Here is a 576,716-nt window from a genome sequence, read left to right as displayed (position 1 = left end):
CCACTCACTTTGCTCAATCCGACCCCACTCCAAATGGGAAAGGGGTCTTCTGGTTTAATGACCACCCGATTGTACGTGAAAGCCGATCCCGAAGCAGGAGAGATTTGCATGGTGTGTAGGATCTTGTCTCTGAAGGACGAGGATGTAACCCCCGATTGCCACCCAAGGGCAGAGGCAGGAATGGGCCCCCCAGGCTTGGTCATGAAGTTGGTAGCAGATGGAACATCCTGGCTGAGGAGTAAGAGGGGAAGGACAACAGGTGAAGGAACGTTCAGGCACTCCTCCTAAGCTGGCTGGGCTGCGAGACATCCCAATGGGAAGGGCGAGGAAATATTTTACAACATCCTCTGGACTCAGATGTTAGGGGTCAGCTAATGTCCGTTCCGACACCTGGGGACACAAAATCACCTTCGAGTGGAAGTGTTCAGGAAGGGGTAGGATATGGCAGGATGCACACTCTTCTGCTAACAGTGGGCACAGTAGGGCCACAGGATGTGGAATTTAAGAATGAAATCTATTGTTTTAAGATTTACAGCAAACAGGAGATGTGACAATCCCAGGTTTTAAGATACACTACAAAGCTACAGTAATCAGGGCACCTGAGTGCCTCAGTTGGTTGAGTGTCTGACTCTTGATGTCAGCTCAGGTCTTGATCTCAGGGTCGTGAGTTCAAGCCCCACAATGGACTCTGCACTGGGCGTGAAGCCTTCTTTAAAAAAAAAAAAAAAAAAAAAAAAAGGTATAGTAATCAAAGCAGTATGGTACTGAACAAAAATAGACACATAGGTCAATGGACAGAATGGAGAGCCCAGAAATAAACCTACCATCATATGGTTAATTGAATTTTGACAATTAGTCACAGAAAGACAAATGTCCTATGACTTCACTCATATGAGGAATTTAAGAGACAAAACAGTGAACATAAGGGAAGGAAAGCAAAAATCATATAAAACAGGGAGGGGGACAAAACATAAGAGACTCTTAAATATGGAGAACAAACTGAGGGTTACTGGAGGGGTTGTGGGAGGGGGGGATGGGCTAAATAGGTAAGGGGCACGAAGGAATCCACTCCTGAAATCATTGTTGCACTATATGCTAATTTCGATGGAAATTATAAAAAATAAATAAATTATAGAAAGTAAAAATAAATCAATAAATAAGTAAAATACTAAAAAAATGAAATGCTTTTTATTAACATAAAGTTGCAAGTGTAAATTTCCTTTCTTAAAAGGAGCTGTATAAATGACAACTTCTTTTTCTGATAGATTATAAATGGAATATTTTTAATAAGCATATAGAGACCACCAACCAACTTTGAGGGCTTTTACCAATATTAGAACAGGTTTTTACAGCAGCAATGAGGAGTTTGCAGCTTAAAAAAGTAATAAAAAGAGGAGCCTGGGTGGCTCAGTCAGTTAAGCTTCCGACTCTGGCTCAGGTCATGATCTCACAGTTCGTGGGTTCAAGCCCCACATCAGACTCTGTGCTGACAGCCCAGAGCCTGGAACCTGCTTTGGATTCTGTGTCTTTCTCTCTTTCTGCTCCTCTCCGCCCCGTGCTCTGTCTCCGTCTCTGAAAAATGAATAAACCTTAAAAAATTGTTTAAATAAAAAATATCTTCAACAAAGAAGGCAAAAATAAGCATTGGGGAAAAGACAGTGTCTTCAACAAATGGTTGGGAAAACTGGAAAACTGGACAGCAACATGCAGATCAATGAAACGGGACTGCTTTCTAACACCATACACAAAAATAAGCTCAAAATGTGAGCTCTGAAACCATAAAACTCCTAGAAGAAAACACAGGCAGTAGTTTCTTTGACATTGGCCATAGAAATATTTTTCTAAGTCATGTCTCCTAAAAGAAGGGAAACAAAAGCAAAAATAAACTATCGGACTACACCGAAATACAAAGCTTCTGCACAGTGAAGGAAGCCATCAACAAACAAAAGTTTGAGAAGGTCGAGATGGAGAAGATATTTGAAATGATACAGCCAACAAGGGGTTATATCCAAAATATAAAGAACTTATACAGGTTAGCACCACCAATTTTAAAATGGGCAGAGGATCAGGGGTGCCTGGGTGGCTCAGTCGGTTGAGCTTCCGACTTTGGCTCAGGTCATGATCTCTAGGTTCGTGGGTTCAAGCCCCGCATCAGGCTCTGTGCTGACAGCTCGGAGCCCGGAGCCCGCTTCGGATTCTGTGTCTCCTTCTCTCTCTGCCCCTCCCCCACTCACACTCTGTTTCTCTCTCCTTCTAAAATAAATAAATAAACATTTTTTGAAACAAATTTTTTTAATAAAATGGGCAGAGGATCTGAATAGACATTTTTACAAAGAAGACATGCATGACCAATAGACACATGAATCACATCACTAATCATCAGGAAAATGCAAATTAAAACCACTTTACACCTGTCAGAATGACCCAAATCGAAAACACGAGAAGTAACAAGTGGCAGCGAAGACGCGGAGAAAAAGGGACCCTCATGCACAGCTGGTGGGAATGCAAACTCGTGCCGTCACTGTGGAAAATAGTATGGAGGTGCCTCAGAAAATTAAAAATAGAATCACCATATGATTCAGTAATTCCACTACTGGGTATTTACCCAAAGAAAATGAAAACACTAATTCGAAAAGATACATGCACCCTTATGTTTATTGCAGCATTATTTGCAACAGCCAAATTATGGAAGAGGCCAGTGTCCACCATTAGATGAATGGATAAAGAAGATGTGATTATACACATGCGCGCACACACACACACACACACACACACTGGAATATTACTCAGCCATAAAAAATTAAATCTTGCCATTTGCCACAACATGGATGGAACTAGAGGGGGTCAGGCTAACTTAAATAAGTCAGACAGAATAAGACAAATACCATAGGATTCACTCACATGCGGAATTTAAGAAACAAAAGGAAAAAGGGAGAGAGCGAGACAAACCAAGAAACAGACTCTTAACTATAGAGAACACACAGATGGTTGCCAGAGGGGAAGAAAGTGGGGGGATGGGTGAAATGGGTGATGGGGATTAAGGAGGGCACTTGTCATGAGCACTGAGAAATGAGCAGAATTGTTGAATCATTATATTGTATGCCTGAAACTAATATAAGACTGAGTGTTAATTCTACCTAATTTTTTCAAAAAAGGAAAAGAGAAAAGATGTACAGCAAACATGTGAGCATAGGTCACTTGCGTGGTTTCTACCTCATGGTAAATTTGAATCAATAAATTGGAGTGTGCAGGGTCCTTCCGTGGCTCTCGTCTGGCCTTTAGGGGCTGAGCTTTTACTGGCCATTCCAGCCAAGCAAGGTATAAATTTGCAGGTGTCTCTGAGCTCACGGTGGTGTTCCTTCCGGCAGACTGAATCTGGGAGAAATCCAACTCGGCAGTACCTGGGACATTGTGGTGCAGTGCATTTATACCAGGGAGCACCGGTGCGGGACGAGCCTGCCCGGAAGAAGCAGGAAGCGAAGGAGTGCCACCAGCCCCACTTTGAATTAAGCCCCATTTCCAAAATCAGACAGCAAGCATCAAAGACTATGGGGAAGTCAAGTCCCTTCATCGTTCTGGAAAAAGACTTGCCCGTGGGAGAGCCTTCTTGCCTTGGCACTTCCAAAACCAAGAAGTACAGGCTGCTGAGATAGAAAGACTTTCCCTAGTGAGGGCACCCCTCGGCCTTCGCGGTTAACGTGCTTTCGAGACAGCCGGCTGCTGGATTCATTCCACAGCACTGAGCACCAGCACTGAAGGACAGGCCATTCAATCTTAGATTAAATCCCATTCAAAAAGTCCTATACCTCAGGACCATTTGATACTGTTCTAAAGGTATATTAATCTTAGAGAACCATGTGTTTAGTAAAGGGTAGATTGTAAAGGCTTTTCAAGTCACAAGAGATCATTAGAACAGGGCAGTCACTTTGGAACACAATCTGACAGTTTCACTGCAAGTCAAATACAGTTATCGTGTGACCTCACAATTCCACTCGGAGGCTATGCACCCGAAGGAAATCAAAACATACGTTCACACAGAAACTTATAACCGAACGCTCACAACAGCATCATTCATATTAGCCCAAAAGTGAGAACAACCCAAACATCCGGCAAATGATGGATGAACTGGAATGCAGCCCACCACACATGGAATATTATCCAGCCACAAACAAGACAGGAAGTCCCGATGCGCGTGCCCACATGGCTAAACCCCGAAAACATCAAGCGAAAGGAGTCACACACAAAAAGCCACTGACCATATGAGTCCGCGTATATGGAGTGTCCACAGTGAGCAAATTCATAGACACAGAAACCGACTGGCTGCCAGGGAAGGGGGGAGAGGGGCCGACTCGGGGTAATGGCTGAAGGGTGAGAGGTTTCTTTTTTCGAGATGCTCTAAAACTGACTGTGATGGTGGTTTACAACTCTGCAAACAGACTGAGAAACATCGAATAGTAAATTTTATTTGTTTTTTTCTTTCTTCTCAATTTTTTATGTAAAGTCTAGCTAGCATACGGTGCACTCTTGGTTTCAGGAGTAGAATTCAGCGATTCGTCACTGACACACAATCCCCAGTGCTCATCCCAACAAGTACCCTCCTTAATCCCCAACGCCCACCTAACCCGTCCTCCACCCACCCCCCTCCATCAACTGCAGTGTGTTCTCTATCATTAAGGGTTGAATAGTAAATTTCTGAGGCACCCGGATGGCTCAGTGGGTGAAGTTTCCAACTCTCGGTTTTGCTCCAATCGTGATCTCACGGTTTCATGAGTTCAAGCCCCATGTCGGGCTCTGCGCTGACGGCACGAAGACTGCTTGGGATTCTCTCTCTCCCCTCTCTCTCTGCCCCTACCCCACTTGCTCTGTCTCTCAAAATAAATAAATAAACCTAAAAAGATTTTAGTAAATAAACAAAATAAAGCAAGGTGAGCGTGAGCTCCTCCAGCTGCCCCTCAGGGCCCTGACTGCCCACCCTTGTCTGGGGGCTCAATACGCACGCGTGTCCAGGCTTCGTTAGGAATCCCAGCACAAGGAAGTCAACAGACGACAATTGTTGAAAGATTCTTTGTTTTGCAGAATGGATTTGCTGCAACCGGCTAGTTCGTAAAACTATCCCCTAGAATGTATTTTATCACAAACAAATCAATTTACATGCAACTTCTCCAGGTGAGGATCTTGAAACCCATGAGGAACCTGAGAATCCCAGGCTGTGGGAAATTTTATTTCCAAACTCCGTGTATCTATAAGAGGCCGGCTGGTCTGCTTATGAGTCTCGAGCTGACTTCGTATCAGGCTCCGGTATTTCCAAGCCATGGGTCTTCAGGAGGCCAATTTTCCTCCTCTGTAAAGTGAGGACTCTATTCCCACCCACAGCACTCTCGGGAAGGTGTACGGGAATAGCTAATACTCCGAGAGGGCTCCCTTTATTGAGGGGCTGTCGTGAGCCAGGCCCTGCTCTAAGCACTTGGCCTTGATTGATTCTTGCAATCCCTCCAGCAGCCCCTCGAGACACCCCATCTCACAGATGGGGTCCGGAGGAAAGTAATGGGAGCAATGAGGGCTCTGTTCTGGTAGTTTCTGGAGGAGTACAGCAGAGAAAGTTCTTTGCAAAGCTCAGGCGTTCCTCTTACCTTCAAAGTTTGTGTGGGAACAAAAGGCAAATCTGTGCAGACCGAGAAAGCAGATTAGCGGTTGCCTGAGTCTGAGAACAAGGATTAAACTGTAAACAGACACAAGGGATCTTATTGGAAGGAATGAAAAAGCTCTGAAACTGGATTATGGTAATGGTTGCACAGCTCCATAAATTTGCTTTAAAAAAAAAAAAAAGAAAAAACAGGTGGGCGTTGTGGCATGAAAATTATTTTTCAAAAGTTTGCATTGAGATGAAAAAGCAAGCTTGGAAGGGGAAGGGGTGGGTGTTTTCAAAAGTCTGAAAATTCTTTGATGCTTCTCCCATTGGCAGGTGGGAGCCTATGTTCTTGGGATCTAGGCAGGTCTATGGCTGTCTGGACCAGGAGAGGACAGTGGAGGTGACACTACGCGACTTCAGCTTTGTTCACTGGGACACTCTCCCAAGGCCGCCAGGCTGTGAAGACGTCCCTGAGCAAGGACTCCAGGCAATAATCCCTGGCAGCCTGCATTCAAGTCGCCCCCACCCCACCCCCGGCTGTAGGTGAAGAAGCCTCCAGATGATTCCAGACCCCAGTCACTCGATTCTTCCTGGTTGAGGTCCCAAACATCATGCAGCAGAGACAGTATGTCCTCGAGATGTCCCCTGGGAATTCCTGACCTGCGGTTCGTAGGCTCTTGTTTGTGGCTTATGGCTGTTAATATGGGAGCAACAACAAGGTGCCGAGGGGGGGTTGACTGGAGCCCTTGAAGCTGGCGCTGATTCAGGATGTCTGAATCTATCAAGGACAGCCTAAGGCAAAACTCTACTCCGCAGCTGGTGCAGAACGTGCCCCAGCCTCTGCTCACAGGGAGCTCCTCAAAATACCTGCCACCCCTATTTGTAAGCCCTCGAAGACAGCAGGCACCCTGGCAACCCAGTGAACAGCCCCCATTTCTTTCCCTACTTACGTCTTCTTTGGCTGCAGCCAGAATGAAAAGGTCAACCACACAATAAAGGGCCTCTTGGTCATCATTTTCTAGCAACTGCTACTGTATCTCAGGGCCTGGGACAGGCAGATGTGGATGTCCTCACCTTTGAGGGGCTCAAAGTCTACTGGGAACGATATACAAACCGTCTAATTATTTACCTAATTCTTTTTTTTTTTTAAGTTTATTTTATTTTTGAGAGAGAGCGCATGAGCAGGGAAGGGGCAGGGAGAGAAGGGGGACAGAGGATCCGAAGCAGGCTCTTTGCTGGCAGCAGCAAACCGGACGCGGGGCTTGAACCCATGAACCTCGAGATCATGACCTAATCCAAAGTTGGATGCTCAACCGACCGAGCCACCCAGGTGCCCTAATTATTTGCCTAATTCTTATCACTCTTTTAATACCCACCTTTTCCACTGGACTGTAAACTCCTTAAGAAATTGGGTCTCTTTCGCTAACTCAGTTTTTCCCAGAAGGCACTCGATATAGATTTACTGAGTGATTGAATTGAATTGCCAAGTGACAACATCTTCAGCAAAAGTCCAACCAAGATTCGGAGCAAACCGTGTATTACGTCACTGCTAAAAGCAACCTAGGCCAGTGGGAAGGTGCTCGGAGGAGAAATTAAACGCTTAGGGTGGGTGGGCCCTCTCAGGACCACATGCCATGCACATGCTCTAAGCTCCCTGTCGCTGACCCACTACAGGGTACTATCTGAGCCCCACTTCAAGTCTTTTGCTCCCGTTCTAAAACTCCGCCAGTCTCAAACTTCGTGGAGATCCTCTCCGTCTACCCCCTACACCACCACCACCCCCACCAACTACCCCCACCCCACCCCCACCCGCTCTGGGGAAGAAACTCAAATTTCAGTCTATGATCCCAGTCCTTTACCACCTCAGCCCCAATCTCCTAAAACCAAAGCAGGTTCATGCTTGCAGCCTGAACTCAGATCACAGACTTTTGGCTCTCTCCCCTCCCCTGGATCATTTTCATTTCCGTGCTGAATGTGATAGGCCTTGTCGACACCAGAAATGAGGACCGTGGCCTCCGATGAGGGCAGGAGACGGACACACGTTGTAGTCTTGTAAACACGACTCAGGCCCGGAAGCTCCTGGGGTGGCTGAGGCGAGCAGGGCCCCGCAATAGGAAGAGTCTGGAGTCAATTCCAGCCGGGTCCTCTGCAGACCCCAGTGCCAAAAATAATGACGCTGCCACGCTGCCTGTGGTCTGCAGCTCGGTACATCTTCCCACTATAATTAGATCACTGGAGACCTAGCCAATGAAAAAAAGATTTATTCCAGCCTGTGCTCCCTCCCCAGCTACACCTCTAAGGCCCTGGTTTGCCTTCCTAATCCCTGAATCAGGCCTCCTTTCTGGGCTCCAAGTAAGAAAGTCAGGAGCAGGAAGTACTTCCTCCCACGAGCGCGTCCTCCCTACTCCTGTCTCTGGGAGAAAAGTCTTTCTTTTCTGTTTTGCTCGAGTTCTTTTTTTTTCCCCCCTATTCAAAAAAAATGTTAATATCTCCCCTTCTAGAGTCTTTAAATGGAAAACATGGGACGCTCAGGAGAAGTTCAAAGGCTTATGAATTCTACAGAGCCATGCCTCAGAGGTATTGCTTGTTAGGTCCCAGATCACGGCAATAAAGCGAATACCACAGTAAAGCTAGTCAAATGAATACTTTGGCTTCCCAGGGCGTGTAAAAGTTATGTTTACACTATACTGTAGTCTACTAAGCACGCAGTAGCATTATGTCTAAAAAACCAAAGTGCGTACTTTAATTTTAAAATACTTTATTGCCAGAAAAAAAGACTCACCATCACCTGAGCTCTCAGCAAGCTGTAACCACTGATCACAGATCACCATAACAAATATAATACTGAAAGAGTTTGAAATGTTGCTTGAACTACCAAAATGTGACACGAAGACACAAAGGGAGCAAATACGGTTGGAAAAATGCTGCAGACAGAACTTGCTCAATGCAGTTGCCACAAACCTTCAATTTGTAAAAAAAAAAAACAAAAAAAACAAAAAACAAAAAACAAAAACAAAAACACAAAACAAAACAAAACCAGTATCTGGGAAGCACAGTAAAGCAAAGTGCAATCAAACGAGGTACGCCTATAACCAGTATTAGACTTTTTTTCTTGTCCCCTTGGTTTGCAGACTGAGTCACGTGCTGCCTTTGTTCTCCCCAGTAGATGATGGTCACTCATCATCTGGCGATGGGGCCACCTCCCGGGGATAGAGGCCATGAGGGCTTCAGGACAGACCTGAATCCTCTAGACCGGCAGTGTGCTCGAACTCTCTGGGCCTCAGTTTCCTCACCGGAAAGTGATATCCACCTCACAGGGCTTGGACTGGATTGAACAAGAGGACGAGGGCCATCCCTGAACCTAATAAACATTCAGTGAAGCTCTCTTCCTCACCCCTCTAAGGGCACCCCCATTTAGAGAGCTCCAAGGCTAGAACCTGAGGAAGACTGTAGCTATGAAATCAAAGCCACAAAATAACAGAGTAGAACCATTAAGGGTGCAGAAATGTCTATGTGAGGAGGTGACTGTCGCCCCACAGCTGTTTCCGCTCCTGCTACGACCCTTGTTTCAATGTACGTGATGCCTACGCTCCCCACCTTCCAACCTTTGCCCACCCTGCTGCCTGGCTGCGGAGGTCATGAGCCCGAACAGAGGTCCCCCTGGGGACCCCAGGCTGCCACTGTTGGAAGAGGAGCTGGAGAGAAGGGAGGATGAAAAGGGACAGGGGTGTTTGGGCTGGAGGGTGCCTGGCAGCGGGAACGCCTTGGAGAGCAAAAGCGAGACAGTGGGGTTTGAGTGAGCTGGAAAGATTCTCACGTGTTCCGGTGTGAGTTCTAACATAACCGTGAAGGCTCCAAAGTCACAGCCCAGAAGGTAGCCCCAGGTGCTCAGGGATGCCGGCAGGAAGAGGAGGGGCCTTTAGAACAAGCGTTCATCTCAGAGGCACTCTCTCCAGAAACGATTTCAAAATTCAGTTTAAAAAAAAAAAAAGTGAACATAGGAGCTTAACGATACGTGATTTATGAAGGGCGATTTTGCAGGATCTTGCAAAATCCTTTAAAATATGTATGTACTTTGACCCAGCAATTTCATTTCCAAGAATCTCTCCCAAAGATTTAGTGATTCCAAATGCAATGTGGGGACCTTGTTTGACTTCCGCTCCAAACAGACTAACTAAAAAGATATTTGTGAGACGATGGAGAAGGTTTGAATCCTGGCCGGATATTCGATAGTGAGTAATATCACCTCTAAGTAGAAATCGTTATTCATTTTTTATTAACAGAAGCCCATGGTGTATTCAGATTGCCCTGGGGTTTAATTATTATTTTTGTTTTATTGTTAATTGTGGTAAAATAGATACAACATAAAATCTGCGATCTTAACCACCATCCTTCACCAGAATTCTTTCTATTTTGTCACACTGAAACTCTGTCCCCATTAAACACTAACTTCCCCTCCTCCCAGCCTCTGGCAACCATGCTTCCACTGTCTGTCTCTATGAATTTGATTATTCTAGGTACCTCACGTAAGTGGAACGGTACGGTATTTGTCTTTCCTTTTCTTTGGCTTCCTCTTCTTAGCATTGTAATACCTTCGGGGTTCGTCTGTGTGGTAGTATGTGCCAGAATTTCCTTCCCCTTTAAGGCTGGAAGATTATTCTATTTAGGGCTCCCGGACCCAATTCCAATGTGTGGGGGAGGGAGATCCTCCCACGCCAACGACAAGCAATGAATGCTCTAGATGCCTGAGTGTTCTACAAGTCAACTCAACTCTGACACCATCTACCTGAAGACAGCACAGGTTAAGGATTCAGCCCTAGAAGACTGTCCCCGCCCCCGCCCCCGCCCCCTACCCACTTCAGATGCCAGTCACAAGCGCTTCAGACCAACTGGCTATGAATCACAGCTTTCCATAACCTCCTGTCCTTTGGATGCTATTAATTTGCTAGAGGAGCTCTCAGAACTCAGAGGAACATTTTATTTACTTGGTTACTATAAAAAGATACAAGTCAGGAACAGCCGGATGGATGAGACGCATAGGGTGAGGTGTGGGGAGCCCTCTCCAGGTGTTCCACTCTCCCCACATCTCCACAGACTCACCAACCCAAAAGCTCTCCGAAAGTGTCCGTTGGGGGTTTTAGGGCTGCTTCACTACACAGGCACGATTGATTAAATCATTGGCCATTGACCACTGGGTCCACCTCCAGCCCCTCTCTGCTCCCAGGGGGTGGGGCAGGGGTGCTGAAAGCTCCAACCCTCCAGTCACACGGTTAATTCTCCTGACAATCAGTCCCCATCCTTGGGTGCATCCCAAAGTCACTCATTAATTTGACAAAAGACACCTTTATCACTCCCCTCATTTGGGAAATTCCAAGGGTTTTAAGAACTCCACCAGAGGGGCGCCTGGGTGGCTCAGTTGGTTAAACATCCGACTTTAGCTCAGGTCATGATCTCACGGTTTGTGGGTTCAAGCCCCGCATCAGGCTCTGTGCTGACAGCTCAGAGCCTGGAGCCTGCTTCAGATTCTGTGCCTCCCTCTCTCTCTGACCCCACCCCCCCGTACTCTCTCTCTCTCAAAAAATAAATAAATACACAATAAAAATTTTTTTAAAAAAAAGAACTCCACCAGAAATGGGGACAAGGACCCAAAATATGTTTCTTATTGTAGGTCACAATATCATATATTCCATCGTATGTACTGCTAAAAAAAAAAAAAAAAAAAAAATTAAAACAAGCCCAAAATGAAATCATTTGTCTCCCCATGACAGCAAACCAAGATAATCACAGCTTCAACCTGTCTCAGGATGGGACCTTACAATTTCCTGGTCAGCACTAGTGAGGTCGTCTGCGTGATAAAAACCCTGCCAGTCAAAAACAAGATGCCCTGAGGGGAGGGTGGGGGATGGGTATTGAGGAGGGCACCTTTTGGGATGAGCACTGGGTGTTGTATGGAAACCAATTTGACAGTAAATTTCGTATATTGAAAAAAAAAATTAAAAAACAAAAAAATGAAAAAACAAGATGCCCTGACCTGAAACCATCTTTTCTTCCCTTTTGCTAGTAACTCCCTACCCCACCCTCCTTCCTATAAAAACCTTCCATTTTGTGCAACCCTCCAGAGCTCCCCTCCACCTTCTGGATAGGATGCCGTCTCGATTTGTGAGTTGCTTAACAAAGACCGTTAGATCTTCAAATTTACTCAGTTGAATTTTGTTTTTCCACAGGACACGTGGGATACCTGGGTGGCTCAGTCGGTTCAGCGTCTCTTTTTTTTTTTTTTTTTTTAATTTATTATTGAGAGACAGAGAGAGAGAGCATGAGCAGGGGAGGGACAAAGAGAGGGGGAGACACAGAATCCGAAGCAGGCTCCAGGCTCTGAGCTGTCAGCACAGAGCCCGATGCAGGGCTCGAACTCACAAAGCAGAGATCATGACCTGAACAGAAATCGGACGCTTTACCAACCGAGCCACCCAGGCGCCCCAGGTGTCTGACTCTTGACTTCAGCTCAGGTCATGATCTCACTGTTCATGAGATCGAGCCCCACATCAGGCTCTGCGCTGTCAGTATGGAGCCTGCTTGGGATTCTCTCTCTCCTTCTCTCTCTCTGCCCCTCCCCTGCTGATGCTCTCTCTCCCAAAATAAATAAATAAACTTAAAAAAAAAACATACATACCACATTGTGTTTATCTATTCATGCATCAGCGCACCCTTGAGTCACGTCCACCTCTGGGCTGTGAAGAGGGCTGCGGTGAAGAAAAACCTTTTCGAGACCCTACTTCCAGTTCTTTTGAGCAAAAGTATTCATTTTTATAGCCTGATAATAAAATTGTGGTCACGTTACTACAACAAAGACCTGATCTCTTAGACACACGCTCTCAAGCATTTATGGAAGAAGCTGTTAGCTGCGATGCGATGGGAAGTTGCTCAAATAGAAGAGGGACGAAAGCTACTGGCAGAAGGGAGGAGGGGAAGGGACAAAGAGGGGAAGAAATGTATTTTGTCGTGAAGAGCCAGCGGTGACAGCCAAGGAGACCCCCAACTAAGGTGTCTCACCCTGGCCCCTTAGTGAGCCAGTTTGAGCCAGATTGGAGCTGAGGCCTTGCACAGAAGTCCCCTCAGCTGACGCGAAATTACCTTTAGCTCATGGTAACACTAAGATCTCCTCCTATACACCATTTCACGATGTATACACCATCAGGTCGACATACCACGCATGTGCGGTTGAACCGAAGTGTCAATGCCAGCTCCCTGCCTCCGCCCCCTAGTACACTGAATAAAAGCTGCAGATACTGACCCCACGGAGACAGTGCTTTGAGACCTCTCTCCCTGTCTCCTTACTGATAACAAGTAATCAAAAGGTCTTTGCTTTCCACACTTCCTCCGCCGAGTTCAGTTTGGTGCACCCCAAGCCGTGAGCTCCTTGAGTTCAGTTACAAAATGATACCAGAGCTTACATTTGCATTAGATCCAGCAGGGGTGGGAGGGAGTAGAGCTGAAACAAAATGGAACAGTTGGATAATTACTGACACTGGGTGATGGATAAGGGGGAGTTTACCAACCTACTCTCTCCTTTTGCGTTTGCCAGTAATTTTTCATTGAAAAAAAAAAGCTTAAAAACAGATATGGAAATGGATGTAGAGATACATATTCATAGCAAAATAAAACACAAACTAAATGTATGATAACAGAGATTTGTTAAATAAGTTATGATACATTTATATTACAGAATACACAAAGCAGCCTTTTAAAATAATTTTATTGAGTATACGTTACGTACAGGGATAGATATTTATAATATATTGTAAAACATTAAAAAGCAAGCCTATTAAAATTATGCACAGTGTTTTTCTACTTTTGTTTAAAAAGGTAAACATATCTATACAGAAGGCTGTCACCAAAATGTTACTGGGGGGGGCGCCTGGGTGGCTCAGTCGGTTGGGAATCCAACTTCGGCTCAGGTCATGATCTCTCGGTTCATGGGTTCGAGCTCTGTGCTGACAGCTCAGAGCTTGGAGCCTGCTTCCAATTCTGTGTCTCCCTCTCTCTCTGCCCCACCCTCCCATGCACTCTGTCTCTCTCGGCCTCTCAAAAATAAGGAAAACTAATTTTGAAAAGATGTTCAACGTCGCTCCTTATCAGGGAAATACAAATCAAAACCACACTCAGATACCACCTCACGCCAGTCAGAGTGGCCAAAATGAAGAAATCAGGAGACTATAGATGCTGGAGAGGATGTGGAGAAACAGGAACCCTCTTGCACTGTTGGTGGGAACGCAAATTGGTGCAGCCGCTCTGGAAAGGAGTGTGGAGGTTCCTCAGAAAATTAAAAATAGACCTACCCTATGACCCAGCAATAGCACTGCTAGGAATTTATCCAAGGGATACAGGAGTACTGATGCATAGGGGCACCTGTACCCCAATGTTTATAGCGGCACTCTCAACAATAGCCAAATTATGGAAAGAGCCTAAATGTCCATCAACTGATGAATGGATAAAGAAATTGTGGTTTATATACACAATGGAATACTACGTGGCAATGAGAAAAAATGAAATATGGCCTTTTGTAGCAACATGGATGGAACTGGAGAGTGTGATGCTAAGTGAAATAAGCCATACAGAGAAAGACAGATACCATATGGTTTCACTCTTATGTGGATCCTGAGAAACATAACAGAAACCCATGGGGGAGGGGAAGGAAAAAAAAAAAAAAAGAAAAAGAAAAAAGAGGTTAGAGTGGGAGAGAGCCAAAGCATTAGAGACTGTTAAAAACTGAGAACAAACTGAGGGTTGATGGGGGGTGGGAGGGAGGGCAGGGTGGGTGATGGGTATTGAGGAGGGCACCTTTTGGGATGAGCACTGGGTGTTGTATGGAAACCAATTTGACAGTAAATTTCATATATTAAAAAATAAAAAAAATAAATAAATAAATAAATCCTCACAAGAACCAAAAAAAAAAAAAAAAATTTTTTTTAATAAATAAATAAATAAATAAAACATTTAATACAATTTTTTTTTTTAAGTTACCAGGTTACCTTTGGGTAGTGTTTGCCTTTGTCTCCTGGCATTTCTTAATTTTTCTACAATGAGCATGAATCACTGTTTAGTGAAAAATATTTTTAAAAGAAAGCATTCCTTGGGGCGTCTGGGTGGCTTCAGTCAGTTGGACATCTGACTACTGGTTTCAGCTCAGGTCAGGATTTCACAGTTCATGAGATTGAGCCCCACGTCAAGTTCTGAGCCTGGAATTCTCTCTCTCTCTCTCTCTCTGCCCCTCCCCCGCTCGTTCTCCCTCTCTCTCTCTCCCTCTCTCTCTCTCTCTCAAACTTTTCTTTAGAAAAAAAGACGTTACGGGGCACCTGGGTGGCTCAGTCGGTTAAGCGTCCAACTTCGGCTCAGGTCACGATCTCGCGGTCCGTGAGTTTGAGCCCCGCATCGGGCTCTGGGCTGATGGCTCAGAGCCTGGAGCCTGTTTCAGATTCTGTGTCTCCCTCTCTCTCTGACCCTCCCCTGTTCATGCTTTGTCTCTCTCTGTCTCAAAAATAAATAAACGTTAACAAAAAATTTTAAAAAAAAAGACATTACACCTGCATTCATAGCCACCTTGACAATTTCATCAGCTTCTCCTGCGTACATGTGTGTAAGAGTGCGTATGGGAGTGTCTGAGCATGAGTGTGTGAATAGGTGTGCGTGTGTCTGGATGTGGGTGAATGTATGTGGGTGCCAGTGTGTCTGAGTGTGTGTGCGTGTGTATGTGTGGTAAGACTCCTTAAACATCTACTAAATACAATCACTAGGTGGTGTTTGGGTGCCAACCACATTCCTAATGTGAAGGGTTATTCATTCGTTAATGAATAATCTCATCAGGAACTATTAGCAATCAAAGCCATATTCCTGAGGCTGACAGATCAATCCATGTCCTGGTTAAGACCCTTTGGTCAGTGTCATAAACCAACCCGGGAAGAACCAGTCTGGGGAGAATGTGCTCCACAGACCTCTAGGGGCCGTGACAGCAAAACCACTTTCATCATAACATCAAAACATCGTTTGCCTTCTCCCCTGCATTCTGTCACGAGCATACAGTGGAGTTTTCCAGAGGCTACATGAACATGACCTCACAACAGACTGAATGGAGAAGCAGGGGTAAGCAGGAAACCTTACATCAAAGAGATTTGCAAAAGGGTTTATTGTCAGTATTTTTCAATGAATTGATAAATATTTTTTAAAGGTCTGAGTTTTATTTTTATTTATTTATTTATTTTATTTATTTTTTATTTATTTTTATTTATTTTGTATTTATTTTTATTTATTTATTTTTTATTTTTTTTAATGTTTATTTATTTTTTATTTATTTTTTAATTTTTATTTTTTATTTATTTTTTATTTATTTTAATGTTTATTTATTTTTGAGACCGAGGGAGACAGAGCACGAGTGGGGGAGAGGCAGAGAGAGCGGGAGACACAGAATCTGTTTATTTATTTTTTATTTTTTTTAATGTTTATTTATTTTTGAGACCGAGGGAGACAGAGCACGAGTGCGGGAGAGGCAGAGAGAGCGGGAGACACAGAATCTGAAACAGGCTGAGCTGTCAGCACAGAGCTTGACTCGGGGCTTGAACTCATGAACCATGAGATAGTGATCTGAGCCGAAGTCGGACGCTTAACCAGCTGAGCTACCCAGGCGCCCCTAAACGTCTCAGTTTTAAATTCTAATTTATTAAATACCCACAAACATAATCCACAGAAACAAAACCTCTTTGGAGCCCTCAACAATTTTTAAAGTGTAGAGGAATTCTGACACCAACACTATTTGAGAGCCACGGTCTTAAATGAACAAACAGCACAACACAAGTTCTTAATGAGGACACAAAGTTATGTCACCGGACACAATGGCGGTGGGCCCTATAGGCAAAGAACCCGGACCCGGGACCCCAGGCAGCCTTGCCTTGATTTCTCCCTTTCTGGGGTCAGGGGCTCTGGTCTCTGCTTCTCTTTGCAACTTAACCCCCACTCCCTCTCTCCCCACAGCCCCTCATTCTCAACTCCTCTTTGCTGTATGGGACAGGAATGGCTGCCCGGAGAAACCACGCCACTGGCCCACCTTGGTTTTGGCCTTGTGGGAGGAAGAAAGCGCTTCTCAGAGAGGGAGACACCTGTAGACACCCCAAGAGCTGTGTATTTCAATCATTCTGCTCACTGAGACCCATGAGGCCTTCCATCCAACTTCCCCATGGCACCACTGCCCCCTCCCAGTCTCTGCCAGCCTTGGGCCACCACCCAGAGTGCTGCCCTCAGCCATCTGAGACCACAGCTCAGCCAGGTCACTCCCTCATCAAACACCTGAATGGCCACCGTCAATACCTAATAGTCCTAATAGTCAAGACGGACCACAATCTGACTCCAACAGACCGCCCCAGTATCAAACCCCTTGTCCCTCTTTCCACACCCCACACTCCAGCCACAGAGAACGGGTCTGTGCTGTTGCCAGCGCACCTGCTCCCTCTTCCTTCCTCCCTGGCGTTGCCCATCTGTCACAAATGCCCTCCCTCCACTTCTGTGGACCAGGTGCCCCTCCCAAAACACTGCTTCAATGCCACTTCCAACAGGAAGCATTTCCTTCCTCCTTCCCCACTCACCCAGAATAGCCTGGCCCTCCCCCATCCCCTCTTGGAACCCTCAGTTCAGCTCTGCTTTATTGTCCTTATTAGGTCACGGCTTCTGTGAAGAACTGTCCTACAATAAAAAATAAATATGTGGTCTTTGTCCCCAGTTCTTGGCACAGAATTCCGAATATCTTTGGGATTTACTCTGTTTTGTATGAGCTTGAGACAGATCTAGGGGGGTGATGGGGCGGGCTGGATAGCTTCAGGATCAGCCTGATGGCCAGAACAGCCAACCAGTGATTAGAGGGGTGGCCCTTCCGGCCCCACCCCAACCTCGGGGAAGAGAGAGGCTTCACCAATTGCCCAGGATTTGATCTGTCGCTCCTGCCTAATGAAACCTGGACAACACCCCCGAACAATGGGGTTCAGCAGCCTGCAGGCTGGGAACTCGTGGCAGTACTGGGAGGCTGCAGCTGGAGAAGGCCCCCAAGGTCCGCATACCCCCCTCTTCCATTAGCTTGTTCCTGAGCTGTTGTTCCTTTATAATAAACCAATAAAGGTGGAGTAAAGTGTTTTCCTGAGTTGTGTGAGTCATTCTGGCAAATTATCAACCTTCCAGATTACAGGCAGTCGGAAGGAAGGTGGCCCCTGGGTCTTGCAGCTGGCATTTGAACCGGGGAGATGGTCTTGTCCGACTGAGCCCTTCAGCGCCAGAATGGAATTGAATGGTTAGGCACCCAGTTGGTGTTGGAGGATTGCAGAGTTGGTGTGCGAATAAAACACATCTGGTGTCAGCAGTGGTGTCGACCCTTTGCACGCCCCCCGGGATGCCCCCCAGGGCCTGGCATACAGTGCCGGAAGTGACACGGCGGAGGAGGAAGCGCTATGCTGGGGCACTCGGCCTGGCCTGGCCAGCACCGTTACGCCAGGCCGGGCTCATCCCCTCTCTGTGCCTCCCCTGTGCAACAGAGAACTGAGGCCCATCATCTCCAAGGCCCCTTCATATAAACCGGGTTAGTGCCAGTCTCCGATCGATAAAGCCTCAGACCCCAGGTCATTATCAATAACACTTGATCAATTGTTGGCAAAAATCCATTTTTTTAATATTTAATTATTTTTGAGAGAGAGAGCGCACGCGCGTGCGCGCACCCGGGGGAGGGGCAGACAGAGGTGGGGGAAGGAGGATCCCCAGCGGGCTCCACGTGGACAGCAGCAAGCCGGGTGCCAGGCTTGAACTCACGAGCCGGAGATCATGACCTGAGCCAAAGTCAGATGCTCAGCCGACTGAGCCACCCTGGTGGCAAAAATCAATTTTTGGAAAAAAAAAAATTGGTAGCAGTTTTTAAAACCACACAAACTTTTTAAAGAACTAAACTCAGCCAGGGGAATTTTTTTTTCTTCTAAACAGGCACAGACTCAGCTAAATCTCTACTGGGTTTTCTTTTTTCCAGGTCAAGTTCCCTTATTTGCTGCCCATATATAAATTCAACCTTCTAATTTGGGTATTAATTTGTCATTCCTCCCCACTGTGGCTCCCAAGGTTTCTGAGCCCAGAATCATTTGTGACTTTAATGAAGGAACCGTTGGTCCTTCTCTCCTGGATCGTTAATAAAGAGGCTCAGGGAAGCAGGATCCTGCGGCTTCCCCCTCTTCCCACCTGATGGATGACTGGTGCTCGTCACCCTCTGTAGCCGCCCCTCTACATTCCTCACCCACAGGAGCACACTCTACTCCTACCGGAGCAAAGAAGCCATCATTTTTCAGGCAGCTTGGAGGGGAGGCTCGCCTTCCCAGCTGCATCTGTTTTCTCCACATCTCTGCTCGCAAAAGCTTCCGTCATCCACCTCCTTTTCCCCCACAGCACCCCACTGTCCTCTCTAGCTCCTAATGATGTAAATGCAGGCGGTAGCTGGCCAGTTTGGAGAAATCTGCATGCCATTTTGCCCTGACACCCATTTTATTCTCCCTCCATCTGTTGATAAAATCTGCACTCAGGAGCCCCACTGGAGCTATGTGGGTCTTCCAGCCTTTCAAAGGGACTCACTCGTGTGACAGCATGGACCTGAGACAGCAGTTCTGGGGAGGGACACAGGACTGAGTCCGAGGCTGGACAAGATAATAACTAGCCCTTGAGATTTACAGCAGTCACACTTTCATGCCATAGCTCACAGTAGTGTATGGGAGAGGCCAGCAGAGAACCCCAGGCTGGGGGCTTCAGAGAGGACTTCTCAGGTCTGCCCGGGTTCCTTAGGGAGGCACGCTCAGGTGTGGCCAAGGCATTCACCTGCCCAAGGAAGGTGGGCACCTTCCAGGAGCCCGACTGTTGGGGGAGGCTTAACAAGACTCTTACAACCCAACCTGGTCATCCTGAAACTCCAGCATATTTACCTTAGGTGGTTGCCCCCAGAGAGGCACGTCCCAGGGATCTAATGTCCAGGTTCAGGGAGCCATCCCTGATGTGACCCAACTAATGTGAGCTCGCTCGTGGATGAGTGACAGGTAGAGACGACACCAGATGGGGTTGTCACACAAAGGAAACTTTATTTGCACCAAATACGGAGATAAAGGGAAATAACTCCCAAAGTTGTGACTCCTTGGCAGCATTTTTATTTAGGGTTTGGGATGAATATTCAGAAAGGGGAGCCTTGTCATTGCATGCAAAGATGGGCGTAAGGTTGCGTAGATATACTTAGAAAACAGGCCTATGCCTGCTTTGAATGTTCTATTACTGCAGCTTGAGCTCCTCCTAGGGCAGAGACTGTAACACTATAATGAAGCAGAGGTAACTGTCAAGGTAACTGACAAGGGGGCTTGCTCCCAGTATAAACTAGACAGGCTCCTCTGGGTTTGCTATCTGGGGTCAGGAATGCGGGATCTTGCTTATTTTTGAAACAGCCCTGGGAGTTTTTACCAATGATTTATTGTCACTGATTTGGTTAGGCTATTTCCTGGCCTGGGAGAGACGGTTAGGTTTTGCATTGCTTTTGTTCTTTAAAAGCCTGAACGACTGAGGATTTTTGCATTTCTTTGTCATTCTGAGACCTCCTCGGAAGTTCTGGGAGAAGTGTTGTTCTACTAGCTAGTAGAGCTGGTGGGGCGAGTTCCTAAAATGAATTCTCTTGTGTCACAAACGCTACGTCTCATCTTTCTGTTTCCGGGGACCCCTCACTCTTTCTGCTTAGACCTCCTCACCACCAGCTCCACTGATGGCACAGACTATAAGGTAATGACTAGGTATCACACGTGTCCAGCCAAATTGCAGCATGGGTTTGTACAATCCATAACCTCCTAAAATCCAGGGCCTAGGGGAGTCTTCGTGCAGTAAACCTAGTCATCTCCAAGGATAGGAGAAGGGACAGCCCCGTGTTCAAGGACTGGGTCTCCAGGAACCCAGGTGCACACATGTAAACACACACACACACACACACACACACACACAGTGCCTGGGTTAGGTGCCCAGGCCCACACTCCCACAGCATTAATTGTTCACTTGTCCAACACCCCCGCTCACCCCCACATCCCTCACCCAGCTGCTGTCAGCCCTTGGAGAGAAGAGATGTATAACATTTGAACCTGGATCCCAGCCCTCTGCACGGCCTGGCTCCAAACAGGAGTCCCGAATGTTGCCAAGGCAAACTGAGGTGTGGGGGGCAGTGCCATTCAGCCCCTTGAATGTCTTTTCCCTGCAGCAGCAGGGCAGATGTACCCTGTGTGGGCTTCATGCCGGCAGCACAGAGTGGGGTGCTCCGTGGCTCTTTTTTCTTTGGATCCAACAGCATGGGGAACTGGTGGGCAGGGAAGGGGGGGTCAGGGCAGGGAGAGGGGACTGCCTATCCTCCGGGGTTCTTAGCAGGAGGAGGGATCACAGCTGAACACCAAGCCCAGTGCCTGGCAGGTGGTAAATTCTCAGTGAGTGGCATTTGTGGTTGTCACTTTAGGTCCGCCCTGGAACACGCAGTATGCAAAGTCCTACTCCATCCCCCACACGCGGTACACAATTCCATCCTCGTCCCTCTGACCAGTTACTTGAGGGGCAAATTGGACCTTTTCGGATGCTCTGGAGGTACATGGAGCTTAGGGTTGCCAGATTCATCAAATAAAAACATAGGATGCCCCATTACCTTTGAATGTCAGGTAAACAATACAATAAATTTCTAGTGTAAGTATATCCCAAATATTTCATGGAACATACTTATACTAAAAAAGTTTTCATTGTTTGTCCGATACTCAAAGGTAACGGGGCACCCTGTATTTTACCCATCAATCCTGGTGAAGCTCTCATTTGATGGGATCTGACCTTCGCCAGGCCAACTGTACCTCATTTTGAAGGCTCTGACCCATTCTCCGTGACGAGAGCATCCTGAAGCTATGGTTGAGAGATTTCCCAACTCTTTTGTAACTGGTATAGGGGCAAATCAAAGAGCATGAAAGTGGGGTGCCTGGGTGGCTTAGTGGGTTGGGCGGCCAACTATAGCTCAGGTCATGATCTTGCAGTCTGTGAGTTCGAGCCCCACGTCAGGCTCTGTCCTGAGCACTCAGATCCTGGAGCCTGCTTCTGATTCTGTGTCTCTCTCTCTGCCCCTTCCCTGCTTGCTCTCAGTCTCTCTCTCTCTCTGTCTCTCTCTCTGTCAAAAATAATAAACAATAAAAAAAAAATTTTTTTTAATTCAAAGAGCATTAAAGTATAAACCAGAAGCTTTCACTTCCCGGTACCTGCCACTTGCTGGGCTCACTCACAACCTCACGGGCATTCCTGCTGGGGAGCAGATCCCATAATGACATCACAGCTGGACTCCATAATTTTGTGGTCATTTTCGGTTAATTAAAGCAATCTCATTCTGGCTTTTAAGGGTCTGTCCTATTCATCTTAGAACTTCAGTCTCATTTTCAATTCAAAGCACTCCCTGCCCCTCCAGCACAGGCCACGTTCGTGGACCTTGCAGCTGGGGAGGAGAGGGACAGGGAGGAGGTGCTGACCTCTTCTCCCACTTCCCAGTGTTTGTCGCTCCGGGTTTGGGGGGCGGGGCAGAGAAAGGAGGAAAACAGATGTCCCCTGCAGGACTTCCCCAGGAGGCTACTGTCCTCTCCCAGAGCCTAATGCCACTCCAGTTAGGAGGCGTGAAGTCCCTCGTGAGAGGCACCCCATCGTCCAGTTGAACCCCAACTATGGGCCTCCCTTCACCTTCCTCTCTGACAATGCCTCTGGCCCATGCTGCAAAGGTCCTGGCCAGCTAAGCCCGTTCCATTCACTCTGTGGGGCCTGTGGGCACAACTCCTGTTTCTTCCTGGTACTCGAAGGGGTCTTCTCTGCCCCCTGCCCACGGGCTACTCTCACCAACCTCCCGTCTCAATATCCCGCAGCATCAGACTCCCCAGAAGCAGGCTCTAAAATGAGCGTTTGTGAACAGGTGAATTATTAAGAATGCTCCCAGTAGGAACGTGTTACAGAGCTGGCGTTGGGGCAGCGGGGGGAAGACAGATAGGGAAGGAGAAAAGCCAAGGAAGGGTCTGATTTCACCTCGTAGGCCAGGAAATTATGGCTTCGGCAGCCAAGGTTGGCCCACCACCCATATTATGTGGTCTATGAGCTAAGAATCGTTTTGGATTTTTTCATGTAAAATGTAAAAATCTTCAGCCTCAATAGATATTGTCTCTTGACCTGTAAAGCACACAACAGTTCTATCTAGCCCTTTATGGAAAAAGTTTGCTGATTCCTGGGTAGTATGTACTCTTTGATTGGATCCTGGCTTGACAAACTGCCTGTGAAATGCATTTAGGGCATAATTAGAACATTTTTACTACGAACTGATGTTAGGTGATATTAGAAAATTTGTTAGAGATGTATGCTTAATTATTTAGGGTTGAAATACCATGATGATTATAATTTGCTTTAAATACTTCAATAAAGCAAATGAGGCACATATGGTAAAATGTTAATGATTCTGAAGTCCAGGTGATGGGTTTCATTATGCAGTTCTCATTACTATATGTTTGAAATTTGTATAATTAAATATTATGAAATTAATATACATCTTCCTTTTTTTCATCTTCCATATCTAAGCCATCAACTAAGTCCCGGCTATTTTACTGTCTACAATGCTTCCAGACCTGTCCCTCTCCTTCATCGCAGCGACCAGAGTTTCAGCCCAGGCCTTCATCAAAAACCACACAGTGGTGCAGAATCATGCAGGGAATTAAAAAAAAACAAACAGACCTATATATGATTCCTTCTTTCGGCAAATACAGTCGACCCTTGAACAACACAGGGGTTGGGGCACTGAACCCTCCCATGCAGTCACAAATCCGTGTATAAGTTTAACTCCCCCCCAAAACCTAACTACTAGTAAGCTTACTGTTGACCAGAAGCCTTAATGATAACATAAACAGCTGATTAACAGATACTGTGTGTGCTATATATGTATTACATACTGCACCCTTACAATAAAGGAAGTTAGAGAAAAGAGAATGTTCTTAAGAAAATCATGGGGCGCCTGGGTAGCTCATTCATTTGAGCATCTGACTTCAGCTCAGGTCATGATCTCACAGTTTGTGGGTTCGAGCCCCGCGTCAGGCTCTGTGCTGACAGCTCAGAGCCTGGAGCCTGCTTCAGATTCTGTGCCTCCCTCTCTCTCTGTCCCTCCCCTGCTAGTGTTCTGTCTCTCTCTCTCTCTCTCAAAACTGAATAAAAAACGTTAAAAAATATTTCTAAAAAATCATCAGGAAGAGGAAATACACTGACAGTGTTGCACTGTATTTATCAAATGAAGCCCACATGTAAGGGGACACGTGCCATTCTAACTGTGTTATTCGAAGGCCACCTGTATTCATAAAGCACCTGCTCCATGTCAGGCCCTGGGGATGCAGCCATGACTCCTCAGGGCTGTGTCCTCCCAGATAGTCCCCAGGCCTCAGAACCACTCCCCCCATCCCCTGCCCCAGCCCACGATCACCACTCCCCACAACCTCAGGTGTTCATGATGATGGTGCTGAACCATCAAGAATGAGTTTCATTATGTCTGAAATACCCCATGCAGAAAGACGGAGCCCATGTCACCGGCTCCAGCAAGATCCGTGACATCATTTTTCATTACTTTAACTTTGGCTACTGAGAGTGGTGCTTTCTCCCTGCCCTGAAAGTTTGCTCTCATGGGTCATTCTGCCAGGGCTGAGCCCTCCCCAGCATTACCCCATGGTTCTACCCAGTGGTGTGCTGGAAGAATTTTATAAACCAGCTCTCTGGAAAGGAGACAAAAAGCTTGGATTTGTATGTTTGCCCATTTCTGTAGCATAGATACCCTACTGACACCAAGATACCAAAATGTGATGTCTCTGAACACAAAACTGGGAGAGGTGCATGTTAGCACGTTATGCTGTATTTCTAGCACACAGTTACATCGGATGGATACAATCTCAAGAGCAGACTAATAACAAAATGTAGTAAAATAATTAGACAGTGATGAGTTTTAAGTATGTCTTACCTTTTTAAAATATAGCTTATGTCACAAATGTGATACATAATTTACTTTTTAATTTTTGTTATCATGTTTACTTATTTTGAGAGAGAGAGAGAGAGAGAGAGAGAGCGAGCACAGGCGGGGGAGGGGCAGAGAGAGAGGGAGACACAGAATCCGAAGCAGGCTCCAGGCTCTGAGCGGTCAGCACAGAGCCCGATGCAGGGCTCGAACCCATAAACCGTGAGATCATAACCTAAGCCAAAGTCAGGTGCTCAATGGACTGAGCCACCCAGGTGCCCCTACATGGTTTAATTTTTAACACTGGCTGAATTTCACAGCAGCTGGCTTGTAAAATTCTGAAAATGTAGCAATCGGTTCTCATGATCCAAGCCGGCTCCAGCCCCCTCTGCTCCAACCAAGGGCAGGAACTGAATGGTTTACAGTGGAATTGGCTGGAGCTGAGTTCATTTGAAGTTTCAAATTCAGCACCTTGGCCTCCCCATCTGAGCCAGCCTGAGGGCACAGCAACAGTGGGGTGGGGGGTGGGGGCCACTTGTGGCCACTTGCTTACGTGTAAGCACCTAGGTGACTTCCTTACCCAGCCCCAGCCCCTCATCTGCAGCCCGCAGGTGCACGCCTGCCTTCAGGGCTGTGTGAAGGAGTAGCCACAGTAATACACAGGAGCTGTGCAGATACCAGCATTTCTGCTTATAATGCGCTCCTAAAAAATCGTGGGTTCTGCAAAATTGCACACTAAGATGCGTTTTTCTTTAAAGCACAGTTTATGAGAAAACTAGGATTCAGGGCAGACAGACCACTCCAAACCTAGGAGTCGTCGTAATCAGAGCACTAATAAAAACAATAACAGCCTAATAAAAATACCCACGGAGTTCAATCCCCAGCCAGCATCACTGCTCATGGAACCCTTAAGCCCTGAGACCTGAGCTTCCTGCTTGGAGGAATGCGTCCTTCCAGCATTTGCTTCCAAGAGAGACAGTGTGCATCAGAACTACAAGTCTGATCCAGGGCACAGGCTGCTTTGCCTAATATTTTTTAACACAATGGGAAAGTCTTTTCAGTCTCACCACTAGGCACTCACTCACAGCTTCACAGGCAGCTTAACTTCAAGGAAAGGGGAAGTTCTTCAAGCCACCAAAGCAGCCATGATTGCAGTAAAGGAAGCCCTTCTGTGGGATTTGCAGCTTCTTCTTGTCAAGATCTCCTACATGGCTGAGGCTCTCTTCCATTGTAAGAAAGCTTCCCCATCCACCTCCACCTGTCTTCGACCCTTAACGTATCGAGAAAGATCAAGTACGAGCCCACACATTTTACTGACATCATTCCCCTATTTACCAAGCTCACACGGATAATTCATATCATTGAAGTGAAGCTGGCTTCAGTGATGGGTTAGAAATAGTTAATCAAGGATGTCTGGCTGGCTCAGTCAGTAGAGCATGTGACTCTGGATCTCAGGATCAGGAGTTCAAGCCCCACACTGGGCATGAAAAAGAAAGAAAGAAAGAAAAGAAAGAAAAGAAAGAAAGAAAGAAAGAGGAAGAAAAGAAGGAAGGAAGGGAGGCAGGAAGGAAGGGAGGGAGTTAATCAAAATAAAAACACTCCCCTCCTCAAAAGCCCATAATTCCTACTGAGCCCTCCAGCGGAGGAGGGCCGGGGTTTCAGGATTACGGAACCTACAACATGCCCTTCTTTACTTAGCAGGATTCATCCCTCATTAAGCAAACCTATATTTAGGATTGCACATTTCTTCAGGGTAAACACCTTCTCTGCACCTGCTTGGCATAAAGAAAGAGAAATGAGTCATTCGTTTCCAAGAGGCCACTCAGCACCATTTACCATTTCAGACCCCGCCATGTGCATTCACACAACCCTTCCAAAGCTACAGCTCTTCATCTGACTGAGAAAAGTCATAAAATCAAAACAAAAAGACCCAAACCTCAAATCCTGAAGAAGTCATGAAAATCCCCAATGCTCTTCAGGGATGTTTCCAGTCATTGACTATTTCCACTTTGTAAAACCCTCTCTCCTCATTACCAATTCAATTTAACAAATACTGGTTGAATAATTACTGTGTCCAGCCCTGTGCAGGAAGCTGGAAACCCAAGGAAGAGATTCTGTTTAGAGAGACCGGAATCTGTAAAATTCAATTTAGATTTTCATTAACTTTGGTTTGGTTTGTTTTTTTAACTTTGGCTACCGAAAGTAGTGAGCACCCTGGCCTGTTCTCCCAAGGGCTTGGAGCTGCGTTTTCTTCTTCTCCTAGAGAACAAGGGAGGTAGACAGAAATGAATCGCTGTGCATCTTCAAGGCAGCGGCATCCAAAAATATTTGCGGGTAGAGAAGTAGCACAGAGAAGGGAGGAATTTCCTCTCATGGTCAGGTTTCTGAGAGGCCAGGGATGCCTTCCTAGGGAAGGTGGTACCTGAGACGGGTTTTAAAGGATGCATAGGAGTTTTCCAGCTGAACTGAGACTGACTGTCCATTACACGTAAAGAGATTACCAAGCCCTAGAGAGACGACTCAGAAGGCCACTGAAAGAACTTTACACAGGCCTGCACCGAGGAGGAGTCCCCAGGTGCTTCAGAGCAGGGCCTCTCAGCCTCAGCATTATTGACATCTTAGACTAGATAATTCTGTGTTGGGGGGTACCGCGTAGGATATTTAGCAGCATGCCGGCCTTTACTCACCAATAGCACACACCCACAAATCGTAACAACCACAAACATCTCCAGACATTGCCAAATGTCCCCTAGAGGACAAAATCATCCCAGGATGAGAATCACTGTTGCAGACACTATTTCTACACGGACACTGGCATGGAAATGTGGGCAGAGGGGATGCTATGGAAAAGCAGCAGAGGGCGGGGGGGGGGGGTGCTGGGGCACACTTCTGTGGCTTTCCAAGCAGCTCACAGCCCAGGGTGAGGACCGGCGCACGCTGGTCTGCGTGTATTCACTGGGTCAGGGAGATCGGCTGGGTCGTACACATCAAGGACAGGGTACACGAGCCAGGACAGGCCCAGGTACTGGGACTCCGTGACAACAGCCTCCTCTCCGTCCTCCTACTACGTCAACCCCCTGAGAACCTGCAAACGGCCCCAATTTGGAAAAACAGTGGTTTGGGGGGAGCGGCCCGGGACTTCCAGTGTGGGGGCCGCACCTGAGCTGCAAGGAGCAGTCCCAGTGTCCCCAGGCGCTTTGTGCTGTCTAAGGAAGGACGGTCACAGCCCTGGGCAGTGGCACAGCCTTCACAAAGGGGAAACGGCTTTGTAATTTCAGGGGCTCCCCTACATCTCTCGAGGGGCAACGAGGGCCCCTCTAAGGGCACCATCCTTGGACCAGTGTTGGGAAAGAAGTGTGGCTCTAGAAAAGAAGTGAACACCCTGTTCCCCGCAGCAGGAGAGGGGACGAGGCCTGCAGCCGTTATCAGCTCAACTTGACTCTGCAAGTCCTGAATCAAACATCAAGGGCACCAGGTCTCCATGACCCAAGTGATCCGGTTTGAATCCCCTGGCCGAGTCTCCGGGGCCCTGGGCCTCCAGGTGTCTCTCCTCTCAACCCTTCATGGCCAAAGCTCTGCCCAACTACAAATACCGACTACAGTTCCCAGAAAGAACAACACTGCCACACCTTTGGCTGCGCTGCCCCCTCCGCCTGAACTCCCCTCCTGCCCTTCCTTCCTGCCTCTTTTTTAAAAAAAATTTGGGGGGTATGTGGGTGGCTCTGTCGGTTGAGCATCCAACTTTGGCTCCCGGGGGTTCAAGCCCCGTGTCAGGCTCTGTGCTGACAGCTCAGAGCCTGGAGCCTGCTTCAGATTCTGTGTCTCCCTCTCTCTCTATCTCTTCCCTGCTCACAGTCTCTCTCTCCTCTCTCTCTCTCTCTCTCTCTTTCAAGAAACAAACATTAAAAAATTTTAACATTTATTCATTTTTGAGAGACAGAGTATAAGTCGGGGAGAGGCAGACACGGAATCGGAAGCAGGCTCCAGGTTCTGAGATGTCAGCACAGAACCCGACGCGGGGCTTGAACTCATGAACCACGAGATCATGACCTGAGCTGAAGTCAGACACTTAACCGACTGAACCACTCAGGCGCCTCTTAAAATGCCGCATGGCCTAACGACTCCATCCAGAGGCCCTTTCTTGGTCCTTCCCTTCCGGTAAAACTGGCCCTTTCCACCACTCCCTGGGAGGCCTCCGTCAGTTCACCAGGCCTCTAACTGGAGCCCCCTGAGGGCCGGGGTCAGGTCTTCCTCCTCCTCCTGATTGCAGGACCCAGAAGGGGCCGGGCACCATCCCACCCACAGCTGGGCCCCCGTGTGTGTGTGTGTGTGTGTGTGTGTGTGTGTGTGTGTGTGGCTTCTCCCAGCTTCTGCTGCATCCTGATTTCCTAACTGCTTCCGGGTGGCTTTCCTCCAGGGCCAGTGTAAGTGACTCTTTCTACCTGAGGTGTGAAAGGCTAACAGCTCACCCGCTGTTGCCCCAGGTACCAGAGGCGTCCTCCCGGGGCCTCGAGCACCTTCACCAGAGGAGGTGCCAGAGGCGTGGGTGAAATGTGGGGTTCTCTGGGCTGAAGCAAGGGATGGCTGGCTGCGACTTACTGTTCCCTACCCTACTCCCTGTTACAGGGAGTGAGCGGGCTGCTTCCTGCAGCAAGGAGGATCTGCACATACGCTAACAGCCTTGGGAAGACCAGTGCAGGTGTTTTCTTTCTGAGAATCTGGAGTGTTTGGGGACTAAGTAGGCAACTGTCAAATGGTGAAGGTCGAATGCTCCTTCTAAGCTTATGGAAGATTCAAGAAAGATTCAAGAAAATGTGAGATTTGCCCTGGAGTGACTGGTGAAGTGACAAGACACGCTTAAAGGACTTTCAGCGAGACGCAGGTTCAGGTGGTGAACAATCTACAGATGTAGTGGTTTACGATTTGGGATTTTTTTAAAAAAACAATTGACCCTCTCTCTACTCTCATTATAAGAAATTATGAATGAAAAGCTATGAATTATATAAGAACAGTGACTGGGCGGCTCTGTCATTTAAGCGTCTGACTCTTGATTTCGGCTCAGGTCATGGTCTCATGGTGTGAGATTGAGCTCCACGTCTTCAGGTTCTCTCTCTCTTTCTCTCTCTCTGTCCCTCTGGCCCTCCCTTGCTTGCTCCTGTGCTCTCTCTCGCGCTCTCTCTCTGTCCCTCTGGCCTTCCCCTGCTTGCTCATGTGTGCTCTGTCTCTCTGAAAATGAACAAACATTGAAAAAAACACAAACTATGAATGAGAAGTATACAGCCCCCTGGTAGGGCTGATATCGCTGGGAAGGAGGCAATGGAAATAAGGCAAAAGGGCCTAGTAATAACCCCAAGACGCAGTGTCACAGCATAACTGATGAAAGCTATGGCATGAATGTCAAGGTGGTACCAGGATTCAGGGAGGCCTACTATGTATTCCATTGGCTCATACTTCCGAGGTCAGAGACCCCGTGTGCCTTACCCACTACCAGCATGGCACCTGTTTACATGTGTCAGTTAAAGTAATTCATCCGTGCTGTCTGTCTACCTACTCACCTATAACTAAAGCCCTTTCTGGCTGTGGGCAATGCGACGGGGAGGAGGACAGACCCTGTGAGTAGCTTGTAGCCGGAGGCCATCTCATCATGAATGGTCCTTGTCTACACCACACCTAGTGGCTTCAGACAGGGACACATCTGAAGGCTGGTTGAGTTTGCCTGCCTGATGCCCCACCCCTCAAGGTCAGGACCAAGGACAAAGTTCTGAGAGGCAAAGAAAAGGGGAAAGAATATTACAAAATGAGGAAGGGGACCATATCTATGCTTATATTTTCACTACTCAAAAGCAACAACACACTTTCTGAAGTTTCGGTCAAAGAACTGATCAAAGAATAGTACCTCCTATCATAAAACACCAAAGAATGCTGGATAGATATAATAAGCACCCTTCCAAACCATGACGAAACCCCTAAAGAAGGAATGGGATTCCTGAGAGGTGACCCTATGAAACCCGGTCAGGAGGATGGGGCCAGGAGGGGTAGCCAGCGACCAAAACTGGAGGAATGGGGATCCGGTGTCTGTATGGAGTGGAGATATGAAAAAAAAAAAAAAAAAAAGCAAGAAAGTACAAACTAAAAAAAATTTGTCACCAACTCAGCTTAACAATAAAGAAATCTTAACTGGATGGCTGGCTGGCTGGATGGATGGATAAAATTTTTCCCTGGAAATTCATAACCACAAACTTTTTTTCACACAGGTGTGGGGCTCAAGTTTATACAACCTAAGTTGACCCAGGACCCGCCAACGTATAAAAAGAATAATAACTCAAAAGTCGGTTCTAAGCTAACGATGCCCTGGGGGACTTGGCAGACGCAAATGCTCTGAAGGCCGATATATTATTGGAAAACCTAGTATTACAAACATGAGCATCCTCTCCAAGTACATTCATAGATTCAATGCAATACTAATCAAAACCCTAGAGGATATTTTTGTGAAAAGTGATAAGCTGATTCTAAAATTCACAAGGAATGCGAAGAACCAAAACGCTTTTGAAAAGGAAGAGCAAAGCTGAAGGTCTTACACTATAGACATAAAGACCTTTTGTAAAACCATAGCATTTAAGGGGCGCCTTCATGGCTCAGTCGGTTGAGCATCCAACTTCGGCTCAGGTCATGATGTCATGGTTCGTGAATTTGAGCACCACATCAGGTACTGTGCTGACAGCTCAGAGCCTGGAGCCTGTTTCAGATTCTGTGTCTCCCTCTCTCTCTGCCCCTCCCCTGCTCATGCTCTGTCTCCCTCTGTCTCAAAAATAAGTAAACATTAAAAAAAATTTAAAAAAAAAAAAAAACCCATAGCATTTAAGACAGGGCTGCACTGGTACAAGGACAGACCAATGGGGAAAGTCCAGAAGTAGACCTCCACATAAACAGTCACACCATTTATGAAAAAGGTGACACAGCAGTGCAAAAATAAAGCTTGACCCCTACCTCACACCATACCAAAAAAAGCAATTCCCAGTGGATTGTATATCTTGTTCGTAAAAGGTCAAACAACATTTCTAGTTACTAATATAGGAGAATGCCTTCGTGGCTTTGGGTAGGCAAAGATTTTATAAGCAGGACACAAAAAGCACTAACAACCATTAAGGGGGAAATTAATAAATTGGACTATATTACATTAAGAATTTATGGGGCACCTGGGTGGCTCAGTAGGTTAATGTCCAGCTCTTAATTTCAGTTCAGGTCATGATCTCACGGTTCATGAGATTGAGCCCCACATCAGGCTCTGTGCTGACAGTGTGGCGGCTGCTTGGGATTTTCTCTCTCCCCTCTCTCTCTCTCTGTCTCTCTGTCTCTCTGTCTCTCTCTCTCTCTCTCTCTCAAAATAAATAGACTTTAAAAAAAGAAAATGAGCACTGTTGCTATATACAATGGCATAAATAAATCTCACAAGATAATGCTGAGGGGAAAAACCAGGTACTGAAGGGTACACACTATGATTCTGTGTATCTAAAGTTCAAAAACAAGCAAAATGAATCTATGTTGTTAGAAGTCAGAATATTGCTTACCTTTGGGAAGTAGTGACTAGAAGAGGGTATAAAGGGGATTCTGGAAAGCTAATAATGTTTTTATTTCTTGATTTATGTGGTGATTACACACAGATCAAGAGTTTATTTTTTGAAAATTCATTAAGCTGTATACTTATAACGTGTACTTTTTGGTATGATGTTACACTTTAATAAAAAGTATACTTAACAAAATTGCTTAAATCTTTTGGAAGAGATATGCCCTTGACCCATACCACACAGGATTGCTATAAACAAAGCTCTAGTAAAGATCACTTGAGAATCCAAAGTTCCAAAATATGCAAGGAAATGATTTACCATGAGCAAGAGCCAGAAAATGCCAAAGAAATCAAAAAAAAAAAAAAAGAAAAAAACCAGGATTCGACTTCCAAGAACATCAGACAGCAGAGATTATGAAATTCCAGGCCAGTGGCTCCTAAATTGTGGTCCCAACCCAGCAACATCAGCATTAGCTGAGAACTTGTCAGAGATGCACTCTTTCCTCTGCCTCACACCAGCTAACACTGAGTTACCCAGTATCTTATCCTGTTTTCTTACTTCACGAGTGAGTCCACCTCCCCCAAAAAAGCCTGTAAGCTTCCAGACAGCAAGGGCTGAGTCAGCACTAATAGAGCCAGAGGGATCCAGGCTGGGGTGTCTCCTGGACAGAGCTATGATCCCACCTTCTCATTTTATAGGTGAGAGGGCAGAAGCCCCCAGGGCCACCTGATCCACCTGCAGCATGGTATCCAGAACGCAGACTGCCACAACTCTTCCCACTATGTGTTCTACGTAGGGGATATCTAGCCAATGTTGCACCTAAAACAGTACCCTTAGTGCCTGCTGAGATCACTGGCTGTGCTCTTCCCCTGACCCTGGGACATCCCAACACATCGCCGGGTGGTGACGTCAGCCACTGACTGGGTGATGTTCCCACCCCCATCCAAACTGACCCTCTTGAAAGACACCAAACCCAGGGTCCTAAAGCCACACTGCTCCTTGGTGGTGCTTTCCAGAGTTTAAAAACAGCCCTCTGTTTCTCCTACATGAGTGATTCCCTAATGATGGGGAGAACGGAGTATAAAACAGAGAACAGCCTTCGGTTACTTCATTTCATTAACAATTATTTGAAATTCAATGCTATAAAATGAGAGGACCAAAAAAAATTAATGTTCCTCGATTGGAAGCTCATGAATCTCTGGTGGTGTGAAAAACTATTTTAACTACTCTGGGCTTCAGTGAAAGAGAGCTATTGCCTTCAGAGCTGTGGGATCATGGAGCTCACAGGTGCAGCCAATGCCAGCCTGAGAGGCAGAGGTGGCCCATCTAAGAGTGGCTGTGAAATAGGCCATTAGTAAAACCGTGGGCACCAGATCCCATTAAGCTTTGGGATGGAATTATTCAAACAGTGTCATTGTGTATCCACCTTCTTCCTGGTGGAGAGCTCATTTTCCAGCTTGGATTCGCATCAGGGCTTTACTCTTCTGGCCAACTGGAAAAGAATAGAATACTAGCATCGTGCCACATCGCACCTTGACCACATCTGGAACGAAGGCATTAGACCCAGGCAGATGTGTAGGGCCTTAGAACAATGTAAAAAGGTGGAAACCTTGGGGCCCCTGAGTGGCTCGGTCGGTTAAACGTCCGACTTCGGCTCAGGTCATGATCTCGAGGTCCATGAGTTCGAGCCCCGCGTCAGGCTCTGTGCTGACAGCTCAGAGCCTGGAGCCTGCTGTGTCTTCCTCTCCTTCTGTCTCTCCCCCACTTGCGCTCTCTCTCTCTCTTTCTCTTAAAAGTCAATAAACATTTTTAAAATTTATTTTTAAAAAAGTGGAAACCATCCCCAGGTTGGTAGGAGAAGCACGTGCCCATCTCTGGGAAGCCTCCGGGGACCATGCCCAGCTGACTGCGGGCTCTCCCTCTCCTACAATCCCACAGTTCCAAAGATAACTCCATCATGGTCGTTAGCTGGTTACCTAAGGATGGTTGGCTTGAATGTGTCCTCCACAGACCATGAGCTTCCCCATCTCTAACCCCCAGGGTCCCAGTAGAGCTGGAAGAGGAAATGAAGTCAGATGGATCCCAACGCCATCACTTATGCCCTGTGACAAGTAGCAAGTTGCCTACCCTGCGCCACCTGAGCTCCCCAGTGGTGGGATAGGATTCACTCCGCGCTTGCCTCCTAGGTGGAAGCAAGTTCAGCAAAATTGTGTTTTTTTTAAGATTTTATTTTTAAGGACTCTCTACACGCAGCACGGAGCTCCCGCTCGCAACCTTGAGATCAGGAGTCACACGCTCCCCTGACTGATCCAGCCAGACACCCCCAAAACTGTCTTTTAAAAGCACTCAGAAAAAAATAAGAAAAGCACCTAGCACAATGCCTGATCTGTAGCAAGCACTCAATAAATGTTAACAATTATTAATAGGAGTTACTAGGAGCTCCATAAATGTTATTGTCGCTGCTGCTACTCGTAGGAGAAAATTACAGAGTATATCCGAAGGAGGAAACTTCCACAGGAATCAATAAAGATCACACTTCAAGAAATTTATGAGGGACGCCTGGGTGGCTCAGTCAGTTAATCGTCCGACTTCAGCTCAGGTCACCGTTTGTGGGTTCGAGCCCCACATTGGGTTCTGTGTGGGCAGCTGGGAGCCTGGAGCCTGCTTCAAATTCTGTGTCTCCCTCTCTCTCTGCCCCTCCCCGACTCACAGTCTGTCTCTCTCTCAAAAATAAATAAACATTCAAAAAAAAAAAAAGAAAAGAAATATTTGAGCATCCCCAGCACTATACCAAGTGGGGACTTGACACAAATTAGAAAAAGTGTCCCACAAGACACTTCATGGCAATCTGCCCCAAGATTGTTACAGTTACTCCCCAGATCTGCAATTCTTGGATTTCCAGAGCAGTCCCTGGAGGTCTGCGGCGGCTGCTGGAGGGAGTTCTCAGCCAGGAAACAAAGGTCAGGGTCTCTGGGAGTGGCCCTCCAGCTGGGCTGCCCATGCCACATGGACAGGAAGAACTGGGCCCATAGGGAGAGAGAGTGGTCAAGAAGTCCCCTAACAAAGGATCAGTCCCTTAGCAAAAGATTTTGCATTGTTCTCTTTGGATTGTGTAACTTCAAGGGAGCCAAAAAAAAAAAAAAAAAGGTGGGGGGGGGGGGGGTGCAGGTGTCACTCTGTGCATGTAGAATTTTCTTACCTAACATTTCATACATTTCTCTCCTTAGAAAAGCAGAAGAGAATTTCTGGTTCTGGGAAAATGGTGAAAAAAGCTAACGCAAAACCCTCCTATCACAAATACATAGAGATTCTAGATAAATTAATCCTAAAAATACGTTTTTAATCAACTATTTTTTTTTATTTTTCCCATAAGACAGATAAAACAGTAATTAGAAACCTCGCTCCCAAATGGTTCTTGGGAGGAAATACACCGGCAAGAGAGTAGCGGTTAGTACTCCCAGAGAAACAGGGCAAGAAAGCTGTGCCCTGAGCTAACAAACACCACGGGAAAAACACCCACCACGTGGGCAGAGGTAGGCTGTTGGCACCCACTTCCCTCCTGTCCATTACATCCACATAATGAGGCCTCTTTTTCTCTTCTTTTGTTTAATGTTTTATTATTTATTTTTGAGAGGGGAGACAGAGAGCGCAAGCAGGGCAGGGGCAGAGAGAGATGGAGTCACAGAATCCGAAGCAGGCTCCAGGCTCCGAGCCATCAGCACAGAGCCCCACGCGGGGCTTGAACTCACGAACCGCAAGATCATGATCTGAGTCAAAGTCAGACACTTAGTCAACCAAGGTGCCCCGAGGCCTCTTCACTGGCCAGGTTATAGATAGAACTCAGCTTGGGTGTGCAAGGGAGGATGATTGACACAGATCATCTGCAAGTCTCCCAGGCTGGTCCAGCTGTTATTCCACAAACTGCCTGCCTCTCCCTGCCACGAAATGTGGCTTTAACAAACATTATTTCTATCAAAAGCAAAAAGGCAGCCACATAGAATGCTTAAACGCCTCCCTTCCCTTTGGGGTGCCTGGGTGGCTCAGTCGGTTGAGCATCCGACTTTTGATTTCAGGTCAGGTCGTGATCTCACGGTTTATAGGTTCGAGTCCTGCATCAGGCTTCGGGCTCTGCGCTGACAGTGTGGAGCTTGCCTGGGATTCTGTCTCTCTCTTTCAAAAATAAATAAATAAACATTAAAAAAATAATAATAATAGAAAAAAAAAAAGACCTCAGGCTTCAGGCTCTGCACTGACAGTGCAGACCGTGCCTGGGATTCTGTCTGCCTGCCTCTCTCTCTCTTTCTCTCTCTCTCTCTCTCTCTCTCTTTCTCAAAAATAAATAAATAAATGTTTTTTTAATTAGTTTTAAAAGACCTCCCTGGCCAAAAATGTCTACCATTAGCCAAAAGTAGCCTGAAATTTCACCAACAAAGATCCATTGTTTGGAGTTAAACATTTCAAAGACTAGTGGAGACCGGGGGCCCAGGGAGGGGGAGGTCTTCATGGCCTCTGGGTTCTACAGGAGTGGGAGGGGGAGGGTCGTGAGAGGGGCCAAGGGGCCGCCGAGGGCCAATTTGGCAGGCTTGACCGCTTGACCGGGGCCTGCGGCGCAGACACACTTTGGAAACCCTTGAGACGGAAAGCCAGAGAGAGGCGTGTGAAGTCAAGGCCCAGAGTAAATCAGCAAAGAGAAAATTAAGAGGATCAATAAAAGAGTTTAATGAAACATAAACAGGTTCAGGGAGGGCTTAAATAAATTCGCGGTCAATCCATAGCAGGTTGTTAAGGAGCATCCCTGACTCGGGGGTTGATGCTGCAGGAAAACACCGGCCCCCTCCTTGCGGGTGCCCTGGGAGCCCTGCCAGGGGCTGAATTCCTGGCCTGAGCTGCAGACACCAGAAGGGGGGTATTTCCTTGTGAATTTGTAACCGAGGGTCCAGAATGAAGGGTGAGAGGATGTCCCCAAGCCATTGCAAGGCCAGCAACACTAGCCATTGGCTGGAGGCAACCGAGGGCCCTGAAATGGTAGGAGCAGAGCCAGGACACCTGGCCTCTCACACTTCGCAGCGTCTCACCTGTCCCAGGCACACACACACCCCCCCCCCCCTCTCCCAGCGCGACAGGCCCTCCCACAGGGATGTAGGAACCTGAGGTCACCACCGTGCCCTGACCCAGAAGTGCCAGCTCAGGACCTCTCCCTGCCCCCGCACCACACGTCCTCCCGATACAGGCCCCCATGTTGATATGGGGATAGGGTGCCCCACAAGTAGATCCATGCTGGGGAGAAGGGTAAAGCCTCTCTTCCTTCCCGCTTCTTCACACTACCAACCCCCCGCCCTCTCGCCTCCCCCAGCATCTCCAGGGTTCCCCAGACTCTGCTCAGAGGGGAGAAACCAGGCCCCAATCTGGCAGCTTGCCTGCCTGCCTCTGACTCTCCTGCCAACCCCCGCTCCCTTCCCAGGTGGAAGGAAAAGGCCGGCCGCATCTGCCTGTCTGGCTGACGCTCTTCTAGCAAATCCTCTACCCTCACCAGGACCTCAGGCCTCAACGCCAACCATGCGAGATGGGAAAGGCATTCTCTTCACCGGAGAGGAAACGCTTTGATCTGAGGCCATGGCGCTGGGCTTTAACTAGGAAGCCATAGAATAGAAACTACCTAACACAACCCCGCCACATTTTCCCGTAGGAAACTGTGTAGCCCACAAAGGACTACTACGCTTCCCTAGATGCCTTTGGCTTCCAAGAAAATGAGAGTGGAGTCTGCCCGGCCAAAATTCTCCAGGGTTGGCTGGGCACATCTGGATACTAGGTGAGGTCCCCAGCTCCTAAAACCAGAGGTTCATTCACCACAACCTTGCTTTCTGCCCATCGGTCTCAATCGATGCCACCCAACCCAACCAGGAAGCTTGGCCAGGTGGCCACGCAAAAGGTCCCCAGCCTTAGGGAATAGCCCCCTGGAAGGTCTTGCATCATAAGGCAAGGAGGCAGATGGAGAGCAGGCGTTTCTACTTAAAGGAAGTGGGATGCAGCCTGAACCCCCCATTCCCCAGAATCAGACCCGATTGCTCTAGGTTGACTGAGGCAGGAGACAGCATGACCCCTCTCCACAACCGCTGCACTGGGCCTTGGCTTTCACACTAACATCCTCTTACCGGAAAACTCAGGAGGCCCAGCCGTTCCTCCAAACATGCTCTCTCTGGCTCAGGTCGCCATGTATGTGGCCTGACTTTCTTCTCTTCTTTGAGAAGAAATCAGGACCTTAAAATATCTTAAGCCCAGTGGTGCCTGGGCGGCTCAGACAGTTAAGCGCCTGACTTGGGCTCAGGTCATGATCTCACAGTTCATGAGTTCGAGCCCCACGTCGGGCTCTGTGCTGACTGCTCAGAGCCTGGAGCCTGCTTCGGTTTCTGCGTCTCCCCCTCTCTCTATCCCTCCCCAACTCATTCTCTCTCTCTCTCTCTGTCTCAAAAATAAACATTAAGAATAAATAAATAAATAAATAAATAAGTAAGTAAATAAATAAATAAATAAAATATTCCAAGCCTGAGTAGGGCCCTTTGATAGCTTTGATTGTTCCCCCACTTCCCTCCCTTCCTGGTGACTCCCCAGCACCTGCCCCTGCAACCTTTTCCCTCCCAGGCCCCTGTCTGACTTCACAAAGGCCAGGCTCTCCGATGGCAGTCCAGGGTGGCAAGCAGCCCACAGGACACATAAAAACTTCCCCAGCTTCTAAGCGGTTCCCAGCAAGACTGCCAAATAAAATAGGTACAAGTGGAGCAGCTTCTGTTCAGCCAGACGCCAGCCTGAAACTTTTCGTTTATGTTCACTGCTAGTAATTTTGCTGAGTACCCAACCCCTCCGCAGTAACAGAGAAGTCAGCTGCGAGAAGAGGGTAGTGGAGGGAAGAGAGCTTGGTCTTCCCAAATAAATGTGTCTTTGGCCCTCCTGATAATTTCTCAGCCACTTCTGGCCACAGCGGTGCAATTTCAGGTAAACGCGATCACAGATAGATACGGTTTTCTCAGTGCTAATGAGCTCATAGCCTGCATCTCAGAGCCCGGGCAGAGAGAGGGCGGCAGCCAGGCCTCACCCTCAGGGAGGGGCTGCGGTGTCTCGAGGGAGCCTCTTCCAGAATGTGCTCTTCTCTCCCCAGGGCGGCCTGCTGGCTCCTGCAGATACTGGATGGTGGGATCATAGAGCCTCCCAGGTGCCTTCATGGCCCTCCCCAAACCAAGAGATACGGATTGAAGGCTGTCCTGTCCGCCTCAGGAGGGTGGGCCCATCACGTCCCCATGCCATTAGAAACAGACACCTGGCCCATGACCCTGAGTCACCCTTGAACCTCATGGGCAATTCTCTTGAGGCTTCTCTCCCTATACACACACACACACACACACACACACACACACACACATGCACAGTGCTTGGCTGGCATGAGGAAAGCAAAGCGCAGAGGCAAACAGGCCCCTCCCGCAAGGAAAGGAGGAGAAAGGGAGGGTCCCTGCCATTCTAATTCTGCTCCACTCAGAAGACAGGCCCCTTCTCAAAGGCAAAGGAGAAGAACGCTAAGGAGGCCACTCCCCAGGAGTCCTGGGGAACACTTCAGACAGAGCACAGAGGACCCAGGCCTCTCTCGGCTGGCCCCAGCCGTGTCTCCTCACAGTGACCAGGCCATGACGGCATGGAAGATGAGTCTTCATTCATGACTAGAGCCAAATACGGCGAAACCTTGGGTGGGGAGTAGCTTGTTCTGCGAGCGTTCTACAAGACGAGCAAACATTTCTAATACATTTTAACTTGATAAATGAGCGAGCTCTCATCATACGAGTAGCACGTGATGCCGAACATCACATGATCACCATGGTTCTTCTCCCTGTCTCTCCCTCTCCCTCTCGCTCTCACTCTACGGGATCGTGGGTGATCGTCTCCCATGCTTGGATGCTTCGTCTCAGGCCGTGGTGTTTGGCAGACATCAGTGATTTTTCAGAACGTTGGAAGGTGCCCACAACTGGCACTAGGGTATTTTTTGTCACTTCAAAGCACCTACAGACAGTCCTTTGCTCTTCCATCCAAGACTAAGCTTAGGAACGCTTTGCTTCATTCCAGGTCTGGCGGCCTGCAGATAGAGACCCTTTCCTCTGCTGCCGTATTGCCAGTTACATTAAATACAGTATATGACATGAGTTTATCAATACTGTAGTGTAGTCAACATCCATTAGCAATAGTGAAATTCGTCCTACACAATCACCCTCCTCTCTCTCGTCTCCCCTGCACCAGCCACGAAGGTTTTCAAAGGTCAGCGCAGGTTAACTTATTTTTCTTTATATTTTATACTTGTTTTATGATTTTGTATTATATTACTATATTGTAATCATTTTTATGTGAGTATTTTCAGGTTGTGGAACAAATCATCTGAGTTTCCATGACTTCTTTTTTTTTAATTTTTTTTTAATGTTTTTATTTATTTTTGAGACAGAGAGACAGAGCATGAGCAGGGGAGGGGCAGAGAGAGAGGGAGACACAGAATGTGAAGCAGGCTCCAGGCTCTGAGCTGTCAGCACAGAGCCCGACACGGGGCTTGAACTCACAGACTGTGAGATCATGACCTGATGTGAAGTCAGACGCTTAACCGACTGAGCCACCCAGGCGCCCCATGAGTTTCCGTGATTTCTTATTGGGAAATTCGCTTTGCTATCCAAGTGCTTTGGATTACAAGCATGTTTCTGGAACAAATTGTGCTCCCAAACCAAAGTTTTACTGTATTTAGATTTTGCTCCCATGCAGCGCATTCCTGGATAAGGAAAGGAAATTCCTCGTCCCAACCAAGATGCCAGGGTTCCATTGCATCAGCGCCTATCAGATGAGGAGGAGAGGGGGGTGGTCGGCCAGGGGGAAGCATGGGGCCCTGCGCAGAGGGCTGGACCAGAGGGCAGCCGCGGCCAAGTCACCACACAGAGGTTGAAGGCCAAGCAGGTCACCCTCTCCCAGGGCCTCTCCTCCCTCCCCTCCTCTCCTGGACTCACTGACAGAACACCCCCCTACAAAAAAGCTCAAGGAAATTCACACCTCCTGTGAAAGTGTAGGAACCTGCTGTCCACACCCGCTGGGCACCAGTGACCATGGGCCTATCTCTGGGCCTCAGTTTCATCACCTGTAAGATGGAGATGACCGGATGAGGACGACTGCAAGGCCAGAGGCTGTCTGTCCTCAGAGAGCGGCCATGGGGTCACCCACAAAATCCTCATGGGGCAGGGCAGCTTCCGGACCGTCAGGGGCCACGGGCATCTCCATCCCCCACCAATTCGCCCCTCCCACTGGTGGGCGGGGCCTGCCGTGGGCAGGGCGAAGCCAGGTTGGATGCAGCCCTTTGGCGGGCCAGGTGCTTTCCTGGAGGGAACAACCTGTCTCTCTAGTCTCCCTTGCTTCTCAGGCTTTTCTTCTTTCTTATCCCCCCACCAGCTGACCTCAATCCCGCCTTACTTCAACATCCACCTGACCCTCACGGCCACCCCAGCCCTGTTGAGGTCATGGCCTCTCTCACAGACACCTGACAACCTCTCTCCCCATTTTTTAGTTCAAGTTCAAGTTGAGAGAATGCATCCAATTGGTCCAGCTCCACCTGTGGTGTGAGGCTATAATCACCAGTCCACCACAGCCTTGGCCCGCAGGACTGGCCGGCAAGCTACTCCCTGGGCAGAGGCGAGGGCCTCTGGGTAGTGACTGGCAGAGTCGTTCTTAGGTTTAAACGAGATGCGGAACAGGTACTCCTGGCTTTGAACTCGGTGCACGGCAGGTGCCCATTTCCCCCCTCACCTCCAGCCCTCTCGGTGGTGGGACAACCTTCCTAGTGGTCCTCCTCCTCCCTGCACAGTATCCCTAACACCCCTCTCCCCCACCTTCGCACCTGGGCCTCCTCTCAGCCCTCACTGCTCAGCAGCATTTGCTGCCCCGAGTGGAGCCGATTAGTTGCAAAGCTGGTGGTGTGTGGACAGCCACAGCCTCTTTCACTGGGGGAAGGGATGGGTGGAGTCTTTAGGAGAAGAAAGGGGGTGAACAGAAAGAGGACACAGCTGCCAAACTTCGCGACGTGCCGGGCGCTGACCGCTGAAAGCCAAGCCTCCCCCAACTGCAGAGAGACTTGGCTAACAACAGTTTCCATTTATTCTTCCCCATCTCTCCCCAGACCCCTCTCATGCCGGAGAATTTTTCTAAGCAAAACGGACTGTCCACCGCTCCTCTGGATGGTGGCCAGGTGGCCAAGGAAGAAGGTCAATGACAGCAGAAAGAATAGAGGGATACAGAAGGCATGTGATGGAGGCAGGGAGTGGAGACAGTACTTACTTCCCCGAAACGTAAGAGCTTGGTTTTCTCTGGACCCAGGGACCCATGGACTTGAACATGAGCCACAAGATGCCACCTCAGTCATGAGAGCAGGAGGGTGTGGAGCGTCTGCAGTGAATCCCACCTTCTAATCAGAACCACCCACCAGTGTAGAAGGCTCCAGCACGTGACGGAACTCTGGGACGTCATCTGCAAAATGGGGGTAAGTAGAACCTAGCTCCTAGAGCTGATGCAATCTCTAAAGGAAGAGAGGTGTGTGCAAAACTCAGTACAGACCCTGACATTCACTAAGTGGTCAGTGAGTGACGGCCATTATCTACTTGGTCAGAGAGAGACAAAGAGCGCCATCACATTCCCTGCGTCTTGACAACCCTGCCCAGTGCCTGAAGTGCCCTGCAGCGTCACAGGGACGGGGCTGGCCAGCTGGAGAAGCTGTGTGTGAAGCCGGACTGTTGTCTCTGGTCCCTCTGGTTAACATTCCACTCATCTGCAAGACGTAAGGAAAGAATTGCTTTACAGGACAGCTCTGCCCTTTTTTGCCCCCAAGGAAACTTCTGGTCTTTGAAAGCTAAGCTTTGTGCGCTTCTCCGGTTCATTTCCTTAGGGCTTCGCCCACTTCTGGGGAGTAGTCTCCCCGAACATCTGAAGATTTCCATTTTCTTTATTGCTTTGCCTCATCCTCCTCCGTTTTTCATATTCCTCTCCTCTTTTCCTGTCTAGCTAAAGCAAAGACTTGAGTCTTATTAACATTGCCAGCCCTGCACCTTCTCCACGGAGCACGTGGGTGTCAGGATATCATAACCCGGGTGTCACTCAAACCTTCTCTCTGCCTCAGGGTGTCACTCACACAGCACCGCGGACCTGAGCCGTAGTTGGTGGGAGTGAACATGAACCAGCGGCGTGCAAGGTGAGGAGGAGGGGTCTTAGAGAGGCGGTGGGGCGATGCCACCCTGGGCTCCAGCCAGTTCCACCACCCCCAGCCTTTGTCCAGCCCCGGATCTCTCCACAAGCACCCCCTTCCCTGGGGGAAGGAAGCGTTCCATCTCTTCAGGGTCAATACACCACCCACAGGGAGGGGACAGTGTCTACTGTGAGTGGCATTTTCAGACCGAGCCTGTGCCCTCCATCACTCCTGTTTAGCCAGGAAGCATTCCCTGCCCCCCACCACCACCCCTTAGATCTCCATCAAGGCAGCCATCGGCCTAACAGGTCACAAGTAGACCTGTCCAGATGCAGCCCTGCCTGACCCATCCGCTTAGGAGGAGAAGGGAGATCTGTGCTGTGCCCAGCAGGGATGGCCTTTCCAACCTCTGCAAGGCCATGTAGATCCACTCGGGAGAGAGGAAGGGAGAGAAGGGAAGGAGGGAAGCAAACAGAGAATTGAAGAGAGGCTCCTGGCGGCTAGAGTCAAAATCTGCAGGAGGTGCATGTACACGCGATTCTCCAGAAGCCCCAGTGGTCAGGTGGGAAGGGGACTGACTCTGGCCACTGCTCACATATGCGGCCCTCCAGATCACCTTCTGCCACTGCCTTGCCCCATCTGGAGCCCCACTGGTGTTTGGTCCATTCCACAGACATTTATGAGGGGCCAACACCGCGACAGTCACATCCCACCGTCCCACCTCTGTCAGCTTTGGGCCCACACACCGGAGGGCTCCCCAGATCTGACCCTTGTCAGCAATAAGCCAAGAGTGGCCAGATGGGTCCAGCGTACAGACGTGCCCTGGGGGGACTGGAGGCCCTTTGGGAAGATGGGAGAGGAGACCAGGCCTGAGGCTGAGGGCGGCAAGCAGCTGGGTGAATGGGAATGCAGGGACAGGATATGAAGGCCAGGTGGGGGGCAGACCCGCAGGGGTGGGGAAGGCTCCAACAAAGGTGCTGCCAGGGCTGAAGACTGCAAAGTCTCAGGAGATCCTGAATGAAACTGTAGGCCACCACTCCCTACCCCTCTACCCAAGACCCCTGAATTAAGAACCTTCTGGGCTGAGCTGCGGGAAGGTAAGCGAGCTCCCCTGGTGCCAGCTTGGGGGGGGGGGGGGGGGGGGGGCAATGCAGCCAGCCAGCCCTCTGACATTGCTAATGCAAGCATTTTATTCCTTTGGTCGGTGTTATCTTGTTTGTTGGCTTCCTTTCATTCTGTTTCTTTTCCCGTTTTTGGCTTCCTCATTAACATCATGTTCTACTAAGGATTATGTGCTTCAGAAGCTTAGGAAAAGGCCAGGAAGCCCGAGTAGGATATGGGGTTTAGGCAGCTGTGAAAGCGCCCTGGCCTTTCAGCCGGGTGGAATCATTTGTGTCTAGCGCCATCTTTTGGCCATTTCCCAAAACTGCAACTGACGGTACTAAAGTAAGGAGCCCGCTTGCCCTCAATGCTTGAAATCCTTTTTCTTTGCTGCCAGCTTAGGGAAAAGGCCAGTCCAACGTAGCAAAAAGTCTGAGCTGGAGAGCATTTCTTTATTTTTTTAAGTGGGCTCCGTGTCCGGTGTGGAGGAGCTTGAACTCACCACCCGAGGTCAAGAGTTGCATGTTCTGGGGCACCCAGGTGGCTCAGTTAAACTTCCTACTTCAGCTCAAGTCATGATCTCACAATTCACGAGTTGTGGTCCTGCATAGGACTCTGTGCTGACAGCGCGGAGGCTCAGAGCCTGGAGCGTGCTGCGAGTTCTGTGTCTCCCTCTCTGACTTTCCCCTGTGCTCTCTCTCTCTCTCTCAAAAATAAATAAACATTAAAAAGTTTTTTAAAAAGAAAGAAACGAGTTACGTGTTCTACAAATGGAGCCAGCCCGGCCACCCTGGAGACCATGTCTGGGTGAAACAACGTTTTAAATTTTTCAAGAGGTTATAGTAACAGTTACTGGGCCAGGAGGCAGGGTCAGGAACTGGTTTAGTCTTCTGCAAAACTGGAAGTTCTTGATGGGTAAGACACAGCACGTAGCTCAATCTTCATGTTAGCAAACACCTGGATAAAATCGTTTTTTTACATGTGAAAGCAACTCTGGGTTTTGACCTTAAGAAGAGCACGATGAGGAGGTTCCTGGGTGGCTCAGTGGATTGAGCGTCCAACTCTTGATTTCAGCTCCAGTCACGATCCCAGGGTCGTGGGATGGAGCCCCCCAACGGGCTCTGCACTGAGCGTGAAGCCTGCTTAAGATTCCCTCTCTCTCCCTCCTCCACTCTCCCCTGCTGGTGCACTCTCGCTCTAAAATAAAAAAATCGATTAGTTAATTTTCAAAAAAAGATTTTGTAGAGTGAATGGTAATTACATACAACAGGTCCTTATGAAACTATTTTAGATTTCACCTTCCGGTGTGATTTGCTGGGAGGTGTCCGGGCCATTCTCACTAACCATGAAAAAACCATGAGCTGTGGCACGACGGAATACTAGGTAGCCATAACAACAGGGAATGATGTGGAAAGATCTCCAAGCCCTATTGTCACATGCAAACGGTGCACAGTGCGCTGCCATACACAAGTGTGGGCACGTGTGTGTCGGTGTATGAGGTAGACACAACTGAAAATTTGTGAAAGAGCACACAAGAAAAAATACACAATAACACTGGAGCCTTTGGGGAGGAGATCGGAGTGGCTGTGGACAGGATTGAGAGGGAGACTTTTGTACTAACTTTTAACTTTAAACAAATTTATTTTAAATACGTGTTTATTTTTTCAAAAGTATTCCAAGAAACAGCACCTGGCGCATGGAGGCTGGCCAGGAGCTAGAAGGGAAGCATTCTGTGGTGGACTATACGCAGAAAATAAAACACATTTTGTAGCGAGATTAGCAGCTTTCATGCATGCCTCTGCATTTGCTTCTCTTGTTATTCCAGGGCTTTTGGTAAGGGGTACTATTTGCATATTCCAGGCTTCTGTCAGCCATGTGGCAGGATTCAGCTAGCAATACCGAAAATGCTAAGATGTGGGTCCTGCCTTCAAAGAGTTTCCAGTTTCCTGAGGTCAAGAAATACATGTAACACCTTGCAATTAAAATTTTGTGATGAAAATTTTATCTATCGCGATGCAATAAACTGCCACCAAACCGAATGGCTTCAAACAATATTTTATTATTATCCCCTTATGTTCCAAGGGTTCACTGGGATCAGCTGGTGGTTGCAGTCTGAAGGTGGCTGGATTGGAGTCAGCTGAGGGTTCCCCTGTACTGGACATTGAAGATGATGTCTTCACTCACACGTCTGGCTCCACAGCTGGGTGCTGGCCCAACACCTCTCTCCATGTAGCCCCTCCAAAGGGCTAGTTTGGCTTCCTCACAGCATGGCTGTCATAGCTGGTGAATGGCTTCTCCCAGAAGCTGTGAGGCTTCTTAAAACTCAGAAGTCATGCAGAGTCTTCTGTATTGGTCAAAAGTGAGTCACGGGGCCAGCCCAGATTCAAAAGGAGGGGACTATCCAGGACATGAATAGTAGGAGGCCTGGTTTATTAGAGGGTCATCTTTGGAGAATAGCACAGCAAAATAAGATAAAGACAAGGTACAATAGGACCCAGAACTTGATCCTGCCTGACTGTCTCAGAGCTTATTCAAAACTAGAGCCTTTTCCAAACTATAAGAGAGTCTTAAATACAGAGAACAAACTGAGGGTTGATGGGGGTGGGCAGGGGAGAGGGGAAAATGGGTGATGGGCATTGAGGAGGGCACTTGTTGGGATGAGCACTGGGTGCTGTATGTAAGCAATGAATCATGGGAATCTACCCCCAAACCCAAGAGCACACTGTATACACTGTATGTTAGCCAACTTGACAATAAATTATATTTTTCCATGCTTTGGGGGGAGAAAAAAGCTTCTTGGAGGGTTATTATTCAGGACTTCAAATTTCACGCCTAGAAAAATTAGAAAACCAATCATTTAAACCTTGTTTCTCATTTACTGTATTAGAAAGACACCTGGCCCAAAAAAACTCACCTCAGAATCAACTTTATCCAGCTCAAAACTGAGGAACATCTGGAACATTAAGGAATCAAAATGCCCCTGGATAGCATGTGGCGGGCCTTCTGGGTATTGAAGCCACCACCCCCTCTTCTCTCCACAAAATGCAGACACGTATATACACACATCCTCTGGGAAAAGAATGGCTTTCTCGACCTGCTCCCTACCCCATTCACCCTGAAACAACACCATCACCCCTGCGGGGTTCTTGCTGTATCCAGAAATGGACCCAAATAATCAACAAGGAAGTTATATTGTAGTAAGCTTCATCCTTAGACTTCAGATATATATGATATAAACAGAATAGAATATAAATAGAATAACATCTTGTAGAACTAATTAAAATTACATCTTTTAGGGGTGCCTAGGTGGCTTAGTCGGTTAAGCCTCTGACTCTTGGTTTCAGCTCAGGTCATGATCTCACAGCTTGTGGGTTCGAGCCCCACATTGGGCTCTGTGCTGACAGCACAGAGCCTGCTTGGGATTCTGTCTCCCTCTCTCCCTGCCCCTCCCCTGCTCGCTCATTCTCTCTCTCTCCTGCTCTCTCTCAAAAATAAACATTTAAAAATTTTTAAAAAGAATAATAAAATAATAACTTTTCAACAAGATTGAATGATGAGTAGGTGGTCACAATATGTTCTTAACTGAAGAAAGAAGGCACACAAAACTATCTACAGTATTTATAAACACAGGGGAAAAGATTAGTGGAAAATACACTGAAAACATTAACACTGATTCTCTCTGTTAAGACTATGGGAGACTTTTATTCTTTTTTTATTTTAAGTTCATTTCTTCATTTTGAGAGAGAGACAGTGCATGTGAGTGGAGGAGGGGCAGAGAGAGAGGGAGAAAGAGAGAATCTCAAGCAGGCTCTGCACTCACCGCACAAAGCCCAACACAGGGCTCGATCTCACGAACCATGAGATCATGACTTAAGCCAAAAATCAAGAATCGGAGGCTTAACCGACTGAGCCACCCAGGCGCCCCATTCTTTTTTTTAAGATTTTATTTTTAAGTAACCTCTGTGCCCAACATGAGGCTCAGACTCACAACCCTCAGATCAAGAGTTGCACGCTCTACTGACTGAGCCAGCCAGGTGCCCCGGGAGACTTTTATTCTTTATACATTTCTGTATTTTGTACAATGAACATACAGTCCTCTTATAATCAGGAAGAAACTCCACATATGCATATGTATCCACTTTGATCTCTCCTCTCACAAGCCCCTTTCTCAATTCTCCCATTAGAATGTCCCCATGGACTCCAGTTTGAAGTGACAGCTTGACCAGGAGCTGTTAGGGCAGGAAATGGGATGTTCTGAAGTCCTCCCCAGGCTGACAACAGTCCCCTATTTGGATTCTGTTCTGGTTCTCAGTGTTGGTATCAAGGGTATACAAATGTGAGCTACTCATGAACCCGTGGGAGGGGCTGGAGTAAAGTGGTGGCATGGTGAAGAAAGCTGTGAAGGTGGTAATTTGAACAAAAGACATTTGACTGCTAAGAACAAGGCCAAGGGAAGAACAGAAGACAACAGCAAAAATAGAAGACGTGTCCTTTAGGAAGGTTTGCAGGTCATTCCACTCCACAGACTCCCTCTCAATGTTTGTACACTGCTGACTTCCTGCACCTCACAATGGCATCTGCTATTGTCATCACCATCGTCACCAGCATCATCATCACCATCATCATCATCACCATCATCACCATCATCACCATCATCACTATCATCACCATCATCACCACCATCATCATCATCATCACCATCGTCACCATCATCACCACCATCATCATCATCATCACCATCATCACCATCATCATCATCACTATCATCACCATCATCATCACCATCATCATCACCATCATCATCACCATCATCATCATCACCATCATCACCATCATCACATCATCATCATCATCACCATCATCACCAGCACCATCATCACTATCACCATCACCATCATCACCATCATCATCATCATCACTATCATCACCATCATCATCACCATCATCATCATCATCACCATCATCATCATCATCATCACCATCATCACCATCATCATCACCATCATCACCAGCACCATCATCACTATCACCATCATCATCATCACCATCATCAACATCATCATCATCACCATCATCACCATCATCACCATCATCACCATCACTATCATCACCATCATCATCATCACTATCATCACCATCATCATCACCATCATCATCATCACCATCATCACCATCATCACATCATCATCATCATCACCATCATCACCAGCACCATCATCACTATCACCATCACCATCATCACCATCATCATCATCATCACTATCATCACCATCATCATCACCATCATCATCATCATCACCATCATCATCATCATCACCATCATCACCAGCACCATCATCACTATCACCATCATCATCATCACCATCATCAACATCATCATCACCATCATCACCATCATCACCATCATCACCATCATATCATCACCATCATCACTATCACCATCACCATCATCACCATCATCACCAGCACCATCATCACCATCATCATTATCATCATCACCATCATCACCATCATCATCATTATCATCATCACCATCATCACCATCATCATCATCATCACCAGCACCATCATCATCATCACTATCATCACCATCATCACCAGCACTATCATCACCTTCATCACCAGCACCATCACCATCACCATCACTTCTTTAGCATGGCAGAGAGTATCTATTTCAACCCAGCTGCCCACAGCATCCATCGCAGTGAAATCCTAAAGCAGCACTTCCCAGAGTGTGTCCCTAGATCACCAATACATGACAGGCTCTGTCAAAAGGCGGTGGGGGAAGAAGAGGGTCCCTGCCTGCCACACCCATTTCCCGAAGATGTATGGTGAGCACTGTCACACCTAAAACTCAGAAGCGGTGCAGTAAAAAAAAACAAAAAAACTTTTTTTTTTAACCAAATCTTACCCAAAACATCTTGGAAACTCAGAATCCTGTGGAACACATTTTAGGAAACACTACATTCTAAATAAAGTTATAGGCCTTGGGGCGTCTGGGTGGCTCAGTCAGTTGAGCATCTGACTTCGTGAGTTCGAGCCCCACATTGGGGTCTGCGCTAACAGCTCAGAGCATGAAGCCTGCTTCAGATTCTGTGTCCCTCTCTCTGTGTTCCTCTCCCCCTCGCACTCTGTTTCTCTCTCTCTCTCTCTCTCTCTCTCTCTCTCTCTCTCTCAAATAAATATTCAAAAACAGGTTTTTTTTTTTAACTACAGGCCAGGGGCACCTGGGTAGCTCAGTCAGGTAAGCATTCAACTTCGGCTCAGGACATGATCTCGAAGTTCACAAGCTCAAGCCCCACATTGGTCTGTGCTGACAGCTCGGAGCCTGCAGCCTCCTTCAGATTCTTGTCTCCCTCTCTCTCTCTGCCCCTCCCCAGCTCATACTCTCTCTCTCTCAATAATAAATAAAACATTAAAAAAATTATTGGGTGCCTGGGTGTCTCAGTCGGTTAAGTGTCCGACTTCAGCTCAGGTCATGATCTCATAGTTCATGGGTTCGAGCCCCGCATCGGGCTCTGTGCTGACAGCTCAGAGCCTAGAGCCTGCTTTGATTCTGTGTCTCCCTCTCTCTCTGCCCCTCGCCTGCTCACACTCTGTCTCTCTCTCTCTCTCAAAAATAAATAAACATAAAAAAAATTTTTTAAAGAAATGAATATTTTTAAATAAATAAAATTTTTTAAATTCTTTAAAAAAACTACAGGCCAAACAAGACTAACCCTATGGCAATTATTATATATATACTTTTTCCATATTTTTTTGCCAATATTATACCACATGAAATGGAAATAAAAGTTAAAACTTTTAGGAAGATAGAGAGAGGAATCACACTGTTGGCCGATGTTTTGTTCATCGATATATTAGAAAAGAATAAGCTCTAAAACTATTAGAACTAGTAAGAATTCAGCAAAGTCACTAGGATGGAAGCTAAGTATTCAGAATAATGGATATAATAGCTCAGCAACTACAAATTAGAAAAATTAAGATATTGAATTCCAACAATAACGTTTTTAAATTATCTGGACATTGTTTTAAGTAAAAAAGTTAACATTTCCATTAGGAAGATGAGGCTGCATTTTTTGAGTAAATACGTAGTTCTTATTCATAAAACTATTAGCTTCTTATAATAATGTGAATTTAAGGGTAGAGCAAAATAAATTTTGGAGCTAGTTGGCCTTTCCCTGGAAAAATGCCCTGCCCCTTCCCTGTGGCCTCCAATGTTTCTTGTGAGAATATTTCTCTCATTCCAATCATTTTCTCTCACAGATAATGCCTCGCCTCTCTAGATGCTTTCAAGATTCTCTGGCTTTGTCTTTATTCTTTGTGTTTAGTTTTTTATTGTGATGTATCATCGTAGATTCTTTTAGGTTATGCTGTTTGGGACAGCTTCTAGAATCTGTAGGTTTATGTCTTTTGCCAAATTTGGACAGTTTTCCATCATTATTTTTCCAAATCTCTTTCATCTCCCACTTCTTCTCTCTCATTATAGGACCCCCCACAATACAATGTTAGATCTTTTGGGGGTGCCTTGGTGGCTCCATCAGTTAAGTGTCTGACTATTGATTTCAGCTCAGGTCATGATCTCACAGTTGGTGACCCTCTCCCACCCCAGGTCTGCGTTGGCAGTGCAAACCCTGCTTGGGATTCTCTTTGCCCCTCCCCTGCTTGTTCTCTCTCTCTCTAAGTAAATAAATATTTAAAAACAACAACAAATGTTAGATCTTTTGTTACTGTCCCATAGGTCCCTGGGGTTCTTCTCATTTCCTTTCAGTTTTCTCTGTTGTTTTCTCTCTGTTGTTCAGATGAGGCAATTTCTATTGTTCTGTCTTCAAGCTCATTGATTCTTTCCTCTATCATATTTGTTCTGATGTTGAGCACATCCAATGAATTTTTTTAATTCTAATTAAATTTTGCAGCTCTTAAGTTTGTTCATTCTTCTTTATATCTATTTCCTTGTGAGACTTTCTATTTTTTCATTTGTTTCAAATATGTTTAAAATAGCTTGTTGAAGCATTTTAATAGTGGCTGCTTTAGAATCTAATTTCTGTATCATCTCTGTGATGGTGTCTATTGATTGTCTTTTCCTGTTCAAAATCAAATTTTCATGGTTCTTTGTATGAGGAGTGATTCTAATTGTATCTTAGACATTTGGGTTATTATTCTATGAGACTCTGGATCCTACTTAACCTTCTTATGCAGACCGTAACCTGTTTAGATGTAGTATTCAGGTCCAAGTGTAGTGGGATTTCCCTGCTAGGCCCTACTGACACCATCCCACCAAATGTACAGCATAGACTCACTCCACCCCATTGCCACTAGGTCAGGGTGGAAGCTCACTGCCAGAAGCCCACCAGCACTGCAGGGTGGGAGTGAGGAAATTCAGGGAAGTTCTTCCTTTGGTGTTTGGCTGCAATGGGGTAGGTACTGTCTGCTGTTCTGCTCTTTTCTCGGTCCTTTGACTAGAGTGAGGAGGCTCTCCATGGGGCTTTTTCTTTTCATGCCTGTTTATGGTTCCAGGTCACTGGCTTCTCCAGCCCCCCATCTGTGATACATGAGAGGCAAAATGAAAATCCTAGGAACCCATTGACAAGTTATTCCTCAAGCCCCAAGGTCCCTAACCAGTCCTAACCAGCCTAGGGAGGAAGACACTTATGAAAAGAGACAGCTGAGCAGTCTGAACACCATGAGAGGGGGAAGCTAGCACCTTGTACAAGAGAGGGGGCTTCCCCATACACAGCCAGAGGTACATATTCAGACACTAATATGTCCCAGGTGCCCTCAAAGACCTCCCTAAGAGCTCTAGGGTCTCAGAGTGAAATCATTCCGTCTTCCCTGAGGAAAGCACAGACTCTTTACTGACATTTTTATTTTTCTTTTTTAAAAAGAGTTATTGAAATATAGCTCACATGTCATACAATTTGTTCATTTAAAGTGTAAAATTCAATGGTTTTTAGTATATTCATAGACTTGTGCATCCCATCAATTTTAGGATATTTTCATTACCCCCCAAATAAATCTCTTACCACTTAGTTGTCATCCCCCAACTATTCCCCCAGCCCCTGCCCCAGGAAGCCACTAAACTACTTTCTGTCTCTACTTTCTGATTTGCCCATTTTGGACATTTCATATGGAATCATAGGATACATGGCTTTTAATGGCTGCTTTCTTTCACTTAGCATAATATTTTCAAAATTCACCCATGCTGTACCATGAGTCACTACTTCATTCCTTTTTATGATTGAACAATATTTCATTGTATGAATATACTACATTGTGTTTATCCATCCATCAACTGATGAATGGTTTAACTGTGTGAGAAACTGTTAGACTATTTTACAAAATAGCTATACTATTTTTGCACTCCTGCCAGCAATGAATGAGGGTTCCAATTTCTCCACTTCTTTGACAACACTTGTTATCATCTGTCTTTTTTATTATACCCATCCTAGTGGATATGAAGTGGTATCTCATTGTGGTTTTGATTTCCATTTCCCTGGTGGCTAATAATATTGAGCATCGTTTTATGTGCTTATTGGCCATTTGTATATCTCCTTTGGAGAAATGTCTATTCAGATACTTGGCCAATTTTTAATTGTATTGCCTTTTATTGTTCAGTTGTAAGAGTTTATTTTATATATTCTGGATACTAAACCCTTATCAGATATATGACTTGCAAATACTTCCTCCCAATCTGTGGATTGTCTTTTCACTCTATTGATGCCGTCCTTTGATGTGTAAAAGTCTTGCATTTTGAGGGTGTCCAGTGTATTTTTTCTTTTGTTGCTTGTGCTTTTGTATCATGTCTAAGAAACCACAGCCTAACCCAAGGTCATGAATATTTACTCCTGTGTTTTCTTCTAACAGTTTCATAGTTTTTGTTCCTATATTTAGAGTTTTGATCATTTTGAGTTAACTTTTGTATAGTGTGAGGTAGGGATCCAACTTCATTCTTTTGCTTGTGGCTATCCAGATGTTCCAGCACTATTTGTTGAAAACATTATTCCTTCCTCATATCATTATCTTTACACACTTGTCAGAAATCCATTGACCATATACACAAAATGTCAAGCAATTTTTCTTCCTGGTCTGAGTGAAAAACCCAAACCAGGAATAGAAAGTCTTCCTAGAGAAGAAGATGCTTGACTTATGTCTTAAACAATGAACGACAGATTAAATGCAGAGATAGCAGGAGAACTCACATGGGAGAATCAAAAGGAGTGACGTCTTGGGCTAAGATCAAGAGCTACACTTTAGGATGTGAAGCAGAAGAAGGCCCTCGCTCTCCCCAAAGGCTTCACCACCAGTTTGAAGGCAGCAGAAAAGTGATCTTTCACAGAAAAAGAGAACAAAGAAGGAAAATGACAGAGAACGTAGCCATTTTAGATCTCCCAAGGACACCAGATGAGAAAAAATAATTAGTCTTACCATAATCTGCCCTCATCTTCCCCTCACCTATCTTTCAGCAGCAAGTGTCTTGATGATTACTAAACAGAACTAACCAGGAAGGAGTAAATAGCCTCACCTTCTAGACCAGGAATTTCTTTAGCCACCTCAACTGAAAAGTGGTTATTCTCATCACCTCCAGAAAATATTAGTATGCAAACTCCCCACAGGGCCCTTCATATTTGGAGAAGTCTCCCGGGGGGGGGGGGGGGGAGGGGGCAGAGTCCAGATCAAGTCCAGTGGGTTGGTCACTTGTCACAGAGGCAAATATCTTCTGAGAGGTGCAGAGCCTGCTCACAGGTCTATGTTGTGTACAACCAAGCAGCCTTGTGGCCAGAATCAGATCAACACCACTGTCCAGGAAATATCAGTTTAACTCCAAACATCTTTTTAAAATGAATAACTTCGCCATAGATTTCTTGTGAAGCAGCTCAGGGACTTTAGAGAAAGCATACACAGCAGACCTTTGTTACAACCCCATGACATATGACATCCTCTCTCACAAGCTCCACCCTCCACCAACCTATAACCCTTCATGCAACCTCACCTCCTTTCTGTGGTCCACGATTCTAACATATGACACACCCTGTCACTGGGCAGTGGAGCGTGTGTCCCATTCTGACTGCTCTTCTCACTGTGGGCAGCATCCCAGGAACTTTTGTGAATAAACTCTTCCATTTTGTTACATGGACAAATCTAACCATTGTTTCTAAAGCCCAAGAGATCAACTGAAACTTGGCATGACTTTCCCAGCCACAGAAAAGCAAGCGATGAGAGCTGAAAGTGTCCCTGAAGTCCCTTTTCCAAACATGAAAACACTCCCAACAAGAACCTTATCTCTCATTAAAATAAGTATGCATTATGGGTTCCAAGAGGCCCTTCACCCCAAATCTCTCCAGCATCAGGCTGACAATGCATGCCTCTGGAGTCACTAACGATTGGACACAAAGGCAGAAGATTTGATCCGTGAAAGGCCATTTAAATATATGAGCAATGGAATGCTGCCTGTGTCAATTATAACACAACTTTTTCCAAAAAAATTGCATGGCCAACGGAAAAGGATAGTGTAATGTAATAGGTGAACAAAAACCAGACTTCTAACAGTCCTACAGTGTGAATATATTTAATGCCCCTGAACTGTACACTTAAAAACGGGTAAAATAGTCAATTTTATGTTATGTGCATTTCACCACAATTTTTTAAAACTCCATAAAGAGAGTACATAGAGTTTTTTCCCTTTTCTTTCTACTTTTTAAATTTTCTATAGAAACTATACACATATGGTCTCTCTGTATCTACATCTATATATCAATATATACGCATATATATTCTATATATGATACATAAATATATATGGCATATATGTATATATAAATTAAATACATATACACAAATAAGCACGCATTACTTTTATGGGCAGCAACATAGTATATTCAACATACTACATCGATTATTGTGGAATGGGCATGCCCTTCAGAACCAAACAGACCTGCATTTGAATACTTGTGTCATCATTCACGATCTTTGTACCTTCGGTTTCTAAATCTCATTTTTCTCATCTATAAAGTTGGCATCATACCGATCTTGCAGATTTCTTTTTTTTTTTTTCAGGTTTATTTATTCTTGAGAGAGAGAGCGAGCAGGGGAGGGGCAGAGAGAGAGGGAGAAGGGGATCCCAAGTGCGCTCTGCGCTGACAGAAGGAGCCCCATGTGGGGCTCAAACTCATGAACCATGAGATCACGAACTGAGCTGAATTGCGACGCTCAATCCCCTGAGCCATCCAGGTGCCCCGCAGCGGATTTCTTAGGGAGACAAACAGGAACAAGCGCAAAGCACAAGATGCAGCGTCCAGAACGCAATTGAAGACCAGCTCGTGTTTGTTCTTATGAGGAGAGAAAAGCAGCTTTATTTTCAATTGATGAATAAACAAATATACAGTAAACATGAACATGTTGCTTGGTAATGGCTCCCATAGTCATTTCCTATTTGTTAATTCAATTAATGTCTACTTATGGAGTGCCGACTGTACGCCAGGCACCTTAGCCCAGATTAGGGGCTGAATGAGTGTTCTGACACTTCCAGATGCCAAAAAGAGAACATTCAAGGCCAGCAAGATCCAGAGGAGCCGGTGCTTTGCAAGCACAAGCTCTGGGGGAGGGAGAGAGAAATGAAGAGCATCCGACCAGAGAGGTGGTATATCTGAGCCAGCCACCTAAGATCCTGGAACCATTCTCAGGTGGGTTTTTGACTTAGGACCTAATTGCAGTCAGTCTTGGAGAACTTTCCTCACTGCCCTTTTAGCTGATCCTTGCCCCCGCTGAACCCAGATGGCCAGATCCCAAGCCGTGCTGTGTGAGTCGGGGCTGCATTCAGCCGAAAATCACTGCCGTAACAACATCACAGACAGGCTGGTGTTCACAACAACAGTTTATTTTCTCACAGCTCTGGAGGCTGGAAGTCCAAAATCAAGGTGTCATAAGATCTGGTTTCTTCATTAGACTCTCTCCTTAGCCTGTAGATACCTGTCTTCTCACTGGGCACTCATATGGCCTTTCCCACGTGCATGGGTCCCTGATATTTCTCTGTGTGTCCAAAGTTCCTCTTCTTACAAGGACACCACTAAGATTGGATTAGGGCCCCCATATGACCTCATTTAACCTTAATTACATCTCTAAAGGTCCTATCTCCAAATACAGTCACATTCTGAGATACCGGGTGTCAGAACTTCAACATATGAATTTGAAGGGACACAATTCAGCCCACAGCAGCCACCAAAAACCTACGTTAAAATAAGGAGTTATTTGTCGCATGTAATGAGAATCTAGCAGTAGTTGCTCAGGGCTAGTGCTCAAAGATATGATCAAGGACCCTGCTTCTTATATTTTCCTGACTTCCATCCCTAATGTGGTTTTCAATCTCTAGGTCACAAAATTTTCACTGTGCTTTTACTCCACCCAGAATCTTCCTGCCAAGCAGATGGCAAAGGGCCAAAAGTTATGCTAATTAGAACATGTCCCTTTTCAGTATTTCCCCAGAAGGACCACAAGGCAACTTCCACTCCCAGCTTATTGGCCAGAATGTCACACAGCAACCTCTAGCTGCAAGGGACTCTTGGAAGATGAGTGTTTTTTTCACTGTGCTCATGGTTTCCCTGAAAGATCAGATTTCCACTGCTAAAGGAGAAAAGGAGAATGGCTGTTGTGTAAGGATTAAGCAGTGCCTTCCCCAGTAAGGTGGTGCAGGTGCTCGTGTTCTAATGGTGGACATTGGAAGTCCTGGAGACAGTGCTGGGTGACTGGGGAAATACTGTGAACGCCATTTTGGGAGGAAGCCAACGCCATGCTCTGGGCATCAGCTAACATGTGGCCATTAGAGCAAGGGGGGAGCTATCCCTCATAATCCAGAGGAAGATACTTAGAGCTTCCAGAGACGATGAGAGGGGGAGAGGATGCAGCCAGAAATAGACTTTGGGGAGCAAGAGAGAAGGAGAAGAAAGTTAACGGGATCTGATAATCCAGGGCAAAGATGGGCAATTGAAAATTTAAAAAGGAAAAGCCTGGTCGTAGAAGGGCCAAGATGGGATCTGGGGAGAACAAAACACCCAGAGAATAAGGGATGGTAGGGGAGAGTGCAAGGCAAACCCCTCCTCCTCTGACTCCTGGATCTTCTGCAAAGTCCACATTGCTCATGAATGTTTTGTTGGGCCAGGGAGAGAGGGCACTTTGAAGGGACAATGCGTTTCAAGTCAGAATTGGTGGTGGCTGCATAGAGATTGCTCACAGTCAAACCCAGGAGCTTCAAAAGAGAGCATACGAATCTCTGGGAATCCACAGAAATGAGGGGCATGTGTTGGGCTTGCACAGACCTAGACCTGGCAAAGGGTGCAGCCAAAGCGTATGAGGGCCCCAACCATCATCCAAGCTTCATAAGGGAAGGACAGCAGCTAGAAAAAACATGATTTCTTTCTGAGATCTCTCTTCCACTGGCACCTGACCTGGATAAGAGGAAGCCACCATATATAAAAAGATAGCCCCAAATCCGCCCTCCCCAGGTCACCTCTGTTTGTCCCAAGAGAGAATCTTCTAAGGATCTGCTCTCAGCCAACTGCCCCAGTAAGGATCCTTCCTTCCACTAACCCTGCCCCCAGCTGCACACTCCCCCTCTCCCTTCCTTGCTCTATATTTTACATAGCATTTATCATCAGGTATACTATGCATACTGTACGTTTTACATATTTATTTGCATATTGTTTATCTCCCTCAAGTCAAATAGAAACTCCATGAGGGCAGGGGTTTTGTTTGTTTTCTTCATAGCAAATTCCCAGCTCCCAGTACATAGGAGATGCTGAGTAAACACATTGTGTGAATCAGTGACATGAATACCCAATATAGTATTAGCTGAAAACTGGTAAAATCTGTACACTGTGTCCCTAAGGTATTGGCTTTTTAATATAGGAATCCAAGAGCTTATGTAACATGAACAGTCTATTGAGTCTTTAAGTGATGGAATCTCAGGGGCGCCCGGGTGGCTCAGTCGGTTAAGCCTCCAACTCTTGATTTCAGCTCAGGTCATGATCTCACCAGTTCGTGAATTCAAGCCTCGTGTCTGAATGCTGACGGCACAGAGCCTGCTTGGGATTCTCTCTCTCTCCCTCTCTCCCTCTCTCTCTCTCTCTCTCTGCTCTTCCTTCACTCGCACACTATCGCTTGCTCGTTCTCTCTCTCTCTCAAAAATAAATAAATAAACTTAAAAAATTGTTCAAGTGATGGAATCTCAGACAAAGTGACAGACTCATTTGTGGGAGATATTTGAAAGCAGACAGAACTTCCTGACCCACTTCTGGTCACCCCTTGGAATCAGCTGTTTGCTTCCTTGGAGTAAATCCCACAGGAGAGGTCTACAGGTGCCAGGTGAGCTGGGAGAGGGGGGAGTCAGGACCCGGGTCCAGCCTCCCCGGACAGGGCCGCAGCCACTTCTCCTTCCGAATATCACAAGCCAGCCCATGGCCCTGAGTCAGAGCCTCTGAGCTGCGAGGGGCCACAATGTCATTCTGGGGGAGTTTATGGCGTTATTAATATGGAAATAGGCAACGGTGCTGCCGCGCTGCTCGCCCCTTTATTAATAACGGTTATTCACGGCCCAGGAGTCAAAGGCATTTCTGCTTGGGTGCTCATTAAAACTGGCCCCATAAAGAGTAGGAGAAAGGCAATAAATCAGCACTGAATCCAATCATTTTGTGTCGCTGGGGGTAGGGGTCTTTGCCACCGGAAAGTGGGGTGACAGCCAGAGAAACCACCTCGGTGAGATCCTGCTCACCAAGCAGTCAACGGGACAGACCAGCCCACGATCATCACCTCTGTGCCACCCTGGGCCCGACCCCGCTCCTGAAGAGGCAGGTCTAGGACTAGGTGTGTCATCTTCAGAGACTCTCCAACAATGGAGAGGTGGGGAAAGACAGAGGGAAAACCTGGAGGCCCCGCAGACACCCAGACTCCCACAGCCCTTCCCACAAGATCCGGAGACCCTGGAACCGGAGGTTCCGGGTTATGACAGGAGGGTGAATACGGATCCAACACGTAGACGCTTCCTGAGGGAACGTGGGGGCACTTTTCCTTGACTTGTCTCAGAGCTGAGGAAATAAATAATGTCCATGTGAGGTTCAGAGTTGACAAAAATGCGTTGTCACCGCATTTCACACTCCACGCGTGTTGTGTCTTAACTCTGTGTGCCATGATGTTTATTATCATGACCACTGCTTCTGTTACAGGGATTCCTCTAATCGCCAGCAACTTCAGCAAGGTTACTTAGAAAATTAATCTAGGAGCTCCTGGGTGGCTCAATCGGTTGAGCGTCCGACTTCAGCTCAGGTCATGATCTCACGGTTAGTGAGTTTGAGCCCCGGGTCGGGCTCTGTGCTGACAGCTCAGAGCCTGGAGCCTGTTTCGAATTCTGCGTCTCCCTCTCTCTCTGCCCCTCCCCCTGCTCAAAAATAAATAAAATTTTCTTAAAAAGAAAAATAAATAAAAATAAAAAAAATTTTAAAAATAAAACAAAGAAAATTAATCTAGGGCTCCTGGGTGGCTCAGTTGGCTGAGTTCAACTTCATCTCAGATCATGATCTCATCGTTCATGAGTTCGAGCCCCGCATCAGGCTGTCTGCTGTCAGCACAGAGCTCTCTTCAGATCCTCTGTCCCCATCTCCCCAGCCCCTCCCTCACTGGTTCTCTCTCTCTCTCTCTCTTTCCCTCTCTCTCTCTCAAAAATAAATTTAAAAAAAGAAAAAGAAAACTAATCTAAAAAATGCATAAATGTTGGGGCACCTGGGTGGCTGTCAGTTAAGTGTCCAACTTCAGCTCAGGTCACGATCTCACAGTTCACAAGTTCGAGCCCCACTTTGGGCTCTGTGCTTACAGTTCAGAACCTGGAGCCTGCTTCACCTTCTGTGTCTCCCTCTCTCTCTGCCCCTTCCCTGCTCACGCTCTGTCTCTCTCTCTCTCTCTCTCTCTCTCTCTCTCAAAAATAAACATTAAAAAAAACTTTTTCTAATGTATAAATATTTCCAAATAATAGTTGAACATGACTTTCCATTATCTATGGCTACTTAACAAACTACCCCAGAACTCAGTGGCTTAACACAATGATTTGTTATTTCCCATGATTCTGTGGGTTGCCTGGGCTCGGCTTCCTGACATAACAACTAGATCTAAGATGACTGGCACAGAAGCTACAAGACCTTTGAAGGTCTGGACCAAGGAGTTACACTGTGTCCTTCCTACCATATGCAGTGGTCAAAGTCACAGGGCCAGCCTGGGTTCAATAGAAGAAGCAAACTCCCCCTTTTGATGGAAGGAGGGGCGTGCGTACAAGCTTGGCTATCCATATGCCACAGCCAAACACCCTTCAACAAGGCAGACCCACTTTCTCCCTGGGTGAGCATGTGCTCACCTCCTGGCCTACATGAGCCTTGACTTTCTCAACAGGAAAATGGGGATCCAGCGTCTGGTCTGACCAAAAGGAGCTGGGTAGGAGAACCTTCTAAAATTCCCTTTCAAGGGGCACCTGGGTGGCTCAGTTGGTTAAGTATCCAACGCTTGGTTTGGGCTCAGGCCATCATCTCGTGGTCCATGAGTTCGAGCCCTGCATTGGGCTCCACACTTACAGTGCTTTGGATTCTCTCTCTCTGCCTCTCTCTCTGCTCCTCCCCTGCTCATGCTCTCACTTTCTCTCAAAATAAATAAATAAACTTCTTTAAAAATTTTTTAAGAAAAAAGATAGTAAAATTCCCTTCCAGAGCTGAATCTGTAGCTTCTGCTACCTCACAAATGCTTTCAGCTAAAAATGCTCCAATTTATTCTTAGAACTTTGAGACATTTAAAAAAAGGTGAAAAATCTATCTTCCTTCTACCACCAAGTCTTTTTAAAGTTTAAACTATGTTTAGTGATCTTTTACTTCCACAGTGAGGTCAGAAACCACAGACTCGGCTGAATTTGTTCCTTAAATTTCTCTTGGCCCGCGTTTTTCTATCGTAAAGGAAAGACGACAATTTGGATCAGGAGTCAAATAAGAAGATCCTTTCTCGGTATTTCTGTGGGAGAGCATGAGACTGACAAATGAGAGGGAAAATTGCATCAGACTGTACGAAAAGAGGTATCAGCACAGGATTTTTGAACCAAACAAACACGAGTTATGCGAGATGATGGGGGGCTAACTGACCCACGCAAACAATAAGAAGGCTCTTCCTTGGAAAGTACCCTAGAATGGTCCAAGTGTGCAACCATAAAAAAAAAAATCTTCCTTTCTGAAAAAAGAAAAAATGTTAAAGTATCATAAACACAATTTCTCTTACACAAAATTCCAAATACTGTTGAATAAATTTACTCATGAAGCCAACCAAAACTCCCTCAAGGAGCGCCTGGGTAGCTCAGTTGATTGAGCATTCGACCTCAGCTCAGGCCATGATCTCATGGTTCGTGGGTTCAAGCCCCACATCGGGCTCTGTGCTGACAGCTCAGAGCCTGGAGTCTGCTTAGGATTCTGTGTCTCCCTCTCTCTCTGCCTCTCCCCTGCCTGTGCTCTCTCATGCTTGCTCACTCTCTCTCTCTCTCTCCCAAAAATAAATAAATAAGTAAGTAAATAAATAAATAAATAAATAAATGTTTAAAAATTTAAAAAAAAAAGAAGTCCCTCAAAGTTCCAAAATTTACTTGTGTAAATCACTAGCCTCATGTTGGGGCGCCTGGGTGGCTCAGTCGGTTGGGCGTCCAACTTCAGCTCAGGTCACGATCTCGCGGTCCGTGAGTTCCAGCCCTGCGTCGGGCTCTGGGCTGATGGCTCAGCCTGGAGCCTGCTTCCGATTCTGTGTCTCTCTCTCTCTCTGCCCCTCCCCCATTCATGCTTTGTCTCTCTTTGTCTCAAAAATAAATAAAAAACGTTAAAAAAAAATTTTTTAAAAATCACTAGCCTCATGCTCCTCTGTACTATTGCTTGAGGTCCTTTTTTCTTTTCTTTCTTTTCTTTTTTTTTTTTTTTTTTTTTTTTGGCTTTTGCTTTATCTGCATGCAAAATGTCATCAAAGCATCAAATAAATTTGATGTGTAAGTACAACATGTCTCACACCCACAACCCTGACCGTCTGCATATGGGCATCTCGACCTTCTGCTCTGAAGACGTCTCTAGAACAGGACCGAGAAGAGCTCTTAGCGTGGGATCCAGCGAAGACAACAAAAGATGAGTCATGGCTTAGCTGGACGCGCGCTAAAAAAACACAAACTACATGAATCTGAGCATCAGTAACACAAACTAAATCCATAACAGGATCCTGAGAGTAACTTTCAGTCCTTCCACCTAAGGGCTACAATTTCCCTGGGAAGAGTCATTTTGTGTTCTGCCCACACTCCACAGAAAAGAGGGAGAGTTTTGTCTTTCTAGTCAAAGGTGACTTCCGTAATCAGGATCCTCTCTTCCCCTCTCTTCCTATCTGCTCAGGCCTTCACGGACGTATTCACAGCTGCTGTCACACGTGCTACACAAGCACTGAAAGCCCAAGTCACGATTGTCTTAGAGAAGCCAGTGACTCTGGAGATCACCACTTCCCATCCCTCTCGTTGCAAAGATGAGGAAACTGAGACCCAGAGAAGAGAAGTCATTTATTAGTGTTTGCACAGAGGGAAAAGAATAGAACTTGAGTCTCCGAACTCCTGACCAATTCAAATGTGACATACTCTGGATTCCAGACTAGCCACAGAGACTAGGCAGCGAATGGGGACCTCTTGATTCTCGGGCTCTCCTCCCAAGCCCAAGCCTTCCATCTGCCCCTGACTTCTGAGTGTCCTTCTGCCTCCCTTCCCTGGGCGTGGCTCACAGATGTCTAGCATAAGTGTCCACAAGAAAGCCAGCTTCATGGGGGCGGGACCAGTGTGGTCAGTGACTCAGAACCTTAAACCCACCCAGCTGGGTTTAAGGTTCTAATGCCACCATCTTGAAATTCTGCATAGTGTCTGGACACAGAGCCTGTCACTTTGCACTGGGCTGTCACTTTGCACTGGGCCCTGAAAGTTACGTAGCCAGTCCCATGCACAGTCCATACCAACGATGCAGCTCTGACTACCGGCAACACACCCAGAGCTTAGAACTCTCCTTCACATCGTGAGTGTGGGCAGAACACAGTGATTACAAAGCCACGGCGACCTCCCTCATATTTCTCATCCAAGGAGGATGAGCAAGGAGATCAACATGAATCATTGCTAAGAGTCTCCCCTCCCCGTGCTGTGGGCACAGGGGGACAACCCTTGTCCCAGGATCCCCGATCCTGTACAGCAAGTACAACCTTGGGCTAATTAACTAACCTCTCTGAGGCCCTGCTCTTGCTTCTCTCCAGTTATAAAAGTAATAAATGCTCATTATAGAAAATCTAAAAAGTGCAGGAAAACAGAAGGAAGAGCACCTATAACCTCATTATCTAAGTACCACCATTGTGAACACCTTTCCTCCAGCCTTCTCTCCAGGCCTGTTTCACACTTCACATGTGTAGGAGAAAGTCCACCCTCTTGCCCTTCCTCTCAAAAAAGAGGATCAGTAATCTCCAGGGGCTTCTGCTGCTCGTGGCCTAGACAGCCAATAGAAGGAGCAGAGAAGTGCTAGCTGGCTTCTGGAATGGTGACAGAAGGTGGGCACTGCCCAGCCACTGTGGCTCCCAGGGGCCTGTTCTTTCGAGATAGAGGTGGGGCCTGGGAGAAGAACAGGATAAGCAACCCAGCCCCCACAGGTGACACAGACCCTCTGTCACCCAGGAGCACCCTTCTTCGCTGGTCTCCACAGCAACAAAGACAACCAGACAAGGGAGCAAAATAGGGAGGGCGAAATCTTCAGTTTGGGAGAGAGATGGTCAAGGGCTAAGCAGACATGGGTTGACGAGTCATGTCTTCCAAACCACAGCTCTCGAAGATTAACAGAAAAGATATTTGTTTCTAAGATCAGCATCCCTCCATGACCGGTGGTGGGGATTTGCAGGGGGCTGCTGGGAGGACCAGGGTGGGGAGAAGGGAGGAAGAAGCTGCAGGTGGCCACCATTCCTGCTGCCTCCAAAGGCTAATGGAATCTGGGAAAGACCTGCTACTAAGGGGGTAATCACATTGCATGAATATATATATATATATATATATATATATATATATATATGTATATGTATATGTATATATATACACACACATATATATGTATATAGTTGCATATATATATATATATATATAGTTGCATATCTTGTTTTTTCATGCAACATTACATCACAAGTGATTTTCTATCTTATTATTAAATTTCATAAACTTCATAATTTGCCGTTACATGAATGTACCACAATCTATTTGGTAACTGCAACGAACATGTTTGTAATTAAAGATTTTTCAATATTTAGGATTATTGCCTTAGGCTGTAATCCTAGGAAAAGAATAATTAGATGAAACATATTGTACATTTTGTACACTGCTTTCCAAATGACACCAATTTACGACCCACAGGATTAGGTGAGAGCCTTTTAAGGGCAAAAATGTGTAGACGATGTCTGTTCTCTCTTGGCCGTGCAGCCTCCAACTTTGCTTCCCACCCACACTGCTGGCACACGGTGAGCCTGGCTAAATTTGGGGGGCGCCACCTCCCTTTGGTTCTTGCGCATTTTCCAAACCTGGTTCTCCGACTTCACAGTCAATTCCCAGTGGCCTTCCACGAAACATCTTTTCTGCTTAGGTTAACCAGAGTCTGTTCCTGATGCTTCCAAGCAAGAACCCTGAGTGATAAGCCCCCCGTGCGTGTCCTCTCCGCAGGACCCCTCAGAGACAAAACAGGCTCGCTCGGGGAGGCAAAAGTGCACGGGGGAGAGTTGTGAGAAGTGAAGGAAAACCACAAGACACGTCTCACCCACACCCCCACCCCCAGAAGGGAGCCGAGGATGACCTCTGCTGGGCCGGTGGCTGGGCGTTGGCTTTGCTGAGTGAAGCCTTAAGCACAGGCGAGGGGCTGAGTGAGCCAGCCCAAAGGGGTTTGGGGAAGCCAGGGAGGTAGAGGAGGAGAAAGAGAGAGTCCTGGCTGCAGAGAGCAGCAGAGACTGGCAGGAGAAAGAGATGGTGTTTGGAAACCAATTACAATTTGCTTCGAGGAGTGTCCTTTTTGTGATTCGCACCTTAGAAATGAGTCTTGTCTTATGGGAGCACCTGGGTGGCTCAGTCGGTTAAGCATCCGACTTTGGCTCAGGTCATGATCTCGCACTCTGTGAGTTCGAGCCCCGTGTCAGGCATCTGTGCTGATGGCTCAGAGCCTGGAGCCTGCTTTGGATTCTGTGTCTCCCCCTCTCTGCCCCACCCCTGCTTGTGCTCTCTCTGTGTGTCTCTCTCAAAAATGAATAAGGTTAAAGAAAATTTTTTTAAGAAATGAGTCTTATCTTATTTCTGCAGAGAAGTGTCATCACCATTGTCTGTGTCCCACTCCTGTGCCTCTCAGACCCGGCCTGAGGCCTCCAACGCTCCTAGGAAGCAGAGTCCACATTCAGTCCCCTCTTCTAGCCGGAAGCCCGTCGGCCCCTCAGAGGCCACATCCCACCCTCAGAACAGCCCAGAGTAGCTGTGGAATTGCTCTTGGGGACAGAGGACCCAGGGAAGCTGGGGACTGGGACACTGTGTCTCTGTAACAAAGAGGGCATCTGGAAGGGCCTGGTCCTGCCAACCTGCAGGTTCTGCCCGATGGCCCCCAAGGGTGTTGTCACCCCTGCAGTGTTAGCTAGCACAGCATTTTTATCTGAAAGGTGCCAATATTCAAAACTTGCAGCTGCTCTCAAAAATCAGGAGACCTGAACTGAGAACAAACTGAGGGTTTATGGGGGGTGGGAGGGAGGGGTGGGTGGGTGATGGGTATTGAGGGCACCTGTTGGGATGAGCACTGGGTGTTGTATGGAAACCAATTTGACAATAAACTTCATAATAATAAATTAATTAATTAATTAAAAAAAAAAATCAGGAGACCTGAGGGGCACCTGGGTGGCTCAATCAGTTCAGCGTCTGACATCAGCTCAGGTCATGATCTCAGGGTCCCCATTAGTTCGGGCCCTGCGTCAGGCTCTGTGCTAACAGCTCGGCTTCAGATTTTGTGTCTCCCTCTCTCTCTCTTCTCTCTCTCCCTCTCTCTGTCTCTCAAAAATAAATAAACATTTTAAAAAAATGTTTTTTTAATCAGGAGGGGCGCCCGGATGGCTCAGTCGGTTAAGCCTCTGACTTCAGCTCAGGTCATGATATCACAGTTGGTGAGTTCAAGCCCCACATCAGGCTCTATGCTGAGCCTGTTTCGGATTCTGTGTCTCCCTCTCTCTGCTCCTTCCCCGCTCATGCTCTGTCTCTGTCTGTCAAAAATAAATAAACATTAAATATAATTATTTTTAATAAAAAATAAAATCAGGAGACCTGGCAATTCTGGGCCCACATGTCCACATGGTGACAGCCATCTAGACACAGAGCCTATGTGCTGAGGCCCCTCCACCCTGGATCCTCAAGGACCTGAGGCTGAGGGCCAAGCCATCTGAGGGGCAGGCCCCTAACCTGCTCCTCAGCCCCCAGGCCTGCCTGCTGTGGGGAGCGCGGGGGTTCAGCGGCATGCAGGCCCAGGGGAGATGCTAAACAATGTTCCTATCTTTTATACCTATGCTTTCTATAGTCTACTCTTTTCACTGCCCGTCATCACAGAAGCAATTAGGAATGAAGGAAAGGCAACCGAAAAGCTATCAGCATTATCCCAATGGGAAATTCACCCAGGACCAGGGGCTGAGCTACTGTTAACCTGAACTTTGTTCGGTACTTCTTACCTAATAGTATCAAAGAGAGGTTCCCATGGCAATGAGGGCTTGGGGCTTGGTGTCAGTCTTGCTGGTGCTGACCACTCAGTGTTTAGAAAGCGGGGGCAGGGGGAGACGACAAAGCCAATGAGCGAACGTTGGCTACAAATGAGTTCTGTTGGCTACCTTAGTCTCGTCGTGAGCTCTCTTCTGTGGTCATCCATACGTTTGGCAACGGTGGACAGTTATGCTTCTGAATTGTGACCTCTAGATTTTGGGGGTAGCAAAGGCTCACTCACCCAGTTTTTCTTTCTTTTCTTTTCTTCCATTGTGTGTGGGAGCAGTCCCCCCTATATTGTTATGAGTAGCTCTCCACACATGTTTACCATTCACTCATTCATTCAATAAGCACCTACTGGGCTACCTGGGTGGCTCAGTCAGTTAGGCATCCAACTATTGATTTCAGCTCAGGTCATGATCCTAGGGCAGTGGGATTGAGCCCTGCATCAGGCTCCATGCTAAGTGTGGAGCCTGCTTAAGATTGTCTCTCTCTCCCCCTCTGCCCCTCTCCCAACTCATGCGCTCTCTCTCTCTCTCTCTCTAAAATAAAAAATAAGTGTTTTCAATAAGCACTTACTGAGACTTTACTATGTGAACAAAACAGACATGGCCCCTTGCGGAGGTAAACCATAGACAGAAAATCACACTGTGATAATAGTGACCGCTGCTCTGAGGGGGTAATTTAGGCAGCGATAAAAAGCATAAGTGGAGGGACGCCTGGGTGGCTCAGTCGGTTAAGCGTCTGACTCTTGATTTCGGCTCAGGTCATGATCTCACAGTTCGTGGGGTTGAGCCCTGTGTCAGGCTCTGCACTGATGGCGTGGAGCCTGCTTGGGATCCTCTCTCTCTCTGCCCCTCCTTTGCTCAGGTTCTCTCTCCCACCCCTCTCTAAATAAGTAAACGTTAAAAAAAAGAAAACTATAAGGGCAAGCCTAGCTTACGATGGAAGGGCCTAGAAGTTCTCTCTGAGGAAGGGCCGTTTCCCTGAGACCAGAGGATGAACATGAAGAAGTCAGGCAACGAGCCTTCCCAGCAGAAGAGGAAGCACAAAGGCCCCAAACTGTGCAAAATACAGGCACATCCCAGGAACCGAGCAACCACTGTGACACACAGTAAACAAGGGGACAGTGGCCCACGGTGAACCTGGAGAGAGAGTCAGGGGCCAGCTTGAATGTGGCTGTGTAGTCCAGGCAATGATTTTATCCTAAAGACAATGAGCATTTGAAACAAAGTGGCTGTATGGAGAAGAGATTAGAAAAGAGATTAGAAAAGGGTTTATGACAGATTGAATTAAGTAGTGGCCGGCAGGGTGAAGGGAAGGGAATGATTTAAGAAAATTTTTTAGGTAGCATTGACAAGCCTCTGTGATGGGGGTAAGGGGCCAAGGGAAAGAGTATCCAAGGCTGACTCACAGTAATTAATTTTTTAAAAGTGTAAAAGCCTCTTAAATATATGAAAAGATGCTCAACCAGGCTCACAGTAAAGGAAATGCAAATTAAAACCACACAGGGATGCCTGCATGGCTCAGTTGAGCATTCAACTCTTGATTTAGGCTAGGGTCGTGATCCCAGGGTTGTGGGATGGAGCCCCCCACCCTCCGCCCCATGCTCAGCTCAGAGGCTGCTTGGGATTCTCTCTCTCTCTCTCTCTCTCTCGCTCTCTCTCTCTCTCTCAAACAAAACAAAACAAAAACAAAATGGAGGTACCAACTGTGCCTTACCAAATAGACAAAAATCTATAAACTTCACAAAACACACTGATGATAAAGCTATGGAGACACAGAAATTCTCTTACGCTGCTGACAGGAATGCAAAATGGTACAATCCCTATGAAAGGGAATTTGGCAACATCTGGCAGAATTACATACGCATCTGCCCTTTGTACCAGATATTCTTCTTCTGTCTCAAGGAAATACCAAAGAAATAAAGGGAAAAAAGATCTTTGCACAGAGCCCCATTAGTAATAGCAAAAGACAGAAAAAACCCAAATATCTATGAACAGTTAAACATGTACTTTCGTATCAGACAGCAATTCCATTCCCAGATATTTACTCAAGAGAAATAAAAGCGTATCTACAAAAAGGCCTGCATGGGATTGTTTATAGCAGCCTTAGTCATAATATCCAAAAACTGGAAACAATCTAAACACCCACCCACTAGTGAATGGACCGATTACAGCACGCCTATACGGTGGAATCTGCCCAGGAATAGAAAAGGAACAAACTACGGATATACATAAAACACAGATTAATCTCAAAGGCAGGATGTTAAGTGAAAGAAGTCAGACACAAAGGCTACATACTCTACAACTCCATTTACACGAAACTGTGGAAAAGGCAAGACTATAGTGACAAAGCAGACCAGTCGTTGCCAGGGGCCAGGATTAGGGGAGAGGCCTGACAACAAAGAGACACAATGGTTTAGGGTTGCTAGAAATGTTCTACATCTTGATAGTGATGGTGGTTACATGATTAAATTCAAAACTCGTTGAAATTGTATGCTTACAATTTGTGACTTTTATTTTAAAGTATACCTCACTAGGGGTGCCTAGGTGACGCAGTCAGTTAAGCATCCGACTCTGGATTTTGACCCTTGATTTCAGCTGGGGTCATGATCTCACGGTCTGTGAGTTTGAACGCCACGTCAGGCTCTGTGCTGACAGTGTGGAGCCTGCTTGGGATATTCTCTCTCTCTCTCTCTCTCTCCCCCTCCCTCCTTCTCTGCCCGTCCCCAACTCAAACTCTCCCTGTCTCTAGAATATAAAAAAATAAACTTAATGGGGCGTCTGGGTGGTTCAGTCGGTTAAGCGGCCGACTTCGGCTCAGGTCATGATCTCGAGGTCCGTGAGTTCGAGCCCCATGTCGGGCTCTGTGCTGACAGCTCAGAGCCTGGAGCCTGTTTCAGATTCTGTGTCTCCCTCTCTCTGACCCTCCCCCGTTCATGCTCTGTCTCTGTCTCAAAAATAAATAAACATTAAAAAAAATAATAAAATAAACTTAAAAAATTGTTTAAATAAGGGGCGCCTGGATGGCTCAGTAGATTAAGCAGCTGACTTCGGCTCAGGTCATGATCTCACCATCCGTGCGTTCAAGCCCCGCGTCGGGCTCTGTGCTGACATCTCAGAGCCTGGAGTCTGTTTCGGATTCTGTGTCTCCCTCTCTCTCTCTCTGCCCCTCCCCGCTCGCACTCTCTCTCTCAAAAATAAACATTAAAAAAAAAAAAGATTTAAAAAAAATTTTAAATAAATAAAATAAATAACTTACACTTCAATAAAGGCCAATTTTTTTTAAGAATAAGGAGAAAGGGGGAGGGGGATTCTAATTGGTGACTTTTGAAGGTTGTTGAAAAATTATAATTAAAGGGAAAGAATCAAGCAGTTTGCTTCCCATACAGACTGCATTTCAGGGTACAACCTCTACCGTGGTCCTTTCAGATTCTGCTAAACACCAAACTCACAAGCCAACAATGGGCCACTCTAGGGATCAGAGTCGCTGGAAGGTCATAGTGCAGGAACACAGATGGCCAGCAGGGGTGGCACCAGGTGCTCCTCTCCATAGACGTGTCCTCACAGAAGTCCATGCAGCAGCCCTCGGGCCATCCCAGGAGCTGTCCTCTCTCCAGGGGACAGCTCAGTGCCAAGAAAGGAGACCTCTCTAGGGCTTGTGCAGGAGCCATACTGGCATAGAAGCCTTGTGTCCACAGGAAGAATTATCTCTGTCACAAGTCCATAGACAAGAGTTTCCAGGGCCTCCACAGGAGTCCCTGCACTCAGGGAATCTGTGGTTGATTTTCCAAGGCATTTTCCAAAAAGGGACCTAACAGTACTCTGAGTGGACCTGCCCCTCCCTCCATACCTCCATGGTGGATTAGGCTCTTTGATGGACACCATTCTGCCAGCTGGCTAGCAACTGACCAGGCTGGCTCTCTCACCCACAATTTAATTAACCCTACCTCACACCATACACAAAAAAATTAATTCTAGAAGGTCTGAAGGAAGACCTACAGGGAAAAGCAAAATAAAGCTCATAGGGGAATCTCTCATGAATCTCTAAATGTGGGCAAATACACTTAAACAGGGAACAAAAGGCATTAACCACAAAAGAAAAGATTGATACTTTTGATGACAGCAAAATTAAAGATTTCTGTTAAGAGTCACCATTAAAGAGTCACCATTGAGAGAGTGAAAAGACAAGTCAGAAAGACAAGTCACAGAATAGAAAAAGGTATTTGTGACACATTTATCTCTGAGAGGATTCCTATTGAAAATATACAAAGAACCTTTACAAATTACTAAGAAAAAGACAATCCAATTTTAAAAAGGACAAAAGACTGGCACCATTTCACAAAAGAGGGTATCCAAATAGCCAATAAATGTATGAAAAGGTGCTCAACATTACTACGTATCAGGTCAATGGAAAAAAATAGGGAGGAAAAAAAAAACCCAGTAAGACACCATGACTCACACACCAGGATGGCTTAAAATAAAAGGCCACCAGCAACAAGGATGGCGAGGATGTGGAGCTCCTAGGTCCCCAGGGTGCTGCGGGAGGCACAGTAAAACTGTACAACCGCTTCGGAAAACAATATGGCAGCAACCACTCAAGCCAAACTGACCTTTATGCTATGACCCAGAAACTCCCCTCCTAGGCCTAGCCCCACCCCCAGAAATATACAAGAATATACACAGTAGCTTTGTTCATAGCAACCACACCTGGAAACTCAAACGCCCTCGAAAGGAGGATGGATTTTAAAATCGGTGTATTCACGCTGTGAACAAAAGACAGCAAAAAAAACAGAGACAGAATTGTTGCCCCACACAGTGTCATGGCTGAAGCCCAGAGACATATGACCAAAAGAAGCCAGACACAAAAGAACACGTACTGTTTGATCCCATGTCTACAGAGTTCAGCAAAACAAATCTGCAGCGATGGAAATCAGAACAGGGAGAGGTTCTGGACCGGGAAGGAACATGAGAGCTTTCTGGAGAGCTGAAAGAACTCTCTATCTTGATATCAGCTTCATCACGTGTAGAAATTCATCTGTAACACTCTACTATGTTAAATTTAGTACCTATGTTAAGTCTCATCTAATCTCTGTTAAATTTACACATGTTAAATCTTAACAAATAAACTCATCATTTAACTAACAGTGCATGAATCTGAAAACACACACAGGATAAGTGCCAGAGGAAGCCCAGAGCAGGCCCAGGTTCCAGGGAGAAGGGAAGCCAGCCCCAGAGCAGAGAACGGGGCACAAGGAGTATAGTGGGAAGAGGCTCCAGCTGGCCCCTGAGACTCAAAGGTCCCAGCCCGAGCTCCAAGTCCTGACTTCCTTTCAGTGAGACCTCAGCCTTCTGATAGCAAACTCCACTATTACTTGAGGTGACTGGCACGGATGGAACCCAAGCTTGTGATCTGCTACCCAGTCCATTAAGTTGTTTCCAAATGTAAAACCCACAGATGGGGAGAGTCTGGGCAAACAGATGATAGGAGTACAAATTGGTGTACATTTTCAGAAGACAGTTTTTGTAATATAAAGCAGAAGCTTTAAAAATGAACCATCCCTAGGAATCCTAGGACAATATTTGGATATTCCCAGAGATTTATTTAAAAAGCAAAAAAAGGAGGTGGCGGGGGGCGCACCTGGCTGGTTCAGTCAGAAGAGCATGCCAATCTTGATCTCAGAGTTGTAAGCTCCAGCCCCACATTGCGTATTGAGATTACTTAAATACATAAACATTTTTTTTAAAGGAAAATAACCAAAATGTTTAACAATAGTATTAAACTATTTGTCCGTCCCATGATTTTTTAAGATTTTATTTTTAAGAGAGCTCTACACCCAACATGGGGCTCAAACTCACAACCCCGAGATCAAGTGTGGCACATTCCACTAACTGGACAGCCAGGCACAACACACGGTTTCTTTTTAAAATATGTTAGGATATCAATAGAGCAGTATTTATAACAGAAAAATTCAAGACACCTTAATGTCTATGAAAGGGGTGATGATTAAATTACATAGCCACACTATGGACTACCATGAAATTAAAAAGAAAAAAGAAAAAGAGGGGCGCCTGGGTGGCTCAGTCGGTTAAATGTCTGACTTCGGCCCAGGTCATGATCTCACAGTTTGTAAGTTTGAGCCCCGTGTCGGGCCCTGTGCTGACAGCTCAGAGCCTGGAGCCTGCTTCGGATTCTGTGTCTCCCTCTCTCTCTCTGCCCCTCCCCACTTGTGCTCTCTCAGTCTCTCAAAAATAAATAAATGGGGAAAAAAAATTTTTTTAAGAAAAAATTAGGCAAACCTGTATGTCCTGACATGTTGACTGATACAAAAAAGCAAACTGCAAATAAAATGTATAATATGAACAGATTTTGTGGAAAATAACAAATATAATGCTTATATATTTACATTTGCATTTGAAATATATTATTAAAGTATAATTATTTTTTAATTTCATACTCATGAACTATTTGGGTTTTTATAATGAGCACACTATTGATGTAATTTTTTAACTAATATAAATTTATTTTATTTTATTTTATTTTATTTTATTTTATTTTATTTTATTCTATTTTATTTTATTTATTTTAGAGAGAGATAGCACACCCAAGCAGACAAAGGGCAGAAAGAGAGGGAGGGAGAGATTCCCAAGCAGGCTCCGTGCTGTCAGCACAGAGCCCAACGCGGGACCCAAACTCACGAACCATGAGATCATGACCTGAGCCAAAATTAAGAATCAGACGCTTAACTGACAAGCCACCCAGGTGCCCCTGAACTCATGAAAATTTTTAAATAATAATAAAGTTGGTATAAAGAAAATATATGGAAACCAAGATTCACAATTAGTTTCTAAATTTAAAAGAAGAAATTGGTTAAAGAGAATGTAGAAAATGATGCTATTTTCTGCAAAATTTAGAAACACACCTATATTAACAGTGGATGATTCTAGAAGTTGGTGTTAAGGAAAAGATGAACAATAAAATGGTAACAAGATACTCTGGTAAAAGTAGGCAAAACTTTTAGACAAAAAATAAGCTATACTAATGACAATGTGTTGAGACAGTCACTTTCACACATAGCTGTGGAAGCATAAACTGGGACTTTTCTGGAAAACAATTTGAAATGTTATTATCCAGGGTCTTAAGACTATAATCTTAGTCCAAAAATATGATCTAGAACTCTATCCTCAGGAAATAATCTCAGAGATGCAGTCAGGGATTGTATCCCAAGATATTCATAACACTATTATTTGTAACATTGAAAAGCTGGAAACTGTACAGAGCTCCAATATGACTCTTTATAAAGACATAGGAAAAAAATCAGAAGAATATGAACTAAAATTTTCACAATGGTTTCTTCTGGGTGGTGATAAAAGATTTTTATTTTACTTTTTTACAGGTTCCTGTATTTTTTAAACTTACTAGTGACCCTCTACTGCTTTTTAAAGCTGTAAAGAGAAAATATTTTTCTAAAAACAATAGAGAAGCCAATAAATCAATGTTTATTGTATGATTTCACTCATACGAGCGACCTGAAGTAGTCAAATTCATAGAAACAAAGTACAATGGTGGTTGCCAGAAGCTGGTGGGGAGGGAGAATGGGGGAGTTGTTTAATGGGTACAGAGTTTCAGCTGGGGAAGATGGCACAATTTTGGAAATGGATGGTGGTGATGCTTGTACAACAATGTAAATGTATTTAATGCCACAGAATCGTACACTTAAAATGGTTAAAATGGGTGGGGGGTGCTGGCTGGGCCAGCTGGAAGAACATGCGACTCTTGATCTCTGGGTTGTGAGTTCAAGCCCCACGTTGGGTATAGAGATTACTTAAAAATAAAATCTCAAAACACAAATGGTTAAAATGGTTAAAAAAAAAAAAAGGAAGAAGGAAGAAGAAAGGAAGAAGAAGAAAGGAAGAAGGAGGAGAAGGAGGAGGTGGTGGAGGGCACCTGCATGGCTTGGTTGAGCATCTGACTTCGGCTCAGGTCATGATCTCAAGGTTCATGAGTTTGAGCCCTGCATTCGAACCCTGCTTCAGGCTCAATGCTGTCAGCATTGAGCCCGCTTTGGATCCTCTGTCCCCCTCTCTGCCTCTCCCCAACTCACGCTCTCAAAAATAAACATTTTTTTAAAAAGGGGGGGTGGGGTCCATAAGATTTTGAATAGCTACTAGACTATTCCACATCTTTCCAAGAACTTCTTTCTTTAATGGTTTACAACTCTTACAAGTAAAGGTTTCTAACTAATCATAAGGAGTGATCAGATGTACAATCTGCATGATACACCCAGGAAGAAAGCCACCGCAATGTGCCAAAAGATAGCAATAATCTTTGCACTACAGAATTTATGTGGATCTTTCCCATCAGTTCCCCGATGAATGAGAACAAAGCTACACACACACACACACACACACACACACAGACTCCCAATGCCTTCAGTGTGGGGCCATGGTTGACCCCAGTCTAGAGAATGAAATGGTCACGTGCCCTCATCTGAACCTGCCACCCATGTTTCCTGATGGTACTGGATCCTTCAGCTCTTCCCTAGGGTCTTCTTTGCCTCTTCCCACCCATCTCCCTTTGGAAGCAACAGCCCACTGACAGCTGCAGCAGCAGCTTCTATGGAAGAGGCTCAGAGAAGAGGGCGAGGCAAGATGCCAGACTGCTGTTCTCCGTGCTTAGAGAGAGGCTTACAGAAAGGTTTTTGACATCTGAGGGGTTAGCATGTTTTATCTAGTCTCCAAGCGCTAAAAAAGAAAAAAGTCCGCAAAGGCTAACACTTTTTCCCTTTGCTGAGATAAAATTTAAATTACGTACTTCCTCTTTCCAATTCAATCTCAAAAATACCTGTTGAGCTGTTTTACACGCCAGGCACTAGTACAAGAGCCTGGTATTCAATGATGAGCAAGGCAGCGAGCCTGCCCCCCAAAGAACTCAGATCCGGTGGAGAATACAGACAAGTAAATGGGCAAGGACCACACAATCATAACTCAATGTTGGACAAGCTATACTGCAATGAAGTGTCAGGCATCATGGCGCTGGGGGAGGGGCCTGGAAGCGAGCATCACGTGCTAAGCGGAAGCCCAAACTCACCCTCTGCTCAGCCCCACGTCTCAATGTGGCCTTCCTGCGTTGCATTTGCTAATATGCAGAAATCTTTATGACACATTTGTAATCACTTAGTATATTCATTTATTCTTTACTGTGTATCAACGGTAAAATTATTTGCTTTAGCTCATTGGTTTCTCAAACTTGGCACTACTTACATTTAGGACTTGACAATCCTTTGCCGTGCACCATCCTGTGCAGGACAGGATGTCGAAGCAGCATCCCTGGCTTCAACTCACTAGATGCCAGTAGCACTCCTTTGCCCAAGTCATGGTGATGATAAAAAAAAAAAAAGTTTCTAGATGTTGCACAAGTGCCCTAGGGGACAAAACTGCCCCCAGTTGAAAATCACTGCTCCTCTCTTACTGACAGGCTGAGGAACCCAAAGGTCCCTGAATGTTTCCCCTTTGAGTTGTCAAAGTATGATTCTCTCCTGAGTGGTCGGTAGAGCCTCTGCGAATTCCAACCCACTATGGCTGTGCTCCAAGAGCACACACAGTGAGTAGGGTTCCGGGGCATGCAGGGAGGCGTGGACAGGCAAGCAGAGAGCACTGCTGTCATAAGCCTTGGATGCCAGCCTGAGGAGTGTGCACTGGGGCACAGGCAGCCATGGTTTTAGAGCAGGCGAGTGATCAGGCTTGAAAAATCAGATTTCACAATGTGGCAGCAGCAGAGTGCTGGGTAGATTAGGGGAATGACAGATTGCAAGACAGACTAATGGGCTCTCGGAACAGGCCTGGCAACAAGTGACAGCATTCTAATCTAGGGATGTGGTATAGACTGGAAAGTAGAAAACAGGCACAAGAGGCACGGAGAAAATAAACTACTCAGGAACAGGTGGAGACGCAAGGGAGAAGAGCCAAAGTTGGCTCCCACGTGTTAGGCCTCAGTGGCCCAGAAGCGGAATGTAGAAGGGCTTGGGGCTGGTCAGGCTAAGCCGGGTGGGAACCACAGATGGGCTGGGGGATAGCAAGGAGTCACCCCTGTTCTCCCGACTTCAGTTTCTTCCTCTATAGATGGAGACAACAGCCAACACAAAATGCTGGCCAGATTAAATATTTCATGTGAGCACCCCACCCCCAGTGCCACCAGCGGAAACCACAAGCAGCAATTTGCAAAGATAAATGGCAAGATCAGTTTGGGCTTTTTATTAAGATACAATTTGCATACTACAAAATTCATCCTTTTTTAAAAGAGTACAGTTCTCTGCTGCTTAGTATATTCATCACCACTATCTGCTTCCAGAACATGTTCGGCTTCCCAGAAAGGAACTCCATCCCCCTTAGCAGTCACTTCCTGTTCCCCCCACCACCCCCCACCCCCTCCCCATGGCAACCACTACTTTGTCACTATACATTTCCCCAGTCTGTGGACTTTCCTATAGGTGAAGCACACAGCACGTGGTCTTTGTGATGGCTTCTTTCACTTAGCATGTGTCCAAGGTCATCCATGCTGTGGCTTGTATCTGCACTTCGTTCCTTTTTATTGCCAAGTAACATTCTATTGCAGGGATATACCACCTTTTGTTATCCATTCACTAGTTGATGGACATTTAGACTGTTTCCACTCGTAGGCTATTATTATTTACGTTGCCAAGAATATTAACGTGTAAGTCTTTGTATAGACGGACGTTCTAGCTCTCAAATATATATCCAGCACTGGAACTGCTAAGTCATGTGCTAACTCTAGGTTTAACTTTTTGAGGAACTGCCAGGTTGTTCCCAAAGCAGCACAAAGCGGAGATCAGAATTCAAGACTAGAGAATAAGCCGATCAGCTTGAGTGGATGGCGGCCCAGAGGAGACAGGCTAAGGAAGAAAGGAAAGTCCCTGGGAATACCTCCTCCTGCATTTGTCCGGGCCTCCTGGGTTGTCACAAGAATGTGGTAGGACAGCTTCGAAAGTCAGATGTGGTGATTAATGTAAAAATACTTTGACAAAGCAGAAAGGGACAAACATTCCTTTCTAACTTCATTGGAAATTATAAAATCCAATTATAAAACTGTAAAATGCAATTAGAGTATGTTTGTTTCGATGCCAGCAATGTGAAAGGTGCTGCTGAAGGACAGGGGAAGCTTGATCATGGCGCCTGAGTGTCTCCACGGAGCCTGGGGAGAAGACATCCATCTGTATCTCTGTGAAAGGAGCTCAGGAAAATGAACAGACATTTACACAGCCGCTAGCTAAACGGTAATACTTCTGATCAAAAGTTACCAGCAGAATCCACAATCACCTCGAAAGAAAAGTTTTTAAAGTCAGTAGTAAGTATATTTAGGATAAACCACAACACAAAAAATATATACGCACCTTTATGATTTTTGTCATTTCCCAATTTACCACAATGCTTACACAATTCTTTTGTAATCACAAAAGTAACACAAGTCCACAGTGAGAAAAATGTATGAAATGTATCATAAACCAATGGTGTGCACATTCACATATTCCCCAAAGTGTCCCCGTAGCCCCTATCGTATCACCTATTCCTTCCTTCTGATGTGTAAACAATACGTAATGATCAGAGCTTTTCTGCAGCCAGTTCAAAACAAGCCTGTGCCAATCCGATTTCCTTTTGTTTTTCCCCAGTGAGGATATTTTGGAAATGTTCCTATTTCCAGACTGTTCTGAGCTCAAGGCAAGGTTAGAGCTGCTTGATGCCACAAGGCAGGCCACAGCCCAATAATCTGGTGCCCCTTTGGCCAGTTTTCTTAAACAAGATGAAGTCGTGTCCTTGTCCTGTGACAGGTGGGACTGTAGGTGAGGAATGGAAAGGCTCACTAAGCCACACAACCCTGGACTCATGTTGTTTCCCTGCCAATGCCCACCCCCAAGACTAGTCCCCAGAAGACTGACGGCCAAGTATTACCAGGCATGATTGAAGAAGAGAACGTAGGTCCATCCCTCTGATCCTCTGGGATGGAAAATTAACTTCTGGGTGCAAAAAGAAGAAGCCTTAAAGTTTATTAATGTTAGTCTTTTTTAACACTGATTATCGGTCTTTCTCTTAGTTGTGTCAGTTCTGGGTCCAATTAAATAGCGTCTTATTAAAGTAGAAGGGCCCAGCCCCCTGACGGATTCTGCTCCCCAAACCACCCCGTCATGATTAAAACAATCTTGTAGCCTTCCCCAGAAAGCAAAAACAAACATCCTGCCCTTTGTTATCTCCCAACTGAGAAAAATAATCTGGCTTCACTTCAATTGCCAGAGTGAACGAAAAGTTCATCAATGAAAGCTTTGACAACAGGGACATGGCAGAGGAGGCTGACGTCCCCCCTCGACTTCTGAACGGGTCTCAATGGCATGGCAGGTCCAGCTGGTACATCCACGTAGCAAGGCCAGCATTCTGTCACTGAAACACACAGCTGAAATGGATGAACGCAGAACTCAAGCCAGAGCAGATGGCGGTGGGTAAATGTTAATTAATATTAAATGACACCAGATGATCATGAGTAATGATTTAAGAAACAGGGTAAATAAGGAGGAAAAAAACCAAAATCACAAAGTAACTAACAAGCCCAACTTTCTTGTCTGGGGATTCTACATATTTTCATAGGTTTATTTTGTTTTCTTTACAGTAAGTAAAGGATTACTATGGCAATGGGAGAGAGCAGGGAACATACATCACTTTTCTATTGGTCCCGGCTCCTGCTTGGGACAGACCTGAACTAGAGAGAAGGACAAGGGCCTCTGGCTCCTCTGCCATCTTCTCCTCAGGGTCTTCAACTGCCTCCAGGGACTCGCTGGGTTGATTATGGTCCAGAGCCCTACATTTCTCCCCCTTACCTCTCCCTGGCTTCAGGAGCTCCTCTGCAGTCAGTCAGATATCCACTCTACCCAATCTCAGGGACTCCCTCAGCTCCAGTCTTAGGGCCCCAAATTCTACTCCAGAAAGTACAGCCACGCCTGCACCATCTACCACAGTAAACTCAACACTTGGAAAACTAACTTTCTCATCTTCCCCCAGAAACTAGCTCCCCCTCTTCCACATTCATTTTTTCAGCTTAGGCATCTCTGATTCTTCTCAGTTGCTCTTCCCCTGTCTTGGTCTTTTCAGGCTGCTGTAACAGAACTACCACTTTCCGGGTGGCTTCAACAACAGATCTACGAGCAAGGTGATCAGGCACCAGCTGATTCGGTGTCCGGTGGGGGCCCGAATCCTGGCTGTGTCATCCCATGGTGGAGGCATGAGGGAGCTCTGGGTCCCTTTTATTCAGGCACTAATCCCGTTCCTGAGAGCCCCACCTTCATGACCTAATTACCTCCGCAGGTCCCACCTCCAGTACCATCCAACTGAGGATCAGGCTTTACTGTATGAACATGGAGGGACACACACATTCAGTCCACAGCATCCCTCCTACCCCGGATTCCAAGCCTACCCAGTTTTTCCTTTATAGCACACTGCATCTGTGTCAGCCAGGACCGTGACCAGCTGCCCAAGCTGACCTTCACTACCTCAAAGACAGCAAGCACTTCCTCACAGGTCTCCCTGCCTTTGGTCTCTTCTATTGGTAACATGACAGCCAGGATTCAAAACTACGGCTGACTCCAAAGCTGCTCTCTCCCCTCTTCAAAATAAAAGGAAGGAAGGAAGGAAGGAAGGAAGGAAGGAAGGAAGGAAGGAAGGAAGGAAGGAAGGAAGGAAAGAAAAGAAAAAAGAAAAGAAAGAAAAGGAAAGAAAAAGAGAAGAAAAAAGAAAAGAAAAAAAAAAGAAAGAAAGAAAGAAAAGAAACCATACAGCCCCCAATGCCTATCATTCTAAGTCCAAACTCCTTAACCTCCCAATTCAGGCTTTTCTAAACTTAACAGTCCGACCTCACCACGTTCTCTCCTGCCATCAAATGCATGATATCCCCATCCCTATGAAATTAAGACTGGCATGCCTCGTCTGACTGCACTTCACAGATACGGCGTCTTTTACAGATTGAAGGCTGTGCAACCCTGTGTTGAGCAAATCCGTCGGCCCCATTTTTCCAGTGGCATTTGCTCACTTCACATCTGTCACGTTTTGGTAATTCTCACAATATTCCAAACTTTTCCATTATTATATGTGTTAGGGTCATCTGTGATGAATGATCACAACTCGCTGAAAGCACACATAGCATTTTTAGCAATATTGTTTAACGACGGTATTTTTTTAGACATAATGTTATCGCACACCTCATACACTATGGTACAGCATAAACGTAACTTTTATCTGCACTGGGAAAAAACTCACTTGACCTGTTTCATTGCGATATTCACTTTACTGCTGTGATCTGGAACTGAATCCACCATATTTCCATGGCATGCCTGTACCATTCTGTTTTGGTTTCAATTCTGACGAAAAATGACCGTCTCCTAGTTCCATGCTTCTCTAAATCCTACCTCTTTCATGAACCATTCCATATAACACATCCCCAACTCCTACAGCAATCATTCACGACTTATTTAGCAATAAAGGTGTTATAACGTCCTGTCTAGGACTGTCTTGACTGTTAACTCATAGGTTGCTGAAAGGAAAACAGATCGAGTTTCTTCAAAAGCTAAACATAAAATCACCATTTTTACAACAGACTCCTGGGTATCTATGCAAAAGAAATGGCAGTACCCATTCAGACACAGACTTGCACAAGGATGTTCATAGCAACATTAGTTAGAACAGCCAAAAAGTAGAAACTTAAATCTTCCTCATCTAATGAATGGATAACATGTGGAATACCCACAAAGGTATGCCACTCAGGAATACAAAGGAACAAACTACCAACACATGCTGTGCTGGGACATGGACGAACCTTATAAAACATTACGCTAAGCGATGAGACACAAAAGACCACAGACTTCATGATTCCGTATATAGGAAATATCCTGAAAAGGCAAATTTATGGAAACAAAGTAGATTAGTGGTGGCCTGGGGCTGGGATCTTTCTGGAAGATAATACATGAGGATTGTTGCACTACTTTATAAATCCCTTGATTTGAGTCATTTTATTTGTAAAACGTACTTCCATAAAGCTGTTAAGAATTCCAAAACATTACAGGAGGTGCTCAAATATTAGTTGAATGTTTCATCTCTTACCTGTTTATATCTTTCTCACCACCCTCTCCCCTGTAACTAGACCCTAAACTTCTGGAGGGCACAGACCTAGCTTCCCACTCGTTTTTTATGCTAAGTTCTAACAGAGACTGCACCCAACCCAAAGCTACGCATACACGGTGTTCGTAACTCTTGGTGGATTTGGGATTTTCCTGGTCAGGCTACAGAGGCCATCAAAAGCATCAGGGAAGAAGCGGCATATGTGGATGCAGGGGCAGAGTTAAGTGGGTCGGAATCACAGCCTTTCCGTTTCATCACTGTGAACTCAGGGCAAGCGGACTGCCCTCTCTAAGCCTGCTCCCAGTCTAAAACGGGGGAAATGGTGGTAGGCACCTCACAGGGTTATATGGGCAGGAAATCAGATGATCTGGATAAAATGTTTAACCCAGTGCGTGCAACATACAAAAACTCACTGAACGCTGGCCTAAAACACCCATACACAAACCGACACAAACACACACACCAGAGAAATCTCTTTCAAACAGGAAACCACCTTCAACAGCAGAGGGGACTACAGACGGGCCCACCCTCTTCTCGTCATCTGACAGGTAAGAGCGGCCCCTCCCAAGCCCAGTGAAGTTCACGTGTGACCAGAAGTACTACTATTCATCCAACCGAAGGAAGTACCTATTGCTGAAGACTTTCAACATTTGGTTTGACCTTCCATCTGCAGACTCCCATCCTGCCAGGCCCCCTTGCACTCTGTTTAGCAGGAAGGCATATCCAGTCCTAACCAGTGAACTGTGAGAGGAAGTGGCAGGTCACTTTGAAACCGGAACATGTGTTTGTAGAAGACCCTCCACAACTGTCTCCCTCTCCCACAGCAACGGGCAATGGGCCAGTTGATGGCTCCTGTCAGCTAGATGAGGACAACGTGGAGCACGTGCCCCAGCAAACCTGCAACGGACACACAGGGTCAGTGAGAAATAAACTCTGTACTATGCCTGTTGAGTTTTGGGGTTTATTAGCACAGCATAACCAAGACTCACCCAACAGTGTCACAGGGCTCTCAGGCTGTGGAGAAAGTTTATTTATTTTGAAAGAGAGAGAGAGGGAGAACGCTCGCACGAGGGTGGGGCAGCGGGAGGGAGGGACAGAATCCCAAGCAGGCTTCTTACTGCCAGGGCAGAGCCCAACTTGGGGCTTGAACTCACAAACCGTGAGATCATGCCCTGAGCCAAAATCAAGAGTCAGACGCTGGGGCGCCTGGGTGGTTCAGTCGGTTAAGCGTCCGACTTCGGCTCAGGTCACGATCTCACAGTCTGTGGGTTCGAGCCCCGCGTCGGGCTCTGGGCTGATGGCTCAGAGCCTGGAGCCTGCTTCTGATTCTGTGTCTCCCTCTCTCTCTGCCCCTCCCTCATTCATGCTCTGTCTCTCTCTGTCTCAAAAATATAAATAAAAAAGGTGCCCCTGAAAGTCTGTATTTTAAATCTCTTAAATCCCCCTCCCCCGAAAAAACCCTTCTAGAGCCTCTTTATTCCCCTGGCTTCTGTGACAAGCCACTCTCACTGTTCTTTGTCTCTCTAACCCCTTCTCCGTTTCCTCATGGTCTCTCCCTCTGCCTAACTCACTAAACCCCATCAACCAGGGTTTTGTCCTTAGCCCCTTACTCTTCTCATTCTACACGCTCTCCTAGGGGGTCATACCCACTCTCCTGACCTACCTTCCACGTACACACTAATGCTGCCCCAAACTATCGCAGGCTGGCTCCGAGCTTTCCTCACGCCCAAAGTCCTGCTGGCCATCTCCCCCTCAGGCTCAACTAGCATCATGAACCCAACACATTCAGAAGTCTTCCCATGTCAGCCCCCCACCCCCACCCCAACCTCAGCTAACAGCACCTAAATCGACTTAGTCTCCCAGACTAGAAACCGGACCATGAAGTCAGATTCCCTCCTCTCCCCTCTCTCACCCTCGGCTCACTCAAACCATCAGTCCAGTCAATCCATTTAACCCTCTGTAGATGTTTCTTATTGTTGTTTGGAGCGGAGGGGTGATTTTTTTTTTTTTTTTTTTTTTTTTTTTTTACTTGTTTACTGTTCATTACAGTGACTACTAAGAAAACAAATGACTTCAGGTTCAGGGAATACCTTATTTTGGCGTCAGGCAGACAATGATGCTCTGCCTGAAGAGTACAGTCCGGTCCAGACCGCGAAACAAGAAAGCCATGATTTCTGAGTGCACGCCACGAACTTTGCCAGTGGCTTTCTGCATCTGTACCTCGACTGCAGCCACTTAAGTAAAGGATCCAAAACACTGCCAAAGAAGCTTTCGTTCTTTATTAAATTCTCTTAGGCATTACCAGTATTATTCAAGTTTAAGACAGGGCAAATCTTATGAAGTATTTAAGGGTTCTCTTCTTATAAATAAATTTATAAAGAAAACATCCACTAATTCATCTCTACTTTTTCTAACCCGCTCAATCTTCTAGAGTCGAAAAGAACAATTCTGGTGCACTAAAACCAGAGCCGAGGCTTTTCAATACCGTCAATTAAAATACTTTCAATTTAACTCTGAGCGGCTGGTGTCGTTCAATAATTTTAACTGTTACACAGCAGGATGTGCTTGTCACCCCTGGTCTTCTTCAGCCTCAACACACATTCAGAGTCCATTCTCCGCGTAGAAGAAAACTACTACTGAACTTACTGCATGTATTTGATCATGTAATTTGAAGCCTTTTGTGCTCAATCCGGGAAGTGCTATTACTGCATATCTTAGATGACCACCCTAGGCACTTCAAAGACCCAAACGCCTTTCTTCGTTCTACACACTCTTCCGCAGAAAGAGCTGTCAAGAAAGTTGTTTAAAACCCAAAAATGCATAGCGATTGATGCTTCATTTCTACTTGTCCTCCTCATGATGGAAAATCTGGTCAGTCCTTAACTTGGCCTGAGAATGGCACTGATAGCAATGCCAAATATTCCACTGCACAAACGGAACGCCTAAACTGGTAGCAGGCAGGAGAGGATGACACTTCTAAATGCTTTCTGTTATTCTGGAAACACTAGCACCTTCCTTTCAGTGAGCTCCAGAAAACCGTGGATGACGTCACCATTTTAAACCGTTTCAATTCAACAGCAAAAATTACATGGCGAGTATTCTTAGCACTACCTGAAAACCAGGAGGGGGAGGAGGGTGCCAACAAGGTTTACAGGACTTGCCCAAAACTGTAAATCTAAAACCTGACCATTGGGATAGCTGCCAAAACCTGAAATTGCTTACTCTAAAAAACATTACCAAATCAGCTGATCTTCCTTTTTAAATCCAAGGTTTTCTCTTTTTTCCAGACAAAGCACAGCATTTTTCTCTCAGAACATACCAGTCAGGGTATTGCTAATTAACTTGACTGGGTGGCTTTGTAGTCTCAGACCAGACGGTCTAGCTGGCTGCTAGGAAAAAGGTTTCATAGCTTAAAAATATATTATATGAAGTGTTAGTTCAAGATGTATGTGAAAACGATCTTTAAATTGCTGCAAGAGCAGAATGTTAAGGCAACATCAGAAAACAGAGGTGTTGTAAGACACTAAGCCCTACTCCCCACCTGGCAAAGAGAGCCAAATGATAAGATGTGACTCAATCCCTTAATACAAAAACGTCCCAAGATAATCTGAGCTTGACTTTGCAATTTTCTCTTTATATTTTGATGGCAGTGAGAGAGACCCTGGGGCTGTAACTCCCTTGCAAAAAAAATGTCAACATATGATTTACTCACGAGGCTTAAAATAAGGAAAGAAAATATAAAATAAGTTGTCCTTTGCTTGGCAACCATCCTTTTTAATTACTCATTTTTATCCTGTATCCAGGCTACACACACCTGGGTATGGATGGCTAATTTGGATATAGAAAACACCAAGGATCACTTCTGGAAGGAACACAAGACCATAAACTTCTCAATCAGTACATCAACAGCATCAGGGTGAGCAAGAAAAGGACTTTACCAAGAGACTGACATTTACACTTTCCGACAGAACTGAAATACACTGAATTACAGAGCAAATTCACTGAAACGACAAAGAAAGTCTGTCCTTGAAAAGGCTATTTTTTCACCCCCAGAAAAAAGCATTTCCATTTGGATATTTCCACCACACAACCAACCGGTTAAGAAAATAAAGCGCGGTGTTTAGCAACGGGAAAAGGCTAACTACCCGAGAGGCACGGGGTCCACCCCACCGGCGACCGCTGAGGTCAGCAGGGCCCGGCGCCAGCGGAGCCTCCGGCTTCACTTCTCGGCACACGCCGCTGCCGTCTCCTTGTTGAAGCCCCGGATGGAGAGATCGTAGACCACCTCCTCCACCTTCTTCACGTCATACTTCAAGCCGTCGTAGCGCTTCCTCAGGGAGTCGTTTTTCAGGTTGAGAAGGCGGAAGCCCGAATCCAGCTCGTTGATGAAGGTGGAGATGTGGAGCGGCCGGGAGTAGTCTCCGGCGGTCACGCTGTTGACGGACAGCCTCGACTACACGAGGGAAGGGAAACCGAGACACCTTACAACAGGCCTCGTGAGCACGTCTTCCTCCGCATCACAACCAAGAGACCCCCAAGGCCCCGCAACTTTCCCACGCTGCCTTTCGGAATTACATGTTGACCACCGCTTAACATTACGAAGTTACTTCAAGACTTAAGAGATCGTTCCCTTTCTGTTGGGGGTTTCTGTGGTCTACAAGTTTCCATCAATGCGAATCAAGACTAGTGGGAACACCTTTATGACAGCCTTTTTTTCTTCTTTAGAATTATCTCCATAGGACAATGTCTCAAGAGACAGATGAAGAGACTAAAAGAAAAATAACCTATATACAGTTAAATTAGTCCCCGAAGCAAGTATATGTATTGACACAGTTACTAGGGATGTATGCGTCTTGCCACCACTTTGAAAGGGAGAGGCATTACCATCTTTTAAAAACTCACACATTAGTCAGTTTATGGACAGCCCGCTCATTTTATGACTGGCTGATGACTCTGATGACTAGCAAAGCAGCACACACGGCACATGATGACAAACTGGTGACAGATAGAGGGCTTAGAAAAGACTTCCTGAATTTTTGTGCCCATTTTAAAAACTGACAGCGAGGTGGGAAGATCAAAAACGCAAATGGCAAATTACTAAGCTTCTTACCAATTCACTGGCAAGAATTAGAACTCCTGAGAGATAATCTTCCACATCCAGATGAAAGCCTTTCTCCCGATCTGGCTCAACTAAAAAATACACCAAAGTAAAAATAAGGTCATGATGTGAACAGAATGTGAGCCTAAGAATATAAAATACTATATATACACACACATACATATACACGCACACACATATTGTTTCTCTCAAAGGAAAAAAAAGAAGATCTTTTAAAAACTATCTTTGGGGCACCTGGGTGGCTCAGTCGGTTGAGTGGCCGACTTCGGCTCAGGTCATGATCTCGCGGTCCGCAAGTTCGAGCCCCGCGTTGGGCTCTGTGCTGACAGCTCAGAGCCTGGAGCCTGTTTCGGATTCTGTGTCTCCCTCTCTCTGACCCTCCCCCGTTCATGCTCTGTCTCTTTCTGTCTCAAAAATAAATAAACGTTAAAAAAAAATTTTTTTTTTTTTAAATAAAAAATAAAAAAATAAAACTATCTTTATGATGTGCTCATACTTTTGGCAACTAGGCCTCATTGTGGATTTTTGAGCTCTTAGGACTTCAATTTTTCCTTTCATTCTTCTCTCAGAAAGTACTATCACCCAGAACGTTATCTGGTGATATATCAGAACGTATATCAGAGAATACCTATGTTTTTGGACAAAGCATGTCGCAGCATTTAAAGGAGAAGCCATGACACCCTTAAGTGACATTCACATGGTTCACACGGGCACACGAATGCATGAATGCACATGCACGTGCACAAAGTGAGAAGACCGCACAAATGTGGCAAAATGTTGGGGAGCCTGGGTGGCTCATTCGGTTGAACATCTGACTCTTAATTTCAGCTCAGGTCATGATCCCAGGGTTGTGGGATCGAGCCCCACATTGAGCATGGAGCCGGCTCAGAGTTCTCTCTCCCTCTGCTCCCCACCCCCTTCACGCACACTAAAATAAAAATTAAAAATTAAAAATTTTGGGGGTTCCTGGGTGGCTCAGTCGGTTAAGCAACCAACTTCGGCTGGAGTCATGATCTCACGGTTCGTGAGTTCGAGCCCGTCAGGCTCTGAGCTGTCAGCTTCAGATTCTGTGTCTCCCTCTCTCTCTGCCCCTCCCCAGCTTGCACTCTGTCTCTCTCAAAAATAAACAGTAAAAAAAATAATAATAAAATAAAATAAATTTTTAAAGACATGGCAAAATGTTAACAAGCAGAAAATCTAAGTGGTCTTCACTGTACTATTCTTTCAACTTTCTGTAGGCTTGAATTTTTAAAAACTAAATTTTAAAAACTAAAAGCAACACCCAAGTACAAAAAGCAAGCCACTACATGTTCTTACTTTTTGTGTTTCCAAGTCACTATTTTTCCATTTAGTTCTCGTTTGTTCTAATAAGTAGGAAGTATAAGCAACAGCCTCCCCCACAACCAAAAATTAAGCGACCATGCCTGATTCTGCAGACCGACGCTAACGGAGACACTTACTGCCAAGAATTTCTGTAACCGCTTCTCGAGTCACTAGTGTTTCTGATTCCAAGTACACAACAAATGCTGCCAAGAAGACCAAACGCTGCAACACAAACCTCCAGTGCTCATGAAATCTGCACGGATAGAAGCTCATTTAGGTGGAAGGATTAGGGGCTTTATAAAAGATAAATTTAGTACAGTCGTAGTCAAACATTTTGGAAATACAATGCTTTTCCAAATCAAATCCATGTGAAACCCCAACATAAAAAACATGTAAAAACATGCCATTTAAGTATATTAGATGGATTTAATATAAGTTTTACAAGTTCACATTTATAGCAATTACGTATTAGAAGTTTAATAGACAAACGAGAAGCATGATCCAACTTCAACGAATATAAAGATATTTACAATCGAAGATTATGGACAAGGACAACTGTGCTTGTGAAGTTTAATCAGTAAAAACAATGATACTGCTCTGAGAAAAATTAAAACTGGCGACGGCAGATTGATGAGAACTGCACTGTACATCAGCCTCAATACCTAACTTACTCTTACGTTTTGAGTGTAGAATATTAAAAAAACCTTGATTTATACATATAATAACTACCACTTGGAATCACTAAACCGACACTTAAACCTTCAGGATCCTGCAGTTAAACTGAGCTAGAAGCCTGAAAAAAAAAAATAGGAAATTTTATACCCCCAAATATTAATGCTATGCCTCCTGAATTTCAAATATGGCAAATTCAAAAAAAATTTTCAATACAATACAGGTCAAATAAAACCCTCTAAGGGCCAAATCACCCAGAGGTCAGCCTCTGTGTGACCTCCAAACTACACGATCTCTCAAGATCCTGCCAATCCTATCGTTCAAGGTCTCTCTACATCCGTTATTACCTTACAGCAGGGTCAGCAAACTTTTTCTGCGAAGGGCCAGACAGTAACATTTTAGGCCTTGTGAGCCACATTCAGTCTCTGTCACATATTCTTATTTGGGTGTTTTTCTTTTTTTAACAACCCTTTAAAATATAAGCAATTCTCAGCTTCCAGAGGCGGCGGGCCATGGGCAGTGTGCCAACCCCTGCCTTAAATTATCCTGTGGAGCTGTATTACCCACTTCCCACATACATGTCTTGTTTTGTGCCCACGTGTGTCTTAACAGAACATCTTTTTCGGTAGAAAAGAGACACAAGTAGAGATTTTAGGTTCTTATTCACTATATTTCATCAATACTCAGATGCAGTTCTTTCCAATTTAACATCTGTGAGGCTGGGATGCTTTTTACAATCTATAAATTTCAATTATGACTGGCAGCAAATTTTCTTCCCTAAATAATGGAGACTCTTAAAAATTAACAGTGCTATAGGTCAACAAGTTACAGAATATTAGCTAAACATGTTATTTGGCAGTATAATTCAAACTTTGACGAAAAACTCAACTCCATTTACATAGTGCCATCTAATCCCATAACCTTAATAGCATAGACATGGTTCACCCAATTTCACAAGCAACTTAAATATACTAAAAAGATACTCTATTCGACCTTAATACAACACATATTTTTTAATTCCTTTTTCATTGTAAAAATTATGTTTTCCTTAGGAAAATTCTCAAAGGGAGGGGAAAAAAATCCCCATCTCTGTCACCATTAAAATACCACCACTAATAATAGTCTGACTCTTTTTCGTTGTTTCTTCTACATAGAGAGGTTTTTACTTAGTTCTCAGCAATCATTCGGTACATATAATTTTTTGTCCTGCCTTTATTTTTACTTGACATTACAAAATAATACGACTTTTCTTACAAACCTGTAATACTGTTCAGCAGGGAACTTGGTCTTCAACGATGTTAGATGTGTTTTCACTGTACCAAAATGTTCTCGAGCTTTCAAACACCTCTTTGGAACTGATCACAAAAAGATAATCAAACACAATAATGAGTAAGATTTACCAAATTTCAAATACAGTTCTGGCTTAATAATCTACACAGTCTCTCTGGAAATAAATCAACTCTTAAAAAAAAAAAAAAAAAAATCTCATGACCAAATGCGGGGTATGCATCTCTACTTTCCAATCTGGCTCTCAAAATTCCAATTAACCAACACTGAATAGACAAAAACTTGCTGAAAGGGAATAATATTTAGCAAACAAGTCAGTAAGCTGTCATAAATAATATCATCCTTGGGGTGCCTGGGTGGCTCAGTTAGTTAAGCGTCCAACTCTTGGTTTCTGCTCGGTTCATGACCTAGCAGTTCGTGGGTTCGAGCCATGCATCAAACTGTGCACTGACAATGCAGAGCCTGCTTGGGGTTCTCTCTCTCCCTCTCTCTCTCTGCCCCCCCAATCCCATATCTCTCTAGCTCTCAAAATAAACTAACTTCAAAAAAAATTTAAAATATAATAATAATTGTGGGGACATGCACCAGCTGCTATTCCAAAAGGATGCCTAAAATTGGACAGCTTCTACCTCCCACATTTGGTCAAAAAGCTATATCAATTATACTCAGACTGACCGACTCCATATCACTGAGAAAAAAGACCTCCCTGTGACACCTGTAAGTTACGCCATTGTATCATTCTCTACCTGAAAATATATTTCAGCTCTTTTAGTTGTGCTGGCTACATCCTACATTGAAGGTCCCATGTTTAAACTTATCATATGTGATTTTCATGAAAGGTGCTGACTATAAACCCACTAGGAACCTTTTACACTGAACATTTCTTACATACAAATGCATATTAAGCCATATTCAATGAAGGAAAGACTGTGTTTATTTCTCTTTTAATGTTTATTTTGAGAGAGAGAGCAAGCAAGCAGGGGCAGAGAGAGAATCCCAAGCAGGCTTCATGCCATCAGTGCAGAGTCGGACACGGGGCTCAATCTCACTCTCTTGGACTGTGAGATCATGACCTGAGCTGAAATCAAGAGTCAGACACTTAACTGACTGAGCCACCCAGGTGTCCCACGAAAGATTGGGTTTAAAAACAAGAGAGCCATATAAAAGATACACAAGAGAACTACAAACCTACAACAATTATCACATCAGAATCACATTATTACATTACTACGTGGAAGTGGAAAATCAACCGTAACACACAGAATTCCAGAATTCTGTAAACCTATAAAACACTCAACTCACCTACTTCTCCACAGGATATGAGGGACATTTTTCTTAATAAAATGATAACAGACTTGAAATGTCTTCTGAATGGAAATTAACTCTTTTAAGTGAAAGACTCATAATTTGGACTCAAAAAATATTCAAAATCAATGGGGCACCAGAGTGGCTCAGTTAGGTGTATGACTCTTGATTTCAGCTCAGGTCATGACCTCGTGTTCATGGGATCAAGCCCCACGTCGGGCTCTGTGCTAGCAGTGCAGAGCCTACTTGGGATTCTCTCTCTCCCTCACTCTCTGCCCCTCCCCTGCTCTCTTGTGCGTGCTCTCTCTCTCTCTCTCGCTCTCTCTCAAAAGAAATAAATAAACTTAAAAAAAAAAATCTTCAAAATCAAAACAAAGAACTTACTGTCCTGAAAACCAGCACCCTGATGGACCCCTTGCAGTAAAGTTAAAATCTCTCGAGCTGTTTGTTCTAAACTCTGTACAACTTTTCGGATTTCCTAGAAAGAATTAAAAATCAAAGTATCAGATAAACTCAATGTAACTATTTTCATAACCTCAAACCAGATATATCAGACAGCACAGGTTAAGTACCTATGACGCCTTCACACACATTTAAAACTCCAACAATCTTTACAAGAACTGAACTGGTACAGAAAATATCCAGGTTTGAATCCCAACGTTGCCACTTACTTCCTCTGTGAGACCTTCAAGAGGTCACTACAGGGCCTGAGATTTCTCATGCAGCCTTCAAAGGATAATCACCACCCACCCCAAATATCCCACTGAAACACTATAAATATCAAAAGAAATGAAATATCTGAATGCAATTTGTAAAAAAGAAAAATGCAATGCAATACGAAGACTAGGTGCTTTTCAACCACTTTATGAATATTCACAGCACATTTATGTGGGAAGCACTGTGTAAATACTGGTTCCCAATTAGTCCCTTCCTTCTTGCCGTTTAGAGCATAATAGGGTAGACATACGTTTAAAAAATACGTATCGCACAAAATTTTTTAACGTGAATTCTCTACTAAAAAACATGACAGATTGTGAGATCAAGAATATGAATACGAAGTAACCACCAGGAAAGGAGAGGAAAGATGCGAATTCCAGGAAAAGCATACAGTACATGCAAATATCCTGAGGCAAGAAACTCTCTGCGGAACTAGAAAAATAAAAAGATAACTAAACTGAACATAAAACACAACGGAAGATGGCGTAAAATGAGATGGAGGGAGGGGAGAAGACACCTGTGGGCTACAGTAGAATCTGGATTATTATTCTATGTGGAATAAGAAGCCATAAGAGAGTTTTAAAGAGAAGAGGCCACACGTGCTACAACAAACAGTGAAACGCGTGTTCTCTGAGTCCCAAGCGCTGAGCCTTCGACATAAACAAGCGCCAGAAAGCAGGAAGACTGACACTCAAACGTGGTGGGCGATGCCGAAGAGCCGAGACTCGAACACACAGAATCAGGACCGGAGAGCAGAATCGGGGGCGGGAGAGGAACATGCCCTAAGCTGATACAAGAGGGGAAGCAACCCATCCCCGGAGGCTTCCCCACTGCTCGAGACAGAGCGACAGAGGAGGGCCGGGCGCGGTGGCCAAGCAAGAAAGGAAAGGGAAAGGGGAGGGGAAGAGAGGAGGCTCGCCTCTCGGATGTCCTGCTCGGCAGCCAAAAAACCCTGCAGCTCCACGAAGATCTCGCTCACAGACATGGCGCCGGCTGCACAACAATCGACCAGAGCGGCGAGTGTGGCCGCCGAAAAGCGTTTCAGAGCCCACCGGCGCAGTCAGTCGCAACACCAGCCGCCGCCGCTGCGTCCACCCGGCCCTACGCTACGGACGTCGCTGGGGTCCTCCGAGGTCCGCGGCGCGCAGGATCCTGGGCTGTCCGCCGTGCTGCCTGATGTGTCGCGGCGGGAGCCGAGGCGCGCGCTCAGGGGGCGGGGCGGGAAATGCTGGGCGGGGCTTTCATCTGGGGAACTTCGAACAGGCAACGCCGGAAACCTTCCGCTAAGCGGGGAGGAGGGTGCCCGGGGGCCAGTGGGCCTGAAGGGGCGGGGCGGGCTTGGAGGCTGAGCAAACGAGCGCAACGCTTAACGTTGTTTTATGCTGTGGCGGGTGGGAGGAGAAATGCTTCAATACTGGAGAGTTTGCGTAAAAATACAGGTGCTGAAAAACGTAGAGAGAGTGCAATCTCCGTGTGGAAACATGCGTTCGTATTTGCAAAGAATAGACGGGAAATAAAAGGGGGGGGAGTAAGGGATGGATTGCGAGCGAAAAATTTTAATTCCTTCCCTGTATGACTGTATAACCTATTTAAATTATATGGATCTTTAAAGCGTGTATGGTGGGAAATTTCTCTTCTACTCAACTAACACCTCTTTATCCCGATTCCCTTGAGGCAAGCGCCTTAAGGACTTCTTGACGTTACAGAGTTATTCCATACATCTGTTCTACAAATAGAAATGTGTATGAATGCGTTGGGTCATCCTGAACATTAAAAGACACTATGAGAGCCAAACAAGTGTTTGAGATCTAAGAATTGCAATTCGGTGAGCACAGACTCCAGCAATAATCAAATAAGTGTCCCTCCTGCAGGGTGAAAGCAAGGGTTGGGGGGGCGGGTGGGAAGGCGGGAAGAACCACATGACTTTGATAAAAGAAAAAAAAGATAATTTATGCTAACAGGCTAAGGGCTAATACGCTTTTGGTTACACACTGATAACTATTCTGTTGACAAACGAAGCTATTCTTGGTATATATTACTCTTATGATTGGGAAGAGTCTTATGTTTGGGAAGCCTGTGGTCCTGTTGATTTTAGGAGCAATTGCTTGTGAAACAATGGCTTCTAGACCAGTCCTTTTGTCCAGTTCAAGGGTTAATTAGCCATTTGTTATAGAACGGGAAATGGAGCTTTTCTCGAAATAGGTAGGGTCTCTCATGTCTAGAAATTATATATTTATATACATAATTGTACACGATTCCACAGTAGAATGCACTCTCCAAATGATTTAAAATGATTACCTATTTCAACTAGATGGGGGTTGTTTGCTTTGTGTGAGAGGTTATTCTAAAACTTACAAGAAAGACGTAACTTCATTATACTTTTGTAAAGTGGATATTAGTGTTACCTTATAAATGAAATAACTATAGTAACAGATTAATTGACTTGCGTAAGGTCGTATGCAGCTGGTAAATGTTGAAGCTGGAATCCAAATGCTTTGTCTTAATTTCTATGTTATTTTTCGTCTATGTACCATTTAACAATAATATTTGCAAGAGGCTTCAAATGCCTTATCTAACTTGACCCCTACAACTTTAAAATGTGACAGGCTAGAAAAGCTGTTTTGACAAATTGCTCAAACCCAATATTTTTATTTTATTTTTATTTTATTCTTATTTTTTGCCTGTGTTCCTCTGACATCAGATGCCATTTTGTGGTGTAACATAAGCAGTAGAATCTCCTAATTCACAAAAAAGAATGAAAATAGGAACAGAAGCTCATTTTTATTTAGACTTGGTACTTGCCAAACACGTTCTTAGCACCACTTTTTGTGTATTGACTGACTTCATATAAATCCGAAATCATTTTTCAAATCCTGCAACATTTCTCTCTATTCCCACTCAAAATAAAGATCATGAGTTTTGAAACTAGCAGACAGAAGAGTCTGCCAAATCTTTTTTTCTAAAAATCTAAATGATTTAAGCATCCCCTAGGGGTGTCTTTTCTCAATTGTCAGATCAGCATTCAATAACACCTATCTCTAAAAGTTTGGAGAACTATAAATGTGCACAAGAGTGGTATCTGTCTTTTTGTAACTGGCTTATTACACGTAGGATAATGATCTCAGAGTTCATCTGTGTTGTACCATGTCAGAATTTCATTCCTTCTTGAGGCTGAATAATATTCTATTTTATGTGTATACCACATGTTATTTATCCATTCATCCTTCAATAGAAATTTTGGTTGTTTCCACCTTTTGGCTGTTGTGAAGAATGCTGTTATGAGCATAGCTATGCAAATATCACTTGAAGTTCCTGTTTTCAATGGTTTGAGGTATATAATGTTAACCTGAGAAATAAAACAGACAGTTATTTTACCAGGAAAAGGTGTTGTTTGTTGGGGAATAACAGAGAATTGCAATTCAGGTCAAACAAACCGGGGCAAAATTATAGCCAAGGGGGGGGGGGGGGGGACAAAGGGGAGGAATCCTCTTGTAGAGAGGGCAGTGGGAAGTTGGGAGGCTGTTATAAACAGAAAGTTCATGGAAGTAAACTGGGAGTTCCAAGTGTAGTGATTTTTCATTGGCTGGCCTGTGACTGTTTCTCCGTTGGCTGGGCTATTGCTGGGGCCAGGGAGGAGGAAAGCCTTTCTTCTTCCTGCTGGAGGAGTAAGGTGGTATCCGAGGGGGAAGTCAGTCTCTTTCCGCTGGAAGTGCAATTGACCACAGTGGTGGGACCCGGAAGCTTTCCCAGCCAAAGTTCCCAACCCCATTTTAGTGAGGTTTCCCTTTCGCCCATCCGCCCACAGCTCAAATGGAAACATCATGAGATTATAACTCTTAGGATAGTGTTTTATAGATGTACATTATAGAAATGATCTTACTTATTTCTACATAGGGAAAGCAGAGTGTGCTCCTGAAGGGGCTGAATTACCGATCACCTGACCCTCCTCAGAACTTTTCTCAGTGTCTGTCAAACACTCAATAGACACGCGGTGAGTGAATCCGCTTTACCAAATTGCCACTGCCGTGTAGTTGTGACAATCACACTGTTTTAATGTGTAAATATCTTCTAAGTGCTACAATCTGACCAGGGAGTAAGGGAGCCTCCCTTAAATTTGTAATGTGTGTTTAAACTTTTCTTATTATATTGACATTTCTTTGGGACATTCCCGATTTATGTGTTTTACACATATTTCTATTAAAGTTTTCATTTGGCGGGGGGGGGGGCGCCTGGGTGCCCCCAACTGACCTCAGTCAGTTGAGCGTCTGACTTTGGCTCAGGTCATGATCTCGAAGTTCATGAGTTTGAGCCCCACATCGGACTCACTGCCATCAGTACCGGAAGCTATCAGCACGGAGCCCACTTTGGATCCTCTGTCCCCCCTCTCTCTTTGTCCCCTCCCCCACTTGTGCACACACTCTCTCTCAAAAATAAATAAAAAAATAAAGTTTTCACTTTTGTCTTACTCATTTCTAATAAATTTTGTCACTTAAAATTAATATTTCTCACTTTTCTTAATGTTTATTTATGGTGAAGGAGAGAGACAGCATGAATGGGGAAGAGCAGAGAGAGGGAGACACAGTATCCAAAGCAGGCTCCAGGCTCTGAGCTATCAGCACAGAGCCCAACACAGAGTCTCGAACTGTGAGATCATAACCTGAGCTGAAGTTGGATGCTTTGCCGAGTGAGCCACGCAGGTGCCCCAATATTTCTCACTTTTATGTAATTTTTGAAATAATCTTTTAAATGGAGACAGTGTTAATGTGGTTTTATTTGTGGAACAAAGATGCCATATTCATTAACTCATTCAGTCTTTTATCAAAGGCTATTTTGTTCGGTTCCAGTTTTTCCCATTATAAATAGCATTGTGATAAACGTCTTTGTAAGCCCTTCTCAAGATTTCAAGTCATTTTTAATAGGTCCTATTTTTAAAATTCTTGATATGTTTTTCCAAATCACTATCCAGAGAGATTAAACTAATTTCCACTCCCCTGCCCACCACAGCCTGAAAAAGCCAACTTGGCTACACTCTTCCCAGCGTGAATATTAACACCGCAAACATTCCAGGCTAATTTCAGGGTGAAATTATACCTCTTTTAATAGCATGGAAAACTATGTAACTGGTGATGCACTTCTGCAAGGCTCTTTGAAGGGCAAAAGAGTAGAAACAGAAGACAGTTTGGGTGTCATTGCCTGCAATCAGAGAGCAGGAAGAAGGGGTTAGGGAATCAGCGAAAGAGGGAGAATAGGAGACAGGCCTCAGGTTCTGTCTCATTTGTGCCCATGGGATTTTATAATAGATAACAGAGTGACAACATGGAGAGGTCAGTGTCATTGAAAGAAGAATGTATCACATTTCCCAAGAGGACAGGGCATACCATGCCCTGCAGGGGACCGCATGGGGAAGCTCCAGGTTTGGTCTGGAGGTAGAAGCAGGACTGAGGGAAAACCTGAACCAGATGCCTTTACTGGGGTTTCTGCAGGAAAGGCAAGGCAGGGCAAGGTAACTAGCCTAGGACTGGCCAGCCTGAATAATCCTCATGGGCTCTACGCTGGTATCTGGTCATGGCATGATTTAAGACCAGGGAAATCTTGACTTGCCATAAGAGTTGGGTAAGGAAGTGGCATAAGAAAGACATACCCCAGGGGCTCCTGGGTGTCTCAGTCAGTTGAGCGTCCAACTGGGGCTTAGGTCGTGATCTCGTAGTTTGTGGGTTTGAGCCCCCTGCTATCAGTGCAGAGTCTGCTTCGGATCCTCTGTCTCCCTCTCTCTCTGCCCCTCCCCTGCACTCTCCCCCTCTTTCTCTCTCTCTCAAAAATAAATAAACATTAAAAAATAAATAAAAAGTAGTGTCCCTACTGCACCAGAGGGCACAGACTCCCCCAAGAGATCGACCTTCACAATCATGTCACCCAAACTCTTCCTTATGGATGAAAAAGCTGGGGATTTCCCCCAGCACAGGGCTCAGGGGTTAACGGTTCCCAGGCTCTCTGAACAGGATGCCACATCAACTCCTGTGACCACCTGTCCAGGTCCCAGAGTGACCCTTGGGTCCTGGGCAGCAGAGGCACAGCCCAATGAGATGTTACCCAACAGGGCCAGGGTAAACATCACCAGCAGTCACTGTTAAAGGAGAGTGACTGACAAAGGTTTGGAAGGGGAAAAAAAAAAAAGCCGGTGAAGTCTGGGCTGCAGTGAGAACCTGGGGTCAGAAATCCAAATTCGAGATGTTGGCACGACCATTGTCTCTCTGAAGACTAGGAGAGAGTCCTTCTTTACCTCTCCTAGCTTCTGCTGGTTGCCAGGCATCTTTCACGTTCCTCGGCTTGCAAACACATCACTCCAGTCTCTGCCTCTGTTATCAAGTGGCATTGTGTGTGTGTGCGTGTGTGTGTGTGTCCAAATTTCTCTCTTCATGTAAAGACACTAGCTATTGGAATAGGGCCCATCCTACTCCAGCATGACCTCGTCTTGATGACACCTGCAAGGGCTCTGTTTCCATCACATGTATGGTGGCAGAGGGGAGACTTAAATTTATCTTGGGGAAGACACAATTCACCCAGTACAGTGATCGATCCCCAAATCTCTGCTTCTGTTACCCAAAGTGAGATCTATGGAGCATATGAATTGCCCGGTGGGCAAAGGGGGTTTGTTTCTAAGCAGATTCTGATTCATAGGTCTGGGATGGGGCCCCGGATTCTGTGTTTCTACTGTACAGGCTTACGGTACGCTCTTCCCACACATACACCTGGGCGCCCGCCAAACTTGGCCGTCCCGGGTGCCAGAACACCTGCCACCACGATCCCCCCGCACCAGCTCTGTTTGGATTGCTGCTGTCGCCTCCACTCCACTCCACACCCTACTTTCCCTGTGTTAAAGAACAAAATCCAGGGGCACCTGTCTGGCTCAGTTGGTAGAGCATCCAACTCTTGATCTCAGAAACTCTTGATCTTAGAAAACTACTAGCCCCCAATGCAGTCATTTATGTTAAGGACCCATGTAAGTAAACGAAGACTTAATACCTAACTGGACTATAGTTCACACCCCACCCCCACCCCCGTAAACTTTAATCTGCCAAACAGGAGGTCATTCTGATAGATGCCTTCCCTCTGCCTTAGGAGGGTGACAGGTGACAATGCATTATTTTCTAATAATTCCCCTCCCATCCCCTTTGCCTTTAAAAACCTTTCCTTTTCTGCAGCTCCACGGAGTTCCTTTCTACTTGGTAGATAGGATGCCGCCTGGTTCATGAGTTATTTAATAAAACGATTTAGATCTTCAAATTTACTTGGTTGTGTTTTATTTGTTTTTAAAGATTTTATTTTTAAGGAATCTACACCCAACGTGGGGCTCGAACCTCTCTTTGAAATTGGTTGGCCGCAACATAGACGGGAACAAGTTAGCGTCTGCCATTTTAGACAGGTGGCCGGAAAGAGAGCAAGGCCAAGCGGGGCCCGGCCAGCAGTGGGCGCCCGTGTTCGCTCGGGCCCCTCCCGGCTCCGCCCCATCCCGCGCTTTATGCCCCGCCCCCCGCGCCTCGCCGCGCAGGTCTCCTGCCTCCACTTCCGCTTTGGAGGACCTAAGTGCTCGGCGTTTCCGGGGCCGCCGCGTGGAGCTCTTCGGCTTGGAAGCTGTCCCCATGGCGGTCTTTGCAGGCCCGGCTAAGCCGTTCCTGTCACTGAACCCGCAGGAGGAGGCCAAGTTTCAGAAGGAGGTGGCGCAGTCTCGCCGGCGCGCAACCCAGGTGAGCAGCCACCGCGGGCCAAACTGAGAGGGGAGGCGGCAAGCCGGGTCTGGGGGTCTCCGGGACAGCGCGGAAGCCCGTGCGGTTCCCTGCCCCCGCGCTCCTCGCCTTGCTCGCGCCAGCGTCTCTCGGGGTGGCCCGCCGGCCTTAACGAGCTTGGAGGCCAAGGCCTCCCCGAGACCGGAAGAGGTATGCCGATCGAGAGATGGAATTTGGCCGTGTAGGCCTTAGGGGTCTCCTATGGAAATACGCGGGAGGTAATCGGGGTGATGCCAGGGGAGAGAGCCAGCTGTTGGGAATGGAATCAACCCCAGGTTAGAGCTGTCACGCCTCCGCCTTGCCCCCGAATTTGAGAGTTTTGTTTGCCCAGTTGGTGATTTTGGAGTTCTTAAAAGACAGTGTTTGCCGAGTTTCATTGGCTGACTAGGGCCCGTGACATCAAGTTGTATTTGCCTTGGTTTTTAAGCATAAAACACACATTTGACAAAAGTGAAAGTTCTTGCTTATAGAAAGCAAGGGCATGACTGAGGTGCTAGAAGGTTGTTCGGGATTGTGAAAGTCAGTGTCTTCAAATTGTTCAGTTCAGTGGATGTGAGTAAACGGTGAACTGCAAGCAAAATTGAAGGGTATATTTGTGTGGAGTTTGGCCAGAAGATTTAAAATGATGTGTGCAAATATTGCTTATCCATCGATTCAGCATATACTTACTGAACGTTTACAGGGCGCTGGGTGCTGCGATACTGGAGGCTAAGACTACCTACCTACCACTAGACCGCTGCCCTCTTGGGGAGGTAGACGTTAAACACCAAAGTTTTTAATTACTACTCTGTCATTGGAAATGCAGGGCAAGTCTTTTGTCTTCGACTGAAAGCCAGCAGTCTTGAAGTTGTGTTGCAATGTGATTTTTTTTAATTAAAAGTTTTGTTTACCTGGTCTTTACGTCTTCAGCGAAAGGAGAAAGAGAAACTTACTCCTGGAGTAATCTATGTGGGCCACTTACCTCCAGCGCTTTACGAAACCCAGATCCGAGCATATTTCTCCCAGTTTGGTACTGTTACGAGATTCAGACTGTCCAGAAGTAAACGGGTAAGATTAGATCGTTTTATGTCTTACAAGTAAGTTTTGACACTTTACAATGCACGTTTATATACTATTGTTTATCACAGTTCATATCAGAAAGGGGAGGGTAAGATTTAGAACCGGCAACAAAGGCACAATCAGTATTAATGTAAATGTTTGTTTTGCTATTTTTTTTTAAATTGCTCCAAATCCTCAATTTAAATTGATAATCCTGATAAATGAATCCTATTTATTCTATGGTTACTAGGCCACGGGTACATGAACTTCAGTTTGAGGAGCAAGTATGAGTATCTTTTTTTTTTTAATATTTAAAAAAAATTTTTTTTAATGTTTATTTTTGAGAGATAGGACATGAGCAGACAAGGGGCAGAGAGAGAGAGGGAGACACAGAATTCGAAGCAGGCTCCAGGCTCTGAGCTGTCAGCACAGAGCCTGATTTGGGGCTTGAACTCAGGACAAGCAAGATCATGAACTAGGCTGAAGTCAGACACTCCACTGACTGAGCCACCCAGGCACCCCAAAAATATTTGTTTGTTTGTTTATTTATTTTTGAGAGAGACAGAGACAGAATGCAAGTGGGTTAGGGGCAGAGAGAGAGGGAGACACAGAATCCGAAGCAGACTCCAGGCTCTGAGCTGTCAGCACAGAGCCCGACACGGGGCTCAAACTCACGAGCTGTGAGATCATGACCTGAGCTGAAGTCAGGCACTCAACTGACTGAACCACCCAGGCGCCCCGAGAATATTTATTTTTAATGTTTATTTTGAGAGAGAGACAGCACAAGTGGGGGAGAGGCAGAAAAAGGGGAACAGAGGATCCGGGGTGGGCTCTTTGCTGACAGCAGTGAGCCCAATGTGGGGCTCGAACTCACACACCTGATCATGACCTGAGTCAAAGTCAGACATGCAAACAACTGAGCCACCCAGGTGCCTCAAGTACGAATGTCTTGTATTAGCCTCTGGCACAGGCATCCCTATGATAGGAAAGGGCTGTATACTGAGTAGTTAAGTATAAGGACACTGAAGCCAGACCACCTAGGTTTGAACCCTGGTTGTACAGGTCACTCATTGTATGACCTTGGACCAGTTATGTAATTTCTCCATGCTTCAATTTTCTTGTCTGTAAAATGTGAATAAAACAAAATAGCAAACACCTCCTAGAAGAATATGATGAAAAATTAAACAAGGTAATGAATGTAAAGTTTTAGAACAGTGACTGATACCAGCAGTAAATCTTTTATAAATGTTGCTGTTATATTGTACCTCCCTTCTAGTAAAGAAAAAGTTTATATGCTTTGTTTTCCTAATAGAGGAGCGGCCACTGTATTTTCTTCCCTGCACACATCCGCTTTGGGTTATAACCATAGACCTCTCACTGTTGGAATCTGTTTTTTCTTGATACACTTTTTCCACCTTTTATCAAAGTTAAATTTTATATTCAATTTGGTGTGTGAGGGGAGAGAGATGCACCTGTTATCTGCTGATTGTCATAAAAGCACAGATCCGAAGTTTTTTGTTGTCAAAGCAACATCTCGACATTAAAGAGGATTTTAACCTTAAAATGCCCTAGTGTCTCCCATCCTAAGCAAAATAACATTTTGTCTGTATTCCTCCCCTTGTTTTTCCATTTGCCTCTTTGTAATGGTTGTGTATTATGTGGGTGAGGTATTTTAAACATCCTAAAGTCTGCTGGCATATTTGATGACTGTTCAGTGATCCACCATTTACTTTCATCAGGTGTCAGCTTGATCTCATACACTTGTTTCAGATCTTTGTTCTTTAACAAATAAATTATAGGGGCGCCTGGGTGGCTCAGTCGGTTAAGCGGCCGACTTCGGCTCAGGTCATGATCTCGCGGTCCGTGAGTTCGAGCCCCGTGTCAGGCTCTGTGCTGACCGCTCAGAGCCTGGAGCCCGTTTCGGATTCTGTGTCTCCCTCTCTCTGACCCTCGCCCGTTCATGCTCTGTCTCTCTCTGTCTCAAAAATCAATAAATGTTTAAAAAAAATTTTTTTTTTTAAAAAGAAAGAAAGAAATTATAGGTAGACTTGAGGTCCCCTTTTGTACCCTTCCCCAATCCTTTTCATTTTCTCCCCAAGTCCAGGGAATTAACTATTCATGAATCCAGTTCTTTTCATTACTCTTTTTTTTTTTTTTTTTTTTTTTGAGAGCAAGAGAGAATCCCAATCAGGCTCTGTGCTCAGCACGGAGCCCTACGTGGGGCTTAGTCCCGCCACCATGAGATCACGACCTGAGCCGAAACTAAGAGGTAGACGCATAACCTACTAAGCTAGCACCAGGAACATACATGTCATATTTGTTTCAAGTTTATATTTTATTCTTCAGCTCAATTTTTTCAGTTAATAATCAGATTATTTTTCCCCTACCCATTCTGAAATCCAATCAGGGTTCATGCATTGTGTTTGGTTCTAGCTCTTTAGCATATCTAGAACAGTCTTCTTGCCCTTTTGGCTTAATTGTTTTGCTTTTCTTGACATTGGCTTTTTTGAAGAAGAGTTAAGGTCAGTTTTCTTTTAGAAAGCTCGCTCCTTAAGGAGATGCACTAAAATGTACCATTTTCAGCATTGTTGCATAATAAAGCTGCCACCTTCCCCACTCACCCCAATTTTGACTGTTTGCACAGTACTTCCAACATTCTGATACCACTAGGTAAAAGCTTGGCGCTTTTTTTTGGTTTTTTTGTTTTTTAAGTTTATTTTGAGAGCTTACAGGTAAGCAGGGGAGAGACAGAGGGAGAAAGGAAGGATGGGAGAAGGTGAAAGAATCTCAATCTCAAGCAGGCTCCATGCTGTCAGAGCAGAGCCCAACACAGGGCTCAATCCCACAAACCAGGAGATCATGACCTGAGCCAAAATCAAGAGTCAGACACTTAATGACTGAACCACCTAGGCGCCCCTACAGATTTTATTTGTAAGTAATTTCTACACCCAATGTGGGGCTCAGACTTACAACCCTAAGATCAGAAGTCACATGCTCTACCAGCTGAGCCCACCAGGTACCCCTGGCTTTTTTTGGTTTTTTATTTGTTTCTTTTTTTAGACACTTGATATGTATTTTCGAGTCACTTTTCAGAAGGTTTATGCCTGTTTACAATGTGGTACAGTAAGTTGGAATCAGTGTGTGTCTTCCACTCCACCATCTTCCCCCTCCCTGTTAAGAGTTGGGATTATAGGGGGCACCTGGATGGCTCAGTCAGTTAAGCATCCAGCGCACCTCCGCGCATATCATGATCTCTCAGTTTGTGGGATCAAGCCCCGCATAGGGTTCTGGACTGATGGTGTGGAGTCTGCTTGGGATTGTGTCTCTGCCCCTCCCCTGCTTACACCCACCTTCCCTCCCTCCCTGCCTCTTAATAAATAAACAAACAAACTTAAAAAAAAAAAAAAGAGGTGGTATTATGAGGGATTTTCAGACATACAAAGTTTTACCACAGTCTTGCTGCAGGTAAGTGACAGCCGACGCACCCAGAGCTGCTAGTTAGTGGCACCGCGGTGTTACAAACGAGCCTCCTGCTCGTTTCCTTAATTTTGTCACCAATTTTGACCCGTAGCCAAAGATATGTTTAATGCAAAATTGTGAAATAGTTATCGTTACTGATAATTGGAGCCGTAAGGGAAGAAAGATTGGCTTTCACCTACACTCCTAGATTTTCTGGCCGGAACCCTGTAAATTCGTGTCCTGCTCTTAGGCAAATGGAGGACGGCAAACGGCTTTTTCGTCATCCACTACTTCCCAGTTGCCTTCAGCTCAAAATAATCCTTATGCCGGGGTAGCATATTTTGGGATGGCATCCTCTGCCACTCTAAAGAACATTCAAATGCCTGACTAACATCCCCTGGAGCGCTTACAGATTATTTCTTCATAGCAGCCCCGCGAGAGTGCTTATTCTTTCCCCATTTAATAGAATGAAACACTGAGGCTTAACATTACTTGCCTAACTGTCACAGCTAGGATCCAGACTTGGGCATTTGGACTCTAGAACCCGTGCTCTTGTTATTAAGACAAGTGAGAAGACACACTATGTTGTGTGGAGAGCAGGAACCCAGGATGTGCATTTCAGGAGATGGTGGCAGCATCCCTTTACCATCAGTCATGAAGACGACCGGTCACTAGAAAATGTGAAAAGGAACACAATATTTATTTGTTTATTTATTTATTTGGTGCCATGCTGGGTGTGGAGTGCAACACGGGGCTTGAACTCACAACCTTGAGGTCAAGACCTGAGCTCAGATCAAGAGCTGGCTGCCAGCGGAGTCACCCAGGTGCCCCGAAAATGAACACAGTATTTTATTGATTAGCTTGGTGACACTGAGGAGTTAGTGTCTTCCCAGTTCTTATGTGTAGAATGAAAATTATATTACCTGCTTTCTCTGTGAACCACCACGCTATCTGCTGAGCGTTGTTTTGGGTTTTGTTTTGTTTTTTAAATGTTAACTTATTTGGGGTGCCTGGGTGGCTCAGTCAGCTAAGCGACCGACTCTTGATTTCAGCTCAGGTCACAGTCTCACAGTTCTCCAGTTCGAGCCCCAGATCAGGCTCCGCACACTGACAGTGCAGGGTCAGCTTGGGATTCCCTGCCCCCCTCCCCCCACCTTCGAAATAAATCAATACACTTCAGGGAAAAAAAAACCAACCTAAGTATTTATTTATTTTGAGAGGGAGAGAGAATCCCAAGCAGGTTCTGCACTGTCAGTGCAGAGCCCAACACAGAACTTGAACCCACAAACCATGAGATCTTAACCTGAGCCAAAGTCAGGAGTCAGATGCTTAACCGACTGAGCCACCCAGACGCCTGTTTTGTTTTGTTTTGTTTTGTTTTGTCTTGTTTTGAGTAGGCTCCACTCCGAGCGTGCGGTCGTGGGGCTAGACCTTACAGCCCTGAGACCAAGAGTCCCATGTTCTACAGACTGAGCCAGCCAGGCACCCCTCTGCTGGGCATTGTTAATAGACGAATAAAGTGACTACCGTTGAAACTGGTGATGAGTAAAGGACTGTGGGCCCTACCAGATTTCCTTTATACAGTAAATTCCAGTTGTACTAGTAGTGTATTTATCACGTGATCAGAATCTCAGGTATACCTCAGGGGCGCGTGGGTGGCTCAGTCCAAGCGTCTGACTCTTGTTTCAACTCAGGTCATGATCTCACATTTCACGGATTCAAGTCCTGAGTTGGGCTTGGCACTAACAGTGTGGAGCCTGCTTGAGATTCTCTCTCTCCCTCTATCTGCCCCTCCCCTGTTTGCTCACTCGCTCTCAAAATAAGCAAATGAAATGAAAAATACAAAAAGAAATCCCAGGAACAACTCAAGATAGTTCAGACTATTTTGGATTTTTTTCTTTTCCCGTAACAATCCCCACACCGTGCATTGAAGTTAGAATTAAAGGTGTCGTAATGTTATTTAGTAATGGGGCTTACGTACGTTATTTAAATTAATGGCATTTTAAGAGTTTCAGTACTGGTAAGAATTTGATTGTTCTACTTTTGTTGGTGGGTGTTCCATTGCAGACTGGAAATAGTAAAGGCTACGCGTTTGTGGAGTTTGCGTCTGAAGATGTTGCCAAGATAGTTGCTGAAACAATGAACAACTACCTTTTTGGTGAAAGACTCTTGAAGTGTAAGTGCTCTTCTCTCGCATTCTGTGGGGATGCATTGTGAGGACTTAAGTGCAGAGATAGGAGTGCATTTTCTAGACAGATTTCCAGTTGGGATTTTAAAATCTGCTAGAGTGAGAGCCGTGTGTGCCGAGATGGAAGTAGGACGAGTCACTAGGAGTGCATGGAAGGGCAGGTGCCCGATCACTCATGGGATGTGGAAGGCTCCCCCGAGGAAGGGTCTTTAGGTGGAAACCTGAAGATTGAATGGGAGTGCGCCAGGGGACAGCACGTGCAAAGCGAGAGGTGACTGATGGTACTTACTTGCCTGTGAAGGAATGTGAGGGGAGCCAGGAGATGAGAGGAGGTCAGGTTACCGATGGCCGGGCATGTAAATCTGGGAGTTGAGAAGATATCCTGAGGGCAAGGGGAAGCCATTAATGGGTCCTAGATGGGATAAGGTTAAAGGCAAGAAGTCCCGGGGCGCCTGGGTGGCTCAGTCGGTCAAGCGGCCGACTTCAGCTCAGGTCACGATCTCACAGTCCGTGAGTTCGAGCTCTGCATCGGGCTCTGTGCTGACCGCTCAGAGCCTGGAGCCTGTTTCAGATTCTGTGTCTCCCTCTCTCTCTGACCGTCCTCTGTTCATGCTCTGTCTCTCTCTGTCTCAAAAATAAATAAACGTTAAAAAAAAAAAAATTTAAAAGGCAAGAAGTCCCATCTGAGAGTCGTGTGAATGACGGTGGCCGCGGCTCGTCCACAAGAGAGGAGCAGAGGGGGGCGACGCCAGCTCAGTGCGGCCCACAGAGAGTGGGGCTGCCAGCTCTGCATTCGCAGAGCACCCCTGTCCGGAGCCCGGTGCCTCTGGAGGCAGAGTCTAAGTTTTGGCTTCTCTGCACTGATGGTGGATTGTGTGACCATCCCAGGTGCCGGAGCCACACACGCGGCTGACGACCTGCCCAGGCAGCATCACCCTCCCTCGGTTCCCGTCGCTGGGAGAGAGAATCCCAGCAGCCTCGTCGAGGTCATGGATTCATTTCGCACATAAAAAGCATGGCTCTTGCCGGGAGGAGATGGGCCCAAGAGGCGACCGAAAACATGTCGGGACGGCATGTGTAGGATCAGTGCTGTGCTGGGTCTGACTTCGAAAGATCACACGAGAGGTTCTGAACTCTGATAGGAGTTCAAATGGAGGATTAGCCGCGTTGTCTCTCTTTTTTTTTTTTTTGAGTGGAAGTAGTGCGTTTTGGAGGTGAGCCGAGGAAAATACTTGTAGGGAGTAGAGAAGTCCGGGGACAAGGAAGTCACTGAGGGTGAGCTGGCAAGCACCGTAGTGCGTAGGCGGCTGGGCTCCATCCTGCTGGGTAGCACGGGGAGACCGAGTTACCCCAACCCCCAGGCGAGGGAACTGGGGTACTTACCAACTCACCACGTGTCGGTTGAAAGTCGATGTCGAGGGTTGGGCCTGCCTTTGCGAACAGTCCCGGTGTGCCGCCACGGCCTGCAAAGGGCCCGTAAGCAGAGAGATGGAGATCAGGGGAAGCTGGCTTAGTCCTGGAGAGGTAGGTACGCAGAGATGAGCTGAACGGGATCTTTCTGCTACGGCAGGTCACAGTCTGAGATCCTGCGAGCTTTAAGGACCCTTGCCCCCAGGCTTGATGCCACCACGACATGCCCTTCTATGACTCCTCTTGTTCACTTACGTATTCCTGGCTCCTGGATTAGTTCTTGGCGTTTAACAATAATTGTTGCCTGTATGCCTTTCCTTTAGCCGCCCCGCCCCCGCCCCCGTATTCTTTCACTCTTGCTCTTGAAAACGGGAGACCCATTATCTTGACAAAAACATTGAATCCTCTCCGTCCCGTTGGTTTGGAAACACTTTTCTTTCTTTCTCTTACATCTAGGTCATTTTATACCACCTGAAAAGGTACACGAAGAACTTTTTAGAGAGTGGCATATTCCATTTAAAAAGCCATCCTTTCCAGCAGTGAAACGGTATAATCAGAATCGGACACTTCTTCAAAAGCTACAGATGGAGGAGCGATTTAAAAAGAAAGAAAAGTTACTCAGGAAGAGATTAGCCAAAAAAGGAATTGATTATGATTTTCCTCCACTGGTAAATATTCTTTCACAAAATGTTTTTCATAGTTTTTCACGGGGTGAGCTTTGTTCCTCAATAATTACAGCCTGTTTATGGTTTTATACATAAAGTGTCTAGCCCAGTGTTGAGGCTTTGTCTAAGTTTTTGAAACCTTGCACTGTAGGTTTCTTCTAAAAGTTTGTTAGCGTAGATCCCGTTATTTCCATTATACAGAAGAGGAAACTCTTGAAAGGGATTAGGTCATTTGCAAAATTTTTATGATCTGTTTTTAAGTTACTGAAGTTAAACCACTGTTTAACCAAAAACTATAATGCTTATAGAAAACTATTGAAGATGTCATTCAGAATGAAATGTTTGGTTTATTATATGCTCTCCTTAAACATCAAGGCTGTGAATCAACGATCTTTCTTATTGCCATTCTGATTTTGGAATTAGAAATATTTCTTCTTAACATATAGATTGGAATTAACCAATAAGCGTCAGTTCTGCGAATTAAATGAGCCAGGGGTTGAAATATACGAGACAACTTAATGAAAATGAGTTAGCACGGATTTTCAAATTCCTGGCTGTTCACTTCTTGCTCGAATCCTAAACACACACTTTCCCAGTAGGTGTTAAAATAGCGTGTCACCGTCCCAGGGCCCTGGCGCTCGTGGGAACCGTGTGGGAGCCGGGACAGTGAAGCTGCAAAACAGGCCTGCAAAAAATGACTCTCCCATAGCCTGTTTGCTGGTTTTTGCAAGAGCAGCCCTGTTTCGTTGCCCAATCCTGAACTTGGCTAAGACGGGGCCCGCCTTTTCGCATTCTTCCAGTTCACGTTTCTTTTTTTTTTTTTTTGGTATATATATTTGTGTGTGTATATATATATATATTTTTTGTTTGTTTTGTTTTGTTTTTTTTGAGAGAGAGAATCCCAAGCAGGCTCCACACTGTCAACGCGGAGCCCAGTTGACATCACAACCCAAGCCAATATCAAGAGTCGGACTTTAACCAACTGTAGCTTTTGTTGTTACCATTCCTCTGGTTCACATCTGACTCGGGTTTCTGTATGGCCAACTTCAGGTTTGGCCCTATTTCAACCTCCACAGCTGTGCCCATTCCTTAGTGAGGGTCTCTCTCCCAGTTTTGCCTTAAGATCCTGGGTTTTGGTTTTTAAATTGAAATGCTTTGTCATTTGGAGAGGATTTACTGATTATGCGTGTAAGGATCTAATAAGTTAAGCATGTAAATGGCGTACATATGTGACATTGCCAGTTCATTTCTTTATTTAAGGTTTTATGTAAAAAGAAAAAAAGAAGTGCTTCAGACACTGGTCTTCAGAAATCTACAAATAGCCAGGTAAAATTTTTTTTATCATGTTATATGCCAGGTATAAGGGAAAGATAAATGGGGAAATACATATTCAAGACTACTGTTGCTGATAAATATGCAGATTGGTGAAGTCTCTTAAAATTTGTTGAAGGTCTTATCAAAGAAGAAGAAGAAAAAAGCTCCGTGTACTCCTGGCACCCCTGAGCAGACTGTGGATAGCCAGGTAAAATTGTGTTCACTGTTCTGGAAATGGGGTATTATAGAAATGATTTGAAAGAGGAAAAGCAGGGGCACCTGGCTGGCTCAGTTGGTGGAGCATGTGAGTCTTAATCTCAGGGTCGTGAGTTCTAGCCCCATGATGGGTGTAGAGATTACTTTAAAAAGATAAAAGAGGAAAAGCAGTCCATGCTGCTGTCACTTTATTAAAATTTCAAATTTAACCTTCTGATTGTTTTAGTAAATCCTGGTGATTTGGCAGATGCAGTGAGCTTAGCAAAAGTTACTGTGAGCGTATGGCACTGTTTACCTTTTCGGCAAAGTGACCGAGTCAGTAGGGAGAAATGAGGCTACCATCTTTACAAATGTGAGACTAGTTTTCTCCCTAATACCCTATAATGGAGCACGTTCTATTCCAGTTAATTGTGAGCTTGACACTAACTTTGGTAAGGGCCTAGGCTGTGTTATGTGCACTTGTATCACCAAAAGGTATAAACAGGCCTAAAATAACACAGGGGAACTTGTAAAAATATAGGGCAAGGAGTATGGGGGGGGGGGGGGTAAAGTCATTCCTAATATCTTCCTTTATTTCTCTATTACAATGTTTTACTCATTGAATCCAGGGCCCCACACCAGTTTGCACACCAACATTTTTGGAGAAGCGAAAATCGGAAGTGGCTAAAATGAACGTTGACGATAAAGATAACGAAATAGTTTTCAAACAGCCTGTACCTGGTGTAAAAGAAGAAACACAGCAGACTCAAACACCTACACGCTCAAGGAAAAAAAGACGAAGAAAAGGCAATCAGTGATTCTAAATGTATTATATTTCTTCTGAAAAATGTGATTTTATTGTGAGGGCTAATTCTTTGTATTTAACTACGTGCAGTGAAATGCAGCCATTGACAGGGTTCTTGGAGGACAAACTGTCAGTAAGGAAAACGGTCAGTAACCGGCTTACCTGCCCTTGCTGGCATTGCAGCGTGCAGTAGCTGGGCTCACGCTGCCTCTTTGTCCTGGTCTCTAGTTTTCTTTGCACATTTCATAGCTGTCTTTAGTTTCTCTTCCTGGGTAGAAAAGTCCCCACTTACTGCAGCTTTTATTGTTACCATCAGATAAAGAATACAGACTCTTGCTTGACCATCTACATGGTTCTCTGTTAGACTGTGCACGGCTAACCCATAAGAGCACTTGAACATCATGTGATGGAAACTGGAAGTTAAATTACTTGGAGAGTGAGAAAGCCCTTCAAGTATATGTACGTGAGTGCTTTTACCAAGTTGAGTCTTTGGGGGGCTAGCAAGGTTTAATGACTGTCATTTTGTGTTCGTATCATCAATGTGGAATTGTATCTCAAGAATCAGTGACCAGCAAATAAACTTTTTCTACAATTCATTTATATGCAAGTGGGATTTGGGTGTCTTTTCCTTTTTAAGTGCTTATTTAAATTCCAGTGTAGTTACCGTAGAGTGCTATATTGGTTTCAGGTGTGCAGTATAGTGACCCCCCCCCACACACACACACACACACACACACACACACTTCATACAACACCCGGTGCTCATCACAAGTGTCCTCCTCAATCCCCATCACCAGTTTCACCCATCCCCCACCCACCTCCCCTCTGGGGACCATCAGTTCTCTATAGTTAAGAGTCTGTTTCAGGGCTCCTGGGGGGCTCAGTCGGTGAAGCATCCAACTTCAGCTCAGGTCATGATGTCAGCATGTGAGTTCGAGCCCTGCATCGGGCTCTGTGCCGACAGCCAGGAGCCTGCTTCAGATTCTGTCTCACTCAAATATAAATATTTTTCTTTAAAAAACAGTATTTCTTGGTTTGCCTTTTTTTTTTTTTCATTTTTTCTCTTTGTTTCTTAAATTCCACGTCTGAGTGAAATCATGGTATTTGTCTTTCTCTGGCTGACGTTTTGCTTAGCGTAATACTCCAGCTCCATCCATGTCGTTGCAAATGGCAAGATTTTTTTTTTTTACGGTTGACTAGTATTCCATCATAAGGACCTGGGTGTCGTGAAGTAAACGAGTAGGTTTTCGCCTTCTCAACTATTTTAAAGTTTCTGATACTCTTGAAATTTGCTTTTGTTTAGCTAATCCAGATTTACTAAAAATGCCCGTTGCCACCAAACATTTTTTCATCTGGTATTTGTTAAGTCTTTAATAATGAGACACTGAGCTAGGTGTTCTGACATAAAATGCAAATAAGGATTTGTTTCAAGTGTATGCAGAGAGCAGATTTTTACGTCTAGAATGGTAGCTGGCCTAGAATACACTCAATAAGTATTTTTGTTTTTTTAATTTTTTAAATTTACATCCAAATTAGCATGTAGTGCAACAATGATTTCAGGAGTAGATTCCTTAAGCCCCTTACCCATTTAGCCCATCCCCCCTCCTGCAGCCCCTCCCATAACCCTCAGTTTGTTCTCCATATTTATGAGTCTCTTCTGTTTTGTCCCCCTCCCTGTTTTTATATTGTTTTTGTTTCCCTTCCCTTGTGTTCATGTTTTGTCTCTTAAAGTCCTCATATGAGTGAAGTCATATGATTTTTGTCTTTTTCTGACTAATTTCGCTTAGCACAATACCCTCTAGTTCCATCCATGTCATTGGAAATGATTTCATTCTTTCTGATTGCCAAGTAATATTCCATTATATATATATACCACATCTTCTCATCTTCTTTATCCATTCATCCATCAATGGACATTTGGGCTCTTTCCATACTTTGGCGCTATAAACATGGGGGTGCATGTGTCCCTTCAAAACAGCACACCTGTATCCCTTGGGTAAATACCTAGTAGTGCAATTGCTGGGTTGTAGGGCAGTTTTAGTTTTTTGAGGAACCTCCATACTGTTTTCCAGAGTGGCTGCACCAGCTTGCATTCCCATCAATACGTATTTGATGCGTAACATCTTGCTCCCCTTTTTGAACCACTTCTCAGCCTTGTGGATCTGGATGTCCGTCTGGTTCCCCTCCTGGGAAAGCTCCGGGAAGCACGTCATTGCACCTTCACCTCCCAGCGGGCATATGCACTGTGAAGCTCACACGTGTACATTGCAAGAGGAGTTGAATACTTCCTTCTTCCCAGCCTGCCACCCATCCACCCCGTTCAGGCTGGCACCATTCATCATCATTTCATGTGCAAACTATTTTTTTAAATGTGCCCTGGAGCTGGGAGGGGGGGATTCCATCTCTAGCGTGTCGTGGCCATGGGTATTTTTTGTAAGAAATAGAAATTCTGTGCTTCTAAAGAATATCTTCCTGTGGACTAGATTAGGGTCTTCAAGAAAATCCATCAAGCTGGTGTTTTGATTTTCAAGTTTTGTAGTGAGAAAAAGACGAGAATTGAAATTCTCAGGCAGTAAAACATAAAATTTTGCAGTGATACGGAGAAAACAAGAGGGTACAATTCAAAACTACAATCAGTATGACCAGGACTGTAAAAATGTAGTTTTTTGAAGTGAGAAGATAAGCATTTAAATAATGTGGAAGCAAAAGTATGTGTTGTTATTATATAGTGAGCAAAAAGCTAAAGGAAGAAGAATCAATCCACATACTAGGTTCAACGAGAGACATGACAGACTGCATGTTTGCCGTAAAATGGGGTGGCCAGTGAGCAAACCAGTGTAAAGTGAGGTTTTCTGTATTTTGCCGGTAGTATCTGCAATATTGTGTGACCACATCCAAGGCAACTGATCATTATGTTCCAGAAACCGGAACCCTGGCTGATTGGTGGCATGAGATGGAAATTCAGATCAGCTGTGCTGGTAGGAATTCCAAAGTCAACTGTCCACTGCAAAGGCTGTCTCTTGTTCAAGGACTGACCCAGGTTAGGGAACCCAGGACAGCTGTCCTCCCATACAGTGGCTGTGATGCAGATGGCTGCTATCCTTTAACCCAGAAGTGGGTGTGTATGCACACACACACACACACACACACACACACACACAATTATTTTACACTTGAGGCAGAAATAGTCCCGTGGCCCAAAGTGAACTATGTCATGGGGCATCCTGTGTGGTGGCCAAGTCAGATGCTGCCTGTTGTGATTTTACATTTTTAAAGGTTTAAAAAGTCAAAGTTACAGCAGATGAAAATTCTATGAAGTGCAAAGCTCAGTGTTCCTAAGTAAAGGTTGGAACACAACCATATATATATATACAACCATATATATATACATATATATATATGTATATATATATATATATATATGTTTATTTATTTTGAGAGAGCGCATGAACACACAAGAAGGAGAGGGGCACAGAGAAGGGGAGACAGAATGCCAATCCTAGGCTCTGCACCATCAGAAACCCAGTGCGGGGCTTGAACTCACGAACTGTGAGATCCTGAGCTGAGCTAAGAGTCAGATGCTTAACCGACTGAGCTACCCAGGCGCCCCAGCTCAATGTACTTTGCCCCATGTTATTGGGATGCCATGAATTTTATGTATTTTTGTTACCAGTTAGTACCCATCAGGTCAAAACAAGAAAAGCAGACCTCGAATGTCACACGTAGGCTCACTGTGCAGAGTAGATTATTTTCTTATCAAATTAGATGGCACAGAATTGTGCCTGTTGGGCGGTGATGCTCCGGCTGTGCTTTTTTTCTCTTCACCATCTTTCCTTCTCGCGGCCGCTGCAGCCACGAAGTTCAAGCTGTCAGTTTCTCTGGGTACAAAATCTACCCTGGACATGGGAGGCCCTATGCCGGGACTGAGGGGAAGGTTTTCTAATTTCTTAATGAAAATGCAAGTCAGCATTCCTTTCCAAGAGGAATCCTCAGCAGAGAAACTGGACTTTACAGAAGAAACACAAAAAGGGACAGAAGAAATTCAAAAGAAAAGAACCCGCCTGTACGGTCCAATTCCAGAGGGCCGTCACTGGTGCATCTCATGCTGGTAAAATGGCCAAGAGGGGTCAGAAACCTGACGTCAGGAAGGCTCAACGAGAATAAGCCATCAGGGCTACCAAGGAAGCAAAAACGGCTAAGCAAGCACCTGTAGACAGCAACGGCGGCTGCTGAGGCTCCCATGAAGGCAGCACCTAAGCAAAAGACGGTAAAGCCTGGGAGGGTTTCTTCACCCTGAGTTGGCAGAAAACGCTAAGTTGGTGGATCAGATTTTATTTTATTATTGTTTATTTTTTTTTAAGTTTATTTATTTTGAGAGACAGAGCACAAGCAGGAGAGGGGCAGAGAGAGAGGGGAGAGAGAATCCCAAGCAGGCTCAGTGCTGTCAGCACAGAGCCCGATGCAGAGCTTGATGAAGAGCTCGATCCCACGAACCGTGAGATCATGACCTGACGCTTAACTGACTGAGCCACCCGGGCACCCTGACAGATCAGATTTTTAAATAAACATCTGACTATTAAAGAATCCAGGGGCACCTGGCTGGCTCAGTCAGTTGAGGGTCTGACTTCGGCTCAGGTCATGATCTCACGCTTCGTGAGTTCAAGCCCTACATTGGACTCTCTGTTCCTCCCCCACTTGTGCATGCACACTCTCTCTAAAAAAAAAAAAAAAAAAAAAAATAGATATATATGTATATATATATATATATATATTTTAGGGTTTACAGAGTTTTTTTAGAGTTTATATGTATATATATATATATAGAGAGAGAGAGAGAGAGAGAGAGAAAGAATGTGTTGACATTGCCACACTAAGCATTTATTACAATATCCCCGGCTCACAGGAAAGCAACAGCCAGGAGAGTTAGAATACTTTGAATGGAGTATCTCAGGATATGATTTCTTGTCTAAAAAAATAAGGAGGCAGTAACTAAAGTTCCCAAGTGACCTATTTGTTAGCCACGCAAGAAAAGCCATTTACCAATGATGAAGAAATTAAACTGTGTTTGTAGATGCTAAATAAATGTGTCCAGATAAAATATGCTTTTTAGGGGCGCCTGGGTGGCTCAGTCGGTTGAGCGTCCGACTTCAGCTCAGGTCATGATCTCACAGCCTGTGAGTTCGAACCCCATGTCGGGCTCTGTGCTGACAGCTCAGAGCCTGGAGCCTGCTTCGGATTCTGTGTCTCCCTCTCTCTCTGCCCCTCCCCTGCTCATGCTCTGTCTCTCTCTGTCTCAAAAATAAATCAAAACATTAAAAAAAATTTTTTTTAATTAAAAAAATATGCTTTTTAAAACTATTAGCCTGGGGCGCCTGGGTGGCGCAGTCGGTTGAGCGTCCGACTTCAGCCAGGTCACGATCTCGCGGTCCGTGAGTTCGAGCCCCGCGTCGGGCTCTGGGCTGATGGCTCGGAGCCTGGAGCCTGTTTCCGATTCTGTGTCTCCCTCTCTCACTGCCCCTCCCCCGTTCATGCTCTGTCTCTCTCTGTCCCAAAAATAAATAAAAAACGTTGAAAAAAAAATTTAAAAAAAAAAAAAAAAAAAAAAAAAAAAACTATTAGCCTTTTCTGGTGCCTGGCTGGCTCAGTCAGTACAGCATGCAACTCTTGATCTTGGGGTTGTGAGTTTGAGCCCCGCGTTGGGTGTAGAGTTTATTTAAAATAAATACAATAAAAAATAAATAAGACTATTGGCCATTCAGTGAGAACAGCTGCATGAAGAGTTAGGGAAGCAACATCAGTAAATTTAAATAATTTTTTTAATGTTTGTATTTATTTTTGAGACAATGAGAGAGCATGAGTGGAAGAGAGGCAGAGAGAGAGGGAGACACAGAATCCGAAGCAGGCTCCAGGCTCTGGGCTGTCAGCACAGAGCCCGACACGGGGCTTGAACTTGTCAACCGAGAGGTCATGACCTGAGCCAAAGTCCGACATTCAACCGACTGAGCCACCCAGGCAGGCGTCCCACAACATCAGTAAATTTAAAAGCAAGGCAAATGATTTCAAATGTTTTTCCCGGGCTCTTGATGACTTAATCGATGTTGCCAATATTGCTCAGTTGATGATTCAAGAAGTCAATGCCAAGTTTGAAGTGCTAGAGTGACCAATTCATCCCAGTTTGCCCAGAACATTTCTAGGCTTAACACTGGAGGTCCCGTGTTGCAGAATCCTCCCTAGTTCCGGGTGAATTGGGATGATTTCTCACCCTAGAAATGACTGAAAAATTAGCCTCTTATGAGTAGTTTGTGTGCAGCAAGTATATGCAAAAATATTTTCAAAGTTGAGAAAAAATCAAATCAGTACAACCCGAAGTGGAATCTTCCAAGATGTGCACAACCAACGGCGGTAAAAATATGTGTGGAACAGAAAAAGGTTTTGTTGACAAACTTACAGTTTGTGAAACTGTAAGGTATTTAAAGCCTATTCACTGTATTATTCATCAGCACGTACTTATCAGGAAATACACGAACCCATCATGTGTTATTGAACCAATAGCATCCCTGACGTATTTCATTTATTCTCGTGGACTCAGCAGCCATCGTCGGGTCTGGGAATTTTTGACGGAAGCTAAACATCCTGACTTGCCCTGCCACACAGAAGCTGGACGGATCAGCGGTGATAAAGTTTTCTTGAGACTTTCTGAGTTCAGGGCCAAGGTTGCAAATTTCTGAATGAAAAGAACCTCCCTCAGCCATGACTGAACACTGAATACCTTTGGAAATTAGCTTTTGCTGCAGACTTGATGAATTTTATTTTTAATTTTTTAAATGTTTATTTACTTTTGAGAGAGAGGGAGAGCATAAGTCGGGGAGAGGGGCACAGAGAGAGAGAGAGAGAGAGAGAGAGAGAGAGGGAGACACAGAATCGTAAGCAGGCCCCAGGCTCCGAGCTATCAGCACAGAGCCCGATGCAGGGCTCAAGCCCCAAAACCGCGAGATCATGACCTGAGCAGAAGTCAGACACTGAACCGACTGAGCCACCCAGGCACCCCCAGACTTAATGAATTAAACTTATAGTCACAAGTCAAAGCACCACCTGTACTTGAAACCTACATGGCACTTGCGTCATTTTGATGATTCACATGAATGCAAGAAATGGCACACTGCTATCTTTATGTGCTTGCTGTGTTGCCAAAAGTTCAAACGAGAAATGCTATCTCCATTCCCACACAAATTTGCAGCAGATATATTTTCAAACCTCAAACTACAGGGCCAGCAGTGTCTTTCAGACCTTGATACAAGTGCAATGGAGATGTCCATATTTCAAAATTCATTTCCTTGTGGGATCGCAAAGCTTCCACCCGTCAACCACAGGTGGTTAACTGAAATGTGATGAATGACATTCGAAAAGGCAAACATCAAAACGAGAAGCTAACAGAGTTCTTTCTACAAATGACTTCTGGGGCGCCTGGGTGGCTCAGTCGGTTAAGCGGCCGACTTCGGCTCAGGTCATGATCTCACGGTCCACGAGTTTGAGCCCCGCGTCGGGCTCTGTGCCAACAGCTCAGAGCCTGGAGCCCGTTTCAGATTCTGTGTCTCCCTCTCTCTCTGCCCCTCCCCTGTTCATGCTCTCTCTCTGTCTCAAAAATAAATAAACAGTAAAAAAAAATAAAAAAAAAAAACAAAAAACAAATGCCTTCTAAGTGAGGGATATACTCAGAATCATGTTTGAGGATTGACATCAGCAGTTGACAGTACCTGTGTGCAAAGACATTTCAAAAAATGAAATACAGGGGCGCCTGGCCGGCTCAGTCGGTGGAGCACGTGACTCTTAATCTCAGGGTCATGAGGTCGAGCCCATGTTGGGTATAGAGAGTATTAATAAGGTTTAAAAAAATGAAATAGACAAAATCTCATCCCATATCGTTAACAAATGAATATTCGCACATGACTTTGATGGTAGGAAACACTAATTTCACACTTTCTGCAAAAAATTCATTCAGAATGGATGATAGACCTAAATGTAAAACATAAAACTAAACCATTTTTAGAAGAAGGCATAGGACAGGGCGCCTGGGGGGTCTCAGTCAGTTAAGCATCCAACTCTTGGTTTCGGCTCAGGTCACGATCTCATGGTTTGGTGAGTTTGAACATGGAGCCTGCTTGGGATTCTCTCTCTCTCTCTTCCCTCTCTGACTCTCCCCTACTGTTCCCTCTCTCTCTCTCTCTCTCTCTCAAAATAAATAAACTTAAAAAAAAGAAGAAGAAGAAAACAGGACAAAATCTTTATGATCTGGTTCAGGCAGAGTTCTTAGGCATGACATCAGAACCATGATCCATAAAAGAATTGATACATTGGACTTGATCAAAATTTGGAATTTAGTTAAGACACTGTTGAGAGAATGGAAAGACAGGTACAGAGATACAGTCTGGCTGAAAATGTTGTTAAAGAACTTCGAATCCAGAATAGACCTGTCGAAACAATGAGCCCAAACTGTCCTAGGCAAACCCAGCTTCTGCCAAATGGAAAGTAATTTAGGCTATTTTCAACACGATGCGAGGTATGTGATAATACCTAACTTTTACTCAATATTTCCATGTGTCAGATATCATTGTAAGCATTTTAAATATATTAACCTTATTGAATCAGAAAAACCCTATGAAGTACATATTTCTTTTTTTTTTTTTTTTAGAGAGAGAGTGAGCTGGGAAGAGGGGCAGACGAAGAGATAGAGAGTGAATCTCTTTTTAATGTTTATTTTTGAGAAAGAGAGAGCAAGGAAGGGGCAGAGAGGGAGGGGGAGAGGGTGTGAAGTGATCTCTGTGCTGACAGAGAGACCTCGATGCAGGGCTCAAACTCACAAACCATCTAGGCACCCGTAATTATTTCTTTATTTTTTTAAGTTCATTTATTTATTTTGAGACAGAGAGAGAGAGAGACAGAGACACACAGAGAGAGGGAGCACAAGCAGGAGAGGGGCAGAGAGAAGGAGAGACAGATCTCAAGCAGGCTCCACACCATCAATGTGGGGCTCAATCCGATGTGGGGCTCGAACTCACAAGCTGCGAGATCGTGACCTGAGTCGAGATCGAGTCGGATGCTTAACCGATTGCACCACCCAGGCACACCGAGATATTTCTTTTCCATCTAAAGATGAGGAAACGGAAGCCCAGAGAGGTTACCTAACTTGCCCAAAGATTGCATATGGTGAGCGAATAATGCGGACTCAGGCCCTGACGGTTCCCCTCCCACAGGATGAATACGAATGCGAGATCGTTGGTGGCGGTGGAAAAAGGGAAATGTGCAAAAACCTTGCACCGACAAGGACTGCTGACTTTTTGAAATGGAGGCAGAAATGGGGCCCTGGGGCAGGCACGAGAGGAGGAGGCAAATCAGCGCTCCATTCTTGTGTCCCCAGCTTTACACTGAAAACGACTGACACTAGGTGGCAGTAGATCCCAGGCACTTAAAATCTACAGTCCACTCCTTTCACGGAAAGCGACGGGCAAAACGCAAGATTGTTGAAGGCATTTCTACACTGATGTTGGCATTTTTTTTAAAGACCTCCCTGAGAGGCACCCTTTCACACACACACATCCACCACCACCACCATCAATTTCCAGAAAGCTGGAGGACACAAACTGCCACTATGAAAGGACTCTTCAGCAACTGGGTGTTAATAATGTCCTTTGGATAATTGGTTATTATTACATGAAAGTGCATGCAGTTATGAATAAGTATAGCTTAGGGTAATTTGTGGGCAAATTTTTTTTATATATAATTTTTTCATTTATATATTTTTTAATGTTTATTTTTTTATTTATTTTTAATTTTTTAAAAATGTTTATTTATTTTTGAGACAGAGAGAGACAGAGCATGAACGGAGGAGGGTCAGAGAGAGGGAGATACAGAATCTGAAGCAGGCTCCAGGCTCTGAGCTGTCAGCGCAGAGCCCAAGGCGGAGCTCGAACTCGCGGACCGCGAGATCACGACCTGCGCTGAAGTCAGCCACTTAACCGACTGAGCCACCCAGACGCCCCTATTTATTTTTGAGAGAGAGAGCAGGGCAGGAGCAGAGAGAGAGGGAGGCAGAATCCCAAGCAGGCTCCACGCTGTCAGCACAGAGCCTGAGGCAGGGCTTGAACTCACAAACTTATGTGAGATCACGACCTGAGCCTAAATTGAGTCAGAGGCTTAACTGACTGAGCCTCCCAGGGGCCCTTCATACTTTTTGTTTTGGAGAGAGACAGCACAAGGAAGGGAGAGGGGCCGAGGGAAAGGGAGAGAATTTCAAGCAGGCTCCACACTCAGCACGGAGCCCGATGCAGGGCCGTGACCCTAGGACCATGACTTGAGCCAAAATTAAAAGTCGGATGCTCAACCCACTGAGCCACCCAAGCGCCCTGCAAATAGTTTTATAATTTGGTGTTCCACAAGGTATATGAGAAATTGATGGCTCTATTGAAAAAGGAAATTTCATGCAAGAGAACTTTGCTTCACTACCATAATCACTCTAGATACAACCTTGAGCCCATGGTGTTCAGAGTATTTCCTATTTTCTACTCTCTGTGCTCATTTCGGCTTTATTTTTTGTTCATGAGGCCTGAATTATAAGCACGAAGTAAACACTAGACTTAGAATGTGGAGCGTTTTTCTATTTCAGTTAGTAAATCTCAGCATTTGGGATGATTTTTCAAGTTATATCTAAGTGCTATATTTCTGGCCTTTTCCCTCTGTTTAACAAACAAAAGTGAAAACCCAAAACTGTTTAGGCAGTCAGGGCCTCAGGTGGGTCTGGAGTTCAATCCCATTGATCCAATTAGAGAATGTTTCACATACCTATCTACCAACTCTTCCTGTTCCAGTCGCCCGGTCTGTTTTATAATTAAATTGCTTACCAAGAACCTCGGTGGCCTGATCTGCTTCTATTTGTGTTAACAGAAAGAAGGAAATGAATTTGCAGCAGTATTATGGAAGTTACTTTTCTGTGTTGATAAGTGGCCAATTTTAGAATCTCCCCTGTTATAAATAAGTCCTGTCAACTCTAGGATGCCCAGGAAAAGAAATTCAGACATTTGATACTTGCCAAACATAGTTTCCGCAGCAAATGTGCCATGAGTAATGCTGCTGTCCTCCCGGCGGCTTCATTCACAGGTCCTGCTGTGATTTGAGTACTCCAGAGGGAAGTGTCTGTAATGCCAGTTTTGGGGGAAGCAGGACCTTTGCAAGAAGAACCAAGGAATCATCCTAATTATCCTTCTAAAAGAGAAACCATTCAGATGTTTTTCGGCAGTGATGGCGGGTAATCGCTGGCATTTTTTTTCCTCTGAAGGAATGTGTCTGTTTTTTCTATTTCTGCTTTAGCAGTTAGAGAGATGATAAATATTGTGGTGTTTTTTTCTAATTAGCTTTTAAAAAAAAATATATATCACTGCCAGTACATGCCTGGTATAATAACAAATGCAAACAAGTAGTTCAGTAAATGCAAATTGTGTGTCTGTTTCTGACCTTGCAAATTTGCGCTTAGCCAGTTATCTGATGTGATGTTAATGTAGAAGCAGCCATATAAAGTCACCAGTTGCTCAGCTGGCTCATTATGGATGATCTTCTAGTGACTTTTTCCTTTTAGTTTTTCAGCCTAATTGATTACCTGAAGAGGTAACATAAAAAGGTACAAAAACTCAAAAGATCCCAACAAGTATAGGGTGAAAAGTCAGTCTCTTTCCTTGCCCGCACAGCTAGCTACTTACTGGGCTCCAGCCCACTGGTCGGTTGGGCGTCCGACTTCGGCTCAGGTCAGGATCTCCCAGTTGATGGGTTCAAGCCCCACATCGGGCTCTGTGCGGACAGCTCAGAGCCTGGAGCCTGCTTCGGATTCTGTGTCTCCCTCTCTCTCTGTCCCTCCTCCACTCTGTTTCTCTCCGTCTCTCAAAAATAAATTTAAAAATGTTAAAAAAAAATGTTTTTAAAGGATAACCTGGGCTGCTGTACTGAGACCGGACTGAAGACACACAGGAGGAAGTTGATGCTATGGCAATAATCCGTGGTGGTGGGACCAGGGTGGTAGCAACTCAAAGGAGGTGAGAAGTGCTCCCCTTAGGGATATGTTCTGAAGGCGGCCAACAGGGTCTGCTGATAATTTTGATATGGGTGTGAGAGAAATGGAAAGGAGTCAGGTTTGGCTCCAAGGATTTTGGCCGAAGCACCTGGAAGAACAGAGAGGTATACACTGAGATGATGACGATGTGTATAAGAAAGGTGGTGCTGAGGAGTTACATTTGGGCCAGGATGGGCTGGAGGTGCCTATTAGACAGGTGGACATCCAAGTCTGAAGTTCAGAGGAAAGTTCTAGCTGGAGATAGAAATGCAAGCTATAGCCCTGAGACTAAATGGGCTGGAGGTGCCTATTAGACATCCAGGTGGAGATCCGAGTGTGAGGTTCAGAGGAAAGTTCTAGCTGGAGGTAGAAATGCAGGCTATAGCCCTGAGACTAAATGGGCTTGCACGGGAGCAAGTTCCCTGGAACATTCCAGTGTTTAGTGCTCTGGGCAGCAAGCAGGAACCAGCAAAAGAAGGAGAAATAGAGAGGTGGAAGGAAGCCAGAGCGAAGGGGTCCCCGATGTCAAGAGAAAAGAGTGTTATCGAGGAGAGAGGGTGATCATCTGGGTCCCATACTGCTGGACAGGTCACGTAAGATGAAGCCCGGGATGGACCGTTGGCTTTAGCAACATGGCAGTGACCTTGCAAAAGGACTTCTAAGCTCATTTCTAGTCCCAAGATTCTATAAATATCCTTTTCGTTTATGCAAGTTATTATATTTAGAATTAAACAATTAAATAATGAAGGAAGAGTCCAATCAGGCTAAAGCGGTCCCCTCATCAGCGGTAACTTGACACTTCCCATATGGTAGAGCCAAGTGTAGAAAAGCCTGAAGCCCTCCCTCCACCTGTTTTCTGTGCTTATTTGCCCTCGGGACATTGACTCTGCTTAGAGTCTGGCTTTAAGATTGGAGTCAAGGGGCGCCTGGGTGGCCCAGTCGGTTAACTGTCCAACTTCGGCTCAGGTCATAATCTCACGGCTCGTGAGTTCGTGATCTCACGGCTCGTGAGTTCGAGCCCCACGTCGGGCTCTGTGCTGACAGCTCAGAGTCTGGAACCTGTTTCAGATTCTGTGTCTCCCTCTCTCTCTCTGACCCTCCCCCGTTCATCCTCTGTCTCTCTCTGTTTCAAAAGTAAATAAACGTTAAAAAAAAAAATTAAGATTGGAGTCAAGATTCAAACCCAGTTTAGCCGAGTTTCGTCTTTCTCCTCATTACCTTTTTTGTTTCTTTTTAGAGCAAAATGTTTCCGGCACTAAAACTTCTGGAAATTACAAATCAGTTCCTTCTTCATCTTTCACTCTGCTTTACAAAAATTTGACCCTGTCCTATAGGATGTTCTTCTGATTCTTCTCCACGTATTTTTGTGCTGCTGATTGGTCTGAAGGCATCATTCCTCTAATTCTATATTTGAGACATTCATGGACAGGTCAAGAAAGAGGATCTGTTTGGAGAGAACAAGGCAACAAGGACCCAGACTCCTAGAACACCATCAATTTGTTGTGGATGTTTACAGAGACTGTCTCAAACTTCTGCTGGGATACTCAGCGTTCCAACTTGTGTAACCTACACGATTTCTCCTATTTCAGTCCTTGGCCTGCCCTTAGCCATGCACCCTCTATCCATCCTTGGCCCTATTCTTCCTACTCTTCCTTGGGGAGATCTGTCTACAGGCCATGAATTTGACCACAGATATCAATGGAGTATCAGAGTTTAATCCGAGTGTTTTCTTTCTTTCCTTTTTTTAAAATTTTTTTGTGTTTATTTATTTTTGAGAGACAGAGAGACAGAGCATGAGCAGGGGAGGAGCAGAGAGAGAGGGAGACACAGAATCTGAAGCAGGCTGCAGGCTCCGAGCTGTCTGCACAGAGCCCGATGCGGGGCTCGAACTCACGAACCGAGAGATAATGACCTGAGCCGAAGTCGGATGCTCAGCCGACTGAGGCACCCAGGTGCCCTGCTTTATTTTTTTTAAGTTTATTTATTTATTTTGAGAGAGAGAGAGAGAGAGAGAGAATGAATGAGAGGCAGAGAGAGAGAGAATCCCAAGCAGGCTCTACACCCCTCGCTGAGACTGATGCAGGCTCGGTCTCAGGACCATAGGATCATTACCTGAGCCCAAATCAAGAGTCAGATGCTTAACCCACTGAGCCACCCAGGTGCCCCCAGAGTGTTTTCTTTCTTAATAGTACATAAAATAGTACATAGGTGTCTCAGGTTCAAGGATCCATGATACTGGCCACGTGCAAACTATCCATGTCCCTTGGTCCCTGCTTATCTCTATCTCCTGTCTTAGCTCTCAGCACACCATTTTTCCCAACAGTATTAGCTACTTACTATGTTCTCATTTCCTGTTTGTACAATGGAAATATTCTGTAGGAACTCATCTTTCCTATTTGGAAATGCTACTCTGTAAACTAAAAGCATTGACTTTTGTTTCTTTTCTCACTTAATTCTTTTCCTTCCCAGGAAATGCAATTGACACGCTCTACGTAAAGCCAGGGCCCCCGTGGTGGTGGGGACAGGAGACCTGGGGAGGAAGTCAGGGATCTGGGTGTTCTTCTGGCTGTTCAGGAACTCGCTGGTTGCCATGGTGCAGCCCCTTCCTCCTCACTGAGCCTGGCTGTTTGGATCAGGGAAAGGAGGCACCGAGTTAGCCAATCTCTGAGGTCCTTCTTGCCTAACTTCTAGAGTTCTTCATTTGAGTTGGCCAGAAATCCTCACAGGAAAAGAAGTTCTCACCTAGCCCCACCTGCCCCGGTGAGGGAGGGCGCTGAGATCACACAGGCCTCCTCTGTGGTGTGGAGCAGAACCTCACCTCCCACCCTCTACCACCCGGGTCTCCCGGTCACAGATCAGTGTCTAACATCCAGGGAGCTATTCTGAGGTGCATATACTGGGAGCATGAACTACAAGAAGCCGAGGGCCACACCTCACTGTAATGACAGTTTACCTGTCTGTCGTGCTAGGACGTGTTCAATCTTGTGCCCACCCTCACTCCTCCACACTCAGCAGTCAACAGTGTAGAACAGGTACCCAGGAAATGCCCAGGGACTGAAGAGTCCACATGTGGGTGACTCACGACAGGGTAAGTGGGAGAAATGCCCAGTCAGCTCATTGGGCAGGAGTAGAGCAAACGACGAAATTATCTGATGCCACCGTGGATGTTGGGGAAGACCTAAGATTCAGAACACCAAAGGCCAACGTGGTGGGAAGTCATTAAGAAACAGAAAAAAGGACTGGCCGATGCATGTTGTTTTCCCAGCATCTTTCCCTTGTGCATCGTCCCCCGTTTTCCTTGAGTTAACCAGTTCTCCCCAGTGTCAACCCATGTCATTTGAATGGAATGACTCCATCCTGAGATCTGGAGGGGACCACAAGACCCGGGCCCCAGGAAAAGGCACGCTGAAAAATTTGAGCGCCTGCCCTGAGACACTTGTGGAGTGACTGAGAATAGGTGCTTCTTCCACGGGGCCTCTGAGTTCCCGGAATGCCATCCCAGAGCCGCTGGTGGCCCCTTTGTCACCACAGGGAGCTCCAGCCTGAGCATATAGCCAGCCCAAAAGGAAGCTCACTCGAATGTCTTGATCCAGCCAAGCCCAACTTTTTGTAAGTCGTGCCAATAATTTTCTTTATTCCCCTTTTTAAACTGGTTTGAGTCAGGTTTCTGTCACAGACGACCCAAATCGCACTAATAAGAGCAACAGATTTTCTTTTTCTTTAAACTGGCAGATTTGAGGGGCGCCTGGGTGGCTCAGTGGGTTGAGTCAGCTCAGGTCATGATCTCAGGGCTTGTGAGTTTCAAGCCCCGCATCAGGCTCTGTGCTGAGAGCTCAGAGCCTAGAGCCTGCTTCAGATTCTGTGTCTCCCTCTCTCTGTGCCCCCCCCTTCTCTCTCTCTGCCTGTCCCCCACATGTGCTCTCCCTCTCTCTCAAAAATAAATAAATAAACATTTAAAAAGTCAACTGGCATAAAAAAATTTTTTTTTTTAATTTAAAAAATTAAAAAAAAAAATCAACTAGCAGATTTGAAACAGTGCAGGCTTAAAAGAGTAAAGTCTTGTCATAACAAATAGGGAAGTTCTATAGCAGAACTTGCACAGCCACCCCAGGCCTGGCGTGGCTCATGTGGCCGGGGATAGGGGCCATGGGGGCGGGGGGGAGGGCTGACGAACATTCCTCTCATCCCAGTGAACTCAGGAAATAGAAACCTCACCGTGTGTCAGCAGGTGTTGCTGCCTTCAAACAGGCCCCCCCAAAAGTCCGAGCAAACTGACAGCTTTCCGAAGCCCAGGGGGTGGTTGACACCTGTTTGGCCAGTAAAACTCAAAGAAGTACGCTTGCCACCCACAGTGTGACCAGTGGGGGAGCTCCCCCCTTCCCCCCCACCCCATTTACATTGTAAACGTGTCTTGCATAATTTAGCCCCTCTTTTTCTGGTTAAACATTACACACAGCTGCCCACTAGATGGAAAATATGGGCAACAAATCACCGCAGGTATGTGTCAGGGAAGAATTTCCCGCTGGCCAGCAGGGATGCTGACCCTCCAGTTGAACGGCCTGCGGGTGGGAGGCCATAAAAGTCACTTGTGCAGGGTGTGGGGGCTGGGGTCAACCGACCCTCCCAGGTGCTACATGTGTCAGGAAGCGGGGCTCTCTCTGCCGTCACCGGGAACTCACGTTCATTCAGCAGGCGGCCACTGGGAGCAGGCAACACGGGCCCAGGGGCAAAGATTTTATTTGTTTTTCCTTCCAAAAGCCATGTTTTCAGAGCCGATTAAAGTTTGCCTCCTGCTTTCCAGCATTCCTTAGAGACAAAACAGGACTGCCCGTCACTTTGTTTACGGCACTTGTTGGGTGGGTTGACGCTATTTAAACTACATTCCAGGTACTGGGAGAAGCTTTCCACATACTTACCTCATACATGGATGCATAAAACATGTATGTGTGCCTCGGAGTTTTATTTATTTATTTTTTTAATTTTTTTTTAACGTTTATTTATTTTTGAGACAGAGAGAGACAGAGCATGAATGGGGGAGGGTCAGAGAGAGGGAGACACAGAATCTGAAATAGGCCTCAGGCTCTGAGCGGTCAGCACAGAGCCCGACGTGGGGCTCGAACTCACGGACTGCAAGATCATGACCTGAGCCGAAGTCGGCCGCTTAACCGACTGAGCCACCCAGGCGCCCCGAGTTTTATTATTTTTATTTATTTTATTTTATTTTATTTTATTTTATTTTATTTTATTTTATTTTATTTTTTTAATGCCACAGTATCATACAGACAGGCAAACTTAGTCTCAGACGGGCTAAGCAACTGGACCAAGGTCACAAAGCTTGTATACAGATGCGAGAGTGCTCCCTGAGCCTGTTGGACCGCAAATCTTATGTTCTGTCCACTTTCTGCCACCTCCAACCATATAAATAAAAGAATGGCAAGTTTTGGATTTAAGTGAGGAACAAAGCCTTAAACTGATTTTCCCCTTCTTGGCATTCTAAAAGCACGTACTGTTATTCATTTTTAGTAAGGGTTTTTTTGTTTGTTTGTTTTGTTTTGCTTTGTTTTTTGAAAGAGAGAGAGAGGGAGAATCCCAAGCAGGCTCTGTGCTGTCAGCTCAGAGCCCAACGTGGGGCGCAAACTCACAAACCATGAGATCATGACCTGAGCCGAAACCAAGAAGCAGACGCTTAACTGACTGAGCCACCCAGGCACCCCACTGTTCCTCATTTTTAGAAAATCAGCTTTATTGAGATATAATTTACATACACTAACATTTATTTTATTTTAAAAAGTTTAAGCGTGCAATTCGAAGAATTTGGACAAATGCATCTACTTGTACAACCAGCACCACAATCAAGTTACAGAATATTTCTGTCACCCCAAAAGTTCCCTCATGCCCCTTTGCTGCCAGTCTCCTCCCCCTGCCCCTGGCTCCCAGCAACCACTGCTCTCATTTCTGACCCCACAGTTTGCCTGTGCTATAATTGTATATGAATGGAATCACGAACACACCCTCATCTTTGCTTGTTTCACAGAACCTAATGCGTTCAAGATCACCCGTGTCCCAGTAGTTAGTCCCTTGTATCCTGGGTGGTATCCTGCTGTGTGAAGGAAGACTGTCCCTTTACGAGCTGGTGGGCATTTGGATGGTTTCCAGTTTTGTACGATCGTTAATAAAGCCGCTCTAGAGACAGACCCAAATATACAGAGAGCAAACTGATGCTTCCCAGAGGGAAGGAGGTGGAGAATGGGCAAAATGGGCGAGGGGGAGTGGGAGGCACAGGTTTCCAGTTATGGAATGATTAAGTCATGGAATAAAAGGCACAGTGTAGGGAACATAGCCAATGGTATTATAATCGCGTTGTAAGCGACAGACGGTAGGTACACTATAAACTATAGACCTATGGAATCGCTATGTTGAAACTAATGTAACATTGTGTGTGACTATATTTCAATTTTTTTTTAATGTTTATTTACTTTTGACAGAGAGACAGAGCATGAGTGGGGGGGGGGGGGGCGGCCAGAGAGAGAGGGAGACACAGAATCCGAAACAGGCTCCAGGCTCTGAGCTGTTCGCACAGAGCCCAACTTGGGACTTGAACCCACAGACTGAGAGATCATGACCTGAGCTGAAGTCAGACCCTTAACTGACTGAGGCACCCAGGTGCCCCAACTGTACTTCAATTTTTAAAAAATAGTAAAAATGATAAACAAATTGGGGTACCTGGGTGGCTCAGTCAGTGAAGCATCCCACTCTCGATTTTGGCTCAGGTCATGATCTCACAGTTCGTGAGATCAAGCCCCCCATCAGGGGCTCCCCACTCCTCAAAATAAAGAAATAAACTTAAAAAAAATTAAAATTTAAAAAAATCAAACTGTTCTTTTTTTTAATATAATTTTTTATTTTTTTAAATTTCCATCCAATTTAGTTAGCATTTAGTGCAACAATGACTTCAGGAGTAGATTCCTTAGTGCCCCTTACCCATTTAGCCCATCCCCCCTCCCACAACCCCTCCAGTAACCCTCAGTTTGTTCTCCATATTTATGAGTCTCTTGTGTTTTGTCCCCCACCCTGTCCTTATATTATTTTTGTTTCCCTTCCCTTATGTTCATCCGTTCTGTCTCTTAAAGTCTTCTTATGAGTGAAGTCATATGATTTTTGTCTTTCTCTGACTGACTAATTTCACTTAGCATATTACCCTCCAGTTCCATCCATGTAGTTGCAAATGGCAAGATTTCATTCTTTTTGATTGCCGAGTAACACTCCATTGTGTGTGTGTGTGTGTGTGTGTGTGTGTATATATACCACATCTTCCTTATCCATTCATCCATCGATGGACATTTGGGCTCTTTCCATACTTTGGCTGTTGTTGATAGTGCTGCTATAAACATGGGGGTGCACGTGTCCCTTTGAAACAACACATTTGTATGCCGTGGATAAATGCCTAGTAGTGCGATTGCTGGGTCGTAGGGTAGTTCTATTTTTAGTTTTTTGAGGAACCTCCATACTGTTTTCCAGAGTGGCTGCACCAGCTTGCATTCCCCCAAAATTAAACTGTTCTAAACATTCATGTACCAGGCTTTGAATGAGCATGTCTTGATTTCACTTGGGTAAATACCAAAGTGGGATCTCTGGATATATGATACATGTATTTTAGCTTTATAGGAACCTGCCAAACGATTTCCAAAGCAGTTTTATATTTCCAGCAGCATTGTGCGAGGTTCTCAGTTGCTCCACACCCTTGCCAGTACTTGGCATAGTCAGTCTTTTTAATTTCAGCCATTCCAGTGGGTGTTTAGAGATATCGCATTGTAGTTTTATAAATTTTTTTTTTTAACGTTTATTTATTTTTGAGATAGGGAGAGACAGAGCATGAACAGGGGAAGGTCAGAGAGAGGGAGACACAATATGAAGCAGGCTCCAGGCTCTGAGCTGTCAGCACAGAGCCCGACGCAGGGCTAGAACTCACGGACCGCAAGATCATGACCTGAGCCGAAGTCGGCTGCCCAACCGACTGAGCCACCCAGGCGCCCCCGCATTGTAGTTTTAATTTCTGCCCCTTGTTTTCACAGAGAACCATAGGCTGGAGGGTCAGAGCTTAGGACACCACACTTGTTGGTTTACCTAAGGCCACAGCTGGGGTCGGGGGGCAACTCCCATGGACCCACGTCAAAACACGTGGAGATGGGGTGCCTGAGGGGCTCAGTCAGTTGAGCATCCAACTTTTGATTCCAGCTCAGGTCATGATCTCATGGTCAGATCGAGCCCAATGTTGAGCCTTCTTGGAATGCTCTCTCTCCCTCTCTCTCTCTCTGTCCCTCCTCTGCTCGTGAGCTCTCTCTCTAAATAAACTTAAAAAAAAAAAAAAAAAAAAACTGGGGCGCCTGGGTGGCTCAGTCGTTTAAGCGTCCGACTTCAGCTCAGGTCACGATCTCGCAGTTTGTGAGTTCGAGCCCCGTGTCTGGCTCTGGGCTGATGGCTCAGAGCCTGGAGCCTGCTTCCGATTCTGTGTCTCCCTCTCTCTCTGCCCCTCCCCCGTTCATGCTCTGTCTCTCTCTGTCCCAAAAATAAATAAACGTTAAAAAAAAAAAATTTTAAAAAAACAACAACATATGGAGAAAAGCCTACACTTCGGAAGACAAAGCCCACACCAGGATTTGTTTCAAAGTTTAGTTTACCAAGGAAACCCTTTATTCACCTGTTCTGTTACCAAGACTTGTCTAAACATGAAGCCCCTCTGGTTTTGAAAGGAGGGGGGTGACTTAGCTCTACTCCCTGGGCCTCCCTGAGCCCCCTGGGCATTTCCTCAGGACCCTGGCCAAAGAACAGATATATTCGGACACCTGGCTGGCTCAGTCGGTAGAGCATGTGACTCTTGATCTTGGGGTTGTGAGTGCAAGCCCCAATTTGGATGTAAAGATTACTTAAAAAAAATAAAACCTTAGCGGTGCCTGGGTGGCTCAATCTGTTAAGTGTCCAGCTCTTGGTTTCAGCTCAGGTTATGGTCTCGCTGCTTGTGAGTTTGAGCCCAAGAACAGGCTCTCTGCTCTCAGTGCAGAGCCTGCGTTGGATCCTCTTTCTCCCTCCCTCTCTGCCCCTCCCCCACTTGCTCACTTGCTCTCTTTCAAAAATAAACATTCTACATAAATAAATAAATAAATAAATAAATAAATAAATAAATAAAATCTTAAAAGAAAAGAAATTACCAAACTCTTTCCTAGAGTGGCCATTTTGTATTCCCAGCCAAAGCGTTCGAGGATGCCAGTCGCACCACAGCCATGTCAACCCTTGGTACATCAGTGTTTTTGAACGTGGCCACTTCAAGTTGTGATTTAGTACAATCACTCTTGCTGCAGGAAGGAAAAGGAGGTGAAGGGGACAAAAGGCCAGTTGGGTGGCCGGTGCAGTGGTCCAGGTGGCAGGCTTTGAGGGCTTTAGCAAACCTCTGGCCCCCCCTCCCGTCAGTAGACACAGGGGCTGCAGGAAGGGGCTGGTAAAGATGGATTTACTTTGAGCCTCCCGGCCACACTGGGGGACCAGAGGAGATGCGGGCTTGGTCAGGGTTGAGCAGCGAGGGAGTCGAAGAGCCAGGAGGAAACGCTTGTCCTGCCCAAGACGTGCCCCCGACCCTGCTTTGGGGGCTCGGGACCCTCCCGTAGAGGGCTTGGTGGGCAGGGCAGAGAGAGCGTTTCTGTGTCCTTGGCTGAGGGGATAAAAGTAAGCACTCACAGGAAGGGAGTTATAAGGACCAGTTAGCTACATGTTGAAATAATTCTGTGTTACAACATCACTCAGTTATTTCAATTTTAACTTACAAAGTGGCTGCTCTTGTGTCTCATCTGGGGGCGCAGAGCCTCCCCTCAAGTTGCTCACAGTTGAGCGAGTGAAGGGAGCTGACCAATTTCTAACACTGTGTCCACGGGAAACTGTTTCCTTGACCCTCTCTCGGGTCCCAATCTATTTATTTTTAGTTTTTAGTTTTTTAATTTAATGTTTATTTATTTTTGAGAGAGAGAGAGAGAGAGAGAATACGAACAGGGGAAAGGAAGAGAGAGAAGGAGACACAGACTCCTAAGCAGGCTCCAGGCTCCCAGCTGTCAGCACAGAGCCCGGTGTGGGGCTCGAACCCACCAACCGCAAGACCATGACCTGAGCGGAAGTCAGATACTCAACTGGCTGAGCCACCCAGGCACCCCACCAATCTATTTATTTGTAGCCTCCTCCCAAGTGGGCCCAGGACGGCGAAAGGGCATAAAAACACAGCCAGCGTCGCTGCAACTCTGTCGACAAGGTGAAGTTCATCGCACTATCTGTGCAAGGACCGATTAACATGGTCTCCATCTTGGGGGATGGTGGCAGGACCGCTGCCCGGGGCCTCAGGTCCTGAGTGGCTCCCTGCTCGGCTGTCCCCCAGAAGCCCCGCGAGCAGGCGCGTTCACCCCCACTCTCAGGGCGGACTCAGACGGGGGTGGCCGCGGCAAGCACACCGGGAAGACGCAGTGGTCACCAAAGCGTGCCAATCAACCGCGCGGCTCCCAGCTCACCAGATGTGTCAAGAGGCCAATCAGCTCTGCGTGTTCCCGAGGAGAAAAATGTTCATTATGGGGAGAGCAGAGAGTGGAGCCCTGGCTAAAACCACTTTGCCTTCAACAGCAACTTTTTAATCCCTTTGTCTGGTGCATGAAATCAGTTCCCAGAACACAGGGGTTATTAATAACTGTGGGACCTTTTCCCAGTCTCCGGATCAATTGGCAGAAGCCTCTGGTTACTTCCTTCTGGATGCTTCTACGATTCAGAGGTGGGCAGTGGCCTCCCCTCCTGCAACCTCTACAGTGTTTTAGCTGGCTGGGGAGTTGCACGGCGCCCCCTAGGCCCCCACCCAGCACACCAAATGCACCAGGAGGCCTTGCCTGCCCCTGCGCCTTCCCCAGCGGGCTCAGGGTGGCTGGCACCTTTGCTTCCGGGGAGACGCTCCTGCTCCTGCTGTCTGGGAGGAGTGCAGCGTGTACCCTCTCCTCCTGGCTGGCTCCTCGCTGGCAAGTGCGGTCCAGAGTGTTGACAACGATTGAGATCACTTTGCTTCCTCTCCTTGTGGCTGGTGAAGGCCCGGGCTCAGCGGCCGGGCGCGGGCACAACAAGGCCCAGGTCTTAACCCGGGGACCCTGGGGGTGGACACTTCTGCGGGAGGGGTGGTAATCACAGCAGCCCCGCGGCCGGGGGGCACGGTCATGAACGTAGGACCGCCCCCAGAGCTTGCCTTCTGCTCTCCTTCACCCTTCCCCGGCGCCTCGCCGCGCCGGTGGCCTTACCAGGACCTCCGCTCAGGAAAATGCCCCTCCGATTCTCGTCCTCCAAGCTCCGCGCCACCCCCAGCATGGCACGGTGGGACCGACCGGCCTGGGGTCACCTGGCCCCGAGCCCGTGAGCCCACCTGTGAAGAAATTAAAACAAGCACACCTGCCTTGGGGAGGATTGGAGATGCTGAGAACAAAGGACCGCCCAGCCGCAGTGCACGGCAGGCACGCACGACCTGACCGCCAGGAGCTGACTCTGTTTCCCCACAAACCTGCTCACCCTCCCCTCCTGCCTGTCTCCGTTAATGGCCTCATCACTCTTAGTCACTCAGACTGGATGACACGGCAGTATTCTTGTACGTCTTTCACTGGTCTGTTTGGTTTTTTTTTTAAATCGTGGTGAAGCAGACATAACTTAACATTGACCATCTTAACTGTCTGTAAGGGTAGTTCGGTGGCATTCACATTGCTGTGCATGTCTCCCTGGTACTTTTCCATCCTTCCAAACGGAAACTCCGTACCCATCAAACAGCTCCCTGTTCCTCCCTCCTCTCAGTCCCTGGCAACGCCCTTCTACTGTCATCTGTCTCTGCGAAGTTGACTACTCTCAGTGCCTCATCCAAGGGGAATCATAAAGTATTTGTGCTTTTGGGTTGGGCATAATGTCCTCAAGTTTCACTCAGGTTGTAGAGCATGTCAGGATTTCCTTCTGAATAATAGTGAAGACTGAATAATATTGCATTCTATGTGTAAACCACAGTTAAGCAATCCACTCATTGGTCTATTTTCCAAAAGGGGTTTTGGAGGGGAAATTAATGCACAGGGTTTTAAAACATTAAAATATAGGGGCGCCTGGGTGGCTCAGTCGGTTAAGCGTTGCACTCTTGATTTCGGCCAAGGTCATGATCCCAGGGTGGTGGGGTGGGGCCATCCATCAGCGCACAGTGAGGAGCCTATTTAAGATCCTCTCTCTCCCTTTGCCCCTCTCCCCCACTCACACTCTTTCTAAAATAAAATTAAAAACAAAACAAAAAAACGTAAACACACATCACAGAAGAGTATACAGAAACTTGTCTCCTCCGAGCCCCTCAGTACCCAGCCCCCTGAATCTCCTTCAGTGGTGACCTTCCAATTCTCCTTCCTTTATGTGCCCACTGCCCAGACTCTGCCTTCTGGAAGCCGTCCTGCACACACTACCAGAGGAGCTGTCCTAAGGCAGGCCCCCCCTCCCTTCATTGCAAGTGGCCTCCGAGAAGGTCCGACAGCTGGTTCCGGCTGACCAATATAGCATATGTCCCCAACGCTGAGGCTGCTTTCTCCCCAAAATGCCTGAAGAGACCTTTTTCTCACCCTCACCAGAGTTGGTACTAATGTCTCCTTCCTTAGAAAGGTGTCTGAGGGCACCTGGGTGTTTCAGTCTGTTAAGCGTCTGACTGTGGCTCAGGTCATGATCTCACAGTTCGTGGGTTCAGGCCCTGCATCGGGCTCTGTGCTGCCAGCTCACAGCCTGCAGCCTGCTTCGGATTCTGTGTCTCCCTCACTCTCTGCCCCTCCCTTGCTCACACTCTGTCTCTCTCTTTCTCAAAAGTAAATAAACATAAAAAAAATTTTTTTAACAAAAAGGAAAGTTGGGGTGCCTGGGTGGCTCAGTCAGTTAAGCGTGAGACCTCAGCTCAGGTCATGATCCAGCAGTTCGTGAGTTTGAGCCCCAAGTTGGGCTCTGTGCTGACAGCTCAGAGCCTGGAGCCTGCTTTGGATTCTGGGTCTCCCTCTCTCTCAGTCTTTCTGCCCCTTCCCCACTTGTGCTCTCTCCCTCTCTTAAAAATACACACATAAACTTAAAAAAAAAAAAAAAAAAGGAAATCTACTCTTTTACCATTCACCCATTCAGTAACAATGTTTATTTTTTTAATTTTTAAAAAATTGTTTTATTCATTTTTGAGAGAGAGAGAGAGACAGTGTGAGTGGGGGATAGGCCGAGAGGGAGGCTCAGAATCCAAAGCAGGCTCCAGGCTCTGAGCTGTCAGCAGAGAGCCCAACACGGGACTTGAACCCACCAACCACGAGATCGTGACCTGAGGCAAAGTCGGACGCTTAACTGACTGAGCCACGAGGCGCCCCAGTAACAATGTTTATGAAACACCAGATGTCAGGCACTGTCCTGTGGGGTATCGCCTGCTGTTACACAGACACAACCCATCCCGTTGCCAAGACCATCCAACCCTCCCCCTTGTCTGGTGCCTCCCGAGCCTAGATGCTCCTATTCCCTCAACCAGCAGCCCCTCTCTCCAGAGTTTAGATTCTAGCTTTCTCTAGGTAATAACGCCAGTTCTCTTTGGTCTCTTGCTTTTTGCCTTCCTAAATCTTGTGGACGTCTCTGATCTACAGCTATGTTCTTTCCCCATTTCTTTGTCTTTTAGATTTATGCTTATTTTGATCCTTTCATTAACTTTTGGTGGTGTTTCCAGTAGGAAGTAGACAGAAATTCTGCTGTTGCAGCTGCCATATTTAACTAGAATTTCCTTCCAAATAAGTGTTCCCTTGGAATATTTTTGCAACGACTTAAGGATTTGGGGTATTTTGAGTTATGAGATAGTATTTGTTTTTAGAAATTTGGAAAAATATAGAAGCATTCAGAAGAATGTAAAGATCACTCATAATTGCCAAAATGCAGAAATAACCACCCTTAACATTTCGCCACATGTATATATATTCTTTAAAGGAGAAAAAGTCACCTCTCTCCTGCTTTCTTGAATTTGATGCTGACACTTCGGGGCTACTGGCTCTACCAAAAGCTTTTATTATTGGGAGGCACTTGCCAAGCCTTGCTCAGACACCCCAAATATCCACTGTTACAATGACTGGTGCCTCTCTCCATCACACCCCATTTCCCTTCGTATGCACTGTCCAATTCCATATGAAGTCATTTACAAGAGTCAAAATCACGGTTCTCACCTCAGTGCCAGGAAGAGGGTGATAAGCGTGAGGAGTGTCCTTCCCAACCCTGTCATCCCCAGGGAATGTTCTGCCGGGGGAGAGAACCCAGAGAAAACCACCTGCAGTGACCTCACGGCATTCCACAGTCGCCTGCCAGCGCCCCTGGCCCTTGTCTGGCCCTTGGGGATCCCTAGTGGGTAATTTGGGGATTCTTTGGGAGTCACTGGTTTGGGAGAAGGTGGGTCGTCCTATGAATGGACGGCTGTTTAATCCACCGAGCCAAAAAGGACCCACCACCTGAGTCTTAACACAATGAAGCTCTGGATTCAGACCTTGGGCCAAATATGGAAAATGTTTACACTGAAAGTCGAAGAGATGCGAATTGGAAAAATGAGGAGATGTATCCTCATATATTATATTGCTGTTGGGGTTGTACACTGGCAAGATGCTTTTGGAAAGTAGTTTTTCAGTAGCATTAAGAAGCTGAAAATGTTTATACTTTCCGATCTAGTAATTTTACTTACGGGACTTCAACGCAAGAAAAGAAAGCTAAATGTAATCAAGGGTTCTGCACCAGAATGTTGGTTGCAGCATTATGGTAATGTCAGAAATGGTAACAATATGATCCAAAAGGCCCAACAATAAGGGAATGGTGTCACGAATACTGTTTGTGAGAAGTTTATTGCCATATGACCAAAATGATTGCTACTGAAATTAGTGAAAACAGATAAACCCAATATTTAATGTATAAATATTTGATAATATATAAAGTTTGATGATGGCTGTCAAGACAAAAGTAATATAATACCGAGAAAAGGGGAAGAACACACTAACATTTTATACTAGTTATCTTTTTTTTTAATGCTTTATTTTTAAGCGATCTCTACACCCAACATGGGGCTCAAACTTATAACCCCGAGGTCAAGAGTCACATGCTCTACCAATTGAGCCAGCCAGGAGTCCCCAATACTAGTTATCTTTGAATGAAGGGGGACAGAAAAGACTTTTTCCTCTCTTTTTTTCTGTATTTTACAAATTGTCTATTATCCAGGATTATTTTTAGAATTGGAAAAATAACAGTAGGTCTACTTAAAAAAAATGTTAATGTTTATTTATTTATTTATTTATTTTAAATTTTTTTTTTAACGTTTTATTTTTGAGACAGAGAGAGACAGAGCATGAACGGGGGAGGGGCAGAGAGAGAGGGAGACACAGAATCGGAAGCAGGCTCCAGGCTCTGAGCCATCAGCCCAGAGCCTGACGCGGGGCTCGAACTCACGGACCGCGAGATCGTGGCCTGAGCTGAAGTCGGACGCTTAACCGACTGAGCCACCCAGGCGCCCCTATTTATTTTTGAGAGAGACAGAGTGCACATCGGGGAGGGGCAGAGAGAGAGGAAGACAGATCTGAAGCAGGCTCCAGGCTCTGAGCTGTCAGCAAAGCCCAATGAGGGGCTCAAACCCACGGACCATGGGATCATGACCTGAGCTGAAGTCGGACGATTAGCCAACTGAGCCATCCAGGTGCGCCAATAAGCCTACATTTTAAGGAAAAAATAAGCCAGTTAAGCCCTTTTCAGTTAAGTGCTTTAGTTAAGTGCTACTGTATATTCAGACCACAGATTTATTTTTTATTGAAAAAAAATTTTTAATGTTCAGTTATTTTTGAGAGAGAGAGAGACAGAGTGCAAGTGGGGGAGGGGCAGAGAGAGCGAGAGGGAGACACAGAATCCAAAGCAGGCTCCAGGCTCTGAGCTGTCAGCACAGAGTCTGATGTGTGGCTCGAACCCACGAACCATGAGATCATGACCTGAGCCAAAGTCAGACACTTAAAACTGACTGAGCCACCCAGGCACCCCCTGATTTTTTTTATATGCACATCAATAGCTTGAGCTAAGCCTTGTAGCTCTTGGAGCCAAACTAATACCTAAGAGGAATATGTTGTGTGGTTGGGTATTATGTGATGTTTTCTTTACAAGAGTATCTTGTAAAAAAATTTTCTTGAGCTTGGCTTGAGGTTGGTTGAGGTTTCTTGAGGTTGGCAGGTTGACCTGGTGTCAACTCCATAACCAACTTATCCTAACTTGGGAGTCTTTGGGTTAGGGGGTGAGCACTCTAACAGCCTTTAAATGCCTGACCTGTGTCCACCCATTTTGTGGCTTTGGTTTGCAAGATGCCCTTTAGCAACAGCCTTTACCTCATGTGCACGTTAACCCACAGCAAAGTTCGTCTAAACAGACACCGATCTGGTGAGAACTGTGAAATCCCCACTCTGTGAGCCTGGCTCAAACAACAGGCTTGTAGGACGTATGCCTATGTCCTGCCCTATCACCTTGGTTTTTTTTTGTTTTTTTTTTTTAATTTTTTTTCAACGTTTATTTCTTTTTGAGAAATGGAGAGACAGAGCAAGAATGGGGGAGGGGCAGAGAGAGAGGGAGACACAGAATCCAAGTCAGGCTCCAGGCTCTGAGCTGTCAGCACAGAGCCCGACGCAGGGCTTGAACCCACAAACCATGAGATCAGGACCTGAGCCGAAGTCGGAGGCTTAACGGACTGAGCCACCCAGGTGCCCCTCATCTTGCTTTTTATGGCAAACAACACAACAGACAAAGAAAAACAGTGACTATCTTTGGTAAGAAAAGGAACCATAAAGTGCAAAATGCAGCTTTCACAGGATCTAGAAAGTTCATTCCCAAACTTAACCTAAGAAAGATTTAGCAGCAAATGGTGTGACCCACATTTCTGTCCAGCCATATCTAGCCACAAATGAGATGTAACCCATATTTACAGTGAAAATTGAGGTGACAAAGGTCCCTTATGGACCAGGACCCCTTATGGCAAATTCCCCTGAGAGCTGGTACAGTTGGACAAAGAGAGCAAAGTGTGTTTAAATAGATAACTCTTGGATCCACAGCCTCTTTGGCTGTCTGCCAGATGCATGCCGGTCGGTACATGCATCCTCTGGATGGCAGAGTCCAAAAAGAATATTCTCACTGGTCATAAAGCCACACTCTTAAGACACAGAACAAGATGAAAGGAAAACCTAATGAGCCCTATTGTTCTCCATGTTTCATGAGAAATGACACAAAAGACAAAGACAAAAGAAAACAATGACCATCTCTGGGAGGAAAAGGATCAACATGAAACAAGAATACTCATAACAAATTTTTACCAAAGTTGCTATACCCAAGAAACTAGTGTACAAATATTTTTTTTTCCTGCAATTTTAAATTTAGAGGAGAAAAGAACTCTCACCGCTTTCATTTCCATCAGACCCCATAGACAGAGATCTGGGAGGCCAATGTGGTAAGAAATGTTATTTTCTGCCAGCTTTTATCAGATATCCCAATATCTTTCAGCTGCAGTGCCTCAAAATGAACAGTGTCCAGCCTGGGAAGTTCATCCTGTGGACTATACCAACTGTTGGGGAGGAAAAATTTTCCTCTATCCTTCAAGATTCTAGCTGTCCTAACAATTAAACTGACATGAGATGGCTTAACAAAAGAAAATAAAATTTAATTATGTATGTACAGGGAATCCACATAAACGTAAGATATTCCAAAGACAGTCAGGCACAATGAGGTATATATGCCATTTTGGACTAAGGAGAAGGGGTAGGGGTCCAGGGGCTCAAAGGGAAGGAAGGTAATTCACAGGAAGAATGGAAAGAATAAATGTGTGGTAAACAAATGTTTGCTGGGCCACCCAGAAACAATGCTACATAATATTTTTCCTAAGCCTTCTGTTTTTAAAAAATAATCAGCCTAAAATAATCCACATGCCAAAGACATGTTTTGGGGTGGAAAATTTTGCTCTCCTGCATCCCTCAGTCTAAACACCTCTGTTCCCGTAAACTCAGGCTCAGCCTTCAGATCTCAACAGCAGCTCCCTTCTGGGAAGTCTTCCTTGACCCCCAGACCAGATTATGCTCTCTTTGTTCTTTTCCTCCATAGAGAGATCATCACTGTAACAAATAATCATCTACCTATTATGTGTTACTATTATGTGTCTCCTCCTCCAGACCACAGGACCCTGTGGGATTATTCACCTAACATCTCTGGCAACGAATTGCGTTGGCAGATAGTGAGTGCTCATATTAGATGAATAAATGAAAGTAATTGATTCCGCCTGCTCAACCTGGGGACAGGGGCTGTGGGTGCCTTTTCCGGTAAGCTCCCTGGGACTGCTAAAAACCATCTGCTCTCATGGCAATGGAGAAAGCTAGCATAGCCTTACTAGTGTCTTTATGCTTTCATTTGTTCAATAAGTATTCATTGAGAGGCTCCCATGTGCCAGCACTATTCTAGGCATTTGGGATTTGCATAGGCAGTGAACATACACTCAAAATCCTGCCCTCATGAGATTACATTCTATACTGAGGGAGACAGAGACCGAGCAAATAAACAGGAAACATTGTTTTAAGTTGGTGGTAGAGCCAAAGGGATTTTGGGGAGCAGTGGAGGTGGGCTGCGATTTGAAATAAAATGGTTGGGAAAAGACCTTCATGAGAAAGTGATGGTTGAGCAAAGACGACCTGCATGTGGTTAATAGGGCAAGCTGTGTGGCAATCCGGTGGAGGCGTGTGCCAGATCAAATACAGGCTGCTCAGGTACATTTGAATTTGAGACGAACGTTCAATACCTTTTTTGGTATAAATATGTCCCACATTTCGTGTATTTGATGTCCCACATCAAAAATTATTCATTGGTTGTCTGAAACCCAAATATTTATAGTGAATCATTTCACTTGTTACAGTAATAATGTGTTACGATCGTTAATTTGAAAAGCATCAAACAAACTTTTAAGATAAAGAAATATGAACCACCCTTTAAGGAGTCTTTGTGCCCAAATATAAAGGTAAAGCTAAAAATCTATACCCAACCAAATGCCCTCTGAGGTAACCACTCCTCTGAGGTAACCATTAGTAATTTCCTGAATACAGCCCTCTTCCTCCTCCTCTGCTACATGTAAACACGTGTATTAGCGTCCTAGGGGTGTTGTAAAAACGTTCTACAGACTGGGTGTCTTTTTTTTTTTTAATGTTTATTTTATTTATTTTGAGAGAGTGAGAGAAAGAGGGAGCATGAGCAGGGGAAGGACAGAGAGAGAGAGAGAGAGCACGAGCAGGGGAAGGGCAGAGAGAGAGAGAGAGAGAGAGAAAGAATCCCAAGCAGGCTCCACATTCAGCAGGGAGTGGACACAGTGCTTGATTCTACAAACCATGAGATCGTGACCTGAGCCAAAATCAAGAGTTGGACGCTCCACCTATTGAGCCACCCAGGCGCACCCCCCCCCCCCCTCCACCCCGGGTGTCTTAAAGAACAGACATCTATTTTTACGGTTCTGGAGTCTGGATGTCCAAGATCAAGGTGTCAGCAGGACCATGCTCTCTCTCTGATGACTGTAGGGGAAGACCCTTCTTTGCCTTTTCCAACCTCTGAGAGCCCCGGGACATTTCTTGGTTTATGGCAGCATGACGTCTATTTCTGATTTCATCTTTATGTCTTATTCGTTCTCTTCCAAATTTCTCTCTTCTTAAAAAGATACTGTCATTGGGTTAGGGCCCACCCTAATCCAGGCTGACTTCATCTTAATTACATCTGTTTCCAAAGAGGATCACACATTCACAGGTACTAGGGATTAGGACTTCAACATACCTTTTCGGAGGACACAATTCACCCACAACACTCAGCTTCAAGGACTCCAAACCATCCTAGGTTGTTGAATTTTTTGGTGGCAAGGGGGTAACTTAAGAATTGCTGTAGGGGCACCTGGGTGGCTCAGTCGGTTAAGCATCTGGCTCTTGATCTTGGCTCAGGTCATGATCTTGCTATTCATGAGTTCGAGCCCCCCATCAGGCTCTGAGCTGATGTCATGGAGCCTGCCTGTGATTCTTTGTTTCCCTCTCTCTCTGCCCTTCCCCTATTTGTGCTCTGTCAAAAAAAAAAGACAAAGACAAAGACAAAGACAAAGACAAAGACAAAGACAAAGACAAAGACAAAAAGACACCATTCCCCAGATCAAACTACAGAACATTTCTAGCACTCCAGAAGGCAGTGCAGTGTTCCATCCCAGTCATTCACTGCAGCGTTGGGGAATCAAGACCACCCTCACATCTGACACTAGTTGCAAGTTTGGAGGTCCTTAAGACAACCCTCAGTTTCAATAAATCACTAGGAGGACTCACAGAAATCACTGAAAGGTGTTATATTCGTGGGTACGGTTTACTACAGCCAACAGACACGGATTACAATCAGCCAAAGGGAGAGGGACATAGGGCAGAGTCCAGGAGAGTTCCATGTATGGCAAGTTCCAGCTGTCTTCTCCCCACAGAGTCACGGGCAGTGCTAACTTCTCCCAGGGACAATGGGCAACACTACACACTGAGTTTCACGAACCAGAGAATCTTACCTGAGCCTTGGTGTCCAGAGAGTTTGTATAGGGGATTGGTCATGTTGTTATGACTGACTGACCACCTGCATGGCTGACCTTAGCCTCCAGTCCCTCCCAAGGTCAATCTGATATTGCACAGCCAAAAGCCCCCAGCATAAATCACATCGTTAGAGTATGCCAGTATGGCTTAGCCCAAGGCTCCCCCAAGATAAACAAATATGCTTTTACTAGGCAGGACATTCTAAGAGTTTAGAGATCACCTCCCAGGAGCTAAGGGCCAAGGCCAGATCTCTCCTTAGGTAAGGTTAGTTCTTTATTACATATTAACCTTCCCAAAGGGAACTACAATTCTGACCTCTATTTCCATAGGTTTTCCTGTTTTTTGTTTTTTTTTTTATATTTATTTTTGAGAGAGAGGGAGAGAGAGAGAGCACGGGAGGGGACAGAGAATCTGAAGTGGGCTCTGAGCTGAGAGCAGAGAGCCTGATGTGGGGCTCAAAGTCATGAACTGTGAGATCATGACCTGAGCCAAAGTCGGACACTTAACTGACTGAGCCACCCATATTACATAGTGTATTCATGTAATAAAAAAAAAAGGATTAGTGCTGGCGCTTTGGTAGAGCACTCGTTGGTAGGGCACGCTACTCTTGATTTCCAGGTTGTGAGTTTGAGCCTCATGTTGGGCATAGAGTTTCTTTTTTTAAAGTAAAAACAAAAAAGGACTAGTTCTCACTCTGCTCGTTGTTGCAACAATCATCGCTCGTCTGGATCCCAGCAACTGCATCCAGTTCGACCCCTACTCCACCTATAGTTAGTCTAGTCTCAGTACAGAAAACAAAGTGGTCCTGAGTCAGGGCATAACACTTTTTGGTTCAAAATCCTCTAATGGCTTCCTATTTCATTCAGAGTAAAAGGCAAGGACAGTACTATGGCTTATAAGGCCCCAGGTGGTAGGACCCTCACCTGTCTCTAGGACCCCATTTCCTGCAGTTTTTTTTTTCTTTTTTCTAATTCACACCACTCTAGTCACACAATCTCTGTGGTTATGTCTCCTTCCTCATTCCTATTCTTGCTTATTTTTACATGTGCTCTTTTTTTTCCCCCCTTAATTGGGCTCATAAAAAGTTAACCTATTTTATTGGTCTTTTCATAGTTGTAGCTTGGATTTATTGATCACTGGTTTCCTCCTTCTCCTCCTCCTCTTTCTCCTCCTTTTCCTTCTTTGGTTTGTTTTCTGCTCTATTCTCAGCCTATTATTTATTAATCCTTTTCTCCTTCTTTTTCCTTCTTTTTTTTTCTTAATATGATTGTTATGGAAGGTGGTCTGGATCACCCGGTGGAAGAACCAAGCGGCACTTGGAGATCTTGGAAGGCAGGAGGTTTAGTTTACAATGGTGGGCTCAGAGAAGATCAATTTCCAGAGGTCTGAGCCCAAAGCATCAACAGAGGGGACAATTTATAATCTGTTACTTCCGCATTCCTCATTAGTAGTAATTTGGGACTAGTGGCAAGCAGGGTGGGAAGAAGAAACGGAAGGGGAGTCTTCAGGCAAGGACTGGAATTTCCCTACCAGTACTGATTGGCCATTTTATAACAGATTTTTTTCCCACCATCATGATAGTTATTTTCCATGTGATTTTTCTTCTTTGTCATTTTCTTTAGCAATGAAATAAATTTAACTTAGAGCCTGATGTGGGGCTTGAACTCATGAGCTATGAGATCATGACCTGAGCTGCAGTTGGATGCTTAACCAACTGAGCCACCAAGGCATCCCTGCTCCAATCCACTTTTGGTGCGTCCTACAAGTTTTGGTAAAGGTATTCTCCTTGCATATTACTTACAATGTAATTTATAATTTCACAGTTGATACATTGTAGAGGAGGGAAAAAACTCTTCCTCTAACCTCTTAGGTTCAGTAGGTGGGGCCAGTAAATCAAACTGATAAAAGACAGGGGCGCCTGGGTGGCTCAGTCGGTTAAGCAGCTGACTTCGGCTGAGGTCATGATCTCTCAGTCCGTGAGTTCGAGCCCCGCATCGGGCTCTGTGCTGACAGCTCAGAGCCTGGAGCCTGTTTCAGATTCTGTGTCTCCCTCTCTCTGACCCTCCCCCGTTCATGCTCTGTCTCTCTCCGTCTCAAAAATAAATAAGGGTTAAAAAAAATAAAAAAACCAAACTGATAAAAGACAGATTGGGCGCCTGGGTGGCTCAGTTGGTTAAGCGTCCGACTTCAGCTCAGGTCGTGATCTCACAGTCCGTGAGTTCGAGCCCTGCGTCGGGGTCTGTGCTGACAGCTCAGAGCCTGGAGCCAGCTTTGGATTCTGTGTCTCCCTCTCTCTCAGCCCCTCTGCTGTTCATGCTCTGTCTCTCTTTGTCTCAAAAATAAATAAAAAAACATTAAAAAAAAAAAAACAGATTAATATGGGGGGGGGGGAACAGATTTAATTACATACCTACACACAGAAGTCCACAAGGAAACATGACTCAAGGTGCTACGGAATCAGGCTGGAACACTGGTGGAAAAACCAAGTGGCACTCAGAGACCTTGGTGGATTGGAGATTTATTTAACACCGGTGGCCTCAGAGGAGACCGTTTCTCCAAAGATCTGAGCCCTGAATCCGAGCGGGAAGGGTAATTTATAGTTATCAGCCTCCATATTTGTATGTGTGTGTGTGTGGGGTGGGGTGGGGGGTGGTGGTTTTCATGTGGCAGCAAACAAAGGAAGAACCTGGAGGAGGGGTCTCTAAGCTAGAGACCAGAGTTTGTTTTAGTCCAATCAGCCATCTTTGGTATACTTTATCCGCTTCTCCAACAAAGGAGGTAGTTATAATTTGGACCTTATATATCATCTTTACAAAAGGTGATAAAGTGTGGAGAAGAGGCTAAACCAAGAAAAAGTGGTTTGGGGCTTCTGAGGGTAAGTTATAGGGAAGTGACTCGACAATGTGTGGTAAATAAGGGCTGATTAGTAAGGTTTGTTATGCAAATAAGAGTCATCTCAGATGATAAGAGTTGCCTCATGGGGCGCCTGGGTGGCTCAGTTGGTTAAGCAGCCGACTTCGGCTCAGGTCATGATCTCCTGGTCTGTGAGTTCGAGCCCCGCGTCGGGCTCTGTGCTGACAGCTCAGAGCCTGGAGCCCGTTTCAGATTCTGTGTCTCCCTCTCTCTCTGACCCTCCCCCGTTCATGCTCTGTCTCTCTCTCTGTCTCAAAAATAAATAAAAGTTAAAAAAAAATTAAAAAAAAAAAAAAAAAAAGAGAGTTGCCTCTTACGAGTAGTTCTCTTCCCCCCATAGGAGAGGGAGACACCCTTACAAATGGAAATTTGTGTTACCCTCCCAAAGGGAAACTTACACCCTGCTCTCTGACCGAAGGATGGAGGGCAGGAAGCTATTTGCCTTCAATTCAAAACAATCCTTATGCCAAAGGGGCATATTTTGGGGTGACAAGGCTGATGCCCTTCATGTCCTTTGATCTAATAATTATTGGGGAGTATATGTCTTAATTTCCAAGTAGTTAAGATTTTCTGTTTTTTTTTTTAATGTTTTTAAATTATTTTTGAGAGAGAAACAGAGCATGAGTGGGGAGGGGCAGAAAGAGAGGGAGACACAGAATCCAAAGCAGGCTTCAGGCTCTGAGCTGTCAGCATAGAACCCATCACGGGGCTTGAACCCACAAACCGTGAGATCATGACCTGAGCTGAAGTAAGAAGCTTAACCAACTGAGCCACCCAGGCGCCCCTAGATTTTCTGTTTACGTATTATTTTTACCATGTTGGATTATCATCAGAAAAATAAGGCTGCTGCTTTTTAAAATTTGTTACTATTATTATACTTTTTTTTGCCAAAGACATGATCAATTTTTGGAAATGCTCCATGGACATATGATTTTTTCTACATGAGGGACATTTCTCTATACTTCTGTTAAATTGTATATAAATTGTATTATCTACTTTCTCTACATGGTTCACTAATTTTTATCTATTAGGCATATCTTTAGTTTTATTTATTTATTTTAGAGAGACATTGAGTGCAAGTGGGGTGAGGGGCATAGGGAGAAACAGAATATTAAGCAGGTTCCACACTCAGTGCAGCGTCCAACATGGGGCTTAATCCCCCCACCCTGGGATCTTGACCTGAGCTGAATTAAGAGTGGGACTCTCAAATGACTGAGCCACTTGGATACCCCAGGCATATTTTTAGCTTTTAAATTTTTAAAACTAAAAATATTTTTAGTTTTCGACTCTTTAAGTTGTGTAGTGTGTACAGGTTTATTACTATTAGATCGCCTTCATTAATTGTGCCTTTTATCATTACATAACACCCCTCTCTTTAGGTTGATGTTTTTTACCTTAATTTTTACTAATTTTGCTTTATTTGCTTGTAATTTCTTGGTGCCTCTTTGTCCCTTTAATTTCAACACTTATCGCCTTGTTTTATCCTTACTCGTTATCAGCATATAGCTAGGTTTGGTTTTTAACGCATTTTGACTTTTTGTCTTTCTTTAGGAGAATTCAGTCCGTTTCCTTTTCATCCTCCGGATTTTATTAACGTGCTCTTTATCTCCCCCCTCCACCCCCCCACCCCCGTTTTAATTGGTGATTTATATCTACTTTTTAAAGTTCTGCTGATTAGTATCCACATTTCTCTGATAACTATTCTCACCTCTGAAATTTACCTTCTCTACAGCTTTACTCTTCCCCAAAATAACTTGTTTAAATCAGTGTTTTTCAAACATTGAGTTCCAACCCACCAAAGGGTTGCAAAATTAATTTAGTGAATTGTGACTGAGATAGGGAAACTGAAGGGACCCCATGAAGAACTGCCTTTTTTGCTCCTTTTCCTCTTCTATTCTTGCCAAGACCCCTACCCCCACTCTACACACACCTTACAGTATGTCCTCCTTGGAAAGGTCAAGGAGTTAATGATGTCTTTGGAGTTTTCCAGCCCAATGGCATCTAAGGAGTGACCAGGTGGGGTTGTCATGAACATTTTCCCAGACCACTGTGTAATAGGTCAACTTATAAGATATCAGAAAGCTTATTGTATATAAGTTCGGCTTAAACTCACCTTTCATGAATAGTTGAGATAAAAGGCTTATGTAGTTCCCTACTAGGGTTATCAGAAATTGCTAACTGCCCTATCTCACTTCTGTGACCTCGCCTGCTTGCTAAATAGATAACTTAGGATGCAAAATGCTCCCCCACCCCCTCTACCAAGATCCGGCCTACGCAAGACCAACATGTAAAAAGTCATGTACTCACTGCCCTACAGCATCTCAGGTATCTAACTATGATTGGTCATTTTAAACCCTCTTAGGACAAAGGCCTTTAAAATTTATGGGTTCCCGCCAAAACTAACGTCTGTGTGTCACAATATAACTGGCTACCATGAAATGCTGTAGATTATAATTGGTTAACCAAAAAATGATGTATTCTGACTTGCTAAAATCCATATAAGCCCACTGTTGCCTTTGTTCGGGGCCAGTCTCTGCACTTTTCTCCTTAAGATCAGGAGATCAGGTTTGGCCCGGCCGTGAATAAAATCTTGCCTCGCTTCTATTCGGCATTTGGTGGGTTTTTTTTGATATCACCCTGTTTCACACTGATTGACCAAGACCTCTGGCTCCAGGGCATAAGTGACAGAAGGACACCAGTACACTTAACTTTGTACCTGGATGCCTGAGAAGACACATCACGGGCACCGAACCATAATCCTCAGTAAAAACCCCAGACCCCAAGCAAAGATGAGATGAGACTCCTTCTTCTTTTCTTTCCTAGTCTCCTGGACACTCTGTCTGTATTTACACATTCTCTCTATGTCTTCAATGAAGTCGGCCGTTGCTTCCTACTGGCTTGAGTTTGATTTCTATCCTGCCAGTCAGCCTGCATCATGATCACTTTTCAAAGAAAAAAAAAAAAAAGGAATTATGATAGAAAAATGTCAGAGAGCATTAAACATAGTAAGATACCTTGTTTCAAAAAAACCCGCGCCTTTGATTAAATGTATGGTGTATGTGTGCATGCACTTGTGTACTGGATTAGGATATAAAATGCATTTCTTTTCTTTTACTTTTTTAACATTTATTTATTTTTGAGAGACAGAACACAAGCAGGGGAAGGGCAGAGAGAGAGGGAGACACAGAATCCGAAGCAGGCTCCAGGCTCTGAGCTGTCAGCACAGAGCCCAAAGCAGGGCTTGAGCTCACAAACCGCGAGCATGACCTGAGCCGAAGTCAGATGCTCAACCAACTGAGCCACCCAGGTGCCCCTAAAATGCATTATTTCTTCTTCTTCTTCTTCTTCTTCTTCTTCTTCTTCTTCTTCTTCTTCTTCTTCTTCTTCTTCTTCTTAATGTTTATTTATTTTTGAGACAGAGAAACAGAGCATGAGTGGGGGAGGGGAAGAGAGAGAGGGAGACACAATCCGAAGCAGGCTCCAAGCTCTGAGCTGTCAGCACAGAGCCCGACGTGGGGCTTGAACTCACGAGCTTCGAGATCATGACCTGAGCCGAAGTTGGATGCTTAACTGAGCCACTCAGGCGCCCCGAGTTTCTACTTTTTTTTTTTTTTAAATTTTTTTTTAACGTTTATTTTTGAGACAGAGAGAGACAGAGACACAGAATCTGAAACGGGCTCCAGGCTCTGAGCTGTCAGCACAGAGCCCGACGCGGGGCTTGAACTCACGGACCGCGAGATCATGACCTGAGCTGAAGTCGGACACTCAACCGACTGAGCCACCCAGGTGCCCCCTTTTTACTTCTTAATGTATTATTTGTACAAGCATAGTAATCACATTTTGAATCAATTAGCATAATGTACTAAGTGTTTAGATCACAGGAAAAAGAACAGAGCAGATGATACAAATTTAAGGTTAACTGTTGGGGAGGACTGAAGAATTAAAGATGGCCTCCGAGAGAGGTTTTATAGTTGTTTCAGGTCCCTATTTTTATTTTCCTTAAAAAATTTTTATTATGAAAATTTTCAAGCACATAGAAAAGAAGAGTATAATGAACACTCATGAAACTAACACTTAAGATTTCACAGGTAACGTTTGGACACCATGCTTCATCTCTTTTTGTTGTTGTTGAAATACTTTAAGCAAGTTACAGGTATAATTTCTTTAAATAGTCTAGCAAGCATCTCCAAAAAATAAAGATCTTTACTATACAACCATAATAAAATTGTTCCACTTAACACATTTAACAAGAATTAAAGGGATACCTGGGTGGCTCAGTCGGCTAAGTGGCCGACTTCGGCTCAGGTCATGATCTTGCGGTCCGTGAGTTCAAGCCCCGCATCGGGCTCTGTGCTGACAGCTCAGAGCCTGGACCCTACTTTGGATTCTGTGTCTCCCTCTGTCTCTAGCCCTCCCCCATTTGTGCTCTGTCTCTCTCTGTCTTTCAAAAATGGATAAATGTTAAGAAAAAAATTTTTTTTAAAAGAATTAAAAAACTACACTGCACGGGGTGCCTGGATCGCTCTGTCAGTTAAGCCTCTGCCTTTGATTTTGGCTCGGGTCATGATCTCACGGTTCCTGAGTCCAAGCCCCACATCAGGCTCTATGCTGATAGTGTGGAACCTGCTCAGGATTCTCTCCCTCCCTCTCTCTCTCTGCCCCATCCCTGTTGTGCTCTCTCTCTCAAAAATAAGTATTTAAAAAATTTAAAAAAATATACTGCTTGGTCCATATTCAGAATACTGTAATATTCCTGATATGGCTTCTAGAGTTGTTTGATTTTTTTATTATTATTTTTAAAGTTTATTTATTTAAGTAATCTCTATACCCAACGTGGGGCTCAAACTCATGACCCCAAGATCAGCAGTTGCAGGACTATGACTTGTTGAAGAGGTCAGGACAGTTATCTTACAGAATTTCTCAACTTCTAGGTTCATCTGATTGTTTCCTCTTGATAATATATATCTTGGTCCTTTCCCCCTGTAAATTGGAAGTTAGATTGAAATCTTGATTGGGCTTGATTTTAAATATTTTGACAAGAATTGTTTCATAGGTCATGCTGTTTGCTACATATTACGTACCACATTGGTGTGTGGTTGTTGCCCTTTTTTACTGACAACGATTCTTGTGCAAAGGGTGGTAATAGTGTCCATTGGACAATTATGTGTAGGATGGGATCATAGTTTGACACCATGCAAATACAAAGTTTTCCATCAGACTTTTTAAACTAATAGTTTTGGTATCTGCTGATAATTGTGTGAATTAACCATTTCATAAAAGCTGACAAAACGTAAACTTCATTTGCTCTAAATTAATTAGGTGGCATCGTTCTCCAAAGAGCTTTCCCTCATCACGTGGGAACGTGGGAACGTTCATTACCCAGAGATACATTTCTTACTGGGAAGGCAGGGTAAATGCTTAATTCTTTCCCTTTAATTAACAATTTTCTAATAATGGATTAATGGCAATCATCTCAACTTCGGGTGGTGGGGGCCCCTTTCAGTTTGCTCCTGGGTCCCTCTGACGTAACCCCGTCTTTGAAGGCTTCTTTGCTTTTTTTCAATGTAAATATTCCCAAGCATGCCTTGTAGGTTCCCAGCTCCAAACCTGGAACCAGCCATTTCTCCAAGCGTCCCTGGTTTCTTTTTGTAAGCAATGGTATCTAGGTGTGGCTTGCTCTTTGACCTCTCATTCTTTTGGTGCGCTCATTCCATCTCTCCAAACAAGAAGAGCAGTTATAACTTTCGTTTATTTAGTGTTGCTTACACACAAGGAATTCTACATGCGTTAGTGTAACTAGTTTATGGAGAAGTTTCACACGCGAATTACGTGAAATGATTTTATTTCTTGCGTCATCCCCACCTTCCGCTGTGCCCTGATAAGCCTTCCCTCTCCTGCCTAAATGATGTTTGAGGCACCTATCATTATATTTCCATCACTTTTGGTCAGTGAAACAACCCAGTCTGATTTAACTCTTTTATTTTTCATATCTAATTCAAAGCAATCTTCCTCTTCATAGAGTAGGCTACTGGGACCTTGTGTGCAGCATGGTCTGCTAATTGACTTTCTCCTCCTTGTCCCACTTTTGGTTCTAGCTCTTTGGGTATTGGAGATGGAAAATAGAGGGTAAAAAGATGCAAACATCTTTTTTGAGGTAATTTCTTTCTTTATTGAGTTATAATTCACAGGTCATTAACTCTCCGTTTTAAAGTGTGCAATTCAGTAGTTTTTGGTATATTCACAAGGTTGCAACCATCACCCCTCATTCCAGAACATTTTCATCATGCCCCAAAGGAATGCCTCCAGTCCCCCAACCCTCCCTCTACCCTAGCCCTAGGCAACCAGTAATCTACCGTTTTCTGGACATTACATAGAAAGGAAATCATACAACATGTGGCCTTTTATTTCTGCCTATTTTCAGTTAGCATAATGTTTTCACAGTTTTCTATTCATGGCTCAATAATATTCCATTGTAATGATACATCACATCTTACTTGTCTATTCATTAGCTGGGGTGTTTCTGCTCCTTAGCTACTATGCATACCGCTGCTACAAACCTTAGTGTACAATATTTTGTGTAGATAAATGCTTAACATTCTCTTGTGTATATACATAGGGCTAGAACTGCTGGATCATATGCCGACTCTCTGTTTAACTTTTTGAGAAACTGCCATGCTGAGCGCTATTCAAAGCAATTGCATCATTTTACATGCCCAGGGGTTCCAATTCTCCACATCCTCACCAGTTCTTGGTATTGTCTGTTGCTTTGTTTTGTTTTGAAATTACAGCCATTCTAGTGAGTGTAGTATCTCAATATGGTTTTCATTTGCATTTCCCTAACGACTATTATCTTTTCCTGGGCTCATTGGCCATTTGCACATTTCTTTGGAGAAATGTCTATTCAGATCATTTGCCCATTTTTAAATTAGGTTACTTGTCTTTTTATTATTGAATTATAAGAGTTCCTTACATATTCTGGATACTAGACATTTATCAGACATATGATTTGTGAATATTTGTTTACCATTCTCTGGGTTACCTTTTTTTTTTCCTTTCTAGTGTCCTATGAAGCACAAAAGTTTAACATTTTAATGTAATTCAATTTATCTGTTTTTCCTTTTCTTGCTTGTTTTTGGTGTCATATCCAATAAACCATTGCTTAATCTGAGGAAAAGCAAATTAAGATTTATTCTTGGGGCACCTGGGTGGCTCAGTCGGTTAAGCATCTGACTCTTGACTTGTCTCAGGTCATGATCTCACGGTTCATGAGTTCGACCCCTCATAGGGCTCTCTGCTATCAACATAGAGTCTGCTTCGGAACCTCTGTTCATCCCCCCCCCTGCCCCCCCCCCCCCATGCTCTCTCTCTCTCTCTCTCTCTCGAACACAAATAAACATTAAAAAAAAAAAGATTTATTCTTGTGCTTTCCTTGGAGAGTTTTTGTTTTTGTTTAGAGAGAGAGAGAGAGAGCACAGGTGGGGGAGAGGGACAGAGGGAGGGAGAGAGAGAATCTCAAGGATCAATGCTCAGCATGGAGCCCAACGCAGGGCTCGATCTCACAACCCCAGGATCACGACCTGAGCTGAAATCAAGAGTTGGATGCTCAACCAACTGATCCCCCCAGGTGCTCCTCCTTGTAGGGTTTTATAGTTTAGATCTTACATGTAGGTTTTCAACCTACTTAGAGTCCTTTTTTTTTTTTTTTTTAAGTTTATTTATTTTTGAGATAGAGGGAGAGAATCCCAAGCAGGCTCCATGCTGTCAGCGCAGAACCCGATGTGGGGCTTGATCCCACAACAGCGAGATCATGACTTGAGCTGAAATCAAGAGTCACTTAACTGACTCAGCTACCCAGGGGCCCCAGGTTTTCCTTAATTTCTTTCAACAACGTTCAGTATTCGGAGTTCCCTCTGTCAGTGTGGAGCCTGCTTGGGATTCTTTCTCCCTCTCTCTCTCTGCCCCTCCCATGTTCTTTCTCTCTCTCAAAATAAGTAAAAGAAACTTAAAAATACCAAAACAATGTTCAGTATACAAATCTTCTACTTCTTTTGTTAAATCAGTTCTTAAGTATTTTATTTTTTTAATGTTTATCTTTAGTTTTGAGACAGAGAGAGACAGAGCATGAGTGGGGGAGGGCAGAGAGAGAGGGAGACACAGAATCCGAAGCAGGGTCCAGGCTCTGAGCTGTCAGCACAGAGCCCGACGCGGGGCTCGAACTCGTCAACTGCGAGATCATGACCTGAGCCAAAGTCGGATGCTCAACAGACTGAGCCAGCCAGGCTCCCCTTAAGTATTTTATTCTTGATGCTATTATAAATGGAATTGTTTTCTACTTAATTTTCACAACAAATGTCTTTTTACTTCACTAGGAGCAACTGGAATTCTCTGTCGGTTGCTGTTGCTGTACTTAGTAACGCTGACCGACCACAAGGCCTTCTGTGGGCAGTTATCCAAAGTGCGGATCTGTCATGGGACGCACGTGTGAGCTCTGTGACATGTGTGTGTCATACTTGTGCAGGGGCCGTGCTAATCTCTGTATCGTTCTGGTTTTGCTATGTGTGCCGTTGAAGTGCGCACTGTGTGAGTTCTCTGAAGGGCCCCACAGGTCTCCACAGAGCATGGTCTCTTGGTACAGGATATCAATCTCCAGTTCAGGGTTCCAACTTTGCCACTCACTACCCAGTGGCAGGCCCCACTACCCCACTGCCTCTTTCTGGGTTTTCCTTCTTGCAGTATGCATCCTCTTTGCGGGGGGGGGGGGGGGTGGAGGGTTCCAGAGAGATGGCTCAAATACTGGTAGCTGCCACTGTGTTTACTTGACGGTGGGGGTTTATTTTCCAGACGATGTAACTTAGCAACAAGGTATAGTAATTAAGATGTGCATTAAGGCACAGGGATGAAAGAATAACCTAACAGAATGAAAAGAGAATCCAGAATGTGTATCAAACGTAGCGTTACCCACCTTTGGGAAAAGGATAGCATTGTCGATAAAAGGTTTCAAAACAATTGGTTGTCAATTTGGGAAAAAATAAAATTAGTTTCCTACCTCACACCAGATATAAAAGTAAATTCTATGTGAAGGGGTTGCCTGGCCGGCTCAGTTGATAGAGCATGTGAAGCTTGATCTCAGGGTTATGAGTTCAAACCCTACATTGGGTGTGGAGTTTACTTAAAAACAAAAACATATCCAAAAAACACAAAGTAAATTCTACATGTGTAAAAGGCCTGAAGGTTGTAAAACCAACCAACCAAACAAAAAACCCCACCCACACTTAAAAAAAACTAGAGGGAACCAAAGGAGAATATCTTTAAGACCTTAGAATGGGGACAGATTTGTTTTTAGAAGAACAAACAATAGGGGCACCTGGATGGCTCAGTCAGTTGAATGTCTGACTCTTGATTTCTGCTTAGGTCAGGATCCCAGAGTCGTGGGATTGAGCCCTGCGTCAGGCTCCACACTGAGGGGGAGATTCTCTCTCTTTCTCTCTCTGCCTCTCTTCCCGGCTTGTGCTCGCGCTCTCTCTCTCTCTAAAAACAAAACAAAACAAACAAACAACAAAACAGTAAGTGTATACCAAAAAGAAAGGATTGATAAACCTGCTCATAAAAAGATACCATGATAAAAAAGTAAAAAATCAAATTCCAGATGGAGAGAAGAAATTGGCTGCATATAACCATGAAAGATTTATATCCTGACTATGGAAGAATTTCTAAAAATCAACAACAAAAAAACAAAGCTCGCCTGAAAAGTGGTTCAGGCAGAAAAGGAGACCCAAATCACCAGTGAACACGTGGAAAGATGCTCGGCCCCATGAGGGATCAGGGAAACAATTTAACACCATTAAGGAAATACCATTTGAGACTCTTAAAAATTCATAAAACATTAAAAACTCTGAAAATACATAGTGCGAGTATTGGACACGCTCATATTCTGCTGGTTATTTTTGAGACATGTATGTCAGGTTGAAGACATGCATATGGTAAGACCTCATAAATGTCACTAGAGAAACTTTTGCATATAAGCATCAATAGAGGGGTTTATAAAAATGTTTATATAGCAAGGTTAAAAAAAAACAAAACCCATGAAGCGCCTGGGTGGCTCAGTAGGTAAAGCGTCCGAGTTCGGCTCAGGTCATGATCTCGAGGTCCACGAGTTCAAGCCCCACGACGGGCTCTGTGCTGACAGCTCAGAGCCTGGAGCCCGTTTCAGATTCTGTGTCTCCCTCTCTCTCTGACCCTCCCCTGTTCATGCTCTGTCTCTCTCTGTCTCAAAAATAAACGTTAAAAAAAAAAATTAAAAAAAAAAAACCAGCAAATAAAACAAAACTAAAATCCTGCAAACGCACTAGATGTCCATTAATAGGAGATTAGAGAAATGTCAAAACATTCATATAGTAGAATACCATAGAGTAGTTAAAATAACCTAACACTCCAGCTATCCTATTTATCCATAAGATATATCTCAAAAACACAGTGTTGAGAAGGGGGGGGGGGTGAGTTGCAGAAAGATATATACAATATGATAGCATTTATATAAAACTTAAAATATGAAAATAATACTTACAGATGTTAGTATTAGTATCACTTATGGATATGTTCATATGTAGGAAAAACACAAGAACAGGTATGAACATGTAAGTGCCAAATTCAGGAGGGAGAGGTAGAAATGGGGTCAGGTGGGGCAACACGAGAAATTCATCATAGTTTCTATTCTTTTTTGTATGCCCGATAGTTCATTAAATGCAAACAGTTACAAAATAACTCCCAGTGTTGTGAGATAGCCCTGAATTCAAGTTTCTGTAAACTGCTTTCTTCTGTTCTAATTTTAGTGTACTGCTTCTAAAAAAGGTTGTCAGCTCTCAGGCTGGAGACACAATCAGTTTTGAACTTTAACCTCATGACTAAGACTCTCCTTCGTCTTGGGGAAGCCAATGACTTGCTTCTAGTTAGCAAGTCTGTACAGGAATTTCTTCCCACTTTATAAATCAGTGTTTTCTTTTCAAAATATTTCAGCCTGTTTGCCCAATTTTCAGAGAAAGGGGTATTCAGTAGCTGGCTATAGGCTACGTTCTGGAAGAGGGTCCAAATGTTCTTGTCTGCCAGCTGTAAGCCTACTGAAATGGGGTCAGGATCACCCAGATCTAGTTCTGAATCTGCCACTAACCAGGACTGCAAGACTGTAAGTGAGTCTCCGGTTTTCTGTGGCCTCCAGTTTTCTCAGTCAAATAAGGGTGGTTGATGAAATGATCTGTAAGGTACCTTCTCAATCCAACCTTCTGTGATTCTCGGGCAGATTCTGAGGCTTTGTCAAAAAATTCCTTGGCTCTAAAATTTTTCTCTTCTATCATTTCCACCAAGTTGGTTGGATAAATACTGATGAACTCAAATCTCTGGACAGCTTTTAGGGATGCTAGATTTTTCATTTGCCCAAGTTGAAAGTTCAGGGTTAGATTACCCCACTTGCCATTAGGCAAATGTCCTGGCTTCTCATCTAGGTACAGATGAGCCTTATCTTTGTAATTTATACCAGCAGTTGTCTGGTAAATCCCTTAGAAGTGGTTGGTAATCTCTTTGTAGTAAAATTTTCCTTCTTTCCCCCTGCTTGGCACCAAGAGGAATCTAATTTATTCTCTGAGGTATGATGCAAATACTTTTTGTTTAAATTGAGATACTGTGTTATCGATGAACAAAGAGTCCTGATTGATAAGGTATGATCTTGCCTTCTTAATTTATATAAGTGTAAAATATTAAGTTCTGTGAGATTTAAGAACTGTCGGCTTCTAGTCAAACCTGTTAGTTTCAAGAGTTGGCAACTACCTGTGGCAATCAGGAATTACAGGTTGAAAGCAACTACCGTCAGTTTAATTCACGTGGTGTTTGAATTCAAAAGAAGACTGGTAAGTGCAATTTAAATATTACACAGTTAATAGCAGGGAGGGTGCCTAACCCCAGATGACTCAGAATGCCAGTGCAGTGTGGTAGATGACCAGAGAAGTGCAGTCAAGTGCATGAGACAGAGGAGTTCGTAGAAGAGTTCTATACCTAAATCACACACGCGCAAAGGCAGATTTTGGGAACTGAGAAAATCAAAATACATTTGAGGATATTGGTTTAGTGACTGTGAACAACTCGTATTGTGTATGCTATGATTTACTTAGAAATTAGATGAAGCAATAAGGAAAACTAGAACACATGGCATGAATAGAAGGAGATTATCTGAAAAGGAGAAAAAGGATTTGAATCACTGCAAACATCTGAAGGCAAGATGAAATTATCCAGGAACAGGAAAACTCTAAATAAATAACACCAGCTAGGAAATATGGCAAACACAAATCTTATAATTTAAAAACTTGCTGATTTCTTAATGCGTCACTTAAATTTTATTTATTTTTTATCTTAGAGAGAGAGAGAGAGAGAGAACATGAGCAGGGGAGAGGGCAGAGGGAGAGAGAGACAGAATCTCAAGCAGGCTCCACACTCAGCACACTCAGCTCCACACTGACATGGGGCTCAATCCCACGACCCTGGGATCATGACCCTGGGATCATGACCCGAGCCAAAATCAGGAGTCAGTCGCCCAACCAACTGAGCCACCTAGGGTGCCCCTACATCATTTAACTCTTAAATTGCCAGCTGGCAGAGTGACAGACTCCACCTCTATTTCAAGTACTACATGATATAATCAGTGTGGCAAAAACAAAACGAGAAGAAACACAATTGTGCAATTTGGGGGTAGTAAAGATTCCCATGCATGACAACCAGGCATACCCTGCAATTTACAAGAGATAGTTGGAATTATTTAATCCTTAATACAAATGAACAAATGTAGGCAGGGAGCTGTTATTCTGTTAAAGCAGACGTAGTGGGGCGGCTTCACTGACACATTCTGATCTAGCTAATGAACTCTGTTCTCACTTTGCTGCCATGACCGAGAAGTGTGTATATGTATGTGATGGTCCACGTGTCAAAACAGGCCCATTTTTGGAAACTTTATCTGTGAAACTCTAAACGACCTTGTTAAAATGGAAAGATTTAGAGTGGCTCAAAATTAGTATTATTTATTTTGAGAGAGGGAGCAGCCGAGGGGCAGAGAGAGGGGGAGACAGAGAATCCCAAGCAGGCTCTGTACCACCAGCACAGAGTCCAATGCAGGGCTCAATCCCATGGACCATGAGATCATGACCTGAGCTGAAATCAAGAGTGGAATGTTCAACCGACTGGGCCACCTGGGCACCCCGAGTTGTTTGAAATTATTAGAATAAATAAACCCTGTCCAAGTGGGAACTGGTCGAAATCATCATTGTAGCTCTGAGATTCTGAGTGTCAAAATGGTGAGTTTCAATGTTTTGTTTGGTATAGCTCAAGCACATTCCCCTCATTCCTCCTTAGCTTTGACCCATCCACACTTGCTAAGTGCCCCCTTTTATGTTCCATCATTGTAGTAATTATATAGTCTAGTAATTTCTTTTCCTTACTAAACTGACTTCTTAGACTGTAAAAGTTGTATCTTTTCAGCTATGTATACCCAAGGGCAGGTCAAGTTCTGGCAAAGGAGAGGCTATTAGATAATGTAAAAATAAAGGCACTTCACTTGGTTTTGAAAGTCTGTAAAAGGCTCTTATTTGGATGGGTTGATTAGGCCACTGGCACAGGAGTCCATCTGAGAACTGGCACGGACCAATGTTGCTTGAGAGATCTCACTGATGGCAGTTGAAATCCCAAAACTGTCAACTTACTGACAAATATGTCTGGTTACTTACTTTTTGGCATTTGCCCTTTGTTCTTATGAAGTGTGAGGAATAGTCTCCAAAAAGCCTGAGCAAATCCAGATTATGACATATTGGACAATGGGATAATGTTTAAAGGGCTATTTAATCATTTGTTTTGCATCAGAGCCATCATTGAACCACCTGGATTTGTCATGCTTCTGATGGTAAGTACACAGGCTTTCATACTGCCATTGTTATTGACAAGTGGGTTTTTCTAATGTCAATTTCACTAGCTATGATAATATTGGAAACTAGGACTGTCCTCTTCATTAAAGATGAAGTGTCCTTGGTGCTTGTGACTAGGCTAAGTGACTTGTCTAGGTCACACAGTGAGTTCGATGGCCATAGGGCAGTTCTCTAGAAACTGCCACTATGGTGTCTAATGATGGGCATATGGGCAGCATTCGGGTGCCTGGGTTGGTTAAGCATCCGACTCTGGTCTTAGCTCAGGTCTTGATCTCAGGATCATGAGTTCAAGCCCTGTGTTGGGTCCCATACTGGGTGTGGTGCCTACTTAAAAAAAAAGGGGGGGGCAGCCTGGGTGGATTAGTCGGTAAAGCATCCGTCTCTAGATTTTAGCTCAGGTCATATCTCAGGGTTTGTGAGATGGGGCCCTGCATGGGGTTCTGTGCTCACAGCATGGAGTCTACTTGAAGTTCTCTCTTCCTCTTTCTCTGCCCCTCCCCTGCGCTCCTGCACTCTCTCTCTCAAAATAAATAAGTGAACATTAATTTAAAAAAAGATGGGCATATGAGCAGCATAAGACCTTGCCAGGTGAGGAAACCCATGAGAGGGAAGTCAGACACCTGTATTGCCTCCTTTAGGTGGGTGGTACTTAGCAGGTAAGTCAAATACTGAGACAGGGAGTGGTTATGAACAGTTTAGCAAACTAGTTTCTGATCTCCTGTTTTCATCACATACAAAAGACACACCCTGCCTTTGCCCAAATATTTCTGTAACACTCGCTACTTCTCTAGCCAAGAGACTGTCTGTTTCCCAAGTGCAAATTCAGATTCCATATGGGTGATGGCAGATGATAACAATATGCATTGTTGCTATTCTTGAATTTTAATTTCTGTCGGCATAAAAACCTTTTTTTTCCCACTGAGATTATCAAAGAAGATTAAGTAAAGCCATCCAATTAAATGTAAGTACCTATTACTAAAGTATTTAGGCTAACCTACAACGGAGGGTACTGCCTAATGGAATCATAGGAAGAGAAAGAAATCTTCTTACCCAGGGTCTGGTGATTTGTTCATTAGGGCATGCTATCAAATCTTTTAAGAATGACTTTCAAAAAATTGCAAAAATGTATGCTGATAGAACAAAATGAAGAATATAGACATAAATTTTAAAAATGACCAACAATTTTACCACCCACAGACAACCACTTGCTAATAATATTTGAATGTATTCACTTCCAAAAAGTTTTCTATGTCAAAGATGCACTTCACACACGAATTGATACCTAGGGCAGGCACCTGTCAATCAGTTGCTCAGTGGAATATAAAACAGATAAAAACAGGGAGGGCCTGGGGTGCCTGGGTGACTCAGTCGGTTAAGCACCTGACTCTTGATTTTGGCTCAGGTCATGATCTCTTGGTTTGTGAGACGGAGTCCCACGTTGGGCTCTGTGCTGACAGCACGGAGCCTGCTTGGGATTCTCTCTCCCTCTCTCTCTGTCCCTCCCCTACTCATGCATACATGTTCTCTCTCTCAAAATAAGTAAATAAACATTAAAAAAAAAAAGGGCAGGGCTGAAGATATTAATAAAAATATCATCCTCAAAAACTGTGGGGGAAAATTTTAAAAAGGACATAACACCATAAAGCTTGTACACCTTTAGAGAACACTAGCATAATCTTTTATTTTGTGGATAGGACACTAAGGGAGAATGTGACCCGCTGAGAGCAGGCACAGCCCGACCTAGAATCCAGGAACCAAGGCTTCTGACAGTCTCCCTACTCTCACAACGATTTTACCTGACTTTGTTATATAGATGATTGGATTTAATGATTGATAAACTTAGGCTTTGATGGGAAGTGGTTTGATGGGAAGAATAATACAATGTTACCGGATCCTTTTTAACCCACCGAAATTGTATCTGCTAGGGATTAAGTTCACTACTTAAGCGTTTAGTCAGAGTGTATTAGAATAGCAAGATACCTTAGAGGTCCCTTATAGTTTATATCCCCATTCTCTCTCTTAAAAAAAATTTTTTTTTGAAAATTTTTTAGAAAGAGCAAGCGGCGGAGGGGCAGAGGGAGAGAGGGAGAAAGGATCTTAAGCAGGCTCCACGCTCAGCACAGAGCTTGACACAGGGCTTGATCCCACACCCCTGGGATCATGATCTGAGCTGAAATCAAGAATCAGTTTTGGTTTGACTGACTGAGCCACCCAGGCGCTCCCCCATTCTATAGATAAGAACACTGAGGCCAAAGGGGAAACATAATTTACTAAAGATGTTTACCTAGGATCCCATATACTCTGGATTGATGGGTATCCACTTACTCTGACTTCAGTTGAACTATTCAGTTGTAACAAGGAACTTAGGCCACGGTCATTAATTACTGCCAACTTCACAAAGAGAGACAATGAGAAATTAGGTGCCTTCTGATGGATGCATGAGGGAGTTCTGCCAAAAAAACTCAAACTTGAATCAGAATAAGGCATACAGCACTATCAAGCATCTAGGGGGTAGAAGAGCATGTTAGAGACTCCCAGGAACACAATCAGGAAAATCTAGAATGTGGGAAATACGTAAGGTAAACAACTAGGTTTCTGCAATTAATAAGTATCAAGGAAAAATGAGATGGGGTGGGGGGGATCTAAAGAGACCTAAGAGAGAAATAACTTAAATGACATGTATTGGTATTTGGATCCTGATATAATAAATAATTATAAGACAGGTACATTAATACCAAACTTACAGAAATAAAAAAAGATTGTAACAGTCTGAACAATTGAATGCCAACAAATAAGACAACTTAAATGAAGTGGATTCATTCATAGACAGACACAAAGTACTGAAATTGACTCAAGAAGAAACAGAAAGGAACTCTCTTGCCCTGTTGGTGGGAATGCAAACTGGTGCAGCTGCTATGGAAAATAGTGCGGAGGTTCCCCAAGATATTAAAAACAGAACTACCCTACGACCCGGCAATAGCACTGCTAGGAATTTATTCAAGGGATACAGGAGTGCTGATGCATACGGGCACGTGTACCCCAATGTTTAGAGCAGCGCTTTCAACAATAGCCAAATTATGCAAAGAGCCTAAATGTCCACCAACTGACGAATGGATAAAGATGTGGTTTATATATACAATGGAATACTACTTGGCAATAAGAAAGAATGAAATCTGGCCAATTGCAGCAACGTGGATGGAATTGGAGGGTATTATGCTAAGGGAAATAAGTCAGAGAAAGACAGATACCGTATGTTTTCACTCATATGTGGATCTTGAGAAACTTAACAGAAGACCATGGGGGAGGGGAAGGGAAAAAAAAAGTTACAGAGAGGGAGGGAGGCAAACCATAAGACACTCTTGGATACTGAGAACAAACAGAGCACTCGCTTCGGCAGCACATATACTGAGAACAAACTGAGGGTGGATGGGGGGGGGGTGGGGGAGAGGGGAAAGTGGGTGATAGGCATTGAGGAGGGCACTTGTTGGGATGAGCACTGGGTGTTGTATGGAACCCAATTTGACAATAAATTATCTTACAAAAAAAAGAAACAGAAAACCTGAACAGATCTATAACAAGAGATTAGTAAGAAAAGAACAAAGCAAAATAAAACAAAACTACCCACAAAGAAAATCCAAGGCCCAGATGGCTTCACTGGTGAATTCTACAAGACGTTTAAGAAAGAATGGATGTTGGGGTGCCTCTGTGGCTCAGTCAGCTAAGCATCTGACTTTGGCTCAGGTCATGATCTTGTGGTTCATGAGTTCAAGCCCCACATCAGGCTCTTTGCTGACAGCATAGCAAAGATTTATCTCCCTCTCTCTGCCTCTCCTCTGCCTCGCACATGCTCTCTCTCTCTCAAAAACAAATACACTTAAAAAAAAAAAAAAGGAAAAAAAAAAGGACCATATATGAAAAACGCACAGCTAACATCATATTTAATGGTAAAAAACTGAATGCTTTCCCAAGATCAGGGACAAGGATGTCCACTCTCACCACTTCTTTTCAACATTGTATTAGAGGTTCTAGCTGGAAAAAAATCAGTGAAGAAAATGAAATAAAAGGGATGCAGACTGGAAAGGAAGAAGGAAAAACAATCTGTATTTGCAGATGACATGATTTTGTATACAGAAAATGCTCAGGAATTCACTAATAATCAATGAGTTTGGCAAGGTTGCGAGATACAAGATCAATATACAAAAATTAATTGTATTTCTATACACTTGCAATGAATAATCTGAAAATGAAATGGATAATTCCATTTACAATTATATCAAAAAGAAAATATACAGGAATAGTTTTAATAAACGAAATGTAAAACTTATACTAGGAAAACTACAAAACATTGTTGAAAGCAATTAAAGATCTAAATGAATGGAAAGGCATTCTATGGTCTTGAACCAAAAGACTTCATATTATTAAGATGGCAACAATCTTCAAATTGATTGTTGTTACAGATTCAGTAAATTCCTACCAAAATCACAACCAAATTTTTTTTTTTTTTTGCAGAAATGGACAAACTGATTGGAAAATTCATATGGAATTTCAAAGAGTTCTAAATAGCCAAAACAACTGGAAAAGAAAAACAAAGTTGGAGGACTCACATTGCCCAATTTCATAAACTACAACGCTATAGTAATTGAAACAGTGTGTACTGGCATAAAAATAGACATATACATTGATGGAAAATAGATTTAGAGTCCAAAAATAAACCCATATATTTATAGTCCATTGGTTTTGGACAAGGGTGCCCAGGCAGGGCAATGGAGAAAGAATAGGTTTTTCAACAAATGATGGCGGGACAACTGGAAAGCTACATGTAAAAAATTTTTTAGTTTATTTTTGAGGCAGAATGCAAGTGAGGGAGGGGCAGAGAGAGAGGGAGACACAGAAACTGAAGCAGGCTCCAGGCTTTGAGCTGTCAGCACAGAGCCTGATATGGGACTGGAACCCATGAACTGTGAGATCCTGACCTGAGCTGAAGTTGGATGCTTAACCGACTGAGCCACCCAGGGTGCCCTAGAATTATATACTTTAAGTGGATGAATTATATAGTATATGAATTATATCTCAATAAACCTTATAGCAAAAAAAATTATGAGGCAATTCGGGAAATCTGAAGATTGACCAGGTAGATCATGAGACTAGGTATTATTAAATTTTTAGGTGTGATGGTGGTATTGAGGTTATATTTAAAAAAAATTTAATGTTTATTTATTTTTGAGAGAGAGAGAGAGCACAAGCCTGCGAGGGGCAGGGGGGGTGGGGACAGAGAATCTGAAGCAGGCTCTGTACTAACAACGGAGAGGTTATATTTAAAAAAGAATCCTGGGGCACCTGGGTGGCTCAGTCGGTTGTGTCCAACTCTTTTTATTTTTTTTAATGTTTATTTATTTTTGACAGAGACAGAGAGAGAGAGAGAGAGAGAGAGAGAGAGAGAGAGAGAGAGACGAGTGGGGGAAGGGCAGAGAGGGAGACAGAATCCAAAGCCGATTCCAGGCTCTGAACTGTCAGCACAGAGCCCGACATGGGGCTTGAACCTACCAGCTGCAAGATCACAATCTGAGCAGAAGTTCACTGCTTAACCAACTGAGGCACCCAGGCGTCCCTGGAGTGTCCCAACTCTTGATTTCACCTCAGGTCATGCTCTCAAGGTTGGTGAGTTCAGGCCCCACATTTGGCTGTGCACTGAGTGCAAAGGCTGCTTGGGAATCTCTCCTCTCTCTGTCCCTCTCCTGCTCATGCGCTCTTCTTAAAATAAACATTTAAAAAAAATTAAAAAGAATCTTATCTTTTAGGAATACTAAAATATTTTGGATGAAATAATAAGTTCTTTTGGCCCACCTGTCCCTTAAAAGTATCACTCCCCTTTTCTGCTTCCCTACCCTTACAATCAAACTCCTCCTCCAAATGATCTCTCCCCCTTCTTTCCAGTTCTGTTCCCACCATTCTTTTTTGAACCCGTTCCAATCAGGCTTCCATCCTCACCACTCCAATATTGTGGCCAACAGTCAATTCTAGCCCATTAGCAATTGACTTGGTTGCTCTTCCCAGTTTACTTTCTTGGTTTCCCCTTACTTCAGTGGCTGCCCTTTCTATCTCCTTTGCTAGTTTCATTACTGTCTCAATCCCTAAATGCTAGAATGGAATGCTTCAGGGCTCAGTCTTTAGATAACTCTTACAAATTTTTGTCTACGCTTTTTGTCCAGATGATCTCATGGCTTTTAAAACTCTCTACATGCCAGTGTCTCCCAAATCCAGCCTAGACTTTTCTTCTCAACTCCAGACTCAAATATCTGCCTTGATATTTTCATATGGTAATAAGCATTTCAAACTTAACGTCTCCCATCCTGAATTTCGTAGCGCTTTCAATTCCCAACCTGCCCATCCCAGGCTTTGCCATTTCAGTAAATGACAACTCTATTCTTTAAATTGCTCAGTCCAAAAATCTTGGAGCCCCCTAATTCCTTTTGCTTATACCGTGTATCAATCAACTCAAATCCTGGGTGCCATCCTGTCTGATTATACCCAGACACCTCATCAATCTACTGCTTGCACTTTTCCCAAGCCACCATTGTCTCTCATTTGCAGAATTGCAATGGCCTTCTAAATTGTCCCTCTCGCTTCCCTATAATCTATTCTCAAAACTCCCTTACTCCCCAACAGAATATTCTCAAAATTGAAGCTAAAGTGATCTTTAAAAATATTAGTCATTTTACTTCTCAAAATCTTTCAATGGTTTTCCCTCTCAGTAGAAGCCCAAATTCTTACAATACCCTGTAAATCCCTACACAACTTGGCATCCTGTCACCTCTGACTTCATTTCCTACTTTTCCCCTCCCACACTCTGCTTCTTTTGCTCTGACCTCCTTTCTGCTCTTAGAATGTAGTAGACATCTTTCTGGAGGCTCAGAATTTCTGCACTTGCCATTCTTACTACCTGGAATGTTCTCCCAGATAAAGGACATTTCTTGCTCCCTTCCTCCTTCAGATCAGTGCTTAGAGTTGGTTTCTCAGTGCCTCTCCCCGCCCCCCCCCCCCCAGGCCTATTTAAAAAGAAATCTCTTTCCCTTCCTTAGCACTCATTATTTCTCCTTTACTGCTTCATTTTCCCCCCATAATACTTACCGTACCTGACATAGTTTATATTTTACTTACTACTTTATTTTCTATCTAAGTACAGGGATTCTTTCCCCCTGCTTTGCTAAGTGTTTGGCACATAGTTGGTACCCAGTATTTTTGAGTGTATGAATGCTACTTAAAATGCACTTATATTCTCTGCTTCATTGTTTAACTGGCGCTAGCTTCTTAAGTTTGCGTATGTATCTCTGAGGAAGATGAGACTGATTGAATAGAAACACTATCCACTCACTCAAGACTATGCTATCTATCTCTGCAAGGGTGATCAAAGCAGAAACGTTCACATTTTAGTTGCAGCCTTGGTACTAAGCAGCCAGGTGGCATAGGGCAAATCATTTTTCCTTTCTGGCCATTAATTTCCTCAGCTGCCAAATAGATCATTGCTTTGAATGATCCATAGGATTTTTGAGAATGTAAAATGAAAGATGAAATGTTGAGTAGACATGATAGGTCTTATTAATTTCTCCAGTACATGCAAAGATATACTTACCTGGGATTTTTTTTTTTTTTTAAAGGCCACGAACATACCTGGAATCAAACCTCTGAGTTCTTTTAGGGACCTTGGATGATGCAGTTTTGCTGTGTTAAGCCCTTACACATACCAGTAATTTGAGTGATAGTTCTTGATGTCCCCTGTTCTTTCTTCTTAACAACTGAATTGTTTTCTTTCATTCCCATGTCCAAATCAGTGAGTAGTCAGTGCCCAAGGGTGCCCAGCTCCCATGGGAATTTTGTTTCCTAATCATTTGTGTGTATGTGTGGTTGGTGAGTCTCTCCACAGCCCATTTGTAACCCAGAGCCTTGATTTTCTCACTGGCAAATGTGGTGACTAACAAGCAGGTCATGTTTATTTTGATGGATTCAATGGCATACCAGTACTTTACATAAAGTAGGACAATGCCTGGGAGATCTCCGTAAATGCTCTGCATAAATAGGGTATGTATTGAGCTTCTACCGCCAGGGTCACTTTCTAAAACAGTTCTTTTTGATGGCTTTCTCTACTTAGTTTCTAAGTCTTCCCCATCTTACTGAAAGCAGGGTCTCAGAGATATTTGCACACCCACGTTCACAGCAGCATTCTTCGCCATAATCAAAAGATGTTGGTAACCCACGTAACCATCCTGGTATATACACACAATGGAAGAGAATTCGGCCTTAAAAAGGAAGGAAATTCTGACACATGTTACAACATGGAAGCGCCTTGACATTTATGCTGAGTGAAATAAGCCAGTCACAAAGAGACAAATACTGTATGATTCCACTTATATGAGGTATTTGAGGGGTCAAGTTCAGAGACATATGGTAGACTGGTGGTTGCCAGGACTTGGGGGAGTGGGGATTGAGGAGCTGTTTAAAAGGTACAGAATTCCAGTTTTATAAGATGAAAGGAGTTCTGGAGATGGTTGCACAGCAATGCGATGGTACGTCATTGATCTGCGCAGTTTAAGAGTGGTTAAAACGGTAAATTTTGTTATGTGTACCTTCCCATAATTAAAAGTTAAAAAAAATTCCCCATCCTATTTTTCTTTTTTTTTTTTTAATTTTTTTTTAATGTTTATTTATTTTTGAGACAGAGAGAGACAGAGCATGAACGGGGGAGGGGCAGAGAGAGAGAGGGAGACACAGAATCCGAAACAGGCTCCAGGCTCTGAGCTGTCAGCACGGAGCCCGATGCGGGGCTCCAACCCAGGAACTGTGAGATCATGACCTGAGCCAAAGTCGGACGTTTAAACCACTGAGCCACCCAGACGCCCCCCCCCCATCCTATTTTTCAAACCTTACTTTCCACTCTTTCCCTGTATCCCCCACTACCGCCTTTCAGTTAGACTGCTGCCTTCATTGTACTCCCAGTAAAACACTCCCTTTTCAGCCTTCGCTCCAAGGAGTTTCCTCTCCGGAATGCTTTCATCAACACCCATCCATTTGGGCGGTGCTTTCGCCCCCAAAGATGCTAGTTCTTCTAGATGCAACCAGGAGTCACATCCTCCAGGTATCCTTACTTACACCTTCAGACCACGGTCCTTCTTCTTTCCCGCACTGCACACAGGAGCGAACACGTGCCTTTGTTTCCGCTTAGTCTCGCCGACCCTTTACATTTAAGCCCTGAGCATCAGGGGCGTTACCTCACCGTTCTCCCGCACCCGTCTTCTAACACAGAACACTCCACCACCGCGGAGCTCGGCATTCAAGAGCTCCCGGTGAAAACTCAACGCACTGGACATCGAGAGGGGAGGAAAGTCAACTCCCACTCCCACGGGGTGATCTCGTTGAGGCAGTGTGTTAATTTCACACACAAGCTCTCAGTGTCAAATTACCTGCGAACATAGGGGTTCGACGCCGCAAAACTGGGTCCTGCAGGATCCTTAATGGCAGCCCTATCATTTGCACAGCTTTGTACCCTCCGAAACACCTTCTCACGTGTCAGCCGAAAGTCACGCGAGAGGGAGGTCAGAGGCAGCGTTATTTGTTCAGGCGCTCACGTAAAAAAGGGGTTGTGGCTGGCCGTCTCGAGTCTCCGAGGCCTCAACCGGGCCGATTTCGCTTCAAGAACGCCAGAGAACCGTTAAAAAGTTGTGCTTCCGGCTCAAGTGTCCGCGCCCTGTCGAAAAGGGAAGGGGGAACCAACGCAAGCCCGGGTACGGAAAGTCACAGGGCCCAATTTCCTTCATCTGAGTCGCCCGACGGTCGGGCGGGACGCGCGTAACCCAGAAGTGAAAGCTCGTTTCCTTCAGGTATTAGACCCCGACCGCAGGAAGTCCCGGCCAGATGACTTTTATCCAGGCTTTCGCGACTCCCCCCTCAGCTCTATTCACTACACTCCCTGCTTTGTGGTGCCTTGTCGCCGTGGCCACTGCATCCGACCCTCCTGGCCTAGCCTGAGTTTCGCCGCAATTTCGCAGCACCTTCGCCGTCCTTCCCTTAAAGAACCTTTATTCTACGGGTCCCTATCGGGGTCAACTGACGTTCTCGGAGGAGGCAAAAGCTCCTGGGACTTGCAGCTCCAGAAGCCCAGTACAGGCCGGCTGGCGCCTGCGCGGGGCGTTACCATAGAGAGCAGCCGCCTCTCTGGTCTCGGTTTACATTCTCTATGGTCCAGCCGGGTCGGTGGCGGTAAAAGGGAGACTGCACTGCGCAGGCGCTCTCGGCTTCTATTTTTTTTTTTTTTTTTTTTTTTTTTAATCCCCGCACCAAGCGCTTAACCTCATTGGGGTGGAGGAGAAGGCGGCGGCTGTCTGGTCCGCAGCGGCAACAGTAGCGAATAATACGGCTGTAAGTACCCGGTTGGGGAGAGGAGATTTAGATCCAGCCCTCCGAGGCCCTTGCCCCTTCGCCTTGCGGTAGCAGACGCCGGGTCTGGGTGAGGGCGATGTCCAGCGCTGTCATCGGCTCTTGGGTGCACTTTGGGGGGAGGGGGCGGCCCTTAGGTGGGAGCCGGGCGGGGAGCGGGATGGGAGGGTGGGTTGTTTATCCCACCGGTAGGTCGCTGATCCCAGGCTGCTTTGCAGAGGGAGGAGGGGGCGACTGTGGGGTCAGCCTGGCTTTGTGTGCCCCTCTCTCTTTTCCTCTCCCAGACCCCACCCCGGGCCCCCTTCCTGACCCGAGTCTTACCGGCCCGGTGGGAGAAGCCAGCGAACAGCCAGTCGCGTTTGAAAAGAGCCCGGGATTGCGAGGGGAGGGGGCGAGGGAGAGAAACCCATAACAACTAGTCATCGGCGAGTGATGGGTGTGGAGAAAGATCCAGAGGGAAGGGGTGCCGGGGAGGCGGGCGGCCGGGGCTCCCAGCCGGGCTAGACAAAAGCTGAGCGAGCGGCGCCGAGCCGAGCCGGGGACCGGGCGGGATGCAGAGGGTCCCTTGGTCCCTGAGGCCCGCAGAGAGCTTCTTTCCGAAGCTGGGAAAGCGGACAAGTGCTGAGTTAAGCCTTGTGCAGCCTCCTCAACTTGCCTTTGTTGTTCTTTGGTATTGGCAGAGCCGCTCTGACGAAGAGGAGTGCACGTTAGCCTGGTTGGGTACAATGGAGCTAATCGAATTTTGCTTTCCATTTTTCGAGCCGCTCAGATGAATATGGGGTTTTCCAGGGTCTAACTTATTACATAATGTTATTAAAATAGTTGTGTTTATTTCTAAGATTAAAAAAAAAAAAAAAACTAGGTAGATCCTTGAAGCATGTTTTGTTGCATCGGGATGAATTTCTCTGTTGCGGGGTTCGATGATTAAATAGTGACCGTTCGTAGAACCTGCGAGCTCTTTAATCGTGATACTTTAATTTGTAGATGTGGCAGTGAGAGATTCGGATTCTCTATTCCTTTGGGAGGCAGTGATGCAGAAGAGTCAGAAGGGAGAAATAGTTGCAGGCTGCCATGTGCCTTGTCCCCTATTCTGGTGCCACAGTCCGGTATAAATTCTAGCTTTAGAGATTGTTGCTTTTATTTCTATTATTATTTGTGACATTTACTGAACTCTTGGTAAGAGGGATCCTGGACAGTGGGCTCCTTTTACTCAAAGGGAGTTGGGAGAATAGTAACATTGATGCAGAGACCTTATAGATAAAAACAAAACCACAATGTCCCAGAGTTACTGAATATTGTGTATCTTCTCCATTTGCTAAGAAAGATTTAAATTTTTGTGAGCCGCTGACTTACTCATTTTTGTAAAATCATGCAGTTGCACTTTTTTTTAAAAAATCTGTTTCTGTAATTTATAGTTTATCAGCTAACGTGCAGCACTGTTTCTGAATTTTAAGTTTTAATTTTTACCGAAGAGCTTTCAACCCTAGCTTTATATCTTCTCGACTAAAGTAACCAAAGTCAGAAATCCTTTGAAGTGGCAGTTGGTGGTGGAGGTGTCAAATATTGTATCTCCATGTTACAATCTAAGTGGTAAATAGAGAAAAGGCCTTTGCTAACCTTACACCTTAAATTAGTGTTGGAACTGAAAACCTGGATCTCCTTGTAAGTCAGGATTTTGGCCACAGACTCAATCTTATGTAAAAGAGGCAAGCATTTTTTGTGCTAATGGGAAGCAAAAATCTGAAGCTTGGTGTTTATGCTTCAGTAACCACTGTGATAGAATCTCTTAAGTGTAGTTCGGATGATGGGAACTTACTTTTTATAGAGCAAGATTTCAGATCCTTAAAATAGTTTGACAGGGATGTTGAGAAATGATTGGCCAGAAGAACGTTAAGTTTATTGTTCATATGTGTTAGGTTTCGTTCATTGGTTTGGATTTAGATTTTTTTGCTTCAGTAGTCTGTTAACTCTATTTTCTTGAGTGGCTCAGTCTCACAATTTATAAGTTGAGTGAGAGATAGTTTCTTGGATCTGAGACTTAAATTTATCTTTGAGACTCCGTTTCTTCTTAACAATCCTCTTTATAAAATCATAGTTCTTAGAGTATACTTTTAATTTAGTACTATTAGCAAATATTATGACCATTTAAGGGATTGTAAATATTAGAGCTGAGTTATTAAAACTGGAAGTTTTAACAACTGCAAGAAAAACAGAATCATCTAAAAGATTTCCTAAAAAATAAGAGAAGGATCTATTAGTCTTAAAAAAAAAAACAAACAAAAAACCCAACACAAAACTAAGCAAAGAACAAGTCATTGATGATAGAGTTTTTGGTTTGTAAAATGTAATAGAAGAAAGTAAATGAACCTTTTTTTTTTTGTAATGTTTATTTATTATTTTTGAGAGGCAAAGTGAGACAGAGCATGAGCAGGGAAGGGGCAGAGAGAGAGAGAGAGAGACAAAGAATCCAAAGCAGGCTTCAGGCTGTGGGCTGTCAGCACAGAGCCCGATGTGGGGCTGGATCCCACAAGCTGTGAGATCATGACCTGAGTCGAAGTCGGATGCTCAACCAACTGAGCCACCCAGGCACCCTGTAAATGAATTTTTCTTAACCCAGTGCGATCAGGGCAACATCCATAAAATGTGTGTGTGTTTGACTAAATGACCTCTAAAGGCCTTTTCTTTTTAAGCTCCGGAGTTTACTATTTCTGGTAGGTCTTCATTGCCCCAGGGCTTTCCTGCCTACTCTGTGCTCAGACCATTACTGCCATACTGAATGCTTTTCTTCCCCAGATTGTTGTGGCAGCCCCAATCCACCTCCCCCCATGGGTCCCTAAAGTTGTGGCTCAGATGACGGCCTTTCTTTCATAATGCCTGTGTTGACTTCCCTCTTGTTTCCTGCCTGGAAATCTCCTCACTCCTTGCTGATTCCTGTTTTATCCACTACCTTCCTCTTTGGAAGATTCACGCCTCTGCTTTTAGTCTCCTCTAGATCCTTGAGGGCCCTGGAAGTTTGTAGAACACTGTGGTATCCTCTGTACTTAACTACCAGGACTTGTGTAACTAGGGACTTGTGTAGCTAGTCATGGTTAATGTATGAAATATGAAAGATAACTTAGAATAGTAGAATTTGAGTTTGGGCAGAGTTCTTAGAGGCTCCATTGACCATTCTCCTACCTTTTGTCTACTGTATTCTGGTCCTCAGTCTTACCCTGCAAATCTGCTTTTCTGTTCCTGGACAGGTCTTGGTTGCTAGAAAGCTAGTTGAGACCGTTCCAGAATCTGCCCCTTCCCTGTTGCCTGTTTTTCTTGGGCATAACCCTGAAGCAACATGTATTAAGTCTGTTTCTTCTCCATGTAATACACGTAATAGCTTTTCATTTCCTAGGACAGTCATCAAGCCTTCTCTAGATTTATTGGTGAATTAATTTATTAAACCCTTTCTTTAGCTCGGTACCACGGGGTACAGTTGAAAAGACTGCGTGGTCCCCACATTTCAAACGCTCACAGTCTAATAAGGAAGACAGACAAAATGTTACACATTGATGCCACTTAGGCTGTAAGTAAGTAAATAAATAACCCTGCCCTAGATCCTTTGTCCCCTCCTGTGTTGTTTTTATTTTTTTTTTTCTTTCAAGGTTTTATTTTTTTAAAGTATCTCTACACCCAGTATGGGTCTGGAACTCACAAGCCCTAGATCAAGAGTCTCATGCTCTACAGACTGAGCCAGCCAGGTGCCCCGTCCCCTCATGGTTTAATCAGATTTCCCCATCTTTCTTTAGGCAATTCTGTTTTGTTAGTGTTCTTTCTTTCTTTCTAAAGTTTATTTATTTATTTTGAGAGAGAGTGTGAGTGTGAGAAGTGAGCGGGGAGGGACAAGACAGAGAAGGAAAGAGAAAGAGAGAGAATCCCAAGCATTTCTGCCCTGTCAGCGCAGAGCCCAGGGCGGGGTTCCATCTCACAAACCTCCAGATCATGACCTGAGCTGAAATCAAGAGTCCATCGCCTAACTGACTGAGCCACCCGGGCACCCCCATTAGTGTCCTTTAAATGCAGTGTCTGAAATGAAACAACTTGCTGTGACCTGACCAGAGCATACAGCTGTTGTCTTAGGTTAGGAGCTGTATCAAGGGTTCAGACTTTGTTGTACATTCTGACTGTGCCACTTGCTAGCCCTATGACTTTGGGCCGTGGGCCTGTTAAATCATCTCTTCATGTTTTAATGAATTCACCTATAAAACAAATGTGAGGGGAAGGGAAGGCAGTGTTAAAAGTAATATCTACTGGGGCGCCTGGGTGGCTCAGTCGGTTAAGCGTCCGACTTCAGCTCAGGTCACGATCTCGCGGTCCGTGAGTTCGAGCCCCGCGTCGGGCTCTGTGCTGACAGCTCAGAGCCTGGAGCCTGCTTCCGATTCTGTGTCTCCCTCTCTCTCTGCCCCTCCCCTGTTCATGCTCTGTCTCTCTCTGTCCCAAAAATAAATAAACGTTAAAAAAAAATTTAAAAAAAAAAAGTAATATCTACTTACAGGGTTGTAAGGATTAAATGAGATATGTCAAGTGCTGAGAATAGTGATTGGCATATAGTAAGTGGCTATATACATGGTATTCCCACTATGTATTTGTGGTAGGAGTTGATAATATTAATGACAAGGTAGCATACATAGCACTAATCAAGTCACCAGAGTCATTTGAGGAGCTTGTTAAAATACAAATGGTCTGACCTTATTTATTCCCCATCTACCCAGAGATTTTTGGTCAGTTAAGCCTACGAGGCCTGGGTAGACACAGTTCTAACAGTCCCCTGGTGAGTCTTTAAAACAAAACCCTAATGAAAACCTTGCGCTTTATGTTAATTTTGTCAGTGATTGCGTTTGCTCTTACAAATTAGAAAAATCCCCCCAAGTAATAGATGAGTAGATGCTCCTGACAGATACAAACAATGCAGATAAGGGAAAGGCTTGGCCCCAGACCTCAGGCCCCCTAGGAGGCGTATTCACTTATCAGTGTGAAATGTATCCTTCTAAACAGTGTTGCCTGTTTTGGTAGCTACGTGTATGTGAGTGTCTTCATAATAATAAATAATAGCCAGATTTAAGGGAAAAACCCCTCGATTTTTAAATCACTTTTGCATTCATAATCTTCTTTGCTCCCTTCAGAATCCTGTTAGGTAGACGGGGAAGATAATGTTGCTATCTTCTCAATTTACAAATGAGAAACTAAGACCTGCAGGTTAAATCCCAGTCCGAGATAGAGCTGGGATGAGAGCAGGACCTTCTGTTTCCAAACTTAAGTGTTCTTTTCTTGTCAGCTGCCTCTTAGCTACATAATTTTGTTGACTTACTGAAGTTATGGTTCATGAAATCCTCTGATCTTTTTGCCATGTCAATAAGCTGCCAAACCAGGTTCCCTCCTGAGTTTTAGTGTGTTTATACTTGCTTTTAAAAAAATGTAAATTCAAGGTTTAATAGTTAACATGTATCTGGGAAGGTTGATTGTTTTGTGAAAAACACCCAGAACTGGCCTTGTAGCTGTCTTTTACTCTGGCACATTTGGGTGAGTTTATGTTTCTTCAGGATAGCCGAATCCACTTTGCACCTGTCTCTGTAAGTGTTACCCTATTAACTTTCCAAGCGGAATCAGTTAAATTTATTTATAGTCTTATTATAATAATATAGCGATAGCACAGAAACTTGAGGGACCAGAGGGGAAAAGCCACATCAAACCATCCTAACACAAGGTATCATTGCTTAATGTATCACCCTGTCTGTATGTTTGTACTTTTCAGTAAGTAATGTTAGGTTTTGCATGTTTTGTGAATACTTTCTGTGTAATGACATATTATGCATCATTTAAATTTTTAATAGCTTTGTCATATATGAGTTGACATGGCGAATTTTGGTAAACTGGGATTCTTGACAAGTAGGTGTATGTGTGTGTGTGTATATATATACATATGTATACATATGTATACATATATATACATATATATATAAAAATATATATAAAAATATATAATATATATATAAAATATATAAAATATATATAAAAATATAAAAAATATATATATAATATATATATATAAAAATATATATATGTATATATATGTATACATATGTATATATATATATATATATATATATATATTTTAGAGTTTATTTATTTATTTGAGTAATCTCTACACCCAGCTTGGGGCTTGAACTCATGGCCCTGAGATCAAGAGTTGCGTGCTCTTCTAACTGAGCCAGCCAGGCTCACCCCCTTTCTTTAAATTACATATACTGTAATGGTGACTGTGTTTTTGCACATAGTTTGCTTCTTTGGTGTTGTTTCCTTAGGATAAATTCAAAGAAGTGAGATTATTGGGTGACTTTTGATACATACTGCCTGATTGCTGACCACAAAGTTGTACCAGTTAATAATTTTCCCAGCACCCTAAGAATGTATCACTTTCACAGAAATTTTACCAACTTCTGGCAATATATTTTAAATGTTTTTTTTTGTTGTTGTTACAGTGAGAGACGTGGAATCGTACATTATTTTTATTTTTCATTTATTTTAAAAAAGAGCAAGGAATAATGATGGGCTTTTATATGAACCAACTGTATGCAATTTGTATTGGACATTACCTGCAGGTGCTCTGTCTTACTTGCTTAGTTTTCACTCCTGTCCTGTGTGGCTACAGCTATTGCATTTCCAGATCGATGTGGAGGAAAATGCAGCCTTTGCTTTGTGGGACAGAATAGTCTATTTGTCAACATCAGAATGTACTCTTATTCCATTTTTGTGGCCTACCTTTAAGCATTGTGTGTGTGTGTGTGTGTGTGTGTGTGTGCGCGCGCGCATGCTCAAGGGCCCTGCCTGAAATATTTAGTAATCAGAATGTCTGGTGGTGGGGGCGAGTTAGCTGCTTTTTACACAGATTTCCCAAGTGATTCTGAAGCCACCAGAGTTTGAGAGCTGCCTCGGGACTACCTTCCAGCTAATTTTTTGCTCGGTTTCTCCGCAGTGTGTCTTTCCTGTGGGTAGAGGCAGACTCTGTTATGAAGGGTTGCTCAGACATGTTAACAGAGGCCTGCTGTATAGAGAGAATGAATTGTGTAGCAGTGTCCTTCCTAACGTAGAGTAGCTGGGTTCATTCTAGGAACAATAAGCCAGTCTTTCTAAGAGTAGTTGAACTGCATAAAAACAGCTCCTTCTCTGAAGCCTCCTTGTGGTGCTGGTGGCTGTGTTTTGTTTCAGTTCTGGTAAGTCCTAGAGCTTTCCAGACCCAAGCCATGAGGACATGGCTTTGGTTGGCCCGAGGATGGTAGGTAGACCTAGCATCCCAATGGCAATGGCCACCATGGATTGAACACCCAACTTCTTGTAGGTATGCTTTTGCCAGTTTTTAAAGCAGCATTTATTAAAAAAAAATATTTTTTATGTTTATTTATTTGTTTTGAGAGAGAGAGAGAGAGAACAGGTGGGGGGTGGGGCGGACAGAGGATCTGAAGCAGGTTCTGCACTGACAGTGGAGAGCCTGATGAGGTGCTCAGACTCACAAACCGTGAGATTCCGACCTAAGCTGGAGTCAGATACTTAACCAACTGAGCCGCCCAGGCACCCTTTCTTACAGCAGTATTTATTTTTTTATTTAAAAAAATTTTTTTTTTCAACGTTTTTTATTTATTTTTGGGACCAAGAGAGACAGAGCATGAACGGGGGAGGGGCAGAGAGAGAGGGAGACACAGAATCGGAAACAGGCTCCAGGCTCCAAGCCATCAGCCCAGAGCCTGACGCGGGGCTCGAACTCACGGACCGCGAGATCGTGACCTGGCTGAAGTCGGACGCTTAACCGACTGCGCCACCCAGGCGCCCCACTTACAGCAGTATTTAAGACAGATGCTGTCTTCATTTTATAATGAGAGGAAGCGGGGGAACTTACTCGAAAAGTTGAATAATTTGTCCACAGTCATGCAGCTGGAAAGTGGTAGAGTCGGTTCTCGGATTCTTCAGCTTCCTTTCCATTTATTTCTGTTTTTTGCACACAGGCTATTCCTCATTCATGAAAGGTCAGTGGGGATGTCTTGGGAGAAAGTCTGCTCCCGGCGTCTGGTGGCATCTGGAGTTGCCTCTTCACTAGTCAGGAAGGACGTAGAGATGCAGGTTGGCACTGGCATTTCCATGAGGGTTAGATCAGGTGATATACAGTCTCTTTTAGATTTGATTCCCCGATTTGAAATCTACCCTTGGACAATCCAGGTCACTAAAGACATGATATAAACCTTTTTAATTTATTTTTTATTGTGGTTAAAATATATATAGCATAAAATATGCCATTTTAACCATTTTTAAGATTATAATTCAGTGGCATTAGTTACATTCACACTATTGTACAACCATCATCAGAGTCACCTTCCAAATCTTTTCCATCACCCCAAACAGAAACCCTATAACCATTGAGCCATAAATCCCTGTTCCTTCCTCTTCCTCAGTCTCTGATAATTTAGAATCTACTTTCAGTCTAAGTAGACTAGGCAAGTCTAGATAATTCTAGATAACTCTAGGCATGCCTAGTCTAGATAATTCATGTAAGTGGAATCATAATATCTGTCCTATGACTTATTCACTTAGCATAATGTTTCCAAGGTTCATTCATGTTATTCCTTTCTAATTGGTGAATAATATTCCATTGTATGTATATAGTAACATTTGTTTATCCACTCATCTGTTGATAGAACTTGAGTTGTTTCTACTTTTTGACTGTTGTCAATAATGCTGTCTTACAAATTTGTCTTACAAATTTCTGTTTGAGTCTCTGTTCTCAGTTCTTTTGGGGATATACCTAGGACTAGAATACTAGGTTGTGTGGTAATTCTACGTTTGGCTTTTTGAGGAATTGTTGAACTCTCCCACAGTGACTGTATATTTATACCCCTAATGGCAATGTACAAGGGTTTCAGTTTCTCCATATCTTTTTTTTTTTTTTTTTTTTTACGTTTATTGATTTGAGAGAGTGGAAGAGAGAGAATCCCAAGCAGGCTCCACATTGTCAGCCCAGAGCCCGATGCGGGGCTCAAACCCACGAACCATGAAATCATGACCTGAGCTGAAGTTGGACGCTTAACTGAATGAGCCACCCAGGTGCCCCTATGTTTCTTGATAATGTTCTTTGATGCACAAAAGTTTTGAATTTTGATGGAACCCAACTAATCTGTTTCTTTTGCTCTTATGCTTTTGGTGTCATAGCTAAGAATCCATTATCATCTGAGGTTGTGAAGATTTACTCCTATGTTTTTACAATTTTATAGTTTTAGCTCTTACATTCAGGCTGTTAATACATTTAAAGTTATTATTATTATTTTTATATGGTGTGAGGTAGGGATCCAACTTCGTTGTTTTGCATGTGGATATCCAGTTGTCCGAGTAACATTTGTTGAAGACTGATGTAAATGTTTTAATTACTTATTTTCTGTGTCATTCACTGGCATTTATATTTTGCTTTAGGTATTTGATTTCACTGCCTACCCTCCTTCATTCTTACTCCATACCCCTACCCTGTTTTCTTCCTTTGAAACAGGATGCATGTATATTTTGTGTGAGTTACAGCTTTGCTGTTTGACATATGAGAGACACTTAATAAATGTGAGTTCCCTTTGTTCCTTTTAATTTTGTATAGTTACTTCAAAATTTTTTTTTAATGTTTATTTATTTTTGAGAGAGACACAGTGTGAGGGGGGAAGGGCAGGGAGAGAGGGAGACACAGAACAGGGTCCGGGCTCTGACCTGTCAGCACAGAGCCCAACATAGGGCTCGAATTCATGAACCCTGAGATCATGACCTGAGCCAAAGTTGGACACTTAAACTGACTAGACCACCCAGGCGCCCCTAATTTTGTATAGTTACTTTCTTTTTTCAAAGTTTATTTTTTTATTTTGAGATAGAGACAGCACAAATTGGGGAGGGTCAGAGAAAGAGGAGGGGGGAGAGAGAGAGAGAGAGAGAGAGAGAAAGAATCCCAAGCAGGTTTTGTGCTTCCAGTGCAGAGCCTGATGTGGGGCTTGAACTCATGAAAGTGTGGGGTCATGACCTGAGCTGAAATCAAGAGTTAGGACACTTAACCGAGTCACCCAGATGCCCTTGTATAGTTGCTTGTGGTTTGTGTTTCAAAATAGATTGTGAGGACCTTCAGGGTAGGGTGTATATTATATATTTTTTTGTTTACCCATGTCAGCCTCTCTCTTGTCCCCCCTGCCCCCATTATTCTAGTGTCCAGTTTTGGGCAAATGATGCAAGTGATGTCCTTACCTTTTATTGGCTGAATTGTGAAGCTGAATATAGATCTTTGTGGATACAGTTAGGTAATTATGGAAAATTCTTTTTTTTTTTTTAATTTTAAAGTTTATTTATTTTGAGAGACAACGATCATGCAAGTGTAGGGGAGGAGCAGAGAGAGAGAGGGAATCCCAAGCAGGCTCTCCATCACCAGCACAGAGCCTGATGCGGGATTTGAACTCACGAACTGTGAGTTGGTGACCTGAGCTGAAGTTGGATGCTTAACTGACTAAGCCACCCAGACCCCCAATTGTGGATAATTCTTGAAAGATCAATAATCAGTATATTATAAGGTTCTTCAAGGTTTTTAATTCAGGTCCTTTTAAGCAATTTTTTCACATGTGAGGATTGATATAGCATCTAAGCCTTGAAACTTCCTTGGGAGTTTTTTTGTATGTGACATAAGATATTTTGATAAACCTCAGTTAGGTTGCATAATACAGAGTTCATTTCATGGATGACTGGAAAATTTTTAACTCATTATTTAAGATTATGGTAAATTTTGTATCCGGAATTTTACTCCTTTTAGGGGTGATTTTTATATATCTAGTTTTATAGTGTTAGCTGATTTATTTAGATTGAGCCATTTTGATTTACAGTTTTTAAAAAATGTGTATTCATTTTTGAGAGAGAGAGAGCACGAGTCGGGGAGTGTCAGAGAGAGAGGGGGACAGAGGATCTGAAGCAGGCTCTGAGCTGACAGCAGTGAGCCTGGTGTGGGACTTGAAGTCATGAACCGTGAGGTGATCACCTGAGCCAGAGTCAGACACTCAACCAACTGAGCCAAAGCCGAGTGCCCCTTGATTTGCATTTTTGACAAATGTTTAATTTAAAAAATTAAAAAAATTATTTGGAGTTTTGCAGTAGTGTGTATTATTTTTCTAACAAAAATATTAAATCTCATTAAAAAGCTCTTTTGCCTAGAAATCCCCAAAATTAACTAGTGCAGAATTATCTGATCTTTCTGGATTTGTATTATCAGATTTCCTTCCATCACACTCTTTAGTGTTCCTTAGGGTCTAATATTACTTGTGCTAAGTGATCAGACCTCCTGTAAGAGTCCATTTTGTAACCTACCATCCAGATGTCAGCTAAGGGAAGGTTCAGTTTGAAGGCTGGCCTTCGGTGTTTTGTTTCCTACTAGGTTTTGACTCTTAGTATCTTGTTATATAAACACTTTCATCGTATCAGATACTGGCTTCCACTGTTTATTTTATCAGTTCCTTATTATTAATAGTGAAAACAGAAAAGGAATTATTTTGTTCTTTTATTTTCTATTTCAAGCAACATAACAACATGAGAGGTCAGAGCAAATCCAGTATTTGACTTGCTTTCAGGTAATTGTCAACCAGTGAAATGATTCACGAAGAGCTTGAACTCCCTTAGTTGGAATAACGGTTTATTGCAGGGAGAGTAGGAAGAAGATAATGCAGACTGTTTTCCTTAACTGCCCCTGGCAAAATTGGCCTGGTAAGAATCTGAATCTGTAGCCATGCATCTGTGTGCACAAGGATGGACCCAACTTCTTCGTAAATAAGGCCAGAGGTAGTATATAGCTGTATCCTTATACACAAAATTTGATTCAAGAAGTGTTTTTGTTATTTAATAGATCACCCTTCAGACTTGGGATCCCATGCTGAGAGGGGTGGCTCTTTAAAAACAAATGTTCTCAGTGCCCGGGTGCCCTCTGTGCACTGATTTGGGCTAATGGGTGTGGTATTTTAGCCAGATGCCGGTTGTGTTTACCTGTTGGCATGCCAAGTAGATTTCCTATGACCTGTGACTGGGGTTTTATTTTTTTATTATTTAAAAAAAGATTTCTGTCTATTTGTTTATTTTGAGAGAGAGAGAGATTGCAAGCAGGGGAAGGGCAGAGAGAGGGAGAAAGAATCCTAAGCAGGCTCTGCATTGACAGCATAGAGCCCGACCTGGGGCTCGAACCCACGAACCGCGAGATCATGACCTGAGCCAAAACCAAGAAGTTGGTCACTCAACTGACTGAGACCCCCCAGCACCACTGTGACTGCATTCTTAAAAGTGAACATGGTGGGAAAAACTTTCCATTCTCTCATGGTTTTTAGAACTTGGAGGAAGTGTCTGAAATTGCCAAAGGAACATTTGTTTGGACAAAGTAATGGTATTTAGCCTAATTATGTAGTAATGATTTTACAGAATCACAAAAGGATGACAGCTGGGGAAGATAAAGAACATCTTACAATCACTTGATTGGTAGACCTCTTTTGGGGTGGGGTAAGGTGAATGGAGGGGATCCAGAAAGGGTATATAAGTAGATGTTCATGAGAAATGGACCTGAAAGCACAGAGCCTTCATGAGAACTGCTCCCATTTAATTAAGAGAGTTATTCTAGGGTGTATCCTGGGTAATTAGTAAAGAATGCACAAACTATGTGCTTTGATCAGAATTTTTGCTCAACACACGTTAACTGTTGTGCCACAGGACTGAGAGAGAGGCTCTTTTTAAAATAATTTTTTTAATGTTTAATTTTGAAAAAGAGAGAGCGTGTGAACACAGGCGTATAAAAGGGGGAGGGGCAGAGAGAGAGAGAGAGAGAGAGACAGACAGACAGACAGACAGAGACAGAATCTGAAGCAGGCTCCAGGCTCTGAGCTGTCAGCAAAGAGCCTGACGCAGCGCTTGAACCCACAAACCGTGAGATCATGACCTGAACCAAAATTTGTCACTTAACCGACTAAGCCACCTAGACGCTCCTGAAAGAAAGGCTCTTAGCCCTGTTCCCAAAGAGCTCCACCCCTAAGAGGGAAGTCAGACAAGTAAGGAGACAGGATTCCTGAGTTAAGGGCACTACTGTGGGAGGACTGAAGAGGGAAGGGCTCGTAATCTGGGGGTAGGAGAAGAGGTGTGTCCTTACCCTGTTTTAACCCAAAGTTATGTAAGGCCCTGAACCAGGTCCGCATGCCTGGTTGGGTACTCTGGGGCCTGCTTGTTGCCTTCTATTTATGAGAGCTCTGTTGGCTGGGGACCTAGCTTGTGACCTTGGGGCGAAGACCCGGACTCTTGGCCATGTTAATGCCATGGTCTAACTTTGTGAAGTGGCCACAGACAATGGCCAAGAAAGCACCCTTGCTGAGAGAAGACTGTTTAAAACTAGCATCTTTCGAGAGCCCTAAGTCTCCATAAAATCAGGATTATTTTCAGATCTTTACTTGAATCATCAACAGATCAGCGATACAATTTTGGAATTTTGGGGGGCGGGGGTTAGACATTGTGCTTTTGGGAAATTGGTTGCTATTGAGATTGCTTCTGGAGAGTGATGGCATTATTAAAAATATGTTATTTTTATTGTAGCCACAAGCTTATTGCATGCATTATTGGCTGTAAAATTTTTTTAAAAAATGCCTAGGGGATAGTCTGTGCCCCTCTTTTACTCGTAAAAATTTTATTTTTAAGTAATCTCTACACCCAACGTGGGGCCCAAACTTACAACCCTGAGATCAGAAGTTGCACATTCTAGTGACTGAACCAGCCAGGCGCCCCAGTGTCCCTTTTTATTATGAGCGAGTTTAAATCTGTTGTGGCTTTGTATGAAGGTCCTTTTCATCTTGTTTAAATTCCCTAGAAAGGAGAAATAGAACTGCTAGTTAAATGCATTAGTTTTTTTAAATTATAAAGTATTTATTTTTTGAGCAGGTACTATATACACATGGTTTAAAAATTAAGTTTTCCTCTTCTCTTGTTTGCCACCCACCCAGTCCCCTTCCCTGGAAGCAACAGTGGTACTAAATATATATGTGAAAAAAAATGCATATGTATAGACACACCTTCCTCTCCTCCTATTTTGTACAGATGGTATCCTGCTACAGACCACCGTGTATTTTGCCTTTTTTTTTTTTTTTAACTTTATGTATCTTGGAAATCATTCTGTGTGAGTACATGTAAAGTGTTCCCCATTTTTTTAAAATGAAGAGTATGGCTGAATAGGATGCCATAATTTATTTAGCCATCTATTGAGGAACATTTAGTTTTTTCTAGTCTTTTGCTTTTATAAATAATGCTAGAAAGATTAATCCTGTAATTTATTTTGCACTTGTATGACTAAATTCCCATACGTTGAGATTTGGGGTTGAAAGTTATGTACCTTTAAAATTTTGAGAGATATTGCTAAATTATCCATCTTAGAGGTTTAAAAAAAACCTAGCCTGCAGTATGAGAGTTCCTGTAGTTAATACACTTAAAAATATAATTTTGTAAAAGCATATGACGCTGTTTTGTCATATGTATTGTTCAGTTAAAACGTGGCTATAGTTCAGTGATAAAAAAGCAATCCAACACTAATTCTCATCGTCTGTTTTTCTGTTTTTGACTTTGCACGTATTACATGGCTGGATGAGGTTTAGAAATTAGCTTTGTTTCCTTATACACGTTACCAAGGCTCCTTCTAGAGAGGAGTGCCAGAAATGGGTGGGCAATTTGCTGAGTAACTGCCTCTTTTTATAGTTTTCAATTTTTCTTTTTTTTAAGCGAGAGGGAAAGTGGGGGAGAGAGAATCCCAAGCAGGCTCCCCGCTGTCAGCACAAGGCTCAATCCCATGAACCGAACCGTGAGATCATGACCTGAGCCAAAATGAGTCAGATGCTTAACCAGCTGAGCTGAGCCATCCCAGGCACCCCTCCGGTTTTTTTTTTTTTAAAGTAAGGTCTATGTAAGGATTGAACTCCTGACCTTGAGATCAAGAGTTGCATGCTCTCCCAACTAAGCCAGCCAGGAGTCCCTGTAGTTCTCAGTTCTTGTAATAACTGGTGATGCCTGTGGTTTCATGATGGTAATTAAATTTGACTTTATAAACAGCTTTTTGGTATTTATTGTATAAACTGTGGTTCAACTAGAAAGAATATTGTCATTCTTTTTATTTTTTTTTAAATTTATATTTCCTTTGACTAGATAATATGTACATGGTCAAAAAGTTCAAAATGTGTGCACAGCTAGAGTGTGAAATGTAAGTCTTCCTCCACCTTTTCTCCAGATTCTTCCACAACCTATTCCCAGAGGCAACCACTGTTTCTGGTTTCTTAGATGGTCTTCTATATATTCTGTGCATATATAAGCCTTTATATGTATGAATGGGTTACAGCATTGTTCTGCAACTAATACCACTATTATTATTATTATATTATTATTATTTAGTTCCACTCTTAGTTTTAACATGTACTTTTTAAATTATGTAAATAGTATATTTTAATTTTAGAAAAGAGTGTTAACATCTTGGTATGCTGTTTCCCTGCATACTTTCTCTGTGCATGCAGAATGTGACTATTTTGTATTTTGTAAACAAACATGATGTCATAAACATGCTATTTTCTAGCTTGCTTGAAAAAAATTTTTTGGGGGGCGTCTGGGTGGCTCGGTCAGTTAAACATCTGACTTCGGCACAAGTCAGCATCTCACAGTTCCTGGGATCGAGCTCCACATCAGGCTCTATGCTGACAGTGCAGAGCCTGTTGGGGATTTTCTCTCTTTGCTGCTTTCTGCCTCTCTGCCACTTGTGCTTTCTTTTTTCTCTCAAAATAAATAAATAAGCTTAAAAATTTTTTTTTCTTAAAGTAAGCTCCACACCCAACATGGGGCTTAAACTCATGACTCTGAGATCAAGGGTCACGTGCTCTACTCACTGCGCCAGCTAGGTGCCCCTCTAGCTTGCTTTTTTCACTAAATTGACCATAGATATTTTCCTAGGCCACGAAGAACATATTTTTACTATAGAGTGACTGTATGGTATGCTATTGTTTGGATATATGGTAATTTCTTTCCTAATTCCTTGTTCTTGTACATTTAAGGTTATTTTCATTTAAAAAGATTTTCTTGGGGGTTCCTGGCTGGCTCAGTTGGTGGAGCATGTGACTCTTGATCCTGAGGTTGTGAGTTTGGCCCCATGTTGGCTACAGAGATTACTTAAAAATAAAATCTTAAAAAATAAACATAAGTTTTGCATGAACAGTCACAAGGAACAACTTTGTATGCACATTTCAGTGGACTTGACAAATTATTTCCTTATGTGAATTCTTGGATTTGTACTTGTGGGATCAAAACATCTGTTTGGATAGATAACCTTTCCAAATTGTCCTGGATAGTTATGGATTTCATTCTCGTCAGCATATTAAAGTGTGTTTGTGTGATTATATACAGTTACATTCTCAAGTGATCTTTTTGTTTAAATGGAAGATTAGATCTTCTGATATTTTAGAGAAAACCATGTTAGTGATGGGTAGGAATAAGTCACGTTGGAAAAATACAGAGGCAGTAACAACTCGGATTGGAAACTGTAGGTATGATTCAGTATATACTAACATGGTTAATGCACAGATCTCTTTTTATGTTTTTCTTGTGGATTTTTTCCCTGAATCTGTAAAATATGAATGTAAAAATATCATTTTAGTAATAGCAGTGTTCTAATTGACCTGAGAAATACAGAGAATTTTCCCTAGTTTTATGTGTAAGCTTTGTGGAAAGTACAGATTTAAAAGTCTGTATGCTTGAACTATGGTTTCAGTGGGGTGGGTAGGAAGCTGTTTATGAGCCTTTGCAGTAGTCTTTGTCATTGCTTGATTGATGTTCCACATTGTCTTTCTTTGCCACTTCACTTTACTGCATTGAAAAGATGTGAAGTTAAACCTAATACCATCTGATTTGTCAATGAATAAATGAATCTCTAAAGCCCTCTGTTCAGTTCTCTATCTTCAGCAAGCACAAGACTCCTTATCATTGAAGGCTCTGTGACTATGTGAGATTTCCTAGTCAATCAGATTCTGTGTCTTCAGTATGAATCTTGCTGGAGCCAGGAATGGAAGCAAGGGAAATGATTTGGAGGGTGAGAGTAATGAGCAAAGCATGTGTTTTCATGCCAGCCCTGAAGACAGAGGTTTGCCCTTACATTTGTTTCATTGTTGCAGTCTTTCTTTTTTCCCCTGTTTACTAGGGAGTCGTCAGAAAAGTAGATAGTCTTCCAGGAAAGCACCTTGATGTACTGTGTTAGAATAGAGTGCTCACTTTTATTTCTTTCCCTGGTGAATCTGTAACTTGTTGAAGGCAGAGCCTGGCAGATTGGCTGGCATACTATGTATTTAGTGAATTTAGGAACTGAGCACCACGAGCCTGTCCACATTGTGTGTAGCTTTTCACTTGTTTCTTCTTTACATTTTCAAATACTTACAGATTCACAAGAGGTTGAAAGAATAGTACAGAGTTTCTGTTTATCCTTTACCTAGTTTCCCCCTGGTTATGTACTACCCTTTTTTTCTCTTTTTCCTTTTTTGATCATGCCTTTGGCTTGCCATCAGCATCTGTGGGAAATACTAAACCCTCTGAACTAAAGATTGCTGATTACTCTCCTAGGGTTACTTGTGGGAATGCATATGGTTCTTCCTCTTTGTTTGTTCTTGATGGAGCACTTGCTTAGTGCGTGGTGCTGTGCCAGTTTCTAGTTGGTTCTCTTGATTTAGGCTCTTGTGCTCTTAGTTTGGTAACAATAAGCATGGTGGATATATCCTTCCTTTGTGGATCTTCTTCCTAAATTGTATATATACGTACATGTCTAAAGCACCCAGTGACCTGTGGGTTTTACAATGAGAAGCAGGAGCTGTGACTTGGTGGAAATAGCCCTGGATTTGGAGTTAGAAGCCAAGGTTCGAATCCTGATTCTGTTTCATACTTGCTGGGTGACCCTGGGAGTCACTTTGCTTCTGAATCTGATTCCTCTTCTGTAAAATAGTGTGAGAGTAACAGTTACTTACAGAGGTTTTGTGGGTGGATAAAGAAAGTAGCATTTGTACCATCACTTGGAAAGTGCTGTTTCAAATGTGAAGTGGCCTTGCTTTTTCTAAATTGCTGAAATGAAAGCCAAATTTTAAACTACTGCTGTGTTACTTCTTTAGAGCTTGACTTTATGCAGTAACAGGAAAAACTCTCCCTGCTTCTGTATCCCAAGCCTTCTTACACCCTGAATACCCAGTACTTCTGTCTTCACACTGAATACCCAGTACTTAATAGGGTTTTCTTTTTTCAACTGGGTGTAACCCAGCTCCCTTGAGAAATTTGGGATGGCCCTGTCAGCTGTCATGCTATCAAATGACATATCGAATGCTTGCCCCTCTTCTTATTCACCTAAGTCTGGGGATTTCATGTCAAGAAGCCTCTTTAAAAAATCTCTCATGCAAATATCTTTTTGGCTTACCATTTTCATAGGTTTTGCTCTTAGAAACTAACTCTTAATATGGTTCTAGAGCTGAGATTTTTATTTTTAAAGGGAGACCTGATGTTTTTAAATATGTAAATACAGGATATGTAGCCAGATTAAAAAGTAGGGGATACCATGAAAAATCTAAGGTTTAGATCATGGAGAATTTTTTTTCTTAAACCTGGTTGGTCTAGGTGCAGACAGACTCTTGAATCATTAAGGTACAGACATATATAGAATACTGTACCTAATAGTAACACTGTTCTCAAGTGCATGTGGAACATTCTCTAGGATAGATCGTATGTTATGCCATAAAACAAGACTCAAATTTAAAAGGATGAAATCACACAAAGTATTTTCTCTCTCTGACCATAATAGAATGAAGTTAGAGATCAATAATAGAGAGAGGAACCAGCAAATTCACAAATTTGTTGAAATTAACACCCTCCTAAGTCATCAGTAAGTGAAAGAGGAAATTACAAAGAAAATTAGAAAATATCCTGAGATGATTGAAAACAAAAACACACCATACTGTGGTGGCCGTGGTTGCACAACAGTGTGAATGCACTTAATACCTCTGTACTCTACACTTAAAAGTGGTAAAAATACTAAATCTTATGTATGTCTTACCACAAATTAAAAAAAAAAAAGACTGTCACTCATTCATTGTTCCACAATAATACTGAGCACCTACTGTACATACTCCATGCCAAAAATATAACAATGTACCATAACCTAGGGAATGCAGTGAAAGCAATGCTCAGAGGGAAGTTTATAGCTTTAAATGCTTTTATTAACAAAGAAGGATCTTTAATCAGTAACCAAAACTTCCATCTTAAGAGACTAGTGAGAGAACATACTTAACCAGAAGTAAGCAGAAGGAAAAAAAGAAAAGACTAGATTAGTCTTTGGATTTCGGCTCAGGTCATGATCTCACTGTTTGTGGGTTGGAGCTCTGCATTGGGCTCCATGCTCACAGTGTGGAGCCTGCTTGGGATTCTTTCTCTCTCTCCCTCTCTGCCCCTCCCCTGCTCGAGTTCTCTCTCTCTCTTTCTCTCTCTCAAAATAAATTAACGTGGATGGAATTATGCATTCCTGAAAAGACTCTACTGTGATTGGCTGAAGAAAAAACAGACAATATGGATAAACCAATAGCAAGTAACAGGTTAACAGTCAAAAAACATCCCACAAAAAAGAGCCCGGCTCAGATGACTTCACATTCATTGATTCTACCATAGCTACCAAATGCAAATTCTTCACAGACTTTTTCAGAATAAAGAGGACCATGAAATGTTTTGAGCATGTTATTACTCTGTTAACCAAAGGCATACAAAGACATCACAAGAAAATTACAGACCAGTCTCTTTTACGAATATAGATGTCAAAAATCAGTAAAATACTAGCAAACTGAATCCAGCACCGTATCAGAAGGATTATATACTATGACCGAGTAGGATTTATATCAGAAATACAAGGTTGGTCTAATATCTGAAAATGAATATAATACTCCATATTAATAGAATAAAGGATAAAAACCACATCATCGTCTCAATAGCTGAAGGAAAAGCATTTGACAAAATCCAGCACCTTTTTGTGATTAAAAACCCTCAACAAACTAGGAATAGAAGAGAACTTCCTTAATGTGATAAAGGCCATATACCCATAGCTAATGTCATAGTACTAAAAGATTGAGTGTGTTCTCAAGATCAGGAACAAGAAAAGGATGTTCTTTTATGCCCCTTCTAGTCAACATTGTACTGGAGGTTCTAACCAGGGCAGTTAGGCAAGAAAAAGAAATAAAATGCATCCGATTGGAAAAGAAGTAAAACTGTATTTGCAGATGACATGATCTTGTGTGTAGAACATCCTAAGGATTCTGCTGTAGAACTATTAGAACTAATAAGGGAGTTCAGCCAGGCTGCAGGATATAAGATCAATAAACAAAAATCAGTTGTATTCCTGTATACTTGCAATGAAGAGTCCAAAAACGAAACTAAGAAACAATCCCATTCACAATAGCTACAAAAAGAATAAAAAAAACCTTAGAATAAAGTTAACAAAAAGTGTAAAACTTATACTCTGAAAACTATAAAGCACCATTGAAAGAAATTAAAGATCTAAATAAATGGAAAGAAAATAAAGATCTATATAAATGGAAAGGGGTGCTTGGGTGGCTCAGTCCGTTAAGAGTCCGACTCTTGGTTTTGGCTCAGGTCATGATCTCACGGTTTGGGAGTTTGAGCCCTGCGTTGGGCTCTGCACTGGCAGTGCAGAGCCTGCTTGGGATTCTCTTTCTCCCTCTCCGCTCCTCCCTTGCTAGTGTGTGTGCACATGCGCGCGCTCTCTCTCTCTCTCTCTCTCTCTCTCTCAAAATAAACATACATTAAAAAATGAAATAAATGGGAAAATATTTTATGTTCATGGATCAGATTACCTAATAATGTTAAAGATGGCAATATTCCCCAAATTTTCTACAGATTTGGTACCCTCACTTAAAATCCTAGCTGCCTGTTCTGTAGCAATTGACAGGCTGATGTTAAAACTCATACGGAAGTACCAGGGACCCAGAATAGCCAAAATAATCTTGAAAAAGAACAAAGTTGGAAGACTTTCATAACTTACTACAAAGCTATAGTAATCATAACTGCTTGGTACTGATAATAAGAATAAACATATACATCAGTGGAATAGAATGTAAGTCCAGAAATAAAACCTTACATTTATAGTCAGTTGATTTTCAATGAAGGTGTTAAGACAATTCAGTGGGGGAAAGAATGGTCTTTTCAACAAATGGTGCTTGGACAAGTGGATCTCCACATGCAAAAGAATGAATTTGGACCCTTTCCTCACTTGTATGTATAAATGAATTCAGAATTATTCCTAGACCTAAATGTAAGATCTGAAATGTAGATGTAAATCTTTATGACCTTGCATTAGGCAGTAGTTTTTTTTTCTTTTTTTATTGTGGTAAAATAGACAATGATTTCTTCGGTATGATATAAGCCACAAAAGACAAAAACATAAAGTGGACTTCATCGAAATTGAGATCTTTATGTTTCAAATGACACCCATCAAGAAAATGAAAGCACACTCCACAGAATGAGAGAAAATACTCAGAAATCATATATATGATAAAGGACCTTTATCCGCGACGTATAAAAACTCTTAAGAGTCAGCAGTAAAAAAACAAATAACCCAATTAAAAGATAAACAAAAGATTTGATTAAACATTTCTCCAAAGAAGATGTCCAAGTGGCCACGCCCATGAACAGAAGCTCAGTATCCTTAGTCTTCAGGGAAATGCAAGTCTAAACCACAGTGAAATGCCATTATTTCATTGTCTATTTCAATGGCTGAAATAGACAGTAAGTGTTGCTGAAGATGTAGGGAGATTGGAACCCTCATATACTGCTTGTGGTGGGGCACCTGGGGGCCTCAGTTGGTTAAGCATCCAAGTCCTGATTTTGGATCCGGTCATGATCTCATGGTTTGTGAGTTTGAGCCCTGCAGTGGGGCTCTGCACTGACAGCAAGGAGCCTGCTTGGGATTTTCTCTCCCTCTCTCTCAGCCCCTCCCCTACTCATGCTGTCTCTCAAAATAAATATGTTGCTTGTGGGAATGTAAAATGGTGTATTTTGGAAAATAGTTTGACAGGTCTTCAAAGAGTTAAAACAGTACCATATCCTATATTCTAGTAAATTAAAAACATATCTGAGCAAAACTTGTTCAGAAATGTTCATAGTAGCAGATTTATAATAGCCAAAAAGTAGAAATGATCCAAATGTCCATCAACAGGTGAGCTTATAAACAAAATGTGATATATCTGTACAATGGAATATTATTCAGCCATAAAAAGGAGTGTTATACATGGTACAACATGGATAAGCCTTGAAAATAGTATGTTGAGTGAAAGCCAGACAAAAAGGCATGTATTTTATGACTCTACTTATGTGAAATGTCCAGCATAGGCAAATCCAGTCAGTCAGAAAGTAGATTATTGGTTTTCATGGGTTTAGGGAAAGGGGTTTGGGGAGGGACTGCTAAAGGACATAAGGTTTTATTTTGAGATAATAAAAATGTTCTTGACTTAAATAGTGGTGATGGTTGCACAGCCTTGTGAATATAATAAAAACTGCTGAATTACACCCAGTATAAAAGGGTGAACTTAATGGTAAGTGAATTAGATCTCAGGAAAGCGGTTACTAAAAAGTCATGTAAGCAGCTTAGCTTCAGTGATCTATTTTGTGTTAGCGTAGTAAACACATGAGAAAAGAAATACTATTTGACCAGGACTGTGAGTGAAACTATAAATGAAACTCTCTGAAAAATATTATAGAAGTCAAGTGTTGCTAGGTTGAGTGGAAATTTAGATCCCCTCTTTCTAGATGAGCCAACGTTACCAGTCACACTCTGTCTTTCATAAGGCTCCTCACCCCAATAAGCTGGTCCTTTACTCAGGTGTCTTGTCTTCATGTAAGATCCTTCTGTGGAAAGCTGTGATCTGTATTATTATCCTCTCCTATCTGGGGTCACTGCCTTGGTAAGGTAACAGTGTGGTATGCTAATGCTGAGAGCCAGTCTTGTGTATACATTAAGTAATTTGCGTTGAGAGAGGAAAAAAGTCAGCAGTGAATAAAGAGTGAGAGGTTAGTTTTAGTCTTACAGTTCTTGAATGAATAAAATTGGGTGCTGTTCTGTTTTTCTCTTCAGAGACTTTTAAAATCTTTATCTCTTCTTTTTCTTTTTTCTTTCATGTTTTTATTTTAGCAGGAGAGAGAGAGTGCGAACAGGGGAGAAGGGCAGAGGGAGAAAGAGAGAATCTTAAGCAGGCTTCATGCCCAGCTCAGAGCTTGATGCGGGGCTCGATCCCATGACCCCGGGGTCGTGACCTGAGCTGAAATCAAGAGATATTCAAGCAACCGAGCCACCCAGCCACCCCAATCTTTTCTGTTTCACAAATACAAAAAGTAGAATTAAAAAAAAAAATGTTTATTTTTGAGACAGAGAGAGACAGAGCAGGAGCTGGGGAGGGGCAGAGAGAGAGGGAGACACAGAATCCGAAGCCAGGCTCTGGGCTGTCAGAACAGAGTCCGAGGTGGGAGTCCAACGCATGAGCTGTGAGATCATGACCTGAGCCAGAGTTGGACTGCCAACCAAGTGGGCCACCCAGGTGCCCCAAAAAGAAATTTTTAAGAAGTAGGACAGAAGCTCTCATAAGCCTATTACTCAGAGGTCACACATTAATATTTTATATACTCTGTTTTTTTATATACTCTGTAGTTTTCCCCACATTTAGGCTATACTGTACTATATATGTGTGTACTTTAATACAGTTTCACATTCTAATTTGTTTAGTTAATGGACAGTTTAATTACAGGTAATTCATAGTTTTTTCCACCAAGTGGACTGAAGCTTTATAGTACCTTAAAAAAATGATGTACAATTTTCAACACCTACAAAAGTAAAGAGAATATTATAACAACCCTCATGTGATAATCACTGAATTTCAGTGGTTCTCAGTGCTTATCTGTCTTGTTTCATTTTTGAGGAAGTTTGAGGAGCAGAATAAAAATAGAAGCCATTCCTCCTATTTTAAACCTGCTGCAGGAGAAGCAGAAACAGAGCTATCTCCTATTTTTACAGTTCACAGTTAGAGAAAACAGAGAGAAAACATTAAAATGCTAGTGAAGGCAGGTATTGACTGCTATGAATCACTTATTTGGTGCCGGTGCAGTACATGCTGTCCTTTTCTCACAGTCTGCGCACAGTAATGTGGCGGTGCTGGGTTTGTGTGTGTGTTTTTTTCTTTTCTTTGCACTTATTTTTTTTCACCAGCGTGTGGTTTTTCACCATGTGTTTTGTGGAAGTAATTGGTGCATACTTCCATCTTCTTATCAGTTTGAGACTTTGTTGTTCTACGCTTCACTGACAGTTACACATTATATTCCATGAGACCGGAAGGGAGACTTTCCTCCATTATGAAATGGTAGTGCCTGATTTTTGAATAGTACTTACCTGTTTGTAATTACGAAAGTAGCATATATTCATTACAGAAAATACTTCGAGGGGCGCCTGGTTGGCTCAGTCTGTTAAGCATCCAGCTTCAGCTCAGGTCATGATCTCGCGGTTCAGAAGTTCAAGCCATGCCTCAGGCTCACGGCTGTCAGTGCAGAGCCCGCTTTGGATCCTCTGTCTCTCTCTGTCTCTCTCTGTATTTCCCCTGCTTGCTCTCTCTCTGTTAAAAATAAACACTAAGAAAAAAATATTTCTGGAATACAGAAAATTGCAATGAAAAATCTATAATCTGATCACCAGAAATTAACCAATGTTAATGATTTTCCCCCCCTATTCATATGGTCTGGCCTTTTAATATAATATGGTGAACCTCCTTTAATTCATTTTTGGGGATTTGCATTATATAACTTTTTTTTCTTGACTTCACTGTATTTAATTATTGTTCATCTATATATGTATAGACTGTATATATAGACACTATATATATATAGACTGTATATATATATATGTGTGTGTGTGTGTGTGTGTGTGTATTCACTCTCTCTCAGAGAGAGAGATTGATTAACTCTGATTTTTTTCCTCCTTACCACAGAATCTTATGATCTTGTGATCACTTGTATAATTCCAGATTTTAATGATCTTTTCCAGGTAAATTATATGCCCACCCTAAGTCTGATTCTGTTGTTCATAGATAACTTGTAAAGAGCTCCCTGAAGGCCTGTTGACTTTTAGGGCTGGAAATAGACTCTTGGGCACTGTGTCTAGTCTTCCTGCTCTATGCCTGACTGATTGTTTCCAGAGTTTTTGAGGCTAGTGTCCAAATCACAGAGCTCTACAGAAGTGGAATTTCTAGTATCTGTTAATTGAGAAAAATTGTCAAACTAAAAGAAAGAATTTAGAATTGCTTTTTACATTACCATCACATTGAACAATTCAGTGTGTATGTGAGTTTGAAAAATGTGGACATGAGGACATCTGGACAGCGTTTGGTGTGTGTATGGAAGAATTCTCCGACATTCTTGTAATAACCGTCCACTCTCATCTCGGGGGTGGGGTCAGTGTTTACCGGCTGGGAGCCAGTGCCCTGGCCTTTCCAAATCGCTGCCTTTCCTCTGGTGAGCCAGTCTCTCGTGTTTGTGCTTTGTTCATACGTATTCGCACAATCCTTTCACCTGGAATGTTTTTCACATTCTTCTTACCCACCCCATTCCTCCCACTCCTCAAGAAGATAATGAACTCAGTTAATGATCGCCAGTGACTTTTGATTTTCAGCTCAAACTTGAATCATTCAACAGACACTTCTCAAGTGCCTTGTGTGTGATATGGTTACAGGCTTCAGGTGAACACAACAAATGAGATCCCCTCCTGTGCCAGACTGACAGTCCTGGGGAAAACGGCCAGCAAATAGTGAAACATGCAGTAGAATTATGACTTGTCACAAGTGATTTGAAGGAAGGGAATGGGATGCCGTGACGAGGGGCTTCCTGTGAGTGGTCTTTGAAGGACTTGTTGAGGAGGTGAATTTTAAGCTGAAGCCATGAGGCCCATAGCCAGACCACTGTAGGCACAGGGAGAGGGTTTAAGGCAGAAGAAGGAAGAGCAGGAGTCAGGGTGTACAACGGGAGTCCACAAATACTTGGCCTGGAGATGCCAATTTGGAAGTCATCAGTTCACGGGAAGCTTTTAAACTCCTGGGAACGGATGTTGAGTGTTCTGCAGTGAGCAAGGTTAGAGCATGAGAGGCATCGATCTGAGCCCATCAGCAGCTCTGGAAGCAGAGCAGAGATGGTTAGAGAGATTCGAGTAGGTGTGCTCAGAAAAGTGGCAGGAAGGCACGACTGTTTATTTTCACGGAAATGGGAAATTTTTTATGAAGGATGGAGGGGCCAGCTTTGGAATGCTCCCGAGAGATGGAGTTAGAAAGTCTAGAAAGGGTATTGCTTGGATTTGCTGGCATGGAGGTTATCCATGACCCTGATGAGAGCAGCTCCGGTGGGGCAGGGGCCAGTGAAGCTGCATCAGAGAGGCTTTAGGGTGAGCAGGAAGCACGTCAGTGCAGCTGGTTGACATCCGAAGAGGCCGGCGGGTGTAGGCTGCAGGACAGGGTACATGGGCGCTTGGGGAGAAGATGGGAAAGTGGTTTTGGAGAGAAGGGTGGGCCAGCTTACTGGAGAACATGAATTAGGATGCTGGTTTGGAATACTTTGTGAAGTTTGAGATGATCAGTGTAAAATGACACCCATCGGGCACGTGCGTGTGTTCCCTTCCGCGTGATGGACTGTTTGCCGCAGGCGTGAGAAGACAGCTGGTTAAGTGTGTCTGGTTCCTCCAGGGTGCAGATTTACGAGGCAGCTATCACAGGAGAGAAAGTTGAAAGTTTCAAGCCCTTAAAATCCCCATGGAATTGAATCCAGACTAAGGAAGGTCAGATTGGGAAGGCGTTTTATGGAATTGAGGCTGGAGCCAGGGGCTTGAGCCTAAGGGCTGGAAGGATGGTCAGTTGTGGTTGGAAAGTGGGATTGCAGAACACGTCAGGGGGGCTGAGAGACAAAGAGGGGTTGCTGACACCTGAGAACAGACACCTGGAAGGGTAGAGGTCTGAGGTGTCTGAAAAGAGAGGCCATTGCAGGATGTTGAGGCAGGGAAGGAGGGAGGGAGACAGGGAGGCTGGAGGCCGAGGGGCTGTGAGCCAGTGACCACAGGCTGACAAGTGAAAAGGTGGGGCTGGCTGGGGGAGTGGGTGCTCTATCGGCATGGTGTGAGCTGCCCTGCCTGCCCCGTCCCTGAAATTCCCACTTGAATTTCCTCAGGCGGCGTCTTGTCTCCTTTCTCTGCTACCTGCAGCACCTGCTACAAACATCCTGCTTAAGACTCCTACTGAGGGGCGCCTGGGTGGCTCAGTCGGTTGAGCGTCCGACTTCGGCTCAGGTCATGATCTCACGGTCTGTGAGTTCGAGCCCTGCATCGGGCTCTGTGCTGACAGCTCAGAGCCTGGAGCCTGCTTCCGATTCTGTGTCTCCCTCTCTCTGACACTCCCCCGTTCATGCTCTGTCTCTGTCTCAAAAAAAAAAATATTAAAAAAAAAAAAAAAGACTACTGATACCATCGCGGCTGTTTGTGTTTCTGTTTCTGCCTTCTTTTGGGGCAGGGGGCTCCTTGAAGGCTTGACCAAGCCTTACGTTCTGTGCTTTCCTGTCGTTAGCACCGTACAATGCGTGCCACGTCGTAGGCACGGACTCAGTGTTCCCTGACTGTGTGGGCTCAGAAAATGGGTGGGGCTGGGGGGGGGGGAGGAGAAGGCACAGGTCGAGTGAGAACAGAGATTCACTGCTGGCAGGACAAGGCAGAGTGTCTTTTAAAAATTTCAGACCATGTTATAAAAATCTTACAACGCCAAGAAGGGTTGTCTTATTGATAGAAACACACTGCTTTTGACTTAATGTCAATAAAATTCTGCTAATTTCAAAGGGTTGTCTTATAGGTAGATACACACTGCTTTTAAAGACTTAATGTGAGTAAAATTCTGCCACTTTCTGGCTTCTAGAGTTGGCTTTTTAAATGTCATGCCTGCTTTCTACACATATTTTCCAGGGAGAGTTTCAATGTGGCTATTTATTTTGCTGTACTGCTAGTTTGAATTGTCTCTCTTGATACTATAATGAGGAATATTAGTTTACTAAAGTTTCCTAAGTACTTGTGATTTGATTTCTTGTTTCCTACTCCTCTACTTTTTATGCCCCACCTGCTATAGCTGTTGAACATTTTCACGTTTCCGTTATTAAATGCCTGTACCTTGGATTTTCAACATGGTAGTAGAGGGTCGTAGTGAAGTGTTAAGAATACAAACAGGGGCGCCTGGGTGGCTCAGTCGGTTAAGCGTCTGACTTCGGCTCAGGTCATGATCTCGCAGTCCGTGAGTTAGAGCCCCGCATCGGGCTCTGTGCTGACAGCTCGGAGCCTGGAGCCTGTTTCGGATTCTGTGTCTTCCTCTCTCTCCGACCCTCCCCCGTTCATGCTCTGTCTCTCTCTGTCTCAAAAATAAATAAACGTTAAAAAAAAAATTTTTTTTTTAATTAAAAAAAGAATACAAACCTAAAAGGGGCGCGTGGGTGGCTCAGTTGGTTAAGTGTCCGACTCTTGATTTTGGCTCAGGTCATGATCTTGATTTTTCGTGGGATCAAGCCCCACGTTGGGCTCTGTGCTGACAGAGCACAGCCTGCTTGTGATTCTCTCTCTCTCTGCCCCTCCCCTGCTCATGCTCTCTCTCTCTCTCTCTCAAAATAAAGTTAAAAAAAAAAAAAAAGAATACAAGCCTTAAGGCTAGGCAGCTCTGGTTTTTGACTACTGCCTGACATTATTAGCTTTAAAACTGTGGGCAGGTGTTTGTATTTTTTATCTAACCTTTCTGAGCTTTCATTTCTTTGTCTTTGAAATGGGCATAATGAGGCCTGTGTACCTCACAGTATTTCACTGTCTCTACCTTACCACACGTCTTCCCTCACCTGTTCACAAGTATCTCCCGCCCTCATTTGCTTATGCTTTTCTTCCCTGTTAAGTGTTTTTATTTTTTTAAGTTTATTTATTTATTTTCAGAGCCAGAGAGAGGGCGCGCGTGTGAGTGTGGGAGCATGAGTGCATGTGAGCAGGGCTCAGCTCCACAAACCATGAGATCATGACCTGAGCCGCTGAACCCACTGAGCCACCCAGGCGCCCCTCCCATTAAGGTTTTCTTTTGGTTTGTTTTTTTAAATGTTTATTTATTTATTTTGACAGAGAGAGGCAGAGAGTGCGAGTGGGGGAGGGGCAGAGAGAGGATCCCAAGCAGGCTCTGCGCTATCAGTGCGTGGAGCCTTGACTCGGGCCTCTGTCCCACAGACCGTGAGATCATGATCTGAGCTGAAATCAAGAGTCGGACACTGAACTGTCTGAGCCACCCAGGTGCCCCTCTCCCATTAAGTTTTATCATTTCTCCTATTAAGTGCACCCGATTACCTAATGAGCATATATAGTTTTAACTTGGTCATTCCACGCCTTCTGAGTTACCCCTCTGAATTACCACAGAACTTATTTATATCCCTTACTTTTTCATTTTTTATATATTTTTAAACGTTTATTTATTTTTGAGAGACAGAGACAGAGTGGGGAGGGTCAGAGAGAGAGGAAGACACAGAATCTGAAACAGGCTCCAGGCTCTGAGCTGTCAGCACAGAGCCCGACGCGGGGCTTGAACTCACCAACTGCGAGATCATGACCTGAGCCGAAGTCGGACAGTCAACCGACTGAGCCACCCAGGCGCCCCTTCATATGCCTTATTTTGCAGGTGTAACATTCCACCTGTGAACTGTAATGTGCATCTTATGTTTGTATTGACTTCTTACATTGATAAGCTTTTGGTGAGTGCATTTCATTCTCTCCAAGTAAGTTGGAAGCATTTTCAACTCATGGATTATAGTAACTTCTCTTGTATTTTCTATGGTGAGATGTGATATATGATAAATTGAATCAATGCAAGTAATTGAGATTAGCCTGGTAATGGATAAACAGTACAAATGTATTCATCCCATCTATTTATCCATTTATTTATTCTGCAAATACCCATTGAATACATCTGTGTTAGACTGAAAAACATGGCCAAAATACTTTGTAGCTCCTCCTATAAATTTGTAGAATTGATTTCCTCATGCTTATCTAGGCTGGCCTTGTGACTTGCTTTCACTAGCCGGATGGAGCAGAAGTGATTTACAGGTTCTGGATTCTGGGCCTTGAGAGGCTCGGCAGTTTCCCCATTTGCTACCTCGAAACGCTCTAGCCACACTGTAGTGAGGTGCAGCCTCTGTCACCGAATGGTTGGAGATCATATGTGGCAGGCGGTCCAGCCAGCAGCTAGCCTCAGTTTCTCAGCCATGTGAGTGATGCTGTTGTGTACTCGCACCCAGGTGAAGCTGGCATGAATGCTCCCAGGCGAGATTAGTAGAAGAGCCTTCTAGGTGGGCCCAGCCAACCCACAGACTCATGAGAAGTATTAACTTGTTTTGAGCCACTAGGTAAAAATGGTCCTGCTTGTAACTTCTCTTATGGAGAAGTCTACGGAGCAGAGCTTAGAGTTGGTTCGGTTCTCTGCCATCCCTGCCCACCGGTCCTCCATTGTTAATACACCTCCATGGTTGTGTATGCAGGTGCTGTAGAGTAGTTATGATAATTAAGGGGATAGAGATAACTAATTTTTTAAAGGTTATTTATTTATTTTGAGAGAGAGAGAGAGAGAGACAGAGGGCACAAGCAGGGGAGGGGCAGAGAGAGAGAGAGAGAGAGAGAGAGAGAGAGAGAATCCCAAGCAGGCTCTGCACTGCCAGTGCAGAAACCGATGTGGGACTCGAACCCATGAACCGTGAGATCATGGCTTGAGCCGAAGACAAGAGCTGGACATTTACCTGACTGAGCCACGCAGGCGCCGCACAGAGATAGGAGCCAGTTTTTAAAAATTTCCCGTGCAAACCTTTTCCATTTTTAATTTTATTTAATGAATGAGGAGCCATCATTCTCCCCAGTGCCACTCAGGAAGTGGCAGTCAAGACTAGAGGCTGGAATTTTAAACTTTGTTGCTCTTTTCATTACCTCAGGCTGTCTAATTGTGTGTTTCTTCATTCTTGTTGAAGCTGGTATTTTTTAACTTCTTCCTGTTAGTCCCTGGCAGAGTTGGGCTCACAGTTGGGCTATTGTTCTGATAAACATTGCTCTGTTAATTTCCACTTTCCTGGCTACTGCAAAGGAGAATGGCTGTAGGGCCATGGGCTTCTCCTCTTATTGTTACTACCCACCCCCCCCCCCCCCCCCCCTCCCCGTCCCCGGTATAGACCAAGATGATGCGTCAGGAAAAAGTTGAGATGCTTATACCGTAGCGGGGGCAGAGAAGGGTGATGCTGGGGAATGGAAGAGCCCTTTGCAGTTGGGGAGGAGGAGTTTAAGAGGAGTTGGGGCATTTTTTCGGAAACACCTGGCATGTGTCCCTTTTCCCAGGGACTGATACAGTAAGGTCTAGTGGCCCCATGGCTTTCGTGGTGAGATCTTGCTCAAGGAGAGCACTTAGCGTGATACATCAAGAGGAGGAAAGGTAGTTGGCCATTCTAACCTCACCTGCCTTTTCTTTTGTATCATTTTTACATTCTCTTATTATTTTGGAAAATGTGTGCAAGTGGGACTTTTTTTTAAACTTACAAATAGTGTTACATTCTGAGTCATTTTGTTTTTGTTTTTTTTGTTTTGAACATTTATTTATTTTTGAGACAGAGAGAGGCAGAGCATGAACGGGGGAAGGTCAGAGAGAGAGGGAGACACAGAATCTGAAACAGGCTCCAGGCTCCGAGCTGTCAGCATAGAGCCCGACGCGGGGCTCGAACTCACAGACCAGACCGCGAGATCATGACCTGAGCTGAAGTCGGCCGCTCAACCGACTGAGCCACCCAGGCGCCCCTTGTTTTTGTTTTTAATTGAAGTACAGTTGACGCACAATGTTAAATCGGTTTCAGGTGTATAACATAAGTGATTGCATAAGTCTGTACATTATGCTGGTGCTCCCCACAAGGGTAGCCACCGTCTGTCTCCACACAGTGCTGCTGACTGTATTCCCTGCGCTGTCACTTTCATCCCCGTGACTTACTCATTCCAACAGTCTGAGTAATTCCTAACACTAGCACTGCTGTCAGGTAGTCCTCTGTGCGACACCGCACCCTCAAATGATGATTTCAGAACTGATGACCCATCGTGAACAGACGCTGTGCCGGTTCGTAAGGTCTTTCTGGGCAAGTGCTGAGTCCTGTTTATCGCGTCCCCGTGCCTTCCAGCAATGCCTTGCGCATAACAGACCTGGTTTTTATTTGGTCTAACCATGGGTCACCTCTGGGACTGCAGGTTCTGGGTTAACTTGAGACGTGTTTCCTTGTTGGGCTTTTCCCTGGTAGAGAGCCTGGACAGGATGTGGGTGGAAGGAGGAGATGTCTTACCTCCTCCTCCCCCCGTTTGTTTATATTCTATTTTCTGCATCTTTTAATATAACGTGTTTTTTTTTTTTTTTAAGAATGTTTTTGTATAAGTCTGTTGCTGTATGAAGTTTTGCTGGTGTTTTTGTTGGTTTAGAAAATTCCCAGGGGGTACAGGGAGAAAGGCACATATTTATTTACCTGGGTCACTAAAAATATCTCTGCAAGAGTACACAGGAAACTGGTGACATTATTTGCTGTTAGGGAAACTAGGTGGCTGGGGGGCAGGAGTGGGAGGGAGGTTTTATACTTTTGTACCTTGTGAATTTGGGACTATGTGATTGATATTCCCTGAATGCTTCTGAAAGCAGAGATGGAGAAAATGCTCGAGAGTATCAGTTACTTTAAAAAAATTTTTTTTTTTAATGTTTATTTACTTTTGACAGAGAAACAGCATGAGCGGGGGAGGGTCAGAGAAAGAGGGAGACACAGAATCCAAAGCAGGCTCCAGGCTCTGAGCTGTCAGCACAGAGCCCGATGCGGGGCTCGAACTCACAGACCGAGAGATCATGACCTGAGCCGAAGTCGGACACTCAACCGACTGAGCCACCCAGGCGCCCCCCCCCCCCCTTTTTTTTTAAGTTAAGGAGAAAAAGAGTAGAGAGGACCCAATCTGCTTAACGCTTAGGGACTAACAGTGTCTTTCATTCTGTGGGTTTTGTACATAGAAGTTTGTGACCTACTTTTGACTATCTTAAGCCTTTATTGCATAATTACCCTCAAGAAGCATATACTTTTATTTGTTGGAAATCCTATACAATTCTTAGGGCAGGGGAGCTTTTTATATATAATATGTATTTTAAAAATTATAGAGAGGCTGAAATGAACAGAATCATTCCTCTCCCAGCAATGGAGACCGCATTCTCTTGCCTGTTACTTCCTAGCTGAGCATGATGTCTGACCTCCTTTCCCTGAGTGAGAACAGAACTAGGCCACGCTTGTAATCACAAGGGTTTGAAGCTGGGGAGAGGAAACTAAGTGGCCATGTGGCCTTAGAAATTTACTTACCTGTACTTTTACTCAGTTTCCTCAGTAAAATAGGGATGCTAATACGTACTTTTTACAGTTGGTTGGAGAATTAAAGGCAGTCCATATACATCATCTGGTATTGAACTTGACACCTCAAGTAGAGGCTTCAAAGTTGTGTGATCATTATCATTATCGGTTAGTGTCCGTTGATTTTAGGCCCTCGGAGGAGTAAAGGATAGGAGATTGTTTTCACTGAGAAGGAAAGATAGATGTTTGGGGGAGGGCAGAGTGCATCTGATATCTACTGGTGTGTAACAAACCACTGCAGACCTGTGGCTTACAGCAACAACGAGATGTTACCTCTTAGAATCTGTGGTTTGGCTGGGTGGTTTTTTGCTTGTCTCCTCAGACTTGTGTAGCTGCAGTCAGATGATGACTGAAATGGCTAAGTGGTCCCTGACGGACTCACTCCCACGTCTGGCGGCTGCTTCTGACCGTCGGCTGGAGCGTGCTGCTTGCCTTCCACATGGCCTCTCGGGTTCCAGGAGCTTCCTCCCAGCATGGCGGGCCCTGGGCAGCATTCTAAGGGTGGGCGGCCGCACTTGCCTCTCAAATCTCTGCTTCCTTTTGCAGCAGCTGGTTCCCCACGGGCCAAAGTAAGTCACAGGGCCAACCCCAGAGTCACTGTGGGAGAGAACTTAGGCCCCACCTTGATGAGGGAGGAGAAGCAAAGAATTTGTGGCCATTTTTAATCCACCACAAGCCCAATCTTGTTTGATTTGCTTCTTGGGCTGATATTGGACTGAGAAAGAAAAGGTTCTGTTTGTCCAGTTTTCCTGTATCGCTGATGCCTCCTTTATAAAGCTCAACATAGCTGATTAAGGAGCTGTGGTTATTTTGTTTGGCTTAAAAATTGGAATAAAGGGTAATAGACGCTTTTATGTATTTGAAGGTCCTTCTTATGAAGGAGGGATCAGTACCACGGTGTGGAAGTGATGGAGAGCGGCTGTCTCCTCTGCCGTATGAAGCAGGGTCTTCTCGAGGGCCGTCCTGCCCCCAGCACCATGCATGTAGAAGATGGGTAATCAGGGGCGCCTGGATGGCGCAGTCGGTTAAGCGTCCGACTTCAGCCAGGTCACGATCTCGCGGTCCGTGAGTTCGAGCCCCGCGTCAGGCTCTGGGCTGATGGCTCGGAGCCTGGAGCCTGTTTCTGATTCTGTGTCTCCCTCTCTCTCTGCCCCTCCCCCGTTCATGCTCTGTTTCTCTCTGTCCCAAAAATAAATTAAAAAAAAAAACAAAAAAAAAAAAACAAAAAAACGTTGAGAAGATGGGTAATCAGTCATGTGTCAGGGACTTTGAAGGAGGGTCTTCCTCATTGAATGACTCGACTTGAATGATTACTGCCGGTGTCAGAAGTCTCTGATTCTAGAACTCAGAAAGTGCATTGTGCTGTTTTTTTGTTTTTGTTTTTTAAATGTTTGTTTATTCTTGAGAGAGACAGAGCATGAGCAGGGGAGGGGCAGAGTGAGAGGGAGACACAGAATCCGAAGCAGGGTCCAGGCTCCGAGCTGTCAGCACAGAGCCCAACGTGGGGCTCGAACCCACGAGCCATGAGAACATGACTTGAGCTGAAGTCGGACACTTAACTGACTGAGCCACTCAGGCAGGCGCCCCATCGCATTGTGCTTTTTATACCGAGGGTAGGAACGGATTAGGTGATGTCAGAAAGGGAAAGAATCGCTGTGCTCAGACTGGAAGAATTATTCTGTGCAGAATTTTAATTTTACTTGATTTATAAGTCCATATTTACCTGCTAGAACCCCTGAGAGCTGGGACTTACTGCTGATGTGCGGATCACTTCTCGTTCCTGCAGCGTCAGGGAGGTGCTGCATCTGGAAGACAGGTTTTCTGTGGCTCTTGTTAGGTTGGAAGGCAAGGAGAAATTGCATGAGAAATAAATGTGTACAGTTGCTGCAGCAGCTATAGATTCACTGTTCAACTTGTTCAGTCTGATGAAAACAGTGCTAGTGTAACTTTTCTCGAATCATGTGTTTTGCCCTCAAACATGATTTTGAGATCTCCTGATTTTATAAAAACACCAGGCCCAAATGGTGCTGTTGTCAGCTGAGGATACTATCCGTAAGTGATCAGAATGTGAGCCTGTTCCCTCTTCTCCTCTCCCTGTCCCCCCACGCCCATCACTCCCTTTTCTTTCTTGGAGGGAGGATGACGAGGCAGGGATGACTGCTCACCCTGTTGTAAAGCTCCTGAGCAAGAAGTTTGATGGAGATGCTGTCTTTGGTTCCCATTACCAGGCCAGCCACTTTGGTCAGTGGTCTTTCTATGGCGCCCACCCCATTTCCGGCAGTGGGTTTTTTAGAAAACTCAGAGTAAGGCAGTAAGAGTAAGCTACGGTACCTACAGTGATTCACACGCAGAGTGGGGTTAAGTTTTTGGTGGGAAGCAAAATTGAAGCCACGAATAAATATGCCAGCTGAAGCAGACGACTGCTTTCCTGACTGGCATATTTACAAGCTGGAAAATTGTGAAAAACGTCAACCTACCAACTGTGTAGCTCATTGGCTCTTTGCTTTGGGTTTCCATGTTCTTCCTGATAAAAATAATAATGATGTTATTCTGATATGGTTGCCAAACGTTCATGCTTCTCACTCCACTTGTGATTGTAAATGATTCTGCAGCGCGAATTGCTTTGTCTGTGGTTTAATGTTTCAAAACATTTGAATGTTACGTTATCTGTGCTGATTTGTCGCTCTCTTTTACTTTTCAGAATGGACTGCTGAATTATGAAGAATTTCAGACCCAAGAGTAGAACCTCGCTCTGCCACTCACTCCTTTATCTCCTGCTAGTTATTTAAATTGGACTTTTAATATCCTACCAGCTGCTCTTCAGACACACATGGTGCATTGTTGCCATTCCCCGGATTGCATCTTTGAAACACAGGCTCTTAGTAACCCTCAGCGAACAAAGAGGCAACCTCCCGGGTACGTTTACTGGGAGGGTGTCACCCTGACTGCCCTCTAGCTTCTGCTGGATCTGGATTTGAATTCCACCATGGAGCCTCGCATGGAGTCCTGCCTGGCACAGGTGTTGCAGAAGGATGTGGGGAAACGACTGCAGGTTGGCCAAGAACTTATAGACTATTTCTCAGACAAACAGAAGTCTGCTGACCTTGAGCATGACCAGACCATGTTAGATAAACTTGTGGATGGGCTCGCTACCTCTTGGGTGAACTCTAGCAATTACAAGGTAAGTCGTGCTCCGGGAGGCACTTGTATAGGTGGCCGGGCTGCCTTGGTGGGTCCGAATTGGTCCTTAGGAGAAAGGATTCCTCTGGGAGAGATGAGCAGGATTCTTTGGCCTCCAGTAAGACACTCTGGTTGTGGCTTTTGGACATTTCATTCTGAAGCAAGTAGAGTTTACTCTGATTCTTGTTGGAGATTGAAAGAATCCTTATGCTTTAGCACTTCGAGAGAAGGCCAAGTGAACACGTAAAGAGAGGCTCTTGTGTTGGAAAGTTTACAGGCATTTGCAGCCTTGAAGTTAAAGCGAATGCTGTATCTTGCAGTGAATGGGTCATGAGATATTGGTGAGTGGCCCTTCAGGAAAAGCAAATGTATTCACTGGTTTCCTGTGGGGGATAGAATTGGCTATAGTACGTGGAGCATTTTACCTTCAGGTCACTGTGTTGAAGTTGGCCTAGGTACCTGGCCAGAAATAGTATGGGTTGCCAAGGACTCTTCTGCAACCTGTATGCAGTGGCCTGGAGGCGATCCTTCAGCTTCTAAAGATCAAGGTGGGCATGTGCCTTTGGTGGGTAGTGGGTGGAGGCAGGGGTCCGAAGACCCAAATGACCATTTTAGCCATTCAAGGACTGAGCTTTCATGAATAAAGATGGGACTTGAAGCACTGAAGAGATGTCATTCTCTCTACCTGTCCCCTCCCCCTTCCTCTCTCTTTCAGTTTGACCCTTTGGGTCAAGATTGGGGTGGAAGACTGGGGCGTTGGCATGACTCCTAACAAGTGCTATAAACATTGTGAAGGGAGCCCATGAGAAACAGAATCTCTTGTGCCTTTTTCATTGACCCGGTTTTCTGAGATTGGTTTGGACCTGGAAACTGGTGTTTACAGACTCTTGTTTTCCAAATGCATTAAACCTTGGTCTCCTCTAAGAGTCAGTAGGCTTTATACTCATTAAGGGACCTAGGACCCTAATATTTTACTTACAACTGCACATAAAAGTTATCCTGTCTCTGAAAGGTGAGCTTAACTTCTATTTCATTCACCTGTTTCTTCATTTAGCTGAAGTTACACGTGCTGCTTATGTGCTCAGCCTTGGTGCTGGATGGTGGGAGTGTTACAGGAGAGGTGTGGAGGGTCTAGTCTAGAGACACCTTATCTGTGTTTGGATCACAGTTCCGCTGCTTTGTGTGCACATTATGATGCTTTTGGGTGAGAGTAACTGAAGTCTGACTCATTGGCTTAAAGCCACTGTATGGACGTCGGGTGATTTTCTGTAAGAATTTAAGAAACCTGCAGTAGCTAAAGCAATGTCCAGGGAAGGAGAGTGTCTGCTTGTGTCTTTCTCAGAAGCTCCCAGCAGACTCTTATACATCAAATTGGCCAGAATGGCTTTGCCTGCCCACCCCAGCGTCACTGGAAAGTGGATGGGTGTCCATGATTATTGTCTACCATCATGCTTGACCTCCTGATCTTAAGAGTCTGGCCTCCTTGGAGTGAAGCATGTGGCCATGTGAAGGAGGGGGGATATTTGAGCCCTGTCAGACTCCTGCTCAACAAGTACTGGGTCGGTGAGTGAACAAGCACTCCCTAAGTGTTCAGTTCCATAAAGGCAGACAGTGAAACAGAGATTGGCTCCAACTGCACTATACTGACTGTGCAATAGCAGACTGCTGTTGGTGTACAAAACTCAGGTTTTATATATATTATGGATTGAAGGAGGAAGTTGGGGATGGGACTGAGGTAATATGGCTATTAAATAAGTAGCCCACAGAGTCTGCTGTACTGTGTAAGCTCTTAACCTCTCGGGCTCCGGTTCCCTCATCTACGGTGTTGGGATAACGGAATTATTATAAGCACTAAATGAAGGAGTGTATAAAGTTGTCCCGCTCCTGCCCCATAACAAGCACTCAGACGTTAGCAGTCAGTGTCAAGACTGGATCCTGCCTCCGAGGAGCTCATAGTCTGGCACTGATCACAAGCAAAGGGTTTTACAGTACAGTAGATTGGGAGCAGTACAGTACAGGTGGGAGACCCACCGGACTGGGTGGGAAGCCAGAAGAACATGGTAACACTGCCTGGAGGAATCCAAGGTGCTTGAAGTTTGGGTAGTTTTTTCAGAATAGCGTCTTCCGGGTCACAAAAGCTTGAAAGATTAAGACTTGACCTTTCACAAAGGAATTTTTAAGAAAGACAGCTTGGTGGGAAGAAGTCAGCGAGATGACATTTGCTACTGACTTGCATGTAATCATGGACAAATCACTTTACCTGTCTCTGCAGTGCAGGTGTTTGACTAGGTAATCAGGACTCCAAGCTCTAATACCTTATATGACTTCATACCGATGGCTTTGTGGTCTAGGCCATGTCATATGGTTCTAATGTTACATGGTAGTGAGCACCCCCTTTCTTTATAAACTGTCTGAGTGTGATGACACTGCCCTTTGCACACCTGGTGCCCGGAGCTTGGAACACAGTAGGTGCTCAATGAATACTGGTTTCTTGGGTGAACCTGGGAGCTTAGACTGTTCTGCAAGTACTCCTGGGGGCTTTACCAAAATCTGGAAACTTACCTTTTAGACCTCTCCCCCACCCTTTTAAAATTATAGATCAGGATTTCTCAGAGCCTGATTTGCATTTTCAGTTTTATTTGATATGTTTTTTTAAAAAAAATTTTAATGTTTATTTATTTTTAAGAGAGAGAGAGAGAGAGACAGAGCATGAGCCGGGGAGGGGCAGAGAGAGAGGGAGACAGAATCTGAAGCAGGTCCCAGGCTCTAAGCTGGTAGCATAGAGCCTGACATGAGGCTCAAACCCACGGATCGTGAGATCATGACCTGAGCTGAGATTGGACCCTTAACTGACTGAGCCATCCAGGTGTCCCTTGACATGTTTTATATATTATGGATTGAAAGGATTCACTTTACATTAAAATTTTGCAGCTTGGCTTCTCGAATTTTTTTTTTTTTTTTTTAAGTTAAGGACTAAAAGGATAGGAGAAAAGGGAAACTATTTTCGTCTTTTAAAACAATAGTACTTGAGTATTGTTATTTCTTAAAAGAAATTTTTTTTTAATGTTTATTTATTCTTGAGAGAGAGAGAGAGAGATACATAGTGTGAGTAGGGGAAGGGCAGAGAGAGAGGGAGACACAGAATCTGAAGCAGGATCTGGGCTCCGAGCTGTCAGCACAGAGCCCAACGCGGGGCTCGAACTCACGACACTTGAGATCATGCCCTGAACTGAAGTCGGACGCCCGACTGAGCCACCCAGGCGCCCTGGGTATTATTGTTCCTTAATAGAGAATGTAGTTGAATGTCAGCACAGTGTCTCACTTAAAAAAATAGTTGGGTGGTGCTTGAATCATTTTATATTTGATTCTTTCTTTCCTTTTAAAAAAAAAAAAATTTTTTTTTAATGTTTTTATTTATTTTTGAGACAGAGCACGAACAGGGGAGGGGCAGAGAGAGGGGGAGACACAGAATCTGAAGCAGGCTCCAGGCTCTGAGCTGTCAGCACAGAGCCGGACGCGGGGCTCGAACTCACGGACCGCGAGATCATGACCTGAGCTGAAGTCGGACGCTTAACCGACTGAGCCACCTAGGCTCCCTGACATTTGATTATTTCTTAAAGTGGTAAGCAAATTTGTATTTGGCATTAATTGCAGTTTAATAGCTGCTATTTATTGCTCAGTTACTGTATGTCTGGGATGTTACCTATTTAATCTTCGCAGCATCCCTGCAAGGTAGATGGTGGTACCCTGATTTTGTACATGAAGTAACTGAGGTACCCTGATTTTGTACATGAATTTTGAGGTATAATTTCTACTAGCGATTATGGAACTGGGGCTTCACTGTAGGTCTTCCTGATTCCTAGCCTCTGCCGCTCTCATAAGAACACAGTCAGCAAATTTTCTTAAAGACCATGTAGTAAATACTTAAGGCTCTGTGGGCCAAATGGTCTTCTCACAAATATGTAAATAGTTTGGTTCCGTATAGTGTGAGAGCAGCCACAGGCAACACGCAGATGAATGGATATGGCTGTGTTCCGATAAAACTTAATTTACAGAAACTGATGGAGGGCCAGTTTGGCCCATGGACTGTAATTTGCCAGCCCCCAAACTAAAACATCAAGTCCCTACTATGTATAAATGCTTTTTCTTTACTGGTGGGAACCATTCATGATTCATCTGAGGGAAGAGTAAGGTTTATGATTTGCATGTGATTTTTGGAATGGGGAGAGCATTCTTACAGGTTTGTTTTTGAAGTGCTGTATCTGAATTTTGAGAAAACTTGCCCTTTGTAGCCTTCTCTCACTCAGACTCCTGTTATGATCAGTTTGCATTCTGTTAGCCTATCACTGATCATTTTTTTGTGAGTTGGCCTTGGACTTTCTTTGGTAATAGAAGTCATCCTGGGGATTGAGGAATTGGTTATCCGAATAAGGCCCTCATACATCCAGGGCTACACCGTGGGGTGCTGTTCAACCTGGAAGCATTTACTAAGTGTTCTTTGTTGTCACAGTGACTGTGGGAGACACAGAAGGAGAGGAGAGACTCTTGTTTGTTTTCTAGATTACTCGGACATTAAAAATAAATCCCCAAACTTTGAATACGGCCACCCTCCTTGATCTGGTCTCTTCCTTTAGTAAAACTTGAAGAACGAGGAAGATGGCAGAGTAGATTTTTGCCTGAACCTCCAGCCACTGTTGAGTTTTCCTTCCCGTTCTCTCTTGTGTAGGTGAGAAGGGATGAAAAGAAAGAGCTATCTGACCCAGAGAGGCTGCCTGGGCTCCGGCAGCTGGGGAGAATGAGGGAGCACGATGCTGTGCACCCCTCCCCGGTGCTGACACCTTCCATTCAGCCGGGCAGCCCCACACACTTTACATTTGCGGGCACCTGCACGTTTAGTGGGCTTGGTGGGGACCACGTGCTTTTTGTGAGTACAGTCCCGCAGTTCTTTCTCCACAGTTCCCAAATCCCTGAAGCCCCAAACGTAGTGATTTTCATTTGTTGTTTGACCCAAAATCAACTGACCTGAACTACGTGCAGTCTTGATTCACCTGCTCAGGGCGTGTTTCACAGCAGAAATACTCATGTTTGATTGTGGGCTGCCCTACATACTGTTTAATATATGTATATATTATATATATATATAATATATATATATATTCTCTCCCCACCTTATACATTCTGTATATATTTCCTGTCTTGTATGTGTAGCTGTGTGTATTACCTTACCCATGTAAAACCTGAAAAATTTTGTATTCCAGAGCACCCCTGGCAGCCAGAGTTTTGGATAAGTGATTTGTGGACCTGTATATATTATTGTAGACTAATAATGATAACCTATGATTATGGGACATTTACTGCGTACCAGAAATTGTGTTAAATATGTATTCATTTTTACCTTCTAGTTACCATATGAGTTAGATACTGTTGATTACATTCTCCAGATGAGGAGACTGATGCTCAAGGAAGTCAAATCACTTGTTCAAGGTGACAGAGCTAGTAACCAGGGTTTTTGGGACTTGACCCCAGGTGCTCATGCAACAGCGGAAGTTAATTAAGCACTTATGATGTGCCAGATACTGCGGTGGGGGCTGGGTGTCCAGTGGGGACCATCGGGCTCCGTCTGCACCCTGACCGTGCTACCGGTGCCTGGGCAGTCTTGCTCTAAGTTTGGGACATGCGGACTTCATCCCAGTGCACTCTTGTCTCAAGGCCCATGCCAGACTGCTTTGTATTTGAAATTTTAGGTTCTCTGTTAACCTAGGGCTTCTTTTGTCTCTGCCCTGATATGGTCTTTATGGTCTAACTGGGGACCAGGGGTAAGGCAGGTGAGAAGACAATGGACAGTGTAGGATAAGATATCATTAAGATATCTTAGGAGTGTCTATCATAGGAGTGTCTATAAATGCTGTAGGGTGGAGAAGAAAAGAAATGTTAGGGCTTGCTTAGTTGGAGAGCCCATGATGGTGAGGTAGAATTACACAGGGCTATGAAGAATCAAAAATAATGTGTTTTCTTTCTTTCTTTTTTTTTATAATTAAAAAAAAATTATTTTGAGAGAGAGAAAGCACAGTTGGGGAGGGGCAGAGAGAGAGGGAGGGAGAGAATCCCATGGAGGCTCCACACTCAGCATGACCTGTGAGATCATGGCCTGAGCCAGAATGGAGTCAGACGCTGAACCGACTGAGCCACTCAGGCGCCCCTAAAAGAAAGGAACGTGTTTCTAGCGTTCAGAGAGCCTCACTTCCTTTCTTATTCCTCCTCTCTGGGCAGCACCATCTCTGTAGACCATGGAAGATTTAGTCTTGCCTTAAGCTTCTTTACCTCTGCCCTGGATCAGGTGCCCTTGATAGGCGTGAGGGAAGGAAGGTGTTGACAGATAAGGGAGATTCCTCTCGTTTCCCTGGCCTCTGTCGCTACAACCTTGGCTTTCATTGAGGTTTTTACTTCCCCCTGTGTGTCCTTGAGGGGAGAGCCAGAAAAGATTATTGGATTCAGATGAAGTGACTTCTGTTTCTTTTTCTGGCAGTCTGCTGGGTGCTGCCATTAAGCCATGCCTCCGTTCAGAGGCTGTTCATTTCTCCCAGAGTTTGTCCCTGCAAGTGTTGTTCATTGGTTATAAGATCTGCATTTCTCGGGGCGGCCTCCCTCCCTTCTCTCCTTCCTTCCTTCCTTCCTTCCTTCCTTCCAGCATTTACGTTTTATGAAACATTTATTAAAAAAATCTTCTTAGGGGAGCCTGGGTGACTTGTTGGTTGGCACCTGACTCTTGATTTCAGCTCAGGTTGTGATTCCAGGGTTGTGGGACTGAGCCCTGCGCCTGCTTGATTCCCTTTCGATCTCTCCCTCTGCCCTTCTCTCCCACTTGCGCTCTCTCTCTCTCTCTGTCTCTCTCAAAAATAAAAAAAAAGTATAGTTGGTGCACAATGTTATCTTAATTTCGGGTGCACAACATGGTGATTAAACTTCTCTATACGCTATGCTGTACTCTTGACAAGTGTAGCTACACTGTCCTCATACAACACTATTACAACATCATGGATTATATTCCCCATGAATACATTTTATTCCCATGATTTATTCATTCCACTACTGGAAACCTTTACCTCCTACTCCCCTTCACCCATTTTGCTCCCACGCTTCTGGCAGTCATTCATTCATTTATTATTTTTGTTCCAGTGTAATTAACATAGTGTTACATTAGTTTCAGGTGTACAATATAGTGATTCAGCAGTTCATTACTCAGCGTTTATCAAGATAAGTGTACTCTTAATCCTCTTGGGGTATGTTTTAAAAAGACAGATGTCTCGGGGCGCCTGGGTGGCTTCAGGCAGTTAAGCTTCCAACTTCGGCTCAGGTCATGATCTCATGGTTCGTGAGTTTGAGCCCCGCATCGGGCTCTGTGCTGACAGCTCAGAACCTGGAACCCTCTTTGGATTTTGTGTCTGTCTCTTTCTCTGCCCCTCCCCTGCTCACACTCTGTCTCTGTCTCTGTCTCTGTCTCTGTCTCTGTCTCTGTCTCTCTCTCTCTCTCAAAAATAAATAATAAACATTAAAACAAAATGAAAAGGTAGATGGCTCTGGTGTTGTAAGTAGAAAAGCTATAGTGAGCAGTACTAAGCAAAAGCAGAAACACGTCAGGAAAAGTTATTTCAAGAAAATTTCGTGGATCGTCAAGTAAAAATGGTACGTTTGATGTATGTAATTAATGCACTTCTTTCGAAATACGTGTTTATATTATATGCAAGAGCATCAGAGTGTGTCGGAAATACTTCAGATTTGACTGTGAATAGTCTGGATTCCTGTGCTGGCTCTGCAGCTTTGACTTCTGAGCAGGTAACCTCCCTCATGTACACAGCGTTATGTGGATTCAGTGAGCCAGTGTACATAAGGTGCCGGTAGTGATTAGTGTGTAGCATGTGATCAGTGAAAGGAAGACAGTGCAGACATTATGTAGTTATGGAGAGAAAATATGTAGAAAGTGGACTTGCTCATGGGGCTGAGGTTGCCTACCTTCCCATAGTCCTTGCCGGCCTTGGATCTTTCATAGTGAAGAGCTGTGCACTATTGATAACCAAGAGCAGAGCAGCAGCTGTTGGAGAAATCCAAGGGTGAGTTTACAGCCTACTGGTGGGGGTGCCTGGGTGGCTCAGTTGGTTAAGTACCCAGTTCTTGATTCTGGTGCAGGTCATGGTCTCGTGGTTCGTGGGTTCGAGCCCTGTATTGGGCCCTGTGCTCAGTGCGGTCAGAATCCCCCTGCTTGGGACTGTCTCTCTCCCTCACTCTCTGCCCCTCCCCCGGCCGGCTTTCTTGGTCTCTCTCAAAAGAAATAAATAAACATTAAAAAAAAAAAAAAACACAACTTTAAAACCTACCGGTTGAGGACCCCTTTTAGGAGGGTTTAGCGGGGTTGTTTTTATTTTTATTTACAATACTTTGCCTTGCTAATTTAGAAAGCTAAAATTTAAATAAGGATATGTATAATAGAAGAAATCTTAAATTGAATGTCACAGCAGAAAGAAAAAGAAACAGCTGGGGTGAGAAAATGGAGCCAAAAATGAGGCAGATGAATCCATACATGACAGCTAATGTTTACTAATAGCTAACATTTATTTATTTATTTATCCATTTATTTATTCACTTATTTATAAGGTTTATTTATTTTTGAGACAGAGTGCAAGCAGGGAAGGGGCAGAGAGAGGGGGGACAGAGGATCTGAAGCAGGTTCTGTGCTGACAGCCGAAGGTGGACGTTCAACTGACTGAGCCACCCAGGCACCGCAATAGCTAACATTTCTTAAGTGCCCGTTATGGGCCAGAAACCGTTAAATGCTTCGCATCTGCTGCCTCATCAAATTATGACGTAGGTACTACGTGAAAAGTCTTGTGATTAGTCCTATTCTGCAGTTGTTGGGAAAACTGCCTAAGAGAGTGAAGAGAGTCACATAACTAGAAAGTGTGAGAGGCGGATTTTAATTTGAGTAGTTTGACTTAGAGCCCACATCTGAATCCATGTGCAATGCCACTTTTTTGTAATGTTGCAGCAGTATTAATAATTTCTACTGGAGTGTATAGAATAGAGTGTAAGGACTCACCCCGGAGTTCACGGTGATTGCTTTAGGAGACTGGGTCCTGAGTGAGAGATAAGCAACTCATTTTGTACTTTAATGAGAAACCCAAATATTTAAGGTTAATATTTAAAACAGTTCTTTGGCCCTAGTAGACTCATGACCATAAATAAATACTCTTTTATTTTGGAAAATATTCAGACGTATCGGAAGGTTTCAGAAAATAGTGCAGAGAACTTTCATGTAGTTTCGCCCAGATCCCAGTGTTAACCCTTCACATTTGTTTTGTCTTTCTGTCTGTGTATGCACGCATATTATCATCATTTGTGGACCGTTGGAATGTGAGTTGTAGACACAGTGCTCTGTTGCTCTTAAACACTTGCATGTATTTCCTAAAAACAAGGACATTTGCTTATGTCATCTTAGCACAGTTATCTTAAGTCAGTAGTAGGATCAGTAGAGGAAGATCTGCCTCATCTGTGAGCCTTATTCACATCTCACCTGTTGTCTTCCTAACGTCCTGTGTAGCAAAGGCAAGAACAGTTTTCTTGTCCACAATCCAGTCCAGAACCACAGTTGAATTTGGTTCTCATCTGGATAGTCTTCTTAAATCTGAGGTGGTTCATCATCAGTTTTGCCTTTGTCTCTCTTAATACTTTGGAAGAGCACATTTATTTTGTATAGCCCTTCGATTTGAGCTTGAATGTTTCTCATGATTAGATTGAGGTTGTGCCTTTGGGGCCGAATACCATGCAGGTGTACTCTGTGCATCATATCAGGAGAGACACGGTGTCTTTCTCTTCCCTGGTGAAAGAGGTCTTTGCCAGGTAGCTTCCGAAAGTTGCTATTTTTATTTTTGATTTGTCTTTTATAATGAATAGGTATCTTATGGGGAGGTCCTTTGCGACTATGTAAATACCCTGTTTTTGACCAAACTTTCACCTACCAGTTTTAGCATCCATTGATATATTTTGCCAAAAATAATTATTATTGTGTTGTCTGCCATAGGGTGACTTTCTGATTCCATCATTTCTTCATTTATTAGTTGGCTCCAAATATTTTTGAAATATACATCCTATGTCTGTTTGTATAGCAGGAATTAAGCGTATATTTTGATAGTTATCCCCAAAAAGAATTACTGTGAAGAAAGAAAAACTTTTTCAAATTAGTCTCATTTAGATACATTTATACTCATAAAGAATTTAAGGTAGTCTAATGATTTGTGAACCTATAAGACGCATGATGTGATGAAGTTTGGTTTGGGCTAGCAGTAATGGAGAGATGGTCGGCTCTACGTTTTCATAACGATTGTGCACGGGATACAGAAAGGCAGATAATAGCAAGACGTCTTCCTGGATTTAAGATATTAAAGGACACTTTGCAGGAGAGAGAAAAAGCAGAGCATAGAAAACATGAAACAGAAGACAGTACTGAGTGAGATCTAGGTTATTTTGCTGTACTTCCTGTGGACAGAATCCACCAGCTTGTGCTTTGGACTAAGGGGGAAAATGTCATAAATGGGGAGGAAGTGCTTCGTGCCAAGTTCAGTGGCTGGTAGGAGTCTGTTTAATCATCCTTTAAAAAAAAATTATTTTGAGAGAGATAGTGCGAGTGGGGGGGGGGGCAGTGCAGAGACAGAGGGAGAGAGGTCGAGAATCCCAAGTAGGCTCCACACTGTCAGTGCAGAGCCTGACTCAGGGCTTGAACTCATGAACTGTGAGACCACGATCTGGGCCGAAACCAAGAGCCGAACACATAACCACCCATCTCTGGCATCCGCCCCATCTCTGTTTAATCATCCTTAAGCGCTTTGTGGAAGAATGGCCCTTAGGATTCTTTGTTTAAAAAATAGGTATTGGTACATATTCATATTACAATATATATTTGTAAGGTGTATTTTAATATATATTGATCCCTGAGATCAGGGGTCTCACGCTCTACCGACTGAACCGGCCAGGCATCTCTTAGGACTCTTGTGTGAGGGAAGAGAGATGGCTCAGTGGGCTCCACGAGGAAGCATGTTGCAGGTGACATTAATGGAGGTAGTGTTCTGAGATCCTACACTAGTGGGACTGAGCAAGGTCCTGGGTAGAGGAGCCTGGAGAGATAGTGGGACCTTGGGACTGACTCTAGGGGCAGTGGAAGACATCAAAGGACTGCTGGGTGCTAATGACTGCCTTAGGAGTTAGGGGTGTAATGAAAGTGGCGTGGGCTAATACCAGGGGGAGAGGGGAGAAGCAAACTGGAGTAAGGGCATTAGAGAGGAGGACAGGGTCAGGGGGTTTTGCTGTTAGCTTGGGTATATGAAGGACTGGGGTGAATTTGAGAAGTCCTCAAGGTTTCAGGCTTCAGGATGCAATTTATTGACTGTGGGTAACCTTATGGAAAAAGGTTCTTTTCCTGCATGATGCATTTTTTTTTTTTAAATTAGAGAGGACATTTTGGGGCACCTGGGTGGCTCAAGTCGATTAAGTGTCTGACTTCAGCTCAGGTCTGATCTTGCAGTTTGTGAGTTTGAGCCCCTCATCGGGCTCTGTGCTGACAGCTCGGAGCCTGGAGCCTGCTTTGGATTTTGTGTCTCCCTCTCTCTCTGCGCCTCCCCTGCTCACGCTCTCGCTCTCTGTCTCAAGAATAAATAAACATTAAAGAAATTTAATTGGAGAAGACATTTTAAGAAAAAAATACCAAATAATTTGGAGGAACGTTTAGGAAAATTTTTGTCTTTGACTTACTTTGGCAGAGGGTCTTAAGCCTTGTATGTTTTGATACATTTACATATGTATCTTGGGAACATCTTTTTTTCAAACACTTTTTTTTTATTTAATTTTTTATTTTTTAAAATTTACATCCAAATTAGTTAGCATATAGTGAAACAATGATTTCAGGAGTAGATTCCTTAATGCCCTTTACCCATTTAGCCCATCCCCCCCCCCCAACCCCTTCAGTGACCCTCAGTTTGTTCTCTATATTTATGAATCTCTTCTGTCAAACACTTTTCTTTTTTTTTCTTTTTTTCTTTAAGTTTTTTTTTCTAATGTTTATTTTTGTGAGAGAGAAAGAGGGGGGGGGAGGGGTGGGGGGAGAGAGAAGGAGACACAGAATCTGAAGGAGGCTCCAGGCTCTGAGCTATCAGCACAGAGCCCGACGCGGGGCTTGAACTCACAAACTATGAGATCATGACCTGAGCCGAAGTCGGACGCTTAACCGACTGAGCCACCCAGGCGCCCCTGTCAAACACTTTTCTTGAGGCTGCCTAATTGAAGTATTTGCAAATGCTGATTTAGAAAAATAATTTTGTTTTTCTTATGGTAAAAGTGATATGTGCCTGTTATATGAACAAGAACCAACTAATAAAACTTCTGAATATAAAGTTAAAATGAAAAAATTGAAGATCAGCCACAGTCTATTGCCATAACTAGTTTATTTTTATATTGGTAGAAAAAAGATGGAAAAAATATTTATGTAAGACTGCTCATAGTATACGTGTTCTGTATGCGTGTGTGTGTGTTTTGTGTCTAGTTTCTTTCATTTAGTCTACACATGCTATTTTGTGAGCTTTTTTTTTGGTTACGTGTATGTCACGATGATTTTTTTCACATCAATAAATTAGATCACTTATGAGTTAATATAACTTTAATGTATTACTCTCTTCTGTGAATGGTTAGCCATCATTTCTTTATCCATGGTTGGTTGCTAACACAGGCAGTTTCTAGGTTTGTTTTTTGTTTGTTTGTTATAAGCACTGAACATCATTGAGTGTACATATGTTCACGCTCGTGAGTGTGTGTGCGCGTGCGTGCATGCGTGTGTGTTGACCGTTCTGAAAACCTTTCAGCCTGAATTGCTGGGTCAGAGTGGGCCAGATTGCACGCCCAGCAGTGGTACAAGAGTGCGTGCTTCAGTACCACCCGTGGGTATTACCGTTTCTTTGGACAGCCTTCCGTTTTCATGGGCAGAATATCTCTGTGTAGCTAGAGCAGCACTTGATACAGAGGATGTGAAGCACATCATTTTATTTTTGTTAATCTCATTTCCCCTCTATTTATTTTTTAAAGTTTTATTTATGTAAGCACTCTCTACTCCCAGTGTGGGGCTTACACTCAGGACCCCGAGATCAAGAGTCGTGTGATCTTCTGATTGAGCCAGCCAGGCACCCCAATCTCATTTCCCCTTTAAAAGATTGACGGAAAAAGGTTTTGTCTTCTTAAACATGAGCAGAGAAGAAAATGTCTGTAGTTTGGAGAAGGAAACCCTGATACCTTGACAAAGTCCACTTTGTTGGATTAAAGAAATTAGGTCTCTCTGTCATTTTATTCCCATTAGGTTATCTTTTTTCTACAGAGAATGAGAACAATATTGATTTATCTCCCAAGAGAGTTGTGGGGTGGGGGGAACCATCATAATCCATTTTTTGGAATGTTCCTTTCCTTTTCCCAAGTGCTTTCACACCTCTTGTAACCTAAATGTCAGCTCATCTTCACTGTTCTGTGTTGGGAGACACTAAGTAATGCCAAGTAGATGGTAATTTTGGTTTTGTTGGGCAGCGAGGGATAGGTGTGTGATCTTATTTGATTCTTCATATGATTCTAAGGCATTTTTTTTTTTTTTTAACAGCTTTGCAAAGAAAAGGACTGATATTAACCTTTCTGATCATGGGAAGGGAGTCAGATAAACTTTATGTTGAACAGGATTTGAGTTCAAAGCAGTTTAGGCTGAAAAGGTGCATTATTGGGGCAAGTCACACCCACAGTGGTGGTTGAGATTACTGTGGAGACAGCACTGGTGACTCGGGTGGGGGAGGTCTCTGCTTCTGTCTGGCCAGTGGCTTCTTTTCTGTGTTGCACTCATGTCCCACTGTGGGTCCAGTTCACATCTTGTAGCTTCACCATCAGAAGAAAGAGTCTCTCTTTCTCCAGCTTGGATTACAACCACACCCCTCCCCTCCCCAGCTTGAGTCCCCAAACCCTTGACCCACTCATGGTGGCCAGGTAGTTGTGGCAGTGTAAGAAAATGGTGGCCCCCACTCAGTAAACCTCATGTCAAGGGATGGAGTGAGGAGGACAGGTTGCCCTAAAGGAATGAAGCTTGGCTCAGGGCAGGTGGCTTGGGTGTGACCACTGGGGGAATTATGAAGTTTGTCAGAGAAATTCATATTTTACAGTTTATTTATTTGAGAGAGAGAGAAAGAGAGAGAGAGAGAGCACGAGCAGGGGAGGGGCAGAGAGAGAGAATCCCAACCAGGCTTCCTGCTGTCAGTGCAGAGCCTGATGTGAGGCTGGATCCCACGAACCACAAGATCAGGATCTGAGCTGAAATCAAGAGCCAGATGCTTAACCGACTGAGCCACCCAGGCGCTCCAGAAGTTTCTATTTTAGATTGCTTGAAAGGCTGCAGGGCTCTACTGAAGTCTCAGACATTGGGATCAGAGGCCCGAGTTTGTATCACAGCTCCTTTTACCATTTGTGTGGATTAGCCCCGCCATTGAGGCTGTGCTTCCTGAGATCAGGTGTGAATAACCTGAGTGTGCGACGTGTTCCACAGTGCTTGGCAGAATTCTCTGTCTGCGTATGTACCTCGCTTTGCTGCTTTTCTCTCCGAAGACCTGTGTTATTTGAGCTTTTAGACCTGTCTTCAAACGAGAGGTTTTCTATCTTTCCCGACCCCTTTAAACTGAGCACTTTACCCTTTGTGATTGTCATTGTGGGTTTTGGAATCACAGTGCCAAAATGCCCATGATGTTAGGGGTATAATGCCATTCTTTCTGTATTTTAAAAACCTGAAGTCCGAATCATTTATGTGTGATGTACATAGTGACATGCTGCCTTTAACATTTCACGTGTGCTCTTACCACCACCTGCCTGTCCTGTTTAAAACCTTTCTTGGGGTCTCCTATAGTAACTAAGGAAATGGGACTTTAAAACAGCTAGTGAAGTTGTGCCTTTAAGTCTGTTCATCACTTATATTTTCCTGAGACCCACTTTGGGGCATTTACCTCTGTTAGAGCTCCTAAGTCGTTTGAAACTTAGGAGGGAAGTCTACGGCCATACCACCCTGAACGCGCCCCATCTCGTCTGATCTCGGAAGCTAAGCAGGGTCGGGCCTGGTTAGTACTTGGATGGGAGGTGGGAGGGGTAGACGCTGAGCGTATTGAGAGGAGGAGGTGGAGAAAGCTCCAGGCCTCGTTCCAGCCCTCACCTGGATCTGGACCACTTCCTTGTTCTCAGGACTAGATCCCCTGCCCCCTTCTTGTCCCTTCAGGTCCAGATCTGTTCTCTCAGGGCCAGAACTCTCCTCCTCTTGGGTAACTTGATGTTAGCCAGAATCAGCCTTCTTGCCCAATGATGCCGCTTTGGGAGCAGTGTGTTCGGAGCAGGTGGGCGAAAGCCAGTGTTCCTCACACTAAGTACTGCTTGGGGACTAACTGTGCCGCACGCTACCAACCCAGCCCCGAGGGGCCGCCCGTACTGACTGTGTTTGTGACTCTACTGCTTTACTCTGCAGCTCTTCATGTAAAATGGATGAGGACGATTTAGACTCACGGGGCCCCAGAGCACAGGTGGTATGGGCACAATGGAAACATGCACACACACTGAAGACAGCTGACAAAAGATGGGCTTCTTTTCCTTAATGCTTCCTAAGCCTGCTTTAGTTCAAGAAAACCTTTATGTATGTGCACCATTTATATATTGATGTTACATAGAGAGCTATATGCTGCTTTAACATTTATGCTTTTACTCTGTGTCTACATTAATACATCAGTAGCTCAGACTTCACATTTTTAAAATACAGAAAGGATGGTATTACACCATAAAAACACTGGCATTTTGATGCTAGAATTCCAAGGAAAAATCCAGTATGACATGTGCCAGACTATTAATAGAGTATTTTTAAGGGGGAGGGGAAGTGTTATAAGCGAATGTGTACTTACTACTTATGTTTTTCATTGTTGGAATTTTTTTTATATATACAACTAGCATTAAAATTATTATTTTTTCTTTTTTAGGAATACTGTAGGGCCCTCAAAAAAAAAAAAATACTGTAGGACCCTCGAAAGGGCTCGTTCTCTATGCATGTCATCTTTATTTGTATTAGGTACATGACTGTTTACTTTCTGCCCAAGACTTTTACCCTTTTTTTTTTTTAAATTAAGTGTTTTATTTTTTATTTTTGAGAGAGAGAGAGAGCGAGTGAGCGCAAGCACGAACGAACCGAGGAGGGACAAAGAGAGAGAGGGAGACACAGAATCCGAAGCAGGCTCCAGGTTCTCAGCTGTCAGAACAGAGCCCAACGTGGGGCTTGAACCACAAACTGTGAGATCATGATCTGAGGCCAAGTTGGATGCGTTAACCAACTGAGCCACCCAGGCGCCCTAAGACTGTTACCCTTGACAGAGGAGGAAGTGGAACGATCAGGTTGAAGGTGGCAGAACAGGAAGCCATCTGGAACTCCTCATGTTTTTCTGTGCTCTGAAGAGAAACCTTGGTGGAAGGATTTATTTTTGTAGAATGAGATCCTGATCCACCCCACCTTTTTTTTTTTTGATTCCTTTCTTTAGGGAAAATGGATCTTTTTCTTTTGCCATCCCCCAAACTAGGTATACCCTGTTAGGGCAAGGGATGCCCTTCTGGAAATAGGAACACTGACAAAGGAGAGCTGACGGGCTTAGTCTCTGGGGAGTTGTGCTCTAAAGTCCTACTTTGGCGCTTGCTTTCATATACCTCTGGCTGTTCCAAGCCACTGCTTTTTTGTTAACTTGTGGGCAGATGCTCCCAAGCTGTGGGATGCTTAGGAAGCCCTTGGTAATGTTGGGGCTCCCACGTATCGGTCCCCTCTTCAGAGGGGTGGCTCCAAGTCTGTAACACAATAGGCAGTTTTTCATGGAAAAGTTAAGAGCCTGGAATCTGGGGCCACATTGCTTGGGTTAGGGCTCCTCTCGCTAGCTGTGTGATGCTGGGTAAGTCACTTAACCTCTCTAGGTCTCAGTTTTCATCTGCAAAATGGGGACAATACTGATCTCACAGGGTTATCATGAGGGTGAAGGAGTTTATACGTGACTGCAGACTTGTTAGCTTTATGATCATTTCATAGCATCCAGTGGGGTACTCTTTCTTCATTTCTTTGTGGTTGATCCGGCACTACCCCTGCCTGCCTTTGGTTACTGTTAAAGATTTAACTTGTCCAGACAGTGGCAGCAAGAGAGGCCACAGAGGAGTCTGTCAGGTTGCAGAGCAGCTTCATTCCAGCAGACCTTAGAGGGAGCACTGGCTGAAGGAGTGGGGGGGTGGGGGAGGAGGAGGAGAAAGCAGGAGGAGTAGCGAGGAAAGTTTACTGCCCAGGTCTCTTCTTTGCCTTCAAAACACTAAAATGGATTGTGGGGTGTACGCCCTACCTTCCCTACCTTTTCTCTCTTTCTTTGTTTGTAAAACTATTTTGGAAGCAAATAAACAATCATCTTAAGGGTGGGGGGAGTCACATTCACCGTGGGGTTATTTATCCACGTCCCTCCGGAGAAAAACCACAGGGTTAGAGTGTGACTTCAGGTGTTTGCTTCCGTACCAGGCTGCGGTGAGGGAGAAGTTTCAAGTCGTGTGCACGCAGTTTGACTGGCTGTGTGTCAGGGAGCTGTGGAAGGCCGTGGACTGGCTGTGTGTCAGGGAGCCGTGGAAGGCCGTGAAGAGTTTCCAGTGTTGGAGGAAATTGCACTCAGACGTGCACGAATCAGATCACAGTGAAGGGCATGAGTATGCATGGTGGCAAGAACGGGAAGGGGTTTGGGTGGGATGATACTAGCCTGCTGGGCACTTGAGAAAAGAGGAAGGCGATTTTGCTTGAGTGAAGTCAAAAGTGAACTAGAGAAGTGTGGGCTTTTCATATTTTGCCCAAAGGAATAAATGCTGGTGGAGATTGTTGGAAAAGATTGTCACCAGACATCTGCTCTCCCACTGAAGAGTTAGAGGTAATAATAGGTTTTTCTCTGCATTATTCTTAAATCTTAACCCCACTTCCCAGAGGTTAGTTAGCCCTGAGACACCTCAAGGTGAAGTAATATCCCCTTTAGGCACATAGTCAGCTTTTGACTAGAATTTGAGTGGAAGTCTGTAGAACATCAAGGCTTTTAGGCCCATTCAGCCTATGGCTGGTAGGTTTAACTTTTTTGCCCTGTTGTCATGTTGTTTCGGGAGTATGGTAGGAAAAATAAAACAAGTCTTGGATTTCCTGCTGGGCTAATAGTAGTGGGTAGTGAGTTTAAATTTTCAGTGGAAGGAATAAAAAGAAAAAATTCAGCAGGTGCTTAGAAGAACATCATCTCTTATCATAGTGGATGGGAACTGGCTTGGTGTCCACAGGTGAATAAAAAGAACCCACAATAAAGACTATAGGTTGACTAGCATTCTACTCTTAACAGCCAGAACAATGTCGATAACCTTAGATCCAAGAAAGAAAACACGGATTTCTTACTAAAAACAATAAGGGCTTTTGGGGAGGGAGAGAAATGATTTTTAGGCACTAGTTAATAGTACCGTGCATCAGAAGGAAATCTAGCTGGATATGGTCGAGCAGCAGATGAGGTAAAGTCAATAAGCAATCTTATTTTTTAAATGAGGGGCAGTCAGGATCAAATTCATTTTCCTTTTTGGCTGGTTTTGTTTTAATATTTGATTTGGAGTCTCTGAAAGTTTTCAGTGGAGCGTTTTAATTTTCAAAAGTAGCATGCTCTTGGACTGAGGCAAAGAATTGCAAGTTTCTGCTCATATTTATTGGCCCAGGAAGTAATTGCAAATGGGCCCTGTAGGTCTTTGGTTCTATTTTGCATCCTGCCCTGCGGTCCTGAGGGCTTGGCTGGCAGTCCTGGAGTTGCGGCAGCCTTCTTTCTGAAGCGGATCCTTTGCTCCGAGGTCACCTTTATGTGATGCTGGTCTGCCTGAGAAGAGAGTCTAAAGTGGAAATTCAAGGTCAGCTATGTAAGATAGCCATTGCCAGAGTGACACACAAGCACACAAAATGAATCTTCCCTCCTCCCATTCTTGGTATTAGAGGTCAGCGCAGGGGTCTCATTGCAAGTTTAGGGTAGGAGAGAATGCTTTTTGACTGATTGAGGGCATGGCCTCTCATTTCTAAATGGTTTAAAGAGTTTATGCCCCATTGTTTGTTCATTCCAAAGTCCTAATGATATGGGTGATATTTTTTTCTCAGACGGGAATGTGGCTTTTGGCAGTGACTCTGCATCACAATTGCTTGAAAATAAACAAGTCCTTTGGTGCCAATAACCAAGGCCTCTGTGCATGTGATGTGTGTCCATGAAAGAAAAGTGTGGCCGTTGATTAAAAAAAAAAAAAAATCACTTGAAATTAGAACTGGAGGCTTTCAAACTGGGAAAATCTCAACTGTCCAGCATTAGAATAAAAGATACATGTGTGTAAATGTTTCCACACATTTGTCCAGAAGATGGTGTGCTTTGCAGCAAGTATGGTTTATAAAGTGTTTTCAGTGACACGGGGAAATGCTGATGGAATAATGTAAAATGAAAAAAGGTAGGTGCAAAATTTATATACACTGAGTGCTATGTACAAATGTATAGAAAAAGTGATCTGAAAGGAGATAATGAAAATTTTAATGGTATTAATCTATATGATGAAATTATAGAGGATAGGGTTTCTTTCTGTGTTCTTCTATTTTCTAAATTTTCTACAGGAGGCACATATTATTTTTATAAACAGGAATTTAAAACTTTTCTTCTATACCTGCTTTTGAGAAGGTGTACTAGTCAGGAAATTATAGGGATGAGATGATCTATTCTCTCTGTTACATGAGGAAATAAACAGAACTTAGATTGGTTGCAGAAGGCACTGCCTTTGTAACTTAGAGTGATTCCTTCATTTTTCTCTTGGAATTAAGGCAGCAACAAAAGTAACTCTTCAAATTTAAAATACATGATGCCCAAAAAATACTGCAGTCAGGATCAAGAAACCACTGAGCATATTCAACTGCTTCAGCCCCACTTTCCCCATAAATGTGCTTATAGTTGCTCTAAAAAGAAGTAAAACTCTGTAGAAAATCTGTTGCTGCATTTAATACATGAGTTGTTTTGATAAGTTTTGCCAGCTAAATGAGCAAACATTGGTATAAATTTAGCTTATCTTAATGATTTACTGCTTTTTTTATATACATTTTTGTGGTAATTGCTAGGTGGTTTTTTTTTTCCTTTTTTCTTTTGCCTCAATTTCGAGATAGGAGATGGTGAAATATGTCATGGCCAAATGTTCAGAGTTGATTAGCAATGCAGTCAGAGTAAGCCAAATCTGGGTGATTTGATTTCTGTTTTATAATAGAAGGAGCACTAATTCAAGAGGAGAATGCTTATTTATCTTCCCTGATACCTAATGATGGCGTGAGTGGAGTTGAAGCGTGCTCTGAATATATTGCAAACCTCGTAGAATGGAGATCTTTTGGTTTAGAAGGAATGTATTAAATCTTATCCTTTTCACTAACAAAAAACAGCCTTAGTAAGAGTTATAATTGCATTAGTGGCTGTCAGGGACCGAGGAGAGAGGCCCAGGGCTTGGGGAGTGACTGCTAATGGGTAATGGCATTCTTTGTGGGGTGATGAAGATGTTCTGGAATTAGGCAGTGGTGATACAGATGCAAAATCTTGCATATACTGGAAATTAGTGAATTGGAAACTTGAAAAGGATGATTTCCATGGCGTGTTTACAGTATCTTAATTTTTACAAAAGGGGGAGAGGATAATGGAGTCCATATGTGAAGAAGTCCCATATACGTCCCACCAACCCTGTCAGTACTCTTTAATAGGAAGTTACAGAGATGGCTAGTTCTGAGAGAATGTTGAATTTTCACAGGCTTTTGACATGAGAGTAAAAAACCCTCTGTGATTCAATGATCCATCACCTCTAAAATGTTAACTATGCAAAGACAATCTAAGGATATGGATAATGGTGTAGTTAACAAAAGATCTGTTTCAAAAGTAACATTATGGGGATGTGTTAGTGTAGACTGAACTGTTTTAAACTTTGAAATGAAACAAACGTGTGTTAGGTGTCAACAAATAATTACATGAAGGAAAAGGAGGGAAGTAGGTAGGTTTTCTAAAGGCTCACAAAAGTGAGGGTTTTCTTTATTTTATTTTATTTTTTTATTTTTTGTTTTAAGAAGCAATTGCTTTCTTATGATTTTTAAATAAAAAAAAAAACTAAAAAGAAGAACTCTTAACATATTTTGAATGTCTGGTTATACATTAGATCCTTTGATCATTGCTTTCCATATCTTATGCCATTTGATTACCAGAAGAGCCATATTTCCAACCCATTTTAAATTTGGAAAACTAACAACTAACATTTCTCACTCCCTCCTCCCCCGGAGAAATTAAAATTATATGAGTGAATGCCTTCCTAAGAAGTTCCCAAAGAACAGTGAGGAAAATAACTTACCTGATAACTTACCACCCAGAGATGCCCCGCACCTCGGTGAGCTTCCTCCTGGCCATTTCCCTTTGCATATATCACATTTCTACAGCCTGTTGGTTCTTTGTTACTTTGTTTTACTCAATGTGAAAAATGAGTCTTGTAGCCTGGGCGCAGGGCTGCAAGAACACCTGGCCCTGGGGGTTCCAAACAGACCAGGTTTGGCCACTTGTCGCAGACAACATCTAAAGGCAGAGAGGAGCAGTGGTGATACAAGAAAGGAATTTATTTCAGAGAGGCCAGCACCAGGAAGACTGCAGACTAGCGTCCCCAAGACTGTCTGTCAAGTGCTGAAAATACTTCCAGGTTTATGTAAGGAAAGTGTGGGCCAAAGGTCTGTTACTGCATGCAGGTGGCCAGTACCTGCCCAGTCTGCCTGTCTTGGGGTCAGTCACGTGGGGTTGTCAGGCCAGTCCCTGTTGTTTGAAGGCATAGTTTTGGTTCCCATCAGGGATGCTTTGCCCTTAGGGACTTTTGCCTGAGTTCAGACATAAGCTGGAAAGAGGAACTTAATTAGAAAGTTCGATGTCAAAATGCAGGTAGGTACAGTAAAACCTTGGTTTGGGAGCATAATTTGTTCTGGAGACATGCTTGTAGTCCAAAGCATTTGTCTATCAAAGCAGATTTCCCCATAAGAAATCATGGGAACTCAGATGATTTGTTCCACCACCCAAAAATATTCATATAAAAATGATTACAATACTGTAATATAATACATAGAAAGTAATTAAGAAATACACAATATAAAGAAAAATGAATTAACCTACACTTACCTCTGAAAACCTTCGTGACTGGTGTGAGGGAGACAAGAGAGAGGAGGGTTATTGTGTAGATGACTTACACTATCCCTAACGGAATCACTTCTGTTGGCTCAATGGAATCTTTTTCTTTTCATGCACCTTTAGTAAGAAACCTTTCCAATGACACTTGCTTTTGCCTCCTTTTGAGGATTTTGCAGAAATGTGACGTTGCATTGTCATTAAACAGATTCCTTGCCAGCACTGCTACAGCCTTATTCGGGTGGTGCTTTTCTACAAAATTTTGTGCTGTTTGCCACATTTTACACATCTCCCTAATCTCATTTGTAATGAGGGATTCCTCCACCTTTTCCTCCTCCTCTGCAGACGAGATGAGGACGTAGACTTCTTAAAAAATCTCGGAAAATTGGCCACCTGCATACCTCGTTCATACTTCTTGATTTCCTTCTTAACTTCCACCATAGTCATCTCCTTCTTTTTACCTCATTTCTTTTCAACCTTTTTCAGCATGGGGGCCATTGCATACACTCACATGAATGTTGACTACAGCACAGTATTAATAAACTCTTGTCATATACTGTATTTTTTTTTTAATTTTTTTTTTTTTAACATTTATTCATTTTTGAGACAGAGAGAGACAGAGCATGAACGGGGAGGGCCAGAGAGAGGGAGACACAGAATCTGAAACAGGCTCCAGGCTCTGAGCTGTCAGCACAGAGCCCGACGCGGGGCTCGAACTCACGGACCGCGAGATCATGACCTGAGCCGAAGTCGGCCGCTTAACCTACTGAGCCACCCAGGTGCCCCTATACTGTATTTTTTTAATGTTGATTTATTTTTGAGAGAGAGAGAGAGACGGGGGAGAAGATCCATTGGCTCAGTTGTTGTGATCATGTGACATTAGGCGTCATGTACGATCCATTGTAAGACATGGCTTGTTTATCAAGTTAAAATTTATTAGAAACGTTTGCTCATCTTCTCGAACACTCACAGAACAAGTTACTCGCAATCCAAGGTTTTACTGTAGTAGAAACCCTCTTTCAGTAGAATTTTTTTTTGTTATTAGAAGATTGTCATTTCTATAGCCTTATGATATTCCTTTTTACATGTGCTGTGATTTGCTCTTAACTGTTAGTGATTTAGGCTGTTGGCAAACTTTTTTTAAGTTTTTTTTTTTTTTTTTAATAACAGCAGCTGATGTTTATAGAGTACTTAACTTTTTTCAGGCACTGTGCTAATAACACAATACATGCATTATCTTATCCTTCAGAACCTTATGAGAGAAATGGAATTATTCGTTCTTTTTTACAGATAAGAAAACTTGTCCTAAGTCATTTCAAGTTTTTATTTAAATTCCAGTTAGTTAACATACAGTATAATATTAATTGCAGGTGTACAATATAGTGATTGCAAGTTTTTGCCATTTAAACAATATCGTGATGATTATGCATAAGGGTTGTGTCTAATTTTCTAACCTTTTGTCATGGAATTTTTTCAAGTATACATGAAAGTAAAGAGACTAAAACAGTGAATCCCCTTATACCCACCATCCAGTTTCAACAGCTATTGGCATGCTACTGTTCTTATCTGTTCTCCCTTCACTTTCTCCCCCTGGAGGATTTTAAAGCATGCTCCACACGTCGTATCATTTTGCCTATAAAGATTTCAGTATGCATCTCAAGTAAATAAGGGCTTAAAAAAATACCCACAATACCATTATCACACCCAGCAAAATTACCCCAAATTCCTTAATATCATCTAATAGCCACTCTGTTCAGTTATCCTCCATTATTCTGAAAATAGCTTTTTATAGGAGATTTGTTTGAAGCTGTATCCAGATGATGTCCTGTTACATTTAAGTTTTTGTTAAAATTGGCAATGGTTTCTCCCTGACCAACTTTTTTCCCATATAGTTTATTTGTTGGAGGAACTATATTATTTGTCCCGTAGAGTCTCCCTTATTCAGGATTTAAATGATTGCATTTTTTATTGCACTGCGTCATCTAGCACATTCTTCTGTTTCCGGAAAGCTGGTAGTTCGATCTGATTCTAGAAGCTCTATTAGCTTCAGTTTTTCTTTTTGTAACCAATGCTGCTTAGGTAGTATGTTCATCCATTGGCATCACATTAGCAGGCCTGTATTGTCTGTTTGTCCCACTTTTCGGTGATGCTCAGATTGACCAGTGGGTTCAGGTGTCCTCACCCATCCTTCTGTTACATAATGTTACACTTAAAGTTTTAGTAGAAATTGATGATTGCTGCCAAGATTATTTTATTAGATGGCAACAGGACAGTTTTCTAATTCTGCATTGCTTTTAATTGTATTATTTATTAATAGATTCTTGTGATTCTCCCATAAAGAAGAACTTTGACTCATCAACTAGTTGCTTACTCTGAACTACATTCTGCATAGGAAAGCAGTTAGACTGCTTTGTTCTTTCCTTTGGTTTATCAATTTTCAGATCATAAGGTGGTACCTACCAGCTTCCAAAGATGACCAAGGAGGGTCTTTTTAGTAATTTAGTAATTAATATAACCAAGGGATTTAAACATATTTGTTTTACACTTGACCATCTTCTTGATGTCCCCTGCTTGACCAGCAGGAGCCCTTTCAAGTTGTGTCAAAGGGCACAGAGCCAGTTCTAAAGGAACTTTTCCAGTAAAAGGAATTGGGATACCTTAGAGAAGTGGCTAATTGCAGGTCTAGGCAGGAATTGTCCACAATATGCCTGGGACAACTTGTCAGATTTGAAAACGGGGAAGCATTTTATCTGGTTTCACACTATATCAAAGTCACCTGTTCACATGTGGGCTCCCCCCACTCGATTATGAGCTTCTGGAGGGCAGGGGCTGTGTTTTGTTTTGGGGGTCTAATAATTCAGATCTGTCCCTGCCGGAGGTTCTGCATCCTGCCCCCGCCTCAGCACATACTTTTTGTTCAATAGAATTTGCCTAATGAATGAAAAAAAACCCTGACCCTTCCTGTGCATGGTGTTCCATGTGATTTTGTGGTAGTCAAGTGAGAATAATGGATGTGAACCAGATTCCATAATACCTTGCCGTTATAGAGACCTGTCTGTCAGGGCCTCAGGGCTTTGTTTTGGCTCATGGTAGCTCTTAAGTAGGCCATTTTTCTATTGTTGGTGGGAATTTGCACCTTCCAGTGTTGGGCAGGGTTTTAGCTGTGTCTCTTTCTCCATAGCTCATAACGTGAAGAGGCTCAGTAGGTCGTGCACCTTGGCTTACTCATCTCGGTACTGCGGGGATACTGCACGGTTATTATCAGTTTGGGTGCATGTAACCTTCCACGTTCCTTTCTCTTTCCCCCCCCTCCACCCCCACTCCTCTGGAAGTAGGAACTAAGACTTTTCCTTTGGCATTTTTATGCTGAGCTGGGAACACTTGATTTCGCTCAGCTCCACTCTGGTGTGTAGTCCGGAGGAGATCGTGTTCCCTCTGAGCCGTGGCTTCCCAAGGAAGATGGGTGAAATGGAGAGCAATGATGGTCCTGGCCTCGCTTACTGTATATAAAGCTGGGGACAGAGGATTGGTATTCACTATTTTCCTCTTATTGTCTCCCTTTTACTTTGTGGCCACTTGAGATTTGGAATCTGACACATCTGTATGCTCTTACCGATAAGCACTAAGCACTTAGCTCTAAAACTTCTTTTTTGTTTTTAGTCTACTGTGTGGTCAAAATAAATAGCATTTCACAGGACAGAGCTGCCCCTGGGTTTTTTTTTTCTTAAAAAGATCCCTGTTTTAAAAACTGAGATAATTATAAATTCATATGAGAAATAATACAGAGATCCCTTGCACAGATGTTGTTTCCCAAAAATGGTTACTTTTTTGCCAGGCTGTGGTTGAATATAACCAGGATGTGGACGTGGATACAACCCAACATCAGACTCACAATATCCAGCTTTATTTGTACTCATTTTTGTGTATCCTTTGCTTACAACCTGAAAAGTTTTTTTTTAATCCAGCATTTCAGGTTTGTGATGCCAGGGTAATAGAGAGATACATCACACTTAATATGAGAGAATTCATTTATAGATTAAGATGACATATGATATCCTTCCTTTTAATCCTACTGAATGTAGGAATATAGACCATGATAGTTTTGGGCCAAATAGTACAATAATATTATCCAGCTGATGTTTTAAAGAGTAGATAGCTGAGTGCCTGGGTGGCTCAGTCAGTTGAGTGTCCGACTTTGGCTTGTATCATGATTTCACAGTTTCATGAGTTTGAGCCCCGTGCCGGGTGCTGACAGCTCAGAGCTTGGAGCCTGCTTCAGATTCTGTGCCTCCCTCTCTCTCTGCCCTCCCCCACTCACGCTCTGTCTCTCTCCCCAAAATAAATAAAAGCACTAAAAAAATTTTTTTTTCAAGAGTAGACAACTAACTTATTGCATGTGCATTCTTGCATATCAAGCACACTTTGAAAATGACTTAACACATACTTGAAAACTGTGGGGCGCCTGGGTGGCTCAGTCAGTTAAGCGTCCGACTTCGGCTCAGGTCATGATCTCATGGTTGTGGGTTCGAACCCCACATCGGGCTCTATGCTGGCAGCTCGGAGCCTGGAGCCTGTTTTCCATTCTGTGTCTCCCTCTCTCTCCGCCCCTCCTCCCACTTGCACTCTGTCTCTCTCAAAAATGAATAAATGTTAAAAAATGTTTTTGGAATACATACTTGAAAACTGATGATCAATATCCAATTTTCACTTTGCTTACACTGTCCTTTGTGTACATTGGTCCTCTGCTTTGAAAACCATGTTTTCCTGAGCACCATAGAGTACTTTACCTGCGTCCAGCCCTGGGTTAGTGGAACCTGAACTAGATTTAATATGTTTGGTGCTCCCTCTTTCTGTTTTAATTAATTGGAAGAAGATGGTGGACAAACCTTACAGGACTGCTCCTTAGAGGACCTTTCCTCTTCTGTTCTTGTTCAGGTTGGAGGCATGACCAGACACCATCCGTGGAGGTCTGGGGCTGACTCTTACTCCTTAGGTCTCAAATGCCCCCTCTCCCAACGACACCCGACCCAATTATCGATCAATTGTGGTAGTGTTTTTCTGAAGTAATCCTTTTTGTATTTCCCTCCATATTTAAGAATATGTGCCTGCTGGAAAATAGAAAAGCATAAAGAAAAGGTTAGCAATTATTTAACCTGAAGTATCTTCCCAAGCTTTTGCTTTCTTTTCATTGTAGTCTGTCTCTAACATAGGACTCAGACACCACTTTCCTCTTTCCTTGGCTGTTGAAGGAGCTTTCTGACTGATCTGCCTGTCTGGGCCAAGTAAGCTTTCTAAAACACAGATCTGTTGTGTCCCTCCCTGCTCGGAAGCCTTGAGTTGTCTGCTGTCTGCAGAAGAAAGCTTGAACACCAGGGCACAGTGTTCAAAACCTTGCAATATTTTTTGTCCCAAACATGCCGTTCTTTGCTTTCCTTCCACCCTTTTCCCTCCACACTGTGGCCACACTGACTTGGTGTCTCTCTTCCCTTTGCTCGGTATGGATCACCTCTTCTTGGCCTTGCCAAACTCCTTTACATGGTTGAAGGCTCAGCTTCAATGCCGTGACCTCTGTAAAGTCTGTGCTGATTTTCCCCAGTTGAGAATACTACAATGGCTGGTGCCCCCAGAGCCCTTGGACCACATGGCACTTTTGCCAGACCATGTTGTGCCTTACATTGTGTCCCTTTGCCCACTTGTTTTAACTGTATAGTCCGTATTCTTGCAGGTGAGGACCACATTTTATCTGTCAAGGGGTGTCTCTGATTCCCTTGTTTGCACAGAAGGACCAGCATATAGTAATGGCTTACTAAATGCAATTATATTCAGCTGTGTAATAAGTAGTTCCTGCTTGCTTGTATTTGAGATGGCTTTTTCTTTTTCTTTGTATTTTCTGTTAATCTGCCTTGTCATTTAATAAATGTCACCGTGACAACTTGCTCTCTCATAGTTGTGTCCTAACATAGTGTAGTTTTATGAGAGGGGCTAGCTTTGGGATGAATTTGTAGAAATGCTCCATGTAAGGTAGGAGGATTCTGATGGGCCTCCAAATCCCATGGGTGACTTTGATCTCTCATGAGGATAAAGTGAGGTGGGGTGTAGGGCAGTGGGAGTAGATACCTGGGTATCAGCCAGGAATATTCCTTGTTTCCTTCCTAATCAATAAATTTGGAAAATGGGTTAGTTGGATGAATGCCTTGGCATCCATCCCAACCTTTGTTAGTAATTTAAGATGTTGATTTTAAATTACGATTTGTTCCCAGAAAGTTACAAGTAGAAAAATCATGAGTGTCGTAATATTTAAGATCCTAGTGAAGAAAATCTAGAAATACAAAGTGTCGTTTTGACGTTGTAAAATAAATCGAAATATTCATCTTGTCCCCTTCCCCCTACCCCCCTCCCGGAAGGGGGAAGCTGGGCTTTCTGATTATACTGAAAACTACGTAGGCTCTGTGACAGAGGATGCCTGGCAGGCGGGAAGCCTCTTGGATCATTAAGAGTTCATTAGATTCTGTCTGCAGCTGTTAGAAAATGAACAATCAGGCATGTGGGACTCTATCATGTTGCTCAGATGCTCAGCGTGAATAACTGTAGCCACAGAGCTGTTTTTCATGGAGAGAAGGAAAACCTTTTCTAGACAAGAGAAGATTGTCTTTATCTTTAAGAAACAATGTCCTACTGCGTGGTGCATTGAATTCTAGTTCACATTTGGGGATACTCCTTCCCCCACCGTAGTAGTACCTTCTGACAGTGAAAAGGAGGGACACTGGAGCGCCTGGAGGGGCTCAGCCGGTTAAGCATCTGACTTCCACTCAGGTCATGATCTCATGGTTCATGAGTTCGAGCCCCACGTCAGGCTTTCTGCTGTCAGTGTAGAGCCTGCTTCTGATCTTCTGTCCCGCCCCCCTCCGCCCCTCCCCCACTCACCCTCTCCCACTCTCAAAAATAAATAAACGTTAAAATAATAATAAAAAGTAAAATGTTAAAAAAGAAAAGGAAGAAAAACAAAATTCTTTGTGAACAAGACAGTATGAATCGTCCGTTTCCTCTTTCAGAGAGAGAGTGTGTGTGTGAAGACTGATATTCTAGAGGCTGCTTGGTCATAAGTGCTTGCATTATCAGGGACTTTAGACACTTGATACCTTTTTGTTTTGCCTTTGTCCTTACAACTGAAACTGAAGCAATAATTATGAGATATTCATGCGTATATCCATTCTACATGTAAGGAAACTGAGGCATACAGAGGAAATAATTTGCTCAAAGTTACCAGTAAGTGTCAGAGTCTGGGTCCAGAATCTGTATGCTTAAGTATAGTGTTGTCGTGTCAACACAGTTTAAAAACAAGATTGGCTATGGTCAGCCTCCAGTGTATACAGCATTCTGAGTAATTTTTTAAAATCATAATTCAGATTTTCTCATTTTTCAGCCCGTCCCCAGTGTCTTCCCAATTTACTTAGAATAAAGCTAAAACTTGGCCTCATAGTGTAAATGACCTTGTGCCCATGGCCTGGCCCTGTCTGTCTCTTGGCCTTTTTCCCCCCTCCTGCTGACTTTGCCTCTTACTGTGCTCGGGCCATCCTGGTCTTTCTGCCTTTAAAACATGCTTTTGAGGCCTTTCTGATGGCAGGTCAGCTTTCCCCCGGTTCTTTGTGTTGTGACCCGTATCTTACCATTCAGCCCTCTCTGACTTCCCTAAGTAGTTTCTATCCTCACCGTTACCTTTACCCTATCTGAAATCCCCCTCCCCCCACTTGAGTGTATGTTTCCAGACTGGAGGGCGCTTGCCTGTCTTGTTTAACCACGGAATATCCATTTCCTAGAACAACAATGCTTGGGATGTGGTGGCCACTTAGATATTTATTGAGTAAATGAACATCATGAGAGGTTGGACAGATGTCTCTGGAAGGCCCATGACTTAAGGGATAGGTGACACCATCCCAGGACAGCTAGAGACTGCTTTATCAACTCTGTCCCTCCAAACTCCACCACCTCCCAAAAGAAAACTTGTGGAGAGAGGTTTTCTCCTCCAGTGTCTCAGTGAAGGTAGGAGAAGGCCAGCAAGGGCCTGAATGGCACAGAAGACTTCCTCGGATTTGTTGCTGGGCCTTGTAAAGATCCTGGATAGAAACTCTTGGACTTTCTCACAGTGACTGTGTTTGTAATGGTGACCCTGAGACATCATGAAAGGCTCAGTTCCTGAATATTCTCTGTAATATACATGCCCAGTCCATTTTCTGAGCTTTCTGGAAGCTAAATGGAAAGTTCAGATACTTGGGATCAGCCTTAGCTATTTAGCAAAACTTCTCTCCAGGCAGGCTCACCCTTCCAGACTTCTGTGGGCTTCTTACTTGCTTGGTGCTGGGGAGCCTTCTCTGAGGTTGTGTTATAATTATTTAAAGTTTGTTTTTTTGAGAGAAAGAGCGAGAGAGAGAGCAGGCACAAGTGGGGAAGGGGCAGAGAGAGAGAGAGAGAGAGAGAGAGAGGGAGAGAGAGAGAATCCCAAGCAGGCTTCAAGCTGTCAGTGCAGAGCCCAGCTCAGGGCTTGACCCCATGAACTGTGAGCTCATGACCTGGGCTGAAATCAAGAATCAGACGCTTAACTGACTGATCCACCCAGGCTCCCTGGTTGCGTTTTGATTATTAAGCAAATGTCTCTTTCATATGTTCTCCTGTCGGTCTAGAATACAACATGTTCCTTATCCAAAATCAAAGGCACTTTGAGTTTTTTATGGGTCATTTGGTATCTGATTGGACTGTCCCAGCACGAGGGCCCAGAGGCTCTGAAGGCCACTTAGAGCCCCACTCTGGTGCGTTGGTCACCTCTGCCCCTGTCTCACGAGGGAGGGAAGCTGGGAGGTCTCACGAGGGAGGAAAACTGGGACTTAGTGAGCCTGCTGGGCAGAGACTGGACCTGACCAGATTCAGGCTGGGCTTCATGAGCCACCCCTCTCCTGTTGCCAGTTGGCCCTGAGCCGGATAGCATGCTCCACATTGGTCTGAAGTCCTCTGGACAGGTGTATAAATCCTTCTGTTCTGTACTGGGCCTTTCTCCCTCTCAGCTTTCAGTGAGCATTTACTGCTAAGAAAAGGAAGGCCTTAATCTTTCTCTTTTGTTTCACTGGTGTAAAAGCAGGCAAGTCTTAGAAGTTATCAGTCCACAGAAACTTTTCCAGCTTACCAACCCCATGTGAGAAGACACAGGTAGTCACGTAAGGGAAGAGACACTGTAACTCTCAGCCACGATAATTGAACTCTGAGTCTTGTGGGCCTCTAAAGGTATTTCTTTTCTTTCCTAATACGTTTTTACCATCACATTTCTCTTTGGGTTCCCTGACTTAGTCACAGATGACCGCAGGGTAATTAAGTTGGAAATTTCTTTGTTCATTTCCCAGTTTTTTTTCTATTTTTTGAGAAGGTAAGAAGTGCCAGTTGTTGAGAGAAAAAGGATATTTCTGCCTTCAAACAGGATTGTAACAGAGTAGATGAGATTTGCGTACGAGGACCCCATGTTTTATGTCACAACTGACCTGTTGGAAACAATGCTTGACTGTAGGTTTCCTTTCAGGTGGGCAGAGACAACCAAAAGCATCCCAGAAGTGGTGGGCTGGGAGCTGGGTCTTAAAAGATGGCAGGATTTGGGCAGGGAGGAGCGCACATTTATGGGGGAAACTGAGCAAAGTGGTGGTGGCCGCAGCAGGCTGGGGAAGGTCCCACTTTGACTGGGTCGGTCAATGAAGCCATGGGCACTGTCCTGCCCCATGCATCCACGCAGAAGCTCCAGGAAGGCAGGACTGTATTTGGTTCACTCTGTAAGCCTGGCACTCAGCACAGGGCCTGGCCTACAGTAGTACTCAAATATTTGTTCAGGGAATGAAGGAGGCTGGGGATAATTAAAATAGCTCACCTTCATTCACCAGCTCTGTGTATCAGGCATGTGCTGGGCTCGTGAGCAAATCAGCACCTAACCCTCATGACCATCTTTGTTAGTTACTGCTACAGTTCCCCTTTAGTAAGTGAAGATAAGTGGTAGAGCTGGCGTCTGAAATGGGCCATCTGGGTTCCGAACCCAAACCCTCCTCCTGAACTTCGCTCTCTAGAAAGACCGATTGGGGCCAGGCCTTGGAGAGGATGGATGCCACGCCAAGGCAGTGAAGTTGTTTCCTCACAGGCCTTGAGGAGGCTCTGAAGATGTTTGAGCAGCCCCCGAGAGTGTTCTTTGAGAAGTTAGAAAATTGTGATGGTGTCTGAGCTCACTTGGGGATGAATAGGAGGTAACCAGAAGCTAGTCCAGTGCGATGAGAGGTAGTGAGACTGGGGTGGATTGTTGGGATGTTGAGGGAAAGTTGGGGAATGATACGAGCATTTCCTATGGTGTCTGAGAGTAATCTAAGACTAAGTAAATCCTCAATAAAATAAATCGATTGCCTTTTCTCAACAATGCCTGCTGTTTTGGAACTCTGAGTCTCCCCGACCTAAGGAACTTCTGGCTGCAGACATCAGAGGCATTGGGCTTGTACATGACACCTCTTTTTTTTCTTTTCTTTCTTTTTTTTTTTAGCTGTCATAGTTTTATTTGAAAACAGAGCCTTTCAGGAAAAGAAAGAGGCCCAGGTCATTTCCATGAAATACTTAACATTGATGATACTAGTTTTTTTTGAAACACAAAGTGTAGTGGAACCTGGAACATGTTACACTGCAGTAGAATTGTGTTGTTTTGTAACATAATTTCAGGATTTATAAAAATGAGAATTCATATCATACCTTTGGCATGTGATAATGGGACCCGAGAAATGCAAGGCCTTTGAGACCTGGCCAGAGTTTCCCCTGGGGAAATGGGGTTTTTTCCCCTTTTCTTGCACCCCCCCCCTCCACCTCCTAGCCCCCTGTTGTGGGAGAACCTTGAAACAGTTGCTTCAGAGGCACCTGAATAGCTTATGGGCTGGTCTCAATTAGTTGGTAGCTTGGATTAAACCAGTGAAATCTAAGAGGAGTGCTAGAGATCCATTAATAGGAATCACAGCTGTCAATCTCCAAGAGAAGTGAAGGCCCAGAGCCCCGTGCTAACTCCCACCAGCTTGTTTGTGGCCTTCCCTAAAACCTTTCCCCTGCAGGAAATCTTCACTTGTCTTTCTTGGTGTTTTCTTCTCAGAAAAGAAGCAGATTCCAGGGCTCCTGTTAACCTTCCTGGTGGATGACTTATGGCAAACTGACTCAAAAAGGGAAGAAAGGAACTTAGAACACGTTTTAGAATCTTTCTTTTTTTTTTTTTTTTTCATATTGTGTCTCTTGGTATTGCCATAAACAATACCAAGGCCAGAGCGTGTGAGTCTGCTGGTCACGACTGATGACCTTTGTTTGGAGTTACTAAGCCAGAGAGTGGTTAAAGGGGGAGCGGCCCTGCTGGAAAAAGGCTCTGTGCCCGGGCATGGGGCATCAGCTGTCGTGGCAGCTCCCAGGGCTCTGACAGCCTTTCCCAGCCTGGGACAGGGTGAACGTGGAAGGTCACAGTGAATTCAGTGGGCAGGCAGCTTTAAGGCAGGAATTTGGTTGGCGGTGGATACGGAGGAGGTTCATTTCAAAGATCGTTGAGTTTCTTTTGCTTTTTTAATTAAAAATGTGTATGCTAAGTAAATAAAGCAGAGAAAGGCAAATACCATTATGATTTGACTTATATGTGGAGTCTACAAGAGAAAACAAACGGAAAAACAGACTCTTCAGTACAAACTGGTGATTGCCAGAGGGAGGGGGTGGGGAATGGGCAAAATATGTGAAGGGGAGCATATAACTTCCAGTTATAAAATAAATCAGCCACAGAGATGAAAAGTACAGGATGGGGCATTAGAGTCAGTAATATTGTAATCACGTATGGTGACAGATGAGCGTTGAGTAATGTATAGACTTGTCAAGTCGCCGTGCTACACACCTGAAACTAACATAACCCTGTACGTCAGCTGTACTTCAATAATGAAAACAGTGTGTGTCTCCTTTTAGAGGAGCGCACCTGCTGCGGAGGACTTGGACGGGGCCTCCTGCAGTTTGCAACAAGGAGGCCCGGGTAGCAGTAACACTCAAGTTGCTTTTGGCAAATTCGGAGTTGAAGCAAGTAGTCAGGTCAGTTGTGCAGTCATCATTGACCGAGGGCCTATTTGGTCTTGTGAATACAGAGCAGAGGAAGACATGATTCCTGCCCTTGGGGACTCATGCCTTCTGAGACAGCCTGTCCTTTTTGCCTGGGATGTCGCAGTTTATGCCTGTAGTCCTGGTATAATTACTAGTAGCCCTCCCTTTGAACCTCAGAATTCCCCAGTGAGGATGATAAATTATTTGGTTACCTTACCTTACCAGGGAAACATGTGAGCACTTACCAGAGAATTATCACGGACTTGAGCCTGATGTGCAAAGGGGACCCAGCCTGGCCTGTTCCTAGATGCTCCTTCCCTGCCCTCCTTCCCTGTTGACACCTCTTCCCTCCTCTTCCCTCGGCAGCCCCTCACCTGCCTGCGTTCCCCTGCTCCATCCTGGCATCCTAGTCCCTTGGTGCCTCACAGCTGCACTCAGGAGCCCTGAGCCCACTTGCTATCCGGTGGCTGAGCTTTCATTCTCCCTGCAGCCCCCTTGGAGCATATTCTGGGGTGTGGCTTCCCTTCTCCCAGAATTGTGTTTGCGGAAAAATGGCATTTACATGGCCACCTGAGTTCTGCCCCCACCCCAAGTTGTCTGGGTTGTTTTGGAAAGAATCTTCTGTGCTTCTGTACTATCATTTTCATGGGCCGTCAGGAGGAAAGGTTGATGATGTAAATGTGTGCTTGTTTCCTATCTGCAACCGGCATGCCTCTGGACTCTGGATTCGGGACTTCTCTGCACCCCGGGAGGAAGACTACTCTATTGAGAGTGCTGGGTTTTGGAGACCTTCACACTTGGATGTGAGGCTGGGTGACAAGGCTTTCACTAAGATGGAAACATTACACGCAGGGTCATATCCAAGGCCCTTTCTGTCCAGGGCCTCTTCCATAATTCCATAATTCCTCTTCAGTTGGTTTTGAGTTAGGGAGAAGCCCAAACTGCAGAAGTCAAACCACTTTCGGGGTTGACAGATCATCCATTGCTAGGCTTGAGAGATGAAGTGACAGCACAGAGCAGAGTGGGGTCCTAATGGGCACGTATGGAGGAATGGGTAAATGTTAGCTTTTCTCTTTCTTTTGCTTTCCAGCATTGCTCTGGACTAGCTAGTGAATTCCTCATTTGAAATAACTACACTGTGGGGCGCCTGTGTGGCCCCGTCGGTTAAGTGTCCGACTTCTGCTCAGGTCATGATCTCGCGGTTCATGGGTTCAGGCCCTGCGTTGGGCTCTGTGCTGACAGCTCGGAGCCTGGAGCCTGCTTGGATTCTGTGTCTCCCTCTCTCTCTGCCCCTCCCCCACTCATGCTCGCTCACTCTCTCTCGCTCTCAAAAATAAAGATTATGAAATAACTCTGTCTTGAACTTTCATTTTCATCCCATGCTCCGTCTTATTTCTTTCAAATGCAGTCTTGCATACTTTTGAGATTTGAGGTCAGAATTAGATTGAATAGGAAGTAGTACAGGAAAGGCTGGCTTCCCCATAGCTGAGAATTTATTCCCAGTTCACAGGGCCTTTTTGTTTTCCAAGGGGCTGGAAGTTAGAAGAAATCAGAACAGCAAATTTATTTTGATCTCTCTGTTCTGCCTTTAAGCTTTCTGTGCTGGAACAAGTTGGCTATTTTTCATAAGTGAATTCATTGAGTGTGTAGGCGTGTATGATGTTCTTCATTTCTGGCAAGGCGACCATGCATTGTGTGTTTGAAAGCATGAATGAACTTCTGGATTGGAAGAGGAGAGGCTCAGCCCACGACAGAGGTTTTTGCGGATTCTGCCTGCCTCCTCTTCAAACTGTTACTTGCTCCCTTTGATAAAACCACATTGCTTTTCCCTGCCTCGGTGTTTCAGTGTGATGTAGCCGCTTCCCCCAAACCATCACGCAGGCGTTGCACAGATGAAGGCACAGAGACCAGAAGGGACTGATGACTCCCTTTCCAGATCAAAGAGAACAAAGTCAAACAAAGGCAGGGAGGATCTCCTGTACCCAGCCACCTTGTTGAAAGACAGAACTTAAAAAACGTGAGCAAAACCCCAGAGGAGAAAGCCCAGCTTAAACAAAACCTGCCTGCTGTGTTTCGGTGCTGGTGTTTGATCTCCTCGTCAATAATTGAAGAGTTTGGGATGGCTCCAGAGCTGAAAAGTTTTCAAATTGTATTTATCTGAAAGTGTTTGGAAGAGCTGTCCAGTTGATTTTTAGTAGAGGGGAAAAAAGGACTCCCTTGGTGTTCGGGCACCTCGGTTGTGTTCTAGCCTGATGGGGCTTTGGAGTTCTTTATTCATTGCTGGATGACTAGGGAGATCAGTGAAAGGCAGAATATAGCATGAGGGAGGAAAGATGTAGTTGGGAGAACCGAATACTGTATTGAATGCCTTCTCTGAGGCTGTGTGCTGGCTGGCTGCCCTGAGTCATCCCCCACTCCCCCCCCCCCCCCCCCCCCCCCCCCCAGCTCCCAGGAACTCGATGTCAGCAAATGTGTCTTCAGCATACACTCAGGCCCTTGAAGGTAGACTCTCTGCCTGGGTTTCTGTGCTTTGTTCAGCACTGGGCTTTGCTCTAAAGAGACAGAAGGCGATCGGCCTGTCAGGCTCTTTCGCTCAGGTCCATAGTAAAGAAATCTATTTTACGTGCAACTCACAGGAACACGTTATTGCCGCGGTCAGAGGAAAAAGTTTTGTCTCCAGAGAAACCACGGAACACAAGAACACCTTGTCCGACATTAAGTCCTAATATAAATGAAACCTTGAGCCCCTTCCTGTGAGTTGCTGGCTCCCTTTACCTCCGGTTTTAGCATCCTGGTGCCCGCAGACCTGTAACGGCCCTTGTAGGTAGTCTGGCTGTGGGAGGAAACTGATGGTTTTCCACAAGAGAGAAGAGTGAACATACTAATTTTAACTGGTTTTTAAAAACCCTTTAGGAAGCCCAGTTGCCCTCCCCTCAACTCTAAATACTTGTCTTACTGTTTCATATCACGGGAGTTTTCCTTTGATAGCGGTTGTCTGATATCGGTGTACTGCAAGATGCTGTTCTGAGTCACTGTAGCATGTGGGGTGAGGGACAGAGGACCTCAGGATACAGTTAGATAGTGAGTGATTCATTGATCCCGAACCCTGACTACTAGTTAAGGAGAGCTGGGCCCTGAAGATCAAAGATCTAAGCACCCGTATTTTTCTTTCACTTTGTACTGTGAAAAATTTCACACCCACGTGGAAGTAGAGAGAATGTATAACGAACCCACATTCACCTTGTCGCTTCAGTGGTTGTCAGTCACTGGCTGCTCTTAGAATACCTGTCACTGAAGTGACACTCTTCTGTCAGAGGTGGAATAACCTGGCGCAGAGGGGCGTTCTTGGATGTGGATTCCTTCTCCCCTGTGCAGACCAATCCTGGACCGAAGGCGCCTTCCATTCCTTCCTGGCAGGCAGCCTGTCAGGGAATTGAAATTTATTTGTTTAGAACTTAAACAGTTTTTTATTGTGATTTTCTTACACTATGAAATTATATGTGCTTGTGCAAATACAGACACGTATGAGGCAGGGTAAAAGGCCTTTTCCTCACAATGCAGACTTACCCACACATAAAAACTTCATGTAAGTTTAAAAAAAAAACAAAAAACCAGAGAGGGTCACACTCTACATATTATAGTGCTGCAGCTTGGCTTTTCTCCCTTCCTTCCTTCCTCCTTCCCTCTCTCTCTTGCTTTCTCTCTCTCTCTCTCTCTCTCCACAGCGTGGCTTGTCAATTTCTGCAGAAAAAGGCAGCTGGAATTTTAATAGCAAATGCATTGAATCTGTAGATTAGTTTAGGGAGTATTGCCACCTTAGCAATGTCGTCTTCTGTTCCATGAACAAAGGATCTCTTTCCATTTATTTAGGTCTTGAACTTCTTTCAACAACAGTATTTTGTAGTTTTCAGTGTGCAAGTCTTGCACTTTTTTCTTGTTAAACTTACTCCTAAGCATTTTTTTCTTTTTGGTGCTGTTGTAAATGGAATTGGTTTCTAATTTTATTTTGGGATTGTTCATTGAAAATGTATTTGTTATTGTTTTTAATTATTCAGACAGCACACAACCACATATAACTATATACACACACACCCAGTTACCTGTTGATGGATATTATTATTATTATTTATTTTTTTAATTTAAGCTCTACACCCATTTTAGGGCTTGAACTCATGACCCCGAGATCAAGAGTCACATGTTCCACTGACTGAGCCAGCCAAGTGCCCCCAGAATTATTTTTAATGTTTTTCTTTCACAAAATAATGCTGTAGTGATCACTGTTGTATGCACACTGTATTGTTTTGGATACTTGTGTTAATGTTTCTGAAATGGATTCCTAGATGAACTTGCTGGGTCAAAGTTTATACATATTAAAAATTTCATAGCCATCAAATGTGTGCCCAAATCCTGTATCAGTTAAACTTACCAAGGTTGTGAGCAGCTTATGCTAGTGTCTATTTTCCAGAACCTTCCAAACACATAGGCCATTACTAATCTTTTAAAACATATCTCAACCCAGTAGGTTGTACATGGTGTATCGTGACTTACAGTTCTTTGGATGTAAATGAGACTGAATAAGTTTGTATGTTTATTGATGTTTTATAGGATGAATTGTCCATTTAAAAAAATAAATGTTTATTTTAAAAAATTATTTGTAGGTTTTTTTTTTTTTTAAGTCATGGATGTGATCCTTCACTACGTATTTTACAGATTTTCTTTTTGTCCAGTTTGTTATTTCTCTTTTATTTGTGTGTGTTCTTGTTTTTTTCCTTCAGGAATATGACATTTCTCTTCATATATTTGTACTTTCTTTATATCCATTAGTAAAATTTTTGTAATTTCTTCACATAGGTCTTATGGTTCAGTCCTCATTACTATGTGTTTTTTGTTGTTGTTGTTGGAATTGTAAATCTGATTTTTTTTTTCCTTTAGACTTTCTTCCTGTCTGATTGATACAGTGAAAAGGCATAGATTTTTCTATATATGCATGAGATTTGGCCAGCTTACTCTCTTGTTGCTTCTAATTTTCAAGTGTTTGCCTTGGATTTTCTTAGTAGACAATTATTATTTGCAAGTGATGGTAATAATGCCTTTTCTTTTTTAGTTCTCTTATCTCTTTATTCTTTCTCTTTTCTTACTGTACTGCTAAGGCTTGTCAGAATGCGAATCAGAATATTTCTGTGTTCCCACCCTATTTGACTATGGTAATGCCCTGGTGTTTCCAGTCTGCTGGACGGCTGTTGGTTTCTAGTAGGATACTTCTGATCTTTTATGGCATGCCCTTACTGGGGAACTCATCCATATATACGGTTCTTAGACTGGTATCTGTATCTCAGATGCAGCAGGGTTTGGCCAGCAGACATCTGCCTACAGGATATTTCTATTTTGAGGTCCCATAAAGCCCCAAAGCTTAACATGCTAGGGCCATGGTTACTGTGTGTGTGGCTCACCGTGCCAGGTAATTTAAATAGATTGCTTCAGTAATTCTCCCGGTCACCCGCAGAAGGGCATATTAGGTATCCCATTTTACAGATACATACGTGGACTTCGAGATGTTAACTTTCTTGGGGTCCTGTAGCTAGTAAGAATGGTGGTTGGTGGTGTCACGTTCTGAACCCATTTTGTCTGCCTCCAAAGACTATTCTCCATCTGCTGCTTGGACCTTTCTCCTCTCTGCGTCCTCAGGTACTGGGTTTCTGAAGATTGAGCATTCTGCTGGTTTGTCTTACGCTGTGTGGTTTACACCTCTCACCAGATGTGGTCCACACCTTGCCTGCCTTCATCGCAGTGACCTTCAGTAAGGCTTTCTCCTTGAGTTCAGACAAAGGATGACTCTGTATATTCTGCAGTAGTTTTTTGCTGATTGCTGCAGTTCAGTGGATTGATTTTTCATAAAATGTTCTTAAAGTACCCAAGCCATGTTGAAAGCTTTGGTTTGCAAGATCATTCTCGTGAACTATCTGAACAAAGTGAGCCAGAATTTCGCTAGCTCTGAAATTCGTTCTAATTTGGAGTCTGAGGGACTTGGGATTATAATGTTTCCCCTTATTGGCAGTGAGTTGCTTCCTAGGAAGGGGGACCCTGGAGGATTTCTTTTTGTTGTGATGATGTTCTCTCCTTTCCACTTGGGCTCAGTACAACTTCACAGCTAATGCTGTTTCACCTGTAAGTGGGCTTCCTGGTGGGGCTGGGGCAGGCCATCGAGCCAAGTTAGAGCCCCTGTTAAATTCATTTTTAATTCTGTTCTTTACTTTTTAAATTTGTTATTTTTTTATTAGAGAGAGAGAGAGAGAGAGAGAGAGAGAAACATGAGCAGGGAAGAGAGAGAGTAGCCTGAGCAGGCTCCGCGTTCAGTACAGAACCTGACACAGCGCTTGATCCCATGACCCTGGGATCATGACCTTAGCCGAAATCAATAGTCAGACGCTCAACTGACTGAGCCACCCAGGTGCCCCTAATTTTGTTCTTTGAAAGTATTGTATTTTCCATGTTATTTTAGAATTTTACGGTAAATCCACCTTAACAGTATTTTATTATTGATACATATGAGGTATTCTAATAAGGATGTTCAATCAAGAAAGTAGAGGGGCCGCTGCTCTAAGGTATCGGCTAAGATGGGCACCAACAGAATTTATTACCTGCACTGAGAACCGGGACAGAGTCCGTTCCGGCACCCGCTCTTGAGGGCTGGGGGAAGGCCCAGCATCCACAGTGAGCACCACTTCAGAAGAGGGTGAACGAAGAACAGACTTCAGACCGTGGGGTTTGCAGGGCCTTGGGGGTCACTAGTTTTAGTTTTGTAGACAGGGCCCAGAGAGAATTGACACAGTCACTTGGTGGCACAACTAGAATGCAGGTTTGTGACCCGGTGCAGGACTTGTTACATGGGATCAACACTTTCCTGATGCTTCAGTTGTACTAGTTTCCACTTAATTATGTTTTAGCCTCACTTTTTAGCATCAAGAAGTATAAAAGGAGCAAGTTATGTCCAATTATTTGTTCTTTTTTAAAAAAATTTTTCTTCTAATGTTTATTCACTTTTGAGAGAGAGAGAGAGAGAGAGAGAGAGCGCGTGAGCACGAGCGAGGGAGGGGCAGAGAGTGAGGGAAACAGAATCTGAAGCAGGCCCCAGGCTCTGAGCTGTCAGCACAGAGCCCGACATGGGGCTGGGACCCACAAACTGTGGAATCATGGCCTGAGCCGAAGTCAGACGCTTAACCAACTGAGCCACCCAGGCACCCCAGTTTGTTCATTTTTTTTTTTTTTTAAGTTTATTTATTTGGAGAGACAGAGCTAGAGAGGGGCAGAGTGAGAGGGAGAAAGAGAATCCGAGGCAGGCTCCGTGCTGTCAGTACAGAGCCCGATGCAGGGCTTGAGCTCATGAACTGTGAGATAGTGACCTGAGCTGAAACCAAGGGTCAGATGCTTAACTGACCAAGCCACCCAGGTGCCCCAGTTTGTTTATTTTCAATGTAATTTTGAATTTATTTATTTATTTAGTTTTTAGTTTTTAATGTTTATTATTTATTGAGAGAGAGAGACAGCACAAGCAGGGGAGGGTTAGAGAGAGGGAGACACAGAATCCGAAGCAGCTCCAGGCACCAAGCTGTCAGCACAGAGCCCGATGCGGGACTCGAACTCATGAACTGTGAGATTATGACCTGGGCTGAAGTCGAATGCTTAACTGACTGAGCCACCCAGGCACCCCTGTAATTTTGAAGTTAGAGGAAAGACACTTTTCCAGGTGAGCATTAAGGCATATCAAATGGGATTCATGTATTTATTTAACAAATGAGGTTCTAGAAAACGGCAATGCATAATTAGATAAAAATGCCTTTCTTCACAGAACTTGTGTTCTACTTGGGAAAAAGAGCAAGTTAACTGAGTGAGTGAATTTTCTAGAATGCTGGAAAGTGATAAACACTTTGGAGAGAAATGAAGCCGAGTGGGTGGAGGGGCGCACGTCGGACAGCACGCCCACATACGCCCACGGTATTGTGTAGGGTGGTCGCAGCTGGCCTGGCCGAGAAGATGACTGTTTGCAAAGACAGGAATCATGTGCTGGGACAGGCAAGATGAATATCCTGGGGAAGAGCATTCCAGAGACAGAGCCTCAGGGGTGAGGAGGGAACGTTTGAGGAATAGCCAGGAGGCCACTTGAAAGTGAGAGGGGCAGCAGTGAGCTCAGAGAGGGAATGGGTCAGGCTCTGAGGGCTTGTAGGCCATTGTGAAGACCAGCTCTTACTCAGCGTGGGGAGCCATTGGAGGCTTTGGGACAGAGGAGTGACATTACAGGAGTCACATTTTAAAAGGGCCTTCTGATTGTGTGGTGGAAATGGATGGAATGAGGACAAGTGTGGAAGCAAGAGTACAAGTAGGGGACAGTGAGAGTGTCTTCACGCCAGTGATTGTATCTGGGACTGTTAATCCGAACGCCCAGTGCAAACATGACCTAAATAACAGTTTACACTATTATTACTGTCTCATCCAGCCACTTCCCATCCACCTGCAGGCCCTCAAATTTGCTGGCAGTATGGTTGATGCTGACAAAGGGATGGGGAAGATCTGGAGCCTGCCTTACAGAAGCTTAGAGGCTAGACTCTAGGTACTAGGCAAATAGATGATCCGGAAATGAATGTGACAGCTAGAAGAACTGGGTATGGTGGGCATGCTGGAAACACAGCTTTCTGTCTACGCCCAGGGCATATATACGGGCAGGCACTGGAGTTCATGCAAGGGGAGAAGATCAGGCAGAAGAGGGAAGGTAAAATGTACGTAAGGAAGAACACAGCACATTCAGGAAAACCATAGGTGGACGGTGGGCCACAAGCGGAACTGTTGAGGTGTGTGCACGCCGTGAGCTCTTCAGAGAGTTCTCGGGGGAGCCGGGAGGACTCCTGGTCCACACAAGCTCCGGCCCGACCCCTGGCCTTGCTCTCCTTCTACACCCGGCACTGTTTCCGGATAGATGAATATAACCAGTACCTGCCTTTGGCAGATGCCGTCAATTCTTTGGGATCCAGTCGCTGGAAAGATCAGAGTTTTGTTCAGCCTAATAACTGATTTTTTTTTTAAACAGCATTACTGAGATATAATTTACATACCATATAATTTACCTGTGAGTGTATAATTCAGTTATTTTTAGTAAACTCACCAAGTTGTGCATTTGTCCATCACTCTGAAAAGACCCCTTACGCCCGTTTGCAGTCGGGCCCCTTCCAGCCCCCAGCTGTAGGCAATCATTTACTTCCTATCCCTGTAGATTTGCCTTTTCTGGACATTTCGTATAAGTATATTCATACAATATGTCGTGTTTTGTGTCTGACTTTGGTTTCTTGGCATCATGTTTTCAAGGTTCATCTATATTGTAGCATGTATTCGTACTTTGTTCAACAGCCCTTTATTGTTGAATGGTATTTAATTTTATGGATATACCACATTTTGTTGATTCATTCACCAGTTGATGGCTGTTTGGATTCTTACCACTTTTTGGCTGTTAGGAATAATGTCCACTTTTTACCAGAAGGGCAGCCAGTGGGCAGATGGTTCTCTGTGATAAGCACAGAAGAGTAACCAACTTTGTCATTACAGTCTCGGTGTTCTTTTTTGCCCCTTTTGTAAGGCTGATTGATTAATGGATATTATTTGAGCCACTTAATAGCTGAGTGACTTTGCCCAGTTGCCTGCTTCCTTATCTGTAAAGTAGGGGTATTTATAGGTGTGGTACTTGGCGCAAGGTGTCGTTGTAAGGATTAAGTAATATTATAAAGAGGAGGATATATGCAAGGTACAGTTGATTGGCCCTGTACCTCTCCCCTCCCCCACCCCGCTACCTCTGGGGAAGTGGGTGGGACTGAGAAAGGGCATAAGGAACTGGCCTGCTTTGGGTGTTTAGTGCTCATTTTGGAGAGTTGCACGTTCAGGTCTTGGCCTGGGTGGACTTGGAGGCTGGAAGGCCTCCTAGACTGGGCCAGCTGGGGAGACCCACGGGAGAGTCGGGGGCAGGGGCCACAGCTGTAAGCCTTGCTGGCTGGCTGGGGCTGCATGGCCTCGGAGGGAAACTGGGGTCTTGGTTTCGTCCCGTAGACAACCGTGAATGTTCTGGTGCCTGTCTCCCATTGATGAGTTGTATCTGGAAGAGAGAAGTGGCAGATTTAGGGATCTTTGGCTGGATTTGAGCCACAACGTGTTTTCTTTGGGCTCCTCAGACCCTTAAGATTCATTCAGTAAGTTGCGAGTGTTTAACATCTGGAGATGTGGTGTGCGCACGTGCGCTCTCTCTCTCTCACAAAATAAATAAATAAATGTTTAAAAAAACCTTTAAAAAAACTGAAAGGGGGCCCCCTGGGTGGCTTAGTCGGTTGAGCGTCTGACTCTTGATTTCAGCCCAGGTCATGATCTCACGGTTCGTGGGGCTCTGAGTCGGCCTCTAAGCCTCCTTGGGATTCTCTCTCTCGGCCCTTTCCCCTTGCTCTCTCTCTCTTTCTCAAGATAAATAAATAAACATTAAAAAAAAAAAAAGCTTTTGAATCTGGAGATCTGACCACAGGGACCTTCTTACATGGTGTCAAGTGAGCAGAGCTTAAGAGGTGGTCCCTTGCCCCTCTACACGCTGGCCTGGGTTTTTACCTCTTGTGTTTGCAACCACTGGTGTAGAGCTGTGCTGGCCAACAGCATAGCCGTGAGCCTCCTGTGGCTTATTTAAAATTAAATAACTTCATGTTTGTTTGTTTGTTTAATTTTTTTTAAATGTTTTTATTTATTTTTGAGACAGAGAGAGACAGAGCACGAGCAGGGGAGGGGCAGAGAGAGAGGGAGACACAGAATCCGAAGCAGGCTCCAGGCTCTGAGCTGTCAACACAGAGCCTGACGCGGGGCTCGAACTCACGGACCGTGAGATCATGACCCGAGCCAAAGTTGGACGCTTAACCGACTGAGCCACCCAGGCGCCCCGAGTAACTTCATGTTCTAAGTAAAATTTAAAGTTCTGTTTCTCATTCACACTCCTATTTCAGTTGCTCTCTAGGCACGTGTGGCTAGCAGCTGCTGATCGATCGCACAGACACAGAACGTTTCTGTGACCCCTGAAAGTTGTAGTAGACTAGTTTAGATCTGTAGCCGTTACCAACTGCCTCTGTCTGTATTCAGCCCTTGCCTCCTAGCCTCATCTGACCTATTGCGGCCCATGTGTAGAACCAAGTGGTTGGGTGGTGTGATGGCTCGAAGTTCCTTTCTAACAGTAAAATCCTTGTATATGGGCAATGACAGGTAACACGCGAGAACTTGGTTAGTCCCATTAATCTCTGGATTATTGATGTTTTAACAGACTTCCATCCTTTAACAGGCCGGAGGCCCTTCCAGAGGAATACCCAGTGACATTATCCTTGGGATGAGTGTCGCAGGGACTCCCTCGGTGACTACTTTGAAGGACCGCCAGTTTGGGTGAATGATTCTCCCATTCTATATGTCCGTACACAAAAGTCACTGACTTTATCGTACTCTTTTTTGGTATTTGTGTTGTGCTGTTATTCTTGGGATTAAAAGTGAGTGCAGCGTAGAGTGCTAATGAACTTCTTCCTTACTTAATAAGGTTGCAACGTGGAGTCTTTTAAAATAACCAACAAATTTGTAGAAGTCAGCAGCCTGTAGCCCCACAGGGCACCAAGTGCATTATGTTAAAAATAGAGCTCATCTAGTATACAGTGTGTGTTCTCTTTGACCCAGCAGTTTGTCCTTTTCAGAATTTGTCCTAAGGAGATAGCCGTACATGTGGGGAATTGGGCACCCATCACAGTATTGTTTGAAGTAATGAAAAATTCTAACCAACCCTGAGTGCCAGCATTGGTTTGGAAGATTGAATCAGTAGTTATGGTACTTGGATACAGTAGGGTATCAGATAGCCACTGAAAATGAGGGTATAGACCTTGTCTGTTCATTTAGGAAGACTTCGTGGCATATTGGTGGCATATTGAGTGAAACCGCCCCCCCCCCCCATTTATGTAAAATTCACATGCAGATATGCTCCTGCAGAGATGTCCTGTGGGGACAGCCATCAAAGTGTTAATAAGGTTATTATCTAGTGATGGGATTTGGGGCAACCTTAGTTTCTTCTTCAGACTTCTGGTCCTCTTTCCCCCTAGTAATCTAGGCTTGTTTCATTTTTGTTTGTTTGTTGGTTGGTTGGTTGGTTTGTTTCATTTTTTATTTTTTAACATGGTGCTCTCATCACTTACTGAGTACCTACTGTATTCCAGGCATTTTCTTAAGACTCTTCACCCTCAGGTGTATTCTTTAAGGTATTATTGTCGTGATCTTACTGATAAAGCATGTGAAGCCTGGAGACGGAGCCGTCCAGCTGGCCAGTAGGGTTGGTAGAGCAGGTATTGAGTCCCAGATCTGTGTGACAAAGCCCTGCACTTTGTCCTGTTGTGGGCGCTGTCAGGGCAGCAGAGAAGTTTGAGCCAAGGCTCACCCGAGAGGTTTTCTGGTATAACTGGCAGAGAAGTACTGTGTCTTGCTTGAGGTCATACATAAGCTAGCTCGAGAGAGATGAGAAAGACGATAAACATGGGGTTCTGGATACTGGGAGTTTGTTCACAAATCTGCAGATGGTCTTGATGAAGTCAGGAGGCTTGGGTTTGTTTCCAGTTCAGCCACTGCTCAAACTTCGTGACTTTGGGTAAATCTTTTGGCAAACTCTTTGGTCTTTATTTTCCTCATTTGCAAATTCAGGATAGTATAGTCTGCATCTCAGGTTACTGTGAGATTATTCAGATTCACCCCAAAGTGCCTTAAAAACAATAAAGTACAACACGAGTGCAAAATATTATATTTACTGAAGCCAGTCCAGTCTTCTGAGGCTTAAGGAATGTAGTGGTCTTCCTACCTAGCTTGTCCCTTACGGACTTTTTTGGAGAAAAGAATTTAGTATTTCATAACAGATGTCACGCTCTAGGACGAAAACTGTGGTGGTTTCTGTTTTGGTGCTTTTTTTACTGGTGGTTTGGAAAGTAAGGGAGGCAGAGACTAGTCACAGACTTACAGGTCAAGGGGTCCAAGGAGCACTGCCACTTTTTTAGTTTTTAAACTTAATAAAAATTGCAAACTATCTGTAGAAAGTGCATGGAACACAAAGACACAGTTTTATAAGTTGTGATAAAACTAATAGTTGTTAACTGCCACTCTGGAACAGATGTAGAACATTGCCAGCGTTCCCCAAAGTAACCACTCTCCTGACTTTTATGGTAATCGCTTTTCTTTTCTTTTCCTTTCTTTTCTTTTCTTTTCTTTTCTTTCTTTTCTCTATTCTTTTCTTTTCTTTTCTTTTCTCTTTTCTTTTCTTTTCTTTTCTTTTCTTTTCTTTTCTTTTCTTTTCTTTTCTGTCTTATCACCTAAATATGCACTTTAAAATTATAGTTTATGTTTGCTTGTTTTTGAACTTCATACAAAAGTTTCATTACTTAGTGTCTGGCCTTTTCACTCGTTGTTACGAGATTTATCTATACCATTGAGCATAGTTGTGATTCATTCATTTTTATTCTTGGGTATGAAAACCACAACCCATACATTCTACAGTAGATGGACACATGGATTTATAGATTTAGGCTATTATAAATAGTGTTGCTTTGATGAATTTTGTATATTTCACCTGTTATTTATGTGCAGGTATGTCTATTGGGCATATTCCTAGTGGTGGAATTGCTGCAAATTTTGTAGATAATACCAGGGTGTTTTCTTTTCTTTTTAAATGTTTATTTATTTTGAGAGAGAGAGAGCATGTGTGTGCGGGGTGGGGGTGGGGGCAGAGAGAGGGAGAGAGAGAAGCCCAAGCAGGCTCCACACTCAAAGCAGAGTCCGACACAGAGCTTGATGACACAGAGCTTGATACCATGATTGTGAGATCATGACCTGAGCCAAAATCAAGAATCGGAAGCTTAACTGACTGAGCCACCCAGGTGCCCCCAAAGATGTTTTCTGAAGTGTTGTTTGTACCAATTTACATTCCAACCAGCACGTATGAGAGTTTGCATGTTCTTGTCACACTTGGTATTGTCAGTCTTTAATTTTAGCCATTCTGGGGAGTATGTATCAGTGTCTCTTTATAATTTTACTTTCCATTTGTCTGATGATTAATGGAGGCTTAACAACTTTTCATATACTTCTGACCATTGCTGTCTTTTATGAAGTGTCTGTTCAGCTATTTTGCCCATTTTTGTTCTGGGTTGCCTATTGATTGGTTTGTAGAAGATCTCTATATATGTACTGTATATTCTGGAATCAGGCCTGTGGTTGCTTATTTGTTTTATAAATACCTTCTTTCAGTGTGACTTGCCTTTTACTTTCTTACAGTGTTTGATATGCCAAAGTTCTTAATTTTAGTTTGATCCAGTTCATCAGTCTTTTCCTTTAGGGTTTGTGTTTATTGTGCCCTGCTATTTTCTTATGTCAATTTCTAAAAGCTTTATGGTTTTGCCTTTCCACACTTACATCTGTTACTGGGAATTCATTTTTATGTATGGTGTGAGGTAGGAGTCAGTTTCTTTCTTATTCCGTATATTCAGTTGACTCAGGGGCATTTATTTAAAAGAACAACCCTGTTCTCACTGGTCTGTAGTACCCACTTTCTCATAAGTTAAGTGTCCATATATGTGTGAGTCTGTTTCTTTATTCTGTCCTTTTAATACAGTTTTTCTCTCCTTGACCTGATAGCACATTGCCTTAATCATTACCATTTTGTAATAAATCTTGATATCCAGTGGAAGCAAGTTTTATCACCTCTTGTCTCACCATTTACATTTCCGCATAGATTTTGGAATCAATCTGTGGACTTCTTAAAAAAATACACAGTTGGAATTTTGAGTGAAATTTTACTGAATGTAGATCAATTGAGGAAAAATGAGAATTTCACTGTACTGAATATTCCAACCTATAGTTTATCTTTCCATTTATTTTAGTGCTCTTTAATTTTTTTAAATTGTTCCATAGCTTTTTGGGTAGATATTTATCTTGGCTAGCTTTATTCCTAGGTGTTTATTTTTATGCAATTAAATATGGAAACTTAAAAAAAATTCCTTTTTGGCTTGTTGGTACGGAAATGTAGTTGATTCTTTTATATATTGACTTTGGATTATTCAGTCTTGCTTAGCTAACTTTTTAATTTTATAATATACCTGTACATCTTCTAGATCTTCTATTTATATAGTTTCCATTAATAATGGCAGTTTTGCTTCTTTATGAGTTTTATACCTCCAGTTTTTTTTTTCCCCCTCAGTATTTCATCATGAAGTATGCTTGATTTGACGCTTGGATCAAGATTTGGCTCTATCCACGTTTGGCTGTTTTGAATAATGCTGTTAGGAACATAGTTGTACAAGTATCTTTTGGAATCCTGCTTTCACTCCTTTTGAGTATATACCCAGAAGTGGAGTTGCTGGATCATATGGTAATTTTGTGTTTAATTATTTGAGGACCCACTGTATCATTTTCCATTGTTTTATATTCCTACCAGCAGTGTATCAAGAGTTCTGATGTCCCCATGTCCTCACCAGCACTTATTTTCTTTCTTTATTTTCGTTTTCATTTAAAAAGGATGTTTATTATTTATTTTGAGAGAGAGAGCAGGGGAGGGCAGAGAGAGAGAAGGGAAGGGGGGAGAGAGAATCCTAAGCAGGCTCTGCACTGCCAGCAGAGCCTGATGCAGGGCTCAAGCTCAGAAACCGTGAGATCATCACCAGAGCTGAAATCCAACCAACTGAGCCACCCAGGTGCCCCCTTTTGCTTGTTTTCTGTTTTTTTTTTTTTTTTTTAAGCAGGCTTTACTCACAACCTTGAGTTCATGACCTGACATGAGATGCTGGATACCTAACGGATTGAGCCACCCAGGCACCCCTCTTCCTCCCTTCCTCCTTTCCTCCCTTCTGTTATAATAGTGATCCAAATGGGTCACAGCTATTGCTTTTTACCTGCTGTTGCTGACTGTCCTTTTTGAACTCCACTTGAACTTATGTTCGTTCTTTTCTGTCTATTCTTTGTCTCTTACCTATTTTTTTTGAATATTTCATCCTTTTGCCTTTTCACTGTGGATTTCTTTCTGCAGACTTAGTGTCCAGTGTGCTTTTAAACCCATCCATTGAATACTGAATTTTGGATATTGTATTATTTGGTGCTTTTGAAAATTGATGTCACTTTTTAAAGTTCGTAATTTCTCTCCCCCAAATTTTAATCGTGTTTTATCTTCTTACGTATAGTAAGAATTACTATTATTATTATTATTATTATCATCATTATTATTATAAGTAAGCTTTATATCCAACATGGGGCTTGAACTCATGACTCTGAGATCAAGAATCACATGCTCTACTGACTGAGCCAGCCAGTTGCCCCAGAATTATTATTTTAATATCTAATTATTTTCATGCGCATAGTTCAGTGTGTCTGTGTTTCTGTCAGTTTTCATTTCTAGTTATCATGTGTGCCTGGTTATCTTTGGTTGTATTTTGGACATTGTATTTGCAAATTGTTTAAAGAAGTAAAATGAGGGGGTGCCTCAATGGCTTAATTGGTTAAGCGTTTGACTCTTGATCTTGCCTCACATCATGATCTCACAGTTCATGAGTTCGAGCCCTGAGTCAGGCTCTGTGCTGATAGTGTGGAGCATGCTTGGGATTCTCTGTCTTCCTTTCTCTCTGCCCCTCCCCAGCTTACATTTTCTCTCCCTAAAATAAATAAACATTAAAAAAAGAAGTAAATTGAAGACTAGATTGGATGATGTTCTCTCCATCCAGAAGTGCTTTGTGTTTTCATCTGCCCAGGGCTTTAGGGCACTACTAAGCCAAGATCATTTCCATCTGATGTCAAGGATTGCTATTTTTGTGGGCCACCCAGATTCTTAGAAGCTAATCTGTGGTTGTTTAGGCTGTTTTACTTTCAGTTCACTCTTCTAAGGTCTAGCCATTTGGATTTCTAACTCAAGTTGTAGGGGGCTATGCAAGCCATCAACCTTTGGGGGCTCTGGAATCCAGTCTGTTCTCCTGGACCCAAATGGATATTGAGAGTGATTCTCAATGTTTTGGTTGCCCCTTCCTGGTGTCTAAATGGCCTGAGGGCAGAAGTGAGGCATTTGCTGCAGGCTCCTCTCTCTGGATTTTACTTTATTTATGTTTCATGACCTGGTAACTACTCTTTGCCTTCTTAGTTCTTTGATGTTTCCAACCAGATGTTCTTTTATAATTTAGCTAGCAATTTTAGTTGTTTTCAGCATGAGCGTGAGTCTGAGTTACTTTGCAATTATTACCTGCTTTTAAAATCTTTTTTTTTTTTTTAATGTGTATTTATTTTTGAGACAGAGGGAGACAGAACATGAGTTGGGGAAGGGCATAGAGAGAGGGAGACACAGAATCTGAAACAGGCTCCGGGCTCTGAGCTGTCAGCACAGAGCCTGATGCGGGGCTTGAACCCACGAACTGTGAGATCATGACCCAAGCCGAAGTCCGACGCTTAACCGACTGAGCCACCCAGGAGCCCCTAAAAGCATGTTTTTAAAGTTGTAGGATAAAGGAATTGTGTTGGACCTTGAGAACTCCTCTGTTCTCATCTGTTCAATGAATTCATTACTAAGTTAGTCAAGTAGCTTGTGTTTTGTTTTTGCTTTTGGTAAAGTAGGGGTTGATTGACCACTCACCACGTACCCACTACTGTGCCACGTGTGTGTGTGTGTGTGTGTGTGTGTGTGTGTGTGTAATGGAAAGTTTGAAAAAATAACAAGGCATAATATTCCTTACATGTAAGGAGTTTAGTTGTGAAAACAAGCATAAACTCAGAAAATTGAATAGAATATTAAAGGAGGTGCTCAAAGGTAATGCAGAATCACTGGCTTAGTGAACACTAAGGCATTAAGTCCTGGGTGTGAGCCCGACCTCCTCCTTGCCTCTGCCCTCTCTCTCCCAGGCTGCCTTCCTCATGCTGGTCACTGTGCCCCCTGTTCCAGCCCCCTGTCACCCCTTCTTTGCCATTACAGCTATTCAGGGGCTGTCCCATCGTCTCCAAGACGTATCTGAAGCCCTTGAGGAGCTGCCTCCCCTGCGACTTATCGGCCCTGTCGTGTGCTTCAGCTGTCCCCATCGTAGCAGCCGTCTGTCTGCATGCACGCTTCCCTTGGCCTGCTTCCTTTGGTGCAAGGCTGGTTTTTCAAAACTTAGCTTCACACCGCGTGACTTTTTCTGGGAAGCCTTCTTTGCTGTCTGAGTCCCTTGCTGTCGGGAATCACAAACCTCTGCTGGACCACTGGTCAGTGTCTGTTGCCCATGGTAATGGCAGTGACAGTGAGCTGGCTATAACAGCCAGCACGTGTGCGTGGTCTAGCCCTGACCATGCACCAAGCACTATTTCAAGCACTTGACGTACACAAAGCGACCTATGAGGGAGCTGTTACTGTTGTCCCCGTTTTACAGCTAGGAAACTGAGGTACAGAGAGGCTTCACGGCTAATAATTGTGGTCTTCCAGGCAGTGGTTTTATTCATGTATCCCCTTCTTCAGTAGGGAAATGGAAACACAGGAGCAAGGCCTGAGCTGCGAAGATAAATGTTTGTGGGTGACGATTCCCTTTCTTGCCCGCTGGGGCTGTGACTCAGGGTGAACTAGACAACTATATTTGAGCCCCCCCTCCCCCACCCTACCCCGCTTCCTTCCCAAGTTTAGTTGTTGATTCTGTTCTGTCCTCTCCTGTCCTATTTCCCTGGGTCTTAGCTGCCAAGCCAGGCTTCTTGGGGAGTCTCTGGACTTCCCAGTCCATCTGGGCTAGACTTTTTGAAATTTACTCTGTAGGGTTTAGCTAGGCATGATCTGGTCCAACCTACCAAGTAAACCTCCATCTTGGAAAGGATTGAAGTCTGTGCTCCCTCCAATTCTACAGGTAGCTTAACTGATGATACGTGCTGTGATATCTGACAGAATTTTAAATCCTTTGAATAAGGATTATTATACTTTAGTGTTGAATGAGTGATGAAGGGATGTGGTGAGAACTCGAAGGCGGCAACATTTAGTATTTCTGTAATGAATAATGCTCCCACCTCCAACAAGTTATGCAACCATACTCATGCTTAGGATTCATCAGGGAAAAGCCAATTCTGTTTAATTAATGGGCTGCTCTTTTTAAAATACAAGCATTAATGTTTGGCACAGTTTTGGATTTACAGGAAAATTACAGGATGGTACAGAGATTTCCAGTGTACCTCCCACTCAGACTCTCCGTTAATATTAACATTAGTACGGTATTGTTGTTATGATTAATAAAGCAATATTGATGCATTTTTATTAACTCAAGTCCAAAGTTTATTCAGAGTTCCTCACCCCCCCCCCCAACTGTCTTTTATCTGTTCCTGGATCCCACCCAGGGTACACACTACAGTTAGTTGTCATGTGTCCCCAGATTCCTCCTCTAGGTTAGGACAGTTTCTTGGACTTCCATGTTTTTGATGACTTTATCAGTACTGGTCAGGCATTTTGTAAGATGTCCCTCTATGGGAATTTGATGTTTTCCTCATGATTAAATGGGCTTATGGATTTTGAGGATGTAAAGTGTCATTTTAATCACACCATCACAAGCATAGATAGGTCAACATGATTTGTGACTGTTGTTATTGACCCTGATCATCTGGTTGAGGTGATGTTTGTCAGGTTTCTCCACTGTAAAGTTATTCCCCTCTGCTTTCATACTGTACTCTTTGGAAGGAAGTCAGAGTGTAATACCTAATCCTCTTTAGCCCTGCGAGTAAAGCCACCATTTTAAAATGTATTATACCATGACGTATTTAAAAAAGAAAAAAAAAACCTGTTCTTTGTAAAAAAATTTTAGAATTACTTCCTTTAATATCTCCAAGGTACCAGCCCCTTTCATAGGGCATGTAGTAGACATGTTTGTGCCCTGATTAATGGGCAGTTTGAAGCAGTGAATTCCAAGCTGAATAGAAAACCCTGCGGTCTTTGCTTTTTCAAGCTCCTGCGGGCAGGGGCAGGGGCAGACAGATGAGAATTCGGAATCATAATTATATTGCCTGATGTTAGGATTATTATCTTTGCCTCAGTCTTACGTGGTCTGTAAGATACTGGACTTCGTTTTTTTTTTTTAAGAGAGAGGCAAACCATAAGATAGACTTTTTTTTAATGTTTATTTTTGAGAGAGAACGTGTGAGTGGAGGAGGGGCAGACACACACACACACACACACACACAGAGAATCCAAGGCAGGCTCCAGCCTATCAGCACGGAGTCTGACACGGTGCTTGAACTCAAACAGCAAGATCATGGCCTGAAGTCGGGCACTTAGCCGACTGAACCCCCTAGGTGTTCCTGGTTTGTTTTTAAAGCTCTTGTAACAAGACAACACTGCTTTCTACTGAGCAGGGAGGCTTATTATATCCGATCATGTATTGAAGCACAGAAGCGGATTTCGTGAATTAAGCTTGCGTTTTGGGGAGCATTTCTGGTCTACACCCTGATAGGTCTGTGAAGTGAGCTTTGGTGCGGTTGAGTTGAATTAGCTGTGAATGTTGTTAGAAAAGTGTAAAGAAATTAAGGAAACGAAAGGGGCAGGGAGCGAGCGCCGCTTATAGGTTGAGCAGAGCGTTACAACCAGCAATGTATGTTTAACAAAGCTCTCATTTGAACCCGAAAGTCGTGGAAAAGAGGTTTTTCGTTTTTCCAAAAATTGCACCAAGGTAAAGCAGAGCTCTAGCTGATGCGGGTGTGTTGTGCAGGCGTTAGCAGTACTGCCCTCACTATACGTTCATTGGACAGTAGCGCAACCCCAAGAAAAGGATGGTTGGTGAGAGCTGTGCGTGCGCTGCTAGCAGGAAGCGCCAATACCGGGTTGGGTTGGGGTGACTAATTCTCAACTGGCCTTGCAGCCTGGTAGCTAGTGTCCCTTTATACTGAGCACAGCTTCCGAAGGAAACCACCAACTCCTTGTTCCCCGAGGCTTCTGAAGGTCGCGACGTGGCCGCTTAGTTTTACCCAGAAGGCCACGCGCCAGATGCGGGTAATTTGCATACGTATTCCTCGTCGGGGCGGGGCTGTAGGGGGCGGGGCAGCGGCGCCGGTTTACACGCTGGTCTGCTCGCGTTCTGCATACGGACCCGCCGTGGCTTTTTATTTCCTTTCAAGTGACCAGTTTTCTATTTAAGCTGTGAACAGCTCTTTGCGTACCAGAGCAGCCCTCTTGATAACCAGTTTATTCTGCCGTCGACATGCACTCTCCGGGCTCACGGACGGCATTTGAGCCAGGAATGGGGGGGCATCCCGGCAGCTGGTGGGCGCGAGCTCAGGCCCCGAGGCCGGCAGCTAACGGGTTCCCGCTGTTTTCCCTTGCAGGTGGTTCTTCTCGGCATGGACATCCTGTCTGCGCTGGTCACCCGGCTGCAGGATCGGTTCAAGGCGCAGATTGGCACAGGTGAGCTGTGGGTAGGTGTGGAGCGGGCCCCCACATTCTCCACCGTCCAGCCCCCAGCCTTCCCTCCGTCTCCCCAGCGCCTCCACTTAGCTGTATCCAACCCTTAGAGCTGGAGCCCCCCACCTCCCGCTGTCCTAGCCAAACCCCCTCCCAGCCAACCAACCCTCGTCTCTCCTTCAGTCTCCCCCTGCTGGCGCGGCACCACTGCTCCCTCTCCCCTCCTGAGCTCACCCCACAACCGCTGGCCTCACCGCACCTGCTGGCATGTTCACTGTTTCTGGTTTTACCATACCTTTCCGCTGGCTTCTTTCTGTGTTCGTGTTTTCATACACAGTGTCACTGCCTGTTCTTTCTTCTACAGATTAGCTGTCACATTTTAGTGCCAACCAAATCATATTTGCCCCTTTTGAGGGGCATTGTGTTTTCTCACTTGGAGAAGGCCTGCAAATCTAATACGGTTATATTCTTTCCAGGTCATTATCGTTGGTGTTAGTGTGTTCCCTTTGATCGTAAATGTCACAAGTGCATGTTAAATGACCACTTTTTATTTTGGAGGGAAAACAGTATGTCAGAAAAATGAAATAAAAAATAAGCACAGGTTTCGTTTTCGAGATGACAACAGTCATTTCTCAATTCCTGACTTCTGGGATTTCATGGTAGTATAAGCACCAAGCAGCTCTGTTTGTACACACATTTCCTTATAGAACTTCTCCCTTTCAGTTGCTGCATGTGTATTTGTTATTATTATTATTACTATTTTTTTTGCTAACTTCCTGGTCAGCATGCTCTTTCAGACAAGGTCAAGAACTCTTTCCCACTCTGGCACTAACTGTCCATCTATAAATAAAAACTTCCCTTTTATTTATTTATTTGTTTGTTTTTAAAAAACTTTTTTTTTAAATGTTTGTTTATTTTTGAGAGAGAGAGAAACAGAGCTCGAGCAGAGGAGGGGCAGAGAGAGAAGGAGACATAGAATCCAAAGCAGGCTCCACGTTCTGAACTGTCAGCACAGAGCCCGACGAGGCTTAAACTGTGAAATCATGACCTGAGCCAAAGTCAGACGCTTAACTGACTGACCCACCCAGACACCCCAAAACCTCCCTTACTTTTAGACATTTCATATTTTATAGCATTATATTTTCCTCCTAAATTAACAGAATTATTCAGGGATAGCTCTCGTAAAAGAAAAGTTTATGGGAGAAGCAAAGTAAGCTGATTTCTGTTAGGTGAATGCTCTTGGAGTGCTAGCAGGTGGCCCACACCTGGGTGTGGAGGATGGGTGGGGACCTTGACTCCCTCTAGAGCACGTGCATGTACATTATGTAGAATTCACAAGTGTAGATGAAAGAAGGATGGAGTCTTGAGTGCCCGCTCCTTTTACCTCCGGTGAATATGCTGGACCCCCTCCTTTACCTAGATTTCCATTCGTGTTGACTCTTTCCTGCCAGAATCTGCCACTGACATCCATTTTAATTTTTTGCCAGCTTAAAAATGTGTTGAGAGCTAGCTGGAGGAGGGTGGGCTAAGGAAGAAGACTGGTATAGGATGTCCGAGCAAAGGACTTCGGATTCTCAGACCAGCTCCTGTGGATTTTAGTGAGGAAAGTAGAACCTTGCGGATCCGTGGGTTTGGATTGGCGCACATCATTTAGGCCAGGATTTTGTCTTCCTGGGGATTGAAATACCCAGATGGTGACTGCAGGACCTGACCTCCCCCACCCCACCCCACCCCCAACCCTGCCCCGCCCCGCCCCCACAGGCTTTCATTTGATGAATTTGCATTTTGATTTTCAGTGTTGCCAAGTTTAATAGACAGACTGGGAGATGCTAAAGACTCTGTGCGGGAGCAAGACCAGACTCTGCTGCTGAAGATCATGGATCAAGCTGCTAATCCCCAGGTAGGGCGGGGAGGTGCGTCTGCCTCACTCAGCATCCCTGGTGACTCCATATAAAAAGAATTTCATTTAAAGCTGTTGTCTTTCACGTGAAAAATTCTGTAGCATTTAAGCCGCACCCGCACGCCCCCATACAGGATGGTTAAATAAGTAATAAGTAGCAAAGGGTATACTTTGAATAAATTAGTGGATTTAACATGAGTCTCGAGTGCTTGGTTGAATCCATTAGATTCTTGAGCTTGTGTAACTGACTCGGTTTCTCTGAAAAGAGGCGGTTGTGGTGTCTGGAGGGTCAGGAGCCGTGGCTGGAGCCCTCATTCCGATCTGCTAGTGAGCTGGGGCTGCGGGGACAGGTGGACAGAGAGACACAGCCCTGCCTTCCAGGCTTCAGTTGTGTCATGTTCAGGGGGTGGGGTGGGGCGGGGTGGTGGAGGGATCAGAAAAAGCCATCCAGAGAGGGTAGAACCCAGAATGTGTTACGAGGTGAATGGATGTGTGGCTTGCAGATACAGCGGGGACCACTGTTGTGGACCGGGAGAGCGGTAGGAGTATGTGATCTTTTGCATGCCACCCAAACCTCTCTCGGCTTTCATTTCCTCACCCACGAAACGGGGGCTGGTTACACCTTTGTTTCAGAGCTTTGGGGATAATCACATGCAGTTATATAAAGGAATGTGTTTGGAAAAGCTGTGTGTTGATATACGAATATAAGTCACTATTTTTCAGTGTGCTCTGGAGAGGACGAAATGGGTGAGTCGAGGCTGGGCTGACTTGGCACCTGCTGAGAGGTCCCTCTCCTGTTGGCCCTGTATTAAATGAAGGCTCCTCTTCTCCTCTCCTCTTCTGTCCTTTGTCGCCTACAGTACGTGTGGGACCGGATGCTGGGAGGCTTCAAGCACAAGAATTTCCGGACTCGGGAAGGCACGTGCCTCTGCCTTGTTGCCACACTCAATGCGTAAGTCTGGGTGGGGCCTAAGGGTTTCCCTGGCCAAGCATGTTTATTTTCGTTTTATTTTTTTTTAAGTTTATTTATTTATTTTTAGAGAGAGAGAGAGAGGAGGAGGGGTGGAGAGAGAGAAGGAGAGAAGAGAGAGAGAGAGGGAGGAGGGGGTAGAGAGGGAGAGAGAGAATCCCACGCGGGCTCTGCATGGAGCTTGAACCATGTGTTCGTGAGACCACAAGATCATGACCTGAGCTGAAATCAAGAGTCGGACGCTTAACCGACTGAGCCACCCAGGCGCCCCAGGCGCCCCAGGTGCCCCAGGATTTTTATTTTTAACTTTGTGTTTTGAGATAACTATAGGTTTCAGGAGGTTGCAGAGAAACATCCTGGGAAGTTCCGTGGACCCCTCCCCATAGTCCTTCAGTGTTAACATATCTTACATCTTGTGTAGCACAGTGCCAGCACCTGGAAACCAATCGATGCAGTGCACAGGGCTCCTACAGATTCCTCTGGTTACACTCAGGCATGGTGGGTGCCGACCTGTCCATTTCTGTCACGTGTGTGGCTCTGGGGAGCCAGCCCTCCAGCAAGGTACAGACCTGCACAGCACCCCAGGCTCCCTCACGCTAGCCACCCCCGGCAACCACTAATCTCTTCACCATCTCTGTGATTGTGTCGCTTCAAGAGTGTTATACAAATGGAATCATACAGAATGAGCATGTAACCCTTTGAGATTGACTTCTTCCACTGAACATAATTCTTTTGAGGTTGCGTATGGGGTATCGCCTACACAGCAGTTCCTTTCTTTTTATCGCCCAGCAGAATTCCACGCTACAGACTTAGCCACTCGCATCACCATTCACCTGTTGAAGGCTATTTGAATAGTTTCTGCCTTCTGGCTAGTACAAATACAGGTGCTGTGAGCGTGTACGTACACGTCCCGCCATCAATATAAGCTTTCCTTTCTCTTGGATCGGTGTCCAAGAGGGCCATTGCTGGGTCGTTTGGTAGGTTTAATTTTAAAGAAGCTGCCAGACTTTTTTTAGTTTTAAAAGGAACTGCCAAACTGTTTTCCAGAGTCGTCTGTACCATTTTACATCCCCAGCAGCCAGTGTATGAACGATTTAGTTTCTTCGTATCTCTGTTAGCAGTGAATGTTCTCATTGTTTTTTATCTGACCCACGTTCTTAGGTGTATGGTGATATCTCATTGTAGTCTTAGTTTGTACTTTCCTAACGAGTGACATGGAATATTTTTTCATGTGCTTATTTGTAGGAGAGGCAAAGATTTTTAAAACAGAAAAGTTACACGTCACTCCTTCTGATTATAAAAGTGACACTGTATATGTCCGAAAACGTGCAACAGGAAGAAAATAATGATTACATACCTTTCTGCCACCTTCGTGCAATCACTGTCACCTCATGGCGCATTGTAGTCCAGCCTGTAAAGTTATATTATTTTCAAAAAGAAAACTGGGATGACATGTCACCTCATAAAATTTTCCCCTTCTCATTACCCTTTTCAGTGCCGTTAAGTTTGCCCAAACGTGTCTGGAGTTTTTAAAAAAAGCATTTCTTGGTTTGGATCACAGTAGTTTCACTTCTGAGAATGTGCCCTAAGGAAGACACGAGCTTACCGGAGAGTTGTATTCGCAAGGGCTATTTGGGGCCGTATCTGTGACGGTGGAAAGCGGTCAGGGACTTCAGTGCTGCCCAGCTGGGCGGTGTTCAGCTGGAACCCTCCGCGGCCACTGTGTCTTTCCGTCCAGCGGTCATCAACCGAACGTCAGCCTGGGCAGGTGGAGAGTTAAATGAGGACCCTCTAGGGACTTGCGGTTTCGTTGAGAACATGGAGTTGGGCAGAATAGGAAGTGCGTGATAGGATAATAACGCAGGGCAGCCGTGTGGGAGGCAGGCAGTGCTGTGGGAAAGGCTGGCAGGCAGATCGGGGAGAGCCCTGAGTGCCAGGGAGAAGGCGCGTCAGCGAGCAGCACGGACGGCTTTGAACTCTGTGCAGAGGAGGCCTTTGTGGTGCGCTGATTTTGGAACCAGGTGGGCGGAAGATTGGAAGATGGGAAGGAGGGAGAGCCTAGGTGTGAGGGGGCGATAGGGCCCTGGGGAGGGAGAGGGAGGGGGGGAGCGTTTCTTCCCTTTGTTCTCACCAGCAGTAAAACACTCCTTTTGTTTTCAGCTCTGGAGCACACACTTTAACACTAAGCAAGATTGTGCCACATATATGTAACTTACTTGGAGACCCCAACAGCCAGGTGAGTATATTTTGGTGAGAAAGAAGTATCCTGCTTACAGACCATCAGGATGCATTTTGGTGTCCTGTGTATACCTGGTAGGCGGGTGGGACTTCATTCCTGTTTGTAATGCTCTGATTATCGTTCCAGATATTAGCATTAGAGCCCGTTAGCATTAATAAGGCATCACTGGTGAATGTGGTGGCCCCTCTGCCCTGTTCTGTGTGTGGCTGAGGCCTCACTGCCTGTGAAGTGACGTCCTCTGTGCCGGCCTCCAAGATAATGTTGCTGGAGTCACTCCCTCTCCAGCCAAGAGGGGGTGAGCTCGGGGGAGAGCGATCAGTGCTGATTGAAGTCAGATAGGGATTGACTCTTGGGGGAAGGGGGATTAGATGGAAAGGGCCTGAGCAGTATGTTCTGAGGGGATGGAAACTTCCCTTATTCTGTGTGGGTGGTGACCCCTTTGGTATATGTAGCTGCAAATTCCTTGACCCCAGACAAACTCTGGATGGTGTTTTATGTAAATCTTCCGTAAATTCAAAAACCAGACTCCAGAGCACCACCTCGTTTGTGTAAGGGAAGGAGAAGAGTTGGCAATCTGGGCAGTCACCAGGCAGGTCCCAGAACTTTCCAAGCCTGGGCTTCAGAAGTGCCAGTTTTCCCACCAGTCAGTTCTGTTTGTCACCGAGAGTCCTTTGTGTTACATTAGTTCGCTCGTACGGGCTCATCAGAAAAACACCTCAATAGATAAAGGGGCCGAAAATTGCAACAGTTCACCAAAGAAATACACGTGGTAAGCAGGCCTCTCATTTTAGGCTGTGACTGGTGATCGCTGACGTGCCCCCCAGAGAGGTCGTGCCAGCTTGTCCTCCACCTCCCACCCTACCCCTGCTCCAGCCCTCTCCCACTCTTCTGGCTTTGCCTTTTCTCACCTCCAGGCCTTCACTCCGCCACGCAGCGCTGCTTCTGTTCAGGTGCCCAGCCCCTCCTCTGGGCATGTGTGCTGACCGCTCCCCCTGCCCCCACCTGCTTTCCTCTTGCCACTCCCTCCTTTGTCCAGCTTCACTGAAAATATATGACACTGGAAGTGGGATTTTTGGATTTTTTTTTTTAAATGTTTGTTTATTTTGAGAGAGAGAGAGAAGGCATGCAAGCAGTGGAGGGGCAGAGAGAGAGAGAGGGAGAGAGAGAGAATCCCAAGCAGGCTCCACCCCATCAGCACAGAGTTCATCTGGGGAATTGAACTCAGGAACCTGTGAGACGGTGACCCGAGCCGAAATCAAGGGTCAGTTGCTTCACACGCTGAGCCACCCAGGCGCCCCTGGGATTTTTAGACGTTTTAATTTACTGAATCATGCTTTCTGTTTCAACATTAATTTGAAAAGAAACTTAAAAAAAAAAAAAAAAGTTCTAAGTACCAAAATGGGTTATTTTGTCTTTTCTGTCTTTTTGGTTTTCTTTACATTTTTGTTTCCCGTGGGGAGAAAAGTCCATCATTGATCACTGCTATCACACGGTATCCTTTAGTCCAGCAGAAAAGCCAGCCTGGCTGGCGGAATTTCCTTGTTCCTAACTCAGGCGCTGCCACGGGTGACGTGGAATATGCGTGCTGGGCCTCCGGGACACCCGGCCCTGGGGCAGAATGAGGTTGGCGCTCAGTGGGCAGGTTTCGGCAGTCTGCCTCAGAGCCAGATAGAGCCAGAGTGCTGAAACCACACTCAGGTGACCAGCTGCAGCCTCACGTCTGCCTTGGCAATGGCCATCTGCACCGTGGGCCCACAGACACGCACGGTCCACGTCTCCCAGAACCCTCCCGCCGGGAGACTTTAACCACCCGCTTCTCTGCACCGCCGCACTCCATCAGTCCTGCTCCTGGGGTGTGGGAGTATGCTGCAGGTGCCTGTGTTCTTGCCCTTACTTTAACCTTCACATCGGGCTTTCCTGCTGTGGGCCCCGCAGGTGGCCCGCCCCCTCTGTGTCCCAGTAAACAGTGGTCCAGTGAGGGAGGGTCATAGATCTGAAAGACCTCAGATTCCATAAAGCATTCAGTGTGGGCCTGCCAGGCAGCGTTTAATATATGGGGCTCTTGGAGTCCCAGCGGCCCCAGATGTCGGGGTTCCTTTTTTCTGGTGAGCCTGAGGGTGGGCAGAAGCCGTAGGGGACCCATTCGCTTGCGTGTACAAGTGAGCACTACGTTGTGCCTTCATCCTGAGCGAGTTACTTTTACAGAACTTGCTTCTCGTTTGGAGCACAGTACTTTGTAGTGCCACAGAAAACGTGTGTCTCTGTATCTCTTGCATCCGGGGTGCTTTAGACCCTCAAATGCTGTCTGACCCTGTAGCTTTGTGGGCCTGAGGAATGATGGTTTCGAAGGCTTAGGATGTTGGTTTCGAACGTGTAGATAGCTCCACTTCCACTAGCCATTGTGTTGTGTTTTGTACACACAGAGTGTGGGTCACAGACTGCTGGCCTGAAACCGAATTGCATTCTAACAGACTGGCATGTGTCTGTGTACACGTGTCTGCACAACGTTTTAGCTTTACGTTTAGCGTTTTAGTGTTTTTTTTCCTTAAATGTTTATTTTTGAGCGAGGGAGAGGGCGCACACACGTGACTGGGGAAGAGGCAGCGAGAGACGAAGACAGAGGAGCCAAAGCAGGCTCCACACTGTCAGCACAGAGCCCGACACGGTGCCCGAACTCACAAACCGTGCCATCACGACCTGAGCCAAAGTCGGGCGCTTAACCGACTGAGCCACCCAGGCGCCCCTAGAGTCTTGGTGTTTTTACATTTGTCGTATTTCCGACTTCCCTTGAGAGATGAGGAGATGTGACAGAGCTGCCCTGTATTCCTCCAAGGCTGGGTGATGGCAGCCTGTGTGCCCGACCCTCCATATTCCCTTCTCTCTCTGCCAGTGGGGCCCCGGCCGGTGCCATTTGTCGTTACACACCCACCCTGCTGCGCTCGGTTATCGTGCTCCCTGCCTGGGCCATGTAGGCACTTTAGCTGGACATCTAGCAGGCACTCAAATTTGTTGAGTGAGTTTGTTACTTCCTGTGGCCTTCAAAGCAGCCTTCAGCTCACAGAGGAGAACTTTGGGACTAAAATAGTTTACGTATTTTATGCAGGATGACTCAGCCCCTAAAAGGCCAAGCAGGTACCCAGATCTACGTTGACTCTCAGGCTAGTATTTCCACTAAATCTGTTGATGGTCCAGACTTTCTAAGTAGGAAAGATCTTGCTTGCTCATTAAGGTGATTGGCTGTGAACAAATGCCATCGTTAGAAAGTGAGCCAAGCAATGTGCTTACTAGTGATCCTCAGGACACAGTGGCATTAACTATTTGTGTGATACATACGTGTCTCCATATAAAACTGCTGCCTGACATCAGAAGGTATTTCTTTTCCCAAATAAACTGATAGTCTGTTTTAGTCAGCTTGGGCCGCCATAACAAAATACCATGGACCCGGTGGCCTGCACAGAAATTGATTTCTCACCGTTCTGAAGGCTGGTAGTTGGAGATCAGGGTGCCGGCGTGGTCTGGTTCTGGTGAGGGGCCTCTTCCGGGTGTGCAGACTGCTCCCGCCCTGTGTGCTCACCTGACCTCTTCGTACACGAGTGGAGAGTGGAGCCAGCTCGTGGATGTCTTTTCTTATGAAGACACCAATGCTGTTGTGCCAAGGCCCTACTCTTAGGACTTCATTTAACCTTAATTATCCTCTTACATAGGTTCTGTCTCTAAATGCAGTCATACTGAGGGTCGGGGCTTCAGCATACAGTGGGGGGTGGGGGGGGACACACAGACATTCGGTCCATAACATGAGGTTTCCCTTTTCCACCATAAAGGGAAAAGTTCTCAGTGAGGTTCCCTGTCCTGTAACACTGTTCAGGAGTAGTGTGCAGGATCGAGGACTGTACATTGTTCTTTGTGTCCCTACTTCCTTCCTCTGTCTTTTCTCTGTTATTTTGATTTTCATTGCTTGAGACCCAGTCCAAAATCATGTTGCTCCCCTGTCTGGGCCCACTGGAGTAAGGACACATCTCCCCTCCTCCCCAACCCTCACAGGTTGGCCTTGGTTCCAGGGCACAGCATACTAAAAATTTTTTCCCCATGTTTTTATTTGCAAAATGTTCAATCTAAAGAAAAATGGTAGGGCCAGTAGTAACCTCCGTATTTACCAGTTAACGTTGGTTTTCTCTCTCTCCGTGTGCGTACACACACCCACCGCAGAAATGCACTTTTTTTCCTGAGCCATTTGAAAGTATTTTACACGTGTGATAGTTTGACGCTGAGATACTTCAGTGGGTATCTCTCAATAGCAAGGGTATTTTGTCATGCAACTGCCTGCTATTTTCTCATTCAAGAAATTTCAACATTGCTACAATGATCATGTTTGACGGACAGACAGTCCACATTCAAATTTCCCTGTTTCTGTTTTCAATCTATTCTGTTTCTTAAGCCTTGCTTATTGCTGCTTTCTGAGTTCATGTTTGTGTTTGGCCAGCCACTCACCTGCTCTTCCTGAAGCACGTGCCCTGCATCTCTGCTCTCATACCTTTGCACACAGGCTGTACCTTGTTTGGAACCTGTCTCATTTCGTCTTTACCTGGTAAAACGCTGGTCCCCAAGCACATTTTAAGTGGTTCCTTCCTCTTCCAGGAAATGTTTCTTGGTATCTTCTGTGTGCTTCCTCCCTTCCCTAAACTGTGGGAGCTCTTTGTACTCTTATATAATGTTCACAGTATCGTGCTCCGTATTAAATATAGAATTTATGGGCTCCCCCCGACCCCCCAACCCCTGTCTCCTTTCAGGACTGTTAGCTTCTTGAATACAGGGCTCTGTGTAGACTTTACTACCCATTTTTGTTGCTCACTAAGTATTTATTTTATTGAGTTAAATCTAGAATGCTTTTTACATGGTATTTTGTTTTTTGTATAATTCACTTATTTGTAGTGTTTTCTGTTTGGGGAGGATGGTCTGAAAATTCTGGTTTCCTGACATCATCTGAAAGAATTGAAAGAACTAAGGGATGTGGACTTTACATGTCTACCGAGATGGGACCTGAATTTACTCACTGGAATTGTACAGCGACGTCAGCCTGTCAAACATGGCTCTGTCTAGTCAAATGTCTATAAGGGATTGTATCACAGTCACCTTGGTAGATCGGTGATACACTCGGGGTGGTGTATAGTCTGTTGTGTCCCAGCAGCGAGTGCTGTGGATTGACACAGAGCAGCTGTAAGATCTCTTCTTTTACATCTAGGTTCGAGATGCAGCAATAAACAGCTTAGTGGAAATTTACAGACATGTAGGAGAACGTGTGAGGGCAGATCTCAGTAAAAAAGGATTACCACAGTCCCGGTGAGTTCAGACTTTTTTCCTTTCTTCTGCTCGTCTTCCCCTATTCTTTTTTTCAGTTAACATCTTGGTTTGCACTCCTTAATTTGTTGTAATTTTATGCAAAGAATATATGGTTGGAGGATTGGTGGTTGGGGATCTTGTCCAGATCCTGTGTCCTGGCCACTCCCATTCTACTTCTTCAAAAGGAGGATTATCACCCAGACACCTAGCCATGCTTCATGCTGTGTGTTGATTTTAGAAGTATATTTAAAATCGAGTGGTGTTGAAAAATTCACCATTCTTGTGGTTCCTGTAGTTCTATATCTTGTATGCACAAAGCACCTCATGTACTAGGTGCTTAAAATATATTTGTTTGAATTAATGAAGCCTTTGCAGAATGAGTCCGGATAGAAATAGAGAAGTAATTCTTTGAAATGGTAGTATTCTGTCAATCTCAGTACATCGAGACCAATGCCAGGAGCTCAGCGTCTCATCAGGTCCAAGACAGCCTGAGTCCACAGATGTCTCTGTTGTAGTCAAAACTGTAAAAAATAATGAACAACTGGATATCCATAATTTTAAGTGTGATGGACAAACCTTCAACCTTTTGGTGCCCCGTTACTTTAAGTGAGAGAGTAATGCGTGAGTCCTGGGAAGCTGGACGTGGCCTCGGCTTATGGAGTAGCTTATCTGAGCCTGTCACTGCGTCCCTGGAGATGACGGAAACGTGAAAGCCCAGAAACGTGAAGTGACTTGGGAGAGTACACAGAAACCCTGTCTCCTGACCCCCCTTTTAATTTTCTGTACCCTGTTTCACAAGAGATTAGAGAGTCTTGGGAGTCCAAATATGGAATGGGACTTTGAAATATACAGGAGTCCTTTGTCTTGATGTCCCTTGATTGGATGTGATGGAAGTGGACCTTTTACCCTAAAGTAGGAGTTCCAGGAGCAGTCGAGTGGGGCTCTACTGTGTTGTCGTGAGTCCTGTCTGACCCCAGGTTGCTCACCATGGCACCTGAGCTGCGTGCAAGATAATTAGGTGGGGATAAAACTATTTTCATGTTTTTGTATAACATGTCAGCTGTGAGAATAGACTTTTTTGTTACTGTGTTTTATGAGCCTCAGCTTTCTGGTCTTTGCGTATATGGGAGAACACTTAGGAGAAAGACGAACCCAAAGATTAAAGCACTGCACAGTGTCCCAGGGAAAATTGGAGGGCCCGGGTGAGCAGGGAGAGCAGGGCTGGAGGGAGAGGGCTTCTTACTGAAGCCCTGACGTCTGCATCACCGTTGGGAGACAGGCTGTGAGCACTGAAGCCCTTCCCTGCTCTCCAGGGATGGCTTCACCAGGCTATGTAGCTTGCGGTGGTCCCAGGCCACGAGCACGCCATCTCACCCAGTGGGACTTCCTGCATCCTGTCTAAAGGCTGCTCCTGGGTCCAGGAGGTGACAAGGGAACACAGAGCTCTCGAGAGGCGAAGGTGCAGAGGAGACTACTGTCCTTGGGGAGGCCTTCTCGCAAGGCTGGCTTTGGGCTGGCAGCTGGAAGCTACTATCTGGGGGGCTTCCCACCATTCCCAAAGAGTGGGCAAGAGTGGGTCACTGTGCCCCAGCAGTGGGTGTTATGCCGAACACCTGCTTTCCTTCTGGGTGTCCGGCATTTTGGTAAGTGCTACGCAGGGGGTGTCTGCGTGACCAGCCCGGCAGAGAGCGGGGAGACAGCACGGCACACACGTTGTCACAGCTCGCTGCTGGGGCATTCAGCGCATCTCCTGTGACTCCACTCCACTGGGAGGGGCTCTAGGAAGCTTGTGCCTGGTTCCCTCCAGACCTCACCCCGCGTACCTTCTCCCGTTGCTGGTTTCTCAGAGAGTCCTTAAGTATGGTAGTGATTGCTCTGAGTGTGACTGTGTGCCGAGTCCTGAGTCCTTCCAGTCCATCGTTAAACCTGGGGCTGGTCTTGGTGACCCCAACACAGAGAGCGATTTAGGTAAGGTTCTAGGGGCATTTAATGCTAGCCAGAGCTGGGGCTAGAACCTTTTTGTCCAGACTCCCAGTACTGGTTTTTTTCCACTACCACCCTCCTTTTTTTTTTTTTTTTAATATTGAAAAGCTACAGAAGAGCTTGGGCCTCTGAATGAGAATGAGGTTTGCCGATATTTCATGTGACCTAAATTACTTCCTACAAATTGTAGACCACACGGAGAGGGCAGTCCTAGGGAAACGGGCCCACATCCTTCACGGCTGTCGTCGTAAAACTGGTGGACACAGTGCCTGGAGAGGGAGGCTGTTGGTGCTTCAATGGCATCATTCTGGTGAAAGAAGCCAAAACTTCATGTTTCTTTGTATTGATTACAAGACCCTTCACTAGCACTGTGACGGTCTGAGGCCCCGGCTGCCACCTTTATTTCGATTTTGCTGGTGATACATACAAATGGAATGAAATTCCGCTCTTTTAAAAAATCCTCTGGTTGTTCAGAAAATTCATCGTCTGCTATATGTGGCTCCAAGTGGCTGACGGGAGTACTTGAACATTCTAGACTTCTGGTACATCGTTTACATACACCTGTTTTGCTGTTATGTGAGCATCGTTGATTTTCAGCCTAGCAAGACACCACAAGACTAATAAAATACTGTGGGATGTGCGCAGTGCTTTCTGACACTTGGATTTAATCCTGAAATAGAAATGCTGTACTCTTAAGAGTTTGTCCATTGAGTACGTGTTGTATTTGAGAAGATTAATTCGATCTCTAAGAAATACATGATGAAACAGATGCCTTCACATCAGCTGAGTGACTTAAATGATAAGAGCCATAATGTGCTTTGAGGTGCGGTTTCTTTTTCCATTTCACAGCTGGGCAGACGCTTGGCCTTTCGTCAGCTTCACGTTGGGGGGACTGGACCTTCGCTTTTGGGTCACGTATTCAGTTATGATTTGCGTCTCGTTATCTATCTGGTGGCTAAAATCACATGCAACCAGATAACGTGGAGATAGTCAACAACATCTTCTGCACATCAGAAGGTCTCCGCATAGTTGAGTTTGGTCAGTATAGCATTTTACAGTCTTACACACACTGTCTTCGCAGTTCGTGCACATGGTGTGGTCGGAAAGTAACGTGATGAATTTCTGCCTGACTTTGTAAGATGCCATGGTGTCGTGCGGTGTTTGTGAGACATGTGTGGCACACCTGTAGTTCCTTGTGGCTTCTTTCCTAGACACAGGCTTTTAGCCCACTGTGACATTCACTGTCACCCCATGGCACATTCCAGAAAATATCTTTATCCACCATGACAGATTTTAGTTCACGAAGTTTATGGTGTTAAATTGCTTCTGAGACCGTCATTTGGGAACCAGACTCCTCAAACAGTAGCTGCTTTAAACCTGAAGGTCCTTTAATTCGTAGATGGAGCTGTGGCCTGGTCCTCTGATGCATTTGTTAGCACTGGCCTCTCACACCTATAGTTTTGCATGGCTCTGTCAGTGTATTTGTTTTGCTACCTCAACTTAAAAAATTTATGAACATCCACTAGTCATTACTAACAGTTGTGTCGCTAAGGGAAGAATTGAAACTTATTTTTAAGTTGCTTGTGTAAGCTTTAGCGGTATAGAGAGGGCCCAAGGCAAAAGCAGAGGAGAAATGTGTTCTGTGATGTTCCTTCATTTTTAACTTTTATATGCGAGGCGTTTACACAGAGTTGACTCAATTTATAAGATACACGGAAGAAAGGCAGTCCGTTACCCTTCTGCCATCTCCCCACAGAGGCAAACACTGGGTGCTGACTGCCCTGTCTCTGTGGTTGTAAATACCGTGCACGTGTTGTCCTATGTGGTTTCTGTCGCTGTAAGAATTGTACTTTGCATGACGGAGGATGAATTTCAGCTCCTCCTGACCATGCCAAGCCATTTGACATCTCCTTGTCCACCAGTTGTAGCTATGTTTTACTTGTGGTTATGACAGCATTTTGTTTATATTATGACCGTGTGTGCTATTTATAGCCCACTGTACCCGGGGAACTGATGGCTTTACCCTTTTTTTCTGCACAACATTTTGTTTTCCCTGGGTTAATGATGGTCTTACTTTCATTTGAGTAGTTGTCTCCATGCTTACCGTGTGCTAGTACCGTCTACATACTGCCCTTGAACCTGCTCCAGTCTGGACTGGCTGCCCTCACCATCTCTTCCTTTATTGTCCTGACGTCTCTCTCTTGTCATCATCCTGGGGCTTCACTTCTGTCTTCTTAGCCGGTGCACCTGTTTCTCAAAGACCACATCTTCTCTTTCCTGGTTTTCTTTCTCACTTGAGTTGTGCATATTCTTCAGTAGCTGTCCGAGAAGAGACATGGAGAAGGAAAACTTTTTTGACTTTGAGGAGTCTTTGTTCTATCTTGATATTAATAGTGTGCTGCGGTTTAGAACTCCAGATTGGAAGGCTTTTTCCAGAATGTTAAAGCCAGTGCCCCATTGTGTCCAGCTTTCAGTGTTTCTACTGAGAACTCCAAAGTCCTTCTGATTCTTCATCCTATGTAGATAACTTTGGTTCTCTTTGCACCCAGAGTTTGTCTGAAACTTTATGTCAATGGGGCTTTTACGAGACTATACTCATTTTTTTGTGCAGTGCGCTTGGAGGGCCTTTCAGTCTGGGCGGGGACTTGGACCAGTCCTCTGATTTCATTTTTTCCTCCCATTTCTGTCTTGATAATTTTGCTCCACCTTCTGGGAGATTTTCTCAAATTTATCTTCCAACCATTCCATTATTGGATATTTGATTTAAAATTTTTTCCTTTTTTGTTACAATTGTATGTTCCCTTTTTATAGCATTGTTTCGGGTTTTCTAAAATAAGAGCCTTCTTGAAATATTCTTATACCATAACTTTCGTATTTTTCATAATTTACCGTTTCCCCTTTAGAGTGAACAGTTCAGTTTTCACTGTATTTAGAAAGTTATGTAGCCATCACTGCTATCAAGTTTTAGAACATTTGAAAAGAATCCCTGTTTCCATTAGCAGTCACTCTCCATTCCTTCCTTCCACCCAGACTGGCAACCACTCGTCTATTTTTTATTCCTATGGATTTGCCTGTTTTGAGATTTGCAGGTAAAATCACACAAAGTGTGATTAAATGACCTTGTGACAGCAGGAATACCAAATGAAGCCATTTAATGCTCTAATTAAAACATTAATATAATTTTATTGCCTTGAATGATTTAATATTGCATCTTAAAACATATAGTCCCTATGGGCATGTGCTGCTGATATGCTTAAAATGCTGAATATGCAGTAATGCAAAATGTTACAATTTGCTGAGAGTAGTTTAGATGGTACGTCTGGAATTCTCCAGTAAGGGTGGGACAATAATTAGTGATATATGTACTCTTGGAGTAATTTTAAAAACTTGATTTCAAATGTAAATGTTAACACAATTCCATGATGTATTCAAACACGAAATCAAGATAATCAAGGTATATATAAATCTAAATAACATAGAGAGTTAGTTTAGGGAGTGATTGATCTTGAAGAATACCCACTAAACAGCCTGAAAGATATACGACACATGTAAGTCAATTTGTTAATCAGCAGCTCATATGGAAAATGTAATTATTTTTATAAGTCATCTTTTTATTTTGTAAATTTTTACAAATACATGGGTTTAATCAAACAAAACAAAACAAAACAAAATAAATAAAATCACACAAAGTGTAACTTTTCCCTGACTGCCTTCTTTCACCTACCACGGTGTGTTCAGAGTTCAGTCACACTGTAGCATGAGTCATTCCCTCGTATCGCTGAATACAATTTCACTGTGTGTCCTTATCCATTCCTCTGTTGTTTATCCATTCCTCTGTTGATGGGCACTCGTTTCCACCTTTTGGCTATTGTGAATAATGCTGCTATGAAAATGGATGCGCAGGTAGCTCCTACGTTCCTTGCGTCCAGTTCTTTTGGTTAGATTTTAGAAGTGGACTTGCTGGATCGTATCCTGTTAGGTTTAGGTTTTTGAGAAATCGCCATACCGTTTTCCAGAGGTGTTGTACCATTTTGCATTCCTACCAGCAGTGCCAAAGGTGGTGGTTTTTGTGTTTTTGTGTTGTTTTATTTTTGATAATAGCCATCCCAAGGCGTACCTCCTTGTGGTTTTTAGAAATTTTCTTTACCTTTCTTGAAGATCACTTGACCGTTAATGTAAGGATTTCTTTTTGTAATTTCGTTGATCTGTATGTCTGTCCTCCTGGTACCTCGCTGTACCAGCTTTGTAGTAAATTTTGAAATCCAAGTTTGTTCTTCTCAAGATTGTTCTGGTTATTCTGGGTGCCTTGCAGGTCCACGTGAATTTTAGGATGTACTTGTCAATTTCTGGGAAAAGGGCAGCTAGGAATTCGGTAGAAACTGAATTCACATTGAGTTTGGGGAATACTGCCCAGAGATCAAGAGTCGCATGCTCTTCCAGCTGAGCCAGCCGGACACCCCTAGGTGTTATAATCCAGTCTCTTTACTTGGTTATAGGCCTGTTCAGATTTTGTCTCCTTTTGAGTCCCTTTTGGTAGTTTGTGACTGTCTAGGAATTTGTCCACTTAAGGTTATCTAATTTTTAACACACAGTTCATAGGCTTTTTTTTTTGTTTTTATTTTTGTAAGGATAGTTGTACTGTGCCTTCCTTTATCTTTTAAGTTTAGTAATCTGTGTCTTTTTTTTTTTCTGATCAGATTAAAGATTTGTCAAATTTGTTTTTTTTTTTTTTTCCAAAGAACTAAGTTTTGACTTCTTGATTGTTATTGTTTTTCTGGTTCCTATTTCATATATTTCTGCTTTAATCTTTATTTTTTCCTTCCTTTTGCCTGGTTTGAGTTCCCAGTTTTTTAAGATAGAAAGTTAGGTTATTGATTTAATATCTTCTTTAAAAAAATTTTTTTAAGGTTTATTTCTTTTTGAGAGAGACACACATACATAGAGTGTGAGTGGGGGAGGGGCACAGAGAGAGGGAGACAACAGAATCTGAAGCGGGCTCCAGGCTCTGAGCCGTTAGCACAGAGTCTGATATGGGGCTCGAACTCAGGAACTGTGAGATCCTGACCTGAGCCAAAGTTGGACGCTTAACTGACTGAGCCACCCAGGCACCCCTAATATCTTCTGTTTTAATGTAGGCAATTACACCTGTCAATTTCTTTGTAAGTACTACTAAAGCTGCATACTGCGTTGTGCATATTGTGTCCGTTTTTATTCGTATTGGAGTATTTTTTAATTTGCTGTTTGCTTTTTCTTTGACCTCTTTGTTATTAAGTGTTATGTTAGTGTTTTGAGTGCTATTTAACTGTTATTTAAGTGCTGTTGTGTTATTTGTGTTTCATTAAATTTTTACATTATTTGTGATTTTCTCATTTTTACTTGTCATTGATTTCTAATTTTATCTTAACTGCGGTTATAGATCATAATTTCTATGTTCTGTGATTTCATTTCTTTGAATTTTGTTTTAGGCTTGTTTTGTGTTCTGGCGTGTGATCTTCCCTGGAGAATGTTCCAGGTGCATTTGAGAAGTATCTGTATTTTGTTAATTATTGAAATGTGTGATATTGAAGTCTCCAATTAATACCGCTAAATTATTTATTTCTCTCTTCAGTTCTGTCACCTTTTGCTTCATATATTTTGGGGCTCTGTTCTTAGGTACATAAAATTACTATATCTTCATGATATGTTGACCCTTTTGTCATTGTAAAATGTCCTTGTCGCTGGTAGCAATTTTTGTCTTCAAGTCTATGCTGTCTAATAATAGTATAGCCACTCCAGACCTCTTTTGAGCACTGTTTGCATGGAGTATGTTTTTCTGTCCTATTATTTTCTGTCTCTGTCTTTGTATCTAACCTGAATCTCTTGTAGGTAGCATATAGTTGAGTGTTATTTATTCAGTCTGATCATCTTTGCCTTTTCAATGGAGTGTTTAATTCATTCATATTTAATGTAGTATCAATGAGATTTTATTTCTGCTATTTTGCTGTTTGTGTTTTGTATGTCATGACCCCTTTGTTTCTTCTCTGTTACTCCCTTATTTTATGTGAAAAATATTTTTTTGTGTACCATTTTAATTTTCTTGTTTCTTTTACTATTCTTTTTTGGAATTATTTTCTTAGTGTTTGCTCTGGGGATTTCAGTTGACATCTGAATTTATAGAAGCTTAGTTAGAATTATTACCCTTAATTAATTTCAGTATTAAAAACTTTACTTTTCTGTTTTCTCCCTTCCTTTCTTCTGTCGTGTTTATTTATATGTCTTTATATATTACAGCTCACCAACACACACAGTTTTATAATTATGGCTTTATGTAGTTTCCCGTTAAGTTATGTAGGAGACGAGAAGAGTTAAAAACAAAAAATATATATATTTATACTGTCTGTTATGTTTACCTAAGTTTTATGTTTACCTTTGTAGTTATTTTTACTGGTGTTTTTTATATCTCCATGTGGATTTGGGCTAATGTATGGTCTCTTTTCATTTCAGTCTGAAGGACTCCTCTGGTTTTTTTTGTTTATCTAGGAATGTCTTAAATTCTTCATTTTCCCCTACCCAGAGCCTAAAATTCGTTCATGTAAAGACTGAAATATCATTGGTCCAGAGAGGATTCTCTGCTTCACTTTTGAAGGATAATTTTGTTGGATACAGAATTCTTGGTTGAGATTTTTAGGTTTGTTGTTGTTTTTTAATGTGCGTATGTATTTATTTTCAAATTATTGAGGTATACTTGGTTCAGATTTAAAATTTTAAGACTTTGAAATCACTGCCACTTGATCTCCACTGTTTTTCCTTTTTTTTTTATGAGAAATTATTTATTTATTTTTTAATTTTTTTTTTTTTAACATTTTATTTATTTTTGAGACAGAGAGAGACAGAGCATGAACGGGGGAGGGGCAGAGAGAGAGGGAGACACAGAATCGGAAGCAGGCTCCAGGCTCTGAGCCATCAGGCCAGAGCCCGACGCGGGGCTCGAACTCACAGACCACGAGATCGTGACCTGAGCTGAAGTCGGCCGCTTAACCGACTGAGCCACCCAGGCGCCCCTTATTTATTTATTTTATTGAGGATTCGTTGTACACAAAGAGTGCCTTCCCTGTTGTTGCTTTCAAGATTTTGTCTTTTCTTCCAGCAGTTTGTTTCTCATGTGTGTTGGTTAGGATCTCTTTAAGTTTATTCTATTTGGAGTTTGTTGAGCTTCTTGAATATGTAGGTTAAAATTTTATATAAAATGTGAGAAGTTTTTGGCCATTATTTCTCCATATATTCTGTCCTTTTTTTCTTTCTTCCGGTATTTCATTATATGTTTTGTTGGTACGTATATATGTATATATGTTGGTACATTATAAGAACATGAACTCTTAGGCTCTGGTTTGTTTGTTTGTTTGTTTGTGCCCTGTTCCTTTTCTTTTGTTTCTCAGACAGAATATTGTCAACTGACTCCTCTTCAAGGTTGCAGCTTTTTTCTTCTCTCAACTCAAATTTGTTGTTGAGCCCTCTTGTGAATTTTTTTTTTTTTAAGATTTTGTTTTTTTAAAGTAATCTCTATGCCCAACGTGGGGCTCAAACCCACAACCCAGAGATCAGGATTTGCATGCTCTATCAACCAGTCCAGTGAGGCACCCATCTAGTGAATTTTTTATTTCATTTTTATACTTTTCATTTGTAGAATCTCTATAGGATTCTTATGTTTTCTGTCTCTTCAGTGATATTCTCTATTTGGTGAGACGTTCTTATACTTACCTTCAGTTCTTTAGAAATAATCTCCTTTACTTATTTTCAACATACTTATAATAGTTGATTTCAAATATTCATCCAATAAGTTCAGTCTCTGGGCTTCCTTTAAGGATAGTTCTGATGACTGATTTTTGTGTTTTTTTTCTCCTTATGGGCCATATTTTCTTGCTTCTTTACATGTATAAATTTTTTGTTGAAACGGGTCATTTAAAATAATATATTGTGCACCTTTGGACATCACAGTCTGTTTTTCTCTGCAGATTTGTTGTTCTTGGTGTTTGTTCCTCCCTGCTTGTTTAGTAATTTTCCTGAACTAATTCCATAAAGTCTATATTTTTTTCTTATGTGTATGGCTACTGAAGTCTCTACTTGGTTAGCATAGTGTCTAGCTAATGATTTGATAGACATTTCCTTGGATGCCTTAAACCAACCAGTCAGCCTCGCAGCCTTTGCTGAAGTGCTGTCTGTGTATGTTGGGGAATGTTTTCCGTGTTCTGGTGGGCAGTTTATGCATCTCTGCCTTCCCCTTTTCTGTCTGCTTGTGCAGAGCGTCAAGGTCAGCCAGTGATGAGACATTAGTGTGTTCTCAGGTCTTTTCTTAGACTTTCCTACAGTCTTGCACCTATGCATAGTCTTTCAGATTCCCAGGAATGTGTCAGATTTTTTTTCAAAGTCCCCTGTGGACATCTCATTCTCCATTTTTCTTTGTAAGCTTTTTGGTCAGTGTCTTTGCCCCAGTTGTCATCATCTTAGGCAGTTGCCATGTTAAGCAGTTGTTGCTGATTCTTTTTGATTTTGGCTTCAGGCGTAAGAGTCTCTCCTACTGAATGTGCTGTGAATCATGTAAAATAAAACCCTGCGAATGGGGATTCTAGGATATGCCAGACAGGTCAAATCATTACAGTTCTCCTGGAATGGGGATTTTTATGGTGCTCCAGACTTGCTCAGCTCTTCCCAGTGGCTTTGAGGCTGCTGGTTTTCAAACTATTATGATTGTGAGGTTGTTGATTTTCAGCTGGTGAGTTGGTGATGGAAATAAGACACAGCAAAACAGTGAAAAGCTTGCTGTCTTTACCAAGATTGAGCAGTTTTTCTTGAAGAGGGCTCCTTGGACTGTAGCAAACCTTTGTTTAATTTCCAGAGCTTTGAAAAACTTGATTTTGACATATTTTGCGAATGTTTGCTTTGTTCTTTGGAGGAGCAGATTTTCTGTCATTTTGAAGGTCTCCTTCCCTGTTTGCTTTTATAATCGCACTATTTTCTTTATCTCTTTGGGAGTATTAATGATATATTTTAAAAACTTCTCATTCTTCTTCTTTCCTCTGAATTGGGATTCTGGGGTATACGTTTGTTCATCTTGGGACTCCCTTTTTCACTTTAGAAGCTTTGCTCACGCATCTTTGAATTGGTTTGTCTGCTCACATTTAAGAGTAGTAGACTAAAAAGTCACTTAGCTCTGAGTGTATGAGTGGAGCTTGTTGACTGTGAGCTTACTAGTGCTTTTAGGAAATTATTTTAAATTTATATTATAGGATATTCTAGGAAGGAATAACTAGATCTCACGCTAAAAAAAAAAGCAATGCCAGTTGGGATTGAGGAGTTGGATATAAATTTTGAATTCAGAAAAACCAGGAAGAAATGGTACTAGTTATTTGTGAGAATAGTAAAGAAATTTAATTCAGATTTGAGATCCAGAGATTTCACAGACAAAAATGAAAAACACTTGGTGGCTTCAGAGGGTAATCGTTACTTCGACACATCATTCAGTGTCTCTGAATGTATAAAACTCACCCTGTTTGGCTTGTTCAGATTCGCTGGTCCCAGGGAGGCGTTGTGTATTGCTGTGTTCAGAGCTAGCAGACAAAAGCCATTCCTAAGGAATGCTCTGTTGGGGTTAGACTGTCCTGAAGCCAGGTTACTGGTCTCTTAAGGTGGTAGCCTTCTTAGGAGCCGCCGTATAGGCATCGCTGAGTAGAGAATGAGGTGCAGCTACTGAGACGGGTGTGGGTAGAGGGAAAGGCATGCCTTCCCGAGGGATTTCTGCATGAAAGTGCAGGTACCGAAAAGGCAGCAATCATTTTAGCCTTCTCATCCCTAGTTGTTTGGGCCTGCTAGTTGGGGGTAATGTGGCCCCAGTGAGTAGACATTACCCCAGATGGAGTCTACAGTCTTGTTCTCAGTTGCCATTGACAAGGTGACCACTCTACCAGGAACGGATGAAATACTTGCCCCTCGCAGTAATTTTAGGACCAGCGAGGCTAGAGGTATGCCTTGTCCCTACCTTGCAAACTTGCAGGCATGCTCACGTCAGAGGGTGTAGTTGTGACACAATAAAGTGGTAAGTTGGTCAGGGCATGCCCTGGCAACCTGTGTAGTGATATTATTTATGTGCTTTTTTATGCCACTGGAGATCTTTGGTGCTCATAAAAGGGAAGGTGATGGAAACATCATAGGAAATTGATTCTAAGACATTTTTCCAGATCTTTAGTAGCCTCTGGATTTGAAAGTGAGTTTTACTCATATCTGGTCCTCAGGTGACACAAGTTTTTTGTAATTCAGTGGTGCCAACTTTGATTAATTGGTAATGGCTGTCTGGAGCAGGTCGGGGAAGGATTTTGAGGCTACATCTGGGCTTAGATGGAAAGATGGGCCAAGAAGATTGATCTCTGCCATGGTGTGGGAAGGGGGAGAGGCAGTATGTCAGGCCCCTTTATCCCCTCCATTTTACCTCTCTTTGCTGATATGTAGTTTTGGCTCCCCTGTGACTTAGAATGTAGCATCCTAAGTAGGAAAGAATGAAGTAGAAGCTGTAGAAATTAGGGACTTTACACACCTCAGTGTCTGGCCAGCTCAGTACTAGACTCAGTGAATGAACTCTGAAGGAACGGAGGCCAGAATGTGTGCAGTTTCTGTAGTGAGGGCAGGAACAGTCTTCACGCCATGATGTAACTCTCCTGCATGACGTACAGAATACCAAAAGTACATGGTTCCCATCCCTGTCCTGAAGAAGAGCCCATTCTAGTTGCGAAGAAAAGACAAACATGTTTGAAATGATTAGAGCTTGTATGACAGAATGGTTTGTAAGCAAGTGCTAAAATTTCTAGTCTGGTCCCTGGAATTGGTGGTGTAGGTTTGAACGCAAAAATATATTGCTTTCGAATCTCTGCCTTTACACTTATTCCAGTGTATCTGTTTTGGCTTGGGAAAGCCTAGTTTTTTCTTGACTTTTTCTACCAGGCGAGATTAGCACCCATCTACCCCACCCCGTTTTCCTCTCATTATTGGTGTCACTAGGATGGAATATTTTGACTGGTTTAAGGGATTTTGTTTCAATTAAAGTGTCAAGGTGAAAATGATCCATTAATAGAAAATGTCATGTAGATTTTTTTTCAATTAAAGATTACCTAGTCACTGTTTGTTTCTGGAGAAATTACTTAAGCATTTCTGAATTAAGTGTAAGTCACAGAAAAGCCTGTATATTGTAATGTTGGTGCATTTGAACAATAACAGTCTGTGCTTAGAAATAGGAGAAATACAGGCTTTTCATAATGTATACATTTTGTGTCGAGTAGTCAGTTTAATGCAGTGTCTGAGATCACAGGCTCTGGATTCTTACTCTCCGGGCTAGCATCTTCTACCCTGACTGTGTTACCCTAAGCAAGTTACTGGGTCTTGATTTCTTCATCTGTAAAATGGGGATGATAATCTCATACATGGCTGTGGTAAGGATTAAACAAGATTTTTCAGAGAGAGCCCTAAGTCAGTGCTTGGTCTGTAAGTGCTTGGTTATTATTGGATGTTATTAATGTTATTAATGTAGTTGCTGTTTTTGTTATTAAGTGGGTTTATATCATTGACTTTTTTTTGGAGTGTGATTCAGTTTCACATTAGTGTTTTAATATAATTGACTGTGAACAGTGATTGTTAACAGTCTTTACATATATGTGTGCTTTTTTTTCATACAGGTTGAATGTAATTTTTACAAAATTTGATGAAGTTCAAAAATCTGGAAACATGATCCAATCAGCAAACGGTGAGTAGAAAAAGCAGTTGTTCTATTTTTGCCTTTTCAGTTTTAGGTCCGAAATGCTCGTGCTATTTCTGAACAGCTGAATTTGATACCTTGAGAACAGTTTCTAGGTCTGAAGACTTAACCTCCATTGACCCTCCCCCTTTCCCAGGCCAGAAGCTGTGAGGTTGTTGGCTTTCTTTTGTAGCTCGCACTGAATTCGGGAACTAATCCTGTTGGCTTTACTGTTACAAGCACATTTGGACTCCCTGGGCCTCTGCCGCAGTCGTTGCCCTTCTCCTGCTACCGAGCTGTCGTGCTCTTTTCCCTGTGCTCTCACGGTAGACACGCAACCACTGTCCTTGCTGTTACTCTCTCCCGCTGCCCACGGGCTGTTTTCCATACAGCCATCAGAGGGATCCTTCTGTTTTTATTATTTTTCAATTTTTGAAATTTAAGTAGGCTCCACGCCCATCGTAAGGCTCGAACTCACGACCCTGAGACGGAGTCACACGCTCTGCCAGCTGAGCCAGCCAGGCGCCCCCAGAGTAATCCTTTTAGAATGTAACTCGCGTGGTGTTAATCCCCTGTTCAGAATCCTCCAGAGGTTTTCCATCACACAGAGACTGCAGTTCGGTGGCTCACCATGGCCCACCAGGCCCTGACACGATCTGACGCTGGCTACCATTCTGATATCGTGATGTTCTTCTCCAAGGTTCTCTTGGCTCTACTTCCATTGGCCTCCTTACTAATTTTGAACATTCCACGCTTCTCCTGCTTCAGGGCCTCTGTGCTTACAGTTCTTTCTGCTTGAAACATTTGTCCCCTGGGTGTCCCCGTGGCTCTCCTTCTCGTTCCATCCAGATCTTGGCTGCAGACACACTCCATTACCGAGGTCAGCCAGTATAGCATATCCAGTGTTCGAAGGGTACTCTGTGCCTTCATCCTGTTTAATGTTCCTTCTTACTGCGTATCACTGCAAAATGTTTGTTCACGAGGGCAAGGACTTTGTATTATTCCTTTCTTTACCTTTAGTGCCTCAAAAGTTCCCTGGCATGTGGTATAGGTGTGCAATAAATATTGTGGAATAAATAAACAAAATAACTTAGATTTGAATTGTGACTTACTGTTTCTGGTACCTGTATTCATTTTACTATACCTTGTGAGGATGTTTGAGGACAAGTGGATATTTCTTGTGATTCCAGAAGGGGAAGAAAAGACAAGTGAATCACTGTATGAGTGAAGTCCTCATAAGGCAGTTGCCAACAAGGACTTTTTCTAACTCTCAGATAGCTCATTGCATCATGGTGATTTCAGGGCTCTTAGATCACCACATAGCTTTCACGTTTTGAATATCTTGAGGTTGTAAAAAAGAGTTTGTCACTTTCAGGAAAGTTCCTCCTCGTACATAAAGGCAGAGCAGAAACAGGATCCCGGTCTTTGGACCTCTGCTCAGCTGTGTACCTACCATATCAGTAGGGAATTTGTCATTGGATAGTATGTTTCTTATAAAATGCTTAAAGACCTCTAAACATACTTTCATTAATCTCTCTTAACTTCTCTTTCGTATGTTTGTAAAAACATAATATTAAGAGGGGAAAAAGAATATTTACTATAATTATGCTATCACCAACAAATCAGTTTTCATTTATTGCATATTCACTTGTAGTTCATTTTCTGTAACTATATAATTTGTATGTAATCTTATTGCATAATTTCTGTACATTGCCCCCTACTTTTTTTTTTTTTTTAAAGAACTTATTTATTTATTTATTTTGAGAGAGGGAAGGGCAGAGAGAGAGGGAGGGAGAGAATCCCAAGCAGGCCCAGCACTGTCAGTGCAGAGCCTGACATGGGACTCCATCTCAATGAAACGCAAAATCATGACTGAGCTGAAATCAAGAGTCAGATGTGTAACCAGCTGAACCACTCAGGCACGCCTATTCATTTTTCTTTTAAAGTTTACTTATTTGAGAGAAAGAGCACATGTGCGCAAGCAGGAGAGGGGCAGAGAGAGAATCCCAAACACTCTCAACCCTGTCAGTGCCAAGCTCAATGTGGGGCTCGATCCCATGAACCATGAGATCGTGACCTGAGCTGAAATCAAGAGTTGGATGCTTAACTGACTGAGGCCCCCAGGTGCCCCTGAAGATTTTCTTTTTGAGTAATCTCTCGTCAACATGGGGCTTGAACTTAAAATCCCAAGATCGAGAGTTGCCTGACCTCCCGACTGAGCCAGCCAGATGTCCCATCCCCTGCTCTTGTATATACTTTTATATGTGCTTTACAACATATCTGTGGTGGAGCTGGGACCAGGACTCTGGCCATCCAGTGATGAGTGGCACTGCTGGTGTGGCCAGGCAGGGCAGCCCAGCCAGTTGCAAGACACGGGCTCCTAAGTGTGTGTGTGTGTGTGTGCGTGCACGTAGTTGGTGTGTTTTCCCAGTTTAAAACTTGTTGGTACCAAGATAGAAAGTACCAGGTAAAGAGGTAAGGGCGGTGGCTGAAAAGTGAGTTTGTGCTTTATAGCCTGTGTTATAAATTATAGCTATGAAACAGAATCCCATTATGCTGCTGGCACAGGGAGAAGGACCACACCCATGCTGGAGGCTTGTCTGGGAAAGTGTGTATATACTGAGTTTTAATGAACATGACACACAGGATTTAATCGTCAAGAATACTAAAATCCTGTGGTATTGGGTGCATCATAGCAACATTTTATTCTAAACGTCCACATGTAAATACTGCCCCTGCATATCCCTATATGTGTGTATATGTGGTAAAGCGGTAAGCACTGAGAATGAAAACAGTACTTTTAGGCATTTGTGTTAAAAATAATAGATGGTAAGGAAATTTTAATTCAAAACTTCCTGAAGGCCTTAAAATTTCAGCTTTCTTCTGAATATATGTAGTATTATTTTTTAATTGTTAGGGCCAAAACAGAATAAGGCATATATATAAAGATTTTAGCATTCTTAACCCAGAGAAGTTTAGTCTCTTTACTGTAACTTTGAGAGACTTAGGTAAGATGTTCAGTAGCTGTCAAAAGCAAACCACTTAATTTCTTTCTTTTCTTGAGTCATTGAACATCCTGATAGCATAGAGAAACCATAGTCAGAACATAATAAAACCCATCCCCCCTTCTAATTTTGGGGGTTTTTTGCCCATTGATTCCCAGTGGAACCAGTTTTTTAATTGCTCTGGACATCAGACCATTGACTGCTCTGCTTACTGCTTTCTCCAGTTTGCTCCTTATATAGGTAGACTCTGACTTTTCTGAACTCTTCTATTGGTTCTTAGAATTTTTGTAGATTCCTTGGCATTTTCTGCGTAAACAAATCATCTGCAAATAGGAATAGTTTTATCTCTTTGAGATCTGTATACTTTTTCTTTTTCTTGCCTTATTGCATTGGCTAGAATTTCTTCCACTACATTAAGTACAAGTGGTGAGAGTAGACATCCTTACATTGTTCCCAGTCTTAGGTCCTTCACAACTAAGCATGATGTTAGTTGTAGTTGTTTTTGTAGATATTCTTGAGCAAGATGAGGCAGTTCTCATCTATTCCTATTTAAGTTTTTATCACAAGCAGGTGTTGGATTATTTTTGGAGGGGAAATCATCAGCTTATTTTAAATATTGAGATATAATGGGGGTGCCTGGGTAGCTCAGTTGGTTAAGCGTCCGACTTTGGCTCAGGTCATGATCTCACACTCTTGGGTTTGAGCCCCACGGCAGGATCTGTGCTGACAGCTCAGAGCCTGGAGTCTGCTTCGGACTCTGTGTCTCCTCTCTCTCTGTCCCTCCCCGGCTCATGCTTTGTCTTTCTCTTTAAAATAAACAAACATTTTTTAAAACGTAATAAATACTGAGATATAATCTATAGACAAAAATTTACTTTTTTAAAGTGTATACTTCTGTGTTGTTTTGTATATTTACAAAACTGTGCAGTTATCTAATTCCATAATATTTTTATCACCTCCAAGGAGACCTACGATCGTTAGCACTCCCTGTTTTCTTCTCCCAGTCCCTGACAGCCTGCTTTCTGTCTCTAGGGAGTTGCTTATTCAGGACATTTTATATAAGTGCAGTCATAGATTTTATGGCTTTTTGTATATGACTTCTTTCACTTAGCATAATGTTTTCAGGGTTTACCCGTGGAGTAGCATGTATCTGTATTTCATTCCTTTTTATGGCTGAATAATATTTCACTGCTGTATAGATACGACCTTATGTTATCCATTCATCAGTTGATGGACATTTGGGTTGTTTCCACTTTTTGACTATTGTGAGGAATGCTACTGTGAATAATTTGTCTGAATGTTTTTATGTGGAGATGTTTTATGTGGGAATTGAAATTCCCTTGCTGTGGAATTGCTGGGTCATGTGGTAACTCTGTGTTTAACTTTTTGCCTAACTGGCACATAATTTTCTAAATGTGTCCCATTTTACATTCCCACCAACAACGTATAAGAGTTGTAATTTATTCACATTTAAGTCAATACTTGTTATTGTCTGTCTCTTTGATTATAGTCATCGTAGTGGGTATGAAGTGTCATTGTGGTTTTGATTTGCATTTCCCTAATGACTAACAGTGTTGAGTGTTTTTTCATGTGCTCATTTGTAGATCTTCTATAGAAAAATCTCTATTGAAGTCTTTTGCCCTCCCTTTTTTTCTCTTAAGTGTTGTTTGTGTTTTTATTTTCTTTGATTGAAAGTATCATTCAACACAATGTCACATTAGTTTTGGATCCACAACATAGTGATTCAACAACTCTATAGGTTATGCTGTGCTCACCACAGGTGTAGCCACCCTATGTCATCATACAGTGCTTTTGCAGTTAATACTGTATTCCTTATGCTATACCTTTCATCCATGAGACGTACTCATTCCATAACTGGAAGCCTGTGCCTTCCATTCCCCTTCACCCATTTTGGCTGTTTTTCTACCCTTCTCCCCTTGGCAACCATCAGTTTATTCTCTATGGCTTTGTTTCTGCTTTTTGTCTCTTTATTCATTCATTTGTGTTTTAGATTCCACATGTAAGTAAGATATGATATTTGTCTTTTTCTGTCTGGCTTGTTTCACTTAGCATAGTACCGTTTGGGTCCATCCACGTTGTTACAGATGGCAAGATCTCACTCCTTTTTATGGCTGAGTATTATTCCATTATGTGGAATATTCATGCGCGTGCGCGCGCACACACACACACACACACACACACACACACACACACCTCATCTTTATCCATTCATCTATTAATGGACACTTGGATTGCTTTCATATCTTGGCTATTGTAAATAATGCTGCAATAAACCTATGGGTGCATGTATCTTTTAAAATTAGTGTTTTTGTTTTCTCTCGGTAAATACTCTAGGATCATATGGTGTTTCTGATTTTTTGAGGAACCTCCATAGTGTTTTCTACAGTGGTTGCACAAATTTACATTCTTGTGAACAGTGCACAAGGGTTCCTTTTTCTCTGCAACACTTGCCAACACTTATTATTTCTTTTTGATTCTGTCTATATGACAGGTGTAAGGTGATATCTAATTATGGTTTTGATTTGCATTTCCCTGATGATTAGTGATGTTGAGCATCTTTTCATATGTCTGTTGACCATCTGTATGTCTTTGGGAAAATGGCTATTCAGGTTCTCTGTCCATATTTTTATTGGATTGACTGTTTTCTTGGTGTTTAGTTGTGTAAGTTCTTTATATATGTTGGATATTAACTCTGTGTTGGATATAGCATTTGCAAATATCTTCTCTTCAGTCAATTGCCTTTTCATTTTGTCAGTGGTTTCCTTTATTGTGCAAAAGTTTTTTATTTTGATGTAGTCCTAATAGTTTATTTTTGCTTTTGTTTCTCTTGCTTAAGGAGACAATACAGATACTGCTAAGGTTGAGGTCCAAGAAATTACTGCCTCTGTTTTCTTTTACGAGTTTTAGGTATCACTTTTAGGTCTTTAATCCATTTTGAGTTTATTTTTGTGTATGGTGTAAGAACGTGGTCCAGTTTTGTGTGTAGCTGTCAGGTTTTCCCAATATCATTTATTGAAAAGATAGTCTTTTCCCCATTGTATATTCTTCCTTTGTCAGAGATTAATTGACTATACAAACATGGATTTATTTCTAGGCCCTCTATTCTGTTCCATGGATCTGTATGTCGGTTTTTGTGCCAGTACTGTGCTGTTTTGATTATTGTAGTTTTGTAGTATATCTTGAAATCTGGAATTGTGATATCTCCAGCTTTGTTCTTCTTTCCCAAGATTGCTTTGGCATTTAAGATCTTTGTTCCATACAAACCTTAAGATAATTCTGATTTTATGAAAAATGCTATTGGTATTTTGGTAGGGGTTACATTGAATCTGACATTTTAATAATTAATTTTTCAATCCATGAGCATGGTATATCTTTCCATTTGTTTGTGTTGTCTTCAGTTTCTCCCTTCCCTTCCCTTCCCTTCCCTTCCCTTCCCTTCCCTTCCCTTCCCTTCCCTACCCTACCCTACCCTACCCTACCCTACCCTATCCTATCCTATCCTATCCTATCCTTTTTCCTTCTTTCATGAGGTTTAAACCCATGACCCTGAGACCAAGTGTCACATACTGCCCTGACCACACCAGCCAGGTAGCCCTTTAGTTTCTTTTATCAATGTTTTATAGTTTTCAGAGTACAGGTCTCTTACCTCTGTAATTTTATTCCTAGGCATTTTTTTCTTTTTGGTGTAATTTTAATTTTTTTTTTTTTTCAACGTTTTTTTATTTATTTTTGGGACAGAGAGAGACAGAGCATGAATGGGGGAGGGGCAGAGAGAGAGGGAGACACAGAATCGGAAACAGGCTCCAGGCTCCGAGCCATCAGCCCAGAGCCTGACGCGGGGCTCGAACTCACGGACCGCGAGATCGTGACCTGGCTGAAGTCGGACGCTTAACCGACTGCGCCACCCAGGCGCCCCTTTTTGGTGTAATTTTAAATGAAATTGTTTTCATATTTCATTTTCTGCTACTGTGTTGTTGGTGTATGGAAGTGCAACAGATTTGTGTATCCTAATTTTGTATCTTGCAACTTTACTGAATTCATTTATAAGTTCTAATAGTTTTTTGGGAGGACTCTTTAGAGTTTTCTATGTATAGTATCATGTCTGTAAACAGTGACAGCATTACTTCTTCCTTATCAATTTGGATGCCTTTTTTTTTTTCCCCCTCTTGTCTGATTGCTGTGCTTTGCCCATTTTTAAATTGGTATTTGTCTTTTTGTTGTTGGGCTATAAGAATTTTTTGTATGTTCTGGATATAAGACTCTTATCAGATATATGATTTGCAAATATTTCCCCCCATTCTGTGGGGCTTTTTTGTTTTTTGTTTCTTGGTGTGTTTTTTTTCTTTGTTTGGGTTTTTTTGCTTTCTTGTGTTTAAATTTTGATGAAATTTATCATCTTTTTTTTGTTAACTGTGAACAATAATGCTCTTTTGAGTAAGAAATAAAAACTCTGGATTTGAGCTAAGGTAAAAGAAGCTATTAATGTAATAGCAGTACTTGTAGAGAAGAGATGGGTTTCATCTTGGGTTCTCTTTCTTGACATGTTCAAAAGTAGGTTGTTCTAAGATACGTAATTGAGTGTGTTTATGTAAAACCCATGGACTTAATTTTTTTTAAGTGCAGAATTGTGACTAAAACAGTAATGGAAAAGCAGCTGAGTAACAATTGGAAAGGAGTGTCCTATCTCTTAATAGAACATTTCATCTTTGTAGGATTCTTTTTTGTTGCTAGGTTACTCGAAGGCCATTCAGCTTTGAATGGCAGGAGTATGGGAGTTAAAAATATGTTGTTTTATAGATGTTTCTTTTTCTTTTTTTCCATCTCCATATAATTAGCAAACCCCTTGAAGCAAAAATTACAGTTTTGTCTCCCATGGGTTTCAAAAAGCAAATTATTTTCTATGTAAGTTTTTCTCTTAATCATGCAGATGTGCTTATGCTCATGGGAGAATTGGATTTTAAGCATGAAAGAGCCAGTAATTATAGACTAGTCAGTGTCCTTTATCTGTGGCCACTTAATGATCTTTAATTGGATTTGATTGAAGCGAGGCCCATGGACATTAATTTGGTTAAAAATGTGCATGCTTTTGAGTTTCTTGAGCAAAGCTAACATTGTTTATGAGGAGAAAATGAAAGTACCATGTTGATTAAATCCATGACGATTCCATAATGAATCTGCAGCTAGAGAAAGAGACAAAATATTGGTTGCTAACAAACTGTAAACCAGATAACAGATGATCATAAAATTTCATGAAATTATCGGCTCTTACACATGCACGTATCTAAGGCACCATTTTGCTGCCAAATGCATCCTGCTTTTTTTTTTTTTTTTTACTAAAACAATGTATAATTTGCAAAATGTTCGATATCTCTTCTAAGTTGTTGGAAATGAGAAATACCTGTGCAAATCTGAAAGTGAAAAGACTAACGTTGAGTTGTTAGGTAAGATTTGAATTGTTGCCCAGAGGAGCTAGGACAAAGCATCCATTTAAAGCTGAACTGAGTGTCTTCTTTCTTAAGAAGCCAAGCCATTATTATCTTGTGTAGCCTTTCAAAACAGTGATTGTGAATAAGTGTATCCGGTGCTGGTGATCGGTTCCCATCCTCTCACCTGCCTGTTTATTAGACTCTGTATATGACAAGGTTTGGGATTCTGGTTAAGTGTCTTAGGAAAGTGCTTCCATAGTCATAGGTCCAGGGATAACATGTTACAAGACTAGCAAGTATGCTGTGCTGTTATAAGGACAAGACCACCTAAAATAGCCTGGAAGAGACTGTTCCTGATACCAGTTCAAGCAGCTTATGCTGCACCTGACAGCTCCTCTGTGTGGAAATAAGATTGCTTTTTGACATTATTTTTAAGGTTTGTGCTAGGAATGTTCTTCCCTGTTTTTTTCAAGGGGAAAATTCAGATAGTTAAAGAGAAATTTAATAACAGCTTTAAAGAAAGCTCTCTTACATGAGTAAAGTCAGATGGAGAAGGTTCACCTCCTACGCAGTCCCCCTTTTAAAATAATCACTTATATATAGTCCAGGCTTTTATTTTGGAATAGGGTGGCAGTTGCCATTGGTGCAGATCACACTGGAGTCGTGTGGGTGGGGAGTTGGCTGATGCTTAAGTTGCTGTGAGTAGGTATAGCTTTCAGAGCAGTGTTTGTATTTATTGTACCAAGATCCCTGACGATCATGACTACTGGGAAAGGTAGGCTATTCTTATATATTTTGAAATGCATTTGTAATTATTACTGCTTTGCTAGGAAGTCAATAACATATTTAAGATATTTTACAGTTTCTTTGATAACTAAAAATTTGTTGGTGAAACTTAGGGAAAAAAATTGCTGTGAGCATTTGGGCAGGGAAAAAATTGTGAAACCTATAGATGTATTAGCCTTAATGTTGACCCTCAATAACTAGGAGAGGGCTTCAAAGGATGAGGTTAGATGCATTTCATCAGCCTCTCTTTCTTTCTTTCTTTCTTTCTTTCTTTCTTTCTTTCTTTTTCTTTCTTCCTTTTTAAAGCCTTTGTTTATTTCATGTGCTTTAAATTTTTTTCTGCAGCTCTTGTATTCACAGTACGTGGGTTATGAAAATAAATTATTTTGCAGTTACAAGACATTTGTTACTGAGTATAAGCCCTGTCTCGAAAGGAATCTGCTGGCCAGAAATTTCTAAGATTTTTCAACAGTGGATAGAGAAAAAGCATAGAACTCATTCATAGTAGATCAGGGATGCTGCCTCTGTCTTGAGAATCATTATTTCAGATTTTTCCTTTCCTGTTAAAGACTGCATTTTAAGGATGCAGAAAAGGAACTGAAAAACTACAAAAGAATTATTTTATTAAAGTGTTACTAATTAGCCTTCAGTCTTTGCACAGAGATTTTACCCAGGTTTTGGCAGCATTGAAATGATTTTGAGAGAACTCTATGTGCACAGGTTTGTGTTTGAAGAAAGTGTAATTTATGTGATAGGAACAGCCTGAATGCTTGCCTGCCTTCCTGTGAGATGGTCTTGCTGATGAGCTTTTAATTTGTTGTCTCTGAAGGATATTTCCCAAACCCTTCAGCTGAAACAGGTATTAACACAGAGTAAAACTGTGCATGATAACAGGTGTTCGTTTGCCTCCCACTCCAGGGAAACTGGCACACATCCAGCTCACTCATTCTGTGTTTATTTTGTAGTGGACGGTCGCGGTGTGTACATGTGTCTATCTGAAGCTAAATTTGGTTAAGTTTGTTGAAAAATTTCTGCTTGCTCTATTTTAAAATTGAGAGTTTAAAGTATACAGGGCCGGTATTCCTTTTCATTTTGTCCCTCATTATAGTACTCTATATTCAGGTTAAGCCGCTGTGGGAAATCAATACCTGTGCAGGAGAGTTAAATAATTCATGTTCTGAAGTGACCTTTTCTAGTTCCCTTCATTTGAGGATTTGAAAGCGTGTTTCTTGCAAGTAGCATTTATCTTAGGACGTTGTATTTTGGATTATTTTTTTAACAGGACGAAATAATTACGGGATGGGATTTGACTGCGTTACATTAAAGGCCACGGAGAAAGCCTGTGGATCTGAGTTTAAAATAAGATTGTTCTTTTGCTTGATAATTCCTTTCAAGTTGCCTGCTTCTTGTTACCAGAAATGCAGCCTTAAAGGATTGGTAACTTCGACCTTACGAGAAACTGTAAAGGCAGTAGGAGATAAGGACCTACTACAAGCTGCCTCTTGGAGCTGTGGCTTGTTTGAATTTTCCTGTGTTGATCCACGAATAATAAAGGGCCCGTTAACGGGCTGCAAAACAGAGTACCAGCCATTTTACCACAATTGTGTATAGAGTATTTTAGTATTTTCAGAGCACTTTCCTGAAGGTTTTTTGGTGGTTTTTATGATCTTCGTGAAGCTCCTTAACAAGTACTAGGCAGGGTGGCTTTCCAGCCTGGATACATGAGGTTTAGGGTTGGCTATAATTGGCTTGGTGGCAGGCGGACAGCAGAGCCCTGGATTTTGCCCTCTTAGACCACTCTTCCTCCTGCAAACTCAGTGCTTCCTTCCTGCCGTCAGGATATAACGTTGGCTTTGTGTTTTTCTTTGATCCTCAGATTGTGCAGTTTCCAATAGTTGTCTTAGGAAATAATTTAAAAGTGAAAGCATTCAAGGAGATCTTAAAACAGGCATTAGCACTCCATCACCAAGCTTTAGATGCCTCGGAAATGTGACGTTCCTAATCATTTTTTTTTGCCCAGTGAGGGGATGAGGGAAGAAATTCTGGGAGATGAAATTATACAACGAACATGATGAGTTTTTTTTTTTTTTTTAAAGCAGTTCGGTATGCTGGGGTCTCTGGGGGAAGACCCAGGAGACGATGGACAGGTGCCTTGTATGCTGAGCCGAGAAACTGAGATTTTTAGTGAAGGCCATTTACTGCTTGCTCAGAGTTAAATTTTAAAAATTGGGTTGTGGGGAGAGAGACTAATGACAGGGCGACCAATTTTAACTTTACAAAATAGAACATAGGATTTAAGCCAATCCTTTTCATCTTGTGGTATCTCATAAAATCAGGGCCAGCACAGCAATAAGGAAAATAAATGTAATTTCGAATAAAGGATAGTTCTTTAAGTGACAAAAATGAAGCTCTGTGAGTTTACAAGTGTCCCTTGTAGTTGTCAGTTTGGTGCAGACTAGTGTGAATTATCCAGAAGTGTCACCGGTCCTTGAAGTGGCTTTGGGGACTACTGGTCAAGGTGACCGGACTGTAAGTGCACAAGTGACTTTGGGGCAGGAATGAGTAAGCCCGTGGACACTGGAATCCCTCAGACCAAGCGTGAATGCTGGGTCTGAGCTGTGTGACCAGGGGCAGACTCCCTGTGTGTCAGCCTCGATTGCCTCCTGTGTGAGTTGGGAGAATACCACTTCCTGCAGCAGCGGGAGGAGAAAGCGAGATGGATAGCTTGGTGCAGGACCTGGCCCAGAAATACTGTGCCGTGTGGTATAGGGACACCGTCCACTGTGTGATCTAATGGGAGATAGAAGTTGGATTTAGGTTTAAAATGATATGCTTGATCCTTTTGCATTTATAGGGAAAACTCTGAAACAAAACAAGATGTGGAATCAGATGTATAATAAGATCTTTTTAAAGGAAAGTGCCATCCAGTGCCATCCAGTGCCCAGATCTTAGTTTCCACCGCCACTGGGGCTCTTCGGGAAATGGCCGATTCTCGGGCTGGAGCAGGGGCTATGCAGGATGAGCCTGTTGCGTGTTGTAGTGCCAGAAAGTGAGAAAGCGCTCGAAAAGCAAAAGTAAAACGATGATGGGGTTATGACAAAAGGACCTAGGAGTCAACGGAAAGATTTCTACTGGCCACAGCTGGGACACTGAGCAATAAAATAATGTAGTGTTGGATGATAGTTCACAGTATAAAATGAGTGCATACTGATAAAAAAAAGGAATGACTGAATAAATAGGTAAATGGAGGAGAAGAGACAAATCTCCTCGGCACAGTTGCTCCGTACCGTCCGTGCAGCCCTGCCGTGCTAGAGGAAGAAAGCCTGCTTCCTGCTCAGCGTGGGCGTGCAGAGTGACTTCCTTCCAGAGAGCACAGTGTGCACAAGGGGAGGAGAGGAGCCTGACAGTGGGGAGACCTGGCCTCCGCTGGGTGATCAGGGTCCACATCGGCAGGCCTGTTGAGAGCACGTACTTGGATACCATGTGGTAGGAATGGCATTTGACCTCTGTGGTCTCCCTCCCCCAAACCCATAAGCTATGTCCGGACATGACAGAAACCCCAGGTAAACCCAGATTGAAGGCTATGCTGTCAACTACAGAACGAGGGCTCCTCAAAACTGTCAAGGTCATGTAAAACAAGGGGGGTGGAAGAAACCGTGGTAACCTAGAGGGGCCCGGAGACACATAATGACTAACTGTAGTGTGGTGTCCTGGGTGGGATCTGGAACAGATAAGGGATATGGGGAAAGTAAAGAACTCGGAATAAACTATGGGCTCGTGTTAATAATAATGTGTCAGTATTGATGCATTAATTATACATACACTAATGTTAAGTGTTAATAATAGGGAGATTGAATGTGGGGTATTGGGACGTCTCTGTACGGTCTTCACAACTTTTCTGCAACCCTGATACCATTCCAAAATAAAAACTTGATTAAAAACCAGAAACCCACGGGCGTCTGGGTGACTCAGTTGGTTAAGCATCCAACTCTTGATTTCACCTCAGCTCATGATCCCAGAGTCATGGGATTGAGCCCCATGTTGGGCTCGGTGCTGAGTGTGTCTCTGTCCTGTGTGTTCTCTCTCTCTCTCAACAAAACAAAACAAAACAAAACAAAACAAAACACCCAGAAACCAGTGAAGGAGTTGGAAGAGAAACTTTTTGTTCTTATTCTGTTTTCTTCTGGTGATATTTGAATTATTTAACCATGCTTCTGCATGCATTAATACTGTTCTCTGCAAAAGGTTACATAATTTACTTGGGCAGTGGAATTATTACTTTTATTATGTTTTTAATGTTCTGTATATTTAGAACACCTAATGTTATTTATTAAAAAACAAAATCGGAGGCAGAGAGACCAGTTAGAGGACTATGTCGGCAACAGAAATCCACCTAAGAGATGAGGAAGACCTGAATTGGGGACAGCCTCGGTAGGACCAGAGAGAGTGCAGTGACAGATGGTCGGATGCAGCCCTGGCCACACTGGGGATTATTTGGGTGGTAGGTGAGAAGGACGCGGCGGGAGATGGGAAGGGCAGAGGAAAAGCAGAGTAGAATGCCGTGTTTTGGCGTGGCCGACTGGCTGAATGGTGGCAGGAGGACCAGCGGAAGGAGGGGACTTGCATGGTCGCAGGTTTTGAGAGTAGGGAGAGGATTATAGTTTTGGATGTTTTGAATTAGAATTTTGATTTGCACGTGGCTTTGATTCAAGTGGGTTTATATCTTGGAGTAGACATGGGGCTGGTATCCAGAGTAAGATTAGAATAGGTGTTTATTCTCCACTGCCATTTTGTTTCTCTGCCTTATGCAGAAATAGGATAATTTGCCTCTGTTGTGTTGTTGAGAATGAAGTCATTAGAGCAGGGAATGGTTGATTTGAAGGGTTATTGCACGAGAGTCACAAATAGCTCTTGGGGCAGTCACATTGTGGTGGGGAACTTCCAAATTTGGCTCTGAATATTTCCAGCTGGTTCACTTTTGTGCCTTTGGTCACAAAGAAGAATTGGGGCACAATTCACACAGTGGTAATATGACGTTTTGTAAGAATGCAGAGTGTGGATCCAATATCTGACCTTTATTACGTATATTGCCCTTTTAGGGCAAGTTCAAGGGCAAAGTAAATACTGCCATGGAAAGGAGAAAAGAGTATTTCACCAGTAAAAGGATACATTATGATTTTTGTTACTGAGACACTCAGAGATTTTTCTAAGGTGTTGAAATACTAGTTGTTGATTCATAAATGTTCAGTTTTCACTTTCATCACCAACATACAGACTTTGTTCACAGCTCTTAGAGTTGCTTAAAACTCCCCTTTCCTGTGAGAGAGTAAAATTTTAAGTCTGAGTGTCCGTGTGTTCGTGTCCCGTGTCGGGCTCTGTGCTGACAGCTCGGAGCCTGGAGCCTGCTTCAGATTCTGTGTCTCCCTCTCTTCTGCCCCTCCCCTGCTCATGCTCTATCTCTGTCTCTCAAAAATGAATAAACATTAAAAAATTTTTTTTAAATTTTTTTAAGTCTTGAGTATGTTCACTTAAAATAAACGTCTGCACTGTACCTTTTGAGTACTTTCGTGAGAAGTAAGTAACAGTTTAGATGCCTTACTTTTCTCTAACTTAACTACTGCACGGACGTTTGGGCTAACCCCAATAATACTAATATTACAGTTGGTGTTATTAACAGGGACCAGTTCCTGGTAGGCACGTCTGTGTACGGGTACTAGAGCGGTGTCAGTCCTAACCGCTGTGTCCTTTCTTGGTTCACAGTCTTCAGATACATTGATCCTCCTGGACTACCCTTTGCTCATCACCCCACTTCCTGTGTCAGTTTGCAGTCACCATTTTTCCTGATGCACTAGCGTCCCCAGGAACGCCTTCTCTGGATGGCTGCGGCGTCTAGGAGTTTACTTTCCGAAGGCTCCCCGTGCTGCCCGGCTGTCAGCTCAGAGAGTAGGGAGGAGGCTCTGCTCTGTTCTCTGACTTGTCAGCATCCCGCTCAGGGCCTGGCACAGGGTGAGCATTTAACACACACCTTCTGAATACACAGATAAGAGTTACATGAATGATCCTCATTGTACGAATGAGAAACAGGCTCAGAGAAGTTCAGTGACTTGTCTAGACTGAGAAATCTGGCCAGGACTTTTGAAGCATGGAGAGTGTTTTTGAGTCTCTTATACGTTGCACCACTCTCTATGCTGCCTCCCAAGGTTATAGTCTCGTGTGGAAGATTGAACTCCAATTACTGTTTCATTTTCTTAGGGAGACTGCACACAAATTGATTTACCCCCAGTGCTCGAAATGCCGAAACGTTTATTCAGCATGAGTGAGGACAGCCCTGAGAGCAGGAGGCTTTCATTGGTCTGTCCCCCATGATGCACATGCATAGAGGCTGCTCCCAGGATCCACCCACACAGGAACTGAGGCGGCTCCATAACCCAGCCACACGCCATGTGACCACTTACCTACAGGGTCCCATTTGGCATGGTGCCCAGTCATTGAGACCAGATCTTTAAGAGAACTGATCGAGCAAGGCAGATGAAAAGTTCTTGTAACATAGTTAGAATGGGCTTCATGAATTCTTATAACCAGGTTCAAGGTTGAATAGGCATATACATTTGATTTTTAAAAAAATGAAATTGGGGGAAAAGCCACAATTGAAAGGCCCTCTTTTGTATCCTAAAAATTCATTTTAGCAGCTACTTGGGCTTATTTGTCCATAAATGAAAACCGCGCTTCATACTGTATTCAGTTATCTGCAGGTCAGGCCGTAATAACAAGCGACAGAGCCCCTGCCTGTGTATGTCAGAGGCCTTGAGGCTGGTTATAAGGGTCATGAATTTGTGGCACCTTTTCAAAGAGGAAGCGTAACTTCATGGGAGGGCCCCTTTTCCTGCTCAAAGAGTGACATCAACCCTAGTGTCTAATCAAAGGCATTCTTTTGCTTCATTGTTCATAGTAAATTGGAACCTTCCTTCTACCCTTTCCCCAACTCCTACTCTTGAATTCCCAGTCTCTGACAGAGATGCCTGAGTAATCCTCCTTCCCTTTGTAGATGAACGTCATGGCTTTGGTGAAAGCCCTACGGAATGATTTGGCCTTCCCTGAACCACTCTGTCCAAAAGGTCTCTCACCACCCCATCTTTTTCCTTCTTCTGTTCCAGGACACTGTTCTTCTCCTGCATCCCCCTTTTCACGGGTTTGTTGTTATATTTGTGTTAACAAAATCGCTCTTTGTGCTAGAAGTTCCCTGTGGGCAGTTAGCATGCGTGTTTTGTTCCTGCTGTATTCCCAGGCCCTCGCAAAGTGCCTGAAAGGTAGTAGATCCTCATGCATTTATTGAATGAATAGACAAAGGAAGGAGGTAGTTACCCAAGACAGGTGGCAACTAGCCTTCTGTTCGTTCTATAAATTACCATGGCTGTTCTTTCTTCAAGCAAATTAATACTTTGCTCCCGAACTTAGAGCTTCAGAAAGAGAATCTGTTGTTTTCCCATTCTGTTTTCATCCCTTTCTTTCTGCCTCTTTTCTTCCCTGCTCCCCACGATTTCCTCCTATAACTTTCCCTTTTCCCCTCCTACTTCTTTTAAGGGGCCCATTATCTACTGGAAGAGAACCCTTGTCTCTTAGGTAAGAGCATGGTTTTGAGCTGGACTTAGGGTCTGTGATGGATTATGGGGTTCAGGACTCGAGCCCTGTCTGGTGTGCTCACCAGTGCCCCATCAGGTAGAGTTTGTGCCCAACAAGGCCGACTTTGACAGGCAGACAGAGGGGAGTGTAGGATGTCAATGCTCAGTGAAATAAACATTGGTCTTCTTTGGTATAAGTTGGGCAATGTGATTATTATATGGGGAGTGCGGTGGAGAGCTGAAGGTGATGGTGAGTGGGCCTCAGAGGTTGGCCAAGGTAATGGAGATGTGGAGTGTGGTGTAGTCAGTTGACCTTATTCTTAGGGCTAGAAAATAAGCAAGTGATCAGTGTGAAAAGACAGTTATCAAACACATAATTTCAGTCATACTCCTATAATTTACAAAAAACTCTTTGAGGATATCCTGTATGTTACGTAGCATAACTACTTCCCTGCACTTTCTCCCTTTAGAAATACACTTGCTCCCAACCTCCTGTGATACTGATACCTCCCTAAGCTTTTCTTTGCTTGTTTCCTGTCTTGAGCCTATAGTTGTGTGGCCTCTACACATGGCCATGGGTGAGAATGTCTTAGAAGCGCTTAGCTGGCGGATACTCAATCTGCATCATTCTCTAGACAAATAACAACACACCTGAGTACGATTTGCAGTTCACGGTACCCAACTGTAATTAAAAGAATTTTAGAAAGCTAACTACTTTGAAATTTTGAAACAAGTTATTCTTGACTTCTGTTTCTTTTTGCTTTGTAATTATGTAAATAATTACAGCAACCTGAACTCCAGGTAGCTGTTGGAGCAGGCTTAATAAAAGACACTACTGCCTTAGCAGTAGATCTGTTTGAAGTGTGTGTGTGTTGTAGTTATCCAAAAGCCCTATTTTTTATGGACGTAGGAAACCATCAGCTGTAATACGTGACTTCTCACTTTTCAAATTATAAGACTGGAATTGTTTAGACTTGAATGAATGTTGGACTAAAGAAACAAAGGAGCAGTAATAATTGGAGAAAATAAAACAGACCCAAATTCTTGATGCATTTACTCAGAGGTATTTGCTAGGAGAGATCTCTTTTTCTTTAAACAATTATTTCTTCACACAGTGGTTAATTTTTCCTTAGCATCTCTTCTGAGGTCTCCTGAGCTTGACTGATCCATGTTTCATAGGATATGGTAGAGATTTTGATAACCTTGTTTCGGAGGAGAAAAGTGGCTAAAAGCTCATGGTCAGAGAGTACGAGTCAGTAGTGAATTGATTAGGGGTGAAGACTTTTCCCAGAACACCTTTGACATCTAGAGGAGAAAGTTCTACAAATGACCACTTATTGAAGCCTCCTTTCCCCTCCTTCTCTTCCTCCAGCCAACAAACTTCAGGTTAGGTGACTTGTGGAGGGGCAAAAGGATGGTCCCAGCTCTGAGAACCTGTCAGACAGTAGCAGCAGGAGAAGCTCTCTGGGGGAAGGCTTGTTCTGCTTTTGTCTGAAGCCTGGACCTTTCCAGAGTTTAAGGCACTAACACACAGGTGTCTGGGAATGATGGCCCTTAATAGCCATGTAAAACCAGGTTTTCAGTCTGCCTGAGAGTTCCTGTGGTTCACCCAAAGATATTAATATGGAGTCAGGTCAGGTGTTCACAGACCTCAGTGGCTCGCTGTTCCAGCAGTAAGGATGGCTCATTCCCATGTTTCCCAATGCCCCTTCTGGCGATGTCTTTGATGCTCAGGGTATTAAAGTAGAAGTCTCTTTGTGTTCCCTTCCTTTTGGTTTAGTTCCGAGGGTGAGCTCATAGTCTTTCTGAGGTGTGTTCGGAGATACTCTTCCTCAAGGTTTTTCTGTACCTGATTATTGTTGTGTTGTTAACAGGTTCTTTTCTCTTGAGAAGGTATAGTATTAACAGGGTTTTTGTTTAAATTGGACTTTCAGATTAGTCAAGAGGTGCTAACTTCTAATTCTAACTTCTAATAACCCTAACTACTGGGTATGCCTTGGGGACTTTGCCTTCAATCCTCTGCTCCTTGGTGCCCAAGATGGGACAGTCCCAGAGTAGTGGGGCTTCTAAACCCCTGTGTGTGCAGAAAGCAGCTGGCCAGCTGTTTCATTATTCCTGTCAGGAATTCCTTGCCTGTCCTACTTCTGCCTAGGAGTCATCTTTGGAATTTGTTCTTTCTCATTGTAGATTCACTCTGTATAGTAGCCCAAGGTGTTCCTGAATTATGTCTGATGTGTGCACATTTAAAACATCTCACATCTGAAGTCATTGTTAAATTGCTCAGTATTGGACACCAGTAATAGAGTGAGTCATGTTCGTAGGAGGGCACAGTGGATCCTTTCTGAGTTTATTTGGCCCTCTGCTATTTACTCCTATTCTCTATTCATGTGGCATATCCCGTGTGTGCCTTTAGCAAAACATCACACTGAGTCATAACGGCTGCTGGTTCTATATGTCTGTTCCCTGTGCTGGACTGTGGGCTCCAGAGTGAGAACCGTGACTTTTCTGTCTGCATCTCCGCTCCCGGCAGAACACCTGCACACAGTTGTGCTTGGCGAATAACTGCTGAAGAGGTGAAGGAAGGAGAACGCGCATGCTGTGTTCTCCGTGTTCGGGGGAGGCGTCCTCTCCAGTAGCCTCCAGCGAGAGGAGGCTGATGCTTCTGGGCATCCGTCCAACTTTATTCTGGAAGTGACAAAGGGATTACTTTGAGACCAAACCACCTCTCGGCTGACCCTGTGCCCTGGACTTGAACTTCTAAGTTACAGAGAGGCTGTAGAGGACTTAGGGAGATTTTTAAAAACTGATACCACTCAGTGGAAGCATATCCCTAATTAGCTTTTTTTCTTTTCCTTGTAAATGCTGAATTTCTTTCCTGTGACCCTGAGAACACCGTTGTCGAGACCATCCCCAAGTCATCTTGACAAGGGGGCAGGTGAATCCTTTTGGAACGAACTCTAGGGAAGGTGATTTGGTTGGGCCTTGCCTTTCTCAGAAATGCCCATACAGTTTTTTCTGCTGTGTAACCTGAATTGTTGTATGCCTCTGAATAGCATTAAAAAAAAAAAAAAAAAAAAATCTACTCCTGGGGTACCTGGTTGGCTCAGTCAGAAGAGCATGTGGCTCTTGATCTCAGGGTCATGAGTTCATGCCCCACGGTGGGTGTAGAGATTACCTACGTAAATAAATTCAAAAATCGATTCCTGATTCTTTAGCCCCATCCATATGTTTTTGCAGGGCTTACTTTTTGTACTCCGGCATAACACAAACAATGACGGTGTAAATAGCTGCCTTTTGTTGTGTACCTGTGGTTTTTCTGTCTTTACATATATTGCCTGACCTGCATGAGATCCTTTAATCTAGCACAGGGACCCCGTGGGCTGCAAGGACAGGTGAAGCAGGCCCCTCTCCGATTGTGTGGACAGGGAGACCAGCTGGCTCATGTCACTGGGTGTGCTCTGGGAGGGCTCGCTGTGGCCTCCGGGGCACAGGCTCGGTGGTGCCCTCTCTGCCATCCCTCCGCCTCTTGCCCTGCTTTCTTCTGGTCTGCCTCACGGATAGGCGGGTTCCTCCATTCTGTTGGCCCCGGCACCTCTGGGCTTGCATCTACACAGCCCTGGGCCAGGAGAGGGAGGCTCTAGAATTCATTTACTGCGAAGGCCCCGGGCAGAGCCCTGAAGCTTTGGCCAGACCCGGTCCGGCCTGCTCCCTGAGGCAGGGGTGAGGTCACTGTGGGGGGGGGCGGGGGCGGGAGAAGGGTGAGCGCCTTCTGTACAAGAAGGAGGTTGTACTGGGCAGGCAACACTTGGGATGCTCCCTGTAGGTGGGCAGTATTATCCCTTTTTTTCCAGACGGGAAAACAGAAGCATGTGTCCATTTTCTTTACAAACCTTGAAGTTGGTCTTAATGAAAGTGCAGGCCGGTCACTGATAGCCCCGCCTTTGGACGGGCTCACTGCCAGCGGTGCCTTTCCGCTCCCACAAAATCATCCTGGGGCCTCTCTGTGGTCCCCATACCTGCGTCTGTTGTGAGCTCATTATCACCGTATAGACCAGAGAGCGGCGGCCAGACCGCTTTCCATCCGAGACCCAAGGAAAAATGGGCCTTCATCTGAATCTGCAGAAGGCACGTGTCACTTACACCGTGTGAACGTTTCACTTCTGCCAGGGCCTCTAAGGAGCAGGTTTGCTCCATGACCTCCTTACGTTGTTTCCCTTTCCGGTTTCCAATGGTGTTTTCTTCGCCTGCCTTCTCCCCGCTTTTTCCCTTTTTTAGCTCTTTGTAAAGGATTAGTAAAACTAAACAAATTTTTGCCTCTTCATCCTGCCTGTTCTTGCTTTAACTGCACTAGATGTGTTATGGCTGAGATAGTCTTAAATGCCAGCCTAGCTTTCTGGCAGAATGTTCTTGGCTGAAGGAGTGGAAACGATCTCTTGCCATTAAGCATGATTGTGTTTCAGGTTCGCCTTTTCTGTGGTAGCGAGTGGGTTACCGGTGCCAGAAGGGCAGAAGTGGCCCTTGTAGCTTCCATTATGCCATTTCCATTTTTTAAATGTTTGTTTATTTAACGAGTGCCAGCGGGGGAGGGGCAGAGAGAGCGAATCCCAAGCAGGCTCCGCACTGTCAGCGCAGAGCCCGACGTAGGTCTCCAACCCACGAACTGCGAGATCACGACCTGAGCCGAAACCAAGAGTTGGACGCTTAACTGACTGAGCCACTCGGGTGCCCCCTGCCATTTCCATTTTGTACTGTGAATTAGGCCAGTGTTTCCAGTCAGGTTCAGGCTTATTATATCCCTTGTGCTCTGACAAAAGCATTTGTTAACTATTAACAGTGGAGAGGAATGGCATTTTGGGTTCAGGATATGGATATTGAAGGGTGTTTTCAGAGAGCATTATTAAAGGCCTGATCCTATTTAATAGGATACATACTGACTGGACTTGGAGGGTACCCGTACCACACTTGCCATATTTTGAAGGGAAGGGAATGTAGAAACTTGGAAGGAAAGCAGTCTTTTGCCCTGCTACCCGGTTCGGACAGTGTGGCTTGTATTTCTGTGCCTCCCTAGGCATCATCCAACTTTGTTTAAAATTAAAAGCTAGTGAGGACAAATGGGCAAGAATTATAGTTTGGATAATGAGCAAAGTAACTTTTTATAAGTCTTCTGATCCCTCAGCGTGGGATGTCTTTTCATTTATTAGGTCTTTAGTTTCTCATAACAATGTTATGTAGTTTCCAGCCTACATGTCTTGTTACTGTTTTTAATTGAATTGTTTTATTTCATTTTTGGATCATTCATTGTTGATGTACAGAAATACAATTCATTTTTCTGTATTGGTCTTGTATCCTGGCACCTTGCTGAGCTTATTTATTAATTCTGATAGTTTTTTTAAATAAATTCACCAAAACTTTCTTTTTAAATTTTTTTTCATTTTGAGAGAGAGAGCATGCGAGTGGGGGACAGTGGAAGAGGAGGGGAGAAAGAGAGACTCTTAAGCAGGTTCTGTGCTCCGTGTGGAGCCCAACATGGGGCTCGATCCCACGACCCTGGGATCATGACTGGAGTTGGACACTCAACTGCCTGAACTATCCAGGCAACACTTTAGAACTTTCTGTATACAAGATCATGTTATCTCTGGCGGTGCTGGGTGGCTTAGTCGGTGAAGCGTCTGACTTTGGCTCAGGTCATGATCTCATGGTTCATGGGTTTGAGCCCCGCATCAGGCTCTGTGCTGATGGTTCAGAGCCTGGAGCCTGCCTTGTTTGGGTTCTGTGTCTTCATCTCTCTCTGCCCCTCCCCAACTCATGCTATCTCTGTCTCTCAAAAAAAAAATAAAAAAATTAAAAATTAAAAAAAAAAAAAAAGATGTCATCTGTGAATTGAGATAGTTTTAGTTCTTTCTGTGTAATCTTGAGGTTTTTTCTTTCTTTCCTGATTGCCCCGGCTAGAACCTTTAGTACAGCGTTGAATAAAAATGGCAAGAGTAGGCATCTTGTCTTGTTCCTGATCTTGGGGGTAAAGTATCTAGTCTTCTGCCATTAGATACGATGTTAATAGTGTGTTTTGTGTGATTTCCCTTCTAATCTTTGTTGTGTTTTTAGCTTGAAAGCGTTTCATTTTGGTTATTGTCAAATACTTTATTACATCTACTGAGCATGTGGTTTCGTCTTTTATTCCATTAATACAATGTATTAAACTGATTTATTTTTGTAATTTACATTCCTGAGATAAATTCCACTTGGCTATGATGATAATTCTTTTTGTGTTGCTGGATTTGGTTTGCCTAGTACTTTGTGGAGGATTTTTATGTGGATATTTGTAAGAGATATTAATGATTCTGTGTTTAAGAAATTGTCTTAAGTGAATAACTTTTTTAAGTAAGCAAACATCTGTTATAAGAATTAAAATAATGCACAGAAAGCACTTAGCACAGTGCTCAGCACATAGTAAGTGGCCAGTTTATATGAATTGCCTTTTTTTTTTTGGTTGATTGTCATTTATTATCGTGACTCCGATCATAGGATTTTGAGTCAGACAGACATGGGCTTATTCCTCCTTCTAGTTAGCCATGTGACTTTGGGCCCGTTATGCCTGGATGCTTTAAGTTTTTTCACTTTCAAGAGTGGAGTGATGATAGTCTGAGAGTTGTCAGGAGGATTTGATGAGAATGTGCAAAGTAGCAAGCGCAGGGCCTGGCACGCACTTGTGCACATAGCCAGTAACAGGGTGAGATGGGGTGAAAGACACACGGCCACGTAGCATGGAGAAGGGCATGGTTGGCTTTTCCTGGATGGAGCTGGGCAAGAACCCAGAGCATCAGCCAGCAGCAGACGAGTGTTTTCAGGAGTAACCTAGGAATATATCAGGCACATCAAGCAAGACTGCAGAAAGCAAAGCCTTGGATCTGTGAAAGATCAAGGAGCAAGAAATTTTGGGATATTTGCAATAGCAGCCAGCCTTTGGGCTTATTATCAGGTCTCTGTGCAGCCTCTTTTGGGAATGCTAATTATATTCTAGTTACTAGGCTGCCACATTTCTTACTCCCTTGGAGGAGAATTTTCGTAACAAGGGAGTGGGTGAAAATGCAAGCCTGTCAGGAATATGAGCTTCCACAAAGTGACCCTGATTCAGTGAAACAGAGAGTTAGTTGTCTTTGCTTTCGAAAATGAGACGCTTCCTTCCCATCAGGCTTCCAGTAGTCAAAGCCTGCCTCTGGAGAGAAGTGGTTTAGGTCCTAGCCTTCCTGGCAGGTGGACAATGGAACAGACATTCCTTAGTTTCTGTGACATTTTGTTTGTCCTCATAGGTGAGTGTATAAATTTTCTAAATGGGCCATGTAATCCAAAGCTTGTAATTCTAGGTTCCAGACACTAAACTTGAAGTCTTGTCTTTAGACTGAGAGTTTCTCTGCCACTCCTGTTCCCAAACCTGTAGTCACAGTTGTGCATATACTGGTCTTTCTGATCATTTTTGACCCCTAGAATCTGTGGCTCGGCCACTTGATGCCTTTCCCTATCCAGCGTGATTCAAGTTCAATTCTGAGGCAGCTGCGGCTCTACTTGGGCTTCTTCAGGGATTTCAGAACCTGAGTCCCTGAGGCTCATTGGACTGCTTCTGCCTTCCAGGCCGGCCACAGCCACCCTCCACCCTCCACCCTCCACCCTCCACCCTCCACCCTCCACCCAGCCCCTTGACCACAGTTCAAGACTCATGCAAAACAAGTTCACAGACATGTTTAGAAATCTGCTGGTTTCCTTTTGGGTACATGGATGACTGTGTTTGTTCTCTGGCCTTTTGTTTCTTCAAAGGGTCCTGTCTCTCCTGTGTTCTAAAATCTCTTTGGTGCCAGTGGCCCTTCTGGGCGTGTTGTTTTGCTGCTGTCTTTCACTCCACTGTGCCTACTAACTGGGTTGCCAGGGATGCGGTGATGGAGAGTTAGATGAAAATTGCACTGTCACTCCGTAAGAACTTGATGAGTCATTTAAAAACGTCTTGTCCCAGTGCTGTAAAAGGGGGGGTGCGGGGTGGCAGGGAATGGAGCCCAGGTGATAGAAAGGATTAAAAGGCTAGGAACTGAAGGCCCAATTAGCCTGTTCCAGGTTTCTGCCGCAGACTGTCCAGTGACAGTAGTGACCCTCAGATGATACTCTCTGCAGTGGAGGCTAGAGGTAGAATCAGTTAGTTACTCCTTCGGGCTCAGGGAGACCATTTTCCTGTGTAACATATGTTGTCATAACAGTGTGAAAAAATTTTAAACTAATGTAGGTGGCACAGGCTAGCATAGCTAAAAATACTCATTTTCACATGTTTTTTGTCTTAAAGGTAGGAAAAAAGGTTGTATCCTAACGTTTGTCTGCTCAGCTGAAACCCTAACAAAAAGGGGGTTTAAATGACAAGTAGAGTTCGCTATGGGTTGCTTAGTTGTTGAGAAAGCACTCTGTCGGAACCTGGCCCTTGGAGGCTCCTCCGGGGCTGTATCCAGAGTGGATCCGCTCTGTGACCACAGCCAGACACAGATACGAGTACAGCTTCTCTGTCCAGTTAAGGAAGAACGTGTTCTGTAGAAGAGAATTTCCTAGTTAACTGGAATTGGTACTTTTCCGAGGGCCTAACCTCGTTTTTAATTTGACTTTAATTTCTGGGTGTTCAAAACTCTGGGAAGCATAGGGCAGACTTATTTTGTGTTGGTTTTCAAATGAGAGGCCCAGCTGGCTGTTATTCTCCAAACACCTTTTCGGGTGCAGTATCTCAGTGTAAAGCAGTGTGTCCAGCTGCTAATCTGGAAAACGAATACATTCTTTTCCCTTTCCCCCTGGATCTCTAATTCCAATAGAACATGTGAATTACTTTCTCCGTTAGTACACAGGTCACGTGGAGACCATTGAATCTTGATGGTACAGGCTTGCGGTTGGGAGCAGCCGCTGCTGTGCTCTCAGGCTGCGTGACTGTGATTCGACCTCTGTGCTGACGCTGGCATTCGGAGCAGTTTGGGTTCGGGGGTTTTTCTAGTCGCGTGTTTGCTTTTTTTACCTTCTGTGTAGCTATCGGGCTTTCAACTGTCACTTGTCATTAACATCACTGTGCTTAACACCCCATGCCCCCTTCTCACTGTTCCTATACTTAGTTGCTTCTAATCTGGTTGGGGGTGGGGGGAGGGGAACAACGATAAGAAAGTGTGCTAGATTTTATTTCCAAAGGGAGTAAATAAAAAGACTGATTGGGACTCTTAAAGCTCATTTAAAAAAAACTCAACACTGGCTGCTCGGTGACCCTTTCCCCCACCTCCCTTCCTAGGGAGGCGTTTCCATGCAGACATTGGTGAGGAAACACACTCCTCCTCAGGGCATCACATCATTATGTGACCTCTTGAGTACATTGGGCCAAGTTATAATTCACTGTTAGAAATACAAGCCCGCTGAGGGCCGAATCTGCACTGCTTCCGTTCTCTTCGCGCTTTGCCAGTGTCCGCGTGACATCCCCCTACTGCAGCCCGTAGCCCAAGCCCCGCGTTCCTTTGCCAACAGGCGTCCTTCCTCTGGCTGCCAGGTTACCTGCCCAGGACAGGAGGATGTCACAAGAATAGAAACTAAATGTTGAGGGCTTTTATGTTTGCTTTACACAGCCAGTTGTCTCTCACAGATATTAAAATATGAGGAGAAAGTCTTCTTATCCACCTGATTACAATCTCCCGTGCTCTTCATTCTGTTGTAGATCCACGTGTTCAGTTGGTATCATTTTCCCTTTGCCTGAAGATCTCCCTTGAACATTTCTTAGGAGTGCAGGTCTCGTGGTGATGAATTCTTTTTTTTTTGGTTTTGTCTGAGTACATTTTTATTTAGCCTTTTTAAAAATTTATTTATTTTTAATTTTTTAAAATGTTTATTTATTTTTGAGAGAAGGAGAGACAGAGCGTGAGCAGGGGAGGGGCAGAGAGAGAAGGAGACACAGAATTGGAAGCAGGCTCCAGGCTCTGAGCTGTCAGTACACAGCCCGACGCGGGGCTCGAACTCACAAACTGTGAGATCGTGACCTGAACCGAACAACTGAGCCACCAGGATGCCCCTAGCCTTTATTTTTAGAAGATAAGTTTTTGGTGGATAGAGAATTCTAGGTTAATACTTTCTTGTCACCATTTTCAAGATGCTGTTCCTTTGTCTTTTGGCACACACAGTTTCTGATGAAGCCCACTGTCATTTTGTTCCTGTGTAAGTATTGTGTCTTTTTTTCTCTCTGGCTCCTGCGGGAAGTACAATTTCATGTGTGTTTGATGCTTGTTACTATCCCACAGGTCTGAGTTTCTATTCTTATTTATTTTTCTCAGGCTTTCTTCTTTTCTTAATTTTGGTTAAATTTTATTGCTAGGTGTTTAAATTCCCTGTTTGTTTGTTTGTTTGTTTGTTTTTCCAGCTGATTGTGTCTAATCTGCATTTATCCCATTCAGTGAAATTTTCATTTGATACTGTGTTTTCTTAATTTCCAGAAGTTCCATTTGGTCCTTTTAATAAAAAACCTTAGGAGCGCCTGGGTGGCTTAGTTAAGCGCCCAACTTCAGCTCAGGTCACGATTCCGCAGTTTGTGGGTTCGGGCCCTGCATCAGGCTCTGTGCTGACAGCTCAGAGCCTGGAGCCTGCTTTGGATTCTGTGTCTCCCTCTTTCTTTGCCCTTCCCCGGCTAGTGCTCTGTGTCTGTCTCTCAAAAATGAATAAAAATGTTTAAAAAATTTTTTTAAAAAAACCTTCTTTCTCATTATATCTATTTGTTCTTTTAATATTTGGACACAGTTGTAGCAGTTTTAATATTCTCACCTGCTCGTTCCATCATCTTTGTCATTTCTTAATTGGTTACTATTTTCTGATGTTTTTTTCCCTCCTGATTGTGTGCCACATTTTTCTGTTTCTCCTTCTCTTGATGAAATTTTGATTAGGTGTTGTGTATTGTGAATGCTATATTGTCAAGTGTCTGCATTTGTTATGTTCCTTTAAAGAATGTTCTGCTTTGCTTTGGCACAGCAGTTTTTTTTCGTTTGTTTGTTCGTTTGTTTTAAGAGAAAGCATTCGCATGCACGTGGGCATGTGGTGGGAAGGGGCAGAGGGAGAGAGAGCGAGAGAGAAAGAGAGATAGAGAGAGATAGAGAAAATCCCAAGTAGGCTCCACACTCAGCATGTAGCCCTACATGGGGCTGGATCCCACAAACCTGGGATCTCATGACCTGAGGTGAAATCAAGAGTCAGACCTCAATTGGCTGAGCCACGTAGGCGCCCCTGGCAGAGCGGTTTTAAGTTACTTGCACGTCTAACCCCCTTGAGGCCTGTTTTTAAACTTTAATAGGGTAGGCTTAATGTAACCTTCCCTCCAGAAATAGTTCAGCCCTACTATTAAGGCCTGCCCTTGCAGGGTCTCACTGAGTGCCTTGGGTGAGTCTCCAAGAACATTCTACTCTGGTGCTGGAACACTGTCCTACTTTGTGCAGACATTGGGAATTGTTCAGTTTATAGCTTCCTGGTCATTTTTCGCCTTCCCTTGTGTGTGGAATTGTACTCCCACATGATGGCCTAGAACTTGGTACATTTCTAGAGCTCTCATTTTGTGTAGCTTCCTGTTTCCTAACACTCTGCCTGTACCTTACGGCCCGGCCCCCTCAGCGTCCCTGAGCTCTGATTTCCGTTTTCTCAACTTGCCGAGGCTTCTAGGTTCAATTTAGGGTCTCGTTCCTTGTACTTGGTGGTCTGGGAATTATCTCCAGGCGGGAAGTTGGGTAACTATGTAGCTCACCTTGTTTGTTTCCCTCTCAGGGCTCACAGTTCTGCACTGTCCCTTGTCCCATCTGAAATAGTTGTTTTATGTACCCTGTCTGGTTTCTGGCTATTTGCTGAAAGAGGTTGAGTTTGGTCCTTGAAAATCCATCATTGCTTCAATAGAGAAATCCCAGGAAATCCAGTGACATGGGCCCTCTGAAAATAATTTCCACTAAGTGAATATAGTTCTCAGTGGAGTGCCTGCCCATGTTAGAAAAATTACACAGACTTTACATGAATTTCTGAGTGAAGCATGACGGTGTCTTCACTTCCCCTGTTCATTATGCACCTTTCCCACAGACTGGAACTGTTCCTGTAGTAATTAGAGCTCCCCTGAGGGCAGATGGGCTGAGAACAGGTCTTGTCACTGCTAATACTGGCAGTGCTCAGTGGTTGACCTTCCCTTTGGGTTGTTTTCGTTCTTTACATCAGACTCAGTTTTACTCTTGGAAAGGACCTTGTTAATGTGCTTGCAGTCCAAGAATCACCTTTTGAATCCACATAGGTAAGTCGATACTAATAGACCAGTGAGCATCTGAATCAGTGGGAAAGTGATGTGTGTATTAAAGGAACCATCTGTGAAAGAGGATTGCTTGATAAGGTGATCTAGGAAATTTAAAGGAATGTTGAAGGCAGGTAATTTGCGCAAGGATATGCGTTTAGAAGGATGGATCAGCTCCCAACGGTGTCGAATAAAAGAAGCCGTGTAGTTTGAAGTGGATTGTTGGTGAGTTGTGAGAAACAGTAGGGTCATGATTAGACACCGGACTTGACTGTTGATAGTTGAACCAAGCAGCCAACAGGTCAAGAAAACAGGCTTGTATTTGTGTTTTCTGTTCGACAGTTATTTACTTCAGATGTATTGGAAAAGATCTAGCTCCCTTATTCAGAAATCGTGAATATTGCCAGCTACAGATGTTTGTTTCCTTTATTTTAAATTACTCTTGGTTCTCTGTTTAGGCCTCCCGAATGACTCACAGTTGCTGTATAAGCCCATGGTACTCTGTATAAGTGCACCATGATAGCGTTAATTGTGTCATCTGAATGTTGCTCCTAAATATGTTGATTATTTTAAAAGCCCAAAGATGTTTTTTTTCTTTTTCTTTCTTTTTTATTTTTTTAAAGGTCTGTTTATTTTGAGAGAGAGTGTGTGCGCAAGCAGGAGAGGGGCAGAGAGAGAGGGAGAGAGGGAGAATCCCAAGCAGGTTCAGTGTGGTCAGTGTGCAGAGCTTGAACTCAGGAAACCAGGAGCTTATGGCCTGAGCCGAAATCCAGAGTTGGATGCTTAACCGACTGAGCCATGCAGGCGCCCTTTTCTTTTTTCTTTTTAATTTTAAATGCAACCTAAGGAATATTCCTTGGATCCACTAATGCTTAGAAAATTTAGGAATTAATATGAAGAAACAGTGCTCAACTCCAAAAAAAGAGAAATGAAACATTGACGAGGAAGCATTTATTTCCACCTGTCAAACTGGTTGACATTTAAAAATGGTCATATTGTGTTGGCAGAGGTGTGACCAGTTGGGCACTTCTTTGAACTTCCAGGGAAAAAAAAATACATGACCTCTCTGAAAATAAATTTGGCAGTGTGTACTAAAAATTTTAATACTCTTTGACCCAGTAGGTATTGCTTCTAGGTTTTGGTTTTTTTCTTAAAATTGTGATAAATTTAAACAGAAATGCCAGTGGGAAGGTGTTTGTTGCAATGTTATTTCTAATGGTGACGTATTGGAACTACCCTGAATGCCTAACAAGACCATTTCAGTTGTGATATTTTCTCATCACAGAGTACCATGCAACCACTAAGACAGCATTTACAAAGAATATTTTATCACCTGGGAAAATGCGCATATTTGAAATAAGCAAAATGCCAAATGATGTATAGTCTCGCATCAGCTGTTATTAAAAAAAAGCATGCAAGAAAGGTCAGAAATATGCCAAAATGTTGACGTAATTGTATGAGGTGGTGGTTTTATGAGAGGTTGTTTTCTTCTTTATGTTTTCTCTGTTTTCCAAAATTGGAGCAGGAGAGCATTCTAGATATGTGAAAACAAACATGATGTTTGTATCTGCATTCTGGACTTACCTAAGGCCTTTCTAGACCCCGGACTGGCACCTCACATCCCAAGAGTAGGCACACCGTTCATCTCTAAGGCTAGTTTGTTGTTTTACATTCGGGTGGAAAAAGTACCTTTTTTTTTTTTTTTTTTTTTTTTTAAAAACAATGATTTCTCTGCTTACTCTTCAGATAAAAATTTTGATGATGAAGATTCTGTGGATGGTAATAGACCTTCCTCTGCTAGTTCTACATCATCCAAAGCTCCACCCAGCTCAAGGAGAAACGTTGGAATGGGGACCACCCGCCGGCTTGGTTCCTCCTCTCTTGGATCCAAGTCTTCAGGTAAGACCACCGTGTGGGGTGCTGTAGAGTCAGCTCTGCCAGCTCATAAAACCAGATGTACTGCCTTCCGTGTCTGTCCTTCAGGGATGAAGTGGTCCTGTTTGCAGTATGTTTCTACTCACTGTGATTTATGTTAGCACTGTGCTGTCCATGCTGATAGGGTAGAAGTTTGAGCCGCTGTGTTGCCATGGGTTGGTAAGGGGGGAGCGGGTAGGAGAATATGGCTAGCTCAGAGGCCAGCATAGCTAGGAGCCAGGGCAGGAGTGCACCCTGATGGCTTTATTCGTCCATGAGGCTCCAGCGATGGCCTGCAATTACCATGGGGACTTTTTTTGTCAGTTTCTATCTACCAACACTGAGACTTCCCAGAAGTCAGATGGTGTGCCTTCTGTGTTTTGTCCCTACGAGTAGCATTATTCCTTGTGAAACCGGAATGGATGTTGACCTAAGTAAATGGTAGGGCTCAGCTCCCTAAAGCTTTGAACATTGATTTACAAAGATACCTTAGCCTCAGTCTCTCCTCTGCCACTCCCCAATGCAGACGATTTGAGTCCTTGTTATATACAACTTGCATTTTGCTGTCACATGTTAAATTGACACACAGATCTCTTTTCGCTTTACATTGTGTGGCCTCTGCCTTTAGAACTGGTTGTTAGCGTCGGGCTTTTGAGCTTGGCTGGATGAGCTAAGTTAAAACAGCGGGAAGGATTGACTTAGAATGCCGCCTCCTGGTGTTCTTTCTGGCCTGCTGAACTGGCCCTAGAGTGTTGGGGTCGTGCCTCTGTCAGCTTGGTGCCTCTGCTGCCAGCTTCTCTCTCCATGTTAAGTAGCTGTGCTGATGGCTGACACGGGTGTTCACACCACAGATGGCAGGAGGAAAAAGCTGTGCCTTTGTTGGTGTTCTTAGTCCTTTCTGTCTGTGTTTTTGTTTATGTTTTTGTTTGTTTTTGGTGCGTTAAAAATTTTTTTTGTAATTGAGTTTAAATTCACAAAACATCAAATTAACCATTTATTTATTTTTAATAAGTTTCTAAAAGTTTACTTATTTATTTTTGAGAGAGAGAGGCATGCCGGCAGGGGAGGGGCAGAGAGAGGAAGAGGGAGAATACCAAGCAGACTCTGCAGGGTTGGCATGGAGCCTGATACGGGGCTGGAACTCATGAAACTGCGAGATCACAACCTGAGCGGAAATCAAAAGTCAGATGCTCAACTGACTGAGCCACTCAGGTGCCCCAAATTAACCATTTTAAAGGTAACCATCCAGTGGCATTTCATGTATTCACAGTGTTGTGCAGCCACCACCTGTGTCTAGTTCCAGAAAAGCTTTTCCACTCCTGAAAGGAAGCCCCGGACCCTTTAAACAGTCGCTCCCCATTTCTTCCTTCCCCCAGCCCCTGGTGATCAGCAGTCTGCATTTTGCCTCTAGGCACTTGCCTATTCTAGGTATTTCAGAGAAATGGAGTCATGTAAATGTGATCTTTTGTGTCTGGCTCCTTTCATGTAGGGTAATGTTTTTACAGTTCATCTGTGTTACAGCATGTACCCAGTATTTCATTCCTCTATGACTGAACCACCTTTCTCATCTTTCATTGGAAAAATCTATTCTTGGGAGGCATCAGTTCCGCAAATGAGGCTTAGAAATTTCTACATCATTAGACCCCTTTGATTTCCTTCCCATCCCGCACCCATACCCCTTCCAAAAGTCCCAGCTCTAGATTATGTAGAGATCTTGGCCCTGCTCTTACCCTTTTTTCTATTTTGTTTAAACACCGCAGTCATGAATTTCCTAGTTGACTCCTCCTTGTCTGATTCTGGGGCTCATGGACCATGGTTGGTCTCTGAGTCCCTTTACGTATGTGGGTACGTGATGCAGCACTTACCCAGGGCAGCGCTCCGGACCTGTCTGCTCAGGGGGATTCAGTCTTTGTACCAAAACAGGTACTGAGCACCAAGTGACAGTGTGATGTTACTGTCATCTGACCACAGCTGTGAACTCGGTGTGAGGAATCTTCATTGAAAGTGAGGACACGCATTTATTGCTCCCAGAATCGTCTTTAAAGCCTTGTCTACGTGTGAGGACCCTAAACACCAGATAACTTGTCTGCAAAGAAACACTAGAAAAGCACTCAGACTAATCAGTGTAATTCATTTTTTTAAATATGGAATTTATTGTCAAATTGGTTTCCATCAGTGTGAATCATTAACAATGAGGGTTTCAAGGGTGATCTTAAACCCCAATTTTAAAACCTTTGAAAAAACAAAAAAAGATTTGACAAAATGTCACATGATCTTCATGTGTGAAGTAGAGTTCATGTTAGCGAAAGAAAAAACTCTCTCTCAAATGATAGCAATTAATCTTTAAGTATACAGAGCATCTTACAACACCTTTAGGAGGGAAAATTCTTACTAGTGCATAAGAAAGAAATTGACCCAGTTACCATGTGTTCAAGGAAATGGAAATGTTTTGAGAGTAATACAAAGTTGAAATGAAATGTTAAATTCTTGAGCACTTATTTGAATATTTCACAAATTTGTTATACTAGATGCCTAAAAATAACATAACCTAATTTATTCCCCGAAGGATTAAATTTTCTATTATTTACCTGTTTATTAGATTAATATACGACTGCAGTATAATTGATATGTCGCTTAAAGGCTCAATGTTCTCCTTAACACGTAGTGTCTTTAAGTGACTTTATACTAACGTATGTAGTATTGTAGAATCATGACATTTCATCTCTATATTCAGAGTTAGTAATGTTTGTCAGTTCCACAACACTCTAAATTTTTATTAAGGCTTGTAAAAAAGCCACAAATCTTCCATAATGTAATGGGGATTGTGTGTGTTCAGACGACCCCTGCGCACACCGTTCACGTTTTGAAAATCAATCTTATTTATAGCTGCAAAAGAAGGAGCTGGTGCTGTTGATGAAGAGGACTTTATTAAAGCATTTGATGACGTACCTGTAGTACAGGTGAGTGAGAATATTCGAGTTTGATTAAAAACAGGTAGGCTTACTCGTCAAATTTTAGTTTTCAGATACATGATATGTGAGGCCCCCTTCTAGGTGAGGTATTTTTACCTCTTAAGACCTACTGCAGGTCTGCACCTGCAGATGAGAGGACATCGGTGCCTTGTATCGCTAAAATGCACAGCAGAAGTGAAGTGATCTTTCAGTAGGGACTGGAGAGAAGTTGCTTGCTTGATCTAGTAGTACGTTTGTGGCTTAGGTCACGTAAATGAAAAAGAAAATCAATGACTAGGTGTGAGAACAAAGAAGCATGCCTAGAAAAATTTGTAAATTTCAAGGACTGCGATGTCTGAAAAGCTATAAAGAACAGATTAATAAAAGCTCAAGTTTATGCCACCTTGATGCTTCATTTAAGTGCCTAACAGACGAAGCAGGGATTACTTATACGTTTGGAGTATGCACATTTTAAGTGCTTTGTGCCTCAGTGTCCTTTGTTGTTGACTGGGGGCTAATAACACTTGTCCTCAGCCTGCATCGAATGTGGTGCTCTGCCTGCGTGAGTCACTTGTTACCTGTTGCCTGGTTGCCATAAGTACCATAAGTCAGATAACCGGCACCATAGGCTCAGCTTGGGTTCAGCCTTACCTTAAGTCCTTGACCTTCCAAGCTTGCATCACTGTTGGTTGATTATTCCCCTACCTACCTTATTAGTAAGATGTAAGCGTAAATGAGAAAGAAGATTTGAAGAGAGTGTTGAAGTTACGTGTAAAATGTGGTGTTCTAAATAATACTAAGAGTAATAAAGGCCTTGTGCATCACTGACAATTCCCCAGTCGGCTCCTTTCTCTTCTGTACATGAGATCATCTGTTAAGTTTACGGTGAAGCTGTGCTCAAAGCATGGTTATCTGTACTTGAGCATCAAATCTAGTGGGTATATATTCCCAATGGGAAGGAAGCTCATTCGAAGACAGATGTATCTGGAGGTTATCTCATAAGTCCTTCTGAAAAATGAAATTACTAAGTATTCTTGACTTTCTGTAATTAAAAACTAATCTTTGTTGATTCTGTAAATTTTCTTACATTGGTTGTAAATTAATTTTGCTTACAGATTTATTCCAGCCGAGACCTGGAGGAGTCCATAAACAAGATTAGGGAAATATTATCTGATGACAAGCATGATTGGGAGCAAAGAGTAAATGCTGTAAGCCGTTGACTTCATGTGATTACATTTTCATTAGATTTATTTCAATGTTCTAAATACTGAATTATGCAATTGGGGTATAGCTCTGATGAATTTTAAGTAGTAAATGTTTTAAATATACATCACCATATTTACACTTACCCTTTTAGTAGAGTACCTCATTTCTCTTCCTGTTTCTAAAACGGGCCAACCTGTGCCTTTAAGTATATCCTGTACTTTTAAAAAAGATGTAATGTGGAACGTCTGGAGACAGCCTCCACTCTTGCCTTAGTCCAGATTTAATTGTGACTGTTGGCCAGTAAGCTGGCTTTTCTTAGTGGCATTTTCAGGGTGTGTCCGTCTCTTCCTTTCTTTCTTCCTGTCACTTGTTGGAAAGTTCTCTCCCTCTGTTTAAAAAAGTGGATTAATGAAATGTGAGGGGAGCATTACAGTGAAGGTATATCTTATCTGAGGAAAGCTGTTTTACAGCGTTGGCTGGGCAGGAAGCAAGGCTGTGAAATGACTGCTACGTCCCATTCAAACTCAGACTAACTTTTTAGTAATGATACACTGGAGGATACTATATAAAAGACTGTGGGATCGCTTCTTCCTTCGAGTCATTTAACGGATAGCAGTTGGAGTTGGGTATTGGGGAAGGTAAGCTTTAGGGGAGGAGCAAAACTGTTTACAAGTAAAATATCTATTTTGTAGAATTGTGAGATATACTACATTTAAAACTTCTTACTTGTGATATGTAGATTTGTTCAGTATGGTAGCAGGTACTGAATTGGCTGAATTCTTCTGGGAAGACTTTTGAGATCAGTTAACTTTGATGTTGACTTCTCACAGTTCTTGGCTTCAGTTGTTTTATATATGCTGTTTTAAGGATTGTTGTGTGTACCTCTTAATTTTTTCCGTTCCACCAGCTGAAAAAGATCAGATCTTTACTTTTGGCTGGTGCCGCCGAGTACGATAACTTCTTTCAACATCTGCGTCTTTTGGACGGAGCCTTTAAACTATCTGCTAAGGACCTGCGGTCTCAGGTAGTGCGGGAAGCTTGCATCACATTGGGGTAAGGACTGCCACGCTTCAGATTCTCACACATCCTAAAATAGTCTCATTGCAGCGCTTCAGAGATGGTTCGTTGAATGTGCCCAGCAGGTCCCTTTAATGTACCTTCTGACTAGTCTCCAGGACCTATTCCATTTATTCTTCTGTTGGTGCTTTTATAGTATTACAATATTTCCTGCCCAATTACATAAAGTTTGACAGATTTTAAATGTTATTCAGTGACTTGGCTCTGAAGCCTCTATTTTAAACTCGAAGCAATTATTATTAGTAATTTTAGTATATGTGCTGCCGAAGCGAGCACAATTATTATTAATAATACAGAAAAAAGAAATAATATAAACTTCTGTCTCTTGGCTTTTTCATTGATTTTGCTGGCAGGATATAGCATGATTATCAAAGTTTTTGTTTGTTTCTAGAAGAGTACTGTATCTATAAAGTTACAAGTCAAAGGCAGATAGGACAGTAAAGTTTTACCCTAGCTAAAACTGTATCAGTGTTTGCAGCTGGAACTTGTGTGTTGAAAAGTATGTCAGAATGTCAAAGAAGCAGCAACAGCAAGGAGGTACTGCAGCTGTCTACAGTTTTGGCTGGGATCAGATATGGAAGCGTGTATAATACATGTGAAAGGTTTTTAACAGGGCAAAAGGAAAAGAGGGTGAGGGAGCTCTCTCAGTTCTACACTTAATTGGCATATGACCAATTTGTCTTTTGCTGTTTTTTAAAGAAATTTTTAACATTATATTTATTTTTGAGAGAGAGAGCGTGCTCACGTGGCGGGAGGGCATCAAGGGGGGAGGTGGACAGAGGATCCAAAGCAGGCTCCACACTGACGGCAGTGAGCCCGATGCGGGGCTCGAACTCACGAACTGCGAGTGATCGTGACCTGAGTCAAAGTCCGGACCTCAACCGACTGAGCCACCCAGGCGCCCCTGTCTTTTGCTGTTTTAACACTAATTAGTTGGAAATGATTTATTTGAAAGAAATGAAAGGAACGAGCTCGTGGGCTAATGTCTGTTGGCCAAGTCCACAGCATGCACACGGGAAGTGTTTTTAAAGTGTCTTACGTAGACACTTGCCTTTTATCTCTAGATAACTTTAAAGGAAAGCCTTACAGAATGTTAAGAGGTTTATATTGTTTCACTGTTTGCAAGGGATACAGCTACAGTGCAGTGTTCATTTCTTGTTGTAGGCATCTGTCATCAGTTCTGGGAAATAAATTTGACCATGGAGCTGAAGCCATTATGCCAACTATCTTTAATTTAATTCCAAACAGTGCCAAAATTATGGCCACTTCCGGTGTTGTAGCTGTTAGGTTAATCATTCGGGTAAGTATATTTTGGGGCCATACATAGAATAAGCAAGTGGTAATAAATGATGGTTGATAAGCAGTACTACAGGCATTTTTTATTAGCAACATTATATACAGTTGGAACCATGTCGTATATATGAATCAGCCTCCCCCCTCCTTAATTATCTATAGGAGTCTTTGTTTTTTAATACTCCATAATGTGAATTATGAATATGGTGTATACCTACTCATGTGTTGATTATTTACTCATGGTTGGCTTTAAATATTTGAATATTTGTATCTGCTTCTGGGGTTACACTTGGTTCTTTACTCCCAGTCATTCCACTTTAGGTATTTGTGTTTGTGGCTTTGTTATTCACCTAAAGTTTTTATTTAATTACTTGTGTTTAAGCCCAGGAACAAAATACTCTTTTCAGGTTTCTAAACACTCATTTATTTAAATTTAAATAATTATCCAAGTAATTTATATACACGTTCCCAGTAAAACCTAATAGCTTACAAAGGCTTAAAATGAACATTCTCCACATCACCTTCTCCCCACCTTCAAGTCCCTTTTTCCCAGAGGCAACCCTTGAAACTGGGACGTGGTGATGCTAAAACCTGTCCAGAATATTCCTGATTAAATCATTGTGGGTTACTTATTTGTATTATTTTTAGTTCTGTTTGCACTGCCTACTTGAAATATTAAACCCAAAGCCATCATCGAACATTCCCATTGAAACAGTATCACAACACGTTGCTCTGCTGACCGCTATTGAACTCACTTAGATCTCCACTGCCGGATTATTTAGACTTCCCACCAGTCATTTGTTTTGCTGTTAGATTTATTTACATATCATCGGCTGGTCTGTTCAGGCTCTGTGAATTTTGTCATGGCCTTTGGCAATATCCAGTGAAATTTTTTTCCTTTCTAAGCTCAGTGACATTCTAATCTGAATATTTATGTGCTTTAGGTAGTTTAGTAATGAAGTGGTTGTCTTAGTTTTTAGTTTTGTATTTTCAGGTGTTCACCTCTGTTTCTGTTCTTCTCTGCAGCACACACACATCCCTAGGCTAATACCTGTCATAACAAGCAACTGTACCTCTAAGTCTGTCGCAGTTAGAAGGTAAATTTTTAAACAGCTTCCTCATTATTTTTGTATTAAGTTCCAAAATAAGTTCCAAACTTCCGTCCATGGAAACAAATTCATGTTTGAGATGTTAAAATTATTTTAATATCACTGCAATAAATGTCTTTGGATTGAGGGATCGTGATCTAAATAGTCTGGAAAATAAATTTGGACAACCTCCATTATTTTGTGTGTATGTGAGAAAGAGAGGAGAGAGAGAGAGAGAGAACACGTGTGTCTGTCTGTGAGTTTATGAAAGGGGGCTCTGGAGAGAGTGGGGTAGAAGATGGCCTGTACATTTTTTCTAAGATAGTCCCTCTACTTAAATTGTCGGTATACCCCTTCTCTGAATGAAAGTGGTAATTGCACACAAGGAAAAAAAAAACATTATAAAAATTAACGGTAGTTCTTTACTATTGACATGGGTAGGAGGAGGTATATGTTGTCTCTGTCTTCTGACAGTGATTTCTGAGATTCTGAATCCCAACCAAGAGAGACCAAGTATCCAGGAGATACCGTAGCTAGCTAGCCCTTTGTTCCCAAGTCTCTGCCTAGTCTTGTGCCCACATGAGCTGCCATAGATCACATCCCAGGAGTAGGGCCTCTTCTAGCTGGGATCTGTGGTTCTTGACTGTTGAGAATCTAATAAAATCTGTGGCCCCTCTTCCCAAGAAAATGTAAACACACAGAATATTTTATGTAGATTTTGAAGGGATTCATGGACACCAGTGGATATTCAGTGGACCGTATCAGGAGCTTCCTAGGGTAAATTCATGGTTGGCCTGGGCAGCAGTCTCTTGACCACATTCCTGGAGTTCTTTGTCCAATCCTAGCCCAGTGAAAGAGCCCTTCAGTCTAAGCTTGGAACCCAGCTTACTTTTGCTGCCCGCCATTTCCCTCCTTTTCTGGCATGTCACGTTGGTCCTCCTGGGTTTCCACGGTAGGGGAGCCTGCTAAGCGTGAGGCGGCCCCATAGCCATCTTATTAACAGCTCTGTGAAAGTCATGAGGGAGGAGGGGAATCATCCACCTTTGTAAAGCCAGGAAGGAAGAAATTGGCACCTTCCACTGAAAAAGCTTCATCTCTAACCGCATGACTCACTTGTATATCACTGAGGAATGCAATCTACCCTTGACCTGCAGTCCAGCGTCTCCTTCTAGAGATGAGAGGGTGAAGTCAGCAGGGGAGACGGATGGTAGTGAACTTCAGAACCTGGCAGACTGCAGCTGAAGCATTACCTCTTCCCACTGACTAATCCTCTGACCCGCTGGGAACGAGAGCACCCCTGGGGCAGAGCTGTTCTGGGGGTTCAGTCATTGGGTAAAGGAGTTTGACATCTAGTGTAAGCTTAATAAACGATGCCAGCTGTTAGAATTTGTTGCTGCTGCTGATGTTATTGTCACTGTTGTTTTAGGTTTCCAGGAGAAATTCAGAATGTGTAAGGCCAAGGTCCTCTGATGAGGTGAAACGGATGTTTGTTGTAGGATGTTTAGTGTATTAACTGGCAACAACATACCATATACTGCGTGCTTAAACAGCAGAAGTGTATTTTCTCACAGTTCTGGAGGCTGGAAGTCTGAGATCAGGGTGCCAGCATGGTTGAGTTCTAACGAGGGTCACTTGCAGCTGGCCGACTTCTTGCTGTGTCTTCACGTGGCGGAGAGAGATCTCATGCTCTCTGGGGTTTCTTCTTGGAAGGGCACCAGCCCGATCATTAGAGCCCCCATCTCATGAACTCCCCACCTCCAGATATTATCATGTGGGCATTGGAACATAGGAATTTGGGGAGAACACTGTTCAGTCCACAGAATTGAGCAATTCTGGCCTTTGCTGCTAAACGGATAGTAACCTACATTCACTGTGACAGTAGAAGTGTCTCCCCCTTTACCACTTTCTGAGTCACACACTCAGATTCCTGTTCTTACATTTAGTCATAGTGGGTATCAGTCAGAACCATGGGTCTTAATGCTGAAAGAAGTAATAGGGACCATCTCGTCCCTTTGCCTTCAGAAAGGTTAGGTCCTTCTGTTAGGTCCTCAGCCTGTACCTAGCTCGGCTTCGTAGAATTTGTAAGAAATGGATCGTACAGTCTCCCTGCCTTTGAGAAATTTATATCATTTAGATAGGGAGATTAAAAACAGTAATGCAGAGCAGTGTAAGAGTGAGTGAACAACACCTGTATTGTGGATTTAGGAATTCAGAGAGCAGTGATTAAAACCAACTGGTATATTCCAGTGACACTTGATAGGCAGGTTGAAAATTGAGTTGCATTTTGAATGATGAGTAGGAGTTGGTAAAGAAAAGAGACGAGTTCTAACCTGATGTGTTTAAATAATGATGTGTTAAACAATGCCAACATTGATATACTTCTTTGAATGTTAGTCTGAAAAGTGAAAAATAAAACCTAACTTAAAGGTCATACTTTTGATTAAATAGATTGTTCTAACATGCATTTAAGACCAAAATTAGCACCAAAGATGGCTGTATTCGCTAAGAGATAAATGTAAACATATACACACATGTTAAAGAAAAAAAGAGAGACAAGAAAAATCAGACCAGGAAATGACATGAAGAACGGAGGAGAAGTAGAATAAACATGGCCTAGGTTGGGGCCAGTGTGGGGAGAGTGACAGAGGAGAGAGGATGCAGGGATGGGTAAGTGTCCTTCCTTGGAGAAAGTTTGCTTCACAACCAACATGCACACACGCGCAGACACGCACACTGTTGGCAGCCCCAGGACTGGGTTGAATAGCTCTGTGTGGTTCTAAGAAGAGCCCCCTTGTGCTCGTGGCGCATGGGAACTGTCCCTTGTCTGTCTTGTTTGCTGGTTTATGTCTTGGTTACCGTTGTTATCTCTAACATCGAGGGTAGGTTTATTAAAGATTTATTGAGTAATTAATTATATGGGTTATTGAGGTTGTGAATTGAGAGGATCATGGGAACGACAGTCTGGTCATTAGAGAAAAATTACCCTCTTACTCGTTTCCTTGAATGAGTTCCTAAGACTACTAAGATTTACCCCCACGGAGATAAAGACCCTGGGCTTTTGACAAGTTCTAAAGAGGTAGGACCCAAAGCAGTGATGTAATCCAAAGGAGATGAGACCAGAGTTGTTTTCGTGCACAAATCAGACCAAGAAAGATTACAAAGGTGAAAAGGCTTGACAAGAAGGGATGTTGAAAGATTAAAGAGAGGAAAATAGATGAGTAGATTAGGGAAAAATCCATTTTAAGCACTGCCTAGGATCTTCTTAGGAAAATTTGGAAAGCACTTGGTTTTTCAGGGTATTTTTTACTTTTTTTTCTTTTGTACAAGGCATTCTGTGAAATTAATGCAAGGAGCAATCGCCTGGTTCTGTAATAATGTACGCTGATTTTTTTTTTTTTTGCCCTCGTACATCTTATATTAACATATTATTTGAGGTGGTATAAACATAAATGACAGCGAAAGGCCCTTTTGGTAATGTTGCCACAAGTCTGCGGTTCCTGATTTGAGGGGAACTTTTGTATCCTGTCTCTTCTGTGCCTTGTGTATTTACTTTCTGATCACCATTGATGCTTGATTACTTTTACTTGCTTAGGTTTTCAGTCACTGTTGATTCCAACTCGATGTTCCATTTTTTGAAGCCTATTAATTAGAGGGAATTTGCCAGTTCTAAAAAGTAGCAGGGAAAGAAGAAAAGCTTTTATTTTCACTAACATAAAAATGACCAAATTACATATTTTTTTCTTTACAATCTTTAGGCGCTGTTTTGAATTTTTAGATTTACTTTTACAAGAATGGCAGACACATTCACTGGAACGGTAAGCATTTCATTGGCTATTTTTTCCCCTCTGAATTGAATCTTGAGATTTAATGTCTCAACAAGTGGTCCAACCTGCTTTTTTGTAGGAATCAAAGGAATCTAAGCATTTGTTTGCATGGCTACATTTGTTATTTCTACTGATGCGAGGCACTTAATATTGGCAGAAACTTTTAGTGAATTTCATTGATTACAATATTGTGTGCCTAGAGATGTGGACCAGTGTGCACCATACCAACTACAAAGCCACAATTAACTTTTTTTTTTTTAATTATTTTTTTAATTCCTGTGTAGGTAACATACTGTTACATTAGTTTCAGGTGTACAACATAGTGATTCAGTGATTCTATACATTATTCAGTGCTCATCATGATGAGTGTCCTCTTAATCCCCTTCATCTATTTCCCCCATCTCCCCATCTACCTCCCCTCTGACAACCATCAATTTGTTCTCTCTAGTTAAAGAGTCTGTTTTTTAGGGGTGCCTGGGTGGCTCAGTCGGTTAGGCATCTGACTCTTGGTTTCGGTTCAGGTCATGATCTCATGGTTTCATGAGTTCGAGCCCCACATCCAGCTGGCAGTGCACAGCCTGCTTGGGATTCTCTCTCTCTCTCTCTCTCTCTCTCTCTCTCTCTCTCTCTGTCTCTCTCTCTCTCTGTCTCTCTCTCTCTCTCTCTCTGTCTCTCTCTCTCTCATTCTCACTCTCACTCTCACTCTCTCTCCCTTCTCCTCTGCCCTTCCCCCACTCGTGTTGTCTCTGTTGCTCTCAAAAATAAATAAACTTAAAAATTTTTTTAAAAAGAGTCTGTTTTTTAGTTTGTCTCTTCTTTGTTTTGTTTCTTAAATTTCACATCTGAGTGAAATCATATGGTATTTGTCTTTCTGTGACTGACTTAATTTCACTTAGCATTATTATGCCCTCTAGATATCTAGGTCTAGATCCGTCCACGTTGTCACATATGGCAAAATCTCACTCTTTATGGCTGAGTAATAATATTCCATTGTATATCTTTTATCATGACTGGATGTTGTACTTTGTCAAATGCTTTTTTCTGGATCCATTGAAATGATCATATGGCTTTTTATCCTTTCTCTTGTCGATGTGATGTATCACATTCATTGATTTGTGAATATTGAACCACCCTTGCATCCTAGGAATCCTACTTGCTGGTGGTGAATGATTTTTTTAATATATTAAATTAAGTTTGCTGATATTTTGTTGAGGATTTTTGCATCTGTGTTCGTCAGAGTATTGGCCTGTAGTTCTCTTTTTTTGTAGTCTTTATTTGGTTTTGATATCAGGTTAACGCTGGCTTCATACAATGAGTTTGGAAGCTTTCCTTCCTCTTCTGTTTTTTAGAATAGTTTGAGAAGAATGGGTATTAACTCTAATTTAAATGTTTCGTAGAATCCACCTATGAAGCTGTGTGGTTTCTGGACTTTGGTTTCTTGGGAGTTTTTGGTTTACTGGTTCAGTTTCATTGCTGATAATCAGTGTATTCAAATTTTCTATTTCTTCTTGTTTTAGTTTTGGGGAGTTACATATTTCTAGGAATATATCTGTTTTTTCGAGGTTGCCCAATTTGTTGGCATGTAATTTTTCATAATATTGTCATAATCTTTTGTATTTCTGTGGTGTCAGTTATTATTTTTCTTCTTTTGTTTCTGGTGTTGTTTATTTGGGTCCTCTTTTTCTTTTGATGAGGCAAGCTAAAGGTTGATCAGTTTTGTTGATTTTTTCAGAGTACTAGCTCCTGGTTTCAGTGATCTGTTCTGTTGTTTTTTTAGTTTTTATTTTCTTTCTTTCTGCTCTAATCTTTATTATGTCCATCCTTCAACTAGTTCTGGATTTTGTTTGCTTTTCTAGCTCCTTTAGGTGTAAGGTTAGGTTGATTATTTTAGATATTTCTTGCTTCTTGAGGTAGACCTGCATTGGTATAAACTTCCCTCTTAGAATAGCTTTTACTGCATCCTAAAGATTTTGAACTGTGGTGTTTTCAGTTTAACTTGTCTCCATGTATTTTTTAATTTCCTCTTTGATTTCTTGGTTGACCCATTCATTGTTTAGGAGCATATTCTTTAACTTCCATGTGTTTGTACTCTTTCCTGGGTCTTCTTGTGGTTGATTTCTGGTTTCATAGAAACCAGGTTGGAAAAGATGCATTGTATAACCTGGATCTTTTACAACTTGTCAAGACTTGTTTTGTGGCCTAATGTGTGATATACTCTGGAGAATGTTCTGTGTGCACTTGAAGAGAATGTGTATTCTGCTGTTTTAGGATGGAATGTTCTGAATATATATGTTAGGTCCATCTGATCCAATGAGCCATTTAAAGCCACTGTTTCCTTGTTGATTTTCTGTTTGGATGGTCTCTCCATTGATATAAATGGGTTGTTAAAGTCCTTTACAATTGTATTATTATTGATTACTTCCCTTATGTTTCTTATTTCCTGCTTTATGTATTGGGTATTTTGTTGATACCCATGTTTGGTGCATAAATATTTGTAATTGTTATATCTTTTTGTTGGATTGATCCCTTTGTGATATATGCTGTTTTAAAATCTATTTTGTCCATTATAAATATTGCTATTCCAGCTTTCTTTTCACTTCCATTTGCGGGCTAGATACTTTTCCATCCCTTCACTTTTCTGTGTATATGTGTCTTTAGATCTGAAATGAGTCTCTTGTAGGCAGCGTATAGATGGGTCTTGCTTTTTTATCTGTTCTGTCACCCTGTGTCTTTCGATTAGAGCGGTTAGTCCATTTGCATTCAAAGTAATTATTGATAGGTATGTATTTATTGCCATTTTGTTACTTATTTTAGTGTTGTTTATGTACTGATTCTCTGTTCCTTTTTTTTGTTGGTCTCTTCTCACAGTTTGCTGATTTTCTTTAGTAATATACTTGGCTTCCTTTATCTTTATTGTTTGTGTACGTATTACTAGTTTTTGATTTGTGGTTACCATTAGGTTTGTAGATAACATTTTATGCATATAGCAGTCTAGAGTTGCTGATTGCTTAAGTTTTTAAGTCTCTACTCCTCTCTCTCCACACTTTAGGTATGTGGTGTTATACGTTATATCCTTTAATTTTGTGAATCGCTTGATGGATTTTCATAGATGCAATTAATTTTACTGCTTTTGTGCTTCCTACTTTTCTTGCTCCTGCTTATGGTCTTTCCATTCAGAGTTCACTGGTTTAGGGGTTATGAATTTCTTTAACTTTTGTTTGTCTGGGAAACTCTTTATGCAGCAAGGCTATCATTAAGAAGAGAAAAGAAGAGAGAGAGTATTCTTGGCTGAAGAATTTTTTCTGTCAGCACTTTGAATATATCATGCCACTCCTTTTGGCTTGCCAAGTTTCTGCTGAAAAATCAACAGATAGCCTTAAAGAGTCTCCCTTGTATGTAACTGTTTTCTTTTATCTTGCTACTTCTAAAATACACTCTTTATCACTTCTTTTTGACTTTTTAATTACTGTGTCTTGATGTGAACCCCCTTATGTTGTTTTATTGGGGGCTCTTGATACCTCCTGTATCTAGATTTCTGTTTTCTTCCCCAGATTTGGGCAATTTTCAGCTATTATTTCTTCAAATAAATTTTCTAACCCCTTTTCTCTCTTTTCTCCTCTGGGATTCCCTATCATGCAAATGTTACTATGCTTGATGGTGCCCTAAGTCTTTTCATTTTTTTTCTCTCTCCTTTTCAGCTTGATTGCTTCCCATTATTCTGTCCCCAGTTGCTGATTCATTCTTTTGCTCCATCTATTCTACTATTTATTCCTTGTGGTGTATTTTTTAATTCAGTTTTTTGAGCTCTTCATTTCTGATGGGTTCTTTTTAATGTTTTCTCTCTCTTTGTTAATGGTCTCACTGACTTCCTCCACTCTTTTCTCAAGTCCAGTGAGTATCTTTATGACCATTACTTTAAATTCTCTGTTAGGCAGATTACTTACCTCCATTGTGCTTATGTCTCTTGCTGTGATTTTGTCTTGTTCTTACACTGGGGACATAGTCCTTTCTCTCCTCATTTTGTCTACCTCTGTGTCTGTTTCTTTGTGTTAGGGAAGTCAGCTGCATCTTCTGCTTTTGAAGGTAGTGGCCTTATGAGGAAGAGGTCCCGTAGTGCCCTGCAGTGCCATGTCCCCAGTTCACCAGAACCTGGCACTTCAAGGGTGTCTCCATGTGTGTTGTGTGTGCCCCGCTCTTGGGACTGAACCACTTTTCCTTTCAGTCCAGTCGTCTGCATTGGCTCTCTGCCTGTTGTGGGCAGCATTTGATTGCTGTGTTGTTAATGGGCCGGTCCAGGGCCACCTGGGCTTGAGTCACGTCGGACTGGGCATCTGCTAGAGAGGTGGTGGTACCGAGCTGCCGGGCACTTTCCTTGTGTTCTCCCATGAGAAGCTTTCATTAGCGGGTTCATTAGACCAGCTGACTCCAGCCCACTGCTGGGGCCACAGTCTGGCTGGGTGTGTGCTTATCTTCCTTCTTCCCCTCCTTCCCCAGGACAGGAGTCACGTTGCAGAGGTGCTGATCCCTGTCGGGGCTGCTTTCCTCCTGCCTGGCTTATGGTACAAGTTTTGCATAGGTTTGCTGTGGGGAGAGACCTGGAACCAAAGGCTTGGCTGGACAGGGTGTGTCCACAGGAGAAGGCAGACATGCTGTGAGCAAGCTGGGTGGAACATGTTGGTGCTGAGCTGGTTCCCCCAAGTGTTGGTGTGTCTAGGCAGGAGACCCACTAGCTCCTTTGTGCCTAAGGATTCCTGCCCCCCAGCACATGCTTAGAGATTAGAAAAGAAACGTCCCTCTTGTATACCCCAGGCATTTTTCAAAGTGTTGCTTCTGTGCTGTATCTCTGAGGGGCTGCTGTACTCTTTAAGGGTGGTGCCTCAGTTTCCTGTTTACCTCCTGCTGATTTTTAAAGTTTCAGGTGGTAAGCCCCATGATTGTAAGAACTCAAGAAATTGTGCTCCTCTGGTTTTCATGTGGGTTCTCGTGCCTGGGGTGCTTGGCGTCAGGGTTTGGTCCTCTCCCTTGCGCGTGTCTTGAGTGTCTCTCCTTTTTGGGGAAAGCCAGTGAGCTCGTTTAGCTCCTACCACATCTATGCCCTTCCTGCCCTCTTCAGGGTGGCCTCCTCTCTACATGTAGCTGTGGAGAGTCTGTCTGCCAATCTACAGGTGGTTTTCTGGGTTATTTCCACAGATGTGGGTGTTACCTAGTTACATCTGTGGGAGGAGGTGATCGTGGGGTCCTCTACTCTGCCATCTTCCCAAGAAGTCAGCCACAATTAACTCCTTATTGGCTCTCAGCCAGCTGCCTGACATTCGTGTCAGTTCCAACCAAGTAAATGTTCCAAGCTGCTCTTTGTAGGCCAGGTGTAACTCTTAGGTCCTTAAAGGAGTTCCACTCATCTGAAGGTTTTCTTTTTGATCCCCCTGTATCAGACACTTAGCAGTTTTCTCTTTATTCAGGTTGATGTGTGGTAAGTTTCACATCATGAAGATAAAAGGTAGGATTATGGCAGAATTCTTAAGAAGCAGGTCTCTTAATTTTAAGATTCATTCTTTCCCATTTTTAGTTCCTTTGAATTTCAGGTGCCTGTTACTCTTTCTGAGTTACACTTGGAGAGAATAGATGATGATGTTTTGCCACCCATGTTTTCATGTTACTTAGTTTGTCAAGAAGCTTACAGCATACTAATCATTTTACTAGTGGAATTTTAATGAAGTGAGTACTTACGGGAGTCCCATTCTGTACTGCAGGGGTCAGAGAGGAAACAAAGCCATCCCTCCCAGAGGTAAAATTTCATCTGCAAAGTTCTTGAATCTAGAGGATAGTCACACATTTTTTCAGTACTTTCTTGTTCTTTAATCTCTTGATAGGCAGTGATAGTTCTAGAATTGAGAGGTGGAAATCGGAATGAGGGATCTGATGTGAGGACCTGTGAGTAGAACAGTCACGTGTGAAGAACTCAGATCTGGCCTTGTGTATTCGTTCATTCCCCTCCTTGCTTAGTACCCACCACTTAGCAGACACTCGCCAAATACTTACTGAATGAATGAGGCACGAGGCAGATTGGTAACTACTCTTTGTTCTAGGAGACTAATTCATTCCAGCCTTTTTTTCTTTTCTTAAAAAGCTGTTAGACATTCAAAGAGATACTTTACTAATTTCTTCTCTGCTAGGGCAGAACGTAACTAAACAAAATACCTATTTATAACATTGTTGCATGATTTTATAAAATTGTTCATGTTACACAGTGGAACTTGAAGAAAACATTGTGTTTATAGAAATGTGATGCAGGTAGCCTCCTCATATTAAGGTTATTATTACCTCATGATTTCCGTAGAAACTAGTTCTGACCGTGGAAAAGTAGAGTCTTACTGGTTGGGTTCATAAAAGATGGAGCTAAATAAGTGTGGTGTGAAAAAAGTCAGCCATTGTTTAACAAACTCGCCCACAGGGTAGGTAGATAGGGGCAGCTGGTGGAGGGTGGAGGTGGGGGGACCGGGACAGAGGTAGAGGTTAGAGCTGCCGAGAAGGGAGTGCTTGGATTTTCTATTCTGCGTGATAGTTGGCTAACTGGGCACAAAGCCACGATGCCATTTTGTAATTTTCACACCTGATTTCATCTGCATAAAACCACATGTTAATGACGATCACTGCTTTCTCTCCTAAATGTCTAGACACATATCAGTATTAGCCGAAACAATAAAGAAGGGAATACACGATGCCGATTCCGAAGCAAGGATAGAAGCCAGAAAGTAAGTGTTTGTTGTATACCATTTGTTTTTACTTCACTATTTCTATGTTTCAGATGTGTTGTTTAGATTGCCTTATTTTTTTAAAAAATTTTTATGTATTTTTAAGAGAGAGACAGACACAGCACAAGCTGAGAGGTGGTGTGGTACAGAGAGAGAGGGAGACACAGAATCCGAAGCAGGCTCCAGGCTCTGAGCTGTCGGCACCGAGCCTGACGTGGGGCTCCAACCCGTGAACTTTGGGATCATGACCTGAACCAGAGTCAGATGCTTAACCGGCTGAGCCACCCAGGAGCCCCTAGATTGCCTTATTAAAAGTTCGTTAAATGGGGCGCCTGGGTTGCTCACTTGTTTAAGAGTCTGACTCTTGATTTTGGCTCAGGTCATAATCTCACAGTTTGTGATATCGAGCCCCACGTCAGACTCTGCACTGACATCCCGGACCCTACTTAGGATCCTCTCCCTTCTTCTCTCTCTGTCTCTCCTCTGCTAGTGCTCTCCCTCTCAAAATAAATAAATAAAAACTTCAAAAAACATTTGTTAAGTTACATGAATAATGTTTTGTTATTCATGACTGTTAAATATGACCCCAAAAGCCGTTTCACAATATTTCTCTGTTTTTCTGCTTAGAAGGTTGCTCGGTGCCCAGACCTAAGAGACTGAGCGATATTATTTGAGTATAACCAGGACTGAGGCACACAATAAAATGCTCCTTTTTAAATTTATGAGAAATTATTACATGAATCTGAAAAGCACTTGTTTGCATGCTCAGACTTACTCATTAGGCTCTGTTAAAAGCCAGGTCATAATCCCCAGGGACCTTTTGATTTCCCATGAAAAATTATGGGCCCTGGGACCCTTCCCCTGAGAGGGCATCTTTGCAGGTGTCAGGTGGCTGCTCTGGAAGTGTGAGTGTGGTGAGGGGCAGGCGGGTGATGGGACGCAGTGGGGACGCACACTCACCATCCCATGATTGAGGCAGTTTTGCCATTAGGGCTGGTAATGCTCCCGTCCTGTGGCTGTGGCCGTGCATTCCATGCTCCCCTGGGCAGAATTGTGTCCTTGTGACCCACAAGATGCTGAGACTTCCTGTGTCTCGGGCAGTGTGTAGGTGAGTGCTGTGAATTTTGCACAGAGTTTTCTCTGTGCCTTCACAGTGCCCGGCTCTTCTCCTTGACACAGGCAGTCTGTTATTCCTCACCTGGAACATTACTGTTCTATTTAGTTGCACTCATACATCCTCCTCAAGTCTGTGTTGCTCCGTGACTGCTCCCTCGGTCACGTTCCATTCTCCTGGTTTCTGAGGTCTTCGGAGGACCTCCTTGAATCACTGAAGCGCTTACCATAATCTCAGCTTGGGTAGTTCTTGCCAAAATAAGGGCCCTCGTTAATAGTTGCTCACAACTATTAGGAATGGATTTGTTAGTCACCCGCTTCAGCGGCTTTTATCCTGGCATGTATACTCCCTCCTTGGTTTTTTCTGGTTCTTCAGTCACACTGCAATACAGATTTCAAGTAGCTGCGGGCATCTCTGCGCCTCTCTGTTATACGTCATCTAAGGCAATTGTAAACACCTCCAGTTGATGAGTGTCAAGCGGCGTGTGGAAAAGCTGCCACTGATGAGTGCCCTCCATGTTCTGGGTCTAGTTCTGGGTGTTTAAGCTCCATCTTCTCTAAGGTTCAGCCCTTTAGTTTGCATTTTGTAAATGAGACTCGATTCAGAGAAGTCAGGTAACTTGTCCAGTGTCAGAAGAGCCAGTAAGTTGTGCGGGTAGGATCCATACCCGGCCCCCTTTGTTCACTCTCCCTTCTGGTCCTGTGTCGCTCCTGGTAGCAGCGACCCGAGGATTCTAGTCCTTGACCGCGTCACGTGGTGGGCTGCAGAGCTGGGCGCAAGCCCCACGTGATCCTGACCGTGCGGCACGCTGCGTGTCTTCCCTAGGTGCTACTGGGGTTTCCACAGTCACTTCAGCAGAGAAGCAGAGCATTTGTACCACACCTTGGAGTCCTCCTACCAGAAAGCCCTGCAGTCCCACCTGAAGAACTCGGACAGCATCGTGTCTCTGCCGCAGTCCGACCGCTCGTCCTCAAGCTCTCAAGAGAGTCTAAAGTAAGCACTTCAGCCGTGCTTCTCGTTAGTGTGAGCTTTTAGGTTTAAAGGTTTGCTACATGAGAACACAAATGCCAGCTGTGTTTTTACATATACGTGCCTGTGCTAGTCTCCCCTTACTTCAGACGGGTTCTGCTACGTAAGATACCATGGGGAACGGTAAGGAGTAGGGCGCCTCGGTCTCTGCCATAGCCGTGTTTAGTGAAATTTATGTGGCAGTCCCAGAATACGGTTTTGGAGTCGAATAAGTGAATTCTTGAAAGCGTCTTCTAAGGGAATGTGAATGTTAACTTGGAGACAAGTCTGGAAAGGGAGGGCGTTCAGCACTTGGGAGTGAATGTATTACCGTCCTCGCGCTGTGTTTCTGACTTCTGTCTCTAACCACGACTTCTCTCTGTATGTCTGGAAGATAGTCCAGTCTGTAATGCTAAAGCTTTGTTCAAAATTGGGGATTGATAAGATTGTGGTCCCAGTTACCTGAGAAATCCTGAAAAGTCTGCAATGATTCCTTCATCCTCCTAGTCTCCTGTCATAGACTGTACTTGTGTGAACGCAGATGGAGTGCTCATTGGATAATAATAAATGCATGTATACTTTTCAGTCGGCCACTCTCTGCCAAAAGAAGTCCTACCGGGAGCACCACCTCTAGAGGTAAGACTGACGGCCGTGGAGAAGGTGGTCTCAGGGAGGCCTGTTTCTGTGCGGCTCCCAGAGGCTGCTTGGTTGCTGGAAGCCGGTGACCTGCTTGCAGGTGCCCCTCAGGTTTGCACAGGGCACTCTCACGGCACTCCTGCTGGACTGAGTAGTGCCCCGCTGTCCCAGGGGCTGAGGGCTGTGAGGAACCCACGCTGAGGATGCCTTGGGCAGGCGGAAGTGGAGCCCTGTGACCTTTCCTCTCCCACCTCCCTCCAGCATATGGATCCCTCCCCCAATAGTGCTGCTGCTTTGCTCTGGTCACTTGACAGGAGACTGGGGACAATGGGTGAAGATTTGAGCAACAGCAGCGGGATAGCGGCTGTTTGAGGTGGGAGAGTGGAATGTTCCCCGGGAGCGGGAGGGTGTCTGAGAGTGCACGGCTAGTTCACAGCGTGCGGGAACTGTCCACGTGTGGGCGCTTCTTCATGGTCTCACTTCTCACATTACCCAGAGATAGGGTCCATTTCTTTGGGGTTTATAGTCGATCACAAGAAAATAAATGTAATGGGTGTGTGTGTGCTTGTGGTTCTTCAGCGGTGGCTGAATTCTGTCTTCGGTGACCAGGAGAAACTGTGGTCAGTGTGCACGCACTCCAGCCTTCCTTAAAATTTGATAGGAAAAGCCAAACAAGTTGTGACGATGTATGTTTACAGTTCTCGTGTGGTCCTTACTGTTGTTTCCTCCTTCACCACTCAAGCTTCTACGGTCAGCACCAAATCCGTATCAACGACCGGGTCCCTCCAGCGGTCTCGAAGCGATATTGACGTGAACGCAGCAGCCAGTGCCAAGTCCAAGGTCTCATCGGCCTCGGGTGCTACGCCTTTCAGCTCTGCAGCGGCCTTGCCTCCGGGGTCCTACGCATCCTTAGGTAACCAGACCCCCACCACCTTTCCCCCGGTTTTGCTGTTTGAGATGACACTTAGCCCTGCTCAGATTTGCTTATTAGCAAATTACAAAACACCATCATTGAGGAAATTCTCACTGTTGCAGGCCTGAGTTTTGAGTATAAGTAACTCTGTGCATTTCCTGCTGGTTACCAGCCACCCTTTGTTGAGTGTTCCCTTTCTCTGGACGAGTAAGTACCTAGGTGCTCACGTGGTGCGTCACACAGAGCCACCCCTCAGCTTCACTTTCCCCTTCATGGCAGCCCAGCCAGCGCCTTGTCACCTCCCACATTGCCTCATGACGTGGGTGGGGCAGAGCCAGAACGGTTTCCTGAGGGATTCGCTGAAGACAGTCACTGTGATTCGGTATTTCCCAGTTCGGGAATCTGACCGGAGTGGCCGAGGTGCAGGATTGGGGGGCGAGAGCAAGGGGCATCTCTAGAGAAATGTGGTGGACTTACTGGCCAGCGTAACCATATTCCTCAGAAGAGTGCCAGGAGGAGACTGTACCTACTCTTAACAATAGCCCAAAGGACTTTTTGAAACATTATTAAATTTATATCTGGCAGAATGGTAGGTCAGTTTCTCAGTTTTTTCAGCAAATGAACACCTGTGTGTAGGGCTGATAGTTGACTTCATGTTATTTTTGTTAGAGCAAAGTCGTTCAAGCCAGAACCTGGGGACTCTGGTGGAGACTGAATACGTACAATTAAAATTTCATGAAACATTGAGACTGAATTGGTTCACAAACCGATTCCAAAGTCTGTTCCAAAACTGACGTTCTCAAGGTGTTCTGAGCACGGAGGCCCAGGCTAGAGCGCCAAGGGGAGATTACTGGGCTGCCGTTTATTAGCTTGCTGACCTTGAACAGGCCATGCAGTCTCTGCATCTGGTTTCTCTACCTAATTAGTTGTGGAGATCATCACCCAGCTCAGACACACGAGAGGGATAAATTAAATAATTTAATAAAAGTCCTTTGTAAGCGATTACCCCGTAAGGTGAAAAAAACGGATTGTGCTAAGCACGTGAGAACGTGAAAGGAGTGTGTTCTGGAATGTTTGTTAAGTTGGTCTTGTTTTCTCTCGGCAAACCCCTCAAACACGGGTACTTTTGATTGGAAAGAAGCCCAGTAAGTGCTCTCCCTGCCCATCGCTTCACTACTGTAATATTACATTGGAGTGTTTATGACATTAGGTTGGTACGTAGTCATCCAGTAAGGGGGACGTCAGAACAGCTCTCTCCCAGGGTGGGGTAGCTCTGTTCATTTGAGTTCCGTTTTTAAATATGTACCCGTGTTTCAATACATTTGATCCACCTTGAGTATCTGTAGTTAGTATCTGTTTCGCTGCTTGAGAACTTGAGTAAAAACTGTCTTTTAGAGGACTCTGTAGTCTTTGTTTTTTTGTGCATACCTTGGATATTTTAATATGGACCATGTAGACTTCCCTCAGTGCTAGCAAAAGCACCCAGGTCTTTTGGTCTGACGATACAAATGGACCTTTTACAAGCAACTGAGGATACATTTTCAGCCCAGCATTAGCTCTTCAGGTAACAGGACCGGAATATTCCCACTCTCTCAGCATTTCCGAGAACCCTGCCTCCACTTGCTTCGTGTCCAAAACCACAACACAACAAAAAACCTGGGAAGTTGAGCATAATCCTACTGAGAAATTGTTAACGATGACTACTTAGGTCGGCACATTATATCCGTGCGGAAGTGTAGCATTAAAGCTGACGATCCTTTTCCGAACTTCTAGAGTCCAGACACATGAGGGAAGATATGGAGTCCGTAGGCCATGACTCAGGTACCCTGCTGTACAGCTTCTGCCGCTCACCGTGTAGTTGGGTAGGCGTCATTGCTAGAGCTAGCTTCTCTCAGCTTCCTATCTGCCTCTGTTCTTTGGGGGACTCTTCAGTACTTTAGCTTTTGGTTTCCCCCCCTTATTCTGCTGGTACTTGGTTCTAAGAAAAAGAAACTCTGAGAGGATGAGGGTTGGCTAAAACAAAAGCCCAACAGTGTATCAACTGAGGCGCTACCCTGGGTTGACATTTTTTAGCTTGTTTTCCAAAAGCAAAAGCAACATTCTACTAAGCCGATTTTAATCGGAGGCACACGTACTTGCTTCAGAATCTGCTTTGCTGTTGAACTTGTTTCTTTTTTGATTTTATTTTAAATTGTACTTCTGCTTTTTTAGTAGCTAATAACATTCTGCTTTTTAATTTTTTTTTTTTTTTTAATGTTACTAACTGTTCCCTGTTATCCCCTCCCTTGTTTTTTAATTTGCTTAAAGACGGTACTTCCACTAAAGCGGAGGGTAAGCGGTTTGTTTCTGTGACTGGGGTGTGTCTCGCCTTCACCCGTCCTCTGTGCTCACTGAGTGTTGCCTGGTGCCCACTCGCCCCCACCGAGGTCCCTGCATGACGCATTGCACGCTCCCTCCGCTCTTCTTCATTCTGTCTCCCTGCTTCTCTGCCTTCCCCCTACCTGAGTTCTCCTCGCCCTCCTTGTCCTGTCGTGGTTCTGGTGAATCTGTCACTTGTGTGCTGTCCGTGGTTTCCAGTGCCCGGCCTGCCCCAGGGAGGAGCCTTGTCCGGGTGCTGGGTGCTGCCGTGCCCGGGGGCTACTGCTCTCAGATCTTGGTATTCCCGAAGCACCCCCTTCGCAGCTTTCGTTCCCTTCTCTTTCTTCCTCTCTTTACCTTTGTGCTTCTGTGGGCCTCTCCTGTTTTGAAAATAAATTCAGTGTCATTTACTTAGGTTAAAAGGCCGGTAAAGGTTTTCTACCAGGTAATTGATCGAAATTTTTAAAAAATAACTTTTCTCTTTCCTATAGATGCTACTGAGTCACGTGATGTCATTTTTATTTGTATCACTGACACATACCTGTTCATTCGTTGACCCTCAGTCTTCCCCTCATCAACCGTGTATTAAATGCCTTCCATGTATTAAATGTGTCACGTTCTGCGCTCCACACGGGCTCTGGCATGGTGAACGAAACACACACATCCAGATCCCCTTTGGTTTCTTTTTATGCCATTCTCCGGAAGTTTTCTCCTGATTTTGCATTGTCTTTTGACTTTAAGACCTAACCATTTTGGCCTGTATAGCTCTTGGATTAGCACATGCTAGGCTAGACCGTCCCTTTTGTGCAGCCTCTACCCGGAGAGCAGGATAATGCCTCAAATCATTGAAATTTAGAGGAACCTCATGTGCTTAAGATAGTGGCTTAGGCCCACCAACCCTCAGCCTGAGATTTAACACTTAGCAGTTGCTAGTTTACTGTCATACCTTATTTAGCAGCTCCAAAAGGCTAGCCTGCAGTGGGCTGGCTTTTATCCTTATGTGTGCAGCTCAGAGCACTTTTAATCAATACACTACTTCTTCAGGGACTCATAAAGGAAAAACTCGGAATGGAATTTTTTTAAAGATGGGCATAGTCCCAAGGTCAGTGTTCTTCAAACTTACCTCATAAAAATTACCTGCAACGTACTAAAGAAACAGAGTCCTGGGTCCTTCCCCCTGAAAATTTGGATCAAGTTTGGAAGGGGCAACAGAATCTGAATTTTCAGAAGTAAGCCCCAGTCAGTGGTGGTTCTTTGGGTTGGACAAGTGTGTGAGGTGAAAAGTTTCCCAGGTGAAAGTGGACAAGAAGCCTATGTCACAGTGAGGACTTCCTTTGTGAGAGCAGACGACAGAGGGCTGGCGGTGACTGCATTTTTTAGCCTGTAGCGAGTGATCTTACATTTCTCCTTCCCAGCGACATGATCATACGTATTTCCTCGGCCTAGGTGGAAGAGAGGCGGAGAGTGGAATTCTGTAATGTAGATGAAGTGGAAAGTGAAGATGTTCCAAGGGGGTTGTATTTTTTTTCCAGATGCTCTAATTTTATATGCCTGTGTGATAAGACTTGAAATCAGCCTGCTGTTCTCCCCAGCGCTGGGAATTTTTCACTTTTATTTCTTTTTATCAGTTTTCTTTTTACCAGTGCAGAGCAAGGTCAGAAGATTACCTACTCCGTTATTGTGCAGGAGACCAAGAACGAGGAGTCTCCTTCTGGTTCCCCTTCCGGTAGAAGTGGGAGAATGAGATGGGGCCCTTCGTTGTAGACGAATCTGACGGAAGACAAGCTTAGTGAGGGGAGCCGGTGAGCCTTTCTCTCTGTGTCCCAGGGCTGTGCAGGCTGTTGTGAGCCGGACATCAGTGCCTCGGGCTTGGAGTGCCCGTGAGACGGAAAGGACACAGTGCTGGTGGGCCGTAGACTCCAGCGCTACAGACGCCCTGGCTGTTTGAGCAGTGAGGCCTAGTGGTGGTTCTCAAAAGAGCTGCACACAGATACTAGAAAAAGGCAGCAGTAAATATCACGCTGGGCCTGAGTTTCCTATCTGAACTTTTAGAATCATTGCGGTCCTTTTTAAAGTTTGTTAATAAGCCTATGAAATTATTTTCCTGTCTAGCTCCCAGAGCAAGAAGGGACAAGTGCTTTCATCATTAGGAGACAAAGCTATGACTTAGAATCAATAGTTAGATGCTCTAAATTCAAAATTCAGATAATGCATTTGAATTCCGGCAACTTTGTTAGTATGGGAATGGAGAAAAATACATCTACTTGGGAGTTTTTTTTTTAATCATGCACATCAAGTAGCCTTTCTCACGTTTATAACTAGTCAGAAAACATTTTTGGGGAAGAGCCCACAGAACCTCATCTTCTGGACAAAAGTTTATTTCCCCGTCACGTTTGAATAATCTGGGGGATTTTAGAAAGAAGCATTCATGTCATTGGTTTTGGTGCTCGTGGGATGAGTCTGTGATGAGATGCTACACTTGTGGTAAATGAGTACATTCCCATCTACTACTGTTTTTTGTGGTTGTTTGTTTTTGGGTTTTGGGGGGCCTTTTTGTTTTAGCTATTGTACTTAGGAAATGCCTTGTTCATATTTTTTTTCCCAGAACACATACCTTTAAATGAAAAGTTACCAGGCTTCAATGGCTCCAATGAGTGGGAGCTGATGACTTCTTGATCGTTTCAGAGGATAGATGATCCTATGTTATTAAGTCCAAGGGCATGCTTAACTACCGGTGATTTTAAGATTATGGAATAAAAGCGATGTAGCCTTGTTTGCTCTTTAGGAAAGGGACTTTAAATTTTAGTTCAGTTTCATTGGGAAATCAAACATTTGGTATCGCTTATATATTTATCCCAAGAACTCTGACTTCCAAGTGATTGGCTTTTTTACACAATGAAAAAAATATGTGTTTGTCTATTGGAGTAAAAGAGCGCTAAGATTCTTTTAGTTTTATCGGTAAAAAATATGAGGAGAGTTGTTAATTTGGGAGAAGTGCTTGTAGGTAAGAGAATTTCGAAGTGGTCAACTTCCCAAATTTTGATTTGATCAAAAATACCTCTTATGAATAAGTTGAGGTCAGTTTAATTATGCCTGGAAGCTGTGAGTTGTAAAATGGACACATATGCCAGAATGCCCCTGTGTGATGATGGAGATTTACCTAGAAGACCTTTCAATCTGGATAACCTCTAAATTGAGAATTGCCTGGAATTTTGCAACTATCATAAGGGGGACAGAAACCCTAGTGACATGAGACTGTCTGATAGGTGATTTTTTTTTTTTTAAATGTTTGTTTACTTTGAGGAAGAGCGTGTGTGAAGTGCACGCATGCAAGCAGGGTGAGAGAGAGGGAGAGAGAGAATCCCAAGCAGGCTCTGTGCTCAGAGTGCACACAGACACGGGGCTCCATCTCACAATCCGTGAAATCAGGAGTCGGAGTCCCAACCGACTAAGCCACACAGACACCCCCCCCCCCCCCCCCCCCGCTCATGATTGTTTAATTGCCTTGGACTAAATGTAGGAAAACCATGCCTGCAAGTTAAACCGGGTGCACAGGTTTTGTTTCCCATTTTGAGGGCTCTTCTGGAAGAATGGAAGTGTGATGGAAAGGAATTCTCCAGCAGCTTTATTAAAAAGCCACTCAGTATGGCTGTTCTGTTTCACATATTCCATGAAAGTCAAAGGCTGTCCTCCTCCAATTCTTTGTTTTCTTCTAGGTCTGCTTTTCTTGGGGTGGGTGAGTTTGTTTGTTGTCCAGCTCCAGAACTTTTTTTCTGTTGGACAGTTCTCTATTAAACTCTTCTTTTTCATTTTATTTAAAATTATTATTCTTATTATTTTATTTTAGAGAGAGTGCAGGAGAGGGAGAGGGGCAGACACATACACACACACACACACACACACACACACACACACAGAGGAGAAAGAGCGAGAGAGAGGGAGAGAGAGAGAGAGAGGGAGAGGGAATCTCAACCAGGCTTCATGCTCAGCACAGAGCCCAACACGGGGCTTGATCCCACAACCCTGGGTTCATGACCTGAGCTGAAATCAAGAGCCGGATGATGGACTGACTGAGGCACCTGGGTGCCTCTATCTCTTATTTCTGTTTATTTTACATTATTTTTCTTCCATGTCTATTCACTCTCTGTCTCTGTCATAACACAGTATGAATGAACATGAATGTCAATAGCAGGTCATAATGTAGAAGTGAAGTATAGTTTTACTCTACGTTGCATTTATTGAATAGACTTTGTTTTTCTTAAAGACCAAAGGGTATTTTGTATCATCTTTATAATACCATCAATTAATACAGTGAACCAAACGAACCGACAGCCTTCTCTTTACAAAAGAAATCTGTATCTGAATACAACACAAAAAAGGCCCTTTTAATTCCCTGAAATTGATTTTAAGGGTGCCCTGAGGTCTTAGTGACTCATGTGAGTCCCTGGGGCAGATGGAATCAAGCCGCTGTGTTCCCCCAGGTGACAGGTAAGGTTGATGTCGAGGCAGCATTGTCAAGGTGCTATAAATCCATGACAAGGTGGGCTAGGAGCAAAACCTCTTTATCTTCAGGTTGACACGGTAGCTCTTGACTCTGCTTTAGGTAGGGGAAAAAAACCAGCCCCCCAATTTGTAACTGAGCTCTGTTCTCCTGCAAGCTGTACCTTCAGTTTTTATTATCTGTGGTGTCTGATGAAGTAAAGTGGTCTGCGTTTCTAGCCCTCAAGGGCGCCTGACAGGAGCAGTGAACTTCTACAGAGGAAGACCCTCAAATCTGGTTCCTTGGGGTTCCCACAGATTAAAACCTGCCAAGTGTGAGCTCTTAAGCTATAAGTGCATCTATAATGAGTGAGAAGCAGCAGAGAAAAAGAATACAAACATACTTAAAACAAAATTTTTTTTAATTTAATTTTTTATTTTTTTAAATTTACATCCAAATTAGTATATAGTGCAACAATGATTTCAGGAGTAGATTCTTTAGTGCCCCTTACCCATAAAAAAATTTTTTTTTCTTAATGTTTATATATTTTTGAGAGAGAGAGGGAAACAGAGTACGAAAGGGAGAGGGGCAGAGAGAGAGGGAGATACAGAATCCAAAGCAGGCTCCAAGCTCTGAGCTGTCAGCACAGAGCCCGATGCGGGGCTCGAACCCACAGACTGACCTGAGCCAAAGCCAGGCACTCAACTGACTGAGCCACACAGGCGCCCCAAGAATACAAACATATTCAGTCCTTCAAGACTTAAGGACCTTTTATGTAATATGAAATAATTAAATGTTTAAGAGAAATAAGAAATTTTTTTTTAGCATTATGTAGAATTGAGTAGTCTGAACGATCCTCCTTGTTGAGGACACATCACTGATATGGAATAAAAACAGTGAATCCCCAGACCTAAGCAGAAACAGAAACCCTAGCAGGTGAGGGTCCAAGCTGGCTTGTACCCTGAGGTCTTTGACTGAATGTCAGAGATTTGGGGCATTTCCTGCAATGGGTATGCAGGACATGGGAGGACAGGAGGTGAAGGACAGACCCAAGACCTGATCATCACTGGTGTCCAGGAAGTTAACTCAACCTTTATACTGGGTACGGGGGGAAAGTAATCTTCCCTGATAATTTGCAACCATAAATTACACCTTCACACAGTTTTTTGATCAGAATTTACACTGTGGTCTTTGTGATCCGAAAAACCCAAATAGATAAATGATATTAAAGTGGCTGTGGATTGCTTGTGTCCACAGGACACTAGCAGGAGCAAACATTAATCCTCTTTGGAAGAATTCAACTTCAATCTGGATCTTAAAGAATTCCTATAAGGTTCCAAGAAAAGGAATCCTTTCATTTTACGAAATAAAATCTGGAAAGACAAGCAAAAGGAGCTGTAGACTATAAAGAATGACCAAGTAGGTTTTGAAGAACAGTTGGGTCTTCTGAAAATGAAAATATAGTAAACTGTTAAAACTAACAACTCAGTGGATAAGTTGAGCAGCAGAATCCATGTAGATGAAGGGAGAACTCCTGAACTCAAGACAGGAAGTGCTGTCCAGAGCACAGTGCAGAAGGGGAGAGTTGTGAAATGTGACAGAGACATCAAGTCACGTGGAAGACGGTAAAGACATTTAACAGAGAACGGGACAGAGGCATCTGAAGAGGTGGTAGCTGAGAGTTCTTCAGAATCGGTGAAAGACACTAAACCATAGACTCACATAACCCAGCAAATCCCAAGCAAGGCAGATGGTGACACCACAGCTTGAGGAAGAAGGTAATAGAAGCAGCCAGAGGGACCAAGAGACTACCCACAAAAGAAAGCCAGGGTTTACATACAAATAAAACTGGGAACATCTGGGTGAGATGGATGGAGCATGTCACTGTCCATGTCCTGCTTCTGATTGTCCCCCGCAGTTTTGCAAGATGCTACCATGGCGGGAAACTGGGCCAAGAGCACACGGGCTCTTTTTGTATTCCATTTTATAGCTGCATGTGAGGCTACAATTGCCTCAAAGTAAAAAGTTTAATTTGAAAAGGGACGGCTTTTAAAACTCCCATCTCCCCAAAAGTATGATTTAATTGAAGTTGTGTTTTTAGTAATGTTATTTTAATCTATGAGACCATTATCTTAGGAGATAGTAAATCATATCCTTAAAAAATTAAGACAAAAGATGGGGAGCCTGGGTGGCTCAGTCGGTTGAGCGTCTGACTTCAGCTTAGGTTGTGATCTCAGGCTCTGAGCTGAGCCTGTTTCAGATTCTGTGTCTCCCTCTCTCTCTGTCCCTCCCCCAGCTCGTACTCTGTCTCTCTCAGAACTAAATAAACATAAAAAAAATTTTTTTTAATTAAGGCAAAAGAAGGAAACAACAGACTTAAAGGAAAATGAAAAATCAAAACAAGTAACCATGCATATAAAATAGTAAAAATAAGCTCAGATCAGCTAAACTTTCCAGTTAAAATAGAAGGTTTGTTAGACTCAGTTGTTGTTGTTGTTGTTGTTGTTGTTGTTGTTTTAAATGTTTATTTTTGAGAGAGAGTGTGTGTGCAGACAGGGGAGGGGCAGAGAGAAACGGGGACAGGATCTGAAGTGGGCTCAGCACTGACAGCAGAGAGCCTGATGCAGGGCTCAAACGCACAAACTGTGAGATCATGACCTGAACCAAAGTCAGCCGCTTAACTGACTGAGCCACCCAGGCACCCCAGGCTGGATTTTTTTTATTTTATTCACTTGAAAAAAATTTTTTTTAATGTTTATTTATTTTTAAGAGAGAGAGACAGAGCATGATCAGGGGAGGGGCAGACAGAGAGGGAGACACAGAATCTGAAGCAGGCTCCAGGCTCTGAGCTGTCAGCACAGAGCCCGACGCGGGGCTCGAACTCACGGACCACAAGATCATGACATGAGCTGAAGTCAGATGCTTAACCGACTGAGCCACTCAGCCATCCCAACTTGATTGTTTTTAAAGATCCAGCTATGTGATAATTAAAGGGACAAATCTAAAATACAAGGCTGCAGATAGAGTAAAAGACAAAGAATAAGAAATACGTAAAAGAAAGCTGTTGATCTATTAATAACAGAAAATAAAGCAAAACCTTTACAAAGGTGGATTGCTATGTAATAAAAAATGAGTAAGTGGCAAAGATGTAATTATCCTGTTTTTATGGGCCTAATAAAAATAGCCTACAAATATATAAAGAAAACATTTGCAAATTCTCCTTTGGAGTGAGCGATATGTAAAAATATAAATTTCTAATAGGTAATACATTTATGTGGTTCAAAACCCAGAAAATAGCAAGAGGTACACAGTTAAAAGTCTCCCTCCCATCCTTTCATTTGCCTAGTTATCACGTCTTTCCCTTCAACTCTAGTCTTACAACTTGTAGTTTCATTTTTGTTGAGTTTCTTTGCATATAGAAGCAATACAAAAATCGTATTTTCTCCTTTTAAAACAAGAAAGGTAGCATATTTACTATTCTGCATTTTCATTTATGTATCTTCATATTAGAGAGGACTTTACATATTAGAGAGGACCTCGTCATTCTTGATTACCACTGTACTGCATTCTGCCAGTTACCTATTGCCAGTTACCTAATAGCCAGTTACCTATTGACTGACATTGGAGTTACCTCCAGTAATACTTGCTATTACAAGTAACATTGCCATGAATAAACTTTTATATACATCCTTTTGCATGTTTGCAAGCATATTTGATAGGATTATTTGCCAAAAGTGGAATTACTGGATTAGGAAGCACATGCATTTGTAATTGTGACAGATATTGCCAAGTAGTTTTCTGTAGGGGCCACATTAATTTCCACTCCTCAATGAAGGAGAGTGCCTCTATTTTTACACACCAGAATATTAGCATATCCTTAGATTTTTGCCAGTCTGATAGGCGATAAATGGCATTCTCAGTGTCATTTTAATTTTGTTTTCTTACGAGTGAGCCTGAACAATATTTCATACACTTAAGAGCCATTTCTATTGCCTGTTAACTGTCTGTTCCTAGACTTTGTCCATTCTATATTGGGTTGTGCCAGTGGTGTGCTGGAGCTGTCTTGAACTTGTTCATGACAGCTAATTGTTAAATTTTCAGGCATTTTGTAATCTGGTTGATTTCATGTCAGTAGCCTGAACTTGGCCTGGGAATATTGACATCAGGGAAATTGGAAAACACAAATCAGTGAGGAATCCTCTCCCACAGCCAATTGTTACACATTTACCAGCACACTACTGGTTGGTGGACGTCTTACAACTTTTTATACGTTAAAGAAATTAACCCTTTGTAATATGAATTGCAAATAATTTTTCCCAATTTAACTTGCTCATCATTTTCTTCTTGTCATGTTGAGGTTTTACAAAATAAGTAGTCAGATTTACCTATCTTTGATTCTAATGGCTTTCATAGCTAGAATGGACTTTTCCACTGCAAATCACAAAGGATTTCTCCCATGTTTTCTTTTAGAACTTTTATGGTTTCATGTTTTACATTTTAATCTCAGGTTCATTTGCTGTTTTTCTTAGTGTAAAGTGTGAATGTGAAATATGGATCCAACTTATTTTTCCAAAGCAAAGCATTAGCAAATAAGATCTAGTAATGTGTTTTTTTAAAGCAACATATTATGTTGAACTATATCAGTCCTTACGGAATGAAGCAAAAGCAGTACTTGGAGGAATATTCATAGCCTTAAGGTTATATTCGAAGAGAGACTGATTTAGGAGTTTCTTTCCAATTTGTTAGAAAAAGAATAGAATAAACCCAAAGGAGAGTAGGAAGGAAATAATAAAGATAAGAGTACAAGTTAAATAGGAATTAAACATTCACTTGACAGGATAAAGAAATGCAAATTGTATGAGGCATTGGAGAATCACAGTCTTCCATAAATTCTGAGAAGAAAAAGTGGGAATACTTCTTCACTCATTTAATGCAGCCTTTAGTAATAAACCAGAGAAGGTACAGTCAAGACATCTTGTGTATGTGAGTGTGTACATCGTGAGTGTGGGGGTTTAGCTCAGGTTTCAGAGCTTAGAAACTTCCTGATGGAGCTCAGCACATTTAGGAGAATCCTTTTATCTCAGAAGATGCAGGGAAAGCATCAAAAAAAAAAAAAATTACAAACATTTTGGCAAATTCTTAGCAATTAAATAGAAAGGAGTTTTCTTAGCATGTTGAAATACCATACTTCTTGTGAAATTCCAGATTTTTTTTTTTTTAATGTGGCTTAAAGGAACAAATCCTACCCATGTGGGCGTGGACTACATGTCCTAAGACAGCAGGATAAAGGCAGAGAAATGAAGGGGTAGAGTTTTAAGGGAAAAAAACTGAAGTCTTATTTGTAGATGGTGTTCTATTTAGATAACCCCAAATGATCTATGTACAAGTTAGTAGAATTAACACAAGTTTAGCAGGGTTCCCAGAATTAAGATCAAAATACAAAGATTAATTCATATTTGTCAAGGAGTTAGAAAATATAATTTAATAACATATTTATGTGTCATCAAAATAAGGCACCTTTGAATAAGTCTGTAAAAATTGAGGAAGACTTTAAAGTGAAATAAGTAAAGGAAAAAAAAACATAGAAATATCAGTATCATAAAGCTGTCTCCTTTCCTCCCCAAATTAACCTTGCATTCCACATAATGCCAGTTAAGATTTCAACAGAGGCCATTTTAACCTGTATCTTTATAAGCACTTGGAAGAGAGCAAAGGGCCTTAGGAAAAAGTGGGTTGATTTTCTCTGCCAATTAGCAAGATTTTTTTTTTTTTTTAAAGCTAATACTAACATTGTGATGTTTACTGGTTTAGACACGCACATCAACGGGACAGACTAGAGAATTGAGAAACAAGTCCACACGTGTATTTTAAGTACTTGGCAAATGACAAAGACAGCTTTGTAGGTCAGTAAGAAAGGGGGTAAGAAAGTTCATTTGGACACTGGTTAGTAATATGGAAAAAAAAAAGTGGATCTTTCCTGTACCTCCTACAGAAGAATCAATTCCATAAGTGACCTCACAAATAAAATGTTAAGCGAAACAGTAAGTTTTAGAAACATACATACCTTATGATATAATTAAAAGCATTTTAATATATAAAATGATGCCATCTGTTGCTTGGTTATGCAACTAAATGTATTAAAAGTTTAAAGAAATGCTAGAGGATGATGAATGCTAGGTTTAGGATCAGGTTACCAAATGTTGGAAGAAGGTAGGGGGTACACGGACACTAGCAAAGATTTCTGTGTTTTAAGCTGAATGGGTATGGATGTTCACTTAAAATATGTTTTTGTGACCTAAATATTTTGTAGTAAATTTGAAATAGGAAGTGAGATTCAGTTGGTTTTCATGTTGACTTTGCCTTGGTGACCACCTTGATTCAGTGTGGTTACTTTCTCACTCAGGTTGGCCAGCCAGTTGGCCAGGCAGGCATAGGTAGCCAAACTAGTGGTGTGACCTTAGGCAAATTAATTAATCCCCATTTCTCGGTTTCCTCATCTGTAAAATGGGAATAATGATATGTTCTTATGAGGATTCCGAGTTCACATACATACAGCTCTTAATATAATACCATCTAATAGCTGTTAGTACAGTTTCTAGAATTTGTGTGTTTTTACTTAAACTGCTGTTAAAAGCCATGGATTCCTTCTAGTTTCAATTTTTTTTTCTTAATGTAGTATTTTTATTGCTCCTCCCCTCCCTTCTTGAACCTTGTTCAAGCCTTAGGGTTTGTTTTTCTGGATTACTGTTCTGCAAGCTTTCTCCGATGATGAGGTAGAAGTGGTTTTGAACAATGTAAGATGCCAACGTGAGTTCCATTGGTTTATGTTTTCCGTATCAGACTGCTGTTCTTTTTTTTTATTTATGTTTATTTTATTATTTCTTTTAATTTACATACAAGCATATAGTGCAATGATGATTTCAGGAGTAGTTTCCTTAATGCCCCTTACCCATGGAGCCCATACTCTCTCCCACAGTCCCTCCAGCAACCCTCTGTTCTCCATATTTTAATAGTCAGACTGCCGTTCTGATTGAATTACGCCAGGAGAGACATTTTCTGTCTCCTCTGAAACCAAAGAAACCCTGAATTTCAAAAAGTTTAATCTCTAATCATACTAGTCTGATCATCAATGATTTTGCATTTCTGAATTCATTTTTGTTTTTATGGTTTCATGGTTTAATAGTGGGAATTAACAGATTGCTTTACTTACAATAGCAAATTTTTTTCATAACTGCCTATGACATTGCGTTATTTTTAGGTGGTTGTTTCTCTAGGTACTCCTAATATTGATTCTGCCTTCTTCATCTTTTGCAGCCTAGAAACTTGTTGGCATACATGCTTTAAAATAGAAGTTTATTGCTACCTGTCAAAACCTATTTATTCTCCAGGGTACTGTAGCTTTTGTTGCTTGCTGAGTTTTAAGGGTTTTTTGGTGTGTGTGTGTGTTTGCATTTATTCTTTTTTCTGTAGTATTTTTCTTATGATGACTGCTCATATTTTCTGCTTTTGGAAATTTGACAGGTTTGTAGATGATAAACTAGAAAATGTCATGTGTAAAAAATTGGGGGAAAGATCCTCAAATAACTGTCATCTCATCTGAAAATATAATATGCTAGAATAACAAAAACAGAAGCACCTTCCGGGTTCATGACTTACTCTCAGGAGTAACTAACATATCTGTAGAACTTGTGGGTGCCGGTCAAATACACGGGCGTGCACACAAGGCAATGGGTGAGGACTGCTCGTGAGAAAGACCCGTGCCCCCTGTAGGTGGCCCCGTCGGTGCCTCTTGTTCGTGGTGTGGGTTGCGTTCTTGAATAGAAAAACATTATGGAAACCCCGTTTTTGCTGCACATCCTCCAGGTCGGATCCGCACGAGACGGCAGAGCTCCGGGAGTGCCACCAGTGTCGCCACCACACCTGATAATCGAGGCCGCAGTCGCGCCAAAGTGGTTTCACAGTCCCAGCGTAAGAAGTATATTTTATACTCTCTGTTGTGTCAGTTTTGTTCAATCAGCTCACTCTACAGTTGAAAGATTTATAATATTTTCAGTACTTCAGGAGAAAACCACATCTGTGTGGCTGTAAGATACCGTGAGTAGTCTTGATGTTCGTTGAGTAAGCTCACAAAATGGAGTATTCAAGTGTACTTTTGTCTCCTTGCCAGGTGATTTAAATTTTGTATTATTAAGCATTAATGATTAAAATGTGGTTTCTCTGCCTTTCCTCAAGCATCTCAAATTGAGATAAATCTGGGCTATGACCCATTTTCCTGTCGATAAGGACTCCCTCTGATATAATTTAAGAGCAGTACCTGGGGATTATTTTAATGTGGAGTTCTCTTTCGAGTGGTAATAAGCAAATCCGTTAACAGCTGTCCCCTTTAACCCTCTGTTCTAACATTTGCAGCCTGCTCCTCTCTTCCTGCCAGCGTAGGCCCCGCTTTGCCCAGCTACCCTCGCTTCCGTTACTGCGTGTCTGTACGTGTCGAGTCACTTGGCTTGCTAGCATCAGCCATGAAAGCAGCGGTAGATGGAAGGAATGTATTCAGATCACTCTTAGGAACCACCCTGGTGTCTCACTCCCCAGCCACACTTGGCTTTTGAGTCTCCCACTCCCTCTGTGCGCGTGTAGAGTAGTGCTGGGGGTCCGAGTTCTCCTGGGCAGGATGAGTGTGGCCGAGAAAGGCTCTCCTTCCCCGGGAGCTGCACACAGGCCCTCAGCACAGCACTCTCTAGTAGATGTGTGTCTGCTTCCTTCATGGCCCGAGGAGCTGTCTGGTTTGTGTCAAGCATAGTCCATCTGTGGCCAAACCTTAGGTTCTCCTTAGTATTTAGAATGTCTTTCTGGGCTCCTTGTGAATACTCCCATGTCCCTCTGGTAACTCCAGGCCTCGTGTTAAACAAGCGTATCTCCTTTCTGGAAAGAAAAGTAGAATGTCAGTCATACATTCCTGCCAGGATTGTCTGAAGCAGAAGCCCACGCGTCTAGCGTATCACAACATACAACACGACATGGATTGTACAGCTGTGGCCCAGCAGCTTCTACCTTGGGAACAATATCCAGGCTCTGGTTATTCTCTTGAACGCTAGCGATGCCTGGAGTCACAGATGGATCTGATACTCTGGTCATGAGTCAGGTCTTCTTGCAGAGAAATTTTTCTTGACAAAAGATACTCAAGACTCCATATTGAGATAGTATGTTAAGATTGAATTTAATAAAAAATGTTCTTTAGCTGTGAAGTGTTATTTCCTTTCTTGGAGTGAGGTTGGATAGTACTTTACAGTTCTCGGTGTCTGCTATTTATTGCCATTGGCCTCTGCAGGGATTCCTGCCCCTAGCCTGGCTCCTCTGCTTAGCAGGTGGTGAAGATGACGTTCTTGCAGAGGAATTTTCTATAGTCTCGATGATTAGAGCTTCTGTTCCTCAGTCTTATAGAAATACTGCACTCTGTCTTGGGGCTCCACTTTAAAAGTCTTCAGTTTCATTTTACTCACCAAATTCCCCTCCTAGGAAGGGAGACAACACCAGCAAATGATCAAGGCTGGACCTCAAGCTTAGTCATATAAATTAAGTATTTTTTAAACAGTTATTTTAATACAAAGTAAATATGAGCATATTTATATGTTTTACAAATGTAGGTATACTTAGCATTCATAGTGCCAGTAGGGTACTAAGTAGATTTCGTTAACATTAGATTTAGGGCCCTTAAGAGTTAACAAGCATATTTTAAATATTTGAGGACTTAAATATGTGAAAATTAATGTTTTAATATTTGAGGATTTGGCATAGGACATTCAGGTGAAACTAGTTAATAGCAGTTTCTTTGAATTCATTGAAGTTTATTGAGCACTTCCTAGGTAGTAAGCAGCACCACTTAAGGCGGCAGTAACACATAAACGAGTAGGATGCGGTCACTTCTCTCGGTTGCTCAAAACTAGAGAATATAGATGTGCTTCTGGAGGGCAAGACACTTGTCTTCTCTGCATCTCCTGCACCTGACACACGTAGGTTCCTAAATGTTACATGGACAGACCTGAAGTCAGTGCCAATAGAGTATGATATGAGTAAAATCAACATAAGTACAAAAGTGGACAAAAAGGAAAGAGACCTAGAAGAAATAGCTAATTTGTTAACATGTTTGTGAACAAAGACATTTGTGTTGTGTTGCATGCTGACCTTCTGTATTGTGCTATTGTCTTTTAATCCACTTTTTGCCTGTCCTTTGGTCTGCTCTCATAATCAAGGATCCAGATCTGCTAATCCTGCTGGTGGTAAGCCGTTTCTCTTCTTGCTTTTTTTTTTTTTTTTTTAGTGTTTTCCCTCACCCCATGTTCCTTGCACAATGTTAATTTCTCTCCCTATTATGAGCTTTAATCTTTCTGCATTTTTTTCTGTTATGTTCAAATTCTAGTGTTTAAAATGGATTTTTCTCTTTTTACACAGTTTAATAATTCATTTGTGTGCTCAAAGTTTATGGGCAAGATTATTAAGTCCTAAGACAGGTTCTTCGTGGTGATGTGTACTGGTGATTTTTATAATGAATTTCACTTTAAATTGTAGCTAAGTCATTATAAAGTCCTAATTTTATGATTCGTCACCTTAGTGATTCATTTGAATGATGGAGTGTGTGTGTGTTTAATTTCCAGGTTGTGTTCCTTTAAAGGTTTTTATTAGTTACTAGGTTCAGTAGTTAGTATCTTTCTTAGAGGTACATTAATAATCATGGTCTTCTTAATTTCTCCCTATATTTTTGTCAGTTTTATGTTTTATATTTCAAAGCTATGTTATTTGGAACATAAGGGTTTATGACAATTATATCTTTATGGACAGTTATTCTTTTATCAATATGAAATATCCTTTGTCCTTTTTTAATGCTGTCTTATTCTGTTTTGTTGTTTTGTATTAGGTATGTTGTTTCTTTCTTACTAACAGTATGTAGTTGAATTTCATTTTATTTTTTAAACCAATCCAAGAATCGCTGTTATTTTAAGAGATTAATTTAGTCCAGCCACATTTATTATGATTACTGACATGCTTGAGTTTATTCCTACCATTTTATTTGTGATTTTTATTTATTTTTTTTTTTTTAGTTGCCTCTTCTTCATGCCCTGTTTTCTTCCATTTATTAAGTTAGTGGGGTGTTCTTGGGTCTGTTTTCTTCCATTAATGTTTAGGAAGTTTCTATTGTAATTCTCGCAATTATACTTAAAATTTTCAGCATATCAACTCTTACAGAATAAAAAAGCAAAACAGTAAACACCTTTGTGATTGTTTGTAGAAATTTGCTGTGGAACGGGGAGCTGTTTATACTTAGTCCACTGTTTTGAATCAGAAATCTTGCTGTCATTTTCGTAGAACTCCGCCAGTAATTCTTCTTTGTGGATACATTCTCTTATGTTATTTGAAGCTCTTTTATGCTCCTGTATTTAAAAAAAAAAAAAATCAGTACTACCCACAAGAAAGCCATTTTTATATGAAATTCGTAGTATTTGATCCAAATTAATGTGTAAGCTGACTTCTGAAATTGTAATATTATAGTTGTATTCCCTGATTTACATCCATTTTTCAGTTTTGTTTTGTTTCATTTTTAGCTGGCAGCCGGTCAAGTTCCCCAGGAAAATTGTTGGGAAGTAGTTATGGTGGCCTTGCCGGGGGTTCCTCAAGAGGCCCGCCTGTGACTCCCTCTTCAGAGAAACGAAGCAAGATCCCCAGGAGTCAGGGATGTAGCCGAGAAACCAGTCCAAACCGGATAGGATTAGGTAAGGATCCTCAAAGACCTTGAAATATCATTCCTAACTTGGTGGTAATTTTTATTATAATCTAATGGCTTTGTCTAATGTTGGAAGTAGAGATTTACTTTTGAACTGGGGGTGTCACTTTGCCTGTATTAAAAAGACATTCTGATTTGTGCTTTTTACAGATTATGGCCTGTTCAAATTTGAGTTACAACTAAAAAATACATGGGCCTCACCATTCAGATTGATGGGAAAGAATTACATCCCTCTGGGCTTTTGTACCTGAGAGCTCTCACAGAATGTTAGAACTGGGGGAGTGGGCAGGATTGTTCTCTTCACAGTTAGCAGCATTGTTGCTTTTCATCCTTTTTTTCATGGATTAGCACTAAGTCTCCATTAATCTGTGTATGTTTTCCAAAGCAATTTGTAGGGTCCACATTTATTTTGATTTTGATCTTCTCTAACCTGTTTGGTGGAACTTAAGGTCAAAAGAACATGAGTAGTTACTTTTGACATAGTATTGTTCGAACATGAAACCTAGGAATAAATTAAAGTCAAATATATGATACTTTCGTGTTACGGTATTTAGTTTCTCTGTGACAATGAGTAGAATTACGTGAATTACTCTCAGCAGCTTAGAGACCTGTTATTCTATTCAAATCTAAATTATACACTCCCTGTTTAGTACTAAGAAGTCTTTTGTAATATATTATGAGAAATCTATGTTCATAGTCTTTCTTATATTTCTACCTGCTTTCTAAGGATAAAAATCTATTAATGTGAAATCAGAGTACTGCTGTATTCTTAAGTCCTGTTGGCTTCTTGTTCTCATTTATTTATCTCATCAGCAACTTTCACGTGAACGTTTCCTGTGATGCACCAGGCACGTTATTACACCTTAGGATCAGAAGATAAAATAGATGTAGCTTCTGACTTCGAAGAACTTGTGGTCCTAAGGGTGGAAACGTGAGAGACAGTACAGTAGATACTGTGACATAGTGTTCTGGGGCCACAGAAACAGAGTGTCTTGTCTGCCCCGCTCTGGGACCACAGAAACGGAGTGCCCTTGTCTGCCCCACTTCTCCCAGATTGCCTGCTAGGAGAGGCTTCCTAGAATAGGTCATTTTGATGGTGAGTAAGGTAAGATTAGGCGGGGGACAGAGATGATGAGAAGGGTGTTCTAGGGCAGACAGTAGCGTGTGCCGGAACAGTGAGATGGGAGGGAGCATAATGGGCTGTGAGAGGCACAGGTCGTTCATTTGGCTACAGCAAAGGGAGTTGGTCAGGGTGAGTGCAAGAGGAGGGCAGGTGGGCTGGGAGGGTCCAGCTCATGAAAGTCCTTACAGGCCGCCTGAGCTACAAGAAGGCAGGGGCACATATTTAAGAAGTGGAATGGGTAGGAGTTGGTTTGACTAACATTTCCAAAGCAAATTTGAAACGTATTCAAACAGTGGTTTTGTTAATTGTACATGATCTCAGCTTTCTGTTGGGTGTTACATAGCATGGTCCCTGAGCTGACAAATTATTTGGATCCGGTGATTAGAAGTTATATGGATACAACCAGAGAAAATATCATGACTGGAATGTCTAAATTTCAGATTTGAGGCTGTAACATGTATGTTTGGATCTAGTTTTGTTTGGAAAATGCATTTGATTTCATATCTGGTGGTGAGGTTTTGGCTGTCCTTTTTCAGTAGTTAATTAAATGTATAGAATGTCTCTTGGCAATCCAGAGTAGTTTCATTCTTTTAAAAATTATTTTCTTTTTCGGGATTTTACTTTTCCTATTATTAAAGGTGCCATTTTTACCTTCTTCCTGAAATTGGGAAAGAAACCACCCTAGGTTGTCTGACATAACTCTAGGACCTGGTATTTCATGGTTTTAACTATGAGTTTTGTGTTAGGGATAGTTGAAAAGACAACACTTAATAAGCATTTACAAGAGGTACTGTGAAACATCATCCATTAGTAAAAACTGAATAGGAACCTATTTTCTTCTGAAGAGTTCTTTTTTGAAACAATATTTTGAAGAAAGTTCTCACCTTGATGCCCATTAAGGGGGAATAGTTATGTGTAAAGCTTAGAGGTCATATATGTCATTCTGACTTAAAAAGGTATTTTATTTAAATTTCTGTTCATGGTGAGAACATACATAGATACAAAAGTAGATAAATGAGTAAATCTTTCCACTTCTTCCTATAGTACTGCTGAGAGATTCCATTTTATAGGGTGTCGCATATATTAGTATCTTTAGCAGTAGATTGTCCACTGTTGTGATCATTTAGTCAGTAGTGGGCGTATGCCTATGTGTCTATAAACATTTGGTTCATTGTATAGCAACTTTAAATGGAAATACTTAGAGAAAAAGGGTAAGCATCTTTTAAGAGTATTTCCTTTTGTGCCCAAACCAACTAATAGTTTTAATCATTGCTAAACTAGGCTTGGAATTTGCACTGAGAATTAATTCTACAAATTATCTACAAATTATGTTTGGTTCAGCTATGCTTCATCTGTGGTAAAAATGACATCAAATTTCTTCTTCTTCAGCATGTAAGGTTTCTTAAGCAAAACAGGATGTAATTCCTGTTATATAAACAAGAAACAGAATAAAACCCTGCTGCTCTCTTTTTTCTTGGCAATTTATTCCTTCACAAACTGTTCAGCCAAATAGAATAGATTATAAATTGTTTCATTTTGGAGTTTTACTCCGTTTTTGATGGATAATAAAGTTGTACAATGGAGTGCCTGAGTGGCTCAGTCGGTTAAGTGTCTGACTTCGGCTCAGGTCATGATGTCACAGTTCGTGAGCTTGAGCCCCATGTTGGGCTCTGTGCTGACAGCTCAGAGCCTGGAGCCTGCTTCAGATTCTGTGTCTCCCTCTGTCTGCCCCTCCGCTCCTTGTACTCTGTCTCTCGCATTGTCTCAAAAATAAATAAATGTTAAAAAAATTTTTTTAATAATAAAGTCGTACAAATAGGTAATATCTATAGCAATTATATTTTGGAAGCTTAGTTTCCTTCCACTCATGTCTTGAGAAGGCAATAAAAACTTTTGATTATTGGTAGCTTACATCCTGTGGATATACATTTAAAATGTTTTCAGATTTTCTGGTTAAAAATATTTTGAAAACAAAAATTTACAGGTGTCAGTGTCCCCTGTTAAATTAGACTCCTGTGTGCAAGACCAAAACATGAAAATAACAGACTATAGACGTACTTCAGGGTAGTTCTCATTATTCCTCTTGGACTTTTGCTTTTGATGGGAGTTCTGGTAGGACTCATCTCTGCCTTAAAGGGCAGAAGTCAGGATTCCCTTAAAACTCTACAGAAGTATAGTGTCTCTTAAGAAATGAAAGCCCATCAAATGGGTTTTCAAGGCTTCCCGGCCTTTCCTGTAAGCACAGCACCACAGAATCACCTAAGAATACTGCTTCCAGAAAGTCACACAGCAAGCGTCTCTTCATCGTCTCTCCCTCTTCTGTTACGCCTTCACATCACGTATTCTCCCAGAGAACAGTTTTGGCACTCCCTGATGAGGTTAATTTGGTATGTTGTTTTTTAGCTTTGACCACCTAGTTAATTGGCTTTATAAAAATCATTTATGGATATACTTCTTAAAATCCTCCGTGTAGAGTGGTCTTTGGAAATGGTATTAGAAGTAGGCGTTATTCCTCTCGTGTTTTAAATTACCCAACATTTGAACTATTGCTGTCATCACTGATACCCCTTAATGACGCATGGGGCAACTGTGGGCAGATGTTTAGAAAATTGTAAACAGAATTCTGTCTATATATGTTACTACTACCCTATGTTGAAGAAGCCAGTCAGCACGAATGGGTGACTAAACTTTCTCTGGCTGAAATAGTAAGAGGGTAAACCTTGTTAAGAATTATGCAGATTGTTGTTTCTGAGCATGTCTGCTTATCCCTTTTCATGCTCTTTTTTGCCTTCCCAAAGCAGGCTCAGCCTGGGAGAGAGCAGGGATTTCCCATTGTTCTAGCATGTGCATTAATTGAAGGAAGGGAGTGGAAGCAGAGTAACAAGTAATCAGTCAAGAACCATAAGAAAATGCTCAACTTAAGTGTGTGCATGTGTGAAACACCATCAGGACTGTTTTTATTGTTTTTGATTATTTGTTTTAGAGTGGGTGGTGGGATAAGATAAGATTTTCGTTATGCCTTTCAGCAAGGAACTCGGAGGTGCTCATGTAGGTACCTTATGTCACAGTACCCTTCTCATTTAATTGATTGGGTTCTTTCTTCCAACATTCCTAGGGGGGCAGCTGAGGCAGGAGAGGCAAAGTGGCTGGACCAGGGAGGTCATTTCACAAATTGGATGTGGTATTGATCCTCTTAGGGATAAGCAACATTTCTTCATAGGTTCTAGGCGACTTCCCATGTGTTGGTATCAGTGGGTGCTCCCTCGTTTTTTGAGGCTTTTAACATTCAGGCCATGTGCCTTTGCCTTCATCACAGGAGCTGGTTTAGAATTATCAGGAAGAATCTGTTGATCAAATAGTCACCGCCACTTTGAGTGCCTCCACGTCACTGTGGCAAAATGAAGGAGAATGTAGGAAGCACTGGCGAGTCCCACATGAGGCCCGTCTTGATGGATTTGCTCAGATTGCATTCCTGCGCTTGGGTTTTTCCTTGCTTGCCAGTGCAGACCAAGCATTGGGACGTCTGTCACAGAACTGTAGGGTCTGATTCAACTCTAGCACTGAACAGAGACCACAGTGGGGAGCTGGTTTGGTTTCTCACTTCCGTGTTATCCTTTGTCAAGGAATTTAAGGATTCTGGTTTGTAAGACGTTCTTGTTCCAGTTTGCTCATGTAGTAAATCCCCCTTGGCTCTGAAATCATAGGCTATACTCATTACCATATAATAAACATGGCTGCTTTTACATCAGTGAATCAAGTTTCTTTTTTCCAAAGTTTTCGGGAAGACGTTTCTGCCCAGCCCAGGATTGTAGATCCACTCAAGGTGGACATATTTATTGTCCCACATTCAGTATGTGCAGGATCATTTCTGAGTATTTTGCCAGTTGTGTCTTTGTTCCTCCAATTAAATCAAAACCCAAAAACATCATGGTCTTCTCTGAGCTTTACCGCCCAGTTATGTTAGACCTTCAGTTACTCATGTGACTCTGTCTTCTCAGCATTTTATAACATGACAATACAGTCATTGTTAATCCATTATCCACAGATGATTTTTTTGCAGTATAACGAAGGAGTATAATAAAATTATCCGTGGATAATCATACAGTAATTGGCTGTTCTTAGGTCAGTGGGGGGATCTTTTGGCACGAATATTGGGATTGTAGTTCACATGCTGTCGACTCGTGTGTAAGGCGTGCCAGATAAGAGTGCTTGAGTAGGGGACCACAGGCAAACCTGTTTGGGTTCCCATAGAAAAAGCAGGGATTAAATGTTGGGACCAGTAAATAAAGGGATAGCAGTCCTAACCCTTTGTTTATGCTGGTTTAGATAATTAAATATGTTAGAAGCATCTAGATACTTATTTGGAGTGGGCAGGTTCTCCAGCTGTGTCAGTCCTTAGGACTTCTCTTTGTAAAGAAGCCCAGGCTGAGAAAGATGAGCCCCCTTCCTTTTAATTAGGTAAGTTCATGTATTTCAGTGACCAGAGCCTTTATTCTGCTTTTTAACCCAAAGTAAATTATCTTTCTAACAACAGAGCGTATATGAAAATGGCTTTGGTCTTTTATCATCTTGATGAGAAGTTGGCTAAAGCTGTAAAAAATGATCATTTTCTGAAAGGCTTTTGACCTTGTATTTCCTGATTGTTCTTTGGAAAGCTTTCTTTTCATTTCTTACATTTAGGTGTTATTTCACCTCCATAAAAGACCCCACAGCTTTCCGAAGCATTGAGCATAATCGAGTTTTTACACAGACCCTCTCCTGTTGTCAGCACGCGAGTCAGTGAGGCCTCAGCGGGGAGAGTCCTCACGACGAACCCCCGGCGCGGGCAATGTCATGATTACGTTAACGGAATGTAACTGACGTTTTGTGAGTTTTTCTGTCTTCATTAAACTTCTTCACCTTCTCTGAAACCCCTCATGCTGCACACTAGCACGGAGCAGCCGTATCCCTCGACCCAGCATGAGTCAGGGGTGCAGCCGCAATACCAGCTGTGAGAGCAGCCGCGATACGAGCCCCGCTCGGGGCTTTCCTCCACTCGGTGAGTACACGTAGGCGCTGGCTCTCAGAGCAGAGTTCCTTGCCCTGCTCCCAATGCTTGTCCCACACACTGCGAGGCGGAATGACCTGCTGTCCTTCCTCTCCTGTCCTTGTGGTCCTTTCTTCTTTCTTTCCTCCTCCCTAGTTACCCTCTGTTGCCCCCCTCTGCATGCTTGAATTTTGGCAGTTTCCAGTTTTTATATATGGGAGGAAAAAAACTCCACTTCACTCTGTACTGTTGCCATTTGTGACCACCTGCCAGCATCCAGGTTGGCAGACAGGCAAGCCCGTCTTGTGGTCACTTCTAACCTAAGGGGACGCTCAGCCAAAGCCAATCGCTTCTTAAAAGTAGAGTTAATCCAAAATTTATCCTCTGTCATTGAATTTTGACAGTTTGTGTTTAATTTCACCAAAGGTCAGGACACACGTGATTCAGTTCAGAGATGGAAAAAAATTAAAATCATGAGAATGTCTAGGAAATGAAATGTGCTCAGTTTAGGGCTGATAATATTAATCTAAAAAGCCTTGTGGCAGAAGGTACTAGCCGTGCCTTGGCTAAGCGAGTCATTTCAATGCTTTCTTTAAAGCAAGCCCACAGTAGCTTTTTGATAAACTGCTTATGTGTACAGCACAGTGTACGACTTTACGTTTATTGTTAATCAGAGATTTTCATTCTTCCTGGGCTCAATAGGCTATGCAATGTCTGTGACCTGATGCCATCCCAGGGCAGGAATTTACAACAGTTGGTCACCATAAGGTGGTGTCAGTACCTTATCTCGGGTCACGAGCCACGTGCCGGTTCGGGGCTGCTTATCCACAACGCTCCCGTCTCTCTTACAGCCAGAATTTGTATTTTCAGTTTTTAGGATTTGAGAAAAACAGACAAAAGAGAAATATATTTCCTTTATGAAATACTGTGTTTGCCTTTTCTTTTCAGGCTCAGTAGTCTAAAATGGACATATATTTTTACCTAGTGCAAATTATTAATCCCCCAAGACCTCTAGAAAGAGCACATACGTTCGCAAAAAAAACATTTTGTATTCTCCAGTAACTGTGTTTCAGTTCTTCGCCACATTAATTGCTGTAAAGCTGTATATTTTCCTCCTGATAAGCATGACAGGTGGAAATGATAAGATTAGGCCTAGGCCTGACGTTGTTATATGGAATTGTGGACTGCAGCAGTCTGTTATTTTGACTCTAATTATGTAGCATTAGACATTAGGTCTTTCAAATATAAAAAATGTCACTCCAGAAGCTGGATGATAGATCAAAAGCACACAGTCTTAATATTTGCCTCATTCTTCTCCTGATGTCATACACTTCTTTCTAATATCCTTTTATCCCATCAGTAGCAATAATACGTCCTTATGACCCGTTGTCCTTTATGAACTTAAAGCCAGGCCACATGGGTCACTTGACTTAGTGAGAAGACGCCTTTGTGAGATAGTCTACCTGATTAGCATGAGATCCCAAGTGGAGCGACTCACCTTGAACACACCAGCTACTCCACAGCAATCTGAAGCAGGAGAACAGAATTCTCAACAAATCAGGGGCAGCAGTGGTGATTTTTTTTCTGAATGAACTGGTGATTTTACCTTTTAAGTTAAGGCTGTATATCTCTGCGTCCTTGCTGACTATTTGGCCTTCTAAACAACCTGTTATATAAGTGAACAATTCAATCTGCTTACTGGTTATTCGGTCTCTTAGAGGCAGTTCCGTGTTTTTCTTTCCTATATGCACTGGTATTTTTGTTACTGTCCACGGAAGCAGCCTTTGTAATCCAGGATGTGGTCAGTGGACCAGGCAAGGTGTGCTGAATTCTTGAGTTCCTAATTGAACCCTGAGTACTTGAGTGATCCAGTCTGGTTTTCACTTTCTTTGGTGAAATTGATCTGCGTAAGGGTCTTGGTGACAACCCAGAATGGTGAAATGTGCAGTCGCTCCTACCAGGACAGAAGATGTGGATGAGGCGTTTCCCCTTCCTAACAAGCTAGCATCAGCACGTGCCTTCTGTTGGTCAGGGCAGAGTTAACATCTTGTCAGCTGAGTTTGTAGGCATGCCCTCTTTTCCTCCTTGGGGTAAATCTGTCTGTAAAACTTCTACCCAGCAAGAACAAGAGCGGTCCTCGTGTGCACGGCCCCCCATCTGAGCAGGTACCTGTTCACACTCTGGGACGGGTGTTACCATTATCCCTTTTTTATGAATGACAGAACAGAGACTGAGGGAGAGTAAGCCAGCTGTCTCCAGGTCACACAGCTAAATGGTGGAGCTAGGTTTTGAATCCAGTCTGACTTCAAAGCTTGGCTGCTCCCTTGCCTCATTTGAAAGTTCTGATAATTTAGCGTCTTTCATTTGTTCCTCGGAAGTATATTAAATACTTTCTCTCCAGGCTTAAGCACAGAGAAAGTGTCCGGTAATGTTTCTCAATTACGATTTCCAGGTTTGGAGTTAAGCCATGGGCATTCATAGCTCAGTCCCTGAAGGTGGTGTCCAGGGGAGCTCACTGTGCCCTTTAGACAATATGAAGTTTCCTTCTTCTCATTCACATTAATAATTGTTTCCCACCCTCTCTGTAAATTAGTGAGATTTTTGTGTTAGTGCCCCTTTGGGTCAGTTTATATAGCCAGGTTTTGTTTAAAAAAAGGTTGGTTGGGGGAGGGGGGGGTGAAAATAATTACACTTTGGTGATTATATACTGGTTTTAAGTTTGCTTTTTTTTGTTACAAAGTTATCTTGGACCATTTTAATAAGGATGTTTATATGGTTACAGTGACAATATCAAAATGAAAGTAAGGGCTCAGCTGTAAATCAGGCTCTGATTGTAAGAGGGTCCACCTCGGATTCCATTGTTGGGTGTTCACTTGAGAACAAAAGATTCATTCCATGACAGATTTACTGTAGAATAGCCTGTGGAAACAGAACCAAAGGACGACTTTCTAAGCAACCTTCAGGTGTTGCTTAAAAGGTATTTCCAGTTTAAACTACCAGGATATGGCACTGATACGTTGCACAGTAAATGGTATGCTTCAGTCTTAAAAAGTATTTTGCCAGTTTGTTTGTTTACGGAAAGTGGTTATTTTATATCTGTTTTAGAGATTGCCAATTTATTTTTGTGCATCCTGAGGAATTAGAAATTCTCTTTTTGTGAGCTGGTAGAAATTTGTCCTTATCCACGAGGTAGCCTTTGCTATTTGATACCACTCGTGCCACTTATGAAGATACGTGCATTTTCATCAAGTGACATGAGCTTAAAAAAATGAAATTATGGGGGCGCCTGGCTGGCTGAGTCGGTAGAGCATGTGACACAATCTCGGGGTCGTGAGTTTGATCCCTGTGTTGGGTGTGGAGATTACTTTAAAAAAAAATTTTTTTTTTTTAATTCTGTCCAAGAGTTTGAGGTTTTGGTATTTTACGACGAGACAGAAGTGTTCACGTGCACCGGATACTGCACTCTGGTGGCATAGGTGAGAAGTGGTAGCACTGCTGGGTAGTACTTTGTTTGTCAAACCTGGGAATTTCCCATGATGCAACCACCGGGTTCCTTTCAGAGTAAGGAGTGTAAGCGTGTTATCTCTTGGGGTTTTTTCCCTGAGGTAAGGAACCATCTACTGCATGGCACTCTGCTCCAGAAATTGGTGATTCGAACCAAGTCAGTTTCATGGTTATTTCTGAGAGTTATTCTATGTGAAGACGGAGTTGAGCATGTAATTCCTCCGATTGCTGAATTAATTCGCTCGTGAATATCTGCTAATCAAGTGATATTTAACGTAGACATGTAAGTCGGTTTACTCGTAACCATCGCTGTCACCGCCAGCCCCAGCAGCGTACCGGCCCCCCCTGCTACCGCTACCACCATTTTACTCAGTGCCTGGCACTGCCTTAAGTGCCTTATATAAGATCTCTCGCACCCGTCTCTACTCCCAAGAGGTACGTACCCATTTTAGCACATTTCCAGATGCGGAAGCTGAGACACAGAGATGTAGAGCTTCGCCCAAGGTCATCCCGCTGGTTGTGACCAAAGCAGGACTTGCCCCTGGCTGTCGTGCGGAGCTGGTGCGCTGTTAGCCAGAGTACTGCCAATGCCTCGCCAAGAGAGCTCCTTAAACCCGTTCCGACTAAATTCCCAACAGTGAAACGACAAGTTCGTTAATCGTTAGGATTTTCGTGCAGAAAAACAGCAAAAATTGGGGGAACACAGGATTTCATTTGTTGAGCCCCCTCTCTTGTGACTTCCTTCTATTTCTGTTCAAATAACGTTATGAACCTTTATGCTTTTGTGTTTGGTGCATGGTCGCATATGCATCATGTACCGATGAGGCATCTTGTGAGCTGAGTAAATAATCCATTCTCCTGATGCTCCACCGGGTATAGACCGTGCTCTGTGACTCCTGACGTCCTTCATGTTGCATACTTCCATAACGGCTGACTGAGGCTTCGCGGTGCGAACATAAACGTGGAGTCTGAGCTTAGGCACCGCAGACAGTGCCTTCGTTGTGCCTGTGTGTGTAACAGCCGTGTGAGAGCCAGCAGGCTGCCGCGGAGCTTGGGGATCGGCACTTGCTATCCATTCATCTCCAGCGCCATTTCCGTTCATGAGAAAACATGGCCTTGTTGGGAGCAGTCCCTGCGTTTCCTTCAGACTGTGGCATTTTCTGTGTCGGGTACTCGTGTGTTAATCCTGTGGGTGTTGCCGTTCCTTTTACCTGCAGCCTCTCGACGTCATTCCAGGTCCACTAGTGCCCTCTCCACTGCTGAGTCTGTTGGGCAGTCAGGTGAACAAGTGCTAACTGCATGATTCGGCTTCTTCATACGTCCCGTCTCACGCTCATTCTAGCATTTGTTTCTGTCAGTGTCGCCTAGCACTTGGCATGTATGCACTTCATGTTTGTTTTCCCCAGTGTGCTTTGGTTTTTTTCCGTTGTTGAATGTTTATGGTTCTGTTAATAGGCCGTAGATGCTTTATCGCCTGTTTGACAACATCATCTCTCCAGTGCTCATGTTTATGTGAAAACAAAACAGAAACATGGGGAAGGGCTTCTTCCCCCTCTTTTTAGTCCCTCCCTCAGGAGAACAAGCACCCAAAATAGGTATCATGAAAAGTCCCTTTGGGGAAATAGGGTATGGGTGTCATCCAACAGTCTTGCATTTCCAAAGTCTTTGCTCCCAAAAAGTGGTGATTACTGATGTTAATTATTAGTGTCAGGTTCTGGTGATCTGGAGGAACTATCTAGTTACCAGACGTCCCAAATCACAGAATACATAATTTCACAGGTATAAATACTGTCCTAAAACTTACGGAAAAACAAGGTCACGATTCAGATAATCAGGTCAGGCCGAAGGTAGCCTTTGCAGCCTGTGGTCCCCAAATGTTTCATCCCAGCCCGCTTTAATGATACCAAAAATCCCCTGGTTAGCCATCTGGGGCAAAAAGTAAGCATATAGAAATATATAAGTGTGCTGGCTTTTTATACGCTAACAGTCCCTACTGACCTGAGTCAGAGTTCCTCACCTGAGTACGGCAGTATGTATTAAGTCACAGACTGTTGATGGTGACAACTGTCATCCGTTCACGGAGTTACTTTCTCTGTTCTTCCTCAAAGTGAAGTGGGCTGTGCATTTTATTACTTACACTCTGTTGGGTACACCCTCCAGAAGATGAGGGCACAGGCACACGCATCCGTCTCGGGGAACGGAGCTTCATGATAACACAAGAGCAGTGAGAGCGTAGAAGAGATTGTGGTCTGGTGAGAACAAAAGGCTTGTAACCTTGCTCAAATCCAGACAAGCATTTCCCCCTCAGATTTGAAATTCAAATGATCTGTGACATCTATCCAGTGATGTGCAGTCACTGTGTATGGCGGAGCTGGATGCATCTGGGAAGCACAAAGTAATTGCATTGTTCTTACGGCTTTAATTTTGTGTCTAAAAGCAAAATATCAGTATTATCCCTGGAGCAGGAATTGCTGGCATGTGATATACTTTTTGTTTTTTAATTGTTTTAGAGTCCGTTTTATTTAAGTTTATGCTGGGTAATTTTTAAATGGCTTATAACTGAATTACTTTCGTTTTGTTACTCATAAATCCCTTACTATCTACCCTTTTTTAATGGAAAAAAGAACAAAGATGATGTATAAAACTATATGCACAGCAAATTTCAAATTTACACGAGTTTTATATTTCAACTGATAATATATATACACATACACACACACACATATATATAGGGAGACATCTAGATATTATTGTTTTGTGGTCTCTTATATGGCACATTTAATCATCTTTTACATAATGACTTAAGACATGCAGTCTGACCAACAAGTACATTAAAAAAGGGGATAGTATAACATACAATTTTTGTTTCTTTATAAAAATTCATGAGTGTATAACATTTTGGTTAGCGGTGTTTAAATTTTTTCCCCTTTCTGTGGCGCTGGAAGGTGAAAATTTTGAAACTGACATGTTTAATGAGCTAAGGAACACCTCACTTTGAAACTTCTTGTTTCCTAAAGAACTCTTGTTACATATCCAGAGTTTTAAACATATCACTTTACAAGAAAGATCAACTCATGTAAAACAGATTTAGCTTTCCTTTTCCCCTAAATGCTTCATTATGAGAATATATATATATATATATGTTTGTATATAGTCCAAACAGTGTCTTATTTGTTCATAAAAAGAAAGCGTTTTTTTATCTAACATTTTTCTTCAAAGATTTTTTTTTTTTTTTACACGTTAGTGTTTTAAATAAGAAACGTTTGCCAGTAAATAGGTGTGAGACACTTAGGAAGTATGATTTTTATATGAACTTTTCTTCTGTTGTATGTAGCTCCAAGCTCAGGACCTCTCAAGGAAGGCTGCTCACCTGACATAATGGGACTTGTAAAAAGTTTGCCTTCTTTGTCCATGATCCTTAACATAATTGAACTTAAAATAGTTAAACTGCTGGAATTTGTTTTCAATTCCTTGGATCGTATCCATTTTGTTTACACGTATAAAGACTATCATTTGAAATTCAAATCCTTTGAGAGACTCAGGAAAATTTTATATTAATGTTATCTGAGTGATTAATGGTTTGCAGTGGAGATACTAGCTTTTTCTGATGATCATTGAAGACTTTGAATAAAATGAATTTTAAATAACCTTTGGTGACACAGGCATCATGAACAAGTACCCAAAATTAATTGAGCTCAGTTTATAAGAACAGTTAAACAGTAGTGGCACTGACGAAAATTTGCAGAGATCAATTGAACACATTAGTTTCAAATTTTAACTTCTTATTACACATTGCATTAGAACTCACTTGTCAAACCACGAAGCTCCCTAATTAGTTTGACCCGAACATCAGGGCCACTTGCCTCCAGAGGGAATGCTAAATAGATCAAAAGACTCAATGCCACCGCCCAGCTCACTTCTAGAATAAGCTCCCCTCTCTCCCAAGTCTCAACACTTTAACAAAACAAAACATCATTAAAGAGCCATTTCAGTTGTCAGGACGCTTTGTGGCACGGTAGCATTCAGCGCGAACAACTTGACCTCTGCCGCTGGTGAACAAGTCAGGTCTAGTTAGGACTGCAAGGGAAGTGTAGTTACGTGTGGGTAGAGACTTTCCAGTGCCTCTGTCCAGTAGGTGGGAAGAGGCAGGAGCCCCTGCAAACAACTGAGGAAATGTGAATTAAAGTGACATATCTTTGGTTTTGTTTTTTGAATAGACCGGTTTGGGCTTGGCCAGGCAGGAAGAATACCTGGCTCTGTGAATGCCATGCGGGTTTTGAGCACGAGTACAGACCTTGAAGCTGCTGTCGCTGATGCTTTGGTAAGAGTCACGGCGCGTGCGGAGTCTCTCTGACTTACTCATCCGCCATTTTCCTCACAGAAGATCACCTCCAAATCAGCGTCCTCAGGCATCCCCGGCACTGTGTGAATTGTGTAAATATTGTGTACACCCTGTGTAAATAACGTGTAAACTTGTATTATTATCTCTTTCTTTTGAAACTTGGATCCCTGTACAGAAGTGAAGATTGGCCTTACAGAAAACACTAGCATCAAGTATTTCTTCTGTGCTCTTCAATGTCAAGGAAGTTTTGATGTCATTGGGCTGCTTCTTTTTCCCTTTTTTCTCCATGTTTTTTTTTTTTTCTTCAGCGTTTCCTTTTTTCATTCTGTGGCTTCTATTGCTTTACAGGCTCTGATGGCATAGCCTAAACACATCATTATAATAGTAGGTAACAGTGTGAGTGGTTTGAAAATCTCACACTTATTCGATGACCACACTAGTTGTTCCATACAATTTTACATTTGTTTCGTCTTTTAAAATGAGTCATTAAGTCCTTGTTAAGGGAACTTTCCCAAACGTTAATGCCAATGGACTCTGAGGACATAAAGCGCTGGTGGAATGTTTTTGCCTCAGTATAATGTAGTTCCTAAAAAAAAAAAAAAAATAATAATAATAATAATAGTAATAATATAAAGCAGTTAGAGATCCTTCAGTTTGTGGTTATAGCAAAACACTCCCTGGTAGAATCAGCTTGTGGTCAGATTGCCTTCTAAAGATGCATTTCAACTGGCAGTGACACTGCCTCTAGCATATTCTAGTTGATGTGCTCAGCATTTAAAGCAGATCCTCTTTAGAACTGTCTGATCTCTGGCCTTACTTGTGCTGTTTTAAGATACATTGTCTTTCTAAGGGAAAAAAGTATCTGGTTTCAGAACCAGAAGTTTTAAACCCAGCCGTGTTTTGCATCTGATCAAACCATTACAGTCCATGGCTGCACGGGTTCTCGCTTTCACCCCCTCCTGTGTCGCCCTCATTTATTCTTGCGCAGTCAGAGTGCTTTGACAAGCGACTGTGAGCAAGCAGTGTGCCACTCTCCCGATGCTTTTCCTGTAAGCAGGGGCTGCCTGGCCAGCTCTATTCATCGGCCTTCTGTGCAGAAGGGCTTTTTTCCTGGCAGGTACTGGAGTTCAGGATAATTGCTTTAACCATGGCTTTGACTTCAGAGTCATGAGCTGGAACAGAACTCTGGGAAGAGATTCTTCCTTCCAAGCTGCAGTACTGGGAATCGCTTACTTATTCAGGGACCCTATTTGGAGGTCAGAGTGGGGGGAAATGATGGATGTGCAAAACCCTTAGTTAAATGGGACTTCCAGTTAAGGTGGGGGAGTTCCCTCCCTCGCTCTTTAAAGAGCTGCGCAAGGGACTGTGCACCAAGTGCTAGGAGCCAGAGTCGGACTTGAGAACTTGAACTTGGGCTTTCCTCGGCTTGGGCTTTTCTCTGAGCTCTAGCCGTCAGCCCACTCAGGCTGCCCTTATTTACTCTTTGTGCAAACTGCCTGGTCTCCCCGAGTGACCTGCTGCAGAAGAGAGAGCTCAGGAATGGTACACAGATGTGCTTCCCAGGATAGAAGCCCCAGGGCAGACAGAAGCTAGCATGGGAATAGGTAGAATTAACGTGACTTTAGAGATGTACCACGGCGGTGGGGGGAGTTTTTAGCATAGCAAAGGAGTATGGCAAGTACTAGAAGGCGTTTCTAGGAGGTGTAGGAAGGGCTAGGAGATGCCATTGTGAAAGCGTTCTTTGTTATTATTCGCTTGATATGAATTGCTTGCTAACCTGTATTTTTGGTTTGCTAAGATATGTTTTGCTGTACACTTTTGTTGCAAGAACAATCCCCACATATGCTTCTGACATAATTCTCTATGCTTTTTCCCCATCCTTCAATATTTTCCTGCCTACAGCTGTTAGGAGACTCCAGGAGCAAGGTACCAGTGCTTTAACTTTTGTTTTACAACTTCATTTTTTTCTGTTGCAAGTATATTTCCTTTAGGAGCTAGTGAAAGCAACAAAGCGTGTAGTATAATGTAGAAATCCTGATCTGAATTATGATTTGTCCAGTCTAGTGAAGCTGTTGTTAGCGATGGAATCAGTCTCCTCTCTCCTCTGTTCTAGTTCTTTTTTGTTTTTTGGGTTTTTTTTGGTTTTTGATTTTTGGTTTTTGGTTTTTTTTATGTCAAGCTCTGCTCCTTCTCCTATTAGTGTTTTATTTTATTTATTAACCCAGTTTGTGTCTACTGTTAATGTTCTTATTTCATGGATGGATGTATTCAACATTTTTCTTATTTTATGGATCTAGTTTATACGTAAATAAGATGATCTTGTAATTTACCACCCTAACAAGGATGATTGTGAAAGGGGGGACTATTCATAACTATGCTGGGACAAGAGGCATAAGACAGAACTGTCCCGAGCAAGTTGTGATGGATGGACAAGCCGTGTTAATTAGAAAATTACATTTGGGGGGAGAAAAAGAAAAAAGATTACATTTGTATGGTTTTGGCCAATAACTTTTTTTTTTCTTTTAGGGAAAATTGTATTTTGTCAGTTTACTAGCTGTTGCTATATTATTTATGGGTTTAACTTCCAGTTTTATATTCAGGGTAAGAGAAACAAATGAAGGATCTACAGGAAGCCTATTTGTGTTCAGATAATTTAAGAATCCTTTGACAGGGGCTACTCTGCTCTGACATTTCAGTTTTAGACTTTCTTAAGGAAGCATGAATATTCAAACAAATTTTCCCATTGACCGTGCTCAAGATCTATTGTTTTTGATTGTGAAAGGGGCCGGTGGGCACACTTACTTGCAGTGTGGCAGGGGCTGGCCCAGGTTAGTTAGCATATCCTTCCATTATATCCTCGCAACAAGCGTGTGAGAGGTATCGTTACTGTTATTTCAAAGATGGGGAGAGTGAAGCGGGAAGGTTAGGAGGCTTTCTGGGCTTCCTCAGCCCGTCAGCGGCTGCAGGCTGACCACCCAAGTCTGTCTTACTGCAAAGTCCACACACGGGACTAGAGACCGTACTCTTTTCGTCTCTGCTGTGGATTGCTCTGCTTGTTATCCTATCCCGACTGGACGTCTGCTTTTCTGTTTTTATTTCCCTAATCTGTAAGCACAGGAAAGTGCGGTGCTTGTGTGCGTGCGTGCGTGCCCGTGTGCGTGCGTGCGTGTATCTTTTTACCATTAACTGTTGCCGATTTTGTTTGGCGTGACTCGCGGTCATTTCGCCTTCCCATTTCTTCCTCCGTCACTCCCACCTCCGTTGGACCTGACAGAAGAAGCCTGTGAGGAGGAGGTATGAGCCGTATGGGATGTATTCTGATGACGATGCCAACAGCGATGCCTCAAGCGTTTGCTCTGAGCGCTCGTACGGCTCCAGGAACGGCGGCATTCCCCACTATCTGCGGCAGACCGAGGACGTAGCAGAAGTTCTCAACCACTGTGCCAGTTCCAACTGGTCGGAAAGGAAAGAAGGGCTTCTCGGCCTGCAGAATTTGCTGAAGAGCCAAAGAACACTGAGGTGAGGGGACAGGAGGCCGAGGTTGTGAGCCAAGTTCTAAGTCTCATGGTCTGCTCATCAGCACCTTAAATGGATTCCTTGCCATTCGTGCAGTCCTTCCAGAGTTCCAAGGCTCAGGGTCAGGCACTACGAGTGCTAAGATGGCTAAGACGTGGTCTTTGCCTTCCAGAGACTTTGAAACCTCTGGCAAATACTCTGTACTTTATTAGGTGTGTAAAATATTTGGTTCCCTTACAGTTCATATGTATCAGGTAGGTGTTGTTTGAGAAATCTTGGTACAGTTTGCAGTTTAGGTAAAAAAATCAAACAACTCTGCAGGTTGATATGGTTCATTACACTTTGGGATTGTGGGTAAAATGATAGCAGTCTCCATCTAAAATGTTTCAATATGCAAACACATATATAGCTTAAATATGTATAGTGATGACATACTAAGAGTACTTGAAACTTGTAACGGTATTATCACTAGAAGTGATTACTTTGTTTTTGCCTTTGTTTCTGTGTTTCATAAATTTTCTCAAATGAGCTTGTATTACACACACCAAAAAAGTATGTGTTTATACCATACTTCATCAAATCTAAGGCACCATTGATGCACCATTATTTTACATCCCTCTAAGAAGAAATGCTGACTTATTAAACCATGGCAATACTAATATGTCTTTGATTGTAAGACAAAGCTCAAAATTATAGAAATGTTACAACGTGAAGAATTTGAGAAAGTTAGAATCCATGAAATGCAGTATATTCTTTGGATAATTTTTTTTTTAAGTTTATTTCGAGAAAGAAAGAGAGCAAGCAAGTACATGCGGGAGGAGGGGCAGAAAAAGGGAGAGAGAGAGAATTCCAAGTGGGCCCCCAGCTGTCAGCGTGGAGCCCAGTGCGGGGGCTCGATCCCACCCAAACTGTGAGATCATGACCTGAGCCAAAACCAAGAGTTGGACACTTAACCGACTAAGCCACCCAGGTGCCCCTGGATAATTTTTCTAAGATAAATTTTGAATGTGTGTAAGTTTATGGTCACAGGTGGGCCCTGCGAAGCTAAGTGAACATTGCCTGATGAATCCCCATGCTGTTAAGTGTGCCCGTCCAGTCAGTCAGACTCCGCCCTGCCATATTCGGACTTGCTTTGTGCTGTCCTCCTACCTCCCCCCAGGCTCCCATTATTCCATTCTGGTCACAAAGAGGTCTTGAGCAGCTTTGTCCTATGCCTTCTGAAATTCAGGTAGCCTCTGACATTCACTAGTGAGCTGTCAACAACAAAATGAGGATGGTTTATTGAGATGATGATTCCTCAGAATCTGCTTAATCTGGTGGTCCCCTTTCTTAATATTTTAATGTTGACCGAGTATCCGTTGAATAATCTCTAGAAATCTATTGATTGGGATTGGTCTAATCTAGAGCGCTGTGTTACTGATGTTAAAGTAGATCATCAAACCAGCTGTCTGGTAGGTGTGAAGGGGGATTACTCGGGGTAATTTGGGGGCAAGATGATGATCCTTATACTCAAGCCTTGAAGTAAAATGGGCCTCAGTGGTATAGATAAGGATAAGAAAAAGCAAAAGGGCACTAACAGGAAATGAACATTTGCTTTGTCTCAGTAGCTGAAGGAAGGAAGTGTGTTCTCTCCTTAACCCTCCCTGTAGTCATTTGTTTGATACAGATCTAAAGACATTTGAGTACTTTGTAGCAAAACTGAGATTAAAATCCAGGTCTGTCTGACCCCAAACCACGTGCTTTTCCTAGTTTATCTCACTGAGTTTCATCTGTGGCAGGTGGAAGACACACCTCAAGTGGGTGGGGTTTAGCTCATGGCTTTGCCTCCCCCATGTGTGTGAACTTCAGCAGTCACTCTGGAAGATTGTTTCCTCATTTTCAGATGAGAGCCCAACTATCATGATTTTATATTTCTACGTAATTTCATCATGAGTTAAATAAGTTAATTTATTTGTGAAAAAAACTTTGTTATATAAAAATTTTAAAAAAAAAATTTTTTTTAATTTTAGTGTTTATTTATTTTTAGAGAGAGAGACAGAGTGTGAGCAAGGGAGGGACAGAGAGAGAGGGAGACACAGAATCCAAAGCAGGATCCAGGCTCTGAGCTGTCAGCACAGAGCCTCATGTGGAACTCGAACCCATGAACCACGAGATCATGACCTGAGCCAAAGTTGGACACTCAACCAACTGAGCCACCCAGGCGTCCCTGTTACATAAAAATTATTTTTTAAAAAGCTGTCACGGGCTGCCCGGGTGGCTCAGTCGGTGAAGCCTCCGACTCTTCATTTCGGCTCAAGTCATGATCTCATGGTCTGTGAATTCAGGCCCCACACTGGGCCCTGCGCTGACAGTGTAGAGCCTGCTTGGGATTCTCAATCGCCCCCTCTCTCTATGCCTCCCCCTTCTCAAAATATAGAAAAAACAAAAGCTGTCACTAATCTCAGTGTTGACTCATGAAATTCCAAGTTCATTTCTTTCCATTTTATTTCCTCTAGTCGAGTAGAATTGAAAAGACTGTGTGAGATCTTCACTCGAATGTTTGCTGACCCTCACAGCAAGGTAAGTCTGGGAATCCTGCCTGCTCATGCCCCCCCTGCATGCCCACGTGAGCTGTATAATACACTACTTAAGAGTGAGAGTTCCCCATAGTGCAGTTTAGACCTTCCAGATTTAACACCAGTTTCTGCAGTAGTTGATGTTATATCTTTTAAGCTGTTTTTTTGTTTGTTTGTTTGTTTTTGTTTCTGTTTTTTGAGAGAGACGGAGAGAGAGTCCCAAGCAGGGACTCAGTCTCACGAATAGTGAGATCATGACCTGAGCCAAAATCAAGAGTCAGAAGCTTAACCAACTGAGCCACCCAGGCACCCCCCCCCCTCCCCGCCCATTATATCTTTTAAAAATGACTTCTGGAGAACTTAAAATGTCCATAAAACTTCGGGCTGGATAAAGTATGTTTTAAGAGTTAATGGAAAGAGTCAGATGTATTCTTACTCATTCAGATACTTTTGGGTGCCTCCTATTAGCCAAACAGTGGTGCTAGAATAAAACATTGTATTATAATGTAGTGCCCCCTTTTTTTTTTTTAACTTACAGTAGTTAAGAAGATAATCAAATATATGATTTTTTTTTTTTTTTTTTTTTTTTTTTTTTTTTGTATCCCATGTAGAATGTTTCTATATAGGACAGGACAGAAAAATAGAAGCATTTATGTAACGGATTTATTGAAAAACCAGGTTAAACTATTTCTCCAAATAGAATTTGCTATCCCTAAGAACTTGCTGTCCCTAAGAACTGCGGCCATTTAGCAGGTGTCCACACTCCCGGGGTCCAAGGAGAGTGCTGATCATGAGGGGATCTCTGCTGGGGGGGAAACAACACTGAGTGTGACCCAGGCCCTTTCTAGGAGTGGTGCCGAGAGGGGGTCTTTACAGAAGCTTACTTGGAGTCCAGATTTGAAGCACATACCATCAGTTGGGGAGGAGTCCTAGAGGCTGTCGGGTGCTTTTAGAGAAAGAAAATAGGGGGAATGAGTTTATTGGGGAAGTTTAAAGGATGGATAAAGGACAGAAACAATCTATGGATCCTGTCCTTTGAGATGCTCATGGGAGCCTAGGAGAATGAATGTGTGGGTTCTCTGGTCTCTACGGGGGGGGGGGGGGGGGGGGCGGGTTGGGGGACAGCATTTTTCCTCGATCCTGGTCTTTGAAGCATGTCTTAAAAGTCCTGTGGTGATCCTCACAGCAAAGTCCACATTAACAACATTCGTAAAATTCAAGAAAGGTTGGGTTCTAGGGCCACACAGATATCCAAAGATCTAATTATCATGATTTTTCTCTAAGGTAGTGTTTAAAAGCAGGAAGATTTTAAGCATAAGCATAAGATTCATAAGACTTACGGCATAAGGGGTATTAGGTGGTATGGGGCATTGATGAAATTTCTATTACCTGTCACCTCTAGATTGCTGATTCAGAACCAGAATATGAGGATAAAGAAGGAAATTTGTTTCCATCAGAAGGCTCTTGTACAGTGAGTTTGGAGGTCTCAGTTTAGTTCATATTTGCTAGCTGCCTTTGAGCTAAGTCAAGAATCCCTGGGGCTCAGTGAGTTATTTCTGAGCTGTCTCACTGGAGACCCCTGGTGGTTAATAGCTGCTGTGCTAGAACTGAGCAGGTCTATAATGGCTGGATTGTCCCAGTAGAGCACGACTCATTAGCCAAATAGGGTACTTCTCTCTCTGAAATCGGTTCCAGGATAGTCCACTGTGGACTCTTATCTCACCTTAGACAGCGTTAATGACTGCACGGCAGCATAAGAATTATGCGGACTGTATACCATACTTTTTTACAATAAAGACTATTCTCACTTTTACAGTATTTTCTTATAAAGATATTCCTTTGCAGTATCTGAACTGGAGTCATACAGTGCACAGGTGTTTTTCCTCCCTCATCCTCCAACATCCAAATAGTACTTGTTGAGTGCTAGGTAACGAACAGTAATAGTATAGAATTATGATGGTTAAAATACCTTTTTTTTTTTTTTAAGAGAAAGGAAGGAAGGAGGAAAAGCCTGCAGGAATAAACTGACACTTTTCAGTAAAGTTAATTTCTCTCAATACTGTATTTCGAAGGCATATTGAGGGAGGGGAGAGTATCAGATATCAGAGATCAGTTTGTAGTCTTTTCAGGTCTTTTAAAAAACTGCATGAAAATGGTATTAATTCACTGTAGACTAACATGGAATTTGTTTTGTTGCATGGCCTGGTTTGCGGTGGAATTCACAACAGAGAGTAAGTTCCAATCCTTTTTCCTTTATTTTTTTAAATACATTTGTCTTCTCTAATATGACCTGTCCGTGTTTTAGAGACTTTGGAGACAATTCTGAATTACATATATGAAATGTTTCCGTCTAGGTTTTCAGTATGTTTTTGGAGACTCTGGTGGATTTTATAATAATTCATAAGGATGACTTACAAGACTGGCTTTTTGTTCTTCTCACACAATTACTTAAGAAAATGGGGGCAGATTTACTTGGATCTGTGCAAGCAAAAGTTCAAAAGGCTCTAGATGTCACAAGGTAAGTTTTTAAGGACCAGACCACTTTTTTCCCCAGCTTTTGAGTTGTAACTGACATAAAACGGCCTATAAATTTGAAGTGTATAACATGATGGTTTAATACACGTGTACATTGCTAAATGATTACCACGGTGTTAGTTGACACATTCTTCACCTCACATAATTACCATTCTTTTATTGTGCTCGTGGTAAGAACATGTAAGAGCTTATTCTTTTAGCCACTGTCAAGTGTATAATCCAGTCCTGTTAACTGATAATCACCATCTGTACTTCAGATCCCCAGAGCTGCTGTGTGTTACGTATGCTTGTTCCCTTTGACCAGCATCTCCCCATGCTTCCCACCCCCGCATCCCCTGACAACCACCATTCTGCTCTGTTTTTATGGATTTAGGGTTTTTTTGTTTTGTTTTTTATTTGTTTCTGTTTGTTTGTTTGTTTGATTCCACGTATAAGTCAGATCACGCAACATTTATCTTTCTCTGTCTGGCTTATTTCACTTAGCATAATGCCCTCAACGTCCATCATGTTGTCCCAAATGGCAGCATTTTCTTCTTTTTTATGACCGAATAATATGCCATTATTTTTCTTTGTCCGTTCGTTCATCTGTTGACAGACACTTAGGTTGTTTTGTATCTTGACTATTGTAAATAATGCTACAGTGAACATGAGGTCAGAGGTCTCTTCAAGATAGTGGTTTCATCCCCTTTGTATACATATCCAGAAGTCGAATTACTGGATTATATGATGTTTCTATTTTTAATTTTTAATTAATTTATGTCTTCAAGTTTCTTTATGGGGGGGGTGGGGCTTGGCACAGAAGGAGAGAGAGAGAGAAGGAGAGAAAGAATCCCAAGCAGGCTCTGCACTGCCATGCGTAACCCGACGTGGGGCTTGATGTCATGAACCGTGAAATCGTGACCTGAGCCAAAATCAAGAGTTGGATACTTAACTGACTGAGCCACCCAGGCGCCCCTTTATTTTTAATTTTTTGAGGAACATGTATACTGTTTTTCATAGTGGCAGCACCAATTTACATTCCTGCCTACAGTGCACAAGGGTTCCCTTTTCTGCACATCCTCAACATTTATAATAACTAGGAGGTGTGAGGTGATAGCTCACCGTGGTTTTGATTTGCATTTCCCTCATGGTGATGTTGAGCACCTTTTCATGGATTTGCTTGACACTTGTTTGACATTTGTTGATGTCATGTTTGGGAATGTATCTTTTCACGTGGGCTAGACAATGTTGATGTTAACAAGACTCTTACAGTGTTTTTCTGGCATTCTCTTTTGTTTTTGTCAGCTGCTTGAATAAGTCCTCTCTTACACCATTTCCACATTCTCTTGTTAACAGATTTGTTGAAATGTCCCTGCTTTCCATGAGATGAAAAGTTGGCGTTATTTTTGTGAATGCTCAAGACAAATGTAAAAACAAGTATAAAACCTTGCAAATTGATCCTCTTATCTTTAAAAGACATTTTAGAGTATTTATTTACATCCTTCTGAAGACCTCAGTATTTTTAAAAAATGATTATTTTGAGAGAGAGCACGCATGTACATATGCACACATACGTGAGTGGGGGAGGGGCAGAGAGAGAGGGAGACAGGGAATCCCAAGCATCCTCTACACTGTTAGCGCAGAGCCCTACGCAGGGCTCAGTCTCACAAACCGTGAGATTGTGACCTGAGCCGACGTTCAACCCACTGAGCCACCCAGGCACCCTAAGACCTCGATATTTTTATTTATTTATTTTTAATTTACATCCAAGTTAGCTAGCATATAGTGCAATAATGTTTTCAGGAGTAGATTCCAGTGACTCATCCCCTGTGTGTAACACCCAGTGCTCATCCCCAACAAGTGTCTTCCTTAACCCCTTACCCATTTAGCCCATCCCCCCACCCACAGCCCCTCCAGCAACCCTCAGTTTATTCTCTGTATTTAAGAGTCTCTTATGTTTCGCTCCCTCCCTGTTTTTATATTCTTTTTGCTTCCATTCCCTTATGTTCATCTGTTTTGTATCTTAAATTCTTCATATGAGTGAAGTCATAGGATATTTGTCTTTCCCTAACTTATTTCACTTAGCATAATACTCTCCAGTTCCATCCACGTAGCTGCAAATAGCAAGATTTCATTCTTTTTGATTGCCGAGTAATACTCCATTGTATGTATATACCACATCTTCTTTATCCATTCATCCACCGATGGACATTTGGGCTCTTTCCATACTTTGGCTATTGTTGATAGTGCTGCTATAAACATGGGGGTGCATGCATCCCTTCTAAACAGCACACCTGTATCCCTTGGATAAATGCCTAGTAGTGCAATTGCTGGGTCGTAGGGTAGTTCTATTTTTAATTTTGAGGAACCTCCATACTGTTTTCCAGAGTGGCTGCACCAGCTTACATTCCCACCAACAATGCAAAAGAGATCCTCTTTCTCTGCATCCTCACCAACTTTATTGTTGCCTGAGTTGTTAATGTTAGCCATTCTGACAGGTGTGAGGGGATATCTCATTGTGGTTTTGATTTGTATTTCCCTGATGGTGAGTGATGTTGAGCATTTTTTAATGTGTCGGTTGGCCATCCGGATGTCTTCTTTGGAGAAGTGTCTCTTCATGTCTTTTGCCCATTTCTTCACTGGATTATTTGTGTTTTGGGTGTTGAGTTGGATAATTTCTTTATAGATTTTGGATACTAACCCTTTATCTGATGTCGTTTGCAAATATCTTTTCCCATTCCATTGGTTGCCTTTTAGTTTGGCTGATTGTTTCCTTCACTGTGCAGAAACTTTTTATCTGGATGAGGTCCCAATAGTTCAAGACCTCAGTATTTTTAATACTTCCGTCTTCTTACAAGTCACACTAGAAATCTTGCTAGCCACATATGATGTAGGGCTCCCACTCGCCCAGCTACAATCTCTGTTAGCATTCACTGACTCAGAGGTTGATAACGCATAGCAGTTGTGACCTGTTACAAGGAAAGAGAGAAGAGCTGTGGAGATTCAGAGACATGTGAAAAACTGACTGTGTGCTGTCATTTTTCAGAAACCTCTTATCTACTGTGTCTGCAGTTGTAGGTTCGCAACATACGAGTATTAGAAATTAAATAGCCTCAGAAGACACCTCGCTGTAATGACTCAGTTGCCATTTGGTGGAAGATGGAGGGTTATGGGTCAGATCAGTGAATTTTTAAAAGAATAAGCCAATGACTCCAGATCAACTAATTATCCTCAGTAGGGTAACTTTTATATGACTCAGTTACTACACACTGGAATATTATCATATATCATAGAATGTCCAAAACAGAAGGACCCACCTTCATTTTATTAATGAGGAAACAGACTTTACTTGACTTGCCCGGGTCACAGTGCGTGTTAGTGGCCATGTGGGAACTGGAATCCAGGACTGCTGGTTATTACACCGCTGTGTGTTCCCCTTACTGCAGGCTGGTCTGTGGATGTGGGACTTTCTCTCCTGAAGGAGAATGTGGATAGTATTTGCGCTTTTTCTTTCCTCTCTGGCTCCCTCCACTAACAGTAGCGCACGTCACCCTGCCATCATCCCCCATGTATGTGTCTGTTAGTTGTTTGTGACTGCGCAACATGCATTTGTTCCTCTGTGCTCTGATGCCAACTGTTTTCTTTTGGTTCCTGACCCTGTAGATCTGTATAATTTGTGCTGCTATAGAATTTTATTATCCAAAGAGCTCTCCCTTGGTATTCAGTGAGCTCAGTATAATATACTATATTTACAATAAGCTTTTCAAATGCCGTCCCTCCTTTGGATGAGCGAGTTTAGTGGAATTAAGGAACATTCCTGCGTGCCGGTGTATTACTGGATTTGTAAAGGTTCAGCCAGGGATTGACTAGAAGGGCGAGGCGGGTCCAGCTGATAGTAACTGAGTGAAGTAGACAGGAGAGACGGTGATGCTGTGGGCTAGGGAACTTCCGTAGAGAGAGGTGGCCATGTTGGCATGTGGGCCCAGTGGGCCCAGACTTCCCAAGAAAGGTCAGAAATGTGGAATAAGGCAGCACATTTGAGCTTTATTTTTAAATGACACTCTGAAAGCCAGATGAAACATTTGTGAATCAGACTTGGCCTAAAGGTCTCTTCCTTCATATAGGTGAATTTGTGAAGGGCAAAAACTTTCAGATCTTTAGGGATGGCAGGAATATTAAGATTTTACTCCTAAACTTTGGTGATTAAGGAAAACCCTCTGGTTATTTTCCTGGATGCCCCCTTTCCTTTAAGAATCCTCTCCTGGGTAGATTCGATCCAAATCTCTAGAGCACGTTCATTATTCAGTTTTCTCAGCAGCTGAGATGCCTAGCTATTTATGTATATTTAGGACCCATCAGTGAGTATTGGCGGGGAAGGGAGGGGAGGGCCTTTGTAATGGCTGAGGGGGGTTCCTAAGATAACAGGTCTGATTGCGAGTCTGCCCACTTCCTTTCCTTTGGCTGTGCCTGGCCACAGACACGTTTCCAGGTTAAACACGCCAGCTTATACTGAAATGGATTCTCCGTTCTCCCCTTGCTGCAGAAGGAGACAGAAGTTTTGTGTGTGGTTTGTCAAGCTCGTTTCTCTAATTTATAGCTGGTGTGAGTCACTTAAGTCATGTATGCTAAAGCGTACTTTGCTTACAGAAGTGGTCCTCCTGGCTTCCTGGGTACAAATACATGTGCTATTGGGTCACGTTTACTTTTTATTAGTAATTATAACAGTAGTAATATTAGTACCCAGGATGTGCTCCGTGCTTTGCATTTTCTTTACATTATGTCATTAAAATTTCAAATTCAGGGGCGCCTGGGTGGCTCAGCCGGTTAAGCGTCTGACTTCAGCTCAGGTCACGATCTCGCGGTCCGTGAGTTCGAGCCCTGCGTCGGGCTCTGGGCTGACGGCTCAGAGCCTGGAGCCTGCTTCCGATTCTGTGTCTCCCTCTCTCTCTACCCCTCCCCCGTTCATGCTCTGTCTCTGTCTCAAAAATAAAAATAAACATTAAAAAAAAAAAGTAAAATTTCAAATTCATCCTGTGACTTCACAGATCTGAACCTGCTTCCCCGTTCTTGTTACTATACTTCTGTAGATTGAGAAGAGTCCCTTAGAGAGGCCAAAGGAAACAATGCCGTCACTCAGCCTCAGTTGTAATAGATGTTTGCATTGCACCATCTTTCCTATTAGTGTGGAAAATACATCTACAACTTCCTACATGGACACGATTATGCACTTTTAAACTAATGCTAGTAATTGCAGCATTTTAAGGGAAGGAGCATGGACTTTGGCTAGCCAAGAGTCCTCGGGGTTACTCAGATGTATCAAAGATGTGAAATGGCTGCAAGAAATGAGATCAGGAACAGGTGAGAAGCGGAGGGTCCTGGTTTCTGCATATGTGTTGTAGCTGGATGGGGGATTCCCTTGCTGGGTCTCCCATACTCTTTGTGGTCACCCTACAAAATAGAGACCAGAAGCAGTTGCGCAGTAGGACCAAGGAGGACAGCATGGTTAGCTGAAGCAAGGGCAGCTGTAGGCAGCCTCGTCAGGATGTAAATTAAGATTTCGGAATTGGAAGTTTTTCTCATGAAGCAGTTTCAGAAAGGTACCTGGAAAGAAGATGAGCACATTCTAGAAGGCAGGTAGGAATCTCTTTTATCGTTTGGTCTTCATTTCTAAAATAGCATACATAACTCTAAGTGTCGTGTGTGTTTTGGGACTTGTAGCAAGATTTCCCATTTTCTGGGGCACCTGGGTGGCCGAGTTGGTTGAGCGTCCGACTTCGGTTCAGGTCATGATCTTGCACTTGGTGAGTTGAGCCCCATGTCGGGCTTTGTGCTATCAGCACAGAGCCTGCTTTAGATTCTCTGCCCCACTCTGTCTCTGCCCCTCCCCCTCTCAAAAATAAATAAAACATTTTTTAAAAATAATAAGTAAAAAAAAAGATTTTCCATCTTCTTAATTTTATATGTAATGTCTATTACTCTAGTATTTATATAAAATGGAAAGTACAATTACCTGGTGTAGAGGCTTGCTTCCGTGTCCATCAGACTTATCTCTAGTGGTATATTTTTGTTTCTGAGATGGTTTTGCATTATTTTTTGTAACGTATCTTTCCTTAAAATGAGCACTTTCTTTCTTCTCTTAAACCTAGGGACTCCTTTCCATTTGACCAACAGTTTAACATTTTGATGAGATTCATTGTGGATCAAACTCAAACTCCTAACCTCAAGGTTGGTGACTATTTGTCATTACAATTCAACCTCTAGAAGTCAAATTTGCTTAAAATGTCCTTTTTTGTACATGACTCGTATTTGGCTGTTATGAATAAGTCTGCTGTGAGTGAGCATTCTTACACAACTGTTTGGGGCCATGTTTCCATTTTTCTTGTTTGAGTACCTAGGAGAAGAGTCACTGGTTCATTGGGTGGGTTGTGTTTAATGTTATTTTAAACTGTTCAAATGGTTGTACCGTATTATATTCCTACCAGCAATATAATGGCAGGCCTAGTAGTTCCACGTCCTCACCAACATTTGAGTAATTTTGCTGTTTTCCACCGTATTTAAACTAGAAAATTCTGGTGTGTTGATATAAGGTATCTTACTGAAATGTTTTCCATATTAACGTTCTAACACATGAAAATTAATTGTCACGTATTTTGGAAAATCATAACTATAAGACTGAATTTGAGGGAGGGTATTATTAATTTCAATTAGGTCGTGTACGTCATCTCTTCTTCATTCATTAGCTTTTGTTGGGGTTTTAGGATAGCTGCAATCAATAACCGCCCTCTTCTCCTAAGGTCAAAACCAGTTGAGGCATCAGTGGAGAAGTTAAGGTAGAATATCAGCGTGATTGCTAAAAATGCTACCTTGCAAGACGTGGCCTAGGATGCCCAAAAAACAATACTAAGTGCTTCCTGGTCAAGCGGCAGAGTCGTAATCCCGTGGCCTGCCCATGGGGGCTCAGATGCCCTGCAGGTGTCTTGCTGCGTATGGGAGGAGGCAGAGCAGGCCTTCTCCACAGGCACGGTGATCTAAAACTGAAGGAGGTTGATCTGTATGCCAGTCTTCCTGTTCCCAAACTTAACCTGTCAGCCATTTCATGCTTTTGTCCCTGATGGACGTGGCTCTGTGTGAAAACATAGATCCAGGAGAAAGGAGGGGTCCCCTCAATTGTATTTACTTTTCTCTGATCAGAATTCTATTCAGAGATTCATAAGTGTACCTAATGAGTATAATTATTGGGTCTTTCAGGTCAAAGTTGCAATCCTGAAGTACATTGAGTCCCTCGCTAGGCAGATGGATCCAACGGATTTTGTAAACTCTAGTGAGACGAGGCTTGCAGTTTCTAGAATTATAACCTGGACGACAGAACCAAAGAGTTCAGACGTGAGAAAGGTATGTCCGCGAGAGCTCAAGTGCAGCTTTAAACACACCGTTCTCAGGCATGTGTTAGGAAAAGAAATGTACTTGGGAACTTGCACACCATGCCACACACCTGCATGGGATCCTTTATTACTCCTTTTCTGTGAAACCAAGACTTTGCTGTTGCCCCTTACCTTCTTTCTCCAGTTCCACCTAGTCCCAGTCTTCCAGCATCAAAATGAAAATCGGAAATCGTGTATGATTGGTTTGTGGTTTTCTTAGGCATCTATTTTATTCTTTCTAAGTGAGAAATCACTCATGGTTTAGTGTCTCTTCAGGCCATCGGTTTTCCACATATCAGTTTTGTGACATGGACTTTGAGGACAGAATTGAAAATCTAAGGCTGCCTGGCCACAAGGTGCCTCATAGCAAAAGGTGGCTGAAAATTTGCTAAGAAATGAATTTCTGAATTTAAAAAGAGCAAACAATTTCAGATTACATACCATACTTGGAACACACTCTGACTTGGGGAGTGACATGGGGAGATAGAATTCAGATTTTGGATGCACCCTGCTATCAAGGTGTTGTTTTGTTAGTTTATCAGCTGAAGAATATTGGCTACTTTTTTCAGAAATGACACATTGAGGAGCGGATAACATAGGAAAGAGCACAGAGTGCTATTATTTCTCTTTCAAGATAGTACTCTGCATCAGGACTATTACAAAGATTAATTATTACATGTGAAATGCTTTGTCAGTTCCTGACAAGTTGTAAGCACACCGCAAGCGTAAATTACTGTGTTTGTCTCTCTTACTCTCTGCCTGTCGATGTCGTTCTGTGCTTGAGCTTCCCACTGCTTGAGTTTGACACGTGGCCATTATTCTTTTTACTTTATGGATAAACTAAGTAGCCTTTATGAAGTACTCTTAAAAGCCAGCTTTCTCAGTTCTGCTTCCAGACTGGAGGTACGTGATTTTGGTTATTTGTGTATAATCACGAGCCTTGCATTTTTTCTTCTGTACCACACTCCTTCCACCCTTGGCCCTACCAGTGGAGTTGTTTGGCCTTAAGCAGAGTTGATAATGTGGACCACTTGGGTCCAGCAGGAAAAAAGGAAAGGAGAAATCCAAGCAATAGTTAGCAGGAGTGGTAAATTTCCAAATGCCAATAAACACTTAGCTCCTCTTCCATTGAAGTTCAAAGACAAGAACAGAAGAATTCTGTAAAAGGTTTCTTTAGAAGGGTTACGGATCATGTAAGTCCTGTGTCCATTGTATAGTCATAAACTAAGTTGTCCAAGGACAAGGAACAAGGGCAAATCCTATTAAAGCACTCATTCAAAATTGTTATCAAAGAGGCATTTCACTGGCAACCTCTGATTTAGCCATTAAACCAGTTTGGGATTAGGGAGGTACAATAGGAGGTGGTTGAATGATTTGCTTGGTGTGTAAGTCACAAACAGATATTTCTGTTGTAGTTTTTAAAATCACAACAGTGGCCAAAATACAAAAGCCTTAAGGGTAGCTTTCTGTCTTTAGTCATAACATGTAAATGTGTGTGTGTGTCTATGTGTGTGCCTTTTGTAATTGAATGTTAGTTAAGTATTCCTTCCTGTAGGACTGAAACATTGTAGACTTACGTATTACCATAATTCTAGCCTGTTGAGGAGCAGTTCACTTTCATCGTATCCTCCACTTTCTCTGGACGTGCGCATTAAAAACTTGAACTACAATTTATTTTCCTAACTTTTCTAAGGAGGACGTTATAGGAACTTTCTTCCTTGAGTTATTTAGCCTTAGGCTCCCAAGGCTTGAGTCAGTTATGGTTAGGATATTAAACTTATTGCCAGAAATCATGTGGATCGTTTACTGTTTGATCTTCAACACTTAATGTCAGTCATTTTGGGTCACGCGGTGCTACTTCACAAAGCCTGGTCTCCATTGGTGTTCCACTCCTGTTGCCTGCCCTCACTTCTTCCCCTTCCCCGTGTCGAGGACTGCTCAGCACCTTGCCTTCAGACTGAGTTCAGATCCAGGTTCTGGGCCAGTAATCCTGATCTTCAGGAAATTTGGAAAGCTTTTTTATTACATCAGTAGTTCTCAGTCCTGGCTACAGTTAAAATCTGCCTCCGTTCCTGGGCTCTACCCCAGGTAATTTGACCTAATTGGCATAGTGTAAAGTATGGACATTGTTTTGGGTCTCATTGGGATTCCCTCCACCGTTGGCTGTTTTTTAACGCACAGAGTTGCGACCTGGTGTTTTAGACCATTACCCTGGAGTTGCACCTCAAGACATACAGGCTGCTGGTACAGTGTTGACCTGGTTGCGATCGATTCCCTTGGTCCGAGCCTTCATCTGCAGTATCTTCAGGCCTGGGGCTAGACTTGCTATTCCCCAGGGACTTCTCACCTCCCTATTTTCTCTCGCCCTGTATCTCTGCACCTAGCACAATACCTGTGTGAGCAAAGTAAACATTTCATAAATAGTTTGAATGAATTAATGAATGATAAATGTCCAGAAAGAGGTGATCTCATTTTAAGTAGCATTTCGAAGCCATTATTTTCAAAACCATAATGTTGGAGGCCCCCTGTTTTGACTTCTGTGTTCGTTTTCTGTTGCATACTGAAACACCACAAACTAAGTAGCTTGAAACTACACACATTTATTATGTTGTAATTCTTTTTTTTTTTTTTTTTTGATGTTTTTATTTTTGAGACGAGAGAGAGCATGAGCAGGGGAGGAGCAGAGAGAGAGGGAGACACAGAATCCGAAGCAGGCTCCAGGCTCTGAGCTGTCAGCACAGAGCCCGACGCGGGGCTCGAGCTCACAGACTGTGAGATCATGACCTGAGCTGAAGTCGGACACTTAACCAACTGAGCCACGCAGGCGCCCCTGTGTTGTAATTCTTTGATTCAGGAATCTGGCACATGGTCTTTGGGTCCTCTGCTTAGGGTCTTAACAGACTGAAATCACGGTGTCGCCTGGGTCTTTGGTCTTATCTGAGGCCTAGTCTTTTTTTAATCACTGGTTCTTGGCCGAATTCCATTCCTTACAGGAGGGCCGAGGGGCCTGTTTTCTGGCTGTCAGTAGGGGACATTCTCAGCTCGTGGGCCACCTGCCAGCCCTGCCACACCTCCCTCTCCCCAGCTTGGCAATTTGTTTCTTCAAAGCCAGCAAGAGAATATTTGGGGAAAAAATTTCCCCAAACTTCCCAAATGTGATGAAAAACCTTAGTCTACCCATCTAAGAAGCTCCATAAACTCCCAGTAGGATAAGAAAAGATCCCCAGATAGACACATCGTAATCAAACAATTGAGAGACAGAGACAAGTAGAGAATCCTGGAAGTAGCAAGAGGGAGGCAGCCTGGCATCCCCCAGAGACCCTCTGTAAGACACACAGCTGGTTTCTCCTCAGAAACCGTGGAGGACAGAGGCAATGGGTTGGCATTCAGCGTGCTGACAGAAAAAACCTGCCAAGCAAATATTCTCTGTTCAGCAAAACTATTCTTCCAAAGTGGAGGAGAAATTAAAATGAAGCCAGCACCTCCAACCTTGCTTCAGGGCTTAGGTCACACCCACCCAGGATAATCTCCCCTTTGATGACCTAAAAGTCAACTGACTGGGGAGGGACTTTTCATTACACCTGCAGAGTCCCTTCTGCCATAACAATTAGGGGAATGATGTTCCATCATTCACAAGTCTCACTCTAGGGGAGAGGATCGGACAGGGATTGTATGTGGGAGATGGGAGTCTCGGGGGCGTCTTAAGTGTTTTGCCTACCAAGGCTTTATCTCACTTTCGTGAGTTGGCAGGAATCTTCCACAGTCATTTGTTAATTCACTACCTCCTACTTAAATAGGGAGCTTTTTAATGTAACTGTTCAAGTTGTGGTGAGGGTCAAGATGCATCTCTGCATCCTGGGTACCCTCTAGGGTTTTGTTTTTTTTAAGTTTATTTATTTATTTTGAGGGAGAGAGAGTGCGCGCGCGAGTGGTGGAAGGGACGCAGAGAGGGAGAGAGAGAATCCTAAGCAGGCTCTGCACTATTGTTGCAGAGCCCAATGCAGGGCTCAACTGCATGAACGGTGAGATCCTGACCTGAGCTGAAATCAAGAGTCGGACACTTCACCCACTGAGCCACCCAGGTGCTTCTAGGTTTTGTTTTTTTTTTTAATCATTAAAAATGTCAGTGGCTGGAGGGGCGCCTGGGTGGCTCAGTCAGTGAAGCGTCCTACTTTTGATTTTTGCTCAGGTCATGATCTTGCAGGTTCGTGGGTTTGAGGCCCGCGTCGGGCTCTGTGCTGACAGCCTAGAGCCTGGAGCCTGCTTCGGATTCTGTGTCTCCGTCTCTCTCTGCCCCTCCCCTGTTCACACTTTGTCTCTTCCTCTCTCTCTCTCTCTCTCTCTCTCTCTCTCTCTCTCTCTAAAATAAATAAATGTGAAAAAAAGTTTTTTTTTTTTTTTAATGTCTGTGACTCAAGATTGCTTGGCTTTCAATTATACACATCCAGCTTTGTTGTTTGATTAAAATAGGTGCATTAAAGCACGGTATTTGGATATGTGTTCTTTTGCCCCATAACTACTTACCCACAGACTGTATATTAGGGCACTGCAGATTAATCCTTTATGGAGACGGCATCACTTTTATTTAAATGCTCTCTTTTGATGTGCCACCCAATGGACATTATATAAATACAGATGCTATTGTAAGTAATGCAAACTGCCTTGCACAAGAATTTGGACCATATTTGAAAGCTTATCTAAATGAACTGAGCACCTAAATAAATTAAAATACTTAAAAATTGGGATGTGATATATATCACTCTGCTCTAAGATCTAAACTTGTCATTATCATTTTAAGGCTGTAAAAAAGTAAAACAGGAACTATTTTTATCTGGGTAAATTAAAGCACCCTGTCTCTTTTAAATAAACTTAATGTTTTTGCACCATCTTTCATTTGCAGTTAACTAACAGTTTCTATCAGGTGCTAGGAAAACCTTGGTGATTTAAAAAAGCACTATGTGATCATGAACCAAGTTTTCCTATTGGTGTCCTGCTTTAATTTCTGAAGAGTAGGGCAAGATTATATTCTAAATGTTAGAAGAACCCTTCAGTCTGAAATTTGTGCAGTAAACCCTCATATTGGCCCTACTCTAGAGAACATTAATTTTCTGCAAACAATACTTGGGGAGTTTGCAGACAGTATAATTCATCCTATAAGGTCCTATTTGGGAAAACAACTTAACTCTAATAGAACTCTTGATTTGTTGACTTCAGCATTTTTAATATTTTTATATTTACTTTGTTTCCCTTTTTATCTCCGTGTTTTGGGTGTTTGTTGTTGGAGAGAGAGAGGTGTTTAAATATTTAAGATGTTTTGAAGAGGAAGGAAGAAGCACGGCCAAAACCAGAACACAAGCCAGTCAGCAGTGGAGTGGGCTTACCAGGCCAAGACTGATGGGGGCCAGCAGGAAAAGCCCCACCCAGACCCTCACTGGCCCAATCTGTTCCCAGAGTAACCTTGTTCTTGTTTTAGGTGCGGGAGCACTGACTGTCCTGTTGGCCAAACTGTACCTTTCTGAAGGAACTGTGTTTTGTGTTCATATAATGTATTAACAGGAGGAAGTGGATTCTAGAGTTTGACCGTCCTTTGACTTCTGCCCCTGCCACTTGGTGGTGGTGCGAGCTGGCAGCTGAACCTCAGAATTCTTGTTTGTTCTCCGTAAGATGGGAATAATCACCCCTGCCTCAGGCTTCATTGGGGGGGCCTAAATGCAGTATAGAAAACATAGGTAGAGACTCCTTCATTTGCTATTGCAGCCTCTGCAGCCCCGTGGGAGGCTTGTTTTGGTTTTGCTCTGCTATTTGTGAAGCAAATGGAGAACTCAGGTTTTTTTCAGCATTAGGAAGATTTTTTTTTTTTCTCCAGTCAACCAAAGGGAATGTAAATGCAGTAGAACTTTTAATGCTATGTTTACATTTCAGGATTCAGAATCCCTGTGGGTTTGCGTAGCATACATGATTTTCTACCATCGAGCGCCTGCTTTGTCAGATGAGATAGCAGATTTAGCCCCCGAAATGCCGTAAATGAAGTCATGGCAAAGAAACCTGGAAAGTATATAAAGATGCTGTTGTCTGGATCAGGAAGAGAATAGAAATAGCCCTCAAAAGTTGAAATTTCCAGCTGAAAAATTTTAATGTCTACTTACAGGTAGCAGTGTGGCCTAGCCACAAAGCTCAGGATTTTCCCATCAAACAGGGTTTGAGGCTCAGCTTAACTGTGACTGGCTCTTTCCAGAAATGAGTTGACTTTTTTGATGTCTTTGCTCAAGAACGCTACTGCTGCCAGCAACAAGGCTGGGTAGGAAGCACCTAGCAAATGGTAGAGGTTTGAAACCAGTAGTTACCGTCCTCCTGTTCTTAGAGCTGCTAGATTATATATGTCCAGGTGATGTTGCAAAAGAAGCCACATACTTTCACAGCTTACAAATAACCCTGGTTTTAGCACTTGCTTCTTCTCTCATTAAATCCTACCGCCTTTCCTGTTTGTCAGTCCCCGCTTCAGCGTAGTCGAGTAGGTGAGGATTTCCCCACTAGGTCAGCTTCCACCTGCTCTGGGCCCGGAGAAGGAAACTTGGAAGAAAATTGTAAACAGGTAGATTTTAAACTATGTACTAATTTGAAAAAAGACACTTCACTGTTTGCATTGTAGATTATTAATACTGATTACCCTTGGCAAGACACTGAAAAGATTGTCAAGAAACCTAAAATTCATATAATACTATGTTGAATGTGTGTGTGTGTGTGTGTGTGTAAAGGTTTGTGTTTTGATGTGTTTTATGATTAACTACCTGCCCAAAACAAAAAGCTATGTTGAGTGTAGTCCCCTACCATATGCAAGATACTAAATAAGGAATGTCTGGAGGTTTTGAAGTAACCTTTCTTTGGCGATTTTCTAAAGCAATTTTAATGACCATCTGGAGGGAAGCAATAATTGTTTAATAAATTAGAAACCTTCTCTTTCTCCCAAAGTTTAAGTTTTCCCCAGTTAATACCAGCGCTGAAGCATTTGTCAAAAGCTTTATTGATCTCCTGTCTCAAAGAACTCTTTCCTGCCTTCAAGGCAGTTAGTTGATAGCCCCGGGAGTTCTTTCCATAGAGTGACTGTAAGATTTGAAGGACCTTTTGCCCTCATCTACCAGTTTCTACTGCTGAGTGGGCGTGAGTGGGAGTCGGTTCCTTTTAAGTTGCCATTTGGTCTTTAAAATAAATGACCCTAGAGTTGTCCGTTAAGAGAAGTCAGCAGCAACCTTGCGTTTTTGGTCTGGCTGCTCACTGGCCCTGCCTCTTATGAAAGGCAAGAGTTCAATGATGGAACAAGAACAGTGGTGCACTCCACTTTTTGATCCATTATTGAACATGAGCTGTGCCCCAAGCTTTTTAAAATGAATCTCTTCAACTCATCCCTATGTTTGGAGTTACTCCTTTAAAGAGAATGTATTGATGATAACGATAAACATAACCCAGTTTTCTTCCTTGTTTGGATTCTAGTATTCTGACTTCTCACTAACACAGAGAGTTGTAGATAAAATATTTTAGGACCATACAGTCTCATTCCTTTTAAAACTGTGATATAAAATATTTTTAAATAACAGATTTAAATCATATTTTCTACCCATTTCTGGAGCTTGGACCTCATTAGAAAGGATTTTACTTTGAAAACAGCTTTAAATCCCCAAGGGTGACTTTTGAAAAATGTATAAAATCATTTACATTTCATATTTTGGAAAATGTAAAAATAAGTTACATTCATTTATATGTATAAATCACCACACGTACCATCTGTCCAACAAGTTATATTTTCAAAATTCCTCCATCTCTCTTTTGGATTTCTTATCAAAATTCACCGTTAGGGTTATTGAAAGAGAAGTTTCTGTAGTGGGCCAAAACGTAAAGTCTGCTGCGATGGCTTTCCCATGTGACTAAGTCACTGATAGCACATGGCCACTAGTTAGCACAATTTCTAGGCCTATCGTCTTGCGGCTCTTTTGTTCCTGAAAGATCCCGCTGATTTTTATAATTTGCTTCGTAAAAAACCTCAAGTTAGTTTGTGATATTAGATATCTTGTCATTCTGGGAAGAAACACGGTTTTTTTAAGTAAAGGTAGTGGCACATTTCACATAAAAATACTGATACATTTTATAATTTTGAAATGCCATTGTCATTCATTAAAAAATAAGTCCCTAAACTTTCTTACTAAATTGGCAACATTTTCCTTTTTTCTCTCCCTGATAAAACTCAAGTCTGTTTCTTTCTCTTTGAAGTGCATTTTTTTTTGCATGCGTTTTTTTCCTAACATCTAACAAAAATGTCTTTTTTTAATGCACAGGTTACTTTGCATGATTTTTGGAATTTAATCTTATACAAATATAAAGGTCAAGTTAATGTATATTACATTGGTGGTGAAAAAGATTCCTTCAGATAACTATTAAGTATGTTTCAATAATATGAAAATGTGTAGTACAATCGGTAATAGTGTGTTTTGCCTGTGTCATGAAAGCACACTGGCCCCTTGGGGTTTAATTTGGATGGAAAGGCTACTGATGACTGTATTTGGAGGTCAAGGGGAGAAAGTAAGATACTTTTGTCCAGTCTGTGCTTAATAAATGCTTTTGATAGGTCTAAAATCTGGTTTTTGATTCTGTAAAAGACATTCTGATATTTTAAAATTCATAATTAATTTTTATTTCTGGTTAAATACATTTGGGTCCTTGGATTTTTTTGTTTTTCTTTCTTCGGACACAAATAGTAGTTTTGTCTTAACTGGGCCCAGGATTAATTTTAACATTGTGAAAGCATTGAAATATTTCGCGGTGTTTACTTCCAAAGCATTTCTCAAGCAGATATGTATTTTTTAATGTTTGTTTATTTTCGAGAGAGGGAGAGAGCAAGCGGGGCAGGGACAGAGAGGGGGACAGAGGATCCAAAGCGGGCTTTGTGCTGATAACACAGAACCTGACATGGGGCTCGAACTCGCGAACTGCGAGATCACGGTCTGAGTCAAGGTTGGCCGCTCAGCCGACTGAGCCACCCAGGTGCCCCAGCAAATATGTTTTTTGTATTTGACACCTTATGTCACGGGTAAAAATATTCCGAAGAATTACTACAATCCTAGAAATTTTGAGTCTTTGGAAAAATAAATGTATCCTTTTAGTCAGAAGAGTATGTGATGCATTTTTCTTTCTTTTGACTCTCAGACATTTGTAAGAGATGCCATTATATACCACAGTCTTCTCTTGGCAGTTGTTCTAAATCAGAACCCTTGGAACTAATTCCTCAGGCATTGTTTTTTAAGCTCACTGTGCCTGCTGCTACTTAGAACCATAGAAAGACTTGCTGGAGAAATCCGAGTCTCATAGGGCTACTGTTGCTTCAGCTCATTGCTTTCCCACCTTGCTGCCAGAGTGCTCGCTGCAGTACGTTGTCTCAGTTAATAAAGTAGAACGTTTGCCAAAACACCGAATTTGTACCATGTAAGTCTGGTTTGCTTCCCAAGGACTGGCCTTTCTCACTTGGCAGGTGCAACAGGGGTGTTTCAGATGTATTTAAACTCTTTCTCTAGATTTTCTCAGTCACTCAAAGTGGAGCTTGAGGAAAAGTGGTTGCTCAGGTTAGCCCATTGGCAGCTCCTGTAGAAACTTGTTCCCTCCAGGGGCACCAGGAGCCCTGTCCAGTGCTGACTTGTTACAGTGAACCATCTTCAGCCGTTCCATGTCCTCTCGTTGTTTTACTTACGTACTTAGCAGCTTTGTCCCTCGTGCTAGACAGCATGGGGAAGGTCATTGAATATGAACATGCTGTGGATATCCCAGGCCAGGGCGTGAAGGTGAAACGGGGGCGTATTTTCCAGATTGAAGTCAGGCTGTTTATAACCGGTGATCCTGTTTTCTCCAAATGCCTTTTGTGTGTGTGTTTTATGACGAAGCTGTCCTCTTACTATTGTTTGACTCATATGAAGAAAGTTTTGTGAGACCATTTTAATGAATGTTTTGACCAGAATACGCTGTTGTCCATTACATAATGAATCACATCTTCTTTTTCCAGGCAGCACAAATTGTGCTGATCTCTCTGTTTGAATTGAACACTCCCGAATTTACCATGTTACTTGGTGCCTTGCCAAAAACCTTCCAGGATGGTGCCACCAAACTCCTGCATAACCACCTCAAGAACTCTAGTAACACCAGTGTGGTGAGTGCCTCAGTCACGACTGGTGCCTCTGTACTGACCGTGACCTCTGCGAGTCCCTTGTCTAGACTTGCTCTGATAGAATGGCCAGCTTTCTTGTTCTCTTTCAGTAAACTGTGGGCATCTGGAGGGTGGGGGCGTGTCTGGCCCCTGCAGTAGTCCCAACGAATAAGCGAACCTAGTGTTTAAACGTACTCTTTTTCTTAAGTGAGATTGTTCAATCCGTTAAATTTTTACTTGGTCACTTAGCCCTTTGTTCACTGAATTACTTATGTTTTTCATGCTATAAAGATGGAAGGACTCAATTGTGTGTGTGACTCTGGCACAGGTGACATCAGACGGTTCAACTTGAGGAACCCCTGCGTGACAGCTATCCGTTTGGGGTGTATCTGCACTTAAAATTGGCCTTATCATTCTTTAAAAAAAAAAAAGTCACCCTGATTGTGCCAGTATTTATCTTATTTCATTCTGCTTTCACCCCAGGGCTCTCCGAGCAATACAATTGGCCGGACTCCCTCCCGACACACCAGCAGCAGGACCAGCCCCCTGACCTCACCCACCAACTGTTCCCACGGGGGCCTGTCTCCCAGGTAATGCCATTTCCCCAAAAGTGAGGAAACCACCCCAATGTCCGTCCACCCCATTCCTAGGTTTTTAGACCAAGCTTAACACCAAAAAATGGATGGGTATCAGGAGATCATGGGGTCTAGTAGTCTGTATAATCTTGGGCAAAGCAGTTGACTTCTATGGCAAAATGGCCAATTTGTGCTGAATGTTCTTGGAGATTCTTCCAGCTCTAAGAACTCCCTAGTAACTTAAAGATTTTAAGGCTAAAGCCACATTTAGTACTGTTTCACGTAGAAACGATTTAGAAATTCATCACCTATTTTGTAAGTGGTAGGAGCACCTTATGGTATTTGTCATCTAAATAAATCCCTTGTAGTCCCACACAAGGCCTAGGGTAGTTTTCCAAACCAGCAGTCATTCCAGGCATAGTTGCTGTAATTACGGGCTCACGTTTGAAGCAGACTCCTGCTCCAGAGAGGTATTTAGAACCTGAGAACTGAAATTAGATCATCGTTTTCAGACTTTGTTGGGACCGTGCAAGCATTGGTCTTACAGACTCTGAGTCAGTGGCTTTAAATAAGAAAAATGCCTTGTCCCAGCATCTGTAGACTTCTCCATCTGGCCAGAGCCTGTGGAAATCTCTGCATGGTGACTTTAGTGACCACCCCCCCCCCCCCCCCCCCCGGTGTGTGTTGGAGCCTTCCATGGCCTCACACTGAGTAGTGGCCCTAGAGACCAGACTTGACAGTGCCCAGACGTGTGAGGGTCATACGTACATGCTGTATTTGTCTCCAAGAAGGCCACATCTTTGAGGTCTCTGGGCACAAGGATCGGGGGCTGTGTCTTCAGGGTTGCCGACACCAGGATGACAAGAAGATACTTCAAGTATATGCCATCTTCCCTTCAAGGGTTGCCTCTTTAGTAGGAAAATATTACAAGTGCTTTAAATTCAGATTTTGAATGATCAAGAGTCTCCCCAAATCTTCTGTCATGACCAATGAAGTCCTCTTGAGTTTCTCAAGTTGTCATCTAAGTATTTGGAGCATACCAAATTTGTATTTTTCTCTTGGTGACACAAAGTATTTTGTATACTTACAGTATCCTACCATTTGTATTGCCCTACTTATAATCTCTCTAAATGCCCCTGGTGCCATGTTTAGGTAGAATGAAGAATGATGTCACGTCTCCAAGTTTGGTCTGTGTTGTCATGATTTTGGCAGGCTGTTATGATCAGACAATTGAGATCAGAAGTGAGTGAAAATATGTCTGAATTTCCCCAGGTGTCACTGAAGCTCTGCTATTTTTTTTTTTTTTTTTTTTTTTTCTATGTTAACATCTGTATCTTAAGCATATGGCTAGTCTTAAATGACCAGGGTCTGCTGTTAACGGTAAAATCAGAGTTCTCTTTCTTGGGGCAGGGGAGTGGGGAGGGTTTTATGGAAAACTTGTATTCTCTGTAAATTGTTTCTTTTGTCTAGAAGTAATACTTCACCATTAATTGGGAAATCTGCTCTTCCATAATACACGATTCATACTCCTTATCTTTTATTTCATTATTAGGGTGGCACATTCCTTAGGTAATAAGCAAAAGGTAAAATGCAAGTTAAGTATTTTATTATTATATGTGCTACTAGTCTAAGTAAAGGATCAGTAGCGGCTGCTAGCATAATCCAGCAGAGCTAAGAATTGGCTGGGTGTTAATCTTCATGGATCCCCAAATTATTAAAAATTTAATTTATTTTTCCAGCTCACCATTTATTTTTAATTGGTCTGGTCATAATTTTTATTGTCAGGATTGCAGATCAGTGGAAGGGATTAATTTTCAATATTAATATCATTTTGAAGATTAAGGCCAGTGGTGGCATAAATGTTTTCTTGTCAACAAATTCCTCTTTAGGGAATTATTTAGTTGTGTGGTTTCTTTATTTTTTAAAAGAATGTGCCCTCCGTCAGTGCGTACCTAGCCAGATGGCCTTAGCCAATTTGAACTCACAACCAAAACTGTCCAGAAGTGGGAAAAAAGGCTTCCTGTCACATCACTGGAAATACTCAAATAGGCCTCATACTTTCACCAGGAAAATTATAAAAGAAATGAACTCTTGCATTAAATAGGAGAATGGACGAGGTCACCCCATTCCTAGGGAGGCGATAGACAAGTTCCACCACACATAATCCCAGAGTTTTCTGAGCAGTGCTCTTGAGGCATTTATTTTCTGTGACCTGCAGTTCTTTTGAATCATCTTAACCATAAAATGTTAGCTTTGTTTTTCTTACAGGAAAAAGTCATTACCAATTACTGCTTTTTAATCTAATTTTTTTGTATCAAAACAAACTGTAGTATTTTTTTTTAGTCCCAAAATTCTAATGCTCAGATCATGGTGTGTTATTAGCAAATATTCTAAAATGATGAAAAAATCTGATTTGATAGTTACAAAAAAATTGCTAACGAGGAAGTTGTTTTTGCAATAGTATTAGAGAAGCCGGAGCTAACACTAAACCTTGGTGAAACATTCCATTAATTGTTTTTTTGTGTGAAGGAAGAATTACTCCTTACCCCTAGCTAGTAAACAAATACTGCTGGGTATTTGAAGAGATTTGTAACCTGGAGTTTTGTCTTTAAACACATCTGTATATTTTAGCTCATTTTACCCAGTGTGATTTGTGTTAAATGAAAAACCGAGTTGCAAGGGGCTTCAGAAATCACAGGACATCCATTCCTTTTGAGATGAGAAAGCGGATGGCCTTCCTCGCCCTGGTCTGCTGAACGTTCTTGACAAACGTGGTGTAGAGCAGAATGACACTAATGACAGAGCATCCCCTCTGTTACCTCCAGCAATAAAGGGTAATTTTAGGTGGATTTTACAGCCATTGCATCAGAGGATCAACAGTTTCCATAGAAGCCAAGTGGGGATTAACTGGGAAACTCAGCCTTCCGTAAGCTGTGGAGGGGCTGGTGCACCTCTCTGCTTTCCGCTGCACCTGTTAGCAGAACTCCAGGAGACATGGTCACCCAGATTCTTCTTGTACCTCTGCCCCGATTCAGTGTGTGACTTAGAGAAGGTCTGTGGGCCCTCCTATGCTGTGGTGACCTCTCCTCTCTCCACTTACTTGCCTTCCAAAATAAGGCCACAGCTGTCTTTGGTGGAGACTAGCTCTCAGGACTATGATGAATGCCAGCCGCAGGCGGTGCTGCCCCCTGGGGACGTGGTCTCTGATGCCACGACTCCATCCTGGGCCTTAGATCACATTTCCTGCCAGGTCAGCGCACGCCTCTCCCAGTGTGTGTGGCTCTTCTGAATCGCAGCAGCTGTTTGAACTGTCCGTCAGGGCCTCTGCAGACCCAGGCCACTGAGTGACATTCACGAAGTGAAGAGGGCTGCCTGTGTTCTCAGATGCATTTTAATTCTCATAGTAGGTGATGTGAGTAGGGGAATTGTAACCCTCTAGTGGTGCTGTTACTCTTTCAGAAGGAAATTGCTTGTGGTGGCCTCTGAGCTCCCATCTGATTGGATCCTGGCCTCAGGGAGCACCTTGCCCCCTGCTTGAGTGCTCTGGACAGAATGGCACGTTCTCTGCTGAATCTTCCTGCTGTGGTCCCTTGGTTCTCGTTTGAATTAAGGCCCAAAATTCCTTGTCTGGCTCTTTGTAAGACAGTTGGTTGCATTACCCGAAACTGAACATCCGTGCCTATTTGTGTGTAAGTGCTCACAGTGTCCTTCCCCGTGCACACACACACCCCCAGTCTTACCCATGGAATCTTATGTGATTTAAACATGTAACACACGATCGAGAGGGGAAGGAATAAAGCAGCCTCATCAGGGGCCAAACTGTAAAACAAAATTTGTTCGGTTTTCCTCTGTATGGTGAAGTGTACATTTTGCTGCAGTTAACTCTGACAGAGCCTGGTCAAGGAAGGAGGAGACCGGAAGACATTCAGGATATCGTGTCTTCCTGTCCCCTCCCCCCTCCCCTCCCCGTTGCCTTGTGTTGTCTCTCTCTGATTCTCCTCTTCTGATCACTGCAGTCGGTTATGGGGTTGGAGTGCCGATGGGCTATCGAAGCACCCACCTCCCTTTTCTCAGCCTAACTCCATTCCCACCGCTCCCTCCCACAAGACTCTCAGGCGCTCTTACTCTCCCAGGTAACAAGCTACCTGTTAACCTTGTCCGAGGTGTCACAATATTATTGCCTTTCCAGGGTCGTCTCAGGTCTTGTGGAAAGCCTCTGGCTTAGATGAGCAGGAGTAGAGCCTTGGTGAGAAGTGTGAGCAGGCGCATGGTCTCTGTCGACCCGCATGAGTGCAGCTCCTGCCATGGCCCAGGGACAGATGACTGTTTCATCAACTGGCCAAATCCGTCAGCACCCACTGTGGCCCAGGCAGAGCTGAGCCCCCCACCCCAAAAGGTGCCGGGGCAGTGCCGTGCAGTCGAGGCAGGCGAGAGGGGCACAGTTTCCTTCGTATTCTTCTCAAGCAGACAAGGCATTCCCACCCAGAAGCAAATGAGACCTGCCCTGTCCCAAACCGTACCTGTAGCGCTCGTCCTGCTGTTGATGACGTGGACTGCTTTCTTGCATAAGGTACCCTCACGTGGCGATAGTCTGATCCAGAAGGGGAAGTCAGGAGGTTTTCACTGCTGCATCTCACTGAGGTGCCCTTGCCTCTAGGCAGTGGAGGGGTCGGTATCTAGAAGAAGGAGGTGGGGCTTCCTTCAGATTTAAGACAGATGGTAAATCAGTGGGACAAAGTAGGGCCCATGGATTCCTTTAGATTACTGCTTGAGAGTCCTTTAGGTGCTTATTATAAAGGTCCAAAGATCAGAGGACCCCTTCCCTTGAAGCCTATAACTGCATGAGCAGAGCATAGGGCAGTTCAGCCATCTTTGTGCTGTGCAAAATGAGTTTGTACCCTCTGATAGGATGGGGTAAAAACAAAACAGAAAAAGGTCTGCTACTTCTGAATGCTTCACAGATAGCTTTTGCACAGAAGCTTTACGTTTCTACTTTTGTGTCCTCAGCACAATGAAGCTGTACATATGAACAAGTCTGCTGTGTCGGGTTTTAACAACACCTTTCTTTTGAAACTCTTATAGCTCTAAGAGTAGCTTCCCAAGTGTTCAGAGAATCCTATAATGACTGTTACTAGATATGCAAGGTTAGGGAAAAGGCACAGCAACAATGTGACCACTGCTGTGGTCAATGTTAATGAACTGTGTCGCTTTACTTCCTTTTTTAAAAAAAAAGATGAGCCAGGCTTCGAAGTAGAAGTCCCATTTATGACTCTTCCAGTACACTGACCTGTGTGCCCTAATGGGCACTAAGCTTCACCCCCAGCCACTCTCAAGACCCCATTTCCAGAATCGTCCTTCACACATACACAGTAACACAGCTGATGCTAATAAATACCCATAACTTTTGTTGGCCGTCGGAGGGAGAGAGCATCGACAAGAGACTTTTACATTTAGAAAAACCTGTCCGTTACATAAAAATAAGAGGAAACCTTTGTCTCTTTGCTCTCTGTCAAAACTGTGTTGATGGCATAACACGGAATGATTATCCTAATTCCATACCTAGAATCTTAGTGTCCTTCCCACTGCAGACATATTTTCCCTACAAAATGACAAAAGAGGAAAATCTGAGAAAGCAACCTTCCTGCCTCTGGTGTCTCTGTTCTTGGAGACCTGACCTCACCCATCTCCCCACCCTTGATATGGTCCCTTTACAACAGGGCAGGTCCAGAGCTCTATTCTGCCCCAGTGTTGGGTGGCATGGCCTGACCTTAGGCCAGTGAATATTGACCCATTGAGCAACTCTTCCTAATCTGAAGAATTCTAAGGAAACCCTCTAGGGTCTAATCGCAGTGTTTACAGGAGACCGGGAGCTGGCCTGTAACTAAAGGATTACATCTCTGAGCTAGGGGGCAGGTGGCAGACTAGGGTCTACCTAAGCAAAGCCTCCTCTGAGAAAGCCACTGCGTCCCTCTTGCTGTGCTCTCTTATGTTCTGCTGGCCGGGGCCCCAGTATCTGGGATTCCCCGATGACAGCTTTCGTGGGAATTTCCTTTTTCCCTACAAAATGAGGGCTCGTAGGCATCGATTCGGAAAAAAACAAATGCCAAAACATGAACTAGCGAAGAAAGTAACGTTATCTGGTTCGTGTTGGAGAAAAGCAATGCCGTCTCTCACCTGCCGCTCACAGTGTTAGCTTCGTACCAAGGAGATACTTCAAACCTCAAGTCTAAAAGAAGTGTCACCCCGGATTGCAGCCGGTCATGCACGTGTACTCCTCACTATTAATTGAAAGTAAGAAGGAGGAGCATTAACTGGCAGAATCCTTTATTTTCTTATTTTGAGACGAGGCTATAAAGTTCTGTGAACGGAAGTGAAATATTTTAAGGCCATTGAGGTTACGAATAATGAGATGAATGAAGTGAAAGCTAATGTTATCTGAAGCGACATATGGAAAATAATATTGTGACATCCCTTAAAAAGCTGAACGTTCCGCCAGACTTGCTCTTGTCCATCTGTCATTCTTTCAGTTGTTTTTTTTCCTTTTTTGCATGGGCTATGCTATTATTTTTGGTTGTTGTGATTAAAAGTATTTTAAGGCATCTTTTTTACATCTCGTATACATAATTTTTTGTTTGAGTCATACTCAGTCTTTATATATAAAAAATAGTGTACTGGCCAGATGTATAAATGCCTTTGCTCCCACGGAAGCTGGTATTGTGTTGTTCTGGAAAGGAGGGGCAGGGACCGACCCCCTGTGCTCCTCGGTCACGCTTTCTTCACATTAAAGTGATGTTGCCCCATAGACAGACAACCTTATGAACTTAGCAGGGGTTGACATCTTGAATTCCATTCAGGTTTTTCCTTCCACTTCCCGTCAGTATATACACGGGACTTTAGCTGTTAACATGTTCATTCACATTTCTTTGTGTTTGCTGCCAGAGCCCGTCTTTGAGTTGGCATGTATTTTTGTGAGCTCTCCAAGCACAGTTGGGGTATAGATTTTCTTTCATTCATCAGAAAACAAGAAAGTTCTATCTGGGCGAGTTTTGCAATTTTAGGCAAATAGCTCCCATCTCCAAAGGTGAGTTCAGATGTTGTGCCCCAGCAGGACGTGTCCAGCCACAGAAAACACCTGCATGGTTCCAACCGCGAGCCAGTAGAGGTCTGGCTCCTCCCAAGTGAGGACCGTCGACCTCTTATCTTGCTCATCTGCCCAAACCATTAAAGAAGAAAGAAAAGAAAAGGTGGCGAGGGGGGCTTAGTAAATATCATTTGTTTGTTAAGCTACAGGAAACAGCCTCTTGTGAGAATGGACAGGGTTGGTTGTGTCGCACGTAGGAAAGGTTCCTGCCAGCGATGGTCTAGTTTCAGTTACTTCTTTTGAAGAACGAAAGACTGCGTGTCTTTAGTCCTGAATGATGTTGTCGAATGCTCACTTAAACACACCCAAGGATTCTTTGTCCCTAGCAATCCTCAGTGTAGCTCCAAGACTTTGTGGAAGTTCACTTACACCAACTCATCTGATCTTTTCTTCGAGTTTGTTTGAAACATGTGACACTCAAATGAACACAGTTGTTTTGCCTTTACCCTTGGTTGACTGTTGCTTCATGTTTTGCCTTCTTTATGCTGTGCTTTATCCTGTGCTTTTCTTGGATACTCTCGGTGAGGGACGGCGGGCTGTTCTCGGGACCCACTTCCGTGCACTCTCCGGACCGTGAAAGGCTGCCTGTTGACACCTTATACATGACACCCAAAGGCTACTTGGGATTTTTGCTTAGTTTCTGATTTTGCTCTGCTCAGCCCACTAAAGGAACAATCGCTGGCATCACTTTTCTGTAAGGGACGAATGTTTCTTGCTTTTTGAAATACTTCTAGACATCCATCTAGGAACGTGACTCATCTGTATAAGATCTGTTTTTATTGTAAAACGCAAAATGTCAGCACCTTGGAAGAGTTTGATATTCACAGCAAGCTCCTGGGTTAGATGGCACGAGAGAGACTGTCGGGAGCCTTTTGGTAGGGTGGATCTAACTTGGAATCGTTTTTGAACGTAGGGTTTTATTTCACAAGTTTCTAACCCCGGTGAGCATTACCCAGTCTTGTGAGGTCGTTAGCTTTGCCCCTCTGAAACTTGCTTGTGACACTAGCTTTATTTTGAAATGCCCACCCCTCTTACCCGTTTGTACATTTGAGACCAGTAACAACCAGACTCCTTGTTTCCATCTTCAAGATACGAAAGTTATTTTTCCACTTTCATTACCTCGTGCATTGTCACCAGTTGTCACCCTTTGAGTTCTTGCATTCTTGTGGTTATTGCTGTGCCCCCCACCGGGTCTTACCGAGTGCTGATGTGATGTGTTTGGGGCCTGGTTTGACAAGGAACACGTGCAGTTGTCCAGTGGTGGCACTCTAACAGGTGTCTCCTTTTCATTCCAACTCGCCTAAAGACACGAAATTGTAATTATACCTCACTCCATAAACTGTTGGAAGTAATTTATACCCATGCCTCAAATTTATGCGTGTGCTTCAATTTAAGACATACAATATCTTTTGATCCTTTAGCATGCTGGAATATGATACAGAGAACCTGAACTCTGAAGAAATTTACAGTTCTCTGCGTGGAGTTACAGAAGCCATTGAAAAGTTTAGTTTTCGAAGCCAAGAGGATCTGAACGAGCCAATTAAGCGAGATGGCAAAAAGGACTGTGACATTGTAAGTATCCCCAGGCTAACAGAGAACTGTATTTCGGTGAAGTGAGAACTCTGAGGACTGACCACGTGAACACTGAGCTTCATCATCATTTGTGTCTTGTAGCTAGAAGGGTATTATCTTAAGAGGCCCGAGGCAACTTTATAAAATTTTGAGTGACCCCCAGCTCTCTTTGTGAAGATTGTAAACTATCTTGTGCCCCTGTTTGCCTTTGTTTATCCTGGACATATTTTTGTTCCTGTGACGTGATGAAAATAGTAGGCCTGAATCAGAAAGCAGCGTGGTTCTCTGGGAGCTGTAGTTCCTGCAGAGGCAGGCAGATCCGTGGGGAGTGGTGGTGCGGCGGGAGCGGGCAGGGCTCAGTACTGATGAGTCAGGCTGGGCCAGTCCCGGTGCTCAGAGGTGGTGCTGTCCTCGGAGCTGCGTGAAGCAGAGGTCGAGGGGAGTGTGTGGTCAGATAGGAGGACGGGCCTGGGAGAAAGCAGAAAGGTGGCAGGGGGCATGGCATGAGTTCTCTTTGCAGTGGCTGGCGTGCAGAGAGTGGGCCTGTCATGTTGGTGGCCAGGTTTGGGGAGGAGGCTGCAAGGGTTGGCTCAGGAAGGGTACTCCCTTTCCTGCTGGTGTCTGACTCCACTCGGGGGTCACTGGAGATTTTTAACCAAGGAAGTGGCGTGGTCACACTTAAAATTTTAGGAAACCTGCTGCCCCTCTGAGATGGAGAATGACTCTGGAGGAAGTGGGGTCGGTAAGGCATGAGCTGAAATAACAAGAGTCCGAAGTCTCTGGCTGGAACTGTTAGGTGCTTGTGCCGTTCAGTGAGATCATATCACGGAAGGAGAAAAAATGTGTGTTAACCCCTTTGGAACTTAATGAGTTCAGTTTTGGATGTGTGTGACTTGGGGGACATAGGGAGTATCCAAGCACACATACTCCTTAGGCCTTTGCAGATACCAGTCTGCAGTTCAGGCTGGCCGCTCGGCCCGGAGATGAAACATTGAGAGACGTTGACTGGTTGCCTGATGGTAACTAGAAAGTGAGTGAAATCAACCAAGTAAAGGGTAAGGAAAAAATCCTGGGGAGCATCAACACTAAAGGGAAAGACGGAAGAAGAGGACTTGGGAGAAGGGCTACAGGTTATTATTATTGCATGGGAGACCAGGAGAGTGGGGTGTCAGAGAATTTAAAGGAAACTTTGGGAAAGGCCTTGTAGCCAAAGAGGTGATGCTGCAAAGACAGCGACCGGTCAGACGAAGGGAAAGGACTCTGCTGGATTTTTTTTTATTTTTTTATTTTTTTTACAATATTTACAAATATTGTATTTTAGCTGAAAGTATATAAAACACACATTTATTCACCATTGTTCTGATCTAGAGCCACATCCTCTTCTTGGAAAAGGGACCCACGGTTTGGATTTCCATGTTCTTCTTCTCAAATAAACTTTACGCACAGTCCTGGTCTACGGTTTCCAGATCTAGTTTCTTCCAGGAGCCCCATCTGTTTTGTGAGCACCGTTCAGAGCAGAGCTGAGCATGGAAAGCAGAGTGCAGTGGGTTGAGGACCAGTTTGAGTAACAACCTGGACATTGAGGAGGGATCATCCAGGACCTTTTCCCCGGGGAGACCTGCCCCGTCTGAATGCATATGGGACCAGTTAGGAGAAAAGTGTGGACGATGCCGTGGCAGGGCGTGGGTGGTTGGTGGACACGGGTCCTTGAGGACATGGCAGGGGAGGCACTCTGGACACTGGTGGCCGTAGCTGGGAAGCAGGGTGGGCTGGGTTGATGTGGGGCCAGGAAGTGGAGGGCATCCCCACTGACCGCTCCCACTTTCTGTGGGCAGCAGAAAGAGGCCGACCTGACTCTGGGAGTTCAGCTGTGGTGAGGAGAGTGGAAAAGGGCTTCCAGAACACCTGTGGGGAGCGAGGGGCTCAAATTAGGGAATCCGAAGCCCTGCTAGGAATAATAGAGGCCCTAAGAGAAGGTGGATGCTTTCGTGTATATTTTTCTATTTCTTTATATATATTTATGCATCTGTATGCTTGGAGAAGGCGGTAGCGTGTTTTTGTTTGTTTTTGATGCAAGTGACATCACGGTGTGCATTCTGTTGAATGTAGCATGTGAGCACTGCCCCCCCCCCCCCCCCCCCCCCCGTCTGCATTCTCCTGTGGGAATTTTTATGGTCAGGTGAGAATTCGTCACATGGATACCACAATCATGTATTCAGTGCCCTGTTTTGGAACATTTGAGTGATTTCCGCTTTTTCAAAGCATAAAAATTCTCTGGCGAAGTTGAAAGGGGTGAAGCTTGCCGAGTGAAGGTAGCAGGCGAGGCATGGAAGCAGGATTGTCATTGGTGGGATCGGCAGGATGGGGTGCAGGAGCCCCCAGGCCAGACAACAGGGTGGGTGGCAGGATAGGGGAACATGAGAGGACGAAGTGGAAATTGTTGAACAGGTTCGAAATTCACGATCTTAGCTGCTGATTAACGGAGTGTGAGCAAAGAAGCTGGGCTGGGTGTGAAAATGCATTATGTGTGAAAGACTCGGGAGCCAGTATACCTCTTTGGTTTGATAAGTGACCCAGTGTAATAAGACAGACCTCCATAAGGATGAATGTCAGAGCCACTAGGAAGACAGTTCCCCAAAGCAGAGATGAAAACGTTCAACTTGCAGGAGAAAGTCCATCCTTATGGGTGATTACAGAAATGCAGCAAACATACATTTGAGGCTCCACTTTATTTCTAAATTGTTCCGCTTTGTTTCGGGTAGAAATTACAATATTTAATGCTTCAGGATATGAGGGAACTAGTGTAATATTGGTGGCATGGGAACTTGATACAGTTTCTTTGGAGCTAAGTAAAATTATATTCGGCATAGGTGATTTTAAGTTTCATATCCTTTATCAAGTAATGTAACTTTTGGCAATCTGTGCTAAATAACAAATGCAGCAAAAGGTAAGAAAGGTATTATGTTACAGTGTAGTTTATTTCAGAGTTGTCTATAATAGCAAAAAATAGAAGCATTAAAAAAAAACAGTAGGAGGGGAATGGTTGAGTAAATCTTACTAGAACACAAGTAGAAATAGTGGTGTGATTAAACAATATGTTATTTTTTTTTAATTTTTTTTTTAACGTTTACTTTATTTTTGAGACAGAGAGAGAGCATGAACGGGGGAGGGTCAGAGAGAGAGGGAGACACAGAATCCGAAACAGGCTCCAGGCTCTGAGCGGTCAGCACAGAGCCTGACGCAGGGCTCAAACTCACGGACCGCAAGATCATGACCTGATCCGAAGTCGGCCGCTTAACCGACTGAGCCACCCAGGCGCCCCATTAAACAATATGTTATTAAATACTTTATTTACACGGGACATTCTTACACTATGAGAAAAGCAAAATATATGACAGAATGTGTGCCGTGATTCCCACTCTGCAAAGTCTGCACGAAGATAAGGACTGGTTTAAATATACAAGTTTAGAAAGTAAGAATTTTTTTTAGGGGCGCCTGGGTGGCTCAGTCAGTTAAGCATCCGACTTTGGCTCAGGTCATGATCTCACAGCTTGTGAGTTCAAGCCCTGCATCGGGCTTTGGGCTGACAGCTCAGAGCCTGGAGCCTGCTTCGGATTCTGTGTCTCCCTCTCTCTCGGCCCCCTCCCCCACTTGTCCTCTCTCTCTTTCTCTCTCTCTCTCTCTCTCTCTGTCTCTCTCTTTCCCTCTCTCTCCCTTTCTCAAAAATAAACATTTAAAAAAAATTTTTTTTAAAGAAACATTTAAGTAAAAAGTCATCACCACCTACAAAACAGACTTCAGATGTAAATTAACAGACTTTACATGTAAATTAGCGAGTGGAGAGGGGAAAACATAAGTGTGTTCAGTTCCTGCTCAGGTAGTTTATGAATTGGATGGTTTACAGATTGAAACCTAGTAACTATCCTTTGGTCAGTGGCCAGATTTCAAGGGAGAAATCTGGCTGTCCCAATACTTCTGAAAATGTAAAGGAAGAGTTTGTTAAAAGTCCTAAAAAGGAACTGACTGTGTGCCGTGCCTCAGGGGTCCCGCGATGGTGGAGTTGCGTCGCCTGCCACGGAGGGCCGGGGAGGCAGTGATGTGGTGGAAGGAGGCAGAACGGCCCTGGACAACAAGACGTCCCTCCTCAACACCCAGCCCCCCCGCGCCTTCCCTGGGCCGCGGGCGCGAGACTACAATCCCTACCCCTACTCGGACACCATCAACGCCTATGACAAGACAGCCCTGAAGGAGGCCGTGTTCGATGATGACATGGAGCAGCTTCGAGATGGTTTGTTCCTCTTTGCTTGACCCCCATCCAACTCCCCACCCCCCCACCCCCACCCCACCCCCGCCATCCAGAAGAGCTTTCTGTGGCTCTCCCTGGGCATAGCAGCTCTGGGTGTAGAGGGCAAACACACATGCAGACAGTCCTTCGTTTAGCCACTTACTGAGCCCCCACCATGTGCTTAGGCATGGAAGGCACATGTGTGCACAGAAGCGTGCACAGTCCCTGCCCTCTGGAAGCCAGCAGCCTGGCTTTCGTAGAGCCAGTCACGAAACCAGGAACTACCGGTGACCCAAACTTAGGGCTGCACACTGTGCAGTGAAGGGAGGTCAGCTGTGCCCCTCAGGGAAGGCTTCCACGAGGCACAAGGGCCTGAGTGGAGGTCAGAAGCTCGAGGGGAGTAGCAGTTAGCGGGTGGGAGGCAGAGGCTCAAGCCATCCCAGCACAGGCTCAGCGTCTGTGTGTCCTCTCCCAGCCCTGAGCCATGGAAGGAGGGCCCGGTAGCACCACTGAGAGCCCCCTGCTTTTCTCTCACACCAGCGTTTTAACCAGGCCTTCCTGGAGCTGCTTTGGTTGACTTCTGTCTCGTAGTTCAGAGAGAGGGGATCTGGCATATACTGAGCTCCTGCATTACCATGTGCTTTCCGCTCAGCTGCTTTCTGTACATATCTAATGAGATAGAAGGGATTATTCCCATTTCACAGGTTAAAAAACTAACATTCAGAAGGGTTAAGTTACTTGCCCCAAATATAACATACTTGGCACGAACAGAACTAGTCTGACGACGTGCTTTGTTTTCTGACACTTGTGTTAAGACCAGTGTCCATTACTGAGTAACCGGTGAGTAAGCGTGCATTGGAATGATGCTGTTTTTGTCTGGAACTTAATTAGTTCTTTTTTCACCTGATTGTCACGTTCACATAATAGTTTTTTTTTCTTTTAAATATACGTATATATCCGTTTTGTTTCCAAGCCTTTGTTTTGTTTTTCAGTTTTAAATGAAGAATTAAATCAGAACCCTAAATTAGAGCCCTGAACAGGTAGCATTCACTGTGTGTCATGAAGTGTATAGCTTGCTGGGGACAAGGAGGCAAATCAGACACAGTCCTTGGCCTCAGAGCAACTCATGGCCTGTCCTAGAAAAAAGACCTAACACAATGGCACTGGAAAGAGGGGGCGCCTCGCTAGAGCAGATGCTGGTTTCAGTGGGGACACAAAAGAAGGGGAACTGGGGGGCGCCTGCCTGGCTTAGTTGGCAGAGCACGTGACTCTTATTCTCAGGGCTGTGAGTTCAAGCCCCACAATACCGATGGGATCCTAAGACAGAAATGAAGTCCTGCAGTCGTTTGAAGGCACGTGCCCAGGTGGTTACTTGCCGTGGGTAGCAACCCTGTAAATTCCCAGGGATTCCCAGTGTCTGTTCACTGGGCCCAAGGCTAATGGCTTGGTGGTTATTATGAATTGCACTTTTTAGGAGTAGTGGGCTGTTTCCTTTTATTGTTCAGACAGTTGACACATCATTTAACTTACCCATTTGTTGGTCTTGTTTAAGATAGAACAGAGATTGGGGTGTTGGTTGTTCCCTATTTACCAACTGCGTAAAAGGCTTCCTAAACTTACTAAATTTATGTAAGGCTTACCAACTGACTAAAAGGCCTAAAGAGAAAAGTGGAAAGGCAGGGGGGAAATGATTGAGTTCTTTAACATTTCGAACTTCCTGTGTGTTCCCTCACACCTTAGAAGCTAAAAAAAAAAAAAAAAAGAGTATGAAAATACAAATTTAAGTAGGTTCTAATGATTTGTCTTTGCCTTTTCATCCTTTCTATTGAAAGGAAGTGTTCAGAGTTGAGGTCTCTTTAAGTTCATGGGAAGAGAAAGGATAGGTCTTTCATGGTTGAAGCCCTTTTACTAAGTGGTTTTGGCACGTTGTACAGTCTGTGCATAGACAGTCCACGCACAGGCTAAACACCTTGATTAGTATTTGTTTGCTGTGCTAGTTACTAAGCTCTGGACATTCGGGGAGGGAAGGAATGTCAGACGGGTCAGTGAGGAGGGCCTGGAGGAAAATGTACACGTGTCAGTGGGTGTGACGGCGGGAGGGGACTGTCCAGGGGTGGCCTGACTTGGAGCTGCTGCAGTGGAGATAGATTTGGGGGGGGGAGGAGGACAGTCACGGAGAGACTTTTAGATGGCTTCTCCTGTTTGTCTGAACTCGAAGGGGGAAAACGATGGTGGGGGAGGGTAAGGATGTTGGTATTGGTACTTGACACGTGTTCCCACATCTCTGTTTTCCTGTTTGGTGAGACGGCCTGCTAAGGGTGTCACGAGTGGGCAGCAGAGAAGGGTGAAGGGCACGGGGCAGGAATGATGGAGGGGGGCTGCCTCTGGGAGCGGAGAGCGGGCGGAGGGCGCGTCCACAGCCCGGTGTCCTTGTGAGGTGACTTTGTGTCTCGGTGTCTCTCCAGTGCCCATTGACCATTCTGACTTGGTGGCTGACCTTCTGAAAGAGCTGTCCAACCACAACGAGCGGGTGGAGGAACGGAAAGGCGCCCTGCTGGAGCTGCTCAAAATCACCCGGGAGGACAGCCTGGGCGTCTGGGAGGAGCACTTCAAGACCATTCTGCTCCTGCTGCTGGAGACGCTCGGAGACAAAGACGTGAGGCGCCTTCCTCGTCCTTGCGTTCCCCCCTTCCCGTGTGACGGGCTGTTAAGTCCTGTCGTTCTGGACTTTGGCTTCAGCTTTATTTCTGTACTGTGCCTGCTGTTTACATCAAAACGTTTTCCAAATATTTTCTGAGCACCAGCTAGTGAGGTCATGTTTCTGTCAGAGACGGGCCCCGTTCCTAGCTTATTTATATGTGTGTTTTCTTCTGTAATGGGGTTTGTAGGAGTTGACGGAAACTTGTTCCTGCTTCAGGTTACTTTGTTTCACACAGAATTTCTTAAACCTTTGTTAACATGGAATGGTTTTTTACAATGAGGTTTTTTTCTGTGTGAGTTTTAGGTTTCATGCGTAACTGAGAAATAGAGAAGTTCATTTTTTAAGAGACCCTACTAGATGCTGCCTTCCCTGAAGTTCTCTGTAGATGCAGCCGGCATCTGTGAGCAGCAACAGTGATTTTAACTGGTTAAGCAAGCAGTTCTGGAGCAGGGGTTGTTTTCTGTTATCTTCTGTATTATTTTTTAAATCAAAAGCCCTCTTTGCCCTGTGACCTTTGAGTGTGACCAACGAGGAATTTGTACCATGCCCGGTCCGTAATCCACACCTGGCACCACGTAGATGACTCTTAAAGGGGGGAGTAACCTAGTCAGAGCCCTGCCTTCTCCTATCTGTGTGCCGGTCCCTTGTGCGGAGACAGCAGCAGATGTTGGGAATTGTCTGAGTGAAACTCTAGAAGTAAAAATCCACCTGTGCACTGGGCTTTGTGGAGGCCGCGGAAACAACGAAGCAGGTGTGATGAAGAACTCAAGGGCAGGACCAGGTGGATTTTGAGGAAGCTCAACACAGCCCACGGTGAAGGTCCCTCTCGGGGTCACGTTGATGGTGACTCTGATGGAAGACGGGTGCACAGGGGGCCGGCGAATGCGGTGGCTCTGATTGCTTTCTGATGCTTCGGGTTAATGGTTTGGCGGAGGGTGGGGACAGACAGAAGTACAGTGATGGAGGAGGGTGGGGACAGACAGAAGTACAGTGATGAAGGAGCTACAGTCACTTCCCTTACAGCCTGCTTGGTTGGTCAGGCTGTGTTGGGAGATAGGGTGATCTCACGTAGAGAGCAGGTAGATGGTCCATTAGTGAGCCAATAGCACAGACGAGTGACCAACAATCAGGATGTAGTTTTTGGCTCAGTTTGGTGTAAACCCCTTTTCTTTTACTGAGATCAGGAGCCCGTGTGGAACGGTTTTCCTCCAAACGGCACAGCTTGGGCCTCAGACACCTCGAGGCATGTACACACGACCCTCCCCCGTGATCTCATCACACAGAAGGTCGGGAGTAAAGACAGGTCTGTGGCTGTCTTACAGGTTGTGTTGATGAAGTGGTTAGATGCTTGTTACCTGTTCTTTACCAAAGGGTAATTTGCATACCGACATCTCAAAAAACGTGGAAATCCTCCAGGAGATTGATAATGAACTTAGATGTATTGTCCTCATTCGGTCTCATTTGGTCCTCTTTTGGCTCATTCCAGAAACCTTCCTCAGGTCTTAGGTGCTGGGTCCTGGGAATGTCAGCGTAGGCATAGCACCCGCCTCATGGGACTGGCTGTCTCAGCCTGTGCCACGTTTGCAATGTGACCTGCGTTGGGTGCCAGCAAGATGCCAGGGGAGCCCAGGGCTGGGTGCCTGGCCGTGCCGGGCGCTTCTGGCTAGTATGTTCAGTGAAGCGCTGTGTTGTTTGCTGACGTCTTCCTTTCCTCTTGTACTCCAGCATTCCATCCGAGCACTAGCATTGAGAGTTCTACGGGAAATTCTGAGAAACCAGCCCGCAAGATTTAAGAACTATGCCGAGCTGACGATTATGAAGACTCTGGAAGCCCACAAAGACTCCCATAAGGAGGTAATCTGGCCTCTGGCCCAGGAGTGCCGAGCAGACGGGCCTGGGGGTGCAGTGAGGGTGTGGGGAGAGAGGGGTGTGGATCAGCGTGCAGCCTGACTAGGAGTCGCTCCCTTTGGGGGGCACCTGGGGGGGGGGGGGGGGCTCAGTCAGTTAAGTGTCCGCTTCTCACTCAGGTCGTGATCTCACAGTTCGTGAGTTCGAGCCCCACGTCGGGCTCTCTGCTGTCAGCATGGAGCCTGCTTGGGATTCTTTCTGTGTGCCTCCCCTGCTCTCTCTCTTTCGCTCTCTCTCAAAAATAAATAAGTAAGCTTAAAAAAAAAAATGTGAAACAAAAAAAGAGTCGCTCCCTTAGAGCTCAGCCCAGGCCGTGGTTCAGGGTGACAGTCCCAGTGCTGGTGTGGCAGCTGAGCCCAGGTGCCATTCAGGGCCTGGTGCCACTTGGTAGGTTCCTGACTCCCACATGTACAGCGGGCCTGACCTGTCCTCAGGGATTTCCTGGTTGGTGGTTCCCAATTGCTGTGGTCAGAAGGAGGGGGCTGCCGTTTTCCTGGTGGCATTCGGCACCTGCCAGACTGTTGTTGGGAGATCGAGGTTGGCTCGAGAGACAGATGTGCAAGTGCTGGAACCCACGCTTCCTTGCTCCACGACCTCGGACAGGTTCTTTCAGCTTCCGAGTCTCAGTGTGCTTGTGGATAAGGTGGAGGAGGACGTTGTCACAGTTTCTTGTGAGAATTGAATGACATGGCCAGTGATGACAGAGGTGCTACATATACCTGTCGGTCTTCCTCCCTCCCCTCCCCTCTCAGTGTGCCCCTCTCTGCAAGTTCAGGATGAATGGAGGCAGCCATGTCCTGCCTTTCCTCGCTCCTGAACGTGTAAAATGCTAACAACTGTCCTGGCACCTCAGACGCCTACTGGAGAGTTGGAAAAATGTGTTTCTGTGCCCCGCACACTTACGACAGGCTCTGATTGGATCCGCAGTAAGTCCAGCTGGTTGCTCGTTGCCTTGTCCAGCGCCTGGGGCTCACCAGTCCTTCGAGTGCCTAGAGACCTACAGAGAACAGTGAAATACAGATGGTTTCAGTAACGCCTTTCCAATCAAAGGCACTGTGGGAAATTGGACTGTATACTTAGAACATTAGAAAACCTCAATGGATTGGACCCCAAATGAGAATAACCTGCTTAGTTGAGTCTCGTGGCTCACACGTGATTCTCATGGGCACACTCGTGGATTAAGGGAACGGCAAGAATACGTCAACAAAAAGAATCTGGACCCCAAATTGTGCTGTTTCTCTGTTTAGCAGCTTATGTGGCTGCCCAGCGGTGACAGGTTTGATCTCCTGAAACCCGCACCACAATTGCAGGCTCAACAAGGGTAGGGGTCTCCCACTCTGTCTAGGCATCTCCACCTGATGGGCCTGGCACAACACAGGTTCATAAAGTGATAGATACGTTTTTGTTTGGTTTTTTTTACATTTATTCATTTTTAAGAGACAGAGCACAAGTGGAGGAGGGACAGAGAAGGGAGACACAGAATCCGAAGCAGGCTCCAGGCTCCGAGCTGTCAGCACAGAGCCCGATGCGGGGCTCAAACCCATAAACTGCAAGATCATGACCCGAGCTGAAGTCGGACGCCCAACCGACTGAGCCACCCAGGCGCCCTAAGTGATAGATACGTTTTTAACCTGTTGACGCTTCAGAAATCTGGCTTCGTCGTGTGCTAGTACAAATCACTCATGTTTGAACAGAACGCTTTCCTGTTACAATAACTCATGTAAAATGTGAGGACCCGTGAGCTAACGTAGCCAACGCCATTATTCCTGAGTGAGGGAAGAGGGTCCAGAACATGCTGTCGTTTGTCAGGTGACGCATGGCAGGTATTGGCAGAACCAGTATGTGAAGCAGGTTTTGTGTCTCTTAGGGCAAGTGGCCTGGCCTGTGCTGACCTTTTTCTCTTCTTTTTTTAAACCCTAATAGCCTCTTCTTAAATACCTGACCAAAAACCGAAGTAAAACTGTTCTCTTGGAAGCACCTGATGTTGTTTCCTCTGGAGAGGACCTACTTAGAATGTAGCATCGAGGTGACACTAAGCCCTCCGTAGTGCGTGGTGCTTACTGACTATCCCCTTGGAAGATGTCTGTGTTTAAAGCTGGCATCCTGATCTTAAACTGTGAAACTTTGCCAGTGGACCCTAAGAAGTACAGCTGAGCAGAATTAAATAGTCCGTTTCTTACTGAGCTGTCTTCTTGAGGGATCTTGTTTCTTTGGGGTGTTTTTCCTCCTGCAAAATGAGAAATTCAGTAGAGAAAGTTCTTTGGCGTGAACTCTTTTAAATTGCCTGAGGGACAGAAGCAGAAAATACCTGTTGCTTAAAGTAAGCTTAGCAGCCCTTAGTTGTCCTGTGGGATCCCTGTGACCCAGGGACTCCTTACTGCCGTCACTGATCACCTGACCAAGCAGGTGGGGAAAACATCCTGTTCCCAGTAAAGGAGTGCCTTTATTGGCAGGCCTGCCCTGCTTTGCATACTTCGATACTCACCTTGAGTGCCCTTGTATTTTCCTTGTGAAACTTCACTCTGTCACTTGGCCAGAAGCTCCCAGCCTTGGGCACTTGTGTATATTTAGGATTATGTATGGTTTCTTTGTCTGTCTTTTCTTTTGAAATTCTTCTAGTCTTTCTCTTATTTTACCCAAACTATCTCCATCCATCATTCCCTTTTTTGTTTGTTTGTTTTTTAGGGCAGAATAGTTAGACGCACATCAAGTTTGTGCTGTGGCCATCTTGTTGGCATAGAATATTGCACATGGTAGTTCTCTAGTGTTATGTTTTTTTTGTCACTACATTCAGACATGGTTCTGACATTTATTGGGAAGGATCTAAAATGTTTCTAAACCCAGTGACTGTGTCAGTCATGCAGAAGCAGAGTCTACTCTCCTAGCTAATTGGTACTTCCAAAGCGTGTTCATTCCATTGAGCTTTCCTGGAACTTCCCTCTCTTAGGAAACTCGTTGGTTTTGTATTCACAGACAGAACCCAGGCTTCGGCAGGACACAATAGGCTGACACAAGGCTGCTCTGGGACCTTAGCCCCAGATGTCCCTCCTTGCCCGCTGGGGCAGTGGCCACACTGTGGTGCACACTGGGCAGTGGCTCTGGGATTGTAGCAGTGAAGGACAACTTACTGAAATGCCATTTCTAGAAGTTGAAATTTGTCATAAAAGCTCTCAGGGGAGATGAATATCTCATCCTTTAAGCCACAGTCTGTGTTCTCAGGGTCTTTTAAAAGGAACCGTGCATGCAAAACATGTTTGTTACACATTGGAAACATACCAGGCACTAGATCTCGCTCAGGCGTCCCTCATCTTAAGCCAACACAGATTTAGTAAGCACCATAGAGGATTTGGATACCAACTTAGAGTTTCTATTGAAGAAGTTGGTGTTTGTCAGCTAAGACATGGTTTCATATTCCTTATTTGAATAAGTACATCTCCTTCATTACCTGACTCCTCCTTTTTTTTTTTTTTTTAGTGTTCTATTATAGTTTTTTTTAATATGAAATTTATTGTCAAATTGGTTTCCATACAACACCCAGTGCTCATCCCAAAAGGTGCCCTCCTCAATGCCCATCACCCACCCTCCCCTCCGTCCCACCCCCCATCTACCCTCAGTTTGTTCTCAGTCTGACTCCTTTTTATCTGTTTAGTAAATAAACATTGCTACAGAGTTTCAGCGTCTCCTTAATGAAGTCACCACGGTTTACAGTAGTGTTAGCTTGTAGCAAGCATCTTAAAAAGGGCTGAGGACTTGTTAGTGACCTTCAGAAATCTGAAGCCCATTTTCTGTTTTAAAAGAAAACTCCATTCATTTAAGTCTTCTCATCTTAGAATTGGCAATCCGTTTGTTAGGACTGGCGCAGAATCTCTCCTTCATCGATGAGGAGGGGATTTAATAAGAGAATCCATGGTACGAATAAGATTCTAGGGTCAGCATGGGGTGTGACTCCTGAGGCAGAAAACCTGATTTTCAGTCCACTGTGTGTGCTGTCCAGCTGTGTTGTTGGGTCTCATCACCTCTGGGTGAGCCTGTTATAAAGCTTGACTGTCATGAGACTCAAATACAGGACAGTGTGGAAAAAGATAAGAGAGAGAGAGTGTGCGTGTGAGCACGTAAGCTGGGAAGGGGCAGAAGGAGAGAGAGAGAAAGAGAGAGAGAGCGAGGGAGCGTGTAAGCTGGGCAGGGACAGAGGGGGAGAGAGAGAGAATCCCAAGCAAGCTCTAAGCTCAGCTGGGAGCCTGATGCGGGGGCTTGATTGCAAGACCCAAGATGCTGAACCAGCTAAGCCACCCAGGTGCCCCTGTCATTGAAACTTTTTGATCATTGGGTGTAGCTTTTTCTGAACTTGGCCACACTGGTGAGTATTCAGTTGTATTTGTCTATGAAAAGAAGGAAATGTCAGCATCCTTTTGTGTCCCATACTGGCTCACCAGATGTTTCTTCGTCTGGGTGTTTGAGGCATCACAGTCCAGCCTCAGGCAGTTTGGGGAAGTTGGATTCTTATGAAACAACCATTGTTTGTCTTTGGGGGCTTTATTTTAAATCATAGAAAAGTTAATTTTACATTCTAGGACCGTAACGAATTACAAGTAGAGCTACACCAAATTATTTTAAACAATAAAAGAGGAGGTTTCGGGCGCTTGTTTTCTGACTTGGGCTTCGCCCTGCTGGCGTGGTGTGTTCTCTACAGTCATTTTGACAAGCGTCCTGGCCAGAGAAGAGCAGTGGTATGTCGGGGAGGACGTTTGATTTTAGCAAGCTGATAATTCTCGTTCACATACCAATTAAAATCATTGTCTGACCACGACTTAGCCAGCCCCGCTGTGCTCTGGAATGGTCCTTAGAAGCCTCCTGGGGCAGTGACCACCCGCATATCAGTGGTTCTGGAGGACAGTGTGTTATGTGAACCTGGAGAAATTACTTCACCCCTCCCGGACCTTGGTTTCTCTTATCTCTTACCCCAGGGAATGGACTGAGTGATTATCTGTGTCTTATCCAGCCTCAAGATACTGGAAGTTGCTATTAAGTAACAAACCTACCTTCACAGGTCCTAAGTATCCAGTTTTCCCTGAGCGCACCCAATCTTGGGAGGTGGCTAGGAACCGATTTCCTTTGCAAGTTTTTGCTCTTTTTAATGGAAAGGCAAAACCAGAAACCTATATAATCCTCTAAAGGTTAAAAGTTGCCAAGCCAACATTGTCTGAGAGCACAAACTCTGGTAAATGTTTTGGTTTTGGAGGCAGGAGGTTGGAAGTGAGGGGCAGGGCTCCAGTCTTCAAGAAGCTCATGGTTTAGTTGAGGTTAAAGCACATGGGCGTTCAGAGTGAGAGGCACTAGGACTTTGGAGTGGGCTGGAAGAGTCCAGCAAGGCTGCCTGAGGAAGCGAGAACCTGAGGTTGGCTGCGAGGAGTAGTTAGGGGGAGAATTGTAACAGTGAGCCGGGGCGGCCTGGCCTGGAGGAGGGAGCATGGGCTTAGAACACCCTGGGCTGACTGCACGAAACCAAGATTGCTTTCATGCTATATATGTCACGTGGAGATGCCGCGTCCCCACCCCACTGGCTCGCTGTAGAGTGCCAAGCATAGTGCCCGGTTCTGAACGGCAGTGCTGCTGCTGTGCCACTGTTTGGGGCAAGTGACGGGTTCCTCCTCTCAGGTGAACCGGCCCTCCTGGGAGGCAGATAGGACACCGGCCGCCTTTTAGCTCCTATGGCTTCAGAAAAGGCATCCTACTAAGAAACAGCTCCTACAAAGAGACAGGCAAGAGGGCCAGTGTTCAACGTCACAACCTTTGAGTGTGGAGTGTGAACGTGTGGATCCTCGTCCTACTTTTGTCATTCGCTGGCTGTACGACTGCGGACAAGTCACAGGAGCTCTCTCTCTGGGTCTCTAAAACGCTCGTACGCTGGGTGACCCCGGGGGAGCAGTCAGCGTGATGCCCTGCAGGGCTCACGCTGTGGAAAACTGAAGATACTGTCTCCTCTGCCCTCTTCCAGCGAAGAAAGCAGACCAATTCTGAATAGAATTGTTGACAAGCTTTATAGATTTTACACAAAGCACATATAGTGTACTTTTTAAAATATATCTAAGAGGGCTATTGAAATTCGATTGAGGAAACTGTAAAACACCAATGGAAAACAGTTTTCGTCTTGGCTGCTGTGCTGGCTGAATGTATCCATGTCCACACTGGAGTAGCTGTTACATTGTCACCTCCAAGCCGGAGGGCACCCTGAGTTTTCAGACATGCAGAAGAGGAGGCTTCTGTGTGCCGCTCAGCTTCCCATCTGAGGAGGTGCAGGTTGTATCTTTTTTCTTTTTTTTTTTTTTTAAGTTTACTTATTTTTTTTTTTTCTTTTTAAAAGCCTCTAGCGCCTTCTTTACTGACTGCAGGGTTTGATGTTATGTCCAACAGTACAGCTTCTAGTTTTTTGTGTTTTTTTTTTAAATGTTTATTTATTTTTGAGACAGAGAGAGACAGAGCATGAACAGGGGAGGGGCAGAGAGAGAGGGAGACACAGAATCCGAAACAGGCTCCAGGCTCTGAGCTGTCAGCAGAGAGCCCGATGCGGGGCTCGAACTCACGGACCGTGAGATCATGACCTGAGCCGAAGTTGGACGCTTAACCGACTGAGCCACCCAGGCGCCCCTAAGTTTACTTATTTTGAGAGCAAACGAGTGGGGTAGGGTAGGTCCAGAGAGAGGGGAGAGAGAGGCTCCCGAGCAGGCCCCACACTGTCAGCTCAGAGCCCGATACGGGGCTCGAACTCTCAAACCATAAGATCATGACCTGAGCTGAAATCAGGGGTCAAATGCTTAACTGACTGAGCAATCCAGGGGCCCCTAGGTTGTCTCTTTTGCCCTTCCTGACAGGCCAGCCAGCCCAGTATCTGCAGTGTCCTCCAGGATGGGACACAGCCACCTCCCAGGCCTGTCTCCCACCTACCTGCCATAATGCAGTTGAGAGAGATAGTGTTGCCCTGAATCTGCTTTTGCAGGCAAAGATGTGATGGCTGTCTTGTTAGACATCATGTCTATACTCTGCCTCTGGAAATTCCGCGTGCATCTTTTTAGGGGAACGCACTCCTTAAGTAGGGGCAGAGATAAGGTTTTATAACAAGATCATGTGAAAATGCTTGATTCACATTCTCCCTCTCATTTTTCTGATGAGAGAAACTGAGGCCTTGAAAGTAGAAATGTCCTCCCAGACCACCTCACTAGTTGATGACAGAACTGGCTCCAAAACTTGGGTCCGTGGACGTTGAACCTGGAGCTGTTTTTTTCTTTCCTCCCTTTCTCCCTCTGGTATGGCACTGAGCCTAGCTAAGTGAGGGCTCACATGCAGCTTAAATCCTGGAATTTAAAGGAGTGCCAGTCTTTTGCAAAGGATGGGATCTCCCCAGGATACCCGTGGATACCACAACTCCGTGTGGATCCGGATCCCATTTGTATAAGGTCTTTCCAGTTTTTCCCCAGAAGGTGGCGCCAACCTTTTCCTTAGCTTCCACATGATTGAGGCACTAAACTAGGTTTTGCCAGACTGGGAAGAGTTCTTTGATTCCAGTCATTGTTTAGGAACATTTGCCGCCCCCCCCCCCCCCCCCCGGCGGCCCCCCAACCTTTTTTTTTTTTTTTTTTTGCATTAAAAAAAAATCTTTTCTTATTCAACCAATTTTTCTCGTGTGTCTGTGACAGAGCCAAATCAAACCTTGGACTTAAAACACACAATCCAAATTTTGACAAGTTCTGTGCTCTAAAAGAAACCTTATCTTTAAGCAAACACTCATCAATATTCTGAGTAATGATCTCATTTTTTAAAAAGTTCGATGAGGAAATTGTACTTTTCCTAGCTAGCTTCACTGGCTTTGAAAGGGAAAAATCGCCATGTTTCTAATCAGAGTAGCAAAATCAGCAGACTTGGGACAATTTTGGTCACTTCAAGGTAGATTATAACCTGCTTGATGCTGCTGTCTCATAAATATGCCCCACCCCACCCTCCTTTTTAAAATCCTTGCTGCTTCTGGCCACCTTGTCTACCAAACAGTATTGTTCTCCTTTCTTTCTGGTGCCCGTGTTTACTTTTGCTCTCTGCTTGCTTACATTTATAATCTTTGCTTCTTAGGTTACATAGAACGCAGGGGCAAAACCTAAAGTTCACCCTGATTCAGGCAGCTTGCCAAAAGCTGGGGTCTTGGCACAGAGAGGGAAGTCCAGAACACCTACTTGCCTTGGCAGAAGCGGGTGTCTGTCTTGGGAAACTTGCTGTAACCTCCGTAAGCAAGAGGGCCTCAAACTTGCCGCCTCGAAGTATACCTTCTGGCTTTTTGTTTTCAGACGTTTTTCAGAAAACCTTTGTGTGTTAGATACATTGGATTAAATGCTTCATGCAGGTGACATCAAGAATTCCTGGGGTTAGAAGAGGAAGTTCTCCTTGGGTGTGGGTTTTGGCTCGGCAGATCTGGAAGTCCTTTGACCCACAGCTCACTGCAGGGCAACTCACTTTCACCCGAATGACAGCAGAGTACAAACAGGTTGGAAGCAAGGAAGGAAACCTTACGATGGCACTCTCACCACGAGCCCGCCAGTATGTTTCCTTGTCTCACTGGTGCTCTCCGCATCTGAGGGGCGTGGGGAAGTTGTTTGTTCCTGTCAGGACTGTTAAGTGGCACTGCTGGCACTTGGGTCCCAGTCCGTTTCCAGGCCTATTTCCCACCCACTGAGCTGCCTCCCGTTTCCCAGCTGGGTCTTAAACATGTACATCAGTGTCTTCTACCTTGGATGTACCCACAAGGTTATCCAGTATTTTCTGATCCTTCTGGTTTTACCCCATGTCTTTAAAAACTAAGATACACTGGGGCACCTGGGTGGCTCAGTCGGTTGAGCATCCGACTTCGGCTCAAGTCATGATCTCACGGATCGTGAGTTCGAGCCCCGTGTCGGGCTCTGTGCTGACACCTCGGGGCCTGGAGCCTGCTTCGGATTCTGTGTCTCCCTCTCTCTCTGCTCCTTCCCTGCTCAACGCTCTGTCTCTCTCTCTCTCTCAAAAATAAAATAAAGCTTAAAAACAATTAAAAAAACAAAACAAAACTAAGACACAGACTTTCCTCAGTACAGCTCAGATTTCTGAGCCATATGTTAGGGTACTTGCAAACAGTAATTTCGCACTGCAGAAAGGCATTGGCTTCGGAGCACACCTTCACTGCGGGACCTGCTTAGGGAAGAGATGACCCCCCCTCTTGCACTGTCCACTGGCTGCCCAGCTGTACGTAACTCAGCTACGTGCCCGGTGCTCGGCTTTCCCGAGTGCACCGTGGACTTGCGACAACCGGAGGGATGTGCATGAACTGAGGAGGAATAAAAGCACTTCATCTTAGAGTAATTCGTTGCACGATGGAAGTCTTTTAAGCGGTACGCCACCCCTCTTCAAACAGAGGGTTGCTAGGAAAAAAAAAACAACCTGAACTAAAGTCTCTTTTCCAAAGGACAGAAGTGTTGCCTTTCCGCCCTGTCACCGGGAATGGGACCCTCCAGGCCTCCTATAGCTGATTTTGCCCAAGGGCCAGGTGGCTCGCCTGCAGATATCTTGCTTCCCCCTCAGTTTCTGGGCCAGCTCCTCAGGTGGAACACGTCCGTGCAGTTCAGTGAGGCATGCCCCAGAGGTGACTTTGCCAGTCACGAACATTTTACAAAATATGTACACAGGAGAATGTGCTTGACAAACATTTCTTGAGTAGCTCATATATATTGGACGCTGTGCCAGGCGTGGGGGGTATAGAAAGGTAGCTGAGGTGGGAGCTTGCCTTCGAGGAATTTTCTGTCTAGTGGGAGAGACCATTTGAGCAAGGTGTTGAGTGCAGTGGTGGAGGTGTGCACACAGGGCTCCCCAGAGTCATACCGCAGCAAGCGGGTCCTGAAGGAGACCTGGCCCGGCCAGGTGAGGAGCACCAGTGAGCGTCGCTGAGGAGGAACGGAGGGGCTAGCCAGGGGCCCCGCAAAAGGGCCGGCGGGGCATGTGCAGGGCCTGCCCTCAGCTCAGTGTGACCAGGGCACGGGGAGAGGGAGGGCAAAACCACAGCTGGACACAGGCAGGAGCCAGGCCATGCTGGCCTTCCACACCGTATCAACAAATGTGAGCCTGGTTCCAGGATAGCTGTTTAGAGGGATTCTTGGCGAGGGCAGACCCACTTGATGTGGGCACTAGACTGGGTCAGAGGGGTCCCCTGGAGGGAGCTCTGCTCTCTGGCAGACTCAGAACTCCCTGGTTCTCCGCTGTGTCTCCCTGTGACCCCTTACCAGCAATCCTTTATTTGTATGTTCTCTCTCTTACTCCAAAATCCACCAAAGTTGGTATTTTTTAAATCCCTATCTTAAAAAATTTTTTTAATGTTTTTATTTATTTTTGAGGGAGAGAGAGACAGGGAATGAGTGGGGGAACAGCAGAGAGAGAGGGAGACACAGAATCCGAAACAGGTTCCGGGCTCCGAGCTGGCAGCACAGGGCCCAACGTGGGGCTCGAACTGACGAGTCATGAAATCATGACCCAGGCCGAAGTCGGATGCCCAACCTACTGAGCCACCCAGGCGCCCCTTAATTCCCTAGTTTAAAAATCGAGGTTCAGACCGATTGAGTGTCTTGCCAGAGGATTGAACTCCGATTTGTCTGTGCCCATGCAACCTGGAGCTGCCTTTCTTGGGGTGAAAGGTTAAAGGTTATGCATGCACACCAGGGCCAAACAGTACTCTGCTTTTAGGGGACCTGTGTGGAAAAAGCTGCACTTTGCAGCAGATTGAGTTGGCAAGAAAAAAAATCACAATGAGTTTTCTTTAAGTAGCCTCATTCTTGTGTGTATGTGAAGTGGAGGGCGATGCCATCAGTGGGACTGAGGTCGTGCTTGCTGCCTGGCTGACCTCAACCACCCACTTTCTGTGGAGGAGGCAGAGACGGGGAGGGCTGGCTTCGCATGGCCAAGGGCCCTTGAGCTGGAGGAACCCCCAAAGAACACCTGGGAAGCCTTGTGCAGACATTCATTCTGCGTCCCGCCCCTCATCAGCTTCCTTTCATCTAACCCCAGCCAACTGCAGACACTCCTCAGCTCCCCGCCATCCGCCCCCACCTGCTTCTGGGCTTGGTTCCCCACTTCCTGGGGCTTTGCACCCTCTGCACAGACCAGCCCATCCTGCCCAGCACCGTGAGGACGGGGTCCGGGCCCACCCATCGTCCTCACTCCTGTGGCCTGCCCTGAGCTCAGTCCCTGACACACAGGAGTGAACGAGTGTGTGCATGTTGTACACAACAAGGCAGGGCCAGTCGTGGTATGAAAGAAAAATTGCTCTTACGGGCTTACCAAGAATAGGATTCTTTGAAAGTAAAATGATCTCTCTGCAGTGCTTTGCACCCAAGCCTGACTTTGCACGTATATAATAAGCGCAGACAAATCTTGGATGTTCTTGACCCCTGTCTTCTCTCGTGTACATAGTATTTACTCTTGAACCATGCTGATCGTGGTCCCCATTTTGACTCTCGGAAGGATTAATCCATAATCCCGATGTATGCCCCCACAGGTGTATGCATTGTGTCCAAGAGCGCACTGGTCAGGTGATGGGGATGTGAGCTTACTTAATGAGACCCCTAGACTGCGGTCAGTGCCTTAAGGAGATAGCAGGTCCTTCCAGGGAAACTTCAAGAGGCCTCTAACAAGAAATAGAGAACTTTGAGAGTTCAGGAAGGCAGGGCTTTAAGTAGGAACATTCCCCTCAGGCAGACAGAATGAAGTTCAGTCCATCTGTAAATGTTGAACACCTGGTAAATGCCCAGCCTTGCTGTGTACTTTGGGGTACAAAACAAGTGTGCCAGCCCGTCTGCTAGGCCTTGCAGCCTGTTTGGGAAGGAGACACATGTGGAAATGTTGGCAAGAATGTAAAGCAACCGACATGAGGTGCCAGCAATAGAGAAAAGTTCTACAAGTTGAGAAGAAGAGGTCATCCCGCTGTTCAAGGAGGGGACGTGGTCAGCCACGCTTGTGTGAGAGACAGCGAGTTTCCTAAATAGCAGAAGAGAGCTTATGGAATCAGTAGGCAGTAAGCAGAAATAGCAGCGATTATTATAATCATAGTAACGTTCTCAGCCAACACCCAGGGAGTGCAACTCCATGCCGGGGCTCAAATTCTGTCCTGGACGACGAAGGGCCGCCTGCTTCTGGGGTGCAGCACCCTGTCCTCCCTGCTCTCCGTGAACCAAGGGCTGAACTGTGAACTTTCCCTGATCTCAAAAGCACACTTAAATTTTTATGAATCCGTTTTCCTTACCAGGAACATTACTATGGCAGTTTTCCATGGCAACTTTTCAATATAAAAAATACGAAGAGGAGAATAAAATTACCCATAATCTAACCCCCTGAGATAATGAGGGAACGTTTTGTGCGTTTCCTTCCAGGTTTTCCACCGCGTTAAATCCCAGTGTTGGGACGTGAGCAGCCCAGGGAGAACCTCCAACTGTCAGTGCAGCATGACCAGCCTTAAAAATACGGGGCTTTTGTTTTACGTCTATTTGTATTTATTTTGAGAGAGACAGAGTGAGCAGGGGAGGGGCAGAGAGAGGGGGAGACAGAATCCCAAGCAGGCTCTGCACTGTCAGCACAGAGACCAGTGTGGGGCTCGACCTCACGCACTGTGAGATCATGACCTGAGCTGAAGTCAAGTGTTGGCTGCTTAACAGACTGAGCCACCCAGGTGCCCCAAATATAATGATTTTTAAGTGAGATGAATTCAGCTCCCTTGTGTTGGAAGGAGTCCACTTTACCGTTCAGAGAGCAGAGCAGACACACGGACCTATGAGGCACACTCCGGGAAGTCAGTCCTGTTCACAGGGTGGCGTAGCCCCAGCTAAACTGAGCTGCGTCTTTTCCCAAAGCCATGACTGCAGAGCCCCAAGATCTGGCCCTGTCCCTCCTAGAGTGAGGGCACAGTGGTCAGGGCTCTACAGTGACCTCCTGCAGTCCATGTGTCCACCATATGGCTCAGGGTGCCCCTCTGTGTGTCCTGTCCTCCCTGGCTTGTATGCATGGATGTTTTAGCCCACCCTTGCCCACATCTTGAAGATGCTTTCCAGGTAGTCTGTCTGCTGTTCTTGTTGGTCAGTCTGCTTCAATCACAAGAGCACTGGGGATATTGAGGCTTAAGCTGGTAACCTTGGTCTTGTTGCTGAGTTAAAGACAGCTGCCTTGTTTCAGTAGCAGAACACAAAACAGAGAAGAATCTGGGTGGAATGAACAGTCCAGGGCTGGCAGTCGGAAAAAAAGGATTAGATTTTCATTATATTTTATGAGAAAATGCATACACGGGGACGCCTGAGTGGCTCAGTCGGTTAAACCTCCGACTTCAGCTCAGGTCATGATCTCACATTTTGTGAGTTCGAGCCCCGCGTCGGGCTCTGTGCTGACAGCTCGGAGCCTGGAGCCTGCTTGGGGTTCTGTGTCTCCCTCTCTCTGTCCCTCCCCCACTCCTATTCTGCCTCTCTTTCTCTCTCTCAAAAATATATAAAAATTTTTTTTTTAATTCTAACTAAAAAAAAAAATACGTACATGTTTACAGCCTGGTGTTTTTTGCTTATCATTTATATACATACCCCTGTGTCATGAATAGGAGTAACTATCGTTTACTGAACATGTAGTACATTTTGACACCACTTAACAAATGATTTCTGTGAGGTATCCCCATTTTACAGAAGAGGAGATGGGGGTTAGCACTTGCGAATGCCACGGCTGGCGTTTGCTTCCAGCCCTCAAAGGCCGCAGCCTGCACTCTTTGATCCTTGCCGGGTTTTGCATTTAGCTTCTATCTTTATTACAGAGGCTCTTTTTGTGGCGCTCCTGGTGACCTGTAGCACAAGGACTCAGTGTATCCTAGTGCGCTGGGATCTCTTCACAGGTCAGAGGCCGCTCCTTTGGCTGTGAGGTGGCCATTTTGTGCACTTCCTTCAGAGTACAGGGTGTGGTGATACGGGCACGGAGGCTTTCCTTGGAAAAGCCTCTCCAACTGCTTTACGATTAGGTGCCTTCATGGAATCATAAGTCTTGAAGCCACTGATTTTTCTTCCCGGCTTCTCTCCAGTTACTTTAATTGCAGCTGTCCCCCGAGCTGCTGGAAAGCATTTATGTTTACTTCTTTTTTAGGTCCTAATCTTCTAGGACAGAGACTCTCAGATTTTCCCGTACGGGAGACCCTCTGAAGCGCTTACTAAGACAGCTTGCTGGGCTCTAGTCCCCAGTCTCTGATTCGGCGGGTCCACGGTGGGGCCAGGGAAGTTGCATTTCTAGCACGTTCTCAGGAATGTCGCTGCTGCTGCAGGGGAGGTAACACTTGGAGAACCGCTTCTCCGGGGTTTCTGGTGGAAGCCGCATTCCTACCTTCCCATGCCCCCCATCCACTGGAGAATCACCCTCAAGACCACCTTGCTCTTAACTGTCTTGTACAGAATTAGCCCGAGGCGTTAGGTGACGTGTGTCCTCTGGCTCCCGAAGTTAGGCAGCAGATCGCTTGGTCTCCGGGAGCTCACTTGTTTGGGGGAACTGGTGTTTCAGGTGGTGAGAGCAGCCGAGGAGGCGGCGTCCACACTGGCCAGCTCCATCCACCCAGAGCAGTGTATCAAAGTCCTCTGCCCCATCATCCAAACGGCCGACTACCCCATCAACCTCGCCGCCATCAAGATGCAGACCAAAGTCGTTGAGAGGATCGCCAAGGAGTCCTTGCTGCAGCTCCTCGCCGACATCATCCCGGGCTTGCTACAGGTGGGCCCCCTGGGCAGCTGGCTGGTGCCTGTCGTGCGGGGCTGTGAGGCCGGGAGCCGATGCTGCCCAACCTGGGTGCCTGGGGCTTTGCCCTCCTCACTCACTTGAGGGGCGGGTGGGAAAGGGCAGGTGCCAACCTGTTTCAGAACCCGCGCAGCTGTGTGGCTCGGACACCTCAGGCCCTCTCTTGTTTTCTAACGCACCCTCCCCTGAATGTGGCCGAAGAGCTTCCCGGCAGCCTAGAGCTGTGGCTCCCAAAGTGAACTTTCTGTTTACTGTAAATATATTTTGGTCCTTTCATGGTTGTCGTTGTTCATGCCTTCAACAAACCCTTATTGCACATCTGTGGGCCCCAGCCCTGGGCAGGGTGGGCCATGGGAGTGCAAAGTCAGATAATGGTTCTTGCTCTGCTATCCAGCACATATTCATGGAGAGCCTTCTAAGTGCAAGGCACTGAGTTAGACTCAGGAAGATGTTTTGCTGCGCCACGGCATAACCCCAGGGGTGTTTCAACCTGCGTGGGGCACAGTACAGCTGTGCCGGCAGCCGGAGATGGGGCACCACCTGCCGAGTTACTGTAGGTGCGAGTGGGGGTTTCCTGGATCAGAGGCCAAGAGGTGATTTCACAGAAGAGCTGGTTTAGAGTTGGGCCCTGGAGGGAGAGAGCGACTTCAGTGGGGAAGGTGGAGAGAAATCAGCTTCACATTTAAGAAATGCTGCTGCTCACTGAGCGCTCGGCTTGGGAATTTAAGTACAGACTGTTGAGACTGGATTATTCCAGGCAGAGGAAAGAGCAAGCCTGAAGCATCCTCAGGGCTGTTTGGAGAGCAGCAGTCTGTCTCATTTGCGTGGGGCAGGGGCCAGGCCGACAGGTAGACGGAGGCCCGGATGTAGAGCGCACAGGTGTCAGGCTCCGGGCCCGGATGTCCCCCACCCGCTTTGGGTGGTACAGAGGTTCTGCCCACAAGAGCGAGGGAGGCAGTCCTCGTTTCTTGAAAGTTCTCATTTCACACAAGGTTTGCTTTGCCATTGGGAGGATATGGAAGAACCGAGCTGTTTTCCCCCTTAATTTCCTTTCCCATCTCCCTCCCTCCCTCCCTCCCTCTCTCTCTCCCTCACGCTCTCTCCCACGTGTCTTGCGTGGTGCTGCTGTGGCAGCTCGCGTTGAGCAGCACATAGTGCAGGGGAGGCTGCTGCTACTTGCCAGCCTCCCTTCTCCACCTGCAGGAACCAGTTCACTCTCGACACTGTTGAGTATTGACCTCCCTGGAGCAAAAGCTCCCTGGGTCCAGTGGCCGGTCTCGGGTGTGTGGTGGTTGTTAGCGCCAAGTCCAGGGTTGAACTGTGAGGGTATTTGCGGAAACCTTGACGAGACATTGACCGTGAAGCAGATCTTTGATCTCATTTCCTTTTCGTGTCCCCTCTGCCTCTGTAGGGTTATGACAACACCGAAAGCAGTGTGCGTAAGGCCAGCGTGTTTTGCTTAGTGGCGATTTATTCCGTAATCGGAGAAGAGCTGAAACCTCACCTCGCACAGCTCACGGGGAGCAAGGTACGTATAGTGTTACACGGGCCGACGGCATGCCTGGGCTCTGCCAGCCGCCGAAAATCTGCTTGTCTGCAGCTCTGGCCTCCACACAGGCTGGGTCCCTCGTGGGCATCGACGCTGAGGACCGCGGGCTCTCCCCCTGGGCCTTGCTGACGTGCAGGCGCTGTTGTGCGCGCTCTGTGTGTGTCGATCCCTTCATTCGTGACGATGTCCCTGTGGGATGAGGACACTCATCCACATTCAGCCGCGCAGGGACACACAGAGCTCTCACGCCAGAAGCCAGGCCACGCTGCCTCTCCTGTTCCTTTCAGGGTGTTTTAGAATGGGGGGCAGAAAATGGGACAAGAGACCTTTTGGCTCATTGCAGCTGAGAGTGGCCAGAGTGCTTACTGGTTTAAAAATAATCTTCAGTCTGATGAGCCTGCCGGGGGACAGCAGGTGGAGCTCTGGCAGGAGAGGCAAGGGCGGGAGCGGCCGCTTGACCGCTGGGGCCTTGCAGGCCTCTGGCCGGCCGTGTGACAAGGCAACCCCAGGGGCTGCCGGGGGGGGAGTAGTGCAGCAACATGGAGTTCAAAACGCCCTGGTGGTGGTCTGGGTAAAAAAGCGTGAAGCTAGAGGTGCCTGACATGCTCCTTATGAAAGGAAGAATCAGCAAGTGAGGCCGCGTTTCTTTCCACATAGAGCTGTTCCTTTGGCACGGCCAGCGGGGCATCCTAGCCAGAGGCTTGCCTCCCCAGAGTTCTGGCAAAGCCAGAAGGGCATTCCCCGCTGTGCTGGCGGGGGCTGTCCTGGGCGTTGTAGGGGGATAAGCAGAACCCCTGACGGCCCTCTAGATTCTGGTAGCGCCCACCCCTCAGTCATGAGAGTCACCGTCAAGGCTGCGTGCAGCCAGATGACCCCTGGGGGGCAAATCACCGCTGGCCGAGAACCCCTGAGAAGTCAGCGGCTGGGTTGAAGGGTGGTTTGGGGGCTACTTCGCCTGACTGCATTTTCCCCTTCTCCTTTCCTTTTCTTATCACTGACCCCTTCCCCAGCCACGATCTGGAAACTCCCAAGCCGAGAGTCACCAGCAGTGTGCTAGGCCCGGAAGCCGCCCCTCTCTCCGGCCTCTATCTGGCTTTCTGTCGGTGGTTCCTGGCAGCAGTGAAAACTAGAAAACTATATTCACCAAGGGGATTCAATTTTTAAGGCTCATCCCCAGATAACAGATCCCGGTTTTGTCTGGCAGTTGCCCTGTGCCATCACCTCATTTGCCCCTTCTAGTCAGGGACTGAGAAGACGCAGGTGTTCCCTCATCCCTGTTGTGCAGCTGACCTGCTGCCGTTCCTCTCAGCGGTGGCCTTGGCTCTGGAGCCCACGTCCTGATCGGTCCACTCAGAGGGCGTAGGGAGGCTGGGCCTCAACCCTTCTTCCTCGGTAGCCCGCTTCGTCCCGCTGCCCCAGTCCTTGGACGCGATAGCTCTGGTGTGTTAGCAGGACCTTCGGAGACTCGCATACACCTCTGTACCAGCAGACATCAGTCGCTGATGGACGTGGTGCCAGGACGGCCTCAGTTTCCTAGACCGGAAATAGACAGACTCCGGCTGTGGCTTCCCATTGCTCTGTGTGACCCGGCCGATCAGAACACTCTTCTGTTGCTTAACAAGTGATACCAGGCTCTGCGGAGAAAGGCCTGATGCAGGGTCGTGGAAGGAATGCATGGGGGGCATTTGAGAGTGTCCCGTTGCCATGGCAGCAACACCAGTTTTGGGGTCAAACAACCTGCCTTCTGGTCTCTGCCCTCCACTTCCTAGTCGTGTGACCCTGAACAGGCTTTCTTTTCTTTCTCTCAGTTTTTAAAAAATTGTGGCAAAATACCCATCACATAAAATTTGCTGTCTTAACCATTTCTGAGTGTACCTTTCACTGGTGTTAATACATTCACATTGTTGTGGGACCATCCCCACCATCCGCCTCCAGAACTTTGCTCCTCGTGGAAAACCGAAACCCCACCCCCTTTAAGTAGTAATTCCTCAGAACTCCCTCCTCCCAGCCCCTGGCCACCACCATTCTACTTCAAGTCTCTGGATTTGACTCCCCGGGGGCCTCGTAAAAGTGACACCATTTGTCTTTTTTGTGACTGGCTTATTTCACTTAGAATGATGTCCTTGAGGTTCGTCCATGTCGTAGGTTTGTCCGAATTTCTTTCCTTTTTAAGGCTGAGTGCTACTCCGTTGTGCGTACGTACTGCAGTTTGCTTGTCCGTGTTTTGGTGACGGGCGCTTCTTTCCATCGTTGGCTGTTGTGAACAATGCTGCCTGTGAAGCTGTGTGTACAAGTGCATCTTTGAGACCCCGCTTTCGGTTCTTTTGTGTCTACGGCAGGACTGGAATTGCTGAATTCCATAACTTTTCCGCGGTAGCTGTACCCTTTGACGTTCCCGCTGACAGCACCCGAGGGTTCCAGTCTCTCCACCTGCTCACCGACACTTACTGTTTTCTCTCTCTTTGACGGTAGCGGTCCTCATGGCTGATACGAGGTGGTTCCTCAGTGTAGTTTTGTTATGTGGGGCATCTTTTCACGTTGGCCAGTTGTGTATCTTCTTTGGAGAAATGTGTGTTCAAGTCCTTTGTCTATTTTTGAATTAGGTTTTTATTTTTTTAGTTGTTGAGTTTTAGAAGTTCTCCATATATCTTGGATATTAACCCCCTGTCTTTTGCTGCATAATTTTTTTTAACTTTCATGAAGTCTCTAGGAATTTGTCCATTTCATCTGGGTTACCTAATCTGTTGGTGTACATTTGCTCATAGTGGGTTTTTTTTTTTAAGTTTAGTTATTTACTTTGATTTTTTTTAATGTTTATTTTTGAGAGAGACAAAGAGAGAGAGAGAGACAATGCGAGCAGGGGAGGGGCAGAGAGAGAAGAGAGACAGAACACAGAATCCAAAGCAGGCTCCAGGCTCCTTCCTATCAGCATAGAGCCCAATGTGGGGCTTGATCCCATGAACCGTGAGACCGTGACCTGAGCCGAAATCAAGAGCGGGACGCTTAACTGACTGAGCCACGCAGGTACCCCTCATGGTGTTCTCTTATAATCTTTTTTATTTCTGTAGAATCAGTAGTAATGTCCAAACATTCATCAATGCTTTTAGTAATTTGAGTCTTCTTTTTTCCTTAGGTAACTGAGTTAAAGATTTGTCGATTTTATTTATCGTTTCAAAGCACCAACTTTTGGTTTCCTTGGTTTTCTCTATTGCTTTTCTATTTCATTTATCACTGTCCTAATCTTTATTATTTCTTTCCTTCTGGGTTTAATTTGTTCTCTTTCTAGTGCAAGGCGTAAAGTGAGGTGGTTGATACGGGCTCTTCCTTTTTTATTCTAAGCTATACGTTTCCTTCTTTGCGCTACGTTTGCTGCATCCCGTAAGTTTAGGTATGTTGTTTGCATTCTCCTCTGTCTCCAGATACTCTCTAATTCTCCGTGTGATTTCTTCTTCGACCCATGGGCTCTTGACCAGCGTGTTGCTCAGTTTCCACAAATTGGTGAATTTTTCCGTTTTCTTCCTGATACCAATTTTTAACTTCATCCAGTCATGGTCAGAGAAGACACTCTGTATAATATCTATTTTTGTGAATCTGTTGAGACTTCATATGTGGCCTTATTTTAGTCTTTTCTGGAGCATGGGCCACATCCACTTAGGAAGAACGTGTATTCTGTTGTTGGGTAGTGTTTTGCTGTGACTGTTAGATCGAGTTGGTTTATTGTGGTGTGTTAGTTTTTGATGTCCTCGTCTTCTCTCTGGGTCTTTCGGTCTATTAAGAACAGGGTACTGACGTCTCCACGTGAACCCCAGTTCTGTCAACATTTCCTTCTTCTATTTTGCTGGCGTGTTGTTATACACAGACGTGTCTGTGCTTGCATCTCCTTGGTGTATTGACCTTTTATTAATACATAATGACTTTCTTGCTGTCTTGTAAACTTTTTGATTTAAAGTCTGTTTTGCCTGGGGCGCCTGGGTGGCTCAGTCGGTTAAGCATCCGACTTCAGCTCAGGTCATGATCTCGCAGTGCGTGGGTTCGAGCCCCACATCGGGCTCTGTGAGCCTGGAGCCTGCTTCAGGTTCTGTGTCTCCCTCTCCTCTCTCTCTGCCCCGCCCCCACTCGCATTCTGTCGCTCCTTCTCTCTCTCTCTCCATCTCTCTCAAAAATAAACACTAAAAAGAAACAAATTTAAACTTTGTTTTACTCAGTGTAATTGGTACAGCCACCCTTACACCCTTGGTTACTGTTTGCATGGAGTCTCTCTTTTCAGCCTTTCATCTTCAACCTCTTTGTGTCTTAGTAGACCTAAAGTGAGTAGTCTCTTGTAGACAGCGTAGTGTTGGAGCGTGTTTTCTTTACCCATCCTGCCAGTCTCTGTCTTGTGACTAGAGAGGTCCGCCATTTCCATTTGAAGAGACTGCTTGCCGCTAAGGAGAGACCGCCGTCACAAGCTGGGGTGTGTTTTCAGTATACCGTAGAGCTTTTCCTGTCCCTCATTTTTCTGCGGTGTTTGCTTTTTGTACTGAAATGTTTTAGTTCCCTCATTTCCTTTCATGTATATTCTATAGCTGTTTTCTTAGTAGTTGGTGGGGGGATTACATTGGACATGCTAAGGTTATAACACTCTATAATTTGAATTTATACCAGCTTATGGAGCAAGCTTCTGAACCCCAGCCATTTCATTTGTAAGACAAGAGAGCCTGTTCTGCCTCCCTCAGAGGATTTTTGTGAGGCTCAAATATGATCGTTAGTAAAAGCTTCTTGTAAACTGTGAAACCACAGCCATGTCATTAACTCTGTTACCATCATTTCCTTGTACTTGTGCTTACATTCTGGACCACACTGGTGGATACGTCAGTGGTTTTGATCGCAAATAAGCATAACGGTGTTTGCACCTCATTTTGAACCAGGCTTTCACAGAAATATAACTGCCTTGTCTTGTAGAACGGTTTTTCTTCTTTAAAAAAAATCTTTGATTCAACAAGTATGTGTTAGGAATACTTGCTTTCCTCACTGTACCTCTAAGACGTGTGGGAAAAGCAAAACTTCGTCCTGCCCTGGAGTGGCATGAAATGTGTCCGAGGACAGGACTGACCCACAAGGAAGCCTGCCCAGCAGCCCAGGAGGGCCCGTTGGGTGGAACAGTCCCTTGGGACTGAATGGGGGTGGGGCTTGGCAGCACTGGGCTGAGCTGCAGAGGGAGGGAGGCGGGAGCAGACTGCAGGAGGGGACCGCCAGAAGAAGTGAGGAGGGGTGTTTGGAGGACATGTTTTCTGATGAGCTACGGAGGGCACGTGGACGTGGTTTCGGTCTTCGTTTTGCAGGAGGGGAAGCTGAGGCTCAGAAAATGTTTTGCCTGTAGTCACACAACTAGTTGGTGGTGGAGTTGGTTCTGGAACCGTGTGTGTGGCGATCCCAGGGATGGATCTCCCTTTGTGGGAAGACACACAACGCAAGTGTTTATTTCAGCCTGTGTATCTACCTTTGGGTGAGCGGTCAGGGAGACTTGGCCTCTCTCAGGAGCTCTGTGCCGTTGCTGTTCCAGCCCCCACTGGAAGGTAGTTGGAGGGCCCGCTTTCCCATGCACCACACGCTGGGCCTCTCTTCCTGGGTCCCCCTGGAGACCAGCCTCTCCTCCCCTGGACTCAGCCTCGTTGTGGCCTGCTTAGAGCAAGGAAAGCAGGTAAAGAGCCGTGGATAGAAAATATTTCCCAGTCCCCTTCATCTTGCAAGTCGTGTGTTACGTGGACGTTTACGGGCATTCTGCTTCCACAAACACTTGTTTCTTTTGGTTCTTAGTATGAGCAGGCAAATTATCAACATAACGCATTATGATTTCAACAAGTATTTAAGAACGAGCACTTAAGAACCTACAGTGTTACACGGTGTTCTGCGTATCTGGAGGGTCCAGGGGGGCTTACGTTAAAAGCATGGGAGATCTCAGAAATGAAAGCCGCTTTCGTCGTGAAGCGCTGTGCCCATCCGAGGTGATGTGACTTCACGACACGCCGTTGGCCTCAGTGAGCTCTCATCTTACGGGAAGGAGCAAGCGAGTGCACTGCCAACTCCAGCACGAGGCAGGTGCCCGAGCCACAGGAGCTGAAAGGAATGGGTGTGTCCCGATGAGCAGGTGGGGGGAAGGCCGTGGAGGCGGCCTTCTGGATAGGTCTCCGATGCCGCAGCACTTTGGTGGGCCCAGAAGGGGGAGGAGAGAGGTGTCCGTGTGGAGGGCACAGCTGCAGCCGAGGGGTGAAGGTCAGAAGACCTGACCTGTACCTTGCCTAGCGGATCTTGTCCCTGTGGAGCTGGGCTCACACCCTTCTTTCCCCGCCAGACCACGTGGAGCCACTGGCCGCAGTCGCCCCTTCACACAGCTGCTTCCAGGGAGCCCTTGTGCCCCCTGCTTAGAGTGCTTAGAGTGACGCTTTCATTCTTTCTTGAGAACCCACTGCCCCTCCCCCCGCAGACTCTGACCACTCCCGTGGCCGTGGCCCTCCCCGCTGGCAGGTGTGCGCCGAATGCGTGGTGGGCACTCAGTGTTTGTGTCCTGAATTTCTCAACTAAGGGACGTGCTCTCTTCTGATTGTCACCTGGGGTTTTTCATCTCCTGCTCCCTGATTGCCTTCCTCCTGCTAATCTGTCACGTCTTCTCTTTGCAGATGAAGCTACTCAACTTATACATAAAGAGGGCCCAAACCACAAACAGCAACAGCAGCTCCTCCTCCGACGTGTCCACACACAGCTAATGGCAGCGCCAGAGTCTCTTTCTGTCGCCCTAGAAGCAATCGGTGGTGCCTCTCAGAGACCTTCCCCGCCCCCCGCCCCCCCATCGGCTGCCCAGTCAGTACACGGAGGCCCGCAGATATTTATTACAATCAGTATTTTGGTCCCTTCCAGCTTTTGTGTAGAATCTTACTGGTATTGAATGTAAAGGAAGCAAGGCCTGTTTTGCAGTCTTCGTACGAAACAAGCAGAATAAGAAAAGAGCCATACTTACCCATGTCTTGTACAGCCTGCTGAGATCATAAAACCATGTGTGTGGGGTGCAGTTTTCGCAAATCAGAGCTCTCTAGCCAATACATGGTAGAAAGGAGCATTTTCTTTTAGTTAATAACATTGAGGAGGGTATGTTAATTTGTGTTTCTATCTCATCTTCGCTTACTTCTTCTGGACACGGCCTGTGACACCAGGAAAGGGTCGTACGTCCTTCAGTTGTATTGTGAGACCTACTAAGAACGTGAGTCAAATCCCGGCAAGAAACAAACAGAGGCCTGAAGACCGTCTTTTAACAAACACGTGGGATTTTGCTTGTACACTTTCTGGACTGGAGGCCCAGGGCCCCCTCCTCAGGCCCCTTCCAGGACGGGCTCCCAGTGCCTCTGAACCCTCCACTCGTGCTATCCCCACCCAGAGCTTCTACTCGAAAGAATTGTTTCTTCCGTTTAAATCCAAACAGAAAAGTCCAGGTAAATGTATAGCATCCCTTAGGGGGAGTGCCTAAAGTGGCATTTCGTGAAGCCTGGAAGATACAAGAGAAGGCGTGTGTGTGTGTGTGTGTTTATTCACTACGCAGATGTTGGGGAAACACTATGTTAACAGGGCCTCCCCTGTGGCCCTGCTTCTTGGTTGGGCTTTTCTGATTCAGCACCGTCTCCTCTCCTGTCCCCCAGCCTCCACCTCAGCTGCTCAGTTCGAAGTGTTCTGGCCAGTCTGATAAATGATAACTCTGCCACCCCAGTTTTGACTTCTTGGTTTCATTTGGGATTAGGATCGAAGGAAAATCTAGAGAGACCAGGTGTCAGAATCCTTTTTTTTTAATTTTATGGACGGAAGTACTTCCTTGATCATCTTTGAAATAGTTGTTTGAGGAAAAAGTAATGGCGAGTGGCACATTGCGGGAAAATAGGATTTGAAACCCAGTTGTAATGTTTCTTCACTGAGAAATTACCAGAGAAACTACCCTTCCTAAACATTTTTCTTAAGGGTTTCACTCTCCAATAAAAGAGACTATAAAGATTTAGAGTCTGGTTAAAATAAGTTTTGAGTAAAATTCTTCAAGTGAAATGGAAATTCTTGTTGCAGTCATGAAGCCTTCTGTCCTCTCTAAATTGAACTGGGTTTTCCCTGAGGAAAATGCCTGTTCTGGTGTTACTTTGTAATGAGGTGTTTGCTGTTCTGATGCAGAACCCCCCTTTGCAGCCAGAAGCGGAGACTGGGCGGTGGTCCCGCTGACACCTACAGACCGCCCCCCAATCTCTGACCCTCCCGCCTTGTTTGGAAGTTGCAACACTGTAGCACACACAACTCATTTTCACTCAGAAGGTATTTTTAGATACTTTATTTGGAACTAGGCACTGAAAACAAAGGTCCAGGAACAGTGAAGCCAGGGTGCCTTCACTGAGAGAGAGAGAGAGAGAGCGAGAGAGAGTGCGCGCGAGTGTGTGTGTGTGTGTGTGTGTGTGTGTGTGTGTGTGTGTAGGGGGGTATCTTGCACTTGGAGGGAAGTACCCCGCTGCTGCTGTTGAAGGAACTTCAGGGGTGCATTTTAAGTGGTTGAATATTATTGACTTATTTTTGGCTCAAAACATGCAGGACCAGGCCTTACTTTCATTGATAAATGACGTTTGTTAATATCTCACTAATGGGATTTCCTTTTACACTCAACAAGTGAGTCAGGGCACCTTTGATTACTCCTCTGTTGTAGAAATGTGCGTTCTGTGCGTTTCTGCTAGGTTATTTATGAGTTCTTGTATGCCTCATGCGTTTGGAAAGACCTTGCCCCTTGAACTCTGTGACTCCCTGCCTCATGCCCCTCCCCCCCCCCCCCCCCCCCCCCCCGCAGCTGGGAAGAAGCTTGAACATTGCCGAATGTCCTCATTGTACTCACAAAGGGCTAGCCTCGAATGTCACTTCCCTGACCTTCAATCTCCCCACCTAGAGAGGGATACAATCACAGGTCTCTTGGCCTCAATCAGAACTGCTGCCCACGCCAGCACCGCCACCGGGGAGACTCGCATGCCGCCGCCACCACCTCACCGGAGGGAGCCGCGCCCACCGCTGCCCCCCGAGCCCCGACAGCTGCCTCGCCTTGCCGCCGCCTCCCTGCAGGGCTCCTGTTTGGACGAAACACTCAAAACTGCGAAACCGTGTTTGCCTCCCCTGTTTACCCGACAGTCCGGGGGCCCCCGAAGAGCCCCACCCCCCCCCACCCCCCGTGCCCTCCCTCTGCAGGCCTCGGTGCGCCCCGCAGGCTGCGGTGGGCGCGGGCACGCAGCTTTGTTCAAGTTCGAGTCCACTGTGTGTGCTTCCGCGCGGAGCCGCAGGCAGCCCAGGACGGCCTCTCTGTGGCTCCTCACTGGCTTGTCCTACCCTGCGCAGGTAATGCAACCAATTTTGGTCTCATCAGTCTGATTTTTTTCCCCTGCCGCCCTTTATTTATCGAGCATAATACTACACGTGAAAGAACAGCAAATAAGAACTTTGTAGAATCCCCACCAGGACTTTGCTAACAATGATATTTGGAAAATAGAAAAAAAAAAAAAAAAAAAAAAAACGCTCTGAAAACTAGCAGCAACCAAAATAGTTTTGTTGGCACTGTGTTCACAACGCATGGTCCCCACACCCCCAGGTTGGGTTTTTGGGTTTCGTTTTCGTTTTCGGGGGGCTTTTCATGTTACATCCATATCTGTATTTATATCTTATTTGTTTTCACTCTCAAGTGTATCATGGCAAATGTACAGATTTTTTTTGTTAATATGTGCTAGGATTTGCTAAAAAAGAAAACAACAAAAAAAAAAACCCTTTTGAGTTTGCCCTAGAATAAATGAATCTTAATTCAGTTTCTTGATGAGAGCAGTCTCTTTCCTCTCCGGGCCCTGTAGATAGCTTGCACCGTGTCCCAAAGCCAGAATGTGGCCACACTTGTGGGGACTTGGAGAGGATTCCATCAGGGGAGCTTCCTCTAACACACAAGTCACACTCCAGGGGGCGTGTCCCCCGCCCTGGGGGCTGTTGTGAGCAGCCTGGACCTCGGGGAAGGACATGGAGAGGGTCCCCTGACAACTAATAGGATCACAGGCTTAGGAGGAACACCGTCTAGGACACCAAGGGCACCAATCCACTTTTTTGGGTTAAAAAAAAAAGGGTTTTAATGTTTGTTTTTGAGAGAGAGTGTGAGCAGGGGAGGGGCAGAATTGGAAGCAGGCTCCAGGCTCTGAGCTGTCAGCACAGAGCTGGAACCAATCCTCTTTTTCGAAGCCTTCCTTTACTTTTACTAAAACAAGATTGAGTTTTCCATTGTGCCCATGATGCATCTCAGTTACCACCACCCCATGACTCAGAGCCCCTCTCCCTGTGGCCCACCACCTCCTACCCTGTTTGACATGTGACAGCATGGTGATCGCAATCAAAAATACCTGGGCTCAAGTCCCAGCCACCCCATCCCCACCCCCACAAGTCACTACTCTTCCTGCCTGGTGGTTCCTACTTTTTTTTTTTTAATGTTTATTATTTTGAGAGAGAGAGAGAGAGAGACAGCAAGCAGGGAGGGGCAGAAAGAGGAGACACAGAACCGACCCAGGCTCCAGGCTCCGAGCCGTCAGCACAGAGCCTGACGCAGGGCTTGAACTCACAGACCAGGAGATCCATGACCTGAGCTGAAGTTGGCCGTTTAACTGACTGAGCCCCCTCAGGCGCCCCTGGTGGTTCCATTTGTAACGTGGAACAAGAACGACTTCACGGAGGGGCTGTGAGGGTTAATTGGGGTGATGTCAGTGAAGCTGCCGGTGGGTCGGTGGGTCGGTGGGTCGAGTAGGTGCTGCAGACACCCCTGCCCTGCCTCCCGCGGTCAGGAGGGAAGTAACCGCGGGCGGAGCCACCCCCACAGGCCTGCATGTTCCGTCCATCATCCCGTTAGCCAATGTGAAAACCCCCGGGGGACAGACTGCCCGTCAGGCAAGGCAGGCAGCACGGCTTTACATATTTGGGTCTCTAACCCCTGGTGCCATTGCCCTGCCCTTCCCAGGGCTGCCAGTGAGTCCTCGCCATCTCGAAGAGGGTCACGGGCCACAGCTGTGGGGCGGGGGGCACAGAGGCCTGCTGCAGTCTGCAGCACTTGGCTCTGGGTCTGAATGATCATCTGTCCAGAAAGTTCACGCTTCCACTCAGTCTTGCACTCAATCGTAGAAGATTCCAGGACCCCCTGAACCTGTCCGAGCTTCCCAAGGTGGAAACCTTGGGAAGCAGACGGCCGGGCGCCACCCCCAGAGCGGCAGGTTCTGTAGGACTGAAGGGGGGCCCGGGAGGGTGCGTGTCTAACAGGGTCCCCGGTGATGCCAGCGCTGCTTGGTCTGGGATCGCAGCTGGAGAACCACTGCAGAGCACTTGCCTTGAAACACGGCGGGTGGTTTGGTCCCCAGCTTTCCGACCGGCGACAGAAGCTCTTGCAGGAAACAGCATTGGCTGCAGCAGCATCGGCCAGATGGCTGCTGACATCACAGGTGATGGGTGGTGACTGTCTGACTTAGCCTCGCGACTGGGACTTCGGAAGGGAATGGGGTGCCGTCAGCAGAGGGAAGCCGGGAGCGTCTGGGGCAAACGGGACGTAGGGCCCCCCAGGCACAAAGCCCCCTGCTCAGGGGAACGCTCTTCCCGCAGAGCCTTCACCCAGGCCTCCCGACCCCTCGGTTTCCTCCGGTATTTATTAACTCACCCTGAAGTGGCTGCAGGCAAGAGCGGACAAAGGTCATGTGAATGGGCATCTAATCCCAGATTATGTATTTAAAAAACATGAAAACGCTTCCACACCAGTGCCCTCCTCAGACGGCGGCCCGCTGCCAGTGCCGAGGCCCCAGAGGTTGTGCGCTCCGGAGGCACAGCGTCCCCGGGCACATTCCTGGAGGCTCTGGGGTGCCCCCACCTCCCCGGTGCCCTGCCCGCAGCCCCCCACCCGGGCCCAGGCACTACCACCGCCTCCTGCAGCCGTGGTTCTGGTTCTGTGCCTCCCTGGCCGTCTCCACCTTCGACGGCTTGGGGGGTGACATGGGCGTCCCCAACGCCAGCACCGGTCAGCGCCTCTCCTCTGGCCTCCTGCTCCCCCGCGTGCGGGCCTGCAGTTTCCTCACCCCGAGCCTTTGGTGCCATGCTCGGGGCACCGCTCACCGGGCCTGGCGAGGCAGGGAAGGGCACCCCCCCCCCCGGCTGGCAGGAGGTCTGGGAGTCTGGATCTTGAACCCAACTGGAGAGTTTCAGGGTCTGTGGCCTCCCCCAGATGACTCCGGCTCAGGATGACCTCAGTTTCTTTCTCTGCAAAAGCCTGGGAGTGGAGTGAGGGCTTGGTGGGGGTCAGGGGGAGGAGGGAGGGGGGCAGCTGCACCTCCCGTCGCCAGGCTCCTTGGGCACCCTCTCCACAGGGCACTCGGCCCCCCGCACCTCTGCACGGCCGCCGTGTCCGGTGGCCGCACCTCATCTCCTCCGAGCTCCTGACTCACACGCCCAAGTGCCTTCAGGGTTCCTGTGCATGGACGCCTCGGGGGGTGTTCAAGCGGAGCGTGTCCACAGTGGTGCCTCCCAGCTGGTCTCCCAGTCCCACCACCCTCCGTTTCGGTATGTGCTAAGGCCCGGCCCTTCCCCCTTCCTGCCCGCCCCACACCTGTGGCTCCCAGGTACACCGAGCCCCTCCACAGTGGACCCTGGAGGCTCCCCTCACTCTCCCCTCCCGACCACAGCCCCTCTGTCCCCTGCGCAGCCACCGAGGAGCTGCCCCATCCTCTGCTGCCCACCCCCACCCCCCGCCGCTTTCTCCTTCCTAAAGGGACACGGCCCCCTTTTTAAAGAATGCTCATCTGACCTGTCATTGCTGTGCTTCTGACCTTGCAGTGGCTCCATGCACACACACCTGCACACACGCACATGCACCTGTGCACACGGGTCCCTTGGCTTTTACAGGTGCTTTATGTCTCAGCTTAAATGCGAGGTCATTACTTCTTTGGAGAAGAATCTAAATTAGTCCCTTTGGGGCACCTGGGTGGCTCTGTCGATTAAGCATCCAACTCTTGATTTCGGCTCAGGTCATGATCTCACCGTGTGAGTTTGAACCCCATGTTGATCTCAGTGCTGACAGCGCAGAGCCTGCTTGGGATTCTCTCTCTCTCTCTCTCTCTCTCTCTCTCTCTCTCTCTCTCTCTCTCCCCCTTTCTCTTTGCCCCTCCCCTGCTTGCTCTCTATCTCTCAAAATAAAATAAATAAAAATAAACCTGAAAAAAATTATAATAAATTCGTTCCTTTACTGTTCTTTCCTAACATGTTATATCCATTTGTGTGATTATTTGTCTGTTTCACCCATACTTGTGGGACGGAACTGGGCCTGTGTCATTTACGTCTGTATCCCAAACACGGCCCGTGTGCTGGTTCGCGGTAGGTGCTGAATGAGTGAATGAGTGAATGAATGTTTGCGGTTCCTCGAGTGATCTCAAGGGCATGCCCTGTGACCTAGACCTTTTTCTATTTCTTCAGGAGCCCTGAAGAAGGGCACAAGAAGGCGACCACTGCTGCTACCCTGCCTGGGTTCAAGTCGCAGCTCTGTGTGACCTTGGGCAAGTTTATAAGGTCTTCCTGCCTCAGTTTCTTCCTCTGAATGGGCAGAGTGCCAATAGTGCCTCTCTCATAGGATATCTGTGCGTCACTTAGATAAAAAGTGCCCCTGGCCCCCGCCTGGCCTGTTGTGTTAGCCGCTACTTTTTATCAGTGGTCCAACCAATCGAGTGCAGAAGTGAGCCTGGGCCTTCTAGTCGGACCTGGCTTCCGACGCTTCCATTTTCATCTGCGTAAACTCAGGTGAGTCTTTCGGCTTCTACCAGCCCTAAAATCATGGAGCAGGATGACCACTGTGGAAAAGTTCGACGTTCTCTGGTAACGCTGCAGATTCAGGTACCCGACGACCCATCCGTTCCACTCGTGGGCCGGGGCCCTAGACGAACCAGGCATGAGCGCTTTGGAAGACAGCCTCAAGCACTGGAGGCGGCATGGTTCCTAAGAGCAACACAAGACCCAGTGCGAAGCTGAGCCCTAACAGGAGGGAGGGCGGAGGCTTTGTGGACTAGTCACGTAATGGGGTCCCACACAGCAGGGCAATGAACAGAAATCTTAGGAACACCATTTGGAGGGAAAAGAAAGCCCCAGAAGAATGTGGAGCACATCTGACCATTTTTTTTTTAAGTTTTTAAAGGTGGAAATAACCGAAACTAAATAACCATGTGTCTTTTAGAGGCACGTAGGTTGTGGTAAAACTTGACGAAGTAAGCAGATAGGAAACAAATTGAGGAGAGGGGTTGGTTGGTTCGGGGAAGCAGGTTTCAACGATCCAGAACCGCAACAATTCAACCCGGCTCAGTAAAACGGTATTTAGTAAGCGTTGAGTGAAAATGAACTTTTTTGACCTCGATAGTGATTGGGGATCAGAATGGGGGTTTCTAGATGGCAGGGAATTGGTTAAAAGGGATTATTTCCTATAATTTTAGGAAATGGGCTCAAATTTCTTTAATGGTTTCTCAGAGACATCTATAAGAATAAGACGTTTTTGTACTTACGTTCATGGAATGAGCTAGATCTCGTTTTGTTTATGTGGCTTACGTGGTTTCGTCTGCTCGTCTCCATTGTGTATTTTGCTTTAACACGGGAGAATAAGGAGAAGCAGGGGGCCAAGTTCAATGACATCCATGATGGTCTGGCTCATAATTTGGGTGGTGAGTTCACAGGTGTTCATTTTATTTTTATAGCTCATTACTAACATTCATGTTACGTATACCTTTGTATTATGAAACATTTCATAACTTAACAAAAAAAGTGCGAGAATCCTAAACTATAAGGTGATTTAAATGTCTCCTATTGGTTTTGATCACGATAGACCTAGAAACTCGTGGGGTTTTACTTCTTGCCGAGAACTTGCCGACCCCTGAGAATACATCTGTGGGCCACCATTCAAGGAATGCCACACTACATGAGACCGTCCCATGTCCTAACAGGCCTGTGTCTGGGGAGACATCCGAGTGTAGAACAACATCAACCTTTATAGGACACCTTTTCTGCACACGACAATGGGGGGCGGAGGAGGGATAGAACATCTCCTTCCCAGCACCAGTTTCCCATAGCCCCTTGGACCCCTAAATGTGAGAGCGACTTCGTGTCTTGTGATTATTTTTCCTGCTCAGCTCACTGCTCTCTCACCTGGTTTTGCTTCCTAATAAAGGCCAAAAGGAGTAATGGTTCTGCTGATGTCCACACTGCTATCGATTACAGAGGATCCTGCTTTCTCAGCCAAGTCAGGTGGCTTATACCCTGTGTGAGACATTCTCCAAAGGATGGGAAAGAGAGCCCGGGGAAAGACACACCCGGGGGCGGTGGGGGTGGGGTGGCGGGGGGGGGGGTGGTCGGGAAGATGGTTGCTCTTGAAAGCGTCAGGTTGCAATGCAGAGATGCCGAGTCCGAGGAGGACTGGCTTGCTTAACGCCTCTCCCAAGCTTTCTAGCGTGCCTTCCTCTACTGCTGAGCAAACTCCATCTGTACTGGGTTCTGGGGGTGGCTCGGTTCTGTCAAGGAGAGGCGCCTCACGTGATGGTAAGCAAATCGCGTTGAGGATGGACACGGCGGTGGTGACGTTCGGTTCTTGGCAGACAGCCCAGGAGCAGGTTCCGGCTGGTCTGCGGGGCCCTAGCCAGCAAGCGGTAGGTGGGCCACGAGGGTTTGTCCCCTTAGGACAAGGAACTTTCTCTGTCTGCCGTCGTTCCTGGCTGGGTGGCCCCCCAGCGGACCCTCTGGCTCTTGCAAAGAGAGCGTCCACTGCCAAACACTCTGCAAGAAACCCCTTCCTGCTGAAAGTACCTGCGGGGGACTCCATCATTTGTAATGGGTAACCCTGAGCCCCGAAAAGACAGACAACCCACAACATCCACCGGAAGATAAAACAGCTAAATAAGTCACGGGTTGGCCTTTTGATCGAAGACTATCCAGGATGCAAGAGGGGATGTTCAGGGGTGCCTGGTGGCTCACTCGGTTGAGTGCCCGGCTCTTGGTTTTGGCTCAGGTCGTGATCCCAGGGTCATGTGATGGAGCCTTGCATCGGGCTCCACGCTGAGCAGGGACCCTGCTTGAGATTCTCTCCCTCCCTCCCCCCCCCCGCCCCGACCCCATCTCTCTCTCTCTCTCTCCACCCCCCCCACGCCCCGCCCTTCTCCTCCACTTGCTCTTTCTTTCAAAAAAAGAAAAAGCGTACGTTCAAAAATTCTTAAACACATGAGGGGATGCTCACAAATAATGTACAGTGGAAAATAAAAAGATAAGGAGGATTGCCTCTTTTTATCATGTTTATTTATTTTGAGAGTTAGAGAGTGTGTGTGAGCGGGGGGGGGGGGGGGGGTGGTCAGAGAGAAGGAGAGAGAGAAAGAACGCCAAGCAGGCTCCGTGCTGCCAGTGCAGAGCCTGATGCGAGGCTCCAACCCACGAACCGTCAGATCGCGACCTGAGCCAAAATCAGGAGTCGGATGCTTAACCGACTGAGCCACCCAGGTGCCCCTGAGGATTTCCTCTTCTGATAACGGTGTAGCAGATAATTTGGGGTAAAACTCTCTACAGAAAGTAACTAAAAAAGTTGGACAATATATTTTGCAAATTGATTGATGCATCAGGGAGTTAAAGTAATGAAAAATTCCTGGGAATTACTAGGAATTAGCAACGAGAAGATGGAAATCTGGAGAAATGAGTGTAGCATTTAGGGCAACTTGTGTCCTGGGCGTGTTTGCTGATCCAGAAGAGAACGCTAAGGCAACCGAGATGTTGGAGGAAGGCTTTTGACAGCCTGATTCCCTTTAGTAGAAGTAATATGATCCAAATCGCTAATGCCCCAGCTCCTGGCCGAAGCAAACAAAATCTCCTCTAGAGGAAGACAACATCATGTGGGCCATAAACACGTTCATCTAGTGTTTCAAGAACACTGTCCAGCACACAATAAATTATAACCTGCCACACGAGGGGGCAACACAACAGGAACTGAGACCAACAGAATAAAACCGACAATGGGTAATGATATCTGCAAGCACTCCAGCAAGAGGGGCTATCAAACACAGATTTTAACTGTAACATGTTCAAAGAGCTAAAAGATAAACTGAGAATTTCCACGGAGGACTGGAAACTTTTAAGAATCCACCACATTTTTTGAAAGGGTATCATAGAATTAAAAAAAAGAGCTTCTAGAACTGAAAAATACAGCTCACAGCAATTAAGAACTCAGGAAACTGGGGCACCTGGGTGGCTCAGTCAGTTAAGTGTCCGACTCTTGATTTTGGCTCAGATTATGATCTCACGGTTCGTGAGTTTGAGCCCCATGTCAGGCTCTGCGCTGACAGCATGCAGCCTGCTGGGTACACACCCTCTCTGCCCCTCCCTTCTTGCATGTTCTCTCTCTCTTTCTCCCTCTCTCTGAAAATATATAAACACTAAAAAAAAAAAACACAACAAAAAACTCAGGGTAAATTTAACAACAGATTAGACATAGCTAGCAAGATGATCAGAGAACTGGAAGGCAGGCCAGAAGACAGTATTAAGAATGAGGCACAGAGGGGCACCTGGGTGGCCCAGTCGGTTGAGCGACTGACTTCGGCTCAGGTCATGATCTCAAAGTTCGTGAGTTCGAGCCCCATGTCGGGCTCTGTGCGGACAGCTCAGAGCCTGGAGCCTGCTTCAGATTCTGTGTCTCCCTCTCTCTCTGCCCCTTCCCTGCTCTCACTCTGTCTCTCTGTCTCTCAAAGACAAATACACATTAAAAAAAAAAAAAGAATGAAGCACAGAGAATCAAAAACATGGCAAATACAAAAGCAATGGTAAGGAGCATAGAAGCCATAAAAAGATGTAAAATGCATGCGATGTGAATCCCAAAGGGGAGGAGACCAGAGAAGAGAGTAGAAGCAATGTGTCAGAAGATAATGTCCAAGGATTTTTCAAAATGACTAAACATATTGAACTACAAATGAAAAATTCCAGTGAACTCCAGTAAGCAGGGCTGAAATGAAGACGGAATTTGCATGGCCCTGAACTTGACTGCATCCTTAAATTTTGTGCTCTAAGCAACTCATTACCCTGCTCTAGTCCTGTTCCTGCTGATAAGGGTAAATAAAATACTCACAGGCGGGCACATCATGTAAAACTTCACAAAAACAAGACAAAGAGGATATCTTGAAAGCAGCTAGGGGAAAAAACAAAAACAAACAAAGAAACACTTTCGAAGAGACAATGATGAGACTGTCAGCTGACTTCCCGGCAGAAACAATAGAAAATAGAAGATAATGGGATTCTATACCCAAGGAAAACATCTTATCAGACAGAAGGTGAAATAAATAAAATTTCAGGCAAACAAAAACAATACAATTCTTCATAAGCAGACCCGAATTTAAAAAATATTAGGGGCGCCTGGGTGGCGCAGTCGGTTGGGCGTCCGACTTCAGCCAGGTCACGATCTCGCGGTCCGTGAGTTCGAGCCCCGCGTCAGGCTCTGGGCTGATGGCTCAGAGCCTGGAGCCTGTTTCCGATTCTGTGTCTCCCTCTCTCTCTGCCCCTCCCCCGTTCATGCTCTGTCTCTCTCTGTCCCAAAAATAAATAAATGTTGAAAAAAAAAAATTTTAAAAGTATTAAATGGGGGCACTGGCCACAGCATGCAACCTCCAATCTCGGGGTTGTGAGTTCAAGCCCCACGTCAGGTGTGGAGCCTACTTAAAAGAGTGAAAACTTAATGAAAAAATTTAAAAGCCATAAATAAATAAAAATAGAAAGCATTAGGTGGGCTACTCCAGGCAGAAAGAAATAATCCCAGATACCAGGTGATTGTTACAGAAAGGAACGAGGATCAATTGAAATGGTAATTATGAAGGCAAATCTAAATAATTCTGCCTATGTAGAAAAACAGTAGTACTGTCCCGTGGAGTGTAAAATGTATGTAGAATTTAAATTTGTAACAATGATACGTAAGTAAAAAGGGGGCCAACTGAGGTTCAAGTGTTCTGAGGAAAAGAAGTACTATCATTAGGATTTTAAAAGCCAACGTTGCATTTTGAAACTCTAGAGAAAACCAAAAATAAAATTAAAGCAAGGTGAGGGTGTGACTTCCAAACTCATGAAAAGGGGGAAACTGTATAACAAAAAATAATGAACCCAAAAGAAGGCCAAGAGGATAGAAAAGGAAATATTGCTAATGAAACAAATAGAATGCACATAGTGACATGTTAGATTTAAGCCAACGTCTTACCAATTACACTACATACAAATGGACAGAAGATATCAAGCAAATGGGGGGAAAATTACACTGGATGAAAAAAAAACACACACACAGCTATATACTGTTTCCAAGAGGCACATCTCAACATCAGGATATAGGTAAGGTGAGAATTGGTTGGGAAAGATATACTTATGCAAGTACTATATTTAAAGATACACTTCCAAGAAACCCGATGGACAAGGAAGAAATTACAATAGGAATTAGAAAATATTTTTCACTGGATGAGAATGAAAATATCACATATCAAATTGTGTGGAATGCAGCTAAAGCCAAGCTCAGAGGAAAATTCTAGCTTTGGATGCATACGTTAGATAAAATAAGAACTGAACACTTACAATTTAACCATTTATCTCTAGATGTTTGAAAAACAATAGCAAGGTAAACACAAAGTAGAAGGGAAATAATATAATGCAGAAAATAATTAAATAAAAAACGTGATAGAGAAGATCGATAAAGCAAAAAGCTAATTACTTGCAAAGACTAATATCATTTTTTAAAACATTCTTTTTAATGTTTATTATATATATATTTTTTTAAATTTTTTTTAACGTTTATTTATTTTTGAGACAGAGAGAGACAGAGCATGAATGGGGGGAGAGTCAGAGAGAGAGGGAGACACAGAATCGGAAGCAGGCTCCAGGCTCCGAGCTGTCAGCACAGAGCCCGATGCGGGGCTCGAACTCACGAACTGCAAGATCATGACCTGAGCTGAAGTCTGTCGCTTAACCGACTGAGCAACCCAGGCACCCGGAAAGACTAATACCATTAACATCATCCCCAAATCAATATATACTTGGCAAGATTAACTGAGATTTAAAAAGGGTACAAATTAACACTATCAGGAATGAAAAGAAAAACATCTTCAGAAATCCTATAGATGTTAAAAAGATTATCTACCCCTGAAGCCAAGACTGCACTATATGTTAACTAACTTGAATTTAAATGAAAAATAAAAGAATTAGGAGCAATTGGAAGACACATGCAAAAGAAAAGAATAAATTTAGATCCCTACCTCATGCCATATACAAAAATTAATTAAAAATTAATTAACAATGGGGCATCTGGGTGGCTCAGTCAGTCAAGTGTCTGAATCTTGACTTCATCTCCAGTCATGATCTCACAGCTTCCTGCGTTTGAGCCCCATGTTGGGCTCTGCACTGGCAGCCTGCAGCCTGCTTGGGATTCTCTCTCTCCTCTCTCTCTCTGCCCCTCCTCCCACTCGCACTCTCTCTCAAAATAAATAAACATTAAAAAAATAAAAACATAAGTTAAAGTTCTAATGTAAGCGAAATTTATAAAACTCTTAGAAGAAAACACCTGTGAAATCTTCACTCTGTTGTATTAGGCAATATGACACCAAAAGCACAAGCAACAAAAGAAAAAATAGACAAATTGGACTTGCCCAAAATGAAAAACTCGAAAAAAAAATTTTTTTTTTTTTCGAGAGAAAGAAAGCGAGCAAACTTGAGCAGCACAAGGGCAGAGGGAGAGGGAGAGAGAATCTTAAGCAGCCTCCACACCCAGCATGGAGCGGACGTGGGCTTGATCTCACAACCATGAGATCGTGACCTGAGCTGAAATCGAGAGTCCCACGCTTGTCTAAGTGAGGCACACAGGCGCCCTGAAAATTTTTTTATGTTTCAAAAAACATCATCAAGAAAGTGCAAAAAAGAAAGAAAGATTAAAAAAAGCACCCATAGAATGAAAAAAGAGTATCTGCAAATCATGTGTCTGATAAGGAGCTTCTATCCAGAATATATAAAGAGATCTTAGGGGCGCCTGGGTGGCTCAGTCCGTTGAGCGTCCAACTTCAGCTCAGGTCATGATCTCTCAGTCCATGAGTTCGAGTCCTGTGTCGGGCTCTGTGCTGACAGCTCGGAGCCTGGAGCCTGCTTTGAATTCTGTGTCTCCCTCTCTCTCTGCCCCTCCCCTAGTTGTGCTCTCGCTCTCTCGCTGTCTCTCAAAAATAAATGAACATTAAAAAAAAGAAAAAGGAAACTCCAAGACCAGAGGGCTGCGGTTGTGCATTTTACCAAACACGTAAGGAAGAAAAAAATGCCAGCCCCGCACGAACTCTGCTGGAAAATAGAATGAGACCTGATCAGGTCAGCCTAACCTGGATACCAAACCCGATAAGACATTATGAGAAAGGAAAATTACAGGCCGATCTCACTCATTAACATAGACGCAAAAGTCCTAAGCAAAGTATTAGCAAACTGAAGCTTGCAACATACAATGTCTAGTAGTGTTCACTCCAAGGTTGGCTTAACATGAGAAAATCAATTAATGAAATTCATTACATGAATAGAGTATGAGGAAAACTCATGATCACTTTAATAGATAAAAAAACAGCATTTGATAAAACGCAACATCCATTCATGATGTTACACATACTTTTAGAAAACTCAGAATAGAAGGAAACTTTCTTAATCTGATCAAGGTTGCCTTAAAAACTTAGGGCAAATATCATACTTAATGACGAGATGTTGACAGCTTTCCCTTTGCGATCTGGTACAAAGCAAGGGTACACGTGATTGCTACCTCCAGTGAATGTCACATTACAGCCCTGAAAAGACCTACATGTAGAAAGTCAAGGCAAAAAGAGATTAAAGTCATAAAGATTGGAAAGGAAGATATAAAACTGTCACAATTTGAGGATGAAATGACTAGGTAGACAGGAAATCCAAACAATTTACAGATAAATTGTTTGAATTAATAATAAGTTCAGCAAAACTGCTGGACAAAATTCAGTAGAAAAAAACCCAACATCTCTATGTCAACAACAAACAGAAAATGAAAAATTTAAATAGATACTGCTTACAACAGAATAAAAATTGTTAGTACCTAGACACAAACCTAAAAAAAAATGGACAAGACTTCTTTAAAAACGATATGAATATTCTTGGGAAAAATGAATATTTAACTAAATGGAGAGAGATGTTCATTGGAAGATACAGCATTATAAAGTTGTGAATTCTCCCCCAAATGATCTATATATTTAACAAAATTCTAATAAAATTTCCAAGTATTTTTATATATCTTGAAAAGGCTGATTTCAAACTGTATCTGGAAATGCAAAAGGACAAAAATAGCCAAGAGGCTTAAGAAGAGAAGAAGGTAGGGGCACCTGGGTGGCTTAGTCAGTTAAATGTCCAACTTGGGCTCAGGTCATGACCTCATGGTTCGTGGGTGCCAGCCCCATGGGCTCTGTGCTGGGCTCTGCTTTGGATTCTGTGTCTCTCTTTCTCTGTCCCTCCCTTACTCATGCTCTGTCTCTCTCTCAAAAATAAATACACATTAAAAATAATATTAAGAAAAGGAAAAGAAAAAGGTAGGAGAATTTGTTCTTTCAGAAATCAAGAATTTTTAAGAAAGCTCACAATAATTAAGATCGTGTGGTATTCTGCATAATAGACAAACAGGAAGAGGACAAATACAGAGACCAGAAAGAGACCCAGGCATAGTCGGACATTTAATTTATGGCAAAGGTGTACTGCAAAGCAGTGGGAAAAGGCGAGTATTCTCAATAGATGGACTGGACCCACCAGATATACATGTGGAGAAAGAGAAACTTGACCCCCACCTCACACCACATAAATGAATTCTAGGGGGATTTAGACCTACACATGAAAGGCAAAACAAAATATCTTTGAGAAGATCATTGAGGATTTCTTCATGACCTCGGGGTAGAGGAGATTTCTTAAATAAGACACAAAGAGAAATTGTCATAAGGAAACGGATTGAAACACTGATTCAAAAACATCAATTCCTACTTATCAAAAGAATCATTAAAACCGTGAAAAAGTGGGGCTCCGGGCCGGCTCGGTCAGTAGAGCATGCAACTCTTGATCTTGGGGTTGTTGGTTCTATACCTGCACTGGGTGTAGAGATTACTTAGAGGTAAAAATCTTAAAACACACATACACACACACACACACACACACACACACACATACACACACACAGTGAAAAAGTAAGTTAGTGGGAAAGTTTAACCACGAAAGGGCTCGATATCAAAACATATAGAATAAAACTCTCGTAAACCAAACAGAAAGACACTAGAAGACAAGTAGGTCATAGGCTACCAGTTTACAAAACTAAATATCCAAATGAGAGCCAAGAAAAGGTGCTCACCCTCATTAGTGACCAGTGAAATGCAAATTAAAACCGCAGGGAGATATTTCAATGTATACTCATAGGAGTTTCTGCGCCATGAGCACAGCACAGTTTCATTGAGGGAACTCAGCCCTGAGTTAATTGCCAAGAAAGATCAGAAGGGACAAAAGCAGAAATCCTGCCTTCAAAGAGTCTACAGTTTTACTGAGGAGAGAAAAGGGCATTTAGTGAAATAATTGCCAGGTTCCCACCAAAAGAAAATGAAGGTCTAGTTCCTAAAGGAAAACCCCCCTTTTGGAAGGAGTTGACTTCACTGTAGGATCCAGACATATCCCATTGTCTGGATTGCATCAGCACAATCCAGACACAACATGTGTGTGTCAACACATATGACACATAAACACACACGAGAGTTCCATTTTAAAAACGAAGCTATCAAAATGGTAGCCGATGGGAAGGGGCGTGAGGGAGTGTGCAAGGGGGCACTCTTACACCCTGCTTGTGGCAGTGTAAACCAGTACAGCCTTTCTAAGGGACAATTCAGCTCGACGAAGGAGAAATCTTGAAGTGCAAACCACGTGGCTTAAGTGAAATCTTGCCATTTGCGACAAGGTGGATGGAGCTAGAGTGCATTACGCTAAGTGAAATAAGTCAGGCAGAGAAAGACAAATACCCTATGACTTCACTCATATGTGGAACTTAAGAAACAAAACAGATGTACATGTGGGAACGGGGCGGGGGGAGAGAGAGAGGGAAACAAACCATAAGAGACCCTTTGCAATAAGGCACCAACTGAGGATTGATGGAGAGAGATGGGTGGGGGCGGGGTTAATGGGTGATGGGTATCAGGAGGGCACTTGTGATGAGCACTGGGCGTTACATGTAAGTGATGAATCCCTAAATGCCACTCCAGAATACAGCATTACACTATACGTTAACTAACTGGAATTCAAATAAAAATTTGAAAAAAAACAAACACAAAAGAAATCTATTTTACAGGACAATCCCCTAACAAAATCATGGGACAAGGGTCCACAGATACATATACAAGAATGTGATTTAACATGCGGCTGGGATCTAAATGATGATACGCCCATACTCTGTGTGGTTACTGGAGGTCTAGACAAATATTGTGGCTCTAGACAAATATTTAGTGATATGAGAAAATGCTTATGACATATCAAATGACAAAAGCCATTTGTAAAAGAGTATAATTATATGAGCCCAGGTTTATTTTGTATGTTTTCATATAGGAAATAAACACACCATGCTTCCCGTAATAGCTTTCGACGGCTGCGTAACCAATTCCCATGAGCAAGCAGCTCCAGACAGCACACGTGTATTATTTCGGTCTCCACGATCAAGAGTCCAGTCTTGGGTCATGAGTCCTCAGCTCAGGGTCTAGTAGAGCTGAAATCAACATGTTAGCTGGGCCACATTCCTTTGTGGAGCTCGGGTCCTCTTCTGAGCTCACACAGATGTTGGCAGAGTTCAATTCCTCGTGGTTGCAGGACTAACACCCCTGCTCTCAGCCCTCAGGGCTGCCCTCTCCCGTCGCCTGTCCAGCCCCGTAGCCCTCTCCACAACACGGCAGTTTGCTTCCCCGAGGCCAACCAGACAGCACCTGTTTCGGCTTCAAATCTCTCTCATTTCCTCTGTCTCCCGTGGCTACAGCCAGATTTAAAGGGCTCACGTGATTAGGTCACGTTCACTTACACTCAAGTGGAAATCTGGGGGCCATGTTCAATTCTGCTTACCCCACTTACCCTGAGCAGTAGGATTAAGGGCTGACATTTATTAATTTATTTTGTATTTTATTAACTAATTTCCATTTTACAAAATATTCATTTTACTGTAAACCTACAGCTGCTCTAAAAAAAAAAAAATCTTCCTTCGAAAATGAAACGGCTTGGGGTGCCCAGGTGGCTCAGTCAGTTAAGCGTCTGACTTCGGCTCAGGTCACAATCTCATGGTTCACGAGTTTGAGCTCTGCATCGGGCTCTGTGCTGACAGCTCGGAGCCTGGAGCCTGCTTCGGATTCTGTGTCTCCCTCTCTCTCTGCCCCTCCCCTGCTCACGCTCTGTCTCTCTCTCTCTCTCTCTCTCTCTGAAAAATAAATAAACATTAAAAAATTACCAAAAAAGTGAAATGGCTTTACATTTGCACATGTTGCAGGTGACGGAAGCAAAAAATAACAGCTTATAGAAGGTGGAGTTGATGCCCTTCTTGTGCAGAAGTCCCGCCACCCCCCCTCCCCCCCCCGGCTACCTGCCGGAGGGCTGGCTGTGGCTGCACAGTCATCTGAAATGAGGCTGCTTCCAACATCCCACTGCACAGCCCATAGCGTCTGGACCGCCTGTCTTCATCCAGGATGGAGTGCCTGCCAACACGTGTCCAAGCGGAGCATGGAGGAAACAGGGAAGGACAGATGCCCCAGCATTTAAGGGCATGCCTCAGTAACAACACACGTCACTTCCCCCCACATCCTATTGGCCACAACTCGGGCACGTGGATTCACCCCGCCACAAGAAAAATGTATTCTGCCTTCTGGAGATCCATGTGTGCAGCGAGAGGTTGGAGATATTAGGGGACAGGGAGCAGTCGGTTACTGCACCTGTGGCCACTTTCCTTTTTCTGGGCTACTATCAGTTAAAAGAAAAAAGAGCTTCCTAGGCTCCTGTATCTCAGATCTGATGTACTCCTGGCCCTGTGTCTAAGTTATTCTTTAAAAAAAATTTTTTTTAACATTTATTCATTTTTGAGAGACAGCGAGAGACAGAGCATGAGTGGGGAAGGGGCAGAGAGAGGAGACACAGAATCTGAAACAGGCTCCAGGCTCCGAGCTGTCAGCACAGAGCCCAACGTGGGGCTCGAACTCACAGACCGCGAGATCATGACCTGAGCCAAAGTCGGACGCTCAACCGACTGAGCCACTTAGGCACCCTAAATTATTCTGATTTGCTCTAGAAGACTGGAACATAGAGACTGTTATAAAAAGCATTGACATCTTCCACCCAAATATTGCAGAATGCTTTTAAAAGTTGCAAATTTGGGGCTCCTGGCTGGCTCAGTCAGTGTAGTGTGTGCCTTTGATCTCAGGGTTGTGAGTTTGAGCCCCACATTGAGTGTACATATTACTTACAAATAAAATATTTAAAAAAATAAGAAACTAAAAATTAAAGTTGCAAACTCAAAAATAATACCATTCGTTCTTGCTAAATTATTGGTCACTTTTTTTTAAAGTTTATTTATTTTTGAGAGAGAGAGACAGAGTACAAGCGGGGAAGGGGTGGAGAGAGAGGGAGACAGAGAATTTGAAGCAGGCTCCAGGCTCTGAGCTGTCAGCACAAAGCCGGACACGGGGCTCGAACTCACAGATCGACAGACCATGACCTGACCTGAAGTTGGACGCTTAACTGACTGAACCATCCAGGCACCCCTATTGGACAATTCTTAAAATGAACCACAAAATGTGAGAGTTAAGGACTAATTTTGATTGACCACTTAGTGTTTATTTTCTGCTTTTTCCTTAACATTTTTTTGATGTTTAATTCACTTTTGAGAAAGAGAGAGAGTCAGAGCATGAGCGGGGGAGGGGCAGAGAGAGAGGGAGACACAGGATCCGAAGCAGGCTCCAGGCTCTGAGCTGTCAGCACAGAGCCTGACGTGGGGCTTGAACCCATGAACCGTGAGATCATGATCTGAGCTGAAGTCAGACACCCAACTGACTGAGCCACCCAGGTGCCCCTGTTTTCTCACTTTTTCTAAAAAGTCTTTGCAGGAACTGAGTGCTAAGGATAACTTTTGGTTTTGCACTCCTACACCCTTGACTTTTACATCCTCATGAGTTCATACAGGAAGCCTGTATTTATTAATTAGGCTACTACTGAAATGTTTTCTCAGACCTATTTATTTAATTACCTCTATCTTTACTGAAAATGTTGCCTCATTGAATGTGTAGGATTAAAATTCCATGATGAGGGCCTCCTGGGTGGCTCAGTCAGTTAAGCAGCCGATTTCAGCTCCGGTCATGATCTCAAGGTTCATGAGTTCAAGCCCCGCATGAGCCTCTGTGCTGACAGATCAGAGCTGGAGCCTGCTTCGGATTCTGTGTCTCCCTCTCCCTCTGTTCCTCCCCTACTTGCACTCTGTCTCTCAAAAATAAATAAAGATTTAAAAAAAAAGAATATATCTGGTCTTTCCCTGCCCCCCCTCCCCAGTTCCTGGCACAGAGTTTCAAAAATGCTTGGAATTTCTTGAGTGATAAGAGCATCTTTTATTTATAACAAGTCTGTTCCACCATAACTGAGTTTATGCTAATTAGGTATGCTAACTAGGTCCTCAGTTCCAAAGGAAAGAACTGGCTCCCTCAGAAAGATGGAGCAGGTGAGTAGTGGGTTGGAATTTTCAGCCTGACCCCACAATCTCTTGAAGGCTCCAGACTGAGCTTAAATGGCCAATGATGCAAAAGATTCCATTAACACTCAGGATATCCAAGGCTCAAGGAGCTTCCTCGTTGGTGAACGCACTGATGTGCTGGGAGGGTGGTGTGGCCTAATTTCGTGGGGTTAGGGCACGGAGGCTGTGCACAGGGGACCCTGCCAGACGTTGCCCTGTGTGTCTCCTTCACTTGGCTTTTCCTGAGTTGTATCCTTTTTTTTTTTTTAAGGAAGTTCTGCGCCCAACAAGGGGCTCGAACTCATGACCCCAAGATCAAGAATCACATGCTCTACCAACTGAGCCAGCCAGGTGCCCCAGGAGTTGTATCCTTTATAATAAAACTGTGATCATAAGTTTGGTGCCTTCAGTGAGTTCCAGCGAACTATTGTAGTGAGGTACGAAAGCTGAGGGGAACATGGGAACCCCCACATTTTTAACTGGTCAGTCAGAAGTGCAAGTGGCCCCTGAGACTTGCAGCTGACATCTGACGTGGAAGCTTCTGAGGTGGACAACTTTGCCCTTAACCTGTGGAGTCTGTGCTAACTCGGGCAGTTAGCGTCAGAATGAGATGAAATTGTAGGCCGGCCAATTGGTATCAGTAATTTGATGTCAGAAGAGAAGTAGTTTTATAATGAAGCAAAAATACACTTGGTCCCGTCCTTAAGTTGTGGTTTTAAAATACATCCATAAAATCTTTGATATTCCTCCCTTTAAGAGATAGAGTCCTGGGATTGGGGCACCTGGGTGACTCAGTCGGTTAAGCATCTGACTTCAGCTCAGGTCATGATCTCACGGCTCGTGAGTTTGAGCCCCGCGTCGGGCTCTGTGCTGACAACTCAGAGCCTGGAGCCTGTTTCAGATTCTATGTCTCCCTCTCTCTCTCTGACCCTCCCCCATTCATGCTCTGTCTCTCTCTGTCTCAAAAGTAAATAAATGTTAAAAAAAAAAAACTTAAAAAAAAAAAAAAAGAGATAGAGTCCTGGGGTGCCTGGGGGGCTCAGTCGGTTAAGTGGCCGACTTCGGCTCAGGTCATGATCTCGCGGTCCATGAGTTCGAGCCCCGTGTCGGGCTCTGTGCTGACAGCTCAGAGCCTGGAGCCTGCTTCGGATCCTGTGTCTCCCTCTCTCTCTGCCCCCCACCCTCCAATTCATGCTCTGCCTCTCTCTCTCTCTCAAAAATAAAATGAACATTAAAAAAAATTAAAAAAAAAAAAAAAGAATACCTCATGGTCACAAAGTATCCGCTGCTGCTCCATCATTCACTTCTTTGATCCAGGCACAGAGCACAGGCCAGGGCGAACAGACACTTGCAAGCGGAGTGAGATTTCCTTCTCAGAAACTTTCCCTAAAGTGCCACTCAAATTTCCTTTCACTTCGCGGGCCAGAACCTTGTCACACGGTTATGCCATTTGTCAGAAAGGCTGCTGCACGCAGTTTTTGTTGTTGTAGTGAGACATTGTTCCCCAAACAAAATTAGGGTTTGGGAAATAAGGAAGAAAGGGGATTTTCTATGGGTGGGGTCCTAGCAGTGTCCGCCTAATCTCCTCCTCCGGCCGCTTAGCATCTAGCGCACACTCTTCTTCTCCAGAGAACACGGTTACCCTGGCCTCCGTCTCGTGCAGTGACTGCACCCAGACCCACGTCCAGGCCTTCTAGACGGTGTCCTATTAATCAGGGAGCAGAGGTAGCTTGTCAGGGAGCTAGAAGCTGGAAGACAAGTCGTCCGTCCTAAACATGCTTAATAGACCATGAACGGTAGAGGAAGAGACGAGTGGCCGCCACAAAACTCATTCAGGACGGAGACAGCAAGGAACCCAGCCCCATCGAGGAACCAGAACATAGGTCCTGAAGACCGTCTGCCTGGGCAAGGGAGTGAGCGCCTTGTGAGGCCGCCTGGTAACCCGGGTTCTGACCTCTGCAAGCGTCTTCAGAAGCCCTCGTCCTCCACCCTCACCGCTGCTGTGGACACCGGGGACATGTCTCTCCCAGGAACCATGCTTAGGGCCCTAACAGCTGCTTCCTGTTGGCGCGAGACCCTATGGCAAGGCTTCTGTTTTCTAACTTTTGGCGGTATGGTAACGCACTCTACTTGGAGGCTGCTGTTCCTCTGGTCAGCTCCATGTGTAAGTCACCCCAATCCAGAAACTTGCCTCCCCACGGCCTTTTGTGTTGTTTTTCTTGCGAGATGTGTCCTGCGTAAAAGAGTGCATATGGTATCACAGACATTTTTGTTCTTTGAGGTTTTATTTGTTTACTTTGTGTGTGTGGGTGTGAGGGAGAGAGCGAGGGAGCGAGGGGCAGAGAGAGAGAGGGAGAGAGAGAATCCCAAGCAGGCTCTGCACAGTCAGCACGGAGCCCAGCTCGGGGCCTGAACCCATGAACTGTGACACGTGACCCGAGCCCAAATCAAGAGTTGGGGGCTTAACCGACTGAGCCCCCCAGGTGCCCCACTCCTATTTTTTATGAACACTGCTGCCCCCTCCCAAGGCTTTTTTGTGACCCAGTTCTGGTGCACAAGTTCAAGAATTTCTGCAGGGAAAATACTTCCGGGCAACTGCTGGGGAGTGGGATGTGTACAAATTTAACTGTTTCCTGCCACCCTCCTCTACAGCGGTTTGCAGGTTCCTACCACCCTCTGCCCTGTTCCACATCCCACCCAACACTCAGTGTTTTCTGACTCTAAATTTTTTTCCAGGCTGGGGCGCCCGGGTGGCTAAGCTGGTGAAGCAATCTGCTTTTGATTCCAGCTCAGGTCCCGATCTCACGGTTCGTGAGATCGAGCCCTTTGTTGGACTCTACCCTGACAGCACAGACCCTGCTTGGGACTCTCTCTCTCTCTCTCTCTCTTTCTCTCTCTCCCTCTCTCTCCCCCTACCCCCACTTTCCTTCTCTCTCTCTCAAAACAAATAAATAAACTTAAAAAAAAATTGTCCCCCAGGCTGTTAAATTTTCTTGTCGTGTAAATTGTTACTTTCCTGACTACTAATTAGATTCAGTGATGTTTTTATACGTTGAAGGGCCATCTGTGTTTCTTCTCCTGGGCAATGCTGCCTCACTTCTTTTGCCTATCATTCAATTGAAAGGTTTTTCTTATTCTCATTGATTTATGGGAATGCTTAATATATTCTGGACCCTTATCCCCATGATTACACTTACTGCAATGGGCTTTTTAAAAAGTCTGAACGATGCGGGCCCTGATCTGTTGACCTCTGTGCTGGCTCAGTCCTTCCCCTGTGGCCCCTCCTCCTTGGCCCAGCCCCCTGTGCCCCTGCCTTGAGGTCATTTAAAACAATCCGTTTGGGAGGGAAGGTTCACCCTTAATCTGATTTTCCCGGTGGGTTTTCCCGGTCCTCTGGCAGAAAACTACCTTGTCTTCACTGGAAGGAAACTGAAAAGGCTCGAAGGTGCATTTTCTCATGCTCTGCTAAAGTTGCTTCGCATTCATTTCGCTGCACTCCCTGCGGAAGGGAGCAACTAAATTCAACTGTACAAGTCTCCAAATTACAGGACCCTCAATCAATTGAGAATTCAGGCTGTGTATTTAAAAAAAAAAAATTGGGGTGGGGCGCCTGGGTGGCTCAGTCGGTTAAGCGTCCGACCTCAGCTCAGGTCATGATCTCACAGTCTGTGGGTTTGAACCCCGCGTCGGGCTCTGTGCTGACAGCTCGGAGCCTGGAGCCTGCTTTGAATTCTGTGTCTCCCTCTCTCTCTGCCCCTCCCCTGCTCGTGCTCTGTCTCTCTCTGTCTCAAAAATAAATAAAAATATTAAAAAAAAAATTTTTTTTTAAAATTGGGGCGCCTGGGCGACTCAGTCGGTTGAGCGTCCAACTTCGGCTCAGGTCATGATCTCACACTCGCGAGCTCCAGCCCTGCGTCCAGCTCGCTGCTGTCAGCTCGAAACCCACCGGGGATCCTCTGTCCTCCTCCCTCTCTGCCTCTCCCCGACTCACGTGTGTGTGCTTGCACTCTGTCTCTCTTTCTCTCTTCAAACTAAACATTTAGAATTCAGGCTGTAGGCAGAGTGGTGTTTCCCTCATCTCTGACCAGCTGGCTCTCGCCTGGGTTTTCTCTTTCTTGCAGCACGTAGTTCAAAGCAGTCAGAAGGAGCTGGGCCTACATATGCCAACATTCTGCCCCCTTTCCAACCATGTGCCCTGACCTACTGCCTTGGTGGCACAGAGTCCGGTTTCCAAAGCATCACAGGCAACGATTCGGCCAAATATTTCGCTACCACATAACTAAAGGTAACAACTCTCAGTCTTCCAGCCTCTCACATCTGTACCTTCACAGCCCCAAACCTGACCCTCTCCATTAGGCTGATTCCAAAACTTTAGATTCTGTAACTTGCAGTCCTCACTCTGAGGTATCAGATTAGAATCAATTAATAATATCAATGAAGATTTGATCCGCAATCCAGGACTGAAATGGTGTCTTCATGAGGTTTTTAGGGATGTAGGCTCCTTTTGTATTTCTGCTAAAACAGCATTAAAATGGACATTTAGCCTTCACAATATGGCTGCCTGAGCTCCGGCCTTCACAGCTTCCTTCAAGGCAGCAAGGAAGAGGAAAAGGCAAGGGCAAAGGAGATTGGTTAACTGATTCAGCTCTCCCTCCCCTTATTCTTTGCTTGGGATTCTCTGTCTCCCTGGCTCTCTGCCCCTCCTCTGCTCGTGCACCAGCGTGTATGTGCTCTCGCTCTCTCTCTCTCTCTCTCTCTCAAAATAAATAAATAAACTTAAATATATATATATATATATATATATTTCTATAAGCATTGAGCCACTTTTAGGTGGGAAAGATGATACTCAGATTTCAGTACTCGATTCAACAGAATATAATGTGGAAAAATGCTATATTCGGTGTGGGGGAGGCAGTGGCCTATCGAAACAAATGTGAAAGAACACTTAATCCACAAAGAAGCTTATAGTAGTGGGGTGCCTGGATGGCTCAGTCAGCAGTTAAGTGTCTGCCTCTTGATTTCAGCTCAGGTCATGATCTCACGGTTCGTGAGATCGAGCCCCGAGTCAGGCTCCGCACTAAGGGTGTGGAGCCTGCTTGGGATTCTCTCTCTCTTTCCCTCTCTGTCTGCCCCGCTCTCTCTCCCTCTCTCAAAAATAAATTTGAAGAGGGGCGCCTGGGTGGCTCAGTCGGTTGAGCATCCGGCTTCAGCTCAGGTCATGATCTCACGGTCTGTGAGTTCGAGCCCCGCATCGGGCTCCGTGCTGACAGCTCAGAGCCTGGAGCCTGTTTCGGATTCTGTGTCTCCCTCTCTCTCTGACTCTCCCCCGTTCATGCTCTGTCTCTGTCTCAAAAATAAATAAACGTTAAAAAAATTAAAAACAAAAATTTGAAGAAAAGAAACTTCTAATAGTAATTTAAAACTTCATCAAGCAGGATTATTCCAATTGAAAACACTAAGAAATAGGACCATCAGGAAAACCAAATCAGCTTCTGAAGGTACCAAACGGATGTAGGGTGAACTAGATGGAAAATTAGAATCTGTCAAGTTATAAATAGTTTTACCTAAGACAGACATCCATTTCCCCCCTCGCCATTATTGAGGAGTAATTGACAAATATAAGTGTATATATTTAAAGAGTACAAAGTGATAATCTGGTATACATACACGCTGTGGAATGATCACCCAAATCACCATACTTAACATATCCACCACCTCACTTAGTTAAGGACATTAATTATTATTCAATGACAAACCCTGCAAATCCAAAATAAGGCTCAATTTCGCGGTCAGGTAATTAATAATCTACCTGGAAAAAAAGGTGAGGCAATAAACTCAGAGTCTAGCCTGTCGTGTATTTCTTGCACGACATTAGCTGCAGACGCACTCTGTGAATTTGTGCCCAGCGATTCCTTTTACCGCTGACTGTGGTTCAGGCACAAAGACATTAGGTCTAAACGTGTGTACCGAGCTGAGAATGAGCATTCCCCGCCAGCTGTGGGGTTATCAATAGGCAGCAGGGGACCTAAGGTTCCCTATCTTTGTTGTCTTATCATAATTCCAAATATGCATGTTAAGGTGATTTTGTTCTGAAGACAAAATCTCACCACCTTGAGTAGATGTCCTATGGTCACAATTAACAATAATAAACGAAACTCCAGCTTTGAAGAGCTGGCCCATGCCACCCCACGGAAGAGACATGACCTTGTGAGCCGGACTGAGGTCGGCTCACCGTCCGAGGAGTTTCTCCAAAAGCCCCACCCACCAACTTCAACTTACATCTCATTGGCCAGAACTTAGTCACGTGGTTAGCTCTCTCTTTGAGGGACCCTGGGAAATGGAGTTGTTAGCCGGGCACAAGTTGCCAAGAGCCAACAAAATCTGGGTTTTGTTAACAAATAAGGAAAGAAAAGATATTTCAGGTGGGCAATCCTAACAAGCTGGGACCAAAAGGAATCTATTTCCTGCAGAATTGTTAGAAGGGATGGAGAAACAAATGAAGGCAATGCTCTCAGAAGCAATGTGGCTTATTTGGTCCAATCAGTCTCAGAAAATTAACTTTTTCTGTCGCCACCCATTCCAGGAAAATGGATGACCTCCGCCCAGCCTGTCACTCCTTGTCCAACTTTCTTGTCAAGTCCAGATCAGAGCCTTCGATGGGTGTATCTCATGGGTGGGAACTAGGTCACAGTCTGCAAGGGAGGCTGGGAAATGTCGTTTTTTTTGACATCAGGCCTTAACATGGTAGGATTCACCGCTGTGTAAAGCCAGCACATTTCATTGATTCAAGACACATAACTTTTGGGGCGCCTGGGTGGCGCAGTCGGTTAAGCGTCCGACTTCAGCCAGGTCACGATCTCGCGGCCCGTGAGTTCGAGCCCCGCGTCAGGCTCTGGGCTGATGGCTCGGAGCCTGGAGCGTGTTTCCGATTCTGTGTCTCCCTCTCTCTCTGCCCCTCCCCCGTTCATGCTCTGTCTCTCTCTGTCCCAAAAATAAATAAAAAACGTTGAAAAAAAAATTAAAAAAAAAAAAAAGACACATAACTTTTTCATGTTTCCATGTCTCTAAAATTAGGATGCTTCTGGGGGCACCTGGTTGGCTCAGACGATTGAATGTCACACTTGAGCTCAAGGTTTGGGGGTTTGAACCCCGCGTCTGGCTCTGTGCTGACAGCTCAGAGTCTGAAACCTGCTTCCGATTCTGTCTCCCTCTCTCTCTGCTCCTCCCCTGCTCCCGCTCTGTCTCTCTCTCTGTCTCAAAAATAAATAAACGTCAAAAATTTAAAAAAAAAATTAGGATGCTTCTGACCATCAGTACTGGCTCTTGGCCATTGGCAATTTTGTAACGACATTGGCATTGTTGCATGTTCGTGGGACTTCCTTACAAAGTCAAGAAAGCATCTCTATTAGAAGGGTCGGATGGCCTCAACCATCTGCTTTCCAGATCCCAAACCCTTGTGGCAGCCATCTCTTCCCACTCTATTTGTCTTTATGCACTTATGACCTAAAAAAAGAAGTCTTCTCTCCCAGTGTGGAGGGTTTCTGGAAGATACAGTGACAGACACAATGGTAGGTCCATCCTCTCTGGGGCACGGTGGGGATGTATGCGTAGGAGGGAGAGAGCCCCTCAGGCAGAAGACTCTGGGGTGTAAATGCACAGAGGCAGTAGGGACAGCCTGTCTAAGGAGAGCAGGGGGATAAGAAAGTTCTCGGAGCCTGAGTCTTGCTTCTTTCTCTCAAGAGCTAAGGCTCCACAACCTGTCGGACATCTCCAGCCTCCCTGGGGAGCCAACCTGACTCAGGTCCCAGCCGGGCACTCTCCTTCTAGCCCAGTGCTTTCTGTCCAGAAACCCCGGGCCCCATCCTGGCTCCAGCTGTACAAGTTTAAGCAAGTGGCTGAAGCTCTGAGCCTTGGTTTTCTCATCAGTGAAGTGGGTGTGATGCCATCCACCTCCCTAAGACATTGCGAGAGTTCAAGGCCATCATGAGCAGGGATGGGGAGTGGGGTGTCAACACCTCGGCTGTGCCTGTGGGAGGGGCTCTCTGAGTGCCACTCCTTGCTTTCCCCATTTCTGTGGACTAACAGCCCCCTGGCAAAGAGGCACCAGATCCGGCCTCCCTGCAGAGGCTGGCACTAGGAACCGGGGACGTTTGCAGAAGGGGGCATAGAGCAGATGACAGGACTCTTGTCCGGTCCCTGGACACAAGGCACTGTGCCAAAAGTGTGTACGGCTGACCCTGCCCAGGGCAACCCGCTGAACGGGGAGTAGGGGATTTCTCATCAGAATGAGGAGACTTGATGGCCCAAAGGACTGGTGGGAGAATCTAGATAGAGAGAGGAGAGTCGGTAGAAGGCAGTGGGTCTCTGGAGTGGGAGGGACTGGGGCTCATATCCAAGCTCCTCTGGTTGTTAGCCATGAGCCCCTGTGCAGGTCACCCGATGTCTCAGACCTCTATGGTCTCATCTGTAAAATGGGCATAAGGGTGTTTACAGGACCATTTGTGAGAACCAGGCAAGCTCGGAAGCATTATGTTCCCATCCACCTCTTGGAACACCCTAAGGGCTGAAGTACACTAGTTATGTTTTAGAACATATCCGCCCGTCTGGGCTGTTTGGTGAATGATAAATGTTAGTGGTGGAGACGAGCTTTGCTTTAAGAAAACCAAAACACTCCTGCCCAAATGTATCAATTTGACTATTTCAATTCCGAAGAGGGACTTACTATTTTTTTTTATTTTGAAAGGTGTATTTTTACTTATTTTGAGAGAGAGAGAGAGAGAGAGAGAGAGAGGGAAAAGAGAGAACCCCAAGCAGTCTCTGTGCTCTCAGCGTGGAGCCCGATGTGGGACTCGACCCACATGCCGTGAGATCACGACCTGAGCTAAAATGAGGAGTCAGACAGATGCTTCACCGACTGAGCCACCCAGGCGCCCCGGAAGAATTTGTTTTTAAGGCTCTTTTTATTGTGGAATAATTTTAGACTTACAGAAAAGTTGCCAGTCTAACACAGAGAATTCCCATATCCTGCTTGCCCAGTTTCCACCGTTAACATCCTAGATTTCTGTGCACATTTGTCAAAGCTAAGAAACTGAGATTGGTACAGCGCTATTAAGTAAGCTCCAGACTTTGTCTGAATCTGAAGGAGCATCTCTGAGAAGTCACTCTCTTCCTTGAGAGAGCGAGTGAGGCTCTTGACAGAGAAACTGGCACTATGGGCACGTGGGTGACAATGTGCACAATCGGCCAATGGGATTCAAAGGACAAAATGAGGGGCACCTGGGTGGCTCAGTGGGCTGAGCATCCGACTTCAGCTCAGGTCGTGATCTCATGCTTTGTGAGTTCGAGCCCCGTGTCGGGCTCTGGGCTGACGGCTCGGAGCCTAGAGCCTGCTTTGGGTTCTGTGTCTCCCTCTCTCTCTCTCTGCCCCTCCTCTGCTCATGCTCTGTCTCTCTCTCTCTCTCTCTCCCTCAAAAATAAATAAACATTAAGAAAAAAAAAAGGGACCAAACTGTGATTTTGCCAAGCATGCAAGGTAGCAGGGTGTGAGGAAGAGACAACTTGAAGTCAGGAGGCCTCAGTGCGTGCTTTAGTCTGCCATTTAATCTGTATCTGCACAGCTCCCCTTACCCAGGTGCCTCTGTTCCTTCATCTGTAAAATGGGAATAATATTCCTTGCCTGGGGCCCCTGGCAAGGCATGGCAAATACAGGTCTCCCCCTCACACCCATTCTCCCATCTTCCTCAGTAAGAAACTCCTGATTTTAAGCTGGGCACGTGTCCCTCTACCAAGGACTGCATTTCTCAGCTTCCCACACAGCAAGATGAGGCCAGGTGACTAGGTTCCAGTCAATGAGGAGTAAGCAGAAGGGGTATGTACGTCTTCCTTGAAGACAGAAAGTATGCCCTTATTCTGCCCTCCCTCTTTGCGGCTGGGTAGAATGCTGTCATAATGGCTGGAGCTCCGGCAGCCCTTTTGGACCGTGCCACAACCTTGCCAGTGGAAGGCATGAGTGGCAAAGAAGGTGTAAGAAGGCCAGGTTCCTGAAACTGTAGAACTCCATGGGCTAATTACCTCTAGACCAGGGTTTTCTCAGCCTGAGCCCTACTGATATTTTATGCTGGGTAATTCTTTGGGGGGTGGGGGGGCTGTCCTATGCATTGTCGATGTTTAGCAGCTTCCCTGGCCTCCACCCACTAGATGCCAGTAGCACCCCACTTCCTAAGGTGGACAACTGAAAATGCCTCTAGAGATTGCCATCTGCCAAGGTCACTTTTGGTTAAGAACCACTCTTCTAGAGGCGCCTAGGTGGCTCAGTCAGTAAAGCATCTGACTCTTGACTTCGGCTGATGTCATGATCTCAGGGTCATGACATAGTGCCCGTGTTTGGCTCTGTGTTGACAGCGTGGAGCCTGCTTGGGATTCTCTCTCCCCCCCTCCCCCCTTTCTAAAATACATAAATAAACTTAAAAAAAAAAAAGAGCCTCTGATCTAGAGCAGTTCTATCCAATAGGAATAGTCACAAATGCAAACCACGTATTTAAATTTAAATTTTCTAGTAGTCACATCAGAAAAAGTAAAAATAAACAGATGAAATCGGTTTTAATAATGTAGTGTATTTGACTCAATATATTAAAAATACTGCCAAGGGCTCTGGGTGGCTCAGTCGCTTAGGCATCCAACTTCGGCTCAGGTCATGATCTCATGGTTCGTGGGTTCGAGCCCCATGTTAGGCTCTGTGCTAACAGCTCAGAGCCTGGAGGCTGCTTCGGATTCTGTGTCTCCCTCTCTCTGTCCTTCCCCTGCTTGCACTCTGTCTCTCTCTTCCTCTCAAAAGTGAATAAATGTTTAAAAATATTTTTTAAAAATTACTGTCAGGGTGCCTGGATGGCTTAGTCAGTTAAGCATCTAACTCTTGATTTCGGCTCAGGTCATGATCTCAAGGTTTTAGAGTTCAAGCCTGCATTGGGCTCATGCTGACAGCGGAGTCTGCTTGGGATTCTCTCTCTGCCCCTCCCCGGTTCGCTCTTTCTCTCTCTCTCTCTCAAAATAAATATTTATAAACTTGGGGCACCTGGGTGGCTCAGTCGGTTGAGCATCCAACTTCAGCTCAGGTCATGATCTTGCAGTCATGAGTTTGAGCCCCACGTAGGTCTTGCGGCTGTCAGGGCGAAGCCTGCTTCAGATCCTCTGTCTCTTTCTCTCTCTGCCCCTCCCCTCCTTGGGCTCTCTCAAAAATAAATAAACATCCAAAAATGAATAACTAAACTTAAAAAAATTATGGTCTGGGAATGCAAGCTGGTGCAGCTACTCTGGAAAACAGTATGGAGGTTCCTCAAAACACTAAAAGCAGAACTAACCTACGACCCAGCGATTGCACTACGAGGCATTTATCCACAGGATACAGGTGTGCTGTTTCGAAGGGAAGCATGCACCCGCATATTTATAGCAGCCCTATCAACAATAGCCAAAGTACTGAAAGAGCCCAAATGTCCATCAATGGATGAATGGATAAAGAAGATGTGGTATATATATACAATGGCGTATTACTTGGCAATTGAAAAGAATGAAATCTTGCCATTTGCAACGACATGGATGGAACTGGAGGGTATTATGCTAAGTGAAAATAGTCAGCCAGAGAAAGACAAAAATCATATGATTTCACTCATATGAGGACTTTAAGAGACCAAATAGATGAACATAAGGGAAGGGAAGCAAAAGTAATATAAAAACAGGGAGGGGGACAAAACAGAAGAGACTCATAAACATGGAGAACAAACCGAGGGTTACAGGAGGGGTTGTGGGAGGGGGGATGGGCTAAATGGTTAAGGGAATGCCTCAAGGAATCTACTCCTGAAATCATTGTTGCACTATATGCTAATTTGGATGTAAATTTTAAAAAATAAAAAATAAAATTAAAAGAAAAAAATTATTGTCACTTATTACAGGATTGGTATAAGAATTGTTGACAGGCTAGGGCACCTGGGTGGCTCAGTTGGTTAAGAATTGTTGACAGGCTATATTGTATTCTTTTATTCATACAAAACCTTTAACACCGGGGTGTTACAATAGTAACATTCAAGTAATTAAAAGCGAGATTGGTGATGTGCAGTTGAGACTCAGGTCAGAGGGCATGGTGGGTGCTGTGCCCCGCCGAGGTCCCCTCCCTGCCAAGGCACTCAGGCCCCTGATGACAGTTCATGCCACCTACTGGGTCCCTCTCCAGGACTCCTCTCCAGCTGAGTCACTTTGCTCAAGGGCATGTCCTTTCCCCAGGGGCAACCTGTGTCTGACCGGCACTGGTGAGTGGGGATGTATCCCTTGCCCAAATTCTGGACAATTCTGAGGGCCATCCCAGCCCCAGAGCTCCCACAGGATCCACGAAGACCTCACAGCTTAACTCACTCCTCTGCCCACTCTGACCCTCACTCACTCCCAGACAGCTTGCTGATCCCAAGAGCACTCCTCAGTAAATGTCCATCGTGCAATCGGCAACAGAGAGGTTAAGTGACTTGCCCAAGGTGACACAACCCGTCCACTCCCCAGAAGTCAGAGTTCACCGGGGCTTACTGTCCCTTGGCCCCTTCTTACTCCAGGGGTCTGCCCTATGGCTCCCCGTTGTTGTATCCCTGGAGAATCACACTGTTTCCTCCCTCTGCACCTTTGCACACATTGTTGCTTATGCCTGGGGAATCACTTCTGTTCCTTCACCATAGAAATCCTACCTCCCTTGGGAGGGTGGGGAGTGGGGGGGGAGCTCAAATTACCCATCCTCTCCTCCCCCAGGAAGCCTGCCTGGGTTAGCCAGCTCTAAAATCTCTAGATGGTTCTAAATCCCTAGTGTGCTTCCTGTAATCTGTGGACACACATGTGCAGTAAGAGCCCATGGGAATTGTTAAGCCTGAGGAGTTGGATGAGGACAGAAGTGGAAGGGGCCAGGAGAATATCCTTTCTGGGCACCACCTTGTGAAGTAGCATTTCCATGTTACTCCTAGAAGATTAGTTAATTGCGGACTAGACTGTACCAGGGAGTTTCCATTTGAAGCATCCACCACGGTGTTTCATGGCAGCTTATGTCAATCTGGTTAATCTGGCAGCCCATGAGTAGCCTCTCTATGATGTCCCCATGTCAGGTGTAGGACATGGGAGGAATATCCTGCCTGGGAGATTCCAGACGCCGGTCTAGGCTGGGGGTCAAGAGGCTGTGCCAAACAGGACCCAGCACCGAGGTCCAGAGTCAGACGGCTTGGGTTCAATCTTGAATCTCAGGCACCTTGCCTTGGGTAAGTCACTGCAGCATTTGGAGCCCGTGTCCCCTCCTGGGGTAATCTCACTGTAACTTGCACGGATGCAGTGGGGATTGAATGCATTACATCAATACCTATGCAGAGCCAGCGCTCAGCAGGTGGGAGCTTCCTCCGGGTCCCCTGCGTAGGGTGCTGTGCCTCAGTGGGCCTCCAGGGCTGAGGTGCTGTAAGGAGAGGCTGGCAGGCCAGAGACCGGGGCTATGAGGGCTCCCTCCTGCCAGTCCGATTCTATTTTCTGTCTGGGCCGTGGGAACAGCAGTGAGGGCTGGCCGGGCCTCAGCCTGACGGGGCTGTACACCCTGTGTTTGGGCAACCCCCTGTCCGCCAAGCCTATTGGCGTAACAGTGTCCCTTCTCTCCCCGGAGAGGCATTCCCCCAGGAGGAAATCCCTGCCTCTGAGCTCTGCAGAGGCGTCTTACCTAGGCAAACCTGCCAGAGAAATTGCCAAGGGGCAGACCGCGCGTTTTTCTAGTGAGGGGTGGATAGGCAGACACCTGGTCTGCACCTCTTCTTGGCCCTTTGGCCTTTTCCTTCTATCTCGTGGTCTTGCAAACTGTGGCTGCCCCCTTACTCTGTTGAAGCCCCTCCTTCCCCATCTGCCAAAGGGCCTGCAGCCCCTTCTTCCCAGGGCTACTGTGGGAAGTGTCCAGCCCAGAGTAGGTATTCCCAAAATAACAGGGAGGATCTCAGTCCTTCTCCCCTTCAGGGAGTCCAAGTCAGGAAAATCAACAGCTTTTTGGTATCAGACATCACTGAGGTCCACTAGCCCTGTCCTCCCAGTATGTGGACAGCTGGGGTGGGCACCTCCTTTCTACCTACTCCCAAAACGAGCAGTCCCTCCTGTGTGTGTGGGCCCTGAGTGGTTGACATCGGGGCATGGGGCACGGCCTGTGCAAGGAAAGGTCATGGGGTCTGGACAGATGCGAGCTGCTTGCTACCCGCAAATACCTGGGGGCATCCGTACCCGCCTTTTCCAATTATTTTAGAAGGGGCTCTGTCCTCTCCAGGCAAAGCCTGTGAAACTTGAATTCTGGAGCCGGGCAAACGTGATCCTTTTCTTTTCTCTCCTGTGCCACACAGGCTGCTGAGGCTTCTGGCTTTTACGTATACTTAGAAATAAATCTATTTCTAAATGAAATATTTCAGATTGCCAAAATACATAAAGTGTTCTTTTTTTTTTAATGTTTATTTACTTATTTTGAGACAGTGACAGAGAGAGCCTGTGGGAGGGTCAGGGAGAGAGGGAGAAAGAGAATCCCAAGCAGGCTCTGTGCTGCCAGCATAGAGCCCAACGCTGGGCTCGATGTCACTAACTGTGAGATGGTGACCTGAGCCGAAATCAAGTCAGACGCTTAACCGACTGAGCCACCCAGGCGCCCCCATAAAGAGTGTTCTAATGGCCATTCATGTTCCCACTATCCAGCCTAAGGGAGAAATGATTCCATAAATAATGGTAATGGCCTTCGGTTAGTTGAAGGCCCCTATGTGAGCCTGCCTCCCCAGAGGTAAGTCCTCCTCTGAGAATGCTGTTTATTACTTCCTGGCCACATAGGTAAAGACTCCTGTGCAGTATCTAGTGTTATTCTGCATGTTTCTAAACCTGAGAAAGCATATTATACAATGTGTAACTTATACTTGGCTTCTCTCTGCCCTGCCCTTAGGTTTCTGGGCTTCATCTACGGAGTTCTAGTTCATTTGCAGGCTTCCGGAGTCCTTCATCACGTGAACAGGCCACAGATGGCGTAGCTAGCCTCCCATTAATGGACATTTAGTTTGTCTCCAATTTTTGCTATTACAAACAATACTGGGATACATATAATTATACAGACTTTTCCCTCTGGCTAGCATACCTCCTTTCCCCAACCTCGGTCGCCCAGAAACTCCTATGCATTTGTCAAAACCATCCTCGCAGGCATCAGGACCCGGACTCTTCAGGCTGACCTCCTCCCAGAGCAGCTGGAATCCCGGGTGGAGCTGCCAAGAGGTGTTGCCCCTTGAGGACTCTGTGGGGCCCCGGGCTGCTACTCCTCAGGAACAGACATGCATCTGGGCCCTGGTACACTGGCCGGTCTTGTTCCAAGAAAGGAATGCAGGGCTTTAGGATAGGAATTGATGGTAGCCAAAGAGCACGGGTTCTCGAATCTGCATTTTGGGCGAGGCTCGGTGGCAGGGCTCATGTTCCTTTTGCAGCATCTGCTGGTGGCTGGAATGGCGGGGGGCTGGCTGGGCTTTGATCTCCAATGGGGCGGTTGGACGCTCTACACGGTGGTCCAGGATTCCAGAAAACCAGAGGCAGAAGCTGCCTGGCCTCCTAGGGGCCAGCCTGGAACAGGGCCAGGATTATTTCCACTGCATTTTGCTTTTGCCCATGCTGTGTGCTCAGTTGGAGACACTCCTCCAACCCCCACTTCACGGATTGGCCTAACTTCCATTTACCCATCCATCAGGAGACATCACTTTCCCCGGGGACTCAAAGCCCTCCCTCATATTCCCAGAGCAGCCTGTACTGCCTCGATCACACTGCACTGGAATTGTTGCTTTCCCAAAGGCCTCTCCAGGTAGAATGCAAACTTGCATCCCGCGCCATGCCTGGCACATGGCAGGTACTCTGGGCATATTTGTCCAGTGAAAGGATCCAGTAAAGGGTATGCTCTTTGCACACTACCCCAGAGAGCCTCCCATTTAGATGCTGCACTTGTCACGGACCCTGAGACAGAGCTTAGCGTTCAGGATGTTTATTAGGAAGTTTCCTTGAGATTAATACCTGTGTAAGGGATGGGAAGGAAGCAGGAGTGGACTGAGGGAGATCCCTTGGGAGGAACCCAGGACAGGTTTGCCTGCCCCTAGGAGTGTCCTGGGGCTAAATTAGCCCATCAGCAGAAGATGGCCAGACTTTCATTCTCCTGTCTCAGTAGTCATTGGGATGTAGACCACCCCTACCTGGGTGTGACCTTGGGGGAGGAGGCTGTCTGCAGTGGAGGCTATCCCAGAAGGGGCTGATGGTTGGGGGGCTATCTGCTTACGGCCCTCTCTGTGGCTCACACAGTAAGTCCTTCTTTGGAGGGGGATTGGAATGACACGCTTTTGTTTTCCTCTTGGGATAGAAGAACATCTTGGGGGGGGGGGCAGGTAGTAGTCCCTGAGAGCTAAGAGGAAGTGCCTTGCCAGCTGTGACCTGTGGCTGGAGGAAGAGTTGCTGTGAGAGAAGAGTACTGACATCCATGCCTGGGGGAGCTGGAGTTTCACTTCCAGGTCTTCATGGGGCTTCATTCCATCAACACTCAGAACGTCCACCTCTTCTGTGCCAGGCACTGTGACTTGTAGTGGGGGGGGGGGAGGGTCTGGGTATCACTTGGGTGTGAATCATGTCTCTATGACCTCCACTCCCTCCTTTCTGACCACTCCCCCATTACCCACTGTCTACACTTCTTCCAGACTGATTTTTCCAAAAAGCAAATCACGTATTCAACTCTCCTCCTTAAACCGTACTTAGAAATCCCAGCTCCGCGCGGGCCAGGGCATGCCAGGCCCTCTGTCATCTGCTCCTTCCAACTCTCTCACCTTATTTCCTTATCCCCTAGGTCACCCGGCCCCAGACAGGCTAAAGTGGATCTGCCTTGGCAATTACTGCTGCCCTTGCCTTGGGCCACTTTCCCTCCAGATGTTCAGAGAAGTTTCTTCCAAGTCTGTAAGATCCAGGTTCAATGTCACCTCCTCCAGGAAGCCTTCTCTGATTACACACTCGATGCATTTTTTTCCCCATATTTATTCAACAAATATTTATTGAGCACTCACTATGTCCCAAGCACTTTCCAGGCAGAGGGGATATTCGAGGAGTTGGACTCCGGGCCTTGCCCTCTTGCAGCTTATATGCTAGTGGGAAAGACAATCAATCAATCAACGAAGATAAAAGGTGCCACGATTTCAGAGTGTAAAGTGCTATTGAAAACACACACACACACACACACACACACACACACACACACACACACACACACACACACACACACACACACACACACACACACACACACACACACACACACACACACACACACACACACACACCCCAAGAGCAAGGTAAGGGGGGGCGAAGAGTGTCCGGTCGGGGTCCGTCACATCCAAGCAGCCTCCCCCACCAACCACGGTGCAGCTGTGCGGATCCGCCCTGGGCGCGGAGTCAGGAGCGGCGCGCGGAGGAAGCCCGGGAGGTCCTCGGGGCGGCGGCGAGGGTCACCTGGGCCCCACCCTCGGCTCCAGGCCGCCGCCGCGCCGCCGCGCGCTCGCTCCCGGGAAGGGCGCGCCGGAGCGGGTCACCCAGGTGCGCGGCCTCCGGGAGCCACCGCCCCGCCGCGCGGCCTGGGGGGGCGGGTCCGGCTGTGGCCCCGCCCCCGAGCCGTCCATAAATGCGCCGGGCCGGCCGGCACCCCGGGTTCTGAGCACGGTTTCCAGCGGGCGGCCGGACGTCGGCGCGGCCCGCGGCCGGTTTGCTGCCACGCCTGGGTCGCGGCGGGCGCGGAGCCGCAGCCATGCTGTTCTGGCACACGCAGCCCGAGCACTACAACCAGCACAGCTCCGGCAGCTACCTGCGGTAAGGGCCGCGCCGCCCCAGCTTTACGGGCGCAGCCCGCGGGGCGCGGCCGGGGTCGGCGGGCGAGGCGCCGTCGGACGTCCCGGGGCGGGGCGGGAGCCGCAGGGCCCCGGGTCCCGAGCGCCCTCGCCGCGCCCCGGCCTTCCCGCTGTCCGCCCTTTGGGGACTGGGAGGGACGTCGCCAAGGTCCCGCCTAGGGACGGACGGACCCCGGCGGGGCCCGTCCTCCCTCGACGACCCTGGCGGACGCGGAGCGCACACCTGCTGGCCGCAGCCGCCCAGTCCGGCCGCCTCCCCCGTCTCTCCTCTCCACGCTCGCGCGGGAAGAGAGAGGAAACTTCCTGCCGTCAGTCTGGTGCCCGTCGCGGGGAAGTCTGGTCCCCTGCTCTTTGCCCCTCTCTGCCCGGGTCCTTCTCCGAGCCTCGCGCCCTCTCCAGTCACCTTGGGCCGCGGGGCGAGTGAGCGGCGAGGGCGCGCTTCAGCCTCGCGCGCCGGCGGGCGGGGGCTCCGAGGAACAGGTGGCCCCCTCCTTCCAGGTGGTCTTGCGTTATCGGCCTGGGGCCCGCACGTTTATTACCCTTGATGGAAATCTTTCTTCTTCTGCAGGGACTTGACTAGTGCTCTTCAAAGGGAAAAGTAAGTCGTGCTTGTTTTTTTCAAAGTTCTCTCCCATCCCCTTTGAGGAAGTACGAGCCCCGTTAGCTTCGGTTCCTGGAGGATTGTTTTTCCCTGTTCTGCAGCTGGCTGGGCACTAATGGGCAGTCATTTCATTTTCTGAACTCGCCTGAACCAGCTTTAGCCTGTCTTTATTTCCATCCTAGTCACGGTTTATGAAATGTGCCTAATTTAACCCAAAGGGCATTTGGTATGGGCTCAGAGAAAGTGAGTCGTGAGACCCAGGGAGAGGGAGTCGCTGGCTCTGGTAGCCCTGAAGTGAGAGCCATTCTGAGTGCCCCCCTACCCCCCCCCCCCCGACTTTTTTGCCCCAAGAAGTTCTCACTCAGATGTAGCAGTCCACGTTATTTGGAAATCCTGGCTTCTGATAAGTGTGCGTCCAGTAGTCCTCTCTGAAGCCATCACCCTTCTGGAAGCAAGGAAATGATTGGGTTTAACTGATGTGTCTTCTGTTCCTTATTCCTGGGTCTGAGTAGTAGAAGGTGGCAGAGTGTAGCCTCTTAATTGAGGAATGATGGCTTCCCTGCAGACCCCGGTGATGTCATCCGAGGGAAGCTGCTGGGGGAGGGTGTGGGGGATGTCGGGAGTCCGCTGGGGGTTGTTAGACCCTGCAAAATTGTATCCGTTCACCTATATGAACCGCCACACTGGAGTCCCTTTTTATGGTACTGTGCCATGTGGTTACAGTTGTGGTGTTTTGGCCAAATTTTAGTTTGTGGCCATTAAATATGTTGCCGTATCTTAAAAACAAGTTTGAAGGTGACCTTGAGTGGAATATGAGTGTATTTAAAACTTCCTGGATACTTAAAATGTCATCCCATTAGGGAATAATGCCCCACTGTGTAGGAGGCTCTTCTACTGAGATGGAAATTTGTCTGTGGAGTTCCTTAGATACCTTTTTAGGATTTTGGTGTTGTATTGGGGGTCAGGCGGTGGGGTGGGAGTTGGGGTGCAAGGTGCCCCAAAGCCATATTGGTTTCTGGGGTCATTTTGGGGGCACGGATAAAGAAACATTTGGTCCATGGTATTTATTTTATTTTTTATATTTTTACTTCGCTCTTTGGAAGCTAGGGTTTTCACCCTTATAGAGGCTGACCTCGGTGAAGGCCAAGGTGAGGGTCAGTGACTATTGCCACTGGTTCCCGCACCTCCAGAGTGAGCGTCTTGTCCTTTTCCTTGGTTTTTATATTTTATTTTTGGTCTCCTCACGCTGCACCACTTGTGCAAATCGTCTGACCTTACCAGTAGTGGCCTTTACTCTTTTCTTCCTTTTTCTGTTTGATGTTCTCGTGACTTTTATTCCTTGGCAAATAAGGATGCCAGGCTTGAAACAAGTTACTGTTGAGTGATGGTTCTTACCACCCCTGCCTTTTCTTCTTCCTTTTTTTTTAATTTAAAGGCAGCAGGCGCATGGATTATTAACTTAACATGGTCTGGGCAAACATGACCTTATGCAATCCCCAGGTGAGCAGGCCTGCCTACTTCTCCCATGTTCCTAGATAACCACTTGGGCTGGGAGTGAGCGCCAGTCTGGCAGAAGGAAAGTGTGGTGTTCGGAGGGCCAGGACAGCACTGCGCTCCTGTCTTTGGGCTGCACATGGTGGCCCGGGAGGCCCCCCCCCCCCCCCCCCCCCCCCCTGCTCAGGAGAGTTTCCAGGTGTGCTCTGAGCCAGACTTTAATTCCCGCGAATGGTTTGGCATTGCTCGGGTGTGTGCCGGGTTTGTGTTTTAGAGACTACTGGTTTATTGTGTCGAACGAGGAACAGATTGTACCAGTGACTCTGTGGTTTATATAGTGAAGCGGGGTCAGTGGATCTGATTCATAACCCGGGACACTCAGAGGGAGGAGGGTGATCAAGATAAGGGCCCCAGGGCTTTTTTGGCACTGGTTTCCTAGCTGCTTGTAATTTAGAGGTCTTAAAGCCACTCCTGCTCACAGGTCATTCGCTTTCTCAAGAATTTCTTTTTCCCTTGTGAGGACACTTCAACAGTACGTCTAGATACAAGTCCTAGGCTGATGTGAGACTGATTTTTTTTTTTTCTTTTGGATAATGTCAGGGGGAGTTGTTCAGAGGTGGAGGAAAAGAATCTGAGCATCTTGATGTTTTCCAGTTGGATAAAGAAAACTGAATTAAAGCCAAGGTCTTTCCTGCTTGTTTTGCATTTAGGAGATACTGTATGACCTTAAAATTATGAGTCGACTGTCCTTTTTTTTTTTTTTTTTTTTTTTTGAAGAGTGGTGGTGGTAGGGTGTCACCTGAGCGAGTGAAATGCAATTCCTACGTGTTTGCATAGTTTACGGAGCCCTAAGGACAGGGGTGAATTGGCCCGAGAAGCCACCAGTGAATAGAATGGCTGACTTAAAAAGTTATAGGTTTTGTTCAGATTCTTATGCTAAAAGCCAGCCTTCCTAAGGAGCAGTCTCCTGTGGATGGAAACCATGTGGCATTTACAGTTTACCCCACTGCCGCTGGTCCCTGTGACACAGAGAAGACTTCTGTAATTTGTAGATAGTAGATAAGTTTGCATTTTTGCCTCCTTGATTCGATTCTGTAAATCCCTGCAGGGCCACTGGGGACAGGTGTATTCTGTTGGAAACCTGCCTCTCTGAGTGTTGGTGACTCGGGGTTCAGAAAGCTGAGCGAGCACGCTGCCCTGCATTTCGCTGCGCTGCCCTGGGTGCCCCTGGTCAGGATCCGCTTGTCCATCGAGGCTGTGTCTTGGCCCTGGGGCTCCCGGGGGGGGCCCCATGCCTGACTGCCCCCTCCGTGTGTTGCAGCGATGTGCTCGCCCTGCCCATCTTCAAGCAAGAGGAGCCGCAGCTGTCCCCCGAGAGTGAGGCCCGCCTGCCGCCCCTGCAGTATGTGCTGTGTGCTGCCACGTCCCCGGCCGTGAAGCTGCACGAAGAGACCCTGACCTATCTCAACCAAGGTAGTGGCTGGAACGCAGGGGCCGGGGCAGAGCCTGGGGGCCGGCGCGACCTCCCGGGAGGGATGGGGAGTCGACCTGAATGACCCCCTTCCGGCTTCCTTACCTTGTCACAGTGGGGTTAGTCGGGAGGGAGGCTGTCGCGTCAGACACATTGCGTTTCCCAGCCCTGGGACCTCCCTGAGCCTCTATGTCTTCATCTGCAGAGTGGACGCAGCAGCTGTGTTGTTATTCAGGCCAGCCGCGGGGTACGCGCGGTTTCTTGTGCACGCCCTCCGTGGGGCAGGTGCTCAGCGATCCGTGGCCACTGGTGTGATTACTGTTGACTGTGACCACGACCGATGTCCTTGCCTGGACGTAGATGGAGCACGTGAGGTATAGCGGACCTGCTGTCCTTTCTGGAGCCGCAGCAGGCCGTGGCGGGAAGACTGGCCCCGTCCTAATGCGCCACGGGGGCTGGACCCCGCACATGCCAGACGGAAGCCCTGTGTGGTGCTGGTGACAGGGCCGTGCATGCGTCCTGGGAGAAGTGGCGTGGGCTTTGCAGTCTGAATCTCAGGTCCGTGACTTTGAGCTGCCTTCTCTGTGCCTCCGCGTTTTCACATGGAAACCGAGAAGTGTAATTTTGGGACATTCGAAAGGAATGAAGTTGTTCTAAGTGTCTGCGATGATAACGGCTGTTGGGCTGCTGATTGCCTTTATCAGGACACGTGGATCAGCGTCCCAACAGATGGCGTTTTTGCGGTTTCTGTGTGAGCCTGTGTGTGTGTTTATTGAACTTCCTTCCTGGGTCACCTCCTAGACACCCCGGCATCAGGTGGGTTCGCTGACCCTGTGTTTCTCCGTGGGGAGAGCAGAGGGGCAGGGAGCACAGCCGTTTCGGTGGGCCTGCACTGTCCTGCAGGGTGCCACGGCACTTTTGTCTTACGTGGGCTGCCTCCTTTCTGGAAAACTTGGGAGTCCTGAATTTGGAGAGCCAGCCAGGTGGGTGGAAATGCAGCCGGATCTTTGGGCTGTCCTCTGCTGGCTGGCCAGCTTCTGGCCGGGGGGGACCAGCTGAGTGCTAGCAGGTGGCTCTGCGTCTTCTCCGGAAGGAAGCAAGCCCCCTCCCATGGTTGACGTGACCCAGTGGAAGGGCATGCCTGTTCCCCTGGGTGACTCCCTGGCCTCAGCTGGTTGCCAAGCCCAAACTCGGTTGCAGTAGGGGGCCTGACTCAGTCTCTGACAGTATGAGGTGGCCATGGTGAAGAATGCCTCTGGGCTGGTCTGTGGAGGGGCTTCCGCCATTTTCCTTTCTCTTTCAGAGAATGTCAAATGCTACAAACTTGTGTACCTTTGCTTTCTTGTCTGGGCCTCTGCTCTTTTGTCTCAAGGTAGCCTGGAGAAATTGGCTCCTGTTTGCTGAGCTTTGAGTCCCGGGGCTGGTGTTGTTCTGGTCTTGTCCTGCGGTGCTGAGGAGTAAGTGGTTGGGGGCCACGAGTCTGGCCCGGGACACTGAGTGTGCACCCGCCTCCCTGCCCCGACTGCAAGGCCTTTGCCTGCCTTGCCTGCCTTCCCTGCACCCCTCCCCCCTTTAATCAGCCAACTTTGGACCATGTTTGGCAGTCCGCATACCGGGCCTTTTTTAAGAGTTTCTCCTTTGTTCAGTGCAGAAAAGTTAAGAGGGGAAAAGAGTTGCCTCATGGTCTTACTATCCTGTGTCAGTTTGGTGTATTTACTTTAGATACATTTTAAGTTGCATTTTCCTGATAATTAAAATAACACGTGCTCATGATAAACAATTTGGATGATTTAGACAAGTATAGGAAGAAAATGGGAAGAGAAAAAATGTGAAATCTCCTAATTACACCTGAGAACCCCTGCTAACCTGATTTCCATGTGTATTTGTGAATGCATCTTTTAGAACTGTGACCCTACTCCAGAAGTATGTCTGCCTTTCATTTTTTTTTTTTAATGTTTGTTTATTTTTGAAAGAGAGAGAGAGAGAGAAAGCGTGCACGCACGTGAGCAGGGAAGGGGGGGGGGGCGGAGACAGAATCCGAAGCAGGCTCCAGGCTCTGAACTGTCAGCACAGAGCCCAATGGACGTGGGGCTCGAACCCACAGACTGTGAGATCATGACCTGAGCCAAAGTCGGACGCTTAACCAACCAAGCCACCCACGTGCCCCTGAACTTCTCTCGTTTCATTCGAAATGCTTTGAGAACCTAAATTTTTGTAATGGTTGCAAGATATCACATGTTCTAGGTCTGTTGCTTCGAGCAGTGTCATGGATGGACACTCAGCTTTCAGTTGCTATCTTTGTGTGAAATGTTGATTTAAAAAAAAATTAATAAATTACCTTCGAAGTAGGATTACTGGATCGAAGCCTTCTCAGCAGAATGTCCCAGCAGGGCACATTTTACTGTCTTTCCCAATATTGGATGTTGTGGCTTTTCATCTGAATAGTGAAACACGGAACTTAAAGCAGAATTTCTGTCATTGTGGTTATCGTAAGCTAGTATTCGTCAGTCGGTGTGGTCAAATATTTATTGTAAAATAGGTTTCTGGATCTTTTACATTTCTCCATCAATAATGTTCATGTTCTTTGTCCATTTTTCTCTTGGGAGGTTTAGGTCTCACTGATTGTAAGAGCACATCATATTTGAAAAGTATCAACTTTTAGTTGCTATATGTTGCAAATATTTCCCTTTGTTGGCTGCCAGCCGTTTATATTTATTGGGTGACAATTATATTTATGCTGTGGGATCTGTGTCATAATTTTTTTTCTGTGTAAAAATTTATTTGAAATGTCTATTGTAAAATCTTTCAGTCTCTTAAAACAGTTTTTCTTCTATGCTAAGAATGCCCACCCACCCGAAAATCACTTAGTAGTTTCCTAAATTTCATTTCATGGTTTCCAAGTTGTAACACTGAAATGCACTTGCAATATTTTTTGAAACTTAGTAATTAGGCGTTTAATGATATTTTGGATTATTATTACTTAACATATATATATATATATATTTTTTTTTTTTTCAGCCTTACCAGTGAGATTTATACTGTCACATTACATTTGGAATTTATGATGTGATATAAAGGTCTAACTTTGTTTATTTTTCTAGATAGTTAAGCTACTAGTTATTGCCTAGTTTATCCTTTTCTCACTGGCTTAAAATGCCGCTTTGGAAACATTTAAAAAAGCTATATTCTAGGGTATTGGTCCAGAAACAACGCCTCGCCCCTTGTATAGGTATTTGTCCTGTAGCTCAGATATTCATTGATTCTTGCCCCATTTCACACTGACCTGTTTATTGTGGCTTGGAAATTGTTTCCCTGTTTGAGTGTAGAAGTCCCTTTAATCATTTTTCTTAGTTCCTCTTGATCATATTCTTACAGATGGATTTTACAACCACTGAATCTCCTTGGTATACCTTTTTTCTTTTTTTCACAGCGATGAGATGATACACTTTATGAAATTGTTTCTTGATTTTATTAAACACTCTTCTTGTAATAACATTTTTTGTCACTAAAGCCTCTTTAACCTCATTTAAAATGTTTGCATATTATTTCACTATTTTTTCTTGTTATTTAGGATAGTATAGTGGCATCACTGCTTGAAGAAAATATACAGTGTAGTGTTTTGCTTTGTTTTTTTTTTTTTTTTTTTTACCATGTTTCCCATAACAGAGTGGAAACTCTGAGGACAGAGCCACGTTTTATCTTTTTAAGTGCTGTATCCCTGCCATTAAGCTTGGTGCCTGTGATACCGAAGTAGGTGTTCTATCGATATTTAGAAAATTAAACAGTAGGCATGATTTACTTTCCATTCTATTTTTCTCTCCTCTCTTTAAAAAAAAAAAAAAATTAAATGTTTATTTATTTTTGAGAGAGAGACAGTGAGAGCCAGGGAAAAGCAGAGAGAGAGAGGGAGACACAATCCGAAACAGGCTCCAGGCTCCGAGTTGTCAGCGCACAGCCCAGTGTGGGTCTCGACCTCACGAACAGGGAGGTCGTGACCAGAGCCGACATCGGACGCTTAACCAACTGAGCCACCCAGGCGCCCCTCTTCTCTCTTTGTTGCTGTTACTAATAATGCTGAACTGATTATCTCTTTCAGTGTCTTTTATTTAAAGTAGTCTATACTTCTATGTCATAGGACACATTGTCACTGATTCAGTTAAAAACAATGGTTTTGATACGTCATTTAAAACCTTTTTGGTTAATTGAAAAGTTAGATATTAATGGTATTTTTTTTTAATTTTTAAAAATTTTTTTATTTTTTTCAGTAATCTCTACACCCAACATGGGGCTCAAACTCACAGTCCTGAGATCAAGAGTCACCTGCTCTTCTGACTGAGCCAGCCAGGCGCCCTGCTATTAACAGGATTTAATGTTTATTGCGTTGGCTCTGTGATGTCTGTTGTACTATTTCTGAGGCCACGCCATATCCTCTTCCTTAAAATGGTATTTTTAAAGCTCTGAAAACATGAAGGGATGCTCTGTCTGGAAGACATTTAAACCATCAGATGCTCATTTCTCGGCGTAGTGTCAGGACAGTGTGTTCCATATGGATGTCTTCTCACCAAGCCTAATGGCTGATTTTATATATGGTAGAAATGATTTGTAAACAATGTAGGTCTTCTTCCTCTGACATGGAGTCCTAAGAAGTGGGTGGACAGCTGTTGCATGGAGGTCTGCAAAGTCCCAGATCAACCTTTTTGTCAGTGGCCAGATCTTTCCTGAAGGCTGGAGCCAGAAGGCTGGGGTAGGGGGAGGAGTCAGGGAGAACCGAGGAAAGAGAGCCCCAGGCAATTTGTGTAGGGATTTCTGGCTTGGAGATAAGGAACAGCTTTGCAAGACTGGCTTGTTTTGGAGAAGACTTTTGGTGTTTCCTTATGAAGAACTCTTGAATCTTAAATATAGTAATAGATTCTTACGGGAGTCATGAATGAACTTCCTGTCCTTCGGAATGAGAGGTGGTTTAGTGTAAAGAAAGAAAAACCACAAGCAAAGGCAAAAACGAAGTGTGTGTGTGCGTGCAGGGGTGGGGTGGGGGTGCAGTTAAGCACACTGTCTACCTTGAAGAACCCTAAGTGGTTTAGGTTAACTAAGGTTGGGGGAACATGAAGAGTTTGAATGATACGGCTGGAGGGGTAGACCAGATGGCCGAGTTCTCCAGCTGCCTTGTGAAGGCTGAGCCATTGGGCAGCCACCTGGGCAAGTTACTTAACCTCTCAGTGCCTTCAATTCCCCATTTATAAAATGAAGGAAATAAAGTCCCTACAAAGAAAATGCTACTATGTGGACAAAATGGGTTAATACCTGTAGAGCCTTGAAAGGGGTGTCTGGCACATAGTAAGCACTCAAAATTGGCCATTATTAATAAATAGAAACCTGTTTACCCTAATTCTCTTTTTGAGAGAGAGAAGGTGCAAGTGAGTGAGGGACAGAGAGAGAGAAAGAGAGACTCCTACAAAGGTAGATAGAGAAGTGGGGCTCACCTGAAGCAGGGCTTGATCTCCCCCGATGTGGGACTCAAACTCACAAACCATGAGATCATGACCTGAGTGGAGGTCAGATGCTTAATGACTGAGACACCCCAGCGCCCTTTATCCTTTTTGTAATTCAAAGATGAACACAGGTGGGTTCTAGAGCTAAGAATTGCAAGGTGGGAGCTTTGGGACAGATTAAAGGCAGGAAGGCCTGCTGAACTTTTCTTTTCTACATTCACTGTACAACCAGATGATAGACATAACCTGGAGGAGACATTTCCTACACAGGCTGTTAAAATACCGTCTTTAATTTTGTGATTCCAAAAGGTATTGGACCCCTCCCTAGATGATGTCAGCTGTTGTGTCGACGATTGCTTTGCTTGGATCCTCAACCACGTAAAGCTTTGTGGAGGACCTCCGCCTTTAGTGTGATACTTTGTTCAGCCCTGTAGAATTTACAAACTCTTTCTGATGTTCTCTTTTGAATAATTCTCCCAAAATATATGATCCCCATATTACAGGTAGGCTGAGAGAGGCTAAATCTGCTTCCCTCTCCTGTGTTAGGCAGTTAGGCAAGTCTGGGGAGTGGTTGAGCAGGGGTGTGATAATGAATGGAGTTCTGGAAGGTGAGAGGTGTTTTTTGTTTTTTTTTTTTTTCCTGGCCTGGAACTTCCTACAAGGCAGGATTCTCTGCTGGGCCCTTCCGGGAGCGATACCTGCCACCTGGTACTCCTTATGCAGTTCTCAGGATGAGTGTGTGAAACTTGGAGGGGAGACAACTTGTGGAGGAATGGAAGGGGGTAGAAAATGCCTCCTTGAGCAGAAAGCATAATCAGTTGCTCTTCCCCTCCCCTCCCCCCCTTTCAGGCTCTCCACCCACCCACAGTGACCTGACGGAATGGCCAGGGAGATAAGAACTCTGGGCGGGGAAGTCTTGTCTTCCAGCTCCAAGACCAAGAATGAATGGCTGCAGTCTTTTGACCAGCTTCTGCTCTAGGGGAAGTCACTTAATCTCTAGAAGCCTCAGTTTCCTCACCTGTGGGATGGAGATGGTTTCATTTTTGTGTTGCTCTTGAGAATTAAGTGAGCAACAAGAATCTGGCAAGTGGTAAGCAGAGTTATGTGTCCCCTGTCCCCAGTTTTTTTATTAAAAACATTTTTTTATTAATGTTTATTTTTGAGAGAGAGAGAGGGAGACCCAGAATCTGAAGCAGGCTCCAGGCTCTGAACTGTCAGCAAGGAGCCTGATGCGGGGCGTGAACTCACAAACCGTGAGATCATGATCTGAGCCGAAAACAAGAGTTGGACGCTTCACCGACTGAGCCGCCCAGGCGCCCCTACTTCCGTTTTTTTAAATAATTCTACCCAGCACGTCAGTGAGCCTTCATGTTCACATATCTTTGTGCTTAAGCAGGGGTGAGACTATCTGCAGGATAAATATCCAGAAATGGAATTGCCGGCACAAAATTTCAATAGATATTGCCATACTGCCCTGCAGTGAAGGTGCACTTATTTTTACTTGTGTGAACAATAAGTACTAAATAATTGTTTAGTTCTCCCTGCCGTATCATCTGTCCCTTGATTCGACCACACCTGGAATATAAAGTCCTCAAAGGCAGAGCCCTGGTTCACTGCTGCTCCTAGTTCAGTGCCTGGAGTACATGACTTCTTTGAGTGAATGAAGAACCTCCATTCTTCTGTACCTTTGCCAAAACATTTTCACCTCAAAAACCTTAAAGTAGGGGCACCTGGGTGGCTCAGTCAGTTGAGCGTCCGGCTCTTGATTTTGGCTCAGGTCACGATCCCCAGGTCGTGGGATCGAGCCCTGCTTTGGGTTCCATGCTTAGCATGGAGCCTGCTTAAGATTCTCTGTCTCTCTCCCTCTGTCCATCTCCCCTGCTTGTGAGTGCACGTACACATACATACTCTCTCTCCCCCACCCCCCAAACCCACTGAAAAACCCACTTAAAGTAATGGGGAAAGCATAAGGTATTTGTGCTGTAATATTTGTGTCCTTAATGATACTGAATACGTATTTTATTTTTGAATGTTGTTTTTAAGTAATCTCTATACCCAATGTGGGCTCCAACTCGCAATCGTGAGATCAGAAGTCATATGCTCCACTGGCCGAGCCAGTCACATGCCCCTGAATCTGTATATATGTTTTTTGTTATTTGGTTTTTACTATTCTGTTTGCTTTTCATGTGCTATATACCTATTTGTCAAGTGGGCTTTTTATCCTTATTTATTTGTATAGGCTCTTTGCATATTTGGGATAACGCGTTAGAAATATTTTTCCACGTTTTTGTTGATTCATTCTTCATTCATTTGTTTGCTTGTTCTTTCTTTTACATAATACAGGTTTTTACAAATTTTCATGGGATCAGGGGGTGCCTGGGTGGCTCATTTGGTTGAGCATCTGGGCTCAGGTCATGATCTCGCAGTTCTGGGGTTCAAGCCCTGCATCACATTGGTCTCCGCACTAACACGGAGCCTGTCTGTCTCCCTCTCCCTCTGCCCCTCCCCAGCTCATGTGCTCTGTCTCAAAAACAAATCAACATTAAAATTTTTTTTTTTTGTGGGACCAGGTTGTTGGATTTTGCCTTGATTCGTTTTGTCCCATTCTTCATATCCCATTTAGGAAATATCTTCTCTACCTCAAGATTTTGATTTATTCACCTGTTTTTAAAAAATGTTTTTCCCAAGTCTTTGACACTGGCATTTGTGCAGGTGTGTAAGGAATGAAGTAGGAATCCACCTCCATTACTTCCCAGGTAGACATCACGTTGTCCCTCCGTAACTTATAAATATGGAGCCTTCACGTAGTAGAGCTCTGTGCAACCCTAAAAAGCATTAGGCAGATCCGTGCATTCATCCATGAAAGATAGCCAGCATGTGGTGTCAAGGTTAATAAAGTCTTTCCCTTTCTTGGTAACATCAGTTTGGATGACTCTATTCGTTATCCTTTCTTAGTATCTGGGTGGCAGATGAAAAGCTGGGATGTGCCCGGGTTCTGGTTCTGGCTCTCTATTCTTTCCCAGCTTACTGAACCTATTTTCAGCCTGTGCTTTCTACAAAAAACAGAACACCCCCTTCGGGTGTTGTTTGGAGAATTAAGTGAGATATTTGTTGCTGTTTTTTGTTCTTGCCATGCATGGGTACTTTACTTTGGGTACATAAAATTTAGAAACCGCGTAACATAGGTTAAAAAGAAAAAAAAAAACCTCACGGAACAAATGCTTTCCCAATAGTCAATTCTCCATGATTAATCAATGAATGGGTATGGTTGTTGTCGATTGGTTCTTTGTTTCTTCATTGTTTTTAAAATCATGGGCGTTTATTGACATGAATACAAGGTTAGTTGGACAGATTGTTCATCTCAGCTCAAAGCATATAGAAATGATTTTTAATGTTTCAGAGGTCTCCTGGTCATGTCAAACTTTAGTGGACCAATTAAGTTAAAATATAACACTGTACAGTCTACTTCCAGAGCGTCCGATGAACTAGGAATGATATAGTCATAAGAATTCTCTTAATACCGTCTATATTCTGGAAACACTATATTAGAAATGAGAACAATTCTACACCAGTTCAGTAACCTGGTAAATGAAACAGGCCTCCATCAGAGTTAATTAATTACTTTTTAAAGTTTATTTATTTTGAGAGAGAGAAAATGAGTGACGGAGGGGCAAAGAGAGGGGGAGAGGAAATCCCAACCCATCTGCGCTGCCTGCATGCCGCCCGATGTAGAGCTCACAAACCCAACCGTGGGATCATGGCTTGAGCAGAAACCAAGAGTCAGCTGCTTAACTGAGCCATCCAGGGCCTCTAGAGCTAATTTAAAGAGAGAAGACACCTCAGGTGACCTGCTGTGCTTGTAGATGTTTAGAGATTGGCTTCTGTGAATCTGAATCCAATCTGCCCATCCCCCTGTGTTCCTCCCTCACAGCTAACCCCTCCTGCTCCGATGGGGGCCTGATGACTAAGGGGATGTCCTGATCTATTTAAAATGTAGGTGTTCTTGTTTTTCAAGCGTTGGGAGGCCAACAGATAAGGAGACAATTACCATTGAAAGATAGCTCCTACTCCTCAAGAGAAGGGGGCACACCCCACCATGCAGGGGGGTACCAGAGTCCCTCAGGAGGCAGAGAGATTGAGGGGAAAAATCTGGATGGGAGCCTTTACTGTGGTTTCTAGGAGAAGGAATGGGCGAGGCAGAATAAATATGTGTAGGAGTAGTTCTGGGGCGTAGGGGCTCTCCCAGCTCTGGTACCCAGCTGGAGTGGCCTAGGCAGGAGAATAGTGGCCTGGAGGGAAAGCTCTGGGAGGAGGTGGTTGGGGTGTGGTCTGTGGCTTGCTCGGTTTGCATATGAAAGCCACACACAAAGGCTAGTTATTTATAATCTGAGAACTGTCTAGCCCTAGGAGGGTTTGCGTCAGCAAGGCCCCAGATACCAAAGCATCCGGAAGCATGATTAACTAATTAATTGAGTTTTAAAATGTTTATTTATGTTTTGGGGGGGGAGGGGCAGAGAGAGAGAGAGAGAAAGAGAGAGAGAGAGAGAGAGAGAGAGAGAAAGAAAGAAAGAGAGAAAGGAAGAGGGAGGGAGAATCCCAGGCAGGCTCTGCGCCCTGGGCAGACCCAGGGCTTAGTCTCCCTACCCTTGACATTAGGACCTGAGCTGAAATCAAGAGTCTGCCGCTTAAATGATTGAGCCACTCAGGGGCCCCAGAAACATGGTAAATTTAATACGTGACCTTGGGCGCTGCCCTGGGCTGCAAGTGGAATGGTGGGCACAAAGGAGCTATGTGAGAAAAGCTACATTTCAGACTTAGAGTCAGCCAGTTTTTTCTTAGTTGTCTGAGCTTCCTCTCAGTCTGCACAACCACCGCAAACTTTCTTGAGCCGTATTCTCACGGGAGCTGGTCTCCCTTTGCTCTCTCGGGGCCTTTGACCGTCTCCCGGTAGGAGCCACAGTCTGGATGTGCAAGCCTGATGTTTCCATGCACCTGGGGAAACCTCCCTGTTTCTCAGCAGTAAGTTTCCTCCTCCATGGTTTTCTGCAGGGTTGCATGTCCTGATCTACATGCACTCGGGCAGTGTAGACTTTGAGCAGCGGCTCTTTGAATCTCCCTTGCTACCTGTGCATTTCCGCACTGGAGAGCTGCCTGCTCTGGTCGCAGACCTTTGATTTGAACCTCAGGCGCTTTGTGCGCTTAATTTTTGTTACGTCACTTATGAAATCCTCTGTTTCTCTCTCTAGACTTTGTAGGGAAACGCGAAGAGCATCTCTGAGTTTCTTCAAAATGACCTCTCATCGTCTTGGTATCTGTCCTGTGACTCTTTGTCTGATGTCAAGGTGCTGTCATTCGGGTAATCTCTAGGCAGAGCCGGGAGTGTGTCATCTCAGAGATTTTGGCTGGTTTCCTTTGTCATCACTGTCCTGTTCCCTTTGTGTGTTGTTCTGCAGTCACTTTATTCTTTTTTTAAAATTTATATCCAAGTTAGTTGGCATATAGTGCAACCATGGTTTCAGGAGTAGATTCCTTAGTGCCCCTTACCCATTTAGCCCATGCCCCCTCCACACGCCCTCCAGCAACCCTCTGTTCTCCATATTTAAGAGTCTCTTATGTTTTGTCCCCTCCCTGTTTTTTATATTATTTTTGCTTCCCTCCCCTTATATTCATCTGTTTTATATCAAAGTCCTCATGTGAGTGAAGTCATATGATATCTGTCTTTCTTTAATTTTGCTTAGCATAATACCCTCTAGTTCCATCCACGTCGTTGCAAATGGCAAGATTTCATTCTTTTTGATTGCCAAGTAATACTCCGTTGTATGTATGTATGTATATATATATATATATATATATATATATATATATATACATACACACACATACCACATCTTCCTTATCCATTGATCCATCGATGGACATTTGGGCTTTTTCCATACTTTGGCTATTGTTGAAAGTGCTGCTAGAAACATTGGGGTGCATGTGCCCCTGCGAAACAGCATACCTGTATCCCTTGGATAAATTACCAAGTAGTGCAATTGCTGGGTCGTTGGGTAGTTCTATTTTAATTTTTTGAGGAACCTCCATACCGTTTTCCAGAGTGGCTGCACCAGTTTGCATTCCCACCAGCAATGCAAAAGAGGTCCTCTTTCTCTGCGTCCTCGCCAACATCTGTTATTGCCCGAGTTGTTACTGTTAGCCATTCTGACAGGTGTGAGTGAGGTGGTATCTCACTGTGGTTTTGATGTGTATTTCCCTGATGACGAGTGATGTTGAGCATTTTTTCATGTGTCGGTTGGCCATCTGGATGTCTTCTTTGGAGAAGCGTCTATTTATGTCTTTTGCCCACTTCTTCACTGGATTATTTGTTTTTTGGGTGTTGAGTTTGATAAGCTCTTTGTAGATTTTGGATATTAACCCTTTACCTGATATGTCGTTTGCAAATATCTTCTCCCATTCTGTCGGTTGCCTTTTAGTTTTGCTGATTGTTTCCTTCTCTGTGCAGAAGCTTTTTATTTTTGATAAGGTCCCAATAGTTCATTTTTGCTTTTGTTTCTCTTGCCTCCAGAGATGTGTTGAGTAAGAAGTTGCTGCGGCCAACATCAAAGAAGTTTTGCCTGCTTTCTCCTAGGGATTTTGATGGCTTCCTGTCTTACATTTGGGTCTTTCATCCCCCTTTTTTTTTTTTTTAAATTTTTTTTAATGTTTATTTTTTGAGAGAGAGATAGAGCACAAGCAGGGGAGGGGCAGAGAGAGAGGGAGACACAGAATCTGAAGCAGGCTCCAGGCTCTGAGCTGTCAGCACAGAGCCTGACGTGGGGCTCGAACCCACAAACTGTGAGATCATGACCTGAGCCGAAGTCTGGCGCTTAACCACTGAGTCACCCAGGCGCCCCGGTCTTTCATCCGTTTTGAGTTTATTTTTGTGTATGGTGTAAGAAAGTGGTTCGGGTTCATTCTTCTGCATGTCTCTGTCCAGTTTTCCCAGCACCACTTGCTGAAGAGACTGTCTTTATTCCATTGGATATCCTTTCCTGCTTTGTCAAAGATTAGTTGGCCATACGTTTGTGGGTGCAGTCAGTCACTTTATTCTTTTACCTGCCCTCTTGAGCATCTTTGTGGGCAAGAAGCTTTTTAGGCTCTCCCGAAGCTGACCATTTTTTTCAAAACCAATCACTATTTCTGTCAGTATTCAGCATTCTTCTGGGATATTTTTAAGGTGTCTTTGGCCTCAGTCACTTGGGACCAGAAGGGTTTTGATGCCTCTGCCAGCGACCATACCATGTCTGTCCTCGCAGACGAGCCATCGTTACTCCATAGAATGAAATTTTAGGGGACTCGCTTTTCTGTTCTCTCTCGAGGAGGTCTCCCATACTCCCGGTGAAAAGGTGGACTCATTCGTATCTTTGTTGTGTGCTGCCGAGCACAGAGTTTGCAATGCCAGAGGACTGGCACCCCGTTGCAGGAGGCTCTGGGGGCTTCTGTAATGCATCCAGTCCACTCACTGCCTTGACGTATTCTTTAACTTGGGCAGAAAGTCTTTTGTTTTCCTGCAAAATACCTTGGCTTTTTACTGTAAAAGCAATCAAACCAGCATGTACCCAAATTCCCGGGGAAACCTCAAACAGACTTGATCCTAGTGCCCATAATTCAGACAGCCTCAGCAGAGCACTGTGCAGCTGTCACATGGTCAGCAGCAGTGACATTTATGTGGTCATCAGCAGGCTCTCCCTGGCACCAAAGGGCACTGCTGCCGGCCAGGGCCCTGAATGTCTTACCCCTAAACCATACAAGCAGTAGGCAACCGGGACAGACCATCAGGCTGAGGGGACAGGGTACCCAGAATGAATAAACTCTGGTCACTGCACAGGTGGACAAAAGTTTATAATTTGTATGGTACGTCATACTTAAGTGCTGGGTGTATCACTGGGTCTCAATAAACGTTAATTCCCTTCTGTTAAGTTTGGCTGTTTTCCACAGCTGTTTGGAAGGGAGGAGAGCAGGAAGGGAGGTCAGGGTAGGACCAGCTTAATCTGGTCTCTGGATTGATTGATTTATATTTATATTTTGTTTTTTTAGATGTTTATTTTTGAGACAGAGTGTGCATGTGGGTCTGTGTGTGTGTGTGTGTGTGTGTGTGGGAGGGGCAGAGAGAGAGAGAGAGAGAGAGAGAGAGAGAGAGAAGGAGACAGGGACAGAGGATCCGAAGTGGGTTCTGAGCTGTCAGCACAGAGCCTGACGCAGGGCTCAAAATCACGAGCCTTGATGTTATGCCCTGAGCCAAAGTCAAGACGCTCAACCAGCTAAGCCACCCAGGTGCCCCTGCTCTCTGTTTTTAAATGGTTTTATTGGGATGCAGTTCACATACCATATAATCCACCTACTTAAAGTACACAATCCATGTTTCTTAATATATTCAACTAAATGGATCATACCACCACCACTATTAATCTTAGAATGCTTTTGTCCCTCTTAAACTCTGCACCTGTTAGCAAGCAGACCGTCTCCATTTTCTCCTTCCTCCCCACCTCCAGCCATAGGCAGCCACTATCTACTTTCTATCTAAAAATTTGCCTGTTCTGCATACTTTCTGTTTAAAGCATTATACAAATGGTGGTCTTCTGTGACTGACTTCCTTCTCTTAGCATAATGTTTTGTTTTGTTTTGTAAAGATTTTATTTTTGAGTCCTCTCTCCACCCAGTGTGGGGCTGCAATTCACAACCCCAAGATCAGGGCTCGCATGTTCATACCAGGCGCCCCTGGTATGTTTTCACGGGCCATCCGTGTTGTAGCATGGATCGGAACTTCATTCTTTTTCATTGCCATGTAACACTGGTGTGTGGGTGGGCCTTATTTTATTTGTCCATTCTTTCGTTAATAGACGTTTGGGTTGTTTCCACTTCTTGGCATATTATGAATATGCTGCTATGAATATTCATGTACAAGTGTTCACGTGGACCTGTATTTTCATTTCTCTTATGAATGTATCTAGGGGCAGAATATCTGGGTCATATGGGGACTCCATTTAAATATTTGAGGAACTGCTAGACTGTTTTCCAAAGCAGCTGCCCCATGTGCTAGCAGCATACAGGAGGATTCTAGTTTCTTCACCTCCAGCACTGGTTATTGTCCATCTCTGTGATGGTGTAAGGATAGGATGGCTCTTCTGGTGGCCACGGTGGCTGTCTGCTGCCATGTCCCCTGGCATGGAGCAGGGGACCTCAAGGCATGGCCACAGCCTGGCCGCAGAAGCAAACTGAAGCCAGAGGCTCGAACGCCATGAGAATTCTCCGCCTTTCTTGTCTGTTCCTCTCTGGGGATCTGCTTTATACTCTTTCTGCCTACCAGCTTCCCGGCTTCTGTGGCCAGAGGGCAGACAGTAAGGCCCACCAAAAGCTCCTGAGAAAATAGGCCCTCAGCCCAGCCACCCAGAGGGGCTGGTGTTCTCATTCCCTGCCTGTGGTTTGGCATTCCCAGGGCGGGAACCATTGGCCAGGCCAGGTCGCATGCTCACCTGCCAGGATGTGGCCAAGAGCCGGGCCCTCTGTAAGCATGGCTGCTCCCACCCTCTCCCTTTCTCCACCCTCAAGCAGTTCCTTGACATGGTCCCTAGGTGCTTGCTCTTCTGGAAGGCCTGACGGTGAGGGGAAAGCACAGACGGGGACTACAAAGTCCTTCAGCTTGCCAGAGGCTGAGAGAGAAAGTGGGGCTGCCCCAGGGCCAGAATGTTGGGGGTTGGGATAGGAGTGACCAGGAACTCTGGCTCCTACCTCCAAAATCTTGGCCAGTAAAGGGCATGTGGACACGTCAGCCCAGGATATGGTGCAGGGCAGGTCTCGGAGGGGAGGGGACCGAGTGAGTCACAGCTCTGACCTGATCTTTGAGATTTGGTTTTCTACTCTTTACTGTTCTTTGTCCTAGTAGTTTACCATTCGTACCCCTGCCACCTGAGCAGGAGGGGACCTATCTCTCCACACCCATATCTGGACTCTATGTTTTCAGCCTTTTAAACCTTTCTAAAATGCATATAGAAAATAAGCTCCTTATTTTAATTGGCATTCACCTAATTTCTCATAACTGTTACGAGTGTAATTGAACATCTTTTTATATGCTTACGTTTCTTTTACAAAAGACTGGCGGTTTATATCCCTTGCTCATTTTTCTGTTGCCATTTTGCTTGTTGCTCTGCAAGAACCGTCGTGTTAAGTTGAACCATAAGCAGTTACCACTTACTTTAGCTTACCATTAAATTCACCAGTTAAATTGAAATGGGTTGACAATCTGTAGTTACTTATTGTTCATTTTAATAGAGTAAAGATTCAGTGTAGCACTGTGGCTGGACGCCAGTTCAACATACAAAAATCAGTGAATTTCCTATGAACCAGCAATAAACACACAGGAGACAAAATAGGAAGAAGATAGGCCAATTCCTAGCTTATGAGCATGACCATTCCTGGGTCCCCTCGAGGTCTGCTGTCCACAGTTGTAGGTGGAACTTGGGAATCCAGAGCATTTTGGGAGGGAGAAGAGAATAATTTTAGATTTAAGGAAAAGTGTCCGAGGGGATGAAGAGATACAAAGTGTCAAAAATTGTACCGATATTCTATACAGCTTCCCATAATGTTAACATCACATGTACACATGGTACAGTGGGGCACCTGGCTGGCTCAGTCAGTGAAGCATGTGACTTTTGCTCTTGGGGTCGTGAGTTTGAGCCCCACAGTGGGTGTAGAAATTATAAATAAATAAACTTTAAAAAAATAAAGAACCTCATAAGCTTTCTATAGTTTTCAGTGGAAAAAAAAAAATAAAGAACCACGGCACAGTGATTGAAACCAGGTACTTCCTTTGGTGCGATGCTCTACATCTCTACTCATCTTGCATTTTACCACTGCCTCTGTTGCTGACCTTTTCTGCTCCAGGAGCCAATCCAGGATCCCACATGGCATTTTGTTGTCTGGTTTTCTTAGTCCCCTGCAACTGGTGATAGTCCCTCAGTCTTCTCTTGTCTTCCATGACCTTCAGACTTAAAGAGTGCTTACTGGTTAGTTATTTGGTAGAATGCGCTCAATTTTGGTTTGTCTGATGTTTTTATTTTTTTTATTTTTTTTTTAATGTTTATTTTTGAGAGAGAGACAAGAGTGTGAGTAGGGGAGAGTGAAGGCAGAGAGGCAGAGTGGGGGGGTGGGAGTGGGGCACAGAATCTGAAGCAGGTTCCAGGCTCTGAGCTGTCAGCACAGAGCCCGATGTGGGCCTTGAACCCACGAACTGCGAGATCATGACCTGAGCCGAAGTCAGATGCTTAACTGACTGAGCCCCCCAGGCGCCCCTTGTTTGATGTTTTTAAATAATGAGATTGAGGTTTTGTTTTTTGGCAAGAATGCCACAGAAGTGACATTGTGCCCAGGCTAGTGTATCCTGTTAGGGGTTCATGATGCTGATTTGTCTCATTGCTGGTAGTGCTGGCCTTGATAAGTTAGTACGTCGGCCAGGTTCCTCAGCTGTGAAGTTGGTATTTTCCCCTTTGTAATTAATAGATACCTTGGGGTGGAGGAGATGGTTGGAGACTATGCTGATACCTTGATTGTCCTCAAACTTACGCCCACTCTTAGTTGATCCTTTGGTTGATCGTTTTTGCACCAATTTCTACTGCAGCATTTGCTTCGTGGTGATTTTCTTTATTTCTGTTTCTACATTTAGTAATTGGAATGCTACTGTCAGAAGGAGCTTTTTCTTCTCGACTGTTAATTTATGCACTCACTGATCTATTGCATGAGTACGGACCTGTGGATGTTTATTTTACTCTCTGGGTTAAAATTCAGCATTATTGTTTCTGAGCTCTTGTCCAATTTGTGCTGGTTGTGGCTAGTGGGGGCTCCTTCCGATGGGCCTCCGTGACACTTGGACACGCCTCTCTCCTTTTTCTGAGCCTGCTCTCACTTTTGGTGCTACAAGATGAGCCTCTTGCATTTTGCCTGCTCTGGCCCTGGAAACAGCCCCTTCTCTAAAGAGTTTCTAGGACACGGACACCTTTACTCTGTACGTATGCACACATACTTCCTGTGTGTGTGTTCGGGATCCATTGTGTGCCGGGCATGATGCCTAGTCCCTGACACGAGTGGCTGTGAGGAGGTTAAGTGCCCTGTCCAAGGTCACACAGGTGACAGGCCATCACGATCAGGACCTGGGTGTGTTGATGGCAAAGCCTTTTCGCAGAAGCCTGCCTCGTGTCGACACATTGGCATGGTAGTGCCCACGTGCAGGTGACGAGACAAACTCCTGTGCGGGACACGGTGTGTGCGGTGTTAATGCTTCCTCCACCTGCTCTTGCTACCCGACGGCTGGCGGTCAGCCCTCCCTTCTCAGAGGTAATGACGGCCTCCATTATGTTTTATATGCTATTAATTACCCAAAGCAGTAACTGTTGGAAAGAAAACAACCTTTAAATCTTGGCCGGCCCGGGCAATTGCCTCCTGTTCTTGGGAACACTGTGATCTGGGCAGGAGGCCCTGCACCGGGTTCCGCTCACTGGGCACAGCCGCTCCTGAGGGAGCGCCTGGTGGGCACGGCCTGGGGGAGGCCAGCAGGGCTGGGCCTGCTCTGGGCAGCAGGGGTGTCCCCCACCTGCCCCCCCCCCCCCCGACGGTGGCAGAGACACTCAGGTAGCCCTGGTGGGGTCGCCCCAGGGCGTGTCCCAGTGTGGCTGCCTCCTGGCTGTGTGACCTTGGGTGGCCGGGTCACGCGGTGCGCAGAGCTCTTGTGAGGGCTGCAGGAGTCCGTCTGTGCAGCACTGAGTGCAGTGGTCAGTGCATGAGTCGGGCTCAGTACCTGAGCGCATTTCACGCCCTTTCGCAAATGCTAATCGTGACTGGTACTGGTTGAACACTTACTGCATGCCAGGCTGCAAGTACGTTATCTTATTCAGTCTCCCAACCACTCTGCAAAGCACATTTTGCAGATGAGGAGGGGAAGATTCAGAGAAAGTCATGAACTTGCTAGGATATGGGAAGGTCTAGGCTCAACGCCAGTGCATCTGACCTGACCCCGGCTGCCCTCCCCGTTCTTGTCTTGGGCCAGGCCACAGGCTGCTGAGACTTTGCCATTCACTTGCAACGTCACCTTGGGTACATCAGTATCTCTCTGGGCCTTGGTATCCTCCCCTCTGAAATGGGCACAGTCATAATGCACTGTGAGTTGTCAGGGTGGGCTCTCAGAGAGACGCTGGGCACTCCCTGTGTCTGCCCTTGTGTGCACGTGTTTGGTGTTCTGTTTATTGGATGAAGTCTGTTTTCCCCAAATGCCCATCTGTCTGGTTGGGTTTTGGGTACTGGCCTGGCACTGGGAAAAAGAATACCAATCATTGTTGGGCATCTGTTACATGCCTGGGACAGTATGAGACACTCCCTACTGTTTGTTTCATGTTTTTCAAATTCACATGTAATATATTTCTAGTTTTCAACAGCGTTAATGCTGAAGATGTATATAATTTAAGAGGGAAAGGTCCTTTTCTGTCAACTGTTAGATACGTATATTAGACTCAGAAATATAAGGGGGCATGTATAACAGTTAAAAATAAAAGTGCAGTTATATCGTGAACATGTTATTCAGCAACTTTTTTGATGGGGTATTTGCATCATAGACTGTGTGTATCCACAGTATTGATGGGTATTGTCAAAATACCCAATAGGCTGTGATATTATCTGTCCCACCTCTAGTGTGTTTGAGAGTCCACGCCCATATTTTGTCCTTTGGGGATGCTAGCAGTCGGTTAAATTTTTGCCAGTCTGATAGATGAAACTCGCATTGCATCATTGCCATTTGGCATTTCTTTGACCATCAGGGAGGCTGGGCATCTGTTCATGTTCTTCTTGGTGTGACTGACTAGTTCCAGCTCTGTTAATTGCTTTAAGGAATTAAAAAAAAATTTTTTTTTAATCTTTATTTTTGAGAGAGAGAGAGACAGAGACAGAGTGTGAGCAGGGGAGGGGCAGAGAGAGAGGGAGGCACAGAATACGAAGCAGGCTCCAGGCTCTGAGCTGTCAGCACAGAGCCCGATGTGGGGCTCGAACTCAGACACCATGAGATCATGACCTGAGCCAAAGTCATAGGCTTAGCCGAATGAGCCACCCAGGCACCCCTGCTTTAGTAAGGGAACTTAATATCAAATTCTGCCACCATTAATTCTGAGCCTGTCACATGCCACTACTGTACAAGAGGGCGGAATGTGAATGTGTGTGTGTGTGTGCGCGCGCACGCGCAACTCTGGTTCAGGTAAACCAGTAGCTGGCCTGTCCTCAAGAGCTTCCGGTCTAGCTGAGGACCTCCAACTTAGGCATTGTGCAAGAAAGCCACGGGGCAAAGCTGCGAAGCATCAAAAGAAGTTGGGAGGGAGGGAGAGGGAGAGGTCAGCAGAAAGAGTGAACATTATATAAAAACTCGAATGTCAATGTCTATAAATAAAGTTTTATTGGACCACAGCCACACCCATTCGCTCATGTGTTGTGTATGGCTGCTTCCTTGTTCCAGTGGCAGAGTCGAGTAGTTGTGACAGATAACCTTATGGGCCACAAGGCTGAACATAGTTACTATCTGGCCCTTTAGGGAGAAAGTTGGCTGATGCCTGGGCTAGAAGGTGTTAGATATTACGGGCTGTGAGGGACGAGGGAATGAAGGTCTGTTGAGCACTTGTCTGGAGTGGGTGCAGTGTAAAGTGCCCGATGTATATTTTCCTTGGAAGAGAGGTTGCTTTTGTATCCCATGTAGTCCTTGCCCTCCTTCTTCCATTTCTGGTAGTGCTCCTGCAGGGTGGAGGTGAGCAAGGGCAAAGGGGCAGGGCGGAGGGTGGACATAGTCTTAAGGGTGGGGGAGAAGGAGGGTTCTACACCCCTTGGAATGGCGTCTGGGCCCACTGGGCAGGGTCCTAACCATTCTTGGGGAGGGTGGCCCAGTTCCCTACTGAGCCTCAGCTGGGGGCCCCCCCGCTGCTTCCTGGGAGCTAAAGCTGGAGTGCCAAGGTGCTAGGGGTCACCAGGGCTCTGCTGGTTAAGGTGGGGAGGTGGATGTGAAGACTGTGACCGCCCCTCCTCCAGCTCAGGCCATTCCTGGCCTGGTGGCCACCTGCTGACGGCTAGTTTACATCACCAAGTGCCAACCCTGGGGCTCCTTCCCTTTTAGCCTTTAAAAGACCTTTAACTGCTCCAAAGTAGAGGGTGGGGGCTGGGGATGGTAGAGGGCATTGCCCTGAAGACTTTGGGGGAGGAAGGACCACCATCCCCTGGTAGGGCCCTGGTACATCTGCCTGTGTTCTCACTACAGGGGGGGCGGGGGGTTGAGATCCAGCCAGAGACCTATGTGCCGCTCTCCATTAGGGGCGCCTTCAATCCGCCAACAGCCTTCTGCCCCTTAAATACCGGTGTCGTCCACAGTTTCGAGACCTGGAAACTGAGACTCACAAACGGAGTGATTTACCCATTAGTGAGTGGTGGGTCCGCCTATGACCCCAGGCTCCAGACACGTTCCCAAAGTAGTTTTGGGAGCTTGCAGAAGAACACTGGCAGATGCTTATCTCTGTAATTTTTCAGTTACTGTTTGTTTCCGGTATGTGATTATGATTGTTCTGTATGCAGCTCTGACACACTTTTCGAAACTAAGTTTAAAAAGTGAGTTGATTAAATAAATAGCATCCTCACTTACAGGCAGTTTATTTCAGTGGCAGAATTGTGGGGTAAATGAGGGTGGTGAATGCTGTCCCCGCTAGCATCTTGGTACGCCCTGCATCCAGCGTGTCACTGGGCACGGAGCGGGTGGCCGTGGGGGATGCAAGGGTGACTGCTGAGTAACGGAGCCCAAGGGACCCTCCCTGTGAGGTGGGGGTGGGGAGTCAGAACACACATGACCGAAATGCAGTGCAGATGACAGCTGGCTCCCAAGTGTCCTGCCTCCACCCCGTTGTTGTGTGTGTGTTTTAATTTCAGATCGATTGAGGACTACAGAGAAGAAGAGAACACATACTCGTGTGCCCAACACAGTTTGCAACCTTGCCAAATTTGCTCCTGATTGTCCCTCTTTCTAATGCTGTTGCCTTTCTTCCCTCCTCAGAAGCAAAACCACTTGTGAAATTGGCGTTGGTTTGAAATGTTGGTGTTGGTTTGAATGTCCACGCAGATTCTTAATTTTTTTACTGCCTTGCGTAGTTAGCTATCAAATTAATGGCATCATTTTTTGTGTCTTTTTTTTGTTAAAAAATTTTTTTAATGTTTATTTTTGAGAGGGAGGGAGACAGAACATGAACATGAACAGAGAACATGAATATGAGAGGGGCAGAGAGAGGGGGAGACACAGAATCCAAAGCAGGCTCCAGCCTCTGAGCTGTCAGCACAGAGCCTGACGCAGGGCTCGAACTTACAAACTGGGAGATCAGACCTGAGCTGAAGTCGGACCCCTAAGCAACTGAGCCACCCAGGTGCCCCATCACTTTCTGTGTCTTTAAACTTAATATTAAGTAGTTTCTTATGTGTCACCAGATACCTTTTTTAAAAAACTTGTTTATTTTTAAGTAATCTCTACACCCAACATGGGGCTTGAATTTACAACCCCGAGAGTAAGAGTTGCATGCTCTACCCGCTAAACCAGCCAGGTGCCCTTACCATATACCTTTTTTGCTTACTATTATGACTCTGAGATTTCTCCATGTTGGTGTGTGTCACTAGAGTGCTCATTTTAAGTGCTGTGTGCACTTCCATTCTACGTCAAATAATAGAATCAATGTATCTCTTTTCGTGGTGCTGGATAGATAGGTTGTTGACAGTTTCTCCCCGTAATGAGCGATGCCACAGTGAGCAAGTTTTGTCTGTCTCCTGATGTACATGAAGAGCTTCCTTAGGATATGCTTTTAGAATTGGATTTGCCTGACTGAAGGGTTTGTACATCTTTCATGAAACCTTGTTGCCAGACCCTTCTCCAAAATGGTTGTATCAGTGTAATGCTTCCATCAGCAATGCCCAAGAGTACCCATTCTCTACCTTGTAATCGGCACTTGATATCATCCGACTGTAATTTTTGCCCCTCCGATGGATGGAAGATGGTATCTTACCTTACTTTGCGTCACCCTGCACACTTGTAGAGACCAGCATCTTTTCATGTGCATGTTGATCATTTTCTCTTGCCGGAGAGTGATCATTATGACCCAGTTTTCCAGGTCAATCCCCACTTGTAGAGACCGTGTAATTATTAACAGCACCCTTGGCGTTTTCAAAAGTGTCTGGGTATAAATGTTATCATGGTTTTCCTATATAATATAAAGGGCATCTTTTTTCCTTTGTGTATTTGTGTCTACTTTAAAAAAGATCCTTTCCTACCTCATGGTCATAAAATAATCTCATATGTTTTTCTAGAAACGTTAGGTTTTGCTCTTATTTTGGTTTTCATTAACTTAGAATTATTATATACGGTATGAGGTAGCCGTGTATTTTTTCCATATGCATAACCACACTCTTAAAAAGTCTGTGTCTTTTCTCACTGTCATAGATCACGTTTCCAAGTGTCTACAAGTCTATTTCTGGCTTTTTTATTCTTTTAGTCTGTTTGTTTCCATGCCAAATTACATGATTTTAGTGATTATAACCTTATATCTTCAGAGTATTTTATTTTATTATTATTTTTTATTTTATTTTTTAAATTTTATTTATTAATTTTTTTTAACGTTTATTCATTTTTGACAGACAGCGTGAGCAGGGGAGGGACAGAGAGAGAGACACAGAATCCGAAGCAGGCTCCAGGCTCTGAGCTGTCAGCACAGAGCCCGATGCGGGGCTCAAATCCACAAACCGTGAGATCATGACCTGAGCCAAAGTTGGATGCCCAACTGACTGAGCCACCCAGGCACCCCCTTTTTTTTTTTTTTTTTTTTTTTTTAGAGAGAGAGAGAGAGCAAGCACGAGTGGGGGAGAGGGGCAGAGGGAGAGAGAGAGGATCTTAAGCATGCTCTGCACTCAGAGCAGAGTCTGACACGGGGCTCAATCCCACGACCCTGGGATCATGACCTGAGCTGAAATGGAGTTGGGTGCTCAATCGACTGAGCCACTCAGGTGCCCCCGGAGTTATTTTAAATGGAGCGGTATTTTAAATGGAGTGTTTCAGGGAGACTAGTTTGTCATGAGGAAACAAATATCAGACCTCATGCAACAGTGTGGTCACATGTCCATTAGACTTTGAAGGTGCATCTTGGTTTAGCAGGTGTATAGGGTGTTAGGGATTTAAGCCTTAAAGGAAGGGGAGGGTTTAGGTGTGTGGGAGAAGGTCATACAATAAGACGAATATAAAGACATTCAGGAGGAAACATAAAGTGGACTCCTTGAATGTTAGAACCAGAAGGGACCTTTGAAGCCACTAGAGACTGTATGCGGTAGTTTGGCTAAGTGATCAGTCTTTGGAGTCTGATAAGCCCAGGTTTGATCTTCACCAAGATTCTTAACGTCTCTGGATCTTAATTTTAATTTCCTCGTCTATAAAATGGGAGCAGTGATGGGTTTTCCTCATAGGACCGTTGGGGGGACCAAATCCAATAATGCACGTGACAGGCTTGGCCATGTCCTGGCATGTAGCCGTACAGAAACTGAATGATAGTTACTTATTATCCTATTTCCTTGATTCTAGGGCCAACTTCTCTTTCTTTTGCCACATTTTACAATTTTGGAATTAGAACAGGCTTTTACCTTCATTTCCTGTAGTGCTTGTTTTTCTTCCCAGGTTGTTTAGAATGTGGGAAACAGAATATTTTATAGACCAGGAATTGGGGCCGACATGCTGTATGCAGAATCCACCCTCCAAGTTGATTTGGTCATCCTAGGAATCCTTTCTCTTGTTGATCCTAGAGAGAAGAAGGAAGGGGAAAAAAACCCCATCTTAACTTGGGATGGGGATATATACCGTGACATGCTGTAGCAAACTGGTACCTCCCAGGAAAGAGAGAATCATGTAGAACTATAGATGTCCCCCGCCCAGTGAATGACACCCACCGGGTAGGATGCGGTAGGATCTGGAAACATTTAGTGTCTGCTCCTGGCTGTGCCAATTGTGCCCAAGTCAGGGAACCTATGCCCCCTCCTCTCAGTGGGGCCCACGACCCCAAGCTGCCCGAGTCACAGGCTGTCTGACCTGTGCTGAGATTCAGGTGAGTGAACGCCTGAGCAGATGCTGCCACCACGGGAGCACCCAGTGACTGGGAGCTGCCAGTTACTGTCCCCCGAGGCACGCCTCTCCCCTCCTGCCAGCTTGCCTCAGTTTTGCTTGGGATCGCTTTCTCATTCATTCATCCCCTCCGCTCTAGAAATCCTGTGCACTCTTCAAAGTCCATCTTGAATGTCATCTCCTAGTCCAAACCTTTTGTCACCCTTCCCCCCCCCCCGTCACACCCTCATTCTCTGTGAGTATTGCTCAACTTTGGATCTCTGTTGTCTCTTAAGGAGATTTTCCAAATTCTGCCTTATATGACTACTTTTCCTACGTGGTGTGATGTAGCCTGGAAGACTGCTAACCTTCGAGGGCAAGAGTGTGTCTTAGTTTTGCAAACCCTGTGTGTAGTTCTGGCACAGAACAGCATCGCAAAGAGTATGAAATGACATTTACGCACACACTTGCGGAATATCTACTGTGTGTCAAACAATATAGTAACCAGCGGAACAGATGTACTCTGTGCCCTCATGGAGCCTGCTTCCTTCCCTTGACTCTCACTCATGCCCTGAAATGATGCTGGCCAAGCAGAGAGGTGCCCCTGTGCTCAGGTCAGTTCAGCTTTCATGACCTCACTGATTGGTGTGTGAGACCACGGACAGTGGCCTTCTGATGGCGCTGTGTGAGAGCTGGGCTTGGGGAGGTCGGTCTGGCCCCAGCGTTGGCGTCTAGGCAGGCATGGGAGAGAGGTGCCCCGGAGTGTGTGTATATGCAGGAGGAAGGGATAAGGACGGGAGATTGGAGAGGCGGTTGGGGAAGCACGTGGGTCAGACCTCGCAGCAGGTGGAAGAGGCTGTAGCCCCAGACCCAGGGCCCCACTTACTAGCTCTGAGCCCAGATTTCGCTGCCCCTTCTGTTCAGGCTCAAAACGGCCCTGCATGGGGCAGGAGGGGAGCCTCGGTTTGCTTGAGCTGGGGCTGTCCTGCAGAGCCTGGGGTCAGTGCTAACTGGGCCCTGGGGCACCTGTAAACCCATAGTGATGACCGCTTGGGCCTCAGGCCTCATGCCAGAGCTGGCTATGTTTTCCGCTTTCCCTCGGAGAAGGTGGAGGACGCTGGAAAAACCAGTTAGGGTGTGTGAGGCTCCATTTTATGTTGCTGTTAAGGGAGTGTTGGCTCCAGAGCCCGGAAACGTATATTAAAAATCTGGCTCTTTCAGAAAGCTAGAAGCATTGGGTACGTCAGCAAGTGGCATCTCCCGGACTGGTAAGTGGGCAGGACAAGAATTTGGGGCTTGCGCCTCCCCCCTCTGATGCGAAGGGCACATCGTCCTGAGTGGTAACTGGGGCTTAGTGCATCACTGTGCCCCTTGGTCCCGTCCCAGAGGCTGGTAAAATACCAAGTGGGCATTTCTGTGCTTGGCCGGCCTCGTTTCCAGGCCTGGTGGGAGCCGTGGGAAGGAGCTCCGTGGCACACAGCCCTGTGTCCGTCCTGCTCACTTCTGAGTCCCTGCGATTCACGTGGTGTCGGGCAGTACTTGTTGTAGGCGAATATTTGGAAGCAATGATTTAATCTCATGTTCTTCGCCCATTCTGTTGTTCATTGCAGGGAGGATGAACAACTTTGTGGCTGCTTTAACAAATTACTACAAACATGTTGGCTTAAAACAAAACAACAGAAGTTTATTCTCCCAGAGTTCTGGTGGCTGGAGGTGGGAAATCTGATGGGGCTGTGCTCCTTCCGGGGGCCTTAGGGGACCAGCCAGTCTTTGCACCTTCCGGCTGCTGGGGGCTCCAGGTGTTCCTAGATCTCCAGTCTCTGTGCCTCTGCTGTCACATTGTCTCCTCTCTGTCTCCCGCGTGTGTCTCTTATAAGGACACTTGTAATTAGATTTAGGGACCTCCGGATAATCTAGGAGGATCTCCTCATCTCAGTATCCTTAATTTAATTGCATCTGCAAAGACTGTTTTTCCAAATACAACATAACATTCACAGGTTGTGGAGATGAGGGTATGGACAGGCCTTTTCTGGGAGGTGGCAGCGTTCAACCCACCCCCAGGGCTCTTAGGGTTTTTCAAATCATGGCCGTTGTAGCTATTTTAAAGCTGCTAGCTGCTGGGTTTGTGCTGTTTGCAGTCAAGTTTTTGTGTGTGTGTGTGTGTGTGTGTGTGTGTGTGTGTGTGTGTGTGTATAAAGAGAGGGAGAGAGGGAGAGGTGGGTTTTAATATAGGTAGATTTCCATTTTCCCCAGTTTTAGTTTCCGAAAGTCCTTCCCTATTGAGTGTTAGCTACGTATGATTTATGTTCACATAAAACCTTAAGAAACTGGGGGCTCCTGGGTGGCTCCGACAGTTGAGTGAGCGCCTAACTCTTGATTTCGGCTCAGGTCATGATCTTGCGGTTGTGGGATTGAGCCTCTCTGTTCTGAGCGTGGAGCCTGCTTAAGATTCTCTCCCTCTCTCCCCATTCGTACTCTCTCTAAAAAAAGTAAAATAAAAACCAACCTTAAGAAATTTACTGTTTAGTCCAGTGGTAACTTCTTTTGATATTTGCCGTGAGGTGAATACCTACAAAACCCAGAGAAATCCGAGTCAGGTCTGTAGTTTGGTGAATTGCATGTGCCGTGGTCAGTTTCCTGCTTTTGCTAATGAACCGTATTTACCTGGATGCCACCACTGGGGAAAATGGGGGACAGGCACTCAGGATCCTTCTGTTCTACATTTGTAACTTCTTGTGGGTCTATCCTTATCTTAAAAAAAAGAATCAAACCGCCAATCGGATTTACCAATTCCAATCATCGAATCATTTATTCTCTGTTAATTTGTAAAACATCCTTTATTAGTTGTGAAATATATTAGGGTGTTTTAGAGTTGTGGTTACGCTTACTTTGGGAAAAATTGACATCATTTGATATATGGTCTTCCTGTCAACGAATATGGCACGTCCTATTTATTCAGACTGTATATTATTTCCTAATAAAACGTGTATAGTTTCCTTCAGGTTATTCGTAGATGCGATTCATAGATTCACATTCTCTCTGTTACTGTGGATGAGTCTTTTCTCCACGTATGTTCTTTAACCAGCTTGTGCTGGTTGGAATCCCCACACCCTTTAAATACATGAAATTCTTTTAACTTGGGAAAATGCTTTTCATTCTGCAATTAAAGACAATGTTTAACAGGCTTTTACTCGTTCCTTTAACCTGCTCTCGGGAACGGTATGGTCAGTTATTTACTGTAATGTGGATTTGGGTGAGTGGCTATGTTCTCCATCCAAGTGAATTGGGGGGGGGGGGCGTCCTTTATGAAGAAATGTTAAGTTACGTTCCGTAAATTTAATGTTAACTCCGTTTTGTTGAATTCTGTTTCTTCGAAAATTGTGGAAGTGCGGTGTCTTGGGGTACACATGGTGTGCTACTTGGGGTGCCCTAGGTGCAACCAGGCTGAGTGGACAAGCTGGGGTGTGCAGTCCAGAGAGTCCATCTAAGTTGGCCACGGACTGACGCCTCTGCTTTGTCGCCTGGGGCCATAAGGCCTGGGTGGCCACTCAGGAGGTCAAGAAGGCCTCTGTCTGGGTGAACCCCAGATTTGAAAGCACTCAGAAATGGAAAATGTATTGTTAACCCCCCTCTAGGTCAGTCTTATGAAATCAGGCTGCTGGAGAATCGGAAGCTGGGAGACTTTCAAGATCTGAACACGAAATATGTCAAGGCAAGGCTGTGGGGCCGCCGTCCTTCCCCAGGGGTTGGTTGGGGTCTGGGAACCTGGGCTTGCCGAGGATGGGGCTCAGGAGTGGCTGGGAGGTTTGGGGAAAGCTCCAGAGTGGGAATGGGTTCCTGTTCCATGGAGCGTGTTGTCTCAGGGGCCAGGGGCAAGCCGGTGGCACTGAGGACCAGAGGGGCCTGGGCTGATCGAACGGGCTCTGGGTTGGGCAGACTCAGGTTGGAGCCAGGCTTTGCCACTTACTGAACTTCCCTGAGCTGTCGTTAGCTCATCTGCACAAAAAGGTATATATGCACGTGAAGCACTTAGTAATCCTGGAAAAAAGGGTCGCCATCATTTTCACTGTGTTATTGGGGTTCTGAGCGGGGAGAAGCATGCAGAGCTTGCGAGCAGGGAAGGGAGGCTCCAGCAGGAGGGGCCTTGGTCTTGAAGGGTAGGAGGTTTGCCCTGGTAGGTGCTTCCTCTTGGGTCCTTGTTGGCCTCACACCTGGCTGTCCCCTCCCGGCCTCCCCTCCTCCAGAGCATTATCCGAGTGGTTTTCCACGACCGCCGGCTGCAGTACACGGAGCACCAGCAGCTGGAAGGATGGCGGTGGAGCAGGCCCGGGGACCGGATCCTGGACATCGGTGAGTCCCTTGGGCTAGGAGGGGCCCAAGGCACTCCAGGCACATTGGGGTTCTTCCTGGATGCTATCGGACTCATGCCTGTGGGGGACACTTCAGTGCGCTATTGCCTTGGGCAGAATGCTGTGGGAGCTGGCACAGGTGACCGTGTCCTCAGGCCTGCCCTCGGGGACTTCCTCTTTCAGTGGCATGAGAAGGCCACTCCGGGGATTGCCCGGAGGCTTTGCAGAGGGTCCTGCCTTAAAGGATTGTGATCTGTGATGGAGGGAAGCTTGGGTATCACGGAGACGGGCAGCAGAAACTGAATTTTGGAGTCTTAGGCACGGATCCCGGGGTCTTTTATCTATAACCCTGGCAGCCATTTGGGTTTTGGAATTTAGAACTTAGAATGACACCAGGGTGCGTAGACCCCCAAGCTGCACGGAATGCCTCCAACAGGCAATCAAGCACACTGATACTTCTGCAGCAGAATAGAATGACTGGTCACACGAAATGGGACAAAGACTAAATAGCTTCGTGGCACTTCAAGTCGGGCTTTCTGCCAAATGGGTCACGCAAAACGTACTTTTCAGAACTTTTGGCATTTCAAATGGTGGTTAAGGAATTTGGACCTGTAATGAGAGTCCTTCCCTAAATACTTGGGAGTGGCTGACACTTGCACTTTTGTGTATGTGTATGTGTGTGCAGATATTCCACTGTCTGTTGGTATCTTGGACCCCAGGGCCAGCCCGACCCAGCTGAACGCTGTCGAGTTTCTGTGGGAGCCTTCGAAGAGAGCCTCTGCATTCATTCAGGTAGGCGGGGGAGTGGTTGTCCTCTGGGGAAGCCAGGAGTCTCGGGGCCCACGTGTATTTCCTCAGAACAGTCCACCTGCAGGGCCCTGCTGGGCTCCTGTTCTCTTTTGCAGGGACATACCCCGAAGGGGAGGGAGTGCAGGAGTGTTGCCCATGCACAGAGCTAGCTGGTCCCTGGGGCTGGAAAAGGACTTGGCATGTTGTAGAATCCTGGGTGGAGTTTGCTTATCAATATATAAGCTTGCTACAAAATAAGCATGTCTTGGCGTACAGAATATGAAATAAGATTTTTTTCCATGATAGTTTCTAAGATTAAATTATTTAGTGGTCAGGCACCTGGTATGCATTCAGGGGCATGGCAGGGCCGCTGTGCTTCTGGGCTGGCACAGGCTGTCTCACTCACTATATGTCCCTTTCTGAGCCTCTTTGTTTTTCCACCTGTCTTACAAATCGGACAATGAGCATAAAGTCATTACTGTAGTACCTGGTCCATAGTAATTGCTCAGTAAAAGTTATGACTTTTGTTTTAAAACATAATTACAGTATTCTTACTTTATTTAATTTATTTTTTTTAAAGTTTATTTATTTGGAGAGAGAGAGAGAGTGTGCATGCATGCAGCAGAGGGGCAGAGAGAGGGAGAGAGGGGGCTCAATCTCATGAACCATGAGATCATGACCTGAGCCGAAACCCAGTTGGTTGCTCAACTGACTGAGCCACCCAGGCACCCCTCTTACTATATTTTAAAGTCACTATTACAATAGTGTTGTATTGCCACAGTAATACATTATTATAGTATTATAGTGTTAAAATAATAAATATACATTGAGTGTGGTAGGTACTTAGCAGAAACACAGAGATGGTTCCAGCCCCCTGGTCATGCTTCTGGCCTGGCCCCAGGAACCTGGACACCAGGGCCACTGGGGGCTTAGCTATGGTCCCACCTGCTCTGCAGTCTGTGGGGTCTGCCTGGGGAGAGAAGTGAGGGTGGGGCTACTGGGGTCCGTGGGCCTGAGCAATGGCAAGGACTTCGCTGGTCAGGCAGGGCCCCCAAGGTCAAGGGACAAAGGTGGGAGGGGAGGGCGTGTCCTTTATAAAGCGGGACGGAGGGCCATTGGCCTGGGGAGAGCGGGGAGGCTGACACAGATCTGCACCTGACTAGGCAGGATGGAAACCTTCATTTGGCCAGGGGCACTTGCGGAGCCCAGGGCCGGTCCCTCTTCTTGCTTCTTGCCCATGTTTCCCCTTCCAGGTACACTGTATCAGCACAGAATTCACCCCGAGGAAGCACGGGGGTGAGAAGGGGGTGCCTTTCCGAGTACAGATTGACACATTTAAGCAGAACGACAATGGGGAATACACAGAGCACTTGCACTCCGCCAGCTGCCAGATCAAGGTGTTCAAGGTAGGACATCCTTGCCACGTTCCGCCCGGGGTCACACGTGCCCACGGGTCCCTGCCTGCGCTGGACAGTGACGCCACCACGTTGACCTGTGCAGTCGCCCTGGAGGCCCAGCAGGGGGCTTGGCGTCCCTGTAGCCCGGGGCTCCCGCCTGGATTCCTGAAGAGCCCGAGCAGTATGTCTTGGGGTGATGGGCCTGGCCACTGTGGGTGTCCTTCTGCGTGTGGCACCTTCCGTCTCCCATCACCACAGATGGCCGTGCCCAGCTCTACTTTGTAAGAATGTCTGGACTTGAACGTTTTTAGGTTTTTGTTTTCCTCCCATGCACTTTGTAGCTGGCCACAGATTCCGTAGTTCGATTCTCCTTAAACTCAAGCCAGGAGGCCCCTTGCAGGAATCCTGGCCACAGATGTTCTTACCGAGGGCCCGAGGCCATGTCGCTGTCTGCAGTGGCCTCCTGTCAGAGAAAGAAATGTTTTTGGAGGTACCTCCTCCCTTGTCCTTCCTTGCTCACCCCCTGCAGTTGCCCGTTACTACTTTTCATCTCGGTCTGGACCGATACTTCCCAACGATGATTCGTGGCCGGTGACGCAGCTGAAGGTCCTGCGTGGCCTGGGGAGATGCAGGGTCACGACGGAGCCTGTGGCACCCCCAGGGGCGAGGGCGGGCGGGCTGTATGGATTGGGACACCTTGGTCAGTTAGCATTGCCGTGGTAGCACCCTTCGCAACCCTGCTTCAGGATCGGGACTCCTTGAAATCAAACCCACTCTATCGGTTGCCTATTGCTGCTGTAACAAATTACCATACGTTTAGGGGCTTAAAGCCACACACATTCACGATCTCCCAGTGCTGGAGGCCCGAAGTCTGAAAGGGTCTCCTGGGCTCAATTCCTTTCCGGAGGCTCCAAGGGAGGAGAATCCCTTTCCATACCTTTTCCAGCTTCTAGAGGCCTCTGCCTTCCTCGGCCTGTGACTTGTCCACCTGTCTTCAGAGCGAGCGAGAGTGGCCGGGCCCTTCTCGCCACACCTCTCCAACCTCCTCTCCTCCCTTCCTTGCCCACTTCTGCGGCCCTGTGGTTATATCGGACCCCCCGGGATGATGCAGGATAACCTTCCTGTTTGCATCTCACACTGCTAGCTCTGTTAACTCCACATGCAGCCTTACCCCTTTTGCCACATAAGGTGATAGCCTGTCGGCTCCTGGGGATCAGGACGTGGCCATCTCTGGAGAACACGCTTCTGCTGACCTTGTCCACTGGTGCACTGGGTGCCGCGGCCTCTGGTCTTATTGCCTGCTCTAGGATCTCACAGTTCTGGGTCTGGTGGACAGCTCCACAGCTGTGTTGCTGGAGGTCTTTGCCTGTCCCCAGTCATCCCTCCGTCCTTGTCATATACAGACCACATTTGTGGTCCTTCTAGCCGTACTTGTCCTCAGGTCCTGTGGCATCCAGTGGAGTTCCTAGGGATCAGAGGCTGTGCTGGGCAGCAGGAGAGAAGGGACAGTGTCTGCCCCCCTGGAACGCCTAGGCCTCCCCACGCCCCCTACCAGCTCCCCTTTCTACACCTTGAGGCAGAAGCTCAGTAGCGAGGGCTCTGCCCACCACACTCCTGGACCATACACCGGCTATTATTGAGGAATTGGTCTGGAAGCTTCTTTGAATGACTCAAGAAAGGTCTTGGCATCTCCTGCAGGGGTGTAGGGGCCCCTGTCCCCTGAAACTGGCTTCTCGGAATGCCTGAGGAGGTGTGGCCACCCCATGCATCCAGCCCCATCACAGAAGCAGTTCAAGCAGGTGTGCGCAAGCACCGGGCGGAGCCTTGCCAACCTGTCCGTCATTCTTCCACCCCTACTCACCCCCATCACTGGGAAGCCTCCTGCTTGTTGGAGCCATGCCCTGAGGCTCTGGGTACATCAGGGCCTCTGAAGAGACAGGCAGGACCCCTCTCTGACCAGCTACCTCCCCCAGGCCTCGTTGGGCCGAGTGCTAGCCCCACACGCAGGCTCGCCCCATGTCTACTGAGTGGAGAATCCCTCCTGTTAGGGACAGGGAGGCAGACGAAGCGGGGTATGGGCCCTGCAGACCTGGCTCTTTCTCTGAACACCGGATCTGTCATTCCTGTCCCCAGGTGATCGACTCCCTGCAAACCCATTTCCATCTAACATGGGTATCACATCCCCCCCTGAGGGCTGTTTCCTAAAATGCCCTTGAGCTGGGAGCCAAAAGCTGTAGCCTGAGGAAGGTGCATAGAGAGTCTGTGAAGGTGCCATTGAGCTTGGGAGCCCGCGGATTTCGCTTCACGCCAGGCACAGTCCACTGTGTATGCAGTGAGACTGCTCTGTTCTGGGGCTGCTTGGAGTCTTGATGTCTGAAGCCACCAAGCAGGCTGTGAATGTCCAGAGCACCCCCTCGGGCAGGGCCGCTATGGCCGGCCTGGTGGTGGTACACACCCGGGCGTGCTCTCTTGGATTCTTCACCTGGTCGACACTAAGTTCTGCTTCAGTTTTTTTTTTTTTTTTTTTTTTTTAAGACCCCGAACAGCCAAACAGGTGCCTCTTCATTTTAGACAAGTGACTTGAACCTCAGTTTCCTTACCTGTAAATGAAAGAACTGATGGAGCTTGTGAGGCCTGGGCCCCTCTGTAAGTCGCTCACGGGTGCTTGGCGCCCAGGCGAGGCTCTGTCAGGATGGGGGTGTCACCCTGTGTGGGTGGGGTGTGGGAGTGGGGAGCTGCAGCATAGTCCCAGGAGCTGGGGGTCAGGAGGCCTTCACGAGTGTCCAGGGGCTCCTAGCCTGCAGGTGCGGACCACACTTCCCGCACTGGTAACCCAGGGAGTGCAGTGGGATCTGTCGTGGCTCCCAAGGATTTGTCCACGGGCCAGTGGCATTGACCTTCCCCGTGAGCAGCCAAGTGGCAGGACCCTGGCAGGCTGTGAGTTCCCTTGGGTGGGGAAGTGCAAGGGCTCCAGGAAGAGGACTGCGTGCTTGCTGCCTGGGAGGCGAGGGAGACGCTCTCCTGTGCAGAGATCCTGCCTGGGCTTCTGGGCCCCGGGTGAGGTGGGGCGTGTGCAGGCCTTGGGGACTGTCGCTCAGCCCTGGGTCTTTCTCTGACAGCTCCCCCTGCCCACTTTGGGCTAATTGGACCTCTGTGCTCTGCACTTGCAGCCAAAGGGAGCTGACCGGAAACAGAAGACCGACCGGGAAAAGATGGAGAAGAGAACTGCCCAAGAGAAGGAGAAGTATCAGCCGTCCTACGAGACCACCATTCTCACAGAGGTGAGCTGGCCGGGTGCCCAGTGTGGGGCCCAGGCCTTTCTGCCGGGAGCAGGACGATGGCACTGTTGGTCTAGATTCTCGGGAAATCGCCCACCTTGAGGGAATGCTTCTTTTGAAAGTGCCCATTAGATTGTGGTAGGTTCCCGGGTCCAGAGCTGTGTTCATGTGATAAGGCCGGGTGGCCAGAAATAGCTTCCAGCTCTGGGCTGCCATTTGTACTTTCCAGAATCGGGTTATTATTATTTTTTTGATCGGTAAAGGCCCTAAATCCAAAAGGTAGAAGAGAGTGTATGTACCTCAGAAAATACCTCTCCCAAAGGTGCCCTAGCCTCGAGCTTTCCCCAAGGGCAGCTGGTGTCTCTGGGTCCACCTGTGTCTGGCCCAGCTTTCTCTGCAAAGGAAGCCAGCTCACACACATTTGCTCCACACCTGCTTGTTTTGCACCAACAGCACACACAGACATGCTGTTCTGTAACTGTATTTAATAGCCTATGGGAGTCTGTTCCCCATCTGTTCACAAAGAGCATTCTAGTACTTTATCCAGTGGTGTGGCTTCCGTTGTGTAGCTGGATGGCCTACTGGAGGACATCGGGTTCTTTCCAGGCTCTGGCTATTTGAGACAGGGAGCATTGGATGACCCTGTGCACGTGAGGTTCTGCATGTGGTAGAAAGACCCGCGGGCTTCCTTTCTCAGCGGGCTTGCTGCTTGGTGGTTTGGTCAGGTATTGGAATGGGTTTCCTCCCAACCCTGACACCGACAGCAATCTGCTGCAGCCATTCTCTGTCCAGGGTACGTCTGAGACCCTCGCCGTCACAGGCTCTCCTTCCTCCTGTCACAGGTCACCGCTGGTGCCACCTCTTCCTGGGTGGGCTCTCTTGTTTGTTTAAACAGCTGTTCCCCACTGTGTTCTGTAATCAGTACAGCCAGTGGGTGTCTGTTCACTGAATAACTTGAAAGGCCCTCCACACACGCATGAGGCCCAGCGCCGGCCATGGTGGGGTTAAGGTGATGTCAAGGGTGAGGACTGGCTACGGACCATCTAAGAGAACAGTGGCCGGTCCTGGTCCTGGCTGATGGGGTGTGTGTGTGAGCAAGTGTATTCAGCCATAGGCAGAAGGCTGTCTGCAACAAGGTAGTCTGGAAGCTAATTTTGCGGCACAGGTCAATACGTACTGGTGTTTCATCCAACTTGGGATATAGTGGCCAGTGAGCCCTGGGACAGGAAGAGCCTGCCTTACTCTCGGCAGCAAAGCAGTGCAAGGCCCTGCATTTAGGAATTAGGGCTCAGACCGGTGGGTTCTCCCCAGGCCTCGATCCCTTCCCCTGTGGGTGATGCCATCCGGGGTTGGCCTCCATGCTCCCACTGCCCTGCATCTACAGACACCTCTTCCTTCCTGGCTGAGCCTCAACCTCTCTGCTCCAGGCTATCTCCTGACTTCCCCAGGGGAGGAGAGGTCCAGGGGTGCTTCAGAAACCCCCCAAGCCCTTGTCAGAGCGGTGTGGTTGGTCAAAACCCCCACCTGGCCTGTGACCTTGTGAGGTGACAGTTTGTCGGCTTTCCTCCTTGGCTCCCGGATTTAGCACCAACAAATTCCAACCCACGCTCACCACAGAGTTAAATATTTGCCAACCTGTGGTTCGGCGGCTGATAGTAAATCTTCAGGAACGCTTCAAATTGGCCCTCTCCAAAGAGGTGTCCTCACCGGGAAGGGAAAAAGTGAATACTGGGTCTGCTGGCTGCCCCAACAGGCAAAACCTGTATGTCTGTGCTTTCTCTGGGCGATTCTCACATATGTTCATTTTTGGCTTCTGCACAAGAAGTTCCTCGGAGGCCAAGGATCACATCTTCCGTGTGGCTTGTCTCCCTGAGCTCCTAGCAGGACACCTGACCCACACTAAGCACGCACAGAATGATGGTGAAGGGGGGCTGCCCCCGGAGATTGAGCAAGTGCCTCCTGCTCTCCAGGGCCCGTCGGCTGATTCTGGTTTCAAATAGCGCAGGTTTTAGTTCTGAGCTTTACTGATGATTTTTGTTTGGGAGTTACCTGGGTCCAGTGATCCCTGTTGCGTGCATTCACCCACATTTGTCTGTGCCTGGGAAACCTGCCTCTGGGCAGCTGGCTCTCTCCTTGTGGACCCAGGTGATGGATGATGTTTCTTGCCCTTGCTGGTGTGACTGCTGGGAAGCTCAGAGAGACACATGCCACACCTTGCTTGCTCTAGGTATGACTGAATGGCAGGTGTCTTCTCTGCCGTACTTGGTTTCTTCTGTGTGGCCCAAGTAACCCATGCTTTGCTGGCTCACGTGGGCCCCGGGAGAATGTGGGCCAGGTGTTGAGGGCTCGGTGGTTGCATGCACCGGCCTCGATGGCTGCTGCTGCCCGAGTTCCTCCTGAGTACGATGGCCCCCGAGTCACCGCTGCCCTGTGCTCTTTCTGCAGTGCTCCCCGTGGCCCGACATGGCCTATCAGGTGAACAGCGCCCCGTCTCCCAGCTACAATGGCTCTCCAAACAGCTTTGGCCTCGGCGAAGGGTATGTCTGCTGTTTTCTCCCTCTAAGAGTCCATGGAGTGATCGTGGGTATAGGCTCCTTTCTGGATCTTCTTCTCTGCGTTTTCCCTCCTTTAGTACCTTGGCATTGATTTGGGTTTCGGGGAGGTGTTTGTAATATTTGCACAGCTTTCTGTGCATGGGCATGTGTCTGTAAACACCCATCTGTGGAGCAACAGCCCACAACCCGCCTGCCCGCGCCTTCCCCCGGTAAAAGGTTGGTCTGCAGGGGCCCTCCAGGGCAGAATGGCCCCCTAGACAGATGGGGCCTTAGGAGGCAGCTGTTTGGGTGGCTGCAGTGGCCGCGAGGGGCCTTCTTGGTTCTCTCTGTGATCCTTGTGCACGTTCTTTGGGTAGCAGGGTCAGCCCAGGGTGATCCTGGCCCCGGGTTTCAGGGCTTGTAACCCAGAAGTGGCCTCGTTACTGGTCACCCAGCTCTGCAAATGCACAGGCCACACTGACTCTAAGGTGACGGTAGTGCAGGGGCCGGCGGGCGTCGGTCCGGCCTTTCCCAGGGTTTGTGGCACAGGAAGGGCCCACGGCGCCCTGTGATGGCTGTGCACATCTTGATCCTGTTCCTGGGGGCAGGGGGAGATGTGGGCGTGGAACCTGGGATGTCTCAAAGCTTGTGCTTGTCACATAAGAGTGTCTATGAACTTGATTTCACAAGGTGAGGGGGGTTGGGGGGGCATAGAAAAGACGTCATGTTCAGAATCAGGCGGACCGAGTGTTAAATCCCACCTTTTGGGGGGTCAGTTCCTTAACTTCCCTCAGCCTTGCTCTCCCCACTACCAAGGGAGTCAGGATTCCATGCAGGGTCAGGGGAACGTGTGTAAGGTGCCCCGGGCCTCAAAGGCACATGACAAAGCATAGCTGTTTTTACCGATGACTGGTCTGAGGGTCATCCCTACAAGGGCCTTTTCTTCATTGTTACTGTGATAAGGTACACACAAATTGAAACTTTTTATGATTAAAAATTTTTTTAATGCTTATTTTTGAGATTGAGAGAGAGAGAGAGAGAGAGAGAGAGCGTGCGCGTGCCTGCAGAGAGCGCGCGTGCCCCTCTCTGTGGGGCAGAGAGAGGGAGACACAGAATTCGAAGCAGGCTCTAGGGTCTAAGCTGTTAGTACAGAGCCCGACGCGGGGCTTGAACTCGCGAACCACAAGATCATAACCTGAGCCGAAGATGGATGCTTAACCAACTGAGCCACCCAGGCACCCCTGGGAGGGTCATATCTCTCTCTCTCTCTCTCTCTCTCTCTCTCTCTCTCTCTTCCTCTCCCCCTCTCTCTCCCCCTTTCTCTCTCTGCTCCTCCCTTGCTTGTGCTCTCTCTCAAAATAAATACACTTTAAAAAAATAAAGTGTATGTTTCTCTCAACTTAAAAATCCAGATTTTTAGGGGTGCCTGGGTGGCTTAGTCAGTTAAGTGTCCGGCTTCGGCTCAGGTCATGATCTTGCGGTCTGTGAGTTAGAGCCCCTCGTTGGGCTCTGTGCTGACAGCTCAGAGCCTGGAGCCTGTTTCAGATTCTGTGTCTCCCTCTGTCTCTGGCCCTCCCCCGTTCATGCTCTATCTTCCTCTGTCTCAAAAATAAATAAACATTGAAAAAAAAATTAAAAAAAAATCCAGATATTTAGGTCTGTGCCTTCTCTGTAGCAAGCCCTTGAAGGGAGGTCAGTGTGCCTCCAATGATGAGACTGTTTTTCTCATGGACGGATGTCCCCGGGTGGCTGTCATTCACTGTAGGACGCCTCCCTGGGGAGCCCCCAGCCCTCTCCTGTCTCCGCAGAGAGAAGTGTTTAGCTGCCGCTGTCCAGGCACTAAGTCACTGTGCAGAGTCATGTCTGGGGCTTTTAGGGCAGGTGCCCTTCCCTGGGGCTGAGGCTGGGGTGGAAATGGTGTGGGAGAGAATCGGATGCAAACAGACCCTGAGCTTGGGGTGGAGGGGTTATCGCTGGCCCGGCTGTGTTGCCAGCCAGAACATCGTGTCTACCCTGAACGGTTGGTCAGGGATTTTGAGGGGCTGTGTAGGTGGTAACTGCCTACACTCTCTGACCTGGGAAATTCTGGATGCCCTGCTGCATTTGCAGCCAACACCATACCTGAGGGGAGGTGAGAGCCCTGGCCCGGGGACCTTCCTGTGTCCCGGAAGGTATCCTCATGCCTTATGACCTGTTCTCTTCCTTTGCAGGAACAGCTCTCCGACCCACCCAGTGGAGACCCTGCCTTTGGGCAATGACGTAAGTGTCTGCAGCCAGGCTCTCTGGCCGCGTGTCCCTGGGTACACCCTGCCTGGTCATTTCAAGGCCCCTTCTCTCTGCCTGCAGCACCTGCTTCCATCAGCCTCGATCCAGGATGCCCAGCAGTGGCTGCACCGAAACAGATTCTCACAGTTTTGCCGGCTCTTTGCCAGCTTCTCGGGTGAGAGCATCTCTGTGTTTCTTTTATTTATTTATTTATTTATTTATTTATTTATTTATTTATTTATTTATTTATTTTTAATTTTTTTTTTTTTTTTTTGCCCTTAATGTTTATCCATTTTTGAAAGAGAGAGCATGAGCGGGAAAGGGGCAGAGAGAGGGAGACACAGAATCCGAAGCAGGCTTCAGGCTCCGAGCTGTCAGCACAGAGCCCAACGTGGGGCTCGAACTCATGAACTGCGAGATCATGACCTGCGCTGAAGTCAGATGCTCAACCGACTGAGCCACCCAGGCGCCGCTATTTATTTTTTATTTTTAAAAATTAATTTATTTATTAAAATTTTTTTAAAACGTTTATTTATTTTTGAGAGAGGCAGAGACAGAGTGCGAGCAGGGTAGGGGCAGAGAGAGAGAAGGAGGCACAGAATCGGAAGCAGGCTCCAGGCTCTGAGCTGTCAGCACAGAGCCCGACGTGGGGCTCGAACCCATGAACCATGAGATCATGACCGGAGCCGAAGTCAGATGCTTAACCGAGCCACCTAGGTGCCCCTGTGTTGTTTTTAAGACCCACGTCTTAGATCTTAGAAACACTTAACAAAGCTAGTTACCTTCCAGGACTCTCCCGCTGTGCCTGCAGGTCTGTGGTTTTGTCCTGGGGACCTAGCATAGCATTGGTCACTCACTCACATTTGCCGACCCTGGGCCAAGTGCTAAATTAGGACATCCTGCCCCTAGAAGTTTCCAGTCGCGGGTGGCTGTTAGGGCAGACCATGTGGGTCCCATGGGGTGGGCTCTAGTCTACCTGGGAAGGGCCCCCTTTGCCAGGCAAACGAGGCCGCTGCATACTCAGCAAGCCTTCCTGGTAATGCTGCTTGTCAGTCACACGGTCTCCAGAGCCACGACCTGTGAGATGGTGGTGAAGCCACAGGTGAGAAGGGGAATCTGGTCCTTCCTTCTCTAAATGGTTGTTGAAGCCCTTGCTGACAGGGCTGTTAGAGACCCAGAGCCAGGGCTGTGGGGTATAAGGGTAGACTGAGCAGTGAACATTGCCACCAAGCTGAGTCAGTCCAGAGTGACGGGGAGGAGAGTTTTGGCCAGAACTAGAGGAGCGACCCCCAAGGGCATCTGTGACAGTGGAAGGAGCACCGCACGTGGTCATCTTTCAGCCCAGCTTCTGTTAAGACCTTCCTCTGTGCTGGGGGGCAGGTATGAGGACGGTGGGACAGGGACGTTATCCTCAGGGGTCCTTGCAGCTTCGAGTCAGTGCAGCTGTGTGAACCAGGCGTCTCAGCGCAGTGTGACCCTTCTGTGATGGGCAGGCTATGAGGAGGGACGTGGCCCCGGCCGGGGAGGAGCGAGGAGGGCTGCCGTCTTAAGGTGGGGTGCTCTGCACAGGTCTTCCTGAGAAGTGCCCTTGAGCAGAGCTGGGCCAAGGGAGGGAAGTGAGCCAAGTGGGGAGGGGGACAGTGAAATTTCCAAGCGGGGCGAAAGTGCAGAGGCCACAAGGTGGATGCCTGACTGGTGTGACCACAGAGCAGAGCACCCAGGTGACTGGGGCCAAGGGAACCGGGGAAGGAGGTGAGGTCAGAGAGGTACTGAGGGGCCTGGTAGAAGAGTGGAGGGAGTTTGGCTTTTACTCCGTGTCAGGGAGCCATTGTGCCTACAGAAATACACCTGAAACTGTATCTTAACTGTGGCAGGAAAAGGGGAATATGGATATTGTCACTCCTGGCCATGTGGCTGTTGGCCGGTTTTCAGCAGAAGGCTTGTAGCATACTTGTTCCTCGGAGAGTCCACATGGGCACAAGCCTGTAGAGGACTCCTTGAGCTTTGAGGAAAAGACTGTATCTGCAGACGAGGATGTTCATAGACCTTATTCATAATCGCTCCCAACTGGGAGCACGCCCAGTGCCTATCGGCAGAAGGGACACGTGAGTGTGGTGTATGCACCCAACCAATAATGTCTAAGAAAGTGCATGAATGATGTATAACCACAAACAGCATGAACGAGCCCTTAAATAGAGCTTGGAGGGAGGAGCAGACATAGGAAAACACAGCCGATTCAGTTCCACTTATGTAAGTTTCGAAGACGCACGCAGAACTCCTGCCTGTGAGAAATCAGGACAGCAGTTCCCCATTGGCAGGGAGGGGGGCTGGCTGGCACGAGGGGCCTGTGGGGGGTGGGAGCATTCTGCCTCTTGATCTGTGTGCCGGGAGCCCGGGTGCCTTCAGAGCGGCCGCCTCTGGCGAGCCATGTACTTTTGTATTCAGGCAAGTGCATGTGCGACCGGCGTCCCGTGCTGGGTGCCATGCCTATATGTTACGTGCCGGTGAACGGTGTGGAGGGAGCGGCAGGCAGGCACAGGCTGTGAGGACCTCTCAGCTCTCATAGATGCCCGATTGTTCTGCCGAGTTTTGAGAACACTACTCCTCTCTTGTGCGGTGGTTTTCTGATGTTTATCTTTTTGCTGTTTCTTTCTCCCTGGAATGTCTGATGCTCCCTGAGGATGAGGCAGACTCTTCCCTGTCCCCCCGCCCACGGTGCAGCATCTGCAGGTGCCCAGGGAGGGGACCTTTTCTGTGTGTCCCACTAATGAGCGGCCTCATTTACCTACCTAGGTGCTGACTTGCTTAAGATGTCTCGAGACGATTTGGTCCAGATCTGTGGCCCTGCCGATGGGATCCGGCTCTTTAATGCCATCAAAGGCCGGTGGGTGTCAGTGTCCAGCTGGATACAGGGGGTGGCAGGAGGCCCCATCCCGGTGGGCTGGCTGGTAGGGACAGGGCTCCTCAGGGGGCAGGTGCAGAAGGAGGCCCTTTGAGGGGGGATCAGGGTCATGGGGGGGTGGGGCGGGGCTGGGCCGGCCGTCCGCTGCTCATCTTGCCCGGAGGCCCCTCCCCTTTCTCTCTCTCTCGCTCGCTCTCTCTCTTTTGGCACGAGCCTTGGCTCTGGATGTCAGCCCCTCAGCCTCTCCCTGGGTGCCCAGCGGCTTGCATGGTCCTGGGTTTCCAGCTGCCTCCTCCCAGAGGGAGGCCTGGATTGGCTACTCAGCCTCATGCCACAGCGCCCGGTTCTCTGGGCAGACTGGAGGGCGGGGCTGGGCCTGAGGGAGCCACCTGCTGCGGCGGAAGTGTTCTGGGCCTCGCCGCTCAGTATGGCAGCCCCGGCCTCGTGTGGCTGTGGAGTGCCTGGTTTCAGGCTAATGCGACTGAGCATGTGACTTTTAAATTTCATTTAACTTTCACACGTGAACAGCCCAGTTTTAGAGGGAGGGAGAGAGCCGCGGTGTGAATCTCAGATCTGATCTGCCTCTTACGGGTTTTACAACGGGGTTAAAGCCTTCATCCCTGTGAGTCTCAGTTTCCTCCTCTGTAAAATGAGGTTCCAGTTCGCTGGGTTGTGAGGATGGAAGGCAGTGGGCATGTTGAGTTCTGGAAAGCGGGAGAAGGTATTTGCGCTTGTTACCACCCTGAAAAACGCCTTGTGTCTTGAGCCTCGTGTTCTGGGCAGAGTGCCCTCATGGCCTGTTGTGGGACCTCCTGCCTGCAGGCGAGCCTGCGTGTAGCCGTAGAGGCCCAGCACAAGTATGGGCCCCTGCATGCTGGACCATTCCGGAACAACAGAGCCTGGTCCTCCTCCCCCTCTCCCATCCCCTCTCCCCCCTCCCTCCTCCCCCCTCCCCCATCCCTGCTATTTATTTCCTCTGCTCCTGCCAGGACTGTGAGGCCGAAGATGACCATTTACGTCTGTCAGGAGCTGGAGCAGAACCGAGCGCCCCTGCAGCAGAAGCGGGATGGTGGTGGGGACAGCAGTCTGTGTGGTGAGTTGTGGGCACCCCTCCCCAACCCAGGGCCGATTATAGGGGTTGGCAGAGTAACAGGAAGATGTAGCAGCAGCCTGAGTCCTCTTGCAGAGAACGTTGCCACTGAACCCATCTCACTCCGGCTTCGTGCAAGACGAGTTTTTGTTAAACTTCCTCCTGGGATCGAAATGTTTTAAGGTGGAGGTCATCCCACAGAACGTGTGGTCCAGCTTACTTCCTTCCTACCTGGGGAACAGGCCCAGGGAGGGGGTGTGTTCCCCCAGAGCCACTTAGCCACTTGTGGTATTGGGAGTGGGGCCTTCTGGCTCCCAGGCTGGTGACAGGTGACACTCAGTGGCCATATTCCCGCAGTGTGGCCTCCTGTGGTTTCCCCCAGCTGGATAAGTCTTTCCCATGTGGTTTGGTGGCCGCACGAGGGCTGAGGAGCACCTCAGGGGCACGTGGCTCTTTCCGGTCGGCAGTCTAGTCTGGAGGCAGTTTGGTGAGAGGACACGGCTGAGGTCGGGCCCAGTGCCGGCCGTGTGGCCTGTTGGCTGTGTGGCCTCGGGCAGGGTACCAGGGCCTGTGCTGCAGCTTCCACATGTGTGAAATAGAGACAGCAACCCAACCCCCAAGGCGTGCGGTTTCGGCGAGACGATGCAGGGAAGGGGAAGCGCTTTGCTTCTGGGCGCTTGCCAGTGTCAGTAGAGTCTGTGCTCTGTGTGTGTCTGCAGGGAGCGAGGGAGCACTCCGTGTGCCTCTGCGGGTCCCTCCAGATCGCTCTGGCCCTGTCCAAAGGGCTCCGTGTGCTCACTTATTTGCTTCTAGTAGGAACTGTTGGGAACGTTGTCTCACTGTGGGGGACCCTGAGGCACAGAGTGGATAACTGCCCCAAAACGACAGCGTCGTACAAGGCAGAGCCAGAACCCAAACAGTTGGACCCCAGGAACTGGCTTCTGAGCCCTGGGTCTGGCGCCTGTACGCTTCTGGAGGATGTCTGGGTCCTCCCCCTACTTTGCAACTGTCAGCCTGTGAAGGACGGATTTCAGCTCGTGGAGCTGACCCTGCACGTGCCCCGAGGCTCTGGGATGTGTAGAGATCGTTCGCGGCCTTGCTTCTCGTGTGGCCGAGTTGGGATTTGAACCTGGGATTGCCTACTCTAGAGCCTCGTGCTTCCCCAGGCTGCCCCCACCAGACCCCGGATGAGCGGTGGCTTGGGAGGCGTTCAGGGGAGTGTCCCACTGACCCTGTCAGCCGCTCCAAGCACTCCTGGTGGGCACCACACTCAGCTGGGGGCAGGCAAGGCCAGTGACAAAAGGTTACAGCACAGGGTGCTGGCCTGCGAGCCGTCTGGGTGTTTGTGGCCAGCCTGATTTGTTGGCAGAGTGAACTCAGAAAAAGTGGAGCAGGCTAACCTAAACACAGGTAGGTTAGAAGTGTTATAAAAAGGACTCCCATGAGAGAGGCTGGCATTTGGAGCTGGTGTCTGCACGGGAAGGGGCAGCACACAGCGGCCACCTCTACAGAGTTGGACGGCCGGTCAGCCTGTCTGACATCCTGGGACGGCGAATCTGTTGCCCGGCTGGCACCCCTTCAGGGGGAGCCGATGTGTGTGCGTTTGCACGTGCACGCACACACGCTTTTGAAAGAATGGGGTCTCTGTTCGTCGGTTGAGGTAGGAGTTTGGGAATCTCTAATTCAATCTGGTTGTGCACCCCTCCCCCCACCCCTGAGCGTGTATGTCCACCACCAGGAGCCCAGAGTTGGCTCCCGCCTGGCTGGTTTGGGTTTCGAATAAGGAAGCGTTTCCAGCCTCAGGGTCACTGCTGTCTTCCAGCGGGCTGGTGACACTCCCAGCGCCCCCCTTCCCTTTGTGGTCGCAGTGCTGGAGCCGAGTAGTATTTGTGCTGCGGGGAAGGGCAAGGACGAGACTCGCCTGCTGTCAAGTGGCAGTTATCCTTAAATCCCGCTCTTTGCTCCCCCAAAGCCATCCAATGGCCCCTCTGTGCAACGGAAAGGAAGGAAAGGGGACACAGGATTTGTCCTCTCTCCTGCGAGGGTGCACGTCTGGCCGCATGTCAGAATCACTGGAAGCTTGTTAAAATACAGCGTTGTGCCAGCTGTTCTCGCTCTAGCTCCCAACCCTAAATGGGTGTCACTGGGTGTGGGGCGGACGCAGGAATTCTACATTCTGTGGAAGATCCCCCCAGGAGAGACGGGTACGGGAATGAGGACCCATAGCCTCGCTGCGGTTCCCGTGTCACTGGGCCATGCAGGGGCTTTGTGCCTGTTCCAGCCAGGTCCTGGCGAATCAGTCTGGGCATGGGCATCCTTACAACCCAGTGACTGATGGGGGGTGGGCACAGGGGTGGGCTCCTTAGAGAGCAGGCGTGTGTTCTACAGAAGGCCCTGTCCCTCACCCTGCAGTGTACCACGCCATCTTCCTGGAAGAGCTGACCACCTTGGAGCTGGTTGAGAAGATTGCCAACCTGTACAGCATCTCCCCCCAGCACATCCACCGAGTCTATCGGCAGGGCCCCACCGGCATCCACGTGGTGGTCAGCAACGAGGTGAGCGCTGCCCAGCCCCGACTTGCGGCCCGGGTCTTGGGGCTGCGGGGAGGCACCCCCTGGGGCTTGGGGATGACTTCCATCCAGAGATGGCCGCTAAGTCTCATCCGCGTGCCACATGCCCTTGACTGCACCCGGAGCGCAGGGGGAGAGAGTTCTGTGGCTCTAAATAGTTCTCTAGTATCCACTCCAGGCCTCATCCTCAGCCAGGCGCCATGCAGGAGCCACGGCACAGACTGCACCCCTGCCCTCAGGGTGCTTACGGTCGGGGCTGGAAGAAGTTGGGAGGAGGGTGGGCGGCGGGTCCCAGGGGGCTGGGTGATGGAGAGGATGCAGGTCGTGTGAGAGAACAGAGCCCTCCTGTGTGAATGGTGGAGGCGCCGCAGCCTTCCCGGGTCTGTCCTTGGCCCCACAGACCTGTACACGGCCCAAGCGGCCGCTGGCAGAGGGCACACGGTGATCTGATCGCACTCACGGCTAAGGAGGGGGTTATTAATTAAACTGGTTTGCCGGGATGTTTAGGCATTCCTGCACACGGCAGAACAGAGCTTTCAGGCCTGTTCTATCCCGGTCCCTCCTCTTGATAATAACAGTAAGGAGTGTCGGTATTTATCCGCTGCTTACTGTTCTAAGTGCCCGAGTAGTGATTTGTTTAATCCCAACAGCTTCCTGTGAAGTGGGTAAAATGATCCCATTTCATAAATGGGAAACTGGAGGCACAGAGAGGCTGAGTAATTGCCCCAGGTCTCACAGCTGGTAAGGGGATGGGAACCCTGGTGTCTGGCTGTAGAGCCCAGCTCGTAGACAGCAGGCTGTGCCACCTCCCCTGAAATGAGGCCTTTATAAACACAGTTGGGCTAATGGGGGCAGGGGCAGCCCCCTGAGCCCCCTGTGAGAACTCTGAAAGCATCTGGAGAGGACTGTAGGTGACATGGCACCCGAATGGTGGCTGGGAGTGCAGAGCAGATGTGGGCTTTGGGATTGGATGCGTGTCCCTACCTGGACCTTGCTCCCAGGAGCGGAGTGACCTGGGGCAAATTTACGTAACCTCTGTGAGCCTCAGTTTACACATCTGTAAAATGGGGATAAGTATACCCACCAAGGAGGTTGGAGTAAGGATAAAATGAGAAAATAGCATCAGGCACCAGGAGACCCCAGATAGGGGTGGTGAGAGCCCCCCATTTCATGGCAGTTTGGTCCTGGAGGTTGGCAAGGGGGCAGCGATTGCCTTCCTTTTGAACTCAAAAGGAATTCACAATTAGTATAAGTCAGGAAGTGTAAATCGGGGCGCCTGGGTGGCTCAGTCGGTTAAGCGTCTGACTTTGGCTTAGGTCATGATCTCATGGTTTGTGGGTTCGAGCCCGGCATCAGGCTCTATGCTGATGGCTCAGAGCCTGGAGCCTGCTTCGGATTCTGTGTCTCCCTCTCTCTCTGTCGCTCCCCCACTCTCCCCCCACCTCAAATATAAACAAACATTAAAAAAAATTTAAAAAGTGTAAACCAGCTGAAGGCAAATGTGAAGGGTCCTTATCTTCCCCACTCTTTTCCTAGAAGAGTTTATGTTAGCTTTGAAGGGATTCTGCCAGACGACGTTTTGTGCGAGCGTCCGTCATTCGCCCGAGCGTTGTGTAGGTTGTGTAGGTGTGGGTTTTAAAAACACATGACAAAGATGGACGCCTGGCTGGCTCAGTGGAGCACGCAGCTCTTGATCTCAGGGTTGTGAGTTCAAGTCCCATGTTGGGTGTGGAGATTTCTTAAAAATAAAATCTTTAACACACACACACACACACACACACACACACGCACATCCCAAAGGTCCAGCTGTACATTTTCTGCAACTTGCTGTCTTTGTCACCGGTTCAGAACTCCGTCCATGTCATTACGTTCAAATCCAGTGCAGCTATTTTTGCACCCCCATTTCACAGATAAGATGAAGCCCAGAGTTCCCGACTTGAGCACTAACTTCAGAGTAGCCAGGAAGGTTGAGACACCCTGAGCGATGGACTGCAGTAGTGGCACGGAAAATGTGTCACTTTGCATTTCACAATGACTTTCTTTGGTGAAGACAAAAGCCAAGAATGTGCAGAACTCTTGCAGTTTCACGGGTCCCTGCAGGAAGTTCCTTCCCCAGCTTGCCCTGTGCCCTCCAGAGTGAGCAGTTAAGCAAGTGAAGCAGAGAACAGAACTCAAAAGCTACCTCAGCTAAGTAGGCGATTCTTATTCCCCTGAAGTCTCCTTGCCTCTTAACCCTGAATCAATTGGAAACCTTTGGTTCTTAATTGCCAGAGTGCTGGAGGCAGCCTGGCCAGCCGCGGAGCCAGCCCCTGAGGTGCAAGGGCACTTAATTAAACAAGGGAGTTACTGATTAAGCCCAAGTGGGCTCTGCTTAGGGCTTTGCATGCCCAAGTGGCTGGGCCGCCAAGAGTCCTAGAGGGCACAGGCCAGTAGTATAGAATAAATGTACTTCATGCATCATTAGGCCCTGCAGGGAGGGGCAGGGGTCGACAGGTGGATGGATTTGCAGGATTTGGGGGGCAATAAAATGTAGCTTGAATTTTTTAATTTGGAAAGGGGTTTTGCCATCGTGTTGGCTAGTCTATGTGTGTGGGGGGTATGTTTAAGTATATTTTTAATATTCTTTCCATGGATATTGTGAAATATGGCAGATGTTTGCTTAAGTGCCCGATACCTGCACTCAGGTTAGTGCCATATTGTGTTAGCCCCTTTGTGGGCTCATTTCCTTTTCCACTCCATCCCTCCACCTGCTGGTCTGAATTTTGTGTTAATCGCTCCTTTGTTCCTCCTCAACATATTTAATTTTGCCTATTTTAAAACTTGATATAGGTGGAATAATAGCATATTTTTCTGTGACTTTCTTTCATTTCCCTGTATATTTAAAAAAAATTTTTTTTGAATTTTTATTTATTTTTGAGAACGAGAGAGACAGAGTGCAAGCAGGGGAGGGGCAGAGAGAGAGGGAGGCACAGAATCCGAAGCAGGCTCCAGGCTCTGAGCTGTCAGCACAGAGCCCGACACGGGGCTTGAACTCATGAACCGCGAGATCATGACCGGAGCCGGAGTCGGATGCTTAACCGACTGAGCCATCCAGGCGCCCCGATTCCCTGTATATTTTTGAGATTTCACACAGGTCAGATGCTGCTGGAGGCCAGTGGTGCACTGAATGGCGTAGCATGATTAGGCCACAGTTTGTTCGTGCTTCCGCTGACTGACACAGGCACGGTCTCCAGTTAGCAGTTTCTTTTAAGTTTTTGTTTAAGCAATCTCCACACCCAACGTGGGGCACGAACTCATGACCCTGAGATCAAGAGTCCCATGCTCCTCCCATGGAGCCAGCCAGGCGCCCCCTCTAGTTAACAGACAGCGCTGCTCTGAACATTCTCAGGTGCACTTTGTGTGTCCACGTGCTGGAGTTTATCTAGAACCCCAGCCTGTAGGAGGAATGTCCTAGATCCTGCGGGCAAATTTCATACAGCGGTCATATGGCTGAACACTCCACCGGCAGTGGGTGCCAGTTTCCCTTGTTCTACACCCTGGTTCTCTTCTTCTGTTATGGAAACGGCCCCATTTTACAGATAGGGCATGGAGACCAGCAGGAAAAAGGTTGACTTGCCCAAGGTCACTTGGTAGTTAATCAGAATGAGAACTGGAGAGACTTGGCTGAGTAATGCTTCCATTCCTGCCACTTTGTACACATAGGGGGTGGCGCTGTGTTTGTATTGGTCCTCCTGGGACTCTGATATGCTACCAATCACCAAGGTATTCTTTTTTTTTTTTAAGCACTTGAATTTTTTTGTTGTTGTTGCTATTATACACACACACGCTTCTGTAATGTGGCCACTGTAGGGACTGGAGGACCAAGTAACTAGGAGAACGCAAAACGAAAGCAAACAAACATGTAGTTCTGTATTAAATGTGCACATTTTGCTTCCCTGCCAGCCTCCTTTCTGTCCTTTCTGTTCAGTTTTTGTTACTTAAAATGGTAATCGTTTTGTACATTTATCTTGTTTCATGTTTCCTTAGTAAGTGTTAGTGGAACCGTTCTCCTGCATTCGTGCAAACACAGTGACCGTCATTTCCACCAGCTGTGGTGGCTTAGCTCCGTGTCACTGAGGCTTTTCATATTAGGAAGTCCTTGTTGAAGGGACATGGTCTCTCTTTTGCCTTTCAGATGGTGCAGAATTTCCAGGATGAGTCTTGTTTTATCCTCAGTACCTTGAAAGGTAAAGCCCCTCACCCTTTCTCCTGGCTGCGCCCCCTGCCTCCTCTCTGGGTAATAGGGTGAGTGGGGCCTGCCTGCGCAGTGGGTCCCTGGAGACAGCGTTATCTGGGGACATCACCTGGGGAAAAGGAACGCAGACTTCCTGTGAAGCCTTGCCCTGGAAATGCGAGAACTATTGACATTGGCCCCCATAGTCTGTTCTGAAGGGGAAATCCTTGCCAGGAGGTGTGTTCTCCATGAACTCCCTCACTCAGCCTGTAGGCCTGGTGGATCAGGGATCTGGGGCTGGGGTGGGACATGAAGGTTCCACTTGGGGAAGGTGTCTGAGAAGGAACTCGTGTGCCAGGAGACAGAAAGACTAGCTGTGACCCTCCTTAGGCCCGGGGCAGGTGAATGTATAGAGTATATCAGAATGAATGCCCTATGACCGGGTCACAGACTCTGGACTCCGACAGGGCCATTCCTTTCCCCCCTGTTCTCTGGATCTAGCCAGCAGCTGCCTTCAGAGAGCTGGGGGCCATAACACCCCAAGAACCACAGTTTGTTCAAAGCCTTCTTGGACATAGAGCCTTCAGTCCTTGGGCCCAGGGCTGTAGTAGAAAGGCGCATTGCCAAGAAGCATGTGTTAAAATGCCTGGTTTTGTTAGCACCCTTTGCTCTATGCATCTGTTTGGAGCCAATATCCGTGGCGGGACTCCTGCCGGTACACCCGTACCATGCCCTCCCTCCTTCCCCAAGGTCATGGTGTCTTGCCCTTCTTCCTGTGAAATGTCCAGCGTTTCTCTTTGCAGCTGAGAGCAATGATGGCTACCACGTCATCCTGAAATGTGGCCTCTGAGCGAAAGTCCAGCGTGTGAAGTACGGCCCCCACCTCGCAGCCCCATGGATTCCCTCGGATGTAGAAACCGCTCCACTCTATGCCGCGGCCTCCCCTGGCGGGCTGTGGCTGGGAGGGACTTGGCCCAGTCCAGGAAGACCACGGCCCATGAACCAGCAGAACCCTGCGGATGCAGTCTCTGGTGTATGGAAAGCCAGCGGCTCCTCTCTCCCTTCCTCTTGGCCTCCAGCTTTTGAATGTTCCTCATTCTTTTCCCAGCCCTGCTATCTTAAAGAGGCAAATGGCAGGGCCATCTTCTCTGAAACCCCTTGCTCCCTAGTTGGAGGCCAGTTCACTGAGTGTCTCGGTGCCTTCTGACCATTCCCCTGCCTCCCGGGAAGGCTGTGCCTCCCCCCAACCTTCACCTTTTCTGGGAACCGGCTCCATGACCAGGACTGATGACTGGATGTAGGTGGCTTGCCAGTGTTCTGTCTTCGTGTTGGTTCCCCTTCTCAGCAACCCTGGTGGGCATCTGTCTTTCTGCTTCTTGGATGGCTTGGTGGGAAGGGGACTTATTCTGTGCCTTCTGCTGCTTTCACCTTGACTCCGTTTCTAAGGACCTGCTTTTGCAGTGCCCAGCGATGGGCTCCTGTCTCTGCATTGGTAATGTAGACACCACGATGCTTGTGTAGGACTGGCCACATAGACCTAGGTCTGTGCCCTTGGAAGGAAGAAGGAGAGGAATAGAACAACTATTTTTCAGGTATGTTCTCACGAGTATGAAAGGGATGAGAACAGAATGATATTTTGCTTGAGCCCCTTTTATGTAATTTTATGCCCTAAGCAATCATGGGTAAGGAAGATTAGGAAATGAGTATTCGGCTGTATGATCAGATGACCTTGATGGTCATGATAGCAGGCCCTGTTGGATGGACTTAACCAGGTCCCATTTAAAGAAGACCTTGGCTGACGACTGCCAAACTTGCCAAGTTTCCTGGGGTTCATCTTTCCTGTGTGGCCCCAACTTAAAATGTTTATCTTTTTTCACGCATGGAGGGAGTGTTTAGGGCATTTTGCCTGCATTGGAGTGGTTGGATCACCTTTCTTCATGGCTTAATTCTTGGGGAACTCTGATTATCAGTAACCAGTAAACTCAGCAATTAGGCTTTGTCTTGCGTCTGTTTCCCGGCACGCAGTGATCTATACTCTTCGATAACTTAGGTTTAACTTTCAGAGCATTGAGAAGCCCTGTGATCAATGGAGCAGGATTTTACAACTTCTAAAGCAGAGCTTTAGGGGATTATAGCGCTGGGGTCAAAGATGATCCGAACTGGGTAGACCTTGCTTTCCAGTTGGGGAAAATGAAACCTAGAGAGGCAGAGCCATCCGCCTGATATCACACAGTGATAGGGCGATGATAGAAACTCATTATATAAATCAAGACACTTCTCAGGGTGAAAGGGGCTCTCTAAGAGTTATGTTGGGACCACAGGTGGTATGGTGTTCCTACAGAGTAAAACAGGCTCCTGATTCCTTTCCTGTTTTGGGGGAGGGGGCGGGAGCAGGTAACAGCTTTATTGAGATATAATTCACATACAATACAGTGTACCCATTCAGAGCATACCGCTCTATGGTTCTTAGTAAATTCACAGAATCAGCACATTCAATTTTAGGACATTTTTCTCACCCCCAAAAGAAACCCTGTTTCTTTTAGTGATCGCCCTCCCACTTTCCCCCCAGCTCCCCTTGTCTTAGGCAACCACAAGTCTCCTTTCCATGTAGATTTACTTATTCTGGACATTTCATGGATATGGAATTACAGTGAGTGGCCTTTTGTTACTGGCTTTTTTTTTTTTTTTTCTCTCGCGTAATGTTTTCTAGGGCATCTGTGTTGAACATGTATTCATACTTCAGTCCTTTTTATAGTTGAGTAGTATTTCATTCTCTGGATAGATGTGTCACAGTTTGTTTATCCACTCATTAGCCGATTGATACGCGAGTTTCTACTTTTCGGCTGTTTCGAATGATGCTGCTATGAACATATTTGTACAGGTTTTTGCATACATAATGTTTTCATTTCGTTTGGGTATATACCTAGGATGTATACCCTACATACATCTTTCGCCAGGGCATATACCCTGGCGTTGCTGGGTCCTACGGAACTCTATGTTTAACTTTTTGAGAAACTTCCGGATGGTTTTCCAAAGCAGTGGCACCATTTTAGCCTCCCACCAGCAGCGTAGGAGGGCTCGTTTTTCAACATCCTCACCAACACTTGCTGCTTTTTGATTAGAACATTCTCTAATGGGTGTCCAGTGGTATCTCACCGTGGTTTTGATTTGCATTTCCCCAGTGACTACTGATGTTGACCATCTTTTCATGTGCTTATTGGCCATTTCTATGTCTTCTTTGGAGAAATACCTGTTCAGATCCTTTGCCCATTTCTATTTGGGTCATTGGTCTTTTTTTATTGCTGAGTTGCATCAGTTCTTTGTATATTCTAGATACAGGTCCTTTGTCAGCTCTGTGATCTGTAAAACTTTCCTCCCATTCTGTGGATTGTCTTCACCTTCTTATGATGTCCTTCACAGCACAAAAGTTTTTAATTTCGATGATGTCCAAGATCCCCTACTTTCCTTGCTTGTGCTTTTTGTGCCCTATCTGAAAAATCATGGTGTAATCCAAGTTCAAGAAAATTTGTGCCTACGTTTCTTTTTAAGAATTTTCATCGTTTGAGCTCAGTAGTGGCCTTTGATTCATTTGAAGTTAATTTCTGTACATGGTGTGAGTAGAGGTCCAGCATCACTCTTTTGCCTGTGGGTACCCAGTTGTTCCAGCACGAGTGGTTGACCTCCTCTCCCGTCCCCAGCCCATGTCTGGCTCCACCATTTTTATAACGGGCTTTCTGTTCTCCTCTGAGTGTCTCACCCTTACTCCCCCTTAACCTCAACAGGACGGGGTCATATTGTGCTCTGATACTCGGTGGCCTTTCTTGGTGCATGTTCTAACTCCACACATTAGTCCTAGGGGAAAGTCAGGATCAGTCATTTCCTTTTTTTGAGGACAGTGAGCCACAAGGAAGTGGAATAATTTGCCCAAGGTCACAAGAGTCAGGACTAGACCTTTGGTCTTCTGACTTCCAGCCTTTCAAGGGGTCTGTCAGTCACTAGACCTAAGTGATGCCACTCCCTAGGCCAAGCGATGACAGCCTCGATTTTAATTATTTAATTGTGGCAGACTCCTTTTTATTTAATTCCAAATGGGGGTCTGATAAAGATCTGTTACCTTAAGTTTGCTGTTAGTGGAATCTTCCATTTTCTGGAACCCCCCACTGCTGTCTGTGTTTGTTTGTTTTTAACCTTCTCCTTTTTTTAAAGATTTTATTTTTAAGTAATCTCTACACCCAACGTGGGGCTCGAACTCATGACCCCGAGACCAAGGCCCCACCGCCTGAGCCATCCAGATGCCCCTTTCACCTTCTCCCTGTGGTTCTAGTGGAGTCTTGTAGCTTGCAAAGAAGTAGGAAATGAATATGCTTCTTAATTTGGCACTGAAATGTTTCAGCTGCTTGGTTTCGACAGCTTGTCCTCCTTCCTCAGAACTCAGATGAGCTAGCTGTCCCTTTTATTTTTTCATTTCAAAGCCGAGAAGCCATAGGTTCCCACTCCTGTCCACTCTCTTTCCCCAGGGCTCTGAGGCCAGGACCTGGGCCTGGGGGGTGGGGCAGCCCCTCCCGGAACTGTACCCACTGGCCCCCCCACCCATGATTCTAGGCTGTGGCTTCTCCACGGCAGCAGCAGTTTTTAAAGGTGCCCCCCCGAAGAGAGAGAGGATCTCCTCAAGTGCTCAGTCCACCATCTTGAATCAGAAACTTCGAGTTGAGGTCCTTATTCTCAGGCCATCGCATTTCTTTTTCCGTTTGCAGGGTTGTGATCAACCTTTTCCTGTTTACCAGGTTGCACCTTTACCTTGACGACACAGAGGGAGAACAATAGGATTCTCAGGGGAAAAGGGATGGATGGAAAGAGCAGGATAGGGGAGGGAGCTTGAAGCCTGGGGCTTTGGGTCCTAAGCAAAGGCCAGACAGCGTCCCTGCAGACCTCCTGCCCGGGCAGCTTGTGGCCCCTTGGGAAGAGCTGTGAACCTAGAGGGGGGTTCACTGGGAGCACACTGGGGCCGGCCGAGCAGTGTGTCACAAGTTTCCAAGTCCAGCGTGGCCCCGGGGCCTGGCCTGAGTGACCTAAGCTCTGAAAATCATTAACGAGTTGATGAGGAAAATGGAAAACCTGTGCTGTTGTTGGTGGAGCAGAGGGAGTGAGCCCGGAGGCTCTAGGAAGGTGGAAGAGCAGAGCATGAGGGGTGAGGGTGGCGGCGTGACAGTGCCCGAGGTGCAGGAGGAAGTGGAAGGCGCAGGGGGGCGGGAGCCAGGGCCCCCAGACCCTCGCTTGGCCTGAGTGTCTGCCTGTCTGGAGTCGTGGGCGGCTCCTTCGTGAGGTGAATGTGAAGGGCGGCGGGCTTTCCCTTTGTCCCCTACGTGAAGTCCTCGGCGGGCCAGTAACGGGTCGGGGCACGCATCCTGGTTGCACAGGGCACCACCAGTGCTCCTGCTCAGGCCGCTGTGTGCACGTCTTTAAGAAGGGCTCCCTGGCAGCCTGAGCCCAGATTCTGTGCTGGCCAGCTCCACGTCTACACTACCGATGCGCGCGCGTGTGTGTGTGTGTGTGTGTGTGTGTGTGCGCGCGCGCGCGTGCGCACACGCGGGCCCCTCTCCTCGCCCCTGTATCTGGCCTGAGTGCAGCTCTGGATATTCTCAGCTCAGCTGGATGTGGGGGTTAATGCTCTTGCTTTTAGATCCTGTGTGGCACCCTAGTTCGGGTTCTGATGAAACGGGTCAGGGGTAAAGTTGCCCTACTTGGGGGGAATGCACACCCTAAGTCCACCTCTTCCGGGGAGGGGAGCAGTGCCGGCAGCTGACCTCTGACAAGGACCCCTGAAACAGGGCTTGTGGAGTCGGTCTGCCACACAGCTGCCTCACGGTCACATGCTCTGTGTGATACCATCAGTCAGGCCGGCTGGGAGGAGATGGTCGGACTCCCTTTACCCCCTGGGGGCAGGGCAGTGGGTCTGCGAGCAGCAAGGTGCTGGTCAGGCCCCCCCCCACCCCCAGGGCACCCTGCGAGCTCCTTGAAGCCTCCTCTGAGCTCTCCAGACCTCTCTGCGAAGCCTTCTCTTGTACCATCCTTCCCCCTCCTCCCGTGGGGGATGGCCAGTAGCTCTGAGTGATGGCACCCTGGCCAGTGGCCCAGGGCTGGACCTGCCATGCCCCTCCTGCTTTAGTGGCTGTCTAGGGGCAACGTCCCCAAGCAGTGGCTCTTGGAGAGGTGGGTTTGCTGCTCTGTGCAGGGCAGCTGACTCATCTAGCCCTTTATGGAAAAACTTTGCCAACCACTGAGGAGGTCAAGCTTTCTGTTGCTTTCTGTCCCCACTGGAAATCCCATTAAGTAAGGACTCTCAGACAATAGTAACAATAAAAAGTACTTAACTTGTTTTGAGCTTTGAGGCAAGAGATGTGTTTGGCCGAGCAGTGCTGGAGTCTCCCCTGCCTGTCGCTCCCTCACTTGTGAAGGGTTCACCCCAGCTGTCTGGGTTTTCCTTCCTTTTCCTGGCCGCTGGCCTGCTCCTGGAGACCTGGTGGGCCTTTGCACCCTGGGCACGTGCCAGGGCTTGGTGTCAGAGGGCTGTGTGTGGCAAAGGGTCCTTTGCTGGTATTAACAGGTCAGCAAGCTGTGGAGGGCGGTGGCCTCCTGGCTGAGGTCACTGGAGCTTTCCTATCCTGGAGCTCACAGCCTGACCTTCACCTCCAGTTGGCGCCTTGAGGACCTCTTGGCTTCTCTGGGTCCCGCAAGTTTCTCCCTGAACGTTCTGCTCTTTTTCAAACCGAGGGAACCGCTTGTGGGAGCCTCAGCTTGGTGACAGTGAGAGGCCACTGTCTGGCTCCGAGGAAGGGTTCTATGGGCCTGGACTTCTGGTTCTGCCCCCAGGAGAAGCTGGAGTGCGGCCAACAGCTAACCTTATGGGCCGAGTCCCACATGCTGGGGTCCGTCTTCCTGGGGGGTGACTCCGGTCTTTGTGGGCCCCTTGCTTCTCACTCCAGGTGCAGCGACCAGACGCTGCATTCAGCCTCCCGTTAGCAGCAATGCCAACACAGTAGTGGCAGATGCTGGCTGGTCTCTCCTGGGTCAGGTGTCGAGCTCACCACTCTTGCCATTGTCCCTTTCCATCCTTCCCACTCTGCTCTGAGGCCACTGTGACCCAGCTTTGCAGGTGAGGAAATCAAGACAGATCAGATGCCGGCCCAGGGTCCTACAGCTGCTGGTGGACTGAGCCAGGATGAGAATCCGAGTCTGGGTCCCACATCCACACCCCACGTTCTCACGCCAGATTTGGGGGGCTAGCTCCTTCCCCAGTGCTAGCTTTCATCCTGAGACTGCATCACCGGGCTTGGTGCATTCTGAATGGTGGGGAAACATTTGCAGGGCTTGGTTGTTACAAGAGAAGGGGGGATTGTTTTGTGTGCCCCCTCCCCCCCCCAGCCCTCCCCTTTTATTACCTTTACTCTGGGTAAAAACTTGGTGACTGTGTCCTTGAATGTTCCTGTATGTAATGTGATTCTTTCTTAAGATGTAACTTCCCCAGCGTTCTCCAGATCGGGTGACCCTTTCCCAAAGGTGGCGGGAGTCTATTGGGGTGGCGTGGGCTTTGGATGGGTCAAGTGGGTGTGATGGGTCGTGGGGAGGTGGGCATCGAGTCGGAAGTTGTCATACTGCCACATTGTTTTTTGTACCTGGAATAAAGCATATTTTGCACTTGTTACTGAACCATTGTGCAGGTGAGAAATCTGCCTGTGGGATCTGTGCTTGGGTCAGAATGCAAATAAAACTCATTTGTAAGAAACCCCTGTGGCTCAGGCCTGCGGTCTCTTTCTCTCTTTTAAAATTGTGGTCAAATGCAGAATAGCACGAAATTTGCCATCTTAACCATTTTGAAGTGCACAGGTCAGTCGCATCAAGTACGACCACCCCCACCTTCCAACTCCAAGGACCGTTTCATCTTCCTCAATTGAAACTGTACCCTTTCCCCCACGCAGCGCCCTGTAACCACTGTTCACTTTGTCCCTATGACTGTGACTGTTCCAGGTACTGCACGCGAGTAGAATCATATAGTATTTATTTGTCCCTCGTGACTGGCTTATTTCACTCCTGCATAGTATCTTCAAGGTCCATCCACATTGCAGCACGAGACAGGTTTCCTTTTTTTTTTTTTAATTCATTATTTTAAAAATTTTTATTTTTGAATGTTTATTTTTGAGACAGAGACAGAGCACGAGCAGGGGAGGGGCAGAGAGAGAGGGAGACACACTCCGAAGCAGGCTCCAGGCTCCGAGCTGTCAGCACAGAGCCCGACGCGGGGCTCGAACTCAAGAACTGGAGATCATGACCCGAGCCAAAGTCGGACGCTCAACTGACTGAGCCCCCCAGGCGCCCCGAAACAGGCTTCCCTTTTTTAAGGCTGGATAATACTCCGCCATATGTACACGCCACGTTGTGTTGATCCCTTCGGCCGTCCGTGGGCACCTGGGCTGCTGCCACCTGTTGGCCATTCATGAATCATGCCACTGTGGACACAGGCAGGCAGGTGTCCGTTTGAGTCTCTGCCTCGGCTTCTGGATAGACACCAGAGGTGGATTTGCCGGTCTTGTGGTCCTACTGTGCCCACGGTGGCTCCACACTTTATATTCCCGCCTGCAGCAAACGGGGGTTCTCATTTCTCCACGCCGGGCCAACACCTCTCCCAAGCTCACCTGTCCCCCAGGGCTCCATGCAATCATGTACATGTGCTGTGTCCTTAACCCCGCACTGCCCCGGGGCTGCTGCCCGTCGGAGCCTCCTGCCTCCCAAACCCAGGGGTCACCGTTCCGCTCCCCGCCACACTCCGGTAAAGTCCCCTTCTCCCGGCTTCTCTGTGCACAGGGTGTGCATGGCGGAGGGCTGATGGTGGCGTGGCACCGTGGGGTTACATGATGGAGAGCAAGCTCCTCAACTTCCCCAAACCGATCTTCTCATCTGTGACCCGGAAATGTCACCTGCCTTGAGACCATGCGTGGGAAGCCGTGAGAATGAGCCGGGTCACACAGAAGAAGGTTCCCAACAGAACCCAGGAGCAGCTTCCCGGGGTGGGGGGGAGGGGGAAACAGCTGGGTGTTTTCCAGGATCCAAAGGAGAATGACATCATGGAGGGCCGGAGTAGAAATAGATGGAGACTGGTCAGAAAACGTCCTGCGGCACAGCCTGTGGCCCAGCTGCCTTCCCACGCAGAGCCACGCCGGAAGCTGGTCTGTTTCCAGCAAACATTCTGATGGCCGTGCAGTGGGCATGAAGCTTCCAGGATGAGTCCCGCTAGAAGCTCCATTTTCAGGCATCGGGATGAGCCGCTGTGGTCCTCAAACAGCATCAGAATCACCCAGAGTTTAACAGACTGTTGGGCCCCACGCCCATCTCTGGAACCTACGGGAGGTTTGAGCTGGGGTCTGAGAATGTGCGTATCTAACGGGCTCCCAGAAGCGGGCTGTTGGCGGGCAGAGGACTGTGCTTGGAGAACCACGGCCTGGAGGAACTTGCTCTCTTGAAGAAACATCCAGGAGGGGAAATGAGTCATTCGAGATGCAGACCCAGGTGTGAGCTAAGGGTGGGTGGTGGGGTCAGGGGGACTGGGGAAGGTTAGGGTCAGCTGATGGGAAGGTCGTCTAGAGCCTTGAGGGGTGCCGTCAGTCAGCCGTGGGACCCTCCTGTCCTACTGTAAAAGAAGATGATTTTGGTCCTGCAACCTGTTGATTCGGCCTTCGGGGGAGGCAGCGGGGCCTCCCGGGTGCAGGCTGCTGGCTCCCCGACCCCACTGTGCACTCTGGGCCAGGCACGGCGGCCACACCCAGCCGCCCTGAGCCCGAGGTCCTGAGCTGCGGCTGCCCGCACGTCCTTGACTGTGGCAGCCCACATGGGAGACCAGACGAAGCCAGCGGTGGGGGTGGGGGTGCCCGGTGTCTGGGCCTCTGTCCTGCAGGCTGGAGATTCCACCGGGAGTGTGTCACAACAGGGTAGGCTGTAGGAGACTGACTCCCGAGGACCAAACTTCCAGGAGCCCGAGGGAGTCAGCCAAGGGCCCGTAACACAGAATCCCCAGGGGGGTGTGTGGACATATTCTCCCAGCGGAGGGCGGCGATGGAGAGTTGGCTTCGCCTCTGCCTCCTTCGGTGGCCAGAGCAGTTTACACTTCCCAAAGCACCTCTGTCCTCGGTCCTCAGCAGGGAAGGGCAGTTACTGGGGCTTCTGTGCTGCGGGCGCCGGCATGGAGGCCAGGGGAGAGTCCTCGGACTTGCCAGGGACACTCGGCCCGTCTGGGTAGAGCCGGGATTAGATACTCCCCAGTGTAAGCCCCGGGGCCACACGTGCTTTCCAGGGAAGGCGGTGGCCCCGTGCCTCCCCGCCCCAGCCCCTCATCCCTTTACTCCAGGGAAGGGAGCCTGGTGGCTAGGAGGTTTCCAGAGCTCAGCTGGGTTGTATATTAACCTGCCTTGATTGGGTGGATCAATATTTAAACTCAATTACAAGGGAAAGGGGTTATCTGGAGGAGCTTATCGAGCAGAAGGCGGCTATTGGAATATCTGATCATCAGAGAGGCTGATCTGGAGTGGGGTGGGGGCTGAGCCTCAAACACGTCCAGAGTGGAAAAAGGTGGATGGAGGGAAACCAGCCAACTTCCTGCCTTTCCCTCCTTCCTTCCTTCCTTCCTTCCTTCCTTCCTTCCTTCCTTCCTTCCTTCCTTCTTTCCTTCCTTCCTACCTCCCTCCCCTCCTTCCTTCCTTCCTCCCTCCCTCCCTCCTTCTTTCCTTCTTTCCTCTCTCCCTCCATCCCTTCTTCCTTCCCTCCCCCCTTCCCCTCCCCTTCCTCCTTCCTTCCCTTCCTCCCTCCCTCCTTCCTTCTTCCCTTCCTTCCTTCCTTCCTTCCTTCCTTCCTTCCTCCCTCCCTCTCTCCTTCCTTCCTTCCTTCCTCCCTCCCTCCCTCTCTCCTTCCTTCCTTCCTCCCTCCCCTCCTTCCTTCTCTTCCTCCCTCCCTCCCTCCCTCCCTCCTTCCTTCCTTCTTTCCTCTCTCCCTCCATCCCTTCTTCCTTCCCTCCCCCTTCCCCTCCCCTTCCTCCTTCCTTCCCTTCCTCCCTCCCTCCTTCCTTCTTCCCTCCCTCCTTCCTTCCTCCTCCTTTCCTTCCTTCCTTCCTTCTTTCCTTCCTCCCTCCCTCCCTCCCTCCCTTCCTCCCTCCCTCCTCCCTTCCTTCCTTCCTTCTTTCCTTCCTTCCTTCCTTCCTTCCTTCCTTCCTTCCTTCCTTCCTCTCTCCCTCCGTCCCTTCCTCCTTCCCTCCCCCCTTCTCCCCTTCCCTCCTTCCTTCCTTTCCTCCCTCCCTCCTTCCTTCCTCCCTCCCTCCTTCCTTCTTCCCTCCCTTTCTTCCTTCCTTCCTTCCTTCCTTCCTCCCTCCCTCCCTCCCTCCCTCCCTCTCTCCCTCCCTTCCTTCCTTCCCTCCCTCCCTCTCTTCCTTCCTTCCTTCCTTCCTTCCTTCCTTCCTTCCTTCCCTCCCTCTCTTCCTTCCTCCCTTCCTTCCTTCCTTCCCTCCTTCCTTCCTTCCCCCTACCTCTCCTTTGCTCCTTCCAGCTCTCCCTCCCTCCCCACTCCCTTCATTCCTTCTGCGGACACAGCTCTTTCCTTGCTCCAACAGGTCACAGAGCTCACCAGCCCTTCTCATCCTCTGAGCTCCCATAACCAAGTAACCAAGAGGCTGAACTGTCCGTTTGTCAGTCCGCCCCTCTCACTGGGCAGAACTCCTGGAGGACAGAGGTGGGTCTGCCTGACCGTCGCCACTCTGAAGTCCAGCCTGGGCCCTGGCCCAGAGAAGCCACTCCAGCTGTGTTTGTTGGGTGAGTAAATGATAGGGGATTGGCCAGCGAGGGAGTGGGAGCGGAGGCGCTCGTGAGAGAGTGCCTGTACCAGGCAGGGAGCCAGCGGCTGTGCCTTCTTACCAGGACTTCAGATTAGTTTGTTAGCTCAGTGCCCTGAGAACAGGGCTACGGTGGCAGGGGACAGGGGACAGGCGAATTTGGGTGGGAGAGTAGGGAACCGGGCAAAGTACGGAGTGTGTGGCAAAGGGACCCTGGGTGCGTGAACATGGCCAGGGCCTGGCAGGGGCCCTCCCGCTGGGTACCTGCCACGTGCCAGAGGGCTCACAGGCTGCTGAATACACAGGATCCAGAATATACTGCTATGGAGAGGTGTGTGTGTGTGTGTGTGTGTATGTGTGTGAGTGTGTTCCTTATGACACTCCTTACCTGCCTGAAAGCTGAGGCTCCCGAAGAATCCAGCCACCACAGGACGCAGTCTACGTGCCCTGGGGGCACACAGCTCTCAGAGATGAGGTTTTGGGGTGACGGTGGGGGGTCCGCAGCTGAAGACCAAGAAAGGATTCTTGAAGACGTCTCTGGTGAAAAAAAGGTGGTCTTATTAAAGTGCAGGCACAGGACCCGTGGGCAGAAAGAGCTGCACTGGGATATGCGTGTGGTTGGTTTTATGCTATGAAGTTGGGGAGGTAAAGTCAAGTGGGAAATCTCCAGAAGGACGTGGATGTCCTAAGGAGGACTCCAAAGATACCTGAGGCCTTGCTATGGTCAAGCCAAGGTTGTTTCCCCTCTAGTAAGGCATTAACATTAGGACAGCAGGGGGTTCCTGGAGAAATGTCACAGTCTGTATTTGCCTCAAGTATCTGTCAACGGGCTGCAGGTTATGAAGAAATTTAATTTTCCCTGCGACTCCCTTCTTGCCCTTGTTCCCCACATCACTATTGAGGGGTGATGTTGGGGCTCCAGGAAACTGAGTCTATAGGTTTCTGGAGATTAGGCTGTTGATAAGATTGCCTTTTTCTTGTCATTAACCAGGACATTTGTAAACTGATGGAGACCGTGTCCTGTATGACTGTGATCTCTATCAGTTGGTCATTTGTTTTCTTTCCTCTCCTTTGTCCTTGGGCAGCCAGGAGAGCCTGAGGAATATCACAAACATCCCACCTGGCTGGTGGGGGGGGGGGGAGGTGCGCTAGCTTTCACATTGTCCTCAGCCCTCCCCACGCTCCCTCATCATCTGGAGTCTGTAGATACCAATGCACCCAACAGCCCTATTCCGGGTCAGCCCTCACTGACCCTACTGTACGAAGGAGGAAACTGAGGCCAGGAGAGGTTCATTTCCTTTGCCCAAGAAAGAATCGGAATCCAGATTTTTTTTTTTTAAGTATGTTTATTTATTTATTGCGAACAAGCAGGGGAGGGGCAGAGTGGGAGGAAGAGAGAAAGAATCTCAAGCAGTCTCCGTGCTGTCAACGCAGAGCGCAATTTGGGATTCGACGCGGGCTCGATCTCGCCAACTGTGAGATCACGACCTGAGTCAAAAGCAGGAGTCAGACGCTCAACTGACAGAGCCACCCAGGAGCCCCTGAACCCAGATGTTTTGACTCAAGTCAGCGTTCAACTACTACTGGATTCTGCCTTAGTGGAGACATAGGCTCACAAAAATAGGTTGAGGGATGCCTGGGTGGCTCAGTCGGTTAAGCGTCCGACTCTTGATTTCGGTTCAAGTCATCATCTCAGGGTTTGTGGGATCGAGCCCCGCGTCGGGCTCTGTGCTGACAGTGTGGAGCTTGCCTGAGATTCTCTCTCTCCCTCTGCCCCTTCCCTGCTCACGAACACACACACTCTCTCAAAATAAGTAAATAAACATTAAAAAAAGACAGGTTGAAGTGGGCTGCATCAACATTCATTCATTCATTCATTCATTTTGTTTTCTTAGCCAGCAGTCAATCTGAGCCCATGGTACCATGTACCAGGCACTCTGTTGGATGGGGTGGAGCAGGGGACCCCCACCCACTACCATGTGCAGTCAGAGGGGAGACGTGGTCACTGAGAGGAGCCCCATGTCCCCCAGACCCTCTTACAGCCTCTACTCGCCTCCCCAACCCGAGAGCGTTCTGCGGTGCCTTTAAGAAAAAAAAGGCATTGTTGGAAAGCTGAAATCCACCTGCAGGTTCCCAATGTCCCATCAAGGGTGTTTGTGTACAAAACAGAGGCCGGGTGTGGCCGGTGGCACACAGGACCCACTGTGAGGCGGGCCGAGGCACCCGGCTTGCTTCAGTCCCAACTGTCTCTGGCACAGAAGACGCGGTGGGGAGGACACTGCCCTGGCCTGATGGCTACGGCACCGTGGGGCCCAATCCCAGCCAGACCGTGGGGAACACCGCCCTCGAGGCAATGCTGTGGGCAACCCTGGACATGGCCCATGCCAGTGGTCTGCAAACGGTCCCCCCAAAGCCTTCATTAAAGGAAAGAGTATGTGGCAATGTGTCCCAAACTAAGAGCTGCCCTGCAGGTGGCTGGGGGCCACAGACTATGATGGGGGCTCTGAGGAGGCCCAGGTGTAAGGTGCCGAGTGTGAAAATCTCAGAGCATGTCTAGCCTCTGTGCTGCTGCTGCTGGGGAACATGAGGCCCACAACAAGGAAGCGACATGCCGAGGTCCCCTGGTGATCCGGTGGCTCATCCAGACTGGGAAGGAACCCATGTGCCCGTGTTACCCCGGCCAGGGCTCTGCCCTTAAATTCAGGCCCTTCCCCCAGGCATATTGGGGTTGGGAGAGTCTCTGTTACAGACATTTGTCACCACTGCTTGCTGAATGCACGCACCATGGTTCAGGTACCTCACTGGGCACATTGTGGACACTGGCCACTTAACGCTTGCAGCACCCGTGAGTGAGGGTTATTGCCCTTGTTCTCCAAGGACAGACCTCAGGCTGACATGTCGACATGCTGTGGCTAGATGCTCAGCCAGAAAGTGTGGGCCGATGCCCCAAACGCGGGGTTTCTGGCTGCATAGCCGGGGCTTCCGCTTTTTCACACCATCTCTCCCATCGGGGACACGGCCCGTGCTCAAGACCAGTGGCCTGACTAGCTGTGCGGTGACCATTGAGGGATTTGAGCAGAAAGTGCTCGAGTGAAGCTAGTTTTCACTGTGGGGGGCCCATGTTGCGGGTCTCCAGTTGAAGGAAAATGACCCAAGCCTGTCCTCTGCGGCCTGTCCTCTTTGGGATCCAGCGGTGACACAGGACCAAGAGGGACATTTGGGGATCTGAGGGTAAATTTTATTTCTCTAAGTCAGTGGGATCTTGATCCATGGGTGAAGTTGTAAAAAGACTCAACAATACAGTTACAGAGCATTCACGTTTAAGTGAGTATGTTAAATTTATTTTATTTTATTCTATTTTATTTATTATTGTTTGTTTGTTTGTATGTTTGTTTATTCATTCGTGCTCCTGTTCTCTGTATTTTGTTTATAATTAAAAAAAATTTTTTTTAACATTTATTCATTTTTTTTGAGAGACAGAGACAGAGTGCGAGTGGGGGAGAGACAGAGAGAGAGGGAGACACAGAATCCAAAGCAGGATCCAGGCTCTGAGCTGTCAGCACAGAGCCTCACGTGGAACTCGAACCCATGAACCACAAGATCATGACCTGAGCTGAAGTCGGAAGGTAAACCGACTGAGCCACCGAGGTGCTCCTGGTCTCTGTATTTTAAAGTTGATTTCTACCTGGGCAGGATTCTCAACACTTGGACTTGAAAGGGGCATCATGGCCAGGACAGACCTGGGGGTCATGGTTAGGCCAGGGAGCAGGGACATAGCCATCCCCAGGGTAGCTGGCCTCTAAATTAGGAGGTGCCTTGGCCTTGACAAGGTGGCCTAGAAGGGAAAGGAGGCCACCTGGGGGAAACCTGAGAGATTCAAAGATCCCACCCCACATGCCACCAGCCACCTCCTGCCCACAATTCCTGGTGTGCCGGCCTTGCCTGGGAGATGTCGCCCTCTGTCTTTCTTTCTAACACTGGTGCATGTGCTTACAGAGAGATGCCCTTTCTGATCCTGCTGGGTTGGTTTGAAAAGGCAAAGCTTGCAGAGCACGAAGAGTTTTGTAACCTTTTTAGTGGACACCCTTGCACTCTGAGGTAGGGGAATCCAGAGGGCATAGGCAGAATCCAGAGGCCCCTAGGAGGCTGCTGCTAGTTCAGGACTTGGGACAGCTGCTCGGGTCCAGGGCTCCCCCGAGAGCAGCAGACCTTTTCCTCCCATTTCCCTTAAGCCCAGGGAAAGGGTCAGGGGCCAAGAGCACTTTTGCAGAGAATGTGGCCCAAGCGAGATGCTGTGGTAGCATCTTGTAGCTACCATCATGCTTTTGCACATAAGGGGGGAAAAGTTTCCTCTTACAGGTGGTTGCTTTATTTTTATTCTCCCACCCCCCCCCCCTTTTTTTTTAGAGAGAGAGAGTGAGCAAGGTACAGGGACAGAGGGGGAGAGAGAGAGAAAGAGAATCTTAAACAGCTTCCACACTCAGTGCAGAGCCGAATGCAGGGCTTGATCCCATGACCCTGGGATCATGACCCGACATAAAACCAAGAGAGTCGGACCCTCAACTGACTGAGCCCCCCAGGCACCCCACCAGTGATTGCTTTATAAGTAACATGTTCTATGTAACATGAGATTGGGATGTTCACAGCTTGTAAGAAGTGATGTTTACCGTGTGCCTATTTTTACCCAGAATTGCCACCCGTAATTCTGCAAACCATCCTGCAAAGTGAATACTAATTATCACTATTTTTACGTAGGAGAAAATGAATCTCGGTGAAAATACGTACCTTGTTCAAAACTGCAATTGGAAACAGTGGAGCCTGGACGCAAACCCAGTTGTGGAAATCTTCAGTTGGGTGGCATTCTCTTGTGCCAGGCCAGTGCAGGGGTCGTGCCTCAGCCTGTTTACAACATTTCAGATGGGTCGCCCAGGCGTGGGAGGCTAGGTGGCGTGCCATGGGGACACGGTGGGGCTGGGACTGGAAGCCAGCCAGCCTGGTTCTAGAGCGGCGTTTAACTGGAGCTCTAGATGCGCACGTCGTAAAGAGCTTTCAGTAATCGGCACGTGACCGCACCCCTGCGTCTCAGACATGACAGTGAATGGAAGAAACCAGAAAGAAAGCCCGCTGCCTGACTTTGTGGCGTCACAAAGCAGGGACACCTAAGCAGTGTTTAGGGACGGTTAGGTGGTAACTTTGCATAGAGAGGAAGGCAAGGAGGTGATTGCCCTGAATTCAGAGTAACTCTGGGGTGGGGGCAGGGAAGGGCAGTGGGAGAAGATTCAAGTTTGGGGTGGTCTGAGGGACCACAGTGCTCCATTTCCTGCCCCGGGCTGTGACTTGATGAGCAGGGTTCGCTTTGTGATAAGTCCTTGAGCTGTGTGTTCCGTGCCCTTCTCTGTGTGCATATTACATTTCACAATAAAATAGGTGTGAAAGAGTAAATGAATCATGTCACCCTGCGAAAGGGCTCTCTCCACCCCACCCCCCCCAACTGCTGGGAGAGCCGCCAGCCGCGGGGGACAGTGCGTGTGGATCTGGAGACCCTTCTGCCTTTCCTCTGCACACCGGTGTTGCAGTGCTTGGTTTCGGGTCCGTGTTCCTACCACTTGCCCGTCGCCAGCCCACACCCTGGCAGCCTCCCCTGTTCTTCCCCATCTAAGCCGCTCCGGCCGACAGCTTTGAAGAGAGAGGAGGCCTCACGATGGGTGGGAGCAGAAGCCACCCTTCGGCTTCCCTGGCCACCCCGCTGGCACGGGAGCTCCGTGCAGGGCCTGTATCGCGGGGTAGGGGGGCCAGCCGCACCTGGCCAGCTGGAAGGGCTCGGGCAGACCTGGCCCTGACTTTGCCCCAGGCCTTGGCTTCTGAGTCCGTAGAATAAAAAGAATCACACCCACCCCCCAGGGTGGTTGCCTGGTTTCACTGCGACGCCATCGGAAAAGCACGCGGTGGCATGCTTGCGTGGACAGGGCCCCACGGCGTGGCTCCCTTGCGCGGGACTGCTTTTCCTTTCTGCAGGCCTACCGAGTGTCCAAACCCCAACTTCACTCCTGGGCTTAAGCTCTCCAGTCCCCTCGCTGGCTGCAGGGAGGACTCCTGACGGCCTCCAAATCCAGGCGGGGCGCCCACTGCGCCGAGAGCCCCTGGAGCACAGGGAGTGGTCTCATTCAGCCCCACATGCCAGGTGCTCCCGCAACAACCCAGGGCCTGGACACAGCAGGAGAATGGCCCATGGATCTCTCTCCACAGTGAAGCCCTGACACCCAGAAGCCCCAGCGGGTGAAGGCAGCTGACCAGCTATCCAGAGCAATCCCCGCCCTCCGCTCAGTTTGACCCCTCTGGTTCTGCAGATTAATCTGGATCCCTCTCACTTCTAACAGTATCCCCGTTGCTGAGGTCAAATGGAATGCCAGTCAATCAAGCGCTCCTTTAAGGGCATCGGGGGAACCCACCATTTAAGGGAAACCGCTGAGCGACGCCTGGGTGGCTGAGTCGGTCAAGTGTCTGACTTCCGCTCGGGTCATGATCTCACGGTTGTTCGTGAATTCGAGCCCTGCATCCGGCTCTCCGCTCTCAGTGCGGAGCCTGCTTTGGATCCTCTGTCTCCCTCTCTCTCTCTGCCCCTCCCCCAGCTCGCACGTGTGTGCACTCTTTCTCTCAAGACATAAATAAACTTAAAAAGAGGGGAAAGCCTATGATGGGTTAGCTCTTCGGGAGAGTGAAGGGAGTCTTTCGTAATGTAGCAAAGCCCACCTAATTTTTTTTCCTTATATACGTTCAGAGTTTGGACTTTGGAAGGTCTGGGTTCCCGGGGAGGCAGATTCTGGGACAGTGATTCCCATGCAGGACATTTAATAGGAATGTTCTTGAGGTCAACCCTGGAAAGCAGGGACGGGAGAAGCTGGCTGCCTGTAGTCTCAGTGGGGGCCTCCACGGGCACATTTGAGTTGTCTCCCCATGGGGTGAGGGGGCCAGGCCTTTATATACCCTGCCAATCAGTCAGTCACTTGAAGGAGGGGCAGGAGGGGTGTGACTTGGAAGGCGGCAGTCCCTCACAGGGACGGTGGATGGCACCCCCACCCAGCAGCCTGAGGACAGAGTCTTCCTTCCTGAAGGGGAACCTGGGGGCTCGTCAGTACCCACCACACCCCGTCACGTGCAACTTTTGCAAAGAAACATCAGGGCACTGCTGTTTCTTGAGGGCCTACTGTGTGCCAGGCCCTGTGCTTCATTCTCTCAGAAAACTCTCACAAAGGCTTTACGAGGTGGGTATTATTACACCCATTTTCCGGATGAGAAAACAGAGGAGAAAAAAGGTCAGTTATCAGGAGAGTGTCAGGACTTCACTCCCCACCCTCCTGCTGGCCAGTTCCCTGCCTCCCACATTCTCCTGGCTTGCCCCGTGACGGGCTGTAGGTTTGCAGCTTGTCCAGAGACCGCGTCCTCACAGGGCCATGCACCTGCCTCCCTGCCTCGCCCAGCAGCACTCAGGCATGGTCCTGACGAACGAGAAGCCGGGCCTGGGGTGAGACCCTGAGAGGCCGACCACCAGGGTCCAGGGCCCAGCAAGAGGTGCAGGGCAGAGCCAAGGCAAGGCTGATACAACCCGGGGTCAGATGGACGGAGTTAGTCTCCCCTGGAAACTGCCCCATGCAAGTGCCAGTTTGCAGACTGGGGGTGACGGGCATACTCGTAAGGACATCCACGCAACAGACACAGGGCCCTTAAACTGTGACAGAAGCATGCTTGGCACTTGGGGGGTTAGCAGGAAAAGTGAGGCATCATCCCTCAGAGGGCTCCTGGACTAGGGGAAGAAAGTGATGGAAAATAGCCAACCAAAGAACCACTGCAATAAATCCCCCGGAAATGAAAATGGCTCTCATCTGTCGCAAGGCTCCGTGTGCCTGGCGCCGGGCTAGGTACTGGGAGTCAACATGGCTCATGCTCATTTTGGAGACCCTGCAAAGCAGATATCCTCAGGCCCGCTTTTGCCGAGGAGGCGACCAAGTTCTGAGGGTCATTCGAGGCCACCAAACATGGAGCGTCAGAATTGGAACAGAGGTCTCTGACTCACTTTCCTTCGTCCCAGCTTTGAACCCTAATCCTGCATGATGATTCGATGAAGGGACTTAGGCCAGCACCGGGTGGTCCACTGAGGAAAGCACCATGCTTATAGCTGACCTTGGCTGTGACCCTGGGGCAGACCAGAGATCTTGTATTTCATGGTGGTGACAGTGGGGTGACTGGGGGAAGAAGACAGTCCTGCAGGGTGTGGAGTGGTCACAGGGCTGTGCCACTAAGACCCCCTCTGGCCTTTAACCAAGGCTGCTTCCTCTTCATGGGGGCTGGGGTGTCAAATTGCACCTGTGGCCGAAGGCCCGTGTGACTTCCTTCCTGACAAGGGTGTGGTGCCTTTAACAGGAGGCTGGGGAGGCTCCCTGGTGGCCTCTTGAGGGGAGGATTGGGCCCAGTGTCCCTGCTGAGGGCTGTTATCCCACCACCGGCTGGGGCCAGATCCCACCGAGGAGTTATTTTCTCTTGGCCCCTGGGGCAAGCGGAGTGTTTCCCCCGTGACACCTTCTGGTGGACAATTCTCCTTCTACACACCGTCTGCCCATGTCTTCCTCCTCCTTCAAGGGCCACTCCGCGTCCCCCCTCTCTCATGAAGTGCTCTTTGAAACTCTGGTCTAGCGTCCCTGTCTCTAAACTTCGCGCCCTGTCTTAGGATTGGCTAAGTCCTTCGATGGCGAGGAGCAGAGAAGTGCTCAGGGCGGCTCCAGAAGCGTGGGCAAAAGTGGGCTTTTCGTGGGCTTGCGGAGAGGGATGGGACCTCCCTGCCAGGTGCTGTCCTGGGTCCAGGAAACACCTGCTGCTGTCTCCGTGGTGACCTTCCAGGACAACTTGGAGCCAGGGGCAAGAAAAGGGTCAGAAAGGGGTCTGCCTGGACTCTTTCACATCCCAAATCTGCCCACTTGCTCCCAGGCTAATGTTTCCACTAGGCACGATGGGCACAACACTGAAGACCCACAAAAATGATTTAATTTTTATTTTATGTATTTATGTATGTATTTATTTATTTATTTATTTTTAATTTAATTTTTATTTTTTTAAATTTACATCCAAATAAGTTAGCATCTAGTGCAACAATGATTTCAGGAGTAGATTCCTTAGTGCCCCTTACCCATTTAACCCATCTCCCCTCCCACACCCCCCTCCAGTAACCCTCTGCTTGTTCTCCATATTTATGAGTCTCTTCTCTTTTGCCCCCCTCCCTGTCTTTATATTATTTTTGTTTCCCTTCCCTTATGTTCATCTGTTTTGTCTCTTCAAGTCCTCATATGAGTGAAGTCATATGATTTTTGTCTTTCTCTGACTGACTAATTTCCCTTAGCATAATACCCTCCAGTTCCATCCACATGGCAAGATTTCATTCTTTTTTGATTGCCGAGTAATACTCCCTTATATATATACAGCATCTTCTTTATCCAGTCATCCATTCCATTGGTGGACATTTGGGCTCTTTCCATACTTTGGCTGCTGTTGATAGTGCTGCTATAAACATGGGGGTGTATGTGTCCCTTTGAAACAACACACGTGTATCCCTTGGATAAATGCCTAGTAGTGCAATTGTTGGGTCGTAGGGTATTTCTATTTTTAGTTTTTTGAGGAACCTCCATACTGTTCTCCAGAGTGGTTGCACCAGCTTGCTTTCCTATCTTCTTTTTATTTTTATTAATTTAATTTAATTTTTTTTTTTGAGAGAGAGAGACAAAGAGCACAAGCAGGAGAGGGGCAGAGGGAGAGGTAGAGAGAGAATCTTAAGTACGCTCCTTGCTGTCAGCACAGAGCCCAATGAGGGACTTGATCTCAGAAACCGTGAGATCATGACCTGAGGCTGGACGCTTGACTGAGCCACCCAGGCGCTTATAATTTCAATTTCTTCTGAAATCAACAAGAAAACATGAATATAATAATAATGAATATATATTTATCTTTATACCAAGTAGTCCTAAAATATAATTAAAAATTTATTTGATGGAAGAAGGGGCCCGTGAGAGCCATGATGTGGCCTTGACCAACAGCATCATCTTGCCCTGGGTTGCTGCAGTCCCCTCCTGATGGGTGTCCCTGCTCCCACCCTCCACTACAGTTCATCCTCCGTGAAGCAGCCAGAATGATCCTTCTAGAACTGTAAGTCCGATCGTGTTACTGAAACCCTCCTAGGACTCCAGGTCTCCCTCATGAGATTCATGGTGTCTCTAATGTCAGCATCTTTCCCGTCCTCCCCTTTTTCCTGTTCCCGCCTCATGGCCTTCTTGGGCTGTTTCTGGAATGCTGTTTGGCCTCAGGGCCTTTGCACTTGCTGTTCCCACCTGGGAAGATCTTCCTCCCAGTATCTGCATGGCTCTGCCCTATTCCCTCAGGGCCCACAGGCAGGGCTCGTGGGAATAGTGCCCCTTGCAGGCCACCGAGCAGAGAGGGTTTCCCCCATGACTTCGCGCAGGAACACACCGCCCCCTTCCAATCCCTCACTCTTTCTGTCTTCTGCTTCACCATACCAAAGAGGGCCAGATACACTGTAGACCCCTGCAGTTGTACGGGGTTGACTGTCCCCCGCAGCAGGGCATGGGAAGGCGGAGGGCATGAACTGTGTTTCGTCCACTGCTGTATCGCCTGTATGTGAGGGAGAGCCCAGATGCTCCGTGAAGAACAAGGACTGAGTGACAGGGTGACAAGCCGGGGCTTCTCTGAGTGTCTCTTACACTCCATCTCTCCACTGGTCAACCTCCCGTGTCACATACACCTGCTGCGACACTATCTTACAGAGACGCCGAGAGCCCTGCCCGACATCCTACCTTTAGCCCCTGGCCCCCAGCTGCCTGGCCTTTTACTCTTGCTTGTTCCCTTTTGGCTTCCCTGGAGGGACATTAAGGTCTTGGAGAGCTTGGCCCCAGGCTCGTGAGAGTCAGCTGCCAGTGGGTCAGTGGCAGGGGAGGGGTGGCCTGGAGGTTCAGGACCCGGCTCACCCCTACCAGCGGGGCTCACACTCTCCTCTCCTTTTCCTGCACGATTGTGAGCTCTGAAGACCGATATGTCCCATCCTGCTCCAGTAATTTTCAGGGCCCTGAGCCTAGTGCCTGCGACACGCACATCATTTGGATCACAGATGTGAGTTAGTCACTGCCTCTGTCTCCCAGGCGCTCAACTGTCTGATATGGGAAACAGACGGTCACAGTGAAGTATGATAGGGAACACGAAGAGGTACGGAGAGGACTGGGGTTGGGTCCCGGCCACCACAGTCAGGGCTGTTTCCTGCAGCTGAGGTTTAAAGCTACTGTTTTTTGTTTTTTTTTTTTAATTTTTTTTTTAATGTTTATTTATTTTTGAGACAGAGAGAGACAGAGCATGAATGGGGGAGGGTCAGAGAGAGGGAGACACAGAATCTGAAACGGGCTCCAGGCTCTGAGCTGTCAGCCCAGAGCCCGACGCGGGGCTCGAACCCACGGACTGTGAGATCATGACCTGAGCCGAAGTCGGCCGCTTAACCGACTGAGCCACCCAGGAGCCCCTAAAGGTACTGGGTTTTTAACTTAGTTTTTGCATTTTATTTATTTACTTATTATTATTTTTAATGTTTATTTCTATTTTTGAGAGAGAGACCATGAGCGAGGGAGGGCCAGAGAGAGGGGGACAGAGGATCCCAAGTGGGGTTCAGACATGGGGTTCAGACTCACAAACTGTGAGATTACGGCCTGAGCCGAAGTTGCTTGCTTAACTTGCTTAACTGGCCCAGGGGCCCTTATTTCTGCATTTTTAAAGAAACAATTTTAGACCTACAGAAAAGTTGCAAAATTAGTACAGTGCTTAATATCCTTCACTCATATTCCTTAAAATAGTAATATTTTACTTTTGCTTTCTCTCCCTCTCCCTTCCCCCATATCTGTTACCTATCATCTATCTATCTATCATCTGTTTATCTATCATCTATCTACCTATCATCTCTATCATCTACCTATCTCTCTCTCTCTCTCTCTCTCTCAAATTTTGTCTAAAATGTTTCAGAATAAGTTGCAGATATGATGCCCTTTCACTTCTAATACTCCAGTACGTATTTCCTAAAAGCAAGGGCGTTCTTTGACATAACCACGGTACAAAGATCAACATTAAGCAATTGCGACAGCAATGCGGGCGGCTGTGGCCGTGGCCGTGGACCTGGGCGGTGTGTAGAGAAGTGTTTGCGGCGCTTCTGTGCTGAGCCCCGGGGAGGGCTGGTGGAGAGCAAACTTCAGAACAGCAAGCCTGATGGATCCCTCGTGCAGGCCTGGGACTCAGGTGAGGGTGGGTTGAACTTGACCCGAGAAGCACCAGGGACCCCTGCAGATTTGGGCTCCACGTGCACTCTAGTCGGTCTCTCTCGGGTCCTGTGGAGGAGGGATCCTGGAGCCCATGATCCCAGTTGCCTGAGGCCCTCTGTCCACAGGAGAACCAGGTTGCCCTGTTAGTAAAAAGTTCAGCAAGAATAGAATGTCCTCCAAGAGCTCGGGGATCAGGGAGTGGAAGGACAGGCAAGGAAAGGGAAAAAGTGAGTGAGAGTGCGTGTCTGGCACGAGCTGGGCCTGTTGTGTAACCGCGACAGTGTCTCCCAGTGAGTCATCACCCGGCTCACGCGGCCTGCCTTCCGTGTCGCCTCCCCTCTACCTGGCTGGCCGCCGGCACCGTCCCCTCTCAGCCTGCCATGCTCCCAGCCTGGGCCCACGACTTGGAGTTATTCAGAACCACGTTCGGATCCTACCGGGGCTGACCTGTGAGCCTGGGCGAGTGGCTTGACCTCTCTGGGCCTCAGTTTTAAGTCTCCAGAGTGAGAATAGCAGCCCACACCTTGCAGGCTGGGGCGGGAGTGGTGAGTGTTCACTCTTCTGCCCCGGCTGCAGGGTGGGCTCCCGTCTGCCGGGGGCAGGCCCGGGTCTGACCTACCTGGGCACGTTTCCAGGGTACACGGTGCCAAGTAGGGGTTGCCTAGACGCTTGTGGAAGCCGTAAGGGACATGAAGCCGCTACAGTGCCTGGCGTGCACGGGAAGTATTGGCCGTCTTACACGAGGGCTTCAACGCGGCCACCGTCATGACCCGCGGCACCTGCTCAGGGAGCCCGGTCAGTGCGCGCCCGGCAGGCCAGGCCTCGGCCAGCCTCCCCTCTTGAGTGTGCGCTCCCGTCGGGCGGAGAAGCCTGCTGCACGTGGAGTGACGGAGGCTGAGGAGGGGAGAGGTAGGAGCTGGGAACTGAAGGAGCTGGTAGACAGGAGCACAGAGGCCCTGAGCACCTAGCTGTGGGGACCCGAGGCGGTGCTCCGCACGCGGGAGAAGGGGAGTGCACCGGCAGAGGGAGGGGGTCGGCTGCCCTCCCTCCTTCCGGGGTCTTTCCTCCGCCACCCCACCCGGGGTAACCCGACACTGGCCATCCTCCTGCAGGCTTGCACATCACCTGCCTCTCTTTGCTGCTCTAGGAGGTTTGAAGGTGTTGCAAATTGCTCACTGATGTTCTGGAGCCAAATCTTGTCCCTGGCCTGCGGCCCGTCCCCTGGGGCTCGGCGTCGGCTACACTATCCCTGGAAGACAAGCCGCCTCTGAGGGTTTGCAGAGTTGAGGGCTTTGGTTTGGAGGGCTGTGTCAGCGGCATTGTCACCTGCTGGCAGCGGGGAGGTGCGTGCCCCGGGGATCAAGCAGAATCAAGGTCAGAGGACGCAGCTCGGGCCCCCGCCACTCAAAGATGCTTCCGTGATGAGCGGGGTGGAGGTTAAGAGCGTGCACTCTGGAGCCAGACAGCCTGGGGCCACTCGCTAGCTGTGTCGACCTTGGACAACGGACTTGGCCCTTCTGTGTCTCAGTTTTCTCCTCTGTAAAATGGGAGAGGTGGGAGTCCGTGCCTCTGAGCAGTCCGTGAAGGTCTGGGGAACTGATGCAGGTGAGCTGTTTGGAGCAGTCTGGCAAACACGGAATCTATGACGAGGCTGTAAAAACATCCGCAGCCCTTTCCTGGGGGTGGAGTGAGGCCAGCCTTCCCTCGCCTGCCCCTCCTGCTCGCTGTGACCCAGCCCCTGCTCACTGCCCAGCCTCGCCTCTAACCTCTCCCCTCCCTCCACTGCAGCCACAGAGAGCCACGGGGCCTTCCCTGAACTCCCTCGGGCCCAGGGAACCTCCTCCGCCAGGGGCAGCTTTTCCCACAGGCGGGCCACCCCCCTACCCTTCCCTCCACTTCGGCTCCGGCGTCCCCTCCTCCAGGAAGCCTTCCACTAAACACGGTCACAGCCTAACCTCACCAAAGCCTGAGGGTTCTACAGGGGGCCGCTTGCCCCAGGGGGTTAAGCTGCAGAAGCAGAGCCTGGACCGTGCTTCAGGCCTGGCCAGCTCCAAAGCTGGTGTTGTTCCCTCTAGCGTCCTGCTTCTTGCCAGCAGGGTTTATAGGGGACGCTGGCACGAGCCTGCCTCAAGATGGAAAGAAGGCTTGGTCCTTGACTGCTGGGAACTTCCAGCCTCTCCTGACACTGCCTTTCTCAGGAGAGCTCCCAAGCTGCCTGTGGGATGGGCTGAGGCCCTCCACTGAGACCGTGGCACAGCTTAGCTTCTCCCTCTGCCCACCCCCCGCTGGCTTCCCTCCCCCACCCCATATGGATCCCCAGGGCGCTCCCTAATAAGTCCTGCATGCTGCTCTCTGACCCAGAGTCTACCTCCAGCAGCCTGGCCTGCCACAGTTCTTGGTTGTAAGCACCTAACCTGGTTAGAGGGATTAGGGGGCTCCCCAGAGCCCCGAGGGGCCAGGCTGGGGGGCTACACAGCAGGAAACACTACCAGGCTATCCAGGATGCTGTGGGCAAATACCCCAGCACCACTGTGGCTGGGCTCCAGGCCGGACACCAGATGTCTGTTGTGCTGTCCCCAGACTAGTGGGGACGCCGGAGGGACTCAAGGAGTGTGTGAAGGGTGGATTTATTCAGTAATGAAAGGTGGGGGGGGGCGGTGGTTGAGAGGGTGGCTTGGACTAGGGAAAAAGACTTGAAGCCTCCTTTGCAAAACACCATGCCTCCTAGGCCTCGCACCAGGGAGAGCCTCTTAGGTCAGCTAATTCCAGAACTCCGGAGGGCAGCCGTCCGGGCTGATTCATCTCTGCCTCCGGGGTCTGGTGCTGGATTGAGGACTGAGGTGCACTCAGTGGGCATCGAGTGAGTAAATGAACGAAGTGCAGTTAGGCCTGTCCCCACTGGAATGTAAACCCAGCGAGGGCAGAGCCACGCCTGCCTTTTTTGTTCGCTGCCTCATCCTGGTGCCCAGCAAGGGACAGACAACGCTTGTTGAATGAGTGAGTGAGTGAGTTCTCCAGACTATAGCCCACAGGTGTCCCCCGTGTTTCAGTGAGTTTGGGAAACGCTGCCTGTGGGATCTTCCTGGGCAAGAGTCATCCCATGCCAGAGCACTGGACCGCCCCTTAGGCCGAGGACATCAGCTGGGGAGAGGGTGGCCAGTAGGAGGCTCTGTGGGGCACATTGAGGGCGGAGTGGCAAACTGATGTGAGAGGGACCAGGGACAGGTTTCACCAGACGCCCTTGACCCCAGCGAGATAACCCCTCACTTTTCTGAGATGCGGCTCCCCAGCCTCCACCCTCCCTGGCTGCTTTGCCCCATCACCTTGGCTCCCCTGAACACCTGGCCGTGCCTTCTCTGCCCGGGTTCACGCATGCATCCATGCTGTTTCTCACCACTGGAAGGGGGTTGGAGGAGGGAAAGAGAGGGGGCAAGCCCACGCCTGGCCTTAGGCACGTCTCTCGGTCTCTCGGGGCTGGCAGCAGAGGTCAGCTGGGGGCACCCAGACTGAGGGATGGCTGGTCCTGCCCTGTCTCCCGAGGGCAGAAGAGAAATTGCTAGAGACCCCGGCCTTCTCTTATCACCCTGAGGTGAGGGCACAGGCTGTATGGGGACAGACACTGGGGAGCTGGTCAGGAGGAGTGTTTGCCTGGCTGGGTCTGTGCTCCTGGAGACACTGAAGGAAATGCTAGCTGGTCCGAGCAGATGATATGTGGGGCCTTGAGTTCTGCCCATAACTCGCATTCTACTGAGGGAGGCCCATGAACGTGAGATTCAGGGCAGCGGGGCAGACCCTCTGTCTGTGTCTTGAGGAGGGGCAGAGCTGTGAGGGGCCCAAGGAGGAGTTTGGGGAAGGAGTGGAGTTATCCCAGAAGGCTTCATGGAGGAGGTAGACCTGAGCGAGTGGAGAAGGGTGGGTGGATGTGCCCAGGCTGAGCAGCAGCAGGGACTTTGCAGACCGAGAGACCAAATGCAGGCATTAGGACTGCTAGCACCGTTTCTGGAGAGCCCCAGGGCGAGCTCTGAGGGAGGGAGACTGACACCTGCCTTGGCATGCATCCCCAGAGCAGAGCAGGGTGCCTGCCCAGAGGAGAGGTCTTAAGTATCTGAGATCCCTAATGTGGTACCCCCAACGAAGCCTTAAAAACGAGGGGCGCCCGGGTGGCTCAGTCGGTTAAACGTCTGACTTCAGCTCAGGTCATGATCTCGCGGTTCGTGGGTTCGAGCACCACGTCGGGCTCTGTGCTAACAGCTCAGAGCCCGGAGCCTGCTTCGGATTCTGTGTCTCCTCTCTCTCTCTGCCCCTCCCCTGCTTGCACTCTGTCTTTGTCTCTCTCTCTCTCTCTCTCTCTCTCCATCAAAAATAAATACACGTAAAAAAAAATGCGGGGAGCAGACCAGCTTGTGAGCGCTTAGATGTGAGGTTGACAGTATAGATCAGGGAGAACACAGTCCCTTGAAGAGGACACACAGCTTCCAGACCAGCCAGCTCTGCTGCACTCTGATGGAAAGTTATAACCCGTCCTTGACAGACACTGCCCAGCCTCCATCCCCCACCACTTCTCCTTGCTTTCCTTTACGAAAATGAAATTACTCAATTGTTCAATCTCCCCTCCCCTGGGCTCCAGAGCCCAGCAGATGGCTGAAAGTCCCGAGGGAAGGGCAAAGTTTTGCCGGGAAGAAACTTTTGGCCCCTTATCCTTTCTGACTGGAATGTGGTTGTGAGGCTTGAGTGGCAGCAGCCATTTTGTCACCACGAGTCGATAAGCATAAAGGGAAAGGCTTGGAAAGTATTTGAAGCCGGATGTGCTCCTAATGGCTACAACATCTAAAGAAGAAATGTTTCTATCACCACCACTCAGAAAGGGAGTGTCACAGAGGCGAATGCCAGCAGTGCTCATGCCATGCATCAGCCTGAACATTTACACATGTGAGTCCCTTCTCAGACATGCAAATGGAGTGTCCCCTAAATCAGGTTTCCAACCCATTGGGCTGTGGGACACTTATCCTGTGAGCTTGGAGACTACAAGGGATGTGCAATAGATGTTAAATGAAGGAAGTACCAAACCCTGCCTTCCCAATGGGAGTTGTGTCCCTGAGAGCAAGGTCTGAGTGTGCTTCATTCCAGAGTGTCCAGTTTGGGGCTTGGCCCAGAGGACAGAGTCCAGTTGTTCTCCGCTGCTCCTGGACACCGTAAGTGACCCCAGGTTCTGGGGGGCCCCACACAAGGCTGTGCCTCTCCCAGTGACCTGAGTCACCGGCATAGGGCCCTGGGCCATGCTCAGGGCTGCAGGTGGGCTTGCTACAGTGGAACCGCTCTTGGAATCTGCTCTGCCTTTGCCGGAGCCTTTGTCTCTGAGTGTGTGAGTTCAATTCGGTTAGTTGTCACACGAGGGCTTCTTGAGCCCTCCGTGTGGGTAAAGACTGAGGTCTGGGTTCCCGCCGGACCCAGTTAGGGTTTGGTCCAAGCTCGGATCAGGGCCACATTAGTCTCCCAGATAAGGGCAAAGTGTAGATTGAAGGTAATAAGAGAGCCAGAGCGAGAGGGTCAGCTGCAAAGTTGGGGTCACGTTGGTGTCCATCTCAAGAGACGTGGAAGCTGGAGTTAGAGTTTTGCAGGACTTGAGTGCTCACCATAGAGTGGACCTGGGGTCACCTCCTTGGACCCCCTCCAACCACCCCCCCCCTTGGCCATACGTCATGCACCTGTTCAGTGCGGGGCTGACAGTCTCTTGTGAGTTACTCCCACCTGTGTCTAGTCTGTTTGGTGATGGCGCCAACTTCCTGCAGGCAGGACTCTGATCTTCCACGTGATGGGCTTTCTTCCTCCTTTGGGCACCCAGGAGACTGACAATAAATGCTGACTTAGTGAATACAGGAAATAAAGTCAGCATCCCAAGGGCAAAACCCTCCCCCTGGTGGCAACTTTTCAATTCAATTTAATCTAATTATTTTTCATGTTTCTATTGATTGTGGAAGATGTAAAGAAACTTTGGACCTTTTGCTGCTTATAGGTATTCATCCTTCATCCATCCATTTATCCATCTGTTCACCCACTCATCCATCCATCCATCCATCCACTCATCCATCCATCCATCCATCCATCCATCCACTTATCCATCTATCCATCCATCCATCCATCCATCCATCCATCCATCCATCCACTCATCCATACATCCACTCATCCACTCATCCATCCATCCAACCATCCATCCATCCATACATCCACCCATACATCCACTCATCCATCCATCCAGCCAGCCACTAATCCATCCATCCATCCATCCACCCATCCATCCACTCATCCATCCACCCATCCATCCATCCATCCATCCACTCATCCATCCATCCATCCACTTACCATCTATCCATCCATCCATCCATCCATCCACTCATCCATACATCCACTCATCCACTCATCCATCCATCCATCCACTCATCCACTCATCCATCCATCCATCCATCCATCCATCCACTCATCCATACATCCACTCATCCACTCATCCACTCATCCATCCATCCATCCTTCCATCCATCCACTCATCCATCCATCCAGCCAGCCACTCATCCATCCACTTATCCATCCATCCATCCATCCACTCATCCATCCACTCATCCATCCATCCACTCATCCACTCATCCACTTATCCATCCATCCATCCATCCATCCATCCATCCGTCCGTCCATCCACTTATCCATCCATCCATCCATCCATCCATCCATCCATCCATCCATCCACTCATCCATACATCCACTCATCCACTCATCCATCCATCCATCCATCTGTCCATCCATCCACTTATCTATCCATCCATCCATCCATCCATCCATCCATCCACTTATCCATCTATCCATCCATCTATCCATCCATCCACTTATCCATCCATCCATCCACTTATCCATCCATCCATCCACTTATCCATCCATCCATCCATCCATCCATCCATCCATCCACTTATCCATTTATCCATCCATCTATCCATCCATCCATCCATCAATCCACTCATCCACTCATCCACTTATCCATCCATCCATCCATCCATCCATCCATCCATCCACTTATCCATCCATCCATCCATCCATCCACTCATTCATCTACTCATCCATCCATCCATCCATCCACCCATCCATCCGTCCATCCATCCATCCATCCATCCATCCATCTCAAACATTTTTTGAGGTCTACTATATTCTGGAACTTTGCTGAGCCTACAAAGGATGAAAGAGACATTGAGATTGTCTTCAAGGAAGTCAGACAAGAGATGGAATCAGAATAGTGAGCAGGTATGGGTATCAGAAGACAGTAAAGAGCCCAAGTTGTGTGGGGCCCCGAGGAAGACACCCTTCCCAGCCTGGGCAGGTAGGAAGGTTTCCTAAGGAAGAAGTCCCAGTCTTGAAAGATGAGCATTGCAGTGAGAAGAAACAGAATGAGCCAAGGTCCACATGAGAGAGCATGGTACAGCGTTGGGGGAACTCTGTAGAGTGGGCACAGAGATGGTAAGGTAGTAGAGCAAAGGAGGCTAACACAAGGCGTCTTGGAGACTTTATCCTGAAAGCCTGGGGAGGCTGGAAGGATTTTGAGTGAAGGATCACCTTGATGTGAGTTATGTTCTGGAGCATCATCCTGGGGACTTGTGGAGGGTGAATGAGCTCGGGCCTTGGCACACCTGTGGAATGCCTGCAAGAGGGGGTGCCACAGAGGATGTGACAAACAGCAGCCCCAGCTCCGAGGCCCTCACATGCGCTAGGCAAGTCGGCGGGGAGAACTGGGAAGGTGGGAAGATTGCTAGGAGCACATGTGCAGGCAGGGCTGAATTTGTAGCCAATGCAGGGACCATCCTGGGCTAGTGGTTCTAGACGGTAGGGTTGGGTGACCTCCAGTGCCCGTGCGTGGCAACCTGGCCGTGCACACTTGCCTCCTGTAGATAGGCCCTCGCTCCTCCTGCTTCTTTGCTGCCAGCCTCTCCCTCTCCTAACCCTGCCTTGACCTCTGGGGTGGCTGGACATGAGGGGGATGCTATCAGAGGTCCCCCGAGAGCCAAGTCCCCAGGGGCCATGTGACCCCCGGGATCACAGGCTGACTCAGGTGCGGAGTGGAATCACTGGGTGAGCAGATGGTTATCTCTGGAGCCTGTCGTGCTCGGGTGGGGACTGCTTCACTAACTGCCTCTGCTCCGAGCTCCGTTTTAGGGGTATCAGCCAGCTGAGCAGCTGAGGGGAAACCGAGGGCTGAGGGGTGGGAACAGGGTCAGGGTGACAGAGAGGCGTGAAGGCTGGGTTCTGGCGCTCCTCCCCGCTTCTGGAAAGAGGGAACAGGTTGTACGTGCATGACCTCAACCAGGAAGCCTGAAGTTTGTTGATCTTGAGCGCCCGCCGGAATCTTGGCCCCGATTCTGGGCTCACTACCCAGGGCGTGCAGTATCCAGCTTGCGAACACCGGACCTGGGGGTTTGCAAAGGAGGGAGGCGAGGTTGGAGTGTGTGTGAGATCTGGGTGGACGTGGGTTCCTGTGCCTTCATGGCCAGGCAGCGAGGCAGCGCCTCCTGAGGGACAGCTGGAAAATTCCCGGGGGCCCTGCTTCCAGCCAAGGCCGCTCCCTGCTCTGTTCCAGCCCAGGGTTGTTTTTGTTCATTTGTGTTTCAATCACCGAGCCCCTGCCGGACACCAGGCGTTGCACAGAGTGCATTGTATGCGTTGTTTCGTTTCATCCTTGGAGAAATTCTGCAAGGGCTCAGCCCATTTTACAGAGGAAAGAATGAAGGTCAGCGGGACTTAGTTACCCAGTGAGTAAAGCAGGCAGGGAGGCAAGCCAGCTGTGAGATGAGTAAGACCCAGCCCTCGGCAGTTTTCCCTAAAAGAACATCCTTCCCGGATCACAGAACAGAGGCCTGTGAAGTTCTCAGCCCCACTGTTGTGGACCTGGGTCCACCGAAGCAGAGTGTTAGGGAGTGTGACTCCAGGGGGATGGGGCGAGGCACAGGGCGTGAAGCGGGAGAGACAGAGAACACGGGGTTGACAGCGGGCTCCCGGGTCCGGCTCTGAGGAAGACCCATCCCAGGGGAGAGAGCAGAACCGACCCACACACGCCTGCATCCCATCTTTCAGGTTGTGACTGTGCAGTCCCCCGGGCCAGGGGTGCAGCTGGGCAAGAAGACAGAGCTGGTCCCTGCAGAGGTACCCAGGTGGCTGGAGCAGGAGGCAGGTGAGATCCAGAGGGTCTGAGGGGGTGCAACGTGGTCGATGCATCATGCAGGGCTGGCTGAAGCCGCACGTGCTCGAGATCACCTGACTCCCAGACCACCGAGGTGATCACCGTGGTGGAGGGGTGGCCTGGCCCGGGGTGTGTATGTAGAGTCCACGTGTGTGTGTGGCAGGGGGCGAGAAAGAAAGAGAGAGAGGGAGAGAGAAAGTATTTAGAGTGACATGTCACAGGAAATGGAGCATGAACACAGCCCTCTCTAGAACGTTCTCAGGGATGTGTTCTCCAGTATGAAGAAGGATGCCCCCCATCTCCAGGGCTGGGGCATCCCAGCTCACAGTGTCCAGGCCCCCGTCCCAGTCTTCAGGAGGGATATCAGGCCAACCTCAGCCCAGCCAGTGCAGTGACCCCAGTCACTCCCAGGGGGATAGAGGACGTGCCACAGCACAGGTCCCGCGCTGTGGAGCTGTTCCCACTGGGTCTTCAGACAGCCTGGGGGCCCAGGTAGAACAAGAATGATGAATAACTGGGCTTCAGCATCCAAGAAAAACCACCCCAAACCCCAGACCAAACCGCCTCGGAGCGTGCCAGCCGCAGTTGCCAGAGTAATCAATACCCATTGTTCTTCCAGACAAATGTTCTCTCTGCACTTTCGACCACTGTGTTCTGGGGAATGGCTAGGTGTGGGCTTACCTCATGCGATGGACACAGCTTAATGGGATCTGTTCCCTGGCTGGCTCCACCCCCCTCACCCCCTCCCACCTCCCACAGCAGAGTCACGGAACTTAAGGAAGTTACCAGGCTGGATCAGGGCGGAGAGCCGGCACCAGACCTGACCCACACTCTAGTCCTTGAAAGCTGGCTGACCTTGGCCTTGGGTTCCTCGACTGCTCAAGAGAGTAATAATAGGTGGCCCGCGTTGTCTCCTAGGGTTGGCATGAAAGAAAGAATGATTCCCGGGAATGGCCTCTAGCAGCACCGAGATGCAAAGTGTTCCTGCTACTTTTCCAGTCGTGCTGGGAGGCTTCCGGCTTGGGGCGAGGAGTGCGGGTCAGACAGGTCAGACACTGGCCTGCCCCGTACGAGGCACGTTCTCTCTCTACCTTTCAGCTTCCCCACCTGCAGAATGGAGCTAGTGAAGCTAGGCGGCAAGATAGCTGGGAGAACTGGAGGATGTCCACGCCTGGCTCTCGGCACCGTGCTGGGGGCCAGGGATGACGATGGCGACGCAGGCTCTGGCTGCTCTCCGAGGACCACCTGCAAGGTGGCTGCCCAGGTCAGGCCGAGCACCATGGACAGAGCAGGGGCCGTGGCCGCTCTGTGCTTAGAGGCCAATGGCAAAACACACCTCTTCCATGAAGCCCTCTGGAGTTCTTCCAGCCCTCATCGTGGCCCCTCCTGGAAGCTTCTAGACCTCGTGTCATCTACTCCGCTCTTTAAGCTCTAAGCAGTGCAGGGGTATTTGTTACTAGGCTGGGAGGGGACTGTCCTGCAAAGCTACCCCCTCCTTCTCTGAGAGTAAGGCCCCTGTTACATGAGTATCAGCAGATAAGCCCTTCACTGCAGAAGCAGAAGGGGGTGGACATTCTATCATCCCATTCCTGGGCAGATGGACCCAGGCTCGACGAAAAGGACTCTCCCACGCAGGGCTCAGAATCTGAAGTGGTAACATTATGCAGAGGGAGAGCTGGACTTCACTCCCCGCAGTAGTGTCCTGAGGCCGTGCTGGGGGTAGACCTCGCCCAGGGGACCTGGGGATGTGAGTTGGCCATACTGTTTGCTCTTGGCCTCCCTTAGCTCTGCCCCTTTCTTAAGCTTTGTTCTCCCAATTTCCTGCTGATTCTGAGCTCCCCGGCAGGCAGAATTGTGTTTCTGTTGTTTGTACTCAATGCACACACGTTTCCTTTCCCTGATACCAACTGTTCCAGGCAAGCAAAAAGTTTTCCCCTCGATGGGGCTGCACACCCCAGGGGGCAGGAAGACTGCATTTCACTCTGGTGTAGCTCCCACCCAACGCCTCCTGGGGCGGGCCATGGTGATGGGCAGGGAATAGGGTCCAGGTCCTGCCACTTATGAAATTTGGGGCTCTGAGTAGTTGTGTGATCCCCATAAGACTTGCATTTGTCATCTGTAAAATGGGCATAAAAATATGTACTTCCCAGGGCCTGGGAGTAGGCTTGACCCCTACCCAGATGGAGGGAGACATGGGCCTTCGGCTGTGTACAGGCCAGCTCCTCTCGCTGGGACTGGTCCGGGAAAGGGGACAGGGGTGGGGGTGAGGCTCCTGGAAGGGGGTTTGGAGCCCAGGCAGGGTCCCTGCTAACTAAATCTGTATTTCTCTACCGTCTATGTTATTTATAAAACATTTTTTTAAATGTTTATTTATTTTTGAGACAATGCGAGAGACAGAATGCAAGCTGCAGAGGGGCAGACAGAGAGAGACACAGAATCCAAAGCAGGCTCCAGGCTCCGAGCTGTCAGCCCAGAGCCCGACGCGGGGCTCAAACTCACGAACCGTGAGATCATCACCTGGGCCAAAATCAAGAGTCGGAGGCTTAATTGACTGAACCACCCAGGTGCCCCCAAAATAATAACTTTCAAATGCATATTATTACTTACTCAGCACATTCTTTATGCCAGGTAAGTGCTCTAAATGTGTTATCTTAGGGCGCCTGGGTGGCTCATTCGGTTAAGTGTCTGACTCTTGATTTAGGCTCAGATCATGATCTCACGATTCGTGGAATCAAGCCCCGCATGGGGCTCTGTGCTGACAGCATGGAGCCTGCTTGGAATTCTCTCTCTCCCCCTCTCTCCTGCTTCTTCCCTGCTCGCTCGCTCTCTCTCTCAAAATAAATGCATACACGTTTTAAAAATGTGTTATCTCATCTGGTTGTAGCAAAACTGTTAGGAGGTAGGTGTTTTATCAACCCGATTTTATAAAACCAGAATTTGGGGCTTAGGGACGTGCTCGTGGTCAGGTAGCAAATCAATAGTGGAATTGGGATTTGAAACCAGGTGCACCTGATCCCCCGAATTCACAGCTTTAACCATTGCTTTGCACTGTTTTGATAGAGACAGACTCTGGATGCTGAGGACACCCAAAGGAGGGTCATGACACCTAAAATGGCCAGGGAAGACAAGGAAGGCTTCCTGGAAAAAGTGGTACTTGAATTGAAATTTTTTCAAAGCCCAACTTTTTAATGGACGTTTTCTAAACACCCACAGAAGTAAAGAAAATCTGAACTAAATATTTAAGAAATGAGGCAGAGTGTAGGGAGAGACTCCTGATGGAGCGTGGGCTTGGCCAGCCGTGTGGCGTCTTGGGGCACCCACAGCTAGGGGGACTTGTACAGCGTAAAGTGTGATCAGGGCAGCATGAGGAGAGGAGGGGCTGGAGCTATGGGCAGCTCTCGGGAGCTGGGTTACTTACTACGGAAGATGATTATTCCTTATCCTTGGATTTCCACCCCTTGACAGGTGGTAAAAAAAAAGATGAAGGGACACACTGATCTTGGATTTCCCCAGCAGCCAGTAGGTAAATAAATACTGCAGTTTGACACAGTTGGGTTCAAGGGTGAGGACTTAAATCTTTCAGCAATGTTGGTTCTAGGCAAGGGATGAGAATCTGACTCATTCCCATAAAGTCTCAGTGCATGACAGAGCCACGGGACTTGACAGAGCTGGGCCAGGCCCCCGAGCAGGAGGCAGCAGCGAGGGGTGGCCCTGGTTTTTATAGCCAGGGTCCCCGGGCGGTCATTTTCCTTCCTGGCATGTTTATATACAGCAGAGATGATTGTTGATTGGACTTTAAAAATGTTTTATGGTTATAGATTCTAGCACTGGAAATGTCCCCATGTGTCACATGAACAGTCAAACTTCCTAAGGAGCAGAGGACACAATTCCCCAGGATGTCCGTAGCAATGAAAGTTGTCACCATGCCAGGCCACAGCCCACATCATCGAGGGTCTGGGCTTTGGACAGCTTTGCAGCGTTCAGATTAATCGTCCATTTCTTCATTCATCCATTTACTTGCTCTACTCATTTGCTGCATATTTATGATCCCATCTTGGTTCTGGTCATTCTTCTGTTCTGATGTCCAGGTCTCATAGGCTAGGTGAAAAAAAAAAAAAAAAAGATGAATAACCCAGAAGGAAAGTTCTCTGAGCCTCCTTCTTTTTTTTTTTTTAATTTTTTTTTTAACGTTTATTTATTTTTGAGACAGAGAGAGACACAGCATGAACGGGGGAGGGGCAGAGAGAGGGAGACACAGAATCTGAAACAGGCTCCAGGCTCTGAGCCATCAGCCCAGAGCCCGACGCGGGGCTCGAACTTGTGGACCGCGAGATCGTGACCTGAGCCGAAGTCGGACGCTCAACCGACTGAGCCACCCAGGCGCCCCTCTGAGCCTCCTTCTTAATTTCCTGGTGAGCCAGGAAATGTAGAACACAAAGCATATCTGAACCACACTGTGGTAAAAATCACTCATGGTCTCCTTGTGGACAAGATGGAGACAGAAGTGCCAGGAGGATGCCACTCTCTAGCTGTATGTCCTTGGCGAGTTACTCAATGTCTATGACCCTCCAGTTTCCTCCGAATAAGGATAAAACCAGTACCTTCTGCGTATTAGACATATACCACCAGCCGGAGCCTGTGGTAGGCACGTTATCTGTCTGATCTGATTTTGACTCACGGCAAGTATATGAGGTTAGTACAGCTAATCCTTTGCTTTCATAGAGGAGGAAATTGGGAACCGAACCTAGAGGGGTTAGTACTTGTGCCCGGTCACGGGACTGGTTAATGGTCTAGCTGGGATTTGAACCTAGGTAGTTTGATTTCGGAGACTCTGTTCTTAGACATTTAACTCTGTTTGCAGGTTAGAGGATTATTTTGAGGATAGAATAATCACGCTGGTGTAAAATACCCAGCGTACTGCCCAACACCTAGCAGGTGCTCGGTATGTGTTAGTGGCGATCTTTGTTACTTGATGATTGGGTGGAGATATAAATGAGTCACGGCCCGGCTCAGGCAAGCGTGACTAATGGCTTGGGGAAAATTCTGAGGGACATCTCTGTAGGTAGACCATACTCCATGTTTTGTCTTTGTCCGTTTCCTGCTTTTTAAAAAAAATTTTTTTTTAACGTTTATTTTTGAGACAGAGAGAGACAGAGCATGAACAGGGGAGGGGCAGAGAGAGAGGGAGACACAGAATCTGAAACAGGCTCCAGGCTCTGAGCGGTCAGCACAGAGCCCGACGCGGGGCTCGAACTCACGGACCGTGAGATCATGACCTGAGCCGAAGTTGGACGCTTAACCGACCGAGCCACCCAGGCGCCCCCCTGCTTTTTTTTTTTTAAGTTTATTTTTATTTAATTTGAGAGAGAGAGAGAGAGAGAGAGCGAGTGGGGGAGGGGCAGAGAGAGAGAGAAGGAGACCGAATCCCTAGCAGACTCCTCACTGTCAACACAGAGCTGATGCGGGGCTCAGACTCACAAATCTTCAGATCATGACCTGAGCCAAAATCAAGAGTTGGTTGTTTAACCGACTGAGCCACCCCGGGGAACCACCCCCACCCTTCCTGCTCTTTATGTTTCAACGAGTGGGATGAGTTTAGTATATGTGCACGCTTGTGAGCTCTGCGTGTGTCACAAGGCTGGTTGGCCCTAGGAATACAAAATGGATGATAGAATGTAAATTCAATGAGCTCCTCAATAGACAGTAATTAAGAGCAAAACCTAATGAGATTAAATTTAGTAGGGATAAACATACGGTTCTGCCCTTACATTTGAGTTCAACTTAATAAGCATTTATGTAACACCTTATATGTGCCATTTTCTGTATAAACTATTTGGGGTACAAAGTTGGACAAGAAGTTGTTCTTACTCTTGAAGACCTTTCTTCCCTCTAAAACGGTGATTGTCCAAGTAAAAGTTATGCCTCTGACGTCTTCCTCCTCAGGTAGACGCTCCTTGCCCACTCTGGGACCAGGTGGGACTGTTTCCTGCTCAACCTCCACCCCAAACTGGATTGGAGATGGATGGCTCAGGAAACACACTTAGGAATCCTGGTGATGTTGGTCTTTCTTCGGGGCTGCGCAGCAATTCGGGAAAAATTCGCCACCTGATGATGATTCGTGGGAGGCAACATCATGTTCAAATTGTCCCACGTGGGATCTAATTCAGGTTGGCCTTTGAATCCTTTTGAAACGTAAAATTGGTAGATTTTCAAGAAAAAGCCATTTGGGAATCACTCAATCTAAGGCTGCAATGGCCAGTGGGGTAGTTGGTTAGTCTCATGTAGCTATTTAAAATAAAATAAAATAAAATAAAATTTCAACTCCTCTCATGTTTTTTATTTTTATTTAAAAAAAAATTTTTTTAACATTTATTTATTTTTGAGACAGAGAGAGACAGAGCATGAACAGGGGAGGGGCAGAGAGAGAGGGAGACACAGAATCGGAAGCAGGCTCCAGGCTCTGAGCTGTCAGCACAGAGCCCGACGCGGGGCTCGAACTCACGGACCGTGAGATCATGACCTGAGCCGAAGTCGGACGCTTAACCGACCAAGCCACCCAGGCGCCCCTCCTCTCATGTTTTCAGTGCTCAGCGAGCACCCGTAGTTGGTGGCTACCACGCTGGACAGCGCAGGTTCTAGAAAGCTTACATCATCACAGAAAGTTCTGTCAGGCAGCACTTCTCTAAGGGAAAGAAGTGAGGTTGGCACCAGACATTTTGTCAGAAGCATTTCATGAGCATAAGCCATCAGATAAACATATTTATATTGAAAGGAATAATATGTGAGCTAAGGATTTTCTTTCTTTCCCGAGTGACCTTCAACTATAAAGATCATGAGCTGTCGGGCATTCGTAAGAACTCAGAAACTATAATTCGCATGAGCCCTGCCTGAGAAGTCTCTCAAGGAACGAGTTTCAGACAACCAAGATGACAGAGGACCCCTCAACATAAGGGCTAATGGTGACATTAAGCGGTGGCCCGTAGAGTTAAGACTGACTTGTGGTCATAAGGGATGTGGTATAGTAGGTGCAGACTGCCCACTCTCACAAGGTATATATATACAACCACCCAAACAAGCCTTCACTCATGCTTGGTACACCATGGGTCCGGCCCTTCTGGCCCGATTCACCAGGGGACAGGGGGCCAATGATGGCGCACGGTGACGAGCTGCGCAGGCAGAGGAGAGAAGAGTAGCGTTCTGGCCATGAGCAAATGGAGGCTCAGAGAGCCTGAGACACCTGCCTCAAGTCTCAGGGCTGGTGGACCGTGAGCTCTCTAGCACCCAAACTTCTACATGTACTGGCTGTTTTTAGGACCGCTTTGCTTATTTCCCAGGAGGCACTGGGGCAGACCTAGGCTGCCTCTGTCAGTTCCCACCCTTGGCAGGAGCGCTTGGGCAGCACGGCCCGACATGTGGACTTGGGGCTCGGGCATGCTCCCCGCAGACCTGGGAGTGCTCTCTTTGTGCTCCCCCAGTCCCGGAATCTCCTGACACATTCCCTGGCTCAGCATTGGCCCCCTGTTCTGGCAGGCCCAACCTGGCAGTGCTGATTGCCAAGCATCTGCTCAGCCTGTCTGGATGCTGGGAACAAAGAGATCAGCTTAGCCCAAGCTGTCACCTGCCTCTCAGAGGCCTCAGGCACCGCGGCGGGGCAACCCCCCGTTGGCAGCTTCCCAGGAAACAGGTCTGGAGGGGGGTTCAGACATGCCTGCCCCAAGTGCTGAGGGAAGGGGTACTTGTCCCAAGGGACCTGCCCTGGGGGGTGGGTTTGGCAGAGGAGGGAGCCACTGTTGCTCGTCCCCTCCCGAACTGCCCCCTGCCCACATTTACTGTGCGTATTAGGTGCCAG

The 576,716-nt window shown here is 45.4% G+C and overlaps 4 protein-coding genes, 3 long non-coding RNA genes, 2 other non-coding genes and 1 pseudogene across 37 annotated transcripts; 4 read left to right on the top strand and 6 right to left on the bottom strand.

Moving 5' to 3' along the window:
• Positions 1–83,461: 83,461 nt before the first annotated feature.
• LOC128779028 (uncharacterized) lies at positions 83,462–84,790 on the bottom strand. The gene is made up of 2 exons (XR_008424910.1): positions 84,001–84,790; positions 83,462–83,622 (listed from the first exon to the last, which is right to left on the bottom strand). It is a non-coding gene; the product is annotated as an uncharacterized LOC128779028 (long non-coding RNA).
• Positions 84,791–85,861: 1,071 nt separating this feature from the next.
• On the bottom strand, positions 85,862–95,152 carry TSN (translin). 2 transcript variants are annotated; one of them, XM_019469407.2, is made up of 6 exons: positions 94,940–95,149; positions 93,688–93,781; positions 91,970–92,066; positions 90,177–90,292; positions 88,708–88,787; positions 85,862–88,050 (listed from the first exon to the last, which is right to left on the bottom strand). In XM_019469407.2, exons 1-6 carry the CDS (start codon positions 95,003–95,005, stop codon positions 87,817–87,819), a joined length of 687 nt encoding a protein of 228 aa, XP_019324952.1. In that variant the 5' UTR covers positions 95,006–95,149; the 3' UTR covers positions 85,862–87,816. The 2 variants fall into 2 exon arrangements, with proteins under 2 accessions (XP_019324952.1, XP_019324953.1); XM_019469408.2 differs by lacking the exon at positions 88,708–88,787 and having other exon boundaries at positions 94,940–95,152.
• A 6,430-nt stretch (positions 95,153–101,582) lies between these two features.
• On the top strand, positions 101,583–113,485 carry NIFK (nucleolar protein interacting with the FHA domain of MKI67). The gene is made up of 7 exons (XM_019469405.2): positions 101,583–101,765; positions 102,714–102,851; positions 108,369–108,477; positions 110,356–110,567; positions 111,825–111,890; positions 112,015–112,086; positions 112,703–113,485. The coding sequence occupies exons 1-7, from the start codon at positions 101,661–101,663 to the stop codon at positions 112,889–112,891; spliced, it is 891 nt and encodes a 296-aa protein (XP_019324950.2). The 5' UTR covers positions 101,583–101,660; the 3' UTR covers positions 112,892–113,485.
• A 3,189-nt stretch (positions 113,486–116,674) lies between these two features.
• On the top strand, positions 116,675–117,193 carry LOC109278834 (60S ribosomal protein L24-like; annotated as a pseudogene).
• A 39,828-nt stretch (positions 117,194–157,021) lies between these two features.
• Positions 157,022–157,125, bottom strand: LOC128772720 (U6 spliceosomal RNA). Its single transcript, XR_008416881.1, has one exon. It is a non-coding gene; the product is annotated as a U6 spliceosomal RNA (small nuclear RNA).
• Positions 157,126–172,794: 15,669 nt separating this feature from the next.
• Positions 172,795–443,939, top strand: CLASP1 (cytoplasmic linker associated protein 1). Of its 27 annotated transcripts, XM_053909787.1 has the most exons (44): positions 172,795–172,913; positions 209,263–209,742; positions 265,547–265,625; positions 267,419–267,522; positions 268,383–268,474; positions 270,653–270,728; positions 275,971–276,068; positions 289,748–289,815; positions 320,708–320,860; positions 323,762–323,835; positions 324,942–325,034; positions 325,940–326,085; positions 327,274–327,409; positions 328,429–328,499; positions 332,246–332,305; positions 338,989–339,066; positions 341,006–341,173; positions 341,775–341,824; positions 342,567–342,737; positions 344,511–344,558; positions 345,045–345,068; positions 357,439–357,543; positions 359,823–359,849; positions 361,170–361,337; positions 367,402–367,509; positions 372,219–372,281; positions 375,219–375,322; positions 377,246–377,269; positions 378,618–378,862; positions 381,355–381,418; positions 382,817–382,908; positions 383,777–383,932; positions 390,075–390,153; positions 391,177–391,320; positions 401,392–401,535; positions 402,016–402,122; positions 406,124–406,240; positions 410,670–410,820; positions 414,862–415,108; positions 417,571–417,761; positions 419,532–419,660; positions 434,289–434,495; positions 435,931–436,047; positions 442,725–443,939. In XM_053909787.1, exons 2-44 carry the CDS (start codon positions 209,548–209,550, stop codon positions 442,809–442,811), a joined length of 4,860 nt encoding a protein of 1,619 aa, XP_053765762.1. In that variant the 5' UTR covers positions 172,795–172,913; positions 209,263–209,547; the 3' UTR covers positions 442,812–443,939. The 27 variants fall into 27 exon arrangements, with proteins under 27 accessions (XP_053765762.1, XP_053765768.1, XP_053765767.1 ...); XM_053909793.1 differs by lacking the exon at positions 344,511–344,558; XM_053909792.1 differs by lacking the exon at positions 345,045–345,068.
• On the bottom strand, positions 253,602–270,248 carry LOC109278780 (uncharacterized). The gene is made up of 3 exons (XR_002085834.2): positions 270,099–270,248; positions 269,850–269,903; positions 253,602–254,312 (listed from the first exon to the last, which is right to left on the bottom strand). It is a non-coding gene; the product is annotated as an uncharacterized LOC109278780 (long non-coding RNA).
• On the bottom strand, positions 264,874–264,999 carry LOC128772776 (U4atac minor spliceosomal RNA). Its single transcript, XR_008416929.1, has one exon. It is a non-coding gene; the product is annotated as a U4atac minor spliceosomal RNA (small nuclear RNA).
• On the bottom strand, positions 358,771–360,993 carry LOC109278781 (uncharacterized). The gene is made up of 2 exons (XR_002085835.2): positions 360,839–360,993; positions 358,771–359,084 (listed from the first exon to the last, which is right to left on the bottom strand). It is a non-coding gene; the product is annotated as an uncharacterized LOC109278781 (long non-coding RNA).
• Positions 443,940–481,622: 37,683 nt separating the features above from the next.
• On the top strand, positions 481,623–539,816 carry TFCP2L1 (transcription factor CP2 like 1). Of its 2 annotated transcripts, XM_053909779.1 has the most exons (16): positions 481,623–481,792; positions 482,399–482,428; positions 485,247–485,398; positions 513,686–513,762; positions 514,295–514,400; positions 515,085–515,191; positions 516,442–516,594; positions 519,756–519,866; positions 522,309–522,400; positions 524,608–524,656; positions 524,744–524,837; positions 527,456–527,546; positions 528,554–528,657; positions 531,067–531,209; positions 535,399–535,450; positions 536,241–539,816. In XM_053909779.1, the coding sequence occupies exons 1-16, from the start codon at positions 481,731–481,733 to the stop codon at positions 536,285–536,287; spliced, it is 1,470 nt and encodes a 489-aa protein (XP_053765754.1). In that variant the 5' UTR covers positions 481,623–481,730; the 3' UTR covers positions 536,288–539,816. The 2 variants fall into 2 exon arrangements, with proteins under 2 accessions (XP_053765754.1, XP_019324928.2); XM_019469383.2 differs by lacking the exon at positions 482,399–482,428.
• Positions 539,817–576,716: the final 36,900 nt, after the last annotated feature.

Source organism: Panthera pardus, unplaced genomic scaffold (genome assembly GCF_024362965.1).
Source record: "Panthera pardus isolate Hobbes unplaced genomic scaffold, ASM2436296v1 HiC_scaffold_10, whole genome shotgun sequence".
NCBI classification, from domain to species: domain Eukaryota; kingdom Metazoa; phylum Chordata; class Mammalia; order Carnivora; family Felidae; genus Panthera; species Panthera pardus.
The sequence above is the reverse complement of the archived record's forward strand: the minus strand, read 5'-3'. Positions and strand labels throughout refer to the sequence as shown.

Excerpts from the sequence above, each read along its gene's own strand:
- TSN (XM_019469407.2), bottom strand. The coding sequence starts at position 95,005 with ATGTCTGTGAGCGAGATCTTCGTGGAGCTGCAGGGTTTTTTGGCTGCC. Across the intron at positions 93,782-94,939 it reads CCGAGCAGGACATCCGAGAG|GAAATCCGAAAAGTTGTACA; the intron begins GCGAGCCTCCTC and ends AATTCTTTCTAG. Across the intron at positions 88,051-88,707 it reads TAATTCTTGCCAGTGAATTG|TCGAGGCTGTCCGTCAACAG; the intron begins GTAAGAAGCTTA and ends TCCCTCGTGTAG.
- NIFK (XM_019469405.2), top strand. The coding sequence starts at position 101,661 with ATGGCGGTCTTTGCAGGCCCGGCTAAGCCGTTCCTGTCACTGAACCCG. Across the intron at positions 101,766-102,713 it reads CTCGCCGGCGCGCAACCCAG|CGAAAGGAGAAAGAGAAACT; the intron begins GTGAGCAGCCAC and ends TTACGTCTTCAG. Across the intron at positions 112,087-112,702 it reads AGCAGACTGTGGATAGCCAG|GGCCCCACACCAGTTTGCAC; the intron begins GTAAAATTGTGT and ends CATTGAATCCAG.
- CLASP1 (XM_053909787.1), top strand. The coding sequence starts at position 209,548 with ATGGAGCCTCGCATGGAGTCCTGCCTGGCACAGGTGTTGCAGAAGGAT. Across the intron at positions 276,069-289,747 it reads AAAGGATTACCACAGTCCCG|GTTGAATGTAATTTTTACAA; the intron begins GTGAGTTCAGAC and ends TTTTTCATACAG. Across the intron at positions 402,123-406,123 it reads CACGGGGGCCTGTCTCCCAG|TCGGTTATGGGGTTGGAGTG; the intron begins GTAATGCCATTT and ends TGATCACTGCAG.
- TFCP2L1 (XM_053909779.1), top strand. The coding sequence starts at position 481,731 with ATGCTGTTCTGGCACACGCAGCCCGAGCACTACAACCAGCACAGCTCC. Across the intron at positions 482,429-485,246 it reads AGTGCTCTTCAAAGGGAAAA|CGATGTGCTCGCCCTGCCCA; the intron begins GTAAGTCGTGCT and ends CGTGTGTTGCAG. Across the intron at positions 531,210-535,398 it reads ACGTGGTGGTCAGCAACGAG|ATGGTGCAGAATTTCCAGGA; the intron begins GTGAGCGCTGCC and ends TTTGCCTTTCAG.